General features: G+C 45.0%; 1 protein-coding gene, 4 long non-coding RNA genes and 1 pseudogene across 7 annotated transcripts, besides 34 other annotated features; 5 read left to right on the top strand and 1 right to left on the bottom strand.

The window, feature by feature from the left end:
- Nucleotides 50,382-51,581: an enhancer, noted in NCBI's record as "BRD4-independent group 4 enhancer chr16:17700860-17702059 (GRCh37/hg19 assembly coordinates)". NCBI's record gives its function as "activates an origin of replication core promoter dependent on BRD2, P300/CBP, MED14 and CDK7 cofactors, and independent of BRD4, by STARR-seq in HCT116 cells {active_cell/tissue: HCT116}" and the evidence as "EXISTENCE:reporter gene assay evidence [ECO:0000049][PMID:35650434]".
- Nucleotides 79,222-79,723: an enhancer, noted in NCBI's record as "NANOG hESC enhancer chr16:17672718-17673219 (GRCh37/hg19 assembly coordinates)". NCBI's record gives its function as "activates a minimal SCP1, AML or CMV promoter by ChIP-STARR-seq in naive H9 embryonic stem cells {active_cell/tissue: H9 hESC(naive)}" and the evidence as "EXISTENCE:reporter gene assay evidence [ECO:0000049][PMID:30033119]".
- Nucleotides 86,100-87,299: an enhancer, noted in NCBI's record as "P300/CBP strongly-dependent group 1 enhancer chr16:17665142-17666341 (GRCh37/hg19 assembly coordinates)". NCBI's record gives its function as "activates an origin of replication core promoter dependent on BRD2, BRD4, P300/CBP, MED14 and CDK7 cofactors, with strong dependence on P300/CBP, by STARR-seq in HCT116 cells {active_cell/tissue: HCT116}" and the evidence as "EXISTENCE:reporter gene assay evidence [ECO:0000049][PMID:35650434]".
- Nucleotides 128,158-128,277: an enhancer, noted in NCBI's record as "active region_10513". NCBI's record gives its function as "activates an Ori minimal core promoter by ATAC-STARR-seq in GM12878 lymphoblastoid cells {active_cell/tissue: GM12878}" and the evidence as "EXISTENCE:reporter gene assay evidence [ECO:0000049][PMID:35858748]".
- Nucleotides 160,787-161,386: an enhancer, noted in NCBI's record as "OCT4-NANOG hESC enhancer chr16:17591055-17591654 (GRCh37/hg19 assembly coordinates)". NCBI's record gives its function as "activates a minimal SCP1, AML or CMV promoter by ChIP-STARR-seq in naive and primed H9 embryonic stem cells {active_cell/tissue: H9 hESC(naive and primed)}" and the evidence as "EXISTENCE:reporter gene assay evidence [ECO:0000049][PMID:30033119]".
- On the top strand, nt 174,895-187,577 carry LOC105371106 (uncharacterized). Its single transcript, XR_933144.3, has 3 exons — nt 174,895-175,057; nt 177,966-178,072; nt 186,480-187,577. It is a non-coding gene; the product is annotated as an uncharacterized LOC105371106 (long non-coding RNA).
- Nucleotides 187,129-187,630: an enhancer, noted in NCBI's record as "H3K4me1 hESC enhancer chr16:17564811-17565312 (GRCh37/hg19 assembly coordinates)". NCBI's record gives its function as "activates a minimal SCP1, AML or CMV promoter by ChIP-STARR-seq in naive H9 embryonic stem cells {active_cell/tissue: H9 hESC(naive)}" and the evidence as "EXISTENCE:reporter gene assay evidence [ECO:0000049][PMID:30033119]".
- On the top strand, nt 187,624-556,815 carry XYLT1 (xylosyltransferase 1). Of its 3 annotated transcripts, none has more exons than NM_022166.4 (12): nt 187,624-188,150; nt 300,534-300,572; nt 399,086-399,596; nt 457,930-458,102; nt 460,170-460,372; nt 499,675-499,755; nt 517,215-517,431; nt 520,053-520,229; nt 523,849-524,111; nt 530,723-530,918; nt 540,605-540,938; nt 549,567-556,815. In NM_022166.4, the coding sequence occupies exons 1-12, from the start codon at nt 187,788-187,790 to the stop codon at nt 549,887-549,889; spliced, it is 2,880 nt and encodes a 959-aa protein (NP_071449.1). In that variant the 5' UTR covers nt 187,624-187,787; the 3' UTR covers nt 549,890-556,815. The 3 variants fall into 3 exon arrangements, with proteins under 3 accessions (NP_071449.1, XP_016879028.1, XP_047290414.1); XM_017023539.3 differs by lacking the exon at nt 549,567-556,815 and adding an exon at nt 541,096-541,472; XM_047434458.1 differs by lacking the exon at nt 300,534-300,572.
- On the top strand, nt 188,157-206,112 carry LOC107987234 (uncharacterized). Its single transcript, XR_001752091.2, has 2 exons — nt 188,157-191,369; nt 191,501-206,112. It is a non-coding gene; the product is annotated as an uncharacterized LOC107987234 (long non-coding RNA).
- Nucleotides 188,405-188,454: an enhancer, noted in NCBI's record as "active region_10512". NCBI's record gives its function as "activates an Ori minimal core promoter by ATAC-STARR-seq in GM12878 lymphoblastoid cells {active_cell/tissue: GM12878}" and the evidence as "EXISTENCE:reporter gene assay evidence [ECO:0000049][PMID:35858748]".
- Nucleotides 188,575-188,844: an enhancer, noted in NCBI's record as "active region_10511". NCBI's record gives its function as "activates an Ori minimal core promoter by ATAC-STARR-seq in GM12878 lymphoblastoid cells {active_cell/tissue: GM12878}" and the evidence as "EXISTENCE:reporter gene assay evidence [ECO:0000049][PMID:35858748]".
- Nucleotides 190,440-190,509: an enhancer, noted in NCBI's record as "active region_10510". NCBI's record gives its function as "activates an Ori minimal core promoter by ATAC-STARR-seq in GM12878 lymphoblastoid cells {active_cell/tissue: GM12878}" and the evidence as "EXISTENCE:reporter gene assay evidence [ECO:0000049][PMID:35858748]".
- Nucleotides 196,410-196,459: an enhancer, noted in NCBI's record as "active region_10509". NCBI's record gives its function as "activates an Ori minimal core promoter by ATAC-STARR-seq in GM12878 lymphoblastoid cells {active_cell/tissue: GM12878}" and the evidence as "EXISTENCE:reporter gene assay evidence [ECO:0000049][PMID:35858748]".
- Nucleotides 228,669-228,832: a silencer, noted in NCBI's record as "fragment chr16:17523609-17523772 (GRCh37/hg19 assembly coordinates)". NCBI's record gives its function as "represses an EF-1alpha promoter that drives an FKBP-Casp9 reporter gene in an ReSE screen in phorbol 12-myristate 13-acetate-treated (for megakaryocytic differentiation) K562 erythroleukemia cells {active_cell/tissue: K562(+PMA)}" and the evidence as "EXISTENCE:reporter gene assay evidence [ECO:0000049][PMID:32094911]".
- On the top strand, nt 233,922-239,603 carry LOC124903654 (uncharacterized). The gene is made up of 2 exons (XR_007065008.1): nt 233,922-238,809; nt 239,471-239,603. It is a non-coding gene; the product is annotated as an uncharacterized LOC124903654 (long non-coding RNA).
- Nucleotides 234,809-235,545: an enhancer, noted in NCBI's record as "OCT4-NANOG-H3K27ac-H3K4me1 hESC enhancer chr16:17516896-17517632 (GRCh37/hg19 assembly coordinates)". NCBI's record gives its function as "activates a minimal SCP1, AML or CMV promoter by ChIP-STARR-seq in naive and primed H9 embryonic stem cells {active_cell/tissue: H9 hESC(naive and primed)}" and the evidence as "EXISTENCE:reporter gene assay evidence [ECO:0000049][PMID:30033119]".
- Nucleotides 252,425-253,624: an enhancer, noted in NCBI's record as "CDK7 strongly-dependent group 2 enhancer chr16:17498817-17500016 (GRCh37/hg19 assembly coordinates)". NCBI's record gives its function as "activates an origin of replication core promoter dependent on BRD2, BRD4, P300/CBP, MED14 and CDK7 cofactors, with strong dependence on CDK7, by STARR-seq in HCT116 cells {active_cell/tissue: HCT116}" and the evidence as "EXISTENCE:reporter gene assay evidence [ECO:0000049][PMID:35650434]".
- Nucleotides 282,489-282,558: a silencer, noted in NCBI's record as "silent region_7236". NCBI's record gives its function as "represses an Ori minimal core promoter by ATAC-STARR-seq in GM12878 lymphoblastoid cells {active_cell/tissue: GM12878}" and the evidence as "EXISTENCE:reporter gene assay evidence [ECO:0000049][PMID:35858748]".
- Nucleotides 288,909-288,998: an enhancer, noted in NCBI's record as "active region_10508". NCBI's record gives its function as "activates an Ori minimal core promoter by ATAC-STARR-seq in GM12878 lymphoblastoid cells {active_cell/tissue: GM12878}" and the evidence as "EXISTENCE:reporter gene assay evidence [ECO:0000049][PMID:35858748]".
- Nucleotides 298,482-298,571: an enhancer, noted in NCBI's record as "active region_10507". NCBI's record gives its function as "activates an Ori minimal core promoter by ATAC-STARR-seq in GM12878 lymphoblastoid cells {active_cell/tissue: GM12878}" and the evidence as "EXISTENCE:reporter gene assay evidence [ECO:0000049][PMID:35858748]".
- Nucleotides 310,915-311,004: an enhancer, noted in NCBI's record as "active region_10506". NCBI's record gives its function as "activates an Ori minimal core promoter by ATAC-STARR-seq in GM12878 lymphoblastoid cells {active_cell/tissue: GM12878}" and the evidence as "EXISTENCE:reporter gene assay evidence [ECO:0000049][PMID:35858748]".
- Nucleotides 312,473-312,974: an enhancer, noted in NCBI's record as "H3K27ac hESC enhancer chr16:17439467-17439968 (GRCh37/hg19 assembly coordinates)". NCBI's record gives its function as "activates a minimal SCP1, AML or CMV promoter by ChIP-STARR-seq in naive H9 embryonic stem cells {active_cell/tissue: H9 hESC(naive)}" and the evidence as "EXISTENCE:reporter gene assay evidence [ECO:0000049][PMID:30033119]".
- Nucleotides 327,357-327,880: an enhancer, noted in NCBI's record as "H3K27ac-H3K4me1 hESC enhancer chr16:17424561-17425084 (GRCh37/hg19 assembly coordinates)". NCBI's record gives its function as "activates a minimal SCP1, AML or CMV promoter by ChIP-STARR-seq in naive H9 embryonic stem cells {active_cell/tissue: H9 hESC(naive)}" and the evidence as "EXISTENCE:reporter gene assay evidence [ECO:0000049][PMID:30033119]".
- Nucleotides 337,443-337,942: an enhancer, noted in NCBI's record as "H3K27ac hESC enhancer chr16:17414499-17414998 (GRCh37/hg19 assembly coordinates)". NCBI's record gives its function as "activates a minimal SCP1, AML or CMV promoter by ChIP-STARR-seq in primed H9 embryonic stem cells {active_cell/tissue: H9 hESC(primed)}" and the evidence as "EXISTENCE:reporter gene assay evidence [ECO:0000049][PMID:30033119]".
- Nucleotides 352,183-352,683: an enhancer, noted in NCBI's record as "H3K4me1 hESC enhancer chr16:17399758-17400258 (GRCh37/hg19 assembly coordinates)". NCBI's record gives its function as "activates a minimal SCP1, AML or CMV promoter by ChIP-STARR-seq in primed H9 embryonic stem cells {active_cell/tissue: H9 hESC(primed)}" and the evidence as "EXISTENCE:reporter gene assay evidence [ECO:0000049][PMID:30033119]".
- Nucleotides 355,101-355,170: a silencer, noted in NCBI's record as "silent region_7235". NCBI's record gives its function as "represses an Ori minimal core promoter by ATAC-STARR-seq in GM12878 lymphoblastoid cells {active_cell/tissue: GM12878}" and the evidence as "EXISTENCE:reporter gene assay evidence [ECO:0000049][PMID:35858748]".
- Nucleotides 361,691-361,965: a silencer, noted in NCBI's record as "fragment chr16:17390476-17390750 (GRCh37/hg19 assembly coordinates)". NCBI's record gives its function as "represses an EF-1alpha promoter that drives an FKBP-Casp9 reporter gene in an ReSE screen in K562 erythroleukemia cells {active_cell/tissue: K562}" and the evidence as "EXISTENCE:reporter gene assay evidence [ECO:0000049][PMID:32094911]".
- Nucleotides 391,395-392,266: an enhancer, noted in NCBI's record as "H3K4me1 hESC enhancer chr16:17360175-17361046 (GRCh37/hg19 assembly coordinates)". NCBI's record gives its function as "activates a minimal SCP1, AML or CMV promoter by ChIP-STARR-seq in naive and primed H9 embryonic stem cells {active_cell/tissue: H9 hESC(naive and primed)}" and the evidence as "EXISTENCE:reporter gene assay evidence [ECO:0000049][PMID:30033119]".
- Nucleotides 398,874-399,273: an enhancer, noted in NCBI's record as "active region_10505". NCBI's record gives its function as "activates an Ori minimal core promoter by ATAC-STARR-seq in GM12878 lymphoblastoid cells {active_cell/tissue: GM12878}" and the evidence as "EXISTENCE:reporter gene assay evidence [ECO:0000049][PMID:35858748]".
- Nucleotides 399,434-399,483: an enhancer, noted in NCBI's record as "active region_10504". NCBI's record gives its function as "activates an Ori minimal core promoter by ATAC-STARR-seq in GM12878 lymphoblastoid cells {active_cell/tissue: GM12878}" and the evidence as "EXISTENCE:reporter gene assay evidence [ECO:0000049][PMID:35858748]".
- Nucleotides 406,193-406,292: an enhancer, noted in NCBI's record as "active region_10503". NCBI's record gives its function as "activates an Ori minimal core promoter by ATAC-STARR-seq in GM12878 lymphoblastoid cells {active_cell/tissue: GM12878}" and the evidence as "EXISTENCE:reporter gene assay evidence [ECO:0000049][PMID:35858748]".
- Nucleotides 508,425-508,625: a silencer, noted in NCBI's record as "peak2513 fragment used in MPRA reporter construct". NCBI's record gives its function as "represses an SCP1 promoter by STARR-seq MPRAs in K562 erythroleukemia cells {active_cell/tissue: K562}" and the evidence as "EXISTENCE:reporter gene assay evidence [ECO:0000049][PMID:32103011]".
- Nucleotides 519,852-524,080, bottom strand: LOC102723692 (uncharacterized). The gene is made up of 3 exons (NR_135179.1): nt 524,034-524,080; nt 520,970-521,068; nt 519,852-520,342 (listed from the first exon to the last, which is right to left on the bottom strand). It is a non-coding gene; the product is annotated as an uncharacterized LOC102723692 (long non-coding RNA).
- Nucleotides 523,771-523,830: an enhancer, noted in NCBI's record as "active region_10502". NCBI's record gives its function as "activates an Ori minimal core promoter by ATAC-STARR-seq in GM12878 lymphoblastoid cells {active_cell/tissue: GM12878}" and the evidence as "EXISTENCE:reporter gene assay evidence [ECO:0000049][PMID:35858748]".
- Nucleotides 551,659-552,226: an enhancer, noted in NCBI's record as "H3K27ac-H3K4me1 hESC enhancer chr16:17200215-17200782 (GRCh37/hg19 assembly coordinates)". NCBI's record gives its function as "activates a minimal SCP1, AML or CMV promoter by ChIP-STARR-seq in naive H9 embryonic stem cells {active_cell/tissue: H9 hESC(naive)}" and the evidence as "EXISTENCE:reporter gene assay evidence [ECO:0000049][PMID:30033119]".
- Nucleotides 551,659-552,243: a biological region, named in NCBI's record as "H3K27ac-H3K4me1 hESC enhancer GRCh37_chr16:17200215-17200782".
- Nucleotides 552,174-552,243: a silencer, noted in NCBI's record as "silent region_7234". NCBI's record gives its function as "represses an Ori minimal core promoter by ATAC-STARR-seq in GM12878 lymphoblastoid cells {active_cell/tissue: GM12878}" and the evidence as "EXISTENCE:reporter gene assay evidence [ECO:0000049][PMID:35858748]".
- On the top strand, nt 563,657-564,231 carry TCERG1P2 (TCERG1 pseudogene 2; annotated as a pseudogene).
- Nucleotides 573,909-574,807: an enhancer, noted in NCBI's record as "OCT4-NANOG-H3K27ac-H3K4me1 hESC enhancer chr16:17177634-17178532 (GRCh37/hg19 assembly coordinates)". NCBI's record gives its function as "activates a minimal SCP1, AML or CMV promoter by ChIP-STARR-seq in primed H9 embryonic stem cells {active_cell/tissue: H9 hESC(primed)}" and the evidence as "EXISTENCE:reporter gene assay evidence [ECO:0000049][PMID:30033119]".
- Nucleotides 574,808-575,706: an enhancer, noted in NCBI's record as "OCT4-NANOG-H3K27ac hESC enhancer chr16:17176735-17177633 (GRCh37/hg19 assembly coordinates)". NCBI's record gives its function as "activates a minimal SCP1, AML or CMV promoter by ChIP-STARR-seq in primed H9 embryonic stem cells {active_cell/tissue: H9 hESC(primed)}" and the evidence as "EXISTENCE:reporter gene assay evidence [ECO:0000049][PMID:30033119]".

Raw genomic sequence — 576,716 nt, 5'->3', positions numbered from 1 at the left:
TTTGAATTAATGCTACATCGTGGACATGGCTGTTCATGGTGCAGTTTTTTGTAGCAGCAAATAGCTTAAGCTGGTGATTAATCTACATAGTTTAGATACCTTCATTCAAAGGGAGAACACCAGTCCTTATTCACTGCTGATATGGTTAGGCTTTGTGTCCTCACCCAAATCTCATCTTAAATTGTAATCCCCAGGTGTTTAGGGAAAGACTTGATGGAACGTGATTGGATCACAGGGGCAGTTTCCCCTATGCTATTCTCATGATAGTGGGTGAGTTCCCTTGAGATCTGATGGTTTTATAAGGCAGTTTTCCCTGCTCTTGCTCACACTCTCTCCTGCCTCCATGTGAAGAACGTCCTTGCTTCTCCATCACCTTCCACCATGATTGTAAGTTTCCTGTGGCCTCCCCAGCCATGTGGAACTATGAGTGAATTTAAACCTCTTTTCTTATAAATTTCCCAGCCTAGGGTATTTATAGCAGTGTGAAAACGGATGAATACAATGGCCAACCACTCTTCTAGGCACTGTCCAAGTATTGTTTGTTACTTGATTATCACAAACACATAGGGAGATAGTGGCATTGCCGTTTTGTAAAGGAGGAAACTGAGGCTCAGAGTTGTTAGGGAAATTATCTAGCTGGTCAGTGGTTGGGAAAGGATTGGAAGTCAGATTAGACTGGCTACACAGCCCGTATTCTTTTCTTGTTGAGTTTCTTCAGGGACACAGAGACCAACTAGGAGAATTTCTTGACTTCCTAGAGTTTAAAGGAGTCCTGATTGATTTACCCAGGTTCTCCTTACTGAAGCACAGGCACCTGCAGGCAGGCAGGGATCCATGCACAATATGCAGGGCCTGGAATGATGCACAGCTCTTTCCACTCTCTTCCCAACATGGGGACCTTGTGCCCAGAAAGTAAACGCTTTTGTAAAATGGGAGAAAATGTTCAAAGCCTTCTTGTCCCTAACTCTGGTCACTGGCTGCCTCTCTGCATTGCTGCTCATGTCACATTTCTCTTTCCAACTCAGGTGGCGTTAAAGCCTTGGAAACATTTTGCCAGCTTCTCTCTTCATCCACGTTTCTGTTTTATATTTCACAGCGAAAAGGAGATCTGAAAAAAATGCAAATCTGGATGATGCTTCTACTTTGCTTAAAACCCTTCTCTCTGTGGGTTATTTCGACTCTTAGCGGAAAGTCTAGAATCCTGAATAGGGCTTACGAGGCACTCCACCATCCTCCTGGGCTTCTCTTGCTCATCTGTCACTGTTTCACTTTGCTCTTGACCCTCCCCTATCCAGTTCTCTTTTCCTAGTTCCCGTACCTCCCTCCCTCACTCTTCCAGCCCACCCCCTCCCCGCTGGGAGGTATGCTAACTTATAGCTGCTTCCCTCTGAGAAGTGTTTTCTGAAGCCTGAGATCAGGGGAGGCACCTGCTCCAGCCCGTGGAACCTTCTGCTTCTTCCTTACTGATACGACATTAGTAACTGTTTTTCACTGTCTGCCTTAGTTACTAAACTAAGAATGACAGGGACAAGGCTGTGTCCCCAAAAGGCAGTCTCTGCACTTGTCAGGGAGTATAATCACCAGGTTATCTTGCTGTAGGGAATCTTTGGTGTTTGTTGTTTCACTTTTATTCTCACCACTCTCAATTATTTCATATAATGCAGTTTATTCCCGGGTCTTTCCACCCTGGTTTATTTTGTGCTGGGTGTAACACACTCGACTTCTTAAAACACTGCTTGGAACTTGAAGCATCCTTGCTCTGAAATTTTTGTTGGCTTTGCATTGCTTACCCCAGCTACAACAAAATGATATTCAAAGCTCTTCAAATGTGCTCGCAACTTAGGCCTCCAGCTTTCATAACCAGGTTCTTTTTGTGAGTCCTCGTCTAATGAGAAACATTGGTTTTCCCTTCTTTGGCTTCAATTCCTTTTCTTTCCTCCTTCTTTCTCTCCCTTCTTCCCCTTTTTGCCTTTCTTCCCTGCATCTCCTCCTTTCTCATCTCACCCCCTCACTCTCTCCATCCCTCCCTTATATTCATTCAACAAAGCTTCCAACCATGGATGCCTGCTTCTGAGATTACCAACCCTAGCTGCACAAGAGATGTACTTAGGAAGTTTTCTGCTTTGTTTGTTTTTCCTTTGGACGCCTGGGCTTCAATCTCCCCTCTCCATCTTTCTCAGAGATTCCTATTTATTTGATAGAGGGTCAGACCATGCAGCAGAATGTTTTTAAAGTTCTCTTGTGATTCTACAGTGCAGCTGGAGTTGAGAGCCTCAGGCCTACGTTTATCAGGCTTTGGACTGATTTCTTTCCTCATGGACTTTATAGTATACATTATACAGCAGTGGCCGGGTGCAGTGGCTCATACCCTGTAATCTCAGCACTTTGGGAGACCAAGGTGGATGGATCACATGAAGTGAGAGTTCAAGACCAGCCTGGCCAACATCGTGAAACCACTTCTCTGCTAAAAATACAAAAGATCAGCCTAGCATGGTGGTGGATGCCTGTAATCCCAGGAGGCTGAGGCAGGAGAATCACTTGAACCTGAGAGGCAGAGGTTACAGTGAGCTGAGATCTTGCCACTGCACTCCAGCCTGGGTGACAGAGCGAGACTCTGTCTCAAAGAAAGAAAAAAATTATACAGCAGTAGTTTTCAAGGTGGGAGAAGCAATGTTACTCACCTACCCAGGGAGATGTTTGGGAAACATCCAGAGGCATTTTTGCTTGTCACTGCTGGGGGAGGGTGTGCTACTAGCATCTAGGGGATAGAAGCGAGGGCTGATGCTACACATCCTACAATGTGCAGGAGAGTCCCCCCCGTGCACCCCACATTCCCCCCATACAAAACAAAAAAAAATGACGTGGTCCAAAATGTCAATAGAGTCAAGGTTAAGAAACATTGTTGTAGAGGAAAGCATCATAATGAAATAATCACACAAATATTTATTCACTGACTGAAATAAAAGCAATAAAGAAAAATACAGTGTGACAGTATGCGTGCTTCACAAGGAAATTTGAACTTCCCTAGGTGAAATCGCCTTCCCTATGGGGGTATCTGCAAGAAGGGCACCAACAAATCACACTGCAAAGGGACCAGGGATGGGAGGAGCATTTCTGGCAGTCTCCATGGTGAATCTGAAGCTTTGCAGAATTTGTAGAACTTAGAGAAGAGCAGATGGGCTGGCGTGACAAAGAAGGGAGGATGCTGGAAAATAATTTTAATCTTGATCATCAGAGCAATGGGAAACTCACTGAGAAGCAGGGGGGGCATAATTCTCACCAAATTTGCATTTGCCAAATATCCCTCTGGTTGACAAGTGGAAATTGGATTGGCATAGAGCAAGCGTGGATGTCCCAGAAGTTTGAGAGAGACATTAGACTGGGCTGGCAGTGAGAAAGCTGGGGAGAAATAGATGCAAGAGATATTTAGGGGTAAGTTTGATCATCTCTATGCATACCTCATACTTGTCAGCCTCTAAATGTTTGGTGACACCATTCTTTTTTTTTTTTTTTTTTTTTTTTTTGAGACAGATTCTCACTCATTCACCTAGGCTGGAGTACAGTGGTGTGATCTCAGCTCACTGCAACTTCCGCCTCCTGGGTTCAAGCAATTCTCCTGCCTCAGCCTTCTGAGTAGCTGGGATTACAGGCACGTGCCACCATGCCCGCCTCATTTTTCTATTTTTAGTAGAGACGGGGTTTCACCATGTTTGTCAGGCTGGGCTTGAACTCCTGACCTTGTGATCCACCCACCTCGGCTTCCCAGAGTGCTGGGATTACAGATGTGAGCCACTGCCCCTGGCCTGATGACACCATTCTGTGACTGGAACTATTCTCCCTATTTCAAACCCTCACCATTCTGTAATCACCACACAAAGTTAATACCACCAGAAACTTCCCTGGTGACCAGCCAGTATCACAGCCTTTGAAATCCTGGGGTTCTATATCCCCTTGAAACAAGCTCTTTCTTGTGATGTATAATTTACATATATTGGCTTTATCTTCCCTACAAAATGGTAAAGGGCTTGACCACTGAAATCTATCTTACTCATTTTTATTCCCCTCCCTCCCCCTCACATACACATAGCACTTTGGACACATTTTTCTAAATATTTAGTCTGTTTGGTGACAAAAACCAGAAACCTGCTCAGAGTAACTTAAAACACGGGTTTCTTTGAAGTGGGGCTGGGACATGGTAGATGTTCCTGCTCTTTGCCTGCCAGCATTCGTTCTCTGCTAACAGCATCCAGCTGTCCCCTTTGAACAGTGTTCCTTTGCTTTCTCTTAGTCTGCATGGCTGGGTGGGGCCTCACTCACTCCCCACTGAGTTCTAAGGGTGGATTGACCGGAGGACCATAGTGTCTTGGTTCATAGGTAGATAGATGATCCAAACCATCCAGTGAGCCTCAGCCTCCCAGTTTTTCTAAACCTGCTTGGAACGTGGGGTGTTTTCTCCATTGCTGTTACAAAGCCAGAACTTCTGGGAGTTTTGGTGAGCCCCCAACTTGGAGAATGAAGCCAATTCAGAGGAAAGCGGGCAGAAGAGATAGAGGAGAACCGTGAGGACATGGTCTGGGCACCTGCAGCCATTTGTGCCTGGTCTTTGCAGCTCTGTCAGCCATTCAACTCCCTTGGGACTTAACTAGTTTGAGTTATGTGGATTTTTCTGGCACTTGGAACCAGAAGCAACCCAACAAATACTGTAGGCAGCCTTCAGAATTCAGGGGCAGGAATTTCAGCCACATCTCCCAGGAGCCTGGAATTGGGAATTCAGAGGCCAGGAGCACATGGCCATCTTAGGGGTATGTCTCCTTCTGCCTTTCTGCATGCACGTCTGCTTCTTTCCTCTCTCTCTCTGCATATCGGCCATGTCCGGTTGAGCCGGGCAAGCCTCAGAATTGTCCGGTTTCTCAGTCAAGGGCCCAACAGCAACTGTGTGGAGCTCCTGGACCATATTCTGCATCCCCAAGTGATACCTTGGTTCTCCCAACTCAGATTTCAATTTTGTTTCTATCCTTGGCCCAACCTATGGGCAAGAAGTAGAACCAAAGTCTCATTATACACTCAGCAGGCTCTATGGAAGCCCTTTCAGAAATGGGTTGTGGGGCCCAGCATACGAAGTGATGAACATGCCAGTTACATAACTGACTCCTATTCACCATTAATAAGTACAGATGGAAATCATACGGAGTGGCATCCACTTCAGCTTCAGAGCTCCAGCCAAGCCCCTGGTGGGAAGAGAATATCAGGTAACCATTCCTGCAAAAGGGAGAGCTGTGTTCAGACGCTTTTTTTTTTTGGTGACGGAGTCTCACTCTGTCACCCAGGCTGGAGTGCAATGGCATGGTCTCGGCTCCCTGCAATCTCCACCTCCTGGGTTCAAGCAATTATCCCACCTCAGCTTCCCGAGTAGCTGGGACTACATGCGCATGCCACCACACCTGGCTAATTTTTGTATTTTTAGTAGAGACAGGGTTTCACTTTATTGGCCAGGCTGGTCTCTAACTCCTGACCTCGTGATCCACGTGCCTCGGCCTCCCAAAGTGCTGGGATTACAGGCATGAGCCACCGAACCCGGCCCTCTTGACACTTTTATTGTTTTCTGTGGGCTGAAATTATGACTCCATAGTAAAATCTAATTACATCTTCCCTTTGCCTTATCTGAGATACACAGCATAAAGTCTCTCCCCTATCGGTCTGTGGACATCAGCACCCCAAGCCAAGTAGGATTCCTCATCACGGTGCTCTGACCAGGGTCTATAATCCTGTCCACATCCTTCCTGTTGGAAATGCTGTTTCGCTTTGCTCTTGGCCATCACCACCATTCAGTCCTCCCCGCCATTCAGCCAGGGCGTTGCTCAGTATCATTATCTGAAAGGAAAGCTAATAATTATACCTACATTGCAATGGGCTTGATGTAAGTTTTAATTAGAAAGTTATTTGGAGCCCTGGGCATATAGTAGCCCCTCTGTAAATGTAAATACTCTAACCCTACATCCCTTTTCTTACTAATACTTCATGATTCTACCTTGATTTGACTGATCACTGGGAACATTATTGAGGTTTAGCAGGGATGAAATATGATGCCAGGATTTTATTCTCCTTTTGAATGGAGAATTTTGCTTGTCTTCTTTTTTCTTTATCCCTGGAAGCTCTCTGGGGGTCTAGCACATGAGGACCAAATTTTTCTTTCCAAGTCTGCTTCAAAGACTGCCGAAGAATCTCGATGGAGGGATAGAGGGCCCGGGATGAATTGCTAGTCTCTAAAGTCAATACCTGTTCAGAGGCTACCCTGAAAGTGAATGATTATTGGTGGGGATAGCTTGCCGAAATGGGCTGATGAATTGGGGCCCATACAGTCACAATAAAGATTGCAATGCTGTTAGGAGACCAGATTAGATTTTTCTGGACTGCAATAGGCTGCAATCGTCTTGTTATGTCACTTTGTTTATTGTTTTGGGGGCCCGACTTATTTTCTCGGTGCAGGTACATTCAAAATAACTGCTGTGACGATTCAAATCATTTGGGTAGAAGACATTTAATCCCACTGGTGTTCCCCCATTAATTAGCAGCTGCCCTAGGGGAATGGTTACCTAGTATTGTTCAGGAATGCTTTATCATGGCGGGAATTTCCTACCCAGTAAATTGCTAATGAAAATGTCATTTTCCTGCTGAGTTTACCTGACATACTATTTATCTTTCCACTGCCATTAGAGATAGAATTACTGTCAGATTTACTACAAAAAAAATGGAATTGATTTTTAATTAAGATTTCTAGAACTAAAGGTTAAAGATGGGTTAAAGAAATGGAGCTGTGGTTTTCTCTTAAGTATCCCCAAGATTGGTGGCCACTGCTTAGTATAGTTAGAAGCCAGAGCTGTCATTTGCAGTAAGCATGCCTCACAGTTAACCCTTCTTACTTTCGTTTGGAACAAGAATGTGGACAAATGCCTGCCCGTCCGTGCCTCCATCCCTTTTGCAAGCCAGGAGTGTCATAGTGTCAAAATAGAACAGATTGCTTTGGTTTGTGTAACAAGGGTCGCTAAAATTGCAGTCTTACCTTCGCAGGCGACTCAGGGAATACTCTGATAACCTCATGCAGGCATTTCATATACAGGCAATTATAGGGAGATAGATTAGGGTGTCCAGAAGAATCATAACTTCCCTTTGCCTGATTTATAAGCTTTATCCTTATTTTTTCATAGTACCATTTATAATATCAGCACCATCTAGACAGATGTCTACGGGAGTTGGTTTCTCCAAAGCATATGCTGGTGCCTGGCTGGCATGGGACACAGTTTATTGGAGGCAGACTCCTTGGAAGAACCCATCCAAGGAGAGGTTATGAGCTCAGGTTCTGGGGTCAGGCTTGGGTCTGAGTCCCAGCTCTACCACTCATGAGCTGTGTGATAGTGGGCAAGTGGCTCACCCTCTCTGAGCTCTAATTTCCTCTTCGTAAATACAGGGGAACAATGGTTCTTATGCTATAGGATCGTTGCCAGCAGCAAATGAACTGAATCTTGTAAACGGATTAAAACCGGACCTCATTTACTAAGTGACATATAGCACTCAGTAAATACTAATTATCGTTAGAAAGGCAGATTATGGGGGACTCTGCTCATGATTTATTCACCCAAATGTCTGTTAGTTTGTATGATATTGCTAGACACCCACCCCTAATGCTACCTTCAGCTATAGACTCAATGGTATTGGTCATGGTAGGGAAAGGTATTTTCACTGACTGTTCTTCTGTCTTGCTTTCTTGTCCACATGGCCAGTATCTGCCTTTCCTTTCTCATGCTGGTGTTCCATCTGCATGAAGCCTGGGCTCCCCATTATGCCTTCCCTTAGTCCCCAGCCTAGGACATTGAAGATGAGAGATGGAAGAAGACAAGGAAGATCCACCAGCCTCAGAATCATGAGTTGGAAAGTACTGACGTCCTGGCACAGCAGGAATACCAGAAAGGTCTCTGAGCAGCCGTTTAGCTTGCTTCCCATAGGCAGCCACCACGTGCCCCTCCTGGTAAGTTCTTTATACCTTAAAAGAGATTATTGAAAAGAAAGACATGAGTGTCTCAAAGTGGTATTTTGGTACTAAAGGATGTCTTAAAATAGCAGCCCTACGTTTTCCGCTGGGGCAGAAAGGAGAGAGAGAACATGAAGCCTGGAAAAACCAAAATGATCACAGAGCATTATCTTCCCTTGATGGGTAAGAAGGCTCTCTGCGAGAAGCAGCCGTGCACTTCGACTGATGGGCTCCTGCGGGAAGAAAGGAGCCTCCTGATTATGTGAAGGTGGGAAAAGCCCTCTCTAAGGATGGCAGCAGTGACACCCAGCTGGCTGGAGTCCATTTAGGCTGGAGGAAGAGGAGAAGGAGGATAGGTCCGTGTTGTTCCTTTGCAAACCTGACCTGAGACCCAGAAGACGATCAACTGACTGGCTGTAAGTGACCAGGTGACAGCTGCTTCCTTGTTCACGAGCCTCTTCTTCTACATGCTCTGTCTTTTCAGACACATATGCTGAGTTCCACCAAAGAATCGCTGACTCACAAGCCTTCAAGGCCAATGCACATAACACAGGTTCTCTGGGGGATGCTGAGGAGATGTGTTACAGGGTACACTCCATTGTAAGCAACTTAAAATCTATGCTAGGCGGGGCATGGCAGCTCACACCCATAATCTCAGTACTTTGGGAGGCTGAGGCAGGTGGATGACTTGAGCCCAGGGGTTCAAGACAAATGTGGGCAACAAAGTAAGACCCCGTCTCTACCAAAAAAAAAAAAAATAGGCCGGGCGTGGTGGCTCATGCCTGTAATCCCAGCACTTTGGGAGGCTGAGGCAGGCAGATCACCAGAGGTCAGGAGTTCAAGACCAGCCTGGCCAACATGGTGAAACCCTGTCTCTACAAAAATACAAAAATTAGCCAGGCATTGTGGTAGGTGCCTGTAATCCCAGCTACTCGGGAGGCTGAGGCAGGAGAATTGCTTAAACCCAGGAGGCAGAGGTTGCAGGAGCCGAGATTGTGCCACTGCACTCTAGCCTGGGTGACAGAGCAAGACTCCATCTCAAAAAAAAAAAAAAAAATAGCTGAGTGTGGCAGTGTATGCCTGTGGTCCTAGGTACATAGGAGGCTAAGGCGGGAGAATTGCTTGAGCCCAGGAGGTTGTGGCTGCAGTGAGCCAAGATCGCACCATTGCACTCCAGCGTGGGTGACTGTGCAAGACCCTATTTTAGAAAAAAAAAAAAAAATTCCATGTTAGTCATGTCTGTTCTCCAAATTCCAACTCTGAGGGCTTCTTTGTCTTTCCTTCTACATAAAGGATCAGCCAACTTTTCTTAAATGGCCATACATGATAAATACTTTAGCCTTTGCAAGCCAAGAGCCAAAATTTAAGAAATTAGATAGGTACCCAGGCCTGGCGCAGTGGCTCATGCCTGTAATCCCAGCACTTTGGGAGGCCAAGGCTGGTCGATCACCTGAGGTCAGGAGTTCAAGACAAGCCTGGCCAACATGGTGAAACCCTATCTCTACTAAAAATACAGAAAATTAGCCAGGCATGGTAGTGCATGCCTGTAGTCCCAGCTACTCGGGAGGCAGAGGCAGGGGAATCGCTTGAACCCGGGAGGTAGAGGTTGCAGTGAGCTGAGATCATGCCACTGCGCTCCAGCCCGGGTGACAGAGCACGACCTTATCTCAAAAAAAAAAAAAAAAAAAAGGAAATGATATATATACTCATATGACCATCTAAAATGTAATAATTTTTTTAAAATGCAAAAATTTTTCATAGTTCAGGGGTGTTACAAAAAGAGCTGGATTGAGCCAGTGGATATAGCTTGCCTACATCAGTCCTACATAATCCTCAAAGTTCTGACTCCCCATTTTGCCCTGATATATGCAAAGCACTCAGATCCTTCAGCTGCGCCTGTTAGTATCCTTGAGCCCAACCCAGTTCACAAAAACAGACAGATGCCACAACAAGCTCTTCAGGGGTTCTCAATGGTTAACAGAGGCAAACTTGCTTGAAAATGATCAGGGTTATGGATAGCTATTGTTTTTCCTGTCATATGAGGGAAGATTAGGGACACTGGTGGAAAGGGACCAGCAACTCAGGGTTTCTGCCCATGAGTCAGTGAAATGAGGTCATGTTTCAGAGTAACGGTAATGCCTCTTGGTCTGTTCTGAGGGGAACTGGTCCGGTGATTTGTGGAAGAGAATGAAACCCGTTACTGCTATATCCGTGTTTATGTCCAGCTGCACTACAAGGTATGTACCTACCTCAGGTAAGATAAGGCGTCTTAATGCTGGACTTATTTTTCTTCAGAAACCTTCCAAGACAAATCACCCAGCTACCAAACTACACAGAAGTCTGGATTTCTTTAGACACAGCTCTCAGCGGCAACTCAGTTATCATTTCTTTATTCTTTGTTCAACAAACGTTTATTAGACATTTACCATTTTCAGAGATAAAATATGCAGCTAATAAATGGAGCTCTCATCTAGATAGGGAGGAAAATTGCATAAATGGACAAATACAAAACAGTCTCATGAGTGTGGAGATAAACATCTACTCAGACTAAAATGGGAATGTATGGGAGCCATACCTCCCTAGACTGAGAAGGATAGGAAGATTTTTTTTTTTTTTTTTTGAGACAGATTCTCACTCTGTCACTCAGGCTGCAGTGCAGTGGCACAATCTCAGCTCACTGCAACTTCTGCCTCCCGGGTTCCAGCAATTCTCCTGCCTCAGCCTCCCAAGTTGCTGGGATTATGGGTGCATGCCACCACACCTAGCTGATTTTTGTATTTTAATACAGACAGGGTTTCACCATGTTTGCCAGGCTGGTCTCGAACTCTTGACCTCAGGTGATCTGCCCACCTCAGCATCCCAGAGTGCTGGAATTACAGGCGTGAGCCACCATGCCCAAGCAGGAAGACTTTCAAAAAAAGGGGCAATTAGTATAGGTAGCCCAAAAGGCAGGGATGGGGAGAGGTATTTGGGACAAAGACAAAGTCCCAGTAGAACCCAGTATGTAAGAGAACTAAAAATGTCTGGGATAGAAGGACTGTTCGGAGGGAATGCATCTACGTGTGTGAGTGTGTGTGTGTGTGTGTGTGTGTGTGTGTGTGTGTGTGTGTTGGGCACAATACTGGAGCAATGGCAGAAAATTAGGCTGACCAGCTAGGCAGCAGGAAGAAAATGAAAGGTCATCTCTCATTTTCTTAGTGTTCATTCTTTATGCTTAAAACAACGGGAAGCCATTGGGAAACAAACACAAGAATGATGTGCTCAGATTTGTGTTTTTAAGAAATGAAAAATGCACAAGTCCTGTTGCTCTTTTATGGCCCCAGGGGTCTCTAGAAAGAACTTCAGACTCCTGAGCCTGCATTCAAGTCCCTTTGCAAACTGGCCCTTCTTGGCCTTTCCTGTTTCCCTTGTTTTGGGGAAAATATATGGAAAATGTTTAAAAATGTAAAACCATTCATCACTCAAGGGTGTTACAAAAATAGCTGGATTGAGCCACTGGACTATAGCTTGCCAACTTCTGTGCTACATAATCCTCAAAGGGTTTTTTTTTTTTTTTTTTTTGAGACGGAGTCTCGCTCTGTCGCCCAGGCTAGAGTGTGGTGGTGCAATCTCGGCTTGCTGCAACCTACGCCTCCCAGGTTCAATCTATTCTCTGGCCTCAGCCTCCCAAGTAGCTTGGGATTACAGGTGCACACCACGACACCCAGCTAATTTTTGCATTTTTAGTAGATACGGGGGTTTTGCCATGTTGGCCATCCTGGTCTCGAACTCCTGACCTCAGGTGATCCGCCTGCCTCGGCCTCACAAAGTGCTGGGATTACAGGTGTGAGCCACCATGCCCAGCCTCAAAGTTCTGATTCCCCATTTTTCCCTGATATATACAAAGCACTCAGATCCTTCAGCTCTGCCTCTGTTTGTATCCTCGAGCCCATGCGCCCTCCTCTGCCATGCACCCCACACACCAGTCATTCTGGACCATTTACTTTTTCCCTCAATAGGTCATTCATTTTCGTCTTTGTGATCTATTGCTGCATTACACATGCCCCAAAGCTCAGCAGCTTAAAACACAAATATTTATTATCTCACTCAGTTTCCGAGCATCAGGAATCCAAGAGTGGTTTAGCTGGGTGGCTCTGGCTCTGGGTTTCACATGAGATTGCAGTTAAGACATCAGCCAGCTGGGGATGTCACTTATCTGAAGGTTCAACTGGGAACCAAGACTGGAGGCACTTCTCCCATGACAGTTTACTCCATAGCAACAGATTGTGTAGCTTGGCTCCTCACTGGCTGTAGGCAAGAGGCCTCAGTTCCTCACCATGTAGAGTTTTAGGTCTGTTTATATATTCTCATGATGTGGGAGTTAACTTCCCCTAGAACCAGCAATTCAAGAGAGAGGACAAAGAGAAGGCCAAAATGCCTTCTATGGCCTAATCGTGTGTGTACCTTTTGTGTCTGCCACATTCCATTAGTTAGAAGCAAGTCACTAAGTTCTCTCAATACTCAATAGGGTAGGAATTGGGCTCCAACTCTCTAAAAGGAGAGTATCAGAGATTTTGTGGAGGTTATTTTAAAAGCACACATACTTAGAATATTAATGCCCATTTGCTTAAGCCAGTGGTTTTCAACTGGGGGCAATTTTGCCCTTTTCCCCTCAGGGACATTCAGCAACATCTGAAGACATTTTTGACTGTTCCAAGTGGAGTAGAGTGTGTTACTGGCATCCGGTGACTAAAGGCCAGGGGATGCTGCCAAACATCCTACAATGCACAGGGTGGCCCCTTGCCCCCAGCAAAGAATGATCCAGCTCAAATATCAATGATGCCGATGCTGAGAAGCCCTGGTCTAAGCTGCTAGTAGCTGTGTGACTTTGGGGAAATGAATTACTCTTTCTAAACTTAGTTCCCTCAGTTGTAAAATGAAGACACCATATAATCCACCTGGTAGGAAATAAGATAAAGCATGTAAAGCACTTAGACAATCATTCAAAGGAATACCTACCCTGTGCTAGGCCATGTCTATGCTAGATACAGGGGACTTGGAAATGAACTAGGCAGGCACAGGCCCTGACCTCACAGCATTTTGCATTTGGAGAATTAATCATAGCATCAGTCTGAGTTTTTGTTTTAATTTATCATGTATAGGTCATTGTTCCATTTGCCTGTGAAAGTCACAAAAACAACAATGTCTGGCCTACCTCAGTGTTTAGCAGCGTGCTTGGTACTAACAAGATAATCAATGCTTGTTGAATTGAATTTCACCTGCTCACTCCTTAAGATGAACACTTTTTGTGTCATTTTGGGGTACTCAAGATTGTACAACGTACAGTCTATTTAGTGACAGCTTTCAATTTTGCTGAAAGGACTTGGGGAAGAGCACTCTATTCAATGTATTCTTCAATTGTGAGATAAATCCTAATGTGAGAAATGTATAATTTGAAAAACGAATATGCATAGTAAAATTGAAGAAATATAGTAACATCATTTGTTTGTATCTTAGTCTACTAATTTTGAGCAAAAGAAGGCAGTGTTCTAATTCCTCTGTTATTTTCCCACAGATATGGCTTTGGTATCAATGTATTAGTTTTCTATTGCTGCTGCAGCTAATTACCTCCACCTAAGTGGCTCAAGCAACACAAATGTATTAGCCTGACAGTCATGAAGCTTAGAAGTCCAGTAAAAATCTTACTAGGCTAAAGGCAAGGTGTTGACAGGGCTGCTGCACTTCTGGAGGCTCTAGGGAATAATGTTTCCTGGCCTTCTCCAGCTTCTAGAGGGCACCAGCATTCTTTGGCTTGTGGACCCATCCTCCTTCCAGCAATGGAAAGTCAGTGCTCCTTCCAGAAATGGAAAGTAAAGTTCTTTGCACATTGCATCACCCTGACCTGCCATAATCTCATCTCCATCTGACTTGCCTCTTCTGTCTCCTCCTTCTACTTTTAAGGATCCTTGTGATTACATCAGACCCATCTGAATAATCTCTGTTTTCAGGTCAGCCGATTAGCAATTTAATTTTATCTGCAACTTTAATTCCCCCTTTTCCAGGCCACCCAATGTATTTTCAGGTCCTAGGGATTCAAACATGGACATCTTTAAGATGGGATGGTGGGGAGGACATTGTTCTGCCTACCATGGCCTGTGATAGCAAAGGAACCACAATATCCCACTAGACTTGTAAGGTAATCCAAAATACATCTTGTAACATAGGGAAGGTTGAACATGAGTTACGTTATCTAGCTGGAAGGATGAATTCCAGCCACTGCTTTGAAATGGTAAGATCCAGAGACACTGTATTTCCATGCTTCCTGTCACTGGGTGAAGTGAGACTCAATCACTTTCTGCATAAGCAAATGGAACCTTTAAACCTCAATTTGGCTACTCCACCATTCCAACATAACATTGCTCAGTGCCGTGAAACATGACTCTTCAAAAATCTATTATGTGACAAGCTGGGTGGTTTATGACACAAATATTGTATTTTACACACTTCATTTGCAGTTAAATTATTGAACATCTGACAACACAGGCCATGTTCTGCTTCTTAGTGCAAATCCATTAGAGGGTGTTTTTTTTTTTTTTTTGGTTATTGCTGTTAAATTAGGGCTTTAACATTTCTAGATGTGAAGAGTGAATTTATTCCACAATGATTAAAAATCATTTTGTAATTAGATTTGAATGAATAGAGAGTTATTGGAAAAGCCAGGCCTAACATTCAGCTTCTGAAGGAACAACCCCAGTGCTCACATTTTGATGGTATTTTCTGTTGTGCCACTTGGCTGTTTCATAATAAATGAAATTAAAGGTCAAAGGGGGAAAAGACCAATGAGAATTGAGACCAGGAAGATAAATCTCCAGAAAGATTTTAATTTTCATTTTCATTCTGAGATAGATCAAGCTTTGGATTTTTAAAACCTTGGCTCGTCCCATCCTCTCGGTGATTAGACTATTTATTCCCTACAACAGAGGTCATAACATTGAATTCCATTAGGCCTAGGCAGTTAATGGGAATGAGAGAAATGAGCTTAGTGTATTAGGGAGGGGTGGGGACTGTGGAAAATTGGAGAGCATATGCCCTCTCTAAATGTGTAGCTGCTACTCAGCTCCAGTGGATTTTTCTGAAAGGGAATGGGAGCCCAGTCTTGGCAAATTTCCCAACTTTTCACCAGAAACCAAAATTTTGGATTTCTACGTAAAATCTTCAGATTTCAAAATATAGGCTATTATACAGAATTTAAAAAAGAAAATTACTTGGGTTAAAGAAAACACGTATACAGTCCCAAAGTAGCTCAGAGGCCATTCATTTGAGATTGATTTCTAGGCTCCAGTGTTGCCAAACACACTGTTTGCAGAAGGTCTTCCAATGCTACAAACTTTGAAGGAAGCACTACCATCTAAGGGTGGTACCATGAGGTGTGGTTCGCAGAATAGACTCTTAAACAGTCTGTAAACAGAAATGCGTGCTTCTGCATCTATTAATGGTTAATGACCTTAGGCAAATTACTTAACATCTCTGTCTCCATATTGGTTTCTTCTTCCTATAAAATGTGAATACTATCTATCTCATAAGGTTATTTTGAAGATGTAAAATCACTTTCTGTTTGATTCCAGTGGCTACTGGATATAGGAAATGCTTGTGGTCTTGTTACTGATAAAGAAATTAAGGCAACTCATATTTGGAGTTCAGATGACTTTGCCCAAGGTCAAATAGTAAATGTGGTTCTGTATGTTGCCTGGTTATTGGTGAAAGTGTCGATGACTATCTCATAATTGGTATAAAAGGGGGGAAAAATGAGGTTCATGAGTTGGGTGCTAAGATGCTCAAGGCTTATTTCATTAATACTTGATAAATATGCCACATGAATACTGAGAAATGTCATGCGCTTCTGACTCAGCGGAATGGCTTATTTTCTCATTGTTGGAGCTTGGAGCAAGATTAAAAACACAATCATGTCACTACAATGGCTCCCTACTGCCCTTGGGCTGAATCCTGATTATTTAGTATAGCTTTAGGGTTCTTCATGTCTGGTCTTTCCTTAACACTTCCTGCCTTATGTTATTTGTCCCAATTCTACTGATCTCTCTCCATTCCAGAATGTATCATGTCCTCCATTACTTCTGCAAATTGCACATTATTCCCTTTGCCTGAAACACTTCCATTTTAATTGATACTTTGTTTATTTATTGGATCTCAGAAGCATAAGTTGAGCTAGTCAAATTTCCTAGCCTATGGTGCATCATCATATATGGTCAATTATTGTCTTGTTTTACTATTCATTTATTTCTTCCTCTATATACCTAGTCCCCATTTCATTTCTCTTCCCCTAGGGGAACCCTTTCTCATGTGTTAGACATGTGTTTGTAAATATTATAAAATATGCAGAGTTACTTTGATGGTGAGTGTTTTTAATTAACATAAATAGCACTGTGTTGGAAACCCCATTCTGAGGCTTTCTTCATTCCGCATTGTTTGACGATCTATCCAAATTGCTTTCTGTATAATTTGCTTTCTATAAAATTGCTTGTGACTTCCTTGTGCTGTTTGATTTTCTATAATGTGCATCTGTCACACTTTACTCAGCCAATCCCCTAATGATGGACACCTGAGTTGCCTGCAACTTCTTGATGCTACAAAGAAAGTTGATGCCTTAAATTCATCCTTTTATGAGTATGTGAGCATTCCCCTAGGGTATATACCTAGGAGAGAGATTAATAGGCAGTAAGGCACACACATACTTATGTTGACCAAGACTCACCAGATAACTTTTCCAAATGGTGTTGCCAGTTTACATTCGCACCAGTAAGAAAGGAGAGCTTACAGCTTCATGCTTCTTGGCATTTGCCATCTTTCTACTGTTTTGTCATTCTGATGGGTAGGAAGTGGTGCCTTGTTATAATTTGCTTTTCTCTGGTTATTAAAGAGGTTGAGCATCTCCTCATAGGTCATAGAGCCATTTAGGTTTCTCCATATCTGAATCATCTGATGATGATTTTTTTTGTATCTTTCCATTGGGTTTACTCTGTTTTCTTCCTAATTTAGAGGAGTTCTTTGTATATTCTAGATAGCTATCCCTCGTTGCTTCTGGATGTTGTAGATGTCAAGTAGGGTCTGCCATGTGCAGACCTTCCTTTTCTTTGTCTGGCTAATTTCAACTCATTCTTTGGCATCAGCCTCGATATCCTTTCCTCTGTGAAGCATTGGACAGGCTCCCTGGATTCTGTTACCCATCTTTGGTACATTCTTACTGGCACCTGTACTTTGCCTGTTATTGTATCTATCATATCATCTATTTGAGTCCTAGTTTCCCCAGAGTGATTTTGGGCTCCCTGAGGCTGTCACATCTTGTTCAGTGTAACATCTCCAGCTCCTATTTCAGGGCTTAGAATAAATAATTGGAACAAATATTTCTTGAAACAATGAGAAGTAAACTCATTTGTTAATACTTCTTATGCACTGGACCTGACATATGTGCATTATAGGGAACAATCTATTCAACCAGCCCAAGGACTGCGCAAGAGAGGACTTGTTATCCCCATTTTACAGATGAGAAAACAGAGATGAAGCGTGGAATGTGCAGAAGGAGGGATAGGCGACCACAAACAAAAGCTGGTTCCCTCAGTCATTCTACATATAAACCCCATAGCCCAAGCTACCAAATTAGAGTTTTAAAAGTTCTTGCTGAAAGACATGGAATCAACCAAAATGCCCATCAGTGATAGACTGGATAAAGAAAATGTGGTACATATACACCATGGAATACTATGATGCAACCATAAAAAGGAATGATATCATGTCCCTTGCAGGAACATGGATGAAGCTGGAAGCCATTATCCTCAGCAAACTAATGGAGGAACAGAAAACCAAACACTGCATGTTCTCACTTATAAGTAGGAGCTGAACAATGAGAACACATGGACACAGGGAGAGGAGCAACGTACACTGGGGCCTGTTGGGGGAGGGTGGAGGTGGGAAAGGGAGAGCTTTAGGAAAAAGAGCTAATGCATGCTGGGCCTAATACCTAGCTGATGGGTTGATAGGTGCAACAAACCACCATGGCACATGTTTACCTAGGTAACAAACCTGCACATCCTGTATATGCATGCACCCTGGAACTTAAAAAATTTAATTTAATTTAAAAAAAGTTCTTGCCAAAAGCATAATCATTCACTTGCCCTCAAATATTTCTTTTATTCTTAACATGGCTACAAGAATCTGATGTCTCTGCTCTTGCCTCTCCAGCCTCATCTCCCCCACCTCCTCCTCTTTCTGAGTTTCAGGAGTACCAGTTTTCCTACAGTTCCTCAAATACTCCTGCCTCTCTTCAGAGGAACAATTCTCAGCCCCCAGTGCAAATATCAATCACCTAGGGATCTTGTTAAAAATTAGGACTTTTCATTAGGAAAAGGCAAATCAAAACCACAATGAGATGCCATCTCACACTAGTCAGAAAGGCTATTATTAAAAAGTGAAAAAACTGCAAATGGTGGCGAGGCTGCAGAGAAAAGGGAAAGCTTGTACACTGTTGGTGGGAACGTAAATCAATTCAGCCACCATGGAAAGCAGTTTGAAGATTGCTCAAAGAACTTAAAATAGAACTACCATTTGACCCAGCAATCCCACTACTAGTTATATACTCAAAGGAATATAAATCGTTCTGCAGAAAAGACACATGCATTTCCATGTTCATAGCAGCACTATACATAATAGCAAAGATGTAGAATCTATGTAGGTGCCCTTCAACAGGGGACTGGATAAAGAAAATATGGTACATATACACCATGGAATACTACATAGTATATAGTATATATACACCATGCATATGGTACATATACACCATATATGTACATATACACCATATATGTACATATACACCATATATGTACATATACACCATATATGTACATATACACCATGGAATACTACATAGTCATAAAGAAGAATGAAATATCTTTTGTAGCAACATGGATATAGCTGGAGGCCATTATCCTAAGCCAATTAATGCAGGGACAGAAAACCAAACACTACATGTTCTCACTTATAAGTGGGAGCTAAAAATTGGGTACACATGGACATAAAGATGGCAACAGTAGACACTGGGAGCTACTAGAGAGGGGAGAGAAGGAGGGCAAGGGTTGAAAAACTAACCATTGGGTACTATGGTCACTACCTAGGTGATGAAATAATTTATACCAGAAATCTCAGTATCATCCAATATATTCCTATGTAACAAACCTGCACATGTTCTCCCTGAATCTAAAATAAAAGTCGAAAGTATTTTTTAAAATTTTTAAGATTTTAGGCCAGGTGTGGTGGCTCACGCCTGTAATCCTAGCACTTTGGGAGGCTGAGGTGGGCGGATCACCTGAGGTTAGGAGTTTGAGACCAGTCTGGCCAACATGGTGAAACCCCGTCTCTACTAAAAATACAAAAATTAGCTGGGCGTGGTGGCACACATCTGTCACCCCAGCTACTCGGGAGTCTGAGGCAGGAGAATTGCTTGAACCCAGGAGGCGGAGGCTGCAGTGAGCCGGGATTGCACCACTGCACTACAGCCTGGGTGACACAGCAGTGAGACTCCACCTAAAAAAAAAAAAATACATATTACATCTGAGGCAGGGCTTGAGCATCTGCACGTCTAATGAGTTCCCAGACATTGCTGATGCTGCTGGTCTGCAGATCCCCCTGGGCACCCAGGGTTTAGAACACTCCTCCGGCAACCCTCCCCTCCCCACTAACTGCTCATGCTTCTGAGCTCAGCTTAAATATCACTATATCAAGGAAGTCTTCCCTAACCCAGAGTGTACTAGGAAATAGGTCCTCATTTCACTTCCTCCTTGCTTTTTGAAGCTCCTAACACCATCATATCCATGAGTCACCGGATGAATTCTTTAATGTCTGTGTCCCCAACTAAAATATAAGGTCCATGAAGGAAGGATTCACCAGTGTAATCCCTGTACCTGACCCTGATGTGCACATAGTAGGAGCTCATTATGTGTTGAATGAAAGAAGGACTGAATGGGGATGACTATCCGGACATATTTGATTTACAGACCCTATGTGATGTGGTTTGGCTCTGTGTCCCCACCCAAACCTCATCTTGAATTTAGCTCCCATAATTCCCACGTGTTGTGGAAGGGACCCAGGGGGAGATGATTGAATCATGGGGGTAGTTTCCCCCATACTGTTCTCGTGGTAGTGAGTAAGTCTCAGGAGATGTGATGGTTTTATAAGGGGTTTCCCCTTTTGCTTGGCTCTCATTGTTCTCTCTTGCTGCTGCCATGTAAAACGTGCCTTTCGCCTTCCACTGTGATTGTGAGACCTCCCCAGCCACGTGGAACTGTGAGTCCATTAAACCTCTTTTTCTTTATAAATTACCCAGCATGTTTTTATCAGCAGCGTGAAAACAGACTAATACACCCATGACAATCGACTTTTAACCTCTTTGGTGCCACAGATCCCTTTGAGAATTTGAGGGAGGCTCTCCCCAGAAAATCCTCCCCCAGAACATAGGAGCATATAAACAAAACATTGCCTAACGATTTCAGGAGGTGAAGTATCGCTGCCTTGTATAAATATAATTATAATGCATCTCCTCCTTCCACAAGCACCAGGAACTCATGAGGTCTTCCCTTCCTCCCTTTCATTTCAGTGTCATCTGTTGTCAGTTGCAAGGGGGCAGGGACTCTTAGTAGTTAGCAGCAATTTCACCTCTAACTCACTCGCTGCATAGGCAGCATCAAAGAGCAGGTAAAGGTGGCCTGAACAAGGCAGGAGTACGTGTGTATGTTGATGGGAAGGGACTCAGCCCTGCAAAATCAACAAACCAACCAGCCAGCCCTAAATGAATCCAGACCTGACATGAGCTAGCCATGAAACTGGTCTAATCTTTAATTCAGAGGCTCTGGCAAATGAATCCGATCACAAAACATGTCATAAACCTGTCTCTCTCACCATCTTTCTGTGTCCCTATGTCTCGAGACAGATATGTCTCATTTTACAGACTTCTGTGAACTGTAGTGACAGAGGCACCTGCTTTCACACCCTGCTCAACAAATGTTATTGCTTTTCAGACCTGTGGGCAAGAGAGTTAACTGTCCTGCACCTCAGCTTCCTCACCTGTGAAATGGGCCCTGGGAGAGTATCCTCTGTAGCCTGAGCACATATTTTCAGTCTTGAAATAGCAACTTTCATTTTCATTGTTCTTGCTTTTGAAGCAGAAGTTTCTCCACCCCTATTTTACAAGCCCACCTATAAAAAAAGCCAGCTTAGAGGGGCTTGATTTGCCCTTTTAGACCGATTATCTCATCGTCCTGCTCATTTCTCTCCTCTCAGGCTTCTGGGGATATAGTACATTAAAGTCTGTTATTGGCACAGCTATTTATTTGTAACCAGGGACATTTTATTCTTTTCCAACTTGTACAAACCTGGACTTGGCTTCCATCACAGCCAGACCTAGAAATTATAATGCATTACCAGGTGGGTATTCATTTCCTGGTATTATTCTAAAAGACTTCTGGGGCTCAAGAGATTTTGAGCAGTGAATTTGAGGAAGACACCCTGTAGGTTGCAGTAAAACCTGTGTAGGTAATATTTAAGAGTTTTTTTTTTTAAGCCTTTATATTCTTTTAGAGGTTCAATTATTTACCATGCTAGCTTCAGGTAGAGAGTAATTTGAATTACTTCCCTCTGTGAGGGAAGGGTGGAGGAGGAGAAGGCAGCCATTTGCAAATCACAGAAGCCAGGCTTGGCTTTGGTGAATGCCACCAAGATGCAGAAATGTAGGCTTGCATTATATTCCCTGTTATAGTTTATTGATTGTTTTCAAAAATGTACACAGGTAATACATCCCTGTTGTTAGAGGTGATATGCAGAATTCAAAGCCAGATTGGCAGGGGGTCTAAGCCTTAGGCTGGAGTTGGAATCTGGAGACCACTGGGAAGCCAAGGTATTAAACCTTTATTTGCTAGACCATGGGGATGCCTGGAGTAAGGGGTTGAACCTAGGGAAGGGCCTAGAATAATCAGAATAGTGGGGGACAGTCTTTACCAGCTGGTGTGAAAATACTTCAGTGTTCTGGCAATGACTAGAGCCCCAAGGTTGCCTAACTGCAGGCTATCAGCTGTATTAGCACCCTTTCAATAGTAAGAGTATGATGATGAAGCTTACCAGGCACAGCTCTAAGTACTTTACATGATGAACTCATCTAATTGCCCCAGTAATTTTCTCAGTTGACAGATGAGGAGACCGAGACACAGAGAGGTTAATTAGCTTGCAGAGCTAACAACCGAAGGAGAGAATTGAATCCAAGTAGGCTGGCCTTAGAAACTTCATTCTCAGTACCATGAACTAACCTAAGCTAAGTCTGTTACCCTGTACTTTTTGTTATTGCTTTGCGATTGTGGGTTATTTTTTGCATTTTACTTACTATCAAATCATTGCTGTTCTTCCATGACAGTACACATAGATCTGACTTATTCCTCTAAATGACCACATCAGTTATCTCAAATATTTATCCTATTTTATTAATGCTTATTGCTTTTAATTTATTCTAAATATTTGTTGAGAATGTCTCCAGTTTTCTTCTCTGTCTCTGTCTCCGTCTCTCTCTGTCCCCGTCTCTCTCTCTCTCTCTCTCTCTCTCTCTCTCTCTCTGAGTCTGCCTCCGCTCCGTCTTGCTTTTCCTTTCCTTTTCTCTCCTTGGAAGGGGACACCATAAACAATGCTACAATATGCATACATGTCCTTGTACAAATAAACCTCTGTATAGCTTTTATTTCTCCTGTACCTGCTTCAAAAAAGGGAATTGCTGGCTTAATGATAAGAATCTTTTGAATTTTAATACATATTGCATTAATTATGTTGCAAAATAAATTTGCAGTTTCAGCCATTTGTTGCTGTCATGGCCATTTCTCCACATCTGTCAGGTTCCAACCCAAGCTGAGATCAAGGGGAGTTGGTGGACAGGTGGTGGGTAGTTGAAAGACCACTTGAGTTGGAGGGAGCTTTAGGCAGGTGACAGATGGCTTTATTATGCGACCCCCCTCTCACAGTGTTAGTGATGTATTTATGCACCTCACGAACAAAAGTGGCTCAGAGACAGGTGATGAGCCCTCCCATAACATGGCTCCATAACTGTGATTATGTAATGCACGGGATTGTGAGCCTGCACTCCAATTCCACTGCGTCATGCTGTGCCGCATGTTTACCTCAGCCTACTCTTGACTGCACCACGGCCATTTCCCTTGCAACATCCTCACCAGCACAGGAGATTATTAATTTTTTAAACATTTTACCACACTAATGGGAGAAAAATGGTGCCATATAGGTGCCTTAGTTTCCATTTTTCCACTCATCAGTGGATTGGGGTAAGTGTTTTCATGGCTTCCCGTTAATGTATTACCGGGTCATATATTTTCTCCAATTTTAAGCTGGGTTATCTTCTTCCTTCAGTTTTTAGGAACCCTTTAGTTATTAGGAATATTAACAGTTTGAGCACCATATGTACTGCAGATGTTCCATCCCAGTCTGTCATTGTCTTTTGTTTTTATTTGGTCTTTGGTCGAACAGATCTCTTTTATTTATTTATTTATTTTTGAGACCTAGTTTCTCTCTTGTTGCAGAGGCTGGAGTGCAATGGTGTGATCTTGGCTCACCACAACCTCTGCCTCCCTGGTTCAAGCGATTTTCCTGCCTTAGCCTCCCGAGTAGCTGGGATTACAGGCACCCGCCACCACACACAGTTAATTTTGTATTTTTAATGGAGACAGGGTTTCTGCATGTGGGTCAGGCTGGTCTCGAACTCCTGACCTCAGGTTGTCCACCCGTCTCAGCCTCCCAAAGTGCTGGGATTACAGGTGTGAGCCACCATGCCCAGCCAGTCTAACAGATCTTAAAATACATTGTTTGTAATCAGTTTTCTTTTTCTTTTCTCTTTTCTTTTCTTCCTTTCTTTCTTTCTTTCTTTCTTTCTTTCCTTCTTTCTTTCTTTCCTTCCTTCCTTCTTTCCTTCTTTCTTTTTCTTCCTTCCTTCTTTCCTTCCTCTTTTCTTTCTTTCCTTTTCTTTCTTTTCTTTCTCTTTCTTCCTAACTTCCTTCCTAACTTCTTTTTTCTTTTTTTTTTTTTTTGAGACAGGGTGTCACTCTATCAGCCAGGCTGGAGTGTAGTGGCACGATCTTGGCTCACTGCAGCCTTGACCTCCCAGGCTCAGGTGATCCTCTCACCTCAGCCTCCCAAGTAGCTGGGACTATAGGTGTGCACCACCACACCTGGCTAATTTTTGTATTTTTAGTAGAGAAGGGGTTTCACCATTTTGGCCAGGCTGATCTCAAACTCCTGGACTCAAGTTATCGGCCTGTCTTAGCCTCCCAAAATTACAGGTGTTAGCCACCACACCCAACCTGTTTGTAATCAGTTTGTGAACCATTTATTTCATAGCTTCTGGACTTTCTGTCTAGATTAGGAAGGTCTTCCCCCATCCTGGTCCTTTAAGATCTGTTCAACCAAAGACCATATAAAAACAACTCTTTATATATAGAGCCTCTTACTTTCTTTCCTATTTCTTGTATACATTTACATATTTAATCTATTCAGAATTGATTTTTGTATCTGATTGATGTACAGATCCATGTTTTCTGTACATCAGAATGGACCAATGGAGAGCCAAATGGACCAGTTCTGTTGATTAAATAAACCATAGCCTTCCCCATGGGTGGAGATGCTACAGTTGGCTCTGGGTAGAGAATAATAGGACTGAGTTCATTCTAAGAAAGTCAGAGTCAAACCATGACAAAGGCCTCCTGACTCACTCCTCATTCCGCTCCTTGACCACATGGGTCTCTTGGAGAAACACTTTTTACAGCCACCTCCTCCTCTTAAAAAAAAAAAAAAGAAATAGCAGGCAGTGTCCAAACTGAGAACTAAAGAAAAGGAGGCAGTGCCAGCTCAACAAAAGGATGCGCTACTCCACCCCCCGAAATACACACAATTTGGTCCAGATCATGAAGGCTGGGCCGTTGAGCTGGCCTCTGCTAAGGAGAAAGCCCAAAAATCAAATCACATCCTGGATCACACACCAGCCTGGTGAAGGGCAGCAGATCCCCGCAGAGCTTGATTTATGCAGTCAGTTCCTGCCTGCTGTTTGAAATATGCATTGACAGCTAAAAACTCATGCACAAATAAGCTGGCAGCGTCTTCTGCTTTACTTGGGAACTAATATAAGCAAAAACTTTGGTGACTTACTTCTAGACACGTCTCAGCATGCAGATATGTGTATAAAAGTTGAGCCGAAGGCTAAAAGTGCTTGGTATTTGCCAACTGAGCTGGAAAGCTGGAAAACTAGTCTAGCCACTTCTTTTCTTTTCCTTTTTTTTTTCTTGCCTTCTCTTTTCTCCTTCCTTTCTTCCTCCCTCCATCCTTTCCTTCTTTTCTTCCTCCCTCCCTTTTTCCGTCCTCTGTCTGCTTCCTTTTCTCCTTCTCCATTTCTCTCCATTTGTGAGATGATACCAAGATGATCCCACAGAGGGACTCATCTCCAAGGCAGAACATCCACATCCTGGCCTGTGTTTGATCAACGCTTGAAGTGGCTGTAAATACTCTTGCTTCTCATTTAAATTTGTATCGATCTCCCAAACGGGAAACGGGCAACCAAAATAAATTATATAAATAGAGTTAATCAGGATGGAGCCTGTGCACAAGAGGAATCTGGTGCTGGCACGACAGATTTTGCTGATGTGGAAAAGCTGCCAGATGAAATATGTATGCTTGGGAGGAAGGAAAATAAACAAAAGCCGGTCCCTGAGAAGTCAGAATTACCGAGAAGTGAACCAGGGTCTCCTTGAGCAGAATTGCTCTATGGCTGGCAAGACCCAGAGGTGGGAACACACGGTTCATTAATGGCTGCCTCCTTCTTGGAAATAGGCTACAGAAATCTTATATGGGTAAGGGAAGATCTGCTTATAATAGGTATAGGGGCTCTTTTTCAAATCAACCAATTTCAAGCTAAATAATGCATGACTCAAGGAAAAAAAAAACAGTAGGAAGCTCAAGTGGTATTAGTCTTTTTGATTTGTGCCTTGTAGCAGACACCTGAAGTTTTTCTTTGTTTTGTTTTTGTGGTTTTTTTTCTTTTTTCTGAGACGGAATCTTGCTCTTGTTGCCCAGGTGGGAGTGCAATGGCGCGACCTCGGCTCACTGCAACTGCCTCCTGGTTCAAGCCTCCCGGTTCTCCTCCCCCAGCCTCCCAAGTAGCTGGGATTACAGGCACCTGCCATGATGCCCGACTAATTTTTTGTATTTTTAGTAGAGGGAGGTTTCACCATGTTGGCCAGGCTAGTCTCGAAGTCCTGATCTCAGATGATCCACCCACCTTGGCCTCCCAAAGTGCTGGGATTACAGGTGTGAGCCACTGCACCCCGCCCACCTGTAGCTTTTGTCTGCTTTCTTTCGATTGTGACTTAAGGAACCATGAGAAGGGAGGTGGACATGTGATACAGGTTGAGCCCACTTCCATTCCCCACCTCCCAGAAATTGGTTCATGGGTAGATTAAATCTAGTCCATGTAGATGTTTTGTTTTGGCAACACTGTTTTTGTTTGTTTGCTCAGGTGATTTAGTAAGCAATTGGGATATTTTACATAAAATCATGGATTTCTGGCTTCTGTTTAAAAATCAGATGATCAGGTAGCTCTGAGCTGACCCTCCCTTGTGGCAACAGTGAGCTGGAATTGAACAGCGGCTCTTCCCTCCAGAAGGATGTGAGCTTTCCAGTTTGCCAAATTCCCCTCCCAGCTCTTATTGTTCTCTTTCTTCATTCCTACATATATTTGAGTTTCTAACCTGGTCTAAGATAGCAGTTTTCTAATTTCATTGCACACCATATAATAATAATGATGAAGACCCCAGACACTGGCCCAGAAAAAAAAAAAAAAAAATATATATATATATATATATAGAGAGAGAGAGAGAGAGAAAGAGTCTCCAAAAAATTATATATATATATATATATATATATATATATATGGAGAGAGAGAGAGAGAATCTCAAAAAAATTATACATACATACATATATATATATAGTTTTTTGGTTTTTTTTTTGATACGGAGTTGCTCTGTCACCCAGGCTGGAGTGCAATGGCGCGATCTCGGCTTACAACCTCTGCCTCCCAGGTTCAAGTGATTCTCCTCCCTCAGCCTCCTCAGGTAGCTGAGACTACAGGCGTGTACCACCACACCCGGCTAATTTTTGTGTTTTTTAGTAGAGGCGGGGTTTTGCCATGTTGGCCAGGCTGGTCTCAAACTCCTGACCTCAGGTGATCCGCCTGCCTTGGCCTGCCAAAGTGCTGGGATCACAGGCATGAGCTACCTCCCCTGGCCCAGAATAGTTCTTTATAAATGGGGAAAGTAGGGTTCTGATAAAGGAAGTTGCCTAAAGTCATACAGCAATTTTGTAGAATATATTGGAAAAGAACCCGGTATATATTTATATTAACTTTTAGGAGCTGACAACACTTCTTCCATTTCCTGCCAGGGAAGGGCTAGTTCCCAACGATGCCTGCAAAGGTAATATTCTACAATGTAACCCATTAAAGGTGATAACGTTGGGGATTGCAGGTGTTATAGGTGATAGATATTTTTAGACAGCAGGACTGAGTGTTCTCTCTCAAATTGCTTTTCACAAGTGGATGCCAACTTCTCTTATGACCGGGGTTGAAGGCTGGCTATAAAAAACCATTTTTTGCCTGATTATTAAAAAGGATACACCAACATCCCCCAGCCTTTTTGAAGTGTATGTGATTTATAAGCTTCCAATTGGGGGAAGAAACTGACTTTATTTATTCATTGGCTTACCTATCCTACATTTTCTGAACATTCACTGTGTGCCATGTACTATGCCAACTTTCAGAGACACAAAGATTGGTCGCTGAAGCTCTTCCTTGAGCCACAAGTTATAATGTTGACACAAAGGAGAGATGACTTCACCAAGGAGGTGTCCCCTGTTGGGTAGAGGTCAAGAGTCAGCAGCTAGCACCTAAGAGCTCAGGCCCACTTTGGAAGGCCTTTAACATTTTAAAAGTTACGATGGAGTATACCATATTTAAAAAATATTTCAGATAAAATTTCAGATTTTCAGCTTCTCCTGGAAAGTAGTGGATATGAAAACACTGAACCCACATCCTTTCATGGCAACAATTAGATATTGCTGGGTGGTATAGCTGCCCCTCACAGAGAGGGCGTGTGCTCACCAGTTTGTCCCATTCCTCACCACTCCCTATCACTTTACTCATGGCTCTGATCGTAAAGTGATGCAACCTGCCTCTCTCTTCTAGGGCTCTGAATCTGATCTAGCGTTTCAAATAATACAAGATGGTCATAGGGAGGAGGTGGAGGAAAATGTGTGGGCAGAGGCATCGAGGTGGGAACTGTGGAATATATTCAGAGAACTGCAAGTAGCTTCATACGGCAGGCAGATGCTTACAAAGTGGGACAGAAGGTAGGTGGATACAAAACTGGCCAGATTGCACAAAGAAGGTCCTGTGAATCAGGAAGAGGACTTTGTCCTGAATCCTGGGGGCAAGGGGAAGCCTTGGGATTCTTAGCAGGGGACTGTTGTGATGGCATTTGTGTTTCTTTTCTCTTTTTTTTGAGACGGAGTCTCACTCTGTTGCCCAGGCTGGAGTGCAGCCACGCAATCTCTGCTGACTGCAACCTCTACCTCCCTGGTTCAAGTGATTCTCCTGCCTCAACCTCCCGAGTAGCTGGGACTACAGGCACATGCCATCATGCCTGGCTGATTTTTATATTTTTAGTAGAGACAAGATTTCACCATGTTGGCTAGGCTGGTCTCAAACTCCTGGCCTCAAATGATCCACCTGGCTCAGCCTCCCAACGTGCTTGGATTACAGGCGTGAGCCACTGACATTTATGTTTTGGAAAGACCACTGTGCAATCATGGAGAAAATAAAACTGGCGGAGGCAGTGAAGGAGGCTGGGAGACCACTAGAACAGCTGTGTTGTACAGGTCCAGGATACAGATGAGGGACCCAGTAATCTTTAATTTATACTCAGTGTAGGCACTTGGCAAATGTTTGTTAATGATTTGGGGATGAGGGATAAAGTCTCAAGGGTCCCTTAAACCTTGAGTCAACCAAGAGTCACCCAAATGGCCCCCTAGATTTCCTGTGGCCAAAGTTAAGCACATGATCATAGGGAGGGCCAAACTGAGTACTTTCTGTAAAATGCTTTTTGACAAAGTACATTGGAATTTAGTCTTTCTTAGTAGTAATTACATTATAATGCCCCAGGTGCCCCCAGGGTGTACTCAGAGAATTAATGGGCCTCCCAGTCTCATTTACTTCTTAGGGTCCCAGGGTCTCCTGCCATAAATGAGCATTCCTAGTGCACTGAATGAGGCCCTGGAGGACTAGAAGAGTGATTACTTCTCTCAAAGGTGAGCTGGAGGTGAATATCTGCCCCTGGAGGGTGTCTTTGGCCCATTGATTGGGAATTACTGTGGTGACTGAGGCAGAAGACACTTCAAATGCAAAGAACATTGTTCCAAGCAAACGAGGGAACCCAGCAATTACTTCCACTCAAAAGTTGGTAATGAATAGGCACGTTATGTATTCATTCATTAAAGGTAGGCAAACAAGCAACCAAAGAGGAAGCTGTCTGGCCATACTTTTAATGAATCTGTCCCATTTCCGAGTGAAATGTGGGCTGTGCAGATGAAATGCTGAACTTGGGAGATATATTACCCATTCAGGAAGCCATCCTTCCTGCCTTAATTAAAGAAAATCAACTGCTCTCGCTTGCAGTGGATGATGATGGAAATCAAACTGGGGGACTTAAATACAGACTTCCCAGGAAGGCTGGGCTGGGCTGGGCTGGATTTGATTCGCAGAAGCCTGGAAACCTCATGAGTCTATCTGAAATATTATTCCTTGGGTGTCCAGAAAGTCTATGGCACCAGCAGCAACCAAGACATTTCAGGGAATCGAAGTCATTACAGGACATCAAATTCTTTTTGATGAAACTTTGGTGATTCATTCATTCAGATTTTTTAATTTTTTCATATGCTTACTCATTCATCTACTCTGTAAGCATGTATTGAGTGCCTACTATGTGCAAGTACTATGCCATGGATATTAAATGCTAAGTAAAAATAAAGATTGTCTCAGTTCTATTACTCTTAAATTATAATAGAAGAGATGTTTATTAAGTAGATAATCACACACACATATTTATATATAATTATAAATTGTGATAAGAACTCAGGGAAAAATAAAAGATGCTATGCAAACATGTAACAGGGAGCTCTGAACTAGCCTTAGAAGATTAAGGTAGATATACCTGGGGCATTGACTCTTTGGCTGGAGTTCTAAGGAAGTGAGGCATTAACTGGGTGAGGAAAAGGAGGAAGGGAAGAAGGTAGCACAAGGCAGAGAGGGGAATCAGCAAGTGCCAATATCCAAAAATGGAAGCCGAAGAAAATGCCCCTTGGATAGGTTTTTATCTCACTTTCATATACCAAGTAATGGGACTCTCTTGATAATTAAATCAGGAGACACCTGTGGGCTGAAAACTGTCATGATGACATTAGCCTTGGTGCGAGTGTGTTGGTTTAGATGCTGAGTAGACTGATGAACCCTCTAACTTCATCCTATTAACTTTTTAGAAGAAGAATTGAGCTTTCCACTTGAAACCCTTTCATGCTGAAGGAGCATGATCTTTTTATCTACTGTCATTTCAGCACCTACTGCCAGGTAGGCTGCCTCTACCTTGACTGTATCCACAAGGAAACTGAGGCACAGTGAGTTAAGTGACCCACCCAAGTCACACAGCTTACAAGCAGCAGGGCCAGGTTTTATTCACATAATCAGTCTCCAGAGTCCATACCCTCCTTGTTGCCACACTCATGGAGGGAGTAGGCACGCGAGTGCGCTCGTCTCTGCGAACTGAGCTGTGTGACCTGGGGTGAGTCACTTAGCCTCATTGTGACTCAGTTTCCTTATCTAGAAATTGGGTGTGATAATAGGCCTACTTAGATCAGAGGACTATAATAAGGAACAGACATATGGAAGGCTCTTGGAACATTGTCTTAGAGGAGGGGTAACATATGTGCTTACTATTGTGAGTACTTAAGGAATGCCTCTCATTCCCATTTCAGGGGAAGGGGCAAGAAAGAAAGTTTGCGTGTTTGACACCAAGGTAGGTGGATGGATGGGTGTGTGTGTATGTGTGTGTGTGTGTGCTCTGTGTTAGGCACAACTGACAGATAAACACTCATGAGACAGAAATGTAAAAGCCGTGTAACTCAAGTCACTGTCTTTGGTCGTGTCTAATGCAGGGGTCTGTGAGAAACAGTTTTGTAAACTGTTTTGTAAACAGTGTGGCTGGAGCCCAGAAGACTCATATTACTGTCACAGGACTGACAGGTGTATAAGCCTTCTGTGCAGTAACAGACTAAAAATCTGAGACAGCAGGGTTTGCAGCAGAGAAAGTGTTTAATGTTCACAGGGCAACCAGGCAAGGAGACAGGGACCCTCCAATTCACTTCCCTGAGGAGTTCTGGGCTGGGGCTTTTAAGGAGACCATCAGGCAAGGGGCTGGAAAATTGGAGTTGTTGATTAGTGGGGGTAAAAGGGATGAAACCATCAAGATATGGAAACTGCATTCTTTGGTGAGTTAGCTTCTTGTGAAGTCCTTCAGAGCAGCTGATGTCAGTAGTTTCACTGGTGTGTAGGACCTGAAAGAATATCTCAAATGAAAAACATAACATTTCACAATGAATGATTTGTTATTTGTAGAGCAGTTAAGGGGAGCTATTAGGTTGGTGCAAAAGTAATCACGGTTTTTGCCATTACTTTTTTTTTTTTTTTTAGACGGAGTCTTTGTTGCCCAGGCTGGAGTGCAGTGGCACAATCTTAGCTCACTGCAACCTCCACCTCCCGGGCTCAGGTGATTCTCTTGCCTCAGCCTCCCGAGTAACTGGGACTACAGGTGCATGCCACAATGCCTGGCTAATTTTTGTATTTTTAGTAGAGGCGGGGCTTTGCTATACTGGCCAGGCTGGTCTTGAACTCCTGACCTCAAGTGATCCACCTGCCTCAGCCTCCCAAGGTGCTGGGATTACAGGCATGAGCCACTGCACCTGGCCTCACCATTACTTATAATGGCAAAACTGAGATTACTTTTGCACCAACCAAATATAACCTTGTCACAGGGTCTATGTGATTCTGAGGCAATAGGCGCCAAACAGCTGTGAGGAAGCAGATCAGAGAGCAAGCTCCCTAATGATTAATGCTGAATGTGCTGTAAGCTCCCTCCTTTCTTCCCTAATTAATTGTATAAACTTTAGAAGGGCAGTTTCAATGTTTCAGTAGGATTCTGCTGGTGGCATCTGGGCAGCAGCTTGGGACTGTGTCTTCAGTAAGAATGAGTGTTCCTGAAAGATGGTGATCCTTAACTCTTCATCTCTTCAGCAGCCCCACTCACTTTTCAGGCTTAGTGAATCCTGGTGTGCTGAGTTCCAAATTGAGTATCGACTTCTTCCCGCCTCCATGCTTATGCCTAAGCTGTTCTTTATGCTCAGAAACGCCCCTTTTTCTCTTGCCTCCTCTCTCATCCACAGACATCAGGCAACCTATTCAACTTCCAAGACTTGGTTTATGCATCATGCCCTTAAAAAGTATCTCCTGGACTCGTCTTCCACCCTATCCTCATAAAGTCAGCCATTTCCTTCTTTATTCCTGACTGAAATGTATGCACAGCTCTGTGTTGCCACCTGTAATGCTGTATTGTCTTATTAAATGTATAAGTCTGTCTCCCCAATTTATTTATTTATTTTGTCTTTTGAGACGGAGTTTTGCTCTCGTCACCCAGGCTGGAGTGCAGTGGTGTGATCTCGGCTCACTGCAACCTCTGCCCCCCAGGTTCAAGTGATTCTTCTGCCTCAGCCTCCCAAATAGCTGGGATTACAGGTGCCCATCACCAGGCCCAGCTAATTTTTCGGAAAACCCTACGTAGCAGAGCCCTGTGTGTCTCTTGGGTGCTCACCATCTAGCACAGTGCTCAACATGCAGTTGGTACTTTATAAATGTTCATTAAACTAATGAACAAATGAAAAAAATGTGCAAGTCTGTTTTGCCATCCCTTGAATAGAAAACAAATAAACTACTAAAAATAACTGTTTGGAAATGAGATGCGTAGTTTCTTCAAAAGTTTGTTCATGGAATGCAATTCTGATACAGGCAACCAACCTATTGGATGGATCTTGACAGAATTACGCTGAGTGGAAAAAGCCAATCTCAAAAGGTCACATACTATGCAATTCCATTCATAGAACATTACTGAAATGGCAACATTATGGATATGGGGAATAGTTTAGTGGTTACCAGGGGTTAGGGAGCAGCATGGAGATAGCAGTGGATATAAAAGTAGCAGGAAAGATCCTTGCAGTGACACTGTTCCATACCTTGACTGTGATGATCAGTGACTCTATACATGGCAAAACTGGTGAGATCTGACTGAGGTTAGATTCTATCAACATCAATTTCCACATTGCGATATTGTACCGTAGGTATGCAAGATGTTACCATTGTGAGAAAGTGAGTGAAGGGCATATGACATATCTCTGTATTATTTTTTACAACTGCATGTGAATCTACAATTATCTCAAAATAAAGAGAAATTGCACACATACACACACACACACACACACATACACAATGAGATCCTACTACACACCCACCCGAATGCTAAAATTAAAAAGACTGACAACATCAAGTGCTGGCAAGGATATGGAGCAAGTAGGATGTTTATGTACTGTTACTGGGAATATACATTGGTATAAACCCTTTGGGAAAATGTTGGGCAGCTTCCACCAAGGCTAAAACTGTACACATCTTATGATCCATTTCCATTCCCAGGGACACAACCCAACAGAAAAACATGTGATTACCAAAAGACACGTATTAGATTTTCTATGGCAATGCATTTCATGATAGCTCCAAACTTAAAGGTGCCAAATGCCCATCAGCTGTGGAATGGATAAATTAGTTGTGGCATATTTCCATTGTCTTGGTCAGTTTTGCATGCCATACCAAAATATCATAGGCTGGATGATCTATCTTTTCTTTTCTTTCTCTTTTTTTTTTTTTTCGTTTCAAGGTCTCTCTCTGTTGCCTGGGCTAGAATGCAGTGGTGCAGTCTCAGCTCACTGCAGCTTCAACCTCCCAGGTGCAAGAGATTCTCTTGCCTCAGCCCCCGGAATAGCTGGGATTACAGGCACATGCCACCATGCCTGGCTAATTTTTGTATCTTTAGCAAAGACAGGTTTTCACCATGTTTGCCAGGCTGGTCTTGATCTCCTGACCTCAAGCTATACTCCTGCCTCAGCCTCCCAAAGTGGTGGGATTACAGGCGTGAACCTCTGCACCCAGTCTGGGTGGTTTCAATAACAAATATTTATTTCTCACAGTTCTGAAGGCTGGAAAGTCCAAGATCAAGGTGCCAGCTAATTTGTTGCCTGGTGAGGGCCCTCTTCCTGGTTTGCAGACAGCTGTCTTCTCATATGTCCACATGGCCTTTATTTGGTGCATATACAAGCGGAGAGAGAGAAAAAGAGATTGATCTCATGTCATTTCCTCATTTCATAAGGGCATTAGTCCCATCATAAGAGCCTCACTCTTATGGCTTCTTCAAATCCAAATTGCCTCTCAAAGGCACCATTTCCAAATACCATCACATTGCTAATTAGGGATTCAATCAATGAGTTTTGGGGGAAAACAAACATTCAGTCCATGGCACCCATGATGGAACACCCTATAGCAATGAGAATGAACAAGCTGAAAGTATATGCATCAGTACAGATGGAGTTCAGAATTCTAATGTTGAATGGAAGAATATGGTCACAAAAGAAGACACCCTGTATAATCCCAAAAGCAAAACTAGAATGTGCTGTTAGAAGTCAGGACAGTGGTTATATTTGGAGGATAATGATTGGAAAGTGGCGGGTACAGGATTTCTGGGGTTATGTTATTGTGTTTCTTGATTGAGGTTTTGGTTTTGCAGGTGATTGCAAATTTGTAAAAATGTATCTAACTGTTTAATTAGGATTTCTGCACTTTTGAGCATATAGATTATTATATTTCAATTAAAAAATTAAAAGGAAAACAAGTCCATTCATTTTGCTCTTTAGTCAGCATTTATTAGGTGCCTTCGCAGTTCTAGACACTAACCTAGGCTCTGGGGAGACCCATAAAGATAAAGCAGACCTGTCCTGGGAGACCCACAGTCTATGGGGAAATCACTTATTTTATTTTTCTTTCTCCTTCTCTTGTAAAGAGTTCTAAGTAGCAGTAGATAAGATCAGGAGAAACTTTTCTCTTAGTGGTGGTTGTGATTTTAATTAGTTATCGAACTAAAAGAACTTGCATAAGAGGTACTTTTCCTTGTCTTTACAGCAGAGCAGCAGAGATTTCTTTTTCATAAAATACTTATTGAACTCCAAACCTTGAGCCACAGCATTCCTCAGATGAATCCTTTTAAGACCTCCTCAAACTAATGTTCAATGAAGAGAAGAAAAAATAGTCAAATGTAATTGCTGTAAAAGAAGAAAAGAAACCTTATTAGGAAACCTATCACTGCCATCAGTAATTCAAAAACGAAAATGTTCAAGTGAGAAAAATATTTGCATTGCTTCACACAGAAATAGCTGAGAGAAAATTCTCCCTCTGTGTTTGCGGACCTTGGACCTGAGTGAATGGACCCCCCAGGACAGATTACCCCCATCTATTTAAATGAAGGACAGTTCATGGCTTTTGCCACAATTCTGTGAAAACAGTGTTTTTTTATTTTTATTTTTTTGGTCATTCCATCTATAGTAATCCTGTAATTTGCAAAACACAGAAGGCATTAAAGCGTGGATAATATCACCTTCCCATGCCAAAAATGGAAAAGAGAATTAATGAGATCAATAAAGCTACTCTCACAGGAAAAATAGAAACACAGATGGGAAATGGTAGCTGAGTTGGCAAGCCTTCGAGCTTGGGGAACTATTTGCAGCCATGTCTTAAAGCCAGGTCTGCTCCATGGAAGCTGTTAGCCGACCTCACCTCCACACCTCCAGCAGAGCCCCACATTGACTGTGCTCAGAGTTCTGGCCAGAATGGGAAATCAATCAGTGGGTCAGCAGGTATTGATGGAGCACCTCCATATGCTTGGCACCAGGTGAGCATCAAGGTGATGCAAAGAATTGTGAAATATTGCCTATTTATCAAAGAGCTTATGGTCTACTTTGAAAGAAGTTCAGACGCCCTCGCCGTTCTCATACCACCACTTAAGCAAACATGAGGTATGGGGCTAGACATCTGACCAGTACTTAAAAGTGGTATTAAAGTTGTCCCAGCCTCCTAGTGAATTGAACACACAGGATAGGGAGATAGGAGTTATAGTCATGGAGAAAGGAAATACATGTATCCTACTACATGCATTAAGTCCCTAAACAACCGTTAGAAAGACAAACATAATTATACCCAGTGTTCAGATGGAAACACTGAGGATCCAAGGGTAATACCCAGTTTTCCCAACATCCTACAGCAGGTGGTGAAACCAAATTGGATTGTACTTAATTCGTATCCTGTACTTTCTCACCCCAGCAGTGTTTCTTGTACAAGAAGTGTTGCCGCTCACAAGAGGCAAACCCATGAAGGAAACTGATTGGACATTTTACGTTGTGTAGACATGTGTTTATGTTAATATTCACAAGAAAAAGATCCATAACTTGTGTAGAAAAGCCTTGGTTTCACAGATGTTATTGCTTTCAGGTGAGGCTAAAGTATTTGAATTTAAAATAATGGACTTTTTGGCTGGGCGCAGTGGCTCACACCTGTAATCCCAGCACTTTGGGAGGCCAAGGCGGGTGGATCACCTGAGGTCGGGAGTTCGAGACCAGCCTGGCCAACATGGCGAAGCTTCATCTCTACTAAAAATATAAAAATCAGCTGGGTGTGGTGGTGGGCACCTGTAATCCTAGCTACTTGGGAGGCTGAGGCAGGAGAATCGCTTGAACCCGGGAGGCGGAGGTTGCAGTGAGCTGAGATCGCACCATTGCTCTCCAGCCTGGGTGACAAGAGTGAAACTCCATCTCGATAAATAAATAAAATGGAATTTTTAATTGCAAAGATATGGAACCAACCTAAGTGCCCATCAGCCAACAAGTGGATAAAGAAAATATGGTATATACACAGCAGAGAATACTACTGAGCCATAAAAAAGAATGAAATAATATCATTTGCAGCAACTAGGATGGAGCTGGAGGACATTATTCTAAGTGAAGTAACTCAGGAATGGAAAACTAAATATAGTACGTTCTCACTTATAAGTGGGAACTAAGCTGTGTGGACTCAAAGGCACAAGAATAATATAGTGGACTTTGGGGACTCAAGGGGGGAAGGTAAGTTGGGGGAGTGAGGGATAAAAGACCACATATTGGGTACAGGGTACCCTGCTCTGGTGACAGGTGCACTAAAATCTCAGAAATCACCACTAAAGAACTTATCAATGGAACCAAAAACCATCTGTCCCCCCAAAACTATTGAAATTTAAAATAATTTTTAATGCGGTTTTTTAAAGAGTACTATTAAGTGAATCATTATGCAGGTAAAAAGTGTTTACAGGAAAAAAAAAAAAAAACCACTGAAGTTGGGACAGTTTTGCACCATAGAAAGCAACTCTTCCTATCATAGAGATACTTGAGAATGTCATGTGGAAGCCTAGACAGGTGAGGAAATTGGAGGATTGGTCATTCCTGCCTGTGGCAGAGAGGGATGCTGGATTGCGGCAAGGTAGGGTTAGAGGATGTCCATGGTGTAGAGTTGGAAGAACACCAGAAGAGAGGAGGTGCCACATCCAGAGGGTCTGGTTAGTACCTATATCAAAAAACAAAAGCTGGCCAGGCGTGGTTGATCATGCCTGTAATCCCAGCAATTTGGGAGGCTGAGGCAGGTGGATCACCTGAGGTCAGGAGTTTGAGACCAGCCTGACCAACATGGTGAAACCCTGTGTCTACTAAAAATACAAAATTAGCCGGGCCTGGTGGCACATGACTGTAGTCCCAGCTACTCGGGAGCCTGAGGCATAAGAATCACTGGAACCTGGGAGCAGAGGTTGCTTTGAGACCAAGATGTGCCACCGCACTCCAGCCTGGGTAACAAAGACTCCATGTCAAAACAAAACACACACACACATACACACCACACACACACACACACACACACGCTCAAGATTTTCCCTGCCAAGTTGAGGAGACAAATAAATACACATGATTTTTGAGAACTTAAAGCCAAGGAACATTAGAGTGTCACTGGACCAGGAGTGAGCAGGGACACCTGGGCCATTCACTGGGGACAGTCTAGTGGCTGCTCCCCTTGAGGAGCCTGGCAGCTGATTTAAAGGGCAAGGGCAGGGGAGATGCAGCCAGGCAGCAGCAGATGCGTGTGGGCTTCCCAAGGCAGATTCTAATTTCTCCCTGGGCAGAGCGATGGCTCCTGGTGTGTCTCTGCCTCTTAGGATTTGGTACTTTGAAGTCACAGGGAAAGGAGGGGACAGGAAAAGTGAAAGGAGAGAGCAGGGAAGGTCAGAAGAAGAAAAGAATGGTGGGAAGGAAGGAAAAAGGGGGAGTAGAGAAGGAAGGAAAGGGGGAAGTATGGAGGGGTAAGAGAAGGAAGGAGAAAGGAAGAAAAGTAAGGAAAGAATAGAGATGGGAGGTGAGAAAGGAGAGAGGAAAGAAGAAAAGGAGAGAAAAAGGAAGGAGGGAAGGAAGGAGACAGAGGAGGAGAAAAGAAGGGAGGGCAGGAGGATTTAGCCTGGGCAGGTCTGCCTCACCTCTTCAATATTCGCTTTCAATATGCCTTCTCCCTTCTCTTCCCCATCACCACCTCTGAGATTAGCTTCTCATTGGCACTTCCATGTTTCCTTCCCACTAATTTTCTTTTTGATATTTTAATTTATTGCATTTTCACTGGGACCTCTTTCCCTTTAAGGCATTGTAATTAATGGCCCAGTCTAATTTCCTCTGAGACAACATTCTTAATTGCCGTAATTCTCACTTATGTCTTTTAGACATCCCTGTTGGTGTTGATTCATTTGCATTTGCGTTCTCAAACTCTTCAATTATAAATACGCCGTCAACACAGGGCGACGGTTTTCCTTCCATCCGCCACAATGGTGCGTGGTATGTGGAAGCTTCAGGGGTTCTGTCTACCTTTTAAAGTCTCATTTATAATTGAAAAGCCTCTCAGTCTTGATGCGTACAGGGATTTTTATGAACTTCTGCAAAGAGGTTGGGTTGCTTTTTTTTTTTTTTTTGTAAAGTAAATACTGTCTTTTAATAACCTTTTTCAGGGGTGAGTTTAAAGTCACTTTTGTTTTCCTTTAAAAAAATTTTTTTAAGCCGTGTTAACAGAATATGACCTGGGCAGTCAACACAGAGGTGCCCAGGATGACCCAGAGGTAATGGTGAAGCTCCCTTCTTTACCCAAGAAACTAACACTGGTGCAATGCTATTGACGAGCACAGCCTTCCCCGAACCCTAACCCTGGAAACCATTGATTTGTATAATTTTTGGCATGTCGCTGTAACTTTGACGTTTTGAGAATGTTATATAAAGAGTGCCCTTGTACTTTTGATTGTAGTTTTTGGATGTGCCCGTTTTCCCTGTTATGACTACTTATTTTCAAGTATCTTTAAGCCTACTTTTACATTATATATCATATCATTATATTTCACTTTTTTCACAAACCATGTTACTCTCCTTCCTTTAAAGGAATCTACAAAATAGTTGGGGGAAGCGAGACCAAGAAAAACTAAAAAGCAAGAAGGCAATCCTTGAAATCTCTAAAAAGGGTTTCCAATCCTTGCAGCCTTTGCTGTTCAGTATTTCAAAGACACAGGAAAGAGGTTTGATCATAGCAGGAGTAAACTCAGCAGTTTCAACCATAAACTGTGTGGCCACAGGTGATTTATTTCACCTCTCTTAGCCTCGCCTTATTTATAAAATGGGGATGATAATAGTGACTTCATAGGGTTGATTAAGAGGATTAAGTCAGTAAGAATAGGTAACAGGGCCTGGCACACATGCACCATCTATGTATTTGCTGCTGTTACAGTCCTCCTCCTCATAATCCTCCTCCTCATCCTCACTGTCCTCCTCCCCATCCTCACTGTCCTCCTCCCCATCTTTCTCATTCTCATCGTTCTTCTGCTCTTCCTCCTTCCCTTCCTCCTCATCATCTTCATCCTCTTCCTCAACTCCTTTTCTTCCTCTCTCTTCTCCCCCCTTTTCTCCTCCTTTCCTGTATGATTGGAGGCTGGGGCAGCTATGTTTTTCACTTCCTGTTGGTTAAATTCCCAAGTTGTCAATATTAGTTTGATAAGGTTCAGCTGCAAATAACCGAAAACGCTCAATGGCCGTGGCTCGGACTCTCAAAGGCTTACTGTCCCATGAAAAGCAGTGCAGAGGTACGTTGCCCAAAGCAGATATTGTAGTTTCTACCCCTCTTGTTGTCTCCTCTGGCATAACTGAGCCCACAGCAACTCCATCTTCAAGATAGCTTCATGGTCAAACACAGTTGTTAAAGTTCTGGTCATCACGGTTACTTTATTGACAGCAGGAAGGAAGGAAAAAGAGGGAAAATCCCCGAAAACATAGTTCTCACCCCAATCAGCTTCCTTTAAGAATATTCCTTGAAAAGCCACACAACACTTCTATAAAGGTCAGAATTTAGTCAACACTGTCCTACCTTACTACAGTGAAGGCTGGGGATATAGACCTTTAGTTAGATGTATTGCTTCTCTGAATAAAATCAGGGCTCTGTTACCAAGAAAAAAGGGGAGAATGGAGATTGGACAGGCAATTTACATACCTATCAAGATCTCAGGAGTCTGAATGTTGGAGTGAAACACATTCTCCAAAACACTGGTTGTAGTCGGGACTCATGGGAAGAGGCCATGCTTTATACATATAAGATATGTTATTAATCCCATGAGAATATTTGGAATGATTAGATTCATTAGATTTTGAAGTTGAAATGGCCCAAAGCACAATGTTTCCCCACAAGCATTGGTTGAAAATATGTACACATTTGCATCGCAGATTTCTTGCAAACTGTACTTACATGAATGAGATGGGAATGTGTTTATGTGTAAACATTGTTCAGTCTGTGATTGGGGTGGGACCCTTCCTGGAGGAACGGCAGACATTTCATTATTCCTAGAGTATTTGTCTAAGCTGAGATCTAATGGTTTTGCAACAGGAGGGAAGGAAATTTTCCGGAATGAATGGCAAATGCAAAGGCCAATGGACTAGAGATGGAATGAGCAAAACATTCAGTAAATCTGAAAAATGTGGATGGGAAGGTATGCAGAGTCTACATCGTGCAGAGTCTTGTTCTACCACTAAGAAAGTGACTTTTTGGAGTGATTCATACAGTGGTTACAGGTGCTTTAATAGGCCATAGGTGGGGAGACATCTTTAGTAAAATGACATTTAATTCATCTCACATTACCACAATAAAATAATATTAAATTTTCAGTTGGATAACTTTAAAGCTGGAGAAGAAGCAATGTGTGTGTGCACGTGTGTGTATGTGTGTGTGTGTGTGTGTGTGTGTGTGTTGGAGTTGGGTGAAGAATGAATGAAAAATGAAACATCCTACCACGTGTTTTGAGTCACTCAATCTATGATCATGGTATATAGCTCTCCATTTATTTAATGTCCTTTAATTTCAGGAATGTTTTATATTAATAGGTCAATTTAAAACTTTCATGTATGTTTTGTTAAATTTATTTCTAAGTATTATATGTTTTTTGAGGCTAAGTGAAAATTTTAACTTCATTTTCCAGTTGTTTACTGCTAGTATATAAAATCATAACTGATTTTTGTGATATTAATTGTGTATCTTGGGACCTTGCTAAAATGCTTTATTATTTGCAGTAGTTGCTTTCTAGAATCCTTAATATTTTCTACATAAACACTCATGACATCTGCAAATAGAAGCAGTTTTATGTCTAGCATTCAACTTTATGTCTTTTATGTCCCTTCCTTGACTTATTGAAATGACTATAACCTCTAGTACAATGTCACATAAAAGTGGTAAAATGGCCTTGCCTTTTTCCTGATCTTTATTGGAAAAGTGTTCAGTCTTTCAGCATTAAGTGTGATGTTTAGCCATAGGTTTCCCACAGATATCTTTTACCAACTTGATTAAGTTCTGTTATATTCCTAATTTGTGGAGAGTTTTTATTCATGAATGTGTGTTGAATTTTGATAAATGCTTTCTGAATCTATTAAAATGATTATATGATTTTTATCCTCCTTCTGTTAATATGGTGAATTACCAACCTTACATTCCTGGGATAAGCTCTACTTGTTCATGACATATTATTATTTTTTATATATTATTGGATTTAGTTTGTGAACAATTTGTTAAGCATTTTTTTATTTTGAGAAGTATTCATAAATTATATTGATCTGTAATTATGATTTTTTTGTGATACCTTTGGCAAGTGTTGGTATAAGGGTTTTGCTGTCTTCATAAAACTAGTTAGAAAGTGTTCTATCCTTAATTTTCATATAAAGTTCATATAAGATTGTTATTATTCTTTCCTTAAATGCGTAATAGAAGTCACTAGTGAAATATCTGGGCCTCGAGTTTTCTTTGTGAGGATGTTTTTGAAAACCAACTCAATCTCTTTATTAGATTTAGGATCATTCAGATCTTCTGTTTCATCTTGTGTCAATTTTGGTGAGTTTTATTTTTCAAAGAATGTCACCATTTCATATAGATTATTGAATATGTTGTCAATTATTCCTAATGTTTTCTTCTTAAACTTTTAATGTCTGTAGGATCTGTAGTTACAATGTCTCCTTCACTCCTGATATTGGTATTTTGTGTTTTCTCTTTTTTGTTTCAGCAATCTGACAGTTAATCAATTTTGTGGGTCATTTCAAAGAACCAACTTTTGCTTTTATCTGTTTGCTTTTTTATTTCTTTATATCAGCTCTTATTTTTTGTATCAATTTCTTCTATTTATTTTTGCTTTAATTTACTTATCACTTTCTAGACTCTTAAAGTTAACCTTATGTTTGGAAAGTCTAAATCCATCCTACACATTTTTATCTGGACTGAAGTGTTCTTGGAAGCTACCATCACACTGTCTGCTTTATCTTCCTTCTGCTCCTCATTCATTTCCTCATTCACCCTTTAATTCATTGCATTATTCAGACCTCTGTTCTACCTAAAAGCATCTCCTGTCACTTTCTATACCTTCTACCCTCCTTTATTTGTTCTTCATAACAGTATTACTACTTAGCATCATATTGCATGTTTGTTTGTTATTCATTGTTTTTCTTTGACACTACAATTAAATTTCAATTTGAGTAGGAAGCTTGCTCTTTTTCAACACTGTGTCTCCAAAATTAGGCACATATTATATACACAATATATGTTGAATATATTTGAAAATATTTGTCAAATCATTAAATCAATCCTTTCAACCCATATTTATTACCATTGATATGGCTAAAGAACATACGCAGCTGAATCAAATGTCTTGTCTGTGGGAAAGTAGCCATTCTCTCACCATAAAGATTACACTTAATTTGTTCCTACAGTCTTCCAAGAACTGAATGCATATTATCTCATTACATCTCATAACAACTTTGCAGGACTAGAGCTATTGCTACCTTCATTTGTAGCTGAGAAAACTGAACTCCCGTGGAGTCAAATGATTATCAGAGGTCACACAACCAGTAAGTTAGGAAAGCAGGATCTAACCTCTAATGCCATAGCGTGAGTGCTAAACCACTAGTTTAGCACCAATACTAGTTTATGTTACCATTTTCCCCATTTTATGGGATATTTTACACAGTACTGCTTTGGAAGACCAGTGACACTTGTCGCTATAGGGAGGGAAAGTATTGCCCCAGCCACAGCACTTCCTTCCCATCTAGCACCCCCTCCCCAACTTTATCAATGTAAAGCACACCTCCAGAAAATTTTATGTATCTCTGAATTTCTGTTCAGAAAATGGGGCTGTCTATAAATTTCTGGCCATAAAATGAACAATGATTAGGCAGATAAATTTGAATTCCCAGATAAATTCTAGATAAATTTATCTACATTTTAGAATTTCAGTAATAATTTTTGCCCTGCCAGATCCTTGGGTCGAGATTGGAATATATCCAATATCCCTAATAAATGGCACCAAGTCTAATCCCCCAGAGCCAAATGGATCTGGTCACAACTTGGACTAAGCATTCAGGTGGAGAAGGTTAGCTAGGGTACTCAGAATGAGAAGACAAGGGAAGGGAGTTCACAGAAAGGACAAAGAGGCTGATTGACATCCAATAAGCCACCTAGCCCTGCCATTTTTACCTTCTAAGTATTTCTCAAGTCTATTATCTCCTCTTCATCTCTGTGTGTAATGATAGCCCCTTACAATTTCTACACCAAGCCCAATGTCATCCTTCTAAAATGCGAAGCTGACCACACTACCGTTTTGATCAGAAAGCTTCAGTGGCTTCCAACTGCCCTTAGGACGGGTTGCAAACTCCTTGGCATTGTTACAGGAAAGGGGCGCTGATCCAGACCCCAAGAGAAGGTTCTTAGATCTTGTAAAAGAAATAATTCAGGGAGAGTCCATAGAGCAAAGCAAAAGCAAGTTTATTAGGAAAATAAAGGAATAAGAGAATGGCTACTCCATAGAGCAGCCCTCGAGGGCTGCTGGTTGCCCATTTTTATGGTTATTTCTTGATGATATGCTAACCAAGGGGTGAATTATCCATGTCTCCCCTTTTAGACCAATAGGGTGACTTCCTGACCTTGAGATGGCATTTGTAAACTGTCATGGAGCTGGTGGGAGTGTAGCAGTGAGGATGACCAGAGGTCTCATCACCATCTTGGTTGATGGTCTCATCACCATCTTGGTTTTGGTAGGTTTTGGCTGGCTGCTTTACTGAGACCTGTTTTATCAACAAGGTCTTTATGACCTGTTTTTTTTTTTTTTTTTTTTTTTTTTTTTTTTTGAGATGGAGTCTCACTCTGTCACCCAGGCTGGAGTGCAGTGGCACGATCTTGGCTCACTGCAACCTCCGCCTCCCAGGTTCAAGCAATTCTCATGTCTCAGTCTCCCAGAGTAGCTGGGATTACAGGCATGAGCCACGAGGCCCAGCTAATTTTTGTATTTTTAGTAGAATTAGGGTTTTGCCATGTTGACCAGACTGGTCTCAAACTTCTGACCTCAGGTGATCTACCCACCTTGGCCTCCCAGAGAGCTGGGATTACAGGCGTGAGCCACCACGCCCGGCCATGACCTGTATCTTGTGCTGACCTCCTCCCTCATTCTGTGACTTAGAATGCCTAACCATCTGGGAAAGCAGCCCAGTAGGTCTCAGCCTCATTTTACCTAGCCCCTATTCAAGATAGAGTTGCTCTGGTTCAAAAACCTCTAACACACTCAGCCACCTAGCCCCTCCATTTTTACCTTCTAATATTTCTCAAATCTATCCTCTCCATCTCTGTGTATGATAGCCCCCCACAATTTCCACACCTAGCCCAAAGGCATTGTTCTAAAATGCAAAGCTGACCACCCTACCCTTTTAATCAAAAAGCTTCAGTGGCTTCCAGTTGCCCTTAGGACAAGGTATAAACTCCTTGGCATAGTGTAAAATCCCTTCTGTGACTTAACTTCTGCCTCACTTTACAGCCTTATCTTACTGTGCATGTGATTTTTCACCATTTATGAACCCCAGGCTATCTTTATTCACACTAACCCTTCTGATTGCAATGTTCTTTACTCCTTATCATTGGGGATATCTCCTATTCATCTTAAAGATTGTTTGGGACCACTTTTCCAGCTACATATAAAAAACAGTGAAGTTTTTGTCAGAGGCATTCGAACCAGAACGACTCCATCTTGAGTGAGGGCTAGGAAAATAAGGCTGGGAATTGCCAGGCTGCATTCCCAGGAAGTTAGGAATTCCTAGTCTCTGGATGTTTACAGTTAAGGGAGCAGATTGAGAACCTTTACTAAACAGACCCAGAGTCAGGAATGCCGTGATATCCTGATATCTTGAAAACAGAAGTGTTACCAGAAAGGGGTCCCCAATTCAGACCCCAAGAGAGGGTTTTTGGATCTGGCCCAAGAGGGAATTCAGGGCAAGTCCCTAGAGCAAATTTGAAAGCAAGTTTATTAAGAAAGTAAAGGAATAAGAGAATGGCTACTCCATAGAGCAGCCCCCCGAAGGCTGCTGGTTGCCCATTTTTATGGTTATTTCTTAATGATATGCTAAACAAGGGGTGGATTATTCATGCCTCCCCTTTCTAGACCATATGGGATAACTTCCTGATGTTGCCATGGCATTTGTAAACTGTCATGGCGCTGGTGGAGTGCAGCAGTGAGGATGCGCAGAGGTCACTCTCGTTGCTATCTTAGTTTTGGTGGGTTTTGGCTGGCTTCTTTACTGCAATCTGTTTTGTCAGCAAGGTGTTTATGACCTGTATCTTGTGCCAACCTCCTATCTCATTCTGTGACTTAGAATGCCTTAACCATCTGGGAATGCAGCCCAATAGGTCTCCGCCTTATTTTATGCAGCCTCTATTCAAGATAGAGTTGCTCCGGTTCAAACGCCTCTGACAGAAGCCTTCCTAATTTTGCTTTAGAGATAATAATATTGATTCTTGCAATATATAGTAATTAGGAAAATTAACCCTTTATCACAAACCCTTGTAATAGAGCACATCTCCCTGTGGTTTTGTTGTTGTTATCCTATATATAAGCAAGCGTTGTACCCAGGGTGGCCACGTCTCTCCTTTTACTTTCAGGAACGCCCTCCTGTGTTGATGGAGTAGCTATTCTTTCACTCTTTTACTTTCTTAATAAACTTACTTTCACTTTGTACTGTGGACTTGCCCCAAATTCTTTCTTGCCCGAGATTCAAGAACCCTCTCTTGGGGTCTGGATTAGGACCGCTTTCCAGTAACGTTTTTACCAAATCTATATCCTTTCCTCCTGAGCACTTAATCTGACTGTATTTTCCGGCCTTATACTTAGATATGGCCATGTAAGACTTCCGGTCAGTGGAATGCAAGAGGAAGCATTGAGTGCCACTTCTAATCCTAGCCCTTTAAACTTCCCAGTGGCTCTCTTTTCTCTTTTCCTTTTGTTGACGAAGAGTCAAACTGTAAAATATTTGAAAGGATTTATTCTGAGTCACATATGAGAGACCAATGGCCCAGGCACAGCCCTCAGGTGATCCCAAGAACATCTGCCCAAGGTGGTCAGGCCACATCTTGGTTTTGTACCTTTTAGGGATACATAAGGAGTTAATCAATACATGTGAGATATACATTGGTACAGTCCAGAAAGGGGGGACAACTGGAAATGCTGGGGGTAATAAGGTAGGAATTGGTGCTCCCAAGTGATAGGTAGATTAAAAGATTTGCTGATTGGCAATTCGTTGAAAATGTTATTATCAATAGACAGGAATGTGTGAGCTGGGCACCGTGACTCAAGCCTGTAATCCCAGCGCTTTGGGACACCAAGGTGGGCAGGTCACTTGAGGTCAGGAGTCTGAAAGCAGCCTGGCCAACATGGTGAAACCCTGTCTCTACTACAAATACAAAACTTAGCTTGGTGTGGTGGCACATGCCTGCAGTCCCAGCTACTCAGGAGCCTGAGGTGGGAGAATCCCTTGAACCCAGGAGGCAGAGGTTGCAGTGAGCTGAGATTGCGCCAGTGCTGTCCAGCCCCGATGACAGAGTGAGACTCTGTCTCAAAGTAAGAAGGAAAGAAGAAAGGGAAGGAGGGAGGGAGGGAGGAAGAAGGAAAGGAAGGAAGGAAGGAAGGAAGCAAGCAAGCAAGCAAGCAAGCTAGCTAGGTAGCTAGCTGGCTGTGGATTATCATAAGGGATTGTGGAGACCAACATTATATCAGACAGATGAAGCCACTGGGTATAAGGCTTCAGAAAGAATAGATTGTAAATGTTTCTTACCAGACTTAAAGAGTCTGTTCCATCAGTAATTGCAAAAGGGAGGAAGCTGTAATGAGGCATGTCCCAATCCCACTTCTCATTGTGGCCTGAACTTGATTTTCAGGTTAACTTGACCCTTGGCCTAAAGGAGGGGTCTCTTCAGGTGGTTGGGGGGCCTTAGAATTTTAATTTTGTTTTGTACTCTATTCATTAAGTGGGGGTGAGGACTCAGAAGATGATAAGAGACCCAGGATGGGAGAAGCTTCAGTTCTCAAATAGCAGCTTGGGACAGACACCCTCTATCATCTCAGATCTGATGTGATCTTTGTGAAGAAAAAGCAAATACACACACACACACACACCCCACACACACACATATGCATTTTTCTACTGTGTTACAGCCATTGAGATTTGGAGATTTATTTGTTATAGCAGCTAACCACACCTAAATAATACATGCCACCAGGCTGGATTGATTTTAATTCAATTCAATTCAGCAACTAATTATTAAATATCTGAATGCCAGGCATGGGGCTAGGCAGCAAAGTTACAGCACAGCATAGCATAAATACACTTCCCATCCTCATAGAGCTTTCAGGCTAGGGGCGTGTTGTACTGCTTCTGGAATCTCACAGCATTCTGTGCTTTTTCTACCTTATGATAGACACACTTTATCATCACTGTGCCTTTATTTGCCTGTCTACTGCTATGAAAATTCAAGCTGCTTGAGAGTAGGTAATATGTCTTAATTGCGTTTTTAGCTCCATCGTGCCTGAGACACAGTGAATGTCTAATGAATAAATACACTGCCTGCTGTTCTCACGTTGAGCCGCTTTAGCCCTGGTCAGTTGGGAAGGTCCCTGCTCTGTGTCCTTTTGGTACCCTGTGGCTTTGCTGATGCCTTCCAGTAACACGTAGTGTTCTCTTCACCAGCAAGATGGATTCATGGAATCCTAAGGGAAATTTTATGCCTCACTCAATGACTCCCCTCTCCAATGAGAAAATAAAATATTTGGCAATTTTCTCCATTGTCCTCCTACTTTCCTCCGAATTGGGCTGCAGTTTGCAGTGTTTCTCCTGCTCAGAAATGATGAATGCCCTTTAAACCAACACAGTGTTATTTGCAAATGAACTTAAAGGGGAACAAAATTGCACGGGGCCGAAGCGGGCCCCATCAACAGCTTGGAAAAACACATTCTTCAAGGTATCAGGCAAAAGGAATTTATCCAATTTAATTTTCAGGTAGGTCTATAAAATTAATAAGTATTCTGACTGAAAAGCATAATTAAACCAACAGTGAATGTAAATGAGGAAGGGAAGTATCGTGCTATGACTGCAATATTGTTTTGCAACCGAATGGCCCATACCAAGAAAACAAATTATTAATGTAGCCTTATTTCTTGAGAATATTCTGAGAAACAGGGAAGCTCTTGCCGCTCTGCACAGTCATCTTCTTGGGAATGTATGAGCCAAGAGAAGCAGGCTCAGCTGGAACAAGTGGCAGTTTTCACAGTACTGAAGTCAAGAGGTAGCTGCCATTTTTCACACTCAGAAGGTGGTTGTTTGAATAAAACCCAATCCCACCTTCCACCCTCTGTCAGACACTGTTGGTTGTCTACTAAATAGTCAGCCCTCCTGCCTGACAGAATCTCAATCTCATTTGGGGCAGGGCGGGGAAAGGGTACAATACGCAAGCCCTAGAATGAGAATCATGATCGATCTGAGCCATTCATAGCACTCCTGTTTCCCCTTGCTTGATCCCTAATTTTCCAACTCCCCCTGTGGTTAGGGATGGCCACATAGGACTATTTAACCAGTGAAACAGCAGCAGCTATCTGCTGGAGAACTTTGGGAAATATTTCCTTCCTGATATAAGGAGAAAGAAATGATATAATCCTTTCTTAATGTCCTGAATTTCCCTCCTTACCTTCTCCTTCTTGTCTTTGAATATAGTCATGATGCCTGGAGCAACAGCAGCCACCGTGTAACTATGGGACAAGAAGCATGAGTATAAAAAGCCCATATGCTAAAAATGGAAGTCCATATTGGAATGGAACTTGGTCTTTAGGGACAAGATCAAGTTGCTGAACGAACCTTGGGGTGTCTGCCTCCAGTCTTCTTGTTAGTAAGATAAGAGATTGTTTAGACTACCATTGATCGCAATTCTATAACTTACAGCCACGCATAATCCTAACTAAATAGCATCCCCAAATTCAGTGTGTCTACAGTATCTCTGGCCGCCATCCCCCCTCAAGCATAGTCTTGCTGTATTGCCCAGACTGGACTTCAACTCTTAAGCTCAAGCAATCCTCCCACTTTCGCTGGGACAACGGGCACATACTGCTGTGCCCAACTTTGGAAAAAGATTTTTTATGTTTATCCCAAGTGCAATGAGAAGCAGCTGAAGGGTTTTGAGAAGATGGAGGTGACAGTGATGTATGTCTTTATGTATTAAGAAGGTCACTTTTGGCTCAGATGAGAAGATATTATAAGGAAACAAGAATGGAGTGTGAGGGATGAGTTAAGTGTCTGTTTCAAGAAATGATGGCATCTTGCGTTGGGGTGCTGTCAATGGGGCTGAGAGGAATGGGAAGATTGGGGGGAGTTTTAGGAGTTAAATTTGCACAATTGGGTGATGAGCTGGATGTGGCGGAGCAGACAAGTCAGAGTTGCAGGCGCACAGAGCTGTCTCCACCTTCCTGCTCCTGTCTCGCTGCCTCTTGACGTCCCTTGGGGCTTCAGGCCAGGAGCATCTGCCTTTGAACAGCTGCCAGACTTCTCATCCCAAGCCAAACCTGCTTGTGGGAACAAGGTCAAATAAGGGTTTTCCTTCTAGGAAAATCAATGAAACTCATAAACCAGAAGAAAAAATATTAACCCTGCCTACCTTTCTTCGCACACACCTGTCCCTGCAAAAAAAGCTGCATGTGACATTTCCCAATAATTACATCATATGATTGAGAGGAGATGCAAGAGATCATTTAATTCTCCGAAGCCTGTTTCCCCTGGAAGGTGCGCCTCAGCTTCTTCTCAGGCCCCCCACCGGAGTGAGGTTTGTGCAAATTACCATAACCTCCTGCTGGAAGGCGTGCATCTTTGTTTTTGTGGTTTCTTTCCTCTGACCCAGGCTCAGGCAGGACTTCCTGCCATGAACTCTCAGAGCCCCTGCACCTTACAGCACTTATCAGTCAGCAGTTAAATAATTCATTATGTAAGTAGCTGTTTAATGTCCCATTAGGATGAGGGAAAATGCGTGGTTTTATTCAGTATGCTTTCAAATTTCAGATTCATTTAACAGCACGAAATTAACTCACCCTCAGGGGATGATCCAGACATCTGACCATCTCCTCCATCTCTGTTTGTGCTTATGAAGTGCATTCCAGACCCCAGACAGTACCTCTGGCCCACTGGCTCAGAGGAAATTCTTCTATCACAAATCTCAGCTCTAATGCTTGTAAGCTCTGTGACTTTGATCCAGTTAACTGCCCTCTTCATGTCTCTGTTTCTTCTTTTTTAGAATTAAGGCAATGCCACCCACCATAAGATAGTAGTTAGGACCCTGGAGTCAGAGCGGCTCAGGTTCAAATCCCACCTCTGCCACTTCTTTGCTATGTGACTTCGAGAAGGCGACTTAACCTTTCTGAATCTGTGCCTCCTTCTCTAAATTGAGAATTGTATGTATCTTATATGGCTGCTGTGAAAATTGGATGATGCATTTTTAAAGTAGCCTCAAACTTGGCATTTATTAGCTGCTCAATAACTGTTCAGTGTTATCATGATTATGGCTGGTTTATCATCACACATAATTGTTTTAAGGAAAGCACTTGAGTACATTAAATAGATGTTCAAATGACAACATCATCAACAGGAGGGACAGTGACTAATACTGAATGCTTACTCTGTGCCAGACACGTTCCCAGTGGTTTACTTAGGTTAACTCTTTCCACTCTCACAGCAGTCTTGAAAGGGGCTGTTAATAGTATCCCCATTTTAATATAAGGACACTGAAATAACTCAGTAAATATTAGATAATAATACTATCAACAAATATTGGATCAGCATTTGCTATCTGCCAGATACTATGCTCAGCCTTGAGAATACAAACATTCTTTCCTTCTAGAAATTCATAGACCAACAGAAGAGGTAGATAAACATGTAACTAACTTAACATGCTATGCTCACAGTATGAATAAAATCTTACGCAAATATTGAGTGAATAAGCAACTTTTTCTGAGGCACTAGAGAGGATTAAATCTAATGTATAGAAAAAAACCTGCAAACTTGAAAGCACACCAAAATGGAAAATATTTTCACTAGCAATTAAACATAGTGCCTCATCTATCTACCCAGCTGAGAAACAGCATGCCTCAGGTGTGAGGGGAAGAGGGCCAGCCTAGGTCCATGCTATTACCATTGTCACTGCCTTGGTTGGTTCAGTAAAAAGGCATGAGATGGCCCATATTAGTTCATGCATGAATGTGGGATGATCTAACTAATTATGTGCTCATTATGAAGTGGCGGCTTCATGTGCTAACAGTGGATCCTGTGGTGTTTTTAAAGTAAAGAAGCAGTTTTATGAGAAGCCAACCACTTCATTCATTCATTCATTCATTCACTCAACAAATTTTTTTTTTCTTTTTTCTTTTTTTTTTTTTTTTTGAGGTGGAGTCTCACTCTGTCGCCCAGACTGGAGTGCAGTGGCACGATCTCAGCTCACTGCAACCTCAGCCTCCCGGGCTCAAGTGATTCTCCTGCCTCAGCCTCCTGAGTAGGTGGGATTACAGGCATCCACAACCACGCCTGGCTAATTTTTGAATTTTTAGTAGAGACGGAGTTTTGCCGTGGTCTCGAACTCTTGACCTCAAGTGATCCACCTGCCTCAGCCTCCCAAAGTGTTGGGATTACAGGCGTCAGCCACTGCACCCGGCCCCTCAACAGATATTTGCTGAGTGCCCAGCTCTAGGTCCTAGTGCTACATCAGTCTACAATCTAGGCAAAGTCTGTGCCATCATAACACTTATATTCCAACACAAGGGGAAGGACCATAAATGAATAAAACAAGTACATGTTTGGTGTATCTAATGGTGATGAGTGCTTTCAAGAAAAATGAAGCAGGATAACTGGGAAAGATGAGTGCCGGGATGGAGAGTAGAATTATTTTACATAGGGTGGTTAAGGGAAGCTTCACTCATAGGATTTTATTTGACCAAAAACTGGAAGAGGCCAGGGCCAGTGGCTCACGCCTGTAATCCCAGCACTTTGGGAGGCTGAGGCACGTGGATCCCTTGAGGTCAGGAGTTCGAGACCAGCCTGGCCAACATGGTGAAACCTCACCTCTACTAAAAAAAATACAAAAATTAGCTGGGCATGGTGCATGCCTATAATTCCAGCTACTCAGGAGGCTAAGGCAGGAGAATCGCTTGGAGCTGGGAGGCGGAGATTGCAGTGAGCCAAGATTGTGCCACTGCACTCCAGCCTGGGCGACAGAGGGACACTGTCTCAAAAAAAAAAAAAAAAAAAAAAAAAAAAACTGGAAGGGTATGAAGGGCATGCGGGAAGAGTGTTCCCACAGAGGAGCAGCATGGGCAAAGGCCCTGGAGTCGGAACTGGCTTGGTGAATTTGAAGAATTACTGGAGGCAAAGTAGCTGGAGCTAGTTGAGTAACGTCAGAGAGGTAATAGGGTTATATGATTCTCACAGTCCGTGGTCAGAAGACTGAATTTTACTCTTGGTGAAAAGAAAAGGTTTTTGGAGAGTTTGGAACAGAGGACCTCACAGATTGTATCACTTATTTATTTATTTATTTATTTACTTATTTATTTAAAGATGGGGTCTTGCTCTGTTGTCCAGGCTGGAGTGCAATGGTATAATCACAGCTCACTGTAGCCTTGGATTCCTGGGCTCAGGTGATCCTTTTCCTCAGTCTCCCTGGTAGCTGGGACTACAGACTTGTGCCACTATGCCTGGCTAATTTTTTGTATTTTTTAAAAATAGAGATAGGGTCTTACTATGTTGCCTGTGTTGGTCTTGAACTCCTAGACTCAAGCAATCCTCCTGCCTCAGCCTCCCTGGTAGCCAGGACTATAGGCATGCGCTACCATGCCTGGCTTATTTTTTATATTTTTTAAAAATAGAGATGGAGTCTTGCCATGTTGCCCTGGCAGGTCTTGAACTTCTGGGCTCAAGTGATCATCCTACCTTGGCCTCCCAAAACGCTGAGATAACCACTGTGAGCCACCATTCCTTGCCTTTTGTTTTTGAAAGATTACTCTGGCTGCTACGCTGAGAGTAGACTTTAGGGAGGTGTAAGAGGAGGAGGGGTATAATTAAGAAGCTACTGCAATCATTTAGGTGAGGGGTGAGCGGGGCCTCCCCCGAGGTGGTAGCCCTGAGGTGGCAAGAAGCAGAGGTGGGGCGTGGATCGGTTTGAAAGCAGAGCTGACAAGACTTGCTGATAGTTTGGATGTAGGTGAGACAGAGAAAGGAAAGAGTCAGACTCCAAGTTCTTTGGCCTGCCCACCCCCAGGAGGATGGAGCCCCATTTACTGAAATGGGTGAGACTGCAGTTGGACAAGTGTGATGCAGGGGGGGGGACTGAGACCCATTTGGACACATTTAGGATGAGATAACTGCTTTGATCTGAATGTTTGGGTTTCCCCAGAATTAAGATGTTGAAATCTTCATCTCTATGGTTTTAGGAGGTGGAGCCTTTGGAGGTGGTAGTAACAGTGGCTTTTGGTGAATAGAATGACTGTCTTTATAAAAGAGACCCCAGAGAGATCTCTTGTCCCTTCTACCATGTGAGGGCACAGCAAGAAGCCACGATTGGTAAACCAGGAAGTGAACCCTCTCCAGACACCAGACACCTGGATCTTGGACCTCACAACCTCCAGAATTGTGAGCAATAAATTTCTGTTGTTCATAAGTAACCCAGTTAATGATATTTTGCGGTAGCAGCTCTAATGGATTAAGAGAGCTGCCTGCAAGACTCTCAGGCCAGGCACGGTGGCTCATGCCTGTAATCTCAGCACTTTGGGAGGCTGAGGAGGGCAGATCTCCTGAGGCCAGGAGCTCAAGACCAGCCTGGCCAACATGGCGAAACCCCCGTCTGTACTAAAAATGCAAAAAAAAAAAAAAAAAAAAAAAAAAAAAATTAGCCGGGTGTGGTGGCGGGCACCTGTAATCCCAGCTACTTGGGAGGCTGAGGCAGGAGAATCTCTTGAACCCAGGAGGCAGAGGCTTCAGTGAGTCAAGATTGCACCACTGCACTCCAGCCTGGGCAACAAGAACAAAACTATGTCTCAAAAAAAGTAACAAAAAAAAAAAACAAACAAAAAAAAGACTTTCATGCTGAGCTGCTCTTCAATGGGAATGTCTGGAGAGAGTTCCAGAAAGTTGGGACTCATTAGCATATAAGCAAATACATTTGAACCCAGGAGACTAGAAGCTAGAGTGGAAGGAAGGAATGCAGACATTGAAGAGAAGGGGCCTGAGGAATTGGTCCTTGTGTCACTCCAATATTGACCATAGAGGTTTCTACCCTGATCTGCCAATAGAAGTCAGGAAGGTCATAAACTCAGAGAGAAAAAATAAAATGTGTCTTCATTCTCACGAACATCTAACTGAAATTTGGCATGCCCCTCAATTAGGAGTGACGGAATAAACCACAGCAGTGGTGATGTCGCTGGTACTGTGTCCCCAGTAGAAACCACAAGTAATTATCACATTACAAGTGCTGCAGGTATTTCAAAATATCATTTACCCTTATTGCTGTTTCATAATTATGAAGTCTTTACACATGCCATTGGATCTTTTTATTTAATGTGTTAATAAAAAAGCTCATTCATTACCATTTCACACGTTTGTTTTATTAAATATTTTGATAACTATTTTTCAATGTAATTAGTTTCTTTGAAATGCAACGTATTTCATGTATTTTTGAAAATACGTTATTCTGAGAAGGTATCCACGAGCTCCATCTGACTGCCAAAGGGGTCCAAGCCACAACAGAAGGTTAGGACCCCTAGTTTAAAGGTTGAAGTAGCAATGAAGCGGGTGGTGATGCGGCTGTCTTCTATACTGATTCCACAAACCTGGCGTCTCTCCCTGCCTTCACCCTTTCTCCCTTTTAAGCACGTCGTATTTGCCCGATCTTGTGCTCAGTGTAACTTGGATTCTAAAATGAGCAAGCCAGAGCCTCTCCCTCCAATGACCCTGTTGTCCAAAAGGGGCGCCAGTATCCAAACAGGTATCAAACATATCACAGATTCTTGCAACCTATAAAAAGTACTCAGCCACACTGCACAAGTTCCGAAAACTATCCTTGGGTCGCATTCAAGTGCAAGTTTTTGCAGCTGGAGAGCAGAAAATTGACACTGCCTTTGTATTCTTTTACGGTTTTCTTTCTTTGAGAAGTATTGGACTCAGAGAGAAGATCTCTTTAGAGAGCATGTTCTGCCTGCGTTGATTCCATCACAAGAGAAACACGTCCCTCAAAGAACATATTACGCCTCGAAAGGCCGCTCTCAGACAACAAGTTCCTTTCTTCTGGTGACACCATCTGTTTTCTTGTGGCCCACTCAAATCCTCCCAGTTCCAGGCTAGGGTTTGGGGGGAGGGGGAGGGGACCGACAGCAGGAGCTATTATATTTTGATTTGTTTTTTCAGGGTTTCCATCAAAAACCTCATAGGGGCCATCTATTCCACTGCTCTTCTTAGAATAGAATATTCAGATCTGCATCTGGGGCCCCATCACCTGGGGCCTTCTATCTCACTGGTACCATTTTGGGATGTAACAAATGGTTGGATAGATTTGTTTGGCTCACACCCACTGTCTTGAAGCAACAGTCAGGCAGGTAGAGAATTTCAGAGCATCAGACATGACCCAAAAGGAAACAAAAAGAGTCGGAAGGCATCATCCTGCCTGAATTGCTAGGGAAAGACTTCATATCTCATTTTCATAGTCTCCATTAGAAATACAGAAAAGGATTTACTGAAAAAAAATATGCATCTATTAATGGGCTTTAGGAAACATTCTGGACCATCCCTTTACTAATAAGTGCAGCTCCATTTTTTCCCCATTGGTAAAATAGGGAAAATATTCCCTACCTAATTAAAGAATGTATATATATGAGGTGGGAATTTTACTATGAATTTGCCTTCGTAGGGAGGGGACTATCTTTTTTTTAGGAGAAATATTTTAACAAGTGGTTTTGGGTTAAAGGGCAAGTGTGGAAGGCATGAGTCTACAGAAGCTCTAGTGACTGAAGACTTGGTGAAACTTCTTTGTTTAGATGTGGACAAGAATTAGATAAGAAATAGACATATCCTTTCATAAATAATGGGAACTTAATTTTAATAAACTTGGAGTGGGAAAGACCTTTCTAATCATTCAGTTATTCAGCACATATCTGCAAGTGTCAGGTCCTGGGACACCTGGAGGCACCCCTATTTGTCTTCCAGATGGCTTCTCATAAATATAGATGGGGGTTTAGAGCATATACAGAAATGTTTGCAAAAACAAGACTTTAAGATCACTAAGGGACTCTTAGCGTGGTGGCTGACAGCAAAGGCTTTGCCATCCGCTAGACCCACCTAGGTTCCAATCTCAGTTCTCCTATTTACCATTCATGGAATACTGGTCAAGTTACTAAGTTCTCTGGGCCTCTGTGACCCACCAAGTTGTTATAAGAACTAAATGATAATGATATAGAACACTTAGCATAACACAGGCTTATAATATGTACTTCACAATGATAGCTGTCATTATTAAATAAGACATCTACGTTCTTAAATAAAACCTTCCTTCCTATATTTGTTCCCAAAGAACGTGATTTGCAAAAGTACATTTTTATAATAAGCTGGTCTTATTAGTAAAATTCAGCCTTCAAAAATGCTGTATTCTCTGTTTCCCTAGAATAAGAGATATCATTGTGTTCATCTGTCACCCTCTCATTCAATCAGAAAGTCATGCATGTTGGGGACAGTTTGGGTTGTGACAACTGGGGTTGTGGGTAGAGGCTGGGACACTGCTAAACATTCTACAGTGTACACAACAGCTCTCACAACAAAAAATTCTCTGGCCTGAAATGTCAATAGCGTCCAGGTTGAGAAACCCTGGTCTGGAAGGAGTTAGCATTACTCTGATCTATGCATACTCTCATTCATTCATGTTTGCATCCATTCATTCATTCAAATAGTTGTTGAGGCCAAACCATGTGTCAAACACTCTTGTAGGTATTGGAGATAGGGTGGCTAACAAGAGGGACATGATCCCTGTTCTCATGGAGATTGCATTTTAGCTGAGGAGACAGAGATGAAGTAATTACACAAATAATTACTTATTGATTACAGTACAGGTCACCAAGGAGCATGTGATGAAGTGAGAATGTGTGATAACAGGAATGATCCAAGCATGAGAGCTGGACAAGACTGCTCTCTGAAAGTGGTGTTCAGGCTGACACTTGAAGGATTTTGCAAGATTTTTTTTAAATTTTTTTATTATACTTTAAGTTCTGGGATACATGTGCAGAACGTGCAGGTTTGTTACGTAGGTATACACATGCCATGGTGGTTTGCTGCACCCATCAACCCGTCACCTACATTAGGTATTTTTCCTAATGCTATCCCTCCCCTAGCCCCCCACCCCTTGACAGGCCCCTGTATGCGATGTTCCCCTCGCTGTGTCCATGTGTTCTCATTGTTCAACTCCCACTTATGAGTGAGAACATGCGGTGTTTGGTTTTCTGTTCTTATGTTAGTTTGCTGAGAATGATGGTTTCCAGGCTCATCCATGTCCTTGCAAAGGACATGAACTCATCCTTTTTTATGGCTGCATAGTATTCCAAGGTGTATATGTGCCACATTTTCTTTATCCAGCCTATCATTGATGGGCATTTGTGTTGGTTCCAAGTCTTTGCTTTTGTGAACAGGATTTTGCAAGATTTTAACCCATGACGTTGGTGCTCTGATAATTCTGTGTTGGATCACTGAACGCAGCAGTCACCTGGCATTGCTATTTGTGAAAATCATAGAGAGGCTGAATAGCATGGCAGTTAAGGACATAAATTCTGGAGCCAAATTGTCTTGGTTTGTAACTATCTTGGGTGACTTCTCTGCCTCAGTTTTCTCATCCATAAAATGGGGTAAAAATAATGCCTGCCTCTTTGGCTTGTGGTGAAGACTAAGTGAGTTAAATAATGCAGTGAAATAATGTAAAACACTCATAAAGCAAACACTACATAAGTATTAGTAATTATTAGAGTTAATATTTCTATTCGGAATGAAGGGGAATGTTTTCTCAACTAGAATCTGTTCCATGTGCCCAGGAAATGGTGAGAACTCACACAGCAAAAATGGGCTGGTTAATGCACACCATCACATTTTCTGTTGATTTTGGCCATCTTTGTTTGAAAGTGACAGCATTTGAGACTAGAAATTGAGTGAGTTACATTCTCCTTACAAAAGTAAACAGCCAGTGAGAAAGTGTCCCTCTTGTTTGCTACTCTATTTCCAACACCTAAAAGAGTGTTTGACAACAGTTTGACCTCAACAACTATTTGCTTAAAGCATGCATGAATGAATGAGAGTGTGCATAGATCAGAGTAATGCTAACTCTTTCTAGACTGAGGTTTCTCAAGGTTTCTTTGGCATCTTGTCAAATAAAGACAAAGATGCAAAGTACAATTGCTATTCATATGCTGGTATTTTTGGCCTCACCTCCGTAGTCTTGATTCTTTAAATCCCTGGTAAACTCATTCGAATCCTCTCTTCTAAGGAGCTTCCACTCCGTAGAAAAGAGGTGAAAATGTTATTTTTATAGCTAGGATAAAAATACTTCTTAGGTGATTCTGGTTTTTCTTTTTTTAAGAAAAATACCTTAATAATAAGCTTCCAAAATGTAAGGAAAATAATACAAAGAATTAGTGACCAGGGATGTACCCCAGAAAATTTGGCTTGGGAGAAATAGGGAGAGGAATAGGGAAAAGTCATAGGAAAGCATCCTGCAAAAGGGGCAGGAATGGTCAATTAAAAAAAAATCATAAATAGAAATAGCTGAAGGATTTTTAAGATCACGTGTGCCTAAAAATCAATTTTCAAGTTGTGGGCTGGGTAGAAGTCGTTCATCACCTCAAATCTTCCTTTAAGACTGTTTCATACCTAAGTAAATGCCTTTTGTAAATTCTGGACTCAGAAAATTGAAAAAAAGTTTCTGACATCCATATCTCTGTTGGCATCCCCAGAGTGAAGTTTTGGCGAAATTAACAATAAATTAGAATTAGAGGTAATTGTAAGAATATAAGATGCTGAAATCAGCAGAAATGTTGGAGCAGAGATTAAATTTTCCAGCTGAGTATGAAACTGGGGGCTTGAGTCGATTTTAAGAGAACAGAAGAGTGTTCACAGCTGACTTGTGGATCACATGACCTGATCTTTATAATGTTTCCTGTGGCAGTGCACAGATCCAGCATCTTTAGATGGAGCTTCTTCTCACTGGAGGATCTAGGCTTATAGACCATTTTTATGATCCGAACAGATGAAGATAAAAAAGACAGTGTAAGAAGTCATTCAGTTCTCAAAACAAAGCAAACAAAAACATTAAAATCACAAACTAAAAGATTATAAAAGAGTCTAGCTAACCTAAAAAATAAGAAAAAAACTGTCTTACAGACTAAAACAAAGAAATCAATAAAAAGGTTAAAATGTGGATATTGTAGTGATTTAAGATTCACTGTCTTTTAGGTTAGAAAGGTGTATTTAAACTTATACTTGCTTCCCCAAAGTCGCTAGCATGAGATTTGTCCTGTTTTGGGATGTAGTAAAGTGGGTTTTAGAAACAGTCCTTGGAAGTGTCTTTTGCTTGTGCTGATCCACCCTGGACTCTACCTCTTCCTGAGTTGGGAAGAGAAGGAAACAAGAAAAAAAAAACTAATTAAAAATGCAAGTACTTTTGCATGTTTAACATGACTTGATTCAATCATCAAATATTGAAATTCTGGGCTGGGCATGGTGGCTCACACCTGTAATGCCAGCACTTTGGGAGGCCGAGGTGGGTGAAATGCTTGAACCCAGGAGGTTGAGACCAACCTGGGCAACATAGTGAGAACCCATCTGTAAAAAAAAAAAAAAAAAAAAAAAAAATTAAAAAATTAGCCTAGTATCGTGGCACATGGCTGTGGTCCCAGCTACTTGGGAGGCTGAGGCAGGAGGATCACCTGAGCCTTGGGAAGTTGAGGCTGCAGTGAGCCATGATCCTGCCACTGCATTCCAGCCTTGGGGACAGAGTGAGACCCTGTCTCAAAAAAAAAAAAAAAAAAAAGAAAAGAAAAGAAAAAAAGTTGACATTCTCTAGAAAGAGCATGGAAGATTAATTCTGGCTAAACTGGGTTTGGTTTCTGGGTCTTTGTGATCATTGGCAAACTGCCTGGCTTCCCAGACCCTCAGTGTCCTCATCTGTCAAGTGGCCATAATAGTACCTACCTTACAGGTGGCTGGAAATACAAAATGAGATCAAAAAAGTGTGTGTGTGTGTGTGTGTGTGTGTGTGTGTGTGTGTGTGTGGTGTGTGTTTCTGTGTGTATATTCTTATTATTTGCTATGATTAGGTTCAATAATGTCTCCACAACCACTAAGTTATTAAATACTGAACCATTACTCCTGGGGGGAAATATAGGTTTGGTTCTTTTGAGCCTCCAGTCATGACATTTCCATCAACTGATCAATACATAACTTTGTTTTATATATTTCTGTGTAAAGACACCTTATTTAATATATATTGATTCATTAACATTGAATGCACAACCAACAGCACTATACCTCATGCCTGAACGAAGCTTATCTAACAAATATATATTTTTCTCCATAAACCACATCACAAAGTGCAACACTTTGCATCTTTGTTTGACATGGTACCAAACAAAGAAACCTTGAGAAACCTTGGTCTTGAAGGAGTTAACATTACTGTTATCTATGCAAACTCTCATTCATTCAGAATTTTTGAGCTTAGGAACTCTAGATAGCCCTTTAACACTAGGCTTGGGGACCATTTTAAACAGCAAAAACCACCAGCAAAAGGCACAAAAGTATGAAAAGCATAGCGCTAAGTAAACTTCAAGATGCATACTCATTTATAGTATGAGAGTAGAACCGAGAAAGCAGATTCTGGCCTTGTTGGGTCTCAGGTGGGATAAACACAATGGGTAACTCAACTTTTTTGCAACTCTGCACATGCCTGGGAATGACTGCAAAAGCACAGCAGGTACTGATTTTGGGATTATGAATAAATTTTTGTGAATAGGCAAAATCACCAATACAGTATCTGCAAATAATGAGAATCAACTGGAAACAAATATATGTATATACACAAATATGTGCTTGGAACCAAATAAATGTTTAGTTTCTCTCCTTTTCTATTTTCCAGTTATGTGCTAGACATTCTAGAGAAACTAAAGAAGTTTAAGACAGGCAATCTAGAATCTCAGTTTGTCAACAACAAGAAATTCTGTCAAGTTGCAAGATATGAAATCAACATACAAAAATCAGTTGCATTTCTAGAGACTAACAGTGAACTCCCTGAAAAAGAAATAAAACAATCCTATTTACAATAGCATCAAAAACAATACAATACTTAGGGATAAATTTAACCAAGAAGGTAAAACATCTGTATGCTGAAAACTATAAGACATAGATGAAAGAAATTGAAGAAGACACAAATAAATGGAATGATATCTTGTGTTCACGGAACAGAAGAATTAATATTATTAAAATGTTCATATTACCCAAAGTAATTTATAGAGTCAATGAAATCCTAGCAATATTCCAATAGCATCTTTTCATGTAATTTTTAAAAAAAAATCTTAAAATTTGTTTGGAGCCACAGACAACTCTGAATAGCCAAAGAAATCTTGAGAAAGAAGAACAAAGTTGGAAGCATCCACTTCCTGATTTCAACATATATTACCTAACTACAGTAAGCAAAACAGTATGGTGCTGGCATAAAAACAGACCTAGAGACCAATGGAATGGAAACAAGAGCCCAGGACCGGGCGCAGTGGCTCACTCCTGTAATCCCAGCACTTTGGAAGGCTGAGGTGGGCGGATCACGAGATCGGGAGATTGAGACCACCCTGGCCAACATGGTGAAATGCTGTCTCTACTAAAAATACAAAAATTAGCTGGGTATGGTGGCGCATGCCTGTAATCCCAGCTACTCAGGAGGCTGAGGGACAAGAATCGCTTGAACCCAGGAGGCAGAGTTTGCAGTAAGCCGAGATCATGCCACTGCACTCCAGCCTGGTCACAGAGCAAGACTCTGTCTCAAAAAAAAAACAAAAGAAAAGAAAAACAAGAGTCCAGTAATAAACCTATGCATAAATAGTCGATTAATATTGGACGAATCTGCCAAAAATACACAACTAGGAAAGATAGTTTTCTTCAATAAATGGTGTTGCAAAAACAGAAGATCCCTATGAAAAAAAGAACAAAACTAAGTACCCTATCTTCCATCACTCACAAAAATTAACTCTAAATGGATTAAATACTTAAAACCATAAGCTGTAAAACTTCTGAAAGAAAACATAGGGGAAAGCCTTCTTGACACTGATCTTGGCAATGATGTTTTGGATGTAACGCTAAAAGCACAAGCAACAAAAACAAAAACAAGTAGGGCTACATCAAACTAAAAATCTTCTGCACAGCGGAAGAAACAATCAATAAAATTAAAAGATAATTTATGGAATGGGAGAAAATATTTGCAAACCATATATCTGGTAAGGGGTAAATTTCTGAAATATATAAGGAATTCATACAACTGAATGGTGAAAACCAAAACCGGACAAACACAAATCCAATTAAAAAATGAGTCAAGGGTTTTTAGAGACTTTTTCCAAAGAAAACATACAACTGGTCAACAGATACATGGAAAAGGTGCCCAACATCTCTAATCACCAAGGAACTACAAATCAATACGGCAATGAGATGTCATCTTACACCTGTTAGAATAGCTATTATCAAAAAAAAAAAAAAAAAAATAGCAAGAGTTGGTGAGGATGTGGAGAAAAGGGAACCCTTGGGTACTGTTGGTGGGAATGTAAATTGGTAGAGTCATTATGGAAAATGGAGGTTTCTCAAAAATTAAAAATAACCATATGATCCAGAAATCCAACTACTGGGAATTTACTCAAAGGAAACAAAATCCATCGCTGATGGAGCTATCTGTACTCCCATGTTCTCTGCAGCATTATCCACAATAGTCAAGACATACAAACAGCCTCAGTGCCCGTCAGTGGGTGTTACTCAGCCATAAAAAAAAGAAGGAAATTCTGCCATTTGCAACAACATGGATGAAACTTGAGGGCATTATGCTAAGTGAAATAAGTCAGAGAAAGATAAATACTGTATGATCTCAGTTACATGTGGGATCAAAAATAGCCAAACTCAGAAACCGAGAGTAGAAGAGTGGTTGGCAGGAATCGGGGGAGAAGAAAACAGGGAGATGTTGGTCAAAGGGTACAAAGTTTTAGTGGAAAGATGAATAAGTTCTGGGGATTTCATGTACAGCATGGTGACTATAGTTAACAACACCGTATCGTATGCTTGAAATTTGCTTAAGGGGTAGATCTTAAATGTTCTTGCCAAAGAAAAAAATGTAAGTGAGGTGACAGCTGTGTTAACTATCTTAATTGTGATAATCATTTCACAATGTATATCAAATCATTGTACCAAACACCTAAACTTATACAATTGTATTTGTCAACTATACTCACTAATGGAAAATTAATTAATTGATTGATTACAAATAAAAGACCCTGTGAAAATGGTTGACATACGAGTGTACTGCCTGTGGTCAGCTCCTCTTATATAGGCACTCAACTACCTTCTATGCAAAATAAAGGTAATAATAAGAACTACCTCATATACCTCACAGAGTTGTGAATCACAACATGAAAAGCACAGAGAACAGGACCTCACTAAGCAAGGTCTCAGTAAATACCAGCCATTAGTAATAATCACAACAAGGACAATGGTGATGATATCTGTAGCAATTAATGCAATCAATGGTGACGGTGTTCCCTTACTTCCAGGTCTGAAAATAGCAACACCCGTGGATGCTTAGACTCCAGCAGGGCAGTCATATTTCCTGAGCCCCCATAAGGAGCCAGGAGTCATGCCAGCTCTTTTTAAGCATCATTTCATGACCTTTGTTCTTTCCTCCAGGCTTTCTCAATGTCAGCCCTCCTGACATTTGGGAAACAAAGAATTCTTTATTGTGGGTCTGTCCTGTGCATTGTAGGGTGTTCAGCGACATCCCTGGCCTCTCCTCTCCAGATGTCAGTAGCAACCCCTCCACCCCCATCTCCGCAGTAATCAACAATATCTCCAGACATGACAGAATGTCCTTGGGAAAGTCTCCTCCAGTCAAGAGTCTCCGGTCTTGACAAAGTTGATGTTCTTTTGCCTCTTCTGCAGATGAAGCAAATGAGGATTAGTGAACCTCGCAACCTGCCCCCTTACTAGGAAGTGAATTTATAACTACAACTTCTTTTGCATCCCAGGGTTGGGTTATCATGAATTACTGATTTCTGTGCCTTTCCCCTGAGCTTTTGAAATTCTCTGTTGGATGACTACAGGGCTGCCAAGAAGTTTCTATGAGAGAGCTCCCTGCCTCTCCAACTCTTCCAGCACGCTGACAGCCCCATGGAGGGTCACTAAGCTCTGTGGTTACCAAGTCTACCTGCCTCTCTCTGTTCCCAGCTTGCTGACCGTGACTTTTTGACTTCATTCAACAGTGGCTGTGTTCATTTCCCAGACTGTGGAACCTCTACCCTGCAGAGGCCACCAGTGATCAGGGGTTGATTTATTCACAGGTGACATTTTTCTTCTCTTGCATCCAGAGGACTCAGACAGACAATAGACAGACAGCCTCCTTGCAGTTCCCCCAGGCTGGCTGGCAGAATCTTTCCCTTTCCTCTGCAATGGATGGGACAGCTCTTGGAGATGCCAGGCCAATGACTTTCAATCTGACCTGATCCAATGGCTGTTTTTCTAGTAAACAATTTGTAATATCTTCCTTACTGTTTTGAAATGAAAATCACAGCTAATAGAACCTACTCGTAACTATTTAAAAATGCCATGTTATATTAAAAATTGAAAACTAATTTATTATCATATGTATTTTTCATCCACCAGAGACCCATGGTTCCTAACTCACATACGCGGTATCAGGGCATCAGGGCGAGTAACTGCTGAGGCACAATGAGACTTAATGGAATAATAAAATGCATGAACCTGAGTGTAGAATCACCACAGCTGTGACAACTACGAACACAGGCGGAAATGGGGGCAGATAGGGTGATGCAAACACCAGGACCGGTGTTGCCATGGGTAACGTGATTTTCCAAGATAGTGAACCACTCTTCCTGTGGTCCCAAACATATAAAGTACCAGCTTGCCTTGATTTTCATCGTATTGAAATTTCTGAAAATTTTAGTGTGTATTAAAAGTGAAAAAAAAAAAGTCTTACGTTTATGTGTAGAAGAGTTCACCTAGATAGCAATAGGCTTAGAGTAATGAATGGATTTTTTTGCCTATGCAAATTCTCAGCGGGCATTTGAACTCTGCACAGGCTGGCAGGAGTTTTTTGTTTGAGTCAGACTGCCCTGGGCATTACCAGATGTCTGGTATCCTGGCTCCTACCAACTAAATGCTACTGGTGCCTCCTGCCATCATAACAGAAACATAAAAAACACGCCCACCCCCACCTCCCCAAATGTCCCCCTAGGAGGCAGTACTGTTAATGGAAAGGGCTCCCAGTCAAGACCCCAAGAGAGAGTTCTTGGATCTCACGCAAGAAAGAATTCAGTGGGAGTCCACAGAGTAAAGTGAAAGCAAGTTTATTAGAAAAGTAAAGAAACAAAAGAATGGCTACTTCATAGGCAGAGCAGTGGTATGGGCTGCGTGACTGAGTATACTGACAGTTCTCTCTTGATTATGTGCTAAACAAGGAGTAGATTATTCATGTGTCTTCTGGGAAAGGGGTGCGGAGTTCCCAGAACTGAGGGTTCCTCCCTTTTTTAGACCACATAGGGTAACTTCTGGACATTGCCATGACGTCTGTAAGCTGTCGTGGCACTGGTGGGAGTGTCTCTTAGCATGCTAATGCATTCGAATTAGCATATAATGAGCAGGGAGGATGCCCAAATGTCACTTTCATCACCACCTTGGTTTTGGTGGCTTTAGGCTGGCTTCTTTACTGCATCTTGTTTTGTCAACGGGGCTTTTGTGACCTGTATCTTGCGCAGATCTTCCATCTCACCCTGTGACTAAGAATGCCTAACTTCCTGGTCATGCAACCCAGTAAGTCTCAGTCTTATTTTACCCAGCCCTTATTCAAGATGGGGTCACTCTGGTTCAAATGCCTCTGACAGTACTAACCTAAGGAGAGCCACTGCTCTAGATTTTAGGGAGAGTTGCCCCAGTTCTCTGCCTTTTGCGAGCCTGAATTCACTTCCCATTTCTGTGTTTGAACCCCATACTGCAGTCTCCTGGCCCATAATCAGATCTCTGAAACTTACATACCACCACTACAGCCTGGCTGTCATCTCTGGCCCCTGAGGAGTTCCTTCACTGACTTTCAGGCTTTTCTGGTTTTTTTTGTTTTGTTTTTTGAGACAGAGTTTTGCTCTTGTTGCCCAGGCTGGAGTGCCATGGCACGAGTTTGGCTCACTGCAACCTCTGCTTCCTGAGTTCAAGCCATTCTCCTGCCTCAGTCTCCCAAGTAGCTGGGATTACAGGCATGTACCACCACCCCTGGCTAATTTTTTATATTTAGTAGAGGCAGGGTTTCACCAGGTTGGTCAGGCTGGTCTCAAACTCCTGACCTTAGGTGATCCACCCATCTCAGCCTCCCAAAATGCTGGGATTACAGATGTGAGCCACCACATCCAGCCCTTGCTGGGTATTTTGATGGGTTTACAATGTCATGTCCATCTATGGTTGTAGCAGGAGGGGGTGCTGTTTTCCTCAGTTTAGCCTGATAACTTGCTAAAATCCTTGGTGCTTCTGTTTTCTCTCCCTCTCACTATAACGCTGCCCCCAGGATGCTGCGGTTCAAATCTGTCCATCACAACAGCACCCTGTACTTCCACTGTGCATTGACCCAAAACTGATGCTGTGGTTTCTCAGGTCTGTCACTTATGGTCATCTCTCCCCATCTTAAGACAATGTCTGTTCCAGATTTTTCATCATAACAGGCCATGGTTCCTAACTTGCATCTGGAGTCATGTTTCTAGAAAGGTCTCAACCATGGCCTCACACTCTCCAGGACCAGCCTCCCTCCCAGGACAACCTAAGCCTTAGTCTCCTCTTGTGTCCCAAGTCCAGCTGTCTCTTCCACTGCGGTGAGTCCCCCTCTTTTGTCCCTCATGGTTTGTGCTGCCGGCTGACCTCAGTCACAGCCACATGAGTCAGCAGAGATATCGGATAACCTTGAACCTCAACAATGAATGGGGTCAGCATCTCAATTCCTTTCTCCCCAGAAAGGGACTCAGCCCCCTGTGTAAATGTGCCCTCCATTCCCCGCAATGAATAACCCTCTGTAATAGTTACCTATTGCTGCTGTTAACAAATTAAAAACTTACTGCAAATGTGGTGGCTTCAAGCAAACCTCTTCTCTTACTGTTCTGAAGGTCAGAAGTCCCAAATGAATCTAAAGTCAAGGTATTGGTAGGTCTGGCTCCTTCTGGAAGCTCTAGGGGAAGATCTGCCTCCCTGCCCTCTCCAGCTGCTAGAAGCTATCCTCAATCCTTGGCTCATGGCTACACATCACATCACCATTCCCCCCCCTGCTTCCATGGTCACTTCACCTTGTTCCTCCTCTGACCATCTTGGCTTCCTCTTACAAGGATCCTTGTGATAACGTTTAGAGCCAACCCAGATAATTCAAGATAATCTCTCTCTCTCTCTCTCTCTCTCTCTCTCTCTGGATCCTTAACTTAATCACAGCTTCAAAGTCCCCTTTTCCATATAAGAGAACAGTCACTGGATCTACGGATTAGAACTTGGATATCTTTGGGGATGAGATCAAAGAAGGGTCATTAATCAGCGTACTACACCCTCTATCACTTTATAATAGTGCATAGCAGTGTTGAGCTTATCAAACTAAAGGAGAAAAATGTTTGTGTTCTGCTGCATGCACCCTTTCTTCATACCTAGTGGCGCCTCCTTGGATTACATTCATGAGACTAAAGAGATCATTGAATTGGTCTTTAGTGATTCAGAGATTTCTCCTCTAACAGGACATAGAAAAAGCTGACAATGTTTAATTAGAAATTTCTTTTCCTATATTAGTGAAATTAAAATTAATTTCTTACCTGAATCCTGCTAAGAAAGTACAGAATTCTAATGATAAATGGAAAACATACTGTACATACACTCTATGCCAAGTCCTTTATGTGCTTTATCTCATTGGATCCTCTTCAAAGACCTTGTGATGGGTGCCATTATTCTCCCTATTTTCTGGATGAGCTACCTGAGGCTCAGACAGCCTAAGTGACTTGCTCAAGGTTCCTCAGTTAGTAAGAATCAAACCCAAGATTTGGAGCCAAACATTCATATTCCAAAGCCAAACATTCAGATTCCAGAGCCGAACATTCAGATTCCAGAGCCTGTGCTTCTAACAATTGCAGATTATTCTGCTGCCCAGATCTTGCACTAACTTGCTGTGTGATATTGAGTAAGCCACTTTTTGCCTCTGGATGTTGGTCAAAGCAGGAGCATTGAGGTAGTCTGGATTTCTCAACCTCAGCACTACCGACATTTTGGAGCAGACAATTTTCTGTCGAGGAGGGCTGTCCTGTCCATTGTAGGGTGTTCAGCGGCATCCCTGGCCTCTACCCACTAGCTGCCAGTAGTGACTTTCCCCGCTCCACCCAGTTGTAATAAACATAAATGTCTCCAGACATTGCCTTGTGGGTGCAAAATTCCCCCTTGTTGAGAACCACAGAACTAAGTAATCCATCAGCACTTGCCAAACCTAGACTATTCTGGGATTTCTTTCACTCTTACTTTGGCTTCAAGTTAGGTGATTGCTTTATATTCAAGAAACTCTCTAGACAGGCAAGAGTTCAAATGCAATGTGTGAGCTAACCAGTCTTATAAATTATCACAAATGTATGTCAGTGGTAAGTACCTCCATTGCATCACTAATAACATGGGCTGAGGACAATATTACCACTCAAAGTGCACCGTCATGCATTTCTCAGTTTCTCCTTGCATGAGGTAAGAGAATAAACAGTTTGTTTAGGGGTTTAAACAAAAGCTGTTGCTTTTTTACTTTGAGCGAAAGGAGAAATCTCCTAAAATAGAAATAGAGTCTTCTCACCCTCCATTGCTACCACATTCTGCAAGATCTTCCAGGGAGCCTATTTAGGCACAGTGGACAAAAGGGCTGGTCCTCAGTGTTGGTTTTTCTTGTTCTTTCTCTCTGTGATCTCAAGACTGTGAGTTTGCCTCTTAGCTTCCATTTTTCTATCACATTATTATACAGGAACTCCTCAGCCCAAATACTTCTAAATGGTATATAGATGTTGTTTTCATCTTATTTGACATTATCTACCATTTAAATTAAGTTTTTTTGTATTGACTAAAGTCAGGAAAAACATAGACAAATACCTTATGCTCTATTCCAACTCTACCTGCAAGTTATATGATTCTGGGCAAGAGGCTTAATATCTCTGAGCCTCAGTTTCATCATCTGTAAAATGGGAACAATGATACTTATGAATTGCCATAAAAATTACATTCAATCATGTATGTTCAGCACCTAGACAGTGCTTGGCATGTAATTGTTGTTCCCTTCTGACAGTGACTAGTCAATAGGCAAGTGAGTGACTTTGGGCTTTGCCTTTAGTTTCTTGCAGTCACTATTGTCTTCAGCTGTGATGTACATGAGATGATTCAAATCCATACTGAGAAAGAAAGAGGTGGAATAATCAGCCCCTGAATGATGAACATCTGACTACGTATAATTACTTTGGGAAGCACAACTCTTAAAGATGGAGTCATCCAAGCTTTAAGCAGGAACATGTGTCCTTCTGACTTGGGCACAACGTGAGAAGCTTCACACATGCACACACAACAGACACACACACACACTCTTCACATGCACTTAGACTGCAAAGATCAGATCCATTGAGCCGTCAAACTCTTGAATCAGCGGAAAGAGCAGGGCTAATATATCACGGGATTAAGTTGGAAGAGTTAGCATTCAAAAAAATCTCTGGCTGCTGTTATAATGTTTAATGACCAGCTTTTGAGTTAGTGGCTGCTCTCACTTCCTATGTCAGTTAGTTTTTGCTAGATGACACTGTGTAACAAGCATCCCCAAAATTTCAGCAGCTTACAACAACTTAGGTTTTTTTCTCTCTTTATCCTATGCTGGTAGTCACAGCTCAGCTGCAGTTCTGCTCCATACATCTTCTGATTCCAGGATCCAGATTGAAGCAACTTCCTCTATCAAAGACATGGCATTCATGGGTCAGAGGGAAAGAGAAAGAGGGCTGATAAAAACATACAATTATAAAACTTCTGCTTGAACTTGGTTTGCAGTACATTGACTCATATGCCATTGGCTAAAACAAGTCACAGGGACAAACCTGACATCAGTGGGTCAAAAAGTCTACTCCCCCCTCAGAAAGCAGCCCAAGCCCCATTACAATAGTGGAGAGTTGTATGATTCTCTTACAGAAAGAACTGGTGAATACTTGGGAGCATACCTCCAATGGTGGGCAAGTTATACTTTAAGCATTCCCAGGCCTCCTATGATTTCAAACTCATTTTCAATCTTTAGAAGACAGGCCAAGTTAAAGGCTTCTCATACACACTTTGGGGGTGCCAAAGTTCAAAGTTCCTCTTGGAGGTTCTTAGGGTCCATGGGCTCCAACTAAGCCTTGTCTAATGGATTTCCAACAGATACTCCCCTAAATGCATTTAGTTAGACCAGGAATCTATTTATGAGAACAGTAATCCATGGTAATTCATCCCTTTCAGGCATCTTTGTGGCTTTTAGGTATTTTCAGCTGAGAAAATCACAATTTCTGTCCAGAATTGCTATAGCTGTGATAGAGCTCCCATAAATAAAAGCTGAAAGGATACAGAAAATGAGATACGTATGCACCTTTGAGGGGTGGGCCCTTAGGGAATACAGAAATGCTATTACCAGATGATGAAAAGGATAGTGAACAGCCAAAAGTACAAGAGTTTAAAGAAAATCAGTTCTTCCATTTGGTGTCTGAGGTCTCCTCCACACCTGACATATTGCAGGTCTAAGTTCAGAAGTCACCTTCTCCATCCAGACTTCAAACCAATTGCAGCATCATTTTCTAAGTATTATTCTGTTCTTCACATGACTCATCCTCTCCGCTGCTGCTTGGAAGTAAGTTCCCAAGCTGTCCTCCTTTAATTCTTCTATTTAAGCCTAGGGCCCTTTTATTCCTATTCACCAGCACCCCCCAAATCCTATCACTCATATTCTTAGTCTTCTGATTTCCCATTTTTTCTCAGACTCTGCCTTGGAAAAAAAGTGCTGTCTTGGATGTCTCCTCTCTTTGCATGTCTAGGCAAGTATTCTATAACATTCTTGCAGCATCAGTATGAATACAGACAATGCCTTGTTGTAGGCTCACATTGATGTATGTACATTGATATGGTTTGGCTTTGTGTCCCCACCCAAATCTCATGTTGAATTGTGATTCACAGTGTTGGAGGTGGGGCCTGGTGGGAGGTGATTGTATCATGGGGGTGGTTTCTAATGGCTTAGCATCATCCCTCTAGTGCTGTCTCATGACGGAGTTCTCACGAGATCTGTTGTTTGAAAGTGTGTAGCACTTCCCCTTTCTCTCTCTCTCTTCTGCCGGCCATGTGAATATGTGCCTACTTCCCTTTACTGTCTGCCATGATTATAAGTTTCCTGAGGCCTCCTTAGAACCAGAAGCCTGTACACCTTGCAGAATCATGAGCTAATTAAATATCTTTTCTTTGTAAATTACCCAGTCTCAGGTATGTCTTTATAGCACTGTGAGAATGAACTAATATACACACCAAAGGAAAAAAAGCTCACCCATCTTCTTTGTTATCACAAATAACAATAACGTTAGCTATTCATTGAGTATCCTATAATGTTCTAGGCACTGTACTTCATCATATTCATTTATTATATGCAGACATGAGTACAGGAGAAAATATATTATTACCCCAGTTGAAGAGATGAACCAGTGGAGGCTCAGAAAGGTGGAGTGACTTTCCCAAGGTCACAGAAGCTAATAACTGGCAGAGGAGGAAGTCAAACTCAGTTTTACCCAACCTCAGTGTCCAGGTCTTCCTGCTACATTATACTTCCTTCCCCCAAATACTTTATGAAGCAAGCAGTGTGACATGAATGCCACATTGGGCCTGAACAATGCCCATTAAGTAGAACTCACACCTACCTTGTTCTTACTGCACACTTCGATCCACTCAACAGACTGAAGAATGGAAAGGAAGACACTTATTCCTCTCCAGACAATAAATCATTGGCTTTCTATCTGTCACCAGCTTGGTTTTCCAAAGATTTGTTTTTGTCAGTTTAATGAATTATTGGATCACCTGGAAATTGCTCAGAATTAACGTGTGGCTGACGTTAATGGATCTGCAACACAAGTGTCGAGATCTCTCTAACCAGTCCAATCCATCCTTTTATGAGGAGGCCAGCTACCTGGCACAAGGAGATTCATTTATTTTGAGGCTGCATCTGCCCGTTTCTGCAGCGGTGGTGCACAGGCCCCAGGACAAGTCTGTCCAGAGCAAAAATGGCTGCCTCTACACCAGAGGACCTGGGTGGGCACTGCAAGCTGCCTCAGCCCTGCCTGTGTGGGCAGGTGAGAATCATAATAAATCTTACAATTTGCGACGTTCTCCTTGGTTCTTTTGGAAGCAAGCTTTGAGCTTCTTTTTTAAGATGCATCCTCATGATCCATGAGTCCTCTTAGCTCTAACCCTAAACATATTCTAAATCTAAACAGTTCTCTCTGTCTCTGCTGTTATCAGGCTAGTCAAGCTACTTCCACGTCTTGCCTAAATAACTGCAGTAACCTCCTCCTTATTCTCCATGCTCCCATCCTCACCTTCCAATTATTCAATCTTCATAGAGCAGTTAGAGTGATCATATTAAATATGATAATGACAACCTCCACTTTGCCTAGAATTTCTCAGTGGCTTACCGTTTTACCTGGAATAAAATCCCACAGTCTTCCACATCCTGGCCCCTGCCTCCCTCCCTCGCAGTCTCATCTGGTATTGAGCTCCAGGCTCTCAGTAACATCAATTAAGCAATTAATAGCCTTCTTTCTGTTCCTCCTATATTCCACACTCATTTTTTATTTTGTTTTGCTCATAGCTCTATCCACAGCACATATGACAGAGCATGGCATACAGCAAGTAATTAATATATAGTGATTTATTAATTGGTTATTTTCAAGGTCCTAATAACAATATGGAGAATTGGGAGATGGAAGGATGCTGATTACTGTGAGTGGTTTTTAAACAAAGTCTACCTGTTGGCAATTACATGGTTCCTGTGCTCCCCTACCACCTACTTAAGCTCTGATTTTCAATTTCCAACTTATCTGTCAGTTGACTCTCTAGACCAAGGATTGGCATCCTTCTTTCACTAAGGTCTAGATAGTAAAACACTGTAGGCTTTGAGGCCATTGGATCACTGTTGCAGCTACTCAACACTGCCCTTATAGTGCAAGAGCAGCCAGAGACACTATCTAAAGTTATGGGCCTAATGTGAGCCAGTGAAACTTTATTTACCTGTGGCATGCTGGGTCTGGCACACTAGTTGTAGTTTGCTAAGTCCTGCTTTAGACTATACATTTCTTGAATACCCTAATACATAGTTGGCCACCACTTACTCAGGGCCCGTTGAAGAAGGTCCATTGTGGTAGAAAGAAGAATTTACCCACTGCTATGAAAATCGAGAAAGCCACAGCCTTTCATTTCTGGGACCAGTTTCTGGCATCATGAATACTAGAATCAGGTCTGTATGGCACTGTGGCTTCCCCTACTGACAAACTGTGCAACCTTAGACGTGGTACCAAATCATTCTGTGCAGCAATCTTTTCTTCTACAAAATGGGACTAAATGATCTCTTGGGGTTGTTTTAAAGAGCAAAGAAGGTAACAAAAGTGAACCCAGATGAAATGAGAACCACCCAGCACACACATACAGGCACATGCACATGCATACACACCCTACAAAAACAATTTTGATCATCTGTTTAATTAACAACCGGACTTTTTCCTCTCCTGAGGGTTGTTTACAATCTAGGGGCACCACCATTGAATTGCTCAGGCCAATAGGAAACATTTCTTTGTGATGCTCTTTTGGGTAAGAGGAGAGTGAATAATGAAGCCACTGGCAAAAAGAAAAGATTTGAGGATTAAAAACAAGAAGTTTTAAAGGAGATGTTTATGTTGCGTGGTGTGTGATGTAAAACCTCCCTTCAGTACCATAAGATTGCAGTACAATATCCATTTCTTATTATTACATTGGGGAATTTGTGTGTCTTCAGTGGAGGGTAATCTTCTGAAGAGGTGAATCCTCCTTTATGTTAGGTATGAGCTGAGAACAAAGGCTTCTTTGCCTGGTACAAAGGCTTCTTTTCCTGGAGCTTAGAGGACTCAAGGATGGTAAGGATGCATCCTAACACCTACTAGGTGTTCAGTAAATGATAGTTCCATCCTCATTCTACTTTAATAATTTCATCTTTACAAAAAAAATAAATCTCAGCAATTCAGACTCAGTGCCAAAAATCAGTAAATCCCAGGTACTGGATGTTTACTAAAGGAAGAGAATAATTCAAATGAGGCTTGTCCTGTAGAGATCCCTCAAGGATACACAAAAATGGCTCACAGTTAGCATATTCATTCTTATTATATAAATGGATTCTACTAAAGTGCTGCTTAAAAGCAATTTGGTTATAAGCAGTTTAAGCATTCTCTTTGCAACCTTTTCCCCACTGTGTTCACAGCATCTTTGAGAAAATTTTCCCAAGAGCAGGGGAAACTAGAGATCAGCCCTTGCCTGAATTGTCACAAATTACAAATGAGTAATTGTCCTAGCACTCCTTGGGAGAGAGAAATGAACTTTGAGTTTAAAAACCTGATTTCCAATTGTCATTTTTCCATTTGTTAGCTGTATGATCACGAATAGCTCTGTTCTTCTTTCCTGTTTCAGTATCCTAAATAAATGGAAAAACATCCTGTATTCATGGGCTGGAAGACTTAATAATATTAAGATGTCAATATACCAAAAGAAATGTATAGCTCTTCCTGGCATTGTCTGATAACTGAACTGTGATTCAACTCCTGAATGAAGGTGCTCTAAGAAGTTATTGTCCTCATTGTTACTACTACCCTAATTCTGGACTAAGCAAACACACCCACAAACACATGCATGCACACATATACACATTTATCTTTATTTTTCCTTTTTTTTTGCTAGTGCTTTTGGTATCATGTCTAAGAATCCATTGCCAAATCCAAAATCATAAAGATTTACCTCTGTTTTCTTCCAAGAGTTTTATGATTTTAGCTTTTGAATCTAGGTCACTGATCTATTTTGAGTTCATTCTTCATATGGTGTGAGGTAGGGATCCAAATTCATTTTTGTGCATGTGGAAATTCAGTTGTTCCCTCACCAACTGAGACTATTTTTTCCTCCACTGAATGACTGAACAAACTTAGCACACTTGCCAAAAATCAATTGGAGATATATATATATATATATATAGGAGACATATATATAGGAGATATACATATAGGAGATATATATATAGGAGATATATATATAGGAGATATATATAGGAGATATATATATAGGAGATATATATAGGAGATATATATATAGGAGATATATATATAGGAGATATATATAGGAGAGATATATATATAGGAGATATATATAGGAGAGATATATAGGAGATATATATATAGGAGATATATATAGGAGATATATATATAGGAGATATATATATAGGAGATACATATATATGAGATATATATAAATAATAGAAATATATGTATATATCTGGACTCTCATTTTTATTCCACTTTTCTATATGTTTATCCTTATGTCAGTATCATGCTGTTTTGATTACTACAGATTTGTAGTAAGTTTTGAAACAGGAAAGTGTGAGTTCTTCAACTTTTTTCGTCTTTTTTTAAGATTGTTTTAGTTACTCAGGGTCTCTTGTAATCCCATGTGGATTTGAGGACTAGCTTTTCCATTTCCACAGAAAAAAAGAGGCCATTGCAATTTTAATAGGCATTGCATTCAATCTGTAGATTACTTTCAGTGTATTGACAGTTTAACAATATTGCATCTTCCAATCCATGAACACTGGATGTTCTTCCATTTATTTAAGTCTTCTTTAATTTATTTCTGCAATGTTTTGAGTTTTCAGTGTACAAGTCCTTTACTTCCTTGGATAAATTTGTTGCCAGGCATTTTATTCTTTTAGATGCTGTTGTAAATGAGATTGCTCCCTTAATTTCCTTTTTGGATTGTTCATTACAGGTGTGTAGAAACATAACTGGGTTTTGTATGTTTATCTTGTAACTTGCAACTTTGCTGAATTGTTCATTAGCTCTAATGGCTTTTTTATAGATTCTTTGGGATTTTCTATATATAGGATCATGCCGTCTGTGAACAGAGATAGTTCTACTTCTTACTTTCCAATTTAGATGCCTTTTATTTCTTTTTCTTGTTTAATTACGCTGGATAGAATTTCCAGTGCAGTGTTGAATACCATTGGTGAAAGGAGGCATTCTTGTCTTGTTCCTGATCTTAGGGGGAAAGCTTTTAGTCTTTCACCTTTAGGTGCAATGTCAGCTGTGGGTTTTTTAAAATAAATGTCCTTTATCATGTTGAGGAAGTTCCCTTCTATTCTATCTTTTCTGAGTATTTTTATCCTGAAAGGGTGTTGTATTTCTTCAAATGCCCTTTTTTATATCAATTGAGATGATTATATATTTTTTGTTTATTTTATTAATGTGACATATTAGATTGATTGATTTTCTTATGTTGAACCACCCTTGCATTCCTAGAATAAATCCCACTTGGTTATGACATATCATCCTTTTAATATGCTGTTGGATTCAATTTCCTGGTATTTGTTGATTTAAAACAATATTTTTGATAAAAGTCAAATCCTCCAAAAATCCACTGTAACGATAATAATGGATATTAGCCTTCTCTTTCCTGCCTACATATAATTTGTCTTTATAGTACTATCACTAGACTTTCACTGTGATGATATATTTGCTGCACGGAGGGTAGCTTAGCTAAATAATGAGATTCTGCATCTTTAAATGTGTGTGTGTGTGTGTGTGTGTGTGTGTGGTGCGTGCGCTTTGGAGTCAGAGCTTTGGAGTCTGAGCTTTGGAGTCAGCAAGATCTGCATTCAGCTCCCAGCTCTGTCACACACCATCTGTGGGAACCTGGACAATGTCTTAGCTTTCCTGAGCTCCAGTTTGATCACAGGAATAATTTAATCTCTAGCTCTCAGAGCTGTTAAGAAAAAAAGAGCAGACGAGACACTGTATGTAAAACACTTAGCACACTTCCTAGCATAAAACAGTCTTGATCAAAAGAGCAAATCGCTGAGCTATTGGTATTATTTAGATTTGACAAATTACAAATATGTTTTGTTCATGCGTTTTTTTTCCAGGCAGTTAGTTTTGCTGGGAAGAAACTGCTCAGTTAATACGAGCCTGTGGTGGTGGCTGTGTGGTTGTATCTATCCAGCCAGATGTACTGTGAAAACAGTTTCATCAACTAACCAGATGTGTTCACAGTGAAGACTGAAGGGTTTTTATCCAGATGCTGGTGCAGTTCCTCGGGGCTCAGTGATTTCCTTGCTTTCAACTTTACCAGCCCAGAGAGGGTTTCCTCTTCCTGACCCAGCCTGGCTCCCCCTCCATGGTCTCCCTTCCTGGCTGAAAGGAGTATGCGATTCTGCATTCAGTCACTAGATGGCGTTTGACTGTTTCCAAGAAGGGAGCTTGACTGAGTGGGTGCCCTCAATCAGAGGCTGCTGGAATTTAAGGTCAGGAATTTCAGCCACAGCCTAAAGTCGTGGCCAGATTACAGACCAGTAGGAAGAGAAACTGCTCGTGCTGCTGCTTCGTTTATTTCTCTTCTTTTTCTCAAGAAATGATGCTATGGTGAGGGTAGAGTCACCAAAATTTTTCAAAATACTGATATAGAGTGATTTCAGTATCCATCTATGCGAAAGAAAAAGCTATCTCCTATTCCAGGAATGATGTGGCAACCTTACAAACTAAAGCATGCTCAAACAATCACCATGACAAAAGTTCATCATAGAGGGTGGGACTGCCTGCTGGTTAACAACACCTCTCTGCAGTCAGACTGTCTCCACTGATATCCAGAGGTTTCTACTGGTGACCTACCAGCTGTGTGATCTTGGGCAAGGTGCTTAATCTCTCTGTGCCTCAGTTCCCTTATCTATAAAATGTAAAAATAATAAAACCTAGCTGTGGGCTTTGGGGAAGAATAGATGAGACCATGTACAGAACTCTGAGAATAGCTCCTGGCACATGGTAAGTCTTCAATAAGAGACAGCTATTATTCATTTAGCCAACATTTATGAGAGGTCAGAAGAGTACCCCCTGCCAAGAGTGGTTGTGAGAAGGAAATGAGATAACACAGGCCAAGCGCTTAGAATGTTGCTTGGGACACAGAAAGAGCTCCATCAAGGTGTGCTATCAAAATATTAAGAAGAAAAAGATTACAGGCTGGGCACAGTGGCTCACACCTATAATCCCAACACTTTGGGAGGCTGAGGTGGGCAGATCACTTGAAGTCAGGAGTTTGAGACCATCCTGGCCAACATGGTGAAACCCTGTCTCTAGTAAAAATATAAAAATTAGCCAGGCATAGTGGTGCGTAACTGTAATCCCAGCTATTCGGGAGGCTGAGGCAGGAGAATGGCTTGAACCCAGGAGGTGGAGGTTGCAGTGAGTCAAGATCACACCACTGCACTCCAGCCTGGGCAACAGAGGGAGACTCTGTCTCAAAAAATTAAAAAATTAGGAAGAAAAAGATTTCAGGCTGGGCGTGGTGGCTCACTCCTCTAATCCCAACACTTTGGGAGGCCTAGGTGGGAGGATCACTTGAGCCCAGGAGTTTGAGACCAGCCTGATGAGTCCCCATCTCTATAAAGAAATCATAATCATAATCATACAAATATTAGCTGGATGTGATGGCACACGTCTGTTGTCCCAGCTACTTGGGAGGCTGAGGTAAGAGGACCCCTTGAACCTGGGAGAGAGAGGTTGCTGTGAGCTATGATTGCACCACTGCACTCCAGCTTGGGCAACAGAGCAAGACCCTGTTTCAAAAACAGAAAAGAAAAGTTTACAAAATACTGACATAGAGTATGATTCCATATTTAAATTAAAATATGTGAAGAGATGGAGGAGTGGTATGTGATCTCTTTTTCCTCTTTCTCCTTCACCTCTGCCGCTAATCTGAAGAAGCTTAAATACATACAGTAATGACAGATTCCACCCTGGGGCATTAGAGTGAGCATTTTGCTGGATGAGTGAGAAGGTTCAAGGCCCCCGACAAAAAAAGAGTTTCCTGGTGATGGGATGCCATGCACCTTCACAGCCTGTGCTGGATCATGACCTTTACTAATGACCCAGGTCTCCTGGAGAAGGGGTCTTAACACTTACAGGGTCATGGTGACTTTTGCAGTCTGAGGAAGCCCAAGGACCCCCTTCTTAAAATGATGTTTCTAAATGCATGTGAAATAGACTATATCCGATTTTACAAAAGAAGTCTGTAATCTAACATAAACTATCTGTGGTTACCATAGGTGCAAAGTCATTAATATTGCTGTCAATTTTGCTTATATTCATAATTAACTGAAACGCTGCATTTGAGGTGGAAATTAGTTAAAACTGATATGCACATTTTCCCCATCCAAGTCACACAGCCCTGAATTTTATGCACAGGTCTTCTGGGTCAGGGAGCCCCGGGTAAAGAACCTTGGTAGGACAAAAACATAGTATTCCTACCACCTTAGGCAAGCTGTCTGAGTACTCGAGATTGTGCTGTTTATTTCAGGAACAACAGACGTTCCATTATGCTCCTTAAAATCTAAGTGAATTGATTCAGAACAAATAGCTTATCACCTTTTTTTAATTATGAGATTGAGGAAAACTACAACTGCACCTTATGTTGAGGGAAAAAAATCCATCTAGCTGACATTGGAGGGTATCAACAGCTGACTTTTTTTTCCTAATACAGCTATTCAATATAAAGCAAATTGGTTTAGATGATCAATGGGAAAGAATACTGTTTTAGGGCTTAACGGGAACAATTTCTCCTTCCCTTAAAAAGTTCTCAGTTCACAACTGGATTGATGTGCCTCTTATAAACCAGTTTGAAAGTAGTGTCACATTGCTTTTCATTTAAAAAATAAAATAAAAACCTTTCCTGAAACTTTAGGTCCCATGTGTGTATGTGCGTATGTGTGTGTGTACACATGTATGCATATATGCACATTTTATCCCAGAATTCCAAGACTAAGATAAATCATTCCATACTGGATAGAGAAAGCCTTTTTGAGATTGTTTCCAGCAAGAAACAGCTAGAACAGGGGGAGAATACAACAGGCTAGAGAGAGAAAGAAGGTAAAAAGATACCTTCTCCCTGGCTCCCTTGAAACAAATGTGTTTTCTTATTTATCTTCCTTTGTGAGATCAGTTATGGTAATTTTGTACTATCAGGGGAACTGCCCTTAGAACATTTATCCCAGTTTCAAGGAGTTCAAGGATCAAAAAAATAAAAAGGATTATAGAATGTTCCTCCTTTGATTTTTCCCCACCTATGATCACCTTTTGCTTCTCAAAGCAGAGCCCAGAATATACTTATTTCCCAGCATACCCGCAGCACATGCCCAATGCAAACACTTCTCCTTAAAAGAATCTCTATAATAATCCTTAGCTAACAATTTGATAAAGTAAGGGCATATCAGAACAGCCTGGTCTAAGGTTGAGCTATGATCATTTCAACACAAAACCAAGCCAAGAGTTTGATTGGTCAAAACAGCCAATTCTAAGGAAAGAAAAAGGAAAAGAACTACCTATTAGGGTAAAGAATCCACATCTCATCCCTTAAGCAGAAGCTGTTGGTGCCTTTCAGTGTTATCTTCCAGGACAGTCTAAACAACATGGAAAGCTTCACTGAATTTAGATCAAGAAATTTTGTTTACAGGTGTTTGACTCATATGTGTCTACAGTTGTGTGTGTGTTTACATGTTTATTTCTTACATTGTATGTGTTTGCTTTTGCATATCTGTGTGTTATATTTGGGTATGTGTTAATGTGTTTATATGGTGGATATACCAATTATGCATTGTGGGTTAAATGACAGGCTAGATACTACTTCTTCTACTGGACTCCAGGATTATGCTTTGCGTGATGTTGAACAAATGCCATCAAAGAAAACTCAGTCATTCTTAGTTGACTCAAGGGCCCTTGATGTAGAGAAAGCCCTGGAGAGGGAAAGCTGAACCCGTGAATCTGTGGAACTTCCTGACCACAAAGTTGAGCTAAAAGAGTTGCAAAAACAAAAATGTTCTTTTACTATTCTCCCAAGCAAGACTATCTAATGGGGTTGAATGCAAATTGGAATGATTTAAGATAAAACTGGACACATGTTGTTGGGTGAATGAATACAAAATGGAAGACTATTGGAAACATAGCTATAAAGGCTGATCCATGTCAGGCTGGGCAGGGCCTTGAATGCCAGGTTGATGCAAATGGCCCTGGGGCACCATCTGTGGCTTTGGTCAAGCTGCCACCTAACAGGAGACAGGCATCCCATCCCCAGGGAGCTCCTGGCACCGGCTTCCTTGTAAACGAGTGTGGGCCTATTATAACAGGTACAGGGTGGGGTAGGGGGTCCTTATGGAAATGAAACCGAGTTAACTTTAGCCCCAATTCTCCATAGATTGCCCAACTTAGACTATGCCACACTTTCAGCTTTTCAAATTGCCAAATGCACATTTCTGTTTATTACTTTATCAGTTCATTTAACACATGTTTGTGATGGGCCTGCCATATCCCAGGCTCTGTCCTAGGCACTGGGGATTGAGTACAGAATGGAATAGACCAAAGCTCTGCCTTCATGGAGCATTCATTGTAATTAGAGACAGACAGATAAGGCACAAGATAAACCAGTAACTTATATACTGCATTCAGTAGGAATAAATGCTTAGGCGGGAAGAAAGTAAAGTAGACCAGGGAGCTAGGAAGCCATGGGCAGTTTAAAAATGTAGGGCTGCCAGGGAAGGTAATTTTCGAGGTGAGATCTGAGGATGTGCATGTATCTGCAGGAGGAGAATTTCAAGCAGAGGAAACAGTAAGTTCAGAGACCCTGAGGTGGGAGACTGTCTGCTATGTTCAAGGGATTATGAGGAGGCCAGAGGGGTTGGAATGGAGGGAACGTTGGGGAGGTGAGGTCAGAAAGGTGATGAAGGGGTTGGGTCATGCAGGGTCATGGAGATCACACCCAAGGCATTGGTTCTCTTTCTGAATGCTGTGAAGAGTGCGCTATAGGGGCTCAGAAACAAAGCTTACCTCCTTCAAACCAGCATCTGGACTTGCATCAACAAAATAAAGACACAGTTGCTGGCATGTTTTAGAAGAGATGCTCAGAGCCAATCGTGGGTGGCAATCACACTGACAAGCTGTAGCAGTGAGCTGGGCTCCCTATTTAATTTCCAGACGGCCTGGATTCAGGGCCTCTTAAAAGGCAGAAGCCAGTTGGTTGCAATCTCTCATCACATTAGAGACTCTGAGGTCCACGTTCAATATCTGCAAGCACTTCCTTTCCCCAGAGGATGGATTTAACATCCATTGTCGATGGAATCCACCAGGCACTGAGAACCCAGAGGGAATGACCAAAAACATCCAAAACTTTGTTTTGAGGGAAGCAGTGAGATGCAGGCTCCCCTTCATCCTACCCTGGTCTGGCTTCATTTCAAATACATATGGATTTAAAAGGAAATTGAAACCACATGCAACAGATGAGTAACTGACATTGAACACCTAGAATGGATTTTGCACAATTCGTTGATATATTTCAGTCCCTTAGATCCAATAACTCTTCTTCCTTCCATCCCTTTCCTTTTAATTCTCCTTCTCCTCTCTCTTCTAAGTATTCATTCTATAGGCAAAGAGAGAGAGCATTTTTTGCTTTGTAGCTTTGTTTTGGTTTGGTTTGGTTTTTGAGTTTTTGGCTCACCTGGCAGTTGACCTGCAACAAGGCTGGAGCCTCCCTCTTCTCACTGACACTGCTTGGATTATCCTCCAAATTCATCCCACTGTGGCTTCTCATTCCGGCCATCCTCTCCCTTGCCAGGATGCAGAAATTTCTTGCCATCTTTCACAATTACAGGCTCACGTCTGCTGGAGTCCCTACAAAAGAAAGAATAAGTGGGACCACTGTGTCTCCCTCCAGGAGGAGTTATAATTTGGCACAGAGAATTTTTATCTTTATTCTGCAAATTGCCTTGAAAGAAATGTCAATTAAAGAAAGGCTGTTTGTTAATAAAGCCCCACAGTATGGAGCAGGCTGATTCCAGCCACAACTTGCTTGCCATGCTCAACTGCTATTTGAAGAAAAATACTTCTTGCATCGGAAGTGGGTTTTGTCATGGTGTATAACAAACATCTAGAAACCCAGAATTAATTCAGTTTGGCATTACTTGAAAGAAATCTGGTTTGAGATGATCCAAGAGCAGTTATGGGTTTGGACTAACCAAACCTGGAGGGTTAGATTTGAGGGGAAAGTAAGGTTGTCCTCGCCAATAATATCTTCTTTATCACCCTAATACCATGATAATTTTCTTTGCTCCTTGATCTCAGAGTGCAAATATATTTATATCTTAGTTTTCTTTTCTTTTCTTTTCTTTTTTTTTTTGATACAGTCTTGCTCTGTCACCCAGGCTGGAGTGCAGTGGCATGATCTCAGCCCACTGCAACCTCCACCTTCCAGGTTCAAGCAATTCTCCTGCCGCAGCCTCCCATGTAGCTAGGATTATTGGTATGCCAATAGGCCAGGCTAATTTTTTTGTATTTTTAGTAGAGACAGTTTCACCATGTTGGCCATGCTGGTCTCGAACTCCTGACCTCATGATCTGCCCGCTTCTGCCTCCCAAAGTGCTGGGATTACAGGCATGAGCCACAGCGCCTGGCCTCATGTTTGTTTTCAATTAAACATTTGAACATTCTTACCAGCGAGATGTTGATACACCATTTAGGACCATCCTCAGTGGTCCTCACACTTAAAGGGCTTATGTAGTCTAAAGGGAACCAGGTGTCTTCAACAATGAGCAGAGAGTACTAGAGTTTGATTGCGCTGTCATTGCTATTGCTTCTTGCAGCCACATGACATCGCTGTTGAAGACTGGTTCTGTGCAGTTCCACCACACTCCCCTTTGTAACCTAAATCCCAACAGAAGTTGCACTTCCTTGGGGTCCAGCATACCCAACAGTGTTTTGTCCTTGACCTTGCAAGATTTTAACTCTAGTACTCCTGCAATCAGTCATTGCTCTCTGGAACACGAGTATGGTATTAGGGTATCTGTGCCTGCTAGAGCTTTCTACATCAGCCAAAATATACCCAAAATATCTCTTCTCTGTGAAAGCATAGAATCTATTGTTGAGCTGAGTACTATAATTATCCTAGGTCTAGAACACGGCTAGGACTCCCTTGTTCTTTCTTCTTATTTCAGGCATCTTGTTGCCCTTCCCTGCCTCTTTGGTTTGGTCAGACCCCCTGGTCAAACTGAACACAACTTGTTAACTTTACCAAGTTCTTCTCAGGGAGAAGAAATGGCAGAGATTTGCTTCCTGTTGAATATCAATCCCACAGACTTACACTTAAGTCACAGAAGCATCCTGGGTCCAACGGAAAAACTACATCTCCCAGCTCCCCTTGCAATAGGAACAGCTAATGAGATGGGAGTGGAGGCCATTCTATGGGGTTTGGGAAATGTCTGTTGGCATCTTCTTTTTGCTTCTATCTGGAGGCCAGACTTAGGCTGGCAACCTTTACCAGGAAGTGACCTTAAGGGTAGAAAGCATGAGGTAAGTATATTGGAATGGAAAGATAAGAAGGGTTTGGGTCCCTGGTGGACAAGGAGCTACTGTATTGTCTCTGGACTGCCTTTAATTCATCTTTTAGCCAGACTTCTCAAACTTTCTTGTGCACATGAGTCACCCAAGGATCTTGTTAAAAATGCAGATTCTGTTTTATTAGGTCTGGGGTGGAGCCTGGGTGTCTGCATTTCTCATAGAATTCCAGGTAAGGGTTACCAGATAAAATACAGACCAGCCAGTTAAATTTGAATTTCAAATAAACAGCAAATAATTTTTTAGTATAAATATGTTCTAAGTATTGCACGAGGCACACTTCTGCTTAAAAATGTCGGCGTAAGTAGGACCCAGTTATTGCTCGGTGAGTCAGCAGGTGAGCTTCCTTTTAGGTGTGGCAAAAATGCATAGCAGCAGGGCCTTAGAGTACATCGGAGCTGGTGAATTTCCAGTGGTTGGAGTTTTTTAGTATAGGTGATAAGGAAAGAAAAAATGTCACTCAGTCTGAGTCAGGTTTTAAAAAAACGAGTCAATGGAAAAGAAAGGAAAAGTTGCATGAGAGACTTGGGCTCCAAATAAGATGCACAGCAGGTGGCTGAGCAGTGGCTGGGGCATTGGTCCAACTAGGACAGAGACTCTCTCTGCATCTTGGGGTTGGTTTTTATCCTGTCTTTGCTTCTGTCTGCCTATATGGCCTGTTCTACTCACTGTGAACCAGCTTCTCCTTTTCCCACTCCTCAGTTTCTGATCTTGTATATTTCCAGATTGCCTGTGGTTTTGCCATTACACCAGCCCCAGTCCCAGTTCTCCTGCAATCACTGGAGCAATAAGGTGTCATAACTGAAGGCATGGACTCTGGATTCACATGCAGGTGCTCCACTGTTGGCACAACCATGGAGAATGCATCCTCCTTTCTGTGCGTCAGCTTTCTTGCCTGTAAAATGGGGAGACGATATCCTGCGTAGGAGTGCTGTGAGCTTGAAATAAGGTGATATATGCAACGGTCTCAGAACAGGGCCGGCACAATGTCAGCACTAAATAAGTGCTAGCTGTTATCACAGCATAGCTTCTGACTTCAAGTTCCCGCAGTCTCTGAGAGTCTTAATTTAAAACCTCGAGAGGAGAAGGATCTGGTTGGTTCAGCTCTGTAAGGCTGCCAGGGCACAGGCTGTGAGGAGGATAATGATGTCTTTGAGAAGAGAAGGGAGACTTCGGTGTGGTGGGATCCCAAAGAACTTACAGCTGACCTTTAAACAATGCAGAGATTAGGGATGCAAACCCCATACACAGTTGAAATTTGACATGTAACTTTTTGACTCCTCAGAGTCTTAACTATTAATAGCCTACTGTTGACTAGAAGCCTTACCAATAACATAAATAGTCAATTAATACATACTTTATATGTTACATGTATTATATACTGTATGCTTATAATAAAGTAAGCTAGAAAAAAGAATTTATTAAGAAACTCATAAGTAAAATATATTTACTACTCATTAAATGGAAGTGGATCATCATAAAGGTTTTCAGCCTTGTCATCTTCACGTTAAATCAAAGAGCAGGAAGAAGAAGAGGAGTTGGTCCTGCTGTCTTGGGTGGCAGAAGTGGAAGAGGTGGAGGAGATGGAAGGGAAGGCAGAAGAGGCAGGCACACTTGGTGTAAATTTTATTGAAAAAATTCAAGTATAAATGGACATGAACTTCAAGCACACACTCCAAGCCTGTGTTGTTCCAGAGTCAACTGTATTTGGGAACAGCACCCTAGAGAGATGCCACTGAGCATTTTGAAGAACACATAGTCCATTTCCAGGTAAGAAGGGGTAAGATCATTCCAGGCAGAGGGAAGACTTCCAAGCGAAGGTAATGAAAAGTGTCAAAGAGCTTGCTGTCCTCTTGGAGTTTCAAGATAGCCCAGAAGTATAGAGGTGCAACGAGAAGAGGATCAGAATGAGAAAAGGGTGAGAAGTCAATAGGCAAGATGAAGAAAGCCTTCTATTGCCAAACTCGGGAGCTTTAACTTCAATCTGTGAGCTAGTGATCCCAGGCTGGAGCCCAGGAACCTCACAAGATCCCTGATTCTTGATCAGAGGTCTGTGAGTTCATATTGAGGACTTTTCTTAGAAAACTTCTGCACACATGGTGAGTGACTTAGGACAAGTCAACATAACCTCTCTCAGCCTCAGTTTTCTCATCTGTCGTATGGCATTAATACTAGTGCTGGCCTTACAGAGTTGTGAGGATGGAATAAGTTATCACAAGCCAAGTTCTTAGAACAGTGCCTGTCACATAGTAGTTGCTCAACAAATGCTAATTATTGTTGTATTCTTTTTATTTCATTGATAGTTTTTAAATTAATGTAGGCATTTTTAGTTTATCTAGGTGGCCTATTTATAACCTGACACTGCAATGCGATTTCAATGCCCATGCTTGCATGTTTATTTATGATACCATTGGTGCCAATTAGTATGTCTTTCAGCATCATGGGTTAATGGGAAAAGATCGGAGGTGGATTTGATCTACAGAGGGTGATTTTGTACCAAGTAAGGTTCAAAGAGTGTCAGGTCATGGTGTTCAAACAAACATATCCCAGCTGGGTCCCGAGTAAGGATCTAAGCCATGTGGGGACCAGAGCATGAAGAAGCACCTCCATGAGAAATAACCCACTTTGCTGCAGCCAACCCAAGGCCATAATCACTCTGCGAGCGGCATTTTAGTTTTGGCAAAACGAACTCATCTGTCCCATTAAATGAATGTTGTTCCTTTGAATTTTATTGGTTCTATAGTCTTATCGTTTTAATTTATAAGTGTGGTTTTACCATTGTATAAGAGCTATTAGCACACAAAGTTTACGCCGAGTTTTATGTTGGCACATACTTAAGCAACAGTATAGTAAAAATAACTGAAGTCAATACCAGGAGTCTGCAATTTGTATTACTATTATTAGTCACATTTGAGAATATGATGGCGGGAGGGTTTAAGTTGGGGCGTGGCATGATTTCGTATTTCAGAAAGCTCTGGCATAGGTGTGGGGAGGATAGAAAGATGGGAGCAAGAGCTGTTGTCTCAGCACATGTTTCTGTAAGAAACCAACAACCTCGTGGAATTAACAATACATTATTTTTTCTGAATCTCTGTATAGGGAGTAGAGTTAGCAACTGTCATGGGTTGCCTGGGACCAGGGATGGCTTCATGAGTGTGTAACTTGTGCAGACACATAGGTCCATAGGTCCCCATGGTCAAAAGGGCACCTTATTTGGTTTAACACCCTGTTGTCACAATCTTGAAAATCTTCATCATTTTTGAAGAAGGTCCCTGCATTTTAATTTTGCACTGGACCCTGCAAATTATGTAGTCAGTCCTTCCTGGACTGAGGAATATCCCAAGACATGGGACATTCAGTGCTAAACTGAGACAGTCTCAGGCAAACTGGGATGATTGGTCACCCTAACTGCCATGCAGGGCCCAGGGCATGAAAAGAACTGGTTATCTTAATAGGATATCTGGCGGTTTTACTCCCAAGTTCCTGGCCACTCCCAGAGGGGGCACCTGGCAAAGAGTTTGTGCTGAAGCCCTAGGCCTAAACAATGTGCCCAGGCCAGGCTCAGGGTGCTGGCCTTGACAGGGTGTCAGAGATGAAGGCTAGGCAGTTTCTAAGGGGGCTGCTTCCTGCAGAGGTGGGGCTAGAGACACCTGGGGAAGCAGCCGAAACTCATTTTGCCTTGAGAAGGAGCCAGCAGGATTAGGGTGGCGATGGCGTGGCTCTTCATAAATTGTTGTGATGCACGGAAGAAAACAGTATTGGGACACGTCCCCTGGCAGGTTTGCTTTCTCCAAGCATGAGACATTCACAGAAATTCCCCGCCTACCTTGAGAAGTCAAAGTTGCTGCTTCATCTGCAGGAAAACCCCAAGCAAGAGAAGGGCCTGGTACCTTCCTAGCCAGCTCTCAAGTTCAACCCGGATTTACAGCCTGCTGCTTATTATTTCAATGAAATTATAGTGGAAATAATTCAATTTCAATTATTTCAATGATAGGCAGGTCAATTCCAGGTCATGGATGAGGTCAGTTCCAGGTCATGGATGAGGCAAGGAAGAGGAGGAAAAAAGTAGCTGATCTGTTAGTTTCAAGGGGCAAGATCCAAGGAAGCTCCAATGAACAGAGATGCCAGGGTCATGGGAAGCAACAGACGTAGAAGCCCCAGGCCAACTACTTCTCTGTCATTGCAACGAAAATGCGTTGCCTTTCCCGAAAGATCCTCTTAGCCCCGCCATGTGAGCCAGAGTCAGTTATCTTCTGAGGTTAGACCAGTCTCTAAAATGGGGATGGGTAACTTGATCCAAGAAATGCTGGATGAAAACTGTGAGAATTTCTACTGAATTTTACTTTCTTTAATCTCATGCTTTCAGTCTCTTTCTTTGGCTTGTGCATTATCATATGAAGAGTATATAATTCAATGTTTAAATATAAAATCAATCTAATACTGGGGTGCCCATTCACTTTTTTGGAGGGAGGTGTTCATGATCGAAAATATTTGGAGACCCTTGGCTCAGAGGCTTTAAGCCTTGAAAGCGAAAGGGGCTTCTCAAGCTGTTTTTTCCTCCCCACAATTCAGCAGACCATGTGCACTGACTATGCGTCAGACATTGCGTAAGAACAGTGAAGAGCCACACGCGTGACCTGCATCCCTCCCATCCCCCCCATCCCCCCAGGGAATCTCCAATTGCAAAAATATTTATTAAGCACTTTGTATGCACTTCCTGGTCTCTTGCATGTCCAATCCGATGTATGAGACCAGGACATGCATAAAAGGTGCTTAATAAATATTTTTGCATAAAATAATGAGGGTGGAGTTTGAAAGATAGGTGAGGAGTTATTGGAAATATACAGAGTGAGAAAGGCATTTTAGGCAAAAGAAAGAATTTGAGTGAAAAATATGGAAAAAATAGTATTTACTATGTGGTTTAGAGAAAAACTTGAGTAATGTGAATGAAGTTGAGGTGGTTTGAATGGCAGATGACTTAGTGAGGAGTGGAGGGAAGATAAAGGAGGAAAGGTATGTTATTGCCTAGAACAGTGCCTGGAGCATGTTGGTGTTTAATAAATATTTGCTGAATGAATGAAGAAGGAGATGAATTAAATGTGACCGTAAATGCCAGGCTAAGGAATTTAAATTTAACTCTAGAAAATGAATAGACATAATAGTAATACTAGCTAGCATTTCTTTCTTTTTTCTTTTTTTTTTTGAGACAGTGTCTCACTTTGTCACCCAGGCTGGAGTGCAGTGGTGTGATCATAGTTCACTGCAGCCTCGAACTCCTGGGTTCAAGCAATCCTCCTGCCTCAGCCTCTTAAGTAGCTGGGACTACAGGCACATAACACCGCATCCAGCTAATTTTTTAAAAATGTTTTTGTAGGGACGGAGTGTCACTATGTTGCTCAAGCTGGTCTCAAATTCCTGGCCTCAGGCAATCCCTCTACCTTGGCCTCCCAAAGTGCTGAGATTACAGGCATGAGCCACTGCGCCCAGCCACATTTATTATCTTAACTAGTCTTGAAAATGGAGGTGATCTGCCCAGACCTTCACTTTGAGAAAGTAGGGCGATGGTGCATATTTTGGGTTAGAGTGGAGGGACACTGAAGTCCAACACAGTCTCTGCTCCAGTGGAATTAAATTCCATTGTTGGAGACGGTCAAAGAAACATAAATGCACAGAAAAAGAAGAAAATATAATAGACGATCAGGGCTATGAAGGAGAAAACATCGTCCTATGAGATATATAAATATTAGGAATCTATCAAGAATGGGAAGGTTTCCCTGAAGAAATCATTGTTAGGGCAAGAATGGAAGATTTAGAATAAGTTTTCCAGGCAAAGAGTGAGGGAAGGCACTTTTGAGGCAGAGGGACAAGCTGATGCAGATGCCCTGAATTGACAAGGTTTTGGCAAACTGGAGAAACCAAACCAAAATAAAACAACAACAAGACTTATGTGTGGGAACCTTGTGAGTCATATGGGGAGAGTGGCCCAGGTTGAGGCAGGAAGCAGGCAGGGACCAGTTGGGCCAGGCCTGGAAGGTCTTGCCGAAGATTTTGACTCTTATCCAAAGAACAGGTAGAAGTTATGGCAAGGGCTAATCAAGGGATTGGCAAACTTCTATTTATCCTAGATCCCATCTAAGCACATGTGTGCAGATGGCATGTAAGTGCCTGTGTCTAGATGGTTTGTACCTGGACCACAGGCCTGCTTATCTTTCTTTCCTTAGGAGAGTCAGATGATGTGATTTTGTTTGCCAGGAAGAAAACACTAGAGTAAAAGTGGATACACAATATTGATTCATTTTTATTCTCACTTAAGAAGCAATTGAGAGATAGGTGGCTTGAGATTATTCAACAGGTCAGCAATAGCTTCTTAATTATTCTCTTGGTCCTTTCCTCATGGTTACAAGGTGGCTGCCACAGCTCCAAACATCACATTCTTGCATGACAACATACAAAGCAGAAAGAGAGATGGCATCTTTCTTGCATCTCTCCTTTTTTACCAACAGGGGGTGTATTTCCCAGAAACCCCTCAGCAGATTTTCCCTTTATGGAGATGAGGTTACCGGCCATGCCATGGGGAGGCTGGGAAAATGAGTAGCCCCCTTTTCGGACTTCTATTATAGGAGACGGTCCCTGCTAACATAGAATCATTAAGCAGGCAGACAAGAGTGCCTGCCATGCCAGCTTCCTTTTTTTTTTTTTTTTTTTTTTTGCCCAGGCTGGAGTACAGTAGCATGATCTCAGCTCACTGCAACCTCCGCCTCCCAGGTTCAAGCGATTCTCCTGCCTCAGCCTACCGAGTACCTGGGACTACAGGCGCCTGCCACCACGCCTGGCTAATTTTTGTATTTTTAGTAGTGACAGGGTTTCACCATGTTGACCAGGCTGGTCTCGAACTCCTGACCTCAGGTGACTGGCCCGCCTCGGCCTCCCAAAGTGTTGGGATTACAGGCATGAGCCACCGCGCCCGGCCCCACGCCAGCTTCTTGATGGGATGGTTACTTTCTCTGATCTTTCTGAGACTTTCTGATTGAGTCAATGAAAGGAAGTTTCTCTTTTTTGCACTGAAGCCGTGCAGAAACCAAACTATACTCTGAGAGGCAGGCAACATGAACAACTTGAAAGAAGGTATCCGGGGTGTTGGTAAGGCTGTAATCAGGGAAGGAAGGAAGCAAGGAAGGGTTACTCAACATTGCGTTTCACCTCTTCCCAAGTTGCACAAGGGAGATAATTACCCCGTTTTTGGACAGCTCACCGCAGGGGAAAGAGCACTGAGCCAGGAGTCGCAAGGCTTATGTACATGTCCAGCTCCATCCTTAACCAGCTGGGTGTCCTTAGGCAAGGTACCACTTTTTTATAAATGAGACATTTCTGTTAAGAAGAAAAAAGTATAAAATAATATAGCAAACCCCCTCCCCTCTTAAGAAAAGCATCACAGGAACCATGGAGACCCCTAAGTCACTCCCCTAAAGTATCATCCAATCCCTTCTACCACAATTTTGAATTTGGTATGTGTGATTTCTTGAATGTGAGCACTTTGTAATGACATAGTTGTATCCTTAAATAAAGCACAGTAGTGCTTTGTGTTTGTTTTTGCTTTTGTTTTGAGATGGGGGCTCCGTCTGTTGCCCGGGCTGGAGTACAGTGGTGTCATCTCAGCTCACTGCAGTCTTGATCTCCTGGGCTCAATCGATCCTCCCACTTCAGCCTTCTGAGCAGTTGGGACCACAGGCATGCACCACCATGCCCGGCTAATTTTTTTTGTATTTTTTGTAGAGACAGGGTTTCACCGTGTAGCCCAGGCTGGTCTCAAACCCCTGGGTTCAAACGATTTGCCTGCGTCAGCCTCCCAAAGTGTGGGAATTACAGGCATGAGCCACCACTCCCAACCATAGCAGTGTTTTGTATATTTGTAAACCTTGATATAAAATGGTATTACACTAAGGAATTTTCTGGCAATTTGTTTTTTCCTTCACACTTATTGCAGGTGATATGTGCACCTCTAGTTCATTCACATTTATGGCCACACTATTTCAGTGTTTAAATGTTTCAATTTATTTACCCTTTCTCCCCCAATAGACACGTGGGGTTGCTGCCATTTGTTTTGCTATTACAAACAGATACTTGTTTATACCTTTCCCTGCATGCATTATAAGAGACTCTCTGGGGTCTCTCAGTGGGATAACTGCTGTGTGGGAAAAGCATGACATTTTGAGTGAAACACATGAGGTCTGGAGTCCAGTTCTATGACCCTCCAGCTTGGTGACTCTGATGGTTAATATTGTCAACTTGATTGGATTGAAGGATGCAAAGTATTGTTCCTGGGTGTGCCTGTGAGGGTGCTGCCAAAGGAGATGTGAGTCACTGGACTGGGAAAGGCAGACCCACCCTCAATCTGGGAGGGCACCATCTAATCAGCTGCCAACGCGGCCAGAATAAAAGCAGGTTGAAGAACATGGAGAGAATAGACTGGCTGAGTCTCCCAGCCTCCATCTTTCTCCCTTTCTGGATGCTTCCTGCCCTGGAACATCGGATTCCAGGTTCTTCAGCTGTGGGACTCTTGGACCTTTGACCACTGACTGAAGGCTGCACTGTGGGCTTCCCTCCTTTTGTTGTTTTGGAGCTTGGACTGGCTTCCTTGCTCCTCAGCTTGCAGATGGCCTATTGTGAGAGCGCACCTGGTGATTGTGTGAGTCAATACTCCTTAATCGACTCCCCTTTATATATACATCTATCCTGTTAGTTCGGTCCCATTAGAGAACCCTGACTAATACAGTAACTACGGGTGAGTCTTCCAACTGTTCTCTGTCCTGTGTTCTGCATATGTAAACTAGGGAATAATGATGCTTCTGTCGTTATGATAATAACCATTGTGAAAATCAAAATAAATCATGTCCATCAAATGCTAATGGAAAATCTGAGCACATAATAGGTTCTCAGGCAGCATTTCCCCCTTCTACTTTTCCCTCCATTCTTCTCAGTCTAATTATTTATTAAATTGTGACTATTCTTCATGGATCAAAGAGGATAATGTAATAGGTAAAGGCTTGTGAAATTACTGTGTTTATCAAACAAAACCAATCGAATATGCATGCTACCACACAATTCAACATGATATATAAAAGTGCTTTGGAAAGTGAAAACCAACCCTCATTCTTTCATTCATTCATTTATTCACTCATCAGATATTTTCTGAGGACCTATTTTGCATCTAACACTGGACCATCACGAGATTGAATGAACAGGCACAGACAGAGACTCCCTCTTCATGCAAATTGTCAATTAACCAGAGGGAAAAGTAGTGAGCAATTAGCATTGCAACTAAGTGCAAAGTGTGATAAGTGAGAGGAAGGAGAATAATAGCAAATAATAATCTTAGCACTGTGTATCCTGCACTGAAATCATTTTAATCCTCACAACATATGAGATAGGGACTATTATTATGTGGATCAGAGTCCTGGTAGGTAGCAGATGACACTGTCTGAGCCATTACTGAGGCTAGTGCAGCGAAGGGACAATTTACAAAGGTGTGGGCAGGACCCAAGGAAACCAACAAGGGACAGTGAAGCACCGAGGCGCTGGCCACATCAGGGAGCTGTTACCACCCTTGGTGCTGAAGGAACACCGGAGGGACGCTTTCATTAAAAGTAATGGCCAAAGGCCAGGCACGGTGGCTCACGCCTGTAATCCCAGCACTTTGGGAGGCCGAGGCGGGTGGATCATCTGAGGTCAGGAGTTCCAGACCAGGCTGGCCAACATGCGAAACCCCATCTCTACTAAAAATACAAAAATTAGCCGAGTGCATCCTGGGTGCCTGTAGTCCCAGCTACTCTAGAGGGAGGAGAATCACTTGAACCCAGGAGGCAGAGGTTGCAGTGAGCTGAGATCACACCACTGCACTCCAGCCTGGGCGACAGAGTGAAACTCTTTCTCAAAAAAAATAAAGTAATGGCAAAGACCACAATTACCTTTGCACCAACCTAATAGAGCCAAGAACACAGCTGTCCATCAGAAAGCTTGAAAAGAGGAACTCAGCGCCACCCAACAGGTAAGCATGTAAGCCCAGGGGATCAATCAATAGTCCCATCTCCTCTCTGCCTGCCTCTCATTGACTGAATCCAGACAGAGGACATGAGAACCAACTGATCAGCCAAAGGAATGTAGAACATGGTAGAAAAGTTGACCAAATAGAGCACATTCCGCACAATTGTTACCCCACTTACAAAGGAGGAAGCTGAGGCACAGAGGAAAAGAAAGAAAGTATCAAGATAAAAGACCAGGTGCAGTGGCTCACGCCTGTAATCCCAGCGCTTTGGGAGGCCCAGGCAGGCAGATCACTTGAGGCCAGGAGTTTAAGACCAGCCTGGCCAACATGGTGAAAACCTATCTCTACTAAAACTACAAAAAGTAGCTGGGCACGGTGCTACTCGTGAGGCTGAGGCACGAGAATCGCTTGAACCTGGGAGGCGGAGGTTGCAGTAAGCCAAGATTGCACCACTGCACTCCAGCCTGGGCAGCAGGGCAAGACTCTGTCTCTAAATAAATAAGTAAATAAAAGGTAAAAGACAATGAGGCAGGGACAACCTCTTGATATTATGATATTATGAGATCTAGGAGGGCTTCCTGGGGAGGTGAGTTGGACAGCAAGAAGGGAACCAGCAGAAGGAAGAATGTTCTGGAGAGAAGGATTTGCCTGTGTCAAGGTCCCATGTAAAGAAAGTTCCAGGTGTGTTGGAGAAAGGAAAATAAGGTTAGAGTGGCTGCAGTGCTAGAGCAAGTTGGAGAGAGGCGCGTGAAAAAGAAAGCACTTATTATTCCAATGGGTAGAATCTGTGCCCCCAGGAGAGTGGCTGGGATGCTCCTCAGGGCTTGGCCCCCTAATCCTTGTTCCCATTCCCAGGAGGCAGACTCCAGGCTGCTTTCTGCTCATCAGGTCTCCCCACCTGTGCCTAGAGTGGCCGCTTCACAGCTGAAGGGTCTTGGCAGGATGCCCCGACCGGATGAACCGGCTGGACTTGCTGCTGGGCCTGGAGGCCCCCGCAACTCTGCCGTCAGTCCTGTGAATGATGAGGATGGCCTAATGGTGCGGAATGTGTTTAAAATGCAATCCAGGTGCCAGTCCTATTCTGCATGCATTACCATTAGGGAGACTCCATCCTCGGCCGAACAGGACTCCCGTATCCACAAGGGCACCACTGACAGTGAGATGGCACTGAAATTGACTTTGGAGGGCAGGTGAGAAGGAGCAGACGGAAGGGAAGCAAGGGCACCTCTACTCTGGGTGCCAGGGGATCACTCCAGGTCTCAAAAACTCTGCTGTTCCAAGCTCCTGCCCATGCCCGCAAGGAGTGATGAACACCTGTGTGGAAAGAACAACGTCTTCTAGCTGGGTTTGCAGGCTGGAACCTGGGTAGGGGCATTATATAATTTACATATATGTTTGTAATAACGTTTACCTCATTGATAATGTTTACCTCATTTATGCCAAGTGCAGAAACTTGAAGTTTACTGAAAACTACAAATAAAACATTACTCACTATGAGTGATGAGATATTCCAGCTGTCTCTCCTTTCCTTCCTTCCTTCCTCCCTCCTTTCCTTCCTTCCTCCCTCCCTCCTTACTTCCTTCCTTCATTCCTTCCTTCCTTCCTCCCTCCTTTCCTTCCACTTTTTTCTCCCTCCTTCCTCTCCCCATCTTATTATCCACCTCTATCAACCCATCTATTTATACATGTATCTAATCACAAACAGCTAATTATGGAGTTAGCACACATTGAGCACCTAATTCAATAAATGATTCTAAGTACATTAACTCATTTCGTCCTCACAAAAGCCCTTTGAGTTAGGCATTTTAATGATTCTCATCTTAAGATGGTGAAACTGAGGCACTGAGTGTTTCTTTAATTTGCCAGAAGTTATCATATAGCTAGTAAGTGAGAGAGTGAAGATTTGAACGTAGGAAGCCTGGCTCCAGACAAAGGCTGAAAGAATAGTATAGTATAATGACCATCTGCGTATCTTTTGCCTTAGATTCAAAATTGTTGACACAGCAATTTCTGCTCTCTCAGGAGCTCTCTCTCTCTCTCTCTCTACACACACACACACACACACACACACACACACACACACACACACACAATGTTCTTCTGAACCATTTGAAAGTAAATTTCATATATCATGATGCTTCACCCCTGATAACTCAGCATGCATCTCCTAAGAATAATACATTCTCCTAAAATTCTGTAGTCTGCTGTTCCTCCATTCTTAACAATAATTTACCCTGCCATTTGACACACCCATCCTGGATCAATTTTTGGAGGGATGTAGTGGTAGTAGCAGTAATAAATGATAATAATACTATCAATAAGAACTATTGGTTGAAAGTCTACTGTGTGCCGGGTACACTGCTGGACACTTAGTCAACAATGTCTTTGATTCATGGCAATTCCAAGAGGTAAGTGTAATCTTCCCAATGTTCCACATGGGGAAACTGAGTCAGAGCCATTCAGAACAAGTTCAAGATCATGCAGCTAAAAGTAGCAGAGCTGGCATTCAGACTTCAGGCTGAATGGATTTCTTGAAACACCCAGGGATCACTGTTGGGCTGGGGAGTCTTTGCTTGTGAAAGGACTTTGTCACAGGGAGGATGTCCCAGCGTTCCCCGACTCATCGCCTGTCCAAACCAGCTTCGTCTAATTCACATTTGAATAAATCCCCATCAGCAGCACTTACAGCAGCATGGTGCTGCTGCTTCAGCTGCCAGATCATGAAAAGCCACTATTTTCCAGGAAGTGGGAACAAGTACGATCAAATCCGTCCCTTTTGAGGCCACAGCAACTGGAATCTAGTCCTATGCTGCCATTCTTATTGTTATTACACAGTTAAGTCACACAGGCAATAAGTGTGTTATGTATTAATACCATATTTCATTAGTTTTATCAATGTAATTGGCTTTAATTTTGCGTTTCAATGTAAATGCTTTTAATTGAGGCATGCATTCCTTAGTCCTCAGTGTCCGTTGTTTGCTGTTGCTCATATGTTTCAGATAAATTCTTCCCTCTCATGGCATTTGCATTCTCAACCCTTAATAACTGCAGAGAGCCCCACCTTCATTCAACTTCTTTTTAGCTAATGACCAGTTAAGCCCTCAGGGAATGGTGGGTCATAGATGCTGGGGCCACTGGGGGAGACTCAGGAGACTGAGCAGGAAAATAATCCCTTACAAGAAAAGAGAAAGAAAGGAAAGCCCACTTTTGCAGAAAGTAACTATCTTCAGCTGAGGATTCTCTACTTCTCACCCTGATTACTGAAACCTGCATGAAGGTAAATTTCAATCCCACCTTCCACTTATCTCTCTTCCACCTTGAAAATCCAGCTCTTTCTGACAGCTGGCAGATGCAAATATCAGACACCCCTCTGCCTCCATGGATTCGTCTGGAAAGTTCTCTGTCACTGCCGCAAGGCCACTCAGAGCTGACTCAGTTTCCCTCCTGCAGTATCTTTTTCATTTTCTCTGACCATGAGTGTAATATTTTTCAGGTCCTATTTGCTGTTTGTTTGTTGTTCTTTTCCTTGCCCCAAGCCCATTCGCTTGTTCCTGGTTGGTGGAGGGAAAGCCAGTCTTTCTGACAGCGGGGTAGAACTAAATAGATCACAATCCATAATGCGACCCTACAGTAAATAGTTGTATTGCTCCGAGCGATGGTGATATGGTTTGGCTCTGTCCCCACCCAAATCTCATTTCAACTTGTAACCCCCACGAGTCAAGAGGGGGACTGGTAATCCCCACATGTCAAGAGAAGGAGGTGACTGGATCACGGGGGCAATCTCCCACATGCCGTTCTCATAATAGTGAGTGAGGTCTCATGAGATCTGATGGTTTTATAAGAGTTTGGAAGTTAGTCCTTTGTGCTTCTTCCTCTCTCTCCAGCCGCCTTGTGAAGAAAGTGCCTGCTTCCTCTTCTGCCATGATTGTAAGTTTCCTGAGGCCTCCGAACCATGCAGAACTGAGTCAGTTAAACCTCTTTCCTTTATAAATGACCCAGTCTCAGAGAAGTTCTTTATAGCAGTGTGAAAACGGACTAACACAGATGGCATCTCTCAGAATGAGTTATAATGTTGGCTGAGGTATTCACAGGGCATATTGGTGTACTGAGCTCCTGCTCTGCAAGTTGTAGTCCACAGGGAGCATTCAGAGCCAAAATACGGTATTTTGCAAAGTTCAATAAGAGATACTTGTGCAGAGTTCTGACGAAAGATTCTTTCTAAGGCTTGCATGGGGCAGGGAGCTTTGAAGATGATAATAATTGCAATAACAGTGAAAGCTACCATTTACTGAGCTCTTGCTGTATGCCAGCACTGTGCTAAGAAGTTGATGTACATAGCTCATTTAACCCTTACAGTGGGTCTCTGAGATGCAGGTACTGTTATTCTGGTTTCAAAAATGAGAAAATTGAGACTCAGAGAGGCTAAGTTATTCCACCCCCAAAGTTTCCAATTCAGTATTTTTCTTGCGGCGGGGGTAGGGCAGGAGACATCTGAAAATGTGCAGTTCTAGCAAGCTTCCTGACGAAGCTGCTGGTGTCGGGGTGCTTTTGAGAACCGCATCTCAGGGTGCTTTTGAGAACCACATCCCAGGGTGCTTTTGAGAACCACAGAGTTACTAAGCGACTGTTTGAGGCTGGTGTTTCACCTGTTCACCTATGTTGAACCTCATCGCAGCCTAGCCAGCTAAGCTTCATTACCCTCATTTAAAATCTGAGGTCCAGGCTGGGCGCGGTGGTTCACGCCTGTAATCCCAGCACTTTGGGAGGCCGAGGTGGGTGGATCAACTAAGGTCAGGAGTTTGAGACCAGTCTGGCCAACATGGTGAAACCCCATCTCTACTAAAAATACAAAAATTAGCCAAGTGTAGTGTCAGGCACATGTAATCTCAGCTACTCCGGGAGGCTGAGGCACGAGAATCACTTGAACCCGGAGGTGGAGGTTGCAGTGAGCCGAGATCATGCCATTGCACTCCAACCTGGGCAACAGAGTGAGACTCTGTCTCAAAAAACTAAAATAATAAAATCTGAGATCCAGAGGAGGGAAACAGGTTCTCAGAAACACAGGTATGTCTGGCTTCGCATCTACTCTGTATAATAAACTGCAGCCACCTTCTGAACAAAAAAGCTTTCATGAACCCAGGGACACGGAGGGCTTCAAAAATGAATTTATAGAGAGGATTCTTGGACATGGCTTTTAAAACTAGTGGGTTAAATAGAGAATCCTGGTTGAGGTTGGCCTGTTCCTCTTGGCTGTCCCAGGGTTATTGCAAGAGCATGAGTCAAGCCTTAGAGTCATTTCTGATGCTTCACATTCCGGTCTGGTATTTTTCCAGGTACAGCTAGAGAGGAAGGTCTTGGACACTTACTTCTACCTGTGTACTTATGGTCTATGGCTCCATGTGCCCCAGGACATGAAATGATAACCCTGTCCCTTTCCTAGCACTGTAAATGGCCCTCTGGTGGACTGAAAGAGTTAATGCAGTTCCCAAAAGCTTTAACGTGGGAAGCACAGAGATTTAGAACAGCCTCTGCGCGTCGAGAACATCTCAGTCCTGGCTGTGTGTGCATTGGAATCACCTGAAGCAGGTGAAAAACACCGATGGCCAGCCTGAATGCCAGAGCTTCTTATGCACTTGGACCGGGAAAATCTAGCCTCCTAAGCATCCTTTATTAAAAAGCATTCCAGGTGAATTCTAAGATTGGCCAGGGGTGATCTGAGAACTGAGGAAGGATGAATCAGAAACTCCTAGAGAGCTTGTGAAAACACAAATTTCAGAGCTCCTCCCTGCAATTCTGATTCACTGGTCTGGGGGATCCAGAGAATGAGCATTTCTAGCAAATTCCCAGGTGATGCTGATGCTGCTGTCTGTGACCACACAAGGATGCTCATTCAAGTCACTTCAAAGAACCAAACTTGGGCCTCTCCAAGTCATGCAGCCAGGGACTGGCACATCCAGGAGGGGAACTCAGGTCTTTTCACTTTGACCTGATTTGCTTTGCTGCTCAGTGTAGAATCTCCTTTTTTTTTTTTTTTTTTTTTTTTTTTTTTTTTTGAGATGGAGTTTCGCTCTTCATTGTCCAGGCTGGAGTGCTATTGCACTATCTATCTCAGCTCACCGCAACCTCCGCCTCCCGGGTTCAAGCGATTCTCCTGCCTCAGCCTCCCAAGTAACTGGGATTACAGGCATGTGCCACCATGCCTGGCTAATTTTTTGTATTTTTTTTTAGCAGAGACGGGGTTTCACCATGTTGGCTGGACTGGTCTCGAACTCCTGACCTTCGGTGATCCTTCCACCTCAGCCTCCCAAAGTGCAGGATTACAGGCATCAGCCACCGCTCCTGGCCCCAGAATCCACATTCTTCTGTTCCGCAGACATTAATTAAAGACCAAATAATCACTTGGGGCTATTCTAGGTGCTTAGAGAATTGGGATGAGAAAGACAGACACATTTCCTGTCCCCTCAGCTTATGGTTTAGTGTAGTGGTCTCAACCAGGAGCAATTTCATATCTGCCCATACCCAGGGACACTAGGCCATGTCTGGAGACATTTTTGATAGTCACAACTAGGGGTTGAGGAGGGCTGCTGCCATCATCTAGTGCGTAGAGGCCAGGGGTGGTGCTGAACATCACAGAGTGCACAGGATGGCCCCCCACAACCAAGAATAATCTGGCCCCAAATGTCGATAGATCAGTAGTGCTGAGGCTGAGAAACCCTGGTGGTGGCGATAAGACACACACAAATATGTAATTACAATCCACAGGGGGAGATGTCTATGATGGAGGAAGTTGAGGATGCTCTTGGCTCCAGAGGAAGGCTATGGCATCTGGAAGGATTCCAGGCAGAGGTCACGTCTAAGCTAAATACCAAAAGATGAGTCAAATAAGAAAGCAAAGAATTAGAGACAGAAAGAGTAATCCTGACAACGGAAACCACATATGCAAAGAGGAAAAAAAAAAGCACCTTTGAAGAGTAGTGCTGGCTGGGGGCAGTGGCTCAGGCCTGTAATCCCAGCATTTTGGGAGGCTGGGGCGGACAGATCACCTGAGGTCAGGAGTTCGAGACCAGCCTGGCCAACATGGCAAAACCCTGTCTCTACTAAAAAACAAAAATTAGCCAACCATGGTGGTGGGTGCCTGTAATCCCAGCTACTTGGGAGGCTGAGGCAGGAGAATCACTTGAACTCAGGAGGTGGAGGTTGCAGTGAGCCGAGATCATACCATTGCACTCCATCCTGGGTGACAAGAGTGAAACTCCGTCTCCAAAAAACAAAACAAACAAACAAAAAGTAGTACAAACGACCAATCTCTGCCAGGCACACGGGCTTGCACCAACCACCATCTCAGCACCATGCAGTCATTAATGCATCTATGGTCACAGCTACATTACAGGGCAAGTACTTCTATGATTCCCATGTTATCGATGTGGCCACTGAGGCCCAAAGAGGTCACATGACTTGCCCCAGGTCACACAGCTGATGAATGGTGGAGCTAGAGTTAGAAGCAGGCACCCTGGCTGCTAGAGTCCATAGCCTCTATCATGCTGCTCCATGCAGATCATAATTCAGTGTAGTGGGAACATGAAGGAAAGGGAGTTGCGGGTGGATGGAGGAATTTGGGGCCAGAGAAGTAGGTGAGGGACCGGCAGACAGGGCCATGCCAGCCACCTAAGTGGCTTAGGCATATCTTAATGGCAGTGGGAAGTCATTGAAGGACTTAGCTGAGAAAGGGACGGAATTTAGATATTTGGAAAATAGCAGAGGTCAAGGAAGAGCTCAGATTATGAGTGAATCCAGGTCGAGAAGCCTTTAAAATTCATTATCCTCAAGGAAACATGGGTTGGTTCCCTTTGTATTCCAGGGAAAGGTGTGAGATTCTAGGTTTCTTAAAAAATCTCCCTGGACATCCCTCCAGCCTCTCTCCCAGCAAGAGTCAGCAGGTCACCCATCAGCTGGGGACAAAATTAGAACAAAGTAGGAAAAAGTGGGCATCATCGCTGCATTTCAGAGGGAGTCTTCTCTGTGGCCAGCCCCTGAGTATTATTTAGCCAGCTCGGTATAGTTAGCTTTAAAATAACAGAATTGTTTAGTAGCAGAAAAATACAGTTATTAGCTCTGATTATAGGGGAATCCGATTGAGCCACGAATGTGATCTGCCTGTTTTATTCCTAACTGGTAATTTCAAACGGCCTCCTTTCCTCAAATTTTAGGAAAGGAGGAACCCAAACCTTGCGAGCTGCTCCGCATTGTTTATCTGTTATTTTTAAACAAATCAAACGGAAATTGATCTGCCTTGTTGGGAACGCAGTTGCTGCCAAATGGCCTGGCTCTCCTACAGGTTTTTGTGGGAACACCATCAGTTAGCCGTGATCGCTTCAATTGTGAATAATCAGGGAACTAATTACGGGCCTCCTGGAGTTGTCCTCACCAGCAGGTAACATAATTCACTGCTAAGTGGGGTGAAAATGAGCCTTCCATGCTTTGGAGCAGGAAGTCATTTACCTTGCTGGACATTTTGACACTTCTCTGTTTCATGCATCCCAGAAGGAAGGAAGCTGGGGTCTGGTGAGCTTCAACTTTGCAGACAGCCCAGCCCATCTACCCATCCCTTCTCCTTCTTGGCAAATACTTATCAAGGACCTAAGTTGTCACACACTTCCAGACGGAGCCTACAGCCTAGCAGGTATCCTAGATAGTAAGTAACTTTAAAAGATCATTTTTGTTGTTTTGTTCTGTTTTTGACAGAGTCTACGTCTGTCACCCAGACTGGAGTGCAGTGGGGCCATCTGGCTCACTGCAACCTCCGCCTCCCAGGTTCGAGTGATTCTCCTGCTTCAGTAGCTCCTGAGTAGCTAGGACTGCAGGCGTGTGCCACCACGCCTGGGTAATTTTTTGTATTTTTAGTGGAGACAGGGTTTCGCTTTGTTAGCCAGGATGGTCTCAATCTCCTGACCTCAAGTGATCCGCCCGCCTTGGCCTCCCAAAGTGCTGGGATTACAGGTGTGAGCCAGTGTACCCAGCCAGCATCCATTCCTTTTTTTTTTTGAGAAGGAGTTTTGTTCTGTCAACCAGGCTGGAGTGTACCGGCATGATCTTGGCTCACTGCAACCTCCTCCCACTGAGTTCAAGCTATTCTCCTGCCTCAGCCTCCCGAGTAGCTGGGATTACAGGTGCCCGCCACCACGCCCATCTAATTCTTGTATTTTTAGTGGAGACGGGGTTTCCCCATGTTGGTCAGGCTGGTCTCAAACCCCTAACCTCAGGTGACCCACCTTCCTCAGCCTCCCAAAGTGCTGGGATTACAGACGTGAGCCACCATGCCCGTCCCAACATCTGCTTTTAAATAGAGATAAATTGCCATTGTTGAACCAAACCAGGTCATGCGGCAAAAAGAGTCAAGATTCAAGGAGTTAAAAGTCTGTCTTAGCCCAGCACAAGTTAGCTTTGTGGTTACAAACATGGCCTGGGGAGGGAGGCAGTGTGGGTTCAAGACCCAGTTCCAGTACTGTCTAACTGTCTGAGCATGGGTCAGGTAGCGTGTTTCCTAAGGGTTAGTTTATTTTTCTCTAGAAGGGAAAAGAACACAGCACTTTCTTATGTTTTGGGGAAGATTGAATAAGACTGTCTATCCACACATGGCTGAATTCCTGATTTGTGGTGGTGGCGGTTATAAGCTGAGCAGGTTTGGGCAAGTCAGGATGTTCCAAAGCCTCAGGTATGAATGGTCCTGACCTTCCAGCTGGACTGCTTAGATAATCAAATGGGCCAGTGTGCATGAAAACCTCTTTACAGCCGCAACAGGCAACACAAAGTACTGTTGCTCCATGTGTGTGTGAAGACGTGGTGCGGAAGGTCTCCTGCTCACAAAGGGGAGGTTTTATGGTTTAAAACAGACTTGCTTTCTAGGCTGCTGCCACATCTTTTGGGATAATGAGTGATATCCTGGGAAACTGGAGTTGGATGCTTTTTGCCTACATTCATAAGGCAGGTTGAATAAAATAATTGTTATGGCCGGGTGTGGTGGCTCATGCCTATAATCCCAGCGCTTTGGGAGGCCAAGGCGGGCAGATTACAAGGCCAGGAGATCAAGACCATCCTGGCCAACATAGTGAAACCCCGTCTCTACTAAACATACAAAAATTAGCTGGGCCTAATGACGTGTGCCTATAATCCCAGCTGCTCGGGAGGCTGAGGCAGGAGAATCGCTTGAACCCAGGAGGTGAAGTTGCAGTGAGCTGAGATTGTGCCACTGCACTCCAGCCTGGTGACAGAGCGAGACTCTGTCTCAAAAAATAATAATAGTAATTGTTGCATTCAGGTGAGCAACTGATGAGTAGACCACTTAGAACTGGTTTTGTTCCAAAATGTGGTCAAATCTGCATGAACCAGAATGCCTGGGGGAAATTCTGATCCATTGACTCTTCTGGTTATGTGAAGTTTTCCTTTTTGCTCTTGCCCTTGTGTTTGAAAGGATTTTCAGAGAACTTGAGTCCACCGTCTTTTTCTGTCAGTAGCAACTAGCAGGGAGCGGAAGATTGGGTGAGTTTGGAAGGTACCCAGCATCACAGTGCTCAGGCTGATGGCTGCTGTCACCACACACGGCAGGACAAGGACACGCAGCAGATTGCTTGTTCAGTGTGACAAAGATGGACCCAGGGACATTTGTACATTTACAAAATGTAATAGTGTGTAGCCAGTAAAAATAGTGTTAGATGGCAAGTGAGGCTGTTATGAGTTACACCGAGTCTCCCCCATCAAAAAAAAAAGATATGTCCTCTGGGTGTGGTGCCTCACACCTGTAATCCCAGCACTTTGAGAGGCTGAGGTGGGCGGATCACAAAGTCAGCAGTTCAAGACCAGCCTGACCAACATGGTGAAATCCCTTCTCTACTAAAAAAAAAAAAAAAAAAAAAAAAAATTTGCCAGGCCTTGTGGTGTGTGTCTGTAGCCCCAGCTACTCAGGGGGCTGAGGCAGAATTGCCTGAACCCAGCAGGTGGAGGTTGCAGTGAGCTGAGATCGTGCCACTGCACTCCAGCCTGGATGACAAGGCGAGACTCCATCTCAAAAAAAAAAAAAGTCGAAGTTGTGAACCCCAAAAATTTGAGACAGGCCTCAGTTAATTTTGAAAGTGTATTTTACCAAGGTTGAGGACGTGCCCGTGACACAGCCTCAGGCAGTCCTGACGACATGTGCCCAGGCTGGTCGGGGCACAGCTTGGTTTTATACATTTTAGGGAGACGTGAGACATCAGTCAATATATGTAAGAAGTACGTTGGTTCTGTCCAGAAAGGCGGGGACAAAGGGACAACTCAAATCAGGGAGGGGGCTTCCAGGTCACAGGTAGGTGAGAGACAAATGGTTGCATCCTTTCGAGTTTCTGATAAGCCTTTCCAAAGGAGGCAATCAGAATATGTATCTATCTCAGTGAGCACAGAGATGACTTTGAATAAAATGGGAGGCAGGTTTGCCCTCAGCAGTTTCCAGCTTGAATTTTCCTTTTAGCTTAGCGATTTTGGGGGCCCAAGGTACTTTCCTTTCACAAAGTCCTAACCCCTAGTACTTCAAAATGTGACCTTCCTTGGAAATAGGGTGGCTGCAGATGTTTAGTGAAGACGAGATATTTCTGGAGTAAGGTGGGCCCCTAGTCCAATATGAAAGGTGTATTAGGGTTCTCTTAGAGGGACAGAACTAATAGGATATGTGTGTGTATATATATATATATATATAATTGATGGACGTTTGGGTTGTTTCCACCTTTTGGCCTTTATAACTAGTGCTGTCATGAACATTTTTGTAAGAGTATTCGTTTGAACACTTGTTTTCAATTCCTTTGGGCATCTACTTGGGAGCAGAATTGCTAGGCTCTGTGATCATTCTTTAACTTTTTGAGATATATATATACATACACACACACATATATACACACACATATATATACACATATAAATATATATAAAGGGGAGTTTATTAAATATTAACTTGCACAATCACAAGGTCCCACAATAGGCTGCCTGCAGGCTGAGGAGCAAGGAGAGCTAGTTTGAGTCCCAAAACGGAAGAACTTGGAGTCTGATGCTCGATGGCAGGAAGCATCCAGCACGGGAGAAAGATGTAGGCTGGGAGGCTGGACCAGTCTCTCCTTTTCAAGTTTTTCTGCCTACTTTGTATTCCCTGGAAGCTGATAGATGGTGCCCACCAGATTAAGGGTGGGTCTGCCTTCCCCAGCCCCTTGACTCAAATGTTAATCTTTTTTGGCAGCACCCACACAGACACACCCAGGGTTAATACTTTGTATCCCTCAATCTAATCAAGTTGATATGCAGCATGAACCATCACAAAAGGTGTCCCATGGGAAGACAACCATGTGAGGACAGAGAGCCACAGGGAGAATGTCAAGTGACAAAGGCTGAAACTGGGGTTATGCAACTGTAAGCCAAGGGGCGCCAAAGATTACCAGTGACCACCATAAGCCAGAAAGAGGCCAGGAAGGATTCTCCTATGGGATTTAGAAGGAAGGTGGCCCTGCAAGCACCTTGATTTTGGACTTCTAGCCTCTAAACCTATAATACATGTCTATTGTTTTAAGCCATTCACTTTGTTTTGGCAGCCCTTGGAAGAAAACACAGAGGCTGTTGATGCTGTATTTCCAACTAAAAAAGCAACTAATAAAGCAGTGTGCAGGCTATGATCCCATTTATAGAAAAGTCGTGATTATGTAATTTTAAATGACAGATCATACAATAAAATAGTAACAGTTATCACTAGATGAAAAAATTGCAGGTTTAAATTTTTGTTCATTTTTAAAGTCTGTTTTCTCACTCTTCAAAATAAATAGATGATAAGTATAATAGGAGAAACAGGTCATGTTTTTGCAAGAGAAATAATTGCACCTGAAAATATGTTCCCCACATAAACATCTTATACCAACAAATGGCATATGGAATTTGCTTCCTAAGGGCTCAGCCTTCAAACGTTCTTTCTCATCCAGATGTGCTCAGACCATGGCTCTGTACTCAGAAAGAAGCAAAGGAAGGGGGATTTATACCCTCTCCTTTTTATAATCAGTACCTCCCCAGTACCATCAGGATGTAATCTACATATGATCTGTCATGACTTAGCCTCCACTGGTATCTCGAGTCTCATTTTCTACTCATAGTGACCCCAGTTGTCAGCTGTCACCACGCCTGCCCACAACCCCTCCACGCACATACCCATGTAGTATTCTGCCTCATTCCTGAAGGGCTCTTGTGGCTTCCCACGTGAAACTCTGCAGTGTCATGCTTTGTGCCTTCACTCACCCTGTTTTCTTTGCTAAGAGTACACTTCCCAGCCAAGTCCCAGGCATCCTTATATCCTCAGCTTAAATACCAATTCCTCCAAGAAGCCCCCCTTGGAGGGCTTACCTCTGCCTTTATTAGACTTTGTCAAGGCCTCCACCCTTACTGTCTTGGCATCTGTGTATCTGCTGTCCCATCCTGGTCACAATTGTCAGCTTTCTTCTCTCCATCCACCACTGTAGTATCAGCTCCAATGAGGGAAGGAAACATTCAGTGGTCATCCCTGCACCCAGATTGACTGGGCCTGGTATTCAGTAGCAGCTCAATAAGTGTCTGTTTCAATTCGCCATTGCAAAAATATGGAACCAGTCCAAATGCCCATCAATCAACAAGTGGATAAATAAATTGTGATATAGAAAGAAATTGTGATATATATACAAGCCATGGAATACTACTCAGCAGTAAAAATGAATGAAATGATGGTATTCACAGCAACCTGGATGGGATTGGAGACCATTATTCTAAGTGAAGTAACTCAGGAATGGAAAACCAAACATTGTATGTTCTCACTCATAAGTGGGAGCTAAGCTATGAGGATGCAAAGGCATAATAATGATACAATGAATTTTGGGGACTCAGGGAAAGGGTGTTGGGGGTGACGGATAAAAGGCTACACATTGGGTACAGTGCACACTGCTTGGGTAATGGGTATACCAAAATCTCAGAAATCACCACTAAAGTATTTATTCGTGTAACCAAACGCTACCTGTTCGCCAAAAATCTATTGAAAAAATTGTAAAAGGTGCCTGTTGAATTGCACAGAAGCCCATGTGATTGAAGGCAATAGGATTGTTGGACTGTGTTATTTAGATGATACATCTTTCAATTTCTGCTTTTGCTCCCTCCAGTCCATCTTCCATATTCCAAAGTAATCATTATAACTTAAATAAGATGAAGCTAGCCCCAGGTTAAAACCCTTACATAAAACCTCATTACTGTTAGAATAAAATTCAAATGTTTGGTCATGGCCTATAGGCCTGCAATGAAAATCCCTGACTTCAGCTCATTAAGTGCTAAAATATTTGTTAATTGATGAAATGGATGGATGGTTGGATGGATGGACAGATGGATGGATGGATGGATGGATGGATGGACGGACGGACGGACGGACGGTCGGACGGACGGACGGATGGATGGATGGATAGAAGGAAAGATGGATAGGAAGATGAATGGATGGACAGACAAACTGATATATCAATGGATTGATGGGTGGATGGGTGGATAGATGGATGAATGAAGGGATGACTTCTTCCTTTCATGTAAGTGTAAATTTATAGAGAGTATAGCTTGGGCATTCATTTGTCTCTCCTTAGAGAAGTGCTTCAGAAACATTCTATAGCAGGAGAAAAGTAGAAAGCACATTTGATTTTTGTTTTTGCCATTACCTCTTTTTTTTTTTTTTTTGAGACAGTCTCACTTTGTCGTCAGGCTAGGGTGCAGTGGCACGATTTCGGCTCACTGCAACCTCTGCCTCCTGGGTTCAAGCGATTCTCCTGCCCCAGTTTCCTGAGTAGCTGGGACTACAGGCACGTGCCACCACATCCAGCTAATTTTTGTATTTTTAGTAGAGATGGGGTTTCACCATGTTGGCCAGGATGGTCTCTATCTCTTGACCTCATGATCCGCCTGCCACGGCCTCCCAAAGTGCTGGGATTACAGGCGTGAGCCACTGCACCCTGCTTGCCATTATCCTCTTTTTGCAAGCATTTTGCTGCTCTGGGACTGAGTTTCCCCACCTTCTCACAGGGAAAGGATTGAAGCCAGAGGATTCAACAAAGTTCACCAGAAATTCTTCACTAGCTAATGACCCTCAGGCAGCCACATTTTGTCACTGGATGCCTCTCTCACCTCCTGTCTCTTTCTTTCCTCCATACTACGGGAAATTCTGGAATACCTTTAAAACTTGATTTTCCTGGACTTTGGTTTTAATTGACAGATGACTTCAGGGTTTCATTTTCCTCCCAGATACTCATCAAAGTGTCTTCCTAAACAAGGCCAATTTGGGCCCCAAGAGAGATTTTCAAGCTAGCTGGCAAGGAAATTTTCTTTTTTATTCTTTCTTTTTTTTTTTTTGAGATGGAGTGGTCTGCCTGGCCTGGATGTTTTATATAAATGGCATCATACCATATATGACTTTGTGTCTGAGATCTTTCCATTAGCAGACTGTTGTCAAGGTTCACCCACATTGAAGCATGTATCAGTTTATTGTTCCTTTTTATGGTGGAATAATATTCCATTGTATCGATATACCATATTTTCTTTATCCATTCGTCTGTTGATGGACATTTGGGTTGTTTCCACCTTTTGGCCTTTATAACTAGTGCTGTCGTGAACATTTTTGTAAGAGTATTTGTTTGAACACTTGTTTTCAATTCCTTTGGGCATCTACTTGGGAGCAGAATTGCTAGGCTCTGTGATCATTCTTTAACTTTTTGGGAAACCGCTGAACTATTTTCCACACTGGCTGCTCCGTTTTACATTCCTACATACTGCCATTGCCTGGGGAGGAGGTGACAATGGTTGAGACTTCATCTGCAGAAGTAGACGGGGGAATGTCAATGCAAGCAGATAGATGCACGATTGTTTAAAGAATCACCTGACCTGAGAACTTCTAGATGTGGTAAAATTCTAAATGTTGGAAAAAAATTGTACAAAGACAGCTGTGGTCTGATTTTGAAGTGAAAGATAGTGGGGAGATTTGAGTCCTGGGGATGGGAACAATTTTTTGGACAGTCTTTGCTCAATTGTTGGTATGTTTTATAGAGTAATAAAATTTCCATTATCATACAAAATTAGCTGGGCCTGGTGGTGCACGCCTGTAATCCCAGCACTTTGGGAGGTCGAGGTGGGTGGGTCACTTGAGCTCAGGAGTTCAAGACTAGCCTGGGCAACATGGCAAAACCCATCTCTACAAAAAAATTAACCAGACATGGTGGTGCATGCTGGGAGGCAGAGGTTGCAGTAAGCCAACATCATGCCACTGCACTCCAGCCTGGGCAACGGAATGAGACCCTGTCTCAAAAATAAATAATTAACTTTAAAAGCACCCCAAATATGGAAATCCATAGAGAAGGAAAGCAGATTAGTTGTCGGTTGGGGCACAGGGAATGGGAGGTGACTGACTATGAATACAGTGTCTCCTTTTGGGCTGATGAAAATATCCTGGAACAAGAGAGGGGGTAGCTGCACAACACTGGGAATGAGCTAAAGCCCACTGAATTGTCTACTTCAGCACGGTTAATTTTATGTTATGTGAATTTTACATCAATTTGTTTTTGTTGGGTTTTTTTGTTTTTTGTTTTTTTTAGATAGAGTCTCACTCTGTTGCCCAGGCTGGAGTGCAATGGCACAATTTCAGCTCATTGCAACTTCCACCTCCCAGATTCAAGTGATTATCCTGCATCAGCCTCCTGAGTAGCTGGAATTACAGGCGCCCACAACCATGCTCAGCTAATTTTTTTGTATTTTTAGTAGAGATGGGGTTTTGCCGTATTGGCCAGGCTGGTCTAGAACTTCTGACCGCAAGTGATTCCCCTGCCTCAGCCTCCAAAAGTGCTGGTATTATAGGCGTGAGCCACCATACCCAGCCCTACATCGATTTTTAAAAATGCAAATCAGTATATGTTCCCTGGTTGTAACTCTCCAGTGGCTTCCCCTGATATCTGAGTTCAAATATTTGTACGAGTTTCTGACCTGTCAGGGAAGTTTCCAGGATCCAGCTCCTGTCTACCTCACATTATGGGCTCTTGTCGCATCCACCTTTAATCACCATGCTGGCATCCAACTGGCCCACCACATGCCTGCCTCCCAACCTTTGTTCTTGTTCTTCCTCCTGCCCGCAAAGCTCTGCCCCAGTCCTTGCAAGGTTTTCTCTCATGGGTCATCAATATCTCCTCAGTGTCGCCCCCTGGTGGAGTTCCTCTTTGACCATTTCACCAACAATGCCTGTTGACCCTTCACCTCATTACTCTTTATAATTTTCCTATTAACTCTTATTATCAGAAATAATCTTATTAATCTCCATTTTTGTAAATTGAAGTGATATTCATATTACCAAAAATAACTATTTTCAGTGTACAATTCAGTGGCATTGAGTCCATTCACAATTTTGCACACGCACCACTGCTATCTAGTTACAAGACACTTTCATCATTACAGAAGAAAACCCCATACCCATGACACGGTCTCTCCTCATCCCCCCTCCATCAGCTCCCAGCAACCACCAATCTGCTTTCTGACTCTACGGATTTACCTATTCTGAATATTTTCATACAAATGGAATTATATAGTACATGACCTTTTACATCCAACTTCTTTCACTTAGCATGATGTTTTCAAGGTTCATGCATCTTGTAGCATGTGTCAGAATGCCGTTCCTGTTCATGGCCAAATAATATTCCATTGTAGGGATATACAGCATTTTGCTCATCTGTTCATCTACTGATGGACATTTGAATTCTTTCCACCTTGTGGGCTATTGTGAATAATGCCACTGTGAACATGTGTATACCATTTGTTTGAGTATCTGTTTTCAGTACTTTGAAGAATGGAGTTGCTGGGTCATATAGTAATTTGGTTTAACTTTTTAAGAAACCACAGATATGTTTTCCACAGAGGCTGAACCATTTTACATTTTGGCTGTATTTTTAATATATTCCCCTCTAGCATCCAAATTTTGTTTACTGCTCTAGTCTCAGCATCCAGAAGACTAGCCAGCACCCATTTGGTCCTCAGTAAATACTTCTAAAACAAAAATAGTAGTAGACATAGGGCCAGGCGCAGTGGCTCATGCCTGTAATCCCAGCACTTCAGGAGGCCGAGGCAGGCGGATCACCTGAGTTCGAGAGTTCGAAACCAGCCTGACCAACATGAAGAAACCCAGTCTTTACTAAAAAAATACAAAATTAGCCGGGCGTGGTGGCGCATGCCTGTAATCCCAGCTACTAGGGAGGCTGAGGCAGGAGAATCGCTTGAACCTGGGAGGTGGAGGTTGTGGTGAGCCGATATCACGCCACTGCACTCCAGCCTGGGCACCAAGAGCGAAACTCCGTCTCAACAACAACAACCAAAGTAGACATAACTCTCCGGCTTATATAACTAAACGAGAATAGCAGTCTGCAGTTCAAAGCAACAGCCCTTTAGCAAGCAGCCTTTACCTGCAACAATATCCTCCCAGTGTAACTTAGGTTAGGCAAAGTTCACTCCCAAGACTCTTTCAAAATATCTCACTTCCTGGAAGGAAATCAGATTTATAGGGAGATGTTTTGGCCAAACTGCAAGTCTGGGGACTCAAGAGAGAAGCTTGGCGGGGGTGTGGACATATCCCATGAACGCATGGCCATGATGACCCGTGCCTAGCTCCACGGAGTCCCCGCCCCACTTTGCCTTCTTTTGTCCACCTATTCCAGGAAAAGACGACCGTACCCATTTTAGGGTTAAAGTCATGGCAATCTGAAATGTCTCCAAGGTGATATTCACCCTCAGGAACCTAATCTCCTGGTGGATGAGAACAGACTTAATAACTCCAGGACCAGAAGCCTGAGCTAATAAGTGCTTTGTGAATCTGGCGAGGGAACAGATCACTTAGTCCAATTATGTTCAAATATGTAGTAAGTTATATCAGTGGTAATGGGTTCAGTATGACAACTTGAGCAGAAACAAAGAGATAGACATTTTATGATTAGATGTTTACTCTGTCTCCATTTCTCTTGGCAGCACCACTCTTCTGCCTGCACACATGTGCATATGCATTCACTCCTTAAATGGAACCATGTGATGGTTTATTCTTCAGAGAGGCCATGAAAAGAATATGGATGCTTTGAAATCAAACGGAACTGCGTTAGGATCCCAGCTCTCTTCCACTAATTAGCTATGTGACCTCAAGCAGCTTACTGTACCTCTAGGAACCTCAGTTTCTTTACTTATAAAATGGGAACCTCAGGCCAGGCATGGTGGCTCATACCTGTAATCTCAGCACTTTGGGAGGCTGAGGTGGGAGGATCATTTAAGGTCAGGAGTTTGAGACCAGCCTGGCCAACATGGTGAAATTCCCGTGTCTACTGAAAATACAAAAATTAGCCGGGCATGGTGGACACACATGTAATCCCAGCTACTCGGGAGGCTGAGGTAGGAGAATCGCTTAAACCCGAGAAGTTACAGTAAGCTGAGATCACACCACTGCACTCCAGCCTGGGCGACAGAGCGAAAATCCATCTCGAATAATAATAATAATAATACATTAAAAATGGGAACCTCAATAATATTTGTGCCACTCACCATGACTGGCATGACACATGTAAGGTGCATGCCTACCATCTGGAGAGTAACTAAGCCTCTTTTCTTTCCCCAAAGAAGCCTACTTGGCAGTCAGAGGAGAGGGCCCAAGGTTGAGCATGATTTTACATTTTTGGAGTGTCATGGTAGCCATGTCCTGGGAGAGCCATCTCCTTGGAAATCGGGTCAATTGCATGTGTTTGGTGATAATCAAAAATCACAAAGAACAACGTGTAACCCAGTAGTCTTTGAAATACCCATTAGCACAAACCGTTAAGGAAAAAGCAAAGATAGCTGTGGCATAATTCACCACTGGATTTCAGGCTGACATGCTTTAATCTAGCTTTTAAATTTTTAATTATGTTAATCTAATTTTAGACATTAATGAGATTGTGGTACACAGTATTTATTTCCATTTCAGGCTGTTTTCTTTCCTCTTCAGTTACCCACTCTTTCAAATAGTTCAGGTCACTGGAGCCAGCCAGCTTTCTCGGCACGATGGGAGTTGCTTTTCAGTGTACATCTGCCTGGTTACTCAAAGTGTGGTCCATGGACCAGCACAGGCATCTCCTGGGGACCCGTTAGCAATGCAAAATATTAGCCCCACTCTAGATCTATAATTTGCACTTTTAAAAGATCCTCCAGTGACTGTTTTTGAGCACAAAAAGTTGTGACAAGTGTGCCATTCAAGGACCCTCTAGATACCATGTGATGTTTCAGTGAACATAGCTGGTCCAGGGGTTCTTGGGCTGTGATGGGCTCCAAACCTAGACAAAACCACCCAGCATCCCTCCAGAGTTTTGGCAGTTGTTTTGTTCCCCCCACCCCACATTTCAATACCTGGCTTGGGGACAAGAGACAACACACCATCCTGACAAATCTAAAGCCCAGAGTAAAACATCAGTCGTTGGTTGGATCTTTCACTGTCAACAGTAGCAGCCACAGCTAAAGGGGCCCTTATAAGAAGCACAGCTCACTGTTGCTCCATGTTGACTTTATGCTGTGTCTCATTCTCAGTACTTTACACATAGCAGCTCATTCAATCCTTACAGCATCCCTGGGATGTACCATTATTAGTCCCATTTCACAGATGAGGAAACTGAGGCTCACAAGTGTGGGTGACTTTCCCAAGATCTCAGCTAGTCAGTCTTAGAAACCAGGAGTCTGAGTTAGAGTCTGAGCTTTGATCAGTTGACCTCAACCAAAATGAGACCCTGATTCCTTTATTTGCAAATATTTACCTACAAAATGCCAGGCCTTTGAGAGGCACTGGGGAGAGAATGATGAACAGAGACAGAGACTTTACCCTTGGGGAGCTTATAGTCTAGTAGGGAAGAAGGACATTAACCAGACCATCACATACACACATACAAGTGTCCTTACAAATGGGGACAATGCTATAGGAAAGGGATACAGAGAGTGCTAAGAATGGCCAGCAGGCAGGAGGATCTGCCTGGGATGGTGTTGGGAAGGCCTCCCTAGATCTTCGAGCTCAGGACTTTGAGCTCAGGGCTCATGGCATTATTAGCTAACAGTGGAGCATGTTAGCTAGTATTGCTGGAACATTCCAGAAATGAAGGAAAACATTTGAAAATACCCTAAGGGAGGGGGTCAATAGGATGTTTGGGGCATCTGAAAGGAGGGGTCCAGGGTGTGAGGGGCTGGATTCAGGTGATCCACAGGGGCCTTGAGAATTCCCTCTCTCCGTCTTCGGACTCTACCTTCCCAGGTTGGCTCATCTCCAGTGACTTCTGTTCTTTTTTTTTTGTTTTAAGGCAGGGTCTTTCGCTGTGTTGCCAGGGCTAGAATACAGTGGCACAATCATAGCTCACTGCAGCCTCAACCTCCTGGGCTCAAGCAATCCTCCTGTCTCAGCCTTCAGAGTAGCCAGGACTACAGAAATGTGTCCTATGAACAGCTGATTTTTTAAATTTTTGTAGAGATGGGAGTCTTGCTATGTTTTCTAGGCTGGTGTCAAACTCCTGGGCTCAAGTTGTCCTCCAGCCTCAGCCTCCCATAGTGCTGGGATTACAGGCACGATGAGGTCTTTTCATATGAAGGCAAAGATGACCCCCACCGTCTCTGATCTTTTATTGGCTTATTACCAACTAAAGGGAGGAGGGTCTTTTCTAATTGTTCTAAGGTCTTTCTAAGAAGGATTCCCACTGGCTGTGCCTATCCCTGGATCAATCATTCCAGCCAGCAGGAGCTAATGCTAAGTTTCACCAGACCAGGGGACCACCTCTGGAGCCCAAGGCATCTTAGGCTCCTCAGAAAGAGTCTGAATGGTGGACTTTTCAGACATCATGGGCATGAGGGAATTGGAGAGAGGGGAGCCCTACAGCTGGCTTCTTGGTACCCTTCAACATTTCCTTTGTAGCCATTCTTTACTCCGTTCCTATGGTCAGGGTCTACTGAGTCATTCTTAGAGGAATTTAAGAGGCATTATAAAGAAGCACTATAAAATGCCCTTGGTTATTTAAAAAATATTGTATTAAATGTAAACTTTTATCATAGAACCCACGCTGGTTTTAGAAATGTCCCATGATAAGGGCAGCATCTTAGAATCAATAAGATGGTACTGAGTGCTCTCTCGGGCATGAGGTCTTGGATGAGGCACCTGGGAAATGTTGAGTAATGAATTCTCATCTGATTTTCCCAGAGTTGCTATCTACCACTTCCTCAGTCCCAGCATTGTTTCTAATAATCATTAATAAGGATATATTGATTGCCTACAGAGGATGGGATTCTGTATCTTGCGGTGGAGGAGAGAAAAGGGAAACAGACAGATAGAAACAGGGATTGACAGAGACATGTAACTAGAGAGGGCAGGAAACCACAAATTCATACAGAGTAGGCTTACAAAATAGTTAAGGGAAATACTCAAACACAAGTGCAAATTATTATTATTATTTTTTTTTTGAGACGGGGTCTCGCTCTGTCGCCCAGGCTGGAGTGCATTGGCAGGATCTCCGCTCACTGCAAGCTCCGCCACCCGGGTTCACGCCATTCTCCTGCCTCAGCCTCCCGAGTAGCTGGGACTACAGGCGCCCGCCACCACGCCTGGCTAACTTTTTTTTGTATTTTTAGTAGAGACGGGGTTTCACCGTGCTAGCCAGAATGGTGTCGACCTCCTGACTTTGTGATCCGCCCACCTCGGCCTCCCAAAGTGCTGGGATTACAGGCGTGAGCCACCGTACCCGGCCCACAAGTGTAAAATTAATTGAGATTCCATTTGTAATGGGATAGGGTTCTTGGGTCAAAAGGCAAGATGCACTTTGACCTGGAATCCTAGGAACTGTGCTGGCCTCCTTACTATGCCTGAGAAGGAGAGGAATGGCCGGGGAACGGGGGGAGTTTGAGATGGAGAAGGGGCCCTCTTCTGGGAGCTTTCTCTTCCCCACTGAAACACTGCAGACAAACTGCAGCCAGCATCCGCCTCCAGAAGGAACGGCCGTGGCCCACACACGTGGCATCTGCAACCAACTCACACGTCTACCCCCGTGCTGTTGTTGATAAGACGTTTACAAATTCAGTGAGAGAAAAATGTGGTCATTTATACCGCAGCGTTGTAAAGCTTGACATTAGTGGAGCTATTGGAGCCTATGAATCACAGAAGGAGGTAAAAATTCAAATGGATATAAATGTCCATTAATAGTGGAAAAGTTAAATAAATTACACTTCATCCACATCGTGGAATAATGGGAAGCTATTATAAAAATGAGATAGACCTCTATGGAGTGCCACAGAAATCTCCCAGAAATGCTCAAGTTAAAATAAAAAAAGCAAATTGCAGAACAATGCATAGAGTCTGATTCCATTTATTTATGGTAGAAAAAATACCTGTGCCTGCAAATGCGCTGATAAAGGATCTATGCCAAGCAAGACCAGTGATTACCTCCTGGGAGGAACTAGTGTGAATGGGATCAAGATTCCCACATTTTCTTTATGTATTTATATTCTTTATATATTTCCTGTTAGAGCCTTTTTCCATGAAAATAAAAATATATATAAATTGCATCACTAACAATGAAAGTTAGTGATTTGGGGCCAGGCACAGCGGTTCTGTCTTTAATCCCAGCACTTTGGGAGGCCGAGGTGGGCAGATCACTTGAAGTCAGGAGTTCGAGACCAGCCTGGCCAACATGGTGAAACCCCGTCTCTACTAAAAATACAACAATTAGCCAGGTCTGGTGGTGTGTGCCTGTAGTCTCAGCTACTAGGGAGGCTGAGGCAAGAGAATCGCCTGAAGCCGGGAGGTGGAGGTTGCAGTGAGCCAAGATAGTGCCACTGCACTCCAGCCTGGGTGACAGAGGGAGACTCTATCTCAAAGAAAAAGAAAAAGTTAGTGATTCTTGGAAAATGGGGAAAAAAAAGTCACTTAATTTCCCTTTGACCTCATTACTCATGTTCTCACCCCAGCAGCGGCAGGGGTCCTCTGGCTCTGACCACAGTGGTATAGAGTGGCTTTTCTGCCACCCTGCCTTTGCCCAGCTAGAATACGCTCATCTCCATCACTCTCCATGCATAAGGTTGTTTTCATGCAGGTGCAAGCAGTGACAGTAAGTCCCGTTCATGGGACGATTAGGCTTCATTCAGAACAAAGGCTTGAAGAAGGTGAGGAATTTGGAGAAGCAGCTTTCTGGAGAAGAGTATTGCATGGAGAGGGAATAGCTGGAGTGAGGGCCTGGTGGTAGGGCCATGACTGGTGCATTTAGTGAACATTCAAGGAACATCAAGGCAGGTGGGAGGTGAGAGCTGGGTAAGGGAGAGAATGAGGTGGGAGGAGGGGTGGGAACCAGATCACCTAGGATCATGTAGGGACTTTGCTCCATTGCAGGGACTTTGGCTTTTCTTTCTTTCTTTTTTTTTTTTTTAGATGGAGTCTCGCTCTATCGCCAGGCTGGAGTGCGGTGGTGCGATCTTGGCTCATGGCAACCTCTGCCTCCTGGGTTCAAGCGATTCTCCTGCCTCAGCCTCCTGAGTAGCTGTGACTACAGGTGCGCCACCATGCCCAGATAATTTTTGTATTTTTAGTAGAGACGGGGTTTCACCATGTTGGCCAGGATGGTCTCAATCTCCTGACCTTGTGATCCGCCCACCTCAGCCTCCTAAAGTGCTGGGATTACAGGCGTGAGCCACTGCATCCAGCCAGGACTTTGGCTTTTGCCTTGAATTCCGTGGTGCCCTGGAGGGCTCTGAGCAGAGAAGCAACATGAACTGGGGGTCTCTGGGTTCTAACAGGGTGGCTCTGGTGGCTGAGTTGAGAAGATAGCAGAGTGGTGGGGGGGTGCTTGAAACCTGGGGGAGCAGTTAGGAGGCCGTTGTAGTCCCACATGGCTGGGGCCCAGGTGATAGAGGTGGAGAAAATGAGAAAGAATAGGATTCTGGATACATTTGGAGGTGGAACCCCCTCCCGAGACCCCTCCACATTTCCTCCACCCCCAACCTCTTTGTTCTTCCTGCCACAAACAATCCAGGTCAAGAGGGAGCCACCATCAGTGTCTCATGCCTAAGCTCAGGACATCTCAGGAGCCTCTACTCAGTTGTTTCTTGAAGTGCTCTCCATTTATTAATGCCAGCTGCTCCCACCTCTCAGGGCATGAAAGCAGGTCCATTAAGCTCAGATTGGCAACCTGAGACTGGGTGGAAGGGGACCACAGGACAGAAATGACAGCAGCAGCAGCAACAGCAGAAAGCAAGCTATTCCATGAGAAGGATCTCTTCTCCCAGTCCTCTCCTGCTGCTATTTTTGGAAAAGCTTCCTCTCTTGAATCCCACATACACCCCCTTAAAGTCCTGGGAGACTTACCTGGCTCCCTCTTCTCATTCAGGCAGGAATCTGGGTTGTTCTTTTTTAAGCCAGTTAATATATTCTTATTTTCATGTGTTCATTCATCTGGCAAATATTTTCTAAGGGCCAGGTATTCCGATAAGCAATGAAGATACACAGTGGGCCTGATCAGTGCAGTCCCTGACTACACAGAGCCTAAACTCCAGTAGAAGAGGCAGACATAAAATAACTAATCAATCCCATAAGCTGTAGAATGTTGTTGGGGTCAAGAGGCAGCAGAGGCTTACAGTGCAGACTACGGAACTAGACCCTTTGCAGAGTGATCTTGGGCAAGTTAGCTAGCCTCTCTGTGCCCCAGTTTTCTCATTTGTGGAACAAGAGAGACTAAGAATGCCTATTCCATAGCTTTGTTTTGTTTTGTTTTTTTGAGACAGGGTCTCACTCTGTCACCCAGGCTGGAAGGCAGTGGCACGATCTCAGCTCACTGCCATCTCCACCTCCGGGTTCAAGTGATTCTTCCACCTCAGCCTCCCCAGTAGCTGGGACCATAGGCATGCACCATTACACCCAGCTAATTTTTCGTATTTTTTGGTAGAGAAGGGGTTTCACTATGTTGGCCAGGCTGGTCTCGATCTCCTGAGCTCAAGTGATCCTCTTGATCACTTAAGTGCTGGGATTACAGGTGTGAGTCACTATGCCTGCCCCATTTGTTGATGGATTAAAAAAATTCACATGTACAAAGCTCTTATGAAAATATCCAGCACGTAGGAAATATCATGTGGGTGTTAGCTACTATTATAAGCATTTAATTCAGACTGTGTTAGTTCCATAAAGGGAACATATAGGGGATGTAGAGCGCCAGAGAAAGTTACAAATGTAGGGCGTGGAGAGCAGTCTCTCCATGGAGGTGAAATTAACATGAGACCTGAGGGAGGAGGAGGAGCTAGGTATGCAAAAGTGTAGGACGAGAGGGTGCAGGGAAAAGTGTTCAAAGTAGAGGGAAGGGTATGAGCAGAGCCTCTGGTGCAGCAAAAAAGGCTGGCCCTTTGGAGAAGTGCAGAAGGGTACATGGAGCCCCATGAGCCAGCAGGCCACGTGGTCCTTCCCCGAGACCTAGACATCAAGAAGCAGAAGACAGTGTACCGACCTGAAATAGCCAATGGCCAGCTGAATGCCCCAGAGGATTCTGACTTGGATCTTTGTCAAGTGGTCCTTCCATAGATTGAGTCTTCGTGAGTCACCACATGTTTTTGGCCTCTTTTCCTGGCCAATCATTTCCCCTGGGAATTTGGAGTTGGACTTGGTTGTTCTTGCCAGTTTTTTGGGGGCACTAGTACTGAGAGGACATAAAAATGGGGTGGCCACCTTTGGGTCTTTGGGTTGTGGGCAAGAGAGGCAGAAAAGGTCACTCTGCAAAGGAAGAAACGAAGCGAACTAGCTGAAAGCACCAGAGCAGAGAGAGGGAAGAGTTGCCTTGGACCCTAATAGGTCCAGTTTCTGATTCTAGACCCTGTGAGCCCAACTATACTATCTGTCTGTGTGCTCCAGGAAGTACGCTTGAATACTTCCAATAAAGCTTGGACTGATTTGAGTCAGTTTCTTGGGCTTACAACCAAACACCCCTGAGAAACCCGTTCATTTCCTTGACCATTCCATGACATGTCAAGACAGGAGCCATTACATTGTTGAACTTCCCAGGTCTGGGTGGTGGACACAAAATTTCACAAATGGTCTGTACAATCTTCCACTTTCATGAACCCTTTCAGGTAGAAAATTCTCATCAGCAAACATGGGTGCATTCCAATAAAGAAGAAAGCCCAGCTCAATATGTTAGCCCTTTGTACACAGGTCTGTACACATAGCAGTAGTTTAGGTGGTTTATCCTTAGAATTTCTGCATATCTGAGCATCTAGGTGAAATGTGACTCGAACATTTGAAGGCACATAGATCCCTTGGACACGGTAAGGGCAGATCTATCCACAAAGTGGCACTTAAGGATTTTTTTAAAAACGTACGTTCTTGATTGATTCACTGGGAAACTAATAATAGTCAATATTTATTGATTAATTATTACATGTTAGAAGTCATGTTGAGTGCTTGACATGAATGAACTTATTCAATTATCCTTACAGTCCTGTGAAATAGGTATTATTATCCCTATTTGCAGATTTAAAAACTGAGACATTGCAAGATTAAAGAACTTACCCAAGGGCATTTGCTAGCAAATGACAGCACTGGAGTTAAAACTTCACAATCCAGGCTGTGCGTGGTGGCTCATGCCTGTAATCCCAGCACTTTGGGAGGCCGAGGCGGGCGGATCACGAAGTCAGGGGATCGAGACCATCCTGGCTAACATGGTGAAACCCCACCTCTACTAAAAACACAAAAAATTAGCCTGGTGTGGTGGCAGGTGCCTGTAGTCCCAGCTACTCGGGAGGCTGAGGCAGGAGAATGGCGTGAACCCAGGAGGTGGAGCTTGCAGTGAGCCGAGATTGCCCCACTGCACTTCAGCCTGCGAGACAGAGCGAGATTCTGTCTCAAAAAAAAAAAAAAAAAAAATTCACAATCCATATAGCTGGTTCTGTAGCTGATTTCTATAGCATCACGTTTCTGACAGTTACTATTTTATTCCTCCGAGATGCCATAATAGAAAGTCTCTGTCCCCACCTTCTCTGCCACCAGCTCACTCTCCCACCACCCCCAAATATCTGACTAGATATGGCATATCTACCAAAAGTCATTATTGGCATGTGGGGTGGTATAGCCACTAGGAAAATAATTCATCAAGGAGATAAAAATGATAGTTGGCATTTATTTAGTACCTAATGCATACCAGGCTATTCCTTTTGTGTTCATTATTTCATTTAATCATCATCCCTATGAGGAAGATAGATCTCCCCCATTTTGCAGATGATAAAACTCAGACTTAAAAAGATTGTGTGATGGCTGGGCATGGTGGCTCATGCCTGTAATCTCAGCAGTTTGGGAGGCCAAGGGCAGCAGCTCACGAGGTCAGAAGTTTGAGACCAGCCTGACCAACATGGTGAAACCCCATCTCTACTAAAAATATAAAAATTAGCCAGGCGTGGTGGCACGCACCTGTAATCCCAGCTACTCAGGAGGCTGAGGCAGAAGAACCACTTGAACCCCAGAGGCGGAGGTTGCAGTGAGCCGAGATTGCACCACTGCACTCCAGCCTGGGCAATGGAGTGAGACTCCATCACACACACACAAAAAGTAAAAAAAGATTCTGTGACTTAGCCAGCCAGGGTCGCAGAGCTCAGTGATATTTGATTCAACTGGAAATTTTTGGAATATCACAGTCATTCAACCTCATCTCATAACCCTTCACCTATGGTATCCTCATCCATAGTGGGCAGTGCAGAGCAGAAAGAGAATGGCAGGTGTCACTGATGCCCAAACAAACCAGAAATGCAAGAACAGGTGAGACATTGTCCTAGGGACTCCCAGACATGGTGGGGGAGTGATAGTGATGAGCTTTATTTAGGTGGAGATTGAAATTACTGGCATTATAGTTAGAATGGAGCCAGAGAAATATGGCACCATGTCTAGGAGGATCAGTTGAATTTTGTCACCTTCTGGTCCGTTAAACTCTGATTACACACCCATCAAAACAATACAGCTTTATAAACCAAAAATTCATGTAGCACCTATCACGTGCCAGACACTGTGGAGTACAGCACATGCACTAAGAGACAATACGTCCACAGATTTAACTGAATTCAAGATGATGCTATTTAGATAAGAGGGATGACAATAGTGGCAAAGGAATATAAGATGTCTTCACATATTCACATACACCAATACTAAGCTAAGAGCTTTACTGAATCTATTTAATCCTCACAAAACAGACAAAAAAACAAGGCAGGCATTAATACCCTTCAAAGATGAGGAAACTGAGGCTCAGGTTTTTAAAAAATCCTCAAAATCACACAGATGGTAAGCAGTGGTATCAGTTTTCAGGCTTCTACCCATATCTCTCTGGCTCTGAAGCACATGGGTGTAACCACCGTGAGATATTGCTTCTTGTGTTTGTCATATTGTCGTTTTCTTGCTCATAATAGGCTCCAAGTATTCATGGAAAGTTTCCCGTGAGATTTCCTTTCTCACCCCCACGCACCGACACCACTGGTGCAAGACAGCTTAGGAGACAACACTGTCCCTCCTGAAGTCTCCTAAAGGCTCATGCATGTTCTGTAGGTTTCTATGGGTGAGTTTGCTCTGGTTTTTATTTTTTAACAAAGCCATAAATAGTTGATGTGGTGAGGCTGACCACCCAGCCAGCTTCCCTCCACTCTTTGTGGTGGGTTTCACATCCCAATCTCTTAGGGCCAGAAGACATGTTTTAACCTGAAAGAAAATGTCTCAACCACAGAGCTTCTGACATGGGAGGTCCGTTCCTTTACTACGAGGCAGGAGTCAAAGTGAGCAGACGGGAAGGCAGAGAGTTGTGCATATCAGCTGGAACCAAAGTCTCACACTTATGCCCCCAAGCAGGGCTGCATTCCAGACATCTTGTCCTCTTTGGTGGCCAGGAATAGAGAGATAGGGTGGGGTCCATGTCAAGCTTCTGTTTGACAAAAAACAAACCAATTCAGGCTGGTATCAACGAAAAGGAAAAAAAAAGTATTAGAAGTTATTAGTGGCCAGGAGCGGTGGCTTATGCCTATAATCCCAGCACTTTGGGAGGCCGAGACGGGTGGATCATGAAGTCAGGAGATCAAGACCATCCTGGCTAACACAGTGAAACCCCATCTCTACTAAAAATACAAAAACTTAGCCGGGCATGGTGGCAGGTGCCTGTAGTCCTAGATACTTGGGAGGCAGAGGCAGGAGAATCACTTGAACCTGGGAGGCCGAGGTTGCAGTGAGCCAAGATCACACCACTGCACTCCAGCCTGGGTGACAGAGCAAGACTCCAGCTCAAAAAAAAAAAAAAAGGTATTAGTTAGTTCATAAGATCTCTAGGAGGTGGCATAGGGGATGGGACGGTGGCCTCCAAAAAGATATGACCATGTCCTAATCCCTGAAATCTGTAAATGTGGCTTTATTTGGCAAATGGGGTCTTTACAGATGGAAATAATTTAAAGGCCCTGAGATGAGGAAATCATTCTGGATTATCCACGTGAACCCTGAATCCAATGACAAGTGTCCTAAGAGCGAAGCAGAAGTCATTATATGAAATAGACACTTGCACATGCATGTTTATAGCAGCACAGTTCACAATTGCAAAAATATAAAACCAGCCTAAATGCCCATCAACCAACAAGTGGATAAAGAAAATGTGGTATATATAGATACTGTGGAATACTACTCAGCCATAAAGAGGGACAAAATAATGGCACTCACGACAATCTGGATGGAGTTAGAGACCATTATTTTAAATGAAGTAACTCGCGAATGGAAAACCAAATATTGTATGTTCTTACTCATAAGTGGGAGCTAAGCTATGAGGATGCAAAAGCATAGAAATGATACAGTAGACTTTGGGGACTTGGGGGTACATGGGGAGGGGGGTGAGGGATAAAAGACTACACACTGGTTACAGTTACACTACTCAGGTGCACAAAAATCTCAGAAATCACTACTTAAGAACTTTTCTTTCTCTTTCTCTCTCTCTTTTTTTTTTTTTTGGAGACAGAGTCTTGCTCTGTCACCCAGGCTAGGGTGCACTGGCCCAATTTCAGCTTACTGCAACCTCTGCCTCCTGGGTTTCAAGTGATTCTAGTGCCTCAGCCTCCTGAGTAGCTGCGATTACAGGTGCATGCAACCACGCCTGGATATTTTTTTTTTTTTTTTGTATTTTTAGTAGAGATAGGGTTTCACCATGTTGGCCAGGCTGGTCTTGAACTCTTCCCCTCAAGTGATCTGCCCACCTCAGCCTCCCGAAGTGCTGAGATTACAGGCGTGAGCCACCACACCCAGCCCACCACTAAAGAACTTTTCCATGCAACCAAACACTACACGTTTCCCCAAAACTATTGAAATAAAAGTAAATATTTTAAAAAATAAATAAAAATGAGATTTTTTAAAAAGTGAAACAGAAAGAGTCTTAATACCATCAGAAGAGAAGACATAGAGAAGAGAAGGAAGCCTGACCATGCAGGTAGCAATGAGAGTGATGCAGCCAGAATTCAAGGAATGCCAGCAGCCACCAGCAGATGAAGAAGCAAAGAAGGAATTCTCCCCTAGAGCCTCCAGAGGGAAAGCCACCATTGAGGGAAATGCCAGCTTCCATGGTGAAGGCTGGAGCAAGCAAGCTGATTGGTGGAAATGAGGTCACGTGCTTTTACCCTAGCTGCAAGGGAAGCTGGGAAAACTGGTATCAGCTTCTGCAGAGAAAGGTGGGAACAGAGACCAGGAGGATTCCCTCAGCATAGGTAGGTTCTGGGCAGTCAAAAATGAGGAGAGATGTTCTCTAGAGGTGGCTAGCAGAGCACATCTTCATTCTGCACTCTGACTCCTCCTATTAGTTGGAAATAACAGGGAATCCCCTGCTTCTCCAAGTCTAAGCAGCTCTGCAGCCACCTTGCTGGGTGAGCCAGGTCTCAGGTGTCTTGCTCCTGTGTTTCATGAACTATCGGTTTTGCTTGCCCAATTCCATTACCGTAGCAGCTGGGTTTTAGTTTTGGTTTTGTTTTTTTCTGAGTTAACTATTCTTTCGTTGTCAGGGCTTGCATCCTGTTGAAGGCTGCTCAGCAACGCAGGCTGTGTTACATGATGTGGCCTCACCACTCTCCCCAGTATCTCTCCACTGCTCCCTGGGCTTCAGCCGCACTCATTTCTCCCACTGCTTCTGGAATATTCCAGGTACCCTGCTCATCAGGGCTGTCGCTCACTTGCTCCCTTCTGCCTGGAATACACCTCCCTTCCACCTGCTATGACTTACTGCCTCATTTGATTCAGCTCTTTGCCCAAATGTCACCTCTTCCAAATGACTTTTCCCAGCTGCTTGATCTAAAACAGTAGCCCCTTCTCATCACTCTTCATCTTTTACCTGCTTTACTATAAAAGCATTTATCACTAGCTAGTATGAATTATGCATTTATTCGCTTATTTTTTTATTGGGCACTTTCCCCCCGCTAGAACACAAGTTCCATGAAAAGAGAAATCTTTATATTTTGCTTGCTACTGTATCCCTCGTGTCTAGAATAATTCTTGAAATGCAGGAGTTGTTCCGCATGTACTAGCGGAATGCATAAATTATATTGTCACTAATAGTTTAAATATTTCCCCTTTTTAACTAGGATTTAGTCATTTCTAGAAAATGATTCTTTCCATCATTCTGCCTGTCTTCCAGAGCCTAGCAGAGTGTCAAACTCATAATGGGCCACAGGGAATATTTATGGGAGGGATGAGTGAATGGGTGAGCACATTTAGACTCTCGTTAAAACCAAACACTTGGCAATAAAATGCAAGATTCTCAAGTTGCGATTTCTTCTAATGGTATTTCCCAACTTTAAGCTGGCATCCAATACAATCATTTCTGTCTTTCTAGAGCTGTACTCACACATATAGACAGCTTATATGGTTTTGTACGCATGGAATCTTATGCTAGTAAGGAGTGATAAACATTTGTCTACTTTGTATGTTTATTCATTAGCACAATCTCTTCCCCCTCCACCAGACAAGAACTGATGTTGAACACCATTCTGTGGAACAGATAAACAGGGATGGTTTTGGCTGGGGGCCCCGGTCATTGTCCACATCACCTACCCTTGTGTCATCACAACTCTAAGCTCTGGGTCTCTCTGGCAGCTTTGGAAACACCTGTATTGAGAAGAACAAGGAGTGTGTTTGTCTCTTTCAGATTCCACACAAATACCCCTTATTCCCTTTCTCTTCTTTTGTTGGCAATGAAGATTCTAGGGGTGTGTCCAGGCTCAGACAGCCTCACGGGAGGTTGCAAGCCTGGGTAGGGGAATGTGAGCAGAACAACCAAGACAGCCTAGATGGAGATTTCTGTCCTCATGGTTTAATTCCCTGTATTTCCTTTTGGCTCAATCTTGGGCCATTAAAGGAAGAGGCTTCATTATATATATGTGCGTGTGTGTGTCTGTGTGTGTGTATGTTTATTTTTATATGTATATATATAATTTATATATATAATCTGCTATGTACTATGTACTATATTACACATTGTATATACTGTGCCGTGTACTATTAGGTTGGCACAAAAGTAATTGCAGTTTTGCCACTTTTATGAGAAAAAAATGCAATTACTTTCACACCAACCTAGTATATTAGAGCATTATGTGGATCTCCACACATTGGATGGTAGGGATGAGTATCATACCTATTTTACAGATGGAGGAATGAAAGTTTCGAGAGATGATCGTATTTACCTAGGACCGCAAAGAGACAGAGACCTTGAAACTAGATTTGACTGTCAACCTCTACCTACAGAGGAAAGGAGGAGTGATCACTTCTTTCACAATCCATTGGTGTTTTTCACCAATTGCTTTTGAGAGTTCAAGATCCACGACCGGCAGCAGAACTCTCAGCCTCATTGGGCGCCCAGGGGCACTCTGGCAGGTCCCTGGGAAATGGTGCCCCAGCCTCTTGATTTATTGAGATTGCAGCTTGGCTGATGGCTGGCCAGCATGAAGTGCGTGCTGATGAGGAGGTGCCGTGGGCCATGTGGGCCTTGGAGGCTGCTCTGCCTGGGAAGCGGATTTTTTTTTTTCTGTCTCATGATGGATGGTGCTGGGACCTAGCCAGACAGTGTCAATCAATCCACAATTCCTGGGGACCTGCTCTGAGTCAGGCACTGTGCTAGGTGCTGGGGATACCCCAGGTTGTATGACAGCCAAGCCTTGCCAGGTCAGCAAATCGAAGGCTAGTTTTAAGCCCCAACTGCCCCTTTGCTAGATCCCTTCACACAGTGCATATAAGGGCAGCCTTGGTCCCTATTCTCATGGAGCTCCATCAAAAGGTGGAAAAATACACAAGCCTACTGAATATGTCATTTTATAAGTATGATAAGGAGGGCATGGGACTGTATAGATAAAGGAAACTGAGCCAGGTTGGGCAGCATCAGGAAAATCTCTCTAGAAATAATGTTTGCGCAACAATCAGAAAGATGAACAGGAGTAAATAATGTGGGTTGTGTGGATGTAGAAGGGGAGACACATGGGCAGAGGCTGGAATCCAAGCTGTGGGAAGAACTTGTGGGAAGCTGCAGTGTGATACTGAAGGTCCTGAGAGAAGTCTAGTGCAGTGGGGGCCCAGTGAGCAGAGTGGAGCGGTGTGTAACCCGAATAAGACCAGGCCACCTATAGTCCAGTCTTCATAGGACATTGTGCCAGAGAGAAACAAAACCCAGAGCAGAGCTAGGAGGGGTGACATGTGTCTTTCCTGGATGACTCTTAACAATACCAGACTAGGGACTCAGCAGTCAAATCTCCAAAATTTCTTCATCAGCCATTTCTTTCCCAGAGTCCTAAGAGCTGCTGTGGAGGAAACAAGGCTTTGACTGTAAATGGAGGATGGAGGAGGAAGGATGTCTGCATGATTCTCCTCTTTTTTGTTTTCATTATAGCTGAGTATTTTACCAACAAATCAGACCTTTCTTGCTCTTTCAGGATCAATCTGCTAATAACCCTCATGGAGTCTGCATGACAGATTCATTTCTCACCACTTCCTCTTTTCCCCATTGTTTGCAACTATAGCAGTGACAGATTATTTTTAAGTGTTCTTTTCTAACCTTTCTCATTAACTTGACATTGAAGGCAGGGTGCTCAGACCAATGTCCCTTCCCTAAGTTCTGGTTTTCCTCTCCTTCCTGCAGAAGATGAGGGAACTATATACACAGGGCCTTGGCGACTGTGTTATACAGATTGGACTTTTTCTTAAAAACAATAGAAAACCAATACAGGTTTGTATTTTTATTTTATTTTATTTCGAGAAGAAGTTTCGCTCTTGTTGCCCTGGCTGGAGTGCAGGGGCGTGATCTCGGCTCACTGCAACCTCCGCCTCCTGGGTTCAAGCAATTCTCCTGCCTCAGCCTCCCAAGTAGCAGGGATCACAGGCACACACCACCATGCCCGGCCAATTTTTGTATTTTTAGTAGAGACAGGGTTTCGCCATGTTGGCCAGACTGGTCTCAAACTCCTGATCTCAAGTGGTCCCCCCGCCTCGGCCTCCCCAAGTGCTGGGATTACAGGTGTGAGCCACTGCGCCTGACCCAGGGTTTTTAAATGTTAAATAAAAACATGTTTCTTTTTTTATACATTTTTATTATATATTGAGAAATTATAGGTGCATATATTTATAGGGTACAAGGTGGTGTTGTGGGTTTTTATGGTTTTTTTTTTGTTTTGTTTTGTTTAGAGACAGTGTCTCGGTCTGCCCCCAAGGCTGGAGTGCAGTGGCACATTCATAGCTCACTGCAGCCTCAAACTCCTGCGCTCAACCCATCCTTCTGCCTCAGCCTCCCAAGGAGCTGGCACTACAGGCATGCAACACCATGCCTGGCTAATTTTTTTTTTTTTTTTTTTTTTTTGTAGAGATAGGGTCTCACTGTGTTGCCCAGGCTGACCTTGAACTCCTGGCCTCAAGCAATCCTCCCATCTCGGCCTCCAAAATTGCTGGGATCACAGATGTGAGCCACTGTGCTTGGCCTGATTTTTTCATACAGTGTGGAATTATTTTAAACAGAGAAGAAATGTGATCACATTTGTGATTCTAAATGAGAATATTTCACCTTTCTCAACTCAGCATGAACTTTCCCCCAAGTCCAGCGGAAACTGTCTTTCCTAACACAGCCGACATCACTTCTCCTAAGTGGACACTGTCACGTGCTTGGCCCCTTGCTCTCTACCAGGTTTTTCAAGCTCAGCACTATTGACAGTCTGGACCTGTTCATTCCATCATGTGGCAAGCCATCCTGTGCGCTGCAGGAGGCTTAGCGGCGTCCCTGGCCTGCGCGCATTAAATGCCAGTAGTATCCCTCTCACTGTGACAACCAAAAATGTTGTTGTTTTTTTCTTTGTGAGGCAAAGTCTCACTCTGTCTCCAGGGTGGAGTGCAGTGGCACGATCTCAGCTCACTGCAACCTCCACCTCCCGGGTTCAAGCAATTCTCCTGCGTCAGCCTCCCAAGTAACTGAGACTACAGGCGCACGCCACCACGCCCACCTAATTTTTTTGGTATTTTTAGTAGAGACGGGGTTTCACCATGTTGGCCAGGATGGTCTCAATCTCTTGACCTTGTGATCCGCCTGCCTCGGCCTCCCAAATTGCTGGGATTATAGGCGTGAGCCACTGCTCCCAGCCTCAGAAATGTCTTTGTATTGCCAAATTGCCCCTGTTGAGAAGCACTGCTGCATGGTTTAATATTCATATTGTTTCTTACCATATCACTTACAATACCATATTCTTCTTACCATGATCATGTAAATGACATCTGTCCAGTATACACAGAAGGCTTGGTGTCTGTGGATATTGACATCTGGGCCCTCTATTTATGCCCTTGAGAATTTGTGTCTTTAATCAATAAAATTCAAGGTTCTTGCTCACCCTTCAATCACATTCTGAGCATCCTGTCGAGCCCTGTCCTGTCTGCCTGGCTGGCCTCCCCTTTGTTTGAAGGGACTGCCTTTTCCCATAGCCTTGTGGGCACCATTCAGAATGCTGTGGTTATATAAAGGCTTGGCCAAAGAGGGCACTGGGTAGCCACGACAAAACAAACACCTATTCCTGTGCTTGGAACGGGTGAGGTCTTTTATGACTTGCTGGAGATGTCTCCTAAATTGTTTGAAATCTTTTTTCAAAACGGACTCCTATATTGTTTGATTTTTTTTTGCAAAATTGACCTTGAACAGAAATAAACTTTGGATGACAAGCGAGAAAATTCATGTTTCTAAAGCAGAAAGTCATCCTGAGAGCTTTCTGAAAGGACGTCTATTGTGTTCACCAGGGGAAAAGGAAGTTCAGGCGTACCCCTGTCTGACTATGTGATTCATCTCACAACCGTAACAACAACAAAAAAAGGCACCAGGCTCGGGATGCTGTATTTCCAAGCTCCCTGTGCTCGCTAATTTCTCTTCAGAAGAAGAGCAGGTGGCCTGGCTGCCACAAAGTACCTAGGAGGGAACTTGTTGGAGTTCAGTTCATTGGAACAGAAATGACAGAATGTCAATTTACCTCCTAACTGCATGTCATCGTCAGGAATCAAATAAGCAATTACATGAAGCTAAATTGAATTCATTTCAGATTCAGATGGACAGCCTGCCCCTAGGTTGCTCCACTGGGGGGAAACAGCCTTTCTAACTGCATATATAACAGCAACCCGTGGGTGGTGGGTTTCTGAGCTATGCAACCTCCATCCTCCTTAGGGCCAGCCTGGCTGAAATTGTCACTGACAGCTTCCCACCTGGAATTTCCATGTCCACCCTCCACATCCCTTGCCTACCCCAAGCCTAGAGACGTGAAACGTGGCAGGAAGGTGCCTCTAATGGTGGAATTTTAGGCATCAGTGTGTGGGGATATGTCCATATAAGATCAATCCCTTTCATCAGTGACTTCTCCTAGGGGCTCCATAGAGCATCTTTTCAATGGGTCCAGCCAGATAATATGGTGATCTTTGAAGTCAAATAAAAGAGGAAGAGGATGAAAGAAAGGCTCGTTTAAAAAAAAGAAAAGTTACTAGATGACACAATGGATTAGCTTATTTAATTCTAAAAGTAACTCTCTGAAATAGGTGTTATTATGTCTCTCCATATTTTCAAAATCTTAGAGATGGTGCTTACCTTATATTCATGTTCTCACTTATGTTTCCTGGCCTTCCTGGATATTAGTCTGGGGCCATGAGACTCATTCTGGTGAATGGACTGTAAGCAGAAATGATAGGTGTCACTTTCTGGCCAAGGTAGTTAAGAGGTCTCCCCCTTCTTTCTCTTATCCTATTGCCACAAACATGCAGGCCACAAGGTCGTCATGGTGCAGTACTGAGATGGAAGATAGTAATGTTAATTGCACTCATATGTTAAAGAGTTTTTAGAAGGCTGATACTTGCATCTTCTCCAATATCCTGCCAAGTTCTCTTCCAGCCTCTTCTTGCACACTCTTAGTGATAAGAAACTTGCCACCTCCTCAGCGTCTTATTTTTAAATTTTTAATTTTTATTTATTTATTTTTGTTTAAATTTATTTTTTTGAGACAGGGTCTCGCTTTGTTTCCCTGGCTGGAGTGCAGTGGCACGATCTCGGCTCACTGCAACGTCCGCCTCCCGGGTTCAAGCAATTCTCATGCCTCAGCCTCCCCAGTAGCTAGGATTACAGGTGTGTGCCACCAAACCTGGCTAATTTTTGTATTTTTTAGGAGAGACGGGGGTTCACCATGTTGGCCAGGCTGGTTTCAAACTCCTGACCTCAAGTGATCCGCCTGCCTCTGCCTCGCAAAGTGCTGGGATTACAGGCGTGAGCCACCGTGCCCGGCCCTCCTCAGCATCTTATACATGGTTGATCTCAGTGTCTAGCAGTCCTCATCCTGTCTTTGGGAGCCACACAGATCAACTAGTGTCAAGTAGTATCCTTGCTCTTAAACCAAACACCTTTCTCAGTGTTTGCACATAGGTTACCTGTCCTGTGTAACTTTTCCTTTTGCCAAGCTTAGTTTTTTAAGTTGTTCCTTTCGTTTGGTTGGTGTTGAGTCCCCTTGCCTCTTATATTACAAACAGGAAAACAGATGCCCACAGAAGGCAAATGGCATGCAAAGCACTAACCGTTCCTTCATGGCAGAACCTGGCACTGCACTGTCTAAGCTTCATAAGGGAGAAGATTGGTATCTGGTTTGCTCACTGTTGTATCTCAGAGCAGTGCCTGGCACATAGTATATGCTTAATTAATATTTGTTGAGCAAATGAATGAACCCAAGAGTCCCAACTCCCATTATTTTACAATGTAAGGAAATAGTCAATCAGAAATTTTAGGCTGAACCTACATCTTAGAACTGGTGGGCACAAAACACTACAATAACACAGCTATAATTCAAATAAGGCATTTATCATATAGTCTTGGGCTTATAAGACATCTAAACTTGGCGCCTATAGTCTCAGCTAATCGGGAGGCTGAGGCAGGAGAATGGCGTGAACCCGGGAGGCAGAGCTTTCAGTGAGCTGAGATTGCGCCACTGCACTCCAGCCTGGGCAACAGAGCGAGACTCCCTCTCAAAAACAAAAACAAAAACAAAACAAAAAACAAACAAAACAAAAAACAAACAAAAAACAGCTATACGTGACCCAAAAAAATCACATATATGTAGAAATTACTAAAGATGGAGGTGAAGACACGTTTGACCACTCCCCCGCCCATTCCCACACCTTCAAACTTTGTTGACCTCTACTTAAGCATTTTTCATGGCAACTGTTTCAGACGCCCTGCATCCCCATTCTCTCCACAAATATTGTGGTAATTTCTAAAGCCTTATTAAGACGCCGATCCTTGGGGCATATTTCAATAGTTTGGGTAATAACTTTATGGATTAGGGCACAGAGCCATAAAAAATGGACCTGGCTTTGACATTAAAATTGTTATTTGCATTCATTTCTGAGATGTAGCTTTATAGTGAAAGTAAACTTATTTCCTGAAAAGATAGATATGATACTGAGATGAAAATGAATACTGGTTAATGAAACCACAGATAAGTATACCCTTGCATAAAATGCCATTGCATTTAGGCAATAATTCACATACATCTGCCTTGCCAGCAATCTCCTATTCCCCACCTGTTGAAGCAACATCTTCCTGAGAAACCTTTAGTTGTGGGGACTGGGTGCAGAGTCCAGCTCTGGCATTAGCTGTTGTGATTCACCTTTTCACAATGTGTATAAATTGAGAATAAGGCTAAATTCATTTATTCATTTACTTTTAACAAAGGAGTTTTAGAACTCCTAAGATATGCCATGCTCTGAACATATAATTGCTTTCTACAACAAAGGGGCAGTCACTAGCTAGCTAGTTATCTGAGTGGCTAGGTGGTTGGGTGGATGGATAGATATCTAGATAGGTGAATGTATGGATGGATGATTGGATGAATGGATAGATAGGTAGATAGGTCAGGGGATGGATGGATGGACAAACACACAGATGGATGGACGAACACACAGATGGATGAATGGCCAGATAGAAAAGATGATGAAGAGTCTTTGCATTTTCAGGATCACCTGGCTTCATTCAGTAAGCCTCACTCTCTATCCATATGTCTTACATTAGTCTGGCCCTATCCTTGACCAGTGGACCCATCGTGGCCAATCAGACCATTGAGATGGATTCATGGTTAGGCAGAGCCCATCAGCTCTAATTCCAAATCTGGAGCAAGCATGGCCTAGAGGGAAGCAACTCTTTCCTACTGGACTTAAATTTGGGAGGGTGTAAGCCTGGCTCTGCTGGCTGGGTGGTGGATGCACACACACAGAGCACACCTGGCTTGGGAGTGAAGCCACCAGAGAGGAAAGCAGAATGGAGTAAATGGAAAAGTAGGGTACCAATGACATGGCTTAAACATCTGAATTCTGCCATGCCTAATGCTAACACCTCAGCTTTTGAATTCTTGTGAGACTTTGTACCTTCAATTTTATTTTTCTTTCAGAGTTTGCAACCACAAGGGCTCTAAATAAAACAGATACCTAAGCCAGAAAAGGATTATTTTGTACTGTGCTGTAGAGGATCTAGAATGAAACCAAGCACAGCTTCCCACTCACTACCTCCACCATGAACACCAGCAGCCTGGGAGCCACGTGTGTTCTGCCTAAACTTTGGGACACAGACCACCACCTAATTTTAGATTGAACAATCTGAAAACTACCTCCATGGAACTACTTCCCAAAGATACCCCAATATTTGCATTTTAGTGGCCCACAAGCAATGCTAAGTTTTTAATCAATGGCCTTCTATTCCATCAAATAGGGGAGCTGGGTTTTGAGAATGTCCTCCCTCCCAGCCAAGGAACTCAATAAAACTGTTTTCACTATGAATGAGCCAAAAGAATGTGGCGAGTAAAACATGTTTATTTTCCCCAAAGCAGTGCTTGCATATAAAAGGTTGCTCAACATTGTTCTTGATAAATGATATCCTCTGAGGGTTCTTCCAGCTTTAAACTTTGTGATTGCATGCAAAGATCAGTGAGAAACTTCTCTTTGAAGCACCATGTAATCTCGCCCTAGCTCAGCACTATGCCTGGCACAAAGGAGGTTCTCCGTGTGTATCTGGTGAATAATGAATGAATAAATTTAGACCTAACCATAACCTTCATCCCCTAACTGCTCAGAAGGGACCCCAGTAGAGAGTAACTTTAAGAGGCAATTAGATTCTAGAGGTATCACATAAAGAAACAATCGCATAGTCAGAATTTTCCTTAAAAGTCCTCTTAAGTCACCCATGCTTTGAAGAAGCAGATAGTCTCTCAATGTGTCCAACACAGTCCATTTTCCGTCTATCTTGAACAAACCACTGTGTTTTGGGAAGAGCATCTGATGAAGAGGTTGATTTGTGTTTAAGGGATCATACTGAATAAAAACAGCTGTCTGGCACCTAGCAAGAGTAGATGCTCATAGTATGAGGGACAAAAGAGCAAAGGAAGGGATCTCTAGAATCAGATTTTCTCAGGCTATGAGTGGGAGGGTGGATGAAATAAACTATATGATTGGAAACTTTCGTCCTCACCTTCCCCTGCCTCCTTCTCCATCTTCATCCCCTCCCTCTCTCCCCACTCTCTCTTTCTCTTGTTCTTGCATCTGCTCACCTCATATTGTATAATTTAAATCACTAACACATGCTTCTGATGTCACTATATTGTATCCCTAAACCTTCACAGGCCAATGAACGTCCCAGGTAAAAGTCACAAAAAAAGAGATCTCTCTCCATCCTCTGATACCCATCCCAGCACAGAACCTTCTATGGCTGATAGAATTCTTTGCACTCATTCTCTCTCCATATTCAGATGATCTTGAGGAAGCAGAAAGATCAGAGGAAAATGCTTCCAGCAAACTTCGCATTAGATTCTAAAACCCTATGATTCATTCCTTTTCCATCCAAATAAAATCCCTGTCTTTACAGTAAAGGTGATGAATGGAAACGGCATCCTCAGAGGTTTATATACGTCTTGCGGACTTTTTCATTTCCTCCTTTCTCTTCTTTCCGTCTTCTTTTCATTTTTGCAGTGCAACAAACTTTCACAATGAAGGATTTTATAGAAAATCCATGTCTGGGGATTTATTTGAGCCTTTGTCATAAATTATGGCAACATAGAACCTGGCTGTTGCTATACAATTCCACATATTTCAACAAGGTGATTACGATAAAGTCCACGACTCCCTTCAGCTGGAGTAGGACTTTTGAGTGTGCAGCTGCTGTCCCAGATATGAGGGACACAAATGTGGATACAAAGGCTTCCTTTGATGAGTTGGCAAAGCTGAGTTTTGGAAAGGAAGGCAGTCTTTTTCCCCCCAAAGAATACTATGTTGAAATAGAATTGTCTTTTTAAAGCCCAGATCAGCATCTATGGAGCATGAAGATGACAGCATCCAAGACTAAAGCGTTTCCCTGGATGAGAAATGACCTCATCCCTTGATTCATCTTTGCAGTTAATATAATGACCTTTAAAATCGAGTTGCTGAGAATTGAACAAAGTTAAAAAAAAAAAAATCAAACAAGAAAGCCCAGAAGATGATAAGGGATTGTTTAAATCCCTGCTAAGCAGGCACTGTGCCACCTATGACCTACCACATAAACCAGAGGAGTAGGCCAGCCACTTTGCTCACCACGTCTGGATAAAAATCTAATGCGAGAATTAAGGATCACTTTGATGATCAGTTTCCATTCTGAGCCCAATCTCTGTGGCCCATCCAACCTTAGAATCAGTCTCTGCCAAAGTCACTGGGGATGCTCAGTGGTCCAGCTGACCATCTCAGGAAGGCTGGGGTCGGTGGTGGAGGGGTGTCCAAAAGTCTCACATTCATCTTTAAATCTGCCCCAGAGCTGGTGGCTCTGACTTTGGGCAGGGTAACTTAATGTCTCCTTTCTTTTAGTATAAAAACCCCAACATTTTTCTCCAAGAAAATGCCCATTCTTCATTGCACATGGTCTTAATGAGAATGTCAATCAAAACATTCTGCCCTTCCTTTGCCTTGGATGGTAAGTGATTCATACTGAGTCAATTAGATACCATCGCACAGAAATGTAAACTTTGGATGGAGTGATTTAAGGGCAGTACATAGTTGGAGCTGATTTCTCCTGACAGTGGGATTCGCAGCAAGGGACCCCCTCCTCCCTGTTTGGGTTCAAAGTGCTTTAATTCCTTACTGCTCAGCCGTAAAAATAAATGAATTAATGGCATTTGCAGCAACCTAGATGAGATTGGAGACTATTATTCTAAGTGAAGTAACTCAGGAATGGAAAACCAAACATCGTATGTTCTCCCTCATAAGTAGGAGCTAAGCTATGAGGATGCAACGGTATAAGAATGACACAGTGGACTTCGGGGACTTGGGGAAAGGGTGGGAAGAGGGTGAGGGATAAAAGACTACAAATTGGGTGCAGTGTATACTGCTTGGGTGATGGGTGCACAAAAATCTCACAAACCACCACTAAACTTACTCATGTAACCAAATACCACCTGTTCCCCAATAACCTATGTAAATAAAAAATAATTATAATAAATGTTCATAAAGTCAAAAAAAAAAAAAAAAACCCAAAACCCAAAGTGCTTTAGTTCCTGTCCTTGCTGGGGCTGGGTTCTGTACTTCTCCTTGGATTCTGGGTGCTTCCCCATGCATACCCTAGTAAGTTCAATTTTTTTTTTTTACTTAAGTGAGCCTGAGTTGGCCTCTGATGTTGGCAAGCATAGAACCAACTGACACAAGTAGCTTAGTGCTTTGCTACTCAAGGTGTGATCACAGACTAATTGTGTCACATGAGAGATTATGACAAATGCAGTATCTTGGGTTTCACCCTAGATCTACTAGATCAGAATCTGCTTTTTTTTTTTTTTTTTTTTTTTTGGAGGCAGAGTCTTACTCTGTCACTCAGGCTGGAGTCCATCTCAGCTCACTGCAACTTCCGGCTCCTGGGTTCAAGCAATTCTCATGCCTCAGCCTCCCAAGTAGCTGGGACTATCGGCATGCACCACCATGCCCAGCTACTTTTTGTATTTTTAGTAGAGACGAGGTTTCACCATGTTGGCCAGGCTGGTCTCAACCTCGTGACCTCAAGTGATCTGCCCATCTCAGCCTCCCACAGTGCTGGGACTATAGGCATGAGCCACCGTGCCTGGCTCAGAATCAGCATTTTCACATGGTTCCCAGGTGATTCCTATGCATGTCCAGGTATGGGAAGCCCTGGTTTAATAGAGAACCATGTGGACTCTGGATTGGAAAAAGCTGCACCTTTATCCTCAGTCTATTTCTTCCCTGGGTCGTCCTCATTTCTTCACCTCCTAAACAATGATACTTTCTCTGCTTCATTACTTTATTTATTCCTTCACTCACTTACCAAATATTTATTGACCCAAAAACGCTATGCTAACAACTGGAGGTAGAGAGTTAAATGAATTGTGAGTTTTTCCCTCGAAACGGTGACAGCCTAACAGAGAAGAAAAAGATGGAAACATCTGTAAACACTGCATACTGCAGTTTTCTCAATTTTTTTTTTTTTTTTTTTTTTTTTTTTTGAGACGGAGTCTTGCTGTGTCGCGCAGACAGGAGAGCAATGGTGCGATCTCGGCTCACTGCAACCTCTGCCTCCCAGGTTCAAGTGATTCTCCTGCCTCAGCCTCCCGAGTAGCTGGGATTACAGGCGCCCACCACCATGCCTGGCTAATTTTCATATTTTTAGTAGAGACGGGGTTTTGCCATGTTGGCGAGGCTTGTCTCAAACTCTTGGCCTCAAGCAAACCACCTGCCTCAGCCTTCCGAAGTGCTGGGATTACGGATGTGAGCCACTGCACCTGGCTTCTCAATTTTAATATAGTGATAGTAATAGTACCTACTTCATCAGGTTTGCTAAGGGTTGCCTTTTTACAAATCCATGTTAAAATGAAGCACAGTGGCTACACATAATAACTGATCAGTAAGTGTTAGATATTATTAGTAAGTATTTCAAGCACCAAGACTGAGAGATGTAATTCTATTGGCATACATTTCTTAAGTGCTTACAGTTGACCAGGTGTGGGTCCAAAATCTTGATATATATCATTTAACTCTTAGATCAACCATAGGAGGTAAGTATTATCAATATCTCCATTTGAGAGAAAAGGAGGCGCATGAGGTACCATCTGTAGCACAGGTTAGAGGTGAGAGTGATCAATGCTCTTTGTGTTTTGGGGGTGGGGGCATATACAGAAGAAGGGGCACTTAATCCAGATTATGAATGATGAAGAGTACATCAGGTAAACAGAGGCACCACAGAGAGGGAACAGCAGGTGCAAAGGATGAAGGTATGAGGAGTGAATAAATAGGATGAGATATGTGGCTGGATAGGAAATGTCACACCAGCTGGGTGCAGTGGCTCACACCTTAATCCCAGCACTTTGGAAGGCCAAAATGAGAGGATAATTTGAGCCCAGGAATTTGAGACCAGCCTGTGCAACATAGCAAGACCCTGTCTGTAAAAAAAAAAATTTTTTTAAATTAGCCAAGCATGGTGGTTGTGTGCCTGTAGTCCCAGCTACTCGGGAGTCTGGCATTCTAGGCTGCAGTGAGCTATGATTGAGTCACTGTGCTCCAGCCTGGGCAACTGAACAAGACCCTGTCTCAAAAAAAAAAAAAAAAAAAAAAAGCTATCCAGATGCATTGTATCTTGACTCGGAAATACCAGCTCATGGGGCGTAATGAGCATTCCTTGCACACATACATAGTCTGAGAATTTGAGCTGGGCCTTCAGCAACACCACTCATTTCCAACGGGCAAGTCATTTAAGAGGTTGTTGCCTCCTACCTGGAAAAAGACAGGAAGTCTGGGAAAATAGAGACAATAACTAATGCTTTTGCCTCTCCCCTCTAGGGGTACACAGACATAAATGGTCTCATCTGGACAGAGAACTCTGAACATTTTTTGATCGACAGCTCTGAACAGATGCATGAACCACACGGTTTAAGTCAAGGTGCCGGGGTGAGGTGCTCCACTCTGCTCTGTCTTTAGCCTGTGAATGGCTCAGACTCTTGGATGTTCCTGGCTTAGCTAGGTTTCCATGGCCCTGCACAGAGCTTGGCGTGACAGCAGGTACTCCAAACATGCCTGAACAAGTTGTTATCTCCATCCATTAGATGATGCCATTGGTTCAATTCAACTTTGACTAGAACTTGCGGGTCTTTTCGATTCCAACAGGTAACATTGTATCTGCAGAAGGCTGGATCTTCTTTGTCAGGTTTCAACACTACTGTCACCTTCTCCAAACGTCTCTCCTAACCATTTGATCAAACGAATCTTCGCATACCCCAGTCAACAGCTACTATCCTCTCTACTTTATTTTCTTCACGGGTTTTAGTATCTGAAACTGTCCCCCCAGGGTTGACAAGCATTGCATGCCAGGTTCTGTACATAAATGTAGCTATAATTAAGCATTAATCAGGCTGGACTTTGACTCAATTTGTTTTTGTTAAAAGTCATGTAGCACTGGATACTAACCATTTGCATTCCCATTGTTCCTACAGAGGGATTTCTGACATTAGCGTCATGAGATTGTTTAAGAATAGATTTGCGGCCGGGCGCGGTGGCTCACGCCTGTAATCCCAGCACTTTGGGAGGCCGAGGCGGGCGGATCACGAGGTCAGGAGATCGAGACCATCCTGGCTAAAACGGTGAAACCCCGTCTCTACTAAAAATACAAAAAATTAGCCGGGCGTAGTGGCGGGCGCCTGTAGTCCCAGCTACTTGGGAGGCTGAGGCAGGAGAATGGCGTGAACCCGGGAGGCGGAGCTTGCAGTGAGCCAAGATCCCGCCACTGCACTCCAGCCTGGGCGACAGAGCGAGACTCCGTCTCAAAAAAAAAAAAAAAAAAAAAAAAAAAAAGAATAGATTTGCATCCCCTTCATTCATATAGATAAGATCTCTGACATTAGAATCATAAGGCTTTGGTTAAAGATGTTTTTCAGACCCTGAATTCCAGCAACTTGTTAGAAGACCCCCCACAGAGGAAAGGGATCAGCAAGGGAATATGGCTCCTTTTCTGTTTTGCTTTTTTGAAACAGGGTCTCCCTCTGTTGCCCAGGCTGGGGTGCAGTGGTGCCATCACAGCTCACTGCAGCCTGGACCTCCTGGGCTCAAAGGATCCACCTGCCTCCACCCCTCACAGTGCTGGGATTACAGCCATGAGCCACCATGCTCGGCCAGAATACAGCTTCTTCATCTCCTTGTACCATGACTTCATCCTGCACTTTTCCACTAATCAGTGATCTCCACACATCAGCCCACTCCAAAACCCTTAAAAACCCTAAGCCCAAACTTCTCAGGGAAATGGATTTAAGGTTTCCTCCCATCTCCTCATTCAGTGACCCTATGATTAAACCTCTTTCTCTGCGGCAACCCAGTGTCTCAGCATATTGACTTGTTGCATGCATCAGCCAATGAACCTACTACAGTTACATCTGTACTTCCTCACCAATGTATTTATTTACTTGTGTATTGTCAGTCTGCTCCCATAAAATGTAAGCTCTGAGAATCTTTGTCTCCTTCATCATAATATTCACAATACCTTGAACAGTGTCTGGGACACTGCAATTGGGCAAAAAAAAAGTGAATAAAGAAATGGCTGAGGCCAGGCGTGGTAGCTCACACCCGTAATCCTAGCACTTTGGGAGGCCGAGGAGGTGGATCACGAGGTCAAGAGATTGAGACCATCCTGGCCAACATGGTGAAACCCCATCTCTACTAAAAATACAAAAATTAGCCGGGTGTGGTGGCAGGTGCCTGTAGTCCCAGCTACTTGGGAGGCTGAGGCAGGAGAATCACTTGAACCCAGGAGGCAGAGGTTGCAGTGAGCCAAGATCGCACCACTGCACTGCAGCCTGGCAACAGAGCGAGACTCCATCTCAAATAAATAAATAAATAAATAAATAAATAAAATAAATAAATAAATAAATAAAAGAGCTGTTCTTTCTAACCATAATTTTTACACATGTACCTCATTTCATGAAGGTGAAATAAATGAAAATCTGGTATTATATTCTTAAATAATGTAAAATATTCTTCCACTTGAAATTCCACAAAAGAATTCTACAGCCAGCTCAATGAGGGCATGAAGAGACAATGTCACCCCCTGTCTTTCAGGAGCATGACAGGTAGAAAGGAAGTGTGCAGTGACTTTGTAAACTACCTAGACATCTGTCCCAGATTGGGTCCTCTGGAAGACATTGAATTAGAATCTGGGTACAAGTGTTTATTTGGGAATAATACCTAGGAAAAAAGGATAAAGCAGTTTGGGAATAAGTAAGTCATGTAAGGTGTTGTTGCCTCCTTTCTAGAAAAAGACAGAAAATCTGGGGAAAGAGAGACTGTAACTGTATTTTATAACAGGAAAAACCTCGTGAAACCTGGCAGGGAGCTCTGGAGCAAGTACTGGATTATATCAGAATGACCCAAGTGGGGCCAAAGTACCCAGGCCTTAGTTTATACCCCTGTTTCACTAAGTCACAGGCTGAGGTTGCCCCAAGAAAGGCGTGACCTGGGGCAGCAAATCTTTGCAGCTGAGAAAGACCATGAAGGAACTGACAGCCGACAGCCACCTGCAAACCACATTTTCTAGAGCTGGGCAGCAAGTCTTTTCCTTGAAGGGTCATCAAGACAGGGCACTCCTGGGCACTTCAACGTTGTGAATTTCAAGCTCAAACCAAGGCTCTCAGAAGGCTGGCTACCGGGTGTCCACTGAGTTCCTGCTGTCTTCTAAGATGTGCCACAAATAGTCCAATTCCTAAATTAGAAGTCACGTCCTGTAAGTGCTTGCTGACTTGGCAGTAGCAACACTGACATAATTTCACAAATAATGATGTTATCCGAGGCAAAAGTTGCATTAGATCAATTACCACTCTATTTCAGTGCCATCTGAGTAGCTCTGTGTTTATTTCAGTTCACCTATTTTTAAACCAAAGCTCTCAGGCTTCTGAACCACAACCATGAGCATACCTTCCTTTTCCAGTCCTTGACAGCAACTGGCTCTCATTCTGAACTAAAAAGAATGATGTGGATATCCTCCCCTCCCCATTTATCTTCTCAATTTCCTTACTTTGTATACTTTAATTGGAGGAGGAGGAGTGGTTGTTCTGCTATGAGGAGAGTCAAAAACTTAAGGTTCAAAATAAATAAATAAAGGCAGGGGATATTATTATTTCAGGAGAATGGAAGATTAGCTTAAACTGTAACAGGAGAAGGGTTGTGTTTGATTGAGGAATATTTTCCTGTTGGAGAAAGATGTCAGATGCAGGTGGAGCTGGACTATTAGGAAAAATCATTAAACTTGAGATGCATGCCCATGTGACTGGTGTTACAGGTTGAACTGTGTTCAAATTTATATAAAGTTCTAACCCCTGGCACCTCAGAATGTGTCCTTATTTGCAGACAGGTCTTTAAAGAGGTAATCAAGTTAAAGCAAGGTCATCAGGGTGGAACCTAAACCAATAAGACTGGTGTCCTTATAAAAAGGGGAAATCTGAACAGAAACAGACTTGCAGAGAGGGAAGACAGTGTGAAGAGACAAGGAGAATATGGCCATTGTTATGAGCTGAATGTTTGTGCCTCCTCCCACAAATTCAGATGTGGACACAGTTGGATGCCTGCATCCCCAGTTTGATGGTATTAGAAGGTGAGGTCTTTGAGATAATTAGGTTTAGATGAGGTCATGAAAGTGAATCCCTCATGATGGGATTCGTGCCGTTATACGAAGAGGACAAGGGAGAGAGGTATTTCTTTCCCTCCACAAGCACCCATGAAGGAAAGGCCATGTCCAAAGACACAGCAAGAAGGTGGCTGTCTTCAAGCCAGGAAGCAAGCCCTCATTAGACAATGAATCTGCCCATGGCTCAATCTTGGACTTCTCCGCCTCCAGAACCACAAGAAATAATTGCTTTGTTTATAAGCTATCCAGGCTACAGTATTTGGTTATAGCAGCCCAAACAGACTAAAACAGCAATCTACATGATGAGGAGAGAAGCCTGGAAATAGATTCTTCCCTTATAGCCCTCAGAGGAGACCAATCCTGCTGATGCCTTGATTTGGACATCTGGTCTCCAGAACTGTGAGATAATGAATTTCTGTTGCATAAGCCACCCAGCTTGTGGGACTTTGTTACAGCAGTTGTAGCAAACTAACCCAGCTGGATTAGATCAGGAGAAGACTAAGTGATCCTTATGAACTGTCCTCCCTCCAGGGTGGAGGATTAGCTGACTCTCCTAAAGCAGAGAAATCTGGAGGCCATAGCCCTGCTGAGGAGACTCAAGAGGAGGTGAGGAAAACATTCCCTCTCCTGCCTTCTTTCTTGTTTTGTTTTCTTTTTTTTTGTTTGTTTTCTTTTTTTTTGAGACAGAGTCTCGCTCTGTTGCCCAGGCTGGAGTGCAGTGGTACAATCTCAGTTCACTGCAACATCTACCTCCCAAGTTCAAGTATTCTCCTGCCTCAGTCTCCCTGGTAGCTGGGACTACAGGTACACGCCACCACACCCACCTAATTTTTGTGTTTTTAGTAGAGACAACCAGGGTTTCACCATATTGGCCAGGCTGGTCTCAAACTCCTGGGCTCAAGTGATCTGCCTGCCTCGGCCTCCCAAAGTGCTGGAATTCTAGGCATGAGCCACCGTGTCTGGTCCCCTGCTGCCTTCTAACATCATCTTCATCTTTTCCCTGTCTACCCTCTGATCTCTCCCAGAGTCTCTTAAGCAGTGGATGTGCTGGTGGTGACATGGGGCTCCCTACATTTCAGTGTCCTTGTGTATCAAATGGGAGTTATAAAATAATTTCTGTAAAGAAGTGGTGAGAGGAATCCATGGGATGACACATGGGAACGGCAGGCGCAGAGCAAGTGTTCCACTAACTGAAGCCATAACCACCCTTAGTGTGGAAGGCAAGAACTTCACATTATACTTAATCATTATATGAATCACTATAATTAATGATTATAAATTATATGTAATGGGTGACTAATTATTATTATTGGCAAATGAAAGCTCTCTGCATCTCTCTGTCACTTGTGGGATGTGTGATGAATCACAGAAGCCTGGGTTCAAAGCCTGGCTTTGCGGATTTACAGGCAGTGAGACCTGGGTAAGATGCTTTAGGAGTCTGAGAGGTAGAGGTGTTAAACGGAGGGTCAAAAAGTTGCTGAAAAGCTTTCCAAGGGGACAGTGAAACAGGCCAGTCCTGATGAGAGAGGAATAAATGGGGAAAGAGTACAGGAGACACAAGCTGGGTGGTTTTAAAATATCTGGGTTACTTTGGTGAAGAAGCTAGAGCTTTGATTATTTTGTTTGCTATGTGCCTCCATAGTTGGTTAGTGTTGAAGATGGAGCCCTTAGTCCCTAGTACCAAGTACAGCATCCAAGATACTGTACCAAGATCCTTACCTCTTACCTTGTTGGAGATAAAACCATCTTCAAACCTACAGGGGCCAGGAAGTATGCCAACATTTGTTATCATAGTAGTTTGTTGTTGTTGTTTGTTGTTTGTTTTTGAGACAGGGTCTCGCTCTGTCACTCAGGCTGGAGTGCAGTACTGCAATCTCTGCTCACTCATCCTCCACCTCCTGGGTTCAAGCAGTTCTCCTGCCTCAGCCTTCCAAGTAACTGGGATTACAGGCGCCCACCACCACAGCCCACTAATTTTTGTACTTTTAGTAGAGACGGGGTTTTGCTATGTTGGCCAGGCTGGTCTCGAGTGATCCACCCACCTTGGCCTCCCAAAGTGCTAGGATTACAGGTGTGAGCCACCATGCCCGGTCTTGTTGTTGTTTTGAGCCCTACTCTGTGCCAGAAACTTTGTTAACCACCTTGGATATGTTGTGTATATTGTTAACAATTTCATATGTGGAAGTCAAATATTAGATGAATCTCTAAAATTAAAATGTTTTATTTGGGAGGAAAGGATTGCAATTCAGAGCATATATGCAGACCAGGTGGTCTTTAGTACATCCAAAGAACAAAGAGAAGTTTAGAGGCATTTTAGAAAAGGAGAAATGTTACATATTGTTTTTTGAGAAAGTTCATCGGCAAGGGTAAGGCTGTGGGAGCTGGCAAACTCTGTTTGGTGAGTGATGGCAGTGGGCAAAACTTGTCTTAAGGTCACAGCAGGTTTTTCCAGTAGCTGTTAGATAAAACTGGCTTCAGGTTCCAGCAGGCAGTTCCAGCAGCCAGGCTTTCCAAGAATTACTTTCTGGAAGCCATGTAATGTGGTCTGACTGCTTTTTCCTCCTCCTGGCCTCTTGACTCTGTTTTAGTTGGCTGTAACAAGAACGACCCAATTCTAAGACCAACTTTCACACAGAATGCAGACTGGAATGTTAACTTAGAGATAAGGAAACCTAGGCTTAGACAGGTAGAGTAACTTGCTCAGCGTCTCACAACTCGGAAGTAGCAGAGGCAGGACTCAAATCCAGATGGTTGTGTTACCAGTGGAGAGTGTCCAGGTTCTTGGTGTCTTGATCAAATAATTGGATGAAATGCACAAACAAAGCAAGGAAAGAATGAAGCAACAAAAGCAGAATTTATCGAAGACTAAAGTACACTCCACAGAGTGGGGGTGGGCCAGAGCACAGGAACTCAAGAGCCCCATTACAGAATTTTTGGAGGCTTAAATACCCCCCAAAATTTCCATTGGTTACTTGGTGTATGCCTTATGTAAATGAAGAGGATGGAGGAAACTTACAAAGTCATTTATTTGGCTTACGCCCTGTGTAAATGGAGAAGATATTTCCCATCACAGCTGAAGTGTTTCCATTTGATTTAGTTCTAGGAAGTCCTTATGTTCCTGGTCTCCAAACCCTATTCTCCTGCCTCTGTTGGAATGCATGTGGGGGCTCAGGGAACCCCTGTATTAGTTGACTAGGGCTTCCATAACTTCCACAGACTTAAACAATGGAAATTGACTTTCTCACAGTTTTGGAGGCTAAAAGTCCAAGATGGTGGTGAGAGCAGGGTTGGTTTCACCCGAGGCCTCTCTTCCTAGCTTGCAGTTGGCCCCCTTCTCACCATGTTCTCACATGCTTTTCCTCTGTGTGTGTCCCTGCTGGCGCATGTCCACATTTCTGCTTAGAAGGACACCAGTTGGACTGAATGAAGACTGAAGACCCACCCTAATGGCCGCATTTTAACCTAATTACCTCTTTGAACGTCATCTCTCCAAATACAGTCATGATCTGAGATACTGAGAACCCTCAATTAGGCAAGGACTTGAAGGTATGACTTTCTGGGAAACACAATTCAACCCATAACGAGCCCCATACCGGTATTTCCTCAGGTATGAGACACATACCATCGTTGAAGCATGATGGCGCCAGGTATAACCTGACACTAACAGCGATGACTTATATCCAGATAAAGTGATTCCCTTTTCAAACCTCTTTCAGTTACTCTGACTGCACCAAGAACATCTTGGCTCGGTGCTAAGGACTTTTAACACTTCTCCAAAGCTAACAAGTCTCCCCTTTGAACAAAGACAGCTGTCTAGCTAACTAACTAAATTTAATAGCCTTGGTTGTTTGTTTTTGTTGTTGTTGTTTTAGCCTTGTTTATTTTTATTGCATTTTTTTCTTTCTTTCTTTCTTTTTTTTTTTTTTTTTTTTTTTTTGGAGATAGAGTCTGCCTTTGTTGCCCAGGCTGGAGTGCAATGGCACGATCTCTGCTCACTGCAGCCTTGGGCTCCCGGGTTCTAGTGATTCTCCTGCCTCAGCCTCCTGAGTAGCTGACTACAGGTGCCCACCACCATGCCCAGCTAATTTTCGTGTTTTTAGTAGAGACAGAGTTTTGCCATGTTGTCAGGCTGCTCTCGAACTCCTGACCTCAAGTGATCCACCCGCCTCGGCCTTCCAAAGTGCTGGGATTGCAGGTGTGAGTCACTGTGCCCAGCTGCATTTATTTTTCTAGTGATCTAGTCAGGGTATGGAAAAGCAGACTTTTCATTTCAGATACTGATATAAAGTTTCCCTTTTATTTATTTATTGAGACGGAGTCTCCTCTCTTGCTAGGCTGGAGTGAAGTGACATGATGTCAGCTCACTGCAACCTCTGCTTCCAGGGTTCAAGCGACTCTCTTGCCTTAGCCTCCCAAGTAGCTGGGATTACAGGCATGCGCCACCATGCCCGGGTAATTTTTGTATTTTTAGTAGAGATGGGGTTTCACCATGTTGGCCAGTCTGGTCTTGAATTTCTGACCTCAAATGATCCACCCCCCCTCGGCCTCCCAAAGTGCTGGGATTACAGGCGTGAGCCACTGTGCATGGCTGCATTTATTTTTCTAGTGATCTGGTCAGGGTAAGGAAAAGCAACCTTTTCGTTTAAATAAATATGTTTTGTAAAAGACTGAGTTCATTAAAGCAGCAAAAGTAGTGAGCAAATCAGAGAGAGCAGTCCATGGATGTGACAGCCTGGGTCGATGGTCCTACGATGATGGGAGGTGGGGAGATACTGCAGCCATAGGCACTGCTGAAACGAGGAATCCATAGGTCAGAGGCTGAAGAGAAAATTCCTTGCAAGGACAAAAAACCAAACACCGCATGTTCTCACTCATAGGTGGGAACTAAACAATGAGAACACTTGGACACAGGAAAGGGGACATCACACACCGGGGCCTGTTGTGGGGTGGGGGGAGGGGGGAGGGATAGCATTAGGAGATATACCTAAAGTAAATGACGAGTTAATGGGTACAGCACACCAACATGGCACATGTATACATATGTAACAAACCTGCACATTGTGCACATGTACCGTAAAACTTAAAGTATAATAAAAAATATAGCTCTCCCTCTACCTCTCCCTCTCCCTCTCCCCCTCCCTCCTCTCCCTCTCCCCACGGTCTCCCTCTCCCTCTCTTTCCACGGTCTCCCTCTGATGCCGAGCCAAAGCTGGACTGTACTGCTGCCATCTCGGCTCACTGCAACCTCCCTGCCTGATTCTCCTGCCTCAGCCTGCCGAGTGCCTGCGATTGCAGGCGCGCGCCGCCACGCCTGACTGGTTTTCGTATTTTTTTGGTGGAGACGGGGCTTCGCTGTGTTGGCTGGGCTGGTCTCCAGCTCCTAACCGCGAGTGATCCGCCAGCCTCGGCCTCCCGAGGTGCCGGGATTGCAGACGGAGTCTGGTTCACTCAGTGCTCAATGGTGCCCAGGCTGGAGTGCAGTGGCGTGATCTCGGCTTGCTACAACCTCCACCTCCCAGCCACCTGCCTTGGCCTCCCAAAGTGCCGAGAGTGCAGCCTCTGCCCGGCCGCCACCCCGTCTGGGAAGTGAGGAGCGTCTCTGCCTGGCCACCCATCGTCTGGGACGTGAGGAGCCCCTCTGCCTGGCTGCCCAGTCTGGAAAGTGAGGAGCGTCTCTGCCCAGCCGCCATCCCATCTAGGAAGTGAGGAGCGTCTCTGCCCGGCCGCCATCCCATCTAGGAAGTGAGGAGCGTCTCTGCCCAGCCGCCATCCCATCTAGGAAGTGAGGAGCGTCTCTGCCTGGCCGCCCATCGTCTGAGATGTGGGGAGCGCCTCTGCCCCGCCGCCCCGTCTGGGATGTGAGGAGTGCCTCTGCCCAGCCAAGACCCCGTCTGGGAGGTGAGGAGACCCTCCGCCTGGCAACCGCCCCATCTGAGAAGTGAGGAGCCCCTCCGCCTGGCAGCCGCCCCGTCTGGGAAGTGAGGAGCGTCTCCGCCCGGAAGCCACCCCGTCTGGGAGGGAGGTGGGGGTCAGTCCCCTGCCCGGCCAGCCGCCCCGTCCGGGAGGTGAGGGGCGCCTCTGCCCAGCCGCCCCTACTGGGAAGTGAGGAGCCCCTCTGCCCGGCCAGCCACCCCGTCAGGGAAGGAGGTGGGGGGGGTCAACCCCCCGCCCGGCCAGCCGCCCAGTCCGGGAGGGAGGTGGGGGGGTCAGCCCCCCGCCCGGCCAGCCGCCCCGTCCGGGAGGTGAGGGGCGCCTCTGCCCAGCCGCCCCTACTGGGAAGTGAGGAGCCCCCCCACCCGGCCAGCCGCCCCGACCGGGAGGCAGGTGGGGGGGTCAGCCCCCCACCCGGCCAGCCGCCCCATCCGGGAGGTGAGGGGCGCCTCTGCCCGGCCGCCCCTACTGGGAAGTGAGGAGCCCCTCTGCCCAGCCGCCACCCCGTCTGGGAGGTGTACCCAACAGCTCATTGAGAACGGGCCACGATGACAATGGCGGTTTTGTGGAATAGAAAGGGGGGAAAGGTGAGGAAAAGATTGAGAAATCGGATGGTTGCCGTGTCTGTGTAGAAAGAAGTAGACATGGGAAACTTTACATTTTGTTCTGTACTAAGAAAAATTCTTCGGCCTTGGGATCCTGTTGATCTGTGACCTTACCCCCAACCCTGTGCTCTCTGAATCATGTGCTGTGTCCACTCAGGGTTAAATGGATTAAGGGCGGTGCAAGATGTGCTTTGTTAAACAGATGCTTGAAGGCAGCATGCTCCTTAAGAGTCATCACCACTCCCTAATCTCAAGTACCCAGGGACACAAACACTGCGGAAGGCCGTAGGTTCCTCTGCCTAGGAAAACCAGAGACCTTTGTTCACTTGTTTATCTGCTGACCTTCCCTCCACTATTGTCCTATGACCCTGCCAAATCCCCCTCTGTGAGAAACACCCAAGAATGATCAATAAAAAAAATAAAATAAAATAAAATAAATAAATAAATAAATAAAAAATATAAATAAAATAAAATAAGAAAAGAAACTTCCTGAGGGATGTCCCAGCTGGGGATTGCATGAGGGATCTCAGGCTAAGATTTAGGTGTTTTGTTTTGTTTTGTTTTCTTTGTTTGTTTGTTTTTTGAGACATGGTCTTGCTCTGCTGCTCAGGCTGGAGAGCAGTGGTCCAACCATAGCTCACTGTATCCGCGAACTCCTGGCCACAAGTGATCTTCCTGCGTTAGCTCCCCAAGTAGCTGGGACTACAGGTGGGAGCCACCACACCCGGCTAATTTTTTAACTTTTTGTCGAGGCAGGGTCTTACTTTGTGTCAAGGCTGGTCTCAAACTCCTGGCCTCAAGCGATCCTCCCACCTATGCCTCCCAAAAAGTTGGGATTAGAGGTTATGAGCCAGCATGCCCAGCCTGGAGTTTCAAGTTGATGCTGTCAAGTTGATTAACTATTTCCTACTTGAGGGGTGGTGCCTACCTCGGGAATCCCTTCATTTTCAACCCCTATCCCCTTTTCTCCCTCTCCACCCAAGACAAGTTAAGAGTTTGCCAGTTTCAACAGAGCCTTTCTTTTTCTTAAGCCATCCTGTTGATTAGCACTAGGATATTGACTTTGGTGGTTTATCACTGTTCACCTTTTCCTTCCCATAAGCTTTTTGGCAGATACTTAGTGAGACAGACTTTGTTTGATTCCAATGCGAGCTCCATCATTTAGTCACTGTCAGTACTTGAATGGGGTTTCACGACCTCCCTGGGCCTCAGTCTCCTCATCTGTAAAATGGGATTAATAATAAACACCCAGTGAGGATCAAATGGGAAATAATTTCTAAAGCTCCTGGCCCCTGTAAGCACTCAATAAATGGTAGCTATTATTAGCTTCCTCCAAGGCAGAGAAATGTAAATGTGTACCTGCCAAGGATTCTGGGAGTATAGCCAAAATCACCCCACCTCAGACATAAAATTTCTTCCAAGCCTTAAATTTGAGATTCTACTCTGTAATATACCCACATTTGTTTTCATGTAAAAATAATGCTTTAAAATACCATCAAGGACAATTAGTGCTCCAGGAAAATGGGCTTTAAGTATTCTCTGTCTGCCATGGGCCCATCATTCCCTTGGTTATATATAATTTAAGCTCTGAAAAGCATGAAAAATTGCATCCCTTTAACTCAGTGGCTCTCAACAAAGGGTGATTTTGCCACAGGGGACATTTACAAAATATCTGAAGACATTTTTGGTTGTCACAACTGTGGGAGGTGGTGCTACAGGCATCTAGTGGGTAGAGGCCAGAGATGTTGCTAAACACCCTTCAAGACATTGGACAGTCCCCAGCGCAAAAAAAGTATCCAGGCTGGGCGCAGTGGCTCATGATCCTAATCTTAGCACTTTGGGAGGTCAAGACGGGCAGATCACTTGAGGTGAGGATTTGGAGACCAGCCTGACCAACATGGCAAAACCTTGTCTCTACTAAAAACACAAAAATTAGCCGAGTGTGATGGTATGCACCTGTAATCCCAGCTACCCAGGAAGCTGAGGCATGAGAATTGCTTGAATCCAGGAGGCAGCAGAGGTTGCAGTGAGCTGAGATCGCACCACTGCACTCCAGCCTGAGCAACAGGGCAAAATTCTGTCTAAAAAAAAAAACAACAAAAGTATCCAGCTCTAAATATCAATAGGCTGAAGTTGAGAAATCCTAGAGGTACTCAAAAGCCTTTGTTGTTTGAGTAGGTTGTTCATTCTCTCATCTTTGTCTCTATCCTCTGATTCTTCTTTCTTTTCTTTTCTTTTTTTTGTGATTCTCTGCAGGCTTCTCTCCCTACCTTTCATGTCCTCTCTGTGTCTCTTGTTCCCTTGCCTCCTTTCCTCTCCCTTTCTCTCTCTGTCTCTCTTTATGAATCTCTCTGGTGTTCCTGCTTTCTGTTTTTTATTCCCTTTCTCCTTTCCTTAGCTCTGGTTCTCTTCCCTTTTCTTTTCTTTTTTTTTTTTTTATCTCCCCATCTCAGGTCTGTCTTCAACTTTCCCCTGGTCTCTCTCTTTCTTATCTCTCTCCCTGGCATCTTTCTTCTTTCTCTATTTTTGTTTTTTGTTTGTTTGCTTGTTTTTGAGACGGAGTTCCACTCTGTCGCCCAGGCTGGAGTGCAATGGCATGATCTCAGGTCACTGAAACCTCCACCTCCCGTGTTCAAGCGATTCTCCTGCCTCAGCCTCCCAAGTAGCTGGGATTACAGGCATGTGCCACCATATCCCGCTAATTTTTGTATGTTTGGTAGAGACAGGGTTTAACCATGTTGGCCAGGCTGGTCTCCAACTCCTGACCTCAAGTGATCCGCCTGCCTCAGCCTCCCAAACTGTTGGGATTACAGGCCATTTTGGGGTATTTTGCCTGTAAGTGTGGAGTAATGGAATGCAGCAACTACAGACAAGCTGGCTTTAGAAATACTACTTTAAAAGGTGTGTGGAGGGGCCGGGCACGGTGGCTCATGCCTGTAATCTCAGCACTTGGGGAGGCTGAGATGGGTGGATCACTTGAGCATAGGAAATTGAGACCAGCCTGGGCCACATAGGAAAACCCTGTCTCTAAAAAAAATTAGCTGGACGTGGTGGTACACACACCTATGGTCCCAGCTACTCGGGAGGTGGAGACAGGAGTATTGCTTAAGCCCGAGGTGGACGTTGCAGTGAGCCAAGATCATGCCACTGCACTCCAGCCTGCGTAATAGAGTGAGGTTTTGTCTCAAAAAGAAAAAGAAAAAGAAAAAAAAAAAACTCCAGCCTGCATAATAGAGTGAGACACTGTCTCAAAAAGAAAAAAAAAAGGAAAAAAAAAGGTAAAACTGAAAAAGGCCAGGGAGTGGATTCTCTTTACTTTTCTTTTTCTTTTTTAAATAGTTTTTAAAAATGCGTATGAAGGAAGAGATTATGGCAACAGGAGGCATTTATACTACCCTATCATCCATACCCCTTTGGATGGAACAAACCAGGGACCCAGGGCCAGTCAGACAGCAAATGCTGTCCTGGGCTTGCTTCAGCCCAGCAGTGGTCTGGGGTGATAGACTGCTCCATGGAGAGATGACTGCAGTGACCTGAGCCAAACCTTAGGGAAACCAGGGAGAGGACATCTGGAGTCATCCAACTTCTTTGCTGGTGCTCAGCTATGTGTTTCTAGCACTTGTCACCCTTTTCCCCACTCCCAAGCAGTTTTGTATCCTCAACCATCTAGCTACGACCTTACCTGCTGTATTAGGGCTCTCCAGAGAACCAGACCAATAGGATACGCATACATACGGAAGGAAATTTATGATGAGCCATTGACTCGCATGATGATGGAGGCGGCTGAGTCCAAATCTGTGGGCTGGCAGGTGGGGGATTCAGGAGAGGATGGTACAGGTGAAGTTGCAGGCGGCCTGCTGGAGAATTCTTTCTTGCTTGTAGAGGCCCAGACTTTTGCTCTATTCAGGCCTTCAACTGATTAGATGAGGCCCAGCCACAATATGACGAACAATCCTCTTTCCTCAATGTAAACGTTCATCTCATCCAGAAGCGTTCTTCCAGTTGATGCCTGAAATTAACCATCATACCTGCTAATGGGTGGTGAGATAAATCATGGTCCCTTAATCCTACCCTGACATATGATTATCATGTATGACCATCTCAAGCCGGCATTCTACAAATGCTGTGGCTGTTGCTATTACTATTGGTGGTAGAGGAAGGTGAGTGGTAGAAGGAAGAATAGGGGGTCAGGGCCCAGCCAGTCTGAGGTTTGTCCCCCTGTACAGCATGCTGTCTCAAGAACAGGGATTGGCTGCCTATGTTTGTGAATACGTTTCACTGAAACACGGCTTTTCACTTACATATTGTCTATGGCTGCTTTTATTCCACAACAGCAGAGATGAGTAGTTGCAGCAGAGATGGTATGGCCTACACATATTTACTATGGGGGCCTTTACAGAACACATTTGCCAACCTTGTCTCAAGAGCACAGACTCTGGAGTAAGACTGCCTGACTTCCAATCCCCATTTCTCTGTTTCCTGGCTGTGATCTGAACAAGGTACTTAACTTCTCCGTGCCTTCATTTTCTCATCTGTATATTGGAAATAATAATTATACATACATATATAGGTAGGTACCTGAGAAGTGCTACTAACAGTGCCCGTCTCATTAAGTGCTCCATAGATATTGGCTGTCAGTATGAAATTAGCAGATGTTTGCTTTCCTGAAGGTATATGAAGGTTGACGGGACCAATTTGGCTGGAGAAGCCACTGGCTGGGGGGATTTTACTTGTGTTTTTATTTCTTGGAAGGTATTGGTCAGAGGGAGCATTTTCCCTAAGAAGGAAAAAGAAGGGAGACTTTTTTTTAAATCCTGCATGTGGCATTCTAAATGGGGAATATTCAGAGGGGATTAGGAGGAAGTTTTATGTCCACAGGACCCTGTCAGCCTCTGCTCCATCTCTCAAGAAAACTGTACTAAAATCTGCCATTTATCAATGCTTTTAAGGGTGAGTCTGAGTGTTGAGGGTAGGGGGATGCTGTTACAGTCTCCAAGGTGGGCACGGGATGACCACAAGAACAGCCCCCAGAAGCTGATGTCACAGTTTTATGTGTGCAGTCCTCTGGAAGTGGACTGGACCTCTGGGCTCAAGGGATTCACCTGCCTCTGCCTCCCAAAGTGTGGGACATGACTCAGGGACACTTGCAGTCCTCTGGGGACTTTGGACATAGATAATCCCTGAGGATTCGAGGGAATAAACTTTTTTTTTTGGGGGGGCAGTCTCGCTCTGTTGCCCAGGCTAGAGTGCAATGGCACAATCTCAGCTCACTGTAACTTCCATCTCCTGGGTTCAAGCTATTCCTCTGCCTCAGTCTCCCAAGTAGCTGGGACTGCAGGTGCCCGCCACCATGCCTGGCTAATTTTTTGTATTTTTTAGGAGAGACAGGGTTTCGCCATGTTGGCCAGGCTGGTCTCAAACTCCTGACCTCAGGTGATCCGCCTGCCTCAGCCTCCCAAGGTGCTGGGTATTACAGGCAGGAGCCATTGAGCCCGGCCTTGAGGGAATACACTTCTAATGGTGGAGTTTGAGACACTACCACAGGCAATAGTGAGCATCCCTGGGGACTACTAATCCTAACCAATGCCCTCACAGCAAATTTCTACTTTTCCTTCCATGGCTGGCCCAGGATGTCAGAAGGATGGATGTCATTGCCCATGTGGCCATTCTACACCAGAATCACAAGCAGCTGACCATGGGTTAAATGGAGTTGGCAGATGCATTTCATTTGGCCCAAACAAGCAATGTTTTTAAAAACAGAGCCAGCTGTTAAACAGCTAAGGATTTTGCACACAAAAATAAATGCTAATGGCTTCCTTCTCTTGAGACTCAGAGAGATTGGGCAACAGTGAGCCTGCATTCCCGCAGGACAGTAATAAGCTGGAGTGGGGCAGCCTGTGCTCTCCAGGTCACCAAAGTCCCCAGTGCTGCCTTTTCTCCTATAGCTGGCCCCTTCCATTAGCTTTGGTTACCTGCTGGAACCCTGGAGGCTTGAGTGGGCAAGTCCTGGCTACACATTTACTGGAAGCACCAGCAGAGATAGACAGGGCATCTACAAACAGCATACTCTGCAGCTGGTAGATTCTAAGATAAGGCTCTTATAGATTCTGAAATCATGGGAAAGTAGGGCTGAAAGAATACTTTGCAGGGCAAGAATCCAAGTTCTTCAACTCCTCGTGTGTGTGTTTGTGCATATGTGCATGCATGTGCACATGTGTGTATCGGCAGGGAGACAGAGATAAGAGAGAAAGTTATTTTTTCTCTTACAGGCAAATTTTTCTTTTTTTTCTTTCTTTTCTTTTTTTTGGAGGCAGGGTCTTGGTCTGTCCCCTAGGCTGGAGTGCAGTGACACAATCAAGGTTCACTGCAGCCTCAACATCCTGGGGTCAAGCCATCCTCCTACCTCAGGCTCCTGAGTAGTTGGGATTATAGGCACATGCCATCCCACCCAGCTAATTTTTGTATTTTGTGTAGAGATAGGGTTTTACCATGTTGCCCCGGCTGGTCTCGAACTACTGAGCTCAAGTGCTCTGCCCACCTCAGCCTATTTTTTTCTTTTTTTGAGACAGAGTCTTGTTCTGTCACCCAGGCTGGAGTGCAGTGGTGTGATCATGGCCTTGACTGCCCAGGCTCAATCAGTTCTCCTGCCTCAGCCTGCTGAGCAGCTGGGACCACAGGTGCATGCCACCACACCTGGCTAATTTTTTTATTTTTTATAGAGATGGGGGTCACGCCATATTGCCCAGGCTGGTCTTGGACTCCTGGGCTCAAGGGATCTACCCGCCTCTGCCTCCCAAAGTGCTGGGATTACAGTCATGAGCCACTACTCCTGGCCCTTGTTTTCTAATCTAATATTTTTATTAGTCCAAAGAATATAAATTTTTCATCACCACACCCTCTACCTCCTGGAATTATTCAAAAGGAAGCTTCTATCCTTCCCTTCACCTTGTCCCTGTCTTTTCTACAAGAGTGGAGAAATCACGTATCTGATAAGAAAAGATTGGAAAGATGAAATCTCAGGGTGGAGGGCATCAGTCCCTTGGACTTTCTTTTGGAGCTCTGGGCTTGTCCCTGGATGAGGGTGTCATACGTGGCATCAGCATGCCTGGGTCAGGGCTTGGTGCTGGCCTTGTAGAGAGAGGAGCAGACGTGCACTTCTTTCTGTCTCTACTCCTGGGGCCCAGACTAGCTCCTTTGCAGCTGCTCTTCTGCTGTTTCCCTTTAACGGATTTGAGGATCCAGGCTCAGGGGTATGTATCAGGGAAACACACTGTGGTTGTGGGTATAAGCCTTACCTTCTGGCCTGGCATTACCAACAATAAAGCTGGTATTTTGGCCAGTCATTTGTTGTTATGCTTATTCCTCGATTTGTTCACAATGCAAAAGAAAAAAAAAATGGGTGCTCCTGAGTAGCACGTGACAGGGATCCCCAGAGGGACAATAGTCAAAATTCTACTCTATGGGTTGGTCCAGAATCAAGGAGCAGAAACAGCTTGGAGAAATTGACCTTCAGCAGGAGGCTGAAGTCTGTTTTGTGTGAGATGATGTGGACCACATCCCACATCCCACATCTTATTTGCATTTATCAGTGGTTGTTTCTGCAGACGGTTAGTCATGAGCCAATTATGCCTTGTGCATGGGGAATTTTAACCACTTTATCCAACAGACACAAAGTCTGTGTGACAGGAGGCTTCAGTTTCCTGGAAGATGGCTGTCCTGGAGACACAAGGTGGTTGACCGTTGACCAGCTCTTCTGCTCTAGTTGCCTTCCATTAATGTTGTGTCAATTTCATTAACATGTACAAGGTTTGGGGAAAGTATAAAGGGATTGGCAAGCCTGAGAAGAAACCGAGATCCCTTTGTACATCAGTCACTCCCAAAGACTGACCCTTTTCAGCTCCTGAAACCATCAGAAACTATTTGATCCCATTCATTTCCATGTTGAGGTTGATGGTTTAATGGGCTTCAAAGCCTCTTAACCCACAGCTTGCTGCCTGCTAGTCCTTTGTATGCAAAAGATTCCTTCAAAATACATTCACTCAAAAGCTTGTATATGCAAATGCATCCTGGGGAAGATGAGATTCCACAGTGATCAGGGGGTGTCTCTTCATTGCCAGTTGCGTTATAGTCATTGTTTGTTTCATCTAGAACATTCCCACCTCCCATATGGAGAAGTCTCTTGCTAGAAGTTACTTGCCTATCCCCCTCCTTTTTTTTTTTTTTTCATTTCTACAGTGTTATCCATTTGGAGAGGGACTTTCTTATTTACACAGAAGACCACATATTGTATGATTCCATTTATATAAAATGTCCAGAAAAGGCAAAACCATAGAGACAAAGTAGATTAGTGGTTTCCTGGGGCTGGGAGTGAAAATGTGAAGTAACTGTAAATGGGTATGTGGGATCCTACTGGGTGATGAAAATGTCCTAAAAATAGATGATGTTGGATGGTTACACAACTCTGTAAATTTGCCAAGAGTTGTTAAATTATACACTTAAAATTGGTAAATGTTATGATCTATAATTTGCACCTCAGTCAAGTTGTTTTTTTTTTTGACACATTTATTGAGATATAATTCACATTCCATACCATTCACCAATTTAAAGTAAGTAATTCAATTTTTTTAATTATACTTTAAGTTCTAGGATACATGTACACAACATGCAGTTTTGATACATAGGTATACATGTGCCATGTTGGTTTGCTGCACCCATCAACTCATCAAGTTGTTTATTTAAAAGAGAGAAGCGCCAGGTGTGGTGGCTCATGCCTGTAATCCCAGCACTTTGGGAGGCTGAGTGGGAAGATCACTTGAACCCAGGAGGTGATACCCGGCTGGGCAACATAGTGCGATCCCATCTCTATAAAAAAAATTTTAAAAATTAGCTGGGCTTGGCAGCATGCACCTGCAGTCCCAGCTTCTTGGGAGGCTGAGCTGGGAGGATCGCTTGATCCCAAGAGGTCGAGGTTACTGTGAGCTGAGATTGCACTACCACACCTCTGCCTGGGCAACTGAGCAAGATCCTGTTTACAAAAAATAAACAAAAATTGAAAATTGAAATTAAAAAGAAAGTGAAGGTAGACTTTGGCAGTTGTTGCTGCCCACATTTCCTAGGCCCTCATGTTTCTACATAGGCTCACTGGCTTTGGCCTCCAGTCCTAGGGTTCTTTGCCTAAGGGTACTTTCTGGCCACCAGCATCCACTCTCTCCACATGTGTGGCGGACTTGAAGTGCCAAGGAATTCATGTTCTGTGAGAGCAGATCTCAACCAATAACTACTAAGAAAGGGTGTATAAATACTTCAGCTCCCTTGTTTTGGGGTTACATTTAGTACATTGTTACCCAGAGTTCTCCAAGAAATATTGGACTCCAGTTTCCCATAGAGTAAGTTGCTTGATGAGATAAATTCCCTTCTCTTCCCTGTCTCACTCTCCAGTCCTCTTCTGGTGCTTCCTGAGATCTCTACTCAAATATATAACTTCCACTGAAATTATTGTCCTGAAATATGTGTCCTTTCCTCTAGGGAAGACCTACTGGAAACTAGCCAGAACTGGAAGTTGATTAAACAGTTTAAATTGAAGTTAAGCCATAGACTTTGAGGTCTGATGGCCTGGGCTGAAGTTTCAGCCCTACCTTACTAGCTCTGTGACTTTGACTAAGTTTCTTGGCTGTAAAGTTTCATATTTTTCATGTGTCTAATCAGGATAATGATGTTACCTCTGTCACAGAGATAGTGTGAGGATGCAACACCATAGTGCAGCTGGAGCCCTTAGCAGAGGAATTGGCACTTAGTAAATTTGTAATTATATGTAATTTTATGAGATCATGACTGCTCCACCAAATAATCACAGACATTTGAACCACACTGAAAAACAGGGTCAGTTGAATTTGCTGGAGCTCATCCATAGAGTGTGCAGTTGTATCCAGGATCAAAATGCTCTGATGTTGCTGCTTGGATGATATGAGTACCACCCTCTTTGAAGGACACTAGTGCTTGCCTGTATGGGAGTGGGCAGAAAGTGAAAATGGGTTGGGCGCAGTGGCTCACGCCTGTAATCCCAGCACTTTGGGAAGCTGAGGCGGGCAGATCACGAGGTCAGGAGTTCGAGACCAACCTGGCCAACATGGTGAGATCCCGTCTCTACTAAAAATAAAAAATAAAAAAGTAGCCAGGCATGGTGGCACACACCTGTAATCCCAGCTACTCCAGAGGCTGAGGCAGGAGAATTGCTTAAACCCGGGAGGCGGAGGTTGCAGTGAGCCGAGATCATGCCACTGCACTCCAGCCTGGGCGACAGAGCAAGACTCTGTCTCAGAAAAAAAGAAAAAATAAGAGAAAGTGGAAATGACTGTGCCTCCTTTTGTCTTGATGAACAAACTGGATTGAATACTTCTCCAAAGGGACCTATTTAACTCAGGTAATTATCAAAAATTTGTAGAATTAATTTTATAACCTTCTGAAAAGAAGGGGACACTGTCTTATCTTACTTGGTTCCATATCAAGCCTGGGTTTCTCATTGGATGGAAGAGTGATTCTGCTGTGTCTGATTGTGAGACTTCAAAAAGTTATTTTGCTTCTCTTCGCCTAGGTCCTTATCTGTAAAAAGGAGATAAGGATGCTTACCTTGAAGGGATATCCTAAAAATGACATGACTCAGTATATGTAAAGAGAACTCTGCAAGGTCTAGAATGTAGTAGATTGCTAACAAACATGTCTCTATTTCCCCCTCTGTTAGTGCTTCTCCAGTGATGTTAACTTGGATAGAAGTTTGGTTCCTTTAACTTGTAAGGAAAGAGAGTGTGTGTCAAGGCTTAAGTGACAGTCATTAACCTGGCAGAAAAATATCCGGCCAGCATAGCATATATACCACCATTTCCCTTTCTGCAAGAATGGGAGACATTACTAATCGATCATTGCTCTTTTCACTTGAGTTTGGACCCTGTCCCAGAATCTTTTCCAGGAGAGCATTTGAGAGCACCACTATCAACCCATCAAATTAGGCATACAGGATGAAAGTTATTTGCCAACCCCTAGTGTAAGCTTAAAAATAATGGAGTTTAGTGCAAGCTCTGCTTCTCAATAAATATTTAATAAATGGCTGACTAAAGGATAAATGCAGTGAGGATATTTAATGCTGCTATCATCTGTGTCTTCATCAGACAATCTTGTTCAAAGATCAAGCCCAAATTCCTCCAAGTTCCTCCTCCCAAAAATGTGTATCTTCCTTTAGTAGTAGAAGGCTTTGGAGGATACTTGGAATGCTCCAAATTTAGGTACAAAGGAGCCTTCTCTAGAACTATCCTTGGGTTCTACATCCGTAGATTCAACCAACCACAAATCAAAAATATTCAGGAAAAATATATAACAATATAACAAAAAATAATGCAAGTGAAAAAATACAGTATAACAACTATTTACATAGCATTAATATTGTATTAAGTATCATAAGTAATCTAGAGATGATTTAAAGTATACTGGCAGATGTACCTAAGTTACATGCAGATACTATGGCATTTTATATAAGGGGTGTGAGCACCTGTAGATTTTAGTATTGGAGGGAGGGGGCTGGAACCAATCCCCCACAGACACCGAGGATGACTATATATGGATATATTGTCATCTTGGGAGATTCAAACTCCATTGGTGATAGCATTTTTATCCAGTGCTGGCTGCACAGAAACTGCTTGGAAGTATAAGTTATCCGAAGAGCTTATTCTGGTGATGAAGGAGAAATCCTTAATTGGTAGGACATAGCCGACTATTTTCTGACCAGGAGGCGCATCTCAAAACTGTATGTCAGGAGGCTTCAACAGAGCTGTAATGCCAAGCCTGATGGTGATCTCCTTACGAAATTGGTTTTAGCCATAGTAATGACTGCCCTTTTAAAGCAAAAAGACCAGCATCTGACACCAAGTCTGCAGCTGCAAGCATCCCATGCTGTTAATCACTGCAAGATTGATTCCTGGTCCAATGTTTGCTTTTTGCTATTGTAAACTTAAAAGTATTAGTTATGTTTATGCAATTATGAAAACCAAATTTATTTATTATAAGTGCAGAAAATTTGAAAGAAGAAAGGAAAATCCTCCATAGTTTCACCACTGAAAAATGGTCAGTATTAAAGCCTGGGGCATTTCTGTCATCATTTTTATGCATATTTTAATATAATTATGTTTACATATCACATATAAGGAGTTTAGCTCCTGATTTTTTTTGTTTAACTTGATGACATGGCATTTCTCCATGTTTTTGCAAACTCTTCATGAACATTTTAGTTATATAAATATTCTAATTAGTGGATATGCCATAATTTACTTAACCATTAGACAATATTGTTGAAAGTTAGATTGTTTCAGATGTTTTGCTATTGCAAAGATGCTATGATGACTATCTTTGCATATAAGATATGATGACTATTTTTGTGTGTACAGGAATGTTTCCTTGAATTAGATTCTGATCTTTCTCTGTTTCTGAAATATAAAATATATAAAGTATATGCAACTTAAGTATAGAGCTCAGCTGATTTTTACACATGTATACACCAGTGTACCACCACCCAAACCAAGGTTATATATCATTTCCAGTACCCCCAAACAGTTCTTTCTATGTTTTATTGATTGATTGATTGAGACAGGGTTTCTTTCTGTTGCCCAGGCTGGAGTACAGTGGTGCAATCATGGCTCACTACAGCCTCAACCTCCTAGGCTCTAGCAATCCTCCTGCCTCAGCCTCCTGAACAGATGGGGCAACAGATGTACTTGTTAGCTCAGCTATTTTTTTTTTTTTTTTTGGAGAGACTGGGTCTTGTTAGGTTGCCCAGGCTGGAATGACATGATTTTTAAACAAACACATAACAGCCTACAGAAAAATACATCTCTTTCTTTGGCCTAAAAAATTAGCAGTGTCTTATCTGACCCAGAACCCCATCACTGTGTTAGATTATAGCAGTATGAATGATAGCTTCCTTGAGCACCACTGTGACATCTCAGCATGCTGGGTGTCCCTCCCAAAGCAAGCTTTTCAGAGCTGTTTCCACTGCCTGTAAAAGGAACCGTTGTGGGTGGGGGGCGGTGCGATTCCAACACCACAAATGGAATGGAGTCCTCTTCCCCCGCCGCATCCTAGGTATACTGATGAGAAAGTTTAAAGATAGCACCTATTTTCCTCCCAGTATATAAATGACTTTGGCAATAGCCAGCAATTTTCTGTCTCTCTAACAATTTTGGAACTTTTACATGACAACTTACCATGGATAATACTGTGAATTTTAAAGTAAAATGTCCATATATGCAAATATATCCATATAAATAAAAGGTAATAATGAATACAAATAAATACATCTCATAAGACTCCTCTGATCCTTTCTCTACTCTAATCCTAATCACTACCACCACCACTACCACCATCAGTTTTGTTGAGGTCCTACTCTGTTCTAAGGATTATCTGTTATTGACACACATCACTTCACTTCATTCTCACAACAACCCTCTCTCCATTTTACAGATAGGGAAACTGAGGCCATGTGCCACACAAGGAGTAAGTTTTGGAACTGAGATTTGAACCCAGCGTGGTCTGCCCCCAGAGCTGGCATGTTTCATCGCCATGTGTACCTTTGCTAAGCTAGTCACATGCCCCTTTGAAGTTTTAGGTGATGGCAGTTTACTGATCTCGCATTTCAATTTTTGACAATTGACCTATTTGAAATGGTATGTACCCATTCACACACAAACACACAAAATCTGTACTTGATACTCTTGGTGGAATAGGACATCCTATGCTTTGCATAGTTAATAAATGTAACTGTAGTGGCATTAATATTTTCATGGCTTTATTGAGATATAATTTACATACCATAAAACTCACCTGCTTTAGTGTATTTATAGAGTTATGCAACCATTACCACAACCTAATTTTATTTAGGTCATTTCCATCACCCCCAAAACAAACAACGTACCCATGGCAACCATTAATCTACTTTCTGCCTCAATAGGTTTGCCTTTTCCGGACATTTCATATAAATAAAATCATACAGCATGTGGTCCTTTTGTGTCTGGCTTCTCTCCTGAGCATAATGATGTTTTAAAGACTTGCCACATAGTGGTGTGAATCAGTACTTCATTCCTTTACTTTGCTGAATGGTAGTCCAGTCTCCACTGTGCTACACTACACTATGCTATACATCTTAGCACAGGTCCACTATGCTACACATCTTTCTCATGCTTCCTCAGTTGATAGGGCTCACGTTGTTCAAAATTGTCTTCTTTCTGACGCCTCTCATAACCTCCACTACCTCCTTTCATAGTATATTCCAAAAGTGCTGCTTTTTGTTTTCTATCACCTCTGAATTCTTCATTGTTTTTTTTCAATTACATGAATAAGTTCTCTAGTGGTGATTTCTGAGATTTTGTTGCACCCATCACCTGAGCAGAGTACCCTGTACCCAATGTGTAGTCTTTTTCTTTTTCTTTTTTTTTTTTTTTTTTTTTTTTTGAGACAAAGTCTCGCTCTTGTCATGCAGGCTGGAGTGCAATGGTGTGATCTCAGCTCACTGCAACCTCTGCCTTCTGGGTTCAAGAAATTGTCCTGCCTCAGCCTCCCGAGTAGCTGGGATTACAAGCACATGCCACCATGCCCAGCTAATTTTTGTATTTTTAGTAGAGACAGGGTTTCACCATGTTGGCCAGGCTTGTCTTGAACTCCTGACCTCAGGTGATCCGCCCGTGTCAGCCTTCCAAAGTGCTGGGATTACAGGCATGAGCCAATGTGCCTGGCCCCAAAGTGTAGTCTTTTATCCCTCACTCTGCCCCCACCATTTCCCTGGAGTCCCCAAAATCCAATGTATCATTCTTATGCCTTTGCGTCCTCAGAGCTTAGCTCCCACTTAAGAGTGAGAGCATATAACGTTCGGTTTTCTATTCTTGAGTTACTTCACTTAGAATAATGGTCTCCAATTCCATCCAGATTGCTGCAAATGCCTTTATTTTGTTCCTTTTTATCACAGAGTAGTATTCCCTGGGGAGTGTGTGTGTGTGTGTGTGTGTGTGTGTGTGTGTGTGTGTGTGTGTCTATGTCTATGCCACATTTTCTTTATTCATTTGTTGATTAAACCAAATATTTTTATTTTTTAAAATAAAAAACCCCATTGTTGTTTTATTTACATTAAGATTTTACTCCATCTAGATTAACACAAATTTTTTTTAATGTTTTTAAATTTTTTTTTTTTTTTGAGACCGAGTCTCACTCTATTGCCCATGCTGGAGTGCAGTGGTGCAATCTCAGCTCACCGCAACCTCCACCTCCTGGGTTCAAGCAATTCTCTTGCCTCAGCTTCCCAAGTAGCTGGGATTACAGGCATGTACCACCATGCCCAGCTAATTTTGTCGTGTTTTTAGTAGAGACGGGGTTTCATCATGGTGTCCAGGATGGTCTGGAACTCCTGACCTCAGGCGATCCACCCACCTCAGCCTCCCAAAGTGCTGGGATTACAGACGTGAGCCACCATGCCCAGCCTGGATTTGTTTTTTTAATATATGGTATATTATAGGAGTCCGACATTATTTTCTTCCAGTGGAAAATCAGTTGGGCTAGCAACATACTTCAAATAAACCATATTTCCCTACCAGATTCAAATATTGTCTTTGAGTTCTGTTATATTGATCTATTTATTTCTAAACTAGCAGCATATTTATTTGTTTATAGTTGACTTTATGGTATATTCTGATATATGTTAAGGCAAGTATATGTCTGCCTTGTATACATATATGAGTGTATGTTTGTATTTATTTCCATTTGGTCATTCAAGTGTATTCCTTCCTCCATTCGTTTAATCCAATCTCCCTTTTCCCCTCCACCCACCATTAAAAGCAAGCTGTTGATATTTTATTGATATTGGAACTTGAAGTTAATTTTATTGATTTTTGTAAGATTTATATTTTATATCAACTTGCCCATGCAAGACTTAGCATTTATTTTCGTTTGTGTGGATCGTGTTTTATGAAATTCAATGAGATTTTTGGGCATTACTTTACAAATAGTTTTCCTATAATTCCCAAGTCTTTTTTCTTAAGTGGTCCCAAGTTATTTTATAGTTCATGCTATTGTAACTAGAATATTTTTCCATCTAATTTCCTGCCATATCTATTTCAAGGTTCTTACTGCTGGTATAGAGAAAGGTTATTAATATTTGTATAATTCTACTGTTTCCAGTTCCTTTACAAATTCTTATTGATTGTAGTAGGGTTTTTGTTTGTTCGTTTGTTTTTTACTAGAGTCTATTAGGTTTCTTTAGTATATGTCATGATAAATTTTAGGTTACCCTTGAATGGATTAAGGAAGGCCTAGAGAACTGATAAAGCATTGCTTTTGGAATGTCTATGAAGGTGCTTCCAGAGGAGGCTGGCATGTGAGTCAGTAGATTCATTGGGGAGGATCTACCCTCCAAGTGTGCAGGCACCATCCAATCAGTGGGGAGCACAGGTGGAACAAAATATGAGAAAGGAAAGAATTTCCTCTCCTTTTATTGGAGAAACGGACAGTCTCTCCTGGAGAAGGTAACACTCTCCTCCTCTCCTTCTGATATGGTTTGGCTGTGTCCCCAACCAAATCTCACCTAGAATTGTAATAATCCAGATGTGTCAAGGGTGGGGCCAGGTGGAGATAATTGAATCATGGGGGTGGTGTCCCCCATACTGTTCTCATGGTAGTGAATAAGTCCATGAAATATGATGCTTTTATAAATTGGAGTTCCCCTGCACAAGCTCTTTCTTGCCTGCTGCTGTGTAAGACGTGATTTGCCCTTCCTTGCCTTCACCATGATAGTGAGGCCTCCCCGGCCATGTGGAACTGTGAATCCATTAAACCCCTTTCCTTTCTTTCCTTTATAAATTACTCAGTCTCAGGTATGTCATTATTAGCAGCATGAGAACAGACTAATATACCTCCTCTCCTCTCTCTCTCTCATGGAGGTGGGCCACTTTCCTCCTGCCCTTCAACATCAGAACTCCAGGGTGTCTGGCCTTGGGACTTCATGACTTACTCAATGCCCCTTTCATTTCAGGCCTTTGACCTTGGACTGAGTTACACCACTGGCTTTTCTGACACTGAGGCTTTGGACTTGAATGGAGCCAGGCTACTGGCATCCTAGGCTTTCCGGCCTACAGACAGCCTGTCCTGAGACTTAGCCTCCATTATCATCGGAGCTAATGCCGCTAATAAAGCCCCATCTCATATATCTGTATCCATATCTATCTATATTTATATCCTATTGGTTTGGTATCTATGTAGAACTCTAATATAGTATACAAGCAAACCAACAGCAAAAAGAGAGTTTTAGTTTTTCTTTTGCAATACTTACAGATTATTTTGTTTTCTTATCTTAATGCATTTACAAGAACTTTTAAATGCATTAAGATTTAATTTTTGCCATTTTGAGTAATTTTTTGTTCGTTAGCCTGCATTATACTTAATTTCCTTCTATTAATGGTTTACTTGGTGATTTCTTAAGAATGACTCCCAAGTGTAATCAAATGGTTTCTCAGCTTCATCTTTAACAGAGTAATGGAACTGGTGGATTATGTTGATACCTTACCTGATTCAACCCAGACTTAAATTCCTGGAATAAACTGCTTGGTCATAACACATTATTCCTTTGATGCTGGTAGTTTATTCAAAAGATTCATTTTTTTTCATAAGTAAAGTTAACTTATAGTTTTCTTTCCTGGTGCTATCTTTACCAGAACTGAGGGGTTTTTTTGTTTTGTTTTTTGTTTTTGTTTTTTAATTGAAAAGCTCTGCATTCCTTTCTATGGCAGGGGCTAGCAACCTTGTGATAAAGGAAAAACTTCAGGCAAATTAAATTTAAAGGAGTTTAATTGATCCATGAACGACTGGTGAATTGGGCAGCCTTCCCAGCCAGGGTAGGCTCAGAGACTCCAGCACAGCCAGGGGATGGAAGAAGGTTTGTGGACAGAAAAAGACAAGTGATGTACAGAAGATGGAAGTGAGGTACAGAAACAGCTGGATTGGTTACAGCTCGTGTTTGCCTTATTTGAACATGGTTCAAACAGTTGGCTACATTTGATTGGCCAAAACTCAGTGATTGTCACAAGCGGAGGCTATGGTCTGTTTACACCTCCACTTGCTATAGTTCAGCAGATACAGAAAAACCTTTAGGCCAAACTTGAATACATAAGAAGACAGCTTTAGGCTACACTTGATTTAACATTTGGCTTGCACATTTGTATCACCTGGAGAACTGTTTCAAGATGCTGATAGCTGGCACAGCCCACACCAGTTGAATAGATATTTCTTGGGGTGGGATTTGGACATCATTAGTTTTAAAAATCTCACTGGGTGACTCCACCATGCAGTCAAGTCTGAGAACAACTGTGTACAACTTGGAATAAGTAACATTGGAGCAATCCTTTTTATTACACATAAGGTTATATACAACTCAGCTTTGAACCTCTCTGATCTGGTAAATTTTCCATCTCTTTCTGGTCATCGGTTTCTCCAAGTTTTCTGCCTTGTCTTGGGCCATTTTTAATGTTTATTTTTTTCCCAAGAAATTAGCCACTTAATCCAGGTTATCAAATGTATTGGCATAGAATTGCACGTGATATTCTCTTCAATTTTCCTTTACTTCTGTGATTTTGGCTAAGTTTTCTTTTTTACATAGCTATACTTTTATTTTTATTTATTTATTTTTTTTCTAAATCAGACTTGCCAGGGGTTTAATCTGGTGTTTCAAAAAATGAGTTTTTGAGTTGATTTTTTACTTTCTGCTGTTGTTTGTGCTTTCCATTTCATTACATTCAGTTTCTGTCATTATTATTTTTTATGGAGAATTTCTTTTATTTTCTTATTGTAACCTCTGGGCTCATACATTTCTTCATTGTCTTATTAGTCATTCTTTATAATGAAGGTTTTGCAGTCTATTAATTTTCCTCTGACTATAGCTTTTGTTGTATTCTGTTGATTTTGTGATATTCTCTTATTTATTGCTCTTCTAAAAAAGATTAAATTCCATTATCTAGGGTGGTGTTTCTCACTTTTTAAGTTATTAAAACAAATAAAATAAAATATTTATAATATTGGATTATGATTAGGGAGAATCTGGCTTGAGAAAAATCTTTTTTATTTTATTTGTTGAGGTTTACTTTATGTTTAGGTATATGACAGATTCCGTGGATATTAGAAGATAATATTTACTTTCTGTTAAGGTAAGTGTTTCTCTATGTATCTATTAAATTGAGTTTGTAGGTTGCAGTGTGCAATTTCTCTATGTCCTTACTGATTTTTCTTTCTATTTATCTACCTGCTATGGAAAAGAAGCATATTGATTTCTTCAAATATATATGTATTTCTTTTATCAAGTTCTCATTGTTTTTCTAACAGTTTTCAGATCTTGTATTTGATGTTACTATGTGCTGAGTGCTACTTCGAGTGCTTTTTAACATTAATTCATATATTTAAGCCCCCTGACAATCGCAGGAGGAGAGTACCGTGTTCCCCCAGTTTTGCAGATGAAAAAGAAAGGAGAAAATGAAACAATCTCTCCAACACACCAGAGTTAGTAAGAAGTACATGGGAGATTCAAACCCAAGTGGTTTGGGTCCAGGGTCTTGTTCCCCCACTGTTGCCCTGCCTCCGACATCAACAGCACAGTTGGTGTCTCCCCTTCTTGCCAGTGGCTTTTTCATTACATGGTTAACATAGGTTCTCATTTCTTCTTCTTCCTCTTTTTTGCTTTTTTTGTTTTGTTTTGTTTTTTGTTTTTTGTTTTAGAGACCCTCTGTTGCCCAGGCTGGAGTTCAGTGGCATGATCATGTCTCACTGCAGCCTCGACCTCCCAGGCTCAAGCAGTCCTCCCACTTTAGCCTCCTGGAGTAGCAGGATTGCAGGTGCACAGCCACCACACCCAGCTAGAATGAGTTCACGTTCTTTGCAGGGACATGAATGAAGTTGGAAACCATCATCCTCAGCAAACTAATGTAGGAACAGAAAACCAAGCACCACATGTTATCACTCATAAGTGGGAGTTGAACAACGAGAACACATGGACACAGGGAGGGGAACATCACACACCCGGGCTTATCGGGGGGTGGAGGGAAAGGGGAGGCAGAGCATTAGGACAAATACATAATGCATGCGGGGCTTGAAACCTAGATGCTGCGTTGATAGGTACATCAAACCACCATGGCACATGTATACCTATGTAACAAACCTGCATGTTCAGCACATGTATCCCAGGACTTAAAGTTTTTAAAAAAATAAAAAAATAAAAATTTTTTGTAGAGACAGGGTCTTTCTATGTTGCCCAGGCTGGTCTTGAACCCCTGGGCTCAAGCCATACTTCCACCTCAGCCTCCTGTTGTGCTGGGATTACAGGCGTGAGCCACCACACCGGATCCTTCTCTGTCTTCTTATGTGACCCCTTTCCTGTAACTCCAGTCATTGCGCCCCAGGTGAGGCAGGATAATCAATGCTGTTTTCTGCAATGTCTTTGGACTCTGACTTCAACTTCAATTCATCAACAAACATTAATCAAGCTCTTACCATGTGCCAAGCACTAAGCAGTAAGCAAAGCAGACAAAACCTTGCCCTCATGGGCTTTATAATCTAATGGGGTCAGACAGACAGACAACAATAAATAGAATAAGTGAACAAGGTGGTCAGTGCTCGGAGACCAATAAAACAAAGTCAAGGCAATTGGGGGTGCTGGCTGAGGCACTGTGATTCCACTGCGATAGTTGGGAAAGGCTTAAATGAGAATGTTACTGGCGATGAATTCATACGGGTCTGCAGCAACCTCAATTCTTGCCTCCACGGAAGAAAGGATTCAACTGAGGGGCATAAGGCAGAAGGAGAGACTGAGGCAAGTTTCAGAGCAGCAGTGAAAGTTTATTAAAAAGTGTTAGAGGCCGGGTACGGTGGCTCATGCCTGTAATCATAGCACTTTGGGAGGCTGAGGCGGGCAAATCATGAGGTCAGGAGTTTGAGACCAGCCTGGCCAACATGGTGAAACGCCATCTCTACTAAAAATACAAAATATTAGCTGGGCGTAGTGGCGGGTGCCTGTAATTTTAGCTACTCGGGAGGCTGAGACAGGAGAATCGCTTGAACCTGGGAGGCAGAGGTTGCAGTGAGCTGAGATCATGCCACTGCACTCCAACCTGGTGACAGAGAGACTCAGTCTCCAAAAAAAAAAAAAAAAAAAAGGTGTTAGAGCAGGAATGGCTGGGCGTGGTGTCTCACGCCTGTAATCCCCGCACTTTGGGAGGCCAAAGCAGGTGGATCACCTGAGGTCAGGAGTTTGAGACCAGCCTGGCCAACATGGTGAAACCCCGTCTCTACTAAAAATACAAAATTAGCTGAGTGTGGTGGTGCATGCCTGTAATTCTAGCTACTTGGGAGGCTGAAGCAGGAGAATCACTTAGAACCCAGGAAGGGAAGGTTGCAGTGAGCCAAGATCAAGCCACTGCACTCCAGCCTGGGCGACAACAGAGCGAGACTCCAACTCAAAAAAAAAAAAAAAAAAGCGTTAGAGCAGGAATGAAACAAAAAATGGTATACTTGGAAGAGGACCAAGCAGGCGACTTGAGAGATAAAGTGCGCTGTTTGACCTTTGACTTGGGGTCATACACTGGCATGCTTCTGGGGTCTTGCGTCCCTTCTCCCCTGATTCTTCCCTTGGGGCAGGATGTTACCTGGAGCAGTGGCCTGGAGAGAAGCATGCTGAGTGTGCTTCCTGGAGTTGTACGCATGCTCAGTTAAAGCGTTCTTCCCTTACCAGTCAGATGTCCCCAGGAGGTCATATACCAGTTAAACTCTGCCATTTTGCCTCTTAGTGTGCATGCTTGAACCTACTTGCCCAACTCTTGAGATCTTATCGGGAAGCTGCTGATCACCAGTTTCAGGTATTTCTGTTCATTGGGAAACTGCCTTTCCCTGGTGCTGACTGCAACCAATTATTATTTTAGAGAGACAGTTAACAGCTGCCTGACCATGGTTGCCTGACATTCCTAGTGGTGGGGGAGGAGCCCTCTCCTGCCCTGTTCATGTCTGACTAGCTAACTACTGTAACTAGAAGATGACACCTTCTTCAGAAGCTTGAAAAAGGCAGGGAGACAAGGTAAGGGAGGGAGACAGGCAGATATCTGGGTGCACAGCATTCCAGACATAATGAAAAACCAGGGCAATGCCGCCAGGTGAGCACCTGCCTGGCGTATTTAAGAAACTGAAAGGAAACCAGGGTGATGGAAGGGTGTGAGGAAAGGGCAGGAAAATAGCTTGTGCAGGTGAGAGAGATGCTGGGGGCTGGATGGTGGGGGCCATGCAGGCTCTTATAGGAACACTGGCTTTATTTCTAAGAGAAATGAGGATCCCCTTGATGTTGCTGTTAACTAATGAATGACAACACTGCAGCTAAGTTTAATCAGGTTTTCTCTGGCTGCTGTGGAGAGAACAGAGCAAGGTTGGAGGCAGGGCTGTGAATTAGGAGGTGACTGCGGAATCAAGGGAGAGACAATGTGGCTTGGACCTAAGTGATGGCCATGGGGACAGTGAGATGTAATCTGATTTGGGAAATATTTTGAACATGAAGCCAACAGGATTTGCTGATGAATTGGGTGCGTATTACGAGCAAAAGACAGGAGCTGTGATGACTGAAAGCTCTTGATATGGAAAAGCTTTTGGTGGCATGAGCTGGGAAGGAAGTTCAAGAATTCCATTTTGGATATGATAAGTTTAATACTGTTAGGAAATAATTCTCCATGGGCTGTTTATATTTCTGCACATTGTGGCTTTCTATTCTGGATGACTTTTTTTTTTTTTTTTTTTTTTGGAGACAGGGTCTGACTCTGTCACCTTGGCTGGAATGCAGTGGTGCAATCTTGGCTCACTGTAACCTCCGCCTTCCGGGCTCAAGCCATCCTCTCACCTCAGCCTCCTGAGTATTTAGGACTACGGGCACAGCCACCACTTCCAGTTAATTTTTTTTTTTTTTTTTTTTTGAGATGGAGTCTCTCTCTGTTGCCCAGGCTGGAGTGCAGTGGGGCAATCTCGGCTCACTACAACCTCCAACTCCTGGGTTCAGGTGATTCTCCTGCCTCAGCTTCCCAGGTAGCTGGGATTACAGGCATCCGCCACCAAGCCTGACTACTTTTTTTGTATTTTTTTCTAGAGACGGGGTTTTGCCATGTTGACCAGGCTGGTCTTGAACTCTTGGCCTCAGGTGATCCATCCACCTCGGCCTCCCAAAGTGCTGGGATTACAGGTGTGAGCCACCATGTCTGGCCACAGCTAATTTTTGTATTTATTGTAGAGATGGGGTTTCTCCATGTTGCTTAGGCTGATGTTGAACTCCTGGGCTCAAGTGATCGGCCTGCCTTGGCCTCCTAAAGTGCTGGCATTACAGGCATGAGCCACCATGCCTGGCCTCCGGATGACCTTTTCAAGACATCAAAAGGCATATAAACTTCATATTTGTATTGTGAACAGCCTTAGTAGGCAGAGATAGTGTCTCCCTTCTGGGCAGAGGGCAGATTTGTTTGCTATTCAGGCTAATAAAGATAATGTCTCCCTCTGGGGCAAAGGTTGAGCAGATTTGCTTGCAGCTCATTATAAAATACAGAGTTTTTCAAAACTCCAGGTTTCTCAGTCATGTGTAGAGCATCTGCCTTGACCCCCTCTGTACCACCCCAGAGACTTGGTGGGGGATGCAGGGAGGGAACTGATGCAAACATGAAGCTCATGCTGCCTGCTATGAGGTGGGTAATAGGATCTTTTGTCTCTGATCCAGGAGTCTCATGTCTTCTGCTGGAATTCATGAAGCTATGGCAGAATACCTTGTTAGTTTGCAAGTAGGGTCAAATCCCCAGCCCCTTTTTCAGTTCTTGACAGAGATGTCTATTAGACATCCAAGTGGCGATGCTGGGTGAGCAACTGAGTGCATGAACTTGGAGTTTGGGGAGGAGTACAGGCTGGAAATATAAACATGTGAATTAGAGGATTTCTTTATAGCCATGCATCTGGATGGTGGAGAAGAAAAGCTATGGAATTAAAGCCTGGGAAAAGCCAGCACAGAAAATTGGGGTAAGGAAGGGGAGAGGACAGCTGGAAGAGAAGGGATTAACCAAAGAGGCTGAGAAGGAACAGCTGTGAGATAGGAGCGAACCCAGAGAGCAGCATCCTGGAAGCCAAAGAAATAAATAAGGAGGAAGGAAGGGACAACTGTGACCTTTGTTGCATTAGGCTAAGTAACTATTGAATCTGGTAATGAGGTCACTGATGAGCTTAAGAGTAGCGTGTGTGTGTGTGTGTGTGTGTGTGTGTGTGTGTGTGTGTGTGTTAGAAGGGCTTAGGAGAAGATGGAAAGGGAAGAATTGGAGATACGGTGAGCTAGACAATGCTTTTGAGGAGTTTTCCTGCAAAAGAAAGAGAAACACGAGATCGAAGCTATAGAGGGCTGTGGGGCCAGGAGAGAACATTTTTTATTTTATGGTTTTTGAGATGGAGTTTCGCTTTTGTTGCCCAGGCTGGAGTGCAATGGTGCAATCTCAGCTCAGCCGAATCTCAGCTCACCGCAACCTCCGCCTCCTAGGTTCAAGCAGTTCTCCTGCCTCAGCCTCCCAAGTAGCTGGGATTACAGGCATGTGCCACCATGCCCAGCTAATTTTGTATTTTTAGTAGAGACAGGGTTTCACCACGTTGATCAGGCTGGTGTCAAATTCCTGACCTCAGGTGATCCGCCCGCCTCAGCCTCCCAAAGTGCGTGATTACAGGCATGAGCCACCACGCCTGGTCAGAACTTTTGTTTTTAACCAGAGAAATACCAGGGAATTCAAATGCTAGAGGAAATGCTGCTCTCGGGAGGAAGAACTGATGATAAAGGAAGGAGAAAATGGAAGTGTTGGAGTGATGTCCGCAGATAGGTAAGACAAGGTGGGGTCTCTTTGGCAGATGGAGGAGTGGGTCTCGACCTGGAGCCTAGAAAGTTCATTCACAAAAACAGTCCGCGACACCGATGTAGAAAAGTGGGGAAATTAAATGGCAGGAGCTTGGTGGGAAGCTTCCTTCCCCCTCCCTTGTCAACCTGGGAAGCAAGGTCCTCAGGCAAGTGGGGAAGGAGGAAAGTCAGAGGCAGGAGGGGAGAGAGAGCTGGTGGCTTCATGCCTGGGAGAGTGACAAGACCAGCAAAATGCAGCGAATGAGACAGCATTGAGGACCCGCTTGCGGCTCATGGCCTTAGAGGGAGAACCTGTCCCTTTATGGAGGCTGTACAGTGTGGCACTCAGGAGCTGTGGCAGTTATGCTTCTTACCATGTGGACAGCATTGTTCTGCCAGGAGGGAGAATTAATCAAGCAGGCAGAAGGAAGCAGAGCAAGAGATAAAGCGGGTGACTTCTGTGTTTGGGTCCCTGGTTCCAGCTCTTCCCAAATCCCACCTCTATCCCTGAGCTTCTTTCAGTTAGACTGTTTCATTCTATCAGACACGTCATCGTACCAGCTATAGAGACAGAAACCCAGCCTGAGTGGCTCCAACTAATATGGGGCTCATTCTTGGGTGTGAAGAAAAGTCTAAGGATGGGCCGGAGACAGCAGAGCACCAGGAACCCAAGCTGTTTCTTTCTTTCTGGCTCACCACCTGTAGTACTGGCCTCTGTCCTCATGGTCACAAGATGGCTGCTGGAGCTCCAGCTATCCTTTCTACATTCCAGTCCAAAAGAATGGGAATGATGGCTGGGCACCATGGTTCATGCCTGTAATCCTAACAGTTTGGGAAGTTGAGGTGGGCAGATTGCTTGAGCTCAGAAGTTAGAGATCAGACTGAGCAACAGGGCGAGACCCCCATCTCTACTAAAAATACAAAAACTAGATGTGGTATCAGGTGCCTGTGTCCCAGCTACTTGGGGGGCTGAGGCAGGAGAATTGCTTGGGCTTGGGAGGTCGAGGCTGCAGTGAGCCGAGATTGCACCACTGCACTCCAGCTGGGGTGACAGAGTGAGACCCTGTCTGAAGTTAAGAATAGAAAAAAAACAATGGGAATGGCAAGGCACAAAGGGAACTCAATCCCAACTTATTTAGGATCTTCCCTCCCACCCCAAAGGATTTCTTGGGAGCTCTACCAATTGTATCTGCTGTCTTCTTTCCGATCACTCCTAACTTACAGGAAGGCTAAGAACCGTTGCTTTTGGTTTGGGCTCATTGTCACCCCAACTAAAATCAGAATTCTTGACCAAACAGGAAAGGAAGAATGGGTATTTGAGAAGCAGCTAACAGACTCTGGCATATCAAACAGGCTTCCAGTGAACTTCTGTTTTCCTTGTGGAATAGAGTTCTTAGAGGGCAGGTGCAAGGAGAGCCTTGTAAGGGAAGCACAGAGGCTGTGAGTCCTCAGAAGGTCAAAGTGCTGGGACAAAACAAAGTCAGATCATCTCTTAAGCAATGTGGTGCTTTCTGATTTTCTTCCCTCCTCCCCATCTCCCACTCCCGCCCCCAACACCGTACACTTAGCCCTTGTGGAATAGAATTCTTAGGGGTTCAGGTAAAAGAGATTTGAGAGACACAGAGAGAAATAGCAATAGGTGCAGGATGGGTTGACATTGGGGTGCAGAGAAGAAGCTACAAACAAGATGGGAGAGGTGATTTGGGGACTACGGGGCTCAGCCTGCCGACTTAAAGATACAGGGGCTAAATAGAAACATCTGTGGCATACAGAACCTTTGAGAGGGGTGAGGAGGGTAAAGTTAAGAAATTAAAAAAGTATTTGGACCAAAAATATTTGAGATCTAATACATTAGTTGCTCTCAATTCTTCTTTGGTGAGATGGATATTTTTAACTCTTTTCTTTTTTGGTGAACTTTTTCCTAACCCATTCCATAGCTCCCATCATGACCATGCAAATAGTTATTACTAATCACTTTAAGAAAATCCAAAATGCCCAAAGAATGACAATGAATTTAGCATCATTTATATATCACACATTTGAAAAATGGATCTACAGTTATTTGTTCAGTCAGTAGATGATGCTTGATGCATAAATGGAGTAAGAGTTGTTAAACAGTCACATTTCTTGAGAAGGTTATCAACACTCCAGTGTCATTGTCTGGGTAAGGTCTGCCCTGACCAGCCTGTTTCCCCTTGTCCTATTTTAGTCACTCTAGCAAGTCAGCTTCCTTTTCTTTTTCTTTCTTTCTTTTTTTTTTTTTTTTTTTTTTTTTGAGACAGGGTCTTTATCTGACACCCAGGCTGGAGTGCAGTGGTGCAATCTAGCTCACTGTAGTCTTGAACTTCTGGGCACAAAGAATCAAGTAGCTAGGACTACAGGTGAGCACTACCAACCCTAATTTTTAAATTATTTTTCTTTGTAGAAAAGAGGTCTGGCTATGTTGCCCAAGCTGGTCTCAAAGTCCTGGACTCAAGCAATCCTCCCGCCTCGCCTCAGCCTCCCAAAGTGCTGGGATTATAGGCGTGAGCCACCATGCTCAGCCTCTTTTTATTTTTTTCATAGCACTTATCACTCTCTGATATTACTTGTTTATATATTTGTTTGTCTTGACCTGTCTGCCTCCTTAGAATGCAAGCTTGATGACAGGAGGGACTTTCTGTGTCTTATCCGTGGATGAATTCCCATGAATCCCTGGCATGAACACTGTCCTAAGTATTGAATCAATTCTCAACAAATATTTGGTGAATATGATTTGTTGAAGTCCTCAATATACGGCTTGGCACCTAGTAAGTGCTCAATAAATGTTCGCTCTTATTGCCGTCATCGTCATCATTGTCATCCTTGTCATTGCCACAGTCATAAATAAGCCTATGGCCCCAGGGGTTAGATTAGGCACCCATAACACATATAATCAACTTTTTTTTTTTTTTTTTTTTTAAGATGGAGTCTTGCTTTGTCGCCCAGGCTGGAGTGCAGTGGCACAATCTTGGCTCATTGTGACCACCACCTTCCAAGTATCTGGGACTACAGGCATGCACCATCATCCCCGGCTAATTTTTGTCATTTTAGTAGAGATGGGGTTTCGTCATGTTGGCCAGGCTGGTCTCAAACTCCTGGCCTCAAGCGATCCACCTGCCTCGGCCTCCCAAACTGCTGAAATTACAAGGCATGAGCCACCACGCCCAGCCCACAATCAACATTTAAAGAAAAAAAATGTCTGCCAGTGTAGTCTGAGACTTGGACTGCGTCCCCTTTTCAAACATCAGAGCCTTGCAAGGGTAGCATAGAGGCTGTGAGTCCTTAGAAGGTCAAAGTGCTGAGACAAAACAAATTCAGATCATCTCTTAAGCAATGTGGTGCTTTCTGATTTTCTTCTCTCTTTCCCATCTCCCACTCCTGCCCCAACACCCTACTCTTGCAAATTGGTGTGATTTTCTTCTGCACACATGGTAGGTGCCCTCTCCACATAGGACCTCGCTTTCCTTTGCTGTCTCCAGATTTTTTTTACAGGAAACTCTGCAGTCAGAGGAATGTTATTTACTACCTAGAGCTCCCTCTGCTGATGCATTGGGTAGATGATTAGCCTGGAAGCCTGCGGATTTCAGCAGAAGCACAGCTGGGCTCCTGGCGGGGTTTGTCACCTGCCTATGCCTGTGGTCTGATCAGAGGCTGTTTCTTTCTCTTGCACTGGGGAAAGAGGTACAGGTGATGCCTGTCTGTCTGTGACCTCGCATGCTGTGGGTGGGGCTCCAGGGACGTTCAAGGTCCTGGCTCCTCTGACCTCCACGTGGAATCCTTGCACTTGCAAATGCTTATTGGAGAGACTCTGGGATTCCTAGTGGGCTGGGAGGGTGTTCAGCGTACCACTCACTGACACTCAGAAACAGGTGACCCACCTGTTCATGATTTCTGTCTCAACGCAGAAGTGAAACGTAGGGGGAATTTTTTAATTTTTCAAGAGCAAAATTTGTAGAGTCTGGGTGAAAACAGGCTCTAATAAACCAAAAAGAAATAAATGCATGATCGAAATTTTAAAAAAGAATGTATTTGGCTAAATTTAACTCTTAGGCTGAAGTTTATTTAAATGCAGAAGGCATATCCAGCCCTAGCTCTCTGGCACCTGGGGCAGGAGCATTGAGGCAAGGGGAGAACATTGCTTTACAGACCACCCTGCCAATGCAACCAGGCTAATATTCCTTCAACACTGCTATTGGCCGGTGCTATCATTTTGTATAAACTGTATGACACTCTGCTATATACACTGCCCCATTTCCCTGCCTCCAACCCCCCAGCCTTAAAACATACGTATTATTTTTCTTCACTACTTACAGTTGAGAGTATCGAGGTTTGGTGACATTAACTAACCTGCTTAACATCACACAACTAACAAGTTGCCGAGATGGTGTTTGAACTTGGGTTCCTTGAACTTCTAAGCATGGGGTTCCAACCTGCCAGCATCCCAGGCTCATTCCTACCTGCCCCATAGATCAGTGTTCATTCCACCCCCAAAATGTATTCAGTGCCCTGCACTGTGCAAAGCACCAGAAAAAGTAGAGATGAATGAGACTTGGTCCTAACCCTTGGGGGTATGTGCAATCTTCTATCAAAGTCGAGGATGAGGTTTTAGTGCTACTTTCTCCAGGCAGCCCTGGATACCTTTGGACACTCATAATTGGCAGTGCCCTACTGTTACTAATAAAAACTAATAACAAAATAAATAAAAATTAATAAATAAAATAAAAATTAATAATAAAAAATTAGTGGGTGTGGTGACGTGCACCTGTAGTCCCAGCTACTTGAGAGGCTGAGGCCAAACAATTGCTTGAGCCTGGGAGTTTGAGGCTGCAGTGAGCCATGATTGTGCCCCTGCACTCCAGTCTGATCAACAGAGTGAGAACCTGTCTCAAATAAATGAAGAAAAATAAATAAGACACATATCATCTAACATTTACGGAGCACTTACTATGTGTCAGTCACTATAGGAAAAAGCCTTTCTTATGGATTATCTCATTGAATCCTTATAAGAAACTTATGAGAATGGCCCTTTTATCAGCCTCATTTTACAGATGAGAAAACTGAGGCCTCGAGGTAAACAACTGATACTTAGAAATCCGAGTCAAAAAGTAGCAGAGCTGAGTAAACCTGGGAAATCTGACTCTTAACCATTTTGCACACTGACTCCGCTGTGGCTGCCCCCTCCTCTGACCCCATCCCGCGCCTGTCTTGTCCCATGACCTCTTCTGACAGCTCCTTGAGAGAGAAGAACCCTTTCCCCCTGGCCTTCCACTTTCTCTCACAGCCCCGAGCTCAGTGCTGGGCACACCTAGGAGCTGAAAACTACTGATTAACTGATTTACTCCCCCCTTCACTGGAAAATGGCGATGAAACAAGATTTGGGGTGGAGGTGGGGAGGGAATCCCACAGATCAGTCTGGGGCTTCTTCAGAGCTCTGGCTCTTGGTCAAGTGAGATTAGGAACGATATTTTAAGAGCAGAGTTCCTTAGGAAATCTTCTACACGCCTATAGTTTGCTTTCCCAGCATGACGTCCGGCACATAATAGGGTCCAATACATCTTTGTTGAATGACTGAATGAGCTTTAAAAATTCTAAGGACTCTCACTGCTGTTGCTAGGGCTGCCGCTGGAGTCTCAGGCGGTGCTTTCGGCTCTGTCTTATACATCAAGCTCTGCCTGTCTCGCTTTTACACCACAGTGGAAGCCAAAGCCGGGGCCCCTTCGAATGCAAAGTGGCTGCTTTTGCTTGGTTTGGCTTAGAAGACATGATGCCCGGCCCCTGCTCCCAGGGGTTCTGGCACTGCCCAAACCAACTGCGCCCCCTGGTACTGAGATACATGTGCACTGCAGATTCGTCAAAATTCACGCCCTTCTCCCACTCCAAGCCACCCGCTGTTCTGATCTCATCTTTGTCTCACCTCCTTACCCAAAGATTCTTGAGGTGCAGGAAGACAGCTCCAGTGACCCCAGAAGCTTGCCTTCCTATTCTTCGATCTCGGGTGATTTTTCATCCTAAAACCATCACATAAGCTGTTTATGGCGTCCATAACCCGCCTGGAGCCTTTAAACCTCTTTCTTGCATGGCTTTTTATAAGTCTGAGATAAACAAACAACTCTCTCTCCAGGGACTTGGAGCCCAGATCCTTAACCTCACTCCTTAAGCCCCTGGCCCCTGAGGGAGTGGAGCCAGAGGGTGGGCCCCAAAGGACTGTGGTTAAATGTGAGATGTGGAGGAAGCAGATAACATCATTGCTGCTAACGGGAAAAATGCGGCCAGAGACCTTGAAGCAAAGATGAGCCAGAGGGCAGGGTTGCCAAGAGGCTCCAGAGCAGCCTCTGCTGGGTTGAGAAGCTCTGCTGAGACACTAAGAGAGCGTTCTGGCAACATGTGAAATCTTGGGGGCTGTCTCCTCCAACCCCTCATTTGGCACTAAAGAAATCTAAGTCCTGGGAGGGGAGGTGGCTTGGCCAAGGTCATATAACCTCGGGAGGCTGCGTGGAATAAATGATGGAATCTGTTCCCTGCACCTACTTCTTTCCCATCAGACCCTGATCTCTATAGGGCATCCAAGTTGTTACAGGGAGGCTGGCTTCACCCCAATGGCGGAGGTGAAATATGGGATCTTGGCCAAGTTGATCGGCATTTTCTAACTTCCTGGCCACACTGATTGGTCTCGGAGTGACCCAGAACTTAAGACTGGTCTAATCAGAAAAAAAATCTCCGAACCTTTGAGGAAAATCCTGGGAAATACTGACCCTCCTTTCCCTGGGCTAGAAATGAACACAGGATACAAAGTAGTCGCAGCAGCTGAGGCCAGGCATCGTGTGACATCAAGAGGGAATAAGGTAGACTCCATGGAAAGCAGAGAGGAGAGATGGAAAGAAAAGGAATCCCAGGTGATAATTGTGAGTTGCTAGATCAAACCTCACCTGAAGCCTTTCCTCTGCAATGTTCAGCTACATGATCCAGTAAAGTATATTTTTAAGACAGACCGGGCTGGGCACAGTGGCTGATGCCTGTAATCCCAGCACTTTGGGAGGCTGAGGCAGGCAGATCACCTGAGGTCAGGAGTTTGAGATCAGCCTGGCCAACATGGTGAAACCTCGTCTGTACTAAAAAAAAAATTAGCTGGGCGTGGTGGCACATGCCTGTAATCCCAGCTACTCGGGAGGCTGAGGCATGAGAATTACTTGAACCCAAGAGGCAGAGGTTGGAGTGAGCTGAGATCACACCACTGCACTCCAGGCTGGGTGATGGAGTGAGACTGTGTCAAAAAAAAAAAAAAAAAAAAGACTTAAAAGATAGACTTAAGTCTTATTACTGTTAGTAATAGATGTTATTGCTTGTAAACAAAATATCCCCAACTGATAAACAGATGACTGGTGGCCCTAGAAACTTGCCTCTGGTCTTTTACTCCTGGTTAGGGGTGCTGGGCCCAAAGGGAAGGCCTCTATGCCAGGCTACATGCCTGGCTAAGCTTTAGATACAACTAAGGTTGATTGGTTTGGAGTTTACAACCCCCACTAGCATACATTTTATACTTTTCTTGTTCAGGCAAGTGGACTGGCTAATTACATGGGTTCAGAAAGCATTTTTTCTTGGCGCTTACTCCCGTCCTGCCCTCATGAACCCTTAGCATTTTTGCACATCTCTACAGCAATGCTTATCTCACCATATATATATATATAATATTATATATATTTACATATAAATATATATATTATATATATGTTATATATTATATATTATATATATTATATGTACATATATATAAATATATTATATATAATATATTTATTATATACATTATATATAATATATATATATACAATATATATATATTTATATATACGTTTTTTAGATGGAGTCTTGCTCTGTAACCCAGGCTGGAGTGCAGTGGTGTGATCTCGGCTCACTGCAGCCTCTGCCTCCTGGGTTCAAGAGATTCTCCTGCCTCAGCCTCCTGAGTAGCTGGGATCAGGGGTGTGTGCCACCATGCCCGGCTAATTTTTGTATTTTTAGTAGAGACGGGGTTTCACCATGTTGGCAAGGCTGATCTCGAACTTCTGACCTCAGGTGATCCTCCTGTCTTGGCCTCCCAAAGTGCTGCGATTACAGGCATGAGCCACCGCGCCCAGGCCTATCTCACTATATTTTAATGATTAACATCCACATCAGGCTTCTCTAGACCTCAGGCTTGCTGAAGATGAGATTAAACCTCATTCACCTTTGGATGCGTGCACCTGGCCCAGTGTCTGACACAAGCTTTGTATTCACGGATGCTTGTGGAGTGGATGAAACAATCTCTTCCCACTCCCTGCCTCATTGTCTGATGAGCCTTCATTACACTCCACTTTCTTCTCTTTGTAAATTAGGATGAGGTGAAAAAGCACAGCAGACAAGATGCGAAGCATTCACGCCAAGTCCTCAATTCACAAACTGATTTGATCTGCTGTTGTATTCCCAGAGTGCTAGGTCCCGTATGGGACACCAACGCCATCCCATATGCTCACTGTTCTGCGCTGCTGTGTATAAAGCCCTGGGCAAGAGGACAAGGGAGGGAAAAACCAGAAAGACTGAGTCAGAGAAGGCTCGGGATGAAATTTGAGTCCATTGGGATCATTCTGCCTAAACGACAGAGGAGAAAGCTTGGGCTCAGGGAGGAGTCCTCCTCCTCCTGGCTCAAGGTCACCGGGACAGACCAGTCAGGATGGGAAAGAACTCCACTTTCAAGAGCAAGACCTGTTTCCCCAGGACCTGGGCCCTGTGCAGACAGGAAGGGGGACTTCAGGATGGATGGGGAAAAGGACACGCTGGGAGGCTGCGGGGCCAGCCTTTGGGGCTTGCATCCTGCGAAGGTTGAGTAACTCCACGGGTCTCCCTTTTGCCGCTATACCACTTGCCAACTGGGTTTGGAGTCTCTTGGCTTGTGAGTCCTCAGGGACCAGAGAAGTGACTCAGTGAACACTTAGTACATCGTTGGCACCGGGGATTGTGTGTGATTCAGGAGTCACTCACAGAGCTTGTGCTGATTAACTCCAGAAACTCACCCAAAGCCTCCTCCCCACCCCTTCAAGCCCAGGATGAAGGGATCAGACTGTGGCTCTGACACTCCTGAAATGTTTCTCACGTGTCCACCTGCCAACCGGTCTGGTACCGACAGAAGATCCCTGGACCGCGAACTCCGGGGCTAGGAGCTTCCTCCACGCACTGCCTCCTTCCAGCGGCCCACAGGGAAAACAGGACCTCGGGACCCCCTCTCTTCCTGACCTCCCCTGGATTCTGAGCGGGCCCACCCTCAACCAAAGGTCCCCTGTTTCGCGGCCCCTGCCTCTCTTTTTCCGCCTTGGGAATTGTCCCCCTCGCCCCCCATCCTACTCCCACTACGTCCTGAGGGGTGTCTGTCTTCTCTGATCGCCCCCACCCCCTTCCTTTCCCTCCTCCTTTTCCTCCCTCGGCTCCTCCCCCAGGCCCCGCCCTCTCCGCCTCGGCCCGCGTCCCCCCGGCGCCTTCCCCATCACCCTCCCCTCCAGCGGGGACAGGGGTGTGGGGAGGGGGGCGGCGGCGGCGGCCCGAGCGGGAGCCCGAGCGGCAGCCGGCGGCCGCGGGAGCTGCGGGGAGCGCGGGGGCGGCCCGGAGCGTGCCGGGGTCCCCGCGCCTCGCTCGCCGGCCGCGCTCCGAAGATGGTGGCGGCGCCGTGCGCCCGGAGGCTGGCCCGGCGCTCGCACTCGGCGCTGCTCGCGGCGCTCACGGTGCTGCTGCTGCAGACGCTGGTCGTGTGGAATTTCAGCAGCCTCGACTCCGGGGCCGGGGAGCGCCGCGGGGGCGCAGCGGTCGGCGGCGGGGAGCAGCCGCCCCCGGCCCCGGCCCCGCGCCGGGAGCGCCGGGACCTGCCCGCCGAGCCGGCTGCAGCCCGAGGAGGAGGAGGAGGCGGCGGCGGAGGAGGAGGAGGACGGGGGCCCCAGGCGCGGGCGCGGGGAGGCGGCCCCGGAGAACCGCGGGGACAGCAGCCGGCCAGCCGGGGGGCACTGCCCGCCCGGGCTCTGGTAAGATGCCCTTTCGGCTCGCGCCCCGCGGCGAGGGAGGGAGGAAGGCAGCCCGACCCCACGCCCCCCTAGCCCTTGAACTCGGTCATCAGACTGGGACTCTGCAAGCCTACCGACTCCACATCGCCTCTTGCCCCGGGAAGCCGGGTGGGGTCCCTGCCAAGGCTCAGGGGTCGTGGGCTGCCCCTTTCAGAGTCTGAGCACGGACCCCTTGGGGTCTGGGGGAAGTTTTCTCCAGCGGGGGCGCTTTGGGGGTTACCGGAGCCTGGCTGGGTTCCTGTTCCCCATCACTCTTGCTGGGGACCCCAGGTGACTTGCTCCGTGCGTGTAGGTCTTGGTGACTCGCTCCCTGCCTGAGTGAGTGGATCTCCCCGGATCCTCAGCCGCTGTTCCTGGGCGGTTGTCGCAGCAGCATCTCTCTGGTTTTTGCCGAGCTGGGTGCAGACAGTTGAGCCCTCTGTTCGTCCTGGCCTGCGATGAGGGCTGAGCTGGGCGTCCCAAGTCCCCGACCATGCCCCTGAATCAATACTCAGTCCGGGGTGTCTGGTCTTACTTTGGGTCTTCTGTTTCTCTTCTCTGGATGTTTGAGCCTTCCGTCTTCACCTTCTCTGTCTCTAACCTTGCCGTCTCCCATGCCCTCTGTGACTTTATCTCCTCCCCATCTCCAGTTTCAGGGCATGGCTCCTTCTCCTAGCTGGTTGTCTCTGTCTTTCTGTCTTGTTGCGGCCGGTTCAGGTCACCAGCTGTGTGTCCGACCACACCGTCAGGGCTTCCACTCCTATGGGATTACTTTGCCCTTCGTGGGTGTGAACAGTCAGGGCTCTGAAACTGTTTTTTCCGCAGATCTGGGGCCATCTGGGTGGCTGGGTGGGGAACTGACTTGTCTTCCTACCCTGTCCCTAACTTCTCCAGGGATACCTTTCCCACCTTCTCTGGGCTGCCTTGCCCAGCCTACTGAGCTAGGAGCAGGAGCACATGGGGCAGGAGGCCGGAGTCCCCATTTCAGAGCCAAGGTCTCAGTTCTCCAGGGGCGTGAGTTCTGCCTTAGGGCATAGCCAATGTGTTGTGTGTCTGTCTGTTTCTTCATCACACTACTTGTCTGCAAGGATTTGCCTAGCCGTTAAAGGATATTAGACACCAGGGGGATGGTTTCAGGATCCTGAAGACTGAATGCATATTTCTATCATTTGTCACTTTGGAAGTCCTCACTGAAGACTGCCTTAGTACACAGCGTGATGCTTTCTGAGCTGCTAAACTTCTTCGGAGTCTGTGCGACCCTTTCTGCCGGAGTGCAGCTCTTCATGCCTGAGAACTGAGCCAGTCCCAAGACGTGATGTGATGGCATTTCACGTTGCTGTGTGGGTAGCAGGGAGAAGTCTTTCCCTCATTTGCGGGGAGAATAGTGGCGTGAGCTGCCTGACGGAGAACCAGAACATTCCTAGTGTCCTGCGATCTCTTCTTTACAGAGAGGGGTACTCTGAAACGCTGCCTTTGAACTCTTGGAGTTGATAGTGATGGGTTCCCGCAGAAATGCAATTAGAAGTTCTTTGTGCATCCAGAGCCCAGGAGGTGGGGTGGGAGGGTTGTGGGTCGTGTCCTGCTGGTCCAGTGTAAGAACGTGTAGGGGAGACATGGTGGGGGAAGCCTGGGGCTTACTGTATCATTTGCATCTGGGGGTCAGAGTGGGTTCAGGAGGTACCTTTAGGATGCATGTAGCACCTGTTGAAACAAATGAAGAGAAGGAAGGAGGCAGGGCTAGCTGATTTCTTCATAGGTCCCCGGCATTGTGAGCATCCACCCCCAGCCCCTCTCTGTGTGCTCGGCTCAGTGTTTTACTCTCTCACACCCAGCTCAGCCTCTGAGAGATCTGCGGTTGGGGAGGTAGGTGGGAACACACTATTTTCCTTTTTACTTCCTTTTGGAATTGCAGTTCCAGCAGCGGAGGTGCTTTGCTTTTCTGAAACTCTGCTTCCAACTGCAAGTTCAGTTACTCTCCCCAAATCTGCATGTCCTAATGTCTCAATTTCTTTACCTTCCAAGATGGACATTTATGTATTTTTTTTTTCTTTTGGTTCTCTTCTCTTCTTGGTGGCTGTCTACCATGCTGTTGACTGTTGTCTCTTGGGGCTTTGTATTTTATTTCATTTGCTTGTCTCCTTTCTTTCCTCTCCCCCCACACCTACTCCATGACCTGCTAAATCCTGAAATCACAGTACAGACAGGCTGGCTGGAGCCCGGGGTCTGTCCTACTCTGACTGTGCCCACCCAGTTCCTGCCCTTCCATGGAGCTCCAGGAGACCAGAAGGGGGCAGGCTGTTCCCAAAGTCTGGTATAGCTGGAGCTTGGGTTGCAGGCAAGGAGAGGACCAGACCTTTTCGCAAGCAATAGAGGCCGTTGAAATGTGCAGTTTGTTTCCAGACCCTGCGGAGGCTGCCAGGATGATGCTTTGGAGGGAGATTCAGGAGTGGGACATTTAAAGAAACAAATCCCCGTGATTTTCCAGATGGCTCTTGTAGAGAGGTGGTTAGACACATGCTTAGAAGAAGATGCTTTAGCTCAGTGCTCTGTTGCAGGTGGGGATGGGGTGGGTGGACAGCCTTGGCTCTTGCATGTAGAGGGAACCTGTGTCCTGGGTTGCTGGTGGGTGTGTTGCAGAGAGTGTCAGGCAGGCATTGTGTATAGGGCATTTCCTAAGCCAGATCTTCCTCCTTCCTGATGCCCACAGCCTCAGAGCATTTGTCCTTTTTATGTTTGGGGAGCTGCGCTTCGGTGGAAGGCCCTGATTGTATTTTTGGTGCACTTAAGAAGCCAAGAGGAAACACCCCGTTTCTCAAGTAGACAGAGTCAGAGGGCATGTCCATAAAAGATTTGCAAGCTCTCCTTTTCCTCTCAGCCTCTTTTAAAGCTCTTAAATATTAGAATTATTGGGTGGATTGCAGCTGTTTTGTGGCTGACACTGATTCCTTCACTGGGTCTCCAGTAAGCTGTGGATTTTACTGTCATCTCAGAATTTAAGAAACAGATGGACTCCCTTATAAAGGGAGGAAAAATATTGGGAGAACTGTCACAAGGATCAGCCTACAGGTTCTGAATAGATTTTGGAGAAAATGAAAGAGAGCTGCGTGTGTTAATGTAATGAATGTTTATTTTCTTTCCCTTAGTGACTCTTCTTGAAGTCCCCACATTTATTGCTCGTGTTCTTAGATAAACTGTTACTCAGTAAGTTTCATTTAAGAAATCTAATTTTTTATTACCCTTCCCACCCCCCGCCTGCCGCCCTACATAAGCACACAAAGTAGAATGGGGTTTCTGTATTATCCGACGCCTTTGAAATGTTGATTTTTCGGCAGAAATTCCTCATGCTTCACATTACTCAGATAACTCAGGACTCTTTTAGACATCAGCAGTGACTTTGAAAGATCGGTTCACTGGCTTTAGATCACCTCTGCTTCTAACAGCCTTGGAGGTATAGCTTTTCTTCCTATCCAGATGTTCTGAGACCACAGAAAACAGGGTATGTTATTGATGGTTCGTTTTTTTTTTCACACTTTCAATGGAGTTTTGTTTTGTTTGAGCGACGCATTACACTTTGTATACAGAAATATGCATCATTGAATAATATTTATCTTACTGCAAATGTTGCCATCTGTTTATCATGGAAAGTGTTAAAATAGATAAATAAAAGTAGAAATAATATACGTAGGTATAGATATGTTTGTAATATGAATTCTAATATATCTATGTATTCACTTTCCTTCCGGTCTTTTCATACTTTAGACGTTCTCTTCAGTTTATCAATTCATTTTTTAAAAATCTTCCAGAAGGGTGGGTGGTCAAAGGCTTGCTATTTTTCACCTAGGAAGCCAGCCATGGCGTAAGTTCTTATTTACTGGTGACTGTTCAAGTTTGATTCATGGTTTTAATAGAAGAGGAAATTTGGTGGCTTGAGTTAAAGCAGAGATTTGACATCATCGCGTCATTGTGTATGTGTGTGTGTATCCTCAGAAAGCAAAGATATCCTTAGGCATATCTCTGACATAAGAGTCTGCCCCCCACACCCCGCTCCAGAGCTGTTTATGATCCATAAGGTCATAAATCCATCTATATGAGTGTTTCAGTGCAGAAGAACTTAACACACACACCTGTTGGACTGCACAGGTGAGGTTGAGAGTCTCTATCTTTTGACCAGTGCTACCTTAAGAGCTGCCACTTATGATCTCTCTCTTTCCTTTTCCTTTGCATTTCCCCATTTCTGCGGACCCAGATCCCCATCTACCAGAAACAAAGAGAAAATGCCTTGGGGAAAATAAAAAATAACTAAAAAACAAACTCGATCTTAACAAAACCTGCATTCTAAGGAAGGGGTGTGGGAACAGGAGAAAACGTCCCAACAAGTATGTGCGAGGCCCCGGCACCAATGAAAGAGGCCTCTGTTGAGTACCCTCAGGCCTGACATACCTGGGTTCACCTCCTGGCTCGGCCCTTTCTCATGCCCCTAATCTTGGGCAAGTCACTGTAATTTCGGTCCTCTGTGAATCTGAGCTACCTCATAGGGCTGTATGAGGATGAAATGTAGCAATATATGTGAACTCATGTGGGCCTGTTCCTTAATCAGTGTTCAAAAATGAGCTGTTCTTAAAAGGAAATTCTTGGTATGTTTGAAAATAAGGAATTTCTTGCAGTTATTCATTTTCCCGTACAGTGTAGGGTGCGAGTAAATCCAAGGCAGTAGAATGAATATAGCTGTTTCTGTGTGAGCAGGACGGAATGTGGTAGAGGAAGGAGTACTGACATTTATTGAGTGCCTGCTGTATGTCAGGTGTCATTTAGGTATTTTGCATACGTTAGGTTATTAAATGCTCACCCCCCCCCCCCCCAAAAAAAAACACAAAAAATTTCCAGGAAGGAAGACGGTATTACACAACTGATAAAAAGTTAAAACTAAGGACACCCAACTAGAAATCGCTGGTCTTATGATGGCTTGTTATGTGGCAGGAATAATGGAGGGATTTGTAAATGTTACCTTACTGTCTTACTGATTTCTCCCAACTTTGTGGGATAAGACTTTTGCTGTCCCCAGGAGGAAACTGAAGCTCAAAGAAGTGAAGCTGCTTGCTCATGAAGTTCACAGAGCTGGGGAGTAGCAGAACTGAGATCCAAACCCAGGCCTGCCCCTTTCCAAAGATGCCACCTTTCCGAGTTGCGTTCCTTTTGCATGGTTTGTTGAAAAACCCTAAATGCAACCATGCATTCCCAAAAATCTTTTTTTTTTTTTTTTTTTTTTTTTTTTGAGACAGCATCTTGCTCTGTCACCCAGGCTGGAGGGCAGTGGCGTGATCTCGGCTCACTGCAACCTCCGCCTCCTAGGTTCAAGCAATTCTTGTGCCTCAGCCTCCTGAGTAGCTGGGATTACAGGCGTGCACCACCACGCCTGGCTAATTTTTGTATTTTAGTAGAGACAGGGTTTCACCATGTTGGCCAGGCTGCTCTCGAACTCCTGGCCTCGTGATCCGCCCGCCTCGGCCTCCCAAAATGCTGGGACTACAGGCCTGAGCCACTTTGCCCAGCCCCAAAAATCTTTATTCTACTTTTCTCACTTCTTGTTGCAGATTCCTAAAAAGTTACCAACCCTAGAAAAGAAGCAGACATGCAATTTATATTGAATCAGACCCCTAACTCATGATGCAAATACAAGGGTAGTAATAATGATAATAATAATAATAATGACTGCATGGCAGTTATGATGTGTTAGGTGGTTTTAAAAATGGATATATAATAGTTTGACATATTTTGGGGTACATGTGATATTTTGATAGGTTCATATAATGTGTAATGATTAACTTAAAGTAATTGGGATATTCATTACCGCCAACATTTATCTTTACTTTTTTGTCAGAGACACTGAAATTCTTCTCTTCTAGCTCCTTTTTTTTTTTTTTTTTTTGAGACAGTTTTGCTCTGTTGCCCGGCCTGGAGTGCAGTGGCACAATCTTGACTCACTGCTACCTCCGCCTCTCAGGTTCAAGCAATTCTCCTGCCTCAGCCTCCTGATTAGCTGGGATTACAGGCACCCGCCACCACACCTGGCTAATTCTGTTTGTATTTTTAGTAGAGATGAGGTTTTGCCGTGTTGGCCAGGCTGGTCTTAAACTCCTGGCCTCAGGTGATCTGCCTGCCTTGGCCTCCCAAAGTGCTGGGATTATAGATGTGAGCCACTGTGCCCGGGTCTTCTAGCTATTTTGAAATATACAATAGATTATTGTTAATGATAATCACCCTACTGGACTACCAAACACTAGAGCTTATTCCTTCTATCTAACTGGATTTTTATCCTTCCAATCAACATCTTCCTCCCTACTCCCCTAATCACCTATCTACTCTCTATCTTCTTGTCATCTACTTTTTTTAGCTCCTACATAGGAGTGAGAACATGTGATATTTGTCTCTAAGTGCCTGGCTTATTTCAGTTAGTATGATGGCCTCCGGTTTATTCATGTTGCTGCAAATGACAGGATTTCACTTTTTAACAGCTGGCTAATATTCCACTGTGTGTGTTTACCACATTTTCTTTATCCATTCATCCACCGATGGGCACTTAACTTGATTTCATATCTTGGCTATTGTGAAGAATGTTGCAGTAAGCATGGGAGTGCAGATAGCTCTTGGATTTATTGATTTCCTTTCCTTTGGATAATTAATCCTTTCCTGTGTAGACACAGTAGTGGGATTGCCAGATCATATGGTAGTTCTGTTTTTAGCTTGTGAAGAACCTTCATACTCTTCTCCATAGTGGCTGTACTAATTTACATTCCCACCAACAGTGTATGAGTGTTCCATTTTCTCACATCCTCACCAGCGTCTGTTATTTTTTGTCTTCTTGATAAAAGCCCTTTCAGGTGGGGTGAGATGATATCTCACTGTGCTTTTGACTCACAGTTCCCTGGTGATTAGTGATGCTGTGCATTTTTTTATATATCCATTGGCCATTCGTATGTCTTCTTTTGAGAAATATCTGTTCAGCTCTTTTGCCTGTTTAAAAAATTGGACTACTTGTTTTTTTGCTGTTGAGTTGTTTGAGTTCTTTATATATTTTGGTTATTAATCCCTTGTCAGATGGGTAGTTTGCAAATATTTTCTTCCATTTTGTAGATTATTTAATTTGTTGATTGTTTGCCGTGCAGAAGCTTTGTAGCTTGATGTGATCCCGTTTGTCTATTTTTGCTTTTGTTGCCTGTGCTTTTGTGGTCTTACCCAAAAAAAATTCTTGCTCAGCGTCCTGAAGTGTCTCCCCAATGTTTTTTTCTCTAGTCGTCTCATAGTCTCGGGTCTTAGATTTAAGTCTTTAATCTATTTTGATTTGGTTTTTGTGTATGGTGAGTGATGGGGCCTAGTTTCATTCTTAAGTTTATCCATAGGTAATGGCTATCCCGTTTTTCCAGCACTACTTATCGAAGACTTTCCTTTCCCCAGCCTTTGTCAAAAATGAGTTGATATTAAAGTGTGGGTTTATTTCTGCGTTCTCTATTCTGTTTGCCAGGCACTGTTCTAAACCCTCTTTGTGCATGAACTCATTTAATCCTTCAAGCTGTGTACTATTATATTTTCAACAGTCAAGAATGGAAGTTGAAATTGGCTAGAGAGAGGAGTCTTGAATTCAGCTCTCTCTAACCAAGGGAGAAGCGGAGGAGGGGGCAAGAGGATATTGTTCAGGGTTCTTTGGCCGGGGACAATGGCCTTTCTTTCAACCACAACAGACTTCCTGCTGCTCCATTCCTTCAGACCGCTCTGTGGTTGGCCCACTGAGGAGCCCGCCACTTGTACCTGAGAGCCTGGGTCTGCAGCACACTGGAGAGTTACCTCAATAAACATGCAGTGCGGATCATCTTGCGGACACTTCCTTCCGCCTGCAACAGAAACTACCCGTTTGCCCGCAGATGCTCATCAGATGGTGCCCATGTGCTCTCTGGGTTCGGTTGCCCCCTTCCCGATTGGAAGCCAGAGGCATCACAAAGAAGATGGGTGTGGGGTGGGGTGTCACCTTAGCCCTGAACCTGGACACTGGCATTATTAGTGTCAGGAACTGCAAACCCAGACACCCTGCCAGATGAGGAAGGGGTGGGACCCATTCTCAAGCTTTGTGTGTGTGGACGAGGGTGTCTCATCTTTCAGGGCCACCTAGGGGCAATGAATGGATTTGTCCTGTCCCAGGCCTAGTTTGTCCCAGCCAGGTGACTACTGCTTATCTGGACATCTAATCCAGGCTAATGTGTCAGTGGATGCTAATGAGGTAATGTGGTAAGAGGCATTTGTTTCTCCTCCCAGGGCACGCTTTGCCATAATTTTTGGCCACAAGATGTGTGGTTTCAGTTTAAGATGAGTTTGTGGGGCAGAGAGGTTGATGCAAATGTTCCCTACCCAGGAGGCACAAACATTGCAACTATGGTGATGATGAGGTGCATTTATCGAATGCACCAAACACTGTGGAAGGACTAAAAAGACATGCTTTTATTGAATTCTTATAACATCTGGCAAGTTAAGAGCTATTATTTTCATTTCTGTTTTACTGATTGAAATAATGAAAACTAAGGCAATAAGTTGGATGAAAATTAAGCAGATGTGAAGTGTCCAAACTAGAAATTGAAGTTGGGTGGTGTCTCCAAAGGCTGTGTTCTCAGTCTACCCAGTTCAGAGTCAGTAAGTCCGTTGACTCTAGCCCCTCATTCTCCCCCTGCCTCCATCTATTTATGCATGCATTTGTCCACCCATCCATCCATCCATCCATCCATCAGTCCATTCATCTATTTGTCTAAGCATCCATCCATCCATCTATCCGTCCATTCATCCATCCTCTGTCCATTCATCCATCCATCTGTCCATCCATTTACCCATCGATCCATTCATCCACCTATCTACCCATCCTCCACTCCTGCAGTTAGAAGGTACCAGTCCCTGTGTCCAGCACTGGAACCACCTTGGTGAACAGGACCAATGTGCCTCCTGCCCTCCAGGAGGACCAGTCTAGCAGGCAAGAGTTAGAGCCCGTGCTGATAAGTGGCCGATCTCTAGGGAGATCACTCTCACATCCTAGCCTGGTTCATTGCCTATACCCTTTCCCATGGTGACCTCTTGAACACACAAGGGAGGTGTCCTCTGGGAAGGTCAGGGCAAGGAGTAAGTAGTATGATTCAGAGCCCTGGGAGCCCTGAGGTCTCTGCCATCCCAGAACTGTCCATGAGGCCTGGGCTGCTCTGCTCATGGGGCCCAAGCTCTTCTTCTTGTAGCTCATGAAACAACCCTGGAAATGATCCAGGGGAGCAGATGGGCAGATGCTGTGGGGCCTGGGAGGCAGGTCGTGTGATGTTGAGGAAGAAGACAGTGGTCTGACATCATCGGTGGTATGGCACTTTGCCTCTCTGGAGCTCAGTCTCCTTGTCTGAAGCACAGGGGCCATGATGGCACCTACCTGGCAGGGCTTGATGGTGAGGCACAGCTCTGGGTCATGGTCAGTGCTCTGCTCTGCCACCTGATGCAGCCACATCGTAGGAGATGTTTGCTAGAGCCAGGAGGACTTTCAAATCCATGGCCCGTGGGTGGGTTTGATTTTGTCCACACGGTGTGTTAGAATAAATAGGCCCTGGAATTTAAAGATTAGGATATGCCGTGAGACAGCGTAGATTTTTGGAATTCTTTTAAAAGTCATAAGATCCGGCAATACAGGGTCCACGGTGCTTGCTTGGTGTTAAACAGCCAAGCTGAGGAATGGTGATACTGCAGACCCACTGGGTCCCTAAGAGTCCCCCTAAGATCTCTCCTGTCACCTGTGGCACCTGGCTGGCCCCTCTTGGCTGTTGAGTTTGCAGCCCATTTGGAAGACCTCCGTGTTCACTATGAAGACATAAAAATGAGCATCTGTGGTTACCCTATTCCCATGTGGCTTATTCACTGCACTTATTTGCCTCTCACTGCCTGTGCCTTGCCCTGGCATGATGGAGTCTCCCTCCCCGCCTAGCTGGTGGTGGAGACCCAGAATATGCAAATTCTTATAAGCATGAGGCCATCCTGAAGGCAAATGTCCCCGACAGAAATAGAATCATGCATTCCGCAATTTGATAAACCTGTTTCCCCTCTGCAGGGAGTGTGAGTGACAGCCTCCTTTGAGTCATCTGCCCCTCACTCTGTGTTTCCCGTGACCTTGTCCCCCAATAACACGCATTGGGAAGTTGGGAGTCTTTAGAGACAAGGGGGAGGTGGAAAAGTAGAACATTCCTGAGCACCTTGGCTTGGTCCCAGCGCTGTCAGGGACGGACCGTGACTTTCATCTCTGTGTCTTTTTGGCACTTCATCAGATGATGCTAATAAGCCTGCCTCCCTCCCTGGGTTGTGAGGATTAAATTTGATAAACAGATGAGAAAGTGCTTTGAAGCTCAGAAAGCCCCATGTGAATGGAAGACGGGGCTCATGTCTTCAAGCAGCACAATGTGGGAGTGTTCAGACGGGGTTGTCTGCGTTCCTTCCTCACAGCGTCTTGTAACCCGTGGGGGACAGGGAGAGAATGAATGAGTGAAATCCACTGGAAATTTCCCACCTACTCATCCATTCATTCATCAGATACTGGTTGGGGTCTGCTGTGTGCCAGGCCTTATGCACAGCAGGGGGAAAGACAGATGTGACCCTGCCCTCATGCTCTTTATGGTTTGGGGGCAGGATGACCTCCCAATAAAAACAAACAAGAACATTGCAAAAAATCAGATTGTTACAAATGCAGCGAAGGAAACCATTAGGGAGCTGAACGAAAAGAAAGAGCTGTGGATAAGCATTTGTTTTGGATGGGTGGATTTATTTTACTTATTCAGGGGTAAGGATTTATTTTGGATCATGCCTTTTGCCATAGTAGTCCTAAACGAGCCCCAGGAATCCAAAATATGGTATAGACACCAATCGTGATGCACCAGTGGTTGGAGGTGCTACAAGGGCAGATATTCTGTAAAAACTCTTTATAAAAAGTTACTATTCGTATCTGTACAACATTTATTCACTTCTTAAATTTATTTGTTAATTTATTGAGACAGGGACTCCTTACGTCACCCCGGCTAGAATGCAGTGGTTTGATCTCAGCTCACTGCAACCTTGACCTCGCAGGCTCAAGCAGTCCTCCCACCTCAGCCCCCTGAGTAGGTGGGACTACAGGTGCGTGCCACCATGCCCGGCTAATTTTTGTATTTTTTGAAGAGGTGGGGTTTTGCTATGTTGCCCAGGCTGGTCTGGAACTCCTGGGATCAAGTGATCCTCCCACCTCAGCCTCCCAAACTGCTGGGATTACAGGCGTGAGCCACCACGTCTGGCTCACTTCTTAAATATTGCCTGCGTTCTTTTAGTTGCTTTTTTCCCAACAAAACCATATGATACAAACATTACTCTAAATATACAACTTGATGAATTCTCACAAACTGAACACATCCGAGTATCCTAGACCAGGAATCATAGCACTGACAACATCCCAGATGCACTCTCTTCTTCTTGGGTGAATATTTAAAGAAATTATTAATCGCTGTATATTTCTTTAAATGTATATTATGGAAAATACAGAAATATAACCAGCCAATCAAAACGGCAGCTTCAACACTCTTCTCGTTTAACATGCAGGTAAAGTGGCATTTAAGTAAGAAGAAGTGGGTTAACAAAATGAAAACACATAAGCAAACTCTAACTGGATTTCAAATCCTGATTGCAGCTTGGTTGGTTAATGACGATCAAGGAAGTGCTGAGATGGCCAAGGTTTGGTCAATGTCAACTTAACCAGTTTGAAGAGTCTTTGCTCCTCTGGTAAACAGCTGTGCTGTTTTGTTCTGAAGTTCAAGTGGAAAGGATTAAAGTTAGATGTTAGGAGGAACTGTGCTCTGGGTCCCTTGGAAAGGAATTCCCCATTGGAGGCCCTCTCTGATGTCTGCATTGCTCCCACAGTTATGGAAAGTAATGGCCCCAGAGCTCCCCATGCCTGTCTTCTGTGACTGAGTTCTGGACATTTCATGTGCGTCTTTTGGATTCACTGTGCATTTGCTTCACGTTGAGTATTTGTACTCTATTCCCCCAAGTGTTGGACATGAAATTAGCATGATGAATGGGTCCCCAAATGGGCCAGTAATGACTACATTAACTTAACCCTGAACCAAGACTCTCCTATTCAGAACCAGGGTAACAGAACCGCAGTACAACGTTAGCAGCAATTCAAAAGGGCATCGGAGACAACTAATCATTTCATAATGAGCGAGGGGAGAAGCAATAAAAGCCGGGAGCCCAAGGACGGCATGATAATTTTGCAGAGTCTCAGCTCTCAACCAGACTCACGTTCATAAAATAAACAAATGTTTTTGGTAATGGAAAGCTAATGTATACATTATTTAAGGATAGTATTAAAACCAGACTAGATGGATCAAGTAATACAACAGTTACCTCATTAAGCATCCTTTCTTTGGGGATGTGAAAAAGTTATTCTTTTTTTTCTTCTTCTTTTTTCCTTTTGAAATGGGGCTTTATTAATTAGAGATGTAATGGGAAATCTTATTTTTTTCCCCAGACTAGTGGCTGTTTTCTGTTTATTTTTTAATGGAGGACTATGCTTTGCAGATGTTCTCTTTGAAATAAAAGCCTATTCATTGTCTCTCTTTTGCACTTTCTTTTATCCTAGCTCAAAAGGGGCAGCTGTTATGAAAGACACTGAGAACCCCGTTTGCTTGTCATCAAGTATTGCAGATGATTCTGTTGTGGATGTAAAATGCTCTTATTGCCTGCTTTTTCTTGTAACCCTATTGAGGGATAGTTTTCAAATTGTGACGTCTGATTTTCTCTTGTTTAGAAGGTGAGTTAAAGACAGAAAGCAGGGAGAGATGTTAAGCTAAACGTCTCCTAAGGAAGGATGTTCAGTGAAAGACTGGGTGGTTTAGAAATGGGTAGAAGTTAGGTTATTCATTCTTCTTTGGCCTGGAGGCTGACTGCTGTTTGGCTTTCTTTTAGAATTAAAGCAAACAAAAAACGCACAACAGCAACATTTGGAGGAAACTGACTGTTTATTGGAGTGAGCAGGCAGATACAGCCCTCCAATGAAGGTGGGTGCTAGAAAGCAGCGATGGGAAATACGTAAGCCAGAAGGAAACCTAGAGCTTTGTGAGTCAGGTGTGGGCTCCAGATGGAATAATGACAGCATAGGGTCCTCTTCCTCCTTTCTTAAAGAAAAGGTAAATTTTAAAAATCAAAACTTGAATTAGTAGCCAAAATCAATGATTTCCAATCCAAATCAAATTTAGAGTGCCTATTAAGAAATTCGAAATTCTGGTCTTCATTCCCAGAGGTAACCATTTGAGTGAGGGGGGATGTGGCTGCCTCGTGTACACGGGCCCACCAGGTCACTTTACTTGTCTGTGTTACCCACAAGATGGCTGTTGGGGTTTGAGTTTGCAACTTTCAGAATGATAATAATAATAATTGCTATTATCTATTAGATGTCACTACGTGGCAGGCACTGTGCTGTACTGAGCAGCGTCTCCTAGATTATCATTTTAATCATTATATCAGCCTTATGATGTGGCTGCTGATAGTATTCCCATCTACAGATGAGGAAATTGAGGCATAGAGAGGGTAAGAAATCACCTGCAGTCACAGAGAAGACTTGGAATTTCAACTCAGCCAGCGTGACTCAGGAGCCTGTGTGTCAAATGCCATGCATGTGCCGCACAGAAAGATGTAACAACTCCCATTAGGTTTTCTTCAGAAGGACACTGCCAGAAAGTTGGTACTGTTGCCGGGCGTGGTGGCACATGCCTGTAATCCCAGCGCTTTGGGAGGCCTAGGTGGGAAGATCGCTGGAGCCCAGGAGTTCAAGACCAGCCTGGGCAACATAGTGGGACCTCGTCTTTACAAAAACATAAAACAATCAATCAGCTGGGCATGGTAGCATGCCTGTAGTTCCAGCTACTTGGGAGGCTGAGGTGGGAGGATCACTTGACCCTGGGAGGTTGAGGCTGCTGTGAGCCGTGATCGCACCACTGCACTCCAGCCTGGGTGACCGAGCAAGATCCTGTCTCCAAAAAAAAAAAAAAAAAAAAAAGGTTTGTACTGTTTGCCTGCTGCAAAGATGGTACCACTGAGACCTAGCAGTGAGTGAACTGAATTGCCCAAGATCAAACCACCACATAGAATGTACAGAGTGACTTATTGCCTGTAAAAAAAAGGTCGAGTGTGAAACTGACTGTGGACGTGGACATCTAGGAAGCTGAAAGTCTGGCTCTGGTAGAAGTACCCTCACCCTGATTCCCATCCTCTGTGTGCACAGAGTGAAGCTGGGGTGACGGCCTCCACCTTCCATCCATAGTCTTGCAGCAGAGAGGTAGCACCTGACACGTAATATTTTGATAAGTTGCTGATTTGTATTAAAATAATAATTACAGCGATAATTACAAGCACGGATTTCACTGAGACTCAGCTGCTGACGGTGAGAAAAAATAATTAATTGCGTATTCTCTGGAAATCAAATGGAAGCCAGACCTGGCCTTTTTCCTTTGTGAGAGTCCAGCGCAGGTTTTGCTGTAGGTTGAAGGCCATGTATTTTGCCAGATGCTGTTTATGTTAATAGTATTGATGGTAGATTTCCATGCGAGGAGTCGCTGGTAATTGGGTGAACATCATCTTTATGCGCAGACGCCGCAGAAAATAGCCTGGCCGGATTCTGATGGTAGCACCATCCCTTAAACCATGAAACAAACTCCACCCTGGAAGTAAACACAATAATAGAGGAAAACAATTTAAATCTACCTTTTATTTATTTATTTATTTATTTATTTATTTATTTATTTATTTAGAGATGGAGTCTCACTGTTGCCTAGGCTGGTCTCGGACTTCTGACCTCAAGTGATTCGCCCACCTAGGCCTCCCAGAGTGCTGGGATTACAGGTGTGAGCTGCTGTGCCCAGCCATTATTATTAAATATTCTTAAGTACTCTAGCATTGGCAGGTACCTGGCCATCATGAAGAAGTCATAACTAATTTAATTTGATTGCTCTCGTTCTCTTTATACTTCTGTTTTTGAAGCTGATTGAATTGTAAGCTACTTTATTATAAAAACTTGCTAAACTTCTCTTGAAGTAGAACATGCATGAGAAAGAATGCAGAAATCATGAATAAACAGCTCCAGAAAGGGATCACGCCCAACTAACCAGCACCCGAATTCAGAGCCCACCAGCCCCCGGGATCCCGGCCACGTCCACTCTGACCCCATGCCTGCAAGGATAGGGTCTCTATCGTGACTTCTAACCCCACCAGGTACTTTTGCCTCTTTTTAGAAATGGAATCATACAGTCTGTACTCTTTTGTGCCTGGTTTGTTTTGGTTAACATTGCGTCTGGGAGTTTTATCTCTGTCCAGGGTTGGCGAACCCCAGCTTACAAGCCAAATCTGGTCCTTTGCCTGTTTTCATATGGCCTGTGAGCTAAGGATGGATTTTATGTTTTTAAATAGTTGCGGGGGGGGGCGGGGGGGGGAGGAAAGAATGATATTTTGTGACGCGTGAAAATTATATGAAATTCAAATTTGTGTCCACAAATTGACTGGGCATGGTGGCTCATGCCTGTAATCCCAGCACTTTGTGGGGCCGAGGTGGGTGGGTCACTTGGGGCCAGAAGTTTGCTACCAGCCTGACCAACATGGTTGAAACCCCATCTCTACTAAAAGGTACAAAAAAATAGCTGGGTGTGGTGGTTGATGCCTGTAATCCCAGCTACTCAGGTGGCTGAGGCAGGAGAATCACTTGAACCCGGGAGGCAGAGATTGCACTGAGCCAAGATTGTGCCACTGTACTTCAGCCTGGATGACAGAGTAACACTGTATCTCAAAAAAAAAAAAAAAATTGCGATCATAAATAAAGCTTTATTGGAACACAGCCATGTCCATTTCATTTATATATCAGCTATGGCCGCTTTTGTGCTATGACAGCACAATTGAGTAGTTGCAACAAAGACTGTATGGGCCCTAAGCCTAAAACATTTACTATCTGGCCTGTTACCAAAAAGTTTGCTAACCCTATGTCTATATTGGTTCACAGAGTTGTAATTGTTCATTTGCATTATTTCATTGTGGAATATACCACAATTTACATATCCATTCTGTTTATGGGCATTTGGGAAGTTCCCAGTTTGGGGCCATTATAAATAGTGCTGCTGTGAACATTCTTGGACATCTCTTTCGGCAAACATATGCAAACATTTCTGTTGAGTATATACCTAGGAGCGGAATTAATTTAACTACTTTTTTTTTACCAATTGATTTGACAATTATATTTTAATTTGGAAGTCTTACCTTTCAGAGTAGGAAGTAAAGCACAGTAATACTTTCAAATGCTGAAACTCTGTAACAAGGCTTATTTTCATAATTAGTCTTGCAAAATTCAGAGTCCGTAGAAACAGTTTCTTAATTGTCCATTGTTCTTCCATTCTTAGTCCCTTCTAGGCTGTTGGGAACAAGCCCGATGTCAACTGCTTTAGTTGCTTTTGGGAATGGTGCCATCATTTAATTTCTTATACCAAAGCCATATTGTCCACAGCGCTCTTATCTTTATTCAGCAAAACAGGTTTGGCAGAATTAGGTGTTTTTTTTCTAGATGTCACTTTCTGCTTTGATTGACTTCTGTTTATCTCTGGCTTTCTGGTTTTCTTGCTGGGAAGCAGATGAATATAGCCCTGTGTCCCCAATAAGATCTCTAGCCTGCAGTAGCGTGTGTCATTTTACATTGAAACTCTGTGCTGAAATATCCCTTTGGGGACTGCATATGCTGTACATGGCCACAGCATCGGAGCACGGAGACTTCCCCGGAGGTGCTGCCTCAGTGTGCGTTGTCAGCATTGTTTAGAAATGCAGGATCCTGTGTCAGTTTCTGAATGCCAGTCACTTCCCATTTGCTGCTCCACTTTTTGGACACTAGCACTGACAGGGTTGGAAGAGTAAAATTAGGATACCCTAGGATCCACCCATCTTTCAGGTTTGCTTGGTGCTGGCTGAAAAATGACTTAATATTCTTTCTGGGGCTTGTCAAAGAGTCCTGTCCGTTCTTCTCCTAAGCCAACCCACTTTACCAGGAGTAAAGCCCTAGCTGTTGTAGGAGCCTGTCTTCTGATTCTGCCTGGTGCGATGAACAAACTTAAGGAATGGCACAAGAGAAGAAGGTCAGCTGCTGTTTTAGTATTACTTTTGGAATGAAATTTGAATTTAGTGCAGAAAGGATTTGTGGACTTGAAACCCTTGGGCTCAGCTAAAATCCTTTCTATGTGACTCAGGATCTGGAAGCCTCAGTTTTCGTCTTTAAAATAGGGCTGCAAAGCTGCAATGCTATTGTGGTTATGATTCCAGAGTGGAATTCCCAGATGTGAGAAACTTAACCCTTAAATTCTGGTAGTTTGCCTCCTTTCCCTTTAGCTTAATAGGTTGTCTTTTTCTGTTGGAATATTTACTTTTGTTAAGGTAAGACTAGAATTGTAAGTATTCATTGAAACTCTTTACAAAGGTGTGTGTGTGTATGTGTGTGTGTGTGTATTCTAGGGGAAGAACTTCTCTTTTTAAAGACTACTTTCTAGATGTTCTAACGTGCTAATTACAACTGATAATTAACTTGGTCTAAAAAGAATCTTAATAGATTTCAAAAGTAGAAAACTTCCAGGCTTCCTTCATAAAACAATAAGATATATTGAAAATTAGCCTCTAAAAGACAATCGCATAGAAATTTAAACAATCGAAACTCTTCTAAGTAATTCTTAGATCAATGAATAGATTAAATTTGACATTTCAGATTATATATTGATTAGCGAAAATGAAAATACTTCATATCAAAACTTGAGATAAGGTTAAAACTGTGCCCAGAGGAAAACTGGTAGTCTATTTTAAAAGCACTTTAGGTTTTGACATTAAATATGAAAGAGTAAAATAATTAAAATAAAAGTCCATTAAAAAAATAATTGAGGCTGGGATGGTCTCGAACTCCTTGGTCTGAAGCCACCCTCCTGCCTTGGCCTCTCAAAGTTTTGGGATTATAGGTGTGAGCCATGGTGCCAGGCCTGAGACCCTGTTACTAACAAAAAAAAAAAAAAAAAGAAAAAAACTGAGAATCAAACAAAAGAAAGTAGGAAAGGGACATTAAGAAAAATAAAGGCAGAAATTCACAAAACAGAATGCAAACACGATAGTATTAATTCATGAGATCCTTTAATGACCCAACCATACAAAGTGCTAATTTCGTTCCTCTTAGGGTTAGAATCTATGAATAGGCTGTAGGTTCCTTAATTCTCAATGCTTGCTCAATGCTTCTCTTATAGCAATTGAGTAAGGGAACCTGTCAGTAGCAGGAGGCACCACTGGTTTCATGTTATTAGGATGGGCGGGTTAGGGGAAGTTATCACTTAGCCTGCCCACATCAAAACACAGCACACTTCATGTACCTTTTTTCTGCTGATCAATTTCCTCTCATTTTTAAGAATAGTTAAGAATGGCAGAGTAGCTTATCATTTTGTAGAATACCTGTAGTGTCCTGCAGGTTCCCAGTGAACTTTCTCCCCAGTTTTCATGCCTTACTGTGTCTTGTAAAGCCAGGGTTTTCCTCATTACTGAGTGCCTTGAGCTCTGGGGAGCAGGTCCCTGGGGTGATGGGCAAGAGTCTTCTATCTCACTAAGCTCAAGGCTACTCCACAGCGGAAATGGGAAGCCGACCTTGTTGGTTTGGAATTGACTTTGATGTCCTCTCAGCAACAGCCATTGATAATCTACTGTGTGTCACATAGTAGAAGTTTTCTATGAGTGCATGCTTTACAGATGTACCCAGGATGTTTGCAGACACTTATTCATTCACTCAACAGATTTTACCAAGAGCCTACTAGGTGCCAGTCACTGCACGGGAGCTGGGGTTGGAGCAGTGGACAGAACGCGTTCCCTGACTTCCTGCAGCTCAGGTTCCGATGGAGGGGACAGTGAGTCAGGGAGAAGGGGAGGGTCATCTGGGAAGGCTTTTCCAACAAGGTGACATTTAAGATGAAACAAAGAGAAGATAGTCCGGCATGGATTGCGGGGAGAGGAGGTAAACAATGTGGTCATTATGACAAGGACATGAAAGTCATTTGGGAAGAAGGACAGGAACAAGAGCCTGCAGGGGCTTCCAGGCCACCATCAACTGTTTTCTGGGGTGAGGTTCCCAACAGCCCTGCTAATGGGTTCATCATCTCTGTTTTATTAAAAACCTAGAAAAGTTGACTGGTTTAGAAATTGCAAGATTTGGAGGTGGAACTTGAACACTTGCAAAAAGTTGATCACGTTCTTTGAAGACAAAAATCACTCTGTCCAACAACCTTCCCAGAGTCCCTCTGCAGTTATTATCACTCCACCTCCAATGAAAGAACATTTGTCCTTTGCATGCAACGGCTTTTTCGATTCCCCACCTGCCCCTGCAGAATGATGATGTCCCCAACTCGGAACTTCTCTCCCTCATCTCCATGTCAAAACTTACCTGTCTTTGGTCCTGTCCTAAGGTGTTTGATTTTGAGGGTGGTGGTGTCTTACACTCCCCTCAGCTTGGTAACACTGATCTAGAGAGATGGCAGATGGGGGCTGCCTGACCTGGCAGCAGTGTCTGTCTGTGATGGCGGGCTGTGCTGTGCTGGAATGTCTTAGTCTGTTTACGACGCAAGACAAAGTGATCTCGACTTTCAGGAGTCAGGATACCTGGATTCCAGAACCTGTTCTGTGTCTTGCTTGGTGTGGCTTTGGGCTGCCTGCCTTTCAGGTTCTCTGTTTCCCCGTCTTTAAAATGGTCTGAGGGATTCTGGGTCCCTTGTGCTCTGAACTTTTAGGTCTCTTGTGGTTACCTGTGCCCTGATTGCACATGTCTCTTCTTCCAGCCGTGTGTGTGACCCACGTGTCCTTTCCCACTTCCATGTGTACGTGGCTGTTTTGGTGTGATTGTCTGCAGAAAAGAGTCCTTTCCTCCCAGTACCTCCCACTTCTACCTAACAATAAACTCTAGAATCCTTCTCACCTTTTTTTTTTTGTTTGTTTGTTTGTTTGTTTGTTTTGAGACGGAGTCTCGCTCTGTTGCCCAGATTGGAGTGCAGTGGCGCAATCTCAGCTCACTGCAACCTCTGCCTCCTGGGTTCAAGCGATTCTCCTGCCTCAGCCTCCTGAGTAGCTGGGATTACAGGCGCCTGCCACCATGCCTGGCTAATTTTTGTATTTTTAGTAGAGGTGGGGTTTCACCATGTTGGCCAGGCTGGTCTTGAACTCCTGACCTCAAGTGATCTGCCTGCCTCCACCTCCCAAAGTGCTGGATTACAGGTGTGAGCCACCACTCCCGGTCCTTCTCACCTTTTATTAGTAACTGCCATCACCATCATAGCTGGTCTTGGATTCATTAACTCCATCAGGTTATTCCCAGTGGTGGAAACAGTGAATGGCACACAATAGGTGCTCAGTAAATATTTTTGTTTCCTTCAGAAATTGCCTGAAAGATCAGATGAGATGTCTTAAAAGTGAGAGCTATGGAACCCCACTTTAAGATGACATTTTAAGATCCAAAGGCCAAAGATATTCTAGAACAAGGAATCATGCCTTGTTCCATGGGTTCTTGTCAGCTCCTCACCCATACTGATGGCACCTTAAGGTCCACCTGTGTTCTTAGTAGTTGATGCATAGTCCTGTTGATGATGATAAATAATAGTAATTAGCAGCTACCATTTATTAAGCACATACTACATGTTAGGCGTTTTATATTTAATGCTTCCAACACCTAGTGTTGTCAGCATTGTCAGAGTCACTGTTTTATGGACAGAGGAAGTGAGGCACAGAGAGGGGAAGTAACTCTCGCAAGGTTGCACAGCTCCCCACAAGCCCGTGTGCATAACCACCACGTCACTTGATGCTAAGTCCCGTTGATGGGACTGAAGACCAGCCAGACAGGGGAGGCGCCCTCTTCCAGGTGCTGGGCCTGCCCCGTCCCCGCAGCCCATAGGGGAAGTGTCCACAGCTGCAGGCCTGGCAGACACCCAATCTTCTCCTACCCTCTCCAGGGGCTGCTGTTCTCCATGCCCGTGGAATTGCTGAGATCCTGCAGACAGCAGTGAGAAGCTGGCTACTGTCGTCAGAGCCTTTCCCCAGGATGGGGCTGCAGATTTGGCCCCAGCCCTCCTTTGGCCTGCTCAGCTGGCCTGGGGCAGCAGGAGAGAGTGGAAGAGAGGCATGAACTTGCTTTCATCAGAGGGAGCCCAGGGCATGCTCTGTGGGTTCAGAGGAACTTCCTTGGGCGTGTGGGTGAGACCAGGCATGGCATGACACTTATATGCCACTTCCTTCTCCACCAAAACGTCCCTCTTTGTCTCAGTTGGTGGAATGAAGTGCAATGCAGTAGAGAAGCACGGGGACTTGGCGCCAAGGTGCCGGAGTTCGCAGCCTGGCTCTGCCACCCAGCAGCTGTGTGACTGAAGTCTTTGTGCCTCAGCTCCTTCATCTGTAAAATGGGGATGATGATGAACCCACTTCAAAGGGTTGTCAGGAGAAATAAATGAGTTAATACATGCACCTCATTTAGCACAGTGTCTGGGCCTGTATTAAGCACCATAACATGCTGCTGCTGCTGCTTCCTCCTCCTCTTCCTCTTCCTCTGCCCTCCTCCTCCTCCACCCTCCTCCCCTTCCCCCTCTTCCTCCTCCCCCCTCTTCCTCCTCCCCCCTCCACCTCCCCTCACCCTCATCTTCCATTATTATTATTACTGTTGATTCTTGTAGGAGGAGGAGGAATTGGATGAGGGAGATTTGCCTGGTCAACTCTGCCTCTTCCTCTCCCTCCTTCCTCTGGAGCTGTGTGGGGACTAGATTGTGTTGCTGGCTGTGTGGCCTGCGGTCAGTCACATAGCTTCTCTGTATGCATTTTCCCACCTAAAATGAATACAGCAATTGTAATAATGATAATAATGATAATATGCTTCATTTTAAGATGCACATTTTTTACTGTGTCGCCCAGGCTCACAGCCATTTTATTTTATTTTATTTTTGAGACAGAGTCTTGCTCTGTCTGCGCCCAGGCTGGAGTGCAGTGGCGCAATCTCGGCTCACTGCAACCTCCGCCTCCCGGGTTCAAGCAATTCTGCCTCAGCCTCCCAAGTAGCTGGGATTTTAGGCATGTGCCATCACGCCTGGCTAATTTTTGTATTTTTAGTAGAGATGGGGTTTCACTATGTTGGCCAGGCTGGTCTTGAACTCCTGACCTCAAGTGATCCACCCGCCTTGGCCTCCCAGAGTGGTGGGATTACAGGTGTGAGCCACCACATCTGGCCAAAGATACACATTTTTAATATTTAGTAAATAGCCTTTCTGAAATCTGGGATGAATTTTACAATTGATGTGTATGTTTCCTTAATGTTTCAGCACACACCCTTTTGCCCCAAATTGTTATTCAATCAATGATGCATGTCACAAGCGACAGGGTCTTACAATGAAGCACAGAGGCCACAATGTCCACAATGTGCCAAGCAAGGTACTGGGTGTTTTTTAAATGCCTCATTTTTTAAAACTCTTACTGCAGCCCCAGAAGTAGTACTCATATTCTCCCATTTTACAAATGTGGACATTGAGGCTTAGAGGGTGAAAAGTGGCTTTCGTGGAAGGTCGCTTGTTCACACAGCAGAGCTGCTATCCAACCACCCTCCATGGGTCTTACGACATAGGCTGAAACTCTTTTTCCAAGAGCATCCCATAAGCACCTCTCTCCTTCTCCCTGGGATGTAGGAATATGTTCCTAAAGACAGCTTCAAGCTTCTAGGATGGAAATGCTAGTGGTAGTCTTAAAATATGAGCCCCTGCCAAGTTCCAAATGTCTTTGACCCATGAACTCAGCAGCAGGACGGCATGTCTGGGAGACCCTCCCAAGTCATGCTTTGTGCAGGACACAATGTTTTCGGAGCTTAAAGCGTTTTATAAAATAATGTGGGATTTGTCCCAGAGCCTGGCACAGGGTCTAGAATGCTTGAGTCCTGTTTTCCAGTTGGATTAAACTAAGGTCAGACATTCTGCCCCAAGCCTGAAATGTATCACGTGGGCTGGGAGCAGCCCCTGGCTGTCAGGTCCCTCCCAGGCTACAGGCACCCAGGGGACTTCCCATCTGTCTCTCTGTCCTGTGTTGAGAGTGATAGTGGTTGGTGGGCATTGGGAGGGTCTTAGGGAAGAGAGGAAATAAATAGCAGGCCGCTTGGTTTAGAGCAGGGCTGTTGGGCAGAGTCCAGAAATTATCTTGCTAACAGTGACAGTCTATGAGTTGGTGGGGAAGCGAGGTCGTGAATAATTGATTGCTGCTAACTGAGTTGTGAAAACCATTTTCGGAGATTCGAATGTGGAGGCTCTCCGAAGGAGGGAGGGATGGAGGGGAGGAGGGGGTGGGTGGGAGAGTAGACAGGGATGAGAGCGTCCTCTTCCCTTGAGTCCAGAGGTCCCTCTTGGGCTCCCCTGGGTCTGGTTCAGCGAGTTTGGCTGCAGTCCCCCGCACTTGAAAATGGCCTTGGCTGACCCTGGGCCCTGAGAAGGGAGCAGCGGGTGGCCTCAGCTCTGGTTGGGTTGGGCTGTTCCCCGCTGAGGGTTGGTTGAGTCTCCAGGCTGAGTGGGAGTCCCCAGACTTTCACCAGTTCAGAGCAAATCTTTTGAGTCTTTAGAAGGAGTTCCTTGTAATGCAGACGATGGGGTCTTCGCCTACCTCCTTCCAGCCTGATCACCTGCAGAATCGAGGGAAGACATGGGTGTTTCTGAAAGCAGGTCTCACTCCCAAGACTGGGAGGGGCACTGTGTTTTCTGAATATGACACTCTGGGGCTTGTTGAGCCATTTTTTTTTCCTAGAAGAGGCAGCATCACCTGTTGATGGAAACCAAGAGCCTGGGTTTGAATCCTGGATTCACTCCTTCCTAATTGGATGAGCTTGGAGCAGTCAGGTTCCCTCTCTCTGCCTCAGTGTGCCATCTGTAAAGTGAGGATGACAGTGGTCCCTAATCTGAAAGGTTATTGTGAAGAGTCAATAAGTGAGCATTTAAAGATGAAGTACATAAATACATCTATATATCTGTGAGACTGCTGTTGTCTCACTTAGTCATCTTTATTTATGTATGTATTTATTTTTGAAACTGTGGAGCATGGCTTGATGAGCAGCTCACAGAGGCTGGATTTCTCCCTCAGCTGGACACCTTTGTGCAGTGCCCAGCCTGCACAACTGGGCTTGGCAGCCCTTTATAGGATGTCACCTATATTAAATAGCAGGTGGTTGCTCTCCAAAGAAATCTTGCTCTCTCATTTTCAAGCCTGACGAGCTTTTCTAGATCTCTCATATCTATAGGTGCTCACCCAAGTCTACTGTTTGACCGACCACCGTGGCCCGAGCCTGAGTTTCCAGCTGGGAGTTGGAATAGACTCTTGAGCATCCCTCGAGAGGCAGGGTGCAACACATCACCACAAGGCCTGGTGCCTCCTGAAGAGCGGTCTCCCTGCTAGTGTCCAAACTTTGTAAGAGTTCCCCCTCTTTATCCCATTAAAAATAAACACCGTTTTCTTCACTCACTTCAGCTGCTGAATGGTGCCCCTGAGAACAAGCGCTTGTGTTTCCTCCCGTGGGCTCCAAAGGGAGAGGAATAAACAAACTATAAACAGCTGTTTCTCCGCTGGTGACGGGATTCAGACAATAGACCCTCCACGCGTGTTAATCAGCTGCCTTTTCTGAGGCGAGTTTGCATTGAGGCCACAGAGGAGCCTCCATGCTGGGGCGGCACTGGGTGGAACTTCCTGAGCCAGTAGTGAGAGTCGCTCAAAAGAGCCCAGCCCAGGCCTCCACGCAGCCCAGGTGAGCCCGGGGCCTCTCTAGACAGATGTTCTGGCAGCTGCCAGGAAGGGCTCCCAGCCTTCCTTTCTGGTGACTTCTTGAGAGAGGCCCTTGGGCAGAAGAGTGGCCTCCAGCCGACTCACTCTATGTGGTCACCTCTTTCTTTAACAATGGATGGTGCTCACTCAAATGCCATTCATCTGACAAATATTAATATTTATGGAGCAGCCTCTACGTGCCAGGCACTGGGCTAGGTTCTTGGGACGTATCAGTGAACAAGTGTGGCTGATGCCTGTAATCCCAGCACTTTGGGAGGCTGAGGCAGGAAGATCTCTTAAGCTCAGGCTCCTTGAGACCAGCCTGGGTAACATAGTGAAACCCTGTCTTTCCAAAAATCAAACAATTAGCCTGGCATGTTGGTGCCTGTGGTCCTAGCTACTTGGGAGGATGAGGTGAGAGGATTGTTTGAGCCCTGGAGGCAAAGGTTGTAGTGAGCTGAGATCGTGCTACTGCACTTCAGTCTGGGTGATAGAGTGAGACCCTGTCTAAAAAAACAAATGGTGTCCTCCCTTCATCCATTCACTCTTCTAACCCATTTTTATTTTACCAAATATTTAGTGAGCACCTACTATGCTCCAGGTGCCATAGCTAGGTTCTAGGGACACATCAATGAACATTTGAAAGTGCATGTCTGCCCTTTATCCATTCATTCCCTCAGTCTGTATTTTGACAAGTACTCATTGAGCACCTACTATGTGCCAGGCACTGCACTAGGTTCTTGCGACACATCTGTGAACATTTGAAAATATATGCCTGTCCTTCATCCATTCATTCCTTCCAATAGTATTTATTTTAACAAATATTTATTGAGCATCTACTATGTGCAGCATGCTCTCCTAGGCACCTACAATAAAATGGTGAGCTGGGCATGGTGTCTTGTGCCTGTAGTCCCAGCACTTTGGAGGCCAAGGCGGGAGGATCACTTGAGACCAGGAATTCCAGACCAGCCTGGGCAACATAGTGAGACTCTGTCTCTATTAAAAAAAAAAAAAAGAAGAAGAAGTTAGCTGGACATGGTGGCATGTGTCTGTAGTCCCAACTTCTTGGGAGGTTGAGGCAGGAAGATCACTGAAGCCCAGGAGTTTGAGGTTACAGTGAGCTGTGATCACCATTGCAACCTGGGTGACAGAGTGAGAACCTGTCTCAAAAAGACAAAAAAAGTAGTGAACAAGATAGAAAAGGTCCCTATACTCCAGTACTGAGGGTTAGACTGTAAATTATAAACATATAAATAGGATTAGTTTAGCAATTAGTGGTCTTCTAAAAACCACTGTGTATTAGACGGTGACTATGGTGGGCTGAGACTTGTTTGGCTGGGATGACCAGGGAAGGCCTCCTTGAGGAGGTGATATTCGCACTTACACCTAAACATGAAGAGGAAACATTATGAGGACCTCTGAGGAAACAGATTTCCAGCCAGGAGGCACAGAAAATGTGAAGGCTGGAGGAAGCTTGGGATTCAAAGAGTTGATGAACGGCCAGTGTGCCTGGTGGTCATTGAGTGAGGGGAGCCTGGTGGGGGAAAGGAAGAGGGGTCAGTGGGTGAAAATATGGGGAGCTTTGAGATTGAGACCAAAGCAAGGAGTTTGGATTTTATTGAGAGTGTCATGGAAAAGTATTGGGAGCTCAAAGCAGGAAAAGGATCAGCTTTGAGCTTTCAAAAAGAAAACCCTCTAGTCTAGATATGATGACAAAGTGCAAAGCAGTTTGGATTGGATCCTGGAACAGAAAGAGGTGTGTATTTATATAATGTCCCACTCCTGCTAGATAGGTTAAGACCCATGGGGTTAGGTGATTAGTTGTATCACTACGTTTCTAATGCCTGTCATGTAGCAGGAACTTAATATATGCTGTATTAGTCCATTCTCACACTTCTATAAAGGTACCACCTGAGGCTGGATAATTTATAAACAAAAGAGGTTTAATTGACTCACAGTTCCGCATAGCTGGAGAGGCCTCAGGAAACTTACAATCATGGTGGAAGGCAAAGAGGAAGGCAGGCACATCTTACATGGTGGCTGGAGAGAGAGACAATGCAGGGGAAACTGTCAGTTTTAAACCATCAGATCTCGTGAGAACTCGCTCACTATCATGAGAACAGCATGGGGGAAATCACTCCCATGATCCAATCACTTCCCACCAGGTCCCTCCCTCGACACGGGGATTACAGTTCGAGATGAGATTTGGGTGGGGACACAGAGCCAAACCATATCAGATACTATATCATGTATGTTTATATTTTATATCATACTATATATACATACTATAAAATGATGATAATATAGGTAGCAAGTACTTACTGAGCATTTACTATTTGTCAGGCACATGCCAATTCCTTTGCTTCAATTAACTTTTAATCTCTGCCACCCTGTGAGGTAACTACAATTTTCATACTTATTTTACAAAAGCATTTAAGACCCTTGCCTGAGGTCACAGAGTTGAGTCGAGATTTGCACCCAAGCGGTCTGCTCCAATGCGTCCAGTCCTCAAATGCTGAGCTAACTCTGCCTCTCATAGAGTGAATGCAGAATGAATCAATAATTTGTATCATCTTTGCTGATTAAAGTAACACACGTTCACCGAGAAACATTTAGGAGATGAATATGTGAAGAAGAAAATCCAAATCCCCTATATTGCCACTCTCAGTTTAGTTTTGGAGGAAGGTTAAGCCATGAAGTTGCTAATTTGAGTAGGAATAAGGCGATCTTGTTTTTGTCTTTCCTCCAAAAGAATGAGGATGCAGAAAGCTGGGCTCAGGAGATGGGGAAGAGGGAAGAGAGCTGCAAAGGCTTATTGGAGGATGCTCTGCAGTTCTTCCCAGCATCCCCTGGGGTGGTCCTTGCCCCCTCTCTCAAGGTGGGGGAATCCATGGGCTCATTGAGAATCCAGAGCTGTGGAACCTCCAGGGTCTAAAAATGCTCCAGGCAGCCTGTGGCAGTGATAAGTCTGCAGAGAGTTGAGGCTCCTCAACTTAAATATGTGGGGCAATATGTGGTGTTAATCTCATTCAGAACCGCCCTCACAGACACCCCAGAAGAATGACCAAATATCTGGGCACCCCATAACCCAGTCAAGTTGACACCTAAAATTAACCATCATGGAGGTGGGGGGTAGGTGGGCAAAAATCACTTTAACACTTTTGATTCTGATCTGCAATGAGTTGTAAGCTCTGCACTATCAATTTGATAACAGCTTTTTTAGTCAGGGTTCTCCAGAGAAACAACCAATGGGATGTATATGAGACACACGCATACAGTTTCATTATAAGGAATTGGCTCATACAAGTATGATGGCTGAGAAGTCCCAAGGCCTGCGGTGGCAAGCTGGGTCCCAGGAGGGCCAGAGTGTTGTTCCAGTCTGAAAACCAGCAGTCTCAAGATCTGGGAAGGGCCAATGTTTTCATCTGAACTCAAAGGCAGGAAAAGACAGGTTTCCCAGCTCAAGAAGCCAGGCAGAGGAGCTCACCATACATGGGGGTGGATCAGCCACCAGTGCAAATGTTAATCTCAACCAGAAATATCCTCAAAGACACCCCAGAAGAATGTCTGACTGACTATCTGGGTACTCTGTGGCCACATCAAGTTGATACATTAAATTAACCATCACAGAAGGGGATGGCAAAAATAACTTTAACGCTTTGACGTTTAAGCTCTGGAAGCTCATTTTTGGGTCACGTGTGGAGGGTTATTGTAGAGAGCTGGATCTTTATCCTCCTTTTGATAATGATCCTATCTTTATCCTCAGCCATTATCTGACACTTAGTGTTGCTGAGGATTTCCTGAGGGAGACTTAATCTTATTCAAGATCTGTTCTTGCGATTGCTACTTAGAGTACCTGCTATTTAAAAAAATCATCCAAGAATTTGAAATTTAAGGCAGGACTTTAAGGAATTAAAACAAGAGTCCAAAGTCCCAATTCCCTTGAGGCCAGGAGAAGTAAGTTGGTACTCTAGGACAGGTGCAGGGCGATAGGGAATGGTGAGGACTTTGGTGGACAGAAGAGCAGAGGCAGTGGACTGTTGCTTCTTGGCTCCACTGCCTGTGACTGTAAGAGAATCAGGCCCAGGGTTATCCATTCTTTCAGGTATTAAAAGCAACCGGAAATTTCCTTTTTTTTAGTGCAATATTTAATAAATATTAACAACTAATTCAGTTTTGTGTTTTTTTCAGTAACACCCTGTGTGGCCAAACAAAACATTTCAGTGAGCTGGATTTATCATAAAGGTCTCTATATAACCACTTATGAATTAAATTATGATAGTGATAATAACAATAAATGATAATTTTTCCTGTCGTCCCAGCTACTCGAGAGGCTGAGGCAGGAGAATCGCTTGAACCTGGGAGGCGTTCTGTCGCCCAGGCTGGAGTGCGGAGGCATGAGCTGAGGCACTCCAGCCTGGGTGACAAAGCAAGAATACATCTCAAAAAAATTAATGATAATTTTGACAAAATATGTAACATTTGTTTGTTTTATTGTGTGCCTGGCACTACTCTGAGTCCTTAACTATATTATCTCATTCAGCCATCAGAACATAGGTAGGCACTGGTTATGCCCGTTTTACAGATGAGGGTCGGTACCATGCTCACAGCCACGCCATTAGTAAGTGTTGGAACTTAGCTTTTCTCGTTCAGCCACCTTTGCTTTAGATTTCTATGCAGTGCTGACTCCCCTGACCCAAAGTGTGAAACTTACCCCTACTGGACTTCTCCAGCCTGGGTTATTATAGATCGTAGCAGAGAGCAGTAGTCCATGGAGAATATTACACTAGGAAGCTTATATTTTATTTAGGCAACCATAAACCATGCTAATCACATTCAAATACAAATGCATCTATTCCTTTCATTGACATGTGAAGTGGAACTTAGTATCCAGATTCTGCAGATGAACGGATAAGATTCCATTTCTATTTCAAGGCCACACAGTTCATTAGGGGCAGAGGGGGCACTGGAACTCAGGTCCACAGGCCTCTAAGGCTCATGGTCTGCTACTTGTTCATGTAATTAAGATCAAAGAACGAGAAAGAGCTGATAGAAATGGCTGACATTGAATGCAGTTGTGCTGACTGTAATTATGTGTGTATGTGTACATGAAAATTCTCATCCAGGAAGTCATTCTGATACTTACCACTTATTGTTTGCCTGTATGGGTGAGCAAGCAGCGTGCTCTGGTTCAGTGCATCTCTTGAATCTTTGCTTTCTCAATGAATATGTGTTAATTAGAAAATGTTATGAAGGTTATCAGTTCATTCTGCATTCATGTTGACGGCCAGATCTTTGGTCTCATCTGAAAGTTCTACTGGGGAGGATTTGCTTCCAAATTCACTTACGTAGTTGTTAGCTGGCCTCAGTTTTGCATGGGCTGTTGCACCAAGGGCCCCAGTTCCTTCCTTGCTGGCTGTTAGCTGGAAGCCTCTTACAGGTCCTAACCATAGGGAAGCTCACAACATGACAGTTGGATTCCCCAAAAGCCAAGGATCTAAGAGAGAATATGGGAGAGACAGCACCTAAGATGCACCTAATACGCTGCAGTCTTTTTAGAACCAAACCTTGAATGTGGAATACCATCACTTCTGTATTTTTTCTGTTTATTAGAAGTGAGTGACTAAATCTGGCTCACATTCCGGATGGATTTGGGTGGGAGTGGGGATACTGGAGTGGGTATCCTTGGGGCCATCTTAGGAGCTGCCTACTACAGGTACCTTGGCACAATTTAAATGACATTGAATCTTATAGGAAGTGGTTGAGTCAAAGAGGAAGTCTCGGTTTGTTGTTAGCACATCTTTATCACCTTTCTAAAACTTGTCAGTTTCCCTTTTTAACAATGGAAAGCAGACATTCAGAACCTACTACTACAGTGTTTTCTAGCCGGATTACAACAGTACCATTCCTCCTTTCTTTTCTTTCTTTTCACATTATCTTCTGTTTAGGGCTTGTGTCAACTCATTTTTCATTTGGGATGCAGGTATAAGTTTCTCTTTTAAATATATTCAAATAAACATTGCATAAATAATAGCACACAATACATGCAGATATGGCAAAATTATGTCGGTCTTTGGAAGGATGACTGTAATTTAGGGAGCCGCTCTTTTCCACTATCCAACAAGAAGTGACTGTTTCTCTGGGAGCGGCTGGTTTTATCTGGTTTCTGATGAGGTTCTAGAGGGTAGCAAAAAATCTTTCACCCATCTGTCCGTCAACTTTGTTTGGGGATAACTGGAACTCTGTGTGACCAATTCTGAGGCTGCATCTGAGTTTAAAGGCAAAGTTCTGCAATCAACTAGCCATGTCCACCATGGATGCAGGAGGAAGAAATTGTGCCACGTATGCCATGTGCCTGCCATACTTGATCTAAATCATTGCTTCACTAACTTTTAGCCACTATGATGATGACAATGATTTGATAACAGCTTAAATTTCTGTATTTACCAGAATTTACCAATATTTCTGTATTGCACTCATCCTTATGACAACTCTTTAATTTCAATGATCAGATCTAATTTATAAATGAGAAAACAGACATGGAGGTGTACTGACTCATACAAGATCACCTAGTAAGTGAGCTGTTGAGCTTGGATGCTGATATGGTTTGGCTCTGTGTCCCCACCCAAATCTCATGTTGAATTGTAATTCCCAGTGTTGAGGGAGGGGCCTGGTGGGAGGTGATTGGATCATGGGGGCGGACTTTCCCCTTACTGTTCTCGTGATAATGAGTGAGTTCTCATGAGATCTGATGGTTTCGAAGTGTGTAGCACCTCCCCCTTCACTCTCTCTCTCCTGCCACCATATGCTTGCTTCCCCTTCACCTTCTGCCATGATTGTAAGTCTTCTGAAGCCTCCTAGCCATGCGTCCTGTACAGCCTGTGGAACTGAGTCAATTAAATCTCTTTTCTTCATAAATTATCCAGTCTCAAGTTGTTCTTTCTAGGGATGCGGGAATGAACTGATACAGATGTGAACGCTGGTAGTCTGATTCAGGCACCCATGCTATCAGTGTCTACCTTACATATAGTCAAGTATCTGACAGTCCTCCACTCTTACGTAGCGTATGTTTAATCTGGCCTCCACTTAACATTTACCTTGGCCATAGTTGCCCCAATGAGGACATCAGTGTCCCATACAATAGGCTTTTTTGGTGAAGTACAAGAGTAGTGGTCATTCATGCTATCTCTTACCTTCACAATTACCATATTGAATGAAATAATGGCTATAAAAATGCTATGGGTTGGGTCAGCCACCAAACCAAAGTTAGGGGAGAGCGCTATTAACATCATCATCTTCTTCCTGTTTTCCTCTGCGATTAGGTTCGTCTCACAGATGCCTGATCTCATCTGTGGGGAAATTCTAGAATTGCAGACCTTTTTAAATATTCTCCCTCTCTGGCCATTAAGGGCCCCTTAGTGGTTTTGGAAACCAGTGCTCCTTCCTTCTACCCAGTGGGAAAGGTTTTCGTCTTTTCCATTTCTTTAATCCTTTCTCTCTTCCTGAATGTTCCATTCGCATTTGATGTGAGGGTTTTTCTTCTTCTGATAGTTTGTAATTTTGGTTCCTCTGCAAACCTCAAGAATTCTGTTGGTAAGTATGTATGATCCCGTCCAGAAAGGCTGACTGCACCGTGCGGCAACCAGTATTCAGCCTCTTTGCTGCAAATACTGCTCAGTATGATTTAGCTTTGAGGACATGATGCTGGAGTTCAGGAAAGTGAACTTCACTGTATTTTTTAAACTTGCCAGATTTGTGTTCCTAAACACTTTGGAGAGCTCCTCCTGCCTCCCAGAACAATTTTCTGTAATTGGTGCATGGGGAGAGGTATTTTGAAGGAGCGATCTGATTCCTCCTTCCCTCTCTTCTCTTTATCTAAACAACCGCTCCACGAACAGTAGGCTGTTATTCTTGTTGGACCAGGTGATAGCTGTGCAGGGTGGCGTTTCAAGAGACATGTAACTCTGAGCATTGCAATGTAGATACAAGTGCATTCCAAGCAGATGTGGGTGACATCGTGCACATTGGCTTCACGTGGGACCATTTCCTGGAGTGGCTCCAATAAACATTTGGTACAGATAAAGATTGCTTGTCCCCAAATGCCTTCTTGGCTTCTGTGGAGCCAAATACGATTGGAGGCGGAGGATGCCGGGTTTGAAAAGTGGGTTTCTGTGGCCACATGTGGGAGTTTAGCCCAAGGGAATGGTATTAAAGTGGGAAGCCGGCAGCTTGTACCCTACACGGGCCCAGATGGTTCCGGATCTCTTGCCTTCATGTCTGAGATGTCTGGATTTTGGCAAGCATCGTTTTTTTTCTTTTTTCCTTATCATAATTGGTGTTCTTTGAGTAAAGTGTTCCAAATGTAGTCTAAGGACTGAGAGCCTCAGACAGATGGCCTGAGTTTAGAGCTCGGCTTCACTCAGTTTTCGGATCTGTAAAATGGGACCCATACTGTTTACCTGCCACAGAAGGTTCTCATGAGGATTCAATGAGCTAATGCAGGTGGATCATTTCGCACAGGTCTGGCCCCCAGGAAGGACTCAAGAGGGTCAGCAATTACTATTGTTATCATCACCCATTTCACATGCATGGCTGTGTGGACTTTCTCTCTGGGAAACCCATATGTTACCCAGTGAATGGAATAAGTCTTCACTTCTCTCACGCCTGTGTAAGCCAAACAGTTCCAGAAGACCTTGCTCTTCTGTATTGTCAGCGTAACAGAAATGCTAGTTTAATAAAAAGGAAAGCACCAGTGGAGATGTAAATTGTGTTTCTGAACTGTTATGTAATTCTCCACTGCATCTCATTTAATCATATTGTATTGAGGTCATGTCTTAGCTCTCTGGTCATTTGAAGTAGATTCCCTTTTGGACTTCTATCCCTAACTCTAAAAAATTCCTCAGGGTAAATTTCTGCTTTCCATTTTTATAGAATGACCTCGTTCCCAACCCGTAGCTTAAAAGCTGAATGTGATTGCAGTAGCTTTAAATAAGATGATCAAATTCAGTTTCACCAATGCTGCCTGGGCCCATACTATGTGCCATCCACGCCCCTACTATGTGCCAGCCACGGTGGTAGTGCTGAGATCAGACCACAGCAAACTCCTGAAAGCAAGGCGATATCATGGCAATGAGTGGGGACTCTGGAGCCAGACAGCCTTGGTTCAAATCCCTTTACCCCTTCCTGTCTGTATGACCTTGGGCAAGTCACTTCATCTCTCTGGGCCTTGACATGCTCATCTCTTAGACCGTGTAATTGTCTTTTCTCACACTGCTAATAAAGACATACCCGAGACTGAGTAATTTATAAAGGAAAGAGATTTAATTGACTCGAAGTTCTAACATGGCTGGGGAGGCCGCACAATCATGGCAGAAGGCGAACGAGGAGCAAAGTCATGTCTTACTTGATGGCAGGTAAGAGAGCATGTGCAGGGGAACTCCCATTTATTAAACCATCAGATCTCATGAGACTTATTCCCTACCATGAGAACAGGATGGGGGAAACGGCCCCCATGATTCAGTTATCTCCACCTGGCCCCGCCCTTGGCATGTGGGGATTATTACAATTCAAGGTGAGATTTGGGTGGGGACACAGCCAAACCATATCAGTGGAGACATTACTACTACTTCCTGCCTTTAGTTGGAAGTAAATAAAGTCATGCATTCTTCATGCCTCCTATAGTACATACAAATTCTTCAGTAACTGCACAACATCTACCCCAGCTGCTCACGGGTGATGTAAGATGAAAATAAAGTCAATGAGAGAATCCTTGGAGGATTCAGCCCTGGAGAGAGGGCACCAGGTCTTTAGTATACCAGGTTCCCTTTGGCCACCTGCTGGAGCCTGGCACATAGTAGGAACTTTGTAGATGTCGGTTGAATCAATGAAGACTCCTTAGACTTTTTTTTTTCCTTCTCATCAGGAAGCATTTACCTTCACAAGCTCTGAGGCCCAACTTAGATGTAACCAAACCCACAGCCACCTTCAGGCAGGGACAGAGCCTGAAATAGCCCAAAGGGCCCTCATCACGTACACTTCTTCGTTTACTGCAGCTGCCGTTGCCTTTTTTAAAAACTTGCTTGTGTCGTAGAAGAAAGTGACCAGATAATGGATTGCTGGGTTCTTGTAGGGGGTGAGGGGACAGTGTGCCTTGGTAAAAGAAGGTTCCAGAAGGCCAAATGGCTTTCCTTTAGCTTTATGTGGGGCTCTGAGGCCCGCTGTCAGCCCCTTTCCATGCATTTCTGCTTTGGAGTCTATTTATGTGAAAAGTCAGTGAATGGAGAGTTCTGTGCGTGCTTCCAGGACAGATCCCAGGAGGAAGGAAATGGTTCTTAATGTACTGACACTTCAGCCTGGTGTAACCCCTGACTCTTGCATATGGTGCGTGCCACGCCGGACCTGAACCATGTACGCAGAAGGCATCTTACAGGCATCTCTGCCTTGTTGCCTGGGAAGTAAGTGGCCTGTCCAGCCCTGCCAAGAAAGAGCCAGCTAGGAAAGATGAACTAAGGTGTGTGCCATGAGTGCATGGGCCAAGCGTCACTGAGCACCTCCTGTGAGCTAAGCATGCTTTCTTCTTTCATCTGCATTAAAACTCCACACCTGTGTTGTTGGGATTGCTAATTCCATTCTTCTTCTTCTTCTTTTTTTTTTTTTCTTAGAGACAGGGTCTCGCTCTGTTGCCCAAGCTAGAGTGCAGTGGTGCAGTCATAGCTCACTATAGCCCTGAACTCCTGAACTGAAGAGACCCTCCCACATCAGCCTCCCAAGTAGCTGGGGCTACAGATGTGTGCTACCACACCTGGCTAATTTTGTAATTATCAGTATTATTTTTGTAGAAATGGGGTCTTGCTATGTTACCCAGGCTGGTCTCGAACTCCTGGCCTCAAGTGATCCTTCTGCCTTGGCCTCCCCAAGTTTTGGGATTACAGGCATGAGCCATTGTGCCTGGCCCCATTGTTTTTTTAAATGATTAACTTGAGGGTTACAGAGAACTGGCTTATTCAGGGTTGCTAAGCCTGATCTGTTTTGTTTATAGCTCACTTTTCTTAATAATTGTTTTGTTTTCAGAAATGACAAGTAATGCATCTTCATCATTGCATACTTACGAAAGACAGAAAGGCATTGTGTGGATAACAGACTTTCTCTGGCTGTTGCCAGAAGGAAGAGGGATGTGGAGCGAGGTGGTTCCTGGAAGGAAATCCTGTAATTTACTAGCAGGTGATGACACGCTTGTCACCACCTTCTTTGTGGATGGGACATGCTTCATTCTGACCCTTCCCAGAACTTTTCCCAAAACATCATTTGACATTGATGATGATGGAGGCAATCTGCAAAGGTTGGTTCCAGGGCAGAGGCGGGAGTTTCTGAGCCAGAGTGGGTCATTCCCATGCTGTCCACTTAGATAAAGCCCTGGCTTAGAAAACCCCAAACACACTGAAGTGGATACTGTAATGGGATTTATGCAATACTCTATTAAGGGCAAACCCAGTCCCATAAATACATGCCCGAAATTCAATCTGCCAAATGAAACGTTAAAGGCGCCAAATGGATTTCTCGAAAGGATCAGAGCTAAGATGTAGTTTGCCTGCTCTTGATAAGCTTATCCAGCCTTGCCGCTAGGAATGAAGGAAAAAAAAGCGGGGGTGGGGGAACAGAGTTAAGGATTTTACTGTATTCTCCAGTATCTTAGATATTTTCTTTTTCAATGAAAGGGGAGAAGGAGATTATCAGGCCTCTGGCTGTGAAGCTAGTGTTCCTGATTCAAATACCTTTGAGGCTATAGAGGAAATGCTGTTAAGTCCCTCGCTGGAGCCCAAATTCCATTCTTCAGACCCCAAAGCCTCCTCGGCGGGGTTCCTTCTGTACCTGGTAGGCTCAACTACCCAGCACCCAGATGACCAGGGTCATGGCTGGACCCACTTGTGGGCCATCCCAAGTCCTAGTTTCTAGCCCCAAGTTCTGTCTTTGACCCTGAGCTGGCTGCTACCATCATGCGTGTTTGTGGATTCTGAAGTGGGCTGGGGGAAGATGGCCACTGCAGACACTGTGGATCATTCTAGGCAACCCTTCCCGACCGTGCTTCCTTACTTTTTATGATTCTCCCATCTGCTGGAAATATTGTTTTTCCCAAAAAGGGGATGTTGCAATAGCTCAACATTTCTTAAGATTTTCTTTCTCCATCTGGAGGCAAGCCAAAGGTATATCACTAGAGTTTTCATTTCCTTCCAAGCACATGGGAGTTTTTTCTGCCATCAGAGTGTGACCTCAAAAGAGTCACTTTTCGGGGTGATAGCATGGTTCAAAAGACATGGCTTGTTGGGTGGGCATGGGAGTTTTGGGCGTGGCTGCATGTGGGGCGAGGTGAATTTGGCTCTCCACTTAGCAAGTTTTCTCTTCCTTTTTTTTTCTAACACAGCTGATGGGCTGAGCCTTTGTCATCATTACCGTCACTCCTGATTCCCATTCTCCTCAGGGCTTAGGTCTTTGGAAGCTCCTGGGCTGGGATTGGGTTGGGATTGGAGGCTGTGGGTTTGGAGGCATCTTCGAGGGCACTGCCCGTCTCTGCCCGAGTGATGCTCTGACCACAGATGAATTCATCGTTCACTGTAAAAATCAAATACGTGGCCCTTGCGTGTTTTTTTTTCCTCTTTTGACAAGACAATTGATGTGCCATCTCCAGCGTATCTGCTTGGGTCGGAAGACTTGCTTTAGCCTCCTCTAGAACAACCAGCGTGTCTTTGGGTTTATTGCAGTCTACAGGATCTCTATGTTATTTAAGGACTAGAGAGGTGAGCGATGAAAAAGGGAAAGATATAATGGGAACCATTTTTTTAAACAACTTTATTGAGATGTGATTTACATACTGTAAAATTTACACATTTCAAGGGTTCTATGCAATAATTTTTAGTAAACTTACTGAGCTGTGCAACCAACACCATAATCTAGTTTTAGGACATTTTCATAACCCTGATAAGACTCCTTATGCCAATCGGAGTCCATTTCCAGGCACCCGCTAATCTGCTGTCTCTATAGATCTGCCTATTCTGGATATTTTATATAAATGGAAGCATGCAGTATGTGGTTTTTGCACTGGCTATCACGTGATGTTTTTGAGGTCTATATGTGTAGTCGTATATTGCTGAATAGTATTCCACTGTAAGGATATACGGCATGTTATTTACTAATTCACTGGCTGATGGACACTGGGTTTTTTCTGCTTTTGGGGCTGTTGTGAATAACGCTGCTATGAGCATTTGCATAGAAGTCTGGGTGTGGACATATGTTTTCATTTCTCTTGGGTAGATTCCTGGGAGCAGGATTCCTGGGTCACATGGCAAATTTATATTTAACTTTTTAAGAAATCGTTGAAGTGTCTTCCAAAGTGGCTGTGCCATTCTGCATTCCTGCCAGCAGTGTTTGAGTGGAACCAGCCATTTTTTTTTTATCTTCTTATAAACTGGATGGTGAAGAGGTTTATTAAATACCGCTGTGTGTGAAATACAACCATTGGTATCTGCCTGTGGGCAACAGACCCTCACTGGGGCCTTGATAACACACAGGAAAAGCCTCCACACCGGTTTCACATTATATCCCCCAGCAAAATTCAGAGCTTCCAGACCCCAGAAGGATCCGCAGCCATGGCTGCTTCTCCCTTCCACCCTCCAGTCTTGCTAGCCACACACCCCTGCAGTCCATCTCCTTCCAAAAAGGATTCGCTTTTATAAAAAATGCTCTGTGTCACGCTGTTGCTAATTTAGCAACTTTATTGGACAACGTGATTTACCATCCATGGCCTGCCTTCGAATGGATTCGTTTACCTGCATTGATCGCTATATGTCCGTGTTAACTGCCACCAGAAAATGCACAGCGGTGGTTAAAAACGGTGTAGCATTTTGCTTTCTGATAATGATAGTTAACTCCATCCTTGATCACCAATGACATGGTATTCCCCTTCTGAAGATACACTTAAATTGCATAACTCTGTTCCTTGGTGATGAGAAAATAAATTACTTTTCTATACTGTGTTCTGCTAAGTGCTTCTTAAATTTGGGTTCTTTAGTAGGTTTTCCTTCTTTTCTTTTCTGGGGGTGCTCTTTTGCTTCTCAAAGTGGGGTCCTTGGACACGCAGCCTCAGCATCCCCTGGGGACTTGTTAGGAATGCAGAATCTCAAGCCCCACTCCCGACCTTCTGAGTCAGAATTTGCATTTTCACAAGATTCCCAGGCGATAGATGTGCACGTGAAGTTTGAGAAGCGCCGCTCTAAGCCATAGGTCAGCAAAATAAGGCCTTGAAGGACACATCCAGTCAGCTCAGTGTTTATATAAATAAAGCTTTATTGGAACACAGCCACGCCCACTCGTGTATGTGTTGTTTTTTGTGGCTACTCAGCATTCCACTGCAGAGCTGAGTAGCTGCCACAGAGACTTTATGGGCTGCAGAGCCAAAAATGTGTATTCCTGGATCTTTACAGAAAATGCTTGCCCACCTCTGCTCTGGAGATGGTTTTATTTTTATTTACTTATACATATTTTAAATTACTAGCTTTTTCATGTTTAGCTTTTCTCATTTTGCATTTATTATACATTTTGGGTCATTCTACATTTCTTTTTTCAGCTAAGTTATGAGTGCTGTTCAGCCCCAGTTTACTTTAGATACTATCTCTTAGAATGAGATAATGAAAATTAAAAGAAGCTCAGGCTTCAGGTTCTGGTCTACAAACTAAAAGGTTTTGAGGATCCCTGAGGTGGCTGGTTAGCTCTGTTTTTATGTCATTTTATTTTTTGCAAGCAAGGGGGTTCATGGATTGTGAATCTGGAAGACCATATGTAAACATTCACAAATTAGGGTGGGGAAAAAAAGAATTCCTTTGTCAGATCATAGGGTCTGGTTAGGTTGGGAAAATACAGGGAGAGGAGCCATGAGAGGCACCCTGGAAAGGGAAGCAGGCAAGACTGGGGGCCCCTCCAGGAATGGGCCTGCACTTGGTTTAATGTTCTGCTGCCGCCATCTTGAAATTTATAATTTTTGAACAAGGCACCTGTATTAGTTTGGTTCTCCAGGGAAACAGAACCATGTACAGGCTGAGTGTCTCTTAACCAAAGTGCTTGGGACCAGAATCTTTGTGCATTCTGGATCTTTTCAGATTTGGGATATTTTGTGTTATACTTACTGGTTGAGCACCCGTAATCTGAAATTCTGAAATCCAAAATGTTCCAGTGAGCGTTTCATTTGAGCATCATGGTGGTACTCAAAACGTTCTAGATTCTGGAGCATTTCAGATGATTGGGTTAGGGATGCTCAACCTGTGTATTATAATCCCAGCACTTTGGGAGGCTGAAGTGGGCAGATCACTTGAGGTCAGGAGTTCAAGACCAGCCTGGCCAACATGGTGAAACCCAGTCTCTACTAAAAATACAAAAATTAGCTGAGCGCGGTGGTGGGCACCTGTAATCCCAGCTACTTGGGGGGCTGAGGCAGGAGAATCACTTGAACCTGGGAGGCAGAGGTTGCAGTGAGCCAAGATCACACCACTGCACTCCAGCCTGGGCGACCGAGCAAGACTCTGTCTCAAAAAAAAAAAAAAAAAAAAAATTATTATGGGAATTGGCTCCCATGATTATGGAGTTTGGGAAGTCCCTGCAGCTACTCTCTGCAAGCTGGAGACCCAGGAAAGCTGGTCATGAAATCCAGTCCCAGGCCAAGGGTCTGAGAATCAAGGGAGCCAATAATGTAAATCCCGGTCTGAGCTGGAGAAGGTGAGATGGATGTCTCAGCTCACGCAGTAATGCAAGAAAAATAAATTTCTTTCTCTCCCTCTTTGTGGGCCCTCCATCTACTGGCTGATAACCACCCACATTGGAAAGGGCCATGTACTTTACTGAGTTCACCAGTTCAAATGTTAATCTCGTCCAGAAACACCTTCACAGATGCACCCAGAAGTCATGTTTAATTTGGGCACCCCGTGGCCCAATCAAGTTAACACACAGAAGTAACCATCCTCGCTGCCACTTTTGTTTGACATGAGGCCCTACAACTTAATGTAGCCATTTCTGGAAGATGGTGATTGGAACAAAAGAACTTAAGAATTCGCCATCCTTGGAGGTGAGAGCAACATACTTGCCGTTGAGTTAACCTGCGGCAGAATTATTTTGGGCCAGTGATTTTATTGCTGTCGCATTTCTCATCAGCAGTTCAACAGGTTTCTTGGCTGTCTTTCTCTTACCTTACTCTGTTTGTGGCAAGGAAAGAAAGACCATTTTTAATGATTTCTTGAATTAAGCAGTTAGAGACTTAAGCCTGCTTGGACAGAGGGGGTTTCAAAGTGAATTTCGGATTATCTCCAGTTAAGGATGGCGTTTGATCCTCACAACTTGAAGGTAATTACTTTCAGGGGATGTATGTTGCTCCTTTCCCCCTGCAGAGGTAGAGTGAGAAATGCTGCTTTTCAAAGACGGGTGCTTCTTAAAGAAATTGGGCTCCCATCCCCTTTAGGTTTGAGGTCCCTGAGTCTTTTGAGCAGTTGGGGTTTTTAGGCCACAGGTCCCTGTGGAAGCTTCCCAATGGCCCTGCATCCTCCTGATCCCTATGGGGAGGCATTTCATCCATTGACCCTGCAGGTAGCTGATTGAGTCTGAAATAGCAGCCTCCCAGCCCAGCAGGGACCAGAGTAAAGGAACATTTGCTGTAATTTCTTTCCTCCTCCCTCTCTGAAAGATTGTTAATCAGGAACCTTTTGGAAACAAAAAATAAAAGGAAAGCAAGAAAAAAGAGACCTAGTTTGGTGAACCCAGTGGAAAACTACCACACGGCCGAAAGCTTCCCGAAACCCCTGGCGGCAAGGGGATGTCAGTTGGTGAGTGGGCTGCGGCTACAGATGTCTCAAAAGCTCAGACACATTGATGACAAGAGATGCTTTTAGCACTTTTGGAGAGACCAAAGGACTTTTGATGATCATCATTATGACTGTAAATAATTATGCATTTGTAATCAGAGCTGTGACCATTTATTGAGCATCTAGCATGGGTCAGGTCCTGGGCCAAGTCAGGTGCATCTCTTAATTCTCTCAACAGCCCCTCAGCCTGGCTCATTTTATAGACAGGAGTCTGAGGCTCTCAGATTTAACATGGTCAAGAGCACACAGCTGGAAAGTGACAGGGTCAGGTGTAAGCTCTGCCGCCAGAGCTTGTGCTGCACCCTCAAGCTGTCCTCTGTCCTCACTGTCCTGGTCAAAAGCTACTCCAGTCCTGGTGCAGTGGCTCATGCCTTTAATCCCAGCACTTTGGGAGGCTGAGGCGGGCAGATCATCTGAGGCCAGGAGTTCAAGACCAGCCTGGCCAACATGGCGAACCTCTGGCTCTAGTAAAAATACAAAAACTAGCTGTGCGTGATGGTGTGTGCCTGTAATCCCAGCTACTCAGGAGGGTGAGAATCGCTTGAACCTGGGAGGCAGAGGTTGCAGTGAGCCGAAATCACACCACTGCACTTCAGCCTGGGCGACAGAGTGAGACGCTGTCTCAAAAAAATAAAAAATAAAAAGGTCCTCCAAACCCCCGCCTCTCCGGTAGTACTGTCAGAAGTTAGGTGTGGATTGAAATTAATGAGGTTCCTATAGGTTTGAACTCTAAACAATTGTTTCCCAGAGTGTGGCTGAGATGATTTGAGGTGGTAGACAGGTGAACGTTTTAAAAAAAAAAAAACCTTTTTGTATTTAAGTGAAATGTATGTAGCTGGCTTATTAAACCTGTGATTTTAAAGTGAACTAATGGTTCCTTTTAAAACACGAATGTAAGAGAAGAAACAGTGAGTCTTTTAAATACAAAAAAGAGTGTGGGTAGGATACATGTGGATGCTGATTCAGCTGTTGTAGAAGCATCTTCTGTGCACATTTGGGCAACCTTGTGTTGGGGATGTGGGGTGACGCATTTGAAAAGCAGAACTTGAAGCTGGGAGTGATGGTTCACGCCTGTAATCCCAGCGCTTTGGGAGGCCAAGATGGGAGGATCACTTGAGTTTGAGACCAGCAAGGAGAACACAGTGAGGGTCTGTCTCTACAAAAAATAAGAAATCAGCCAGGTGCGGCGGTGCACACTTGTAGTCCCAGCTACTCAGGAGGCTGAGGTGGGAAGATTGCTTAAGCCTGGGAGGCTGCCGTGAGGCGAGATCGCACCACTGCACACCAGCCTAGGTGGCAGAGCCAGACTCTGTCTCAGAAAAACCAAACAACAACAAAAGGCAGAGCTTGACTTGGAGATGTTGTTCGTGGTGGCAAAGAAGTCTTGAGCCAAGCGTCAACATTTTAGACTTCCTCATTCATGATGGTGGTGCTATCGTCCCTTCTCTTCCGTGGACACGATTTCACCACTTGCTGCCCAAATCCCAGATACCTTCGCTGCCTTTCAGAATTATTCATGAGTGTTAGCAGGAAGCCCTTTCCACAGCTTGTGAGATTCCCCATCACATGGGCTCTGCCTACCATGATGCCTGATTTTGTATCATTCACCACCTAATTACTCCCAAGCCACACTCTCCTTTCTCTGTCTCTATCCTGCCTCAGGGCCCTTGCACTTGTTCCTTCTTCTATCTGGGATGCTTTACCCTATATTTTTGCATGGCTGACACCTTCTTAGTATTCTGGTCTTCACTCAAATGTCATCTTTTTACAGTGGCCTTCCCTTTTCACCCTACTTAAAGTTTTTCCTCTCTCCTTAGTCATATGAGAGGTCTGTGAATGTTTTCTGTAAAGGGCCAGACAGGAAATATTGTAGGCTTATGGGCCATAGGGTCTCTGTTAAACCTACTCAGCTCTGCCATTGTTGGGCAAAAGCAGTCAGAGGCAATAACTTAGTGGGCGTGTCTATGTGTCAATAAAACTTTATTTACAGAAACAGGTGGTAGACTGGATCTGACTCACTGGTCAAAGTTTGCTAATCTCTGCTCTATGCTATTGCCTTGTTTTGTTTATTTATTTATTTTTTGAGATGGAGTCTCACTCACACTTTTTCCCAGGCTAGAGTGCAGTGGTGAGATCTCAGCTCACTGCAACCTCTGCCTCCCGGGTTCAAGCAGTTCTCATGCCTCAGCCTCCTGAGTAGCTGGACCACCACGCCTGGCTACTTTTTGTATTTTTAGTAGAGTCAGGGTGTCACCATGTTGGCCAGGCTGGTCTTGAACTCCTGACCTCAGGTGATCCATCTGCCTCGGCCTCCCAAAGTGGTGGGATTACAGGTATGAGCCACCGTGCCCGGCCGTAATGCTATTGCCTTGTTTTATTGTTGTCATAAATTTATCACTATCTAAAATAATCTTGTTTATTTGTATGTAACTTTTTCTCCCCGTATCTAGAACATAAACCCCATGAGGACAGGAATCTGTCCTTTCTTCTTCTTTAATGTGGTATCCTCAGTCCCTAGCACTTAGTATGTGCTCCATGAATATTTGTTAAACAGATAGATACTGTCATTAATGGGATTCCTGAATTTATTCATTCTCCAGACATGCATTGCTCACTTACTTTGTTCCTTACAAAACATTGGGAACAGATCTCGTGGCAAAATACACGTATAGACATGGAAGTGGTCATGGTACCACATGACGTGCTAAACGAGGTAGGAAGTGGCACAGGGTGGCGGGACATTAACTTTCTGGAAGTTACAGGTGGCTTCTTGGAGGGAGCGCCATCTGAGCTGAGTTTGAAGGATGTATTTAAGGTATTTGGTAGGCAGGAAGGAGCAGGAAGGGCATTCAGGACTCAGGGAACAGCCTGGGCAAGGCACGGAGGCAGGAACCAGCCTGGCTGTGTGCTGGGGGAAAGAAAACCATTCAGGGTGGAATAAATAAGCCCAGGTGTAGCAGCAGGTGGAATGAACAGCAGCAGGAAGTTGGAGACCCTATTGGATTACTTTCCTATGAACAATTAACAAAGGGCCTTTCCTGAAATATGGGCTTGGGTGCCATGTGTTTAAATGTGAGCTTTGGTTTCTGGGAAGCAAAATGTTACATTGCTACCTAGAAGTGTAAGAAGAATTATTTGTCCATGGGTCTGGTGAAAGCTAATACACCTTCTTGGTTGATTTAGCCTCAACTATCTAGAGTGGGTCGACATTTGGAAGGGAGCTGCATGGTGTCCTATATAATTGGTAGGTCCAAGAAAAATGGTTTCTTGGCTCTTAAAATATATAGACGATGTTAATGAGCAGCCTTCTGGGTCTCACCCTACAATGCATCTAAATGCCATCAGTTGTCAGTGGGGAGTTAAGCACACAGCAAAGGGCAGCATCTGGCTACGGAAGGAAGTTGGGGGAATTGCAAGCGCTGAGTAAAATTTTATTGAGGTGGGCCAGCCCTGCTGTTTACGAGGTGCTTCAAGGGAAATCATGACCTGCAAAGCTAAAGACCATTCCTCCTTACCACCCTGGTGTTGGGAACCGTCCCCAAGACTGCAGGGAGTCCACCTCCAACTTCTAAGGCTTGGCCAAACCCTAATGAGGCTGGAGCCAAGTTCAAGGGTGGAGGCTGATGCCACAGGAGGTTACAGGAGAGGGAAACAGATGCTGATTCAGCACCTAAAATGTGCCAGGTGGTGGTGATGTCTGTACCTACCATGTGGTACAGTGTCGGGGTGTGTGTCCACGTATCTTTTTTTTTTTTTTTTTTTTTTGAGATGGAGTCTTGCTCTGTCACCCAGGCTGGAGTGCCGTGGTGCAATCTCAGCTGACTGCAACCTCTGCCTCCCGGGTTCAAGCAATTCTCCTGCCTCAGCCTCCCGAGTAGCTGGGATTACAGGCACCTACCACTACAGCCAGCTACTTTTTGTATTTTTAGTAAAGACGGGGTTTCACCGTGTTGACCAGGATGGTCTGTAACTCCTGACCTCGTGATCCGCCTGCCTCGGCCTCCCAAAGTGCTGGGATCACGGCATGAGCCACCGCACCCGGCTGTGTCCACCTATCTTATTTTCTTGGTGTTTCTACAGCATCCACATAACACTCCCCGGTCATGGTTTATTTACTTCATATTTTTCTTTGCATCCACTCACTTTTTACTTAGCTCAACCTAAGCTATAATGTCCATAAAATCATGGTCTTCATGAAGCCTATCGTCTTCTCATACATCAGCATAAATACATAAGTATTGGAATTTGTAATGAAAGGTTTGTTCATGAACCGAATGGAATAACTTGTGGGTGCCATTTGTAGCCTACTTGGCCTTATCTTGTTCAGTTCTCTCAGGTTTGCTAGAAGGTGTCCTTGCTTTCATTTGACAGGTGAGGAAGTAGAGAAGTTTAGACAGTCACTTAACATCACACAGCTAAGAAGTGGCAGAGTCTGGATTGGGACACAGATCTTTTTGGGTTTTAAAGCCCAAGTTATTTGCATCAGCTTTTCAGAAGAAGTAAAGGGTGGATGATGACCGAGTGTCTCCTGGGTTGGATGGACAGATTGAGAGCTTGTAAGAACAGGCATAAATGGTTAGATGAGGCCAATAGGACTTCCTGCCCCTTCTTGGGAGGCAGAGATGACTTTGGCCACGGTCCTATAGGTTCCCATGGATTTTGCTATAGGACTTGCTTATACTATGAGAATTGCTCCTGGGTCACCACTGCTGTGGCATGATGAGCCTGTAGTCATCTCATGAAATAACAGTAATCCTTTGGGAGGCCGAGGCAGGGAGATCACCAGGTCAAGGGATCGAGACCATCCTGGCCAACATGGTAAAACCCCGTCTCTACTAAAAATACAAAAATTAGCTGGGCATGGTGGCATGCACCTGTAGTCCCAGCCACTCAGGAGACTGAAGCAGGAGAATCGCTTGAACCTGGGAGGCAGAGGTTGCAGTGAGCTAAGACTGAGATTGCACCAATGCACTCCAGCCTGGTGACAGAGTGAGACTCTGTCTCAAAAAAAAAAGAGAAAAAAGAAAGAAATAACAGTAATCAATATTGACTCCTGCACAAAAGCCCAGGGGAGTGAGGTTGTAGGGAGGACAGCACGTGGGATTGTCCCCACAGAGCCACTGCACAGTCCCAAGGATGACAGGGGGCCCCTCCTTTGTATCGCAGGCTGATTGGTATTCAGCCCTCAAGGAAGTGCCCTTGAGGAAAAAACAATCGCCTTAATGGGTTCTGAATGAGCCTTACTGCCAGCCATTGTTGGAAGGCCACAGGGAGGAGACTCAGCTGCCCCTGAGGAGTGGCAGTGATGGCCCAGTGCAGAGCTGATCCTGTGTTTTGGGGCAATTTCACATGAGATGAAACATCAGGCGCTGCTGGGGAGGCCTGCCGAGAAGGGCGGCCCCACTGGGCAGTGAAAGCACCTACTCCAGTTTAAGGGTGGAATCTTGGGGCAGAGGAAGAAGGGACCAGATAAAGTTGGCAAGCCCAGCGAGGTGTCCAGGATATTAGCAGGGAAGAAAAACCTCCTCTGGCAACGATAATCACATTGTTCCGTCAAATTCTTAAGTCATCGTTATTGAAGGTCCCACATTTGGATGACTGTGCTTCGACGTACTGCTAGTCTGTACGGGGACTTTGCAGGGCTAAAAAAGTCAGCCTCTTAGCAGAAGACCAGAGCTCACCGATGCAGGGCGTGGTGAGCAAAGCACTGGTTGGATTTCAGCCCCTATTTGCCACTTTGCGGTACACAAATCATACAACTATTTGCAGTGACCCCAAGGAAGATCTAACTTGTGTTTCAATAAAAAATATCTGTGAGGCCAGGCATGGTGACTCACACCTGTAATCCCAGTACTTTGGGAGGCTGAGGTGGGCGGATCACCTGAAGTCAGGAGGTCAGGAGTTCTAGACCAGCCTTGCCAACATGGTGAAACCCCGTCTCTACTAAAAATACAAAAATTAGTTAGGCGTGGTGTTGCATGCCTTTAATGCCAGCTACTTGGGAGGCTGACAGGAGAATCGCTTGAACCCAGGAGGCGGAGGCTGCAGTGAGCCAAGATCGCACTACTGCACTCCAGCCTGGGTGACAGAGTAAGACTCTGTCTCCAAAAAAAAATAATAAAGTAAAATTTGTGGGCCAGGCACAGTGGTGCATACCTGTAATCCTAGCACTTTGAGAGACCAAAGTGGGAGGATCACTTGAGTCCAGGGGTTTGAGACCAGCTTGGGCAACATAGTAAAACCTCATCTCTATGAAAAATTTTAAAAAATTAGCTGGGCATAGTGGCACACACCTGTAGTCGCAGCCACTCAGGAGGCTAAGGTGGGAGGATGACTTGATCCCAGGAGGTTGAGGCTGTAGTGATCTATGATCATGTTACTGCATTCCAGCCTGGGTGACAGAGCGAGACCCCACCTCTACAAAGATTAAAAAGTTAGCCAGACATCATGGTGAAACCCCGTCTCTACTAAAAATACAAAAAATTAGCCGGGTGTGGTGGTGGGCATCTGTAGTCCCAGCTACTCGGGAGGCTGAGGCAGGAGAATGGCGTGAACCCGGGAGGCAGAGCTTCCGGTGAGTGGAGATCATGCCATTGCACTCCAGCCTGGGTGACAAAGCAAGACTCCGTCTCAAAAAAAAAGCTAGCCAGACACGTAGACCTAACTACTTGGAAGGCTTAGGTGGGAACATTGCTTCAGCCCAGGAGTTCAAGGCTGCAGTGAGCCAAGATTGCACCACTGCATTCTGGCCTGGGTGATTGAGTGAGACTCGGTCTTGAAAAAAAAATGTTAACAGTTCTCTGGTATTCCATAATAAACTATCTGAAAACTGAGTGGCTTAAAACATTAATTTTGTTTTGTTCCTAATTTTGTGGATCAGGACCTTAGGAAGGGCTCTGCTGGGAGGTTTGTCTCGGCTCCATGTGTTGTCCACTGGGGCTGGAGGATCCACTTCTAAGACTTTATCGTCCGTCTGTCTGGTGCTTTGTTCCTCCTTGACCCCTCTGTCTGTTTCTCTCCAGGTAGCATCAAGCATCTTCCTGTGGCTTGATTGTCTCACAGCTGGATGGCCTCAGGGTAGTGTCACTTCTGATGTGGTGGCTGGCCTCCAGCAGGCAGGAAGGTGGAAGCTGCCATAAAGTTAAGGGCTACACTTAAAACTGGCACAGCATCACTCCTGCCATATTCTGTTGCTCAAAGCAGTCACAGGGCCTGTCCAGATTCTAAGGACGGGAAAAATAAGTCCCACCTCTTGAAGGGATGGGGGTGGCAAAGTCACCTTGCAGAAGAGCATATGGGATAGGAAATATAGCTGTGGTCATCTTTGGAAAATGCAGTCTGTCACTCCTTAATTGGCAGGGATTTTTCAGGAGCCTTGTAGTGATTCTCCTATCTTAGACTGCCTTAGAATCCCATAAAAAGAATAATGACAGACAAAGCACAGGCATGTTCTCCTAAGATCGAAATATATGTCTGAGTCTTGATTTTCCATGGCTTCTCCATGGAGTCCTAATGATTGAGCTGTAAGGTTACTCTAATAAGGTAAACAAGCTGGCGGAGTAGAAATAATCCCAACACAAGTCACAGCTGTGGCAGAAGGGAAGCCGATATTAATACATGCATACCTGTGGTGGTGCAAGAGTGGTTGACTCGTGTTTGGTGTTTGGTGTGGGCCCAAAGACAAGAGGATCTAGCTTGGACCAACTCATCTCCCATCCAAGCATTAGAAATCTGAAGTGTGTTTTATTGAGTCCAGCAACAAAGATTCAGTTGCTGAAATGGAGACAGATTCAGACAGTAAGGTGATGTTTTTGGTTGGAATTTTCTTCAAAGCTAAGCCCTGGGGTCATTATTGGGCATTAGTCTCCCTTTAAAAATATGGTGTAATAAATGACATGCACACACATTCAATAGAAAGAACATTTGCACCCTTCGCAAAAAAAAATCTGAATAATTAGCCTAGTACATTTTTTTGGATAGTGCTAAACTTCACAAAGAATAATAGGAAGAGAGGTTGCATATTAATTATATTTGGAGAGGAGTTGCCTTGTTCTCTTGAAGTGTTCCAGATAGAAGAAGCCTTGGATAGCAACCGAGTCCTGGCTACTTAGCTATGACTATGAGCAGGTACCTACCCTGCGTCTCCCTTTATTCACCTATAAAATGAAAAAAATTACCTAACCCTGGGACTCTTTTAGGTATGAAACAATGCAATACAGTTTTTAAAAATTGCTTTGTGAGTTCAGAAGTTCTTTACCCATTGAGCCATTATTGCTAATAATAATTAGCGTAGCACGTTTCTGTTGCCTAAGAATTAACATTAGCCATTACTTCCTGGCTCATTTAAAAATATAATTTATAGGGTCTATCATTTCTTGAAAATACGAAATTAAAAAATTATGTGTATAACTCTAGCATTACCTAGGGTTTGGGCACAAGCTATAATTTGGGCACTTGTGGCTTATATACACATTAATTAAATTATTTTTGCTAGTTTTGGATAACGTGGGTAGCACTTTCTAAGATGAAAGGCTTGATCCTACAAAGACAAAAGAGCAAGCCATTAGATGATATTTTGCTGCTTTGAATAAACTTCACCCAGTCATTGAGCCCTATTGAATGGACTAACAGTAATGAGTGGATTACTCTCCTTCCAATAGATTTTGGATTCATTATTTATCAACAAATAGTTCTTTGAGGGCCAGTGAGGGGAAATTATCCTTGCTATGAGTGACCCAGTGGTTTCCTAACTCCTGTCTCATGGAATGTTCCTGCCTTCATGAACTAGCCAAGGTCATTCCATACTCAAATCAAAGGAAGCAGGCTCCCTCTCTTTCAATTTACAGAAGGAAAAAGAGGTCCATGGATTAGCTTTTCCCTATATTAAGTGTTTTTTGTTTTGTTTTGTTTTACTGTAACTTTTTCTTATATTTTAGAAATCTGAACCCATTTCAGCATGTGAAAATGCAGTGAAAGATGTTGTCTAAAATGCAAAATTAAAGTACCAAGAGTCATTTCAGTCAAAGGCATTGCCTGTTTCATTGAGTTTACAAACTGCGTGGCTACTGCTAAATTGAAAGGCCACTGTATTATGCTGTGTACCAGGGATGGGCGAATCTGGCCCACTGCCTGTTTTTGTAAATAAAGCTTTATTGGAACACAGCTATGCCCATTCATTTACCTATTGTCTATAGCTCATGCTATAACTGCATAGAGGGCATAGAGACCCCTGAGCTATGTCAATGAGTGTAATGACATAAGAGCAGTCTATCTTTTTTTGTTTTTGTTTTTGAGACAGGATCTTGCTCTGTCGCCCAGGCTGGAGCGCAGTGGTACCATCCTGGCTCTCTGCAGCCTCAACCTCCAGGTCTCAAGCGAGCCTTCCACCTCAGACTCCCGACTAGCTGGGACTACAGGCATTCACCACCATGGATGGCTTCACGAACTAGCCAAGGTCATTCCATACTCAAATCAAAGGAAGCAGGCTCCCTCTCTTTCAATTTACAGAAGGAAAAAGAGGTCCGTGGATTAACTTTTCCCTATACTGCGTGCTTACTGCTAAATTGAAAGACCACTGTATTATGCTGTGTACTAGGGTTGGGCGAATCTGGCCCACTGCCTGTTTTTGTAAATAAAGCTTTATTGGAACACAGCTATACCCATTCATTTAGATATCGCCTACAGCAGCGCTCATGCTATAACTGCAGAGAGGGCATAGAGACCCCTGTGCTGTCAATGAGTGTAATGACATAAGAACAGCCTTTTTATTTATTTATTTATTTTTTGAGACAGGATCTTGCTCTGTCACCCAGGCTGGAGTGCAGTGGTACCATCATGGCTCTCTGCAGCCTCAATGTCCAGGTCTCAAGCGAGCCTCCCACCTCAGACTCCCAACTAGCTGGGACTACAGGCATTCACCACCATGGATGGCTTATTTTTGTATTTTTTGTAGAGACAGGGTTTTGCCATATTGCCCAGGCTGGTCTCAAACTCCTAGGCTCAAGCAGTCTACCCACCTTAGCCTCCAAAAGTGCTAGGATTATAGGTGTAAGCTACCACACCCAGCCTCAAGCTACTTTTTTTTTTAACTCTGAACTTTTTTCCAGGCATGACAAGCAACCAAAGCTGCCATTTTGTTGTGACATGGCTCTGTCTGAATATTGTATTCTTCCTCCCAAACCTGCATCAAATATGATAGGCTGGAAATAAAATGGTTTTATTGTTTTTAAGGGAGCATTAGGCTATGGTTAAAAAGAAAAGAGAGGAGGAACTTGGAGTTATATAAACGGGTATAAATCCAGCCTCCACCTTAATCTTTTCACACACTACATTCTTTGTCTAATCCATAAATAATATATTTATTAAGCATCTAGTCCTAGCTGCTGCCTAAGGTGTGTACAAGCTGAACAACTGTTCATTATGCTGGATCTTACAGGGTTCTGATCATCTACTGCTGTGTAACAAATAGTTCTCTAACGTAATGACTAAAACAGTGCTTTAGTATCATCTCTCAAGGTTTTGTGGGCTGACTAGACGTGGCTGGATGGTTCTTTCTTGGATTTCTGCATATGTTACTGACACATATGGAGTGGGCTGTGATCATCTGAAGGTTTGGCTGTGGTGGTTGCTCAAGGTGTCTCATGCACGTGCCTGGCAGTTGGTGAGGGTTGTTGGGGGGAGCTCAGCTGGAGCTGTTGGCTGCATCAGACATGGTCTATCCTGTGTGTCTTGGGCTTCTTGCCACATGGTGGCTGGGTTCCAAGAGGGAGTTTCCCCAGAGTAAATATTCTAAGAGGTCCAGCAGGAGCTGCAAAGGTATGTATGTTATCATTGAGGCTTAGAATTCCCAGAACATCACTTTCACTGCATTCAATTGGTCAGCTGAGTCAGTAAGGCCATCTTGGCTTCAAGAGGAGGGGAATAAGACACTACCTTTCGATAAAGGCATGTCAAAGAATTTGAAGCCATCTTGAATCTGACGCATATGCCTACGGTGGTGAACTAGCACACGCCGGCTTCTTTGTTAAATTGTAACTTTGAAGAGTCCTGATGCAGAAGCAGCAGTCTTGATGCTAAGAGAGCTTTTGTTAGAGTAGTTTGGCCTGGAAAAAGCCCAGAGGAGGCTCTGGGAGATGAGCAAGCAGGAATGGGAAGGTTAAGTCGCGTTAACCAGGTGAAGAAGGGAGGTCAGAGTAATCCAGGCACAGGAAACAACCTGTGCCAAGGTCCTGGGGCAGGACTGCAAAAGGATCCAGACTAGACTAGAGCTGAGAGAATGAGGGAATTGTGATGGAAACTAAGGGTTAGTAGCCAAATAATGAAGACCAGATTTCCCAAGCTTCTAAACTTCATTTTTCTCCCATGTAAAATAGGATAATATTTACTATACGAGGCTGTTGTGAGGATAAATTAAGAGAGTCAGTAGAGCCTTGCACAGTGATGTTTTCTTTTCTCCTGGAAATGACTGTGAGTCAATGGAAAAAGCATACCACCTGACTTCTTTTTGGTGTCCCTATCTTACTCATGACCTCCTTCCTCCAGGGTCAAAACTGAGCTTACAAAGTTACGCCTTCAAACTTGCAAGCTATCCATAAAGTCTTACCAAACTGTTAAGTGTAGTCCTGGGAATTGTGAAGGGTCCAAAATGGATCTAAACCATTGCCTGGTTATTATTTGATTATTAAAGCAACACCAGCCACCTCGTTAGCACTTGTGGGTACTCTAGCAGCACCAAGGTTAAACGTCTCTGCTGGCTGTCCGTGCTCATTTGCATGGCTTCCTCCTCTCCCCCACATCTCCGATAGTTAATGCACATGCTCACTCTCACTTCCTTGTTCAAAGAGATGTTTCACCACGGTGCAGATGCTTGCCCCTGGCAACCCCTGGTGGAGGCAGCCGCTGAGAATTCCGTAAATCTGTCCTGCTCTCCCGCAGAACTGAGAATCTAAATTCTAGCATTCCAGGAGCTGGGGAGGGTAAAGGCTGTTGACATTGACATGCCAGCAGGAGCCGCAGCTCCTCCAGGGTCATTTTGAAAGCCAGAGTCTGCCGATGTGCGTGGCAGCCTCCTAGCTGCACAGGCTGATTGTGATAGGGATGTGCCCACTGGACCCCACAGTCCCCTCCTTTCTCAGTCCCTCCCAGGTACCCTCTGTGCTTTCGCATCTCAGGCCCCGTGTGAGGAACCAGGACACATGGCCTTTCATGGGGAGCTCGCAGTCTGCTGAGCTAGGGAGTTTATACTTTTCCCCAAATAATTCCCCCAAATGAGTGGGGCCCATCCTCTCCACTAATGAGGTCGTGGCAAGGCCAGTTTCTGTTCCATAAGCACAGGCTTCTTTTTGTCCCTGAAATAGCATCGCCGTGGAGTCTCACAGTTTATCCCGGAAGGGATGTGGGGTGCATTATCTGGCAATGTCTGGAGACATTTTTGGTTGGCAGGACAGGGCGGGAGCTGTATAGGCATTTAGTGGGTACAGACCAGGGGTGCCACTAAACATCTTATTCTACAGAGTGCAGGACAGCGCCACAGCAAACAGTGATCCAACCCAAATTGTCGGGAGGGCCGAGCTTGGTAGGACCTCTGCTCTCCTCTCATTGCCTGCTTTTCTCTTGTCACTGTGTCACTGCCATACTGACTTTCTGGTAGTTCCTCAAACATATCCAGTCCTGTCCCATTTGGGGACCTTCATGCTTGCTGTTCCTTCCAGAATGTTCTTCCCCATAGAAGCTGTCTGTGATTCTTGATCCATGATCAGGGATCCATTTGATTCCATGATTACACCCTTTATTCAACACTTCCCGTGTGTCTGACACACTGCATGCACAGCAAATGGAATCTCGTATTCCTGCTCACCACAGCAGCTTCTCCTTTTCCTCCATAGCTCTCATCCCCATCTGAACTCTCCATTTATTTCTGTGGGTTTTTTTTTCCTTTTTTTGAGACAGAGTCTCACTCTGTAGCCCAAGCTGGAGTGCAATGGTGCTATCTCAGCTCACTGCAACCTCTGCCTCCCGGACTCAAGCGGTTCTCCTGCCACAGCCTCCTGAGTAGCTGGGACTACAGTCACGTGCCACCACACCCAGCTAATTTTTTGTATTTTTTAGTGGAGATGGGGTTTCACCATGTTGCCCAGGGTGGTCTTGAACTCCTGAGCTTAGGCAATCCGCCCGCCTCGGCCTCCCAAAGTGGTGGGATTACAGGCGTGAGCCACCGCGCCCGGCCTCCATTTATTTCTGAGATTACCCCTCAATGACCTCTTTCCTGCTGCCTGTAGGATTCATAAAGACTCGGATTCCAGCAGTGTTGCTCACTGCTGTGTTCTCAACTCCTGCACCAGCTCTTCGCATACAGTAGGCACTCAATATATATGTGTTGCAGTGGAGGGGAGGGGATCAGAAATGGGGGAGATTGAAAGTAGGGAGAGGAGAGGAGAGTTTTTGGAGTCAGAAATCCTGGCTGCACGCACCAATTCCAGCTTTGTGTTTTGGGGGAAACCTGCTTAACCTCTCTGAACCTCAGTTTTCCCTTCTGCAAAATGGGAATGAACATCATTCCGCCCCTGTGAGGGTGGTTTTTGGTGTTTATACCCCAGGCTGTGGGTGCTGTGTGTCAGACACGCGGGAAGTGCTGAATAAAGGGTGTGATCGTTTTTCTCTGCGGGGGGTCTGCAGTTCTGATTCCCTTGGAGAAGGCAGAGTGAGGAATCATCGCAGTTACCGTCCACACAGTGCTCACCACATGCCGGCCCCGTTGGGTATTCATGCGCTTTAATCTCACAGCATCTTGTGTTGTCCTGGTCCCCGTTCCATAACTGAGCAAACGGCAGTTGAGGGTGGTGAGGGGCTGCGCTGGTACACACAGTGAGGAGGTGGTGGCAGGGGTGACCTTCAAGCAAACCCAGGCTGCCTGGCTCCATAGCCTTAACCAGGACACTCGCCACTCCTCTAAGATTTGTTTTTCATCTCCCTTTGCAGAAATGCCCTTTTGCTCATTTCTCATTATGTGTGTCAGGGCTTCCTGTGGGTGCCCAGTGGAGTGTGGGAGGAAGCGGAGAAAGCAAGGCGCTTACAAGGAGACTCATCCACGGGTCCGTCTCGTTTTGTGCCTGGGTCTTAATTTATAAAGATGTCTGATAGCCAGGCATAGTGGTGTGCACCTGTGGTCCCAGCCACTCCAGAGGCTAAAGCTGGAGGATTGCTTGAGCCCAGGAGGTCGAGACTGTAGTGAGCTATGATTGTGCCACTGTACTCTGGCCTGGGTGATAGAGCAAGACCCTGTCTCTAAAAAATAAATACAAATAAATGAAGCCCACCAAATAAATGAATAAGTAAATAAAGGTGTCTGGGTGACAACACAGCGAGGTCAAATAAATAGAAATAAAGCCCACCAAATAAATAAATAGAGATGTCTGGGTGACATCACAGTGAGGTCAATGCCCTTGAAAGTTTAGTGTGACTCAGTTTCCCTAGAAAGAAGAGGCACAGCATGCTTGCAGGGCCACAGCAGGAGGCCCTGGTTTTTTGGTTTGGAGGCAGAAGACAGGAGTAAGGAGAAAATCTAGGCCAGAACCTTTACTGGGGTTCCCACAGGAAAGGTGAGGCAAGGCAGGGCAAACAGTTTGGGATTGACCGGCTTGAATAATTTCAGGAGGGCTTTGGGCTCTAGAGGGGTCTCTAGCTGCCTGCTACCTGGCCCCAGGTTGGTTTAGGGCGGGGGAAAATTGGCTTGGTGTGTGAGAGTTAGATATGGTGATGGCTGAGGGGGTATAGACTCTGGGTTTGTTGGTTTGCATGTGAGAGGCTTGCTCCTGGTTGAGCCCTTTGCTATCTCTAAGAACGGGCTAGAACTGGGAGGGGATGTCTTTACCCAGGTCTATAAAACCCCTAATGCTAGAGCATCTACAATACAGAAAATCTGTCATCTCAGCACTTTGGGAGGCTAAGGCAGGTGGATGGCTTAAGCCCAGGAGTTCAAGACCGGCCTGAGCAACATGGCGAAACCCCATCTCTACAAAAAATACAAAAATTAGCCAGGCATGGTGGTGAGCACCTGTAGTCCCAGGTACTCCGAACACTGAGGTTGATTGAACCCAAGAGGTTGAGGCTGCAGTGAGCTGAGATTGCACCACGCACCACTGCATTCTAGCCTGGGTGACAGAGTGAGACCCTGTCTCAAAAAAAAAAAAAAATGATGACAAAAAATAAGAAAGTGTAGTTGAACTAATTAGCCATGTGATGAATGGATGGCAAATAGACAAATGCATTATCTATGAAAACACACAGAACACCCCCTTCCTTGCTCATGTGTGGGTACCCAGCATGACTGCTTAGAGTCCTTGAAGGGTGTGAAGCCAGCCCAGTGTCCCCTCAGTGCACAGTGTGTGGCATTGATGCATGCCTGTATACCATCATCAGATATGTTACTTCTTTTTTGAGTACCAGGTCCCGGGGGCACAAATAGGATGACTGTGGCCATACCTCTCTTTGGGCTGTATTCACTGACTGCCTACTGCGTGTCAGGCACCAGCCTGGGCACTGAGCATACAATGGTGAGAAATTAGACATAGTTTTTGACCTCATCCAGCTTGTGGTCTGGACTAGTCTTGAGGAAAAGGTGGGGAGTGTGGCTATATGTATTATCTCTCCAGACACACTTGGCCTATATTGGTCGCAGAAGTCAGAGGCTCAGCAGATACGAGCATTGTGAACATGGGCTGGACTGCAAATCAGGTTCAGGATTTGACCAGTTACACATTCTTCTGACTCTCCCCAGGAGTGCTGCCATTAGGAAAACATCTCGGAAAGGAATTAAGCACTCTAACTGTAGATACACCCTTATTGAAGTATTCCTTGTTTGGGAAAGTAAATCTCTGTTAGGTCTCCTTGGGACTCAGTCAGTTGGGCTGCCTTCCAAGATGGTGGATGGTGATCCACTGGGAGACCTAGTATAAGAAACTGTCCTGTTTCCACTGGGAAATCAGGAAAAGAACTTTGATGTCTTAGAATCTTTAGAGCCTCTTTACCTCTTTTCTTCCCCACCCCCACACCCCCAAATGCTTCAAAGTAAGACTATTTCCCCTCCCCCCACCCAATCCTTGGTGTTTGGTTTGAATTTGGTTACCACGGTATTTAATCTGTTTACACGAGTTTTATTTTGGCCTCTAACTACAGAATGAAGAATGTGGTAGAGTCTAGGCTGAGTTAAGCCCAGAATTCTGGAATCCTTGGTATGTGTGTGGGGTTTGTGTGTGTTTGTGTACGTGTGTGTGCGCCAGGACCCCCTCACGTGGACCTGGTGCTGTGTGCCAGGTTCTGCCCTGTATACCTCTGCACCCCCAGGAGTGCTATTCACCTAGTTTCTCGTGTGAATCATGCACATGGACCTGGGCTGCACGGTGGCTGTGAGAACAAACTGCACCTCACCAGGATCTTCAACCCCAGGAGCTGTGCGGAGCGTTTTTGGGGGCCATTTTGGGGCTCAGAGAAGGAGTTGTAGGTATACTTCTTACACATGCCCTTCAAATCAAGTTGATATGAGGTTCTGGACACTCGCTAATTAAAACATGAATATTGCAATGTGGAAGATCTTGTTCCCCCTTTTATGCCCCCTCTTGCCCCACCAAGAAGTTTAAATGGGCTTTCTGAAAATGTGCCCAGAGAAAGACAACATCCTTTTCACCTTAGGCCTCCGGGCCACCTAGTGATGGGCAGCCGGATTGTGAGTCAGCAGTAGAATTTGAGAGTTAGCAGCTGAATTAACTGTGTCCATCAGTCAGTAAGGTAACTCTGTTGCTCATCAGAGGCCTTCAGGGCACCGGAGTTTCTTCTTGGACAGTTTCCGGAGCCCCTGACTGTGGTTTAAAACCAGGTAGGCATCTGGTCATTCTCCCACGATGAAGGTGAAGCCGAATGTACCACAACTGCTCTTGTTGAACTACAACTATTAAGAGATCAGAGGTCCCAGAAAAGTCACCCTCTTGATCAGTGACCCCCAAACTCAGAGGCAACCAAGGGGTGTTTTCAGCTGCTGTTTGGAAGTGATTGTTCTCAATTCATTGTTATGAGGCCCCATTGTCACAGCCAAAAGACTTCTTCAAAAAATAATAAACTGCCTATTCGTTGGGAGAAATGACAGAGAATACCGTCTAAGCAATTTTTTTTAGTGACTGGGCATTTTTTTAGCAGCCCAAGGTGATAGTAGCAGCATTCCTTGTAGAATGACACAATACAATGAAATTTAGATATAATTAATTAATTAGGGAGCAAATTGTATTAAGTAGGTAGCTCTTTGCTTTAATGGCAGCTTATGAAGAAACTACCACCATGAAGGGGGTTATAATGTTATTTTAGCTTTTATTATCAACATCAACAATAGCAACTGATACTTTTGTACAAACTCATATTACAAGTACTATGTTCAGTCCTTGGTTTAAATTGACTTCTGTAAGTTTCACAACTGGCCCATGAGGTGGGTGCTGTTATGAATAATATTCTCAGATGGGAGTTGAATAATTTGCCCAAGGTCTTCCAGCAAGTAAGGGCTGGGGAGCAGGGTTCAGACCCAGGCAGGCAGGTTCGAGGGCCCCGGTTCTTTACTGCTGGATGTGTTAACACACCTGTTTATTAGACCATTGACAGCAATCTGTAAAATATGCAAGAAGCCTGGTGCTAATGAAAGTAATGGCAGGCTGCTGGGCATGGTGGCTCACGCCTGTAATCCCAGCACTTTGGGAGGCTGAGGTGGACAGATGGCTTGAGGTCAAGAGTTTGAGACCAGCCTGGCCAACGTGGTGAAACCCTGTCTCTACTAAAAATACAAAATTAGCCGGGCATGCTGATATACGCCTGCCATCCAAACTATTCAGGAGGCTGAGGCAGGATAATCGCTTGAACCTAGGAGGCAGAGGTTGCAGTGAGCCAAGATCACACCACTCCAGCTTGGGCCGCAGAGTGAGATTCCATCTCAAAAAAAAAAAAAAAAAAAAGTAATGACAGGTGATATGGTTTGGCTGTGTCCCCACCCAGATCTCATCTTGAATTGTAACTCCCACAATTCCCATATGTCGTGGGAGGAACCCAGTGGGAGGTGATTTAATCATGGGGGTGAGTCTTTCCTGCGCTGTTCTCGTGATAGTGAATGAGTCTCATGAGATCTGATGGTTTTGAAAAGGGAAATTTCCCGCACAAGCTCTCTCTTCCCTTGTCTGCTGCCATGTGAGATGTGCTTTTCATCTTCTGCCATGGTTGTGAGGCCTCTCCAGCCACATGGAACTGTGAGACCAATAAACCTCTTTTTGTAAATTGCCCAGTCTCGGATGTGTCTTTATCAGCAACGTGAAAACAAACTATTACAACAGGCAGTGGAGAATCAAAGCTTAATGTACCCGCTTTTCTCTCTATGCACTTATGGCTCTAATACACCTTTTGTATCAATACTTTTGGATTTCCTGAAAGAGCAAGTTATGTGGGGAAACTAGCCTGGTACAGAATCCATTCTGGCAAAAGGGGCAGCCAGCAGCGGTCAAGGATTTGGGTCTGTGCCTGGTGGTGGCAGTGTGAACTCATTAGCAGCAGGGACAGGGTCTGTGCTGGTCAGTGTCCGTGTGGTTGGGACATGATCACCCACAGCAGAGCCTCCACATTTGGCTTTGGTTGTCCAAGCATCCTATACATCATCTTGCATTATTCAGGACATTCTTTTTATGCCTGAACTGGGCAGCATGGAGTCTTTTGTTTGCAACCATAAAACTCGGTCATACACACACCCTAAAAATGTGTCTCAGCTGGGTGTGGTGGCTGACACCTGTAATCCCAGCACTTTGGGAGGGCAAGGCAGGTGGATCACTTGAGGTCAGGAGTTCGAGACCAGCATGGCCAACATGGTGAAACCCCATCTCTACTAAACATACAAAAATTAGTCGGACGTGGTGGCGGGCACCTGTACTCCCAGCTACTCGGGAGGTTGAAGCAGGAGAACCACATGAACCCGATAGGCAGAGGTTGCAGTGAGCCGAGATCACGTCACTGCACTCCAGCCTTGGCAACAGAGTGAGACTCCATCTAAAAAAAAAAAAAAAAAAAAAAGTGTCTCAATACTTCAAAACCAACTTGGGTAATGTTAATGGACTTTCTTTCTCAAATGTGTGGCCACCCCCATCTTTTCTCCTGGCAAAAGGAACTAGGAAGATCGCTGTGGTTCAAGATCAATATTATGCACATCATTGCTGAAATATGCACATCATTGCTGATTGGCTTATGCATGAGGAGCCTGGAGGAACTGTCGAGAAATAGCAGGTCCAAGCTGCTAGGACTTTTGTGTTCTTGGGTCTAATGTGTTTATTTCAGTTCCTCCTTGCCTTCAAACTGCCGGCCTCTCTCAAATCCCTTCTTATTTTCTGCTTTCCAGTAAACTTCAAAATAGAACTGAATTGCAAGTTGGAGCTTGACCTGTTACTCTTTCTAGCGTCGAAGGAGGAGGTTCTGGTACACTTTGGCAGCTTCCTGCTCCTTCTGTTCACTTTTAGAAGGTGGTGGCTCTGAAAAAGGTCTTTGTAATTTGCATCTTTTTTCCCCTGACTAAGGCCTTCTTCGGTTTTGACACGTGTCATTATGGGCACATTGTTTGGACCAGTTTCTAGAGCCTCATTTGGGTTCTCAACGCTGTCTAAATCTGGCCTTTGCGCTCAGAACAGACCTGGGAATGTCACACAAAGTCCTTCTGATGCCACCCCCACCAATATCTAACACTCGTTACTCTTTTTTTTTGTTTTGTTTTGTTTTTTGAGATGGAGTTTCACTCTTGTTGCCCGGGCTGGAGTGTAATGGTGCGATCTCTTGGGTCACCGCAACCTCAGCCTTCTGGGTTCAAGCGATTCTCCTGCCTCAGCCTCCTGAGTAGTTGGGATTATAGGCCTGTGCCAGCACGCCCAGCTAATTTTTGTATTTTTATTACAGATGGGGTTTCTCCATGTTGGTCAGGCTGGTCTCAAACTCCTGACTTCAGGTGATCCGCCGGCCCTGGCCTCCAAAAGTGCTGGGATTATCGGCCTAAGCCACCATCCCCGGCCTATTCTTTTAGCACCTAGAAGCACATCAACCAAGGATATTGTGGTGCTAGGCAACGAGGCTTGAATACACTGGAGGAATTTTTCCAGTTTGAAGCTGGAACTAGTTAGGAAATTTAGGAGTGAGCAATTGTTAAGTATCCAAGCACAAAACTCAGGAGTGAGTCTGAGCCATGAGAAAGCTGATACTGACTTTAGAAGATCAATATTGTGATATTCCCAGGGCTTTGCCTCTTAGATTTCATGAGAATTTATAATATGTTCACACTCAATGATTGCTTACCAAGCGTATGTCACTGCACTTACTTAGCATGCACTTTGAAAAGCAAAACATCATTTATTCCTTAAAAAGAACTCGGTGTTGTACCCATTTTCCAGGGCAGGTGATTGAGGCTCTGAGAGGCTATCATCGTATATTTTGTATTACTATAAAGGAATATCTGATGCTGGGTAGTTTATAAAGAAAGAAAGTTTATTTGGTTTGTGATTCTGATGGCTGGTAAGTTCAAGATTAGGCATCTGCATCTGGCGAGGGCCTCCGACAGCTTCACTCACAGTGGAAGGTGAAGGGGAGTTGGCATGTGCAGATATTACAGGTAAGCAAGAAAGCAAGAGAGAGGGAGGGGAAGGCCAGACTGTTTGTAAACATCCAGCTCTTGCAGAACTAATAGAAGGAGGGTATTGATCTATTCATGAGGGATCCACCCTCAAAACCCAAACACCTCCCATTAGACCCCACCTCCAACACTGGGGATCAAATTTCAACATGCGGTTTGGAGGGGACACACATCTAAGCCATAGCAGAGGCCAAGTTACTTGCTCAGGGGCACATAGCCAGAAGGTAGAAGGCCCTGGGTTAGAATGCAGACCTGCCTGAATCCCAAGGCCATACTCTTCCTTGAACACCATGCAGTGGTTATTTTAGTAGGGGTCACACAGATGGGTGGGGAGCAGGCAGAGAAATAAACAAAGAGACTGAGTGCTGCTGTCTCATGCCTATAATCCCAGCACATGGGAGGCTGAGCAGGAGGATCAGTTGAGCCCAGGAACGCATGTCCATACTGGGCAACATAGCAAGACCCCATCTCTATAAAATATATAGAGGATTTATAATGTGTCCACATTTAGTGATTGCTAACCAAGCGTATGTCACTGGGCTTAGCAGGCACTTTGAAAAGCAAAATATCTCTTATTCCTTAAAAATAACGCTGTGTTATACCCCTTATATATATACACATATATATAAATTTTTAAAATAAGAATAAATAGGCTGGACGCAGTGGCTCCTGCCTGTAATCCTAGCACTTTGGGAGGCCGAGGCAGGCAGATCACCTGAGGCCAGGAGTTCAAGACTGCTGGCCAACATGGCGAAACCCCATCTCTCCTAAAAATATAAAAACTAGCTGGGGTGGTGGCAGGGGTCTATAATCCCAGCTACTTGGGAGGCTGAGGCAGGAGAATCGCTTGAACTCCGGAGGCAGAGGTTGCAGTGAGCCGAGATTGCGTCACTGCATTCCAGCCTGGGTGACAGAGCAAGACTCTGTCTCAAAAAAATTAAATTAAAAAATAAAAATAAAGAAGCAGCAAAAGGTTTCAAATTAAAAGGGTGACTTTCGAAAGACCATATGACCCTGTGGGAAGAGACATACTATGTTCTTATGTTTTATTTTTCTGTTGCATACCACACCCAACCCAGGGCCTCATATATTCCAAGCACATAGAATAATTTGTTGAAGGAACATTGAGTGAACAAGGAAAAGAAATGGCCATTTCTTCTTTTGTTTTTTCTTTTGAATTAACCCTTTAGCTGTTCAGCATCTTCCTCCTTGTTTAAATGGGCGTTGTGGTCCCTTTTGACCCCCAGCTTCTGAGGCCTGCTGGGGAAGGTTGGCGTGAACACAGCTTCTCTTCCCCAGGGCCTCCTGGTCTCCACTTGTCTTCCCATCTGCTTTCCAGATGATCAAATGACTCATCAGCTCCCTGCAGCCTTCCCAAACCTGCTTTTTGTCTTCTCCGCTCTCTTTCCCAATTTCTTAGGCAGGACTCCTCTGGCTGTGAGTGACGGAAACCAACTTAGTCTAGTTTAGGCCCCATGGGGGAGCTTACTGGATCCCAGATGGTGATTCACAGGAACCCTGGGAGAGACCTCACTGGAGCACAGAGAGGGGAAGCAGTGTGCTCTAAGTCACACAGCTGTTCATTATGGGGAGGGTTGGGAGAGCTTGAGAATTTTGAGAACAAGCTACATGCAGGTGGTGACTATTTATTTGACTAATGTACTCCCAGTGCCTAAAACAATAACACTCATCATATAGTAGGTGCTCAGTAATATTTGTTGAATGAGCATGTGAATGCATGAATAGTGGAGTCTCTTATTTTTATAAAATAGAGTCTCACTCTGTTGCCCAGGCTAGGCTGCAGTGGTGCAATCTCAGCCCATTGCAGCCTCCACCTCCCAGGTTCAAGCGATTCTCCTGCCTCAGCCTTCCAAATAGCTGGGATTACAGGCATGCACCACCACGCCTGGCTAATTTTTGTATTTTTAGTAGAAGTGGGGTTTCTCCATGTTGGCCAGGCTGGTCTCAAACTCCCGACCTCAAGTGATCCACCCACCTCAGCCTCCCAAAGTGCTGGGATTTCAGGCGTGAGTCACCAGTCTCAGCTGAATAGTGAAATCTTAAAGTTTTCATCCCCCCTCTGTATGGATAGGAAGTAACTGAGGGCAGGGAGGGGAAATGGAGGAATTCTTTACATCACTGTGCCCTTCTTTTCACTCTCATCATGCATCAGGGGCCCCAGGGCCTGGCTTCTGCTAGCTTCAACCCTGGGTTCTCGTCCTACCTTGAGGTTGTCTCAGCCTCTGCAGGTGACAGAGAGCCTGCCTGCCCCAGCCTCAGCCTGGACATCTCCCAGCTCACGAGGGCACCACAGTGAATGGGCGTCATTCAGTTCTTGCATCAGACTGGCTCGGCTGACCACAGCAAGCTACGGCCCCCGAGGAAGATGCCAGGAGCTGGGTTTGCTGCCAAGGGCTCCCTGCTGCTGTCCCTGTGATTTCAACTCCCCAGGGCTCCCAGTGGGTGAGAACAAGGGCTGGCTGTGGCAGAGTTCTCGTCTTTGGGTGGGGTGTGTGGCGAATGGAAAGTCAGCCGCTCCGGCCTCGTGGCTTGGCTGCTGCGAGCACGGATGCTTTATAAAGTGACTTTTCAAGGCCTTCTCCCTCCACTGGGCCTTGGCAGCCACGCTGTTTCTCCAGAACTGAGCCGGCCTTGTGTCTGTTGGGAAGAAAGACATGAAAATGAGGGCTGGAGCGGACGCAGGGCCCCGATTCCAGGAGAAACAGGGCATCATGTTGTGCTGCTGCCTGGGGCAGAGCTGACAAGCGCCACATTCATTCCTCAGCAGGAGTTGGCTCCCTTTGTGGTATCAAATGCCCCCTCTGCACAGCCGCGACATTGATCAGCAACATCAGCTGTGTAGAGAGGTGGCGCGGGGTGGCGAGGCCGTTTGATTAACCAGGGGCCCTCTAAATGCTGTTTTTCTAATCTGAGTCATCCCTCCAGAAAGTTATGTGCTTGTGTGTGGCAATATTACAAGTGTATGTTGTATTCTGTGTGGAGGGCACCTCTCAGAGGTGTGCAAAGAGGCAGCCCTTATTTGGAGAAGAGGGGCAGATGCGCGTGGTTGCAGCTCTCTGCACACGTTTATGCCTGTATTTCTATCCCTATGCTATGTTTGCATGCCTTTTGTGAATGTACACAACTCTGAATGTTTTTCTTTTTAAATTTTTATTTTTTAGAGACAGGGTCTCAATATATGCCCAAACTGGTCTTGAACTGCTGACCTCAAGTCGTCCTCCCGCCTCAGCCTCCCGAGTTGTTGGAATTACAGGCAACTGCCCCTGTGCCTGGCCAACTCTGACTGTTACTTGTGCATCTGTTGTTGCATGCATGAGTGGGTGCGTGTCTTCCTAAGACAGAGAGGCTTCCTGGATTCGAAACATGGCTTTGCTTCCTATGCACCATGTGATGAATTCCCATCAGCCTTGGTTTTCTCACCTGTATAATGGGGATGATCATGGTTCTCACCTCACAGGAGAGTCTTGGAGGTTAAATGGGGCAACATCTGGCTCCAGGTCAGTTGTTGACGTGTGTCAGTTACTGTGGCTGTTACGGTTTTGACTTTGCAGGCTTGCTAGTATGTCTGTGTGACCTGCTCCACGCCCTCATCCTCAGCTGTAGCAGGAATTGTGTTGGTGTTTTCTCTTGCTTTCTGAACAAAGGATCCAGTGCTCTGAGTTCTGAGGAGGAAAAGGGACAGGATCTGAGACTCTTTTGGTTTCATCAGGGGCTGCTCAGCTCGCTGTGTCCCACCTGGATGGGGGAGGAGTATCCGACCCTTCCTGGGCCCTGAGTCCCTCCTGGGTCACTCAGGCTTGTCACACCTCCTCCCTGAGCCCCCCCCCCAACCACACATAGACACACACACATACAGTTATGCACATTGAATCTGTCTGACGTTGCTGCGGTTTCCCAGGAGGGGTTTAAATAATTCTCTGTGGCTGTGGTCTGAACTGCACAGAGAGAATCTCGTTGTCTCTAACCTGCTAGTGGATGGCTCCCACCTGGCCTGACCTCTGGCTCCAAAGGGCAAGTCCAGCGTTTCAAGCTGCTCTTCTAGCCCTTATGAACCTGAGGTCTTGGAGGACGGCTCTCAATGGAGAATTGTGTCTGGAGAAGAGACAAGGGTGAGGTATTCCCAGATGGGCTTTGAGGAAAGGGCCTTTTGCCTCTCCTGCTGTGAACAGCTTTCATGGCTCTTCTTCTGCAGTAGAGTAGTGATACAGTTTGGCTATGTTCACACCCAAGTCTCTTCTTGAATTGTAGCTGCCATGATTCCCCCACGTGTTGTGGGAGGGACCCGGTGGGAGGTTATTGAATCATGGGGGCAGGTCTTTCTGGTGCTGTTTTTGTGATAGTGAGTGACTCTCATGAGATCTGATAGTTTTATAAAGGGGAGTTTCCCTACACAAGCTCTCTCATTCTCTCTTGTTTGTTGCCATGTAAGACGTGACTTTCACCTTCTGCCGTGATTGTGAGGCCTCGCCAGCCACCTGGAACTGTGAGTCCATTAAACCTTTTTTTCTTGATAAATTACCCAGTCTCTGGTATGTCTTTATCAGCAGCGTGAAAACAGACTAATCCAGGTGTTAAAATCGCCGGCCCTGGCAGAAGATTTGTAGGTTCAAAGCCAGGTTTTGCCGCTTACTGGTTGTATGACTTGGGCAAGACGCCTGCCCTTTGTGAGTGTGTCTCCTCATCTGTCAAATGGCTATAGCTGCATCCAAGGCTGGATATGAGGATTAAAGGGAGGTATTCCCATAAAATCCATAGAGTGATCCCTGGCCTGCAGGAAGCATTGGTAAGTGTTAGCTGTGGCTGGCTTATTACCATCAGTTACTTGTTTGTCTCTGTGTATCGTCTTCATATTTGAGGTCCTCACTCTGGAAGCTGGGATGATGGTCATTCCGCACAGGCCTTTGATGTCATAAGCACCTGGTGAATATTTTGTGATTCATTTATCTATTAATTCATCAGAAAATAGGGTATATCCATCCTGGGCAACAGAGTGAGACCCTGTCTCTACAAAAAATTTTTAAAATAGCCAAGTGTGGTGGAAGTTGCCTGTAGTTCCAGCTTTCCAGGAAGCTGAAGCAGGATTGCTTGAGCCCAGGAGGTTGAGGTTTCAGTGAGCTGTGATCATGCCACTGCACTCCAGCCTGGGTGATAGAGTAAGACCCTATCTCTTAAAAAAAAAAAAAAAGAAAAGAAAAAAAAGGATATAGTAAAACAAACACCCATGTATGTAGAATAAGACAAGCTCAATATCAAGAGAGCTTAATGATGGGCATTTTCACCTTCCATTTAGGTGTTTGCCATGGAGACAAGAGAGAGAGCTTCTTTTTGTCCATGTCTTAAAGGAGGAACTGTATGCTCCAACAGCCCCCAAATAAACCCCTCATAGGTTTGAATCCTATTTTTTCCACAAGCAGTTTATTTTGTATTTTCTCATGTTGTAAACTATCTTTTAAAAAACATTATCCATAACCCACCATTCCAACCCAACTGCAATTTTCACATCTTCAGTTTCTTTCTGTATTTATACCCATTGTTTTAAACTGTGTACACTTCGTCTTTTTCATATTCACTTAATAGTGCTTTGTAAACCCTTTTTTTTTTGTTTTTGTTTTTGAGACAAGGTCTCCGTTGCCCAGGCTGGAGTACAGTGGGGCAATGACGGCTCACTGCAGCCTTGACCTCACCGGCTCAAGGGACCCTTGTGCCTCAGTCTCCTGGTTGGCTGGGACTACAGGTGTGCACCACCATGCCTGGCTAACTTTTTGTGTGTGTGTGTGTGTGTTTTTTTTTTTTGTAGAAACAGGGCTTTGCTATGTTGTCCAGGCTGGTCTCCAACTCCTGGGCTCAAGCTATTCACCTGCCTCAGCCTCCCGAAGTGTTGGGATTACAGGCGTGAGCCACCACGCTCAGCCTAGAAACACTTTTAAAGCTTTTCTGTCATCTCTCTGCTGATCCTGCTAATTAGCGCATAATTCACCACTGCGTTGATGCACCTTATTTAATGTCACCATTGCTCAATTGTTGAACATTTAGATTTTTGTTGATATTCTAAATAAATAATGTTGTAAATATCTTTGGGCCTATGGCTTTTATTTTATTTTCTAATTATTTCTGTAATAATTTTTTAAGCAGGAGCTGACTGGCCAAGAAACATTCCATAAATGTTTAGTGCTCCTAAATGTTGTGGAAGTTGATATAATAATAATAATAATAATAATAATAACCATAGCCACTAACCCTTCATTGAACAACTAGGCCAGGCATTATCTGAGTGCTTAGCATACATTTTAAAATTTACCCCTCCCAGCTCCTTGAGGTGGGGATGATGTTATTCCCATTTTACAGATATAGGAACAGAGACAAAGAGAGGTTAAATTACCTGCCCGGGAACATAGAAAAGGATGTTGAAGAAGCCATCCCTTTCCTCAAAAAACTCAGTTGCAGAACACTACACATAGTTACATCGGTAAGCTCAAAGTTGCCCTGGCCAGTTCTTGTGCCATTTCCACAACTTCAGCTTGCAAATGCTAAATATGTGCCCATAAGTATATCTCTCTGTATAAATTTAGGCAGAGATTGAACTTGCAGGAAGTCCGTCTGGCTTTTCTGGAAGACTCTCCCACCCCGGGTGGCTCCATTCCCAGCAACCTCAAGGCAGAATGGTGGAAGTTTTGGAAATTGATCTGAAGTCCGTTTCCCTTGCTTCCTCGTCCCTTTTCCTTTGTAACATCCTCCAGCCCAAGGGCCCAGTGTCCCTATGTGCTATCATCTCCCTTGCAAGCTTTCCAGCCATGATCTCTGAAAAAACTCATCCACACTGAGCTGGGGCTGATTGGAATTCATTCCAGGGAGAGTTGCATTTTGTCAAACACTAATGTTAAAGAATTGACTCTGAAGAATAGATTGTAGACAGGTGTGTGTGTGTGTGTGTGTGTGTGTGTGTATGAAAGAGAGAGTGAGACAGAGAGACAGAGGAGAGAGAGCTGGATTATGTCATCCCCCTGGCTGTTACTTCTGTTTTTCTTCCCCTTTTTTCCTCTTCCCAGTATAGGGTTACTACTTTCCCAATATAGGGTTGATTCCCGTTTGTCCTTCAAACTTCAGATCAGGTGTCCCCTCCTCCGGCTGGCCTTCCTCGCTCTAACTCCACACCTTGTTTCTTTCACTCGTGGCTTTCATTACAAGCTGACTTTGAAGGTTGATGGGTTGATTCATTGCCTGTGTCTCCTCCTAAACTGCAAGTTAGTTAGTTCCTTCCTTCCTTCCTTCCTTCCTTCCTTCCTTCCTTCCTTCCTTCCTCCCTTCCTCCCTCCCTCCCTCCCTCTCTTTCTTTTTTTTTGAGATGGAGTCTCTTTCTGTCACCCAGGCTGGAGTGTGATGGCATGATCTCAGCTCACTGTAACCTCCGCCTCCCAGGTTCAAGTGATTCTCATGCCTCAGCCTCCTAAGTAGCTGGGATTACAGGCGCGTGCCACCACTCCCAGCTAATTTTTGTATTTTTAGTAGAGACAGGGTTTTACCATGTTGGCTAGCTGGTCTCAAACTCCTGACCTCAAATAATCTGCCCACCTTGGCCTCCCAAAGTGCTGGGATTACAGGTGTGAGCCATGGCGCCCAGCCCCTAAACTGCAAGTTCTTTGGGGACAGTAGGTACTATAATTTGTGTTAGTCACTGAGGTACCTAGAATCTAGCATAGTGCCAGGCACAGGGTCAGCTGCACCCACTGTTTGTTGATTGAATGCTTGATGTGTCTCCCAGCATTCCTTTCACTGTCAGCCCCTGTCCTTCCTGTCTACCTGGCCGAAGACTGAGAAAGCTGCTGTTGCCAGGAGAGAGTTTGAAGCTGTGATTTCCTTGTTGCCAAATAAATGAGAAGCCTGGTGAGGGCCAGTTAGCCTGATGGCTGCTGTTGGAGAAGAAGTCCGCTGGCTGGATCCTTAGCGATTGTGTTGAAAACACAGCCACTCTATTTTGTTTTCCTTTCCCAAAGAAATATTTGCTTTATCTCTGGCAGTGTGTACTTTATTATAACAGAGCTGGAGGATGTTGACCTGAGAAGTAAAAAAACATGGTTTCCAAAGAGACTCTGTCAATGGCTTAAAATTAATAAACGTGCAGCTGTGGGTGGTGGTGGGGGCTGGAGTTGGGGGCGAGGGCCGGAGGACAGGGGTGCAGAAGTGATTAAACTGCTCCTGTTTTGCCATGGGGATGACACCGCTTTTCTTTTAGTGGCAGGTTAAGGGGATGAAAATCTGAATTGGCGTATCTTTAAACAAGTTATTACTTCAGCTGTGAGATAATTTGTTGAGAAAATGCCATTATTTTTCCAATATAGGTCCTTCGGACTGTGCAACCGGGGCATGATGCTGGCAGCTGCGGTTGCATGTAGATGCTAAAGCATCATGGAGCGGGAGAATGAACTTCAGGTTAAAGCCTGTTTATTCTTAAATAAATTGAGTTTTCTGTTTTCCACAGTGTAATGAGGAGGGAGCAGGGCTTCCCTCCTGCTCTCAGTGCTGGAGGCCTGGAGTTGTCCACACCCCTTCCCTTGATGCTTAGGATCCTTCCAACAGCACCAGAACCTCTGGGGACTCTCATTCTGCCCAGAAAGGCCAGGGAGAACCCAGGTCTTTACCCTTTGTGGGGAGGAGCCTCGAGGATGGCCTTGAGCATCTCAGCCTCCGTTGCCATGCTTCCCAGTGACTTTGAGGATGTCATCTGTTATGGGTTGAATTATGTCCCCTCTCCTGCCCCCAGATTCATATGTTGAAGTCCCGATTTCCAGTACATTGGAAGTTGACCTTGTTTGGAAAGACGGTCATTGCAGATGTAATTTGCAAAGATGCAGTCATACTAGAAGCGGGGGGGTCCCTAAGCTAATATGACTGGTGTCCTTATAAAAAGGGGGCATTTTAATTAGCCAGGTGTGGCGGCATGCACCTGTAATCCCAGCTACTCAGGAGGCTGAGGCAGGAGAATCACCTGAACCTGGGAGGTAGAGGTTGCAATGAGCCGAGATCGAGCCACTGCACTCCAGCCTGGGTGACAGAGCAAGACTCTGCCAAAAACAAAACAAAACAAAACAAAACAAAAAAACAGTGGGGGGGGGCGGGGACATTTGGACATAGCCATGCACACAGGGAGGACACTTTGTGAAGGCGAAGGCAGAGAGGGGCATGATGTATCTACAAGCGAAGGAACATTCAAGATTCCCAGCAGACCACCAGAAGCCAGGAGAGGGGCATGGAACATTCTTTCTCACAGGCTTCAAAAGGAACCAACCCTACCAACACCTTGATCTTAGATTTCTAGGCTCCAGAAATGGGAGGCAATACATTTTGATTGTTTAAGCCATTTAGTGGTGCTTTGTTATGGCAGCTGGCAAGAAACGAATACATCATCCAAGGGCCATGGTTCACCCATCATCTACTCCCCGAAAAAAATCACTCATACTCACTTAAATCCACGTCTCCACCTGTGCCCTGAGTAAGTCCTTAAATCTGCCATGTAGGCCACCGAAGTTTCAGCTGTCTCTGCCCTTTAGTCTTGCAGAAACACAGTCGGTCTTACGTTGTTACTTTACAGGTAACACCCTCCCTGTGACATTCTAAGCCCCAGATGGGGAGCTGGGCCTCTTTCTTTGTCTTGATTCCAGCAGGCACTTAAGCAGTGCTTGTTGGATTCAGTAGATTTGCCCACTCTGACTCCTGAGATAGACTAGATGCACTTCTAGTCCTTATCTTTCTGGAGTTTTAGCCTCTTGCCTTGTCAGTCCTTTGGTGACCATATGCCACTCAATATTTACGTGGCCTCCGTGGATCCAAGGTCTGCATTTTCCAATCTGGACTCGTATATGTGAAAGAGCTGTTCACGAGATCAGCAGTTTGAGCCAGCCTGACCAACACGGTGAAACCCCGTCTCTACTAATAATACAAAAATTAGCCGGGAATGGTGGTGCATGCCTGTAATCCCAGCTACTCAGGAGGCTGAGGCAGGAGAATCGCTTGAACCCGGGAGGCAGAGGTTGCAGTGAGCCGAGATCGCACCACTGCACTCCAGCCTGGGCAATACACTGTCTCAAAAAAAAAAAAAAAAAAAAAGAGCTATTCAAACTATGGAGTGCCCTAGTAAAATCGTAGCAATGACTCATTCCGCTGTTTGTATGTCTGAAGAGGGACAGTGAGCTAGACTCAAAGGCTCAGGTTCCGGTCCAGCTTTATCATTCACCAGATGGCTATCCCTAGGAAAGTCACTTGACCTCTCTGAACTTTAGTTTTCTCAGCTTGCCTTGTCTGCCTGGGTTGGCAGGGAACCAAGAATATGTGTGAGAGGCCTTTGATAGCATCAGAGCAGAGGCTGTAGACATAGAGTAAAGGGGGGAATGAAAAGGTTCTCATGGTGATCTGGAGAACAGGTACCCCAGCAAAAGGGGTCTCCATGGGAAGGGTGGGCCCAGGGTTGCCAGATCGTCAGAGTTTTTAATAGAAGCCGGAAAGGCGGTTTATTATGATGTATCCCAGCCATCCAATGTTGTCTCGGGTGTTTTTTAAGCACCACAGGTTCATATCAAATTAGATTGCAGACTGTTTCTGGGCCCATGAGCCACCGTTCTGTGATGCCTGCTGTAGGATTTGATTCAGATAGAGGTCGATGGCAATGCTTATTTCCTTTCTGTTACCCGAACCTGCCGATCCAAGCATCCTCCTCAATAACTCTGAAATGCAAGAGTCAATATTAACCAAGGAAAATTTACGTTGTCACCCTCCAGGAAGCCTTCCCTGATCACATCCCTCCTGAATTGAATTGGATCAGAGGTTGGCCAGCCTTTTCTTAAAGGAGCAGATAAGAGGTATTTTAGATGTTGAGGGCCCTTCAGTCTCCTTGGCAACTACTGAACTGTGCCTCTGCAGCCGGAAAGCAGCCAGAGATAACATGTAAACAAATGAACGTGGCTGTGTGCCAATAAAATTTTATTTGCGAAAATAGGCCACGAGCTGAATCTGGCTATGGTATGGGATGGTAATCATTTCCTGATACTCTAGTTAGATACTTTTTTTTCTGAGGTGGAGTCCCACTCTGCCCAGGCCAGAGTACAGTGGCCTGATCTTGGCTCACTGCAACCTGCACCTCCTGGGTTCAAGCCATTCTCCTGCCTCAGATTCCCGAGTAGCTGGGATTACAGGTACCTGCCACCACGCCCGGCTAATTTTTTGTATTTGTAGTAGAGATAGGGTTTCACTGTTTGGCCAGGCTGGTCTCAAACTCCTGACCTCAAGTGATCTGCCTGCCTCGGCCTCCCAAAGTGTTGGGATTATAGGCGTGAGCCACCGCGCCCAGCCTAGATAGCTTTTTTATGTACTACCCTAACACCCTGAATTTAGCCCCTTATCAGCAGTCTACTACCACAACTAAGAATAAACACATTTATTGAGCACTTACTGTGTGCCAGGAGCTGTTCCAACCCCTTCATTTATCTTTACTCATTTCTCACAGTGAGTTTGTGTGGAAGGTCCTGCTGCTATCCCCATTTCACAGATGAGAAGACTGAATCACAGAAAGGTTAAGCAACATGCCCAAGGTCACCCAGCTGAGCTTTCAGACTCAGAAGCAAATAACGCTTTGCTTCTATGGCTCACCCAGCAGGTATTTCACGTCATCTCTGTATTTCCTTGATGCCCAGCACAGGGACTGGCTGTAAGGTTGTGCCCAGGAGTCACTGCATGAGTGACAGGCATTATTTCCGGTTTTGCAAACCTGTACAGGAGGGGTGTAGATACAAACGTTGCATTGTAACCCTTTCTAAATAGACTCAGAGAGTCTGCCTGGGACAAACTTTCCCAAGCCAGACGCCTTTGTTTTTCATGCGTCGAGAATTTGGCAGCTCTGGCTTGGACTTGCACAGGGCTACTTTTAAACATCTGGTTCTCTTAGCAGCCCTAAAATCCAACAGCACCCATAACAACTTTCATCTCTCTGCCGTGGCGCCTTGTGAAACATCACAGCCCCCCTTGGCTGATTGTAGGAATGGTGAACAGAGTCTGCTGTTCACCAACCAACAGATGAGAGTGACAGAGAGGACACTACATCTGAGTCCTTCCCCGAAGGGTCCCTGAAGAATTCCATGTCAATATGGTAAATTGATTCCGATTTGAAAAGCCCTTCACAGATTTCACTGTATTTAAAGGAGTCCCCGATGAGAATCCTTTATATTGTGAATGATCTCCTGGTAATTGATCTGCTTTAGAAGTTTGGCTTCAGTTTAACAGGGGCACCTGTGTTGTTCTGTACTTCTGTGAGCAGAGCTCAAAGTATTATAATGAGCAAGAATAATTATTATGATTATTTATAGGGAGTCATTGTGATGTGCCAGGCACTTGTGACATATGCTTTGTTTTATGTGATTATTTTTATTTTTTTAGAGATAAGGTTTCGCTGTGCTGCCCAGGCTGGAGTGCAGTGGTGCGATCATGGCTCACTGCAGCCTTGAATTCTTAGGCTCAAGTAATCTTTCTGCCTCAGCCTCCCAAGTAGCTGGGACTACAGGAATGCACCACCCTTCCATTTTTTAATATTTAAGAGATTGGTGTGGGTGGGGGTTGATATGATTTGGCTCTGTGTCCCCATCCAGCTCTCATCTCGAATTGTAATCTCCATGTGCCAAAGGAGGGACTTGGTGGGAGGTGATTGGATGAGGGGGGAGGTTTTCCCCATGCTGTTCTCATGATAGTGAGTGAGTTCTCATGAGATCTGATGCTTTAAAAGTGTTTGGCAGTTCCCCCTTCACTCTCATTCTCTCCTGCTGCCGTATAAGATGTGCCTTGCCCCTCTTCCTCTTCTGCCACGATTGTAAGTTTCCTGAGGCCTCCCCAGCCCATGTGGAACTGTGAGTGAGTTAAACCTCTTTTCTTTATAAATTACCCAGCCTCAGGTAGTTCTTGATAGCAGTGTGAAAATGGACTAATACAGGGGGGATGGGCAGGGATCTCACTCTCTTGCTCAGGCTGGTGTTGAACTCCTGTCCTCAAGCGATCTTCCTGCCTTGGCCTCCCAAAGTGTTGAGATTACAGGCATGAGCTACCATGCCCAGCCCAACAAATGCTTTATATACTCTGTTTCATTTGTCCTTTTCAACTCCTCTAAGGGGTAGGTGCTGACCTTTTGCCTATAGGTAAACTGAGTCATAGAGAAGTTAAATTGTGTGCCCAAGGTCACATAGCTGGTCAGTAGCACTGCTGGGATTCAAACCCAGGCGGTCTAGCTCCAGGGCCAGAGCTCTTCCCACCCTCCTCTGTTGTTTTCTCTAAGCGTGGTGGCTTTATTTATCTCCAGAAATGCTGTCCTCCTCCATGGTCTGACATGGAAGCTCAGGTGCTTCTTGCACAGTGGGTAAAGTTGTGCTGTATGTCAGTGAGGATGGACTGCTGCCTCCAGGGCACTCTGCCCAGATGCTCCCTATTGGAATCACTGGGCCATATCAGCTTCTCTGAGAGAGCAGAATGAAAAAGCTGGCAGGGTTGGACTTGGTGGATCGTGTGGAGACCACCGCTGCCTCCCATGGAGAAGATACCTCCATGAAGGCAGAGTAGAAATCTGTTCTCCGTGAACTGCAACGGTGATCGCTGCTGTGGTGGGTGACATGAGCCACCCCTGTACCGTCCAGTGAGGTGGCCAGCAGCCACATGGGGCTATATCAGGAGCCCTGGAAATGTGGCTAGAGCAGTGAGAAATTGAAGTTTTACTTTTATTTCATTTTCATTAATTTAAAACCTGATACCTGATTCAGTTATTAAATATATTTGGAACTACTTGGGTCTGAGAATTTACTTCATTTGACATTTAAAAAAAAATCAATTGGCCGGGCGTGGTGGCTCATGCCTGTAATGCCAGCACTTTGGGAGGCCGAGGTGGGTGGATCATGAGGTCAGGAGATCGAGACCATCCTGGCTAACACGGTGAAACTCCGTCTCTACTAAAAATAGAAAAAATTAGCCAGGTGCGGTGGCGGGCGCCTGTAGTCCGAGCTACTCGGGAGGCTGAGGCAGGAGAATGGTGTGAACCCAGGAGGCGGAGCTTGCAGTGAGCCAAGATGGCGCCACTGCACTCTAGCCTGGGCGACAGAGCAAGGCTCCATCTCAAAAAATAATAATAATAATAATAATAATTAATTAATTAATTCTTTTGAGATGGGGTCTCCCTATGTTTCCCAGGCTGGTCTTGAACTCCTGGGCTTAAACAGTCCTCCCACCTTAGCCTCCAAAAGCACTAGGGTTACAGATGTGAGCCACCACACCCAGACTCATATGACATTTTTCCGAACTCTAAAGATGTAGCATGTATTGCTGGTGAACATTTAGCATCTACATTGAGATATGACAGCATGATCTCATCAGTGGGAGTGGGAGCTAAATATGTGTACACACAGGCATTGAGTGTGGAATGAGATAGATACTAGAGACTGTGAAGAGTGGGAGGGTGGTTGGGGGGGATGATGAGAATTACTTCATGGGTATAATGTACACCGTTTGGATGATGGTATACACTAAAAGCCCACACTTCACCACTCCACAGTTTATCCATGTAACAGAATTGCTCCTGCACCCCTTACATTTATAGAAATAAAAAATAAACACATTGAGGTATGCCGTCATGTAAAATACACACCATCACCTTCAGATCCACCTGCTCACATCATGTGCTACAGTTGTGGTTTCTTCTGCAAACCAAAGTGTCTGCCACAGGCCTCAATCAGTTTAGAGGTTTCTTTTGCCAAGGTTGAGGACATCCCCAGGAAAAAGGGATGAAAGTCGCTGGAGGATCTGGCCTGTGCTTTTTCCAAAGAGGGCTTTGAGGACTCTGTATTTAAAGGGGAAAAAGTGGGCAGGAGGGGAAGGAGGAAGGAAAGAAAAGAGGGAAGGTAGGGAGTGAGGTGAGAGGTCACATTCTTATGAGGCTTTAATTAACTCTTACCGAACCCACATCTTGCATTTGAAAGGAGGGGGTAGGGGAACAGTCACTTATATATTTGTCTCAAGCTCAGTAAATCTGTATTTTACATGGGATAAAGTAAACATAAAGTGGAGGGAAACGTCAAATATACATTTGTCTTAGGGTGGGCAGTGGGGGATGATTTCTAGTCTTGTCTTTGTCCCATACCTCTGAAGATAAGCTGTTAATTTACATTGTCAAGGCGAGGGAGGCCACCTGGAGAGATATGTGGCCTTCTGTCTTGCAGCTGTCTGTTTAGGAACAAAGGGAAAGGCAGTGTTTTGCATGACTCAGTTTCCAAGCATAACTCTCCCATTTGGCATAGTGAATTTGGGGTCCTGAGAGAGAAGGGGTTTCCTTTCTCCTTCCGATGGTCGTTTATTCATTCAATAAATATTTTTTAGGAGTATCAGCTAGTGTGCACGATGAGGATGCAGCAGTGAATAACACACAGAGATCAAACAGACCAAAAAAAGTAGAACCTGTTAACATGGCAAATATTATACATGGGATTAAAATAGGAGGATGTGTTGAAGAGGGTGGTCCCAAGAGAGCCCTGAGGGAGGTGACATTTGGCCCTAGACCTCAACGACCAGGAAGCCATGTGAAAACTTGGATGAAAAACCTCCCAGGCAGAGGGAAATGGCCTTGAGGCGGCAGAGAGAATGGAATGTTCTAGAAACCTTTGGCCATCGGTGCTGGAGCACAGAGGAAGAAGGAAGCATGGTGTCAGATGAGCTTGAGGAACAGGCAGGGGTAAGATCCTATAGGGCTTTATGATCAAGGAGAGAAGTTTAGATTTTATTTCCAGGGAGATGGGGAAGTCATGTAGGATTTACAAATTGCTATGTTGTATGTTCTTTGGTTTATGATTTTATAAGGGTGCCTGTATTAGTCATTTCTCATGCTGCGAAATAAAGACATTGAGACTGGGTAATTTATAAATGAAAGAGGTTTAACTGACTCAACGTTCCACATGGCTGTGGAGGCCTTGCAGTCATGACGGAAGGCAAATGAGGAGCAAAGGCCCATCTTACGTAGAGGCAGGCAACAGAGAATAAGAGCCAAGTGAAAGGGGGAACCACCCCTTATAAAACCATCAGATCTCGTGAGACTTACTACCATGAGAACAGTATGGGGGGAAACTACCCCCATGACTCAGTTATTTCTCACTGGGTCCCTCCCACCACATGTGGGAATTATGGGAGCTACAATTCAAGATGAGTTTTGGGTGGGGACACAGCCAAGCCCTATCAATGCCTCTGATGGCTGCTGGAAGAAGAAAGGACCCTGGGAGTAAAGGGATGTTGGGATCCAAGATGACTGGGACTTGGGTTAGCATAGTGGTGGTCAAGGTCAGAAGTGGACAGTTTGTAATTGCCCAGTGGGTTTATTTTGCTCACTGTCCAGATAGGGCTGATTTTATCAAAACAGGGGAATTGCAATAGAGAGAGTTTAATTCATGCAGAACTGGCTGAATGGGAGACTGGAGTTTTATGATTCAAATCAGTCTCTCTGGAAATTTTGAGGCTAGTGTTTTTCAAGGATAGTTTGGCGGACAAAGTTATGGGTGCTGCTGGTTGGTTGGGGATGCAATCACAGGGGTGGGTGGAAAATGGTCCTCTTCTGGTGAGGACACAGTACTGGTTGGTGGGTCTGGGTCAAGCCATCATAGTCAGAAATGTAAAAATCTTCCCCTAGTTCATATCAAGTGTTAAATAAAAGAAATGCAAAAACCTGAAAAGACATCTCAAAAGGCCAATCTTAGGTTCTACAGGAGTGATGTTATCTGCAGGAGGAATCAGGGAAGTTGCAAATCTTGTGACCTCAGGAATAATGGCTGGGAATCCTTTACACTAGCAGAATTCAGGTTTTTTGTTTGTTTGTTTTTGTTTTTTTTCTTTTGAGAAGGAGTCTCGCTCTGTCGCCCATGCTGGAGTGCAATGGGGTGATCTTGTCTCACTGCAACCTCTATCTCCCAGGTTCAAGCGATTCTCCTGCCTCAGCCTCTGGAGTAGCTGGGATTACAGTCACGCACCACCATGCCTAGCTAATTTTTTGTATTTTTAGTAGAGACGGGAGTTTCGTCATGTTGCCCAGGCTGGTTTTGAACTCTTGAGCTCAGGCAATCCACCAATCTCAGGCTCCCAAAGTGTTGGGATTACAGGCGTGAGCCACTGCCCCTGGCCAAGGCTCCTTTTAATCCTTGTAACCTAATGGACCTACATTAGCTTTACAAAGGTGGTTTAGTTTTGGGGAAGGACTGTTATCTTTTAAAGTATAAACTAAATGTCTCTGAAAGTTAGCTTGACCCAAGCCCAGGAATGATCATGAGCGGTTTGGAGGTAAAGGCAAGATGGGGGTTGGTTAGATCAGACCTCTTTCACTGTCATAATTTTCTCACTGTTACCGTTTTTGCAAAGGCAGTTTCAAGTTCTGGACAGACTCTGTTGACTTACCAGTGAATTGGAGATGTGTTGGCCACAGGGGCCTGAAGGATAAAGAGGCATTGAAGGTGCCTCCTCCATGCTTGGCTTGTACACTAGGGTGGGTGGTTTTGCTTTCGACTTAGGCACCTTCTTACCACTCCCCACCCCGAAGTATTAATTTCATTCCTCCTGTGTCTGCCTCGTTCTTGCTGGCAGCTTATTCACGTACATACAGCCGCAACTTTATTGGATAGGCCTGTTTTGAGTGGGGAAAGAGGAATTTGTTCTCTTTTGGTTCGGCTCAGGGCCCTATATTCCTTGTACTCGCCTCCCCCTGTTGAGTTTGTTTCTGCTAATGGAAATGATGTTCGGATTAAGAACAGATCTCTTAAACCTAGAGTTGACTTCCCTGACGTTTTATTCCCCTCTCCTGCTGCTTTGTGAGGAGATGCTGAAGATGCTGAAGAGATGGGCAGGGGGTGAAGTGATTATTTAATTGTGTGCAAATGAGGAGTGGTAACTAAAGCAGGTACAGGGCACGACCTGAATCCTGCAGGAGCCACACCTGACACGATTCCCTTCCCTGACTTCAGGCTCTAAATGAATTTCTAGTTGACTAAAAATACCTCAAGACCTGGGTGGCAGCTTAAGCTGTCGGTAAATTTAAAACAGGTTTGCATGCCACTGATTATAGCAGAGGATAAAAAGTTAGTGGAGAATTTTGTTTAACTCCTGGTTCTCCATCCTGTCTTGAAGCCTACACCCTTTGATTCTTGGATGGATTGCAGTGGTGGGCTGTATATTTCACTTTATTTTTCTTTGAACTTCTCAATCGCCAGGGACTATGTTGGATGTGTTTTAGGCTGAAGACCTGTCTTGCTTAAGAGAAGATGATGTAAAAATGGCCTGGGGCTGATCAGACAGAAAGTCCAGTGTGAGTCAGAAGTGTTCTATGCCTGGCTGGCTAAACAGATCCACTCCGGGGCTGCATATTTATTTGCAAGACACCTCCAGAATGTCTGTACTCCTTTCTCAACCTTCTGCCTCTTACAATGATTGTTCTATACTATCCTGCAGATAAACCATAATTAAACAAAAATAGTAGCGAGGTGTGGTGGCGTGTACCTGTAGTCCTCGCTACTCAGGAGGCTGAGGTGGGAGGATCACTTGAGCCCGGGAGGTTGAGGCTGAAGTGAGCCAGGATCGTGCCGCTGCACTCCAGCCTGAGTGGCAGGGTGAAACCCTATCTCTAAGAAAAATAAAAATGATAAAAACTCAATTTGTTAAAGGCTTTCTATGCATTGGCACATTGAATCTACACAGCCACTTTCTTGGGGATCAACAATGCTGAATTTTACTTGAGCCCTGTGCTCCTGCAAAAGAACAAAGGTTAAAGGAATCCACTCACCTGTTTGTGTTGCAGAAAATGCCTCGCTGCAAAGAACCAGTGTTGCCCACGTGACTTAGCTACAACTCGTGGATACCCTTTTGTTTCCCCAGGACAGGGCTAGACCCAGACCCTGCATATTCCCATTTGTTACCTTATAAAGGATGAGCTGGCTGCTCATTCCCACTGATCAATCAGAACAACATGCTTGATCACCAGACTTTGGATCAGACTCTCTTCTTCCTCCAGGTGCTTTTGCCTTGACCCACACTGAGCGTGAGCCAGCACACAGCCCCTCCTGAGAAAAGGCTGGCATCAGGGTAAAACATTCTCTGATCTACTCTCTGATCATACCATCCTTTCTTCCCCAAACCTGCTTTTGTTTCTCCTTTTTGTTAAAAGAAAACTCCTTTTTGCCTAGCCTTTGAGATGCTTCAGGATCCTTAAGATCTTATGGTAAAGCACCCTCCGTAGTGTGATTTTTCCTTTCTGCCCTTCGCAATAATCCTTTCCAATGATGTTTCTCCTTACTTAATCCGGATTAGTTTTTTCTTTAACTGTTCATATTAAGTATGCTGGTCTCCATTTTGCAGAGGAAGAAGTTGGGGCTCAGGGAGGTGGTGACAGGCAGAATGGGGAGCTCTGGTCTGTCTGAACCCAGAGACCGTGCTTGTTCCCTTAACTAGTTCCTGAGGCCCTGTTCATGAATTGTAGACTTTATCTGAACTCTCTCTGGTCCTCTACATGCTTATCATCTAATCAGAGACACAGACAGTCACTCACAGTGGGTTTGACTTACAACTTTACGTTGGTGCAAAGCGATGTATCTTCAGCAGAAGCCTTACTTCGAATTTTGAGTTTTGATCTTTTCTCAGGCTAGCGATGTATTTGGATAGTGTGTTTTGTGTTTTAGCATCCTGTCATGTCTGCAAAATGTCCATGTACAGTATTCAACACTTCATTATAAACTAGGCTTCGTATTAGATGATTTTGCCTAATTGTAGGCTAATGTCAGTGTTCTGAGCATGTTTAAGGCAGGGTTGGCTAAGCTGTGATATTCGGTAGGTTAGGTGCGTTAAATGCATTTTCAACTTAGGCTATTTTCAGCTTACGGTGGGTTTATTGGATCTAACCCATTATAAGTCACGAGCATCAGTCTAAGATACTGAGTCATGGTTTGTGTAGCATCTTTGTTTTATAGCTCTGGGAAAAGAGAAACTCATGCAATATCACTGTTTTTTATGCACTTGTGTATTCCTCTGAATAGAATCTTCACGAGGAGAAAAATCTTGGTGTCTACAGCAGAAATAGGCATGCCAATGTTGAGCTTCCAGCCTACGTGGTTAGGAAAGGTTCTTGGACCGGGCAAGACTGGAGCTGCTCTGAGGAGAAGGGGTTCCATGTGGAAGTTGCAGGACTCACATATAGGGTATTATTGGTTAGAGATGCATGGGGGTGGGAGAGTCCAGGGAGGGGGTAGCAGCGGTTCCCTTGCCTGCCAGGCAGCCAATGGCACCTTCTTCTCTGGGCAGTGGTGAGCCACTGCAGGTCTTTGGGCAGGAGAATGTCATAATGACAATGATGATAATAATGATCACGCTGATAATAGCCTGTGCCTCAGGTTTTTATAGCTCCTCTCCCAAGGTGCCCTTCTCCGGAAAGCTGGGAGTGCTTCACAGATGTTACCTAATTAATCACTAGTGCTTCCCTGCTGAGGGAGGTGGGGGGTGGCGAATATCCCCATTTTTCAAAGGAGGAAAACCAGGCAATGGGAAGCTCTCAGGTAGTCTAGTGAAGCAGTGTGGGTGCTGGCAGAGACCCTGCAACAGTTGTTCTTTCTCTCTTTGCCTCCAGTCCCACAGCCCACCTTTCGGGAATAGAGTGGCCTAGGACACATTGGTTTGTGCATAGGGAGGTACAGATAAGAGGGTCTATGCATGAAGGATGGAGGAGAGGAATCCATACACTGAGTGTTTAGAGATGCTCGAATATGGACACCTGGGGGTCAGATGAGGTCACTCCTGGCTTTGGGCACACCCTAGACCTTGATATCCTCTTCTTCTGCTCCCTCAAAGGTGTCTCTTGGGGCATTTATCATCCTCCTCTGAGTCTGTTGACCTCCGTGGCTGTTCTGTGCCCTCTTTGAGACAAGGATCTTACCTTTTATAATCTAACCTCAGAGCCAGGTTCATGCGCTTTGGCTTGACTATTAAATTTGCCATCTTTTGACATGGGTGAGTCACTTCCCCTCTCTTAGCCTCAGTTTCTTCATCTGTAAAAGGATGATGACAACTACACCTGCCTTATTGGGTTACTGTGAAGATTAGATGAGGTAATGCATGTCATATGCTCAACAGTGCCTGGGACATTTAATAAATTATCAGTGCTCTTATAATAGGGGCTTAAAAATATGAACACTGGATTACTGCTCTAAACTGGCTCGTGGATACAGGCATATCTTCTTGGATGCAATTGACATGCAACGGAAATACTGAGTAGGAATCAGCTTCCTTGAAATGGAATCATTTCTCCTGTTGATGTGTATTGTAATTTTAAAGAAAACATATGCGCTTTTTCATTTCTGCCTGGGTGTAGTAAAGCTTTTGTTCCAAGTTCCTGAGCCCCTCCACCTCTCCATCAAGTATCTAGTAATCCATAAACAAGGCTTAAGCTGCTATTTAAAGCAACTCTGCTGTTAATCCCTTTGTAAAAGCAAATCCTTTGGGAATGTGAATAACCTCCCCGCCTCCAGCTCTTTCCTTTTGAGCTTATTGTGTAAATTCAGGTTTTTCCTATTTTATTTCTTTTAAGGTAGTGTTATCCATGACTGAGAGTCAGAGATTCAGAACTGGAAGATGGATGGAATCTTAGAGTGCCCGGCCCAACATCTTCATTTAAAAGATGGGAGATGAGGACCTGGCGAAGGGGGTGCTTTTCACATTTGGGTAGCAGTAAAACTCAGGCTTAGCCCATGTCTCCAAAAGTGTTTCTCAGCTGTTACATAAGTGATTTTTTTAATTGTCATGTATTTATTTAAAGCGATACCGGTTTTCCCCCCTAAATAATACCAATACAAGCAGTATTCATATCGTGTTGGCTCTGTGGCAGGCACTATTGGAAGCACTTGCCGTAAATTAACTTTACATGTTTTAAGTCATTTACCCTTGAACCACCTCTGTATTCAGTAGGTGCTATTGTTAGTGCTGTTTTGCAGATGAAGTGCAGTTAGCCCACATCTATTGCCACTGTTAGTTGAGTAAATAAATTCATTCCTAGAAATCTTAATTTCTCCTTCTGTAGTGTTTCCTTGGATTTAGAATCAATTTCATAGACTGTTGTTAACTCACTTGTCCAGGGTCACACTGCTCATAGGTGACTGTCAACTCCAGAGCTCATCAATTACAGGTGTCTCTCTATTGACCAAATGCATGGCCGTAAAGCTTTATTTTAAAAAGAGATCTATTTCACTACAAGATGAGAGTTGGTTGAAGAAAATACTGAGTTACTGGACTGGGTGGTACAGAAATATGGCAAAAACCGTGAAACTAGTGCATGGGCATTGGAAGTTTGGAAACGTTACAGAATACCGTGTATTGTGTCAAAAATGCATTTGCAAATTTTCAGGAAGGGCTCGTTGGGTGCCAAGGGCTATGTGAGGTGCCAGAAACAGACAAGTAGCTGGAAACAGATCAAATCAGACAAGGCTACTTTCTTCGTACAGCATATAATATAGCTGAAAAGAGCACACAAGAGAACAAATAAGATATTACAGCCTCTGGCAGATGTTCCAGGGAGGCCAACAGTGGAGTACATAGGTGTGTGTGTGTGTGTGTGTGTGTGTGTGTGTGTGTGTGTGTATGTGTGTTTATGTGTGTTATGGGGATGGGGCAGGCAGCGGGGGCCTCTATTTACTAGGTTCAGTTGTCACATCTACGAAGAGGTGACACTTCCAATAAGACATAAAGGTGAGTGACATGGACAGGTTTGTCTCTTCATCGGATCATGTCTCTCTGCTCCGTCATCTCCTCTTTGGGAGTAAATGCAGAGAACTGTCAGGCTGTGAGCAGCTTTTACCTCCTTCAAGGACTCTGCAGTCACCTAAAATCAGGAATTCCTCCAGGCCCGATGCTGGGAATAGGACAGCACTAACTGTCGCCCCTCTGTCAGGTGTAGATTGAGAAGTGCTTCCACCAGCGATTGATTTTTTGCTTTCTCCATGACAGAGGCAGCAACAACAGGGTTAGTTTATTACTAAACGGAATGATTAATTCATCTGTATCTTTACATACCGGTGCTGTCAAAGAGAAGTCAGATGAGTTTGGAATGCGGATTTTTACTCACCCTCGGAGCTGCTCCCTGCTTTTAGCTAATAGCTTTGCTAAATAAAACAGCCTATTTCTGGCCAACTTCCTTCCCTAGGGCAGGAGTTGCAAAGTTAGATGTTTTCTGGGCAGGGTTGGTAGTGAGAACAAGTGTCCTGGCCACATGGGGACTGGGCACTCCCACACCACATCTGAAGTAGACAGTGCCTCTCAGATTCAGTCAATTCAAAGTATGAACCCAGTGAGGCCAAATCTAATTTTTCAAAGAAGGTTAGACATCCAGAATTTGAATGCACAGTCTTCCTGAGCTTTGAACATTGGCGGCTAATTGAAAAATTTAAAAACACTTTGCAGTTCAAAACAAAATATATAAGAGTCAGATTCAGCTAGGGAGGTGATCAGTGGGTGACCTCTTTTCTGAGGGCCCCTGAAAACCGGGTCTGGCCAGCCGAGAGACAGAATGGGCCCAGGGTCTCTCAGAACTTGGTGGGACTAAAGGAGAAGAAATTGGCAAAACCACCTACTTACCTGGGATTGGTTGTACAGCATCAACTCCTACCTGCTCATTTGCTTTCATTCTGATCCTTTGGGCCCAGGGCTGGAACTGCTTTATAGAAGCCCAGGTTCTATGCCAAGTGTTTTACATACATTATTAGCCCAGGTGATCCTCCCAGCAACCCCCAGAGGCCGATCCTAATGTTATCCTCATCTTATGGAGGGAAACCGGAAAGCTTTAAGAGGTTAAAACTTCACTTAGGGGCCGGCGCGGTGGCTCATGCCTATAATCCCAGCACTTTGGGAGGTGGAGGCAGGCAGATCACCTGAGGTCAGGAGGGCGAGACCAGCCTGGCCCACATGGCGAAACCCTGTCTCTACTAAAAATACAAAAATTAGCCAGGCGTGGTGGCGGGCACCTATAATCCCAGCTACTCGAGAGGCTGAGACAGGAGAATCACTTGAACTTGGGAGGCAGAGGTTACAGTGAGTCGAGATCTTGCCATTGCACTCTGGCCTGGGCAACAAGAGTGAAACTCCGTCTCAAAAAAAAAAAAGAAAATTCCACTTTGGGTCACACAGCTATTATAGAAAGTAGCTGAGTTGGAAAACACACCCTGGCCTGTTTCCAGTGCCCAAGACATTGAGGGATACTCACTAGTCTCTTTCTTTGACATAAGCGAGTTCTTGATTCAGCTCTTAAAATGTAAATGTTCCTTTTGTTGAAATCATTCATCTTATCATTGCCATTGCAAGTCAACAGTTGCCGAGCCAGGACCGTATGTCAGACACCCTGTTTGGCTCTGGGAAAACAAGTGGATAAGACCCAGCCCCTGCCACAAGGAATCTTGAATGTTACAGTGGAGTGAGGAAGATGGGTGCTTAGAGAGAAGTAATTACAGGATAGAGTCGTGGTGGCAGTGACCGCAACCAGCTAGCTGAGGAGGGAGTGGTCTACTTATCTTCGGAGGTCAGGAAAGGTTTCCAATAAAACGTCTTGAATTGGGAAGGATAAATATGAATCCTCCAGGTGGGCAAGAGAAGAAGGGATTCCTGGCAGAGAGAATGGGCCGTGCAAAATGAGGAGGAAGATGTGAAGCTGCTGTGCATTTCCTGTGTTTGTGGCTAGTGACGGTGGTTTAGAAGGAACGGTCTGTCCCTGTGCTTGGGATTGTGACTGTGTCTTTCTCACTCTCTCCATGGGAAGCCTGGCTTTTCTCCTCCCACCAAAAGGAAAGCCTCTGCCTGCAGCTTGTTGGAAGTGAGTACGTGGGTCTCAGGACAGGCGGCATGGTGTGACTCTGTCTTGGGAGATGGGACTGGGTAGTTGTTTGAAATTTGTCCTCTGCAGTCAAACCTCCTGGGTTCAAATCCCAGCTTTGCCAGTGACTGTGACCTTGAGTATGTTGCTTCATTTCTCTGTACCTCAGTTTCCTCACCTGGGTAATGGGGATGGGAGTTACTCCTTCTTGCGGTCTCTAGGAAGTAATGCACTAAAGTGTCTTGCACGAGACGTCTGGGATAGTGAGTGCCAGTATGGGGACCGTTATCTGGAGTATGGGGACTGTTATCTGGAGCATGTGTGTTGTGGTCCACATGGCCCTCAGTATCCTGGTTGACTCAAACGTAGATAAGGGGGCATTCAGAGGCAGTTACACTGGCTCCTCTGTAGGGCCAAGTTCATCTCCCATGTGCTGTGCTGGTTGCACTCTTGGCTGGCCTGCCCCGAGTCCTGAGATGCCAACCTTTGTGCTGTGCTTTGATCTCCAGGCTGTGCTCTGCTGACACAGTGACACTGTGCAATCCACTCTGTGTGGGGTCCCATTAACACTGAAATTCAGTAATCTTAAATAGAATTAGAAATGCAATTCCACATTTGTAACAGCCACATTTCAAGTGGTGGGCAGCCACGTGTGGCTAGTGAGTTCCACTGGGGTCAGTACAGAGACTGTTTCTATCATCACAGAAAGTTTTATGGGGCAGCAGTGCCTTGGACAATTCCTGGGACCTTAAAATGCCTCTTGCTGAAATGGGCCCACCGTGGAGCTCTCCGTGTACCTGTGATGATGTGCAGTGATACTTTCCACCCCAGAAAGATGGAGAGGCCCAAATACCGGCATCTCCATTTGCCCCTTCTTGCAGCCTTTTGGCCCAAAGTGGCTTCTCTCACTGTGAATCTAGCCAAGAGAGTGCCCAGCACATAGTGGGTGTCCAATGACAATTGAGGGAGGGGGCACGGCACAGTGGGTAAGAGCATGGACTCTGGAATCATCCCTGCCCTCATCCCAATTCTGGAAGGTGGCCTCTCTGTGCCTCAGTATTGTCATCTGTTCAATGGGGAAAATACCAACAGATGCTTCATGGGCTTGCAGTGAGGATTAACTGAGATAAAGTTGAAGTGCACTGTTAGCCCACATCCATTGCCACTGTTAGTTGAGTAAATAAATTCATTCCTAGAAATCTTAATTTCTCCTTCTGTAATGTTTCCTTGGATTTAGAATCAATTTCATAGACTGTCAGAACTAAAATGTTAGACATTTTCTATTAATAATTCAATCTCCATTTATTTTATTAAGATATTGCGACCAGGCACAGTGGCTCACACCTGTATTCCCAGCACTTTGGGAGGCTGAGGTGGGTGGATCATTTGAGGTCAGGAGTTCAAGACCAGCCTGGCCAACATAGTGAAACCCCGTCTCTATTAAAAATACAAAAATTAGCCAGGCATGGTGGTGCATGCCTGTAATCCCAGCTCAGGAGGCTGAGGCAGGAGAATTGCTTGAAACTGGGAGGCAGAGGTTGCAGTGAGCCGAGATCATGCCACTGCGCTCCAATCCAGCTTGGGTGACAGAGTGAGACTCCATTTCAAAAAAAAAAAAAAAAAAAAAGGTGTTGCCTTTTATTTGTTCTTTTTTTTCTTTTTTGTTTGAATAGCATGAAATAAATAAAATTGTCCAGCTTTATTGAAATGTAATTAGCTTGTGATAAATTATGCATATTCAAAGTGTAAAATTTGATGAGTTTTGATATCTGTATCCACCTGTGACATCATCACCCCAAATTATTGGATATAATGAACATCACCCCCAGGATTTTCTTATTTCTCTTTACAATAACTACCTCCCTCTTCCCCAAACCCCATCCACAGGCAAACAACTGATGAGCTTTCTCTCACTCTAGATTTGTTTACATTTTCTGAGTTTCAAACATTAGCGATTAATTGAAAAGTTCTAAAACGCTTTGCAGGCCAAAACAAACAAAAAAAGAAACAACGACAACAAAGTATAGCCCCTCATTGTCCACTCTCACCCCCAGCCCCTGGAAACTGCCATTCTTCTTTCTGTGTCTATGATTTTGACTACGCTAAGTACCTCCTATAAGTGGAATCACACAGTATTTGTCCTTTTGTAACTGGCTGGTTTCTCTTAGCATAAATAATGTCTTTGAGGTTTGTCCCTGTCACGGAATGTGTCAGAATTTCCTTCCTTTTTAAGGCTGACTAGTCCATGGTATGTGTGTATTGCATTTGGTTTATCCACGCAGATCTTCCAGGAGGGACACTAGGCTAGCTTTCCCCTTTTAGCTACTGTGAGTAATGCTGCTTTGAACACAGATATGCCAATAGCTGTTCAAGCCCCTTCTTTTCACTAGGTTGTGAACCCAGAGGAGGAATTGCTGATTATATAGCATTTGACATCTAGTTTTTCTATATTTAATTTTTTGAGAAGCCACCTTATTATCCCTCCATCTGTGAATGACACTTGCTTTTTAAATATAAGGAGTATAAGCATGTGATAACAAAATTCCCCCATGAGAAAAGGATATAAAATAGGAGACTTCTCCTTCTTTTCCAGTCTCTGTCTTTAAAGGAATCATTGCTAACAATTTCTTGTATATCCTTCCATGGGATATACAACCACTTTGCAGAGTTACTGAGAGTCAACTGCTTCGTCTGCTAAATGGGCACATCTCGCTCCAACCACCTCTTTTTATTTTTATTTATTTGTTTATTTATTTATTTAGAGACAGATTCTGGGTCTGTCGCCCAGGCTGGAGTTCAGTGGCATGATCTCAGCTCACTGCAACCTCCGCCTCCTGGGTTCAGGTGATTCTTCTGCCTCAGCCTCCCGAATAGCTGGGATTACAGGTGTGCACCACCATGCCTAGCTAATTTTTGTGTTTTTAGTAGAGATGGGGTTTCACCATGTTGGCCAGGCTGGTCTCGAACTCCCGACCTCAAGTGATCCGCCTGCCTTGGCCTCCCAAAATGCTGGGATTACAGGTGTGAGGCACTGCTCCCAGCCCTCCAACCACCTCTTAGCATTGTTGCCAGACACAAAGGAAAATGGAGACAAAAGTGCATATTTCTTCCAGAACTATCAGAGGCCAGCAGGTCTTCCTACAGAATTCAGCCTAAGCAATCTTTCAAATACAAATACAAATGATGGTCTTTGGAAAGACCAGTATTTTCAAAAGTGTCTTGAGAGTGAATGTCTGGCTCTCTGGAGGTAAGGGGTGTGTGTGTGTGTGTGTGTGTGTGTGTGTGAGAGAGAGAGAGAGAGAGAGAGAGAGAGAGAGAGATATCCTTCATTTCATAGATGTGGAGACTCAAAGCTTTCCCTGGCTTTCTGTTATTCTCTAGGATAACATGAGGCCCAGAAGACACCAAGATTCAGAATTCACAGCAGTGCCTCTGTACAGATCACTGTCCTCTACCCCCAGCTACCCCCACAACATGCCCAGTGGCCTGGCTGGGCTGGATCCTGCTCCCACCCACCACACCTTGTCTAATTTCTCTCCCGCATCCTCCGGGGGCCAGGTTCCCATTTTCATGCCATTCCAGTTTGCTGAAAAGCCCTGGGGTGTCTCTGCCCCCAGGCAGGCTGGGCTGGCCTCACAGAGGTTTTCCATCTCTTAGTCGGCCTCCCTGATTTAAAGCCGCCTGTCAGATGTTGGAGATTAAGTTAGAAATCAGCCATTTGCGCTGAGTTTTGGAGAAGCTGCTGCCAAATGGGAACTCCTGAGTCTTTTCTTCTATATATAGTCTTTAGGGTGAGCTAACTGAAGTTAGCAGGGTTTATTTTAGGAGGTGTCTCCTTGGAGCGGAGTGTGGTGGGTTGGGCTGCCTGCCCGGGGAGCATTTGAAAGATTGCTTAGGCTGACATCCTGCAGGAAGATCTGCTGGCCTCTGACAATTCTGGAAGAAATATGCACTTTTTTCCTGCCTTTTCCTTTGTTTCTGGCAGCAAAGCAAAGGAGTGGTTGAAGGGCTATGTGCCCATTTAGCAGACAAAGCTGTTGAATCTCAGTAACTTTGCAAAGTGGTTGTGATAAAGCGGAGGTAAGACAGGTCCTCTCATTCCTTGTTTTGTATCCCTTGTGGTAAAAGTTAAATTCCTTGAAATATTCTGTCTATGAAGAAATACTAAGAAAGTAGGGGATGGAGTGGGTTTTAATCTGAGCTTAGGAGAATACAGTATAAAGAGCTTGGACTTGAGAGTCATTCCTAGGTTCTAACCCCAGCTCAGCCTCTTACTGGTTCTGCAGCACTGGGCCAGTTACTTTTCTGCCTCAGTCTCAGTTTTCCTGGCTGTGAACTGGTCGTAATTTGCCTTACAGTGTTGTCGTGACGGTGAAAACATGAGTTACAAAGAGTTAAGGCCAGTGAAGTACCTGGCACCTAATACGTGCTTCATAAATGGCAGTTATTGCTTTATTTGAAGAAAAGGAAACTTTTAGCAACATATTCCTAGAAATTACCTCAATTAGAAGGAGACATCTTGCTAGAATACTAACTAGGATTTTAGGTTAAATTATGCAGTCATATATTAAAAGATCCACCTTTTGGGAAATATCCATTGACTGGTGACCTGGCAGAAGGAAACCTCAGGCTCATTTCTCTGCAAGGTCCTGGCCTCTTTGAGTAAGCCCAATAGACATAATCAAGATGACAGTGTATATTATTTAAAAGGTGATTATATTAAAGCATTTTTTGGTGAAAAAAAAAAGTCTTGGAACAAATAAATACCTATTTGGTATGGGAACTGCAGTCTCTTCCTCTTTCTCACACACACCCATGCATATTGTCCCTTCAACATTCGTGCCATTTGTTGTGTTTAATTATAGGGGAAGTGAAATCCTCTCCAAAGTTGCCTGCTAGTTAATTGCTGACGTTTCATTCTCGAACATTTATTGAGAATAAGCTCTGCCCCATGCCTAGTGGAGGAAACCCCCGTGACATTTGAGTACTGTAGACAGGTTTGACCTATTCCAATTCAACAAGAGAGAAAGAAGCAAGGGAGAAAAAGAGCAATGCAGATCATCTGGGTATCTTCTTTGTCCTCCAAAGCCTCAGTTCTTCCCTTTGTACAATGAGCACAGCTGGATTTAATGGGCTCCAGGTTCTTTGCTGCTCTTTGAGGCTGAAACTCAGGGGAGGTAAAGAAATTCTTTTGCTTGTTCTGAACCCCAGTGGGCTGATCCAGAGCTGCTTGTACACCCTCCCCTTTCTAGATGAGATGGTTCCAGCGTGAATGGGGATGCTCCAGTGCTTGAAACTCACAGGCATCACGTGGTTAAGCTAGAAATAGAAAATAAGTCATGTCTGGGTTTCGAGGACTCCCTGACTATTCTGGTTATGTTTGGAACAGAGCGTTTATGAGAGGCTGAACTGAATGGATGGGATCATAGCTTCCATTCCATGGAAGGCAGGGTCGTCCAGCTTTCCTGATGGGAATGTGTTTGTTGGGCAGGGGTGGGGTTGGGGTGATAAGCTTCTTGGGGAGTGAGCTAAATAAGCCATTCTCAAAGCCCTTCCCCTGAGAATAGAGCAGGCTGGCTGTCCCGCCAAACAAAGAGCCTGGATGTCTTGAACCACTGCAGTGATGGGAAGATTCTGCCATCCAGACAATGGGAACTCTATCGCCATGTCTAGCTGAGGACAGGGGGTTAGTGTCTGGCCTCATGAGGTCCCAACAGGTCTGTTTGATGGGCAGGTTAACAACATAGGCACTAGAACCAGGTCCTTCTTCCTGGCTGGGGGATCTTGGGTGAGTTATTAGTTAATCTGAGCCTTGACTATTCCATCTATAAAAACAAGACCCAGAATAGTACCTAATTTTGTGTGTGTGTGTGAGGCAGAGTCTCACTCTGTCACCTAGGCTGGAGTGCAGTGGTGCGATCTTGGCTCACTGCACCCTCCACCTTCCGGGTTCAAGCAATTCTCCTGCCTCAGCCTCCTGAGGAGCTGAGATTACAGGCATGTGCCACCATGCCCGGCTAATTTTTGTATTTTTAGAAGAAATGGTGTTTCACCATATTGGCCAGGCTGGTCTCGAACTTCTGACCTAAAGTGAGCTGCCTGCTTTGGCCTCCCACAGTGCTGGGATTACAGGTGTGAGCCACCACACCTGGCCTGGTTGGGTGCATTTCTTGTTCATTCGTCATTTGGTCCCTATTTTTTTTTTTTTTTTTTTTTTTTTTGAGACAGAGTTTTGCTCTTGTTGCTCAGGCTGGAATGCAATGGCACAATCTCGGCTCACTGCAACCTCCGCCTCCCGGATTCAAGCGATTCTCCTGCCTCAGCTTTCTAAGTAGCTGGGATTACAGGTGCAAGCCATGATGCCCAGCTAATATTTGTGTTTTTAGTGGAGACGGGGTTTCACCATCTTGGTCAGGCCGGTCTTGAACTCCTGACCTCAAGTGATCCTCCTGCCTTGGCCTCTCAAAGTGTTGGGATTATAGGCGTGAGCCACTGTGCCCAGCCAGGTCCCTGTTCTTTAACAGAAAAGACAAGTCACCAAATCTGTTTTAGGCCCTTCAGATGCAGCTGTGAGCAAAAGAGACATCACCCATCCTCTTGAGCACTGGCTTCTAGTTTGAGTGGCTGGTACCCTGAGGAAGGGTCTGGAAGGACACAACCTGCAAGCTTGGCTGGCTGTGGTTGGCCTACCTCTGTCCTCTTAGGTTGGGGTTTCTCAGCCCCATACTATAGATGTTTGGGGCTGGATAAAGGATCAGCTGACCTGTGCATTGTAGGATATGGAGCGCCATCCCTGTCTCTACCCTCTAGGTGCCAGTACACGCTCCCTTTCAAGTTATGACAAATAAGCGTGTCTCTAGACAGTGTCAAATGTTCCCTGGGGGACAAAACCACCCCCCTGGTTGAGAACCACTGCCACCAGGTCGTGAAAGCACAGTGGGATGGGCCCCTCTAAGCCCTAGGGCAACGCTGGCTGTGATCCACAGTCCCACTTCCTTCTCTGTAAAGTGGTTGGATACACAGGTCAGGGTTTATTAACAGTACAGGCTCTGACGCAAGCAAACACACTCAGTGATTAATGCTAATGGTAATGGTGGTGCAGTGATGACCGTCCCTTTTCAACACTGCCACCTCCCCCTGCACATACATCGTAGGGACACCAGTGGCTCCAGCCGTTCAAGTCTGGGTCTTTGCCTGTGGTGCCCCCAGGGCATGGTAGTGAAAGGCCGGGCTCCGGAAGCCACCTTTATCTGAAGCGTGGAAATGTGGTTCCAGGCTGCCTGTCCCAACAGCAGACCCATCCACCTGGCCGGTGGGGATTGATCTGATGGGCACGAGGGCCCAGGAGCATGTTCCCGGCCTCTCTGGATCATGGACTGCTCTTGAGCACCGAACTTGACCAGCCTTATCAAATCTGACTGTATTTCCCTTTCTGTAATTCACCAGAGAGCCTTGTAAATCAGCAGCCACTAGCAATTCCTGCTTTGTGGTGGCTGTAAGACTCAGAGCAACTTGTTTTTCCAGACCTCTCGTCTAATCTTTTCTGTGTGTGTGTGTGTGTGTGTGTTTTAAATGTTATCTTGAACAAGAAACAGCTAAAATTTTATTTTTTTTTTTGCATTGCGACAGGGTTTTTGCCCAGGGGTCTGTTGGATGGGCCGGTTAACAATATAGGCACTAAAGCCAGGTCCCTCTTGGCTGGGGGATTTTGGGTGAGTTATTAGCTAATCTTAGCTTTGAATTTTCCATCTATAAAACAAGACCCAGAATAGTATGTACTTCATAGAGATGTTGCGAGGATTAATTAATGCTTATAATGCTTCTAAATGGGCTTAAAGCACTACCTAGTCCATAATAAGTGCCTAAGAAATGTTATTATAGGATTTGAAGTTGCACGGACTGGAACTTGAATCTTGGTCTCTGCCCCTTACCTGCTGTGTGACATTAACAAGTGTCTCCACCTCTCTGAGCCTGTGTCTGCCTTATATTAATAGCTGTGGTTGTTGCAGGTTGAGCCACCAGTGTGTCCTAGTTGGTCTGGGATATGCCTGATTTTTAGTGCTGAACGTCCCATATCCTCAGTCCCAGGCAAGCTGGGATGCTTGGTCACACTGGTTATGGGGTTGAAATAAACCATAGCACCTAGCACATTGTAGGTGTGAGTAAATGGAAACATGCCAGAAGTAGTCTGTCCCATTTGGTTATGTGTGGGAGGTGGTGGGGGGATGTTTTAGCTGCTCATTTGTTTCAGCCTACAAATACTCATGCCATTTTCCTCAGCCATAGAACTCTTGCAAATTGATGTTTTCTAACCTAGATTGATTTTTTTTGTCCTTCTATTTTAGACAGAAAAAAGATTTTTTTTGACTTTCATGTTACAAGATATCACCTCTTGTTTTTTTTTTTCTGTCTGTAATAACAATACTGAGGGTTGAATAATTAGTACGGCATGGTAGTAGCAACATAATGTCTTAGACCGTGTGGGTTATATCATGATCCCTAAAAATGGGGAATAGGAATTATTTGAGACTTATTTTGAAAATCTTCAGTGTGCTGATTCACTGAGTTGGTTTTCAGAAGTACCTTTGGATCTGATTATGTAAAAGCCAAATATTATAATCTAGGGAGTAGGAGTGAAGGCTGATCCTGATGAAGATTCCAATCAATCTACACAGGAACTTTGGCAGTGACTCCCTGTTGCTCTTTGGATAAGACTCAAGCTCCTTCCTAGCACCCAAAGGGACTCCCTGACCTGGTGGCCCCTACACCAAATCCTACCACTTTATCATATGCTACTCACCTTCTCAATGTTGATTCTAGATTCAGACTTCCTTTCTTTGTGTCCTCAAAATTATGAGTGCCTTCCCACCACAGAGCCTTTATTCATGCTTCTCCTTCTGCCTAAAATGCTTGTCCTCTCCTCTACCTTGGACAAGTTGATTCTCACTCATTCTTTGGCAGCCAGTTTAATTCTCCCTTTCTGAAAGAACCTTTCTGATCTTCTCTCCTGGATGAAGTTCCTGTGTTTTCTGTCCCTACCTTCTCCCCTTTGGCAGCATTTATCACAAATCTAACTAAATCACCAATTTTGCAATCAGTTGTTTGATATAAGATGATGGAATCAATACTCCCTGTAGCTATCTTGTTAAAGATACCTTATGTGTCCATTGAAAAGGAGACAGTTGTTGAATTTTATAGGTATTACGAGAGGCTGGAGAATAGTGTTCACGAGCAGTGTTCTCAAGCTGGATCTCCTGAATTTGATCAAATTCTAGCTCCAACACTGTGCAGCTGTGTGACTTTGGGCACATGGCATAACCTCTCTGAGCCCAGGTCCCTCATCTGTAAATAGAGGCTAATAGGAGTCCATTCCTTAAGGGCAGTTGTCAGAATTAAGTGAGTAAAATATGTCAGTGCCTGGCACATGCTGTATGTTGGTGTTGATGGTAACAACCATTATTATGAGTTCTACAGCTAGTAAAAATAATAGTATTCATCATCTTGAGAAATTCCGCCAGCTGGCTTAAAAGTGTGTGGCTGGAGAGAATGAAACACGTGTACTACACGGTAACTTTGTTTTATTCACAAGTTTTGTGGCTGTAGAATTGTCTGAAGCCTCAGTTTCCTCATCTATAAAATGGGGCCAGCATTATCTTCCCCACAGAGTTGGTGTGAGCATTCAAAAAGCAGCCTCTCAAGCCTAGGTTGAGGCACATAGTAGGTGCCTGATGAACGTCAGTGGCCCGAGCACTGTAGACGCTGATTACTGGTTTCTCAGACGCCACAACTTGGGATGCCAGAGCTTTTGCTTGGGATCTGAGAAGCTGGACTGTGAATATGGATTCCAACAACAGCCCTTCAGAGAGCATTCTGCTTCTCTGTGATTTAAAACGAAACAAAACAAAAAATAATATTGGATGATCCAAGGTGCTGGTTTTATATGGCAGCTAATGAGATAGCAGGGCAAGTAACTGGAGAATGTATTGCTAACAGGCACAATAAATATAGCTATGATTATATATTAGCAGCCCTCAAATGGCCCATAATGCAGTGAGTACATGTGAGGTCAAGAACGTGTTAGAAAACAGATGTTTGTTGTTAGTCCTTATAGACCACACTTTTTAAAAGAAATACGTATTTGATGATTTATTATGATCAGACATTGTTGTAAGTGCTTTACAGATATTCGGTGAATCCTAATAACAGGCCTGGGAAGTAGGTATATGTCATTATTATTATTCCTACTTCGCATATGAGGAAACTGAGGCACCAAGATCTCAAGTAATTTGCTCAAGTTCAAACGGAAAATAATTGAGCCGGCATTTGTACACAGAGACTCTGATACAAGTTTCCATGTTCTTAGCCACTATTCTATGCTGAAGTCACACGGAAGAAGATAATGAATGGAAACGGATAATTGAATGCAAAATACCCACTTTCTCTTAAAAATGGGCCAGACCAGCTGTCCTTGGTCCTGAATTCGACAGGCCTTACCATTAATGGAACTTGTTCTTGAACATTAGCATTGGGAGAGTTGTAGTCCTCACACTGATGGAAGCTATCTAATGTATTCTGTCTGCCATTGACACTGTGCCCCTCTAACACCCTTTCCCCTAAACTGATTTTCTTTTACCATGTTGGAATGTGAGTAGTTTACTGTACCTGCTGAAAGCAAGGTCTTAATTAGCCTTAATTTTTGAAGTCTGCAGCTGTAAAATGTGTTGAAAAGATTGAAAAGATTAGTGCACTAGTAATAAGATAATTGTCCCTGAGAAATGCTGTTAGCATGTAAACACAGTTAGCATGTGAAATCAGAACAACTGTAATATTTCCCTCGTTTGGTGTTTAAAGATGCTCCTGCGTGAATAATTATAACTAAATGCAAAGTGCAGAGATGGGATGCTGCATGTTTTTCCTGTTATTCTTTCCTGCTTCTATCCCAGCTCAGAAGTAAAACTCTTAGTGGAATCTTGTCTGAAGCTAGCCTCCCCTCCCCCACAGCCATTTGAAATTAGTACCAAGAATGGGGCAACTTAGAACAGAGGGAATTCCAAAATTAGGGATACTCAGCAAACAAAATCTACAGATCCCATAGCAACTTTTTTTGGGGGGGTGTTGAATGAAAGAGACCACACATGCATACCTGTATGTGCATGTGGATGCTCACATATGTGTGTGTACACACATGCATATTCACACACATACACTCTCTCTTTCTTTCTCTCTGTCTCTTAATAAACAGAGCTGGAGAAAACTAGCCATGGCTATACACAGCAGAAGCAGATGTGATAAACCTCATTTTACCTTTTTAGACCTAGAAAGGTTGCAGTAAAATATGCTGCACCTGCCACCACATGAGGTCCTTCCTTCCTTCTGTGGAGTTTTTGCATCCTTTGATAAGTTGGAACATACTTCAATTTTATGAAATTAGTACGTATAGTACCTTCCTAACAGACCATAGCTCATCAGATATGCTACATATCCTATAAAGACTAACCTTTCTGCTTCCTCATCTCAGACATTAGCCAATCAGTAGGTTGAGCTTGTCTCCTTCTGCTGTGTCATTTATACCCCAAACTCTTCTTTATAGGGAGGACTTGCCTTGACTTACAGTCAGGAAAACATCCTACAGCTCAGAAGTTGGCTGAGTTCTCAGCATACATCTCTCAGATTCCACCTATAACATGAATTGGGTTTCCGTTGATTTTGGTTCAGCAAGAATTTACCAAGTGCTTTCTATGTGGCAGTCTTAGGACTTCATTAAGCATAAAAACAAAGAAGATAGTCCCTGGTCCTGGGGAAGTGGGACAAGTTGTCAAAAGTATGTAGCAGGGGCTGATGAGAAGACAGGACTCTCACCCCTATCCATGGGAGTCAACTTTGCTCTCTGCCTTGTATTCCTGGGTGTGCATTCATAGGTGCTTCTTGAGTTAAATTATTCTTGGACTTTGCAGCCACGTTACTTTACAACCTGTCTATGGTTCATATCCCGTCCTTCTCTCTAACCTCAGGTCCTCCAGCTGAAAGTGCTGGGCTTAGCTTAGGATCCACTAAACCAGAGATTACAAACACCAATGCCCACAGCAGCCACACTGGCAGCCGTAAGTGAAGGACATGTGTCTGGGGCGGGGACTGTGGCAAGCAGGAGGGCCTGTGACCCTTCTAAGGGAGATAGCTGCTTTCCAGTGCCAGAAAGGCAGTGCCTTAGGAAAATGCTGGATTTGTGTAGCTAGGTCTTCTGATTTTTCCAAAAAATGCCAGAACTTTGCAGTTTTATGGGAAACCTCCTGAATGTGAAGTATTGGCATCCTATGTAGGTTTTTGTTGTTCTTTTTAAAACATTGTGCAGGCTGAACAAACTATGCCTGAGCTGAATACTGCTTGTAGATTCCAGTTTCTGTTGGCCACCTCTGCAGTCAGCCCATGAAGATCGTGTTCTCAAAGTGCTGGCTAAACAGAGGCCACTGCTGAGTCACTAGGGTTGCTTCCCACCACTTCATGAACGTGTTCAGTGTGAGACCACACACTTTACCTTGCATCTTGTTTCTCCAGCTCTTTCTCATCCTGCCCTCCCCGCAGATGTCTCAATGAAGTCCCTGGGAAAGTAACACTTACTCTCCTGAATACAGCCTACAGTTCCACCAAGCGTGGCATGCATGTGAGCGAGGGTCCCCCAACCCCGCCCCACTGCAGAAGGCGTAGAAATGAAAGCGGATCGTTGTAAGCTTTGGATCCGCCAAATGGGACTTAGCACAGCGTCGTCTCCTGCGTGTTGATTATCAACTTGCTTGGGGGATCTCAGGCTCTTGCCTGACCTTGGCATGAGGTCTGGCAAATTTGGCTTTCTGGGTGTAGAATTGATCGTTTCAGAAACAAAGCCATTGAGACAGAGTTAAGGAGAGTCCTCTATTCACGGATGAAAGGAGCTCATTGTATAAAATTGGTGTGACCTGGACCCCCTTCCTCTGGCCCCCTCCTGTTGTTCCCTTCCCCCACAGCTGGGGCTTTGTAAGGGTCTCGCAGGATGTTCTATCCCAGGCCATACTTTCTTCCCATCTTCCTGTCTCTGAGGCTGCCCCGAACAGAAGGAGAGCTGGGCTTGGAGCCCCTTTGCACGTTTTTGGCTCCTCGGGCCAACTCTGTTGTCGTGGGTGATGAGAGCACTTCCTTCCGAGAGAGCTAGGAGAAAAACAGCCAGGCTGTTCACAGGCAGCTGCCCAAGGCGGCTGTGCAGGAAGAGAAAACAGTGGGTGCTAAGAACCTCTTCCTGTTCTGCCTTCTGCACGGGCACCTCCCTTCTGGGTCACGGCCCTGAAAAGTCAAGACTGTTGAGCTAGAGGAAGATGGTCCTGTGTGTATTAACCTCAGTGCTCAACTTCCTGATGGATTATTTGAGTTTTTCTGTTTCTGCTGTGAAGTCACGGGATCCCGAATTTTTCTTCTTGAGGTTGGCGGGTGAGGGTTGGAGTCATGTTCATGGGGTAACATGGTACCTTCCTTTGTGGGGGAGGGGTAAGGTATGGTGGTGAACAGATAGGAAGGTCATAAACTTAGATGCTTTCAGGGCTCAGCCCAGGTGGGCAGGGTGGGGTTGTGGCAAACAGAAGGGGATGTGCCTGCCTTAAGTGGACCTGCCTACCCAGTGGGTCAGATCTTTCCACATTTCACGAAAAGCCACAAATCAGAATATCATGATTTCACCCTAAATTTTAAATGCTGGCACCTAATTTTAAAAAAAGTATTGTTCAAAAATTAGCCAGGCTTAGTAGCATGTGCCTGTAATCCCAGCTCCTCAGGAGTCTGAGGCAGGAGAATCGCTTGAACCCGGGAGGTGGAGGTTGCAGTGAGCCGAGATCACGCCACTGCACTCTAGCTTGCGTGACAAGCAAAACTCCATCTAAAAAAAAAAAAAAAAAAAGAAGTATTTTTGTGCACCATGCAGATCACACCATACCACATCCAAGCATTTTGGTTACCTTTTTTTCTTTTTTTTTTTAAACCTCTCTGAAGATATTAAGGTTAAATGGGCCTGGCTCTGTGGCTTTCAACCAAGTCTTTGAAACTCTCTGAGCCTCAGTTTCCTCCTATATAAATTAGGAACAGTACTACAGGGTATTCATAATCCAGGAACAAGGAAATACTTAATGTCATCAAGAGAAAAAGCAAACTGGGCACACTGACTCTTGCCTGCAATTCCAGCAATTCGGGAGGCCAAGGCAGTAGGATCACTTGAGACCAGGAGTTCAAGACCAGCCTGGGCAACATAGGAAGACCCCATCTCTACAAAAAATGAAATATTAGCCAGGCGTGGTGGCACAGGCCTGTAGTCCCAGCTACTTGGGAGGGTGAGGTGGAAGGATTGCTTGAGCCCAGAAGTTCAAGGCTGTGGTGAGCCATGATTACATCACTGCACTCCAATCTGGGCAGCAGAGCAAGACCCTGTCGTTTTTTTTTTTTAAAGTAAAAACCAAAAAAAAAAAAAAAATCTATCTATCCAGTCTTTATGGCCTTCTGGGAACAGCCACTTCATGAGGATAGAATGTGGGTTTATTGAAGTAATGCTCATAAATGGTGAATTATGGTATCTCATAAGGACTTAACCAATGATAGCGGTCTACTGGGCGCTGTCATCAAGGCTGTCATCTTCATTGTCACTATCGTTTCATTAAGAAATATTAGAGGAGGTTGAGGGGACAGGCTGCAGGCAGAGTCCCTCCCCTGCTGAAGCTTTCTGACTCCATCCTGACTCTAAATGTAGAAGGCCCATCCGTCCCCTGCAGGGCCACCTTCCAGCCAGGTGTTCTCATCGTCTCTCTTCTGTCCTAGGAAGGCAGCTCTACATCCCGAGCTGTAGCCTGGGACTGCAAAGCTCTCCACTCCCCACCTCCTGGGATCGTTTTTTCCGCCCCCCGTGGTTTGTGTCGGCAGTTCTGTGTGTGGCCTCTTGGAGTCATTCCAGACGCGAAGCACTGCTGAATCACAGTTTTCCTGTATCTTCGACAATAGATGTCCTGGTCAGAGGCTCTTGTGAAGGAGCAAAAGAGGAGGAAGTGAAGAAAAGCAGGGAGGGATGTGCATAGAAATTTATTTTGGCAAAATGGGATGAACTCCAGATTTGGTATCAAAAAACTGACATTCTACACTGAATTTTAATCCAAACTGTGTGTGGCCCTTAGGAAATAGGCCTTTCCTCCTGGATCTCCCATGCCTCACCAAACAGTGATGGGTTTGATTCAGGTCAGGGACGGACATCTAGGGAAACTGGAATCTATTAATAATATCTGCTCCTCGGGCCGTATTGAGAATTTGAGGCCAGGTGGACTGCTTAGTAACAGCTGCCTCGGGCAACTTATTGTGAATTCGCTGCATAACTGGTCTGCACCTCTAAGTGCTTTTCTTGAACTCACGATTTTGGATTCTGGAGCTCAAATATGAACTATTTTCCTGTGGAACAGAGATCTCACCCAGCAGTCCCAGAAGTCACATAGTATCATTGGAACTCCAGACAATGTCTGTGGGACACTTGGCAGTATTGGTTCCAGTTGGGCCACCTGCCATCTTGGTGACCACAGCAAGTGGGTGCAAAATTGATAGGTGCTGCGGCCTGTGCCTGGGAAAAGCTAATTATCGGGATGAATTATAGATGTGGCGTGTGTTCCCAGCTCCAGGAGGATGTGTGTTCAAACACAGCCTGGGTGGCCACCTTTAGAAAGATTTGCGGCATGGTGGGATTTAGCCAGCACTTCCTGTCTGGGCCATGTCGGGTAACGGCTGCCTTCTTGGCACGTGGCAGGTCTTGTTTATGGTCTGAGATGCCTCTGAGCTGTGAAAAGCAAAACACTGTAAAGTGTCGCCAATTGTCTTCTAAGAGGAACTAACATTGGTGGCCCACCCACTCTGTCAGGACTGAGCCGGGCTCTGGTAGAACATCTCAGTCAGTGCTCCACAATGAGTGTGAGAGGATCATGGTGATGATTATTACCATTAACCACTGGAAAAAGCAAAGTAGTCGACCTGAAGACTCGCAGCAAGGAAATGAGAACATCTAGTATGAGGAGCATCTGATCCAATTCAGTGCTCCTTATGGCTTCTTAGTGCCAGATGCTGATAGAACCAGGAACTGTGGTTTAATGATTCCAGTTCAAGATGTGGTTGTACCACTGGGAAGCAGGGTAGCTTAGTGGTCCAAAAGGATGCCCTGTTTCAAATCCTGGCTTCACCACCCACTAATGAATGAGTTTGAAAAAATTACTTCTCCTTTGAGCCTCAATTACACCATCTGTAAAATGGGGCTTTTGGTGCCTGCCTCCTGGAGTTCTTGTAAGGTTGGTTTGTTTGTTTGTTTGTTTGTTTTAAGACACGGTCCCAGTCTGTCACCCAGGCTGGAGTGCAGTGGCACTATCTTGGCTCACTGCAGCCTCTGCCGCCAGGGTTCAAGCTGTTCTCGTGCCTCAGCCTCCTGGGTAGCTGGGACTACAGGTATGCACCAACACGCCCAGCTAAGTTTTATATTTTTAGTAGAGATGGGGTTTCACCATATTGGTCAGGCCAGTCTCGACCTCCTGACCGCAAGTGATCCGTCAGCCTTGGCCTCCACGGATTACAGGCTTGAGCCACAACACCCAGACAGTTGTAAGAATTAAATAAGATAATATTTACAAACCCCTTACAGTAATACCTGGCATTCAGTGTGAGAACAATGTTAGCTGGTATTTTGATTATTGTCAATATTGACTAGCTATGTGACCTTAGGCAATTTGCATTAATATGGGGGTGATAAATTCTGTTGCTTGCAGTAGCCAGGCCAGCTACTCAGTCTGGAGCTGTTTTCTTGCAAGAATACACATCCAGTGTTGCTAAATCTTCTGTTCTTAAAGGAGACGTGAGAAATCTAGATTTGCATGTGAAGTATCCTGGTTTTAAAACATTGGCAATGAATGATTTCAAGTATTTCATCAAGGCTGCAGGCCAAAAAAAAAAAAAAAAAGCAAACCAGCTTGAAGCATCCACAGGCCACCAGTTGGGCATTCTTGTCTTAACACTCTGTAGCTCAAGCCTCTAATCTTTTCAGGTAGGTTTCTTCAAAACCTTGTAATTCTAAGATGGTAATTCTGTGTACTTTTTAAAGAATTACAAAACCTCTTGAGGCACACACAGAACAAAGTATTAAATACAGGAGTTTAGATTTTTGATAACCATTTGTGCTCAAGGATACACATACCAAGCTGGAGAAGCATTAAGATAATTCCCAAGTTTCCATGAGTCTGTGGTTTCTCTATCTTCCAAGGCTGTGGGTGATGAATTGCCATCTCCAAGGGCCTAAGCTTCATTTTAAGGTTCTACTGCTCATTTCTGGGTCCTGGGCTAAAAAAATGTAGAATGAAAGTAGGATAGCAGAAAGACCAGCTTTTTAAGCTTTTAATACAAAAGAGAGAAAGAGAGCGCGCAATACACCCAGTTTTAACTGCCAACGTTTCTGTAAAACATTGAGAATCCCCTTGTTCTCTCTGTGGGGTTTCTGTTTTCTCCCCTGAGCCCTATTTGAAGGTGAGTTCACATTTTCCAACAAGGTGAGGGCTGTGTGATTCTGGCCTGCATTCACATTCCAAATGCAGTCTTTTTTAGAGAACAAGGACACCTCTGTATCACTGGCATCCCTCCCTCATCACCCCATGCCGCCTGCCCTGCACGTGCCCAGCCTTCGTCTTAGGAGCCAGTGTGAAATCCCATGGGGACATCTGAAGAGAAAGCCCCGTTATGCAACACCTTGGTTGCTGCAATGAGACCCTAAGAAGGAGGAGTTGAAAAAGAGTCCCACTTCCCTGAGGAGGAAATGCTGGAAAGTGGAGGGTGGTAGCCAGGTTTTTTAGGGCAAGGCAAATCTCTTCACCAAAGTGGGGAGAAGGGAACACTTTGCACCCGTCCTGGAAATTTCTTGGGGGTGCAGAGCGTGAACACCAACGCTCTTAAGAGTTTCACGCATGCATCCGACACTTGATGGCTGGCTGGGGATCAGAGGCAGGAATCGTATTCTTTGTCAGTTTGGAAGCTTTTTCAGTCTTGCATTACACATGGTAGAGTTTAGGTATCATGTAAAGTCTCTCCGGTTCAGCGTACGTAAGAATCCCCCAAGGGTGTTTCATAACAATGTAGATTCCTTGGACCCTTGCCCAGAGATTCTGATTCAGTAAGTTCATACTTTTGATTAACACCAGGATATCGGTTAAAGGACTAGTTTCTGGCAACTTACAAACTTGCTTACTGCTCCTGGCTCCATTCCTGATTAGCCCTGTGTTTTTGAGCAAATTATTCTCTGAGAGTATCAGTTATCTGATCTATAAAATGGGGATCATGATACCTCCCTTGGCAGCGTTGCAGGAATTTCGTATGCTTGGCATAAAGTAAGCATTCAAAACGAATTAGCTAAATTTGCTCAGTTCACTGCCGTCACGTGACATAGGTTGCACTCGTATCTACGGTAACTTGCAGTTCAGAAGACTTGTGGTTTAGTAGGGTTGAGTATAGAGGGATATGTCTCAGCCTTTGTAAGCCTGGAGGAAGAAATCAAAGAGAAGATCATTTCTGAGGTTGTAACTATGTACAGTATTTATTTTTATTTAATGTTCACGACAACTCATGATGTCAGTGGTATGCTGTGTTCAAGACAAAGAGGAGCCTATCTTAGGGTTTCCTGGGACAGTCTGGGTTTATACCTGTTAAGCTTGTATAATTATTAATAGTGTCCCTTACAAAAAGGTCCCAGAAAATCTGTTTTCCACTTTGTTACAGTAGCTCTGTTGGCAAGTATAATCCTACCTGTTTACGTGGGGGTCAGTGAGAAAAATAAAGCTCACAGAAGCTAAGGACTTTGCCCAAGGTCGCAAGTGGTGCTAGGTGGTTGTTATGGACTGAATTGTACCCCCACCCTAATTTCATATGTTGAAACCCTTCCTCCCCCAATACCTCAAAATGTGACTATTTGGAGATAAGGCCTTTACTGAGGTGATTGCATTAAATTAATGGGGCCCTCATCCAATCTGACTGGTTTGTTTATAAGAAAAGGAAATTTGAGCCAGGCCTGGTGGCTCATGCCTTTAATCCCAGCACTTTGGGAGGGTGAGGCAGGCAGATCACCTGAGGTCAGGAGTTCGAGACCAGCCTGGCCAACACGGCAAAAGCCCATCTCTACTAAAAATACAAAAATTAGCCTGGCATGATGGTGCACAGCTGTAATCCCGGCACTTTGGGAGGCTGAAGCAGGTGGATCACTTGAGGTCAGGAGTTCAAGACCAGCCTGGCTAACATGGTGAAACCCCATCTCTACTAAAAATATTCTAAAAAATTAGCTGGGCGTGGTGGCAACCACTTGTAATCCCAGCTACTCGGGAGGCTGAGGCAGGGGAATCGCTTGAACCCAGGAGGCGGAGGTTGCAGTGAGCTTGGATTGTGCCACTGCACTGCAGTCTGGGCCACAGAATGAGACTCCATTTCTGGCACCCCAAAAAGAAGAGGAAATTTTGACACATAGATACCCGGGATGCATAGAGAAAAGGCTGTGTGAGGAAACAGTGAGAAGGCCACCATCTCTACAGGCTAGGAGGAGAATCAGACCTCAGAAGCCAGACCTGCAGACACCTTGACCTTGGACTTTCAACCTCCAGAACTGTGAAAGGATAAATCTCTGTTGTTTAAGCCACCTCACCTGTGTATTATTATAGCAGCCCTAGCAAATGAATACAGTGGTTATGTATGGTTTGAACTCTGGGGCGACCCCTAAACCTGCCCTCTTTTCCCACTGAATAATTCATCTTTGTCCTGCACTACTAGGCCTGCAGCTAAGTGACAGTGTCCCTTTAGGTTTCTGGCTGGTCATTCAGACTTGGCTAGAGCTGGACATTCTCCAGCAGGCTCGAGTCATGAGTGAGTTTTCATTCGCTGTGATCTGCAATCCCAAGAAGAGTTTCTTAGATTTTCCAAGTTATCTGGTGGTTGGATGATGAGTGACAGTGAGACACCATCTTTTGATGGTGGAAGATTCCCAGTTCTGGCCTTAATTAGAGGGCTCTTGGCGGAGAGAAGGCACCAAGCCAGCCTTCTGAAGTGTTCCCTGGGAGCGTCTGTGGAAGAAGGTAGCATGTAAATGTCCATTGTCTATGTTGTTGATTTGGTGGGCTTCACGGAGATACCTGGCTCTGAAGGCGTGAGTTCCAGTGTCATTATCTCTACACCAATGTCATTGCCTAACACCAAAGAACAAGCACTGTCTTCTGAATGTCCTCAAAGCAAAGGAAGAGAACATGCTTTCCAATGGCTGAGGCTTAGCTCAGGGCTCAGAATCCGCCAGGAGAGCCAGATAGGTTTGATGTATGTGTGGAATGATAACGAACAAAGTCCTCCTCCTCTCTCTACTTTCTTTGTTGGGGCTTAATTGCTTGTTAAAATTAAGCCTTTGGCCTTGAGCCTGGCTTCTTGGTCTTACAAGCAAGACTTTTGAGGTGTAGACAAGTTTCATTGCTCTAAGACCTGTAATCAGGCTCCTGCCTCTTATTTAAACAGTTACCTTTGGGAATAGCAGTGTACACAGAGTCACTTTAAACTCATTTCTGTCTCCCTCATGGTGCCTGCCACGCATAGAGCTAGCTACTGAATCGGAACTTAGTAAACACGTGTGGATTGATTTAGCTAACTTTACATGGTTCCTTGCTGTGGCAAAGTGACTGTTTTGTTTCTAGTCATGATATGTGTGCTAATTTCTATCAACCATGTCCGCTACCTTTTTAAAAAAGACAGATGGTAAAAAAAAAAAGATTACGGTATTTGTTAAGGTGGTACTGCTTATTTGCTGTAAGTATTCTTGATTTTGATAGACATTATCCAAAAATTGTAGGATTATTTTGTCTAAAGTAATAATATATTTTCCAGCAGAGCTCTTGTGAAAGAGTGGAACCCAGTGTTCTCCAGTGTAAGATGCTGGGATCAGATCCAGGCTTTCAACAGCATCTGTGTGACTCGGACAGGTTACCAGTCTCTCTGGTCATCAGTTTCTCCATCTCTATACTAATGATAGTGATAATGATAGTATCTACCTCTTAGGGTTATTACAGGGGTAAACGAAATGATACACGCATAGAAGTTAAGCCCAGTGCCTGGAACATAGTGAGAACTTAACAAATGTCATTTATTGCTAGTATTCAACTGTTCAGAACCTCAGTCAAGTAATATGCCCATAGGACAAAGTTAAGAATAAACCAAAGGAATGAAAACTGTATGTATTTTCAGGCAAAAGGATTCTGAGTAATCATTTCCTGTCATGTTGTGTTGGTATCTAAATAATAAATTCAGAAGGACTGGTATATTGGGCACACAGGATTGAAGGCTAATTCAGAGGCATGCAAGATCCTGATGGTCACTTATTTCCTTGCTTGATGTAATAATAGAGCTAGCACACAGGGCCTGGCACCTAGGAGGCCCTCTATAAATGATCGCTGTTAGCTGTAGTAATTTCAGGTTCCTGGGATGCATTTGCAGACTTAGAGAAAGAGCATGTATTATTTAGGTTCTGAGTCTGTGAGTGTTTGTGACAACACTTTTTGATCTATCGAGGTCAGTGTTTAGAAAGTATATCAGTTACTGCCACAATAATGCTGTATAACAAATGACTTCAAAACTCAGTGGCTTGAAACAACAAGCATATATTTTCTCTGTGTTGGCAGGGGGTCGGCTGATCTAGGCGGGGCGTGGCTGCACGCTGTAGATTGTGTACAGGTTTGTTTCACGTGTCTGGCATCCTCCTTGGACCAGCAAGGTACTGGGGACATGATCTCTTGTGGCAATGGCAAAAACACAGTAGGCCACACTTGATCACCTAAGCATATTTCAAGCTTCTGCTTATGCCACATCTACTAACCTCCCATTGGGCAAAGCAGTCAAATGGGCAAACCCAAGCTTAAGGGCTGCAGAAGCACACAGTAAAGAACTGTCGAGTCACATGACCAGAGGGCATGGATCTAGGAGCTGTGACGAATGAGGGCCACCAATTCAGTGCACCTGGTTCCCCATTTGACTTCCCCAACTGAGCCATTGCAATAGATGATAGGAAAGGGCTTTCCTTGTTGTAGGCGGTTCCATGGTTACTGGTACCGGCATTAAGATTCTAAAAGCACTCCACTGTAGCGTGCACGCACATTGCAAATTCCCCTTTGGTCTCCAGGAGGCTTTCCTCTGATGGACAGGAATTTACTCTACTGTAAACCAAAGAGTCCCAATTTAGACAGATAGGATGGATTAGGCAGACAGCATCATTGACCTGGTTCCACTTCGTTAGCCTTTCCAATTAAGGAGGATGTTGCTGAAAGCGAGACCTCACAGATATATAGTCATACCTTGAATCCTCTGGACTGAGGCTCTTTAGGGAGAGTCTTCCATTTCCAGTGTGTGCAGAGGGAGGAGAGCATAATGATGCTGGCAAGTGAAACCCAAGTATTAATGATGTGGCCCCTTGTGAGGACTTTATCTTCTTCCCAGTTAGTTAATGAAGATGCTAAATAGATAGCATTTGTGCTTTTGCTTTCCAGAATCTTCTTAATCTTGGATCCCTGACCATGCACTGATAAGGTCTCTGATTTTGGAACATCAAATAGAGAGCTGATGCTTCACTGTGTCTAGAGATCAGGCTTTTGATTTTGTCAACACAGTTGACAGAGATTTCCTGTGACTTCCCAAGGAAAGTCTTGTCCATTGGAGCTGCTTTTAGGGGTCAGGATGGCATTCTCCCCTCTTCAACCTCTTGGAGATTCTAAGCAATGAAGCATTAAGTCTCAGACAATAGCCAAATGGTCTGTGAAGTACAGCTTAATTAATCTGGGCATGCACCCAACACCCCAGTCTGGTGCTTTGCTAGCACTTGGCTTGGAGATTGAGGCTAATTTTGAGGCTGAGATGCAGCTTCTTATCTTATAATCAAAATCGAGGTGGTAAGATCTGAATGGACAGACAGACAGACACAGACTACTCTGACCTGAACAGCAGATGTTGCATGCTCTCGCCCACTAAGCTCGTACCAGGTCTGACTCATGCTGCCACCCACAGACCAGGAGGATGGTCTTGCTTCCCAAAGACAAAAATGGGTCCTGCCCCAACACAGGGAAACAGGAAGTACAGAGTAGACTCTTTCTGCATGCGAGTGATACAAAACCTGCCTGATCAAAAGAAAGTTGCTCTATGAATGTCGGGTTTTACCAATCCTAGCTGCCACTTCTTCACCCCTGGGAAGGAATCAGTAAGGATTTGAAGAGACAGGCCCAAAACAGCTCCTTCATGACTTCCCCAGATTCCTTTATAGGTCAAGGCTGCAATGTGGGGAGACGGGGAGAACATATTCCCCTCCATGTTTTCTTGGGTATGAGGAAGACTCAATGCCTGGGGGAATGTGAGAATTAGAGTGGGATGTTCTCTTGGCAGTTTCCTTTCAGTTACACCAATGGAGAATTACTGGGAGTTGGACTCAGAATTGGAGTTGGGGGACGACGAATTCCTCTTCCTAAAGGACAGAGCTGAGCAGAGCTCACCGTATTTCTGAGATCGTGCCTCTTACACTCCTCAGAATTGGGCATCATTACAAAGATACCGTAGAACAGTCATCAAGACAGTGAATGGCAGCTCACCTAGAGAAGGGGTTTAGAAAGTTCCAATTTCCCTGCATTTCCTTCTTGCTCACAGTATGGGACAATGGGCTGGTGCTAATTTGCATGGCTTCCTAAAACCCCGTGGTGGAAAATCTGCTAAGACAAAGCAAAGCTTCAAACTGGATGTGTACTTCAGGGCCCTAAAATCATGCCCATTCTCTATCAGAGGAAGCTTGAGGTTGTTTTTCCCAGAATTATAAATCCAAGATGATTAAGTTCAGAGCAGACGTGGTATAGACAGAAATAGCCTTCATGTGCTGGGTTTCCTGTTTTCTTTGGAAACCACTCACTGGACACCACCAACTCCTCCCATCAGTCTTTTCCTCCTCCTGTACCCTCCCTGTCTCTCCTCCAACCCAAAGGGTTCATGCTTAATGACCCGAGACAGTACCACCAAGCATTCCCAGTCAATCGGCTTTTGTACAGAGTGAATGAATAGGACATTTCTCTGGCCTTCTCTATCCTAAAAAAAGACCTTCCCCAGACCATGGAATGTGCTCCTCAAACCAGAAATTAAGCTGCTCGCTCTCATTCCTTCCCTTGTTCTTTCCAAGATCAGACACAAATTGATGATGGCCTTGTTCCTAGTCAGGACTTTATATTCTTTCTGGTTTATTCCTAATCCTCTTACGGAGCCAAACTCTCCTTATAGAGGGTTTGGATACACGTTGAGCTCTTTGGCAAGGGTGCCTTGTTTCTTTTTTCTTTACATTTTGTTGTTTTGTGTGATCTCCATGTGGGCATTTCCTTCATAAAAACTTGAGCCTCTTTCATCACTTGTGCGTGAGAGGAAGTGTTGGGGCGGCCTGCAGACTGGGCCAAGCTGTCCTGATGTCTCTGTAGAATGGAGGACACAGGTTGGGCTGCCCTCCCCGTGGGGTGGCTTGACCACTGGGGAAATCAAGCTTTGTTTGAAAATGATGCTGGGAGCTTGGCGTGGTGGCTCATGCTTATAATCCCAGCACGTTGGGTGGCCGAAGTGGGAGGATCATTGAGGCCAAAGTGTTGGAGAACAGCCTGGGAAACATAGCGAGACCCCATCTCTACAAAAATAATTTTTTAAAAAAGCCTGGCATGATAGTGCATGCCTGTAGTCATAGCTACTTGGGAGGCTGAGGTGGGAGGATCACTTGAGCCCTGGAGGTCGAGGCTGCAGTGAGTGAGCTATGATCATGCCACTGCTCTCCAGCCTGGGCAACAAAGCGAGACCCTGTCTCTTAAAAAAAAAAAAAAAGGAAAGAAAGAAAAAGATGCTGGGGTAGTAAGTTAACTTTTTTTCACTCCTCACGTGCATTTTCTCCTTTCATCCTACAGGATCCACACCCAAGTCCGCTCATCACCCTGGAGACTCAGGTAAGTATCTTTCCTGTCTTGGCCACTTATCTCAGCCTTAGTATTCCAGCTCTCAAGGGGACTTGTCCCGTGGCTCTGAAAGGCTGGACAGGCCCATGGCTGCCCCTGGTCCCATTTGGATGTGTGTGTGCCTGCACATGTATGTATACACACTGGCATATAGTGTACACGTGTGTGCAATGGTGTGGGTGTGCATGGGTGCACATTCGCACCCAGGTGTCTGGTGCCCCTCCCACCTGTGGCGAGAACCATAATCATTTCTTTTGAGTTTTCGTCTGTCCTTCGCTCCTGCCCAACCATCATGCGGAGGTTCATGCAAAGGAGAGAGGAGACAGAGGAGAGCCATGAAGTGGGAAGATGCTACTCTTTGATGCCTGAACTTGGAGGACTTTTATTCCTTGGCAGTGAGGGCAGCATATGGAAGGAAGTTGCACCCTTTCATCTGCTTGCGTGTTAGGCCATTCTGAGGAATTGTGATTGCAGTGGCATTTCCGTGTGGGGAGGAGGATGACCAGCGGGTCTTGTAAGGGAGGGCACGGCCCTGACTGTCTGCTTTCTGCCTTCCTGGGAGCTAGGACAGTGCAGCAGCTATGAGTATAGGCCTTGGAGTTCAACAGAGCCAGGTGGAATTCCACCTCTGTGTCTTCTAGCCCTGCAGTGTTCATGGGGCCACATAATGTCTAAGCCAGTGTCTTCGCATCTGAAACGTCATCCCAGTGATAGTGCCCACCTTGCAGAGTTGTGGTTGAGGGTCACAGGAAATGATGTTTATAAAGTCCGGGGTACGTGCTAAGTGCTTGTGAGTGGTAGCGTTTTTTTTTTTTTTTTTTTTTTTTTTTGAGACCGAGTCTCTGTTGCCCAGGCTGGAGTGCAGTGGCATGATCTCGGCTTACTGCAAGCTCTGCCTCCCGGGTTCACGCCATTCTTCTGTCTCAGCCTCCCCAGCAGCTGGGACTACAGGCGCACGCTGCCACGCCCGGCTAATTTTTTAATATTTTTTCTAGAGACGAGGTTTCACCGTGTTAGCCAGGATGGTCTTGATCTCCTGACCTTGTGATCCGCTCACCTTGGCCTCCCAAAGTGCTGGGATTACAGGCATGAGCCACTGCGTCCGGCAAGTGGCAGCTTTTTAAACCAATAGAACTGTTACTTTTCCTGCTGGATCTGAAGGGGACGTTTCTTATCTTTGGATTAATCATTTCCTTAGCTCTTTGGGTTTGGCTGACAGTAAAGAGAGTAGGCAGACAGGACAGGCCTCGTTCAGAGCCCCACAGTGAATAGCTTGCAAGTGTCAGACACAGTCAAACCTGTTCGAACGTTTCAAGGCTGAATGACAGCTCAGCGATTTCAAGGGTTTCTGGGGTGGACTGGAAAAGACCACCTGCTCCCCTGGCCTTTGCCTCCTCCACCTTGGGTCCTTGCCCTCTCCTTGGCATCTCTGCTTGGGTTCTCCTAAGAGGAATGAGGAGACCTTCCTTGCTTCCTCCCTGATGGGGAAGGCCAGCAGATCTTCACAGTTTCCTTGTGCTTTTCTGTCCTTGCATTCTCTGGCACACAGGTATAGCCACGGGGGCCCCAGGGCTGACCAGGCGCCAGGGCCGGCAGGGAAGTATAGAAGGTGCAGCTCTGAGGAGGAAAAGGATTCGGTTTCCTCTGCCTGTTTGGCTGTCCTCTGGCTTGGTTTTGTCTGTCCTTATCACCTTGACCACCTTTGCCTTATGTAAATTTCATCTATTCTATAAAGTCACCTAAAAATACATTTTTCCTTAACATAACTCACTTTGCTTTCAGAAATAGACTTACCTTAATCTAATGGTTCTAAACCGGGGGGTGGTTTTGATTCCCAGTGGTTATTTGGCAACGTCTGAAGACATTTGGTGGTGGTCTCATCTGGTTGGGGGGTTTACAACTGGCATCTAGTAGGTGGAGACCCAGGTTGCTGTTAAATATCCTACAACACACAGGCCAGCTCCCCACTGGAAAGAATTATCTGGTCCTGGGCCTGGCACGGTGGCTAACGCCTGTATCCCAGCACTTTGGGGGGCTGAGGTAGGCAGATCACTTGAGGCTAGGAGTTCGAGACCAGCCTGGCCAACATGGTGAAACCCCATCTCTACTGAAAAAAAATACAAAACATAGCCAGGCATGGTAGTATGTGCCTGTAATCCCAGCTACTTGGGAGGCTGAGGCAGGAGAATCACATGGACCCAGGAGGTAGAGGCTGCAGTGAGCCAAGATTGAGCCACTGCACTCCAGCCTGGGTGACAGAGTGAGACTCGGTCTCAAAAAAGAATGATCCAGCCCTAAATACTAATGGTGTTGAGATTGAGAAACACTGTCTCAAGCAATAATATTCATGGAACCACAAGTTTGAAGGGCTAGTTATATATTTTTTTGCACAACATTAAAATAGATATTAAACTGTGAAAATATTGTTCCTGTACGCACCCTCTGATGTCACCTAAACTTCCTATCAGAGATGTGTGTGCTACCCTTTGGGAAACGTGTCTCTACCCAGTCTACCCCAGGGACTATGAGAGAACTTCCACGGTGTGTTTTTAAAATGATGGTCCTTCTTTTCCTTATCCTTCCCCAGAAGGATACCCTATTAAACTTATGAAAACCCATGGGCGAACATCTGTGTCCGGAACTCTGGAAGTCAAATCTTATCTCCTGGGAGTGGAACAGCAGAATCCCTGGATGGTTCTGTCTTTGACCTTCCTGTATCCTTCACTCTGGACACCACCCCATCAGCCCTTCAAAACCCTCATGGGAAAGAGGAGTTGCAGACCAGTGGCTTTGGCCAGCACCTGAGGCTTCCAGCAGCAGCTCCTTACACAGTGGCGACTCTTAAAGTCCAATCTGTTAGCCCAAGGGACCTGAACCTCCATCTGCAACCAGCAATGGCACAAGGTAGACTCTCAGCATTTGTGCTATGCCATTGGGGAAGAGCTTCAATTTGTCTGCAAACGATGCTCCATCAGTCTCATTTGGTTCCCTGTCTTTGGGGAGCCTGGGAATATTGTTCTCGCTCCCCGAGTTCTGATTTCCCATGTTAAAGAGATGTTGGAACCCAACCAAAGTGCAAATGTTTCTTTGTGACTGTTGGCACAAGCCCGTGGCCAGATCTGACTTTGTGCTGGCCTCAGCCCATTGTGAGGTGAATGATGGGATCCTGTTCAGCTGCCTGCAGGCAGGTCAGACAAGGGGGTCAGGTCCCTTTCTGGCAGGAAGTAGTGCCTCAAATGTTACCCATATGCCATGAACAAGATGGCAGATGTGGCCAAGCTTGGAAGAATTAACTCTGCAGAGGTTAGGTGACAGATGTACCCTGAGCCCTGGGTCAGTTCCCGCTTTTCTCCCAGTGCACTTGGCTTCTAAGGACAGCATCGCCTGCTCCATCTTGAGCCCAGCTGTCACAGGTTAGCCTGCCTGTTAGATTTCACTGAGAGCTGTGTCCTTGCACAATGCATCAGCCGCTTTGCTTGTCCAAGACCTGGCCTGCATTAGAACACGGCTGTGCAGGGGCCCTTTCCTTCACGCATCCCTCTCTCCCTCGTGTGAATTGCAACGGTCCTCAGCCATCGCTTGGTTAATCTGTCCCTGTGCAGCTGTTCTGAGTTGGGGGAGATGGATTGATTGGCTGCTGAGGACTCCTCTAATGCTCTTTACCATTAGCACAGCAGAGCTTTGCATCTGTTGGCATCAGCAGGACTCTCTGCTTAACGGCCAGATTAATAGAATGAGGAAGCCGAGGAAGGTTTAAATCCCTGGTGTCAGCTTCCCGGCTCGGCAGGCTGCCCCTGGGGAGGCACCAAGGAAGCCCTGACTTGCAGTGATGAATGCTCCTCTGGTCTCCAGATGGTGACTGCCAGCGAATCAGGTGACCTAGAAATGAAAAAAAAATAAAAAAGGAGTTCAGTGAGTGGCTAGGTGGCATTATTCTTATCCTCATTCTTACTAACATTTACCATTTGCCAAGAACTGACTTCTCTCATTTTATCCTCAAATGCCATGGTTACACAGGTGTTTGTGTGATACCCGATTTCCACATGAGGTACCTAAGGGTCAGAGAGGCTAAGTAACTTGCCCAGGGTCACACAGGAAGCAGATAGTGTTGATGCACATTAGACTCAGGGTTGCATGACATCAGAATCTTATCTTCTCAACTGCTTTCCTATTTTGCAAGAAAATAAAGTTGCCTTGACTAGTAGAAAGATTTGCTAACATTCAGGCAAAGCTGGAGAAATGGGCTTGGTATATGCAATCCAACGTCCATAGATAGACAGACGGACAGATAGACAGTGCCTAGCACAACTATCCACAGATGTACTTAGATATATGGGTAGAGAGATGCATGATGGGTAGATGGATAGAAAGATTCAATGCTTTGCGCAGTGAGTTATCTTTGACAGTTTGTCAGAGGGCTTGGGGGTAAAATGGTTTAAGCAATGGACCCGAATGAAAATTTATTTTAAAAGAACAAAAGCAAAACATGTCCCTGCGCATCAGTAGTGTTTTGATACATTGGAATCCTTATTACTTTATTCTTTCTTTCTCATCGATCCCCAAGACAGTTGATCATTTCTGAATCCACTCCAACTGGCAAGGTCTCTTGCCATTTAATTCTAGTGTCTCTGCCTCCTCCTGCCCTCACTTCCCCCACCCTCAACAGGCTCTCTGTCAATTAGCTAATGGCCTCCACTCAAACACTGAGATACGTTGGGAGATATAATAAAGGAGCTCTTTTGCCGAGTCAAGATTTGTCAATCTGGGTATTTGTGAACTCAGCTAGAGTTAGAGGGAAGCAGGTCTTCGTTTATGCTGAGATCCCCCTCAGGACCTGGAGATCAAAGGCATCAGGAGGAAAACTCCCAACTTCTGGGTTTTCAAAACCAACCAGATACTTGAATTTCTTTGATCAGCTAACTTGGGTTAGAGGGAAGGGAATGACATTCACATGATTTAAAGATGATGCTGGGGCCATGATGATTGTGAACAGGGCTCCTGTAGCAAATGAGTAGTGATATGAATGGAAGTTAATACTTGAGAAATTGTATCTATGTAAAGGGATTCATCTATTTCCTTATTCCGTAAATCACTATTGGGCCATGTGGAGACAAGGCCTTGTGCTAACTGTGAAAGATACAGCAGAGAAAAACAGAAGTTTCCTTGCCTAGAAAGCATCCATTCTAGGAGAGTCAGATGAAAAAGGTACAAATAGATATTAATAAATGCATCCGTAACTTCAGATAGTAATAAGTGGATGGAAATAAGACAAACATGTTTGTAAGAGAGTGACTGGGTAGAGTGGAGGTGGTTGTAAAATCTCCCAGGTAGTGGGGGAATCTGAGCTGGAGAGATGAGGTTTGAGCTTCTGAGCCCAGGAGGTGAGATGTGCTGAGGAGCTTACAGTTAAAAGTTAACCTTGCAAAAAGACCCAATGACAGAGTTCTGAATTTTTTGCGTAGTATGTCTGGGTTCCTATAAAAATAATGCCAGTTATTCTTAGATTCAATTAAGGCATTTGCTCCTTCAGTGCTTTTGTGTCATTATAATGTCAAGATGAATAAAGAATTACTTTATCAGGCAGGGGAGAAAGAAAAGGACTAAGGAGGTAGGAGAGAAGGAGAGAGGCTTAAATTCAGGGCCATCCAGTGAAACTAATGTCTGATGTGAGCATTTGGAAGGCTGGAGGAACTTTAGATCTTAGCAATGTTATGCTGAGCTGGGGGCTGATGTCTGAAATTTGGCTAATAGCTAATTAGCTGACTGATGTTCAGCTGAACTTAAACTTAAGTATAAACCAGTAGTTCTCAACTAGGTCAATTTTGACCGCCAAGGAGACATCTGACAATCACCTGAGACTTTTTCCTTTTCTTTTTGAGAGAGTCTTGCTCTGTCACTCTGTCAACCAGGCTGGAAGTGCAGTGACTCCATCTCGGTTCACTGCAGCTTCAACCTCCTGGGCTCCCACCTCAGCCTCCCAAGTAGTTGGGACTACAGGTGTATGCTAATTTTTGTAATTTTTGTAGAGGTGGGATTTTGCTATGTTGCCCCGACTGGTCTTGAACTTCTGGGCTCAAGCAGTCCGCCCGCCTCAGCCTCGCAAAGTGCTGGAATTGCAGGCATGAGCCACTGTACCTGGCCCAACATTTGTGATTATTATAACTTCGGGGTGAAGGATGCTACTGGCATCTAGTGGGTAGAGATCAGGGATGCTACTAAACATCCCATAATGCACAGGAAAGCACCCCCCCCCAAAAAAAAAGCCTCAAATGTCAGTAGTGGCAAGGTTAGGAAACCCTGGAGTAACTTCGTTTGTTCTGAGGACAGTTTATTTTACAAAGACACTTCCAGCCATACAATTGCAACTTCCTTGTTTGTTCTCTTGTTTATGTTCAAACATCACCCTTTCTGGTTTAAGTTCAGACTTTAACCAGCTGTAGGCTGTGGTTGTGACACATTCATCTTATTTATTTACTTATTTATTTTTTTTGAGACAGAGTCTTGCTCTGTCACCCAGGCTGGAATGCAATGGTGTGATCTTGGCTCACTGCAACCTCTGCCTCCCAGGTTAAAGCAATTCTCCTGCCTCAGTCTCCTGAGTAGCTGGGATTACAGGCATGTGACACCACACCTGGCTAATTTTTGTATTTTTAGTAGAAATGGAGTTTCACCATGTCGGCCAGGCTGTTCTCGAACTCATGACCTCGTGATCCATCCATCTTGGCCTCCAAAAGTGCTGGGATTACAGGCATGAGCCACATGCCTGGCCGACACATTTATCTTCTAATGTGTCCAGACCTGCATTGACATGACTGACTCTGGGTACACAATGACCCATGATACACAGGAACATGTACATCATGTGTTTAAAAACTGAGTTCTGTTGGATCATTATGGGAGAAGAAACCTCATCAGGAGATGGTTTCCTAAGAGATTTATGGCTTACTAGTGCAAAGAATGTGCAGAGTTAAAAAAAAAATTTTTTTTTCTTAATCCAGCTACTTGGCTGGGGTTTGGAGAGGGGTTTGCCAAGGTCTCTGGACTGATGGAGAAGATCTTTCAAATATCTTGATATTTAGGCCTGGTTCTTCTTTCAGGGATAGACCACAGGCTTGTTTGTGCAAACTTCTTTCTTGTGAAGCTCTTCCCCTCTCCTGGGATTAACACAATTGCTGTCTCCTCTCCGTTCTTCCGGCTCTGGGCTTCGATTAACCTTTTCCTCCACAGAGAGCAGTTTTTGGAGTAATCGGGAAGCTTCTGAATGGCTCTTACCTGAGTCTCCAGCCCATTAATTCTTATGGTGCCCAGCATCTGTTGAGAGGATGGTGAGACTAAATTGCTTCTCAGCCCATATGTTTTTTTCCCCCGTCAGCCTCCTTATGGGAGAAGAACCTCTCTGGGGCAGAGAAGGCTAGTTTGGGGAGGGACCAGATTGCTTTACTATAATCTTTTCCTCTGGCTGTGATTTGCTGCCTCTCTAGTTAGCCCTGGTGGGGCAGGGAGGTGACCAGCCAGACCACTGCCTGGGCAGAGACTTGGCTCAATGGACAGGGAGTCTGGACTTGGAGCATGGAGTCATTCTCAGAGAGGATCTGCGATCTCCTGGCCATGGGATCTTCTCTAGTCTGTATGACTCAGGGTGAATGATGTGATACAACATTCCGCAAATAGCCAGCAAGTTCCCCAAAGTGCAGCCACATGCACCATTTCAAAAAATAGATCGTGTTGAGATCACCATTCCCCCCTTCTTGTTGGGAGTGGACTTCACCGAAGACATTGAAAGTTTGAATTTAAGCCCTTAACTCAGAACACTTAAAATGATCACTCTTGGCTGGGCACGGTGGCTCACGCCTGTAATCCCACCACTTTGGGAGGCCGAGGCAGGCGGATCACGAGGTCAGGAGATTGAGACCATTTTGGCTAACACAGTGAAACCCCGTCTCTACTAAAAATACAAAAAAATTAGCCGGGTGTGGTGGTGGGCGCCTGTAGTCCCAGCTATTTGGGAGGCTGAGGTAGGAGAATGACGTGAACCCGGGAGGCGGAGCTTGCAGTGAGCTGAGATTGCACCACTGCACTCCAGCCTGGGCAACAGAGCGAGACTCCGTCTAAAAAAAAAAGATCACTCTTGTCAATAATGATTACATACACTGAATAGATGTTTCATTGAGATGGGAACTGTACATTGGACATGCATTCATAAATTTAGCACTTTTATGTAACATGAATTAAGCATTTATACTGCATGCGAGTCCCTCTTCTAAATTAAGTTCTTTACATGGATTTGCTCATTTGCATTTCACAACTATCTCTTATGGGAAGTATTACTGTCATCCCCGTTTTACAGATGAGAAACTGAGGCGCAAAGAGGTTAAGTTACTTGCCCAACAGGTAGCAAAGGCAGCAAGATTTGAACCTAGCAGTTTAGCTTTCATATATTGGGAAATAACCCTGGGAGTTACTAACCTTAACCCCATTTTACAGAGGAGCCTGCTAAAGCCAGAGAGACCAAGTTTCCTTTTAAAAGTTGTACGGTCAGTAGGTGATAGAATCTAAACTAGAGCCAGGTGACAAATGAAATCTGTCTCCTTCCCTGCTATGTTACAAGATAGGTAGAGATATCAATAAGATATAGAAGGAGATTAGAGATTAGATCTAGACAGATTTGACACAAAGAATTGACATAGAGATTTGATATCTATTTATTGATACAGAGATTTGATATGTATTAGATGTGGATATAGATTAGATCTTGCTTGCTATAGATCACTCACTTGGCAATCCAGAGCACATGGGCTTGGAAACATCTGTCCATACAGAGTGGATTCTAGGATGAGTAGCTGAAGCCCCAGGCTGTGGCACGGTTTGCCCTGCAGACGGTGAGCACAGCAGTGGCACCTTGAGGAGGCCATACTCACATTTCCCTTCCAGCACACGCATCTTCTCTCAGGGCACCCCCACCGCCATTGACTTCAAGCACTGAGGCAGAAGCCCGTGGTGCTGCCACTGAGCAACAAGGCAGTGTGGCTGGTTTTGCATTGACTTACGAGCCGGAGGCTCAGCGAGGAGGCATCACTAACATTTGGCATAAATAGCACACGCACCAAGATCTTTGAAGCTGAAGCGATCTTCTCCATGGGGTTTTGGGGCAGGGCTGTGCATACTGCGGAGCTTAAAAGAGAAGGTTTCGATGCTAGAATGTTCAGGCTGGGTTTGCAGGTTCTAGTTAATGGAATCATTCAATGAAGAAAATTGCTTTCACAAAAGATAGCAGCACGAGGGAGGTCCAGGTGTATGAGGGATGTAAAAATCCGTAGACAAGGCCCAAACTTGGGGAACGTGAGAGCTGGAGGGGTGATTGCATGTTTTCTATGTGCCTGGGATGTTGCTCAACACTTTATATGCGTGACCTCGTTTCCTCATAACAACATCCCTTGGCGAAGGTGCTCTCACACCCTTCCTTTGCAAGTGAAGACACTGAGGCATGGAGAGGCTCAGTCCCTGGTCCAAGACCACAGAGTTTGGGAGTGGCATTGAGAGGGCCCACACTTAGGCCTCCCTCTTCTGCAGTGCTGGCTGTGACTCCCATACCTTAGGGCCTGTTGGGTTCCATCTTTATACTTGACATGGAAGGAAACCAGGACCCAGAGCTGCTGAACAATTTGCCCAGTCGTTCAGCAGCTCAGTAGCAAACCAGGATTCCTCTGCTGCTCAGGGATAGTGGGAGGTGGAGGCTCAGCGTGGAAGATCCACAGCCCCGCACGCCCTCTTTGTGCCTCCTCCTGCTGTCTCCATGTTGGGTGTTAGCAAGATGAAACATGTTGGGTGTCTTCTTCCCCCGCAAGCCCCAGCCCCAGATCCACTCTCCACCCCTCTCCTTTCTTCTCTGGGCCTCCAGAGGCTAACCTTGATGGGTTTCATCAGCAAGGACTTTTCTTTGCTTTGGCCAAGTAGAGGAACTGGTAGGAGATAGGAAGGTGGGAAGAGATGAGATGAGGGTTTCCATGGGTTGGCTGTGTCTGTACCCCTAGCAAGGCCACAGCTGCTGTGGGGCTGCCCTCTCCCGTGGCTGCAGCTACTGTCTCCGTGGTCCAGGAACACCACTCCCTCCCCTTCAGGCCCCAGGGTGGTGACAGCTCCTGGCTGTGGCCAGCCCTGGTGCATAGCACCTCCCTTGTTAGTTTTCCTTATAAAGAATCTCTTTGTACAGTCTCTTCAGTTTGGAGAGTAACATCTCTTTCCTTCAGGGACCCTGACCGGGCCCCCGCCTCGCTGGCTCAGCACTGCCAATGGGACTTGCCATGGGGAGTCACTGTCATCTTGTGTCATGTTTTGATTAAAGGAGAGGGTCTTCCAGTGGAGGAGAGGTCCCAGAATGGAGACCATGGGACAGTGAAGCTCTTGAAACTGAATGCCCAACGGTGGATTGTACGAGCTCTTTTTTTAGAGAGAAGATCATAGCTGTCATTCTATTTGTGAAAACTGTCCCCCAAAACTGAGCCAAAAATAAACATTCTAAACAGTCTCATGCTAAATAAAGCACCAGAGAAGCCACATGTGTGAGAAGAGATGCCCCAGGCAGGGTCAGCTTGGAGTATTCTCATTCATTCATACTCCTCTGTCTGTCCCAAGTTGGTAAAGGCATTCTTCAGTGGGGAGGGACTAAGGCCTAGGGCATGGTGGGGTGGGGAGAGGCGGGGGACAGGCCTTCAGCTCCTTCCGGTAGCCCCCAGAGCAGACAGACAGACAGAGAAGACAGGTTATTTCTGCCTGCAAGCAAGGCCTTCACAAAATCACTTTTTCTTGGTTCTCGGTCACACCTCCAGGAAATGTTAACTGTCCTAGTATTTGAATCTAATTTCTTAGAAATGCCGCCACCTCTGGTTTGTACCTCTGAGAGCCAACAGGGAGGGCCAGCGCGTAGCTGCTTCTCCAGACCAGGTGGTCCTGCAGGAGGGAGTAGCAGTGGGGCTACCCCGGCTCCCCCCTCAATGTGATCTTCCCCGCTGCCTTCAACTGCCTTTCTGAAAAAGAGTATCTTATTAATAATAACCCCGTTCTCATTTTCTTCTGGGAACTGTAGCTCATTTTTTCCACTGAACAAAAGAGAACTGGGTGGAAAGCTGAAGTTAGCTGTGGTGCAGGTGCCAGATGGGTGGGGTCGAGGACAGAAATGCAGTTTTATTGTCCTGAGAAGGAAAAACCCAGCCAGCTCAATGCTAGAAGAAGGAACTTCCAGCTATAAAACGGGCTCAAAGAGAGTTCTTGGTCAGATGACCAGTCTCCACGTTCACTGGCCCAGTTAGAATCAGGCACCAGTTATGGGAGCAGGAGGTGACTTTCTCATTTCATGGCCCTGGACTCAAAGTTGTGCCATGGGCCTCCTCGTGGCCATCTCTGACCTGCACATGGGTTGCCTTTGGCCTCAGGAAGATTTTTAAATTTTTTAAATTTTTAGAGAGGGGAAGAGTGGGGTTGGAAGATTTTTGAAAAACTGATAGGTAAAACCACTCTGAGCTGCTGGATGTCCATGACTGGTGACCACCAGCTGCCCCTTTGCATGGGGCCTCGGGATGGGGTCACTGGTTCATAGAAGTCCCCACCTGGCCTGCTGCGTTCATTCACCTCAGTGACAGTCCCCTGGGTATTGTTTGTCCTGTCCCCTGCACACTCAGGACTCTGGATCCTCCTAGGGTCTCACCTGCAAAGTGGACAAGGGCAGTCTGGACCTGGTAACCCCAAGCAGCCCCTTGGGGAGGTGAGAACGGGCCTCGTGGGGGCAGGTCATGGTCTATGCAGCAGACCCCCTGGCTCACCACTTAGCTGCTGTGAGACCTTCCACACGCCAGCGATCCCTTTGTGCCTCAGTTTCTTTAAAAAATGGTCAGAGTAGGCCGGGCTCGGTGGCTCACGCCTGTAATCCCAGCACTTTGGGAGGCCAAGGCAGGTGGATCACCTGGGGTCAGGTGTTCAAGACCAGCCTGACCAACATGGCGAGACCCCGTCTTTACTAAAAATACAAAAATTAGCCACGTGTGGTGGCACACGCCTATAATCCCAGCTACTCGGGAGGCTGAGGCAGGAGAATCACTTGAACCCAGGAAATGGAGGTTGCAGTGAGCCGAGATCAAGCCACTGTACTCCACCATGGGTGACAGAGCGAGACTCTCTCTCAAAAATAATAATAATAAATAAAAACGGTTGAAGTAACAGCAGTAGCCACCTCCTAGACTTGTTGGGATGATCAGATGGGTTAACGTGCATTAAGCAACAGAACAGTGCCTGGCACCTAAGCACTTAGTATTACTTTCATAGTCCTACGTTTGAATCCCAACTCTTTCACTTGCTCAGTGCATCACCTTTGAGAAAGGCTTTTAGCTTCTGAGCTTCAGCTTCCCAACTAGTTAAAGCAGCCATGAGGACTGCTAAGAGGATAAGCTGGAGACACCCTCTTGTCACTTGTGAATGCAAGCTGCGTCACCCCCTGCCTTTTCTCTCTTGTGGAAGTAGCAGGCTTGGGGAGCAGAGGCTCTCCAGCCTCCGTGCCTCCATGCACTGCCTCCTGCATCCCTGTGCCACAGAGAGGGCAAAGACTTTGGCATTCTCTGCAGGGATTTGCTTTGTGCCTTCTCTGGAATGTTCCTCCTCCTCTGTTTAGGTAGCTGGTTTCCTCTTTACAGAGAGGGAAGCAGCACGAGTTGAAATACCAGGATGTTTTTGGCAGCCAAACTAGGTGCTTGTCTCAAGAGCAAGCTGGGACATTTTTTGCCTGCGTGCAGTTCAGAGATGAACTGTGTCGTCACCACATGAGTGAAGCCCAGAACTGCCTGGATGACGAGTGGTCAGAGTAGCAGAGGCTGAGACATCTTCTAAGGAAATAAAAACGGGCCAACAGCTGGCCCCTTGGGTCTCACCTCTGCCACCCACAGGCTGAGGAAGCTCCTTTTCTGGCCTGGGGTATGTTCAGACATGGCCAGGTAGTGGACTTGCCTGTGTTAGGCCGGGCGCAGTGGCTCACGCCTATGTATAATCCTAGAACTTTGGGAGGCTGAGGCAGGCAGATCACTTGAGGCCAGGAGTTTGAGACCAGCCTGGCCAACATGGTGAAACACCGTCTCTACTAAAAATATAAAAATTAGCCAAGCGTGGTGGCGCATGCTTGTAGTCCCAGCTACTCGGGAGGCTGAGGCAGGAGAATCACTTGAATCCGGAAGGCAGAGGTTGCAGTGAGCCAAGATCACCACACTGCACTCCAGCTTGGGTGACAGAGACCTGTCTCAAAAAAAAAAAAAGAATCCTTAGACAGTTGGCTGCGAAGACACATCTCAAAAGCCCCAAGGTGTACCAGATCTTATCAACCCCATTCTTTTGCCTCCAGCCTCACTACAGTGCTTAAGGGACTCCCTTCCCCAGGGCAACCTTGTTTACCCTGTGGACTGACTAACCTGGGGTCACTTGATCTGGGCACTACTGACATTTGGGACAGGATTATTCTTTTTTTTTTTTTTTTGAGATGGAGTCTCCTTCTGTCACCCAGGATGGAGTGCAATGGCGTGATCTCGGCTCACTGCAAGCTCCACCTCCCGGGTTCGTGCCATTCTCCTGCCTCAGCCTCCTGAGTAGCTGGGACTACAGGCGCCCGCCACCACGCCCGGCTAATTTTTTTTTTTTTTTTGTATTTTTTAGTAGAGACGGGGTTTCACCGTGTTAGCCAGGATGGTCTCAATCTCCTGACCTCGTGATCCGCCCGCCTTGGCCTCCCAAAGTGCTGGGATTACAGGCACCCGGCCTGGGACAGGATTATTCTTTGTTGTGAGGCTGTTCTCTGCATTGTAGAATGTTTAGCAGCATCTCTGGCATGTACACACTAGATTTTAATGACACTCCCTCCTCCAGTTGTCTCACAAATGTCTCTGGACATTGCCGAATATCTCTGGGGAGCAAAAGCACCCCTGAGCTGAAAACCACGGTCCTAACCAAGTATGGGTAGCAGAGAATGTGTAAAAATCAACACCCGTTGACTGTAATGAGACGGAGCTGGTGACGTTTAGGTGAAGTCTGCTGGTTGAACGCCTCCCTGTAAATGTCATTGGGCTTTAATTTTTTGCTTCCAAGTGACCTCATGTGACCTGGAGTTACAAACAAGATAGCATGTGCCAAGTGTTTCACTGTGGGTGTGATGAGGTACGGAAGAACGCTCTCTTGATTCCTCTTCTCATTTAAAAAGCCAAGCACACTGGGTATGGTGGCTCATGCCTGTAATGCCAACACTTTGGGAAGCCAAGGTGGAAGGATTGCCTGAGGCCAGGAGTTTGAGACTAGCCCGAACAATATAACAAGACCATCTCTACAAAAAAATAAAACATAATCTGCGTGTAGTGGCCCGTGCTTTTAGTCCCAGCTACTCGGGAGGCTGAGGTGGGAGGATCACTTGAGGCCAGGAGATGGAGGTTGCAGTGAGCTGTGATTGCGCTACTGCACTCCAGCCTGGGTGATAGAGCGAGATCCTGTCTCAAATTATTCTTTTTTTTCATTTTAAAACTAAAACGCCAGCACAACCTTGAGGCACAAAAGGATGTAGGGCCTCCAGCTCACATCTGGGGGATGGAGACCCCAAGCCCACCTATGCCTGAGTCGCTGTTGATGCAGCAGGCACTGGGTGCCGTGAAGCAAGAGGAGTTCGTGGCACAATCCCGGAGGCCTGTCCCCTGAAAGACCGCAGGGAGACGGTTTTCAGATCTGCAGTAGTTTGGCTGTCACAGGAGATTGTGGGTTTGCCTGACACCCGAAAATAGTCTGTGGCTTCAGGGGCTGACGTTGTAACATGTTCAACCCTTGCTGGCATTTACTCCCTGGACTCTGTGAAAGGGTCCTGTGTGCAGAGCAGCTGCCTGAGACAACCAGGCTGCTGTGTGCCATGTTGGCCGTGAGGTGTTTACGTGTTACTTTCTTGTTGGGTGTTCCACCCTGTTCTCTGCGGGCAGCTGTGACTGGAAACATGTTTTTTCAAAATTTATGTTTTGTTTTTATAAACATTTTTCTTTAGGGACTCGAAGTTTTTTTCTGGATTTGCTTTTCATCATCGCAATTATCAATAGCATATCATATTATCATGTGATAATATTGATCAGTGTATTCAATAAATATGTGTTGAGTGCCTACTACGTTCTGGATACTGTTTTAGGAGCTGGAGATACAACAGCCAACATGACAGAAATTCTTACTCTTCTGAGCACACATTCTATACAGGTAGTAAATGAGAAACGCATGTGTTTTTTTTTGAGACAGGGTCTCTCTCTGTTGCCCAGGCTGGAGTGCAATGGTGCGATCTCGGCTCACTGCAACCTCCGTCTCCCGGGTTCCAGCGATTCTCCTGCCTCAGCCTCCTGGGTAGCTGGGATTACAGGCACGCGCCACCTCGCCCAACTAATTTTTGTACTTTTAGTAGAGATGGGGTTTCACCATGTTGGCCCGGCTGGTCTCGAACTCCCAACCTCATGGGATCTGCCTGTCTCGGCCTCCCAAAGTGCTGGGATTACAGGCATGAGCCGCCACGCCCAACCGAGAAATGCATGTTGATATGTCATGTCAGATGGCGATGAGAGCATGGGAGAGCAAAGCAGGGGAGGACTGTGGGCTAGGTAAGGCCAGTTGGAGATAGGTTGCCCTTTTCCTTTGGTGGAGACAATTCCATGCAGCAGTGTTTGAGCAAAGATCTCAAAAGCATGAGTGGTGGAGCTCTGCAGAAAGAGGAAGGAACAGGAGCAGCCAGGGCAAAGGCCCTGAGATAGAATGTGGTTGGTGTGTTGGTTGCCAGCAGAGCCTGGTGTGGCTAGAACAGCATGAGTAAGGGAGAGAGGGGCGGTGGAGGTGAAGCTAGATCATTAGAACCTTGGGAAACTTAGAAGGGTCCTTGCTTCACTCCACACTGGGAAGTCTTCAGAGGATTTTAAACAGAGGAATGACATGGCCTTGCCTTGGAAAATGGGATTGGTGGCTGCCCTGCTGAAAATGTACTGTAATGGGTCAAGGGCAAGAACAGGGAGATGGGTGAGGGGGAAGGATGTTGTAATCTGTTAGGGGACATGCAGGGGTGGTTTGGACCAGAGTGTTAATAGTGAAAGCCAAAAGAAGTAGTTTATACCTACTCCGTGTACACAAAAATTAAAAATGAAATAGTTTGATGCTGGATGTGTTCTGAAAGGAGATAGAGCATACGGGACCTACAGAGGATTAATGCAATACAAGCACATGATGAAAACAATTAAATGATTCAAAAGCACATCACTTCCTATACCTATTCTTCAGAGATAACTGCTGTTAATTTTTTTTTTGCTACTACTTCCAGATTTTTCCTTTGCATTTTAACTTGTATTATGTCGGTGCACAAGTTATTGAAGTTTTTGCCATTTAAAAGTAATGGCAAGAACTGCAATTACTTTGTGCACCAATTTAATATGTGTACATGAGTGTATTCATGTGCATATTGGCAGGAACCTGTTTCCTTGAAATGGAACATCATATTTTATGACATGTATTTTCTGAAACATATTTTATGGTAACTTGCTTTTCCTCTCTATCTTATCACTCATCTCCTGTCAGCACATATCATTCTTCGTCGTTATTTTTAACTTTTCTATTTTGTCCAGTTCTGTTTTCAGCACCTGTCACAGTCTCTGGGATGTAGTAGCTGTTCAATAAAGATTAATTAAATGCACTAAATATTTCATCATCTATTTCACTGATTTCCTGTTGGTAGACATTTAGATTGGTTTTTTTCCCCCTATTTTAAACTATGCTGCCTTTAGCCATTCTTGTAAATACACCTTTGCTCGATTGGGTATGTACCTCTGTAGGGTAAGTGACTAGATTTAACATCACTGGCTCAAAGGGTGTGTGCATTTTAAATTTTATATTGTCCTATGAGGAGGTTTCTTCACATCTCCGGTCAAAGCCTTACGTGGTTTCCTGTTTCCTCTTTCAAAGGCACTGGTGATTGTCCATCTTTATAATCTTCGACAAACCAATGAGTAAAAACAGTATCTTGCTGCCTTGATTTGAATTTTAGATATGAGTGGATCTAAGCATTTTTTTACATGGGGTATTTGTGAATTCCATAGCTCCATTTTTCAGGATTCTGGGTCCTAATGTTCTGATTGTCTGCCTCCTTGGAGGAAATGATGGATAATGATGGCTAAAAATTGTTGAGCATTTACTATGTGCCAGCCCCTGTGCTAAGTGCAGTGCATGGATTAACTCAGTCTTCCCATAAGGAAGATTCTCTTTAATCTCCCCATAAACCTGTGTAAGTGAGGTATGGTTGTTATGCCCTCTTTCAAATAGCAAAACTGAGGCACAGAGAGGAAAGGGTTAACTGAGTCACCCAAGGTCATATAGAGAGTGAGTGGGGAGCTGGTCTTTGGACCTACGCAGAACTCTTAACTACCATTCTGTGCAGTTTGTGTAATTGGTAATGGTGGCGATTGTTCTTTAAGATTTAACCATTCTGTGATACCTCGAAAGCAGAAAACCAAAATGTTCCTGGGTAAGGAAATGATCTGAACACAGGCATGGCGCTCTGCCTGAGCTTGGGGCCCCAGCCCATGTGGTGGCAGCTGGAGACAGAGCTCTGTGTTCAGCCTGTGAAAGACAGCTGAGCTGCAGGCACATTCTGTGACATGCCCACGGCCATACAAGGAAATAGTATCACCTCTTTCCACAGTGAGTCACTTTTCCTTCTTAGGGAGTCTCCAGTTGAGCTGCAGAACTGGATCTGGGAAACCAACTGCAGAGGTGTCAACTGTTAGAACTGTAGATTGAATCAGATGGATGGATATATGTTGGATGGAGGGATGGGCGGATGGATAGAGGGATGAGTGGATACAGGATGGGTGGGTGGATGGGTGGGCAGATGGATAGAGAGGTGAGTGGGTAGATAAATGAGTGGATAATAGATGGGTGGACGAATGGGTGGATGGATAGAGGGATGGGTGGATGGATAGAGGGATGGGTGGACAAGGGGTGATGGATGCATCATGGATGGATGTATGATGGAGGGATAGATGATGGATGGAGGATGGATGAATGGATGGATGGATAGGTGATGGATGGATGATGATGGATACACAGATGGAAGGGAGAAAAGACGGAAGGAGGGAAGGAAGGAAGAAGGAAGGAGGGAAAAAAGGATAGATAGATAAAATATCTCAGTTCATTTTTTAAAAATTCCTATTGTATACTAACCACTGCTTTAGGTGCTGGGGATTGGAAGATGAAGGACCTGGTGCCCTGCCACCAGTGAGCTCACTGTCTACAGCAGGATAGTGTCACCTTCTCTGTGTTGTAAATCCCTTCGGAATCTGGTCAAAATTATGCTCCCCTTCTCTGAATATTTTCAAATGCAAAAAAATGCAGAGGATTAAAAAGGAAAGTGGTTATATTGAAGTACAGCCGTCAAAGTATATATAAAAATCAGAAAACTGTGGAGTAATAATACATTTGCTTCTTTATTAACACATTAAAGTAGATTTGGCATCAGGTCTAATAACTACCCTAATTTTGAAGTAATGACAAGTATAAACAATATTTGGAGACATCTGCCACCAAAGCAATGTGACATGAAAATATCTGCAATTTCTGTTGGTGTCAAAGTCTCGGGTGTTGCTAATACTACTGCAGTCTGTTGCCTATATTCATAATTGAAGGTCATGCTAAATTTCAGTTAGAGTTAGTGAAAATAATTATGAATATGTACAAGTTCATCAGCGGGTATGTACAAGTTCGAAGACCCCCAGAATTCTCTCTCCATAGATCCCCAAACTCACAGATTCCAGAAAAATGACTCTGGGCTAGATGGAGAGAGAAATCATAGCAAGATGTTCATCACAGGGTATATACTCACAGAGTCAAGTGGTGCACAGGATTCCACATTATTTAAATGATTTGTGTCACCATCTATCTCTCTCTTTTTTCCCTCCTGACTGTTTATAGTTGAATTTTTGTAAGATAGATTTCTGATGTTTCTCCCTTGCGGAGTGTTATCAGTTCTGTGATCATGTAGGAGTGGGCAGTATAACCTAGAACACTCCTGGAAGGCTTCCTGGAGGAGCTGTTGCCCACAGCATGACCTTAACGGGTGAATGATAATCCCAGCACTTTGGGAGGCCGAAGTGGGTGGATCACCTGAAGTCAGGAGTTTAAGACCAGCCTGACCAATATGGTGAAAGCCCGTCTCTACTAAAAATGCAAAAATTAGTTAGTTGTGGTGGTGGGCACCTGTAGTCCCAGCTACTTTGGAAGCTGAGACGGGAGCATTGCTTGAACTAACTGCACTCCAGCCTGGGCAACAGAGCGAGACTCCGTCCCAAAAAAAAGGGTGAATGTGAGCAGGCCACGAATGACCAGGATAAGGGGACACGAAAGACCATTCCCGACAGAGAACAGAGATGAAAATATTGAGCCTTGTCAGAAAATCACAAGAAATACAATATTCATGGAGCACAAGGCTCCTCTTCCTTTATAAAGTCTTTCCAGCCAGCCCGGCAAAGCGTAGGTTTCAACTTCTCCTTTGTTGCAGCCTTTTCCAAAGTGTCAGATGTAAAAGAGAGGAGCAGGCCTTGGCAGGGGATGGGACTGATAAGGCAGGCACAGGCCCAGGTACTGTAGACCACATCAGGGAGCTTCAGATGTATCGTGTAGGTAATGGGGAGCCACTGAAGATGTTTGAGGAGCAGAAGAGCATGGTCCAAGATCAGTTTGAGATGATCACTCTGGCTGCTTCGTGGGGAATGGATTGCAGAAGTGAGCCTAGAGGCAAGGAATCAGAAAAGGGGACATTCAGTTCAGGGGAGTTATGATAAAGGCCTGAACTGGGACAGGGAAAGTGGGAAAGGAAAGGAGGGGACAGATTTGAGGGCCATTAAAATGTAGAACGGGGGCCGGGTGCGGTGGCTCACGCCTATAATCCCAGCACTTTGGGAGGCCGAGGTGGGTGAGGTCAGGAGTTCAAGACCAGCCTGGCCAACATGGCGAAACCCCGTTTCTACTAAAAATACAAAAATTAGCCGGACGTGGTGGCGCATGCCTGTAATCACAGCTACTCGGGAGGCTGAGAAGAATCACTTGAACCCTGGAGACAGAAGCTGGAGTGAGCCGAGATGGCGTCACTGCGCTCCAGCCTGGGTGACAGAGCAAGACTCTGTCTCACAAAAAAAAAAAAAAAGAAAAAGAAAAAATGTGGAACAGACAAAGTAGGACTCAGGAAAAAATAAGATCGGGAATGTGTGAATAGGGCAAGTTTGGAGAGAAGAAGGAATTCTCGGAGACAAGGGTTTGTGGTCCCACAACCTCTTGTGATGTTTTTAAGGAGCAGGTGGCTAGGGAGAGATCTAAGGAACCTCCCACACCATTTTCCCAGGTAACCAAGGTAGGCTTCCCTGGATTTAGCAACGTGAAGTCCTGCACCCAAGGAGCTTGGGCTGAATTGCAATGCTGCAAGTTCAATTAAAGGTTCTCAGGAGGCCGGGCATGGTGGCTCACGCCTGTAATCCTAGCACTTTGGGAGGCTGAGGCTGGCCAATCGCTTGAGCCCTAGAGTTTGAGACCAGCCTGGGCAATGCAGTGAGACCCCCTCTCATCTCTATAAAAAATTAGCTGGGTGTGGTGGCATGTGCTTATAGTTCCAGCTACCTGGGAGGCTGAAGTGGGAGGCTGGCTTGAACCCAGGAGGTGGAGGCTACAATGAGCCATGACTGCACCACTGCACTTTAGCCTGGGTGACAGAGTAAGACCCTGTCTCAAAGAAAAAAGATTCTCAGGAAGTCAGTGTTACCACCTTTGCAGACCACTGTCTCCCTGCACTGAACAAAGGCAAAAAATTGTGAGAATTTAACCACTTAAAAAAACCCAAAAAACCCACCCTGTACTTTGTAGGGATTTATATGCCTTTCTGGGGCTGAATAATATTTTTTTGTTCAGAGCCACAGTTGGGGTTACATACGATCTTACAAAATGCTATGATAGTGTCCACCAAATATTGTGTTGCAGAATATATGCCTTTCTTTTCCAAGGGCTTTTAAAAAAATGGTCACTGGCTTGTGCAGGCCAGGGAGCCCTACTGCACTTCATCTGAGAAAGCGGGTGAGCATTTTTTCTAGGACTGCTTGACACGATCAGGGTTTCTGGCCCCTGAAGAGGCAGCCACTGGCAGGGAGCAAGGCCAGTCGGACACACATACGAAAGTCCCTGTGTTTGGGGATGTCAGCTCGGCTGGGGTAGAAGCCATGGTGGCCCTTCCCTGTGGGATTCGGACGGGCTGGACTTGCCCCAACCAGTGTAGAAGTTGACTTTCTGCAAGGTATGTGTGTCTCTTTGATGGCCTGGGGTGAGCCTAGGAGGAGGAGGTTTTCTCTCTCACACACATGCATGCACACCCACACCTGCATCTGTACACGCATCCATATCCACATCCATACCCACACCCGCAACCACACAGTAGTGAAGGACGGGGCCCCAGAGTCAACATCTTCTCACTGGCCTTTGCCTGCCTGCTGCTTTTTGGCTTCTTTCCTCTCCATCTCCCCTGACCGTGGACAGCTGCATTCAGAACTCACCATCATGGAGGAAATGGGATATTTTATTTCCCTGACAGAAAACAGAATCAGATGACAGTATTGGGAAACACTGGGGAACCGCCGTGGGGGCTTGGATCTGTTGTTTTTCTTGTTAACTAGGAGTTACAAAAACACTATTGTTGCAGACCTTGCTTTGAAAGTATTTCCAAAGTGTGTTAGTCCATGTTAAATCCATGGCACGGAACTGAATGTGCTTCGGTGATTTAATCAGGTAGGTATCAGTTTCCTCTCTGCCTTCCACGCTCTGCCCTCCATCCACCTCCGCACGTTTCTCCATGCTGTGCACACACCTGGGACACCTTTCCTCTTCTTCCTTTACAAAGTCTTGCCAGCCAGCCAGGCAAAGCGTAGGTCTCAACTTCTCTGTTGCAGCCTTTTCCAAAGTGTCACATGCAAACTGGTGACTCACAAGATGATTTTAAGCTATAACTCCACAGACTTTATAGAAATTAATAGCTCTCTGTTTATTTTTCTAGTTACCTTCCATTTATAGCAAATTATACTAGTTTTTCCACTAATTTAGGAGTAATGTTTCCCTTTTAAATTAAGCCATTGAAGTAAAAATATAGATGAGCTGATTTAAAGAGCCCTGAAAAATAAATAAAACAACAGACATTACATGGATAGGGCAAAAAATGGAAAAGTTACTCAATGAATGATTTTTTTTTTTTTTTTTGAGATGGAGTTTTGCTCTCGTTGCCCAGGCTAGAGTGCAATGACGCTATCTCGGCTCACTGCAACTTCTGCCTTCCGGGTTAAAGCGATTCTCCTGCCTCACCCTCCTGAGTAGCTGTGATTGATTACAGGCGCCCGCCACCATGCCCCGCTAATTTTGTATTTTTAGTAGAGATATGGTTTCTCCATGTTGGTCAGGGTGGTCCTGAACTCCTGACCTCAGGTGATCTGCCTGCCTTGGCCTCCCGAAGTGCTGGGATTACACTCGATGAATGATTTTAAAATGGGAAGGCTTCCTGTGTTCTGGGCTGCGCTCTTCTGCAGTTCCTGTGGGAGCATGTGGATAGTAATTCATTCATTTTTCTGATCTCGGTTTTCTCACCAATAAAAGGGGCTGCCTCATATGTTGGTTAACCCTTGTTCCAGGTGGCCAGTAGGTAGTTTTTTTTTTGTTTGTTATTGTTTTTTTGTTTTTTTGAGACAGAGTCTCACTCTGTCGCCCAGGCTGGGTGCAGTGGCGCAATCTCAGCTCACTGCAACGTCCCCGCGTTCAGTTGAGTCTTGTGCCTCAGCCTCCTGAGTAGCTGGGATTAGAGGCACCCGCCACCATGCCCGGCTGATTTTTGTATTTTTGAGTAGACATGGGGTTATGCCATGTTGGCCAGGCTCATTTCGAACTCCTGGCTTCAAGCAATCCACCCACCTCAGCCTCCTAGAGTGCTGGGATTATAGGTGTGAACCACCACGCCTGGCCCAGTAGCTAGTTTTTATTGGACCCATAAATAGTTGATCTTTTTTTTGTTTTTGTTTTTTGAGATGGAGTCTCGCTCTGTCGCCCAGGCTGGAATGCAGTGGTGCGATCTCAGCTCACTGCAAGCTCCGCCTCCTAGGTTCACGCCATTCTCCTGCCTCAGCCTCCCGAGTAGCTGGGACTACAGGCACCTGCCACCACGCCTGGCTAATTTTTTGTATTTTTAGTAGAGACGGGATTTCACCATGTTAGCCAGGATAATAGTAGATCTTTTTTTAAATGTGTACTTCTCACTGTCCTTGCTAGACTGCAAGGTCCCCTCGGGGAGGGACTTTGTAGGCACTATTAAATGCTACACCTACACATTCCTGGGTGGTTAGTAGAAAAATGGCCTTTTCAAATAATTTCCTTTTTTTTTTTGGTCTGAAGTGTGAATTCATCATTTAGGTGGAAGGTATGGAGAAGGCTTGCATATTGCAAATCAGACAAAGAGGTAATTAATGGGGTGGAGGTCATGGCAGGTGGCTCTTACTGCAGTCACTTTCCTGTGAAGAAAGGCCCTGGCTGTAGAGAAGGGACTTGGCAGTCTGTACTCCAGGACGTCATAGACCCGTGTAAGCCCAAGACCAGTTTGTCAATCATGAGGCACTGTTGGGAGGAAACACTTAGCACGCAGTTACTCACTAGTGACCAATTTGTTTTAAAGCCCCGGCCTAAGTTGTTTATGCTGCTGAGTAAGTTACAGGCAACAGAAATGTATTGCTCACAGTTCTGAAAGCTGGGAAGTCCAAGATCAAGGTGCCAGCAGGTTTGGGGTCTGGTGAGGGTTGCTCTCTGCTTCCGAGATGGTGCCTTGTCACTGTATTATTTGTAGGGGATGAACTCTGTGACCTCACATGGTGAAAGGGATGGAAGGGCAAAAGGGGTTTACTTAGTTCTCTCCATACCTTTTGTAAGGGACTAACCCCATGCATGATAGCGGAACTCTTCTGGCCTGATCACCTCCTAAAGGACCCACCACTTAATACTCTTCCCTTGGGGATTAAATTTCAACATGAGGCCGGGCGTGTGGCTCACAGTTTTAATCCCAGCACTTTGGGAGGCCGAGGTGGGCAGATCACTTGAAGTCAGGAGTTCGAGACCAGTCTGGCCAACATGGTGAAACCCCATCTCTACTAAAAATACAAAAATGGGCCAGGCATGGTGGTACATGCCTGTAATCCCAGTTACTTGGGAGGCCGGGGCAGGAGAATTGCTTGAACTCGGGAGGCAGAGGTTGCAGTGAGCCCAGATGGCTCCACTGCACTCCAGCCTGGGCGGCAGAGTGAGACTTCATCTCAAAAAAAAAAAAAATAAATTAAATTAATTAATTAATTAATTTCAACATGAATTTTGGAGGTGACATGGACGTTGAAACCCTAGCAACCCTCCAGAATCATCATTCTAAACAATCACTTCACACTTTAGCTCCAGATCTGTGCTGTCCCATATGGTAGCCACCAGCCACACAGGGTTACTGAGCACTTGAAATGCAGCCAGTTCCAACTGAGCTGTGCTCTAGGAAAAACTTAGCTCAAACAAAAGAATATAAAACATCTCCTTAATGCTTTTTCATATTTGTTTAGATTTGATACTTTTTCCATATGGATCACATGATGAAATGACAATATTTAGGATGTATTTGGTTAAATCAAATAGATTAATCAATTTCTTTTTACTTTTTTAAAAAACACAGCTACTAGAAAATTTGAAGTTGTACATGTGTCTTGAATGAGGATGAAGGAAATGGACCTGGGTCAGAGTTGAGCCAGAGAAAAGCCCGGAACACAGTTTTTTTTCCATTTTAAATTGTGATTTTCTCAATTCCTGGCCTCAGTCTCCTGAGAGGGAAGAAAAAAAAAAGATTTGAGTTAATTGATGGTTCTGGTTAGTTGGGCTCAGTTAATCAGGGTTCTGCCTCTAATTGCCTGTGCCGTCACCTCTTCCTGGGTTTGCAAACACTCTGCCCTTGTTACCCACTGCTCATGCCCTCTCTGGATTCTGCTTGAGCTACACACGGAAAGGCGGAGGTTGCAGAATTCGGAGCTCCTGCGGACAGACAGGTGGAAGAGTGACAATGGAATGATGGAGTATCTACTGGATGACTATAAATGGCCAGTCTAGGAATGAACTTGAGGTTTAGTTATCTGAAGGCCAGAGTCCTTGGCTCCTGTCTCTTCCAAAACTGACCAGTGTCCACCTGTGGGGAGGTGTGTTGCAAGCTGACCTCTAGAGAGGGACTTTGGAATATCATTCTGTGGAAATTGTAATAGTCCCACTTTGCTCAGGAAGCCGTGTGTGTGTGTGTGTGTGTGTGTGTGTGTGTGTGTGTGTGTGTATGTGTGTGATGGACTCTGGCTCTGTCACCCAGGCTGGAGCGCAGTGGCACGATCTTGGCTCACTGCAACCTCCGCTTCCCGGGTCCAAGTGATTCTTCTGCCTCAGCCTCCCGAGTAGCTGGGATTACAGGAGCACACCACCACGCCCGGCTAATTTTTGTATTTTTAGTAGAGTCAGGGTTTCCCCATGCTGGCCAGGCTGGTCTCAAACTCCTGACCTCAAGTGATCTGCCCGCTTCAGCCTTCCAAAGTGCTGGGATTATAGGCATGAGCCACTACACCCAGCCTGGTGTGTGTTTTGATCGCCTCCACTTCACCCCATGGTTGAAGTAGATTCCCACCCTATGGGGATAACACCCAAAGCTGGACAGACCAGATGGACAGCAGTTTATGTGTCACGTACAGTCAGCCCCAGGGAAGCAGGTGCTGTGCACCATGCAGGGCCACACGGTTGTATCTGGGGACAGGGTGAACATCCAGGGGCCATGGGAGGCAGGCTATGCAGAAGCAAGAAGATGCAATAATCCCTGTGTCCCACAAGGGGATATGATTGTCTTGTTTAAATAATCCCAGAGGCTGGCAGGGAACAGAAACCCACTCTCCAGGGATAGGCAGGCACTGTACCTGGTCTTGCTGAGACAAAGGAGGCTGTCTGGCTAGAGGACCTTATTTGAGGAAGCAAAGTAGTTAGGGAAACTTACATTCAAGCCATATGAGATGCTCTTGGCTTTCCCCAGGTGTCAAGGCAGCACATAATATTAATTTTAGGCCTTATACCACAGTGTGGTGGGGAAAAGTGGACAGTGGAATTATATCTTGGTTTGAGTCCTGGCTGTGGACTCAATCTGAGATAAGTCATTCACCTGGTCAATCCTCAGTGTGCCCATCAATAAAATGGGCTCGTTAACATCTACCATATGTGTGTGTGTATCTGTCTGTCATCAACATATACAGACCCACCACACATTTATCCTCTCAAAAAGGGTGGTTTAATCCCTCCCTCCTTTAAACAACAGCAGTACAACCGCAACCAAATCAGAAAGAGTGTTGAATGGAAAACGTGTGTCTGTTGAGCAAACTCAGTTCTTCAAGCCAAAGGCTACATCTGGCCTTCCATGTACTGTTTCCACAGACTAAATGAGGATTGGTTTTGCATGGCCAGAGGCAGACATTGGCTCATTCTCTTTCAGGGCCAAGGAGCCAGGCTGTTAGTTGATGTCATGCCGAGAGGACATGGCCTCCACCCTTGTTCTGACGCCACTGTCCAAGTGCCGAGTACTCTACCTTGGTGTGGTGAAGGCAACTGCCTGGGATTGAGGCCGGCATGGTCAAGGCGGCCCTGAGAAGGCCTTGTGTGCTGTAGCTTGAGTCATCTCCCCCTCCTCCAGAGTTGGGTCATTGCCTTCTTGGCTTTAGAGGCGGCCTCGCCTGTGCACAGAGCCAAGGGGCTGTGGGGACTCGGAGGAGATATTGGGAAAAGCTGGCAGTGCCCAGTGGCTGCCTGCTCTGCCCATGGGAATGGCCAGGACCTGGTTGAGCATAAGCCCTCCCTTTGTGCAGGGCGGTGGAACATCTGTCAGCTCTTTCCTTCCAAATGCACGGACCATCTTTGTTCAAAGGTAGAACCTCATCTCAGCAATTCAAGGGCAGCAGTCCCTGAAACTCCTCAGGTGCTCAAACGCCACCTGATATGCGCATTGAGGATATCACTGCCCCTTGCTCCTCTACATCTTAAGTAGGGACATTTTCTTTTCTTTTCTTTTTTTTTTTTCCGAGAGGGAGTCTTGCTTTGTCCCCCATGCTGGAGTGCAATGGCGCGATCTTGGCTCATTACTACCTCCGCCTCCCGGGTTCAAGCGATTCTCCTGCCTCAGCCTCCCGAGTAGCTGGAATTACAGGCATGTATCACCATATCCAGCTAATTTTTTTTTTTTTTATTTTTAGTAGAGACGGGGTTTTGCCCTGTTGGCCAGGCTGGTCTCGAACTCCTGACCTTAGGAGATCTGCCTGCCTCGGCCTCCCAAAGTGCTAGGATTACAGGTGTGAGCCACCATGCCTGGCCCAGCAGGGACATTTTCTATGGCACCTCTAGCCTGGGTCACCTTATGGGACCCTGGAGTCACAGCCCAGGGAGTGAAACGATGCGGGTCTTTGATATGTATGGGTGGTGGTGGTCTGGAATCCAGTAAACAGCCAGCAGAATTTCATCATCTGAGGTCTGGATCAACCTGTTCTGCTCCTTCTGGGGGTTGAGTGGATGTAGAGAGAGAATTGCAAGGACCTTGGGGAGCCCAACCCAGTTTATCAGCTGTTTGCACTTATTTGTTTATACGCACGAGTGTGTTGTATATTCATAAATGAACACACAGTTTTGTAATGAGCAAGTGCTTTGTGTCAGATATGGCTCCTGCCCATGTGGAGCTGACAGCTGTGTGTGTGTGTGTGTGTGTGTGTGTGTGTGTATCTACCTCCATATGTGGTGCATATAGATTTGTCACTAAGCAGAGCTGTGACCATTTATTGAGCATCCTGGGGCTATGAATACTGTTCTCATTTAACCCTCACCATCACATTGGTTCATTCAACAGCTATTGATGGAACATGTACTATGGGCTAGGTGTTAGACGCTCAACATTTTGAGGTAGAAACTTCTGGAACCTATGCTATTTTTAGCCTCATTTCATAAATGAGGAAACCCAGACTGTGTGGTCAGGTACCTTGCCTGGGGATACACAATCTGTATGTCACCAAGGTGGGATCCAAGCCTGGTGCCCCTCCCTGTGATGGTTAACTGCCTCTTCTGTGTCCATGTGTAGATTTCCAAGTGGGCATGTCTACAAACTCACGGGTGTCCATGTTTGTGCAAGTAACAGACCCGGAGGCACAGGTTGCTGGTTTGGAGCACGTAATTCCCTACCCTGGCTGGAGTACTACTTCCATGAGTGTTTATTTCCTTATCAGTAGAGCAGTTAGTGATGTCTGTCTACCAGCCTTGTGGAATATGAGAGGGGAAAAGGGTGGGGCAATGAGATAATGTTGGAGAAAGGCCATTTTTGACTGAAAAGAACCATGTGGATGAAGACCCGTATAGATAAAGAACTAAGAAAACCAGCAAGATGAAAAGATTTACTATTGGCATAAGGACGTTAACATGTATCAAATATCTACTATGTTTTCCAATTGATGTTTACAGTTACGCAGCAATGTATTATATCCCCCCATGGTAAAAGAGGGAAACTGAGTCTCACGGTTACAGAGTGGTGGATTGAAATAATTTGAATCCAGATCCTGCCCTGTCCAGAGCCCATGTTCCTTGTGGCAGAGCAGGGCTTGATAAACTACGGCTCATGGGCTAAATGCTGCCAGCCATCTGTTTTTGTAAGTGGAGTTTTATTGGAACACAGCCTCGCCCATTTGTTACGTACTCGTCTATGTCTGTTTTGAGCTACAGCGGCAGAGCTGAGCCGTTGTGAGAGAGATCACGTGGCCTGCTAAACTGAAAATCTTAACTGTCTGACCCTTTACTGAAAAAGTTTGCAAACCACTGTTCTAAGAAGGCCTGTGATAAGGATGGATTTTTAAAAGCAGTACATAGAAATGCTACAAAATGTGAACATGCACACACGCATACCTCCAGCAAAACTTCAGCCATCTGGAGCGTTTTGGAGGCTTTGGGAGCCTCATTTCTGGAGAGTTAAGCTTTACTTTTAAGGAATTTTTCTAAACTCTATCACCCATTTATTTTCCTGCCTTCTCAAATAGAGTACGCTGAATGTGTGTGAAGCCTTCCTTGAAGAATCCAGCCATCATTTCAAGCACTAGGTTTTAGATTCTGCTAAAAGCACTGATGGTTGCGCACGGGCATCAAAAATGCTGTAGCTCTTCACTCAGTGACCCTGGAGTCCCTTTAAAAAATAAAAATCTGCCTCTTTTTTGATAATTTTTTTTCTGCTCTTGCATTTCTTGCCTAGTGTTATTTATCACACCTTCTTTTTTTTTTTTTTTTTTTTTTTTTTTTGAGAAGGAGTCTTGCTCAGTCACCCAAGCTGGAGTGCAGTGGCACAATCTCAGCTCACTGCAACCTCCACCTCCTGGGCTCAAGCGATTCTTCTGCCTCAGCCTCCCGAGTATCTGGGATTGCAGATGTGCGCCACCATGCCTGGCTAATTTTTTTGTATTTTTAGTAGAGACGGGGTTTTGCCATGTTGCTTAGGCTGGTCTCAAACTGCTGACCTCAGGTGATCTGCCCACATCAGCCTCCCAAAGTGCTGGCATTACAGGTTTGAGCCACTGCACCCGGCCTATCATGGCTTTTAATATGCCTGATTGTGACAATCAGCTGGCCCTGCTTCTCAACCCTAGAAATAATCTCATTCATTAGAAATGAATACAGAGAAAAATAGGCTCTGGTGGTAAACCCGGGGCACCTGTCTCTCCCTACTATTCTAGGCTGTTCTGTACAGCCGAGCTCTGTGAAAGGGAGGTTACGTGGTCTGTGGTTGTTTACTCCTGCAATTAATTCAAAGGAGGGAGGTGGACTCAATTTCTCCCTCCATGATGGTCCTCTCCTCCCAGTGTTCAGAGTAACGATAGTCAAGGCAACATCAAGTCCTTGAAGCAGAGGAGTGTGGCTGGAGCCTCACACTTTGCAAATACCTGATCTTATCCTCCAGTTATGCTTCAAGAGCCAGAGCTGGCTGTTAGTTACTTTAATCTTGATCACAGATGTTAGCACAGAAAAGGTTGACTGAGTTTGGCTCACCGCGATGGAATTTAAGACGAGGAAAATGCAGACTTGCCTGTGAAATCCAAGCATAATGGCCTATTCCAAGACGTAGTTATAAAATAGAAGCTGATTGTGATCAATTATGAAAAGGCAGTTGTTGGCCAGGCGTGGTGGCTCACACCTGTAATCCCAGCACTTTGGGAGGCCGAGGCGGGGGGGGGGGGGGGGGGGGGGCGGGATCACGAGGTCAGGAGATTGAGACCATCCTGGCTAACACGGTGAAACTCCGTCTCTACTAAAAATACAAAAAATTAGCCGGGCATGGTGGTGGGTGCCTGTAGTCCCAGCTACTCCAGAGGCTGAGGCAAGAGAATGGCGTGAACCCGGGGGGCGGAGCTTGCAGTGAGCCAAGATGGCGCCACTGCACTCCAGCCTGGGAAACAGAGCGAGACTCTATCTCAAAAAAAAAAAAAAAAAAAGAAAAAAGAAAAGAAAAGGAAGTTGTTGCTCGTTTTTAATCATTCAACCCGAGTATGGCTGTTTTTGTTGACAGGTGTTTTATCTACTTTGTGAATAATTCTTAAATATACATGCTTGGCCTCTCAAACACTTTTTAAAAAATAATTTAAAACGTTTAGTTGGAATATAAAGGTTGAATGTATTCAATGTGTTCAAGGTGTGATGATTTGATATACACATACATTGTGTGATGATGACATTACACAAATGAATGAACACATCATTCCCCACCCGTGCTGTCCATTAGCTCCTCAGAACTTGTCTATTGTATAACTGAGAATTTTTTATTTTGGTTGGTGGTGTTTGTCCTTGGCCTTCTGCCATCAGCAGGGTCGGCTTCATGGACATGCGGCCTGTGCAGTCACACACAGCTCCATGGCTCTGCACTTGTTTGAATTTCTGTTGTCAGCATCCTAAGATTCTTAATTAATTTTGCATAAGAGGTCCTGTGTGTTTTTTTTGTTGTGTTTTTGTTTTTTTTGTTTTTTTTTGTTTTTGAGATGGAGTCTCACTCTGTCACCCAGGCTGGAGTGCAGTGGCGCGATCTCGGCTCACTGCAAGCTCCGCCTCCCCGGTTCACGCCATTCTCCTGCCTCAGTCTCCCAAGTAGCTGGGACTACAGGTGCCTGCCACCACGCCCGGCTAATTTTTTTGTATTTTTTAATAGATAAGGGGTTTCACCGTTTCAGCCAGGATGGTCTCGATCTCCTGACCTTGTGATCCGCCCGCCTCGGCCTCCGAAAGTGCTGGGATTACAGGCGTGAGCCACCGTGCCAGGCCGAGGTCCTGTGTTTTTATTTTGCCTTGGGTCTCATGACTTAGGGGGTCTATTCCAGCCATCATGGACTAAGAGCATGGAATACCAAAGGCAAAAGGAGCTTAGAGGTCAACCTTTCAAAATTCTTTATTTTAAAGGTAGGAGAACTGAAGCCAAAAAGAGGGAGTTACTTGCCCAAGATCACAGGAGGATGGATAAAAGAATGGTTACCACGGGATGGGGGAGAGGAAAATGGGGAGGCATTTTCCAATTGGTATAAAGTTTCAGTTCTGCAAGACGAGTAAGTTGTGGAGATCTGCTGGACAGCATAGCACCTGTAGTTAACAATACTGCATTGTATACTTAAAAATGTATTGAGAGTAGATCTCATGTTAATGTTCTTGCCACCAAAAAAGGGGGACACGAGACTTTTAGAGGTGACGGATATGTCTGTTACCTTGATTGTGGTGATGGTGTCACGAGTCTGTGCATGTATCCAGACTCTTCAAAATGCATACATTAAGTACATGCACTTTTTTTTGTATGTCAGTTATACCTCAGTAAAGCTGTTTGAAAACAATCAGGATAATGGATGGCAGATTCAGACAAGCGGAACACGGATCTCAGGTCCCTCCTGAACATAGGGGCTTTCCCCTGCATAGACATGATGCTTCCTGCCCAGTTCATGCTTAGAAATGATGAGCTAATTTAATAATCATCTAACAGTTAATACTTATGAATTTAAATTTCTCATTATCCTCTTTCTCCCAGTACACATAGACACAGAGTAAGTAGCCAGATTAGGGTAAGACTCTCAAAAATGCTAGCAATTTCTCTGAATTAAATGTTTGAATGGAATTTTTTCCCCCACTCATAAGGCAATATATTCCCACGGTTGGAAATTTGGAAAATGACCAAGAAGGAAAAAATAAAATCGCCATGCCAGCTTTTTGTATGTTTTTTTCCAGTCTTCTTTTCCGTGTATGTGTATTTTCTACATAATTGATTTCAACCTCTATTTATGGGAACCTTTTAGATCCCATTTAATATTAGATTAAATTATATGAAATTGCTGTTTTCATTGGTCAGAAAAGGGTCAATATTGGCAATTTGATGATCAAATTGCAAAAGCATCTTCTAAAATCAGAGTATTCTTTTTGTTTTGAGACAGAGTCTCGCTCTGTCGCCCAGGCTAGAGTGCAGTGGCACCATCTTGGCTCACTGCAACCTCCACCACCCTGGTTCAAGCAATTCCCCTGTCTTAGCCTCCCAAGTAGCTGGGATTACAGGCGCACGCCACCTATGCCCAGCTAATTTTTTTGTATTTTTAGTAGAGACAGGGTTTCACCATGTTGGCCAGACTGGTCTCGAACTCCTGACCTCAGGCAATCTGCCCACCTCAGCCTCCCAAAGTGCTGGGATTACAGGCATGAGCCACCGTGCCCGGCACCCCCGCCCAGAGTATTCTTTTCAAACATCATATATATTGGCTGCATATTTTTTTTTCCATGAGGCTACATGCAGTTACATAGCGTTTTTTGAACCACATAATAGATACTTATAAATAAATAACATCCATAATTATATATAAATAGCTATAACTCGTGTTATGATAAAGCATCGTCTTTCTTTGCCTTCATAAATGGAATATTCATTTAAAAATAACTTTCATGAGTATTTTATAACAAAGCTTGAAAAAAAGAGAAGAAAGATCGGTGAAATCATTATTCCGAAATAAAATCTTTGATGCATGTCTTTCCGGTCTTTGTTTTCTACATTTATGTGTGTCTGAAAGCCTGCATTTGTTCACTAAAAACATGTGGTGCACATTAAATAGAATCCTATGAATCTGATTATGTTTATTCCCAATGACCGTGGGGGATCTTTTCAAAAAGGACTACTCAGAGCGTTGTCGGTCCATGGACCAGTGCCATCCCCAGGGTTTCTCACTGTGTGCACGAAGACGCGCTCAGAAACGAAGGACAAGCTTTCAGCAGCTTTTATAGTAACCGGACATGGCATGGCACCTAAGCAAGTCAATCTTTTATTTTTAATGCTTCTTTTTTTGTTTTATTTTACAAAATTAGCACCCTGCAGTAGACTGGGCATACAAAGGCCTTTCTCCACAGCTGGTTTGAGAAGCACTGCTGTGGAACGTGACCATCATACCTGGCCACTGCAAAGGGACAGGCGCTGGCTCCTAGGTCCTCACCGCATGTGTCATGCTGGGCTCTGAAAATCCCTGTGTCTGCTTTCTTGTGGTATTTTTTTCTTTTTCTGTCCCTTCTTGCTGCTCCCAGTGAGCCTGTCTCTAGCGTTACCATTTTCTCCCTTTTCTCTTCTGTCCTTTTCTTTTTCCCTTGACCTTTTTCTTTTTATTTCTCACTTTTTTCCCTTGTTGTCTCTGGATTGGCAAGGTGGAGAGAGAATTAGCAATCCCCATGACCATGCTTGTTAAGATGAGTTGGGAAGCATGTGTGCATGGGACCTGAGCTGGGGTCTCAGAGTGTGCCTGTCTAAAACAAATGAGCTTTCTACCCAGCTGTTGTGACATGTCTTCCCATAGCTTGAGAACAAGTCTGTTTCATACTTTAGTAGATACGGGTTGCATTTTAGATCTGAAGTTGGCCAGCTCTGAATAAGTTAAATGTTTTAAAGCTACATATGATGCTTTTAGTATTATCTGCGCTTCGGAACTTTCTGTGTCTCTGCCATCTGCTCTTGACCTAGAATCGAGAGCAGAGTCTGATCAGACCTGGGCATATTCATCTGGGGACTTGGGCACTACCTGATCTTTTTTTTTCAAAAGGAGAAAAAACCCAGAGAAAGCAGCTACACACTGGTGATGTCCTGTTGCCAGTGAACAGGAGCAAGTGGCAGTAAGCTCTGGAGTGATTCCTCAGGCCCCATCAACCTAATGTCCCCTGGGCTACATGTACAAGTCCGGAGCTGGGAATAAAGTGAACCGTGATGACGAAATAACTGGCTTTAGTTAAATAATTTGCTGTTTACCGCTTCTCTGTTTATGAATCAGTTAAAAGCCCTTTTAAGTGAAATTGGATAGACTACAAAGTGTTGGTTTCATGTGTTTTATTTGCAGTTTAATCAGCGTGATCCAGCTGCTGGAGTGGGGAGAGTGGAGCCGGGGTTTTAATTATCCCTGCTTTGCCCGAGTTAGGAATTCCCAATGGTGCCGTCTGCGCGAAGATGCCAAAAACCGCATTGTTCTTTAATTAGCTGTTGTAATTGTTTTAGTCTAATCTCCGTGATTAGCAGCAGCATTAAATACAGCAGGAAGAATAGGCCTGTCCTCTACGTACTGCCCCAGTAAACAGAGCCTTTCTCCCTTCTGGAGAGGGATATCATAGAAAATCAATTAGAACTCAACCAGTGTTGATTGGAAAATGATAAAGACCAGCCACCATGAAGCAGAGATGGCTTTGAGGAGTTGGTTTATGGCCTCCATGGCCAGCTTGCCTGGAGAGCTCTGCAGCCCTGACCTGCCATGGAGGTATTTGGCTAGGACCTGCCAGATGGCCCTGTCCCTCTCTGGGGATGAGGAAATGGACCGGATTGGCACCAGCTGCTGTTTTGCCTTTAGGTTCTCTGTTTCATGCATTCAGCCACAAGCTTTCATCAAGCACCCCCTTTGTGCCAAACATCATGCCAGGGGCCTGGAGATACAGCACTGCACAAGGCAGAGACAGTTCCTGTCTGCATGGAGTCTATAGTCTATAGGAGGAGACTGATGGTCACCAAACACTTGCACAAGTGTTGGGTTCTTTTAAAGTGTGAAATGCTATGAAGGGGAGCTAGGAGAGAGTTTAACGGAGATAACTCATCTGGTCAGTGAGTTGGCAGGGCTAGGAGGGTGTCCTAGACAATGGAAGTATAAACTGAGATCCAATGAGTAAAAAAGAGTTAGCAGGGCAAAGAGGCCAGAGTGAAGACATATACATCATCAGGAGCAGCATGTGCAGAGGTCCTGAGGCAGGCTGGAATTCGATCCTTTCTGCTCATTGCTCTATTAGAGGCAGGAGAGTATGGTGGGAGTGAGCCAGATTCTGGATCTAAACCCCTTGTTAAAACCCTATCTCAGCTGCATGAAATTCTTCAAAGGACACTGCAGCACTCTGTCTCAGCGTCCCAGGATGTAAAATGGAGATGATGATGATGACGATGATGATTATATTATCTAGTTCATGGGAATGAATTAAGTTTCTACTTGTCGGGTCTTCAGAGCACTGCCTGGTAGGTACTGTGAGGCTTAGGAGGTGTGAGCTGGCATCATTAATCTGTTGGGGTAGCCTTCTCTTTGAAGTTTAACAGAATAGGCTAAAATCTAAATCTGTCATGTACAAGTCTTGTGACTTTGGCCTAGTTACCTAACCTTGCTGTCCCCGCTGTCTTATGCATGAAGCGAAAACACAGTCAAAGAACTCAGAGTTGCCATGTGAGTTAAGTAAGATAACTCAGGGGTTCCGTTCTGTTGTAAGCCATTGTTTGGTGCTCAGAAAGTAGTGGCTATTGTCATTATTCGTGAAACATCTGCTTGGTATGTGTTTGGTGTTGAAACTCAGTGATGATAAGTTCCCTTCACTACTTCTTCTTTCCTTCCCATTGTTAGCAAGGCTGCGCTGTCCTCCCCAAGTTCACAGAAAAGATAGCTCCGCAGCAGGGTTTGCCAACCTTGCCACCATACCATTTGGGGCTGGATAAGTCATTTTTTGTGTGCAGGGGTTCCCAGGTACTGTAGGATGTTTAGAAGCATCTCTGGTCTCTACCGAGTAGATTCCAATAGCACCCCATCCCTGGAACCACAATGTCTATGGACATTGCCATATGTCCCCTACAGGGCAAAATTGCCCCCGATTGAGAACCACTGCTCTAAGGAGAACAGAACAGATAGCTGGGTGTGGTGGCTCATGCCTGTAATCCCAGCACTTCGGGAGTCTGACACGGGGAGATCACTTGAGGTCAGGAGTTCGAGACCAGCCTGCCCAACATGGTGAAACCCCATCTCTACTAAAAATACAAAAAGTAGCAGAGCGTGGTGGTGCATTCCTGTAATCCCAGCTACTTGAGAGGCTGAGGCAGGAGAATTGCTTGAACCAAAGAAGTCAAGGCTGCAGTGAACTGAGGTCATGCCACTGCACTCCAGCCTGGATGACAAAGTGAGACTGCCTCAAAAAAAAAAAAAAAAAAAAAAAAAAAAAAAAAAAGGCTAGTTAGTACTTTGGGAACTGTCCAATGTGGGCTATTACAGTAAAAATAGTAAAGTTTGTTGGGGAGGGCAGTGTGCAGTGGGCAGTTGTGAGATCCTTTGAGCATGAGGCGTTTATAGTGGTTTTCAATTTCAGATTCATGTTGGAATCACCCGGGGAGAGTAAAAAGCAGATGTACAGCCTGCCCCACTGGAGTCTGATGTTGTGGGTATGGATACAACTCCAGGGTAATTCGTAGCTCTCTAGGTGATTCCAATGGGCCTCAGAGTTGAGGAGCACTTTGTAGATGAGGAGCTAACCTACCTGTGTGAAAAAAAGGTACTCAGGGAAACCTGCATGGAATGGTAGGGACAGGGCTCCACCTACCCTAGATGACATTTATTCACATACAAGGCATAAAAAGTGCTAAGTGCCTTACGTATATTTTACCGAAGTCCTTTATGTATGTTAACTCATGCAGTGCCAAAAACAATTCTATGAGTCAGGAACTATTATCATTAACCTCATTTCCGTGGTAAGAAAACCTAGGCACAGAGTGGTTAAGAAACTTTTCCAAGGTCGGCCAGATGCGGTGGCTCATACCTGTAATCCCAGCACTTTGGGAGGGCAAGGTGGGCAGATCACGAGGTCAGGAGTTCAAGACCATCCTGGCCAACATGGTGAAACCGCGTCTATACTAAAAATACAAAAAAATTAGCTGGGTGTGGTGGTGGGGGCCTGTAGTCCTAGCTACTTGGGAGGCTGAGGCAGGAGAATCGCTTGAACCCAGGAGGCGGAGGTTGCAGTGAGCCGATATCGCACCACTGCACTGCAGCCTGGTGACAGAGCAAGACTCAGTCTCAAAAAAAAAAAAAAAAGAAACTTTTCCAAGGTCACACAGCTAAGGAAACTCACAACTCATGCCCCATTTCCTCAGGAGGTGGGGCAGAAAGAGGTTTTGGATGTAAGCATTGGGAATGGTGTGTTTGAGGGTCTTCATAGTGGGTTAGATGAAGGCCTTGATGCGATAGATTGGAGGGAATGCCAAACTTTCACCCATCCCCTCATCAAGCCTTTATTGAGCACCTGCTGTGCTTCAGGCACTGTGCTAGGTTTTTGGAAATACACTGCTAATCAAAACAGGCACGGTTCCTTTTTCTGAATGTTTACAACCTCCGTAGTCTGGGGAAGAAAGAGACAGGAAACAAACAATACATATATCACTACAAATGTTGATTAGTGGTAATAAAGAAGTGAAGAAGGAGCTGCTGTCAGATCAAATGGAGTGGGCTATGTTATGTAGGATGGCCAGGGAAGACTGAGGGTTGAATGAGGAGCTAGTCCCAGAAGAGCCAGAAGAAAGGCTGTTCTGGGCAGAAAGAAAAGAGCATGCGAACTGCCTGGCGCTTAGCATGGTTGAAGACTCCAGGAATTCCAGTGGGGAGGGGAGCTGAGAAAAGGGGATGGGAGAAGGTGGAGAGGTACGAAGGGGCCAGATGACATAGGCCATTATTTCCATTCAGTGGGGAAACTAAGGCCCAGAAATGGGGTGAGGGGTGCCTCAAATGTCAGAGCTGGAATTCAAATTCAGGCTTGGTATCTTGATATGAGATGTTCCTGGGCGGGGTGTGGGGGCTCACGCCTGTAATCCCAGCACTTTGGGAGGCCGACATGGGAGGATCACTTGAGGCCAGGAGTTCAAGACCAGCCTGGCCAATATGGTGAAACTGACTGTACTAAAAATACAAAAACTAGCTGGGCGTGGTGGTGCTTGCCTGTAATCCTACCTATTTGGGAGGCTGAGTCATGAGAATCGCTTGAATCCGGGAGGCAGAGGTTGCAGTGAGCCACGATTGCGCCACTGCACTCCAGCCTGGGTGACACAGATTTAGTTTCCAAAAAAAAAAAAAATTCCTGAATGGTCTCTGTTTCACACTCTCTGACCCATTCTTTGATCAGCCTATGTGTTCTGATGCGGAATTTGGGAAATAGAATAAAGACAGGACCCTTCCTGTCATGCTCTTAGAATCTCTCAGGCAAGGTACTGTGCTGCACCTTGAACATGGTAGGCATTGAACAAATGTTTCAAGATCATTTATTATAAGTTCCAGGCATTCTGATAGATTTTTTTTCATGTATTTCTTTCTGTGGCCTTGAAAGTAAGCCCTTCCCAATAAATGCACAGTCATTGCCTCCATTTTACGTACTTGAAAACTGAGGCTTAAAAAGTGGAGGTAGCTCATTCAAGTTCACCCAGCAAGAGAATAAGGAGAGGCCAGGCATGGTGGCTCATGCTTGTAATCCCAGCACTTTGGAAGGCGTAGGCGGGCAGATCACCTGAGGTTAGGAGTTTGAGACCAGCCAGGCCAACATGGTGAAACCCTGTCTCTACTAAAAATACAAAAATTACCCCGGCATGGTGGCACATGCCTGTAATCCCAGCTACTCGAGAGGATGAGGCAGGAGAATCGCTTGAACCCAGGAAGCAGAGGTTGCAGGGAGCTGAGATCGTGCCACTGCCCTTCAGCCTGGGCGAGAGTTAGACTCATCTGAAGAAAAAAAAAAAAAAAGAGTAAGCAGATCCCAGGATGGAACCACATGGAGTTCTTGTCATCATAATCCTTGCTTTTCCCACTATAGTTTTCTGGTTTTTCTCTGCATCGTCTTGAGTGTCTGGAAGTTCATTATATACATCTGTAGACTCAGTTAACAAATTCATGGAACCAGGTTCTGAATTCCAGTAGTGCTTCGGATCTGCATAACTGACCCCAGGATTGCATGACGTTGCATTTTGCTAAAGCACAAACATCATCTTTGCATGCGGGAAACAGGCCTTTAGCTGGTTGGAGAACCAAGCCAGGACCTTCTACCCTGCAGGAGGAAAGGAGGAAGGATTCATTGGTGTGGGAGCCTTGGTAATACTTAGGAAGTGATTTACAAAACAAAACACAATCTTGGCCTTGTGATGAAATGTACTCCTCCCCCGAAAAGCCATGTGCTGGTGTTGACTTTGGAAGTCTAGCTGTTTGAACAGGAGCTGCTGATTCAGCAGAGTGTCCTGTGATGAGGCTGTGTAGCTCAGTGGTTAAGAGCCCCGGCTTTGGAGTGAGATCAAGTAAACCCAGGGTCCAGTTCCCATTCTCTCTTTCATTTCTTCCTTGAGTATTTATTCAGCATCCGCTATGTGTTGGTATCACGTCAGGCATTAGATATACTGGGAATCTGGAAATCTGAAAATCCAAGGTCTCAGCTTCACCGACCTTAGCAAGAAGACACAGATGATAAACACATAAGGAAATACATAAGAACGCTTCAAACAAGTGAAAAGGTGCTGTGATAATGGTTAAACAGGGTGACAAGACGGGTAATGACTGGTGTGGGGTAGGTAATTAACTGATCCCAGCATTGAGCAATGGGAATAAACTAGACAGATATTCAAGGATGCAGGGAAAAGCATTCCAGGCAGAGGAATAGTGTGTGCAAATGCCCTGAGGCAGGAATGAGCTCGCCGTGGTGGCTGAAACATATTGATGAGTGAGAGGAAGAGAGGGGACATTACAGAGGTGGGCAGTAGCTAGATCCTGTAGGACATCATAGGCTATGATAAGGAGCTTGGATTTTATTCTGATTACAAAAGGAAACATGATTTAACATGTGAGGGTAAAGAGATACTGCATACCATAAATACTAGCTCCTGATGCCTTTTTTTTTTTTTTTTTTTTTTTTTTTTTGAGACAGCGTCTCCCACCGTGGCCCAGGCTGGAGTGCAGTGGTGCAATTATGGCTCACCGCAAACTCGATCTCCTGGGCTCAAGCCATCCTCCCACCTCAGCCTCCCAGGTACCTGGGACAGACACATGCTACCATACCCAGCTAAGTTTTGTATTTTGTGTAGTGATGAGTTACTACTCTGTTACCCAGGCTGGTCTTGAACTCCTGGGCTCAAACCACCCTCCCGCCTAGGCCTCCCAAAGTGCTGAGATGACAGGCATGAGCCACTGTGCCTCATCTGATGCCATTATTTATTGTGGTTAATTTTAATTTGGGCATTCATTTACCAGTCTTCCAGGGCATCCGTCAAGAATGTCAAAGGTTGCCTCACCTCTCTAATTGTAAATGACCCAAAGAGAAGTTACAGTCAAGGAACCATGAAGAAATGGCAGGAGGCAAACACCTAGATGGGGAAACAGATCACAGTTTATTGCTGCAACATTGAGAGCTCCATAAAATCTGCCTGGGGGCCGGGCACGGTGGCTCACGCCTGTAATCCCAGCACTTTGGGAGGCCGAGGCGGGCGGATCACGAGGTCAGGAGATCGAGACCATCCTGGCTAACACGGTGAAACTCCGTCTCTACTAAAAATACAAAAAATTAGCCGGGCGAGGTGGCGGGCGCCTGTAGTCCCAGCTACTCGGGAGGCTGAGGCAGGATAATGGCGTGAACCCCAGGTGACGGAGCCTGCAGTGAGCCGAGATTGCGCCACTGCACTCCAGCCTGGGCGACAGAGCGAGACTCCGTCTCAAAAAAAAAAAAAAAATCTGCCTGTGGTTTCAAAGTGAGCTCTTTCAGGTAACAGGGTCTGTGTAAAATTAGCTTTACCACCAAATCCTGCTGTCTGAGCCAGCCAAGCAGAAGTAAAACAGAGCCTCAAGAGCAGGGATCCTGGCTGGGTGCTGTGGCTCACGCCTGTAATCCCAGCACTTTGGGAGGCTGAGGCAGGAGGATCACTTGAGGCCAGGAGTTCAAGACCAACCTGGACAACATAGTGAAACCTTGTCTCTACAAAAGTTAACAAAATCATCCAGGCATGGTGGCACGTGCCTGTAGTCCCAACTACTTGGGAGGCTGAGGTGGGAGAATCACTTGAGCCCAGGAGGTAGAGGCTGCAGTGAGCAGAGATCACACCACAGCACTCCAGCCGGGGCGACAGAGAGAGACTGTCTCAAAAATAAATAAATAAATAAATAAAAAGCAGGGGGTCCTAACTCTTGTTTCATCTCTCTGAATTCCCCAAATCTGCATGGAGGGGGAGGCATGGTGGTTTTTCTCCCCATCTCCACTGTTGGGCGAAACTCTGTAAATACATGCTGCCAATAACCTACAGTCCCCAGGGCTCCGATGACATGTGTAAATATCTCTTCTCCATGTGGTGTTCAAAGACTGAGTCAATAAGCTTAATTTCCTGTGGATTCCACTGTTTGGTTCCACAGCCTAGAAAATTGATCAGATAAAAGCTGTGCGCTTCGGGGAGAATAGTTTGTGTTGTGAGTGGTGAAAGGTGGAGGCAGTGTGGCCAACCAGGTGGGGGCTATTTCCTAGTGCCCCTTTGCTGTTGTACTCTGTTGGGATCTGACCCAGGTGCGGCTGCAATTTCCTAAGCTTCTCCTGGCGTCTTCTAGGGACTTTACAGATCATCTTCATGTTCTCGTTGGCCCTTTGTCAAAGCGCTAAGATCTTGGTTTAATGCAGTGGTAAGGACCTCCTACCAGGGACTTGCCGAGGCATGATCAGGGCAAGGTCATCTAATTTGAGTTCAGAGAAACTGGGTATAGGGTCAAAGGGCCTAGCCTTGGAGTCAGACTTGAGATCTACCACCAGGTGACCTTGGGCAAGTTGCCTGAGCCTCTCTGAGCTTCCGTTTTCTAACCTGAAGCTAATTCTGTGTCTGCCTCATGGGGTCCATTTGTTCGCCATAATTTATTAAGCACCTACTTTGTGCCAAGTCTTATGCTATGGGGCTGGAGGAAATGCAATGGGAATAGACTTATCTTTGACTTCCTAGAATAATAGACATCCTGGTAGAGAGACGGGACAAAACCAACAACCAACACATAGGTACAGTGTTACAATAACGATCTGCTGTGACTAGTGCTGAGATAGAAGCAGAAGATTCTAGAATTGAGAGTTAGGGGAGCGAGAATTCTCTACTTGTGATAGGGGTTTGGGAAATGGCTCTCCAGGAAACTGACATTTCAGCTGAGATGCAAAGGATGAGGCTGGGGAGAAGAACATGCCAGTAGGGGGAAGAACATGTGCAAATGCACAAGGTGACAAAGAGCATCCACAAGGCAGGAGATAGATGGAGACCAGGGTAGCTGGAGGGAGGGAAAGAGAAATGAGTTTGGGTTGAATGGAGAGGCAGGTTCAGGACATGCTGAGCTTTGTAAGTCAGTCCTAGGAAGGAGAATGGATTTTCTCCTAAGGACTTGCCTGGCTTTTTTCTGTAGTCTCTAAATCTTCCTCCCTCCTTCTGCCTTTTCCCCAGGTGGGCCATCCCCAGCATAGCTCCCAGAGCTGCTCTTTTAAATCATGAGTCAGATGAAGTCTTGACTCTGCGAATAACCCGCCACGTGGCTCCTCATGCCTCTTTCAGTATAAGCCAAGGCCTGACCTTGGCCCACCAGGCTGCATTTGACCTGGGTACCTCTCACCTCTCTACTTTATCACCTCCGCCACCTACACACCTGCCTGACAAACTCGTACCAGGACTGAACTTTTCTCTTTTTCTTTGGCTAAGCTTCTAGCTGTCAAGTTGTATATGAGTTATATAATACAAAGCATCCCTTTTTGCTTTGGCCACCAGGGAGCTCAGAGCCTCATCTAATGTTAATCATAATTATTCTGTTAGCTTTGGTTTGTCAAGTTTCTCCTCTATCACTTTGATTATTGATTTTTCTCTCACTAGTGTAGTGGTTTTCTTGTTTCTGTGTCTTTCATCACAGGCCTTTCTTTCCTGGAATGGGAGGGGATAGATAATAATTTGGTTTCGCATGTTGCTCTCAGCTGATTGTGCATACATTTTCACCCAGTATGCGTTCTCTTGGATAGCAGATGGATGGATGGCTGCCATTCATGGAGGAGCAATTGGTGGGAGTCAGAGAGGTACTTCTCATGCTCCAAGGGAAGCCTGTAGTGCATATTCTAGGACCTGGAATCTAGTGGTTTCTAGAGGGCTCTAAAAAAATGACTGACTCGGCAACGTGCAGCGGGGTGGGCTGACTAAGCACTTTTCCTCCCTCTCTGCAGCACCCCAAGGGTGCTGTTTTGTGGGTGATGAGTGGGCCTGGGGAGGCTCCTGAAGTCAGGGCCCACCAGGTTCCCTGCTGGGGAGCCAGTGACGTGTTAACTTAAGGGCCACACACAAGGGGCCTGTTGCTTCTAATCTTTCTCTAGGATCTCCTGATCTTGAGATTTTGGAGCTCCTGAAATGATTTCTGGACAAGAGTCGACTTTAGAATTCAAAGCTAGTAACTAGTGAGTCGACAAGTTTGGTTTGGCCTGCAGAGTGTCTTAAAACAATTGAGTTCTAATGTTCTTTTGGCTGGACAGACCCTCTCCAGTGTCCTGACCCTCCCAGGGTGGATTGATTTATCACTGATGACCTTGACACATGGCTGAGGCCTGGCCTGTCTGAGGCAACTGCATTTTGAATCTCTGGACAGAATAGAAATAAAAGCCCCTTAATTATATCCCCTTATTCCCATTCTCCCTGTAGGTTCATAGTTTGGGCTGGATCCTTCCAGCCTAATCCACACTTTTCAGCTGAGGATACTGAGTCTTGGAGAGGTTAACAGATGAGGCTGTTTCTTGGGTCCTAACCACAGTCGCTCCATGTCTGGGCAGAACCACTCCCAATGCTATCATGGATTCCTATGAACTTTTTTTTTTTTTTAATGGTTTGGATGTTTTCCCCTCTAATGAAAGGAAACCTTTTCTTGCCTAAGTTACACAGACAGCATTATAGCAGCATCAATGCTGTTGAAGGAAAGAATTCACCCACAGTCCCACGGATCTGGCTAGAAACCAAGCTGTGTGCATGGGTCTAAGCAGTCCCTGTCCACATGCATAGATCATCTCCACATATTTCTAAGCACAGGGAACATTCCCTTCCAAGGAGCCCAACACTCCATAAAAGTCAGCAGGAAAGGGGGGCCTTGTCTGGTAGGTCGCTGGCTGCCAAGGCTGGCTTGTGTGGGAGGCCTTTTTTGGTGGTGTTACAGCTTTACTGGATGTCCTGTCTGTCCCCTTCTCTCTCCCTCCTCCAGCCCCAGCAGCCAGGGGCCTGGAGGTTGGCGGAGGGCTGAGCAGCCCAGCTTCCTGCTTCCTGGCCTCACAAGCAGGCCTCTGTGAAGTTGCCAGGGCTCCAGGGGCAGGGGCTGAGGCTCAGAACTGCAGATTTTTGTCTAGTTCTGGTGTTGGCAGGCAGCCCAGGCCAGTCCCGAGAACATCACCAGACCAGAAACCTGAGAGCAGATGAGGCAGACAGGCACACCTTTGAGCTGGGATAGAGACTATCCAGGAGCCAACAAGGCTGGGGATCTGTGGCCATGGCCCTGGGCGGACATGCCCTCTCTCCCAGCTTCCCTGCTCAGCCCCGGCCAGGGGGAGCTTTTCCAAGAGGATCCGGTTCTTTGGGATGGGTCTGGAACCTACATTTGACACCTAGAAGTCCTTTTCAAATATGAGTACCCTCAGAAACATCTCTGATCCATGAGCGAGTTTGCACTAGTTACCAGAACTTGCCGGAGAAGTAACACTGCATAGTAGCTTAGAGCTAGATTCCCTGAATTCGAGCTCCTTGGACAAGTCACTTTATTCTGTCTTTATTCTGTCTGTGCTTCAGTTTTCCCATCTGCAAAATGGGATAATAGGATTGCTGTGAAGATTAAACAGTAAATAGAATCACGGATACACACATGAGTATGTTGAAAATGGGTGAAAACAAAAACAAAATCTGCAGTCCCGTTAACAGTATTGTACTGATGTGAATTGCCTGGTTTTAATATTGCACTGCAGTTACATAAGATGTCACCATTGGGGGAAGCTGGGTGAGGGAGTGCAGAACTCTGCTATCTTGGCAACCTCCTGTGAGTCTATAATTATTATTTTTTTAAGTTAGAAAGAAAAACATGTTAATGCGGGTAAGGCCCTGAGACAAGACCCCATACATGGTAAGCGCTACAGGAATGCCAGCCCTGATGATCATGAGGATTTCAGGGATGTTTCATTGAGTCCTTCACAGTACTATGCCAGCAGGGATCTTACAGGTAACAGGAGGCAGAACTTCTGTGATCTCCAGGCCCTACCCTTCCCCTGGATCTCCCTCCTACCTGGCCTGAGCTCTGGGCACAGCAGATGAGTCACCCCCTGGGCGTGCCTGGCTTCACGCCTGCTTCATTTGGCTTGGGCAGTGCTGTGTGTCTAGAACGCCCCTCTTCCTCTTGTCTGTCGGCAAGCTCTTTTTCATCCTCCAGCTCACACCTTGACTCTTCTAGAAGGCCTTTCTGGGCCTCAGACCTCTGCTTAAACCCCCATTGATATGGTTTGGTTGTGTCCCCACCCAAATCTCATCTTGAATTGTAGCTCCTATAATTCCCTCCCTCCATGGAGGGACCCAGTGGGAGATAACTGAATCATCGGGGCAGTTTCCCCTATATTGTTCTCATTGTAGTGAATAAGTCTCATGAGATCTGATGGTTTTATAAGGGGAAACCCCTTTTGCTTGGCTCTCATTTTCCTTTTGCCTGCTGCCATGTAAGACGTGCCTTTTGCCTTCCACCATGATTGTGCGGCCTCCCCAGCCACTTGGAACTGTGAGTTCATTAAACTTATTTTTCTTAATAAATTACCCAGTCTCGGGCATGCCTTTATCAGCAGTGTGAAAACAGACTAATACACACAAGGGGGAAAGGAAACTTTTTACTGCCTAAGTTGCACAAACAGCATGAAATCAGCATCAACGTTGTTGAAGAAGGAAGGAATTCACCCACAGTCCCATGGATCTGGCTGGAAACTAAGCTGTGTGCCTGGGTCTGAGCAGTAGGGCAGCTGTTCTCGAAGCGTGGTCCTGAACCAACAGCAGCTGCATCACATGGGAAATGGAAAGAAACGCACCTTCACCTGCCACCCCCAGACTCTTGGAATCACATACTGGGGGTGAAGGCAGGGCTCTAGCAATCTGTAGTTTAACAAATCTTCCAGATGATTCTGATGAGCAGGCTACTGAAGCCCATGAGCAGCCCACGAGGCTGCTCACATGAACCAGAGGACCTAGTTAAGATGCAGGTTCTAATTCAGCCCATCTGAGGTGGGGCCTGGGAGTCTGCATTTCTAACCAGCTCCTGAGTGCTGATACTGCTGGGCTCCTTGAGGCCAAGGTCCACATCTTCTACTCTGATGTAACCCCTTCTGCTACTGTGACAATAAGAGCTTGGTGACTTGCTGTTACAATTTAAACACCGGGTAAATTTGCAGCAGGTGATTATCCTGGGCTGAAGGCAAGGAAGGGAGCCCCATCTTCATCAAGTTTGGGGCTGGAAACAAGATGCGTGTGAGCTGGAAAGGAGGCAGAAGGAAGTTCACCTTTTTCTCCGTGCTCTGACACCATGCTGTGTTTTATTCTAATGGTGTCTGGGAATGGAGCTGTGGGACATGACCCCTGAAAGAAACCCTCTTTGTCTACACTCGGAACAAAGCTCTCTCTTCCTTCTCTCCTTTATTATTATTATTTTTGAGATGGAGTCTTGCTCTGTCATCCAGGCTAGAGTGCAGTGGCACGATCTCGGCTCACTGCAACCTCTGCCTCCTAGGTTCAAGTGATTCTCCTGCCTCAGCCTCCCTAGTAGCTAGGATTTCAGGTGTGTGCCACCACGCCTGGCTAATTTTTGTATTTTTAGTAGAGATGGGGTTTCGCCATGTTAGCCAGGCTGGTCTTGAACTCATGACCTCATGATCCACCTGCCCTGGCCTCCCAAAGTGCTGAGATTACAGGCATGAGCCACTGCGCCGGGCCTGCCTTTTCCCCATTTATGCACTTACTTATTCCACAGATGTTTACTGACCCTGAGTAGGAGGAGGGCACATTATTGAGCAGAAGATGCAATTCCTGCTCTCAGGCCACATCACTATCTGGTGGGGACAGATGCCAGTCACTGAGTGGGACTGTGATAAGTGAAATGGGATTAAATTCCCAGTGTACGGAGACTGTATGACTGTGAGTCTTGACCCAAAGGGAACAGGAGCCTTTCCCCGGGGAAGTGACATTTAAGCTGAAAGGAAGAAGTGTAAATGGAATGAAGATTAATTTAGCAAGAGGAAGTGGCATGTGCAAAGGTCCTGGTGTGAGTGAAAACCTGGTAATGGCTAAAGATACTGCCCAGAAGCAAGAGGGGAAAAGTAGGGCTGGAGGGAAGTGAATGAACCCAAGGGAGACTGAGGAATCAGGAAAGGATTTTAGCTGGGGAGGAAAAGGAAGGTGTTCAAGAAGTGTGCGGGCATTTTGTTGCAGCTCATTCCTGAAATCAGGTCCCAGAAGTTTCAATCTGATCCCATCTTTACAGGGATGATGTGTTCCCACTCCCAGCCTCCAAATTGAGCTGCCTTTGAGCACACACGGCATCTCTTCCCTGCCACCCCTGGCCCCTGGGGCCCCTACCCCCGTGACCTATGCATTTTATTTCACTCCCCACATAGCCTTTCTCACCATCCACCAAAAGGTTAAGTTCACAAGCAAGAAGCATGATTTTTCCACCACTAAGCCCAGAACCACAAGCACACATCTTAACCCTGTTAATCTTCTTGACTGCAATGGCTCATTCGCAAAATAAAGGCATTAAACCATTTGGGACAAGAAGTGCTTCCAAAGAATCCCTTTGAAGGCAGAGGAATGAGATGCAGGTTCAGGGTTGTGGATGTTTAAGGCCATATCCACGTGAAATCTGCAGCGCTGGAAAAATAGGTTCTTGGAAAATTTCCCCTCTTAACAAGGCACAGCACAGACAGTACACTCTAGGAACACCCTCCTGTTTCAGAGAAACCAAGCTGATGCATGTCCATGAAGAGCCTCCCTCCCACCCGTTCATTATGGCTGAAGCAGCCCAGGCAAGCCAGAGGGCTTGCCCTACCCAGGTATGGGGTGGTCAGCGTTGATCCCTCTCCCCTCCATCCCTGCCTTCTTTCAACAAGTATTTGCTGAGTGAGGACCCACGGTGTGTCAGACACTATTTTAGACTAGCAACTCTCAACTGGGGGTAATTAGGCCTCCCCAAGGGACATTTGGCAATGTCCAGAGACATTTTTTTAGTTGTTACAACTACGGGGGACGGATGCTACTGGCATCTAGTGGGTAGAGCCAAGGATGCTGCTCAACATCCTACACTGCATAGGACAGCACTCACCCAAGACGGAATGATCCAGCCCAAAATGTCAGCAGTGTCAAGGTTGAGAAACTGTGTTGTAGACCCTTGCGTGTCTCTGAGCCGCCTTTCCACCTCTCCTACTTTGCATTAGGCGCATATCTTTCTAGCTCTCTCTGATTGCTAGGCTCTGGGCTAGACGTTTGTTTTTCCTTGAACCTTTTTTTTTTATTTTTATTTTTTGCTTTTGCTCACGTTTACGTTCCTCTTTTGATCTTTTGTCTCCATCAACCAAGATGTATACAGTATCCGCTATTTTGCGCCAGACACTGCGCTAAATGCTCTTTGTATTTTACTTCTAATCCTCATGACAATTAGAGGAGATAGATGTTATTTTCCTTGCAGAAAATAATAAATTTCATTTATTGGGCATCTACCATGTGTCAGGTACTGGGAAACCTATTGATTTCTAATCTTCATAGCAACTCTGACTAAATTAGGTTTTCTAATCCCATTTACCCTGAAACTGGGTCTTGGAGAAGAGTAGGGTATTGTTCAAGTTCACATGCCAAGGAAGTTCTAAAGAAGCTAGGGATTGTGGTGGTCTTTGGGTAGGAAAGCAAGTGTGGACCGAACCAGCTTGCAAGGGTGCAAATACAGTTTCCGTCTTTGAACCCAAACCACCCTAGAGAAAGGAAGAGAGAAGTGACCGTTCTTTGTAGATAGAGCTGTATCTTCACCTTACAGGGAGCTGGGTGAGGAGAGGAAAGGTTCTAAGGAGAAGGGAAGTAATCTCTTCATTCAGGGCCTGTCCTGTGCCTGGTGTTGGACTCTGTCCTTATTTAATCATCTCAGCACTTCTCCAAGTAACTTTTAAAGCAGGCTTAGTCAACTTGGACATGCTTTTGAGGCCCAAAGGGAGAAATCAGTTCCCTAAGAGCTGCTAACTTAAGTGGCAGGGTCCAGGGTGGAGCTCAGGTCTCCTGGTCTCTCACCCAACAGAAAGCTTACTGGCACCATCTTGGGAGGTTGGGGTTGTGGGATGTGTCTACAGGAACTGGACATACTTTTCAATTCTCCGTGCCCCTTTGCCATGTTACGAAGCCTTCAAGCTCTCTCACTCTGCTTTGGTTCATTGTAGATCTTGAGAAATGCCAACTGACTGACTGATGGACACACTGAGGGTATATCCCACCACCAGCATACACTGCAGATCATGGAGAGTGGGGAATGGATCTGCAGTCCATAGAATACCCAATAGCAAGTCTCTCTGACTATTTTTGAGACTCTTTATTTTAGAGACTTCCAGGCATCAGTCCCTCTGCAGACCCCAGCAGAGGAAGGTGGTGCACCTTTAACCCTTCACTGCCCTCTCCTTAGAGGCTGTGCTTACCCCTGCTGGGTTTTCTCTCCATGAGCAATTGCCCAGTTGAATTCCATTTATAGACTCTGCCTCCTGGGGTGCAGGAAGGCCCTGGGTATGGAAGCATTCCAAGCCCCGATCAATCCCTTCTTTTATTCAGGGGCAAAGTTACAAATGGGCCAGAGTCATTGGAAAGATTTTCCAGCTCACTGTGCAGAGAAGCCCTCTTATGAAAGATGTATTGATGAATCCCCTTGTACCAGGATGTTACTGGCCTCTTCAAGGCAGGAAATAAGTATCTGCTGGCTCTCTCTCTGCCATAAAAACTCTCTTTCAGATCAGATTTCCTCTGCACCCAAGCACATTTGATTTAAATCATTTCACTGCAAAATATAAATAAAATAGAGATGACTCCTGTAATGAAAAAGAGAAACACCTCAGTAATACAGTTTTGACTTCCAGAAAATAAGGCATTAAAACTGCAGACTCGGCCAGGCATGGTGGCTCATGCCTATAATCCCAACATTTTGGGAGGCCGAAGCGGGCCGATCACGAGGTCAGGAGTTCGAGACCAGCCTGACCAGCATGGTGAAACCTCATCTCTACTAAAATGTAAAAATTACTGGGCGTGGTGGTCTACACCTATAATCCCAGCTACTCAGGAGGCTGAGGCAGGAGAATTGCTTGAACCCGGGAGGCGGAGGTTACAGTGACCTGAGATAATGTCATTGCACTCTAGCCTGGGCAGTAGAGTGAGACTCCGTCTCAACAACAACAACAACAACAACAAAAACCCCACAAAACTGCAGGCTCATATAACTACCAGATTCTCAGGTCCATTTATTTCAGGTAGCACAAGTGAGTAACCGCCAGTACGTGCACCTCTACAGAGACTACACTCCCAAGTTCAGGCTTCAGCTCTGACTCACTCTAGCTGTGTGACCTTGGGCAAGTCACCCTGCCTCTCTGGGCCTCAGATTCTTCCTCTGCATAGTGAAGGGGCTGGAAGAGATGCCTCTAATACCCTTTTGACTTCATGAATGTAAGGACATTCAAGACTAGGAAACTCAAAATTCCCAAGGGGATATATTTCTAGGAATTTGGATGTTTAATCTTACCAAAGGATTCATGTCCTCATGAATGGGGTACCTTAAAGTTGTGACTTTTCATGTATATAAAAAGATTTTAAGAAATTTATTCATATCCAGTTTTTTGGAAGTCTGTCTGCTGCATAAAGTGAAACACACACGTATAGAGGAATTGTATCTTACTTAGACTTAGAGGGAATATATATATATATATATATCTTTTGTGACAGTCTCACTCTGTCACCCAGGCTGGAGTGCAGTGGTGTGATCTCAGCTCACTGCAGCCCCTGCCTCCTGGGTTCAAGCCATTCTCCTGCCTCAGCCTCCAGAGTAGCTTGGAGTATACACATGCGCGCCGCCTGCCTCGGCCTCCCAGAGCGCTGGGATTACAGGCGTGAGCCACTGTGCCTGGCTGACCTTAAGGCTTCAAAGTCAGTATATAGGGTGAAAATGGTGTGTAGCTCGAATTTTTCTCCTCTCATTTATTATCTGTCTCTTGTTCTCTCTCTCCCAATGTTCTCGCTCCTATTCTCTTGTTCTTTTTCCCTCTCCCAACCGCTTATATTTGCATTCTCCCAATCTGAGTACACACAGACTGTGGCTCCTAAGAGAAGAAAGCACTTGGTAAGTTACCCTGAAATTTCCACATACAGAGGGAGGGTAAAGAGCTTCGGCAGTCCTTTGGCACCCAGAGGCTCTCTGGGTTGGCTTTTTAATCCTGTCTCCTTTTCAGGGGTACCTCCTTCTGTTTGGGTCAGGGAAGGGACATCACAGCAGTTCTCAGCAGGTTCTCAGAGGGTACTGTCCCTTCCTGTCCTTAGCCAGAGGAGTGAGAGGATGAGTCAGACTCAGGTTAGAAGAAAGAAGTGACTGCCCCCACAGGGACTCCCCACCACGGCGGTGTCAGGGGAAGGGGAATCTGAACACAGGACTGACTGTTTCTAACATGTGTGGGCTCTTTTCATGTGGAAATAAAGTTCTCCGGAAGTCAGAGTCTGGGGTTTGCCGGGTCCTTATAGTTACAAATGCTTAGTCGAGCAATACTTCGTCTGTTTAATGCTGTTAAGAAAGAAGGTATTCACGTCTATAATCCCAGCACTTTGGGAGGCGGTGGTGGAGGGATCATGAGGTCAGGAGATCGAGACCACCCTGGCCAACATGGTGAAACCCTGTCTCTACTAAAAATACAAAAGTTAGCTGGGCGTGGTGGTGCATGCCTGTAATCCTAGCTACTCGGGAGGCTGAGGCAGAAGAATCGCTTGAACCCAGGAGGCGGAGGTTTCAGTGAGCCGAGATCGCACCACTGCACTCCAGCCTGGGTGACAGAGTGAGACTCCATCTCAAAAAAAAAAAAAAAAGAAGAAGAAGAAGGTATTCTGTATTATATGTAAATATTAAGAAAACTAAAGCTGCACACACATACACACAAACTCCATTCTGCTGTTCGCTCTTATCCAGAGGACATTTTGTTTTGGAAACTAGATAGGGAAAGTAGTGAGATTAGTTACTGTAGTCTTAGGCTCACATTGGACACATGAACTGGAATCTAAGTTGGAGAATGACTCCCATCCTGTCCTGGGTGGTCAAGACAAGGGGGCATCCTGATTTGGGGAACTGGGATGGCTTTGCAGTCAGCACTTTGCTGAACCTCTGTCGCCTCCTTTGTACAATAGGGAGATGATGCAGGCTCATCATCAGGAGTTAGTGAAATTAAACATGACCCCCGGCCCACAGTGGGCACCCTGCGGCACTGAGTGGTGCTATAAACATGCAAGGACTTCCAGATCATTCCTGTGCCATCTGGAAGCTGTCACCCTTTCTTTCTGGGCCTACAGCTGCAATCTTGGTGAGTTTGCCAAGAAACTTAGCATTGAAATGTCATAGGGTAGTGTTAAATTTTACTATCCAAACCCAAGGCCTCATCTGTGCCAAGTTGGGGGATATACAAATGAATAGATATATTTATCTTGAATGCTTTGAGAGTATTCAGAGAAAATAGGTTACCTTCCCAAGCAGCCTTACTCACCGTGGGCAAAGAAGTAACTGGTAGTGGTTTAACTGGTCCAGCAACTTTGGTCAGAGCCTGTTTGGTTCCCATGACTTTTTGTGGGAAAAAAAAAATCTTAACTGTGGATTTACCAGGTTGTTGACATATGACGCTTTTGGACGTAGGCTTACAGCAGGTTGAGGGCCAAGAAAACATGTCAGCTATTTCAAAGGAGCTGAGCTTGAAGAACTAGCTGAAATAAAACATGTTACAATCACTTTAACACCCTCCCCTGCGCGGTCCAAATGGTCCAAATCCCTGCAGCATTTTTTCGCAGCATGCTTATACCATCCACATACAGCATTTCTGTGACTGGAGGACAGTATTGTGTTGGCAACAGCTTTGGGGAGGAAGGAGGGGGAAAAAAAGACACACTGACAGAGATAGTCATCTTTGCACCTGCCCTTACCTGTGCCTGAAGCCAGAATTCCAGCACATCTGCTCCTCACCTGCCTCTGGTCTTTGATCAAAGGTCATTTTGGGAGGAATGCTATCCCAGCCATTGCTCTGAAAATTGCAAACTGCTGCTCTCCTCTGTTCCTCTGATCTACTTTTTTTTCCCTTCACCACGATGGTTATTACCAACTGACAGACTTTAAGGTGTTACTGCCTTCTTACCTTCCAACATAAGCATAAATTATGCCTTCTTACCTTCCAACGTTAGCATAAATTGATGTCTTATGAACTATCATATATATCTGCATGCACCTGTACACACACACACACACACGCACATGTATATACACACATGCATTGCTCACATATGTATTTTGTTCCTGTATCTTGTGTGTCTGCCACATCATTTGCTCTTAACAAATACAAATTAATAAATCATATGTACACAGTGTTTATAAGATAAGCCTCAGTTCCAGAAATGTCAAAATGATGGGAAAAAAAATCTTCATCTGAAAAATCAGGAGAATGTGGTCAAATGCCTGGATTGTCTAGATTGAGGTCCCATTGATCAACTAATCATACCTGTTTCTAGAATCAGAGTGAAAAGGCTGAATGTGTTTTAAAGACAGACATGTGGCGTGAAATGATTCCTCCTCTTACTCCCAGCCATTGTAATATCATTAGTAATGAAAATGTAAAAGGATTGTAGGTGTCTGTGTTCTGGGCTTATTTCTTAGAGCTTTTCCTAGAACCCTCACAATGGCCCTCTTATGCCAGTTTTATGGCAGAGAAAACTGGGGACTCACGGGGGCATCAACATGTCTCTTTGTTTATTGGAAACATTTTTATATGCTCACAAATAATATGCAACAGCAACAGTAATAGCAGCTAAAGCAGAAGTGTGCAAACTGTCTGTAGAGGACCAGATAGATTAGTAAATATCTGAGCCTTTGCTGGCCACATGGGCTCTGTCACCGCTAAGCAGTTCTGCCAGCGTGGCTGTACAGTAGCTGTAGATAATATGCAAATGAACGGGAGTGGTTGTGTACCAATAAAACTTTGGTTCGCAAAAGAGGATTGCAGGCCAGATTTGGTCTTAAAGCTGTAGTTTGCCAACCCCTGAACTAAATATGATTTCCATGAGGGCAGGAACCACGTCATTATTTTTTACATCATTGTATCTCATGCAGGGAGCCCAATTCTTTGCACATGGTAGTTCTTGAATGAATGAATGAGTAAACCAAGGAATCAGTGAGTGGTCTGTCTTTCAAGATCCATCACGACTGAAGCTCCAGTCCTCCCCTTTCCTTTCCCATGTACTCCCCTTCCCTACCCATACTGCCAACCCTACCCCAGCTTATCCCCTTGCATTAAGCTCACGGTCACATGTGTGCTCACTTGCTAGCTCTCTCTCGCTTTCTCTTTTCTCTCCCCCTCACCCATTCTAGACCCAAGGTCAACCCCTTCCTTCCCTAGTCTTCCTCAAAAGCCTTGGGGGATTGAGTAACCCGTTATTGTGCCAGTGGTGGCTTTTTTCTGGAACCTTTTGAAGTTCTGTGGTTTGTTGATTCATCTCTTTACACCCATCCCTCTTTCAGGAAGGGTTTATGGCAGTCTGCATGGGTGTACTAAACAAAATAAGACTGCAAAAATTAAAACTGAGACAAAGAAAGGAAACACAACCATAGGACCATCATACCTTGGAGCTGGAATAGGTATTAACACCTACACCATGGTGGGGAACTGGAGATTTGACAAAGAGCTTTCTGGCTGCCATCAAGGAAAACAAATCTGTCCCTTCCACTGCCCTGTATCCAAATAATTGACACAGGCCATTGCTCATGGCAGGTGGATCTGTTCTCAGTGCTCAGTTCAGATGGAAATTTCTCCAGAGGGCCTCACAAGAGGAGGAAGAGGAAGGACCAGCAGGCTTTGCAGCTTGCTAACAGCAGACAGGATGAGGTATTCATGGCTGTCTGCTACGACGGTGTCCCCTGGTCTAGACTCGACATCTTATGCTGATACTCAGCAGAGTAAGGACACATCCTGGTACCTGGGCCTGGGTTGACCTCGACATGTATTTTTTTATTATTATTATTATTAGTAGTAGTAGTAGTAGTAGTATTTTGAGATCGAGTCTTGCTCTGTCACCCAGGCTGGAGTGCAGTGGCACAATCTTGGCTCACTGCAACATCCACCTGGTGGGTTCAAGCAATTCTCCCATCTTAGCCTCCTGAGTAGCTAGGGTGTATGCCACCACGCCTGGCTAATTTTTGCATTTTTAGTAGAGATGGGGTTTCACCATGTTGGCCAGATTGGTCTTGAACTTCTGACCTCAAATGATCCGCCCACCTTGGCCTCCCAAAGTGCTGAGATTACAGGCATGAGCCACTGTGCCGAGCCCTGACATGTATTTTAGGGAAGCTACCAGAACAAACAGACCATGTGGTCTCCAAGCACCACTGGAGCATAAAGAGGAAGCTCTTAGTCTGAGAGAGAGACCAGGTGAAAATTCCAGCTCAGATGCTGACCTCTGGCCTAGTCTTTCCACTTTTGTAAACCTCCGAGTCTTCATCTAAGAAGTGAGAGTTGATATTAGCATTCGCCACCTGTTGTTGCGGTGGAGTCTGATGAAACGCCTTCGCACTGTGGCCTTTGCATCTATTATTGTATTTAAACTTGGCAGCGACATTGCAAGGTAAATGTCACCCCATCTGCTTCACGCTGTTCTGAGTACTTTAGCTCAGTATTACTCAAGCATTACTTTCTTTCATTATCACCCTCCCAAGAAGAAAAATTTAATTTAATATAAATTCTCCCTTGTGAGAGAAATTAAATACTGTGGGAAAAGATTTTATCAGATAGGGTTGAGCTTTGGGGGACGGCTGACCATTGCAATATCTAAGACTATTATTATTATTTTGAGACAGAGTTGTGTTGTGTTGCCCAGGCTGGAGTACAGTGGTGCAATCTTGGCTCAGTGCAACCACTGCCTCCTGAGTTCAAGGGATTTTCGTGCCTCAGCTTCCTGAGTAGCTGGGATTATAGGCGCCCGCCACCATGCCTGGCTAATTTTATATTTGTAGTAGAGACAGAGTTTCACCATGTTGGCCAGGCTGGTCTCAAACTCCCAACCTCAACTAATCCACCCGCCTCAGCCTCCCGAAGTGCTGGGATTATAAGTATGAGCCACTGTGCCCAGCCTAAGATTTTTTTTTTCTCACACACATATACTCCCCCAAATTTTGCTTGCTTGGTGGGGGTGACAGTCATCCCTATTGAGAATATGTGCTTTAGATATACAAACTAACTCCTATTAAAGCTCTAGTTGAGAGAGAAAGGAACGGAGGCCCAGAGAGGTAAAGTAACATACCCAGAGTTGCACAGCTAATGAGAAAGGATCTGAATTGTCTTATGGATTGCTCTAGACGGTGCTTAAAGCACAGTCTAACTTATAGCAGCAAACTGTACGTGTTATTTTGTGTCTTGCTTTTGTCGCTTACCTATCTAGCTCATCGATTGTTCTGGTTCAGTATATATATCATGGCCCCCATTCTTTTTAATAGCTGCATTAGGCTGGGCGCGGTGGTTCACATCTGTAACTCCAGCACTTTGGGAGGCTAAGGTGGGCAGTCATCTGAGCCCAGGAGTTCCAGACCAGCGTGGCCAAGGTGGTGATGAAACCCCGTCACTACTAAAAACATGAAAATTAGCCAGGTATGGTGGCAGGTGCCTGTAACCCCAGCCACTCGGGAGGCTAAGGCAGGAGAATCACTTGAACCCAGGAGGCAGCAGTTTCAGTGAGCCGAGATCGTGCCGCTGCACTCCAGACTGGGTAACAGAACAAGACTCCATCTCAAAAAAAAAAAAAAAAAAAAAAGAAAGAATGAAAGAAAGAAATAGCTGCATTATTTTGCATTTGCATTCACATAGCATGGTTTATTTAACCATACCACAACTGCTGAGGCTGAAGTGGTTTCTAGTCTTTGGCAATTAAAAACTCGCCATAGCAATCCTCCCTACACGCATATCATTTTGCTTAAATGCAAGTTAAATGTGAAGGTTACATGCCTAGAAATGAAGTCTGTGCACACTTCTTAAAAGATAGCATTTTGTCAGAGGCACAAAAATATCTCCACAAAGCTAAGATTCTTACGGAGCCATCCAAGGTCAGTTTTCACCATGTTCTTAACAGCTAAGCCACTCTTTTGACCCCCAAATTCCTCCCGACCTGGTTATTGATTTAGCTGTGGGCTCCCCACCCCCGCCACCTTTTATGCCTTTGGTCACCAGATTATCCTCTTGTCATCTGGTATTTCCCTACCAGGCTTCCCACAGTTTATTTTTGAACTTCAGTTCTCATCTCATTAACAGAAAGCCTAGGCGGCCAGATTCCATTCCTGCTGCCGGGGTCAGTGCTTTGAAAAAGGGTCGTTAATAAAGCAGCATCATAGCTTATCCTGGGTCCTTCATGTCCACCAGGATGGGGGAAAAGCAGAATCCTTCCTGTGTCCCTCGTCTTTCTGAAACTTTTCTCTAAGAACTCGAACCAGTCTCATTCTGCAGACCTTCCTGGGCCTTCATTATATAAGAGCTATGTTCTGGCAGTTAGGGAAATCTAGCATGAGTGGCCCCCATTCAATTCTGCAGGGGACAAAAAGCCTCTCTTCTCCTAAAGCTTGCTGGTAAGTCTCTATGGCAGAGTCAAGGCTAAATCAACTCCCACATATGGCGACCTCAGCTAGAGAAGCGAGGTGGAAGGGACGCTAGCAATTCAGAGGGTGTCTTTAGCCCCTGTGCAGCAGCGTCGTCTGTAATTAAAGCTGGCTGCACTATTAATATCATCTGAGTAATTAAACTCAATGGTGTTTGGCAATAGTTTGTTCTGGAAGTTCCTTGAGGAAGAGCGGGTTAACGGGATGGAGAGGGCTGCATGGTATTTTGTGCAAATGGAATCTTTTGGCCTCCTTTATCTGGTCCTGAAGCCTGCTGGGGCTTACTGCCACCCCCTCTTCATTCTGTTATTTCCCCCAATTCACATTTGCTGATGAAACATGGTGGCCAGGTTGATAAAGGCATGGAGCTGGATGCTCTGGTGGTGGTGGGTTAACCACGTGCATTTCCCGTCTGCCTTAAGTGCAGTAGGTGCCCAGAAATGGATTTAATGCATCCAGGCATTCATTCCACAAATATTTACCCAATGCCTGTCATGTGCCAGGGTTTGTGCATACTGAAGGGACATAAAAAAGTAGCTTGCGTTCTAGTTGGAAGATTTAGACAATAGGCAAATACATAATATTATATATAAATAGAATATATTCAGACAATAAGCAAATATATATTATACATATTAATAATAGACATTGTAGATTATAATTATAATCTTTAATAGCCCAGAGAGTGATACGTGGCCTGAGGAGCAACATAATTAGAGGAATGGGGAATGCCTATGGGGCAGGGGGTGGTGGCTCTCATAGGGCGTGTCCTCTGACAAGTTGCTTGAGGAGTGAACCATGAGGATATCCAGACGGATATTTTTCCTGGCCTGGAGAACAGCAAGTGCAAAGGCCCTGAGGCAAGTGACAGCATTTGCATTAGGAAGCAGCAGCTGACGGTCTATGAAGAGCAGCACAGGAGGTCAGAGCTGAAGGACCTTCAGTGGAGCCCCTTCCCTGCCGGGTGAAGACTGAGGCCAGAGAGGGGAGAGCTGACTGTCCCAACTCAATCTCGCACAGCAGCAGGTAGACCAGTTTTTCAGGACTCCCACCTCCCATCCTTACGCTTCACAGAGACTTTAAGGGACCTCAGAGCAGCAGGAAAGGTGCTAAGCAACCCGGTTCAACTCTGCAGTCCTCCACTCAATAGCAGTGTGGTATAAATGACGTCAGCTCCTTGAGCCTCATCTTCCTCATCTGTAAAATGGGAACAGTGAGGGCACTCGCCACCAGGCGTGCTGTGAAGATGAGATGAGATCTCCTGGGCTCTGCGTGTGGCATGGGGTGGCTGTGCAGGGAACGTTAGTTATGGGCCAAGGTTTTTTGGTCCTGCAACTGGACACACTATACCTCCAGCCCATTCCCTCGCCCCCACTAGATGTGACACCATCCGTCTCCTCATGGCTGTCACCTGACGGAACCGATTTTACACTCATTTTGACTTGTTTTGTAAGGGAGGGTCTGGTTTTCTCTTGGAGACAAAAATTTTGGCAAGTGAGACCTTACAGGATGTGCTCCAGTTTCCTCATCTGTAGAATGGAGCCGTGATAGCTCTTAACACTGGCTCCCTCGGCAGGAATAATTTTTTTTTTTTTTTTGAGACGGAGTCTCGCTCGTCGCCCAGGCTGGAGTGCAGTGGCGCGATCTCGGCTCACTGCAAGCTCCACCTCCCGGGTTCACGCCATTCTCCTGCCTCAGCCTCCCGAGTAGCTGGGACTACAGGCACACACCACCACGCCCGGCTAATGTTTTGTATTTTTAGTAGAGGCGGGGTTTCACCGTGTTAGCCAGGATGGTCTCGATCTCCTGACCTCATGATCTGCCCGCCTCGACCTCCCAAAGTGGTGGGATTACAGGCGTGAGCCACCGCGCCCGGCCTTTTGTTTTGTTTTATAGAGACAAGGTCTCACTCTGTGGCCTAGGTTGGAGCACAGTGGCATGATCATGGCTCACTGCAGCCTCGACCTCCTAGGCTCAAGTGATCCTCCCACCTCAGCCTCCTGAGTAGTGAGGACTATAGGCATGGGCCCCCATACCAAGCTAAGTTTTTTTTTTTTTTTCATTTTCTTTAGAGATGGGGTCCTCACTTGTTCTCCAGGCTGGTCTTGAACCGCTGGCCTCAAGTGATCTTGCCTTGGCTTCCTAGAGTGCTGGGATTACAGGCGTTCTCCATGATACCCAGCTAAGTTTTTTACTTTTCCTAGAGACACCGTCGGTGGGGGCGGGTCTCACTTTGTTGCCCAGGCTGTTCTCGAACTCCTGGCCTCAAGTGATCCTCCTGCCTTGGCTTCCTGGAGTGCTGGGATTATAGGCGTGAGCCACTGCACCCGTGCTGATATATATTATAAGGACCCAGCATGGCAGTACACATGAGAAGTTCAAAGTGCTCTGTGTTGGGTGGTGTTACTAATAAAACATGGATTTGGAGGCAGATGGAAAGGGGATTCATTTCCCTGACTCAAGCAAGTGCTTTATCCTTTGAGACCTCAGCATTTTCATATGAAAATGGAATATCCAATACTGCATTGAGTTGTTAGGAGAATTCGATAAACATAAATCTAAAGCATTGAGCACAATGTCTAGCTCACAAGAGTCACTAAATAGTACTTCTGCTTCCTCCTCTCCATTCATTTCCACTCTTCTACCAAAAGAAACTCGGAAAGTCATTCCTGATTATTTGTATTTGATTCCATTTTACAGATAAGGAAATTGAGACTCAAAGACCTTAGACTGTAACACAGCCAGGAAGTGGAGGAGCGGGGATTTGAACCCCGGTGGTTTGTGTCAGTCTGGAGAACATCCCCTTTGCCCTCGCTAATATCAGAGTTCACCCTGGATTCTTAATGCTTTGATTTGACTGATCCCTGAGCTGATGGAGAAAAGCCAGATTCTTGCAGCCTGTCCTTCTCTGTCTTTGGTGTAAGCCAGAGGTCAGCTGAGCCCTGGAGAAATCGGATTTGTCCCCAGTTGGCCCCGGGCTCTGCGCTCCTGCCCATCAGAGCCCAGACACCCCTGCTGGCATTGATGTCAGATTCACCTCGCAGTTTTATTCTCAGAGCCTCTCTGGTATCTTGCACGTCTAATTTCCTGTCCCCTGGGGCCTTGGCTGATTAGCCTTTGATTATTCACAAACAGAGAGGCAGGAACAGGGAATCGGGTCCTCTGCTTTAATCACCCACACAAAATTTAGGCAAGGCTGTAGGTTTCTGGAAGGAGCAGGGCTAGGATTTGGAGATTAGAGGTGAAAGCACTAAAAAAATCACCCGCGAAGCCCCAGCCCCATCTCTGCAATCTTTACATGGGGATAAACGCGCTGAGCCTGCCTCCTGTGGTACCCCAACACCCCCCAGGCCTTGCTAAACATGGTTTGGTTTAGGTTTGTTTTGTTTTGTTTTGTTTTGTTCCCTTGGACTGCTCCCTAGCCACCTCCATGTTACCGCAGCTTTCCAAGAAGTCACTTTTGTTGTCACTAGGCCAGAAGACAGTTGGCATCCTTTTAGGTCCCACATAAAATAGGACATTTCAAAACCAGGAGTTCCACTGTGTGCTTTTGGCGCAGGGAGAAAAAAAAAAAAAAGGTGTCTTTTCTTTCTTCCTTACTCTATGAATGCGAGAAATGGTTTGGAGGAAGATGAAACACCTCCAGATTTACAGTCTGTGTTATCATCAGTGCAAGCACAGAGGGGGTTCATTCATTCACCAAATAATCCCAGCTCATTCAGAGCAAAAGCCAGAGGCCTTACAGTGGTCTAGATTTGAACTTGTTGACATGTGGGGCCAGATCATTCTTAGTTGTGGAGGGTCGTCCTGTGCATTACAGGATATTAAGCAGCATCTCTGGACTCTACCCACTAGTTGCTGGTAGCATTCCCCTTCCCCAAGTGTGACAACAAAAATGTCTCCAGACATGGCAAGATGTCCCCTGTGGGTCAAGTTGACCCAGTTAAGAACTATAGCTCTTGGGTCGGGTGTGGTGGCTCACGCCTATAATCCCAGGACTTTGGGAGGTCAAAGTGGTCAGATCACCTGAGGTCAGGAGTTCGAGACCAGCCCGGCCAACCTGGTGAAACCCCATCTCTACTAAAAATACAAAAATTGTCTGGGCATGGCAGCACACACCTGTAATCCCGGCTACTCTGGAAGCTGAGGTGGGAGAATTGCTTGAACCTGGGAGATGGAGGTTGCAGTGAGCCGAGATCGTACCACTGCACTCCAGCCTGTGTGACAGGGCAAGAATCTGTCTCCAAAAACAAAACAAAACAAAACAAAACAAAACAAAACAAAAACCTGGCTCTATAATGCTTTATTGATCTATCCCCCATTTCTTCCTGACCTAAGCTTCTGTTTTTCATCTTTTACTTCCTCCACCCTGGCTTCTTTGCTGGTCTCCACCAGCAACGTGAGGCTTGCTGTCACCTCAGGGCCTTTGCACAGCAGTTTCCCTGTCCCCGAAATGCTTTTTCCCAGTTAGCCAAGCAGCATGCTCACTTACCCACTGGGAGTCTTTGCTTATACCTCACCTTTTCAGTCTAAAGCCTGCCTTGACCACCTTATTAAGAAATGCACCCATTGCATCATCCTAACCACTGACTTCTCTCTTCTACCCTATTCTGTGCACTATTTGTTATATCTGTCATCTTTCTGTGTCCCTGTGCTAGAATAAAGTTCTGTGAAGGCAAGGGTTTTGTTGCCATTCTTCGTAGATGCCTCCCAAGCCCTTGGATGTTACTTCTTTTATGGAATTGTCATCTAGTACCTGCTGTATACCTACACCATGCACTGTCTGGACACCAGGAATAAGGGTGCTTGTACCTGCCCCAAACGACCCTAGAACTGTCATTTTCAGATCCTTCTTGCCCAGAGCTGGAGGGTAAGTTTTGTTCCTGATGCTAAGGGAAAGATACCCTTGCAGATTCCTAGGTGGGGGAAAGATAAGGTCCTCACCCAGGGCAGCAGGGTGCAGGGCTGAGTTTGGGGAGGAAGGCAATTTTGTCTCCTAGGTCAGCCTTGAGGGTGGCTGCGATTCTCCTGGGTGCTGTCCCCTAAAAGCCCTTACAACACAGCCTCTCAACTGGCCCCATTGGTATTCAGGCCACCCCATGCTCTGAATAAACATCTCCCTGCCACCCTCCCTTACACAGCAGCTCTTGCTTGTGGCATGAGAGTGGCGGAAAGACGATAAAAATAGTGTTTAGTTATGCGCACTCTGCTTATTTTGTACTTTCGAGCAGTAACATGCCCTCTGACGGTGTTGGGCTGGCCAGCAAAGCCCATCATTTCTCCCTCATGTGGAGCAGCCTAGAAACAGCCTGAGAGATGCCTGGTCCTTGGACAGGTGTTGCCACCTGTCCGCGGTACCCAGAAGTTGGCCACTGGCTTTTCCAGAAACCTCCCTTTCCCTTCCCCACTCTGCTTTGTCAGAAAGCCCTAAGCAGAGACAGGACCAAATTTTGAGGCTCTGCTGAGCAGGGGACCCCTTCAGAGGAACAGTTGCTTAGCCTTGTAACTGCTCCTGCATTCTCAGCACAGTCGCCCAGGGCATTCCTAATGCCTCAGGAACACCTTATTTTACAGGTGAGGACAGTGAGGCCCAGAGTGGTTAAGCAACTTGTTCAAGATTGCACAGCCATGGAGCTGGGATCTGGACCCATTCTTCTCTGACCCCAGAGCCTGTACTCAGAGCATGAACCCCTCCTGTCTTCTGCTCTGCATTGTTTAGATGCATTTCCCCAAGATGCGTCCAGGGTTTCTTGCCTGCAACTGCTGGGCAATGACCTTTCTGAACAGTAAACATTGGGCACTAGTGGTGACTCTTAAGAGAGAGATTCTGGCCGGGCGTGGTGGCTCACGCCTGTAACCCCAGCACTTTGGGCATCCGAGGAGGGAGGATCACTTGAGCTCAGGAGTTCAAGACCAGCTTGGGCAACGTGGTAAGACCTTGTCGCTACCAAAATTACAAACAATTAGCTGGGTGTGGTGATGGGTGCCTATAATCCCAGCTACTCAGGAGGCTGAGACAGGAGAATCACTTGAAGCCAAGAGGCAGAGGTTACAGTGAGCCAGGATTGTGCCGCTGCACTACAGAAGGAGACTCAGTCTCAAAAAAAAAAAAAAAAAAAAAAAAAAGGAGGGAGAAAATCTTTATGTTAAAAACTACCCAAGCCTCTGGTTTGGGAGTAAATACATAGCTTTACACCTCCAAAGTGTCACGTTATTTAATTGGTACCACTGTCCCTGGGGAACTTCAGTGGCTATGCTAAGTGGAAGTTCCATTAGAGAGATGCTCCCAGGTCAGCGGAATGAAAATTAAATACTAGTTGTTGGGTGTTAAACAGAGGTTTTGGGTGTGTTTGGTGGAGGTAAACTCGGGGATGCCATGATACCCTGTCCTGCAGTCACCTCTCCTCCCCTCCCAACCTTCCAGGACCCCTAGGCAGCAGTGGGGGTAGCCGACAGAGAATCAACTTCCCAATCTTCTAGCACAGAGTTCCAGTAAAAGTCTTCTTGGAAGTGCCCGCTTTACGGGTTAGCTAAAGTAGGACCTCCACTCTCTTTGCTTGTAGCTGCAGGTGGGAATTTTGGCTCTGAAATGCTCCCATGCCTGCAGGGAGCCCAACTCAGCTTACAATTCCATTGCATGGAGCTGCCCAGCATGTGCCAGAGTCCTGGTTCCTGAGGCTCCCACACAGTGACCCTGCCCACTGTGGCCCCCTTAGTGCTCAGGGCTGAGATGAAGTGGATGAACGTCTCATCCCTGACCGTGGGACTGGGCAAAGTGTGGAGAGATGTGAGGAAGTGGCCTCTGTATTCCCATGTGCCCCACTTTGTGCAGGAAAGTGTTTCTGAAAGACCATGTGTGGGCCAACAGGGATGATGTCAACACAAATGTGCTTTTCTCATTCACTTCAACTTTAATGCCAGGGATTTCTCTGCTTCATTTCCCATTGCTATTCTGGTGGCATCGTCTCCTACCAAAGTGGTTTTAAACTTCTCCTTCATCGCCAGTCTGTTCAGGTGACGCTCAGTAAATAAACACTTGACTATACCAGAGCTGTACAGGGATCCACATCAGCCAGCCTCTCTGAATTTCAGGGGCTATTGTGAAGAGCCCTGCACAGCAGGTCATTTTGGATACACAGATCAGCTCAGCAAATACAGAGATGGAACTGATATGTGAGAAACAGAACACAATCAAGAGATAATAACACGAAAAAAATAGAGATGGGAGAGTTTTTTTTGTGAAGTGAGGAATCTCGTCTGTGACACAGATTCAAATAACTAATTGTGTTTCCCTCTTTGCATTGCCTGCTAGGAAGCTCAAAGACAATTCATATCTCTCACATGTCTCATAAGCTCAGAGACAGAGGTCATATCTCTCATAAAACCTATGGTATTATTTTAAATGCTTCTGGTGGCAAATTGAATTTCCCATCATGTATATATAATATATATAATATTTAGAACCTTTCAAAAAACATATATATAGACACACACAGATATATATGTGTATATGTGTGTGTGTGTGTGTGTGTGTGTATGGTTTAGTGGGCACCACCATGCCCGGCTAGCTGGCTAATTATTTATGGGTTTTTTTGTAGAGACGATGTTTTGCCATGTTGCCCAGGCTGGTCTTGAACTCCTGGGGTCAAGAGATCCACAGGTCTCGGCCTCCCTAAGTGCTAGGATTACAGGTGTCAGCTACCGTGCCTGGCCATCCTATCATATTCTTTTCTCTTCATTCCTTTCCTTACCACACCTCGTCCCCACACTGTGTTTTATCTGTTTAATTTTTGGTCAGTGGAACAGTGTCTTTTGTTTAAGCCTTTTTGGAACATGGCATTTTTGTAACACCGAACAGCAGGAATAAATAGCTATTGCGATAAAATACAATTTCCAGGTCTTTTTGTATATGTCTTTCACTTAAGCCAGCAGCTTTCATTCCTGTACCCCTTCTCAGCACATTCTAAGTGTGAGGTCCTCAGCACCGTATTTGACCTTCAGAGCTTTAGGAAAACACAGCTCAGGGGCCTCAGAGGATTTCTGGCCTTAGAACAGACAGAGGCTGGGAAAATTGAGGTGGGTGTGTTCCACCCCACCCAAATCCAAACCCCTCTATTGGTTCTGGGCTGGACACACAGGATCTGTTGTTCATACTTGACTGTGCCACTACCAGGTGGGTAACAGTGGGCAGGACCCCTGGGCCTCAGTTTCGACATCTGTGTAATGGGAAATAACCTCAGCCTGCCAACCTCACAGGTCCCACATCTTACATATGCTGCTCATTGAATGAAAGTTCTTTTAAAATGAGACAATTAGGCCAGGCACAATGGCTCACACCCACACCCAGCAGTTTGAGAGGCCAAAGCAGGAAGATCGCTTGGGTCCAGGAGTTCAAGACCAGCCCTGTGGCAACATGGCAAAACCTCTTCTCTACAAAAAAGTCATAAATAGCCAGTTAGCTGGGTGTGGTGGTGCCCACTAAATCATATATTAACCCAGTCGCTGCCAAAAAAAAGTTAACCAGGTGTGGTGGTGTGCACCTGCAGTCCTTGCTACTCAGAAGGCTGAAGTGGGAGGATCCCTTGAGCCTGGGAGGCTGAGGATGCAGTGAGATATGATTGCGCCATTGCACTCCAGCCTGGGTGACAGAGACCGTGTCTCAAAAATAAATAAATGAATAAAATAAGACAATTGTCAGGTGGCCTGAGGAGGATCAGGATTTGGTGGCAGAGCCAGGGTGTTGATCCACCCCAGGACATTGTAACCACCTCTATCTGATCACCCAAATTAATAGGATCATTTACCAAGTCAGTTATTTTGTCATGTTTCAGATAGGCCCTGAAGTCAGATGAGCTGGCTGTGAATCTCAGCTCTGCCCTTCACTAGCTGTGGGCCTTGGACTTTGGCCTCAGTCTCTTCATCTTTATAATGGAGATAATTATGTTAGTAGTGATTATTCCACATCTAACACAGAGAAAGCCCATGTCATTTGCAGACATTTACAAGTGCATGCTCCATGGTAGGCTTTGACACCTCCTTGGGTCGATTCAACAGTTTGGGGAGCTAAGAGTACAGTAGGGGATTCTGAACACAGGATCTGCTGGTACTTCCATGCGGTTGAAGGCCCCTGCCTGTAAGGCGTCTCCTTCCACTTTGTTCTTGGCTCCAAGAGTCATGGCAGCCTCCAGAAATAGCTTCATCCATGCCAGGTCCCGGGACTGAGGTTGGTGGTTCTTGGAAATAGAATTTAACCGTAATGAAACATGAGATGGACCTTCCGCTGCCTTTGGTGCTTTAGACTTTTAAAATTAAAGTCAGTCCAGATAGACATCTCTAGTTTTACTTAGAAAGTTGTTAAAAATTATGGAAAGTTTGACACTAACCCTAACTTTCCTTGGTTGAAATTTTGAAGATGTGGCTTTCAGCCTCTAAACTGGATGAGCTGCTTTGCTAAACACTCAAGTCTACCTCTTTTTCTTTTTCTTTTAACTGAGGAGAAAGTAGCCAAGTTCAGAGTCTACTTTGATTGCCAACACGGTTCGATATTCTAAGTAGGACAGCTAAGAGGCAAAAAGAACAAGAAAGAGATGGAAAAAATGAAATCTATTATAACATTTTATTTTTTGGATGAGATAGATATCCTTAAAATGGAAAATCACTGGGATTTCATTTGCTTCAAGCCAAATTTTTGTTCTCTGCAGAAAGTCATCGTCATCTTCCTTTCTTGCTTCTTACAGAGAGGTTGCCCCAGAGACGGGGTGTGTGGGATCATGAAACAGCTCTTAGACTTTCCTCTGCATCACTCTGGGTTTGGGGTTTTGTTTTGTTTGCATGTTTGCGTTTGTTTTGTTTTCATTTTGGTTTTTTGCAAACTTTTTTTTGGAGCCAGTCAAATTTTCCTAGGTACAGAACTGAAGCTTTTGTTTTTAATATTCTGAATAGGAGTCATTTGCATTCTCAACTGTCACCCTGATGATGTTGGGTCTTGGATTTGGAATGCAATCAGAACTTTTTAAATTCCCATACCTAGGGAATCCAGAAAGATATCATCCTAACATTGGGAAAACACATCAGTCAAACTGATTTCTGGAAATGACATAGATTTATGAAATCAGGGAGTTGAGACACACTTACGCTGGGGAAACAAAGCCCCTTGAGTTGAGAGGTACTTGTCACATGTCTCAGGGTAGAACATAAACATGGCAGAAGACAATTGCGGGATTTTATGTGGAAATTCTAGAGGAGGGAAAGAGGGAGGCGACAGACAGAGAAAGGGGAAAAAAGCTGGCACAAATGGTGATGATACAGAGAAGCAACCTAGAGCAGGAGGTAGCAAACTGCCATTCACAGGCCAAATCTGGCCCTCCACCTGTTTTTAGAAATAAAGTTTTATTGGAACACAGCACACCATTCATTTACATACGCCCTATGACTGGTTTCACTCTACAATGGCAGGGTTGAGAGGTTGAGGCAGAGACTGTATGGCTTACAAGGCCTAAAATATTTATTAGCCAGTCCTTTACAGAAAATGATTTCTTGACCCTAGGTATAGATCATCGTGGATGAAAACTTACAATGGTGTAGAATCCCAGCTCCATCTCTTATCAGCTGGGTTGCCTTAGACAAGTGACTTTATGTCTCTGAGGCTCAGGTTTTTTAAAAAAATCTATTTATTGTATTCTTGGGATGTTTTAACAAATCACCTCAACACTCAGTGGGGTAAAACGGTAAGAAATTTTTATTTGTTACTGTTCAAGAGTCTTTGGGTGAGCTAGATGGTTCTTCTGGTCTCAGTGGTGGTTCTCCTGATCTCAGTTGGGCTGTCATGTCTGGAGATTGGCTGCCTCTAAGCTGGTCTAGGATTATCTCAACTGAGAGGAAAGTCATTTGGACTCGCCTCCACGTGGTCTCTCATCCTCCAGTAGAGAGCAAATGGCAGTGACAGGGTTCCAAGACAGAGAAGCCAAACTTAGGGTCACCTCTGCTACCTTCTTTTGGCCAAAGCAGGTCGCATGACCTGCCCATATTCAAGGTATGGACAAGTCATCTCAACCTCTTGGGAGAAGCAGCAGGGCACATTGCCAAGGGCAAGCATACAGCAGGCCATTGCTTGGGACCATCAGTACAGTCGGTCTACAATAAGCATAATAAGACAAGCCCCAAGAAGAACAAAAGAATCACACACAATCCCTGACAGGTAGGAGGTAAGTAAGAAATCCCAGCTGCCGTTACTCTTGCCATGAGTGAAACTGTATAGCTAAGTTATACACCAAGGGTTTTGCTGGCAATTGATTTATCTTGTAGCCTCTCTGCTTGGACACTGCACTATTTTTATATTGGAGAAGGGAGGAGTAACTGTTACCGGCCCCCACCTGAAGAATTATGTCTAGGTGGGGCCCAGTGGCTCACACCTGTAATCCCAGCAGTTTAGGAGGCCGAAGCGGGAGGATGGCTTGAGCTCAGGAGTTTGAGACCAGCCTGGGCAACATAGTAGGACCTCATCTTCTACTACAAATAAATAAATAAATTAGCTGGTGGTGTATGCCTGTAGTCTCATTTACTCGGGAGGCTGAGGTGGGAGATCACTTGAGCCTCACTTGAGGTGGCAGTGAGCTACGATTATGCTGCTGCACTCCAGCTGGCCAACAGAGCCAGACCCTGTCTCAAAAAAAAAAAAAGAAAAATTATGCCTAATAGAGTTCCTGGCACATCTTAAACTCTCACTTAGTATTAATCTTTTTTCCTAAGTGATTGGTAAATGTTAAGCTCCTGGTATTATTATTTCTGCTGCCAGTTGGAACTACCAGTCCTCCACCCCTTCTTTAGATGCCCAGCGTCTGTCTGTCTGTCTTTCTTTTGCCTCCCCTGCTCCTCACTTGACTTCTGTCTTAGGGACATTCAGCAGAGATTTGCTTTCTTCCTCTCCAGGAGCCCCACACAGTGGGCCCTTAATGCAAAGTGACATCTGAACGGAGTCCAGGGCCCTGGGAGGGCTCCCCAGAGGCAAGCTTTTGGCTGAAGCAGCCTCCAACAGAGTCCTCAGAATGGCTAAATTGCAGCCTGACAGTGCAGATCAGGAAAGGTCACTGTGTGAAGTGGCTGCCTGATTGGGGTGGGGAGATTTGGCCACATGCGGTACCGGCTGCAAGGATTCGACAAATTGTCTCATGGTGCAGAGTTACCTTCTGTGAGCCCAGAGTTTTTTCTGAGACTGTGATGAAGTGGCCACAGCCCCAGGAGGTGGGAGGAGTATGATCTAGAGGGATCCGTCTACGTTCTGAGCGTTTGCCTGCTTGAGGATACTGCACTGAGCGTTAATTGAGCAGCCTTGGATTGGGTTGATTCTTGAACTGGATTAAAAAAAAAGAGGGGGAGTGGTGTCTGAGTGGGTGATGGAGCATCTACATGATGAAAAACTAGATCCACGCCAGGCCTGGGTTTGAATCTCAGTTCTGCCTATTTTTAGCTGGCTGCAGTGTTTCTGCGTATGCTTGTTCAGGATATAACTACAGGAGGGAGTTAAGTAGGAGCCAAAATTCACCTACACTCTGGTCATCAAGGCATACTGTAGACTCAGGGCTGCAATTGCCCAGAGTAAGGGGAATCTTTTTTATTATTCTCATAAAGCTGCAGGATCAGTGAATGATCGTGGCCTTGGCTGGGTGGTGTTTGGTGGGTTTGACCTCCCCAAACACCTGAACAGAATTCAGGGTTTGAACTCTGAACGTAAGTTTCCTCATCTGTAAAATTGGAATGAAAACACTCCCCATCTCATAAGTTTGCTTAAAGCAGAAGACATGGGGAGATGCTTAGAGCAGTGTAAGGACACAATCAACGATGGCTATACTTTGTGGTGAAGGTGGCAGATTACCTGGGTTCAAGTCCCCGTCTTCCATTGCTTGCTGGAAAACCTTACAACAAGGATGGGGATGATGATGAGGATGATGATGATGAGGATGATGATGATACCTATCCATGGGGATTGTTGTGAGGATTCAAGAAGCTAATATACGTAATGTGCCTAAGTGTGGCTAGCTAATGAGTATTAGCTAAGCCAGTTTTACATACAATTTTAGTGCTGTGTTGATCAAGGATCCACATGGGTGACAGGTTGACCTGGGCTAAGAAAGTGACAGTGCAGATCCGTGGATACTTGAAGGTGAATGGTTTGGGATGACAAGGAGAGTGGTCTTTATATTGGTGAGTCAGTCCATGGTTTGACCAAAACCCTGAGAACATTCTTGGATGTATTAATTTCTCTAATTTCCATCTGCCATCCCCTTCCATGATTATTTATTCCATACCTCCCTCCCCAGCCTCCCACCCACTCCTCCCACATATTGCTCAGTCTCTGTTTACCCCTTCAAGTAAGTGTGGTGGAGAAGGGTCTTGATTTATGAGCTTACATGAGCCTGGTTCAAATTCCAGTCCTACCAATTACTAGTGCCGGGACCTTGAGCAAATGTCCTAGCCTTTTTGAGTCTAAGTATGTTTGGAGTAATAATAGATCCTCTATGACAGGTTTATTGTGAGGGTCAGAGAAGATCATGAAAGTTAGTGATTAGCAGAGAGGCACGTGGGCCCAGACCCCCATTGTGTTAGCTGCTGTTTATGTTGATATTGGCATAACACAGTCTCTCTCTGTCTCTCTGTCTCTCTCTCTTTCTCTCTCTCTCTCACTCACTCACACACACATGGACACACACACACACACACACACACACACACACACACACACACACAGAGATACACCAGGTTTGGGGCTAGACCCTTGGGGGTTATAAACTTGAATAAGTTCTGCTCCTCAGAAGGACACATTTTTAGGGGGCTATACCATGTTAACAAGCAATTCAGGTGGAAAGTTCTGTAGTGGAGTTGGTAAAAGTGTTCTGTAGGCATAGAGGAGGAGGAGAAAGTCTGGTGAAGGAGACAGAGGCAGGGGTCATTTGAATGCAAGCCAGGGTGAGGGGTGAAGGGCCTGGCATTCCTGGCTGAAACATCAGCAGAAAGCAGGGCCCCCGGGCATGATGGTGAAATTTGCAGCCAGGCCTAAATGCTGATTCTTGGTCTGGGCACATGCACAGTGCCCATTGTCCCACAACCTTTGGTTCTGAGACAGTCATGGGGCAGGAAGGATCAAAGCCCTAGATCAGGTGGGAAATGCCAGAGTCATTAATTCTGCTACCAGATCTCTCCAGAATAATGCTGGAGATCCCCTGAGAGCAGATCGAGAAGCATCTAGCGCAAGTTCCCAGGGCTTCCGGGATGCTTTAAATTACACACTTTATCCTGGTTTACCAGACTCATTTGAATTCTGATTTAAAGCCATTTGCTGGTGTGAGATCATCACTACCATGGGGTCCTGGGTGATTCTAGTCACCCAAGCTTGCAGCCAGAAACTTCTAAGTAAATTCCCATCACTTGTGCATTTTCCCTCATCCCTCCCCAGCAACACCCCGGAGAGAAGAGGCTGGAGCAGCACCCAGGCAATGCATTCTGATCTCAGTCTGGACTTGGCCAGGGCTGCATCCACCTTTGTTTCTGCCCCTGCTTCCTCTCTCTGCATCTGTGAGCAGTGGGTGAGTGGGCTCTTCCAGGATCCATCAGTCAGATCTGGCATGCTCTCCTGCTTAAGCCCCCAGTGGCTCCCCAGTGCACTTAGAATGAGATACGGACTTCTCTCCTCTCTGTGTACCCAGGTTCAGCCCCATCTTGCTTTCCTGTGCTGTATGAGTCTATTCTCCATATCACAGCCCCATCTTCCTCTTCCTGCTGCTAGACTGGTCCTAGACCATTTCTGCCTTGAGAGCTTTGCTTTTTAAATTTTTAATTTTTAGAGACAGAGTCTCACTCCGTCACTCAGGCTGTAGTGTAGTGGTGTAGTCGTAGCTCACTGCAGCCTCGAACTCCTGGGCTCAAGTGATCCCCCTGCCTCAGCCTCTCAAGTAGCTGGGACTACAGGTGCACAGCACCATCCCCAGCTGTGAGAGTTTTGCTTTTACCATTCCTGCTGCCTGGTACCTTTTGCCCGGTATGTGTTTGGAGAAGCTCCATCTTACCATTGGGCCACCCAAATGCTACCTCCTCAGAGAGTTCCTACCTGACCCCATCTGAAATGCCATCCGCTGCCTCTCTCCTGTCTTATCTTTCTTTAAAGTACTCATCCCCAGGTCATATCATATTGGACAACTATTATTTCTCTATTATCTCTCCCCCTGTAGAATGTAAGTTCCATTAGGGCAGGAGCTGAATCTGTTTTGTTCACTACTGAGCACCTAGCACAATGTATGTTGCCTAGAAGGTGCTCCAGTGTTAGTGGGATGAATGAATGAATGAGAAATAGAAGTAATAATAAAAAAATAGTAGCTGCTCCTCAGTAAGTGTTTGCTAAGTACCGGTTGCTGTGCTGAACACTTAACCTGCATTTCTTAACATTTGATCTTCGCAACAGGACTGTTGAGGGAGGAAGGTGCTATTTCTTTCCATTTAATAGATGAAGAAACTGAGGCTTAGAAATGTCAGAAGTAACTTGCCCAAGGTCACGTGGATTTTAAGGGATAATGCTGAGGTTTAGCTCAGAACTCAACCTCTGCTCTATGTTGAGCTGGAACTGTGAGGACCAGGGGACCTTCCCTCTGTGTTTATTCTCTGACTGGGCGGGTGTATAGTGGTAGTGCGGATAACAGTATCACAGCTGGATACTTAGAAAGAAGATGAAGTTGGTGAGACTATATGAGAGTCCTAATTCATGGTTGTCAAATGGAAATATCGTTGAAGAAATACTGTTCACAGACGTCACCATCACACCCCGCCCCTATGTGATAATAGTGATGGGGCTGGATGTCCCAAGACACGTGAAGTATCCTAAGACAGAAGACAGGGTTCTGCAGTGGCCCTGCTGCCCTTGATTAAGGAAATGAGTTGTGGTTGCGTTGGAAGTCCCAAGGAGCAAAGCCGTTGGAGCCCTTTATACATTTCAAATTGGGTCTTTCATTGTTGTCATTTCAAAGGCAAAATCTGAAAATTCTACTTAGTTGTTATTACTGAGTGGGAAGGACGCTGAGGCAGGATTTCAAAGACTCTAGAATGTCAAGTGAGAATCTCACTGTCATGGCAGGCGAGGAGTGTGTGCGTGTGTGCCTATGTGTGCACATGCGTGTGTGTGTACACAAAGACCTGGACTTTGCTGTGTTTGGCATCTTTCTTCACATTCTGCACCCTTCCTCTGGGATGTGAAGAGACGGCTGGCCAGCTTCCCTTTGTGTCTTTTTGAGTGACTGTGACTGCCCCCGGCCTTCAGAGTTTGAGCTCCTGACAGATATTAAAGAACAATTCACTTATTACAGCTAAACAGAAGAGCATATGGAAAAAGCAAACTGTATTAACATCTGCTGCCTGGGCTCCATCTGCTCCCGTTGGCTTGGCTTTGCCTCCAGACGTGCCAGTCTGTCAGTTTTCCAGGGCTAGCTCCTTCTTCCTTCCAAGCGAGGACGGGATGTGCCCCTTCATTTCCATCCACTCGTGCTGGATGACTGGGAATTTCTTAGGCGTTCTGGAAATGTGGGTCTATGCATGCAATATGTGAAGTTTGGAGGTGATGAGCCCTGGATTTTATGCTCTGAACGAGCTGCTTACTAGCTGTGTGACTTGGGGGGGGTGACTTATTGCTGTGTGTCAGTTTCATTGTCTGTGAAATGGGGTTAGCAATAGTAGCTATATCTAAGGATCCTTGCAAGGATGAAATAGTGTAATGCAGGTTAATCCCTTACAACAGTGGCATATAGTAAGTATGCAGTAAATATTCTTGCTTTCAATAAAAATATTCATACACACACCCCATCCTGTGTTACAACTGTTTTCCACAATTTTACACTTCGTCCCTAAAATAGCTCACTGGACTCCATATACAACCAGGTCTTGCAGCCCCTGGGAGGTTCTCATTTTCACAGTTACACCATGAAAGACCCAGCTCCTTCTCTCCTTAAAGAAAACCAAGCTGGGGGTTCCCAGTGCATCAATTAATGGCAGAAATGCCGGTGCCCTTCCTAGAACTGGGCCAACTCAGGGCAAGCCAGCCTTGTCTGCATTTAGCCTGCAGCCTCACCCTCCCACCTGAGCCGATTTTTGCCTCCAGCTAGCAAGGCAAACCAAATGTTGTTATTTTAGTATGTGGTCACCTGTCGGAAATAATTTCTAAAAATGCTTTTCCTCTTTCTCCCCCTGCTCACTTGCTCCCTGAAGCAGCCACATCTTTAGAGCAAATAGACAGCTGTCAGCACCCCCGCCATTCAAAAGGGCATTGTAGTACAGTTGTTCGTGGCTACTTACTGGCCAGGGGGTAGGGAAGTCGGGGGCTGGGGTGAGGGTCTTCAGTAAGGTATTTTATTCCCTGTGCCTCAGTTTCTCCATTTTAGAAATAGGAGTGCTGACTGTGTTTGCCCCCTAGGGCTGCCATGAAGTTTAAAAGGACTAGACCATGCAGGGTGCTTAGAACAGTTCCTAGCATACAGTCAGTGCTGCACTTAGTACTACCATCATTATTTGGAGGTAGAAAGTGGAGTTGCCTGGAGAGCTCTGGCCGGGAAGACAGCCAGATTAAGGCTGGGTGAGGGGAATTATAGCTCACCCTGGATCTCTTCATCCATCCCCATTCTGGGAGACTGAGAGAGAAGGGAGGGGAGTGACATTCCCCTGTAATGGAATCTCAGGTATGGCCCATAGAACCATAGAACCCTACAGCATCCATGTGATAAGGGACCAGAGGGACTGACCCAGGTCCATGTGTTTCCAAGAAGTGTTTGTGGCCCACGGTGGCACCCAAGATGATTTGCGGGGATTCTGTGGATATTAAATAACTTTGAATCATCCAGGGAGGAAATGATTGCCTTTCCAGTGCTCCTGCAATCTCTTGGATTAAACCAATGAGAAAGTCTCAGCACGGTGCTGATGTCCTTAACACCTTGCCAACACTTACACATTTCCCTGTGCAACAGACAAAGGACTCTCTGGGTTCAGAGCCTTAGCCAGGCAACTTGGTCTAGCCAGGGTTCCATAGCATTGTTCCTTTTTCCTTTTGTTTGAATTTTAGGAATCATGACCATCATTTTTTTTAACAACATAAATGTTTATGTTTAAATGTGAGCCAAGTAAAATTATCCAGTGAAGGGAGGAAGTGTTAGGAAGTACTGCCCTCACCCAGCACACTCAGTTTACAGATGGTGGGAGCAGGGTCCACAGAGTACCATGGAGCCAAGCAGTGTCACAACCCCGGGTGTGGCCAGGCAACGGAGCTCTGATGCCTGCCTCCAGCTCTGGTACCTGTCCTTCCACCACTCCCCTGGATGCTGCATGGAGCCAAGCAGAGTCACAACCCCGGGCGTGACCGGGCACTGGGGCTCTGATGCCTGCCTCCAGCTCTAGTACCTGTCCTTCAGCCGCTCCCCTGGATGCTGCAGGCCAGCCTATCAGATGCTTCCTTCACCTGGCCTCTGAGCAGGAGTGACCTTGATTCACAGCAGGTACCCAAAGCTGAAAGAGGGGCCAAATCCAGTTGCTTACCCCTCGCTGTCTGGGGGCTTTTAGAAATCGTGATTCCCAGGCCCAGCCCCAACCCACTAAACCAGTATCTCCCGTGTGGGCACCTGGGCATCTGCATTTTGTGAAGGCTCCCAGATTAGTCCAATGGGAAGGCAAGGCTGAGAATTGGTGAACTAAATGCTGTCATTCCTTCTGCATCATGTTACCTGAGGGAAGAAGAATTGAGAAGAGAGAAAATAAAAGGAGAGAGGAGATGGGGGTAGAAATGCTAATATTGAATGACACAAGCAAACGCAAAGGAGATATTTACAGCACGGTGCCCTTTTGTCAAACTTACAGATACACAAAATAACACTATACATTGTATGTGAACACATACGTATTAACTAAAAATATAAATACATGAATGTGAAGGATAGAAGTGTCCTCTGGGTTGGGAGATGGTGGTTGAAAGCTGGGAGGAACTTCCCAGTTGTCTCTGCAAAGTCTAATTTCTTTAAATAATTGAATAAAACATAACAAAATTGGTACATGGAAGGGCACTGTATTATTTTTCTGTACATTTTAATACATTTTGAATTATTTCATAAATCTAGATTGTATTGGAATTTTTTATATCTGACACATATTTGTATTAGGAAAATATTGAAGTATGTTTCAGAAAATAAGACAAAATCTGACCACCTCCATTCTTCAGAAGATGAATAGCTTTTTATTTATTTATTTATTTTGACACAGAGTGTTGCTCTGTCACCCAGGCTGGAGTGCAGTGGCACGATCTTGGCTCACTGCAACCTCTTCCTCCTGGGTTCAAGCGATTCACCCACCTCAGCCTCCCGAGTATCTGGGATTACAGGTGCTGCCGCCATGCCTGGATAATTTTTGTAGCTTTATTAGAGACGAGGTTTCGCCATGTTGTCCAGGCTGGTCTCAAACTCCTGACCTCAAGTCATCTGCCTGCCTTGGCCTCCCAAAATGCTGGGATTATAGGCATGAGCCACCACGCCCAGCCTGGATAGCTTTTTAGATATCCCTGACCATGGGCAGGATGTTGATTGCAGAATGATGGAGAGGTGGTTGAGAGAGGGGAGAGGGACAAACAGAGGGACAGAAAGAGGACAGACCTAGAGGAGGAGACAGGCTGACATCCCTGGAGGTCTGCATCTTGCTGAGGTCCTCGGCAGTGCCACGGAAGATTGTGCTGGGCAGAGGGCGGGGTGCCCAAGGTGTCCTCTGCCTGACTGCTTGAGGACTTGCAGGGTCCTGTTGTCCCCTAACTGCTGCTGTGGCCACATTTTGCCTTGGCTGTAATTAATATGCAGAGGAGGAGGCCTAGCCTGACTCTCGTGGTCTTCTTTGGCCATCTTGACAGAAGCCATCAATGACCCAGAGATGGATGAAGCCAGATGCTGAAGAAGCTGACCCCTCAGCCCACTCTCTGCACCAATAGTTAGCCCACAGTGTATCCAAAATGACACACTTGTTGAAGACGCCCTCGATAAATTGTCAGCCAATTTTCTAGGTGTTTCACTGCTAAGAAGGGCAGCTCACTTCCAGCCTGGGACTTGAAGGGGCTGTGTTGGAGAGGGAATATTAGCTTGGCTCCCAGGTCTGGTGCTATGGCTTAAATCCCTGATCTGTGTGGCCTTAAGGAAGTGTCTTCACCTCTCTGAGCCTCTGTTTACTCAAATGTTGAAAAAGGACATACTACTATTAATGATCATACTAGTAACAGCTACAATTTGTGTTCCAGGCCTTGTCCTAAGTGTTTTCCCAACATTGACTTAATTCTCATTTCAACTCCATGAGCTGGCTACAGCTGGGAAACCTGCCCAAGGTCACACAGCTTCAAAACGGCACGGCTAAGTTGAGAACCCAGGTAGTCTGGCTTTAGCATTCATGCTCCTGATCACAGAGCCGCGCTGCCTCTTGAGAGGGCTGTGAAGAGGATTAAATTTAAAAAGGCACAGGAAATGCTGTCCCAGTAGCAACGCTGAAAGGTGCATTAGGGAGGGAGAGACTGTATCATGAAATCCTTGAATGCCTGGTGTCACCCAGGATTCTCCTGGTCTCAGGAGGTGTGTAGAGGTAATAGGCAAATTTCGCTTCTCTTCCTAAAGCCCAACCAGGAAGGAAATGTTCACAGTCAGCCTTGGTTGCCCATTCTAAGTTTGGACACTTGCAGAGCTCAGGAGGATCTTCCCTGTGCATAGATGAGGCTGTAAAGTGAAGAGTACAAGCTTCAGAATCAGACCTAGGATGGATCCCAGCCTTGCCCCTTGCTTCCTGGGCGACTTTGCCTGAGTCATGTAACCCCCTTTCTGTGCCACAGTTTACTTTTCTATCTCATCGGATAATATCTCCACCAAAGATAAATGGGAGGATGAAACAAGAGAATCGTGCAAAATCTTGGGTAAACAGTAGATGCTGTTATATGGAGCTTGTCTCTGATGGGATGATGTGAAGCCAACAGATGATGAAGTGGAGCTCCATGAAGCTCCACTTTTCCCTTGAAGCTGGGAAAGTTAGCAGAAAGTTGCATGATGGCAATGACTTTGATTTAGTAGACAGTGTGGAAATCCCAGTCTCGCCTTGTCAAACTCCTCTGAAGTGAAAAGCCTTAATGGGAATACCCCTTAAAGGAAGAGGTAGTGACCCACCCACCTGCGGCAATGAAGAAGAACTTCTCGGAGATGCGTCCTGACTGTCCAAAGGGAAGCAGCCCGGCTTCAGTATCAAGGTGCAGCTGCCGGCTTGCTCTCTGCAAATTTCACAGAAAGAGCCATCTAGTGGCCTGAACAACTGCGGTCCACCGGGTCTCTTGGAACCACCTTGTGTTGGGTGTTTCATGGGTCCTTTGAGGACTAAAGGGAGTTCGGTGTCTGAATCCAGCCAGACTTCAGAAGTCTGGGCACGGCTGGCTGGTCATACACGAAAAGGTGCCACTACTGCTCAGCCCCTTGAATAAGGAACTTCTCCAGTAGCAAACTGTCTACCCGAACTAGATGCCTCATGTTCGCAGGGAGGCGTCTCACTCTGTCAATCATGGCAGGAGGGGCAGGAGGAGGAGGAAACAAAGCTTTTACCTGTCAGCCAGGCAGCCGGCCTCTCTTGCTGGTTGCTCCTCTCACTTCCAAAACTCTCCTGGGTGGGACAACTCTGGCTCATAAACCTGCTGAGATAACCGCTGTGAGCCTCAGTTCCCACATCTGGGAACAGTGGGTAATACAAAAGAACAAAATCAGGTCCTTTGCAGCAACATGGATGCAGCTGGAGGCCATTATCCTAAGCAAATTAATGACGCAGGAACAGAAGACTACATACCACATGTTCTCACTTGGAATTAGGATCTAAACATTGAGTACACGTGAACATAAAGATGAAAACAGTAGGTTGAACCCGGGGGCTCACCCCTGTAATCCCAGCACTTTGGGAGGCCGAGGCAGGTGGATCACAGGAGGTCAGGAGTTCGAGAACAGCCTGGCCTACATGGTGAAACCCCGTCTCTACTAAATATACAAAAATTAGCTGGGTGTGGTGGTGCATCCCTGTAATCCCACCTACTCAGGAGGCTGAGGCAGGAGAATCTCTTGAACCCCGGAGGCAGAGGTTGCAGTGATTGGAGATCGCGCCACTGCACTCCAGCCTGGATGACAGAGACTTTGTCTGGAAAAACAAAAAGCAAAAAGGTGGTGACAGTAGACACCGAGAACTTCTAGAGGGGGACAAGGGTTAGAAAACTAACCATTGGGTACTACGCTCACTACCTGGGTGAAGTGGTCAATCATACTCCATACTTCAGCATCACACAATACACACATGCAACTAACCTGCACAGGGATCCCCAGAATCTAAAATAAAAGTTGAAATTATAAAAATAAAATAGATAAAAATAGATAACAGATGCCCAACATTGTGATAGAATCTGTTTATTGAGTTGTTGGTAGGATGGTTGTCTGTCTCATGCTATTAAAATATAAGCTCGATAGGAGCAGGCATCTGTCTGTCTTATTCACAGACATGTCCCCAGCACCTAAGATGTACTTGGCACTCAGTAAATATCTGTGAATGAATGTATGAAAAGTCGTTGTAGGAGTTCGCATGAAATGATGTGGGTAACCGCTACCTTTTATTAACTGCTAACTATTCTGAACTGTGTCTTTGCACTGGTTAAGTCAGCGTATCTTTTTAGCCCTGCGAGGTTTTGATATTATAGATAGTTTACGTAGGAGGAAAGCAAGGCTCAGAGAGGGTAAACGACTTTCCCTAGGTCACACAGCTGGGAAGTGGTAGAGCTGGATTTCAGATCCTCAAGAGTGACTCCAGGGCATACATTTATAACAACTTCATCGGACGGTGCCCATCGTGTCCTGGTAGCATATCATGATCACCATGATTTCCATGGCCTACTTCTTGCTCTGAACAGTTGGAGAACTGGACATTGGATACACTGCCTCCAAAGGGAGTGACCAGAGTTTCCTTCTGGATGATGACAGTGCACGCGAAAGTTGGTAGTGATGAGGTTTTTGCATATCCACCCTGAAACTTGGTAGAAAATGTCAGGGCCTATTGAAGTATATGGCCAAGAGGGGTACATTCCATCTTGTGAACAGCAGCTCTCAGTCCAGGCTGCAGAAATCATTTTCCAAAAGCTTGAGTGTAGGCACTGCTGTCACTTTGATTCCTGTGGCCTTCCAATCGACATTGGATGTCCTGCAGGCCATGCCAACCTCAGGCATAAACAGGAAGTGCCAGTGGGGCACCCGCAGCTTACAGAGAGCAGACCTTCAAGATGGCAGCCTCCTTCAGGAACTTGGCCAATGAAAACTTGCTCGGAAGCCCCTGTCCCCAGTAGGTTGGGCCAAGGCAAACACATGCTCATAAAGGAGATTTAGGGGGTGACAGCAGCATATTCATTTGTACCTCTGCATAGTAAAAATAATTTATTAGCAGCTTCTGGGGAAGCTCAGTTCTGAAATCACATGGATGGCAATATTAGGAGCCTATTTCTTTCTCTCTCTCCCCACCCCAAATGGTTCCGGCTTTCAGATGATAGAAATTAACTGGGTTTGTGTGTGTGTATGTGCATCTATATTTATTTATTTACAGGCGCCTCTCCTTATTTATGTCTCTGGCTCCGTGAGCATTTCCATTTCTTTAGAGGCCCTGCGGTAATGAGCTTACAAGTGAACCATTCATTACCCACTGTGGCAGGGTGTGTGTGGGGGATAGGGCCCACACAGGCAAAGGATGAGTTTGAAAACTGGGTGTTTTTCAACAGCAGGAGACCCATTTGTCTCCTTAAGTGCCCCGTCCCAGAGGACCTGGATCGGAGAATGTTGGGGAGGAAGGATGATGGTTAGGACAAGAGGGCTTCCTGGGAGTTGAATCAAGAGAGACAGAGAAGGTGTATAGGGAAATAAAACCAGGGGACAAATAGAATATTGTGGTTTGTGGCTTTCAGGAGTCAGGGGCGTGGCACCAACCTAGAAATGAATCTCAAATAACAGAGGTAGAGAATGAATCACAGGCAGCCAGGCAAGAGGACTTTACACCAGGAACCCAGGCTTTTCAGATAACTCTCTTACTTCTGGACTCCTCCCTTCCCCACCCCAGGCCAAAGATCAGCTCACTTAGTGATTGCTTTCTTCCAGGGCCTTTGGTGGAAGTGGTGTTTCCTCCTGGGGGGGACTTTAGAAACCTGTGGGGCACTGAGCCAAGCGTAGTTGTTAACAGCCCACAGGAGTAACAATGTAAGTTTATAACCATGCTGTGTGATTTGAGGCAAGTTACTTAACCTCTCTATGCCTCCATACTTTCACCTGTGAAATGTGGATACTAATTGCACCTACCCAATAGAGTTGTTCTGGGGTTTTTTGTTTGTTGATGTGTTTGTTTATTTTTGAGATGGAGTCTCCCTCTGTTGCTCAGGCTGGAGTGCAGTGGCGCAATATTGGCTCACTACAACCCCCACCTCCCAGGTCCAAGCGTTTTTCCTCCCTCAGCCTCCCGAGTAGCTGGTATTACAGGCGCACACCACCACGCCCAGCTAATTTTTGTATTTTCAGTAGAGACAGGGTTTCACCATGTTGGCCAGGCTACTCTTGAACTCTTGGGCTTAAGTAATTCCCACGCCTCAGCCTCCCAAAGTGCTGGGATTTCAGATGTGAGCCACCGTGCCCGGCCCTGCTCTGAGAGTTTTAAAGATAATCTATATAAAGTGTGTAGCTCAGTCATTAGAGTAAATGTTCACTAAGTGTTAGCTGGGATCGTTGTTATTATAAAAGGAGTTGGGCTGGTCCTCTCACCACACCTTTGCACATGCTTTGCCCTTGCCTGGAAAGCCCTTTTTTCCTTTGTCTGTCTTGCTCCTTTCTTCTCAAGATGAGGCTGGAAAACTGCTTTCTCTGTGAAGTCTCCTCCATTCTCCTTGGACCCCAGACCATGTGAGGCTCCACACCCTTGATGAAATTCAAATCCTGAGCACACCCATCCCTACACTCCCTTTTGGTCCTATATTAAAATAACTTATATTCATACTTACTTTCCTCTCTTTTCTCAGAATTCCACCAACAGCAGGAAGCATACTTTAGTTCCCCTTCCTATATCCTTTTCCCCTGCCCCATCTGTCAGGGAGTGGACACCCAAATAACATATGTGGAATGAATAAACCTGTGATTTTAACCCCAGCAGACCCAGCCCTGCTCAATGTCACAAATCTTTTAAAACATTCCTTTCACCCAACCAGAAATGAAATCCAGCCTTATTCTATCCTACTTAAACACCCACAACTCTAAAAAAGATCAATAGACTGCTAAAATAGTATGAAGAAGAAATATATGACAGCAATTTATAAACAGATAATATGTTTTATTATTTAAATGATGATGCCTGTAATCCCAGCACTTTGGGAGGCTGAGGCAGGTGGATCACTTGAGGTCAGGAGTTCCAGACCAGCCTGGCCAACATGGTGAAACGCTGTCTCTACTAAAAATACAAAAATTAGCCAGGCATGGTGACGTGCACCTGTAATTCCAGCTACTTGGGAGGCTGAGGCAGGAGAATCACTTGAACCCGGGAGGCAGAGGTTGCAGTGAGCCGAGATCATGCTACTGCGCTCCAGCCTGGACGACAGATCGAGACCCTGTCTCCAAAATAAACGAATGACTGACTGACTGACCGAATGAATGATGGGTGCAACAACATTAGCACTTCTCAATTTTTTTTTTTTTTTTTTGAGACAGATTCTCACTGTGACGCCTAGGCTGGAGTGCAGTGGCATGATCTTGGCTCACTGCAACCTCTGCCTCCCGGGTTCAAGCGATCCTTCTGCCTCAGCCTCCCGAGTAGGTGGGATTACAGGCACCCACCACTACAACTGGCTAATTTTGATATTTTCAGTAGAGACAGGGTTTCATCATGTTAGCCAGGCTGGCCTCGAACTCCTGAACTCCAGTGATCTGCCCACCTCGGACTTCCAAAGTGCTGGGATTACAGGCATGAGCCACCATGCCTGGCGTACTTCTCAATTTTTGATGTGCAGACGAATTGCTTGGGGATGCTGTTAATGTGCAGACCCTGATTCCTGTGGTCCAGGCTGGGGCCTGAGATTCTGCACATCTAACACGTTCCCAGGTGATGCAGATGTTGCTGGCCAGTGGTCCACACTTGGTTGCAAGGGGCTGGAGGATACATGAAGAGGTCAGCTACTGCGTATTGAGTCAGTGAGAATTCAGTAGTTACAAATGCAGGCGGGGAATGGATGTGTGTGTTGGTGACTCACAGCCACAGCTTGTGTGGCCTTTGATGATGTAATTTTCTGAAACTGTGGTCAAACTAAGTGATATAAAATCTCTTCTTGAGTGAAACAGTAGTTACTTTCCTAGAAAATTCAGCTATGTTAAAACCATTCATAATAATGTTGTATCATATGTAAATCTAAGTTAGGCTCCTGGCCTGGATAATTATAAATGAGTTGTTTACGCACAGGACATCTGGGGACGTTCAGAAGATGTGCAGGATGCAGGACAGCTCTTCATTGTCCAGCCACGAGTGTTCCCCTGTCCTGCTGGGTTTCTGATGTTCTCCCACCCACTCATTGCCAACAGCATCCCCCAATCATTGTGATAACTGGAAATGCCACCACACGCTTCCAGAACACCTCATTAGGGACAATGCCACCTCCATCAAACACTCTGGAATACAAGGATCTTTTGGGGTTCTGAGATCTCCGAGGCAAAGCTCAGGAGGTAGAAGGCCTCCCGGAAGAGCCTGTGTCATTGGTGGGAAGCAGTGTCACCGCGTGCAGACATGCCAGAGGGCTAAGGGGACACTGGCCGGGCCGGACAGAGCAGATGCCCCTTCTGGAGACCATGGGACCGCTACTTAGCCTCAAGACAACTGTCATGCGTAGAAATCTAAGCTCAGTGTTGTCAGGTCCCTGATGTTTCCAGAAGGGGCAGAAATCCAAAGTTTTAGATGAAATCTCTAGATTTTGAAATGTGGGCCGAGATTAAGTTAAACAAATGAAAACAGTCTACAGAGTGAACCAGACACCTGTGTGCCTGAAGGAGCCATTGGTCCCGGTTGTGGCTTCTGGCTTAAATTAAGAGACATGGCCGGGCGCAGTGGCTCAAAGCCTGTAATCTTAGCACTTTGGGAGGCCAAGGGAGGCAGATCACTTGAGGTCAGGAGTTCGAGACCAGCCTGGCCAACATGGTGAAACCGCGTCTCTACTAAAAGTACAAAAAATTAGCCGGGCATGGTGATGCGCATCTGTAATCCCAGCTACTTGGGAGGCTGAGGTGGGAGGATTTTGTTGAACCTTGGAGGCCGAGGTTGCAGTGAGCCAAGATCGTGCCACTGCACTCCAGCCTGGGTGACAAAGCGAGACTCTGTCTCAAAAAAAAAAAAAAAAAAAAAAAAAACCAACAACAAAAAATAAATTAAAAGACATGCCATCAACTCAAAGACTATCCACTGCCCAAATGAATGTGTCCCTCCTCTTCTGTGTCATCCTTCCCTAGCGGGAACCCTAACTTCTCCCGCTTTCCTCATGCAGCTGCCATTTCTCCCTGGTCACCCCAGCCAGCCTCCTCCCTCTGTCCCCTCTGGAATACCCTTCCTTGGTTAACTCTGGCCCTTTCTCCAGCCAGCTCTCTTCATACCAGCCTCTCTCCTATTCTGACTGCTCTGGCTGGATGCCAGGGTCTGTTTCTGTTGGAAAATGAGGGAAAGAAAGGCTGTTTCTGAATGGGAACAGGATTTGAGCAGCTGAGATCGGCCAGTATGGGCCCTTGAGCCCTGGTTCCCAGCAGGGGTCGGGGGTGGGAAGGTGATTTTGCCCCACTCCTACTCCAGGAGACATTTGACAATGGTCTGGAGACATTTTTGGTTGTAACAAGGGCACATGACTGGGGTCTAGTGGGTAAAGCTCACAGATGCTGCTAGATACCCTGCAATGTACAAGATAGCCCCTAAAACAAAGAGTTATCCAGCCCCAAATGTCAACAGCGCTGTCCTTGAGAAACCCTGCCTGAGAGGTACGCAGAAGGCTTTATTATTAAAGCAAGACTGGGTTGTTCACATTCTCTCTGTGCCTATCTGTGTGTGTGTCTCCCTCTCTGTCTCTCTCTCTGTGTCTCTTGCTCTGTGTCTCTCTCTGTATCTTTCTCTCTGTATCTTTCTCTCTGTGTCTCTCTCTTTGTCTCTCTGTGTCTCTCTCTCTCTGTGTCTTTCTCTGTGTGTCTCTCTCTCTGTGTCTCTACCACACCCCCTTTCTCTCTGGATCTTTGGGTATTGTGGCCATAACTGTGGAATAACGCAATGGAATGCTGCAATTAATTAGAGGCAAACTGTGTTCAAATAGTAACGAAGAAGAGGCCAGCCTTCGGGACACTTAAAAACAAACAAACAAACAAACAAACAAAAAACAGTTAGGAGGCCTCTCTCCATAGAAAAGCTCTTCTGTGTGTGAGGCATTTTGTTCCAAAACAGACATGGTTGTTGTCATTTCTGGAAGGCTCTGCTCTCTCTCCCTCTGTCCTTGGGTCTGACTTTGCAACCTCATGTTGTCTCTGGAGTCTGACTCCTGTGCGTCACTTCTGACCCTGCCTCTTACCCACCGAGTGACCTTGGGCAAGCCTGGCTCAGCCTCACTGGCCCCATTTGAAGGGGCATTCATTTTTTCTGCGGAGAGCCAGATGTTGGCTTTTCTGGGCATGTAGTCTCTGTCATAGCTACACAACTCTGCCGTCCTAGCACAAAAGCACCACCTTCAGTGTGTGCACGAATGGGCATGGCTGTGTCCTGGAAGAACTTTATTGACAAAAGCAGGTGGTAGGGTGTTTTGCTGACCCCTGACCTACTTTTTGAGATAATTTTGAGGAATGAATAGCGATGCCAAGCCACGGGCTTAGCTCCGTGCCTGGTAGGTAATCAGCACATAGTAAACAATAGCTGATGTTTGTTTCTTCTTCTCGTTCCATTTTCTCTTGCATTTCCTTCCTTTTCGTCTTTTTCTCCTCTGCCATTATTTCGCCCTCTGCTGTGTATCTCTGTACCACACAGCTGTCTCTTATGCTGATAGGGAAAGAGCCAGGAGATGCCAGTTCAGATCTTTCCCTGCCACCTGCCTGCAGTCCCTTGGGTGCTCTGAGCGCTGTGACTGTCACTGTCATGTCCCCCTGGTGGGGTTGGGAAGAGGGGAGTGGGTTAAGTCAGGGGCTGGGCTCTGAGCACGCTTTGCTGGGCTCTTTGGTTTTTACCCCAAGGACTTAGCCTTGTAGGCTTGAGGTCCAGGCTAGGTGGCCTTGGGCTGCGTCAAACATAAACAAAGCCAGACCCTATGAAAGGGGTAAGGGCACATTTAATCAGTAATGCCTGTTGCAATAGGAAAAGCATCCAGCATGGAACTGAACTCAACTTGGATTTGTTCAGAGGTGACTGGGTGTTTTAAAGAGAGAAGGAAGCAGAGTGCGGTGGCCCACGCCTGTAATCCCAGCACTTTGGGAGGCCAAGGCAGGTGGATCACGAGGTCAGGAGTTCGAGACCAGCCTGACCAACATGGTGAAATCCCATCTCTACTAAAAATACAAAAAAAATTAGCTGGGCATTGTGGCACACGCCTGTAATTCCAGCTACTCAGGAGGCTGAGGCAGGAGAATTGCTTGAACCCGGGAGGCGGAGGTTGCACTGAGCAGAGATCATGCCATTGCACTCCAGCCTAGGCAACAGAGGGAGACTCCATCTCAAAATAATGATAATAATAATAATAATAATAATAATAAAGGGAGAAGGAGAGAGGTGGGAGGGAGGGAAGGGAGATGAGCTCAGTGGACTCAGGGAAGTGAAGAATTACCAAAAGCAGGAAGGGAGGGTTGGTCTATGTGTGACTCAAATGGGTTTGCTAACTGCTGTTTATGAAGTGTGGCTCCTGCTCTCTTACAGAGGCTGGGAGATGATGCCCTGTCTAGAGGTGTTAGCTGGAACAAACAGTAAATTATTTTGGCAGCCTTGAGTTTTCTAAAGCAGTCACTTTAAGCAGGAGCTGGGGTCATCCCAGGGATGTTGCCTTGAGCTGTGAGAAACTATGTTAGTGTTTCAGGCCAGGCGTGGTAGCTCACGCTTGTAATCTCAGCACTTTAGGAAGCCAAGGATTGCCTGAGCCTAGGAGTTTGAGACCAGCCTAGGCAACATAGCAAGGTCCTGTCTCTACAAAAAATTTAAAAAGCTGGGTATAGTGGTGAAAGCCTGTGTAGTCCCAGCTACTCAGGAGGCTGAGGCAGGAGGATCGCTTGAGGTCAGGAGGTTGAGGCTGCAGTGAGTCGTGATCATACCACTGTACTCCAGCCTGGGGAACAAAATGAGACCCTGTCTCAAAAAATAAATAAATAAAAAAGAAAGAAAGAAAGAAAAAGAAAAACAACGTTAGCATTTCATTCAAGTCTTTATAGGTAAAGCTGAGAGGCCCAGTAGAAAAAGGGGGCAGAGGAGGCTGACTAGAGTTTGATCAAGGACTAACTCTTGACAGCAGGTCATTCTTCCTCCCTGAGGATGATTCAGGACTTGAGGGGCCTGGGTTCCTCTCTCTATAGGAAAGTATTTATCGGCTGGGCGCAGTGGCTCACGCCTGTAATTCCAGCACTTTGGGAGGCCAAGGCAGGCAGATCACCTGAAGTCAGGAGTTTGAGACCAGCCTGGCCAACATGGTGAAACCCTGTCTATACTAAAAATACAAAAATTAGTCGGGCATGGTGGCGGGCACCTGTAATCCGTGCTACTTGGGAAGCTGAGACAAGAGAATCGCTTGAACCCGGGAAGCGGAGGTTGCGGTGAGCCGAGATTGCACCACTGTACTCCAGCCTGGGCAACAAAGAGCGAAACTCCGTCTCAGAAAAAAAAAAAAAAAAAAAGTATTTATCACTCAACTTCGATTTCTATCTGTTCTGTGTGTGTGTATTGTGTATGGAAGTAAAATACAAATCAAAAGGCTTGGCATGTAGCAAAACAGCCTACATAAAAGAATCCTAAACTTTTAATTTTAATAATCAGTAAATATTTCTGATTGTACTTATGTATTATGTCAGTAGTTCTCAAACTTGGTCTCAGGATTGCTGTATAGTCTCAAACATTATTGAGGAACACCAAAGAGCTTTGGCTTAGGTAGGTGCTATCAATTACTTCCTATATAGTAATATTTAAACTAAGGCATTCTTAAAATGTTTATTAATTCACTTAAAAACAGTCATAATAACCTATTACTTGTGTATATAAAATATATTTATGAAAAGTATGCATATTTTTCCCCAACGAAAACAAATTTAGGAAGAAGGGAGGCACTGTTTTACATTTTTTGCAAATCTCTGTAACACCTGGCTTAATAGAAGATAGCTAGATTCTCACATTTGCTTCTGATTTCTGATGCAGTATGACGTGCAGTGGAGTTTCTGGAAAACTCCACTGTACACTCATGAGAGAGTAAGCGAGAAAGGAAAATAATGTCTTTATATTATCGTGAAAATAGTTTGTCATTAAAGATCCCCTGAGAAGGCCTCAGGGACCCCCAACAGTTCCCAGACCACACTTTAAGAACCACTTTAAGTCACCATTGCAATCATTAATTCTATTTTAATAAATTATACCTAATATTTATTAAGTTCTAGGTATTAAGTGTTTTAAATTCATTGACTCTTAATTCTCATAACAGCCTCATTAGATTGGGTACTCATTATTGTCCCCATTTTACAGAGAAGGAAACTGAGGCAGACAAAGTTAGGCACTGTGCCCTGGGCCACACAGTGAGCAAAGGCCAGGGTCCAGATTTCAACCCACTGTGCCTCAACACTCTGCCTTTCCAAAAAGTCTCAGTCTTGGCCGGGCGTGGTGGCTCACGCCTGTAATCCCAGCACTTTGGGAGGCTGAGGCGGGCGGATCATGAGGTCAGGAGATTGAGACCATCCTGGCTAACATGGTGAAACCCCGTCTCTACTAAAAAATACAAAAAATATTAGCCGGGCTTGGTGGCGGGCGCCTGTAGTCCCAGCTACTCGGGAGGCTGAGGCAGGAGAATGGCGTGAACCCGGGAGGCGGAGCTTGCGATGAGCGTGATCGCACCACTGCACTCCAGCCTGGGCGACAGAGCGAGACTCCGTCTCAAACAAACAAACAAAAGACTCAGACTTGCTCATCAAGTGACAAGGCGCTAGCTTAAAATATCATCCTGCTGCCACTTGAGTGCTTAACATGTATCAAGCCTCTCACCCAATGTTGTTTTGTTAAATAGAATTATATGTGCATGACATATTAGTTAATCCCCACCTTACATTTGCAAAGTAGGTCTTCTTACCCCCTTCTTTTGTAGATGAGAAAAATGAGGCTCTGAGAGGTTAAACCTCTTGCCCTCCGTCTCAGAGTTAAGGAGCAGAGACTGGATTCCAACCCAGCCCTATCAGTCTCACTCCTTCCTGCCTCACCCTGTGCTGTTTTGCATCCCATTAACATGATGCTACATTGCAAAGGGCTTTTTACTTAGGGTTCTGTTAAAGCAGGGCCTGCCTGCGTCCAGCGTGGTCCACGGGTTTCTAAGTGCTGGCCAGCCACCTTTTGTGCATGCAGATGAGCTGGACGAGGGGCCTCTGTTAGGTCTATTTGCATTGGCAGCCTGGGTAATTGCATGTTCTAATTGGTACAGCCACACACACTGTGCTTCCACCGTTCGCCTACCCTGGCACGGAGGTCCTTTTGGAAGCAGGTGCAGGCCTCTCCCTGTTTGTCCCTCCCAGTGGCCTTGGTAGCCTTGGTGATTGGAACGAAGCCTCGGACACTGAGTTCAACACCAAATAACTACCCAGCCGGCTGTGCGTGCACATGGCACAAAAGGAAGCCGTAAACTGATCACGATGAGCGGGTGGGCCAGGCGCCCTCATGTGTGAGCAGTGCACCTGGCTGGGGTTTCCCTTTGGCCCTGTCCCTATTCCTAATAGCTGCGGAGAGGCAGTGGGGTATTGAAAGGCATGACCTCCAGACCTAGACAGCCTGGGTTCAAATCCTGGCTCCTCTGTTTCCTAGGTGTGTGGACTTAGTCATTTAACCTCCCTGAACCTTAATGTTCCAATCTGAAAAATGGGTAGAAAATATAGCGTCTTCTTTATCAGCTCATCATGGAGATTAAATGAGTTAGTACATGCAACAGGCTTGGAACGGAACCTAAGACATACGTGTTTCTTAAGCACTTTGGACGTGTCAGGCACTATCTTCTATGCTTGATCGATTCAGTCCCTGGGAAGTAGGTGCCATCTTCGGCTCTCTGGGATGGATGAGGAAACTGAGGCAAAGAGAGGCGAAATGTTCTGTCCCAGCTTGAAGAACCCCAGCAAATGGAGAAGGGAGGAATCAAACTCACTTCTTCCTGAGTCCAGACCTCTGAATCTCAGTGTGCTGCTATAGACGATAATAGAGGGATAGGGCTGCAGACGGGATGCGCTTTGAAGCTTCCATTTTGTCCTCAGTTCCTGGTCTCTTAAGGTCCATCGAATTGTTTTAATGAGCTGAAGTGGCAGAATTTTGTTCATTGAATATATTGATTAATAACTAACTCAGAATGGTTAGTAACACACATTCGGGACACATCATTTTACAGATAAGAAAATTGGACATCAGCTAATGCAATACTAGTACCCAGGTCTTCTCCTACATAAACAATAAGAGCAAAGGTGGATAGTTTAAAAATCACGGCAACCCACCCCCACCCCTCAGAAATGGGAGCAAGGGGCCAGGATTCAGTAGACTAAGTATTGATTCATCCTGAACCAAGAGAACCTGGGAAAAATGGAAACAGACCCACGTGTCTTTGCAGCAGCAGCGTGGGTCAGGTAACCTGCTTCTCGGAGCCATATTATGTTTAGCATATTTCTACCTGATTGAAATTGACTCTAAACATGCCCAAGGTTGAATGGGAATGGAGGACATTATTGCATTTAATTATTTCTCCAGAATAAAAATGGATTCTAGCAGCAGCTTAGAGGTAAGGCAACAGCAGAGCAATTAGAGTTTTGGAGCTTGCACACAAACATTTGAATGTGCAATCATTGTAATAAGTACATTAAAATAAAGTAAGTCAAAGGGTTGCATTAGCATAAATAACTCAAGGTGAGAGAGTTGGATTGATGAAGAGTAGAGAAGATGATGCCAGTTGATCACAATTGCGAAATAATAACCCATCTGTCCTCTAGGCAGAGACTGTCAGGGGAGAGAGAGTGTTAATTGGTAGAGTTCCCCAGTCTGGTTTACTGCTCATTCTTCTTCCAGCTTTGTGTGGTGGGCATATTCTAGTAGTTTTACATACACTCTTCCTCACTGAATTACCCAAGAGGTGAGGTGTTGTTTGTTTGTTTTGAGACAGAGTCTCACTCTGTCACCCAGGCTGCAGTGCAGGGCACGATCTTGGCTCACTGCAACCTCCATCTCCTGGGTTCAAGCGATTCTCCTGCCTCAGCCTCCTGAGTAGCTGGGACTACAGGTGCGTGCCACCACGCCCAGCTAATTTTTTGTATTTTTAGTAGAGACGGGGTTTCACAGTGTTAGCCAGGATGGTCTCGATCTCCGGACTTCATGATCCGACCGCCTCAGCCTCCCAAAGTGCTGGGATTACAGGTGTGAGCCACTGTGCCCGGCCTGAGATGGATATTATTATCATCCCCATGGATACCAAGGTGTTATCATCCCAATGTTTTAAATGAGGAAACTGAGACACAGAGAGTTTGAATCACTTCATTACTAGCAGTGTAGCCTCGGTCAAGTTATTTAACCTCTCTCTATGTTAGTTTCCTCCTCTTAAGGAGTACTAATACTGTCTGTTTTGGTGAGTTTTCAAGAAGATTCAAAGGACACAGAGCATGGGCCACTTGGGTGCTGGGCATATGATGGTTATTTTTTATGGGTCTGCCTGGAGACCTCCCAAGATTGGTTTTGTGAAGGGAAGGGATCCTGGGTTTGGCTTTCTGGATCTTGAGTCTCCACAGAAAGGACAGAAAAGCCAAAATCTGTTTGCCCCTTGGCAGTCAGATGAAGAGTTAGGGGGAACATGAAGTGATATGTCATGTCCATCCTTGGATGGCTGGATAAAGAAAATGTGGCATATACACACAATGGATGTTAGCTTCAAAAAGAAGAAAATCCTGCAACATACAGCAACATGGATGAACTCTGAGGACATTATGCTAACTGAAAGAAACCAGTCACAGAAGGACAGATAGTACACGTGTTTATTCTGCTTCTATCAGCTATCGAAAATAGTCCGAATCCTAGAACCAGAGAGTGAAGTAGTAGTTGCCAGGAGTTGGGGGATTGGGGAGGAGCATGGGGAGTTGCTGATGGACAGGCATAACATCTCAATCATGCATGCACAATGAAGAAGCCATAGAGACCTGCTGTGCAGTACTATAGCCAACAATATAGTAGTACATGCAACAATATACAACAATTTGCTGTATGTTGCATATAGTACTATAGTGTTGACTATAGCTGCATAGTCAACAATAATACACACTTAAAAATTGGTTCAGAGGGTAGATCTCATGTTAAGTGTTATTATCATAGTAGTCCCAGCACTTTTGGAGGTTGATGTGGGTGGATCACCTGAGGTCAGGAGTTCGAGACCAGCCTGGCCAACATGGTGAAAACCCGTCTCTACTAAAAATACAAAAATTAGCCGGGCGTGGTAGCACACACCTGTAATCCCAGCTACTCAGGAGGCTGAGGCAGGAGAATCACTTGAACCTGGGAGGCGGAGGTTACAGTGAGCCAAGATGGCGCCGTTGCACTCCAGCCTAGGTGACAAGAGTGAAACTCCATCTCAAAAAAGAAAAGAAAAGAAAAAAATGAATTGAAGGGGGGAAGCCAGAGAGAACGCCGCAGTCACTATAGAAAATGACAGTGACTCTGAGGGACAGAAATTCTCAGGCCTCCAATTCTCGCTGACTGCGCCTCTCTCTGACTTTTCTGGAAGCGATCTAGTATCTGTGAGCCCTTTTGTTCCAGAAGACAAAATATTTTCCTTCCCTCTTATACTCAAATCTTTTGGGTTCCCATGGCAGCTGAGTAGCATCTGGGGCCAGGCAGAAGTTCACAGGGCCACCACAAGCTAATCATCGCCATTGTGGTGGCCTGTCTTGAGTAGAGAGCGGGTATTAATCATGAGTCCCATCAGAATCAATGGTGGTGCCTCTTCCTGATATTACACATTAGCCAGAGGAATTGGCCATTCTCTGATTGTCAGATTAGCTTCATTGGCCGTGGGGGGTGGAGGGAGATGATCGCAGTGTTTTCTGTCTGGTTTTGCTTGGCAAAGTTCAGCCAGAAAGTGATGGAGAACAGGAGCTTTTGAAATGGGGGTTTGTGGAGGTTTTCTGTTGTGTGGCGGGGAAACTTGCTGATAACAAGGAAAGAGAAGGGCCCCAGAATGACACTTAGGATATGTCTGAAGAGAGAAAACGAAGATGTCCATCAGGGCAGTAGCTCTTCTGGCTTACTCCCTGCCCTTTAGACATTTCTAGAAACTTCTAGAAAATGGGCTTAGGGACAGAATTTAAATTTATGTTCTTGGAGCATGGGAGTCGTCAATAGATGTTTCTGTCTGTTGGAGGGAGAAAAAAATTGGCTCCTGTACCTGACTCAGCTCAAAGGAAGAAAGGAGATCAGGTTAGCTCCTGGATTAATCGGGATGAGTTAGACCATGCTACAGTAACACAGATCCCCCAAATCTCAGTGACTCAAAGCAGCAGGGGTCAATTTCTGCACACTGAGGGTTGGTAGAGTCTCTACTCCACATGGGCCTCACTCAGGGATGCATGACCTCCACCAGCAGGAGTGTGGCTGGATATTGTGGTATCCAGGGAATGACACCTTATGGGTTCCAGTCACTGCTCTTGGCCATAGCATGTTTCCTGTCTGTGCCTAATATACAAGGGATAGGGACATACAATCCTAACACATCCCTAGAAGGAATGGAACAGAAATGATTTTTCATAGCTTTATTGAATGCCACCCCTGCCCCATCAGCTCCATCCCGACAGACGCTAATATGAGCAAAGATGGTGATACCCATTATTCCACTGCAGGGGAACTGAATGCTTCTTGATTTACTTCTCAGCAAAACACAAGAGGCGTGATACAATAGCAGATTTTAGAATCAGGCAGATGCAAGTTCGCTGCCTCCCCAACATGAATTTGTGCAAATTACTCGACATCCCCAACCTTATTTTCCACCCTTTTCTGTAAGGTGGGCGAACAGTAGTGCCTACGTTGGAAATTATTTCCAGGAGTTAAGTGAGGTACTGCATCCAAGGGCTTAGCATGGCACCTAGCACGTGATCCATAGTGAAGAATGTATCACAACAAGCGTTGGCTCCTCGTTCTATAAAATGGCAAGATAAATACATCCAATTGTCAGTACCCTATAAGTAATACCTGTGAATAACTTACTGTGGTGCCTGGCTCATGGTAAGAGCTCAGAAAATGCGCCTGAGAGGCTGCTTGGGACTCTTCAAGGGCCTCTGGATAGAAAAAAAGGGAAAAGAGGAACATCAGCAGGTTTTGTTTAGGTTACAAGAATAAAGATGTACTCTAGGTACCAACTGAAGGGGATTTTTTTTGTAGGTATCTGTGGAGAATAAGAAAGACCAGAAGCAGAAGGCCCTCATTTATAGGTCAGGATATAAAAGCAGTTCCTGTGTACAACCAGTAGCCGCCCTGTGACCCAATATGGACTGGTCAGCTGTTTTTTTCTTGGTTCTTTTTCCTTCTTCCTACCTTGTTACCTCCCAGCTCCTGCAGCCTCAGACTCCACGTGCTTCGTGGCTGCTGCTTACTGTCTCTATATGACTTCCTGCAACACAATAGGCCACTAGCCAGCCTGAAGATTGCAATTTGGAGGTCACACACCTCTAGCAGATTCATTTAGCTGGGTGGGAGGGGCCAGATCTTGTGGTTCAGTGTCAGCTTGCAGTACTTAAGGGTTTTGGGTGATGGGTGTAATAAGGATCATACAATTTCTTGGAAGTGGATCATGTCCCTGGTAGCCCAGAGTGTGGGGTCTGTGATCTGCCTGGTTTGAATTCCAGCTTCACCGCCAACTAGCTGGGTGACCCTGGGCAAGTCACTTGTTCATGGGTGCTTAGTTTCCCATCTGCAAAATGAAAGTCATAGCAGTACTCAGCTTACAGAATGGCCACAAGGTGTCTTAGTGTCAGAGCCTCCAACAAATAGGAGAAATTCGTGCTTACTGCTAGGAGCAATGGAGCAGAGGCTAGAGGAGCATCTTTTTTTTTTTTTTTTTTTTTTGAGAGCCAGTTTCACTCTCCCCCCAGGCTGGAATACATTGGTGCAATCTCAGCTCACTGCAACCTCCGCCTCCCAGGTTCAAGCAATTCTCCTGCCTCAGATTTCTGAGTTAGCTGAGACTACAGGTGTGCACCACCACCCCTAGCTATTTTTTGTGTGTGTGTGTTATTGGTAGAGATGGGGTTTTGCCATGTTGACCAGGCTGGTCTCAAACTCCTCACCTCAAGTGATTCACCTGCCTCGGCCTCCCAAAGTACTGGGATTACAGGTGTGAGCCACCACGCCCAGTCCTAGGGGCACCTTCTTCTCCAGGCCATCACTAAGTCGTATATGGATGGTGAGGACAGAAGCAACTAACCCAGTCCCAGAGGAGGAGGCCTTTTAACTCACACTCCAGCAGAGCAGGGGTCTGCATACATTTTCTTAAAGGGCTGGATAGAAATATTTTAAGCTTTTCAGACCAGAAAGTTTCTATTGCAACTATTCACTCTGCTATTGTATCAGGAAAGCAGCCATGGACAATACACAAATGGACAGGTATGGCTGTGTTTCAATAAAACTTTATTTATAAAAAACACAGGCAGTTGTTTGCTGACCTGCTGGGGTGGGAGCCTTGCTGAGGGTCAGCTGCTCTTGGGTACCCCTGCAGATCCGCTGTTCAGGCCCCGACACCTTTTTCCTTGGGAACTGGTAAGAGGCATATTTCAGCCCTCCTTAAAAGGAGGACTAGCAGGGATGCCGCCCATTGCCCCTGTGTTTCCATAGCAACAAGGGCAGCTATATGGAGCCATTACTCTTCTCTGTGGCTTCAGAGGTCAGGGGCCGTGTTGTAGGACATTGGATATGCTTTCAGATTAAGGCCTTGGGAATGAGCTTTAAGCAGAAGCAACATGTTGCAGAAACAATTTGGGGCATTGGTTGAATGATGCATTTGATCATTCGACTGATCAAAGTAACCAGGACCCATTTACCCATGGAGGAGCTGAGTTTGGGGTCCAGCCCTTCTGGAAACATCCATGCCATGCGTGGTCTCCAGAATGACTCCTGATCTTTGTCTTGACCCCAAATGACTTCATCACTTCTGTTCCATGTACACACATGAAGAGCCAAACTCAAGCACAAGAGTGTCGCAAGTTTGCTTTGCTCCAGGACTTAGTGTAAAGTTTATTCTACAAGGGCTGCATTCCTCTTAAAAAAAAAAAAAAAAAATTGCGGCTGGTTTCTTTCCCACAGAATTTACAACGGCTCAGTCTGATTTCTCTTATGGGCATAGATATATGAGCATGTCCTAAAGGCAATGGAATGTATGTAATATCCTACCAATATTTTTCCCTTTATAACTTTATTATATCATTTCCAGCCCTTAAGTAAACCATCACAGCACTTTCAGCTGGAATTTAAACGGGACGCTGGAACAAAATGTTTGTTACCCAGTGGCAAAGACAGTCAAGGAAAGAAACTGACTTGAAAAGGTGTGGTTAATAAGAAGCATTGAGAATCGTAGTCATGGCACTTTAGAGCTTGAAAAAGCCTTGGTTTCTGGTTGGAACATCTCCTATTTCCAGATGGGGAAACTGAGGTCCAGAGAGAGCCATCTTACCAGAGGTTAAACCAGTAGCAAAAGTAGGATGTGAAACTATGGCCCCGGCTTCCAAGTCCGTATGACTCACTCTTCAAAGGCCAGTCTGCTTAGCATGATCTCTCAGTCAAGTTTCTCTTCTGTTTCTCTCCCCTCTTCTCCAGGATGGCTACTTTTCTCATCGGCCGAAAGAGAAAGTGCGAACAGACAGCAACAACGAGAACTCTGTCCCCAAAGACTTTGAGAATGTCGACAACAGCAACTTCGCACCCAGGACTCAAAAGCAGAAGCACCAGCCTGAGTTGGCGAAGAAGCCACCGAGTAGACAGAAGGAGCTTTTGAAAAGGAAGCTGGAACAGCAGGAGAAAGGAAAAGGACATACATTCCCTGGGAAAGGCCCCGGTGAGGTGCTGCCTCCCGGGGACAGAGCCGCAGCCAACAGCAGCCACGGGAAGGATGTGTCCAGACCGCCTCATGCCAGGAAAACTGGGGGCAGCTCCCCCGAGACCAAGTATGACCAGCCCCCTAAGTGTGACATCTCAGGCAAGGAGGCCATCTCTGCCCTGTCCCGTGCTAAGTCCAAGCACTGCCGCCAGGAGATTGGGGAGACTTACTGCCGCCACAAGTTAGGGCTGCTGATGCCTGAGAAGGTGACTCGGTTCTGCCCCCTCGAGGGTAAGTTCCAACCCCGCTGGCTCAGAGAGGGATCTCCTGGCCACTTCCTCCTCCTGCCCAGCCCCATTCTGCTCACCTTCTCAGACCTTCTGAGAAAGGCCACCCTGTTTTCCAAACCCCAGATGAGCACACGAGATCTGATGTGTTCTAGTACTCCCTGAGTGTTGAAGTCTTGTATCAGAAAAATTTTGCAAAATCAGATTACCTTTTGTAGGTGCTTTAACCCATTGCCTTTATGGCAAAGGATGAAATTATAGTGAAATCGGGAGCTGATGTGATGCTGGCAGGAGCCAAGGGAGCTGTATTGATATGGTTTCGTTTCTCTTTCAGTAGAATATTGGGATTAGAATTGATATGAATATTATTGTAATTGATTATGATTTGAGAGGTTTCTAATTGGTTGCATTAACTTCAGAGGCTCTGTAACTTTCCGTTTTCCTTCATCAAAAGTTTCTTTCCCTCTTCTCTTCTCTTTCTTCCTCATATGTTTCCTGTTTCCCTCCTTCTTTCCTTCTCATTCCTTTATTTTCTTTCTCCCTTTTTCCTCCCTTCCTTCCTCATTTTCTTCCTGGTTTGTTTCTCCCTTTCCTTTTCTTCCCTCTTCTCATTCCCTTCCTTATTTTCCTCTCTTCCCCCTTCCTTCTTTCCTATTTCCTTTCTTCCTTATTTTAATTTTCTTTCTCTCTCCTTTCCTCTTTTCTTCCTATTTTCTTTCTTCCCTTCTACATTCCTTCCTGCTTTCTGTCCTCTTCTTTCCTAATTTTTCTCTCCTCCCTCCCTCCTTTCTTCTTTTCCTTCCTTCATTCTTTACTTCCTTCCTTCCTTCCTTCTTTCCACCTTTCCTTGCTCTTTGCTTTTCCCCTCCCTCTTTCCCTTCACTGGCACTCTTTTATGTGCGGATGACCTGATGATAAACCAGCTCTCTTGCTGAGACACGGAGGGATCCAAGCTCTGATCCAGAAATTCACAGGCAGAGTGGAGGGGCCATCTGAAGATGGGGAGTCCAGTTTCACTAGCGCATGTGCAATCGTGCCATTGATGTGTATTTCTTGGTAGTGATTTTCACCTTCTCTAGTGCCCTTGGAAGGGGAATGACAGCAGCCACAGGGGGCTGCTGAGGCTTCGCTGTGTGCTAGACACCGCACCAGGCTCTGTGCAGTCAATTTGTTTATCACATCCAACACTCTCTGAGGCTGATGCTGATGTCATGAGCCCAATTTTTTTCAGATGAGAGATGTAAAATCCCTCTCCCAAGGTCACATGGCCTTTAAGTGATCTTACAAGCTTACTGTTATGGCAGGAAATTTCGGACCCACTCAGAGTAGAGAGAACCCCAATGTACCATCACCCAGCCACGTGGTCGCTGTTTATTGACTCGTGGTCACTGTTGTTTAGGGCACGCCCCCTTCCCTCCCGCTAGCCCCTGCCACCATAGCTTACGATAATCCAGCCTCTGGGAGCACTCTTAAATTTTACTTTTTTCCTTGGAGAAGATATTCTCAAAATGTTTGTGAATTCGTTTGCTCAGTGGTTTTCTCTGTGGAGAGGGCGGATAGCATCCAAAAGGCACCTTCCCACGAAGAGTTGGTGCCACTAGCAACAAACAGAGAGGAATGCATTTGAAATAAACGGGTGTGGATTTCATTCAAGCTCAGCTACCAGCTAACAGGGAGAGTCCTTTCTGCTCTCAGGGCCTAGATTTCTTATCTGTCCAGGGAGCAGCTTGCATTCTAGGGGTCTTTTTGCTCCACCTTCCCTGGGAGCCTACTTCACTCTTTACTCCTGGCCATCCCTCCTTCTCATTGGGCCACACTGCAAGGCCAGCCCAGCTGTCCCTCACAAAGTGGCCAAAGGTTCACAGTACCCCCTTGTCGCTTCTAAATCCAAATACCAACCCCTGCTTTTGTTATCTCCGAAGGGAAAAGACCCTTAAATGAGCACGGAGGCCAGCAAGGAGGCAACAGAGAGCTCTGGGGGCTCCGATGGGGTTGGGGGCATGTCAGAGTCGAGCTAGATGGAGATTGGGGAGGTGTCAGGGTCAACAGATGCAGCTGGAAGGGATCCACTGAGGTGCTGCTCAATGTCAAGGCATAAAGTCAGAGAATCAAGCCAGCTGCAGAATTGGGGAGGAAGGGCTTTCCGTTCCACCGGCATCGGTGCATCCGGGAGCCATGCAAGGCTTTGCCTGGTGTCCTCCTGAGAAGGCAAATGGTCAATTCACCCAACTCTCTTGATGAAGAAAGGAAGTGCAGCAAGAGAATGGCTCCCCAGAAAAGTAGACTAAAAAGACCTCTTAAGAGAACTCTTCATTCGCTACTCTTTTTTTTGTTTTTTTTTTCGAGACGGAGTCTCACTCTGTCATCATGCTGGAGTGCAGTGGCATGATCTCGGCTCACTGCAACCTCCACCTCCCAGGTTCAAGCAGTTCCCTGCCTCAGCCTCCCGAGTAACTGGGATTACAGGCGCCCGCCATCACACCCAGCTAATTTTTGTATTTTTAGTAGAGACAGGGTTTCACCATCTTGGCCAGGCTGGTCTTGAACTCCTGACCTAGTGATCCACCCGCCTCGGCCCCCCAAAGTGCTGGGATTACAGGGGTGAGCCACCGCGCCTGGTGAGAACTCTTCATTCGATTCCCTGGACAGATAAGAACATGAGGCTCATAGAGGGGAGGAGACTTATGCCAGGTCCCCCAGTTAATTAGAGGTGTTTTTCATTTTAAATATGTGCCTCTGTGTTTACCACTGGTCACAGAATAGAGGATTTAGATCAAATAGGAGGTGGCCACCTACACTCATTGCACAGAAAGAGGGCTGGATGGATAGACAGCAAACCTTCCTTATGGCCCCCCCATCTGCAGGGACAGGGTGGCAGCAGGGACAACTTTAACAAGTGCATCTATATTATTTTAGTTTCTAGTAGCAAGCATGTGTCTGTGCAATACTTTTGTTTTCTATCTGTTTTGTTTTGTTTTGTTTTTTTGAGACAGTCTCGCTCTGTCGCCCAGGCTGGAGTGCAGTGGTGCCATCTTAGATCACTGCAACCTTCAACTCTTAGGTTCAAGTGATTCTCCTGCCTTAGCCTCCCGAGTAGCTGAGATTACAGGTGCCTGCCACCTCTCCTGGATAATTTTTGTATTTTTAGTAGAGGTGGGGTTTCACCATGTTGGCCCCGTTGGTCTCAAACTCCTGACCTCAAATGATCCACACACCTCGGCCTCCCAAAGTGCTGGGATTACAGGCATGAGCCACAGTGCCTGGCCTACACGATACTTTTAAATAGAAAGATTTAGAAAGAAAAGCTTCCTTTCTGCCTTGCTGTTTCACCCTTGTCTAAGTGGTCGAGGTGGTTCCTGTCTATATTCTTGATTAGATTTGGCACACAGAGTGTAGCAATAATTAAGTGGAGTGCAACGTTTCCAGCATCTTTTGTTAACCTGTGCCTGGTGGAGAAGTTTTGGAGGCCTGAGTTGAATGCCATTCCATGAACGAAATATTGAGCTCCTTCTGTATATCAGAGACAGCACATTTGTTCTGTGAAGGGCCAGATCTTAGGCATTTGAGGATTTGGGGGCCAGTCTTTGTCACAGCTATTCAAGTCTGCCATCCGTCATAGGGCAGAAGCAGCCAGAGACCACACATACACAAATGCGCTATGTTCCCATTAAACCTAACTTATAAAAATAGGCTGGCTGGGTGTGGTGGTTCATGCCTGTAATCCCAGCACTTTGGGAGACTGAGGTAGGCAGATCATTTGAGATCAGGAGTTCGAGACCAGCCTGGCCAACATGGCGAAACCTCATCTCTACTAAAAATACAAAAAAATTAGCTGGGCATGGTGGTGTGCACCTGTAATCCCAGCTACTCTAGAGGCTGAGGCAGGAGAATTGCTTGAACCCAAGGGGCAGAGGTTGCAGTGAGCTGAGATCATGCCACTGCCCTCCAGCCTGGGCAACAGAGCAAGACTCCATCTCAAAAAAAAAAAAAAAAAAGAAAAAGAAAAAAAGGAAAAAGAAAGAATAGGCCATGGGCCGGATTTGGCCCTTGGGCTTTTAGTTTTCTTAACCCTGCAAAATGCTATCACTGTCTATAGTTGACCCTTGAAGAATTCTGGGGTTAGGGGTGCCAACCTCCTTGCAGTCAAAAAATAGAGCACAACTTTTGACTCCCTGAAAACCTTAACTGATAATAGCCTGTGTTGACTGAAAGCTTACTGGTAACATAAACAGTTGATAAACACATATTTTATATGTTACTTCCATTATTTACTGTATTCTTATAATAAAGTAAGCTAGGCCAGGCACGGTGGCTCATGCCTGTAATCCCAGCACTTTGGGAGGCCGAGGCAGGTGGATCACCCGAGGTCATCAGTTCAAGACCAGCCTGGGCCACATGGTAAAACCCTGTCTCTACTGAAAATACAAAACTTAGCTGGGTGTGGTGGCGCATGCCTGTAATCCCAGCTACTCGGGAGGCTGAGGCAGGAGAATCGCTTAAGCTTGGGAGGTGGAGGCTGCAGTGAGCTGAGATTGTGCCATTGCACTCCAGCCTAGGCAACAGGGCGGGACTCTGTCAACAAAAAATTGTAAATAAATAAATAAATGTAAGTAAGCTAGAGAAAAGAAGTTAAGAAAATCATAAGGAGGAGAAAGTATATTTACTGTTCATTAAGTGGAAGTGGATCATCATAAAGGCCTTCATCCTTGTCTTTATGTTGAGTTGAGGAAAAGGAGGAGAAGAAGGAGGAGAGGTTGGTATTACTGCTGTCTCAGGGATGGCAGGAGGGAAGAAAATCTGTTTATAAATGGACCCGTGTGGTTCAAACCTGTGCTGTTCAAGGGTCACCTGTGCTAATATGTGCAACACTGCCTTGTCACACTGTGTCCCCACACCAGCCCTACAGGCTGAGTCTATTGTGAACCCTTTTTGTCAGTGAGGAAATCGAGGCTCAAGGAAGGGGAGTCCTTGGCCAGAAACACATGGCCAGCAGATGACAGAGCTGGTACTGGAACTCATGTTACAGAGCCTGTATCCCTTTCCATAAGCCTGTCCCTCTTGGGGAGGCAGAAGGGTCACTTTATCTCACATTGTCAAGCCCCAGAGGTGTTCTTCCACCTGCAGGCTCGCTCTCTCTCTCTCTCTCTCTCTCTCTCTCTCTCTCTCTCAAGTTGCAAGGGAGAAGAAGGCAGGGCATTATTGGGAAGCCAGGGGTGCTGATGCTGTCAGTGCTTAAGAGCCTGGGGTGGTGGAGGCAGACCACGTGGATCTGAATCCCAGGTGTCCCGTGCACAAGCTGTAGGACTTTGGGCAAGTTGCTTGACCTCTCTGTGCCTCAGTTTCTCCATCTGTAAAGGGGAGATGAGCATCATCACACTTAGCTTAGAGGGTTTCCAAGGGCCTAGTACACAGCTAAGAACTGTACCTGGTAGTGCTAATGTACATTGCATCCCTATTTGCTTTATGACTGCTCCACAGTTGTTCAAAAAAATCAGAACCTCAGCATCTTAGGCCAGGGGTTCCTGCACTTCTCCTGGTCATGCTGAGGTTATCTCCGGATGGCTTTGCAGTGTGAGTTTGCCGGAGTTTGTCCTGAGGCCTTTAGTGCACTGGCCAGGATAGCGCACCCTCCCAGGACCTGTGAGCTGGTTAATAAGATTGGCATTTAAAAGCCATTGCACACCCAGCCTCAGCGACGCTTTAATTTGCTACACCACAGACTCCCCCATTTGCAATAAATTTACTGTGAATAGACTAATTGCAAAATAACCCTAATTGGGTAGTTATCAATGAACAACTTCCCATGGAACAAAACGGCTTACAATTAATAGCATTTAAGCCATAAACTATTCTTCTGCAGAAAGCTAAGATGTAATTACACCCCATACGGGGATTGTGTTCCCTTTCTGGAAACCATGACACCCAGATTTCCCTCTGCTTAGGAGGGATTTGAGCTTCAGCCCAGTGGTCCTTTTATTTCTTTGCTAAATGAGGAGATGGAGACAGGGGTGGAGGGAAATTTAATATATGAGTAAATATTCATATACATATAAGCATACACACAGATGGATGCCCTGTGTTTCTCATTTTGCTTTACGCAACATCACCTAAACTTCAGCCAAGAGTGTGCTGGAAGTTGAATATAATTAAGGAAACAATTCCTCATGGCTGCAAGTCTGAAAAATTCAGGGGAAGAGAAATAGATTTTAAATGTTGACTTTGGTACAGCGCCCCCACTCCTCCTGTCCCTCACGCTCTCTGTCCCCTCACCCCACCACCACTCAGGGAAAATGTCGAGTCCAGAAGCCCAGGAGATGGTTTGCTTTCTGTGAGACATTCCTTGCTCTCGGGACTTTTCTCCTTTACTTTCCAGAGAAAAGGGATTTAGAAGGAAGCCCCAGCTCCATCCCTTTTCGGTGACAGCTGTTTTCACGAGGGGAAGAGGGATTCCTCTGGCTGTCCACTGGCAACCGTGCAGAGGGAGATGCAGTGAGGTGTGGGGAAGGGACTCTGCTGCATCACCCCCAGTGATGGCCTCCGAGAAATTTGTTTTGAGCCACACACCCTAGGGTCTCTGGTCATTCAACTGGAACCCCTAGTGTTTCAGGGCAATGAACCAGGTCAGATTGAAAGTCAAGGACAGCTTGGGCAATGGGGTTTAATTCCTGGCTCTGCCGTTACTCATGACATAACCCTAACCGCTCAGTGACTCAGTCTGCACAGTAAAATGGACACAAAAACTCATCTTCTGTCTTTATAGCGTGGTTGGCTGAAATGAGACAATGCATATAAAATGCTGAGTGCACTGGGGAAGTTAAGTGGATGTGCTTGGCTTGTTAGTATTACCACAATGACTTTTTTTTTTCTGCAATTACTTTTGCACCAACCTAATCGTCGCAATGGAGGAGTTGTCTAAATGAAGGGGCGACAAGAAGAGGAAAGGAGAGGAGAGGAAAAGGGTTTCTTTGATGGTGTCAGCCATTGTGCAGCCACGTCTTGCTGGGTCTGCTCTTCAGACACAGCCCCAGTAGCTTCCAGTCCTCCCCAGCCCCCTCCCTGTCCCCACAACTCCCACTCACCCCACTTTGGCTGTTACCTCTTGCCTCTGGAGATCCCACCCTGAATGCGCTTCCTCTGGGAAGCCTTCCAGGACCACCTCTTCCCCAGAAGCCCTGGTTGCAGGGAACACATGGATCCTGGGTGAAGGGTGCATCTCTGCCCCTTTCATTGTCAAAGCATCTTTTCCAATAAAGGCTGTTTCACCTGCGACCCATAGGAGGCAATCTGTGCCAGCTGCCAGGTGACACAGCTTTTTCTGCCTCATTACATTTTGAACACCTGCATGTCAGGAAGCGCCCTCCGTGCAGTGGCCCTCACGGCCACCAGCCTCTCTGTGTCTTGAGTTAAAATGTCCCAAGAAAGGCCCTGCTGGCTCCTTGCGTTGCTCCTGCATTTCTTCCCCTTTGCTGGGTCTGGTTAAGCCACCACATAGATGCTGTAAGTGACCTGTGGGTCTGCAGTCTAGACATCCAGGTGAAGAATTAGAAATGAAAAATGTGAGAAGTTCCAGGGAAGATGATTGGCTGGGAGCTGGGTGGGTTGGACTTGAGTGGGGAACCCCGGTCTGGGCATCTGAGTGAAGTCGGCAGTTCTCCAATGGGTGATGGGCAAAGGAAATTGCGCATGACTGGGGAAGCTGGCACAGGTGTTAGGGGTGAGGATGAACAGAAGGGGGTTCTTTGTGGCAGCAACAAACCGTCTTTACCCATCAGCCTTTGCAGGAATGGATTTTTGGATATGGGGATTCTGGGGGGAAGGCTGGCCGCTCGCTGCAGAGAGAGACTGGCAGATGATACTGCCAGCTGCTTAAGGGCAGTCTCTTCTACATCCCTCCTGCCCTGGGGGCAGTGGGGTAACTACACAGCGTGAGTAGCCGGCTTCTAGAAAGCGTAGCTGACAGCCGCAGTGGAGGGAAAATAGAACTGGGGATGTCACAAGTGGTCCCAGGTAAATACCTCAGTTTCCCCATTTGTCAGCCAGAGATACTACTTTCTCCCAGATCCTTTGCTGTATCACCAATGATGAGAAAATGAGGGAATAGCTGTGAAAAGTTAAAAGGTACCACGCTAATGAGGGTGATGTGATGAAGCCACATTGACCAGGAACAGCTTGGCTAAGTGGGTGGGGTTGACGGGCTTTCCCAAGGCGGCCCTTGCAGTTCCAACTGGGCCCTTTGGCATCTCCTTCTGAGGAGCCCAGGAAGGAAGAGGTATCCAGTAACAGTTCATTGGAGTTGGACAAAACTAGTCCCAAAGGTCTTCCTTGGGCTTGCTGGGGAAAGGCAAGAGACTGGCAAATCCAGAGAACATCAGAAGACCCATTCATTGGTCAGCCACCACATTCAAGGCTGTGCTCCAGGACAGGGCCTCACACACACAGTTTCTATAAAGGGCCAGATCATAAATATTTGGGACTTTGTAAAATGCATGGTCTCTGTCTCAGCTATTCAACTTTACCATTGTAGCGTGAAAGCTGCCATAAACAACACATCAACAAATGACCATTGTGGGCATGCTTCAGTTCAAGTCATTTATGGTCACCGAAATGTGAGTTTCACATAATTTTCACTTGTTGTGAAATGCTGTTCTACTTCTGATTTGTTTTCTACCCACTTAAGATGTCAACCCATTCTTAGCTCAAGGGCCATGCCAAAATAGATAGTTACAGGCTGTGGTTTGCCAATCCTTGTTCTAGGACCTGGAGTTAGAGCTGTGAACAAGAGCAGAGAACACCTTGTGCCACTTGAGTACCATGTCCATTGGTTCTGGAAATCAATTGGGCGTCTAGATGGCTGTACCCTCATGGAGCTTCTACCTGAATAGGAGAGACCAGAGGTGACAAGTGAATAGCCACATCTGCAATCTAATGTCTGGATATGACTCTATGATTTATTTGAAGACGTTGAGCAGGATGAGAGGACAGGTGAGGTGGGGAACCATTTAGATAGGTGCCTACAGGCTGTGTGTGGTGGCTCACGCCTGTGATCTCAGCACTTTGGGAGGCCAAGGTGGGTGCATTGCTTGATGCCAGGAGTTTGAGACCAGCCTGGCCACCATGGAGAAACACCATCTCTACTAAAACAAAACAAAACAAAAGTTAGCCAGGTGTGGTGGCACATGTCTGTAATCCCGGCTACTCAAGAGGCTGAGGCATGAGAATTGCTTCAACCCGGGAGGTCAAGGTTGCAGTGAGCTGAGATCACACCACTGCACTCCAACCTGGGTGGCACAGCAAGACTTTATCTCAAAACAAACAAACAAACAAACAAACAAACAAACAAAAAAACTACATAGGTGCCTAGAGAAGGAACAGAAATAGATTTGGTCTCATTGTGGAAGAACTTGCTAAGAATTAAGCTGCTTGCAAATGGAACAGTTCCTAGTCTTTGGATATGCTGAATTCCTTTATTCATTTAATATTTATTGAGAGGCTGCTTTGTGCCTGACATTGGTTTAGATGGTGGGGAAAGACTTGCCAGGGGCCTGATCGTACTCATCTTTGAATATCTCGTGCTTGGCACATCATAATCCTCAGTCTTGCCCTCACTGGGAAAGAAGATAACGTGGTTGCTTTTAGCCTCAGTGGCTCAACCTCCCTTCACACTGGGGTCTCTACAGAGGCCTGTGTGCACCAAGCAAAGCAATGGAAATGGGCATCTAGAATCTCTGTGGAGGTGGTATTCTGAGCATGGCATCCACCACCTGGGACCTGAAACTGTTTGTCACCAGCTCCCTTCAATATACCCTCATTCAACAATTAGTCATCGAGCATCCCCTGTCTATGCCAGGAACTAGTTTGGATGGATTCATTTGGGAGGAAAGCAGATAGAATCCCCGTCCTCAGGGAGCTTGTGGCCTGTTAAAGTTGGGTAGGGAAACACAGGGGTAAACGATCATTAAAATGTGCACGTAGGCCAGGTGCGGTGGCTCATGCCTGTAATAACAGCACTTTGGGAGGCAGGTGGATCGCTTGAGGTCAGGAGTTTGATACCAGCCTAGCCAACATAGTGAAACCCCATCTCTCCTAAAAATACAAAAATTACCTGGGTGCCAGCTACTCAGGAGGCTAAGGCATGAGAATTGCTTTAGCCCGGGAGGAGGAGGTTGCAGTGAGCTGAGATTGCACCATTGCACTCCAGCCTGGATGACAGAGCGAGACTCCATCTCAAAAAAAAAAAAAAAAAAAATTCACATGTAAAATTGCAACAGCAATTCTGGGGAGTTGCATAGTTGTGTTTTATAGTTGAGCTAAGAGATGAAGGGTGGTGAAAGTTAACTAGAGGAAAAGCTGGAGGGGGACATTCCAGGTCAAGGGAGTATCGTGTGCAAAGGCCCTCGGGTAGGCAGAGGTGTTGATAGTTTAAAACACTCACAAGACCAACAGGGGAGCTCTTCCTATAAGCAAAAAGGTTAATCTGCTCGTAGGCCAAGTTGTAATTCCTAAAAGTGCTAGGTTTAGAGGATCTGTGTCTTTGCTTTGAGCAAGGAGAATGGAGGTAGAGGCATCTCTCAGTACTGAACTGAAATTGCCAGAGACCTGAGGGGAAGGTAGGCCCCCCTGTATTAGTCTGTTCTCATGCTGCTGATAAAGACTTACTTGAGACTGGGTAATTTATAAAGAAAAATAGGTTTAATGGACTCACAGTTCCATGTGGCCGAGGAGGCCTCAAAATCATGGCGGAAGGCAAAAGACATCTTATAGTGTGGCAGGCAAGAGAAAGAGCTTGTGCAGGGAGATTCCTCTTTATAAAACCATCTGATCTCATGAGACTTATTCACTATCACGAGAACAGCAAGGGAAAAACTCACCCCCATGATTCAGTTACCTCCCACCAGGTTCCTCCCATGACACATGGGAATTATGGGAGCTACAATTTAAGATTTGGGTGGGGACACAGCCAAACTATATCAGCCCCAAAGGTAAGGGTCTGGCAGGCTGGGACTGGGGGGCAGGTCTCACATCCTCTCTCTACAGAATCATGCTTCTTCCACTTTTGAGCCCTGAACAAGAGGTCATCTTGGATCAGGAAAGCAACCCCTGCCCCCAAGTTCTTAGCCCTGGATTTAGGGTACACATCTTTGGGAGGTCTTTCCTCCTCTTACAGTGCTGTTTCTCATGACATCCAAGCCATGGAAGGAAATCCTCAGTGCCTCCAGCAATGTCATAGACTCAGTGTCCTGGGCTGTTTCACTATCATTGACCTGACCCTGGATTAGGAGAAGCCTTTGAACCAAACTCAAAAGACTTGCGGCCCCTCTGCCACTTTATCGGCTGCGAAAGCCTTGAACAAGGCACTTGTGTTCTCTGAGCCTCACGTCTTTCCTATAAAACAGATTGCACAAGGGCCTCCCCTGCCTCCTCAGGTTGCTGAATAAAATACCGTATTTGAGTGTACTTTCATTAATCCATCGGTCTAGCCAGCAAATATTTACCAAGCACCTGTTACAAGTCAGCCATAGGCCACCTCTCGATTGGCAGCTCTTGTGGTTCTGGAAGCCTGCAGGTGGGCATGGGAGACTCGCTTCCATGGCAGGGTGGTTTGTGATGATTTTCTTGGCGTTCCATGAGTTCTTGCCCAGTAGCTGCCCCAGAACAAGGCAGAGAATGGAGATTCGAAGAGCACATAGAATTCTTGCTCCATGAGAGGCTTGCTCCCTTGGGCACAACTGATTGTGTGTCTGCCACCCAGGGTCCCCAAGACAGAGACTTAGTGCAAGAAGGAAGGAGCCCAGACATGGCCCTTGAATGAATGAATGAGTGAATGAGTGAATGAATAAATGAATGAATGAATGAAATAAGCCCTAGAGTGAAAAGACTAGCTATCTCTCCTTTCTGCATAAGTCAACAAAACTAGCTGGCCTTTTCTCCTCTCTCAAATTACTTGGCAGTCCAGGGCTAGGAATTCATATCAATGCCACTTCCTCCTGGAAGCCTTCTGTGATGCTGTCTCCCCACACTGCACCTCTCCAAGTCTGTGTGAGGTGCTCAAGCTGTGTGCCCCCAAACCACCTTGCCTGTTCCCTGCTGGGGTACATGTCACAGGATAGCGTGGTTGCTGGAGTGCTCTGTAGCCCACACTGAGCCACAAGGGCTGAGTACCCTTAATTCTGTTGGGGACCCTTAGGTGAGACTGGCTGCTATAGCATATCCTGAGTCTCCACCACTGGATCTCCAGCCCCTGCCTGCACGGGGCTAGGACACGAGAACCCACATTTCTTAGGCACTTCCTGAATGCCAGGTGTGGAGGCGAGCACTTTGCATGTGTGATCTCATCGCGACTCCTGCACAGCCCTGGAGAAGGGATGTTCTCTAGTTCCATTGAACAGACGAAGAAACTGATCCTCAGAGAGGTTAAGTAGCTTGCCCAGGGTCACATTTGCAAGTGACAGACCTTAGACTCAAACCCACTTCTGCCTAACTTCAAAACCCACACCTTAACTTGTCTGCTCTGTGGTACCCTTAGTAAATGTGGAACCAGATGTGTTAAATGACTGATCTAGCTTCTCCAGAGATAAAGGAAAATGCACTGCATGTTAATCAACACCTTTCTCTAGCTATTGATACTTGTTACTCTCCATCTCTGCAGCCAGAAAGAACAGGGAGCTAAGGTCTCTATACAAGAAACTGCTCTTAAATAATAACACTTAACCTCTACGTAGGGATTGTTAAATGCCAAGGGCTATCCTAAGAAGGTTTAGCCACATTAACTCATTTATTCCTCATAACAACTTTGTATTCAAAGAAGTTGAGACACAGAAAACTTACCCAGAATTACACATTTCACCAGTAGCAGAGCCAGGCTCTGAGCTCAGAGACTTTGGTTCCAGTGGCGTGGCAAGGGGCTTAACCACTGCACTTTGGTGTCTATAGGAGCAGCTGCATTCAGGCTGAAGCAAGCCCTTTGCAGCTTACATTTGCTCCTTGTGCTCAATCTGTCTGTTGCAATGAGACCCACCCACACAGTCAGATAATTCACCTGCTTTTGGAGGCGGGGGCGCCAATCCCATCCAAGACGCTAAGGACTTGTGTTTGAAGTCAGTTCATTGCCTGGGGTGAGAAATAGCCAGCCGCGGTTACCTCCCATTTCTCTGCCAGTTTCTAGTTGCTGTGGTATATTTGTGTTAGTGTAAAAATGACAAAGCAATAATTTTTCATTGTATCCTTCAGTCACCCATGAGAGATTGGATTTAGGTCACAATTTATTACCCCGTGGAATTGAATTCAATTTTTAACACCATGTCAGTCATTCTGGTGTTAGAGCCTTTTAATGGCTGTGAAATTTATACAATGATAAAGTAATTTAAAACATATGTAGGAAGAACATCAGACAAATTGATGTGTATAGAACCCTCTGGTAAAAATTGAACAGGAGATAAACACGGAAAATGGTGATTGATTAAGAGACGATTGAAATAGTGCTTGCTTTGATAAACTCTTAATGGCGAAATTAGTAAACTAATTTATTCTTCGCAATTTTGAGGAGGGTTTATGTTGCCCTAAATCAGAATCGAGCTGAGCCACAAAGCGCAAATTAATAGCTCACCTCCAAGTGTGGCATGGATAGAGTGAGAAACCTTTCAGAGGAACTGGGAGGCTGCCAAGAGCCAGTCCCCGGTGATATTTGCAGCGACCAAAGTGAAAAGATGGTGAGAAGGCAGGGAAAGGAGAATTCTCCTCACGATTTTTAAGAACTTGCCCAAATAATGCAGAAAGGATGCTTGTTAAAATCTAATTCCTCAAGTCAAGGCTGTATACATTCTCATTATTTTAAAATACTGAAACATTGCAGATAAGGGGAAAATCCACCCTGATCCGTCAGTCCCATCTGAGCAGTGGCACTTGTGTGTACATTTTTGTTTTTCTTTAGATATCTAAACTCAACACATGTCAAAAAAAAGAGTGTGGTTTTGTGACAAGAGATTCATAAATCATATGAAACTGATGTATAAATCTGAAACTTGTAAAAAATATATTAATAGTATCTGGCTGTGGGATGAAAGAATTCACAAGTTAGATGATTTTTTTGTTGTTGTTGCACATGTCCAGGTCTGAGGTCTGTTTCCTTGCCTGGAGCTAGAGACCTAAGTTATTTCTTTATAGTAGCTGACCATATAACTCTGGGTATGGATACACCACAGTGTAATTGGTCATTCCCCTATTGAGGGACATTTAGGTTGTTGCCAGTTTTTTACTATACTAAGTGACTGTTTTCTCAGATCTCTCAAAGATGTACATAACTAGTACCATTCTGGATACATCAGAGAAAAGCTAATTTGCTACCTACAACGGATGCCCCAGGACATTCGAGCTTAATTCTCTTGGGGATCCTGAGTTGAGACTGGCTGCTACAGAGCATCTGAAGAATAGAATTGGCAGGTCAAACAGCTTGCCCATTTTAAATTGTGATAGACAGCATCAAACTGCCCTGTGAAAAGCCTGTATTGGTTATAACAGTATATCCTGTATTGGTCACCAACAGGACCTTGACAGCCTCTAAAACATCCTCATCTTCCATCCTGCATTCTGCCTGGGATCCCTCTTCAGGTTTCACGTTAGTAACATCTCTCGTGCCTAGTCCTCCGAGATCCCAGCAATTTTCTTGCGTGGTCAAGGACAGTGCTTGCCGGCCACACTTGGGCTTGTGTTGGCAACAGACCCCCCAAGGCCCCACCCCCAGGGATTCTGACCCAGGTCGAGGACAGAACCTGAGAAATCACACTTCTGCCAGAGGCTGCTGCCCTCCAGAACTACACTTTGAGAAGCCCGGACCTGGGAGAACATCCTGTTCCCCCTAGTTCTGCCCTTTCCCTGATTCAGTGGTTTGCAACCAATGCTACTGAGCCCCTCGGGACGTCTGGACATGCCTAGAGACATTTGGTTGTCTCGACTGGGAAAGGGGGTACTACTGGCATCTAAAGCGTAGACACGAAGGATACTGCTCAGCATCCTGCAATGCACAGGACATCCCCACAATGATTTTCCAGTCCAAAATGTCCATGGTGCCGTGGCCAAGCATGGTGGGAGACCTGGGCATCTGCTTCTCTCCATGGGGCAAGTTCACATTTGGTATGGACACATTGGCATCCACAGTCTCACTCCTGGGTGTGAAAAGCCTCCCCCTCACCCCTCTGACTTTCTCAGCCCTTGATGACCCTTTGCGTCCTGAAGACCCCTCTCCCCAGCCTGAAGAGTCCATAATGAGACACCTCACATTGATTGCTGACCGTTGCCGCTCCTTGTGCTAAGCACATAGAACTGTGCTTAGCAGTGAAAGCTTGAGTCGGTCGGCTTGGGTTTGAATTTTAGCTGTGCCCCTCCCTCACTCGGGACCTTGTGCAAGGGACTTCACTGCTCTGTTGCTTGATCTTTAATCTATAGAATGGGGATGATGATTGGTATCTGGTTTGCCCAGGACAATCCCGATCTGTGCCTGTCATCCTGGTATAGTTAGTAATGGAGCCCCTTTTTCCTCTCAAGAGTTCTCCAGTCTCACTCTAACCTGATGAGGATTCTCCTATAGAGTGAGACTGGATGATTTGTTTCAGATAATTCGTTTGACCTTTAGGGAGCCATGCATGGGTTTTGAGCAAGACAGTGCTGTGATCTCATTTAGACTTTAACAAAGGGATTGGCAGGCTTTTCATAAACTGACCATAATAAGTTATCTGGTCACCCTAATGATGATAGTCTTAATAGTTCTCACCTTGTAGGGCTGTTGTGAGGATAGAATGAGAGGATCTGTGTGAATTATTAAAGCAGAGGCTGTCTCTAGAAAGTGCTCAATAAAAGTTAGCTCTTCTGGGTGTGTACCTAGAAGAATTGAAGGCAGAGTCTTAAAGAGACATTTGTACACCTTTGTTTATAGGAGCATTATTCAGAGTAGTCAAAAGGTGGAGGCAACACAGGTGTCCATGAACAGATGAAAGGATAAACAAAATGTGGTCTACACATACAGTGGAATACTAGCCAGCCTTAAAAAGGGAGAAGACCCTATCGCATGCTGCAACATGGATGCACCTGGGGGACTTCACGCTAAGTGAAATAAGCCAGTCACCATAGATCAGATACTGTGTGATTCCCCCTTACACAAGGTATCTAGAGTAATTAAATTCCTAGAGACAGGAGTAGGATGGTGAGACCTAGGGGCTTGAGGGAGAGAGAAACAGGGATTTGTTTTTTAATGGCCGTAGAATTTCAATTCTGCAAAATGAAAAAGTTGTGGAGATTGGTTGCACAACAATATGAATATACTTAACACTATTGTGCACTTAAAATGATTAAGACGGTAAATTTTATGTTGTGTGTTTTACCATTTTTTAAAAATAGCTCTTCTGAAACATGCATTGCCTCATTTAAATCTTGCTCTAAATTGGTGAAGTAGGCTTCTTCATTCTCCCATTTCACAGATGACAATTCTCCTGCAGAGTGAGGCTAGATGATTTGTTCCAGATAAGTCATTTGACCTTTACTCTAGGGTCGTAGGGAGCCCTGGATGGGTCTTGAGCAAGACGGTAGCACAATCTGATTTACACTTTAACATAGGGATTGACAAACTTTCTGTAAAAGGCTAGATAATAAATAGTTCAGGTTTTGCAGAGTAGAAGGTCTCTGTCCTAACTACTCAACTCAATGTGTAGATAGTGCATAAATGAATAGGCATGTCTGTGCTCTGATAAAATGTTGTTTACAAAATGGATGGCTGGGTTTGGCCCAAGACCATAATTCGCCAACCCCTGCTCATATGGTTTGGCTGTGTCCCCACCCAAATCTCATCTTGAATTGTACTCCCACAATTCCCATGTGTCATGGGAGGGACCTAGTGGGAGGTAATTGAATCACGGGGGTGGGTCTTTCTTTTGCTGTTCTTATGATGGTGAATAAGTCCCAGGAGATCTGATGGTTTTATAAAGAGGAGTTCCCCAGCTGAAGTTATCTCTTGCCTGCGGCCATGTAGGACGTGCCTTTCACCTTCTACCATACTTGTGAGGTCTTCCCCGCCACATGGAACTGTGAGTCCATTAAACCTCTTTTTCTTTGTAAATTACCCAGTCTCGGGTATGACTCTATCAACAGTGTGAAAGACTAATACTCCTGCTTTGGAGAGCTCCCTGGCTGCTATCACCTTCCAACTCCAGCATGTGGAGAAGACAGTTCCAGAAGATAGGCTAGTTAACTGCCTCTTCCCCACACTGTATCCCCTAAAAGTCAACCGTTTCATAACCTGGGAGTAAGAGACTCGTAAGGAAGCAGCAAGTTCCCAGGGGTGCCCCATCAGTTCCAACGTCAATGCTGCCTCTTGTCCTCCCTCTCCTCATTGTTGCATTGATTGTGCAACCCATCTCCAGAACTTTTTCGTTTTGCAAAACTGAAATTTTATGGCCATTAAAAACCAAATCTCCATGCACTCACGCACTCACACTGAAAGCTCCCAAGAAGGAGGGCCCTGGCAAGGTGACCTGGAGGCCCAGCGAAGCCACGGCAGTGGGCCAGGCATGAAGAAACTGTAGTCTCTACTCCTGATGCTGGCTTGACAGCGCTGTTTGTTTCAAGACTTTATTAGCATTGCAGTGAGGGACCTGGAGAATTTAGAGGTGCTGTTGCCATTGCTTTCTCAGCCTAAACCTCAAAGAGCAATTAACCTGGTTATCCAGGCCTCCCTCTCTCCCCTTGTTTATTGCCGTGAACACAGGAACTGCACCATTAGGTGCATGAAACGCTATCAAGGAATTTAACTGTAATTTAAAAGGCTCTATGGGGAGGACCCCAGTGGCTGATTAATAATGCATTTGTAGAGCAATAAAGACTGCAGCAGATCAGCGGAGCTCAGCCTCCAGACTTTACTTATGCGTCTGGAATCCTATGAGGTTTCTCTCCGGGGTGGCAGAGGGGTGTCTACGCCGGAGTTCTCTGGCTCCAAAAACATGGAATAGGATCCTGTGAAATGTGGAATACTGGAAATGGTCCTGTCCAGATGGTCAAGGACATGGGCTTCTAATCATTGGGGTTCTAGAGTTGAATCCTGGGTCTACCAACAGCTATGGAACATTGAGCACATCACCTAAACCTCTGTGTGCCTCATTTTTCCCCGTCTCTAAAATGGGGCTAATGATAGTATCTATCCAACAGGTTCTCCTAAATGGAATGATGTGTAATACATAATAAAGTACCTGGTGCTTGTAGAGTAGGTGCTTGTTCAGTGCTAATTATCTTATTACTATCCTCATCATTAAAGAAAGCATTATTTCCTTCTGGAAAGCTCAGGCCACTGAGGCTGGTTCAGGCTTGGTCCCGAAGAGCTTGAAAAAGGTTAGTTCTCATTCTCACATTTCAACCAGCAGCAAGACCTTCCAATTCTACATCCTGAATATCACTGCTGGGTCCATTTCTCTCTCTGTCTCTTCTGCAACATCCCTGTCATGTAGATTGTGGCAATACATTCCTAACTTACCTGCTCACATCTGCGTCTCATACCCGCTCCCTGCCTCTCCCAAGTGAATCTTCATTCTGCATCTAGAGTGTGCTTCTTAAGATGTACTTGGAACTGTGTGGCTCGTCTGCTGAAGACTTGCCAAGGACTTTCCCCATTGCAAGTCAGTGAGACCTTCAGGACTCACTGCAGTCTGGCCTACCTCCTTCTTCAACCTTATCTCCCTTTATTCTCACCCATTCTCCCTGTTCCTGCATCCCCTAGAGAAAGCAGACTGTAGCTGAAGGCTTCCCCACATGCTAGTCTTCCTGTCCATACCCCTGTTCTCATGCCTCTCCCAGCAATTCATGCAGTTCCTTGGATCTGAGTTTAAACCCAGTTATGCTTTCTCAGGCAAAACTTTTCTTTTATAGCATTTATTCCAGTTTATTAATATGCATGTATTTGTGTAGTTTGTTTAGCATCCCTTTTCCAAATTAAACTAAAAGATCCAGGAGGGCAGGTTCTAAATATTTTTTTTCACTACTTACACCACCTGGTACTAAGTAGATACACTGGATGGATAAATGGAGGGATGAATGAGAAGATGGGTGGATATATGGAAAGATGGGTTGAGTGGATGAAAACATGGATGGGATGAGTCAATTAATGGATGGATAAAAAGATAAGTGAATTGGACAGACAGATGAAAGGATGGATGAATGGACTGGCTGAGCGAGTGGGTGGTTGGTGGATGGATGGATGGACAGGCTGGGTGGGTGGATGGATGGAAGGACAGACAGACTCGGTGGGTGGATGGATGGATGGGTGGATGGATGAATGGATGAATGGACTAGGAACATGGATGGATGGGCTGGGCGGATGAGTGGATGGATGAATGGGATGCATGGATGGATGGATGGATGGATGGACGGACTAGGTGAGTGGATGGATGGATGGACTGGGTGGATGAGTGGATGGATGAATGGGATGGATGGATGGATGGATGGATGGATGGATGAATAGATGGACTGGGTGGGTGGATGGATGGATGATGGATGGATGGATGGATGAATGGACTGGATGAGTAGATGGATGGATGGATCATGGATGGATGGACTGGGTGGGTGAGTGGATGGATGAATGGGATGAATGGATGGATAGATGGACTGGGTGAGTGGATGGATGGATGATGGATGGATGGATGGATGAATGGACTGGATGAGTGGATGGATGGATGGATCATGGATGGATGGACTGGGTGGGTGAGTGGATGGATGAATGAGATGAATGGATGGATGGATGAATGGATGGATGGATGGATGAATTACAGGGGTCCAAGTCTGCAAGTGAAGAGTCCAGTAAGCATGCCTTTGGGGTAGTCTAGGCAAGAAATGACAATAGGTTCAATTAAGAAAGAGGAAAAGTTGGATTTGAAAACAATTCAGGAGGCAAATTTGGCAGAATTTGGCAGTCTGTTGGCTGTAGAGATGAGGCTGGGGAGGAATCGAAGAAGACACCTGGATTGTTCATTAGAGGACCTGATTGGTGTTGCTATCACTGACTGAAATGGAGAAATTACTGCATCTAGAAAATGAGCAGATGACTGCCCTACCTCATATCATGAGATATCTCACCCCATTGTGAGATCACGTAAACTCCTCGACTTATTTGGAAAAGTTGATAGAAGTGGGAGAAACTGAAAAGGATGGAGTCCAGCTCCACTGGTGCCGTTGAAACTGAAAGAACAGCTTTGCAAAAGTCCTAAAGTTGCCACACACTTGGCATGACTAAGAGCCAGAAGGCGGAAGGGATAGCTGAAGTTTAATTAGCAATAAGAAGCATAGATGCTGAAGACAAAGAGGAGGGCAGGGATCTGGTCATGCAGGACCTTGTAGGCCATGAAAGGGAATTTAGAGTTTTCCCTTATTGGGGTCCGACAGCATCACAAAACCTGATTTCTCTAAGACAGGGGTCCTGGGTCCAAAGACAGCTGCCAGTCTGCTTTTGTAAAAACACTACCACGCCCATTCATTTATGCATCATCTGTGGCTACTTTCCAACCTCAAGGGCAGAGCTGAGTGGTTGCAACAGAAACTGTGCAGCTCCAAAAGCCTAAACTATTAGGTTGGTGCAAAAGTAGTTGCACTTTTGGCCATCACTTTCAATAGCAAAAACCGTAATTACTTTTGCACCAACCTAATATTTACAGTCTAACTCTTTACAGAAGAAGTCTGCTGACTCCTGTTCTAAGACAAAAGCTGAAAATTCCGGCCTGCTATTTCCTGTGTGTATTTGAACATTTTACAGATTTGCCATTGTCTTCAAAAAGGATTAATGGGAATAAATTACAGATTTAACAAGGAATAACTGCAACTTGTTTCTCCAGGGTTTCAGTTGACTTTTAGGGATGGGGTGGATGAATGGAAAGGCCAGGGGAAAAAGTGCTCTGACTTCAGCTCATGATAAAAATCCCCCAGCCTGTGTGCCAGGTACCACTGCCCTCACCGAAAGGATGCTAAGTGAAGGTGGAATGGCCTGACATGTACCAGATGCTCTACAAATGTTTGCTGAACTGCTAATGCATGAACAATGACCTTCAGAGGGATTTGGAGCCAGCCTTACGCCTGGACCATTTTAATACTGACTTGGAAATAAGGACAGACACTTACCAGCCTGCTACTGACTTTTACCTGGGCTCTCAGCTAACTTGCTTGGAATGGACTGAACCCCCAGTGTCACCCAAGTGACCCGAGAGGAACCCCTGCATTTTGCCAGCAGATGGCATCCAGCAACAACATCCCATGGTCTCCCAGGAAGCAGAACTAGGCCCAGATGAATATTGGAGCATCCTGTAGAAACGCTGGTAAGAAATGCTGATGAATCCGTCTCCGGATTCTAATTACACCGCTGCGTCTCTCAGGAAGGAAGAGACCTTTTGCCACAGGCACACTTCACTAATCTGAAACCCAACACAGACTCAGTTTAATTACATGTGCACTTCCTGGAGTCATGAGAAAGGTTCTGAAAAACCAGTTCACTGCCTGTCAGGACGAAGGGCATTGATCTTAAACCTCCAACCAGTATCTTCAACCAAGACACATTGCTGAGTGTGGGAAGGCAGAGGAGAGGGCAGGAGTCACCCCAAGGGAGGCCAACTTGTGGGGTGAGAAAAGTCCATTTGGAAAAAAAAATTAATAGTTTCTCTAATGTATTTTGGAACTTCTTCCTGGAATGAGAATGGGGAAAAAATACTGAAAAACACAGATCTCCTTCTGGAGCCCTTCAAATAATAATAATGTAATAATTGGGATTGTAAGTTGAATACCAGTATTTCTACTTTATGGACATTAAAGTTTGAGAAGCACCAAACTTCGTATATTACACATCCTTAGAATCTTTCATCTTTTAAATCCCCAAACAAGACTCACCTGAACATTGTTCTTTACGTTACTTTCTGCGTTGAACAGCCACCTAAATGCCAATTATACCTAAATCAAGCCTCTCTTCAGAATTTCAGAATCCTATACTCAATTGCTAAGTAGATATTATGGATTACATTGTATCCCCCAAAATAGGTTGAATTCCTAAGCCCCAGGACTTGTGAATGTGGCCTTATTTGGAAATAGGGTCTTTGCAAATTATCAAGTTAAAGTGAGGTCATTAGAGCGTGCCCTAATCCAACATGACTGTGTCCGTATAAAAAGAGGACGTTCAGACCCACAGATAGACATGCACACTAGAAGAATGCCAAGGGAACATGGACGTAAAGACAGGTGATGCATCTCAAGGCCAAGGAACATGAATTACCGGCAATTCCCTAGGAGCCAGAAGAAAGGCATGGAATAGATTCTTCCTTCTCAGCCCTCAGAAGAAACGAACCCTGCCAACGCCTGGATCTTGGACCTCCAGCCTCCGGCACTATGAGACAGTAAGTTTCTGCTGTTTAAGCCCCCCAGCTGTGTGACTTTGTTAGGGCAGCCCCGGGAAACTACAATGGGCATCACCAGTCCGATGTCCCACTGAGGTCACAGTCCCACATCAGTTTTTCCACACTGTCCCCTCAACCAAGTCCAGCCTTTTTTTTTTTTTTGTACTCTCCATTTCAGTTGTGATACTGACACTCCTTAGTCCCTCTAACAAAAAGTCCATGTGTCTTTGATTCCTGATAGCCATTTAGACTCGTAAAGGAAGAAGAGGTGGTAAGACCCTACACATGCTCACTTTCACTCTTAGCATGGAGACTAAAGCCAGCAAGATGCCAGGCCCAGGCTAGATGCTTGAATTTTCTGAATTAGTTGCTAATAATTAAAAATCAGATGCTTGTATTTAAATTTCAAGATCTCCAGCTTCCCTCAAGATAAATGGAAAGATCTAGCAACCTTAAGCCTTCAGGGCCACACATGGCCATGCTGATCTGTTGATGAAAAAGGCATCTCCAGACCAGCCTGACCAATATGGTGAAACCCCGTCTCTACTAAAAATACAAAAATTAGCTGGGTGTGGTGGCGCACTCCTGTAGTCCCAGCTACTCGGGAGGCTGAGGCAGGAGAATTGCTTGAACCCGGGAGATAGAAGTTGCAATGAGCAGCAGTTGGGCCACTGCACCCCAGCCTGAGCTACAGAGCAAGACTCTGTCTCAATAATAATAATAATAACAATGATTAAGTAATAGAGAGTGATGTATGTGATTAAAAGGCTAGGGATGGTTGCCCTTAGAACCTGGGTTTGGACTAAAGCTGTTACTTGGAGGACACTCAAGGTGCAAATTTACCAACACGTCAGATTTTCTGTAAACAGATGCAGGCACTAGGCAAACGTTTTTTAAGCCAGAAAGCTATATCAAGAGAGACACAGTCCTTAAAGGAACTGCAAAGAAAGCATTTGTCATAATTCCCCACTCAGTATCCTGAATGCATAATTTCTACCGTGACTCAGCGCGTCTTTGGGGACTGAGAAACAAACAGTCCCTTTCGTGCATACAAGAAATACTGAGAGGCATTGAGACGGGGCCCTTCGAGTTTGGAGTCTGCCACTGCCTCTTTCCAGCTGTGTGACCTTTGGCCAGGTTAGCTGACCTCTCTGAACCCCATTTGTAAATGGGGATACTGGTACGTCCTTTTGCAGGATGGGTGGGAGGACTGGAGAGAAGAGCTCACCCAGCACCATGCTCAGCACATTCAGCACATAGTAGGTCTCCAAAAAAAAAAAAAAAAGATGATAATGATGATGATTTGGCTGTTAGTGGTTCCAGGCCACTTTCAACACGTCTCAACTTGTGTATGACTTGAACAGCTTTGTCTGACTTGTGTGAGATAAGGGAGCTTTTCCCTCTGAAATCTAGAACTACATTTAATCAGGCATCAGTAACCTCCATTCCCAAACTGAACTGGAACAAGCTACTTTTCACACTAAAACAAAGCGAGGAATAAAATAGAGCAAGATGACTCTACTTTTTTTTTTTTCAGGAAGTTTTCCCATTTTCTCATAATGAGAGATGATTAAAATAACCAGGAGACAGATGACACCAAATTAATAAAAATGTAGATCAAATGATCCTCCATTACCTATTTTGCTCAGTTGCAGTTGAAGAATGCATTGATTAAACTGCCGCAGACCATTATGGTCGTATTCATTACTATAGCATAATCTGTTTTATTATGATAGGATAATAACTAACACAGTCTTGCAGACAGACATTTCTCTGTGGGCTAAGTAATCATTTACTGTGGATGTGCACCAAGGAATGCTGGGTTCACTTTGCTCAGGGTAGACTTGAACCTTAGGGTTGCAGAGAAGATGGTTTATTTATTTATTTATTTATTTATTTTATCACATGGCTCAGTTTGCTGGATTCCCACATGGGGAGGGTTCTTCGAGTGCTGCTGTGAAATGTATAATGATCCCAGAGAGATTTTAGAAATGCCAAAAAAAAAAAAAGAGTAGTCAATGAGCTGTTAGTTTTTTGTTGTTGTTTTTATCTACTCTCTACCCACTAGCTGATTTGATTGATTTCTTATGTGCTTATTTACCCATTATTTATTTATTAGGTATTTATTCATTATTCATTAGGCAAACGGGTGATAGCTGTGCAGAACTTAGTATCTCAAGACTTAGCGTTGATCAGAGCCTCATCGGAAAGGCAAAGATGTAACTGAACAGTTAAGCGGGGATAAAGGTAGGCCCAGAGATTTGCAAGAGCTGAAATGGAGGGATGATTTTGCCACTTGGGAGTGAAACATCTAGAGTTGGAAGTGGTGATGACTTGGGTGCAGAAGGCAGGCTTTCTGCAATTGAATCCAGGCTCTGTCACTCACAAGCTAGGCATTCTTGGGCAAATCACTTCATCCCTCCAGTCTAAGGTTTTTCCTCTGCAAAATGGGCGTGGCAGCAGTACCCGCCTCACTGTTGACACAGGTACCAGTTATGAGAATCACTCCATAAGTGTGTCTTAGGTCCGGTCTTCTTGAATCCTTCAGTATGGAGGAGCCATGTCATTAGCATCCTTTGCTTGGCCCATGAGGAAACTAGGACTTAGGGAGAGCAAGTAACCTTGCCTGAAATCACCCAGCTACGCAAAATCAGAGCCAAGATGTGAAGCCAAGTCTGCCGCACCCCCAAGCACGTGCGCTTAACCAGGATGAAGTTGGCATTTCATACACTGGTGGTATTTATAGCAAGCGTCACAAAATACCCCAAGGGGCCAGGCAGGATGTCAATGCCTGGAGTAGGCAGGTAGAAGCTGCCACTCACTTAGCTCCACGATAGTGTAAAGCCCCAGGCTCCCTTGCCTTGAGAACTGCAGGCCCAGGCTTGCTTGCTCACTCTTCCAATTATTATTCTTTTTGTAAGAAATCTGAGTTTTAATCTGAAATCTCTTGATTTAACTGACAACTATTTTAATTTAAAACAAAGCAGCACAACAGAGTGTGAGCCCAAGAAAAGCTGTCTGCAGGCTGGGCAGGCCCAGGAGCTGGCAGCCTGCAATCTCTGCTTTGAAGCAGGGCGCGTCTGCAGGCCGCTTAGTATGCGCAGAGCCCTGCACCACACCTTCCTACTTAAATTTCTGCTCTGAGGACTCTTGCTCGCTTCCGCAGTCAGAAGTCTCCATCACTAGCTTGCAGCGGGAAACCAGGCTGCTTCCTTTCCAGGCCCTCCTTTTGCTTTGCTCAGCACTGGCATCCATCACTCACTGTTTTCAAGCAGGATGGGCAGTGCCTGGCCTGCAATGAAACTTGTCTTCTGGTGCCACCTCCCATTTTCTGAGTGTTTTGAGGCTGGGCATGAGTTTGCCTTGAGGTCTCCTTGAAGCCGGCAGGGGATGCAAAATTCTCATCGAGTTGCTTTCTGTTGTCATTTTTCCTGTGGAGTTGGGGAGAGGCTTGTTGGAAGGTTCTGGTGCCCCATAATCCACCCTATTTGATGTCAACATGCATTTATTAAACGGCCCCTCTTTGTATGTGGCAGGTGAAGGGAAGGTGCCCCCTGAAGAGCAGAGGAGACAAGTCCTGATAGTGTATGTCAGAGAGTGATATGGTGGAGGCATTAAAAAAATATGACACAAAAGAGGAAGAATTATGCCCAAAGGGGGCAATCAGTGAAAACGTCGTAGTCTTTGAGATAAATAAGTAGGCGAGTATATAATTTCACCAGGTCAAGAAGGACAGTCCAAATAGAGAGTACAATACCACCATCACCACCGCTGCCAACATTATCACCAACACCATGACGAAGGCCGCCACCTCATATCATCACCATCTTCATCACTACCACCATTGCCAACACCACTATCACCTCTACCACTGCCGCCCCCATCAGAATCACCATCACCACCACCTTATTATCTCTTTCACCACCATCCTGTTATCCCCATCACCACCACTGTCATCGCCTTCACAGTCATCACAGCTATCACCATCACCTCCACCACCATCACTGCCAACACCACCGCCATCTTCATCATCATCAATCAATCAATAATCAACATTACTGAGAACATACCATAAAGCCCTTTGCAAGTTTTATCTAATTTGAGATTCAGAACTTTTTGACATGGGCAATATATATATATATATGTATATATATATATATATATACACACACACACACACACACACACAGACACAGACACACAGACACAGTCATGCACTGTATGTTTCAGTGTTTCAGTCAACGGTGGACTGCATATACAATGGTGGTCCCATAAGAGTATAATATCTATTATAGATATAGATATTATAATCTTATTATAATAGATTATAATAATAATTATATATAATATATTACATATAATCAAATATGAAGGTGTATATATAATATATATTATATATTTTATATATAGTATATATTGTATAATATATTATATATAATCGATTATAATCTATTATCTATTATATATTATAATATATATAATTATCGATTATATATAATAATAGATTATTATAATAAGATTATAATATCTTACGGGACCACCATTGTATGTGCAGTCCATCGTTGACTATTCAGCCCTATTATAGGGGCTGAAAAATTCCTATGGACTAGTTACATTGTAGTCATAACATCATAGTTTATTTTTTTATAAATTGAGTGTGGCCTAAGTGTACAGTGTTTATAAAGTCTACAGTAATGTACAGTAATGTCCTACACCTTCATATTCACCCACGACTTACTGACTCACCCAGAGCAACTACCAGTTCTGCAAGCTCCATTCATGATAAGTATCTTATATAGGTGTACCATTTTTATCTTTTATACCATATTGTTACTGTACCTTTTCTATGTTTAGATATGCTTAGATGCACAAATACTTAAAATTGTGTTAAAGTTGCCTACAGTATTGAGTACAGTATGATGCTGTCCAGGTTTGTAGCCTAGGAGCATATAACCTAGGTATGTGCTAAGCCACCCCATGTAGGTTTGTGTAACTGCGCTCTGTGATAGTCTCACAGCAACAAAATCTCATAACAATCCACTCCTCGGAATGTATCCCATCGTTGTGATGCATGGCTGTACCCTCACTTAAAGGTAAGGAAATTGAGGCTTAGAGAAATGAAGGCATTTATGAAGGTCACACAGCTCAACTGATGTGGCTGCAAATTCCAAGCCAGCTACCTGACTCCAGAGCCAACACTGTTATCCACTGCACCCCACTGCCCCCCACTGCCTGTGGGGAGAAAGGCCCTGTAGGATGTGTGAAGTGCTTAGGACACTCTAGAACATGGTAAATGCTCAATAAATTGTTAGATACTGCAGCTTACTTCAGAAGAATGATAGTGATTATTGCCTAAACAAAGGATTTCTGTATTCAAATACATTAGGAAATGGTGGATTAAACAAATGCAAAGCAAGTTTTTATTTGGCTGCAGACCTTGTCAGAGCCTTTCAAGGGCAAATGCACATTGGAAATCTCCAAGAAGCAATGCGTGAACTGTTTCCTTCTGAACACATTCAAGACTAGAGTTCCTTGAGAGGCACAAGTCATGAGATAAATGATCAAGAGCATCAAAGTGGGATTCTGTTAGCTCAGGGTTTTTCAACTGTGGTCCTGTTGACACTTTGGGCTGGATCATTCTTTATTGTCAGGTGCTATCCTGTGCCCCTTGGATGCCTTTGGCCTCGACTTACTAGGTGCCGGTAGTACAGGGTCACCCAGTTGTGGCAATGAAAAATGTCTCCAGATATTGATAGATGTATCTAGGGGGCTATATCACTTCCAGTTGAGGGCCACTGAGTTAGCTTATTTAAAGCATAGAGAAGAGAATAGGCCTGAAATGCCTACATTGAAGGGACCGGAGGATGAAAGAAAAGGCTATCACGGAGCCAAGGGAAGTGATGAAAGGTGCTCAGATGACCTTGGAAGGGCAGGACCAGGGCTGCCAAAAGAGCAGGGTATTCCAAAAAGAGGAGGCGGCCTCCAGCTGTTGGAAGCTCTGGAAGAAAAACGGAGAATGGATGAAGACAAGCCTTTGGATTTTCTCATCAGCTTCCTTTGGAAAACAACTCCAGTTGACTGACAGACAGCAGGCAGATTTCAGGGTGCAGAGCAGGACCATCTACTGCTCACGGAAGGCTTAGAGTGGCCAATATCAGGAAATGCTGTTAAAATGGGGACATCGGAACTAGCCCAGGAAGGATGGAGGCCAGCATAGTGGACAGGCAGCAATGCAAGGGAGAAAGTGAATCAGTCAAGCTTCAGACGAGGAGGTGGACAGGGACAGGATCAAGAGCATGATCCTGTGATCATGGGAAGGACAGTTGGGCACATTCCTCTCGCAGCCCTGGTGGGTTTGGCTCTTTGTTTTAGTTCCCTACGGCCACCATAACAAATCGCTTCAACCAGCGTGGCTTAAAACAACATGAATTTATTCTCTCGTCCTGGAGAATGAGAGTTCTGGAGGTCAGAAGTCCACACTCAAGGCATGAGCAGGGTTGGTTGGTTCTAGAGGATCTGGAGAAGCATCCATGGCTCTCTCCTAGGTTCCAGTTGCTGCTGGCGTTCCTTGGTGTTTCTTGGCTTGTAGATGCACCAGTGCAGTCCCTGCCTCTATCAGCACGTGACCTTCCTGCATGTCTTCACATGGCCTTAGGAGAAGATGAGTCATTGGATTTCTAGCCCATTCTAACCCAGTATGAACTCATCTTAATTTAACTAATTATATCTGCAGAGACTGTATTTCTAAATAAGATCACATTCTGAGATTCTGAGTGGACATGATTTTGGAGGGATGCCGTTTAACCCAGTACACTCACATACAGCTTATTTTTTTACAAATGTGAATTTGTAACCATTTTAAAATTGGGATAATGCCCATAAGAATAAGTATTTCTGGAGTCTTCTGGAAAACCAGAAGACTGAGCAACTTGGAATGCATTCCCCATGGTAAAATGATTGGCGCTGAGAATGGATCACCTCTGTTAGGGTGAATGGGCTTGTTCTAATTTGCCTCTGCCCCCACCTGGCCTACTTCTCTCATTGACCTTACATGGGTAGCCCAGTGTGGCCTGGAATTTGAGATCCCAGCATAAGCCATAAGGCTGGGGCCTAGCCCAGCACTTGGAGTAGACTCCATACTCTCTAGTTTCCTCGTGGTCTGATAGAGATCAGAGGCATCACCTCCTCTCAGATGTTGTTTGTGATCTAGGTGTAACTACAGTCACATTCATCCGGTCCACATAAGCCCACAGCTGGGGTCACATGCACAAGGAGGATGGAGGCAAACCAGCCCTCACATGGACATGCGGGCCAGGACTGGCCCGGGCTACAGTTCAGGAGGCCTTTTGCACATTTTTTGCACGTCAGTTCTGGAATCTCACCTCAGAAGGGCATGGTGCCAGAGGCGAATGACACTAACTTGAGAAACCAAACAGATCTGTACAAAAAATACAAAAATTAGCCGGGCTTGGTGGCACTCATTGGTAATCCCAGCTACTTGGGAGGCTGAGGCAGGAGAATTGCTTGAGCCTGGGAGGTGGAGGCTGCAGTGAGCCGAGATTGTGCCACTGCACTCCAGCCTGGGCAAAAGAGTGAGACTGTGTCTCAAAAAATAAAAATAAAAGGAAATCAAACAGATCTGGATTTGAATCCCAGCTGTAACTCTAGCTGTGTGGCCTGAGACAAATGCCTTAATCTCTCTGAGTCACAGTTTTCTCATCCTTAGAATGAGGATACAATCTACTCTGCCCAAGGGTGTTTTGGGCCAGGTGTGTAAAATGCCAGGTATGAAGTGGGCCCTCAGTAAGTAGCAATCATGTAAAAATGATTGTTGTTCCTATTGTCAGATGAGTTCCAGCCACCAGACAGACAGTTGTCACACACAGGTCCGGAGGAGCAAAATGGATGGAGAGAAGGGGAGATGAAGCTGCCTCCAATCAGAAGCCTTCTCCAATCACAAGCCTCCACCGATCAGAAGCCTCCTCCAATCACAAGCCTCCTCCAATCACAAGCCTCGCTGATGAGGACATGGAGCTTCTAAGTCCCCTATTGGCTGCTTGAGACAGGACATATTCTCAACAGCAGTCACCTCCTCCCCTCAGCCCCCAACCCCATCACCGTTCTGTGCCCATTTTGTATGCACCACTCAGTGTTTAGGTGACACCTTATTAAACAAGGTTTGCCTGTGACCAGGCAAGTCACAATGAAGTCAGGAATTAAGATATAGCTTCCTGCATCACCTAATTGGATTACAAGGATCATATGAATGCTGTGTTGACTATGAAATGTGCAGGGGATTATTCAGTAATGACTTTCTTCTGTCGTCCTTCACTAATCCTGTCAATCGGGAATGCCTTTAGATTAGGAAAGAATCCCACTGGAAGGAGCTGTCTTTCTCATTTACAGTTGGGCTTCCCCAGGGGCTGGAGAAGCAGGGTCACTGTAGCTCACTTATTGGCCAGTGAAGACAGCCGCCATATCTAAGCAATGACTCTATTCCTCATCACTGGTCTGGGTTCCTGATCCAAACCTACAACAGTCAATGGACATTTCTACCTTGGGGTTCCACGAGCTAAGGGTCTGAAAAATAACCTACCATCCTTCTGCCTCCAAAATCTCCTGAACTTTTTTCCTAGGTGAATAACCCTGTTATTCCCCAAGTTGCCCAAACCAAAAATCCAAGAGTCTCTGTTATTTCTACTCCCTTAAATCCACAAAGTCGCTATCATTTCTAGGTCCTAAATACCTTGTATCTGTCTCCTCCTCCCCAGCCTCCTGCTCTGCCCTTTAGGCATGTATTGTCTCTGTCTGGTAGTATTACAGTCACTTCCCAACTCTTTCTCCTGCTCCATTTCTGCCTCTGTCTTCTCTTCAAAAACAAAAACAAAAAAACATGGCTTCCAGAGTGAGCTTTAAAAAATGTGCTTCTCCTCACATCACTCCCCTGATGAAAACCCTCATCAAACAAGGAAATACATTGCAGCTTGAGCCTCTTCTACCTTCCTGGGCCAAAGCAGACATTGCTAATCAATCACTGCATTGCGTCCTGCAAGGCAGGATTTGGACTCAGCTTTGCTATGAGTTCATTGGGTTGACAAGAGAGATGAGAACTATTTGACATCTCAGGATCCTTCCTCATCTGCCCTCTGCCTGCCAGCCTTGTTCCTGCTGCTCCTCCTCCCTTACCTGCATTGTAGAATTCACCTCCCAGCCGTCCTGAGCTCAGGGGAGTTCTGAGTGACTCATACCACCATACCTTTGCACATGCAGTTGCCTCTGTGTGGAATGCCCTTCCCCAAGTGTGTCTGCCTGGAAAACTTTTACTTTACTCAGGTGCCATCCTGTCCATGAAGTCTCGAGATTTAGGTATTTTTCTCCAAGCCCCCATTGCCCCATGACCAGGTGTTCATTTTAGGGAGCACCCCCTTGCACTGACGTTGTTGGTTAGCATGTCTGAGACAGAGATAAGGCTTATGCGTCTTCACACCCCTGGTACCTGCCATGGCTCCACTGTGCTCAGGAGCTGTTTGTAAACAATCAAATGGGTGATGGAATAAATAGCATCTGTCTTACTGAATGCTTGCTTTATGCCAGACACCAGGCTAAGCGCTCTATCTGCATCATTGTATCCCAGCCTCACAATCTCTCTGTAAGGTAGGCATGGGAGTTTTTTTGCACATGTGGAAACTGAGGCTCAAAGCAATGAAGTCATTTGCTCAAGGCCACACAGTGATGGACCCAGGTCTATCTAAAGTAGTATTTTTTTTTCCAGGGACATTTGGCAATATCTGGAAACTTCGTTTTTATTTTTTGAGACAGGGTTTCACTCTGTCATCCAGGCTGGAGTACAGTGGTGTGATCTCGGCTCACTGCAATCTCTGCCTCCTGGGCTCAAGCCATCCTCCCACCTCAGCCTCCTGAGTAGCTGGCACTACCACCACCACCACACCTGGCTAATTTTTGTATTTTAGTAGAGACAGGGTTTCGCCACGTTGGCCAGGCTTGTCTCAAACACCTGACCTCAGGTGATCTGCCCGCCTCAGCCTCCCAAAGTGCTGGGATTACAGGTGTGAGCCACTGTGCCTGCTGGAAACATTTTTAATGGTCACAACTAAAGAAAGGATGCTCCTGGCATTTAGTGGATCGAGTCCAGAGATGCTCCTGGGCACTGCACAATGCACAGGACAGCTTGCTGTCACCTCCAATAGAGAGTTATCCAGCCCATAGTGCTAGTAGTGCTATAGTACAAGGGTACTACGGCCCTGAGGCTTTGAATGTAACGGTGGCCTTGAATGTCCCTACGGTATGTGGCTCTGTAACTGCTGCTGGTGTTTCATTGGTTTCAGTTGCTCAGAGTCACAAGCTGCACAAATACATTCAGAAGGTGCTGCCTTCCCTTTGGTTGTGTCAAGAATGGCAGAGAGAATAGGGACATAGGTCCAGATATGCCTTCTACTAAATCTTGGGACTTCATCATTTAACCATAACAGCCTCCAAGGATAATAGTTCTCAGTGTAAGCCGTCTCCCCCATTCTGTCCATCCTGGAGGGGTCCCCTTCAAACCCACTACCTCATGCAAATTTCCAGCAGCTGAAATGAATACATGCAGATTTTTTTTTATAATTTTTTGCAGATGTTCTTAGGGGTAAGGTAAATATGTAATTTACAAAAATCCAAAGAACTTATGATCCGAATCTGCTTAAGCCACATGAAGTCAACAGAGGGTTAAAAGCACCCAATTTATTTTCATCAAGAAATTTGAACTTTGGTCGTAGAATGCAACTTAGCTGCGATTCTACATTATTTATGATTCATGGGGCATTGTAACTTACCACAGTCTCTGAGTAATCTTTTTAAGCCTGCCAAAAGAACCGGTGTTAATTGCTTACACTGGAACATATTTGCTGTTGGAAATGTCACACCATAATTATATTCCATTTCGCTGTCTAACAAGTAATATACTAAAAGAAAATTGGGTTTTTTTTTTTTCCTCCTTCTTCTTGTGATGTGCAAAACCATTCCTGAAACGCTTCAAGCAGCTCGCAGGTGGCAAGTTTCTGGACTTGTCAAGAAATTAGGCAGAAAACTTTCTGGGTTTGCTGATGGTAATACAAGCCAGACCAGCAGGGTCTGCTTGGTGGACTTTGTAACCTGAGCTCATGCTCAGAAAGCCCCATGTTAGATTTTATGCTTTGCTTTCACCGTCTTGACACTCTTAATATTTTTTGAACAAGGGGCCTTGCATTTTCATCTGTAGTGAGCCCTGCAAATTATGGAGTTGGTCCTAAAAAGGAGGAGGAAAGGGAGAGGGACATGGCCCATGGAGACTGGGATTAAAGATCAGGAAACAGTTGACGTTTCAGAACATGATGAGAATTTCAGAGACACAGACCAATTATAAATAGAGAGAGAGAGAGTGTGTGTGTGTGTGTGTGTGTGTGTAAAATAAGAATTGGTGGCTTACGAGGTCACACAGGACAAAATGTCTAATCAGATGACTCTTCCTGGAAGACTAATACTATATTTGGTAGGCTGAGCATCTGTTAAACCAGGGACTGGCAAATGATAGCCCACAAGCCAAATCCGGCCCACCACCTGTTGCGTAAGTTAAGTTTTATTGGAACACAGCCACACTCATTTGTTTTGGTCTTGTCTGTGGCTGCCTTCTCTCTACAGTGGCAGAGTTGAGAAGTTGCAACAGAGAACCATATGGCCCACAAAGCCCAAAGTGTTTACTGTCTGTCCTCTTATAGAAAATAAAATATTTAAGATTCCTGTCTTAAAATCTAGGGAGAGCCTCATGCACCTCGCTACAAGAGAGGCTGAGAAGTGTTGAAGAAATGTTGATAAGTGTCACATTCTCATTTGTAATTGTGTATAACAGAGGGGAAAATGGATGTTGATGGATGGTTAGCTGTCTCTGGCATACCCCTTTTGCAGATTTGGAAGCTGAGGAGGCTTCAAGAGTTCATGAAGCCATTTGCCCAAGACCACAGATCAAATAAGTGACAGAGCCAGGACGCAGAGGGAAGCCTGACTTGAAAGTATAAAGCACGTGCTTTCTAAATTGTGATAGCTTCCCTGCATCTGCTAACAAGTGCACGTACACTGAGTAATCTTTTGCACAGATACACTGATAAGACTGCGAAATAAGACTGTGAAAGAAAACAAGCCAAATCACAGATGGCTCTTGCCCCCAAAGGGTGATTAGGCATGCACGTGCCTGGTCTTCATAGAAGGCAGATGCTGCTAAAAGTGTTCGTTGGGTCATTCATTTGTTCATGTAAGAAATGTATGGAAAGTTTAGGCTTTGTAAATGGTTCACCTTCACCCATCTCAATGCCTTGCTTTTCCTCCTGTCCGTCTTGTCGCTGATAGAATGTGGTCAACAATCAGAACATCTGTACAACAGCTCCTAGATGACCAATATACCACAGCCTTCAATTAAAATATGTCAGGTTACCTTCTTCAGTATTTCCTTTCCATTTTCCACTTTGGGAAATTGAAGCTCAAAGGTTCTGGTAGCTTCTCTAGATAACAGAGCTAGCGAGGTCTGGTCCTAGAATTTGAACCCAAGCCTTTCTGCCTTCAGTAACCAGGTATAGAATCACTATATTAGTTAGGGAACATCAGCTGCTATAACAATCAAACGTAGCAATGTTTGTTTGCGTTGAGGTCACACAGGGCAAACTGTCTAATCAGATAACTCTTTCTGGAAGACTAGTACTTTATTTGGTAGATAGAGCTTCTCTTCAACCAGAGATGGGTAAACTGTAGCCAGTGGGCTGAATCCAGCCCACCACCTGTTTTGTAAGTCAAATTTTATTGGAACACAGCCACCAGTGTATAATGTCTCTAACATGAAGATGGTTGATGTCTTCATCCTCTGCCATCCAAAATAGATGTTCCTGATTGACTCCCCTCCATGTTGTAATTCAGGGATCCAGGCCCTTTCCATCTGACTCCACTATCTCCACTATCTTCAACACACAGCATCCAAGGTCACCGTGCTCTTCTGCACCCAGACAGTGAAGAGGGAAATAGCACAGAGAAGCATGCACAGGTGTCCATGGGTAAGCCTAGAAGTTGTGTGCATCACATTTCTATTTTATTGGCTAAAGCACAGCCTCTTGGCAAGACCTGACTGCAAACGATGTGAAGTAGGTTGTAGTGAGTGCCATGAATAAAGCAGACGTGGTTTTGACCAAGAGCCTCAACCACTCTGATTGCCCTACTGCTCTGCCCAGAGTTGCTTCCCTTTCCTTTGGGTTATTTCCAGCCCCCTGGCCCCTGTGAAATACATGTGACCACGTGGCTCTGTTCCTGCAAAAGGGTCAGCTTCCCCAATGCTGGGAACACATCTCCAGGAAGCATTCCTCTGTGAGTGCGACTGTGCATCTGACAGGGATACGGGGCACAGCGGGAGGCAAGGTTAGTAATTTAGTTGTTACTGGCTGACAGGTTAGTCTTAGAATATGTTCCCTGCAATTCAAGGCTTGCACGAAAGAGACAGAGAGAGGCACTTAACAAATGTCAGCCTTTCTTTTTTTTTTTTTTTTCCTGGCGCAGTTGCCTCACACTGACCCTGAAGCATTTGAGGGGTGTCTCTGTGTGAGTTCATCAGCGCCTAGTCCCAGCCCCCGCTTGGTGTTCTTGATTCCTCTTTCCTGTGAGGTTTCCCTGAGTGTGGTTCACGAAGAGCGGCCGTCACAGTTGCCAGAGGGCCCCTGAAAATACTGAAATACTGCCAGGGTGGTGATCTGGAGGGAGGAATGCAGGATTCTTTTTTTTTTTTTTTTTTTTTTGAGACAGAGTTTTGCTCTGTCACCCAGGCTGGAGTGCTGTGGCACGATCCCGGCTCGCTGCAATCTCTGCCTCCCGGGTTCAATTGATTCTCATGCCTCAGCCTCCCAAGTAGCTGGGATTATGGGTGTACACCACTGTGCCCATCTAATTTTTATATTTTTAGTAGAGATGGGGTTTCGTCATTTTGGCCAGGCTGATCTTGAACTCGTGACGTCAAGTGATCCACCCGCCTCCACCTCCCAAAGTGCTGGGATTACAGGCGTAAGCCACTGCGCCCGGTCTAGATTCTGCATTTTAATAAGCTCCTCAGACAATCTTTTTCAGGATCACGGGTTTCAAGCAGTTTCTCAACCTTGGCATTTGACATTTTGAACCAGATAATCCCTTCTGTGGGGGCCGTCCCGTACATGGTGGGACGTTTAGCGGTATCCCTGGCTTCTACCTCCTAGGTGCCAGTAGCATTCTTTCTTCCAGTTGTGACAAATAAAAATGTCTCCAGACATTGCTAGATGTCCTCAGGGAGACAAAATTGTCCCTGGTCAAGAAGTGCTGGCTTAGGGCATAACTTAGTATGTTTCTGTGACATAAAATATAAATGTTCCTCTAGGACCCATGTTCTTCTCTCCATTACTAACTCCCAGGTATCTGGGTCGGGTCCTAGGATTCAGTCTCCCTCAGAGGAACGTGAGTGGAAATGATGGTTACTTCTTGGCCAAGCCAGTTGACGGGCTGTGAATTTGTCATGCCAATCGCTGTCCTCTCTGTGCACTGCAAGAGAAGGGTGCTAAGGAGTGGGATTGTGTAGTTGAAGCAATTTGGATCCTCAAGTCACCTCTTGGAGGACGGCCCTGTAGGAGAGCTGCTCAAGCTGCATAGGAGCAGGAAATAAGCCTTTGTTGGGTTCAAGCCACTGCGATTTTGGGATCCATGTGTTGAGCCCAGCATTGCCCTGGCTCATACTGGATTTTAGTGCTCTATGTAAAGCACAAAGGAACTGTCAACTTCCTCTCTTATAAGTCATCTGAAACCTGTTCTTTTTATTTTTTCTTGGAGACAAGGTCTCACTCTGTTGCCCAGGTTAGAGTACAGTGGCGTGATCATAGCTCACTGCAGCCTTAACCTCCCAGGCTCAAGCGATCCTCCTGCCTCAGCCTCCCGAAGAGCTGGGACTACAGGTGCACCCCACCACACTCTGCTTAAAACATATTCTTAATACATTTAAGGCAGGTTGGAGTAATGGCTTTGGAAGCAGGTTAGTCTGGGTTCAGATCCCAGCTTGGCCACTAGCTGTGTGATCTTGGTTATGCTATATAACCTCTTGAGTCTCAACCTGTTCTTCCTTGGCAAAAGTGGGATAATGATGGCATCTGTCTCAGTGTTTTGAGACGATGAACTGGAAAAATTGCCACCAACCAACCAACCAACCGAAAACACTCTTGATACCATGCCCGGCATATAGTAAGTGCTTAAAAAAATGCTGGCTTTTGTCAATATATTTCTGGCAGGGTCAGTGTGTATGCATTGTTTCTGGGGTTAGCATTTTTAGTAGAGACCTGTTTTTTGCCAATCAGTCAGCTTCCCGTAGCTTTATTGACTATAGGACATGGTTCTGTGAATATTGAAAAGGAGTGATGGCTGCCGGAGAGGGACGAGGACCCCAAACAATATGTTAGGAGGTGATGATTATTAACAAGAGGCAAGGAAATGTTGTTGCCACCATGAAGCCGTAAGGGTGGAAAACATGGCCAAGGAGTGTCTGGATCACTCACTCATTCTGCATTTATTGCCCTAGTGCCTATTTTGTGCCAAGGGACAGAGATAAAACAGAAAGCCAATCTTTCCACATTTTCATGTACCTCCAATACTACACAATCTGTTGCTTTTAAGAAAAGGACATAAACAAGCAAAGGCGCACTTTCTGCCCAGGGTGAGATCTCAGTCATAGTTGGAGAGACAAGCAAATGATTTTATCTGCCCAGGCAAACAAGCCCAGGAAGAGCATCAGAAGTTAACACAGGCCGAACGTGGTGGCTCACACCTGTTATCCCAACACTTTGAGAGGCCGAGGCGGGTGACTCACCTGAGATCAGGAGTTTGAGACCAGCCTGGCCAACATGGTGAAATCCCATCTCTACTAAAGATATAAAAAGTAGCCGAGTGTGGTGGCACACACCTGTAATCCCAGCTACTCGGGAGGCTGAGGCAGGAGAATCGCTTGAACCCAGGAGGCAGGGGTTGCAGTGAGCCGAGATTGCGGCATTGCACTCCAGCCTGGGGGACAGAGTGGGACTACGTCTCAAAAACAAAAACAAAAAGTTAACACAGACATTGACCTGAGTTCCCCAAATTTATCCAGACTGCCTCCAATCCCGGCTACCCACTGCTTCTCTCAAGTGTGTTATATGAGAACGCCTAGGTGGCCTGGCCTGGGTGACAGCTTGCTCAGATTTCAATTGTGCTCATATTTTTTTTTTAAATGGCAGTTTCAACAAATCCTACCCACTGATGCATTGTTTAACCAAATGTCATTTCTCTGCCTTTCTCATTTAAGTATCATCTGTTAGGTTTACACATTGGTACACCCATGAAATTAACATTACATGTGTTTCCTTTTGGAGCTGACTAAATTTAATTTAATTTAAATTGTTTTCACTGTCAGTGGCCTTCCCAAGCTGTGGTAGCACACGTTCTGTCTCCTTAAAGGCTTATCTTAACTGCATCCTGTCAAAAAATCCTAGGACCCACCCACTTTCCCCTGCAGTTCTCTGGTCTAGGGGCCAGCTCATGTTTAAAATGAGCTTCCTCTGTCAGTTCATTCAGAGAGGTTCTTATTTAGAAAAGTTTATTCTCCTGCCTCAGCCTCCCAAGTAGCTGGGACTACAGGCATGCACCACCACGCCCTGCTAATTTTTTTGTATTTCTAGTAGAGACGGAGTTTCACCATGTTGATCAGGCTGGTCTCGAACTCCTGACCTCAAATGATCCACCCGCCTCGGCCTCCCAAAATGCTGGAATTACAGGCGTGAGCCACTGCACAGGAGAATCACTTGAACCCAGAGGCAGAGGTTGCAGTGAGCCAAGATCGCACCACTGCACTCCAGCCTGGGTGACAGAGTGAGACTCCATCTCAAAAAGAGAAAGAAAGAAAAGAAAAGTATTCTCAGGAGCCCCCTGGCTTAAATGAAGTTTCCAAGCCATCGTTGAGAAATCAGGGTCTCTCTGGTCTTCCAGGTAGGTCGAAGAGTGACCTGCCTGGAGCTCTCAAACCAATGTTAGGGAACTTGACTCGATTAATACAAGCACCAAGACAGCATAATGGTTATCCCCTCAATGATGCTGTAATGGTAAAAGACAAGATGTAGCGTTCATTCATTTCACATTTATTTAGAGATTCGCCTATCATGTCCATCTGGTCCAGTGTGCAGCCCTGCAGTGTGTCACCCAGTAGCAGGCATTTGATAATTATTTCTCTTTTTTTTTCTTTTTCTTTTTTTTTTTTTTTTTTTTTGAGACAAAGTCTTGCTTAGTCGCCCAGGCTGGAGCACAGTGGCACGACCTCAGCACACTGCAGCCTCCACCTCCTGGTTCAAGCAATTCTTGTGCCTCAGCCTCCTCAGTAGCTGGGATTATAGGCATGTGCCACCACGCCCAGCTAATTTTTGTATTTTTAGTAGATACAGGGTTTTACCATGTTGGCCAGGATGGTCTTGAACTCTTGACCTCAGGTGATCCACCCACCTTGGCCTCCAAAAGTGCTGGGATTACAGGCATGAGCCACCATGCCCTGCCGATAATTATTTCTCAAATAAGTGATAAGTCCATCCTGTCCACTGCTGTCTTCCCCCTCCACCTCACACCCTGCCCCCTGCCACTGCCCCAGGGTATAGCACACTCACAGGCATTTATAATTATTCATCAAATGAACAAATGACTTTGTGCTGGCACATGCTTGGGAGGTATTTCAAAGTTTTTACAGTGATCTCAGGCTGTGCCCGTGGAGGATCTTCTAGTCACTCCCAGGAAGAAACATGACAAAGAGACCTTACATGTTGTAGGAGAGAAATTGAATGAGCTTGGAATATGCAGGTGGCTTAGATTTGGAGGGAGATGGGGGCCGGAGTAATAGCAAAATAACAATTTCCACATATTTGAGAGGTTGGTTTGCCAGAGAAGCAGCAGCACTATCTTTGAAGACCAAATTAGGACCTATGGATGAAAGCTTCGAGCAGGCACATTTTGGAAGCGATAGCTCACAATCACTGCTGAGCACAAGCCCTGCTATGTAAGGCACTGAGCCTTCCATCTTTGGAGGCATCTAAGAAAAAATACCCAGTGGCCCTGAATTACTTACTCAGTAAGTTCTTGTCATTACCCTACAGAAGTCTTAAAAATACAGAAAAGCACCAAAGGAAAGTAAAAAAAAAAACAAAAGTCCGCACTACTCCCCTCTCCCCACCCCTGAGTTTGCTTTTTCGCTTTGTTTTGTTGTTCTTGTTGTTGTTGTTTGTTTTTTTGGTGTTTTGCCTTTTCTTGAGAGGAAGCCTCACTCTGTCACTAGGCTGGAGCGCAGTGGTGTGATTTTGGCTCACTGCAACCTCCACCCCCTGGGTTCAAGCAGTTCTCCTGCCTCAGCCTCCCGAGTAGCTGAAACTACAGGCGCGCACCACCATGCCTGGCTAATTTTTGTATTTTTAGTAGAGATGAGGTTTCACCATGTTGGCCAGGCTGGTCTCGAACACCTGACCTTGTGATCCACCTCTCAAAGTGCTGGGATTACAGGCGTGAACCGCTGCGCCTGGACCCCCAACGTTTTTTGTCTTTTTTTTTTTTTATTATTATTATTATTCAAAATAAGACCCTCCCTGCCTTGAGACCTTGACACATGGTCTTCCTTCCTTCCAAAGTGACATCCTTTCACCTGGCTCACTCTTTATGTTTCACAGCTCAGCTTCACCGTGGCTTCTTTGGAAAGGTCTATAGACCTGGTTTGCATCAGATCACCTGGCCCCATCTCTCTCCTCCCCTGGCCGCCCGTACTTTTCATTCATTGCATCCAACACCTTTTGTAAAATACGTTGATCTGTTTTCTCCATCCAACATCCACTGGACTGTCAGCTCCTTGAATACAGATTCAACACTGGTTTTGTTCATTTGGGCATTCTCAGTGCCTGGCAGCGTAGCTGCTCTGTGAACATTTGAGAAGGGAAGGAGGAGGGTGGGAGGAAGGAAAGAGAGAATGCCTGTATTCACTGACAGTGAAAAGATGTCAGGAGTACATTACTGAAAACAGAATGCATATGACAAAGCAGAACATACATGATTATATATAACGTGAGTGCATAAAACTATTTGCAAAATGTTCACTGAACGTTTGTTAACAATGGTGATATTTTGGCACTAATATCTGGGTTTTTTTTTACTTCATATTGTTCTGTATGCTTGAATTTTCTACAGTAAGTATTATCTTTGTAGACAGAGAAATCCAAGAAACAATCAGAAGCACCTAAGAAGTGAAGCTAGAACAGAGTTCGAAACGAGGTCCTCCTTGGTTTTCTCCCAGGAACTGCAGCTCCCCAAGTGGTGTGGTCTCCTTGTCTGTGTATCAGAGCCCCGGCCTGAGGCTGAGCCCAGCTCACATCATTGCAGGGAGAGGGATCTATTGAGATCCCAGTGCATTTGAGGTGCTCGTTGTTACCCACTGTTGTGAACCCTGTTGCATGTGTGTTTCTATGTCCATTTATTCAACAGGAATTTACTGTATGTTCCAAGTGCTCCTGGCATTGTCACCAGACACTCTCCTAGGCCAAGTAAATGAAACACCATCCCTGCCCTCTAGGAGCAAAACCAAATGTTGTGTTGACTATTGCTGCTCGTTGCTGTTGTGATCAACCGGAGATTTCATTAGCAGTAGGCTTGACGAAGAGGACCACTGTGCTTAGAGATGTAGTCCTTATATTTCAAGAGGCAGGATGACAGAGTATCCTGGAATCAGTTTGCTTGGACTCACATCCTAGCTCCATTACTTGCTAGCATTTGATCATGGGCAGATTACACTCTTTCTGTCTGCCTCAGTTTCCCCATGTGTAAAATGAGAATGATAGCAGGACCTCATAGGTTTGCTGCAAGAACTCAATGAGATGATATGTGTACAGGGCTTGGCCGAGTGACCAGCGCAAAGTAAATCCTACCCACATGAGCTTTTATAATTATTCCTGTCTGCATTATGTGACGTGACAGCATTAATGTGACAAATGGGAAACGATTTGGAGAAATGTCCCTTTTTTAAAAGAAGGCACCTGCAGAACATATTTATGGTTTATGATCAGGAGGCAGCGTTAATGGCCCATAATGTGATTACTATGAGGATTTTTATTAGGAAAATTCCAACCAATTTGGCATTAATTAATGTACTGTTAACTTTAGAGTGTTACTCACTTAATCCTTGGAGAGTTGGAGAAAATAAACCTGTTGTCAAAACCCTCCCTCTGAGAAGTAAATAAGAGTTGTTCCCTCCTCGAGAGGCTCCATTTGTAATAAAAATAGATGAGTCGCTGCGTTTTTCCATGGCAGTATTTATTGAGCCTGCGAGTCCCTTCAAGAGAGGAGAAACGAGGGCAGAGATGAAAATGTCAAGCGACAGGAAGGCTCGTAGGAGAACTTGCACACAGCAGCCTCTGGGTCAAGAGGGCAGGGAGTACAGATAGAGCAGGCTTTCTGGACACACGAAGCACAGAGTGCAGGATATGGGGGCCCCTGCCTGTCTTTCCACCCCATGAAGCAAGGCATCCCACACCACCCCATCTGGGAATTTCAAAATGTGTCCTGCCTGCCACCCACTCCTCAACCATGGATAACAAGCCTGATGAAAGGGCTTGTTACTCTCTTCAATTGCAGTCCTTAAGGTGGTACCCAAGACCCTGTGTGATGCCTCTGCTGTCGGCCCATCCTCATCTTCTGCACTTCCTCTTGGCCTCAGTTCCAGCCACACTGGCCTTCCTGTATGTCTTCTCCTTACCATACTATCATTCGTGACAGGCCCTTTGCATATGCTGTTCCCTCCACTTAGGGACACTTTTCCCTCTTCTCTTACCTAGTTAACTCCTCACTCAACCTGTCAATTGTAGTCTAAGGGGCACATCCCTGGCCTCCTTGAGTTGTATATTAGTCTGCCTGGGCTATCATTTAAAAAAAATTACCATAGACCAGGTGGCTTAAAAAACAAATATTTGTCTCCATTTTGGAAGCTATGAATCTGAGATCAGGGTGCCAGCATGGTTGGGTTCTAGTGAGGGCCCTCTTCCTGGCTTGCAGATGGCCGACTTCTCACTGTGACCTCATGTGGCAGAGAAATAGCAAGCTCTCCAGTGTCTCTTCTAAGAGCAAAAATCCCCTAAATTCAAGGCTCCACCCTTAGGACTTCATTTAACCTTTTTGTTTGTTTGTTTATTTCAGAGGCAGTCTTGTTTTGCCACCCGTGCTGGAGTGCAGTGGTGCAACGTCTGCCTCCTGGGTTCAAGTGATTCTCCTGCCTCAGCCTCCTGAGTAGCTGGGATTACAGGTGCCTACCACCATGCCTGGCTAATTTTTGTATTTTTAATAGAGACAAGTTTTTACCATATTGGCCAGGCTGGTCTTCAACTCCTGACTTCAAGTGACCCACCCACTTCGGCCTCCCAAAGTGCTGGGATTACAGGCATGAGCCGCCACACTCGGCCCAACTTCATTTAACTTTAATCACCTCCTTAAAGGCCACATCTCCAATACGGTCACAGGAGAGGCTAGGCCTTCAACATATTAATTTTCGGGGGACACGATTCAGTCCTAGCAAATCCTGTCTTTGGAAAAGGAAAGGATACCTCAGCATCGAGAAACAGAAGCAGAGGTTTCGTGAGATTAAACAACATTTTGGCTTCACAGAAAGGGTGATTGGAGGAGCATAGAGGGAAATGAGGTTGGAAAGAGGAGAAGAGAAAATGTAGTCATTTGCAAATCATTATTTAAGGCAACAATAATGATGGCCACCATTTCATTTTCTGCATACCACATACTGGTCCTGGAGATATTTATGTGTTTATTATCTGTCTTCTTTCTCAGGAGAGGCTGCTTCTCATAAGCAAAAGCTCTTGTGGCGTGTGCATGAGTCTATTTTTCACTCCCAGAATGGTGCCTGCCTGGCATATCATAGACATTCGTTCCAGTTACTTCTGCTGGGTAGCAAACCCCCCCAAACTTAGTGGCGTAAAACACCATCACTTGTTATGCTCTTGGATTCTATGGATCAGGAGTTTGGAAAGAGCACATAGGAGACAGGGGAAAGACATAATGCCCCAGGTTCAGAGCTACTGCTCTGTACTAGGCACTTCTCTGAGCATAATTCCATCCATCAGTTCCTCCCTATGAAGGAGGGTCAATATGTATCCCTATTTTACTGATGATGAGCTAGAATCTTTGAGAGGTTATATAGCTTGCCCGACCTCCCAGAGTTAATGGGGGAAGAGCCATGGTTTGAATGCAGATCTGTCCGATTTCAAAACGAAACTTCTTTCCACTCTGCTATGTAGCCTTTCCAGAGTGGCTACCTGTGTTTGCCAAAAAGTGGGAGGCCATCTTGGCAGGAAGCCTTCTGCCTCCCAGGGAGATGAGTGGTTCTCAAACCATGCTGGTCCCCTAGGGGGCACTGGGAAATGCAAGTGAGGAGAGGCTGTTATGGGGACTAGGGATTTCAAATGCCCTGTAATCATGGGATAATACCACTCAAAGAATTGTCTCTTCCCAAGTGACAGTAGTCCCTGTTGAGAAATACTGCTTGAGAAGGGAGGAGGATCTGTGAAATATTGATCTGTGCTGAAACCCTCTGAAAGGTTGCTCAAATGGCTAGGTGCGGCAGATCATGCCTGTAATCCCAGCACTTTGGGAGGCTGAGGCGGGCGAATCACAAGGTCAGGGGTTCAAGACCAGCCTGGCCAACATAGTGAAAACTGTCTCTACTAAAAATACAAAAAATTAGCCGGGCATGGGGGTGGGCACCTGTAATCCCAGGTACTCGGGAGGCTGAGACAGGAGAATCGCTTGAACCCAGGAGGCGGAGGTTGCAGTGAGCAGAGACCTCACTACTGCACTCCAGCCTGGGCGACAGTGCGAGACTCAGTCTCAAAAAAAAAAGAAAAGAAAAGAAAGGTTGTTCCAATACAATAGAAGCTCAGGGGTTAAAAGTCCCCATTTTAGTGTCTGACAGATGGAGGGTTGAATCCCAGTTCTGCAGCATATTAGCTGACCAGGTCAGGTAACTACTCAGAGTCTTTATTTCCTTATCTGTAAAATGGGAATAGTCAGAATGCCTCCCTCAAAGGTCTGCTGTGAGGAGTAAATGAGGTAAGGTCTTGTATTGGTTCATTCTCCCATTGCTATAAAGAAATACCTGAGTGGATAATTTATAAAGAAAGGAGTTTTAATTGGCTCTCAGTTCTGTGAGCTGTACAGGAAACATCAAGGCTTCTGCTTCTGAGGAGGCCCCAGGAAACTTACAATTGTGGTGGAAGGTAAAGGGGGATGTAGGTATGTCTTACAGGGCCGGAACAAGAGCAAGACAGGGGAGGTGCCACACACTTTTAAACACGCAGATCTCTAGAGAACAGCATCAAAGGAATGGTGCTAAACCATTCATGAAGGATCCACCCCCATGATCCAGTCACCTCCCACCAGGTCCCACCTCCAACACTGTGGGTTACCATTCAACATGAGATTTGGTTGGGGACACAGATCCAAACCATATCAAGTCTGTTAGAAAATGCTCAGCCCAGGACCTGGCACACAGTGGCCACATTGCTATTATCATAATAGCTCTTTCATCCTTGATGCACAGAAAAGGTAACATCAGCAGGATGGATAAGAGCTTGCAGGCCACAGCGCAGCGTTTTCACAGATGATATGTTACAGGCCAAGTGACTGGGACCCAGTGAATTGCAGTGAAATGTACCATACACCGTCAATATCTATCCCACCAGTTTCCATTTATTGAGCAGTATATCATTAGAATATCCCAGGGCTCTGAACAATAAAATCAATAAGACGGTTCAGTCATGGGCTGTTCTTTAATAACTCCAGACTTGAATGGGGTCGGGGGAAGTCAGTGAGCAGGAAAATGTCCTGAGTGCTTGGTCGGGGGTGGAGGGAGACATTTTCTCAGAGTGGGAGAAAAATAATGAATGAGGTAGCCTTCAGTCTCTGGTGGAGTGAGTGGCCATGAGCATTTGAGGCAACAGCCAAAGATATGTTTGGGTAAAATTCTTTCCACCTCGAGAGATGCGTTTTTTAAAAGATGGTTGAAAAGAAAAGAAAAGGTGTCCAAAATGTGGTTCTCAACCCTGACTGCATGTCAGAATCACAGGGGGAGTTTCAAAAGAGTCCCAATACTTGCGCCCACCAAACTAATTAAGTTAGAATTTATTGGGGTGGGGCCGAGGCATGAAGATGTTTTTCTAAAAAAAAGATGTTCAGATGATTTTAAATGTGCAGCCAGGGTTAAGAACCACTGGCCTAGGCAAACATGAGCCTGTATCACAATCACCTGGAGAGCTTCTTACAACACAGAGTCCTTGTCTCCCACACCCAGAGTTTCTGATTCAGAAGGTTTGGGGTTGGGGCTGAAACTTACATTGCTAACAAATTCCCAGGTGTTGCTGATGCTGCTCATCAGAGACCACATCTAGAGAGCTTGTCCTAGAACAGTGGTTCTCAACTGGGAGCAAATTTTGCCTCTCCACGCCCTATCCCCCACCAGGGGGACACACATCAATGAATGGAGACATTTTAGGTTTTGTCACAACTAGGTGAGTGCTACTGGCACCTAGTGGGTAGATCCAGCGATGCTGCTAAACATCCTACAGTGCGCAGGACAGTCCCCTCCACAACAAGGAATTATCTGGCCTCAAATATCAATAGTGCCAAGGTTGAGAAATCTTGCTCTAGGGGAGACGATAGTTTTGAAGCCATTCTGAGAACATGAGGCTTTGGTTCCCATCAAGCTTAGCATGGGAGCCTGAGTGAAGATGAGGATGCCAGATTCTTGCTAGCCAAAGCCTGGTCATAGAGCATGGTATTTGACGTCAGAACAGTGCGTATCCTAATTTCTTCTCCACCTCTTGGCTCTGTGACCTTGGGCAAGTTCCTCACCCTCTCTGAGCCTGGGATGATTATCTATAAATGGGGATAATTTTCATTTGCAGCATTGTTACAAGAGGTAAAAGCCTCATGAGTGAAAGAACCACATGAATGTTAAGTACTCAACAAATTAGAGTAAGAATCAAAAGGACAGTGTTTCTCCACAGACTTCTGTCTCTCTAGCAGGGAGGTGCTGTCCCAAAAGCCCACCCCAGGAGACTCCTGACAAACCCTCCTGGGCCCCTAAAGCAAGTGGGAGCCCTCATCCAGAAAGATCAAAACATTGTCTGGACCTTTGGGTCCTTGCAGGATGGATGGGGCTGCTTGAGTATCCCCCTGCCCTTTGCCTTTACCTCCTCTCATTTGTTTAACAAACTCAGCACATCCTAGTTTGGAAGCAAAGCTCATGGAGCCTAATTAACATTCCCCAAGCTTCCTTCGCATCCCTCCAGCCTTCACAATTCTGCCATATCCACATTCCACCTGCCATATTATTCTTGTAGTATTTTTACTGCAATAGACTCGCCTTTATTTTTATGTAAGCACATTTTATTTTAAAAGTAATTTTGCATCATGGCCATAAGTGGAAATCTTGCTGTCACTTGCCATGAGGAGACAGCAACAATGCGAAGAAATCAGTGAAACAAAAACAATGGCATTCAGTGCTAGCCGGGCACTCCTGTTACCTGCTGGAGATGCCAGTTCTGGGGGCAGGATTCTGCTTTTTGGAAAAGGAAGTTCAGTAGGGGAGTGCTGCTGAAGATTTGTTTGCATTGACCTGAGAGTTTGCTGGTAGGGTATTCAGGAGAGGTGGGTAAGAATTGAAAAAAGATTCACAGTCCCCCCTGACTCAATGCCATTCGATGTGAGCAGCATGTGAATCCTCTCTTGGGTAACTCTGACATCGCATTTAAGAACACACTGGGCAAGGTGGCTCACACCTGTAATCCCAGCACTGGGAGGCTGAAGGGGGAAGATCACTTGAGCCCAGGAGTTCAAGACCAACCTGGGCAACATAGGGAGACCTTATCTCTACAAATAATTTTTTTTTTAAGATGGAGTCTCATTTTGTCACCCAGGCTGGAGTGCAATGGTGTGATCTTGGCTCACTGCAACCTCCGCCTCCTGGGTTCAAGCAATTCTCCTGCCTCAGCCTCCTGAGTAGCTGGGATTATAGGCGTGCACCACCATGCCCAGCTCATTTTTGCATTTTTAGTAGAGACAGGGTTTCACCATATTGGTCAGGCTGGTCTCAAACTCTTGACCTTGTTATCCACCTGCTTTTGCATTTTTAGTAGAAACGGGGTTTCACCATGTTGGTCAGGCTGGTCTCAAACTCTTGACCTTGTGATCCACCCACCTCAGCCTCCCAAAGTGCTGGGATTACAGGCGTGAGCCACCACAGCCAGCCTACAGATAATTTTTCTAAAAAAATTAGATGGACATGGGATGCATGCCTCTGGTCCCAGCTACTCTGGAGGCTGAAGAGGGAGGATCATTTGAGCTCATGAGTTTGAGACCAGCCTGAGCAGCATAGGGAGACCTGGTCTCTACAAATATATATTTAATTAGCCAGGTGTGGTGTTCATGCCTCTAGTCCCAGCTACTCAGCAGGCTAAGGTAGGAGGATCTCTTGAGCCTGGAGTTTGAGACTGCAGTGAGCCATGATCACACCACTGCACTCCAGCCTGGGCAACAGAGCGAGATCCCGTCTTACGAATTTAAAAAAGACAAAAACAAAACCACAATCGCTATAGTCCTCAGGATCAGGTCCCTGTTAAACACTCTCCAGCCATGTGATTAGTTACAAGTTCAAGTGTGATGGGCGAGGTCCGCGGAGTCACACCACATGAACTCCTCCACAATCAGGCTGTATGGCTTTATTTTGCCTCATTTATAGCTGTGCTTACAGCATCACTTAGAGGTGAGTTCTCTTTGACAGATGAGGAAACTGAGGCATGAGAGGCAAAGTGACCTCCTAATAAATGGTAGGGCTGGGATGCAGACCCAGGCTAACCCCTTCTGTGGAATAGCTGAGTTAGGAAGTGCAGGATGGGCTCCTAAAAATAAAACATTACAAATAGTGACTTTATGATCCACCAATTCCATTTCTGGGAATATACTCCAAAGAATTGAAACAGTGACTCAAACAGGTACTTGTACACCCATGTTCAGAGCAACATTATTCATAACAGCCAAAAGGTGAAAGCCATTCAAGGGTCCATTGACAGATGAGTGGATCAATTGTGCTATATGCATACAGTGGAGTATTACTTGCCCTGAAAAAGGAATGAAATTCTGACATAGGCTACGACGTGGACAAACCAGGAGGGCACTGCGCCAAGTGAAAGGATCCAGACACAAAAGGAAGAATAATGTCTGATGTCACTTACATGAGGTTCCTTATCAAATTCATAGAGGCAGAAAGTAGAATGAAGCTTTCCAGGAGCTGAAGGAGGGGAGAGTGGGAAGTTATTGTTCAATGGATAGAAAGTTTCAGTTTTGCAAGATGAAAAGAGTTCTGGAGATGGATGGTGATAATAGTTGCACAACAGTGTAAGTATATTTATTATACTAAACTGTAAACTTAAAAATGCTTAAAATAGGCCAGATGTGTCTCATGCCTGTAATCCCAGCACTTTGGGAGGCCAAGGTGGGCTGATCACCTGCAGTCAAGAGTTTGAGACCAGCCTGGCCGACATGGCAAAACCCCATCTCTACTAAAAATACAAAAAAATTAGCCGGGCGTGGTGGTGGGCACCTGTAGTCTCAGCTCCTCAGGAGGCTGAGGCAGGAGAATCGCTTGAACCCGGGAGGTGGAGGTTGCAGTGAGCCGAGATTGTGCCACAGCACTCCAGCCTGGGTGACAGTGAGATTCCATCTCGAACCAAAAAAGGCTAAAATAGTAAATTATATGTTATCCATGTAGAGCATCCTTAATTCAAAAATCCAAAATCTGAAGTACTCCGAAATCCAGAACATTTTGGGCACATAATGCTACAAGCGGAAAATTCTATACATAAATGCTTAATGCAACTTTGATTAATGCACACAATTATTTAAAATATTGTATAAAATTACTTTCAGGCTATGTGTATAAAGTGTATATGAAACAGAAATGGATTTTGTGTTTAGGCTTGGGTCCCTTCCCCAAAATATCTCATTACATATACACAGATACTTCAAAATCTGAAAAAATTCAAAATTGGAAACACTTCTGGTTCCAGGCATTTCACATAAGGGATACTCAGCATGTATTATCTTGGACTACAACTTTTTTTTTTTTTTAAAGAGAAGTGCAGGATGTTCAGAGGGGCTGTGACAGGGAACTCAAAGAAGGGATGGGGGCCAGGCACAGTAGCTCACACCTATAACACCAGCACTTTGGGAGGCTAAGGGAGGATTGCTTGAGCCCAGGAGTTTGAGACCAGCCTGGACAGCATAGCAAGGCACTGTCTCTACCAAACATTTCAAAATTAGCCCACATGGTGGTGGTCACCTATAGTCCCAGCTACTTGGGAGGCTGAGGTGTGAGGATCCCTTGAGCCCAGAAATTTGAGGTGGCAGTGACCTATGATCATGCCACTGCACTCCAGCCTGGGTTACAAAGCAAGACTCAATCTCTGAAAAAGAAAAAGAAAAAAAAGTCATTAAAAATATTTTTTAAATGAAGGGATGGGGAAGAGAGTCAGGGAGGGCTTCCCAAGGAAGGGTCATTTCTCCTGAGACCTGACAGGTGCTGGCTTGGCCACCTTCATCCTTGGACCTATGTTCTTTCAGCTCCCCTCTGTGGACCCCATGACCCCCAGTTCACATCCCCTCCACCCCTCTCTTCTCATTAAGCTGGGTGGGAGGGGACCTGGTGGCCCCGCATGAGCAGCAGCTGCGGTGCAGAGCAGTCTGGGCCGTTGACTGATTCCTCCCAGCAGGGCTTGGTGCTGCTGAGCAAGGGTCCACAGACCACCCAAAAGCCTCAAGGAAAAGTGGGGGTGCCTAGCCTCCATCCAGTTTGCTGGATGAGAGGAGACAGCCATGGGCAACCTCTCAGGCCTGAGTCTTCAACTTTGCCCCCTCATCCCCACCACCGGGACCCTGTATGTGGATGAAGCTGTCTGGCTAAATCTGTCAGTCAGAAATCATTCATTGAGGCCTCTCCCCCAAACTTAGCTCTGTACCAGGTCCAGGGGCAAGGCTGGCATCCTACAAGAGATAAGAGCATGACCTTGGCTCATAGGGAACGAACTGACAGGTATCAAGAGAACCAACCTGGGCTAGGCGCTGTGGCTCACGCCTGTAATCCCAGCACTATGGGAGGCTGAGACAGTTAGATCACCTAAGGTCAGGAGTTCGAGACCAACCCAGCCAACACGGTGAAACCCTGTCTCTATCAAAAATACAAAAAATTTAGCCAGGCGTGGTGGCAGGTGCCTATAATCCCAGCTACTCAGGAGGCTGAGGCAGAAGAATTGCTTGAACCTGGGAGGCAGATGTTGCAGTGAGCCAAGATTGCACCATTGCACTCCAGCCTAGGTGACAAGAGTGAAACTCTGTCTCAAAAAAAAAAAAAAAAAAAAAAGAAAGAAAAGAAAACCAACCTGACTCTCAAGGGAGTACAGTTCTCTATGTGGCAATGCTAACTCCTGGATCGGGTTAGAATTCCAGATGATTCAGAAATTTCCAGAAATATCCAGAAATTTCATCTCCCTCATTTGGGTTTTTCCAAAATAGGGGTTTTGGAGTCTGGCACACCCAAGTGGTGGTTTCCATTCTCGCACCAACTGCTAACATGGCACCTGCCTCCTGAGACCTTGGGACAATTAAATAATGAGATCACATTTGACTGGTGCTTAGGCCATAATGAGTGTTTGTTTATTTCTGATTTATTTATTTTTAGAGACAGGGTCTCACTCTGTCACCCAGGCCAGAGTGCAGTGACACCATCGTAGCTCACTGCAGCCTCGAACTCCTGGACTCAAGCAGTCCTTCTGCCTCAGCCTCCAGGGTAGCTGGAATTACAGACGCAAGCCACCATGAGAAGTATTTGACGCAAGCATGATAAGTATTTGACATGCATCTGATAGCGTTACTAGTCTTTGAGATTCTACAGGACCAAGGAAAGAAATTGACTTGCCCAGGCCCCCGTGGCTGGTTCACAGCAGAAGCAGGAATTTGAATCCACCTCGTTGCTCTTTATCCAGTATGCTTGTCGCCACACAGCACCGCCTTTTCTAAACCCATCGAGAGCAGGGGATTCTTTCTGGGCACCAGACAGCTCCCAAGTTTAATCACCAGAAAACCTCTTTTAAAATTTCCCACTAGGATAAAGGCATCTCCCACCCAGATCTAACAAAGAACCTTGAGCGTGCAGGTTTTCTCCCCCAGTAAGACGAATCCCGCTCCTCTGCAACGCGCCTGCTGCCGCTGTGAAACTTTTCCTCATCTGTGATCATGAATCACCCTGGAACCCAGCGGGGTCAGAGATGGACCTCTCTTCCCACTTTGTAAATGAAGAACTGACAATCAGAGAGGGGCGGTGTCTTTCCTAAATCCACACAGTGCAAGGTTGCATTCTACACCCCAGCTCTGAATCCCAGTCACACCTTCCCAGGCAGCATAGAAGCTGGGCTCCAGCTGGGAGCTTCCTAACCCAAGCCTCATTTGCATACAACCTTGTTTCCATGTCTCTGTGTTCCCAAGACCCAACTAACCCTCTTAGTTGGAAGTAAGTCAGAAAGTGCCCCTTGCAGCAGCCGGAAGCAGCCCTTTCAGAGTATAAATAGAATCGAGGGCTTTGTTGGTAGAGTAACTATTCCAGTCAAGCAGCTCCTTCACATTTGTTATTAATTGTGGTCTGGGCATACGCTGCAGAGGGAAATTCCGGTTGTAGATGTTTATTTACAAGCAGCAGGCTCTAGAGTACACACAGCCCTGGGAGTCAGTGCAGCTTTGAGGTAGAACTCTGGAGCTGGGCCTGTTGGTTAAATCCTGATCATCGTGGATGAGCAGCCACATAGAAATGATGGCTATGACAGTATAATTTATTGAGGATTTGCTAGATGCCAGGCACTGTGCTCTCTCTTCTGGATGTGAATGTCCATGTGGGGTGGATTCTGTGATTATACATACCCATTTTACAGATCAGAATACTAAGGCTTGGAGAGATTGCATAAAAGGTCCAAGGTCATTCACATCTGCCTGACCACAGGTCATGTTCTAAACCCCTGCACCTTGCTTTCTCCTCCCAAATCATTATTGCAGGACACTGCTAACATGATCTTTGCCAGCACCACAACAGTGGAACAGCATGTTGACCCTTGCAAAGCACCTTCATCTCTGCTATGTCTTTGGAGCCCAAGGATTACATAGTCCTCGTTTGACCCACAATGCTGCTAAGAAATAGGGAATTTGAGTAACAGAACTAACACAGCACAGCTATCTACTGGGGGAGCTCTCCGGGACCCCCCATCATCCTCAGCCTTCACACCTGCACTGCAAAAATATACTTGATATTCTCTCTCGATAAACCTGGCTTGTTAACATTCATCTGAAGTCAGCTTCTCCTGCTGCCTCTAATCACTCTGATTTTTCCACTTATTTTCTGTTTTGTGCCATGGGAATCTGATTACATTGTTAAATTCTTTTTTTTTTTTTTTTTTTTTTTTGGAGCTGGGCACTGTTTGGGTTTTGGTCTTTCAAAGAGTTCCGTGTTCATAAAGACCCACATAGCTCTGACCACATGTCATTGTTATATCTGTCCTGCAGCTGAAAGCTGACACATTTCCTCTAGGGACGGATTTTCCTCTTTTTGAAATGAGGACAGTTTGATTGAGCATGGTGACCATGACAGGGCTCTGGGATCACAGACTCACTCCATTCTCAGCTCAGCTACTTTATAACTGGGACCTCTCCAAGCCTCAGCTTCCTTGTGCCTACAATAGAAAGATAATAGCTCTGTTTTCATAGCAGTTTTGATAGAAATGAATAAAATCATGCACAGAAATTGCTTAACACATAGTAGGCACTCAGTAAATGGTTGATCTTTCTCCTGACTCGCTGTCTTCCCCCTCTGCCCCCCATCCCCATCCGCATCTCTATTTCTCCTTCTCTGCATGTCTCCTTTCTTTAGATATTTTTGTTCCTTCCCACCCACCCCTTCCCCAGAATAGCTGTACTCAGAAGAGCTCTGGGTTTTTTGTTCCCCATTCTCTTTGCAGCTCCCCAGACTAACTGTCTGACCCAAAGATGACTTTATATTTAAGCCAAGGGAGCTCTCTTGCTGGAGTGATTTGTCTTTGATTTCACAGGACTCTGCCCTTTCTCCAAAAGAAAAGCATCCATGTCTGTGTCTGTCTGTAAATCTGTTCTGCCTTTTAAAACTCTAAAGAGAAGTTGTAAAAGACCTCAGCATCAACATCCAAGCCCTTTTTAAAGACCAGCATAGAGTCCTTACACCTATCCTCTATATCGCAAATCTCCACTTCTGCAGAGAGCAAGTGGAAATATCAGGGCTGGCTTTGGACTCGGCAACACTCAGCTTCCCCTCCCACCTCTGTCCTCACTCACTGTGTGACCTGGGAAATGTGCTGACCTCTCTGAGCCTCAGAGGATGATAACGCATTCTTCCCAGGGTCAAATAACAATGGATGCATAGGAGGCACTTAAGAAACACCAGCTCCTCTGGATCAGAGCAGCCACTCTTCTTCAGAACACATTCATTAATTTGCTCATTCAAAAACTATGGCAAAAGATGTTCATGGCTACAGGGAAAAGCAAGGGTTAATCTCAAAGGCCCCATACACCTTAAGTGGATGGATGGTGTTTGGGATGATAAGCTCTTGGAGGCTTTGCTGGATGCATAGTTGGAGGGTTTGCTGTATGCTTGGATGGATGAATGGTTAGATATGGATGAGTGGACAGATGAGTAGTTAGATTTGGATGGATGAATAAATGGATGTATGGATGAATGGGTGGAGCAATGGATGAATGGTTGGACTTGGATGGATGAATAAATGCATGAACGAATGGGTGGATGGGTGGAGGGATGGATGAGTGGGTGGATGGATGGACAGATAAGTGGTTGGATTTAGATGGATGAATAAATGGATGAATGGGTGGATGGGTGGAGGGATGGATGAATGGGTGGGTAGATGGATGGACAGATTAGTGGTTGGATTTGGATGGACAAATAAATGGATAAATGGGTGGAATGGTGGATGGATGAATGGATGAGTGGTTGGATTTCGATCGATGAATAAATTAATGGGTGGATGGGTGGAGGAATAGATGGATGGATGAAAAGATACAGCCTTATTAATCACCTAGAATCAGCATCTCATCTAATACAGAAATACTGGAATACCTATGTTAGTCCTTAAATGCATGCCTACCTGCCTGCAATAACTAACTTACAAAGTATTTGGTTAGCAACAAGCAACTAAAAGCAATTGTTATAAACTTTTCCTTCCAAACTCTAGGTATGATCATATGGTGTGTATTAGTGGTTCAGGGCATGATCTTTGGAATCAGACCTGTGTTTGAATCTCAGCTTAACTAATTAAAGCAGTGTGACCTTGAGCCAATCCCTTGGCCTCTTCTAAGCTGTGGTTTCCTCATTTGGAAAGCGGGGATAATAGCATTACTTTGTAGGATCATTACGAGGATTAAATTATCTAATGAACGTCAAGGGCTGGTCAATGCTCAATAAAAGGTATTGTTATTTTACTGATCCCAAATGTGCCTTCCTGTAACTTTTGTTTCACCGAGAACCAGATGTGTGTCAGATACTGTTCAAGTGTTGCAGATTCTGTGGTAAACAAGGCCAAAATAGCCCCTCATCTCTTGGAGCTAATGTTCTAGTGGTGTGTTCAGATAATAAGCAAGTAAACAGATAAACAATTGCAGACAGTGTTACATGCTATGAAGAAAGTTGAAATCCGGTGAGGTGAAAGAGAGTAAAAGAGGTGCGGGTGAGGTGAAAGAGAGTAAAAGAGGTGGTGGTGAGTCCCCTTTTTGGACTGTGAACTAATGACAAGAAGATGCAGCCACGCAGAGATCTGGGGAGAGGGCGTTCCAGATCACAAGAAGCCAGGGAGAAGGTCCTAAGGCAGAAATGAGCTTGTTTGAGGAAGAGAAAGAAGGCCAGAGGACAAGATGGAATGTGAGACCCACCAATCGAGGGCAGAGAGATCTGAGTAGTTAGATCACACCAGCCATAGAGGCTGTGTAGTGTGATTTGGATATTATCTACGTCAATCTTGTCTTGTCTCCTGGAACTACGTAGAAAGAGCCTCGTTCATTCAGCAACCATTCAGCCTTCTGATGACAGCTTAGACTCCCGATGTCCTAATCCCCCAGCCCCACAGTCTCCATCTCAGTTCTCCCGGTTTAGATGCTGGGACACTTGCAGCTACTACCCTGACAATGTCCTGGGTCCCATAAACCCAGAACTCTTAAGAAATTGGGTTGGACCCAAGTGAAATCAGGCTGAGGAAAGCTAGGAGATTTCTAGTTGGGATTGTAATAAACTAAACTAGGAAGCTGTGTTTTTATCTGAAGCAAGAGAAAGAAAGAGAGGAGTCTTTGAGGCTGATTTTCGGAATAAAATATGTCTGGGACTATTTATCCAAGTGGATGTGGTATAGGATTTGGATTTAAAAGAACATGATAGATGACAGTGGGTGATCTGTAGCCTTACTGATGCAGGAGCTCAAGGCAGGCCACAAGCACCTGGACCCTCATCCCCCCTTGGCAATGTACTCCACATTAGTTTTCTTCTCAGGCAACCTCTCTCCGTGTGGGAACAGAAAGGCTCATAGAATCTTCTAGTCTCCTGTGTAACAGAAAAAGAACCTCTCACCGGGCACAGTGGCTCACGTCTGTAATCCCAGCACTTTGGGAGGCCAAGGTAGGCAGATCACCTGAGGTCAGGAGTTCCGAGACCAGCCTGGCCAACATGATGAAACCCCATCTCTACTAAAAACACAAAAATTAGCTAGGCATGGTGTTGCGTGCCTGTAATCTCAGCTACTCAGGAGGCTCAGGCAGGAAAATCACTTGAACCTGAGAGGTGGAGGTTGCAATGAGCCAAGATCGCACCACTGCACTGCAGCCTGGGCAACAGAGTAAGACTCCGTCTCAAAAAAAAAAAAAAAAAGATAACCTCTCTTATGTAGTAGTTCTAACAAAAGTCTAGCATTCTGTCTTATTGGTTAATTAACTTGGTTGAGTCATATGTTCATCTCTAAACAATACTGTGGCTATGGAGAATCAGCATTCCCATTGGCCAGGCCTAAGCTGTAGGTCCACCCCTGAAATTGATGATGAAGTTAGGTCTTCCCCACCCATATGGACTAAGAATAGAGGAGAGGAGGATGATGCCACAAAAGGTATTGGATGATGAAGTTTCAGTCATGCAGGACAAGTAAATTTAAAGATCCTGCTGTACAACATTGTATTAATAGGCAGCAGTACTGTAGTGTACACTTAAACATTTATTAAGAGGGGAGATTTCATGCTATCTGTTCTTACCACCGTTAAAACAAACAATATATTGGATGCTATTAGAAGAAGGGAGAATGAATTCTGGACAGGCAAAAACAACACATGTATCTTACGTTCACTAACTCGAAATTAACTGCTTCTTCCTCTGTCATTCAGAGATACATCTCTTATAGCTCTCACCTCCTCCTGCCTTGTTCAGTAGCTTAATATGTGTCCATGTGTCTCTTCCAGCATTTTTAAGCTCCTCAGAATGGAAACTATGTCGTAACAACCCCAGGGTCCCCTAACCCCTTTTGTGCCTGACAGTGTGAGAATCTAAGATGTGCTTTGTGGCATTGAATTATGTTTTAAGGCCCAATTTGATGACTGTGCCCCTAAAATAGTCCCCAAAAGAAGCACCAGAGAAACTTCCCACCCCTGCAAAGGATGGCAGAGCCTCACTTTCTCCTCTCTGTTCTCTTGGATTTTCCCCAGGTAAAGCCAACAAGAACGTGCAGTGGGACGAGGACTCCGTGGAGTACATGCCAGCCAACCCGGTCAGAATCGCCTTTGTCCTGGTGGTCCACGGCCGTGCCTCTCGGCAGTTGCAGCGCATGTTCAAGGCCATCTACCACAAAGACCACTTCTACTACATCCACGTGGACAAGGTGAGAGGCCTCTGTGATCACCCCTTGCTGGGCTTTCTTCGGGGTCTGTCCGTCCCTCCCTGATACCCTCCTTCTGCATTGCTAGTCCAGACTGCCTGCTTTCAGAAAAGGCTTGGAAGCTGACCAGCTGCCTCTCCACAGAGCGTGTGGCCCTAGAGTGCTGTCTCTATGTGTGTGTTGGTTTCAAAGTTTCCAGCTGCGACTTACAATTTTGTCCATAAATGATAAATGCTGTTTTTGGGGGGTTTTTTTTCTTTTTTTTTTGATGGAATGTCGCTCAGTCACCAGGCTGGAGTGCCGTGGCATGATCTCCGCTCACTGCAACCTCTGCCTCCTGGGTTCAAGCAATTTTCCTGCCTCAGCCTCCCAAGTAGCTGGGACTACAGGTGCATGCCACCACACCCGGCTAATTTTTGTATTTTTAGTAGAGACAAGGTTTCACCATGTTGGCCAGGATGGTCTCGATCTCTTGACCTCGTGATCTGCCCGCCTCAGCCTCCCAAAGTGCTGGGATTACAGGTGTGAGCCACCGTGCCCGGCCCCTAAATGCTGTTTCTTACCTCTCCCCTCTACCCAATGCCCTCTGCCTGCCTCTCACATACTTTGTGGGAATAGCTTACCTTTATTAGTCCATTTTCATGCTGCTAATAAAGACATACCTGAGACTGAGTAATTTATAAAGAAAGATGTTTAATGGACTCACAGTTCTAAGCAGCTGGGGAAGCCTCACAATCCTGGTGGAAGGCAAAAAGCAAGTCTTACATGGCGGCAGCAAGAGAGAAAAATGAGAGCCAAGCAAAAGAAGTTTCCCGGTGTAAAACCATCAGATCTCATGAGACTTATTCACTACCACGAGAACAGTATGGGAGAAACCACCCCTGTGATTCAGTTATCTCCCACTGGATCCCTCCCATAACACGTGGGAATTATGGGAGCTACAATTCAAGATTAGATTTGGGTGGGGACACAACCAAACCATATCACTATCCCAGGAGTGCGTACACTTTTTCTATGGAAGGCAAGATAGTACATATTTTAGGTGTTGCAGGGCACATAGTCTCTGTCACAGCTACTCAGCACTGCCCTTGTGCTAAAGCAGCCAAGGAGAACATGTCAACAAATGAGCATGGCTGTGTACCAATAAAACTTTATTAACAAAAACCTGCATCAGCCCTGCTGACTCCCGAGCTACCTTGTCCCTGAGGTTTCTATTGGTGAAACAATTATGCCTTTAGTCAAGAAGGCAAAGGGGGAAGTCTTGTCCAAAAGGTCGGCTTCTAGCAGACCTGTGAGAGGATAATGGAGGAGCAATCAGTAGGAGTGGGGACAGAAAACAAAAATTCTGCCTCCGAAATATACATGGGTTTAGATGGAGCCATATTTCCCAGCTTGTCTTCCTCAGACCCCATGCAGCTGTCATGTATATGAATGCAAAGTTGGCCAGGTGCAGTGGCTCATGCCTGTAATCCCAGCACTTTGGGAGACCAAGGTGGGCGGATCACCTGAGGTCAGGAGTTCCAGACCAGCCTGTCCAACATGGTGAAGCCCCATCTCTACTAAAATACAAGACTTAGCTGGGCGTGGTGGCGCATACTTGTAATCCCAGCTACTTGGGAAGCTGAGGCAGGAGAATTGCTTGAACTTGGGTGGTGGAGGTTGCAGTGAGCTGAGATGGCACCACTTTGTTCCAGCCCGGGTGACGGAGCGAGACTCTGTCTAAGTAAATAAATAAAGCAAGACTCCATCTCAAAATAAAATAAAATAAGATAAAATTTTAAAAATGTGAAGTCCCAGGCACCACCAGCCCAAGCCTAGTGAACCATTAGCTCAGAAGTGCGGCCAGTGAATCTGCATTTCAAATAGCTAATTTGAAATGTAAAAAATAATCCAAGTTTGAATTGCAGTACAGAAAGACACTCCAGTCCAGGATCATTTACTTGGCAAAGGCCACTGTGCTCAGAAGTGCCCAACCAGGAGGGAAGACACAGAGAGGGGACAGGGGTGAGGGGCATGCCTGGGTATTTTCTAGGCCACTGACTGTCATCACCCTTTCTCTCCTGGGAAAAGCGCTCTAATTACCTGCATCGGCAAGTGCTCCAGGTCTCCAGGCAGTACAGCAATGTCCGCGTCACCCCCTGGAGAATGGCCACCATCTGGGGAGGAGCCAGCCTCCTGTCCACCTACCTGCAGAGCATGCGGGACCTCCTGGAGATGACCGACTGGCCCTGGGACTTCTTCATCAACCTGAGTGCGGCCGACTACCCCATCAGGTAAGGCAGCCAAGGGCCCCAAGCCAGTCTTGTCTGACGTCCTGCTCTGGCTGGTCATGGCTGGGAACTCACGAGGCAGAAGGAGACTGATGCATAGTCTCCACAGGATCGCTCAGGATAGGATTCTGATTGGACCTGAGAATCATTGATTCATTCACTCATTCATTCATGCATTCAACAGATAGAGACTGAGCACGTGGTTTTCCCAGCTCTATTAGCTGATATGCCAGTGCACTAAACAGACGGAAACTCCAACCCGCGTGGAGCTTTATATTAGGGTTCTCTAGAGGGACAGAACTAACAGGATAGGTGTATATATAAAGAGGAGTTTATTAAGGAGTATTGACTCACACAATCACAAGGCGAGGTCTCACGATAGGCCGTCTGCAAGCTGAGGAGCAAGGAAGCCAGTCTGATTCTCAAAACCTCAAAAGTAGGGAAGCCCACAGTGCAGTCTTCAGTCTGTGGTCGAAGGCCCAAAGATCCCAAAGCTGAAGAACTTGGAGTCTGATGTTCAAAGGCAGGAAGCATCCAGCATGGGAGACTCAGCCAGCTTATTCCTTCCACGTTCTGCCTGCTTTTATTCTGGCCACGCTGGCAGCTGATTAGATTATGCCCACCCAGACTGAGAGTGGGTCTGCCTTTCCCAGTCCACTGACTCAAATGTTAATCTCCTTTGGCAACACCCTCACAGACATGGCCAGAAACAGTACTTTGCATCCTTCAGTCCAATCAAGTTGACACTCAATAGTAACCATCACAAGCTTCCATTCAAGTAGGGAGACAAACAACAAAATAAGTTAAATGATATCTTAGAAAAATAAAGTAAGGGGCAAAAGTAGGGGACAGTTGTAATTTTACCAACGGTGGCCTGGAAGGTTTTCACGGATAAGAACAGAAGAAGATGAAAAAGAGAGTCACGCCTACAGAGAAAGTGGTCCAGGCAGGGGCAAAGGCAGGGGCTGAGCCCAGAGGTGGGTCCATGCCTGGCCTGTGCGAGGAACAGCAGGGTTCAGTGGAGCTGTAACAGAGTAAGTGAGGGGTAGCATAACAAGAGAGATAAAGTCAGAGAGTAATTTGAGGCCAGATCGTGGTGATCCTAGAATTTGGCTGTTAGTCCAAGCAAGAGGGAAGCCACTGGCATGATACTTTGAATGATATTCTGAACGGTATATATATCTATATATATATATATATTTTGGAGACAGAGTCTCGCTCTGTCACCCAGGCTGGAGTGCAGTGGTGTGATCTTAGCTCGCTGCAGCCTCCACCCACCAGGTTCAAGTGATTCTCCTACCTCAACCTCTGAAGTAGCATAGAGATGGTGTTTCACCATGTTGGTCTCAAACTCCTGGCCCCAGGTGATCCGCCTGCCTTGGCCTCCCAAAGTGCTGGGATTATAGGTGTGAGCCATCGTGCCAGGCTGTTATTTTCTCTTGAGAGGGCAGCTTTTTCCTTTGACTGTGTTTTCCATCTGGATTTGCTGACAAGGGTGAAAAGGAAAGTGGATGGGGGTGAAGAGGGGGATCTTCCTCCCTCTGATGGCATGAGGCCATAGGGTTCAGCATTCCCAGGAGACCTAGATGAAGGGGTCCTAAAAAAATAAAACTTTTATTAAGGCAACTTTCAAACATGCACAAGAGTACCAAGAGAATAGTGTAATGAACTCCCACGTGGATGTCACCCAGGTTAATTCATGGCCATTGTTCTTGTATCTGGACTTTCATCCTCTTCCCCCAACAGTGGGTTATTTTGAAAGAAATATAAGATATCACAGAATTGTATCTATAAATATTTCAGTATATATCTAGAAAAGATAAGATCTCTTTTTTAAGACAGCATCACAATGATGCTTATACCTAAAATATTAGCAGGCATGTTTTAATGGCATCAAATATCTAGGTCACATATTCCCAAGAGTTTGAGTTTTGAATCAGAACCCAAACAAGGTACAAGCATGGAAGGAAGACCTACCTCTCTTTAAAGCTAGAAGTGGCTGCTTTCTTCTTCACAGCTTGGTCACTGGGGGTCTTCTTCATTCCTAGGCTTGGGGGCATCCCACCATCTGCTGGGAGACCCTAGACTGCAGAAGGTACTGGGGAGGCACAATCTCTGGTCAGTTTGAATGGGGTACACCTGACATCCTTGAACCTGAGAAAAATGACAGGCACTAGAAAGACAACTGTTTTCTTTTGTCCATAAGACAGAGGGATAAACGGGAATGGTTATAGAACATTGCTGGTAGAATTTTACTTACCACAATTTTGTTCATTTGTTCAACAAACATTTACTGAGCAACTACCGTGCTACATTCGAAGTAGTGCATTTTGTGAACAAAAGTGATGCAGCTTCCTGTACTTCTCCTCTGCTCATGGAATGTGTATCCTAGCTGAGAAGATGGAGTTAGATGATCATGCCAAAGATACATCATGCAAGGTGTGAACAAGCCATAAAGCAAGGAAGATGTGGGCCGGGTGCAGTGGCTCACACCTGTAATCCCAGCACTTTGAGAGGCCAAGGCAGGTGGATCACAAGGTCAGGAGTTCAAGACCAGCCTGGCCAAGATGGTGAAACCCCATCTCTACTAAAAATACAAAAATGAGCCGGGCATGGTGGTGCGTGCCTGTAATCCCCCCTACTTGGGAGGCTGAGGCAGGAGAATCGCTTGAACCCAGGAGGTGGAGGTTGTAGTGAGCCGATATCGCGCCACTGTACTCCAGCCTGGCGACACAGCAAGACTCTATCTCAAAAAAACAAACAAACAAACAAAAAACAACAAAAAAAAAGGAAGATGTGGGTGTGGAGAAAAACTCGAGGGCCATAAGCAGGAGGTCAGAAAGGCCTCTGAATATTCAGCTTTGAACCGAGACCTAGAAGACAAGAAGGGATCCATTGGGAGGGAAATAAGAAAGAGATCCTTCTATACTGGGATTCCTAGCAGTGGCACTGCTGATGTTTGGGGATGGATAATTCTTTACTGTGGGTGCCATCCTGTGCATTGCAGGATGCGTAGCATCATCTCTGGCCTCTACCCACTAGATGCCAGGAACACACCCTGCCCACTTTTGCCAACCACAGATGTCTCCAGACATTGACTCGTGACCTCTGGGAGCTAAAATTGTCTCCACTTGAGAATCACCGTTTCTTATAGAGGGAACAGCCTGGGCACAATGTAGCACAGAAACAAACTTGTTGCGTTTGAGAAATTTAAACAATGGATAGAGTATAATAAAAGAATGAGGAGAAGTGAGTTTAGACAAGTACATGGCAAGGAGGGGTTAGAACATTCCCTCTCCATCTTCCATGAAGGGACCGAGTTTGGAAATGTCCCAAAATGCTGAGCATAGCAGCTAGTGTGGCAGACACTTGTTTCAACCCTTACAACAAACCTGTTTTACAGAGGGGCAAACTGAGGCCCAATGTCATGTGATGAATGCATGGCAGAGTGGGGATTAGAACCAGTTTCGTCTGGTTGCAAAGTTGGTATTCCTTCTGGCTTTTAGTCGGCCTCTTAGGGAAATCAGCAGAACTGGACTGGCAGGATGGCCCCAGGCCACCTTGAAAGCACAGAAGGAAACAGTCCCACCCCATGAGCTTGTGGCGGGGTGGAGTAGTGGCTGGACTGCCTGCAGCAGGGATGTCCAGGATGGTCCTGGGAGGACCCCCATTGTCTGTTCCTCAGTCTTAGGGGCTGTGCTCAAAGTTCCCACATTCTTCCTTCTCTGGATTCCCAGTGGAGGCCTCAGAGGTCATGCCAGCCTAGGTTGGGGGCCCGCATTAAGCCCAAGACCACTTGAGGCCAGGTAGGCATGCGCATTGCTGCCCCCTAGAGGCCATTGTTGGCTTGCTTTGCGTGGCCACCTCCCCTAAAGAGTCCAGCTCGGCTCAGCACCCGGGAGGGTGAGTGCCTGCACTCTCGTCAAACTGCTTACGGCTCGAATCTGAGTTCTGCCACTTAGCTAGCAGCGTGACCGCGGGCAAGTAAATCCAATTTCTGTGAAATCAGGATACAATAATAGAACCTAGCAGCCTGCCGGACACTTGGAAGGTGCTCCATGAATGTCAGCCATTTATACGTAAGGTACATCCAAGGTCTCATCTTGTATCTCTGAGAGGCCCAGAAATCCTTTCTCAGGCCATGCGTGCAACCTATTTTGGGGTTCAGAAAAGAGAGTTGTCTTATTTGTGGCTTTTTTGCTTTAGTGCCCCAGGTCACTCTGTGTCTCTTGGCCTTTCTCATCATCTTCCTCTACTTCACTGATCTCATTTCCATGGTGCCTCCCACGAATTCCTTTGCCCACTCTTCTTTGCCAGCCTCATAGCCAGAGGCACTTTATGCATCAAGCACTGCTGGTTCCTCTTGCTGTTGTTTTCATGAAGTTGCCCTACACAAAAACATATGAATTTTGCAGATGAATGGTTTCATCCTGGGCAATGCTGATAGGTTTTCAGTTTCCATCTGCCGCCCCATCTGTAGCTTCCAAAACCACTACTTCTCCCATCCCAGAAAGAATGAGCAAACTTAGGAGTCTTCTCAAAGGGGCGGTAGTGCCCAAGTCAGGCACTTCTAAGAGGCACTGAAAACTTGGGGGATACTTAAGGGTCCAGCCAGCCCGACGTAGCCACTGTGAGCTGCTCTGTGATTTGACGTCACCTCCCTGTGTCCCCTGCACAACCCTCACTGTGGGGGGTGGGGGGGTGTGGGCAGATTCTTCCTCTCTTAGATATTAAAGATGCACTGGTGTTTACTGGTCACTAGCCTTGTTTAGGCCCTGGACGCAGACATCCTGGTTTCAGATTCTGCCCCACCACCAACTGGGCAAGTTGCTTCAACTTTCTGCATCTCAAATTCTCTACCTTAAAATAAACACAATATTAGTGCCTATTTCGGAGGGTTCTTAGGAAGTTTCAATGAAATCTTGCATGATAAGGACCTACCACAGCGTCTAATGACAGAAAGTGGTTGATAAATGCCCAAATTACTCCATGGCTATAAGTAACTGTGGGACTTGAGTTACTTTCCCTTTTCTCTTTGATAGAGTTAAAAGAGTAGCAAAGTATTTCTTGAACTCACATCTCTGTCAAAAGAGGGAAAAGTGGGCCAAGCACGGTGGCACACAACTGTAATCCCAGGACTTTGGGAGGCCAAGGCAGGTGGATCACTTGAGGTTAGGGGTTCGAGACCAGCCTGGCCAACATGATGAAACCCCGACTCAACTAAAAATACAAAAATTAGCCAGGCATGGTTGTGCATACCTGTAACCCCAGCTACTCATGAGGCTGAGGCATGAGACTCACTTGAACTCGGGAGGCAGAGGCTGCAATGAGCCGAGATCGTACCACCGCGCTCCAGCCTGGGTGACAGACTGAGACGCTGTCTAAAAAAAAAAAAAAAAAAAAAAAGGGTGGGAAAAGCAAAGATAGACGTGAGACTGTTTCAAGAAAAACAGAATAGATCCAATTCACTTGTGGACATGAAGAATATTCCTGAACTTGGCATACGCAAGCTGAGAGTGTTTAGAGACTCTAGGTGCTCCTGCTCTGCTGTTGACATGACATCCTGGTCCACGTAGGCTCCAGCTGGAGCTGGTTGTGTACCCAGCACGTGGATGAAAGTGGAAAATGGATACTTTCAAACTCTGAGGCCCTGCTAGATCTTGAATCCTCGAAAGGTATGATGGTTTTATTCGTATGTTCTATTTACCGAGGCAAGGAATTATACCTGGCCTACTTTAGATTGGCTGCAGGAAGAGATGAAGCCAATAGCACTTTGCCCTGTTTCTTGGCTTGGACTTGTAGTAAGAGACCTCGGCTGGGTGTGGTGGCTCATGCCTGTAATGCCACCAGCACTTTGGGAGGCCAAGATGGGTGGATCACCTGAGGTCAGGAGTCTGAGACCAGCCTGGCCGATATGGTAAAACCCCATCTCTACTAAAAATACAAAAAGTAGCTGGGTGTGGTGGCGGGCGCCTGTAATCCCAGCTACTTGGGAGGCTGAGACAGGAGAATCACTTGAACCCAGGAGGCAGAGGTGGTAGAGAGCTGAGATCATGACATTGCACTCCAGCCCGGGCAGCAGGAGTGAAACTCCATCTAAAAAAAAAAAAAAAAAAAAAAAAGAGAGAGAGAGAGACCTCACGCCTCACACTGTGTCTTTTCCTAAGTCCGGTGTCTTGGGGCAAATCAGATGTAAAGAGAGGAGGGTTGAGTGTGTCCTTGGCCCCTCCCGGGGTTCACATTCAGTCTGTGGTGTGTACACACGTTTGCACATGTGGGGCAGTGTATGTATACAGAAACCAGGCAGGGGAAACCATGTTGACATTTTCCTGCTACTTCTGCCTCTTGGGTATCCACATCAACAAAGTCCAAACTATCAGGGCCCACCACATGGACATGTAAGTTACATTAACTGCAGATCCAAATGTCTGTCTTGAGATACTACCAGAGCCGCAGGCTGAGAACATGAGAGAGCTGCTCCATGGCGCCTCAGTAGGAAACACCAGCTGGTAAAGACAGGAACAGGTGGCCAGGGCTTCTCTACAGTCTCCCGAAGACCAGAGTTTATATGGGACCAATTGAGCAAGACTAACCCCCAGACTAACAGAGCAGACACTTACTGCACACCTACTGTGTGCTGGGCCCTCTTCAGGGCCCTTTACCACATATTTCTTCTTAATCCCATCCCCCAAAACACAACTGCTACTTGGTAAGTAAGTTTAGAGAAATTAGTATTAACACAGAGCAGAGGAAGCTTTGCAGGGAAGTCAAGCCCTTGATAATGTTCAGCACAGATCCCAGTCACTCTGGGATTTGAAATGAAGATGAGCAGTATGGAAGTCCAAGCATCCATGTACAGTCACTGCATCTGCGTACAGATCACATCCCTTTAGTCTGCTAAAGTGGAACCCGAATAGGTCAAAGAATTCCTGTAGTTAAGACCGCACAGCAACCACAGCAAATGTATATGTAGCACTTCGTACATTCCTAGCATTATTCTAAGTGCTTTACAATTCAGGGATGTCTGAGGGAGAGAATACAGTTATGGCTCCTCAGTTTCTTTTCTTGGTTGGGCCAGTAAAGCCCCTTCCTCATCCCTCTTTTCTGCTTATCACTAGAGACAGAAACTAAAAACCATGGCTTCAGGCTGCTAAAAGCCTAAAACAAAAAAACAAAACAGAACAACCAAATAAGGCAGGGTTGGACAAGCTTGTTTACATCGTTTTGACAACAACTCTGAAGTATGCACTCTTGATATCCCCATTTTTCAGATGAATAAACTGAGGCACAGAGATGTTAAGAAACTTGACCCCAAGGCTACAGCCAGTAAACTGTAGAATCATGATCCTTTTTTTTTGAAACTGAGGTGAAATTTATATAACATAAAATTAACCATCCCATTACTGGGTGTATACCTAAAGGATTATAAATCATGCTGCTTTAAAGACACATGCACATGTATATTTATTGTGGCACTGTTCACAAGAGCAAAGACTTGGAACCAATCCAAATGTCCATCAATGATAGACTGGATTAAGAAAATGTGGCACATATACACCATGGAATACTATGCAGCCATAAAAAAGGATGAGTTCATGTCCTTTGTAGGGACATGGATGAAGGTGGAAACCATCATCCTTGGCAAACTATCGCAAGGACAAAAAACCGAACACCACATGTTCTCACTCATAGGTGGGAACTGAACAATGAGAACACTTGGACACAGGGTGGGGAACATCACACACCGGGGACTGTTGTGGGGTGGGGGGAGGGGGGAGGGATAGCATTAGGAGATATACCTAATGTAATTGACAAGTTAATGGATGCAGCACACCAACATGGCACATGTATACATATGTAACAAACCTGCATGTTGTGCACATGTACCTGAAAACTTAAAGTATAATAATAAAAAGAAACTGAGGTGAAATTTATATAACATAAAATTAACCACTTTGAATTGTTGAATGGCATTCAGTACATTCACAGTGTCAGGCAACCGTACGCTCTCTAATCCTAAACATTTTCATCATCCCAAAAGAAAACCCTGTACCCATTAAGCAGTCACTTCCCAGAAACCTCTCCTCAGTCTCTGGCAACCACTAATCTCCTTTCTGTATCTATGGACTTGATTTGCCTATTCTTGACATTTTTATTTATTTATTTTGAGATGGAGCCTCCCCTCTTGTTGCCCAGGCTGGAGTGCAATGGCACGATCTTGGCTCACTGCAACCTCTGCCTCCCAAGTTCAAGAGATTCTCCTGGCTCTGCCTCCCAGGTAGCTGTAATTACAGGCATGCACCACCACACCTGGCTAATTTTGTATTTTTAGTAGAGATGGGGTTTCACCATGTTGGTCAGTCTGGTCTCGAACTCCTGACCTCATGTGATCTACCCACCTCAGCCTCCCAAAGTGCTGAGATTACAGGTGTAAGCCACTATGCCCAGCCTATTCTGGACATTTTATATGAATGCAGTTACATAGTATATGACATTTGGTGACCTGCTTATTTCACTTAGCTTAATATCGTTGAGGTTCATCTGCATCGTAGCATGTGGCAGCACTTCATTCCTTTTTATGGCTGATATTCTATCATGTTGATATACTTGTACCACAATCTGTTTATCCAATTATCAGTCAATATACTCAGCATTCTGAAGCTTCCCAAAGCCCCTGTCTCCTGGCCATGTTGTATCTGCACTGTATGCCCTGAATTGAGGACCTCATCTGGTTTAAGAAGATGCAGCTCCATCATATGGGACTCTGCCCAGCAGTGGTGCTGGAGGACTCTTGTTAAGCAAGCCCTGGTGACTGTTTGGCCATGGGGGGTTGTAGATCTGAGCATATTGGCCTGATGGCCTTTCCCATTCACACCGGATCTTCTCTACCCATGCTAGCCCCTGGACCTCAGCTGAACGGGAAAGAAACTTCAGTGATTCTCATTGTCCGGGGAAGATTCAGGTTGAAGATGGAAATGTGGAGGAGTAGAGTGTGAGGTCCAAGCTTCCCTTTTTCCCTTCTTCCTTCTCTCAACACCAAGCCCCTTCTGATGACAATCTTGGGGTGCTTTGAGGAGGAAAGTGCTTAGGTCAGCCCAGTGAAGATACTTCTCTACTCCCACAGATGAGTTCAGGAGACAGGGCTCCTTCTGACTTTACCCATTCACCCAAAAAAATATTTATTGAGCACCTACTATGTGTTGGACACTGTGCTAAGCAGCAACTCAAAGGTGAGGAAAAACATATCCAGCCCTGCCCTCATCGTAGTGGTCAAGGGTACAGGCTGGAGCCAGTCCACCTGGGTCCAAATCGCAGCTTCTTTATTTACTAGCTGTGTGAAGTTGCACACAGCAGTCCCTGTGCTTCAGTTACTTCATCTGTAAAATGGGCATAATAATGGCACCACCCCATAGGGTTGCTTTGAGGGCTAAGTGAGTCCATATATGTGAAGTGCTTAGCACACAGTGAGGGTTATCCATGTGATAGCCATGGTTATTAATAGAGGAAGGAGACAGACATTAATCACAGAGATCACAGGAGTGCACATATGACAAAGTCAGGCAAGCATTGTGAAAAAAAGGAATGAAGGATCTATGAGCACTTTGCAAAGGAATCTCACATGGACTGAGGGCCCGGATGGCTTCCCTGAGGAGGCAGCCTGTGAACTGAGATGTAGATGCTGGGTAGGAGTTTAGGAGAAGTGTGAGGAGGTTCCAAGCAGGCATCCCAGGAAGAGGGGGTAGCTTGGGACCCTGGCATATCTGAGGATCTGAAAGAAGGCAACTATGGGTGAAACATAAGAGGCGAGGGTTTGCCTTCTTACAAATGAGGTAGGTCGAGGCAAGCCCATGTGGGCACTTGAGATGTCCTGTTGGGTCACTAAAGCCTCAGTCTGTGAGCGGTGAGGTTTTAGGGGAGAGTGACAATATTTGCCACATTGAGAGATCGTACTGGCTGCCGTGGGAGAATAGTTGGGAGTGGGGCCCAAATGGGAGTGGGGAGGCCAGATCACAAGCAGTTGCTTCTACTGACCCCAGAGCCACATCCACAGAGCCCCCTATTCTCCAAACCTCCAGGCAGAAGCAGGTGTCCTAGAAGGAAGCCATAAGGAGCTTCCTGAACCCAAGCAGCCATGAAGTCTTTTAGTCACTCAGAGCCAGGCAGCCACCTTCTGTTTGGGGACCAGGACCCCACACCTGTGCAAAACAGCCTCGTTCAGGAGACTCAGAGGATTTCAACAGGAGCTGGAGCAGAGAACAGAGAAGCAAGCGTGAGATGCAAGGATCTTAGGAGAGCGGGTCAGAAAAAAGCCAATCATAAGCCAACAGGGGCGCAGCCAGAGGATTAGAGGAAGAATGTGGGTTGAGTGAATGTGAGAAAGAATATGGTGGAGACCCCTCTTTGTCTTTTGTTCTTTTTTTTTAAAGTGATAAAATATGGTGAGAATGATAAAATAAGTGAGAATTGCTTGAACCTGGGAGGCGGAGGTTGCAGTGGACTGAGATCACGCCATTGTACTCCAGCCTGGGCAACAAGACCAAAACTCCATCCCAAAAAGAAAATAAGAAGAAAGAAAAGAAAAGTGATAAAATACACTTAAAATAAAATTGACCTTTTTAATCTTTCTTTTTTTTTTTTTTTTTTTTTTGAGACAGCGTTTGGCTCTGTCACCCAGGCTAGAGTACAGTGGTGCGATCTTGGCTCACTCTAACCTTTGCCTCCCAGGTTCAAGTGATTCTCATCCCTCAGCCTCCCAAGTAGCTAGGATTACAGTTATGCACCACCACATCTGGCTAATTTTTTTTTTTTTTTTTTTTTTTTGAAACTGAGTCTTGCTCTGTCACCCAGGCTGGAGTGCAATGGCGTGATCTCGGCTCATTGCAAGCTCCGCCTCCCTGGTTCAAGGGAATCTCCTGCTTCAGCCTCCCGAGTAGCTGGGATTACAGGCACGTGCCACCATGCCTGGCTAATTTTTTTGTCTTTTTAGTAGAGACAGGGTTTTGCCTTGTTGGCCAGGCTGGTCTCGAACTCCTGGCCTCAAGTGATCTGCCCACCTCGGCCTCCCAAAGTCCTGGGATTACAGGCATGAGCCACCACACCTGGACTGATTCTTCTACATTTTAGAAGAATCCAAAATGTCTTCCTATCCTATATCAGTCACCCTTCTGGTTCCCCCATTTCTCTGAATAGGACCACCCTCCTCCTGAGCACCTGCAGCTGGAAGCCTGTGTGCCCCCTTCCTTGCTGCTCCATCTGCACCTTGCGTATTCTCGTTCTAACCCTGACATCTCTCCGTGTTCATCCCCATCTGTGATGCCCTTCATCCCCACCCAGGTCAGACCCTCTTCACCTTACACCTGCAATATTAGCACAGGTGTGCTCTGACGGGGACTCCAAGGTCTCCCAGGAGAAGACAGGCTGAGCCAGACTCTTAAAACAGGATAGAGCTGCTTCTCAAGGCCATTTCCTGAGCACCCGTCATGCGTCAGGCTATGGGTGTTCCGCAGGGAGCAGGACAGACACCATCCCTGCCACAAGGAGCTTGACATCTCACTATGTGCTTCTCAGCCGGGTCAAATCAAGGTTCTATGTGATTCTCAGAAATTCAGAGTTCAGCAGGCGCAGTGGCTCATGCCTATCCCAGCACTTTGAGAGGCCGAGGTGGGAGGATCACTTGATCCCAGGAGTTCAAGACCAGCTTGGGCAACAAAGCAAGACCCCCATTTCTAAAAAAAAAAAAAAAAAAATTAACCAGGTGTGGTGGTGCACCCCTGTAACGCCAGATACTTGGGAGGCTCAAAATAAAGAAATCGGCTGGGCATGGTGGCTCACGTCTGTAATCCCAGCCCTTTGGGAGGCCAAGGCAGGCAGATCACCTGAGGTGAGGAGTTTGAGACCAGCCTGACCAACATGGTGAAACCCCGTCTTTACTAAAAATACAAAATTAGCTGGGTATGGTGGCACATGCCTGTAATCCCAGATACTCGGGAGGCTGAGGCAGGAGAATCGCTTGAACCCAGGAGGTGGAGGTTGCAGTGAGCCGAGATCGCGCCACTGCACTCCAGCCTGGGCAGCAAGAGTGAAATTCCGTCTTAAAAAATAAAAATAAAAAAGAAATCTAGAGTTCCGTTCCAGATCAACTGAATGTAAATTCCTTGTGGATGCCAAGAATCAATTTCTCTCTCTCTCTCTGTGTATATATATATTTGAGATATTTGAGATAGAGTCTTCACTCTGTCACCCAGGCTGGAGTGTGGTACAATCTCAGCTCATTACAACTTCCACCTCCCAGTTCAAGTGATTCTCCTGCTTCAGCCTCCCAAGTACCTGGGATTACAGGCACTCTCCACCACATCTGGCTGATTTTTGTATTTTTAGTAGAGACAAGGTTTCACCTTGTTGTCTAAGCTGACCTCAAACTCATGACCTCAAGTGATCTGCGCACCTCAGCCTCCCAAAGTGCTAGGATTACAGGTGTGAGCCACTGCACCCAGCCAAGAATCTATATATTTTTAAAGTGTCCAGCACCCTGCAGGTGATTGTACTAGTGAGAATTGAAATCCACTGGTCCAGGGAGAGAGAGAGACATCTTTCACATAGTTAGAAAAATAAATAGAAGCTACATGCTGTGTTGGAAAATGTTAGCCTCAGTACTTCGTGGGAAAGCATACTTGGTGGCCCAACACTCAGATATTTGGGTGTGACCATCTCCCCTGCATTCTGCTTTCTCAGCATCCAAACCACTTTTGTTCTTTGGGACGTTCAGAGACACACACTCTGCTTCCTGAGACCCCAAAGTTCCTGGGTTCGAAACCATCCAATAAAACCTCCACCCAGATAATGTGTGAGTTTGAAAGGGTGTATCTGCTCGGACTGTTGTTCACAAGGAGACTGGAAAAACATGCCAGTAATTATGCCGTTAACAGTTTTGTTTGCCTCTAGTCACAAAATAAACATATCCTCAGCCCTGTTATTTTTCAGGCTGATGGAGCACACACTCCTGCTTTTGCAGAAATGCAGTTTGCTTCCCTCTTGCCAGTTGTCCTGGGTCTCCTGAGCTGTATTTTAGGCTGGTCAGCTCTTTAAGCCTTCTTAAGGCCAGAAGTGACCTAGACCATCGGCTGGACAAACAGAGTGAGCCTAGAGTTCTCGGAGATCTCATGAAAACCAAGGTTCTGCAGAAAGCCAAGAGTGGTCTATGGGCTTAGGACCTTCTGGGAAGGATGTGGTGGAAGACAAGAATTGAAGTGACTGCTTCACCCAAGGGATGCCATCATCTGGCTTAAATAACTTTTAGTTGTATTGTTTGTTTGCTTGCTATTTTGTTTGCTTTCTCTTTCTTTCACAACGGAAAACAAAAAAAATTCAGAGTCCTGGGGAAAAATGTGATAGTTCTCTCTTGAGTTGTGTATCCCTTCTTTGGCTAGCAGAGAATAGAGCACTTGGCCATTCATCCATTCATTAAATAGATGCTCATTGAGATTCTGCTAGATATTAGGCAATGCTCTAGACCAGCACTGTCCAGTGGAACTTTCGGGGGTGATGGAAATGTTCTATAAGCACCATCCTGTATGGTAGCCGTTAGCCACAGGTGGCCATTGAGAGCTTGAAACGTGCCTTGTGGGACTGAGGAACTAAATTTTCAATTTGATATGATTTTAATTTAAAGTTAAATTAAAACTGTGCGCTCATGAACCTTACATCGATGCCATGGGGTACAAACACTTCCACTAGAGAGAATTATACTACTGTTACCAGAAGAAAAGAGAGTCCAGGCTAAATAGTACAGAAATAAATGTGGTCTCTGTCCTCTGCCAATTTGATATTCTCACCAGATCCCAGCTTGACCACACAATGAATTTTGCAATGTATTTTCTTCCGAATCCCTCCCTCTCCAGATCTCACAATTCTCCTTCCTCTTGGCAGCGGCTCTCTATGTGTCTGTGGATGGGACGTTTCCAACCCTGGCATCTTCCTGCCCAGTGCATTGAGCATTTTTGCTTATTGGCAAAAAAAAAAAAAAAAAAAAGCCGTCTTTTATGTGACTTTTTCTCCGGTGGCCAAGAGTATGGACGGTATCCATGCTGGGATGCTCCAAGTGCATCCTGGGAATTTGGATGTGAGCCCGGGGTGGTCTACAATGTGGGTGGTCTTTATTGTAGAGTCTATTATTCTTCCCTTGCCTGTTCCTTACATCTAACTGCAGGTGAAGATTCTTTTCAAGGGCAATCTGGAGGAACCGCATGTATTAAAAGTGGGATAAGGGAGGAGCGTTTCTACCCTTTTAAAAATTGATGAGGGCAAAGATTTGACTGAGTATAGGATCCAAGCGACAGGGTTAAGGTCTGATCATTAGGCACACAGACGGACTCTGTGGATTATTCTTATTATCATTCAAGTATTTTCTCTCCCTTGCTCCCACCCTGAGTCATTGTCCAGCATGGTCAATAGTAGCCACTCAAAGTAGATGCCTGGGAAAGCCTTTTAAGACCTGCCATACTCCAGTAGCTAATCATATTTGCTGACATTTCTTGACTACTTACTGTGCATAGGATTCTAGGCCAAGTGATTTCCATGCATTATCTCATGTAATTCTCACAACAATCCCAGAAGGTAGATAGTGTTACTGCATCGCAGTATGAAGAAACCAAGGCTGTGAGAAGTAAAGGGATTTTCTCAGTGTCTCACAACTGGTGGGGGTTGGAGCCAGGATTTAAATGCATGCTTCTTTCATCACGGGGAGTAGGGGCAGAGAGGAAAGGACCTGAGTTTTTTGCCAACGGGTCATAATTTCACCTGCTGGATAGTTCTGGGGTAAAGCTCTCTCACTCATTTCTTCCCCATCTAAATCCTTGGTTTCTGTATCTGGATGAGAATCCAGGAGGCAGAGTTGTCCACGTATCAAGAGATGAGCAGGGTACATCAGAACCTGAGATCCAGAGTGACCTAATGTTTAGCCAACTGCCAAGTTGCCCCCACTTTCTGCTTTAGTCCCCATGGCATCCCAGTAAGATGACATATAGAACAGCACCAGGACTCAGAGTGTTCAAGTGACTTGCCCAACGTCACATGACTTGATCGTGGCCAAGCTGGGATTTGAATGCAGGCTTAGCTGACCCTGAAGTTCACCATGCTTTATGCAGTGTGTTGTGTAAGTGGTTGACCCCAGGGAGGGAAAGCCGATCACCCAAGGATGCCAACACTACGATGTGGCTGCCAAAGCCAAAAGCCAGTGTAGACCCATCTCCAGATGGTCTCTTTCTTTCTCTAATGGAATATCCAAGCTTTACTGACTGTGTGCTCTAAGCATAGACCTAGGAACCATCTGTCCTGCGTTAGCAAGAACAACCCCAACCTTCAAATTCCTTTGTAATCCTGTTCCCATTGGACCTCAGACTCTCCATATCTCTACCCTAACTGGCTATCTGGTGGTGCCCAGTGGAATTCTCATTCATTTAAATATTAGCCTAATGCAAGCATAATTAGAAAGGAATGGCTTCTGTCCCTCCCCCCACCCCACCCCCCACATATGCCTAATTGTTTCAAAGCAAAATCAAAGCAAACTCAAAGCAATGCTGGCATATTCTACACCATCAAGTCATTCCACTACGATGTAGAAGAGGCCATGCAATATCAGCCTGACCTGGATTTGAATCCTGTTGCTATAGATTGAACCGTGCCCCACTAAAATTTATATGTCGAAGCTCTAACCCTTGTACTTGGAGATAGGGCCTATAAGGAGGTACTTAAGGTAAAATGAGATCATAAGCATGGAGCCCTGATCCTATAGAAGGAGTGTCCTTCTTTATAAGAGACACCAGAGAGCTCGCTCTCTCTTTCTCTGCCATGTAAGGACAGAGCAAGAAGGTGGCCTTCTGCAAGCCAGGAAGAGAGGCCTCACCAGCATCTAATTGACAGGCACTTTGGACTTTCCAGTCTCCAGAACTGTGAGTAAATAAATCTCCATTGTTTAACCCACCCAGTTATGGTGTCTTGTTATAGCAGCCTGTACAGACCAAGGTACCTGTCCTCATCCCCTGTATGAGAGCTATATGCTCTCAAGCAACAAATCCAACCTTTGTGAGTCTCCTTTTTCTCACCTGTGAGAGGGCATGACCATGCTACCCATCAGGGAGCGGTAAAAGGAAGAATAGCCAGGTGGGACTCCAGGTACTGCTTTATTTCAAGCTGTTTGATGACAGCTAGGTCAGAGCATGGTGGCTCAGGTCTGGCAGCTCCATGTGACCTCCTCTCCACCTTCTCACCATCAAAACATTGGGACCAGGATGCTTGGTCATACTGATGGATACAAAGCAAGGAGAGATGGTTGAATCCACCAGGGAGACCTTAGCTTACTGTACCCACCCCGTTGCATCAAGCGGTTGGGGTAACTCATCGTGGCCCCAAGAGGCTTAAGTACCACCCAGGCCTGAGGCAAGAAACATTAAAAAAAAAAGAAGTGCAATTCATTTGGGAGGAGGAAGGGTTCACAGAACAGATATCTAGCCCACTAATAACCATGTCTCAAGCAATCTCTCCAGCACTAAGTAATCCTACCCTCAGTTCCTCCCTTTGGGTAAATGTAGGAGAGAGATGGGCAGAGGAGAACCTGCTATGGGCAGCAGGCTAGAGTGCCCTCCCCAGGGTACTTTCCTCATAGGATTGTTAGAAACATGAAAGATAGTGGAACACAGGACCTAATCCGGAATTGGGCATTTTTTAACAAGGAAATTTTTTGATGATAATGGTAGTGATGACAATGATAATTAATAATCCTGTATAGTTATTAATTCTGGACAAAAACATGGTCTGGCCTTGTGTGGTCACTTTCCTTATTCTCTCCTTCTTTCTTCCTCTTATATTTTATGTCTCTATTCCTTGTACTAATACAGAAATGCAGATTGGGCAGGGGGCACCTGCCTTTGAGGAAGTCTGATCGTGATGAGAGTGAGGAAGGTAGTTGCCTTGAGCTGAGCCTTCTTTGCCTGTAGTTGGGCCCCCATATTCCCTCCCTGCTGCAAGGCTGTTTGAAGACAGCCCTAGTGTTTACTGGCCTTCTCTACCCCAATGAGGTGAAACAACATATTCCATTTCTCAAGTCCATTTCTCCACTTACTTTGAAAAATCAAGTGCATTTCTCCAGTTACTTTTTGAATGCAACTGCAATCTACCTGAAATTTCAAGTGGGAAACTTCCTTCCAATTCCCAGCCTCACCAACCCTCACCCCATCCCCATGCTCAAGTGGCCTGCCTCTGACCCTCCCCTGGTGGCCCCAGGCAATATCAGAAAGTGATTTGGACATCTGGGCAGGTCAGCTTCCTAGGAAATCATCATGGAACAGAAGCCAACGCAGAGAGCAAAGTCTTCATGGTTCATGAGACTCCCCTGCTGCCTCCTCCCACTCCCACTCAGCTTAGGTGAAGCAGGCCCATGAAGGTCAGATGGAGTGTCTCTAGAACCTGGAATCTAGTCTTGGCCCACTGCCTATAAGACCAGTTAATCCAAAAGTGGAGAATGGGAAGGGGAAGGCCATTTGGTAGTACTGGCCAGTTTTCCCATGGTAGGGGGTGAAGGGGAATCCCACAATGGTGGTTGTTCCCTTATGGAGAAGGAATGAAAAACTGTGCCCCTAAAAGCCATCACCCGTCTCCTATGTCCTTTCTCCTCCAGGGAGGGATTCTCCTCAGTGCAATTTAATTGTATTCATCAGTCAACATTACTTGGCAAACCGAGCCAGGGGCACAAACATTGCCACCCTTTCTCAGTCTAATCATGCTCTTCAGGATGCCGGAATCTGGTTTAAGGCCAAGCAGAAGCAATTTTTGATTACAGAGTCAATCTTTGTTTAAAATTTGCCACCCTGGGGAAGTTTCCAACAAGTTACTTTAAACAATGCATTCTCTGGACACCTACAGCTAAATAGTCCCATTAATCCAAATTGCTTTGCTGGGTTGTGGTGCAACCATTCAGGAATTGGGGCAGTGTCTCAGACAGGCTTCATGACAGTGATGGCTGCAGTACCAAGGGGGCACTGCTTTGTCATGAACTGAGCGACCGGGAGATGGCCCCACCCCTGAGAGTTCCCTGCCACTGAGTTTCTGCAGGTGCTAAGTGCTTCTTCTATGTTCTCCTTTAATCTCTCAGCCATCTGGTGAGATGGGACCTTCATTGTCCCCATTTGCAAGAGAAGGGACTTGAGCAGATGCTCAGCTACCCAGAAGTGGAGCTCAGTGGAGCTTAAACCCACCCATGTCCTTAACAATGAGTCAGGACTTCCCAAGTATGGCCTGTGGGCCGCTTGCAGTATGTAAGATGATTTAAAGAGAAATGCAGGCGAGTCTTTGAAAATGTCCATGTTTATCTATATTAACACATAGAAGGGAATAGGAACATGTTCAGCCCAGATTTTGGAAGCTGAAGTTTCCTTAAAAATAAAAAGTAAATAAATAAATAAAATGAAAGTTGATTTAAATGAGAAAATATTAACAAGGCAACAATACAAGGGGTAAGTGGCTCTTCAGTCATTTGGCAAGTACTTATTGAGTGCCTGGTATACTCCAGCCATTTTGCTGGGGGTTGGGAATATGGCAGTAAAGAAAGCAAGCACTGTTGTGCATCCTCCATGCTCATTAGAGAAAGAGACAGTAGATAAGTGAGCGGGTCATATATCAGGTAGAAATGAGTACCAGGAAAACTATTGCATGGAAAGAGGATAGGGTGGGTCAGGAAGACACTTCGATTAGACGGATATGCCAGAAAGTTATGAGGAAGATTGTGAATGACCCAAAAAAGAGAGTTATCAGGCGAGGGATCAACAAACTTCTTTTCTAGCTTTTATTTGAGGTTCAGGGGTACATGTGCAGGTGTGTTACATAGGTAAATTGTGTGTCCTGGGGGTTTGGTGTACAAATTACTGCATCATTCAGGTGATAAATGGAGTACCTGATAGTTTTTCGATCCTCACCCTCCCTGCCTCCTCAAGGAGACCCTGGTGTCTACCCTTCCCTTCTTTGTTTCCGTGTGTACTCAATGTTTAGCTCCCCCTTACAAGCGAGAATATGTATTTGGTTTTCTCTTCCTTTGTTAGTTCACTTAGGATAAAAGCCTCCAGCTCCGTTCATTCAACAAACTTTTTTTTTTTTTTTGAGACAGGGTCTCATTCTGTCACCCTGGCTGGAGTGCAGTGGCACAGTCACAGCTCACTGAAGCCCTGACCTCCCAGGCTCAAGTGGTCCTCCCATCTCAGCCTCCTGAGTAGCTGGGATTACAGGCTCATGTCACCACACTTGGATAATTTTTGTATTTTTGTAGAGACAGGGTTTTGCCATGTTGCCCAGGCTAGTCTCAAACTCCTGGGCTCAAGCCATCTGCCTGCCTCGAGCTCACAAAGTTCTGGGATTACAGGCATGAGCCACCACGCCCAGCCTCAAAAGTTTTTATTAAAAGGCCAGATAGTAAATATTTTAGGTTTTGTGGTACATATATGTCTCTCAGGATGACGAAACTCTGCTGTTGTAATACTAAGGCGGCCATAGACAGTATGTAAATGAATGGGTATGACTGTGTTCCAGTAAAATTTTCTTTCTAAAAACAGGTGGCAGGCAATAGTTTGCACTTGATCATTCTGCCAGATCTCCCATGTTTCAGATCGTGGCCTTGCCCAGAACACGTACATCTCAGCCCTTTCAAATTTAGTGCCAACCCACTCACCCATCTTCCTAGGCATGGCCTTTGCTTCACTATCTTAGATGATTCTGTCAACCCAGGTGGGGTTGAATCTGAATCACCTCAAGTGCTTCAGACTTCAGGACCCTGGATAGAGAATGAGTGATGGAGATCCCCAAGGCCTTCTGCTCTACCTCCCCTAGGCCTTGACCTGGATTTCTACCCAGTCCTGGGTAGCTGAACCCCTTATTAAACAGCAGGCTCCCTTTATTTTATGTTCCCCTAACCTACTTCGTGTGCCATTTCTGACCTTGAGCTGGTAAGGAGCACATGAAACACAGCTCACCCATCAGTGTTGCCTGACCAGGGGCGGCCGAGAGGAGACAGGCAGTTTGCACACAGACAGTCCTCCATGGCTATCCAGCCCCGCAGAGTTCCTGCCAGCCAGAGCATACCGGTTTTCTTACCACCCAGCCTTCTCTGCCTAAACGCAGGATAAATACCTGGTCCTCATTAGCACCGTAATTCACCCTGCACCACCTTCCTCAATCTGAATCAAAAAGGTTAATGTCATTGAATCCTGAGACTCGTTGATTTCAGCACTTACCCCAAGTTTCTGCTCCCCCGCTAAAAGCACAGAGCTCGTTTATCTTTCCTTGGTTGACCAGGCAAGTTGCTGACTAATGCCTTAATGCCAGCTAATTCTCAAAGATTTCCCAGAGTGACTGGACATGTGTTCCTCTAGTACTTTCTATAAATCCAGTTGATCTTGTGTGTCTGGTTTTCTACTGACTCACTGCCTGGATGTGTCTGGGCTCCCCTCCTGTAATTTATCTTGGAAGTCTGTCTCAGGTTGCAATGTTAATTCAGGAAGAGAGAGATTTTTAACCAAGGTGGTGTCCGCAAAATACATTTTAATGAACTATCAGCTGTAGGGCGTCACTGTGAATTTGTTCATTCATTCATACATTCTAGTCAGTCAACAGATGCTTGTTGGAAACCTACTGTGTGCCAGACATTTGCCAGGACCTGGGGTTACAGACACCAATAGAACCATTAACATCGCTGCCTTTGAGGAATATACAGATTAAGCCATCAAATAATGACATCTTCATGACATTGTCAGGAAAGAAATTTGCATGCATATAATGCAGGAAACAGACATGCATATCACCCCTTCTCTTCTAAAGGACCAGGGAAAGCTTCCCTGGAGAAGTACCCATCCCATAACCACGTCTCAAGCAATCTCACTGGCACTAAGTAATCCTACCATCAGTTCCCCCTCCTTTTATGTAAAACTAAGAAGGAGATGGGCAGCAGGCTGGAGTGCCCTCTGCCCAGTGGTTTCCTGAGAGTTGAAAGAAGAGGAGGAATTAACTGGGTGAAAAAAAGGGGGCGGTGAACATTGCAAGCAGCAGGGGCTGCATGCACAAAGGCACTGAGGCAGGAGAAAACATGGCTTCTGTGGTAAATGAAAAGAGGCTTATGTGGACAGAGTGTGGCAAGGGGATAAGCCAATAGAATGAGGCCAGAGAGGCAGGTGGGGGCCAGACCGTGTGGGACCTTTAGAGCCAGGTTAAGGAGTCCAAGCTTATCCTATAAGCAATGGGAAGCCTTTGAAAAGTTTTCTATTAGAAAATGCCATGATGAGATTGGTTCAGTTTATAATCAGTTGCTTGGCAGTGGGAAAAAGAAAGTTAAAAAAAAAAAAAAAGTAGAGGACTGTACCAGCCTGCTGGAGGAGGGGAAACATGATAGCTAGTATTTTTTGCTAGTAGATATGTACATTATAGCTCAGGTAATTACTTTCCACCAGGCTAAATGCCTCCTGTTGCTTTGTTGCTATTATTTTCTCTTGGTGTTGAGCTTTTCTGCAGCATACCTTATTCTTAGGCTTCGTGGCCCTGGGTTTCCTGGAGAGACCCTGTAAGCTGGATCTGGAACTGGACCTACAAACCTCCTTCTGCTAGTCGGCAGGAATTTTCCAGGGCTCAGGCCCTCAGGCCAGTGCAGCAAAGCGGTTGAAAGTGTGCACTTGAGGAGGCAGCAGAGCCTGAGTTCAATTTCCAGCTGTTCTGTTTACTGGCCACGTGCCCTTGGGCATGTTGCTCAACCTGTCTCTGCCTCAGTTTTCTCATCTGTAAAATGGGAACCATCAGTTACCTGCCTCAGCCTTTACTGTAAGGATGAAGCTGTGAAATGTGTAGCACCTTGCCTGACCCAGAGAAAGGGCTCGAGAAACGATGATAGTGATGGTGACCCAAGCTGCCCGGGTGACAGTTCCACAAGTGGAGAGATGACATCTGTTTTGCTCACCACTGTGTCTTATTCCTGGTACAGTGCCTGGCACATAGTGAGAGCTCAGTAAGTACTTACTGAAGTAAGGCATGAAGGAGCAAATGAGTGCTCAGTGTTTGTCCCATATAACACCACTGTGGCTGCAGTGGCTGTGGTCCTTTATTTCTAAGTGCCAGGAGAGTCACTGATATTTTACCGCATTTTTTTTTTGCATTCCCCATTTATTAAAAACATCTCTGGGCTTATTCCTAGATTGAGGACCAGTGGAGGGGTTTTGTCTTTACTTAATGTCTTTTCACCTAGAGACGTTTTCAGATTTCACCACCATGAAAACAGAAAACATTCCAAAGAGCTGGAGAGTTTATTTCAAAAGGACAGTGAGCTGTGGTAGGTACTCATGAATCCTAAGGTTGGCTCAGCTGCTTCTCCACATAAAGTGGAGGTGCCTGCACAGATATCAAGGATCTGTGTCTGGGAGCCTGGCAGGCCAGAGGGACATTCACATATCACACCTGTCTGGCTATATGCTGGCTTCCATGCAGCCTGGGGGAAGGTCTGGATCCCATGAAGTCACTTGATGTCATGGAGCAGATACCTAGTCTGTTCCCATTTTCCATGAGAGAGGACAGGGAGGTAAGTTCTGCAGGTGTCCACATTCCTTCCCGGCTCCATGACCACGCCTGCGGGCTCCAGTGGTGATGCATATGGACTCTGAGGTCAAATGACCTGGGTGCAAATCCCTGTTTCTGTTACCTGTGGGCTGTCTAACCTAGGCCAAGTCACTTAACCTCTCTGTTCATCTTCCTCTGTAAAATGGGTGATAATGATAATATGTACATCATGATGATGTTGGGAAGGCAAACTGAGCCGATATGTAACAAGTGCCTCAGCAAGCAACTCTTATATTCTATACTTATTATTGTTATGATCATCATGATTATTAGACACGTTGCCCAAGTTTTGAGAAGTTTGCTCCATTGTAAAATGGAGCTACTGCTGCCTATTTTAGGGGGGTTGTGAGGATTAGGTGGATAGCGTATATAAAATAGGTAGGATACACCAAACATGGTTATTATTGTAGCTGTTGTTTTATTTCTCAGTTTGAAATTTTGGGGTTCAACTGTCATATTTTTATTGTGGCATAAAAATAAAAACATAAATAATAACATTAAAATATGTTGGCTGGATGTGGTGGCACACACCTGTAATCCCAGCAATTTGGGAGGCCAAAGAGGGCGGTAACTTGAGGTCAGGAATTCGAGACCAGCCTGGCCAACATGATGAAAGCCTGTCTCTACTAAAAATACAAAAAATTAGCCAGATGTGGTGGTGCATGTCTGTAATCCCAGCTACTTGAGAGGCTGAGGCAAGAGAATCGCTTCAACCCAGGAGGTGGAGGTTGCAGTGAGCGGAGATCGCACCAGTGCACTCTACCCTGGGCAACAGAGTGAGGCTTCATCTCAAAAAACAAGTTATATTTAATATGCCAAAAATAATATACAACTGAAATTAGTGGCGCTTAATACATTCACAATGGTATATGAGCATAATCACTATCTAGTTACAAGCATTTTAGTTACCCCAGAAGGAAAACCTGTACCCATTAAGCAGTCACTCCTCATTCCCCTCTGACCCCCAACCCCTGGCAACCCCCGGTCTGCTTTCTGTTTCTGTGGATTTGCCAACTCTGAATATTTCATATAAATGGAATCATACATCATGTGGGTATTTCACGTCTGGCTTCTTTCACTTAGCATTATGTTTTCAAGGTTCATCTGCATTGTAGCTTGTATCAGTACTTCATCTCTTTCTATGGCTGACTAATATCCCATTGTCTGGATAGACCTCATTTGGCTTTATCCATTCAGCAGGTGATGGACATTTGGGCTGTTACTACTTTGGGCTATTGTGAGTAGTGCTGCCATGAATAGCATGGCCAAGTTTTGTTCGAACACCTGTTTTCCATTCTTTTCAGTATTACAATGACTCTTAACATATGTGGTTCAGCTACTTTAGAGAAAAAGGGAAGAAGTAATAAGATAAAGTAGAAAAACAGAGGAATTTCAGCTTCTGTAGATGTATATCTTTCTTTTGTGTTTTATTTATTTATTTTTTTGGCCACCCTCTGGAGGGCCAGCCAGGGAACAACCACAGAGAGGTTGGTCTTGGTTTGGTCTCTAACTCTTGGGTTCGTCAACATCCCAAGGACCACAGCTTCCCTGAGAAAACCTTTGATGACTGCACATTGCAGCCTGGGGAAGCCTGCCACCCTTCTCCCTCACTCAGAGCCAAATAAAAAACAAGGGCTACCAGATAATCAAGCGATTACTATGTGGCAGGCACTGGATTGAGTCTTCCACACCCATGATCTCATCAAATCTTTGCTCAACTTAGACAAGGAAATTGAGGCTCAGAAGGATAAAGAAACCTGCAAGGTGGTACCGCAAGGATTAAGGAGTAGAGATGATCTTTAAACCTATTTCACCTTTTGCCGAATGATGATTCTGCAGAACAGCAGCACGTCAAGCTGTCACTCAGTTAGGCTCGTCTCAGCTGGACCTGCTGATGTATCTGCCTTAGCATGAAAGGAATTCTGTCCGAGTTTGTGAATTCCATTCCAGGAACCTGGCACAGACTCGGAGATTGCATTCAACCTTTGTCCCTGTGTGCATTGAGCAACTATAATATGCCAGACATGGCGCTAGCCAAGCCTTGCTCAACTGAGGTTCCTCATTTGAGCCACAAAACACAGGAAGTGGGCAGAGTGCCTGTGTTCTTGATTCTAGCAAGGATGGTATGTGACTAGTATGCTCTTAATGCATAGAGGGAAGCTAATCCAGGATGTACGTGGATGCCTCGGAACACCAAAGCTCCATTCTCAGAGGGATTTTGTCTTCATCTTCACTGTTTCTCCAGCATCTGAAACAGCACGTGACTCATAGTAGCTGTAACATAAATGTTTGCTGAATGAGTACGTGGAGGTAGTGTGGCGTGCACAAATCTGCCTTCATCTACTACACGTCCTGTTTGACAATTTATAATACGATCCTGTTTTTACAATGCAGCCATTTAAATACTCAGAGACCTGGCACTGAAAATAATTCATCAGCGAGCAATGAACTTGTGTCAGCATCTTCCCGGCAGAGTTTATGTGATCAGATCCCAGATGACATTTGTTACTAATTTGGTTTTTTTTGTTTGTTTGTTTGTTTGTTAGTAAAGCACTGTATCAGTCACCATAGGAGCGCAGAAGGAGCAGGACTAAGGTATTGCCCCTGAGTAAATACCTCTCTGGGAAAAGAAAGAAATATCTGTAAATGAACAGCTTTTACCCAAGAAGCAGGAGGTATGAGCTCATGTAGAGTCAAATAAAACCCGGGCTTAAATGTCCTCAATGAAATGGGCCCATACAACTCAAAGTGATACCCAGCTGTTGAAAAAGCAGAATTCATGTCTCAAGTCAGAAATGAACACAGTCGGCCAGGTGCGGTGGCTCACGCCTGTTATCCCAGCACTTTGGGAGGCTGAGGCAGGCGGATCACCTGAGGTCAGGAGTTTGAGACCAGCCTGGCCAACATGGCAAAACCCCATCTCTATTAAAAAGTACAAAAATTAGCCAGATGTGGTGGTGGATGCTTGTAATCCCAGCTACTCAGGAGGCTGAGGCAGGATAATCGCTTGAACCTGGGAAGCAGAGGTTGCAGTGAGCCGAGATCACGCCACTGCACTCCAGCCTGGGCAACAAGAGCGAGACTCCGTCTCAAAAAAAAAAAAAAAAAAAAAAGAAATGAACGCAGTCTTTGGCACATAGGAAGATGCTCAGCAAATGCTTATGGCAGGGCCTGAATTGCTGAAGAACTGGGAAATTGTATTTACCAGGAAAGCTAATAGAGCTTGCAGGATCTTAGAGTTATGAAAGAGCACAAAACATTCAGAAAACTTCAAGTAATTCCAAAGATTGAGTAGGCAGGATGCAGGAAGAGAAAGGAAAGAAAAGGACAAAGGAAAAGGAAAGAGAAATGGAAGAGGGAGAGAAAAAAAAGGGAGAGAGGAGGGAAGGAAGGAGGGAATAAAAAGAAATTTAATTCACAGCTGCAAGAGTAACATAGTTAATACTTACTAAGTATTTACTGTACACCGAGTACCCATGCTAACAGGTTAACCTGATATCATTCCTTCTAACCCCAAAACAACTCCACAAGGCATGTCATATTGCGATTCCTGTTATTATAAAGGCAACAGTGCTGTTCAGAAAAATTGTCATCTGCCCAAGATTGGGCAGTTAGTGAGGGCAGAGCTCAGCCAGTTCTGCTATTGAGTAAGATGCCAGCCTCCTTCCTCTCCTAAAGGAGAACTGGAAGTTAAATTGGCCGTTTTTTAAATGATTTTTGAACACTTGTTTTTAGGCTACTAAACCATTTTTGCACAATTGAAATTTTACCCAATATAGGGGTGGAAGTGAGTCCTCAGTAAGGAAACCTCTACTGAGGTGTCTTGAGGCCCCAGCTGCCCAGCCCCAACCTGGGGTTCCCCCAGATGCAGCTTAAAAACCGATGATCTATGTGATAACGTCTCATTTAAATCATTTCTGAAGTTTTCTTTGCCTAGGAACTGTCAAGTTACTTCAAGGCCTGTGTCCTCTGTTTAAAAAGAAAAAATCCGTTTAAAAATCCTTTTGAAATTTCTCATCAGCCCTCTGAGATAAACAAGTAACCTTGGAAATCTGTGGGTAAAGAGTCTACTGGACGCAGCATGTCCTGATCCTCCAGAATCGATCTCTGTGTTGCAGAAACCACAGTGTTTGTTTTTCCATGGTGTGTATGACTTCTTGCCTGTGTTGCAGTGCATTTTGACCTTGTTCCAATACAGACAGGCAGGTGAATGTGGCAAGCTGCCCAAGGAGAATGAGATGCTTGGTGACACTATCAACTGTCCTTCAAGCTCAATCTCACCTTGGGGCTGAAATCCAAACTGACCCAGTCCCAAAGTTCTGGGAGTTAGAGATCCTTGCTGTATCCTACTCCTGGCACAGTGCAGACTCTAGTCCTGGAGAATTCATGATAATAAAAATAATAACAATAATAAGATCTGACATTCTAGCATTCTGTGGGCTAGGTTACCTAAGCTGTACTAGATCTCTCTTGTTTTCACTGGCTCAACACTCATTACCCGACTTCTGATACCAGTTTCTGTATCAGCTAGAATTTTGTAGTTGCAAGCAACAGATTATTCCCTCTTATTTCATTACATCTTCAACTCTATAAGGTAAATAGTGTTATTATCCTCAATTTTAAAAATGACAAAATTGAGCATCGACTAGCTAAAAATGACCTGCCCAAGGCCACACAGCCAATAAGTAGTAGAACTAGGACTCAAACCTACATTTCTCTGATGTCAGATCTGCATTATTTTAACCACTGCAAATTCTGATACATTAGTGTAGGTGCGTTAGGAAGACCTATGTGGTGAAATGGAAATGGACAAATTAGTATTATAGGTCATGGTGATTATTTGAATAAACCCAGGGCAGGATGAATGGTGAAAAAGGCATCTGTTCTCAGCCATAAGCACAAAGAGAAAGGTCAGCGTGTCAGTACAGTTCAGTGCCATTCAATGGTTATTTATACTCCAGCCTTTCCCAGTGGAACTGACATTGAGCCAGCTTTTGCAAAGGCAAGCAGGAGTTCTCTAGGCAAAGGTGTAGGAAGGATGTTTCTGGCATTAGGGATGGTATGGACAAAAGCCCTCATTCTGTCCTGCAACACAGTTGTGCTGAGCAGTTTCCGTGGGCTACAGTGAAATGGGCCTGGGGACCCAAAGAGAAATAGGCATAAGGCTGATGGAACCTGTCATGTTCCTGGCCTCTGTGCTGGACAGTTGGGGAACATAGATGACCCAGATAAAGTTCTTGTCCTCAGGTAGCTTACAGTCAAGCAACTTGAACATACATAACTTAAATTTTTGCTAGGAACCACAAGTGTGTAAGAATTGAAATGTCACAGCTTGGTAGGAAACTAGCAAGGGGTGGACATGCCTTTCTCTCTGCATTTCTAGCGAAGAATATAGAAACTTCTTTCCAAGGAACTCCAGTTACTGCGCACCTGCTATGCACCAGGCACTGCATGTACCATACCCACAACACACAAGTAACTCATAGACCATTGTTAAATGCTCCCATTTGGCAGATTAGAAAACCAAGGCTCAGTGAGCCTGAGGAACTTGCTAAAAATCAAACGGCAAGAAAGTGGCAAGGAGCAGAGAGAAACTACTGTAAACACCTCTCTGAAAACAGCTTTCCTTGTAGCCGTGTCTTGGCTTTCCTACTTAAATTGCATTTACTTTTAAGATTCAATCTTTCGATGCCCTCTGAAGTGGACCTCCCCTGGTTCCCTGAAGACCAAATCAAATAACTGGCTGTAATCAATCATTGTATGGGAATGCAGAATTTGGTTAACTAAATGTTGTGCACATTTGAGATGCCTCATGGCATGTGAGGACAAGCAGACTTAAGAGAATCAAAATACAGTTAAATAGACTTCATATACATATGTGCACACACACGATCCCCACCCTCCCCGCCCGCCCCCCAACCCACCAAGCAGAATGTCAGTTTAGTTCATTCATGATTCCGGTGGCGTCCTGGGTTCCTGCGTGGCCCCTGGGTGCTGATTGTTGTCAGTTACCTTTCCATTACAGCCGTCTGAAGGAAGGGCTGGTGTGTTAAGAGTTCTCATTGATAGAACATCAGATAAACTGCCTCTTAGAAAGGCATATGTATGTTTAAAATGAAAAATGTGTTTCTTACAAATGTCCTGTGAAAGCACTGAGGCTTTGTGAAATGGTTTGCCGGTCCATTCAAATACAATGAGTGTGTTTTAATGCCACATCATTTTTGTCAGTACAAAAAGGTAAATCCAATTAAAACTGATTGGGTTGTAACAACCAGGTAGTTCTCCAGTTTACTGCCTGCCTTTGTAGAAGGAGGTACTGTCCCCCTGGTGTCCCCAGCATACTTTTTGTAGCCTCCCCTGAATGCTCGTGCTTCAATTCATCTGCTGTCTCACTTCATATCACAGGGACCTACCTATATGTCTGCATCCCCCAGTGTTCTGTGCGTTCCTTGAGGACAGGTGCCACAACCATCTTACCCACTCCTGTCCCAGGCGTTTGTCACAGGGCCTGACCTATTGAAGAAGTGGAAGTCATATTTTTCCCAGGAGACCAAACAGTGCTTGCACAGTCTTAGAGTTATGAAAGAACACAGAACATTTAGAAAACTTCAAGTAATTCCAAAGATTGAGTAGGCAGTGCCGGGTCACAAACAACCTTGCATGCCTTGCCAAGGGGTAAGGACATTGTCCTTCAGATGATGGAGAGCCGCTGAAGGTACTGAGTCAAAGGGTGACATGGTCAGACTCATGTTTTAGGAAGATCCTGCAGCTGCTTCCTGGAGGACGAGGTAAAGAGGAGCCTGGAGGCCGGGCCAGCATTTTATCCAGTTCACTTTTCCTCAGTTGCTCATGGTGGCTGGAATTATGCCTGTGGAGTCCAGGAAAACATACTCTTTAGCATTTTTCATACCTTTTCCTCCGTATCTTAGCAAAATAAGTCTCTGTAAATTTGGACTACTTTTTAAACTTTAAAAAAAAAAGTCACCTTTTATTTTAGATTCAGTGGGTACGTGTGCAGGTTTGCTCCAGGGGTATATTGTGTGATGCTGAGGTTTTGGGTATGAAGGCCCCCATTACCTAGGTAAGTGAGCATTGTACCCACTAGGTTATTTTTCAGCCTTTGCCCTCCTCCTCTTCCCTCTCTAGTAGTCCCCAGTGTTTGTTCCCATTTTCATGTCCGTGAGAACCCAATTTTTAGCTCCCACTTATAAGTGAGAACATGTGGTATTTAGCTTTCTGTTCCTCTGTTAATTCACTTAGGACAGTGGCCTCCATCTGCATCCATATTGCAGCAAAGGACATGATTTTGTTCTTTTGATGGCTGCACAGTGTTCCATGGTGTGTATGTACCGCATCTTCCTTATCCAGTTCACCATTAACGGGCACCTATATCGATCCCATGTCTTTACTATTGTTAATAGTGCTTCAGTGAACATACAAGTGCATGTGCTTTGACTGCATTTGAATCAGGGATTTGCCTTTTTTCCAGTTCTTTTGCTCTTGTCTCTTCTTCAGCAAGTCCCGAACTTGGCCTTTATTCACTGTTGGTCTGCAACCCTGGACTTCCCTGATTTTTCCAGTGGGTGAGAAGATGTCAGTAAGGTCCTTGCATAAACCGTCTGGAGTGTGGAGGAGAGAGCACTGGCAGTGTCTCCTCCTCCCCCAGATAAGCCGTGGGGAAAGATGGTTTAGAATCCATTCACGAGATGGAAGGATGGGTTAGAATCCATGCACGAGATGGAAGGATGAGTTAGAATCCATGCATGAGATGGAAGGATGAATTAGAATCCATTCACGAGATGGAAGGATGAGTTAGAATCCATGCATGAGATGGAAGGATGGGTTAGAATCCATTCACGAGATGGAAAGATGGGTTAGAATCCGTTCACGAGATGGAAGGATGGGTTAGAATCCATTCACGAGATGGAAGGATGGGTTAGAATCCATTCACGAGATGGAAGGATGGGTTAGAATCCGTTCACGAGATGGAAGGATGGGTTAGAATCCCTTCACGAGATGGAAGGATGGGTTAGAATCCGTTCACGAGATGGAAGGATGGGTTAGAACCCATTCACGAGATGGAAGGATGGGTTAGAACCCATTCACGAGATGGAAGGATGGGTTAGAATCCATTCACGAGATGGAAGGATGGGTTAGAATCCATTCATGAGGCAGGGGGAGGAGGAAACTTACTGGACTTCAGATTTTACAGGAGCACAGGAAAAAGACATACACCCTGAACAGAGGTTCTACCTGTATCAATTCCTGTTGTGCGACTCGCACTCAACAACAGTCCCCTTGAAGGGAAGTAGTAGGCTTCAGAAGGCAGCTGCAGTTTCCTGTTTATTTCCTGCCTCTGTCTACAGAAATGGATCACATTCCTGAAGCTTATTCACCACGGGGAAAGCGGGATTGAAAACAGCTCAGGCTCTGGCCCTGGGGCACTGAGGTCTGCATCTCCCCTCCACCACTCATAAGACCTGGCACAAGCTGTGAAGGCTCTTCCAGTCCTAGTTTATTCATCCGCAAATGAGTACCTCCTGGATGTGTATTGTAAAATTAAGGAGGACGAGCACTTAACACTTGGTGAGCAACAAAGGGAAATCTTTCTGCAATTGTTATTATGAAGCATTTTCTCATGAGTACCCTGACTCTGGGATTCCTTCCCCCAAATCACCCCCCAGTTCATTGGGCAAAGACGTAGGGAGGAGCATTCCTGGCAGAGGGTATGGAATGGGCAGAGATGTGGATACAGAAGTGGATGATGGGCCAGGCACAGGGCCTCATGTCTGTGGTCCCAGCACTTTGGAGGCTGAGGCAGGCAGATCACCTGAGGTCAGGACCAGCCTGGCCAACATGACGAAACCCCATCTCTACTAAAAATACCAAAAAAAAAAAAAAATAGCTGGACATTGTGGTGCACGCCTATAATTCCAGCTACTCAAGAGGCTGAAGCAGGAGAATCTCTCGAACCCAGGAGGTGGAGGTTACTGTAAGCGGAGATCGTGCCACTGCACTCCAGCATGGGTGACAGAGCGAGACTCTACCTCAAAAAAAAAAAAAAGTGAATGATGGACTGAGCCCTTCCCATGGGGCAGGTACTGTCTGTGCTGAGCATAGAAGCCACAGAGATGAACCCTGCATACCGGGCCTCTACTTGGGCTTGCATTAAGCAGTGAATACTTACTTAGCACCTTCTATGTGTCAGGTCCTGGAGGAACAGATGGGAATTGGACTCAATGCCTGCTCATCCCAGGACTACAGCCATGGTCCTGAAAAGCACTGTCCGAGGTGCTGCCCCATAGTCCAGATGCTGGTTCTGTTGGCAGACAGATGATCACCAGCTGCAGCAGCTGCTCCAGGCATGGGAGAGGATGGTTCTGCCCTGACCCCGTTGCTTGACAGAAGGTCCTTTCCATCTCCATGTGAGCCTCCTTTGTTTTCCAGGGTCCGCTGGTGGTTGGTCCTTTGGGGAACCCAGAAGGCCCCTGCTTAACCCCACCAGCCTGCTGGAGGAGCCAAGAGCCTGCCAGCTCTGCAAGACATCCCAACTCCATCACCTTTGCAATTTCCTTCTTCCTCCCCATGCTCCTGGCAGCCACAGGCTTGGTTTCTGTGCAATGATGTGAGTCTTGGGCAATTCTTAGAGAAGTCTCATTCCGTGTAGTTTGCTTTCTGAAATTAAAGACTGAAAAATAATCCTAGAGTGAACAATTCCATATCTGCAAATTTGATCCTACAGAAACCTATCATGCCCACATGTGAAAAGATAGTTATTCAAGGGTGTTCAATGGAGCAGTAGTTGTAAGGGGGAGAAAATGGAAATGACCTAAGTGTCCATCACTAGGGCATTGGCTATGCCCATTCTTTTTGTTTGTTTGTTTTTTGAGGCAGAGTTTCACTCTTGTCACCCAGGCTGGAGTGCAATGGCACAGTCTCGGCTCACTTCAACCTCCGCCTCCCAGGTTCAAGCAATTCTCATGCCTCAGCCTCCGAGTAGCTGGGATTACAGGCGCCCACTACCATGCCTGGCTAATTTTTTTTTTTTTGTATTTTTAGTAGAGACCAGGTTTCACCATGTTGGCCAGGATGGTCTCAATCTCTTGACCTCATGATCCGCCTGCCTTGGCCTCCCAAAGTGCTGAGATTACAGGCATGAGCCACCATGCCCAGCTGGCTACGCCCATTCTATAGGATCCTGTGCAACCGTTAAAAGGATGAAGTCTGCCTGTACGTGCTGATGAGTGAGAGAAGCAGCATAGGTCATTACACAAAAATCCATGTATATACATGTTCCCGTTTATATAATAACAAATGGATATAAATATAATAGCATCTACCTCTTAGGGTTGTCATGAGGATTAAGTGGGTTAATAGATGCAAATACCACATAGGAGGCATTCAAGTGTTAGATGATGATGATGTTGCTATTGCTGGTATTTCAGTCTTTATCTTGCTGTGATCTAAGCTTTCATAATGATTTTAAAGGCATAGGAAAAGGTTACAATAGGCCCTGCCATTATCTTGTTTTCTATACATTGGGTTGATCACAGGAGGGTGAGATTTTTGCCTCTGTGGAGTGTGCACTTCTCCTGTGGTTACACAGCCCTCAATGGAGCCATGTGCCTGGGGTCACCAGCTCATCTTCATTTGCTCAGGACCATCCAGTTTTAAAACTAAAAGTCCTGTGTTGTGGGAACTCCCTCAGTCCTGGGCAAACCAGGACAGTTGACCTCTTCCATATGTGCCTCTGGTAGCCCAGTTGATTTAAGAAGTATACAGACACGTGGTCGTTAATGTTTTTAATGTGTAACAGGGAAAAAAATAACATACAGGTGGTACATGAGAGAGTATTATTCAGCCTTAAAAAGGAAAGAAATTCTAAGGTATGATACAATATGGATGAGCCTGGAGGACATGGTGCTAGTTAAATAAGTCAGCCAGCAAAACACAAATCCTGTACAATTCCACTTATGTCAGGTACCTAGAATAGTTAAAATAGCAGAGAGGAAGTAGAATGGGGGTTGCCAGGGGCTATAGAAGAGAGAAATAGAGAATTATTATTTAACAGGTAGAGAGTGTCAGTTTTGCAAGATGAAAAGAGTTCTGGAGATGGATATTGGTGATGGTTGCACAACAATGTGAATCCATCCAGTACCACTGAACTGTACACTGAAAAATGGTTAAGATGGTCTACAGACATATCACCCTGAACACACCCAACCTCGTCTGATCTCAGAAAAATGGTTAAGATGGCAAGACTCTGTCTCCAAAAAAAAAAAAAAATTTGTGACATCAAATATCACAAACATTGGTGCATAAGATAAAGCTAAAGTAGAATTTAAATTAAATAGACATATGAAATAACTTAAAGATTATGGGTACACTAGAAGCAGAAGTTGGGGAAACACTGTTGTAGTCTATTCTCAGCTTAGGTTGAAAGCACCTCAACCCTCAACTTCCTCAACTTGCCTGACTTCACAGTCCCTCATGCACCAGCATAGTCTTTCTTTTTTTTTTTTTTTTTTTTTTTTTTTTTTTGAGACAGAGTTTCGCTCTTGTTTTCCAGGTGGGAGTACAGTGGCGCGATCTCTCCTCACTGCAACCTCCACCTCCTGGGTTCAAGCGATTCTCCTGCCTCAGCCTGGGATCACAGGCGCATGCCACCACACCTGGCTAATTTTTGTATTTTTAGTAGAGACGGGGTTTCACCATGTTGGTCAGGCTGGTCTCTAACTCCTGACCTCAAATGATCCACCCGCCTTGGCCTCCCACAGTGCTGGGATTACAGGCATGCCTGGCCTCCCCATAGTCTTTCATGTGTGTTTCTGCCCCACAATGGGTCGTTCATTGCAGTCCAGGAGGACTTACTCCAGTGTCCCCTGGGCTCTGTGCACACCTGGCAGCATCAGAGGTTTGAAATCCTGAATCCTGACATTCACAAAATCCTGCGTATAACTTTGGCTTTAGTCCTGTCACCTCACCGTTGGGCTGTGAGCACCTCTGGCAGGGTCCTTGACAGTATCCTGCAGTCGGGAAGGGGTTCTGGGGCATGAGTGCCAGGTGGGCACCGGGAGCCCAGAGAGGTGCAGTTGGCTTTGTGTTGGGCTCCTTCCTAGTGGAAGCTGAGCAGGCTTCATCTCTTGTCACATGCCACCAGCAAACAGGCATTGTGTGCCTCTGTGTGCCCAGGGCACCTTTTCCATACAGCCTGGGCTCCTGGGTGCTATGGGAACCTGAGAACTCTGCCCTCTCTTCCTTCATATCTTCATGTCCAGAGCTGTTATATAGATAAGACACACACACAATGGTGCCATGGCCCTCTGGGAGCCAGTCCCTAAGTCTGACACCAGCTGGGAAGGGACCTTGGACAAATCCCCAGGAAGGGGCCTTGGACATCTCTTAAACTATGCTCTGCAGAACATTCCATGGGTCTTATGCACAGAAAGCCTTCCAAGTTCAAATCAGGTTGGGTCTTTACACTGTTTTCCACAGTTCAAGGTGTCTTAAGCTTCTGATGTTCAAGATGGTAATAATAATGCTATTATATAATAGCTGACATTTATCAGGGGATTACTATATGCCAAGTACTGTGGCACAGATATTAGGTGCATTGTTTTTATTTAATACTCTCAAGACCTAAGGCTTATTGAAATGAAAGTAATTCATTCATAGTCCGGGTTCTCCAGAAGAAACCATGAGGAGCAGATAAAGATGGAAAGCAGAGAATTAACTACTCATAGTCATACATGACTTACAGCAATGCTTCTGAAATTTTAAAGAGCACATGCATCATCTGGAATCTTGTTTGAAAACACATTTTTGCTCAATAGATATTGGGTGAGCTCTGTTGCTCAATAGGTATTGGGTGGGGCCTGAAGTATGGCATTTCTAATAGCAGTGGGCTGCAGACCAGGCTATGAAGAGGAAGACATTATTGCGCCTGTATTTTTTTTCTTCTGCACTTGAAATGGAATACATTCATTCATTCATTCACTCGTTCATTCACTATCATTTGTAGAGGCAGTCTCGTAGTAGAGAACACAAGCTGTGACATTTGTCCCCAGGTTCCAGTTCTGGTTCTGCACTTTACTAAATGGATGATTTATCTAAGTCTCGGTTGCCCGTCCGTAAAATGAGAGTGAAGTGAAATTCCTTTTTTTTTTTTTTGAGACAGAGTCTCACTCTTTCACCCAGGCTGGAGTGGAGTGGAGCGATCTGTGTTCACTGCAACCTCCACTTCCCAAGTTCAAGCAATTCTCCAGCCTCAGCCTCCTGAGTAGCTGGGACTACAGGTGTACATGCCCACACCTGGCTAATTTGTTTGTATTTTTAGTAGAGACAGGGTTTCATCATGTTGGCCGGGCTGGTCTCAAACTCCTGACCTCAAGTGACCCACCTGCCTCGGCCTCCCCAAGTGCTGGAATTACAGGCATGAGCTACCACACCCAGCCAAAATTTACATTTTTTAGCATCATTGTGACTATCAAATGCAATAAAATGTGGCAAAAGTCTTTCCCCATGGCCTAGGGCATGGTGCACATTTAGTAAATGGCTGGGACTTGGGAGATTATTGTATTACTCATTTTTTTATTCATTTCGAAAAAGATTCTCATATGGCTCCCAGTAAGTTTATTTTAACATTTATTTCTTACTTATTTCAGCAGAGACTTCCCAGTGACTCCCATGGTGGTAGCAACAGGCCCCAGTTATCCTCAGGAAGCAGAGGAACTGGCATAGACCAAGAGACATGATTTCTAATCATTTCAGCAAAAAGTAGGAGGAAATTGATGATGAGATAGATACAAGAGATGAACTATGGGAACCATTTGGCAAATGACTTCACCAGAAAAAGAGAGTGAGAAACGTGTGTGAGTGGAAGAGAGAGAGAGAGAGAGAGAGCGCGCGAGAAACTGGAACGGGGTAAAATGTCACCAGATCGCAAGCTGTTAATTATCTGGAGAGAACTAAATATTATGTAGGCAATTATCGACAGGCGTCTGAAAGCAACAATAGGAGAATTTGGTCCTCAGCCAAATTCCATCTCCCTTTGGAGAAGGACTGGGGGGATGGGCTTTAGCATTCAGAGCAAGCATTTCACACAGAGGGAGAGCGAGGGGCCCGAGACCCTAGCAAGGGGGGTAGGCAGGGGTCCCCCCGCCCCACCCTTCCAGACAATCCATCAGGATCCTTTGCCAAGCACACAGCGCTTGGCTTTGAAAGGCGGCTTTGCCCAAAAGCTCTGGGCCTGGAAACCTCAGCCCCCTCCTCATCCACCCTCCCTCCCCCAAGATGTCATCTTTTGAGACGATTTCATGTGGAAGCATCGCTAAGTAAATTCGCTAAATGCCTATTCATCCCCGTCAGATGGGGACTCGGTGAAGCGGTAAATGTGAAAATGGCCCCAGCTCACAGCCCTGAAAGGCGCTTTCTGGGATTGCCAAATGGAACTGCAGCCGCTGACCCTGGGAGACCTGAGGCTTCACGAGAAGGGGGCCCAGGAGCCCCGGCCCGGCCCCTTCAATCCTCCCACTAAGGGTGTCTGAGAGACCTTATTTATTATTCCAACTGCCGGGGACCCATTCAGAGGTTAACTTGTCTCGTATTCATCAGGACAACAATAATGAACTGTTGCGGAGAGTGGTGAGGGGGTTGGTAAATAAGAGCTGTTAAAACGCAGTTGGAATGGGCCTCTTTATGGTTTGGAGAGAAACATTGCTTAAATTTTTTTATAGGCCGATTTAGTTTCCACCTCTCCCAGCGACTTATTAAAGAGGCTCTGTCCCCACAAACTACAGGTAACAGTGTCGGAGGCACCAGTGGACTTTACCTTGGCATGCACGATGGGGTTTAACCACGCGGGAGATGCACCATTGTAGGGACACGTGGGGTTAGCCCTTTGCGAGCATCCCCTGGGTTCACCTCTGTGCCCATCAGCAAGGTTTAGCTTTCCGTGTGTGTGCTGTATTCAACTCCCTGCAGACACACGGGGTGTTTCTGGTGCCTGCCGCTGCTAGAATGGCTGGTTTTGAATTGGTGTTTATTTCAGTAATAGGATGGGACACGAGCAGCGCTCATTTTCACTGCTGCCTCTCTTAACTGCTTTGTGCCCCCTCCGCTGGAATTATGAGTTGGTCAACATGAGTCATCCAATGAGAGAACAGGGGCTTGGAGTGGCGAGACTGCAGAGGCGCAGGGAAATGAAGGAGGGGGTGAGCAGTAGGGGCAGCTCAGACCAAAGAGTTGGGAGGCAGAGCAGGACGACGTGCATTGATTGTGCCCCTACTGTGTGCCCTTTAAATCCACCCAGTTGTCCATTCAGTATATATGCATGATGGGCCTACTAGGTGCTGGGCATGTTTAATTTTCAACCTAGGCGCATTCAGAGAAAGCTGCCATTCAGTGAGGTTAAATGACATCCTTGGACACACAGCTGACTCAGTCATGGAGCTGGGATCTGTCCCCAGATCTTTCTGTTTCTGCCCAAGCATTGCTTTCTAAAGCACTGTCCTGCTTCTCGAAGGTCTAGCTTCTATTATAACCCCAGAGATGTTTTTTTATCTTTCTGCTCTCTTCTCTGTTCCTCCCATTTGAAACAATAGTTAACGCTTTCCTTTGAAGTAAAAATTCCGAAGCAGAGAAGGCTGGTGATAAAGGAGCTGTCACATCAGCACCATTTACCTGTTTGGGTTTATTCAGCAGAAGAGGCGACTGCGTTTCTGGCAGATGGAGACCCGTGTGACTGCCTTTTAAAATACTGTCACAGCTGTATGCGCAAGCGGATTAGCTGTGATTACACTGCTAGTGCTGAGATTGATGGGGATAAATTTGGGATAACAATGCTGGCAACGATGTCACTCGTTTGTATTGGACTTCATATTTTTTAAAGCTCTCTCAATCAGTAGCCCCGTGGTTATCGAGGACTTGGTATCCGTCCATTCATTGATGCATTCATTGCTCAAAGTGCATTTGAAGGAGTCAGTTTGAACACACATCACTTTGATTCATTTGTTTATTCAACAAATATTAATATAGCTCCTACTGTATGCCAGTGTTGAACAAATCCAGCTGGGCTCTGTCCTCGTGGAACTTACATTCTAATGTAAGCAAGGTCAGTGCTTTCAGCTGGTGATACAAGAGTGAAGTATTATAAACAGAGTGATGTAATAAAGGTGGGGAGAGAGCGGGAGGCAGGTACTACTTTAGGTTAAGTGGTCAGAAAAGGTCTCTCTAAAGAGGTGGTATTTGAAAGGACACCTGATGACAAAGCCAAGCCAGCAATACTGGGAGAAATTTCCCAGGCAAGCAAATGCAAAGGTCCTGAGGTTGCTGTGCATTTAGCTTTGGGCTGACTTGCTGTTTGCCAAGCCCAGTGCCAGGCACTGGAGATTCCCAAACATGTGGAGCACCACACTTGCCCTCACAGAGTCTCCAGTATATTGGAGTATAGAGGAGAGAAATGCACAAACAGCCCATTTTAACATAGTGTGATAGAGTCAGTGATGGTGACATAAAAATGGCGATATAAAGAGGATGCCTTATCAGCCTGTGTGCAAATGATCAGAGAAGGTGCTTCAAGCAGACTGACATAATTGGTGAAACTTGCTTTCTGTGACAAAGACAGTACCCACGGTGTCTGGCCTGACTCTCCCCTTGGTTTGTTTCCACAGGACAAATGACCAGTTGGTGGCGTTTCTCTCCCGATACCGAGATATGAATTTCTTGAAGTCACACGGCCGGGACAATGCAAGGTAGCACCTCAACCCCTACCCCTGTACAAAATGGAAATGAAAATCTGAGTGATCATTTGGGGAATTTTCTAGGCTGGTTTCATGCAGCCACAGAAAGGTTGAGGGTGGGAGAAAGGCTTGGCACCAGCTGTCCTTCGCTGTGTCTGCGTGGGATCTGAAGTAGTCCCTTCTGTCAGCCAAGGACAAGATAACCATAGATGTTTCTCATGGTGTGACAGCCCTTTTGATTACTTCCCCCAAGGACTTCCACAAGTCCAATATCTCATTGCAGCAACCCTTTCAGTAGGGCACCCACGGTTAATTCTCATTTTATTGATGGGAAGACTGAGGCCCATAATGTAAGCAACGTCCCCAGATCGTTCATTCAGTCAGCCACTCATTCAAATACTTAACAAGCATGGGCGTGTGCCAGTTGCTGTTCTAGCCGCAAACAAGACCAAGTCCTTCCTCTCAGGGAATTGACCTGTAGTGGAAAAGAGTGTCATACCAGCATGGACTTGAACCCAGGGGTCCTGATCCCAGCCCCATGTCCTCCTCACTCCCTCACTGGTGTCCAACACATCAGCAGGGGTGGGAGGCACCCAGAACCCCAACCCAGATCCCTCACACCTCTCTCGCTTAAAATGAACAATGTCAAAAAAATAGCATCTCTGCAGTTCAGCATTGAGCTGAGCCCAAGTCTCCATGATGGTCCATCAACTGGAAGGGATACAGTATTGAGCGCCCCCTGTAGGTGACATCACGTGATGGGATTCCTCATTCCAATAGAAAATACCATTAAAGGCCAGGCGCAGTGGCTCATGCCTGTAATCCCAGCACTTTGGGAGGCCGAGGCGGGCAGATCATGAGGTCAGGAGTTTGAGACCAGCCTGACCAACATGGTAAAACCCTGTCTCTACTAAAAATACAAAAATTAGCCAGGTGTGGTGGCACATGCCTGTAATTCCAGCTACTCAGGAGGCTGAGACAGGAGAATCACTTGAACCTGGGAGGCGGAGGTTGCAATGAACCAAGATTGCACCACTGCACTCCACCCTGGGCAAGAGAGTGAGACTCCATCTAAAAAAGAAAACAAAAAAAGAAAACACCATTAAACACCAGTCCAGGGTGGCTCTGACATCCCGGGGTCTTGTTCTAGCATTGAACCTGGCAGTGCTTGGGATCATTTCAGCTTGTTAACGTGCATGGTTTAGCTCTCAGAGTGTTTTGTTTTGTCTTGTTTTCATTCAGGTGCTTCATTTGAAAATTAATAGCCCCATTTAAAAACAGCAGTATTTCCTATGAAAATCCAGATTTCTAGCCAGTCTTAAAAAATCTGAAGGTCCATTAAGTCTGTGCCTGAATTTTCTCATGGCAGTTATTTCCTGGATCTTAGGTCGCTCGGTCCTTGCCTGTCCCCGTTCCCCAACCTGGCCCCCGACCACATCTCTGTTTGTAATCTCTGCTTTAAATCTTCACTGCTGTTGTTGGTGGGAGTGTCATTTTGGCTGGCTCTGTGACAGTTTACCCAGTTATCCACAGCATGGGAGGAACAAAAGCAAGCAGGTAGCTCCGTCTCCTGAGCTTTAAAGAAGTAATCTGGCCAGGTGCCGTGACTCAAGGCCTGTAATCCCAGAACTTTGGGAGGGTGAGGCAGGCGGATCACCTGAGGTCTGGAGTTCGAGGCCAGCCTGGCCAACATGGTAAAACCCCATTTCTACTAAAAATACAAAAATTAGCCGGGTGTGGTGGTGCACACCTATAATCCCAGCTACTTGGGAGGCTGAGGCAGGAGAATCGCTTGATCCTGGGAGTCGGAGGTTGCAGTGAGTGGAGATTGTACCACTGCACTCCAGCCTGGGTGACAGAGGGAGACTCCATCTCAAAATAGAAAAAAAAAAAAAAGTAACCCTAGAATCCTTGTGTTGTATCATTTTTCTAAATTGAAACTTTGATTTCATTCTGCTATTTATGGATTGTTCCTGCCCCTACTCACAGCCTACCTTCTTTACATTAAAAAGGAGGCCTCTTTCTGCAACACCCGAACTTGAAGATGCTCTGTAAATTAGCACAGATTAGTTTACTACGCTCAGGCCACTAAGAGTACAGAGGCCTGGCTGGATGAGTAAGAAGAATCATGGCCACTGTGTATTGTGTTCCTACTAAGTGGGCCCTTTTTGTATAGGATCCATATTTGTTTTCACAGCCACTCAATGCAGCTGTAAGAATTATTCTCCCCATTTGTCAAGCTTCTGGAGTTTACCTGATTTTTCTGAAGATCACACAGCTGGTTAAATGCTAGAATTTGAACCCAAGTTTTTCTGGCCCCATAGCTGCAGGAGCAAAGTGGGGCTGGGCAAGGATTCCATGGAGGTGGTTAATTGTCAGAAGTGGCTCAGACATTGGTATTCCTCGCCCTCAGGTAGAGAAGGAAAAACCCTTCTTCTTCTCCAGGTAGCAGCTAATAGGTGATTTGTGCAAAGTTGTGTCTCGAGAAAGGAGCCCATTGTAAATGTATCAACTTGTGTGTGAATTACATCCACCCTAGTATTAACTATTTCAGCCTAGTCAGGATTTATTCTCTGAGCACTATTTGTCAGGCACTGTGCTAGGAACTGAGTATAGCACAAGTTAAAAACAGGGACTGTGAGGTTACACCTTCTGGTTTGGAATTCTGATCTACTGTGTTCTAGCTGTGTTGCATTGGACGAGTGACTTAACCTCTCTGAACTGGTTTCATAATATTTGAAAATATTAATAGACCTATACTCATTTATTCATTGAGAAGATTAAATGAGATGCTGCATATACAGCATTTGGCATAGTAAATGTTTATGATGATGGTGATGGTGATGATTATGTCATTGTTATGATAAGCATAGAACTAAATTGTTGCTGGTAGGAGAAAGAAATAGATGGAGAATGGGCCTGAATTTTGCCTCTAGGTGCCTGAGTACATTTTGTATAATTGATGTGCATCCGTAATTGACAGGTGGTACCCAGATGTCTTGGGACAACATAAAGAAGTCTCAGGCTGAGGAAATGCTTCTTACACCTCCCTCCAAGACCCTAAAACCCAAAGGCCTCTTGACAGAATAGCTCACAACTTCCAACTCTTGCGTGTGAGTCCCCAGCTGGGATTTTCTCATTTACCGGAAGTTAGGGCAGTGATTCAGCATTAATTTAATAGTAAAACAAGCCAATGTCCCATTCACTGGCCACTTCCCTCTTTGTTAGCTGTGGCCTCACCTGCTGCACGAATAAGCCTACCTATAGCCCATCATCCATGGTCCCTCCCAAGTGACCAGAGCTGGGCGTGGCTTGCTCAAGTTCTTTCACTGGTGATGTGTTAGGGAGAACTCTTTTGGTGGGAAATGACAGAAACCCAGCTCAAACTAGCTTAAGGGTAAAGAACATTACCAGATCAGGTAACTAAAACATTAGGGCTGACTTCAGGTATGGCTAAATCAAGCTGTGCAAATTATATCATCAGGCCCAGACTCTCTATTAGTTCTGTTTTTCTGTGTGTATGTTTAATTTTCTGGCACTGGGTGGGGATTATTGGCAATATATTAGCCTCCTTTTATAGATAAGGGAACTGAGACTCAAAAAGATGAAGTTACTTGCTCAAACTCACAGCACTAGGGCAGCGGGGAGGACTCACACCCAAGTGAGTGTTCACAGAGTCCAAGCTCATAATTCTCACGTGATGAAGCCTCTCTGTGTTCTAGGCCTGCTTTCTTCCAATGCACTGGTGACTTTGAGGCAGCTACTCTGCTTCTCTTGACTTCATTTTCTCCCTTTGAAAAACAAGGGGGTTGCATGAGAAAGTCTCCAAATTCCCTTCCCATTCTGGTATTTCATGTGTCCAGACCAGCCCTGGTAAAAGAGGAGGTGACAGAGGCAGAGATCTTGAAAGACAGAGAGATGGGGATGAACAAAGGCAAGCAGTGAAATACAGAATAGGCCACGGGGTGCCTCGGTTTTTAATTCCACGTAGCTCCTAATAGCAATGTTGACCTTCTGTCTTCATCTCCAACCTTTAGCAGCCAATTTGGACTTCTGGCTCCCACTGTGAAGAGATGGCATAAAGGCAAACTAGTATTCTAATAGCTGCCAAATTGGTCCTGATTGTTTCTGTTATTAAATGAAGGGGAGGGTTGTGTTCACTGTTTCTCCTTGCTTTCCTCCAAAAGTAAAGTCACTAGATACATTGCAAGACAGGTAGCACAATTGTCATTTTCCCAGGCAGCCTCAGCAGGGCTTGCAGAAGCAGGTGGCCGCATGTTTACTCTCAGCCTGAATAATCAGGTATTTGGAAACATCCCTACAAGTCCCTGGCCTTGGCTCAGGGAGCATCAGAGAAGTTTTTCAAATCTCTGAAACCTGTTCAAGTCTCAGTGTGTGGGGACAGGCCTCTTCCAGGGAGCTGGAAAGTGAAAATCGGAGTTTTTCTGAGACTTTTCCTTCCCTGGTTGATCTAATTTCTCCACTTCATCCAGGGTCACCAGGGCCCCCATGTTAGCCCTGGGACACAGTGTGTGAAGTGCCAGAGCATAGATGCTGGAGTCCAGCCACCTGGGTCGAAATGCCAGCTCTTCTATACCACAGCCATGGGATGTCAGCAAATGGCTTCGACAGGCCATGCCTCTGTTTCTCCATCTTTATAAAATTCAAATAATGATCATGGTATTGGGGAGATGGAGCATCCTCACTGGCCACAGGAAGGCCCCACGCTGGGCGCATTCCAGGACATTTTCTCATTTCACCTTCATTTAGCAGGTGTTACCCCATTTCAGAAATGAATACAGCTGAGGTTTGAGAGTCGCTTTACCTTACTCAAGGCCCTACAGCTAGTGAACGACAGAGCTGAGATGGAACCTGGTTCCGTCTGACTTTAAGGCCTGTGTTCTTTTATTACTCCATAGTGACTGCATTTGAGAGGACCTGCAGGTTTACGCTCTCGAGGTGTGCAGATGAAAGAAAATCCTGCTGAATGTAAATAGAATTATCTTTTTGCATGGGTGAGGGTAGGTCCTTCCCCTACTTCCTAGGGTCAGCATTTTGCAAAGTGTGTTTATGTGCCACCAGGACATGGGGGATTCTTTTGGGTCCTTTATAAGTGGGCATGCTATGAAAGTTAGGTATTGATCTTATGTGTATCAACAAATTTATAAAATTAGCTGCTCCAACCATGACTTATGGATATTATGCTTCGAATAAGGCTACATTGAAAGAAAACAGTTGAAGCTATTTAAAGTTAGCTTAGAGGCCGGGCACAGTGGCTCACACCTGTAATCCCAGCATCCTGGGAGGCTGATGTAGGAGGATCGCTTAAGGCCAGGAGTTTGAGGCTTGCACCACTGCATTGCAGCCTGGGTGACAAAGCGAGATCATGTCTCTAAAAATAATAAAGTTGGCTTAGAGCAGAATATTAAGGGGCCTCTTGTATAGGATGCTACATAAAGCACATAGCATAGCAGTTAAGAATCCAGGCTCTGGAGCCAGACTGTCAAGATTCACGGGCCAACTCTAATACCCACTCACAGTGTGTGACCTTGGGTAAGTTACGTGAGTTACCTGTGTATCAGTTTTCTCATCTGTAAGATGGGAATGAGGATAATCATACCAATCCCATAGAGTTGTTGCAAGAATTAATATATGGAAAAGCCCTTGGGGACAGTTAGTTGCGCCTATTAAGTTGATGATGATCACAATGGTGGTGGTAGTAGTGGTGATAATGATGGTGTTGTTGATATGAGAAGAATCTTGATGATAATATACACATAATTAAGATGTTACAAAAATGTTCAATAACTCTTATGTTCAATAACTCTCATGTCCACTGGGGACATGGGAGATTCTTTTGGGCCCTTTATAAGTGGGCATGTGATGAAAGTTAGGTATTGACCTTATATGTATCGACAACAATTTATAAAATTAGCCACTCCAACCCATGATTTATGGGTATTATGCTTAAAGTAAGGCAAAGCATAGTAAGAGAAACAGCTATCATTTCAAATATAAGAAAGCCAGGCAGGTAGATTCCAGCCCCAGGTCAGAAGTGGTATAGAGAAGTTTCTCTCTCTTCTCTGGTCTGAACCCCATCTGCCAGAGGCAGCATTCTCCTATTGGAGGCCGGGATGGCATCTGAGCTGCCTCCCTAGCTCCCCTTTTCTGACATTGAACTAATCATCAGACCCAAACCTCCTTTGATGTATAAACAAGCAAATGTTTAAACAAAAGTTGGCAAATCAGTCGAGAGCCTGGCCAGGAACCTCCTCCAGGCAAATCCGCATTCGGGAAGGCCTTTGGTGCCAGCTTGCTTATTGAGAGAAGAGCTCTGTTTCTGGCTAACTTGTAGCTCCATGACTGATGCAAGGAGATCATTAATATCTCATCTCCAATAGGGAAAGCAGATTGCATTTCTCTTTTGCTTTCCTTAAACCCAACCGATGCGTTCATGACTGTTTGCATGTTCACTTTATTTAATCCAATTATAGCAGCCACGTCAAAATAAAGTCTGGCATTATGTAGGCACCCACACAAAACTGCACACACATACCTCCCTGGGCCTCAGCGTGTGTTTTTAGGTCATCTTTAGAACTTTTCTTCTTTCCAAACAATACACAAAGAAGTTAGACAAAAGACTAGAGGGGAAGTACATTCCCAGTGTCATCTCTGAAAGGTAGAGTATGATTTTTATTTTCTTCTTTGCATTTTTTTATGTTCCAAACCATCTATCAAGGCTATGCATTCCTTTTATAATCAGAAAAAAGGCAGTAAACAATGTTTTCAAAAATACATGAAATGTGGAAAACCAATTAGCCCTCAACAGACCTTTAGACGCTTGGCGATGCAAGCTGATTCAGTGACGTGAGCCCTGTGAAGAATGTGAGCCACCAAGCCCAGGTACTCCAGCCTCAGGATTCAGGCCACTGACTCTGCATTTCTACTTGAGCTTCTTTTTCTGCCCTCCTTGGGAAATATAAGAAAGCCAGGCAGGTAGATTCCAGCCCCAGGTCAGAAGTGGTATAGAGAAGTTTCTCTCTCTTCTCTGGCCTGAACCCCATCTGCCAGAGGCAGCATTCTCCTATTGGAGGCCGGGATGGCATCTGAGCTGCCTCCCTAGCTCCCCTTTTCTGACATTGAACTAATCATCATCCTTGAATGTCAAACCTAAGTCAGCTTTCTCCACACAGGGCAGCAATAATAACTGGTACATGTGCCACTGATTATCCTAAGCACCTTACAGATATTCACTCTTTCTACAACAACCCCATGACATAAATGCGATCATCATCGTGCCCATTTTCCAGATGGGGACACTGAGGCTAGAAAGATTAAATAACACACAGCTCATAGGTGGCGAGACAGACTTGAAGCCAAGCAGAGTGACTCCAAAGTTGGGGTTCTTTTTATTTTTCTTTTTGAGACAGAGTCTCGCTCCATCACCCAGGCTGGAGTGCAATCTCAGCTCACTCCAACCTCCACCTGCAAGGTACAAGCGATTCTCGTGTCTCAGTCTCCCAGGTAGCTGGGATTACAGGCATGTGCCACCATGCCTAGCTAATTTTTGTAGTTTCAGTAGAGATGGGGTTTCGCCATGTTGTCCAGGCTGGTCTCAAACTCTTGAGCTCAAGTGATCCGCCTGCCTCGGCCTCCCAAAGTGCTGGGATTACAGGCGTGAGCCACCACGCCCAGCCTGAAGTCAGGGTGCTTAACCACCATGCTGCACTGACTCCCTAAGGGTGCTGACTGCGGAGTTTCCCTCCATATCCAAGCCACGTGGACTTGTGGGTGGTATGTCCCTTCCACCAATCAGATCAAGTCGGCCCCTATGAAGTGAGGTTCTGAAGCTGAGGACTTCCCTGTAGCTTCCTTTGGCAGCCACAGGGCCCTTGCACTTTCAATTTTCTGTCACTCATAAAGGCCTTCCCCATAACTCCTTAGAGGACTGATTCCTTCTCTTTGAGCTTGCATGCCACCTGCTCCTCAGTGAAGCCTTCCCCAATGATCTCCACTAATTAAGTCCCTGTCTCTTTATTTTCTATCATTACCCCCATATTTGTTCCTATATAGCATGTAATTTTATATTTGTGTTTCATATTTCTCGATGTCTACTTACTTATTAGAACCTTGTGGCTAGAGTGTGGAATGCAGAGCCTGACACTAAGGCTTGATTCCCCTCATTGCCACTCACCAGCTGTGTGGGTCTTGGGAAATTTACTTAACCTTTCTGTGTCTCTGTTCCTTCATTTGTAAAATGAGCCCTCATGGGGTTGCAGTGAATTCTAAACAGAAGAATATATATTAAGTGCATAGAACAGAGCCTAGAATGTAGTATACGCTCAATAAATGGTAGCTGTTATTATTTACGCTTTTTGTCTTGCCTAGAAGAGAGAGAAGGGCGGGGTGATGTCCATTTTATTTAAAACCATTTTCTCAGTGCATAGAGCAGAGCCTGGAATATCGAAGGTGCTCTCTAGTGCTGCTAAAGGAATGAATTCCTCAAGCATTCTTGATCTTCCAGCTACTGTAGGATAGAGGAATAACAATTGACTCCAGCTCAGGCCCAGAAGGGGCACAGCCTACCGTGGGCCTGAGAGAAATGGCTAGCAGGGGCCCTGAGGAACTGCCAAACTTCAAAATCAGGGAGCTGAATCCTCGCGAGCTCATCCAGAGCTTGGACAGAATTAGAAGGATGGCCAGGACACTTGTCACCTTCATGCCACAATCATGGCTATTGCACAACTAAAACAAGGACTTCTGTCCTTGGTGCTGAAATATCATTGCTCTGCCAGACTAAAGGATTTCTTCTTAGCTGTGGAGGTGTCCTATGTACCTGTCTACCAAATCCCAGAAGAGAGAATAGGACAGATAGAAATTCACCCTGATAAAGGAAAAAAACATAAAGCATCGTAATGGACATTATGGAGCCCTTACTATGTGCTAAGCCCTCCCTGTATACAATCTCATTTGAATCATCACACCAGCTCTGTGAATTAGCTATTATGATCACCATTTCCCCTGTGAGAAACCAAAGTACCATATGATTAAAGTTGCCTAAGGTTAGTAGAAGACACAAGACTTGGGCCAAGTAATCTGATTCCAGGACTCAAAATCTTGCCACTGCATCCCAATAGAATAATATTTAGCTGTGACTTTGTGCCAGTAGAGAAAAATCTCAGGCAGCTAAACTGCCCTTTCCTGAGAGCCTAGGAAGAGATGTGTGAGCCTGTTCACATAGCTGACTGATTTCATGCATTGTGGGTCTATATGATTTATTCCATGACTTTATTTTTTAACTAAAATCCTTAGGTTGTACTTATGCTGAAGGAGTAATCTAGATTCAATGACAGATTACCAGACAGGAAAACAGAAAAGGGGGAGATTTTATTTTTTCTAGGCATTGTGACTTTGGATGTATCATTTGTACTTTCATTCTCAGGTTGTTTTTTTTTTAATTTGTAGCATTAGCTATATTAGCTGCTTGTGAAGATTCCTTCTTGCTCAGACATGCTGTAAACTTGAAGAGCAGAGTTATTCCTTCTAAAACTTACAGTGGGACAGCTTAATTCTGGAATAATTCCATACTTGATGAATATACCAAGATTGTAGCCAGTGAATTAACTGAATTGAGAAACTTCTTTGTTATCCACCTTTCTGACATTATTTCCAAAAGCCACAGATGTTTTTTTAACTGACTTCTTCTCCCATGGGGGAGAATCAGGACTTCTTCCCACCCTCTGTCTGATTTACTTTGATGCTCAGCTGAGTAGATTTGGTCCCTGGGATGTCCCAATAGGATCATATTTAGCTGTGACTTTTTCCTTAGTGTGCTAATAGGTAAAAATATCAGGAAGGTGAGCTGCCCCTTCCTCATAGCCTAGGAAGTAAAACTGAATGCAAATGATTTCATATTTGACCTCAGGTAGAAGACAGATATCTTCCAGAGGTCTGGCAGAAAGATTCTTCCAAAGCCAACAATAAGCCCTTCTCTTTTGATTCTCTCTCATTTCTGGGCATTGTCTTTTTCAAGCATTAGAAGATCACAGATCCGTTCTTTCTATCTTTTTGGTGGGACTATGGTGAATCAGGGCATCAAAGATGGCAGAGTAGTTAAGAGCTTGCATTGGATCCAGCTAGACCTGCATTTAAATTCAAGACTTCTGGCTGTGTGACCTTGGGAAAGTTACATAACTTTTCTGAGCTTCAATTTTCTTTTCTGTTAAATGTGTGTTAGAAGGATCCAATACCTAGTTAACGAAAGTCTGTGACTGCCTGATTGCCCAACAGGTGTGGCTGTTACCCTTCTTTTTATTCATTTTTTCAGTAAATATTTATTAAGCACCAGTTGTATGGTAGGCACTGATGTAAGCAGTAGGGATACAGCAGTGAACAAAAATAGGCAAAAATCTCTGCCATCTTGCAGCTTACATCTAGTGAGTGGAAATAGACAACAGACTAAATAAATATCTTGTATATTGTGTTAGAAAGTGAAAAGTCCTGTGGAGAAATACAAAGCATGAAAGGAGGATTGAGGATGCCAGGCATGGGGGAGGGATGTCATCCTTAGGTAAGAAGGGATTGATGGTTGAGTCGGTTCATTGCTTGGGTGAACAGCGCTTACTAAACACTTTGCAAGGCCCTGTGAGAAGCATCATCCATCACACTTTGCAGCTGATTCAGGAGGCTGTCAAGACACAGGTGTCATGGGGCTTATCTTACAGATGAGGAAACTGGCATTCAGAGAGGTTAAGCCAGCCCCACATCTCATAGCCTGTGAATGCAGAGGCAGGATTAGTACCTAGATCACCCAATGTCTGTTTGCTGTAGTGTCACCTGTTGCCCCAGTTGCCCCAGGTAACCTACTCAATGGGAAATGAAAAGGAAGAGCGTATCATTGGTCACCTTTTGTATATGGGGCTTATTGCTACAGATCTGTGCTTCACGCCTCAGGTGAGAGAGCCATGCGCCCCTTGTTGGTGAGCCATATTTTATAAAAAGTCACTCAGGTGTTCACTGACTTACCTTGCCTTCCAATTTTACCTTTTCAAGTTATGGTAAAGAAAGGGAAGAAAAAATGCAAATCCCTGCCCAAACAGCTGATGCCTCTCCCCTGGTAGATACCCTGTTGCTGGGCCTCTGCCACCATCTCCTAGTCCAAGACTTAAGTCCCCATTCACCCCTGTGACTCCAGAAACTTTTCTGAGACCTAGGGAATTGGTTGTCTCCATTTACTCTTAGTTAACCAAAGCATGCGTTTGCAGCATATCAGTTTTTGAATGTGATAAATACAGCAACCCATCTCCCAATCCCATGAATATTTCATTTTGGAGATGACTGCATAAATATTGTATTTGAATATTATGGTCCGGGACATCACATTAAAATTGCAAGACGATGCTATTATCCCATATAATGGAACATGAAATTAAAAACTGGAAAGAAAAATTTTGCTAGTCCTCTCACCTGTATTTCTTCTCTGTCTGTCTCTCATGGTTAGTCTGGTAACCATGTAAGTTTGAATACAAATTATCTAAAATTGAAAGTTTCAAGCATGGTTAAGTGCATCGACTGGACATTTTTGTATAATTAGCACTAGCCAGAGTCAAGGCAGGGTTTTATTTTCCTAAACTCAGGGGCTTCCTTTGATGACCCAGTTAGAGCTCAGTTACATTTCAGTGGGTTAATACTGTATTACAAAAAATCTTCGCTGAGTTCCTTCCCAGCAAGAACATGACTTTGCTAATGAGCTTGGATTATCTGTCTTCCATTGTCTGTCTGACCCCTATAGGGATTTAACTTCACAACCCAGACCTAGCCCAATTTTGTATTTTACCAAGGGGGAAACTGAGACACAGAGAGGACTGCTCTGTAGCAAGAACATGGCTTTGCTAATGAGCTCAGATTTTGCATGTGGAAAGATGTGTTAGAGAAAGAGCAAGACCCGTGACATAGGACAGCTGGGTCTTTTGATTGGTTCTACCCTTGTGTTGAGTCCTCTGTGTGTCCTTAGAAAAGTTGCCAGTCTTCTCTGGGCTCCCGTGTATCCATATGAGATGTATTGCTTGCCCCATGCCCTTTTCCTGAGTATAACAATGTGACTTATAGAATGTCAAAGCTGGAGAGTACCTTGGGAATTACCTAACCCAGGATTATTGTGACTGGACCGATGGCTTATGGGCTGGATTCATCCTAGAGAGATGTTTTATTCAACCAGAAATGCTTTTTTATTTTAAAGGAGTGGAAGTGCATTTCAGAATGTGTGTTCTTCACTTCTCTGCTAATTTCATCAGTCCTTGTTTTTTCGTATTCAGGCTGCTTCACACGCTTCCATTATCTGTCTGACCGCCCTGTAGGGATCTAACTTTACAACCCATATCTAGACCAACTTTGTATTTTACCAAGAAAGAAACTGAGACTCAGAGAGGACTCCTTAACATTTTGAAGTCACCCAGCTGGTGACAGGTAAAACCACACTGCCCCACAGATGAAAAGCACATTTCAGCCGAATTAAGTCTGTTCCCTGCCAGCGTTACCGTCATCGCCATTTCATTACACCATCATCCATTTTGTGATGACTTAGGTGTACTATGTCATTATCTTCCATAGTAGCCAATGTCTAGAGGTGGGTTTTCTGCTCATGCAGAAAAGAAATGCTAAGAATGTAGGTTTACTAATGAGGTTTCAAGTAATTCCCCTGAGTGAATGTCAGTGGATTTGTGGGAAGCCCGGTGAGAGGGAATTCTTTCTGGAATTCAGCGTGACTACCAGGGCAGGACCATCTTCAGCTTCCAAACCCTGAAGTCTCCTCATCACAGTAGACTTTTCTTGAGCAGCTGACCTGCACTGTCCTAGGACCTGGAAGGGAGGCACAAAGTCCAGAGCCAAAGTGTGTTGTAGTGAGAATAAAGGCTACCTGCGAGGAGACAGGTAACTCCAGTCTGAAGACAGAGTAACGAGGTCTGTTGCAGAAATGCAGACAGCTCTAGAACTCTGAGCAGACTGGCTCAGTGGAAGAGGAAGCATTTTTGTGCCACAGCCCTGGCTACCTGCCCTGTCTGGAGCCTAAGAACCTCCCCACACATCATGGTTGTGATTAAGTTGAAATCATTCAGGCATGTATTAGGACTTTTTCAAATGCAAGTGAGGAATCTCATCTCAAAAATGCCTTAAGCACATAACACACAAGTCTGGGAGAGGGTCAGGCACAGTGAGATCCAGAATCTCAAGTGAACCCATCAAGCGCTTGGCACTGTGTCTTTCTGTCTCCTATTTCCAGTTTGCTCCATTGTCAGACAACCTCTATATTCATGGTGATGAGATGGCTACCAGCAGCCCTAGGCTGACATCCTCCCTGCCAGAAATCTCATAGAAAAGCCCCTCCTTCTCACTAACTCCAGCAACAATCCAAGACCTAGTCTCAGACCCAGCTTGCATTGCTGGCCCATCCCTGAATTGATTATGGAGGCCAGACAGATGGGATGCTCTGATCCATCCTGGGTCATGTTCCCACCCCCTGGTGCTAGGGTGAGGATACAGACCCAAGTAAACTGAGATTTAAGGATGAGTCCAAAGTAAAGCAAAATGTGGTTCCCAGAAAAATCATAAATGGATGCTGAGCAGGCAAAAACAAGGCATGGAGCACCGATACCTGCTGCAGCATGGATGAACCTGGAAAACATTATGCGAAGCAAAAGATGCAGACACAAAAGGCCATATATTGTATGACTGCCTTTATATGAAATATCTAGAATTGGTAAATCCATAGAGGCAGAAGACAGACTGATGGTTATCAGGGGCTAGCATGAATGGGGAGTGGCTGTGTAATGTGTATGGGGTTTTCTTTTGGGGGCTGATGAAATGTTTTGAAGCCAGGCAGAGGTGACAGTTGGACAACATTGTTAATGAACTAATTCCACTAAACTGTACACCTTAAATGCTTAATTTTAAACCACTGCTGTTACAGCAGAGCCCCTGATCCCCCTCCAGTCTGCATGGAGCCTGCATGGAGTAGGCACTCGGTGCTGCCTGTAGCAATCCACACAGCGCCTTTGTGGAAAATAGAAAAGGCAGCTCTTCCTCGAGACACTTAGATCCCCTTCATCATAAAATCATTTCTTGGTCTCTTGTTATTTTACATTGTGTGGATGTTATCTTTATTAAAAATGTATGACCTTTTCAATCTGTGTCATCTGCCCAGAGCAATCTCCCAATTAAGCCAAACTGGTCTGCTCCCCAGATCTCTGATGAGTCTGTTTTCTGTCTAGAATGTCCATTTTTCTCTCCTCCCTGCACCCCTCCTAGTCTGACTCAAGCCCTGCCTCATCCATGACGCCATCCCTGACCACCAACCAAGTCCACAGCATGCTGGCTTTTCACCCTTGCCCTAGTCCCCATTTTTCCAGAAGTTCCTCGAAACTCATTTAACCTATGGTTATATGTGCCTGTATCATATTTGCCCAGTCAGACTATGAGTTCCTAGAAGATAAAGCCTGTCGTTTATAGTGTTTCCTGTCTTTCACTGTACCCACCACAAGGCTGGGGTTGTGGTAGGTGCTGGACATGTATTTGCCTATTGATGGATTCAGTATCTATCCATTCTGTGAATACTCGCTAAGCACTTACTGTGTGCCAGGCACAGAGTGATGAGCAAAAACAAGAACAACCCTAGCTCACATGAAGCTTGTAGTCTACTGGAAAGGGTAGACAGTAATCACAGAATCACAGAAATGTGCTATGGCAAGTTGCTGAGTTCATACACCTGTAAATATGGGTTAATAAAAGTACTGTCTCTGGGGTTTTCATGAGAATTAAAGTAGATAATCCATATAAAGCCCTTGTAATGATAATGCTCATATGTTTTCATTGCCATGGTGATGGTGGTAGTGATAATGGGGATGAAGATGGTGGTGATACTGAAATTGGTGACGATGATGGTGATGATGACGATGGTGGTGATGACAGTGGTGATAATGGAAATTGTGATGATGATGGTGATGATGACGATGGTGGTGATGACAGTGGTGATAATGGAAATTGTGATGATGATGGTGATGATGACGATGGTGGTGATGACAGTGGTGATAATGGAAATTGTGATGATGGTAATGGCAATGATGGTGGAAGAAATTACAGTGTTGTAAGACTGTAAGGACTGAGAGAGTAGCTTTTGGTCTGCAATCTGATCGATGAAGTGAAGTTCACTCAGGGAACACTGAAGGGGAGAGGAAGAAGACAATCATTCCCAGCACATACGGAGTCCATGACCAAAGGCACATGTGTAGGGAAACTGTGGTGGTGTGGAGAAGCATTCATACAATAGAGTTATTCATAAGGGCTTGAAAAATCCAGAGTCCTGGTCGTGTGTAAGGGCCAGCAGCCTGAAGGAGCAGAAAGGTCCCTGAGTTCAACTCTAGACTGTAAGCTCCCATCTAGATAACTAGCTCCTTAGGAGCAGAGCTCGTCCTTACTTCTCCTTGACCTGTACCATGGGCCAGCACAGTACCTGGCACGTAATACGTGAAAATGGTGATAGTGGTGCTGATAATGAAGATGGAGATGATGATGATGGTGGCAGTGACAGTGATGATAATGAAAATGGTGATGATGGTAATGGCAATGATGGTTATGTGTGCAATGAATGCTAATTGCTAATGGACTGAGCGTTTGGCCCAAAAGCCTTGGTTCTAGCTCTGTCCACCCTCCCAACATGCCCACGTCACCAGCTCTGGGACCTGAACAGCTTTGGTTTCTGCATCTACAAAATAGGAAATGCCAACTCTGCCCAGCCTGCCTTGCAAAATTCTAAACAAGATGATTATATGTATATAGTTACTACAGTAGGAGTTATTAATCTAGGGTTCATGGGAAAAATTCAGGGGAGGTTCGTGATTTTGGATGAGAAGAAAATGATATCTTTTTTAATGGAATTCTAACTGAAATCTAGCTAAAGGTAGGTAACAAATCACAGTAGTATTAGCAGTAACTAACTGACTCGGTCACCAGTAGGAATCATCTATTTTCCTGTCACATTATAGTTGGTGCAGATACCTCTAAATATCATTTATGCTCACCACTACTTCAAAATTTCAGGAGTTAGGCCAGGCGCAATGGCTTACACCTATAACCCCAGCACTCTGTGAGGCCAAGGTGGGTGGATCACCTGAGGTCAGGAGTTCAAGGCCAGCCTGGCCAACATGGTGAAACCCCATCTCTACTAAAAATACAAAAAAAAAAAAAATTAGCTGGGTGAGGTGGTGTGTGCCTGTAATCCCAGCTACTCAGGAGGCTGAGGCAGGAGAATCACTTGAACCCAGGAAGCGGAGGTTACTGTGAGCCAAGATCATGCCACTGCACTCCAGCCTGAGCTACCGAGTGAGACCCTGTCTCAAAAAAAAAAAAAAAAAAAATTACAGGATTTAATAGACCTGCCATGATATCTTGTTATTTAATGTATTAATAAAGAAACACACGTAGTACCATACATTCAGTGTTTTAAAATGTATTTTGTAATCCAGGCCCCATGCAGTAGCTCACACCTATAATCCCAGCACTTTGAGAGGCCAAGGTGGGAGGATTGCTTGAGGCCAGGAGTTTTACGCCAGCCTAAGCAACATCGTGAGACCCTGTCTCTACAAAAAAATTTAAGCAGCAGCCAGACATGGCGGTGCATGCCTGTAATCCCAGTGCTTTGGGAGCCTGAAGCCAGAAGTTCAAGACCAGTCTAGGCAACATAGTAAGATCCCATCTCTACAAAAATAATTTTAAAAATCAGCCAAACATGGTGATGCATGCCTGTAGTCCTAGCTACTCAGGAGCTGGAGGCAGGAGGGTCACAGGAGCCCAGGAGTTTGAGGCTGCGGGGAGCTAGGATCACACTAGTGCTCTCCAGCCTAGGCAACGGAACACGACCCTGTCTCAAAAAATAAAAATTTTAAAAATGTTGTAATCCTGTATATAATGTGTGAGTCAAGAAGCACAGGCATTACTTTATATCAGAACTTTGGTGGATTTTTATTTTTCGCTGTTTCATAACCCTGTATATTTTGTTGTATGCATTGAAGAGTACTATTCTGAGACAAGGGTCCATGGTCTGCATTCACTAAACTGCCAAGACCTCTATGGCATAAGGAGGTTGTTGCCAAAGTTCTCTAGAGAAGGAGTAGCTGTAGCAGATGATCACTGTCATCTGACTGTGCTGGGTAAGTCCCCTGGGCTCTCTAAGCCTCAGTGCCCTCATATGAAAGTTGGGGGTCAAATAGTACCTGCGTCATAGGGGTAAATACGGTGACATGCCTCACTTGTGGGGATCAAGTGATAAACTCCACGCAGAGCCCTGGAGCAGTACCTGGCACACAGCAGGCACTCAATAATTGCCATCATCGCTATGATTGTGTTGTTTTATTTGGACTCTGGCTGGAGTTCTGTCTTTCAGGACACCTCTGGGCTAAGGGCAGCTTTCTCCCTCCCAGGTTCATTCGGAAGCAGGGCCTGGATCGGCTCTTCCTGGAGTGCGACGCTCACATGTGGCGCCTGGGAGATCGGCGGATCCCAGAGGGCATTGCCGTGGATGGCGGTTCGGACTGGTTCCTGCTGAACCGGAGGTTTGTAGAATATGTGACCTTCTCCACAGACGATCTGGTGACCAAGATGAAACAGTTCTACTCCTACACCCTGCTTCCTGCTGAGGTGAGTATCTGGGAAAATTTTCCCAAGAAAGATAGGGGCTTGTTCTAGCCTTTGTGGCAAAGCAGATGCTGAATTTTTGGCAAAGAGATTCTGGGTCCACCTACATTGTCCTCTACACACCCAGACATCCTTGCTGTCTTAGCAGGATGCCTGGTCTCCCTCCAGTCTGCACAGAGGCTGCGTGGAGTAGACACACGGTGCTACCACCGGCAGTCCACACAGTGTCTTTGTGCAAAATAGAAAAGGCAGCTCTTCCTCAAGATACTTGGCTTTCATTGGTCATAAAAATCACATGATACACAGATTTTGTTAGAACAAGAACCTTATGGCTATTTTCCAGAAAACTGTTATTTAAAAAACCCTTCTGACATCCACAATGCTGATGGCACCCCTAAAAGGTATGTAGTGTGTAACCTGCACAACTGTATATGCTGACCCTTTCAGGACACACCCACATCAACTTTTTTTTTTTTTTTTTTTTTTTTTTTTTTTTTGAGACAGTCTTCCTCTGTCATCCAGGCTGGACTGCAGTGGCACAGTCTCTGCTCACTGCAACCTCTACCTCCAGAGTTCAAGCAATTCTGCTGCCTCAGCCTCCTGAGTAGCTGGGATTATAGGCGCCCACCACCACACCCAGCTAATTTTTGTATTTTTAGTAGAGATGGGGTTTTGCCATGTTGGCCAGGCTGGTCTTGAACTCCTGGCCTCAAGTGGTCCTCCTGCCTCAGCCTCTCAAAGTGCTGGGATTGCAGGCATGAGCCACCATGCCCGGCCGCCACATCAACTTTTGACGCATCCTTCACAATGACCAATCATGTAATGACCACCTTTTTACACCAAGCATGCCTTTTCTCATGTTGAACATTGCTCTATTATTCCCTGAAGAAAAGGGTGTTGGTTTCATAAGTCATACTCCATTAATCCAGAGTATTCTAAAACAGTCCTAGCCCCATCTAGAAGTGGGGAGGGGATCCAGTTCTGAAGGATTGTCACTGACATTCCCTTAGCTGCCTGCCGGTCAGAGCTGGGTTGAGGGATTCCAGATTCATCTTCCTGACCTCCAGGTTGATTGCACCCTCATTTCCAATCCAGCTTGAGAACAGTGCAGAGCTGGTTCCGTTTCTATTGAGTCTATGGCATTTCTCATGAACGGTCCCTTGTTCCTTCCCGGGACCACATAGGTTATGTGTGTTTCTGCAGGCCACACTCCCAGCACATCTCTCACCTGTGTCTGGGGCAGTGCCAAGCTCCGGGGAGGGCTGACTGCCCCCATCACCCAGAGGGATGATGAGCTTGTCATCACTGGGCCAGGTTTTACTATTCTGCACACATGTTAAGTAATCAGCTTTTAATCCTATTTCAGCAAAAATCAATCACCTCTTCTCTCAATTCTGATAACCTCCTCATCCATTATATTGCAGGGAATTTCTGTATCATTATGAAAGGACACAGGGCAATCAGTAATTGGGTACATCTTCCCACTGCTTGTTGGAGAATGTATGCCTCCCTGGGCTTGTAGGCAATTCAAGCTTAAAATCCAGGTTCATGGGCTTGTCATTTAGTGTCACAGGAAGGTCAGCAGGGGGTGGCGGCTGGAGCCTCATTTACCCACCCATCCATTTAGAAGAGATTGTTTGGGAGTTTGGCTATTTTTAATCAAGACGCCCACCACGATACTGGTGACCAAAGCTCCGTGTGTGTGCTTTCTCTGCCCCTCCCTGGCCCCAGCACACACAAGCACATATACTCCAGGGTCTCTGTTCAGTCCCACCTCCTGCATCTCTGCCTTCCCTCCCTTCTCCCAGACCACTTCAAGAGGACTGGTTTAGAAGAAATCAGAAGGCTGTGCCCATTAACTTGTAACGGGCAGACACAGATTCCCCAACAGCTTCCCTTAGGGAGAGAGAACAGGGAGGAAATATATTTGCCTGGGACTGTCTATTATAGAAATCTTTCTCTCACTCTCTGGCAGTCTCTCAAGTACTCCAGTGATTGATTGTTTCTCCTCTAGTTTTTCTTTTCAGATCCAACATGGCCTCTTTCTCAGATCCCTTAAAGCAGTTGGCCAAGAATCCTGGGATTAGGGAGAAAATATGGCACCTGGTTCAGTACCATGGACAGCAAGCAGCCCCACCCACTCCCTTCCCTATGTTGCCGTCTGGCGATGCAGGAAGCCCTGGGTCTAATGCAACCATCAATCTGGTCTCCCTACCCCAGGGGTGAAATTCCAGCACACCAGTCAGTCAGTCAGACTTGAATCCCTTTGATTTGTCTGTTGGACAGAGCATCCGCCTGCGCTCTGAGTTGGACCACATGGGCAGCTGACCTCAAATGCATGCAGAGAACATAAGAGTCCCTTGACAGTCAGGTAGTTGTGTTATACATTTTTGCATTGCTATGAAGGAAAATCTGAGGCTTGGTAATTTATAAAGAAAAGAGGTTTATTTGGCTTGCAGTTCTGCAAGCTGTACAGGAAGCCGCCCAGCTTCTGATGAGATGCCACATTCTTTTAAACAACCAGTTCTTACATGAACTCAGAGCAAGGGTTCACCATTTCCCACCCCAGTTCATCTGTGGGAGGCTGGGAGAGGTCTCAGGCTGGGTCCCTCTCTCCCCTGCAGTCCTTCTTCCATACGGTCCTGGAGAACAGCCCCCACTGCGACACCATGGTGGACAACAACCTGCGCATCACCAACTGGAATCGCAAGCTGGGCTGCAAGTGCCAGTACAAGCACATCGTGGACTGGTGCGGCTGCTCCCCCAATGACTTCAAGCCGCAGGACTTCCACCGCTTCCAGGTGAGACTTTCTCATGGTCTGCCAGCCTCCTAAGTGATGCCTTCCCAACAAACCTCTGCAGAAATCCAAGGCCAGACCTGCAGGTCATCTTATCACATGGTGCCCAAACCTGGCTGTTGATAATTAATAATAGTTAACAGTATCAACAATAGCCAGTGTTTATTGAGCACTTACTTCAGGGATGTTCTAACCACATTGACTCATTAACCCAAAAACAACAAATGACCTTTCATTATTATTCCATTTTAGGGATATGAAAACTGTGAGGCACAGAAAGGTTAAAAAAAACTTTCCAAAGGCCATACTCATATCATCTTCTCTTTATTCCCTTTTCATCAGAATCTCCCAAAATATTTGTTACATTTGTACCCAGGAATATGCTTTTAAGTATATATCTAGGGCTGAGCTTTTCAACCTCAGAACTCTTGCCATTGTGGCTGGATGATTCTCTGTTGGGACATGCTGTCCCATGCATGGGTAGGATGCTTAGCAGCACCTCTGGTTGAGAAACCCTCATCAGTGATATCGACGAATTTGTATTTTTAATGAATTGCACTTTTCTGAGGAGCAGCCAGGTTTGGAAACCACTGTGTTCTGTGGGAAAACACTGTGTTCTGTGTACTTGAAGGAGTAAGAAGAGGTAGAACATTATCCCCTTTACAGCTGTCTCTGGGCAGCCTAACAATTTACAGTTCTGGGGAAGGGCAGAGCAGGAGGGTGGGGAATGCTCATCCACTTACCATGAGCCCTGAGAGTGCTTGGCCCCAAGATGGGCACCCCTTCCTGCTCTGCTCCCTCCAAGCCAGCATGGTGGCTTCTTCCTCCAGCCCTCCCCACACCTAGCAGCAGAGAGCACAAATATGAGTGCCACTGAATGGTTAAGCGAATCACTCTGAGGTCACTAGAGCCACCGTGTAGAGACGGTATGCTACTTCCCAAACCACTAACACAGGAAGGCAGGGACACAATGCCAGGCTCATAACCCAGCCAAGGTGCCCTTGATGTGGAGCGGGATGCTGTTTGTTTGTGTTTGATCTCCTCTGTGCCGGGCTGTGTGGGCATTGGCTTTACTGGGGCAGACATCACTTTTATTGTTCAGGTAAGGAAACGAAGGCATGGAGGGGTGTTCCAAGTGGGGTTTTTTTCCAGCAGTCCCTGCTGCCTTCCTGGTTTTTGTGCCTGTATGAATGCAGAGTACACTGCAGGTTTTCTGTCGTTCGTATTCCCCTTAAGGTTCCCACACAGCAGCTCCAGCCACCTTAAGCTGGCAGACAGGGGGCTGCCTAAACTCACATCTTCCCTGCAGAAAGGATATGCTGAGCCGAAAGAGGGTTGCAGGGGAATGTTTGTTTGACCTATTCAATGAATTCCCATGTTTGGAGAGGACCCGTCCCTCACTGCCCTAATCGCAGAGAATCTTCATCACTTAGAGCACAAAACCTCCACGTGCTGATTCCCAGAGCCCTGCACTCCCCCAGGCACAAGCATTTGTATCCTAGCCCGGCATCCTGGGGACATTGTAGCCTCTGACAAGGAGTGCCTCATGTGTTCACAGCAAGCAGAGATTAAGAATATCCCCCAAGATCTAGAGTCAAGACACTGCTGCCTGTAAGGAACTCAGAGTTCTTGCGCGAAGAACTTGGAGAGAAAGAATAATATGGTAACGTGCCCTGTTTGTTAGAAGATCCAGCTATGGTCGGAATCGCAGGCAGAGAAAGGAGTTTGTTCTGCCCCTAGATGGGTTCCTGGTAACAAGGGGCTGGTGATAATAATCAAAGAGCAGCCTACACTATGTGCTAGACACTATGCTAGTAACCCATTTTAAGGATGCTGAGGCCCAGAGAGTTTGAGTAACTTGACCTGCACAGCTAGACGGTAGCCAAATGAGGATTTGAATTCAGGTGGTCTAACTCTCTACAGTGCTAAGCTGTGCTCCCCACCACAGAGAGGTTTCCTGAAGCAGACTGGCAATGAGATGTTTAGAATAACACCAAGGGTACTTACGATCAGGGGGCTTCCCAGTTTACTCAGTTGCCTCAGTCCTGGAGTGATACAGTAGAAAGGGCTTGGATTTTGGAGTCATGCATTTGGGCTTCAAATCTTACAATGGTGTGAGTCTGTACATATCGCTTTGCCTCTCTGAGCTCAGTTTTCTCATCTGTAAAATGGGAATCATAATACCTGCCTTGCCAAGTTACAGGGAAAATTAGAGGTAATGACATAAGTCCATTGCCCTGCGTATTGTGTGTGGTCAGTAGTTGTTGCTGCTATTAATCTACCACCATGAAAACAGTGCTGGACCCAACTTTAGGTCAATAATAACACTAGACAATAATAAGCTCCTCAAGGGAGAGACCTGTGTTTTATTTGTCTCCGCAGCCCTACACAAGGGGTCAGCAAACTCTAGCCCTGGGGGCCAAAGTCAGCCCACTGCCTGCTTCTATAAATGAAGTTTAGTTGGAACACAGCCATACCTATTTATTTAGTCTCTTGTCTGTCTGTGGCTGCTTTTATGCTATAAAAGCGAAGCTGAAGGTTTCAAAGCTATTTTAAATATTTACTGTCTGGCCTTTTACTGAATATAAAGTATAACACCTGGTAGCTTACAGGTGCTTAGTATTTCTTTAACCCTGGACCCTGACTCTTCGTCCCATCTCTGATAGTGACTTGCTGTGTGTTCTCAGCTAAGTCCCTTACCATCTCTGGGCCTGTTGCCTTGAGAGTTTGGTTGCTATCAGTGGTCCTGAAACACTGAATCATAATCACCTGGGAATTTTTTTTTTTTTTTTTTGAGCTACACTCCAGAGCTATTGACTCAGTAGGTCCTTTTTCTCTGAGACAGAGTCTTGTTCTGTCACCCAGGCTGGAGTGCAGCGGCAGTCTCGGCTCACTGCAACCTCCACCTCCTAGGTTCAAGTGATTCTCCTGTCTCAGCCTCCTGAGCAGCTGGGACTACAGGTGTGTGCCTGGCCTGGAATCTGAATTTTTCAAAGTCCCAGAGATTCCGATCCCTTGTGAGTCTGCAAGTTGGCTGAAATACCAAAGAGGCAATAGGGCATGGTGGAGACTGCAGTGAGCAGAAGAACCTAGGTGCTGTCTAAAGGAACAGCCACCACCCTTCAGCTTTAACCAGTTGTTACCATGTGGAGTGTGGGCCTGGGGTTGCCAGATCTATTGCTGTTTAAAGAGAAGCCAAAAGAATTTCCGTGAACTCTTTCATGTTTTAAATATGGCTAGCTAAAATACATCTGCAGGCTGTATTTATTTGCCCTAGATTACTAGCCTGTGACCTGTACCTAAATGATGTCTGAGATCCATCCCAGCTATTACCATCTAAAATTATTTAGTTTATTTAACAGACATCTAAATGATGCTTACTAAGAAATGATGCTTACTAAGTGCCTATCATTGCTTTAGATGTTCTGCACAGATTAACTCACACCCTTATTATAACCCATTTTACAGATGTTGAAACTGAGAACACAGAGGTGCAAAAAGTATCGGAGCTAATTCGGGTCCAGCAGAGCTTTGCTTCTAACCACAGGATATGCCCTTAGGTTCCCCCCAACCCCCAGCACTCGCTGATGTGGCTTTTCTATTTTTAATCCCATGAGTACAGCAGACAGCCCGGCCTACCTTCTTTGCCCGCAAGTTTGAAGCCGTGGTGAATCAGGAAATCATTGGGCAGCTGGACTATTACCTGTACGGGAACTACCCTGCAGGTACCCCGGGCCTGCGCTCCTACTGGGAGAATGTCTACGATGAGCCTGACGGCATCCACAGCCTGAGCGACGTGACACTCACCTTGTACCACTCCTTTGCCCGCCTGGGTCTTCGACGGGCCGAGACGTCCCTGCACACGGATGGGGAGAACAGCTGCCGGTGAGCCCTATATGGGATGCAGAGAGGAGAGCTGAGAAGCAGGAGGGGAGGCTCAGGGTACAGAGTGGGGGTCCTTCTTCCTCTTTAGGGATCTGCAATGCAATGCCACCCTATGCTTTCTCTCTTCCTTTGCCCAAAACTCATCTAACGCCACCCTCCTAGCGTGCGTGGCATTTCCAATCCAAGCTGTGCTTTACTTTCTCAGATACCAGATATCCTATGTACCCAATGATTTTACTCATTCTTCATGCTACATATATATACTTTAGAAGGAAGCTTTTTGTCACCATATCATATGTAGCATTTGTCTTAAGTGGAAGGTACAAAACTTTTTTTGATGGAAAATGTCAAAGATGTACAACATAGAACAGTGGAACCCCATGTTCCCGTCACCCAGCCCCGGCAGTTTCCAACTCGGGGCTGATCTTGTTTCATTTTCATCTTCACCCACCTTCCGCCTCCTCCCGGATCAGTTTGAAGTCAATCCCAGACATCCTATCATTTCAGCCATCAATATTTTAATAATGTATCTCTGAAAAATAACTCTTTTAAAAACATTCACCATAATGTCATCACACCTAAAAATATCACAAAGAAAATTAATAGGCAGAACTATTGTTGAAACTTCTCAACCACCCCTTACAATTGTCTCATCTACCACTAACTGCCAACACTTCAGGAAAGAGTGTTCTAGAAGATGAGGGGGAGGTAGGAAAATAATTCAACATAATCCCTTCTCCTCTCATCTCTTTCCCTAAGCCAGTCAAGACTTTCACGTTGTGTACCCTTTCTTTTGTTCTGAAGCAATATGCATTTTGGATATTTACATAATTGCAACAAGAATTGGGTATCCTGTTTTCTTCCCTTGGCATTATACTATTAGCCCCCATTTCTCCACGCTGCTCAGTAGCTTCCGCAATGATAATGATTCCTTTTAATGCCTCTAGTATTCCATTGAGCAGAAGTTCCAGAGTTTGCTTAATCTGGCCCTTCACTGTTGCCATTGTCAGTAATGTACCCTTGTAAATAATGTTCTGATGAATATCTTTTCTCAGAAAGCCCTTTTTTTCCATTCTCTCTTTTGATTATTTCCTTAGGATAGATTCCCAGAAGTGCCTCTAATCACTCTCCTTCTTTTTCTTGTTCATTTAACAACATAGCATCTTTTTTTTTTAGCGTCAGTCTCTGACGGGGCTGGGGGGAAGAAGATTGTTCACTAACTCTCTGAAAACACAGGCAGGTTTCCCACCTGGTGTCTCATCCCTGGCCAGCAAGGTTTCCGCAGGGCTGTGACACTGTCCCATCACCTCCTCACATCCCTCGGCTTCTCTCTCCGTAAAGTTTCTGATTTAGTTTAAAGGGAGACTAGTGTGGGTTAGGAACCCAGGACCTGCAGTTTAAACTCTGCTTACAAGCTATTGACCTTGGGCAAGTCATTCATCTCTCTGAGCTTCGGTTTCCTCATCTGTGAAATGAGAAGAGTAATACTCATCATTTTTGTATCATAAGGTGTTGTGAAGTGTAAAGGAGATAATCATCAAAAACTACCTGATGAGTTAGTTATACAGTGCTCTTTTGAGACAGAGTCTTACTCTGTTGCCCAAGCTGGAGTGCAGTGATGTGATCTCTGCAACCTCCACCTCCCAGGTTCAAGCGATTCTTCTGCCTCAGCCTCCTGAGTAGCTGAGACTATAGGCATGTACCAGCACACCCAGCTAATTTTTGTATTTTTAGTAGAGACAGGATTTCACCAGGTTGGCCAGGCTGGTCTCGAACTCCTGACCTCAGGCAATCCTCCCGCTTCAGCCTCCCTAAGTGCTGAGATTACAGGCATGAGCCATTGCGCCCAGCCTTGTTATTCCCATTTTAACAGCATTTTATGTACTAACTGCTCAGGGTTCAGGTCATTGCTGGTATCTTAGTTGCCAGTTGCCATGTACTAACTGCTCAGGGTTCAGGTCATTGCTGGTATCTTAGTTGCCAGTTGCCATTATGATGCAGCCAACAGTGAACCTGCTGTGTGTGATGGTAACAATTCCTTGTTCTCTCCCTGTATTTTCTTTGCTCACTGCCTCCCACTGCACAGCCACCCCTTCTCAAGTCAACAAAGCCATCCAAGGACCACCTCCTCTATGACACTTATTAAGATAGCTCACCCCACACCCACCGTCTCCCAAGCTGAAAGTAGTTCAGGGACTTCACCTTCAGTATGTGCGGTATCTTGGCTCAAGGTCACCAGGGAGTCTCTCTCCCCCCCACTGCTAGTCTGGAAGCAGAATCCCTGCATGTATCCCCAGTAGACAGTGCAGTGCCTGCCACTTGGAAGGCAAATGTCGTTCCATAATAATTACAGTTGCAGGCTTCCTAGAATGTATAAGGTAAATGATCTTACAGGAAATTCCAAAAGACACCCCCAATTTATCTAGGGTTGTTGAAGGTTGCTCCCTAGTATTCATTTTGGAATGAAGTGAGCCGTCACGTTGCCTCGAGCCAGGAATCCTCTGGTATCCACCTCGTTTTTTATTGTAATGGAACTGTGGTGCCTTGCTGTGGGCAAAGCCAATGTATTTATGAATAGGAGCCTGAAAATAAATCAGGACAAAAGACCCTTATCCCAAAAGGCAGAAGAGAATGGATTCCTAGCCCCGGGGCATGTGGGGAAACAGCAAGTGAAAACTTTAACAGTCTCATTTTATCTGGGTATTTTAGGCAAATTGTGCCTTTCCAGTCTATAATATAACCTTTCATTAAATAATGTTTATTGATTTTTTTTTCTCATTATAAACTAACACATATGCATTGCAGAAGTTTCTGAAATGGCAGGTTGAGAGAATCAGAGTAAAGTTTGCATATAATCTACCATCCAGAAATAAGGATGTCAGCATTTTATTGCAGGTCCCCAAATGCCCTCCGGGGCAGGCACGAAGCACTAGAATCACTCAGTGTGCCCCCTGCAGGGTGGGCTGACCATGGGAACCTGGAGGTCCATGGAGCTGAACCCCAGTACATTCCGTGGGAATGCAGATGGAGTTGCCAACCAAATCTCCTAATTTTTTTTAGTGCTCATCGTATTTAAATAAGAAAGAAAAACAGCTTTGGGCCAAACGAATACTTCGGTTGCATTCCTGTAGATGATGATTGGTTGTGCGGCATCTTGATTATTTTTCTGTTTTGAGACATTAACAGTTTTCATTACTTAGATACCAAATACAGTCAGGATGAGGCATCAGAGGGCTTTTGTGCTCACTCCTTGGTTACAGGGACTGTAGATGTAACTTGAGGTTCAAGAGAAAATCCTTCTAGAATTTTCACTCCTTCAATAAGTACTGATTGAGTAGCTATCGTGTGTCAGCCTGTGTGTTAGGCACGGAGAATTCAGCCTTGATCCAGGCGGACCAGGCCTGTGAACTCAAAGCCCTCCCATTCTAGTGTGCAGACAGACAGTACCTAAGCACAAGTAAACCAGAATATAAGATCAATAAGGGTAAATGCTGTGCAAAAAATGAAGATAAAGTCATGTGAGAGTGACAAGTCAGAGGCAGCAATGAGGAAGGAAGTGGTGGATTAGGGTAGCAGGAAACAAAAGGGGGCTAGAGAAAGCGGTAGGGCTTTGTGGACCAGGTAAGGAGTTTGGATTTTACTGAAAGCATGAAGCAAAGTGCTTGTGGCATTTAAGTGAGGGACGATGGACGTGGCTACTATGGGAACAGGTTATAGTGGGCAAAAGTAAGAGAGGGTGACAATTAAGGAAGCTCCTGCAGAGGCCCAGGTATAAAAGGATGGTGGCTTTGACCGGGATTCTGGCAGTGTGTAAGGAGAATAGAGGATGGAAGGGGCCAGGTGTGATGGCTGACACCTGTAATCCCAGCTACTCGGGAGGCTGAGTCAGGGAGAACTGCTTGAACCCGGGAGGCAGAGGTTGCAGTGAGCCAGTTTCACGACACTGCACTCTAGCCTGGGTGACAGAGACTCCATCTCAAAAAATATAAAGAAGGTGAAGGGAGGCAAGTAATCAAAGATTGACTTCTAAATTTTTTGGACTGCTGCTTTCTGGAAACACTCTCTTCCTTTGACTCCCGTAACAGCAAATTCTCCTGCTTTACCCACCTCACAGAACACACACTGGCAGTGCTTTGTCTATTGTCACGATAACACTGTGAAACAAACAACTCCCAAATCAGTGTTTTGAAACAATATGCATTCATGTAATGCTCAAGTTCGCAGATCAGCTGGACAGTTTTCCCAGTATGGGCAGGCCTTGCTCCCCTATCTGCAGCCAACTGCAAGTCGGGAGGTGGCTCTGTGGTCCTTGGCTGGGAATAGTTGCCTGAGCCTAGGATGGCTTCAGCTGGGACAACTGGCGTAGCTCTGCTGTTTCAAATGTCTCCTTCTCCAGCAAGCTAGCCCAGGCATGCTCTCATGGTGACCTCAAAAGAGCAAGAAAGCAAACAGAAATGTGCAAGGCATCTTGAGGCCCTGGCTCAGAACTGACGTGACAGCCCTTCTACCACTTTCTGTTGTCCAAAGAAGATTCCAGAGGTAGAAAAATAGGTTCTGCCTCCCGGGTACAAGGAAACTTGCAAAGTCACATGGAAGAAAGCATAAGATAAAGGAGATGGGAGATTTGGGACATTAATGCAGGTGACCACTGGCTCTTTCATGACTATCTTTGCTGTCCAATACGGTAGCCACAAGTGGCTACTTCAGTGTAAATTAACTAAAACTAAATACAATTTAAAATTCAGTTCCTCAGTCACATTGGCCATATTTCAAGGGCTGAACAGTCACACTTTGCTAGTGGGTTGGGAGACAGCTTTCCCAAAGTCTCACAAATCATCACTAAAGAACTTACTCATGCAACCAAACACCACCTGTTCCCCAAAATCCTATGGAAATAAAAAGCTTTTGGCCTGGCGCAGTGGCTGACACCTGTAATCCCAGCACTTTGGGAGGCCGAGGCGGGCGGATCACTTGAGGTCAGGAGTGAGTTTGAGACCAGCCTGGCCAACATGGTGAAACCCCGTCTCTACTAAAAATACAAAAATTAGCCGGGCATGGTGGCTGATGCCTGTAATCCCAGCTACTCAGGAGGCTGAGTCAGGAGAATCGCTTGAACCCAGGAGGCGGAGGTTGCAGTGAGCCAAGATCATGCCACTGCACTCCAGCCTGGGCAACAGAGTGAGACTCTGCCTCAAAAATAAATAAATAAAATATTTCTGTCATCGCAGGAGGTTTTATGTGATAGCCCTGCCTAGATGTTGCTGCAGTGGTAGAATGACAGCACAGTCGCTGGACTTTCCACTCCCAAAGTCCAGATTTAAAACAGGTTTGCATGAACGGTGAATGCCCAACAAACCATCTGAAGACTGTTCAAGTTTTTTTTTTTTTTTTTTTTTTTTTCTATGCTCCCTGGAAGGCATCCCAGTAACAAGGCAATGATTTCAGGAGATGTGTGAACACAGGAAGGCAGCTTCCCTAACTGTTATAATTGGACATAAAGACTTAAAACTCCAGATCAGGACCAGAGGGAAGGCTGCGTTTAGCTGAGCAGGGACAATGATTTGTGAAATGCTATTATGAAGGACCCACAAGCGCCTTATAAAGCTGTGCAATTTACACATTGCAGAAGCGGCAGCTATTTATCTGACAAGTAGGAAATATACCAAACTGGTCTCCTCCGAGGTACTCCTTTTTTGCCATCTGCTTCCCCCTTTTCTCCGGACATCTCTGCTTCACTTCCCTGCCCTTTTCAGCCAGCAAGTTTTTGTGGATCAAAGACGTGCATTTTAAAACAACAAACCACTTTTGCATGTATGTGCATGTGTGTTTATCTCAGATTGGCAATCATGGTTAAAGATGATAACCAGTGTAAGTGGTAAGGACTGTGAGAGAATAAATCAGTACTTCTGAAACAGTTAAGCTGCAGACACGAAGAGCCTCAGACATTTAAACAGAGAGAGAGACGAATGAAAGGTTTTGCTCAAAGATGTTGAATGCAGCATTGTTTAGAGAAGCAAAAAATTAGAGTTATCATCCAATGCTAGAGAACTTGCTCTATCAAATCTGGTATTAACTATGATGAAACACACCGAGCATCAACACATACAAAATCGTGTCTTCAGAGACTTTTCAAAGATGTGATAATCCTCAGGAAATACTATACAATGAAGACAGAATAATAGCTAGGATAGATAGATGCCAACTATGTAGTATTTATGCAAATAGTATTTATGCAAATAGATGCATAGGAAATAAGGCCGAAGGGAAATCCATCAATATGAGTGTTCACACACCATTTTCACTGCCCGGTACCAAGCACCAGAGGACTCAATATCTGTGAATGGACATTATGTATGGGAAGAGGCATGGAAAGTAGTCATTTCACTTTCTTTGTTGTACTTTCCTACAGTCAGCATGTTTTTCATTCATAATCAGCAGAAGAAAAAAGTATTCATAGTCATTGAGATCATAGATACAGAGGACGCAAGGAAAACAGTAGGCATTGTGCACAATGGGGACTGCTTTAGGAACAAAACTAGCTTGGTGGGTGGGGAGCCTCACTGTGATCCTACACACCTTGGGCCCTAATGCATGAGCGCCTGTGTTTTCAGATACTACCCAATGGGCCACCCAGCATCTGTGCACCTCTACTTCCTTGCTGACCGCTTCCAGGGCTTTCTGATCAAGCATCATGCTACCAATCTGGCTGTGAGCAAACTAGAGACTCTGGAGACCTGGGTGATGCCGAAAAAAGTCTTCAAGATCGCAAGCCCACCCAGTGACTTTGGGAGGCTTCAGTTTTCCGAGGTAAGAGGCCAGGTCTTGTCACATTTCATTGTATTTTGCATTTCCCTCGGCCAGATTCTACTCCACTATCTGACACTTCTAGTTGGAGATGGAGGAGAAGAGGACTTGGAGATCCCTAAAGATAAGCTAACCCTGTGCCCGAAGAAGGTTCTCCGGCCCCAGTCACTGGCACCAGCATCTTAAACAGGGGAGGATCAAACCAACTGGAACACAGTTGTATTTTTTAGGGTAGAATTTCTGCTCCTCTGAATTTTTCCAGTGATGACTCCTAAACCAATGTCAGTAATATTAGTCCCATTTTACCGAATGGAGAACTGAGGCTTATAGAGATCCAAAGATTTTCTGGATTGCTAGGAAGTGGGAGAGCTCAAAATTCAACCTAGGTCTCTTTGGCCACAAATCCTATGCTTAGTTGTGGTTTTGTCTCCACAGTTTTTAGCACACCTGGATTCGCTCAAGGGAAGTACCAGATCAATCACTGAATATATGATTAGATGAGTAGATGAATGATGGATTGAAGGAAGGATGGATGGACAGATGGGTCACATAGCTAGCTTTGTTTTTGATCATTCTGATCTAAATCCAAATGATACACCTTCAGAGAAACCTTCCCCGGCACCCACTTAAGCTGCTGCAATAGCTACATTCTCCATCCAACCCTTCCCTATTTTAATACTTTTTCTTAGCATTTACTATCTAAAATTATCTTGTTGCTTTATCTGGTCACTCATTGATTGTTCACAAGAGAGCTGGAACTGTGTCTCCCTCTTCACTGTGGTATCCCCAGCACACAGACAGTATGTAGTCTTTGTAGATGCTGAGTAAGACTTTTGAATGAATGAATGAGTGTACTTGGGTCGTGGTGCAGGAAGGAAGGGGAAGCATGATCAAGCCTGGTGCGTGTTATTCACACAAAACTGCAGCACCTGGTTTCTGCCTTCCTCACATCCCTAAGTGCTAAGGACGTGATTTGTCACAATGGTTCTGACTGCTGGATTAGGGACCAAGAGTCTGATTGTAGACTATGGTACATCTTGAGGGGCTAAGAGTATGTTGGGGAGAGGGGGAGTCCCACCCTCTTATATTTTCCTTGACAGTCCTTCTCTAGCTTCTGTGGCCCTGCCTAACGAATGTATGTATCCCCATGACAAACAGGCACCAGTGAGAGTTTCTTGTTAAGCCACTGTTTTCAATTAAGACTCCCAGTGGATTTGCTGGATGTGAGCAGCCAAGGGAGCCCATTCCATAAATTACTGGCATCAGGGGGCAATTAGATACTGCCCCAGTTCGATTCTGTGCTAGGGGCCTGAGCAGCCAATTGACAACATTAATGTCCCATTAAAGAGATGAATGCCTGGTGTCTGGGCTCTCCCTGTTTATCAGCCTGCTGTTGGGTGACTGGGTACTTCTGGCAGTGACAAATGATGTTGGCCGCTCCATGGCTAGTGCTTTTGGGGGATGGTCCTCACTACACAGGTCTGGTACCCTTGGAGTGAGAACCATCAAAATCACTGGCAAAAATAACAGCATGTGATGCAGAGAGCCCTAACTTGTATTTTGAATTTTTTCTAAACTCTTAATTTTAGTAGCAAATGAACAGAAAGGCAAGGAAGAACTACAGGACCACTCTGTGGGCTATTTAGGATCTCCTTGGTGTTAGCACTATCCCAGGGCCTTGTACAGTGCCTGGCTCACAGCAGGTGGCTGAACAGCTCAGATACATTTCTCCAATACATGGGAATCTCATGCTGTTGACTTGGAAATAAAAGATGCTCATTCTTTCTGCAGGTAGTCACCAAGTGCCTACAGTGTGCCAGGTTCAGGAGGGATTGTGGTGAACCAAACAAACCAGGCCCCTGTGGTCATGGAATTGCATTCCAATGAGACAGCCAGCCAGTGAGTGAGCAAATAGATAAACAAAAACAAACAGCTCAGCTAATGACAGGTATTCTAGAGAAAACTTCATTCATGTGATTGCTGGGGACTCAGGACATTGATGGGGACAACCTTCAATAGAATGATTGATTCATCTAGGAAGGCTTTTCTAAGGAGATCACTGCAAAGCTAAAGCCTGTAAAAGAGCCAGTCCTCGGGAGATCTGGAGCATTCCAAGCAGAGAGAAGAGCATATACAAAGGCCCTTAGGCACTGGGAATGAGCTAGGAGTACTCGAGTTGCAGGGAGACCAATGTACTGGGTGCAGCAAGTGAGAAGGAAACTGGTAGGAAAGAGGCCTCAGGGAGTAGTCTTGCAGGCCCGGGAAAGATGTTCAGGTTGCATTTTAAATGCAATGGAAAGATAGAGGGAAAATGGCGGATAGGAGGCAAGACAAACTTGCAGCTTCCACTCGGATGGACAGAGCAGTGTATGGAGCCCCACATCATGAACTTTTGCTCCAAGAACTACTGCAGAAACATGCCAGGAAAGCCAAGAGAATCCATAGAGCCTTTGAAGGAGGTGGATTGCCCCTGCAGGCACTGTGGGACAGCCAAGGAATTGTGAATTGGCTTGCTTTAACATCCCCAAAAGATCACACTAGCTCACCAGCAATGGATTCAAATCAAGAAGAAATCTCTGAATTACCAGAAAAACAATTAAGAAGTTCGACTATTAAGCCAATTAAGGAGGCACCAGAGAAAGGTGAAGTCCAACTTAAAAAAAAAGATATAGGATACGAATGGAAAAATCTCCAGTGAAATATAGCCTAAATAGAACACAATCACAACTTCTGAAAATGAAGGACACACTTACAAAATTGCAAAATGCACTGGAAAGTCTCAGCAATCGAATCAAACGAGTAAAAGAAAGAACTTCAGAACTTGAAGACAAGGCTTTCAAATTAACTCACTCCAACAAACACAAAAAAGAATTTTTAAAAAATGAACAAAGCCTTCACGAAGTTTGGGAGTATGTTAAACAACCAAACTTAAGAATAATTGGCGTTCCTGAGGAAGAAGAGAAATCTAAAAGTTTGAATAATGGAATAATTGAGGAAAACTTCCCCAGCCTTGCTAGAGATCTAGACATCTAAATACAAGAAGTTCAAAGAACACCTGGGAAATTCATTGCAAAAAGATCATGCCTAGGCACATAGTCATCAAGTTATCTAAAGTCAAGACAAAGGAAATAACCTTAAGAGGCAAAAGCATCAGGTAACCTATAAAGGAAAACCCATCAGATTAACAGCAGATTTCTCACAGCAGAAACACTACAAGCCAGAAGGGTCCTGTCTTTAGCCTCCTTAAACAAAACAGTTACCAGCCACGCATCGTGTATCCAGTGAAACTAAGCTTCATAAATGAAAGATACAGTTTTTTCAGAAAAATGCTAAGATAATTCACCACTACCAAGCCAGCACTACAAGAACTGCTAAAAGGAGCTGTAAATCTTGAAACAAATCCTCAAAATAAACCAAAATAGAATCTCTTTAAAGCATAAATCTCACAGGTCCTGCAAAACAACACAATGAAACAAACCAAGGTATTCAGGCAACAAATAGTATGATGAATAGAATAGTACCTCACATCTCAATACTAATGTTGAATGTAAATGGCCTAAAAGCTTCACTTAAAAGATACAGAACGGATAAGAATTCACCAACCAAGTGTCTGCTGTCTTCAAGAGACTTGCCTGGCACCTGAGGACTCACATGAACTTAAGGTAAAAAGGTGAAAAAAGATACTCCATGCAAATGGACACCAAAAGTGAGCAGGAGTAGCAATTCTTACCAGACAAAACAAAACTTTAAAGCAACAGCAATTAAAAAAGACAAAGAGGGACATTATATAATGATAAAAGGACTAGTCCAACAGGAAAACACCACAATCTAAATATACATGCACTAACACTGGGGCTCCCAAAACAATACTACTAGACCTAAGAAATGAGATGGACAGCAACACAGTAATATTGGCACAGTTCATCAAGACAGAAAGTCAATAAAGAAACAATGGACTTATGCTATACCCTACAACAAATGGACTTAACAGGTACTTACAGAACATTTTACCCAACGACTGCAGAATATACATGCTGTTCATCAGCACATGGAACATTCTCCAAGATAGACCATATGATAGGCCACAAAACAAGTCTCAACAATTTTAAGAAAATCAAAATTACAGCACATACTCTCTCAGACCACAGTGGAATAAAATTGGAAATTAACTCCAAAAGGAACCCCCAAATTCATGCAAATACATGGAAACTAAATAACTTGCTCCTGAATTCAACACTTCTGGGATACAGCAAAGCCAGTGCTAAGTGCAAAGTTCATAGCATTAAATGCCCACATCAAAAAGTCTGAAAGAGCCCAAATAGACAATCTAAGGTCACACCTTAATGAGCTAGAGAAACAAGAACAAACCCAAACCCACCAAGGAGAGGTGAAAGACCTCTACAAGGAAAACTGCAAAACACTGCTGCAAGAAGTCATAGATGACACAAGCAAATGTCATGCTCATGGATGGGTAGAATCAATATTGTGACCATGACCATACTGCCAAAAGCAATCTACAAATTCAATGCAATTCCCATCAGAATACCACCATCATTCTTCACAGAACTAGAAAAAGCAATCCTAAAATTCATATGGAACTAAAAAAGAGCCTGCATAGCCAAAACAAGACTAAGCAAAAAGAACAAATCTGGAGGCATTGCATTACCCAACCTTAAAGCATACTATAAGGCCATAGTCACCAGAACAGCATGGTACTGGTATAAAAAAAGGCATATAGAACAGTGGAACAGAATAGAGAACCCAGAAATAAAGCCAAATACTTACTGATCTTCAACACGGCACACAAAAACAAAGTGGGAAAAGAACACCCTATTCAACAAATGGTGCAGAAATAATTGGCAAGCCACGTGTAGAAGAATGGAACCGAATCCTCATCTCTCACCTTATACAATAATCAACTGAGGATGGATCAAAGACTTAAATCTAAGACATGAAACCATACAAATTCTAGAAGATAAAATTGGAAAAACCCTTCTAGACACTGGCTTAGGCAAAGACTTAATGACCAAGAACCCAAAAGCAAATGCAACAAAAACAAAGATAAGTAGATAGGACTTAATTTTAAAAGTTTCTGCAAGGCAAAAGAAATAATCAGCAGAGTAAACAGACAACCCAGAGAGTGGGAGAAAATCTTTGCAATCTGTAGATCCAACAAAGGACTAATATCTAGAATCTACAAGGAACTCAAATCAGCAAGAAAAAACAATCCCATCAAAAAGTGGGCTAAGGCCATGAATAGACCGTTCTCAAAAGAAGATATACAAATGGCCAACGAACATATGAAAAAATGCTCAACATCACTAACGATCAGGAAAATGCAAATCAAAACCACAATGCAATACCACCTTACTCCTGCAAGAATGGCCATAACCAAAAAATAACAGATGTTGGCATGGATGTGGTGAAAAGGGAACGCTTTTATGCTGTTGGTGGGACTGTAAACTAGGACAACCACTATGGAAAACAATGTGGAGATTCCTTAAAGAACTACAAGTAGTTCTACCATTTGATCCAGCAATTCCACTGTGGGCTATCTACCAGAGAAAAGTAAGTCATTATACAAAAAAGATTCTTGCACACGCATGTTTATAGCAGCACAATTCACAATTGCAAAAAAAATGGAAGCAGCCCATCAATCAGTGAATAAATTGTGTGTGTGTGTGTGTGCGCATATATATATATATACCCCATGGAATACTACTCAGCCATAAAAAGGAACGAAACAATGGTATTTGCAGCAACCTGGATGGAATTGGAGACCATTATTCTAAATGAAGTAATTCAGGAATGGAAAAGCAAACGTTGTATGTTCTCACTCATAAGAGGGAGCTAAGCTATGAGGAAATCAAGGCTTAAGAATGATACAGTGAGTTTGGGGACTCATGGGCAAGGGTTGGGGGATATAGGGGAGGGGATATAGGGGATAAAAGACTACACATGGGGTGCAGTGTATACTGTTCAAGTGATGGGTGCACCAAAATCTCAGAAGTCACCACTAAAGAACTTATTCATGTAAGCAAACACCACCTGTTCCCCAAAAACCTATTGAAATATATACATATACATACACATTATAAACTCAAAAAATAAATAAATAAACGCAATGGAAAGCCATTGGTTGGTTGGAAGCCAGGGAGCAGTATGTTAAGCTTGAATTTGAATATGTATTTGAATTTGGGTAATTGACCATTCTGCAGTGGATGGTGGTGGACTTCCACAATGAGGCCCCTTGAGAAGGTCTTGGAGGATGTGACAGCAGCAGGGCCCTAGCTCAGGCTGCCCCACACCTCACCCTTCACGCTCCTCGGTTGAAAAACAAGATCCAGGTTGTTTGTCAGCTGCTCCAGAACTCTCCTGCCCAGGTTATCTTGGTTTTAAAACTCGATTTCAGGGAAGTGTTTATCCTCATTTCTTTGGAGGATCCAAGGGCAGTGTTCTGGAGGGTTCCCATCTTCCCCTAACTGGTGAAAAATCACCTCCTTAAATATGACCCTAAAGTAGTTTTGTGGCCATTCATCTGTTTTGTTAGTATCTGTTGGAAACTAGTGCATGGAGGGAAGTCCATGTGTTCAGCCCCTACTCATTCAATATGTGTTCAAGATAGATTGATAGACAGGTGATACATAGATTGATTAACAGACAGACAGATGGGTGGATACGTTAATAGGCAAACAGATGGATAGATGATTAATGGTTACAATAGAGTTGACAGATTAATGTGACAGATTGGTAGAGATAGATGATAAACACACATAAGTAGATGATCAATCTGTATAGATCATTGATCGATCAATAGACAATAGGTGCTCAATATATCTTTATTTTTAGATCTCTATAGAGATATATTGAGCACCTACTCTATGTTCAGCACTGTTTCAGACACTAGAGACATATTGGTGAGCATGCCATATATAGTCCCTGCCCTCTTGGAGTTGACGGTCTAGATCTGGAGAGAGAGAGACCTGTAAATTAAAAGATGCAGTACTGTGGGGGTCAGGAGAAAAGCTATGATGATCAAATGCTTAGATATGTACCTCAGTGGTGCCTCTATCCAGGAAAGACTTATGAGTAGAGGTGATGCCTGAGCCAAAATCTAGATTACAAGTTTGAGGTGGCCTGGAGGATGCGGGGAAAGGTAGACCGGTCCAGAGAACAGGCGGATCATGGCCAGAAGATCAAGAGGAAACACAGAGCCCTTCCGGATGAGGTGCTGGGAATAACCCAGGGTGGCCTGGAGCAAGGAGCAAGTGGAAGGGAGGGAGAGGGATAGAGATGACAGAAGTGAAGCCGGAGCCAGACCAGAAAGGTCTCCAGGACAGGTAAAGCAACTGGACTTAGAAACCAAGAGTTGCTGAAAGGGGTTGTAAGCAGGAAAATAGAAATCGGGTTTCTTTAGAAAAACCTCTAAGACCTTGAAGCTTGAACTGAATCCTGTTGATCATTCATTTATTCCTTCAATAAATAGTATCCTTTTAATTCCTACTGTGTTCCGGGCACTATGCTAGGCACTGGAGGGTCCCAGAAGGTGCTGGTCCCTGCTGATCCACAGGGTAGTAGAAAAATACCAAGATTTCATAAGTCTGGGAGGGATGGCAGCCCCCACAGGAACATCAGAGCAGTAACTACCTCTGTTACTCTCAGGATGCTTTCTTAGTCCTAATCTTTAGTCTCTGGCCTGATGAAAACTGAAAGCAAGACACATGCCAGTGAGTGTACACAGATGGCAGCCACCCCTGGTAGGCAGTAGGGATTTGGTTTATGTGTGTTGGGTGAATGAATGACTGAGAGAGTGAATGAATTCATGAATGGAAGGCAATATGTAGCACAGTGGATGAGAATGCAGCCTCTGGGGCTGGACTTTATGGGTTCCCATGCTGGCTCTGCCCCCTCTGACCATAGCGAGTTATCTCACTTCTCTGAGACTCAGTTTCCACATCTGTAAAGTAAAGATAATGACAAGGGTCTCCCCTTTATGGATTTGGGAGTATCAACTGAATGGACACGTCTGCCTGGCACACTGTAATCCCTCAGCAAATATTAGCAGTGAAGCTCTGTAAGCTGGGTAAAGAATGGACTGACATAGTACCTCTTGCAAGAACAATGAGAAGCTAGATCAGCTCCTATTTCCCCTGCACATAGGAAATCTCAGAATGTGGGTATGTGTATCCACACCCGACCTTCGTGCACACACACATTAGAGATGCTAATTATGGGAAGACAGCAGAGGCAGTGCAAGCTTCATACTGTACCCGTTATTTGCCCCAACATGCCCACATGCTGTGTCCTCAAAACCACTAAGTTAATCCACCTGGGGGAGATCTTTTTTTCAAATTAGATGACCCCTAATTTAATTTGATTTGAAATAGCAACAAAGGTCCTTGTCAGGAATCTCCCTAGTTCATTCAGTTTTTGGTCAAGCCATTCACCCATTCATTCAACAAACATTACTCGAGCACCTGCTGTGTACTAAGCATGGTAGTAGGCACCAAGAAAGAGCAGGGAACCAGCCAGGTAAAACCCCTGTTCACACAGAGCTTATATTACAGCTGGAGGAGATAAAGAATAAATACATCAACAGACAACTCTGAGATAGTGCTTATCACCACTGATAGGAAGAAAATAAAGCAGTAGGGAATGACACAGATTGACTGAAGGTCCATTTGAAATTTGGGGTGGGGGGTGGTCAGATAAAGACTCTGTGAGGCAGCTTTAGACATAAGGGGCTGGCTGTGCAAGAAAGGAGTATTCCACACAGGGCAGATGGTGCAGGAAAGCTGAGCTGGGAATGAGCCTGCCTTGATTGAGGTGGCTAAAACAAGGCATCCTGGAGAAAGATGGGGAGGGGGTCATGGAGATGGAGGATGGGGTGAGCTCAGACTCTGAGTGCACTAAGAAGCCTGGGGGCAGCAGTAAGAGGACATTTTACAAGGCCTTTCTGACTACAGGATATAGAAGAAATTGCAGGTGGCACAAGTGGAAGGAGGGAAGCCCACCAGAGAGGATTGCTGTGGGTCACAGCTGCACACACCCCCAGCTGGCTGGCAGGAAGGAAGGATCGCAGGATGACTCTCATGCTTACAGTCCAGATCTAGGTGCCTTGGGAAAGCCAAAGCTGTCTCTTCCTAGGAAACCTATTTGAACCCCTGTAGATGACAGGCAATGCTGAGGGTCTCTAGCTTATGATAGAGCAGCTGTAAAAACATGATCTCTATTCTTGTTCAGAACCATTGCACCAAGTGGAGGTGTGTGATTTAGAAAACCAAGGATGGAATTGGAAACCCGCTGTACCTGTTGAGTGGCAGGGTGTATGTTTCTGTGGAATGGCCTGCAAGCAAGACATGCATTCATTCATTCATTCATTCGTTCATTCATTCACTCATTCAGCTCATGTGTGGTTTTCTTTTCAAAGCACATGCCATACACCAGGCACAGGAGGCCCGGTGGTTTAATAAAAGGACCACAGGCCTTTTGATCCTTCAGACTGAGTCCAGATGCCAGATCTTCTGCTTACAAGCTGTGCAACCTTGAGCAGGTGACTTAGTTGGAGCCTCAGTTTCTTCATCTGTAAAATGGGTATATGAAAGCTAACAAAGGGGATCCTAGACCTTTCTGAGACCTAGCCCCCTAGTTCAGGCCCAGTGACTTCAGAATTCACTCCCCTGTTTCAGGTCGGCACTGACTGGGATGCCAAGGAGAGGCTATTCCGCAACTTTGGGGGTCTTCTGGGGCCCATGGATGAGCCGGTGGGTATGCAGAAGTGGGGGAAGGGACCTAATGTGACCGTGACCGTCATTTGGGTGGATCCCGTCAATGTCATCGCAGCCACCTACGACATCCTCATTGAGTCCACTGCCGAATTCACACACTACAAGCCCCCTTTGAACTTGCCCCTGAGGCCTGGGGTCTGGACAGTGAAAATTCTCCACCACTGGGTGCCAGTTGCAGAGACCAAATTCCTCGTTGCGCCTCTGACCTTCTCGAACAGGCAGCCCATCAAACCTGGTAAGTACTCCCAGTGTCTATGTGGGAGAAATACTCCTTCCCTGGGGACCTTGAGGGTCTTTGGTGTTGGTAGGCAGCACTGCTCAGACATAGGGTAAGCAGCGGCCTCACAGAACAGCACTCCTTGCTCTCAATACTTTTCTCTGTGTTTCCCTAGAGAAACCATCTAATGTCCTACCTGCACACGGAGATGATGTCATCTGTCTAGGTATTAGGTAGCTATTTGTTAGACGCTCCCCCATTCAACTTCCAGAAAGCCTAGATCATATTGAAGACAAGATGGGAAATAAACCCAGGCAGGTATTAAGGATCAGCAAATCTTGTTTACTATTTTAAAAAAATCAAAACAGGAAATTCTGTTCATCAAAAATATGATACACTAGGTGGAAAAGATGAACCACATAATAGTAGAAGATATTTGCTACATTTTTTTAAAGTACTCATGTTCAGAATTTATAAAGAAATGCTATTCATCAGAAGTTGGCCAATCCAGCCCACTACCTGTTTTTGTAAATAAAGTTTTATTGGAACACAGTCACCATGCTCATTCATGTACATGTTGCCTGCTTCTGCTTTAGAGCTACAGTGGCAGAACTGAATAGTTGTGACAGAGACTGCATGGCCCACAAAGCCAAAGATACTATCTGGCTCTTTACAAAAAAAAAGACCACCAACCCTGCTATAAAAGAGAGGAAAAAAATGGAGGAGAGAACATGAATGGCCCCTCACACACGCAAAAACATGTTCAGCCTCATTAAAAATGGGAGAAATGAAAATTGAAAGCAAAGAGAGGTTCCACTTCACACCCATCATATTGGGAAATGCGTGACAGATAAGAACCTGTGTTACTAAGGCTGAGAGCAATAGGCATTCATGCAGTGCTAGTGGGAGGGTGAAGTGCTAAGACGAGTTTAGAAAATGTTTTAGTATCTCCTAGTAAAGCTGAACATACACACACCCTACCACAGACGTCTGACCCCAAGGTATAGGCCCTAGAGACATGTGCAGAAATGCTCACATGAGAATTATTCTTAATAGCACAAAACCAGAAACGGTCTGATTGCCTGACACTGGAAAGGAGAAACAATTGGCTGGCTGTTCATACAATGGAGTACTATGCAGCCGTGAATAGCAGTAAAGCATGGGCATGTGTTGGCTTGGATGAGTCCCTAAAACATAGTGTTGAGGGGGAAATATCACAGATAAATCATAATTATGATGTATTTATGTCAAGTTCAAAAACAGGCAAAGTCAACAATATCTTATTTCAGGAGTCGTATGTCAAAGGCAGCTGTTAGGAAATGAAACATGAAATTAACATGAAATTCAGGTCAGGGTTTCCATCCCCATGGAGAACAGGGACTGGGATGTCAGTTCCTATCCTGCCTGACTTTTTTCTTTGTCCATTGAAAGGGTTTACTTTTATACTTCTATTTCCCCCGCCCCTTTTCACCTCCTTTTATTAAGGGGAAAGTCTTTCTCCCTGCTCAAATCCTACCTCTAGAGAAACCACTGCCAACAGTCTGGTGTGAATCCTTTTAGAAGTTTTTCCATACTTGTAAAGCATAAACATAATACACACCATAAATCACAAAACCTTTGCTATTTTTTAAAAATGAAATAATACATTGTGTACTGTAAGATTGCTTTTTTTTTTTTTTTTTTACTTTCTAAGTCAGTATATATAAAGCTACCAGCTACATGATATTCCACTGGGTTAAGGAACCACAATCTATCTGTTCCCCTATTGGTGGACACATAAGTTTCTGTTGTTGCTGCTGATGATGATGATGTTACTGATAATAGTGCAAGGAAAAGTCTTTTTTTTTTTTTTTTTTTTTTTTTAATATAACAGAGGTTGGCTGGGTGCCATGGTTTACACGTGTAATCCCAGCACTTTGGGAGGCCAAGGCAGGCGGATCACTTGACACCAGGAGTTCGAGACCAGCCTGACCAGCCTGGCCAACATGGTGAAACCCCATCTACTAAAAATACAAAAATTAGCCGAGTGTGGTGGCCGGCGTCTATAGTCCCAGCTACTTGGGAGGCTGAGGCACGAGAATCGTTTGAACCTGTGAGGCGGAGGTTGCAGTGAACCGAAATCATGCCACTGCACTCCAGTTGGGTGACAGAGCGAGGTTCTGTCTCAAAAAAAAAAAAAAGAATTTAGGTCAGGCTCTTTTGCCTAGGCTGGAGTGCAGTCATGCAATCATAGCTCACTGCAGCCTCGAGCTCCTGGGCTCAAGTAATTCTCTCACCTCAGCCTCCTAAGTAGCTGAAACTACACGAGTGTGCCACCATGCCCGGCTTTTTTTTTTTTTTTTTTTTTTTTTAACTATTTTTGTGGTTGTGTGGTCTGTGTTGTCCTGGCTGGTCTCAAACTCCTGGATCTAAACCAACCCTCCCACCTTGGCCACCCAAAGAGCTGGGATTACAGGCGTGAGCCACCCACCACACCCAGCCCCAACAAGGAAGAGTCTTAAACATAAAATTGTATGTGCCCAGCCGGGTGCGGTGGTCACACCTGTAATCCCAGCACACTGGGAGGCCGAGGCGGGTGGATCACGATGTCAGGAGATCGAGACCATCCTGGCTAACACAGTGAAACCCTGTCTCTACTAAAAATACAAAAAATTAGCTGGGCATGGTGGTGGGTGCCTGTAGTCCCAGCTACTCGGGAGGCTGAGGCAGGAGAATGGCGTGAACCCGGGAAGCGGAGCTTGCAGTGAACTGAGATCACGCCACTGCACTCCAGCCTGGGTGACAAAGCGAGACTCTGTCTCAAAAAACAACAACAAAAACAAAAAAGAAAAAAAAATTGTATGTTCCCATGCAGTTACATCCATAACACAAACTCGTAGAAACAGGATTTCTGGGTCTCTCTATATTTGGAATTATTCATGTCCATCTCTAACAGATCACAAACTCAAAAGCCAGAAATGCATTACAGCCTCTTAGCTTTGAAGAGTTCTGGATTGGGTGCCTTTTAGCCAATGATGCAAGGGGATGGGGACACAGCATGGGGAGGAGGTGCCTTGAGTCCTAGCAAAGGGAGTTGTTTGGGAAAAACTCTCAAACCACTTTTCCTCTGCTCTCACACTGCCATGATCAACACAGAAGATTTCTGTGACAGCAAAATACATGGGGAAATTTTCCCCGTCAGCAAGCAAGCAATCAGTTCTGCAGCAGACACCAGCTGGGTGTCCCCCAATTCAGTTCCAACACTCTCCACCCCAGAGGTAGCATCAGACACCACAGAGTGAGGGCTCAGTGCCATAAGACCACCCCCTTCTGCCCGCTAATCACAAGTCTGGGCCTTTGGAACTTCTGACCAAATGGTTTCAAACTGGGGTTCCCACAACCCCCTCTTTGGGCTCAATTACTCTGCTAGAGCAGCTCACAGAACTCAGGGAAACACTTATGTCTATTGGTTTGTTATGAAAGATATTTTAAAGGATGCAGATAAACAGCCAAATGAAGCTATACAGAGGGCAAGGTCCAGAGGAGTCCTGAGTGCAGGAGCTTCTGTCCCCATGGCATTGGGGTGCCCACCCTCCCAACAGGTGGATGAATCTGTCCCCATGGCATTGGGGTGCACCACCCTCCCGGCAGGTGGATGAGTCTGTCCCCATGGCATAGGGATGCCCACCCTCCTAGCAGGTGGATGAATCTGTCCCCATGGCATTGGGGTGCACCACCCTCCTGGCAGGTGGATGAGTCTGTCCCCATGGCATTGGGGTGCCCACCGTCCCGGCAGGTGGATGAGTTCTTCCTCACCTTCCTGTGAAGATGCTACCATGTATTCAGCTCTCCAGAAGCTCCTTGAACCCTGTCCTTTGGGCCTTTTATGAAGACTTCATTGGTTACCCATGACTGAAGCATGACAACTGTGTCAAAATGTGATTGGACAAAAAGGGTCTGACCTAACTCAGCAAGCCCTGTCTGTTCAGATTCTCCTTGGCCTCTCTGTGCAGTAATTCCTTCCTCCAGGGAGTGTGTCAGGGCCCTCTCTGGAATGAGAGTCCTATCACCCACAATCTGATTAGACTCTGGCATTAGGCAGGAGAAGGGGGACAGGAGGAGGCCAGAGCGAGAGAGAGATTCTATTTGCTGAGTCCTAAAGTGCCCAACATTGTAAGAAAAGACTGTAAGAAGGGTTACAGGAGTTCTGAGCCAAGAACCGTGGACAAAAACCACTATCATGGCCTGGTGCAGTGGCTCACGCCTGAAATCCCAGCACTTTGGGAGGCTGAGGTGGACGGATTACTCAAGGTCAGGAGTTCAAGACCAGCCTGGCCAATGTGGTGAAACCCTGTCTCTCCTAAAAGTACAAAAAATTAGCCAGGCATGGTGACGGGTGCCTGAAATCCCAGCTACTCAGGAGGCTGAGGCATGAGAATCGCTTGAACCTGGGAGGTGGAGGTTGCAGTGAGCCAAGATCACACCACTGCACTCCAGCCTGGGTGACAGAGCGAGACTCTATCATCTCCAAAACAATAAATAAATAGGCCAGACACGGTGGCTCACGCCTGTAATCCCAGCACTTTGGGAGGCTGAGGTGGGCGGATCACCTGAGCTCGGGAGTTCAAGACCAGCCTGACCAACGTGGAGAAACCCCGTCTCTACTAAAAATACAAAATTAGCCGGGTGTGGTGACGTGTGCCTGTGATCCCAGCTACTCGGGAGGCTGAGGCAGGAGAATTGCTTGAACCCAGGAGGTGGAGGTTGCAGTGAGCTGAGATCATGCCATTGCACTCCAGCCTGGCAACAAGAGCGAGACTCCGTCTCAAAAAAAGAATCAATCAATCCTCTATCATAGGAGTCTCGAAGTAAACGCTCAGCTTCTGCTGTCTTTGTGCAGAGCAAGCAGAAAGACAGAGACCTCATGTTTTCTTGAGCTGGAAGCCTGCTCCTTCTTCCCCATGAACCAGGCAAAAGACAGCCCCTCCAGAGCTGACCAGGCCCAATCCCACCCCCTTAGAGGTCTTAGGTTCCTTCTTGATCTAGTTCACATCTTTACCATCTCTAACGATGTCTAATGCCAGACATGGAGGAGAGGGGAGTAAATGGCTGTGTCTTCGCTGCTTCAGGTACACCTGTTGGTCAGAATGAAGCAGTGCTCCTGAACACACCCCCACGCCAGTGGAGTAGCCTGGGGGCCATTCATGGGGTCCTGATTTTTCCAGTGTTTTCTTCTAGGGTTTCTAAGGAAGGCAGGGCTCTCCCTACACATGCCCAGGATGACCCAGGAGTCATTTTACCCCCACCGAGAGCAGCCCTCCTGTCCTTGGTAATTGTATTTGTTAGCGATGTTCCAATGAATGACAGTGAACACAAAGGTGGGAGCAATGCAATTTGTAAAATGATTCATCAAGAGTAATTTTCTATTGATGCGTCCCTGGTAATCGCAAGAAATCCGATGAGGTGGAATTGAGGAAAATTTAATTATAGAGACGAGCATCGCAAGCTAATATTGTAATAGCGTTTCCCACATTAACCTCATTTCTCATAAGGGTTTTTTTGCATCAACCACAATATTTGGCTCCCAGCGTTCGCAGGTTTGTTAGCTGCTCTTTTCCCTTTGAATGTCCTGCCTTTTGTCAGTTTCGGTATCTCCTCATTCTCCACTTTCTCACTCTGCAGAATAGAGGCACTAAGGGGCTCTGATAGAGAAATTAGGGCCCGCACCAAAGACAGCAGGCTCTGTTCTCCTGGCAGGTGGGGCTGAAGCTGCCCACCCTACCCTGTATTAGAGAAAGATGGGTTAGGACCAGACTTCCAAACACTGTGGCTCCTAACTACCGTGGGAGAAAGCAGCTTTGCTAAACCCCTTGCGAGACAGAGTATGTGCTCAATGACTGCTCACCTCCTTCCTCCCACTTGTGCCCATCCAAACCACAGAACCCAACCCTTTTGCTTCCTGGGGCATTGGGAATTGAAGGAGTGGCGATCTTGTCTGTGTTAGTCAAGGCAAATTTTGAATTCATCTACTATTCTCACTGCTTTTAGAAGGGTTAGCATATGGTCTTTCTTCCTTCTTCTTGCCTGCTCTGGACACTTGTTAATATCCAGGCTGTCCTGGGTGCCTTTGGTGGTGGCAGCTGCTGTCAGGCAAACAGGAAGCACTGTCTTCTGAACACTGCATTATCTTGGAAGGTTTCTTGTAATCCTAGCTATCTCAGCTCTCGCAAAGCCTGATTTGGTAAAGCGCAACTCACCAGACTCATTGGCCAGCCTTTTTAAAAATATATATGTGCTTCTACTGAGCAATAAAACAAGCAATGAATGTGAACGTCTTCAAAATATTAGAAATAGCATCTATTAGAAATAATAGAAGTGTTTAGCTTCTTTCCTTCACCCCAAATTGCTATACTTCCTGATTCCTCATCGTGCAGCCCTGGGAGGTAGTAGTAGTAGTCACTCTTACGTACATGTTACTGTTTAACCCATTTATGCCTGAGGTTGCAATTTTTAAAATTTTTTTTTGAGATGAAGTCTCACTCTATCGACCAGGCTGGAGTGCAATGGTGTGATCTCGGCTCAATGAAACCTCCGCCTCCCAGGTTCAAACGATTCTCCTGCCTCACCCTCCCGAGTACCTGGGATTACAGGCATCAGCCATCACGCCCGGCTTATTTTTGTATTTTTAGTAGAGACGGGGTTTCACCATGTTGGCCAGGCTGGTCTCGAACTCCTGACCTCAGGTGATCCACCTGCCTCAGCCTCACAAAGCGCTAGGATTACAGGTGTAAGCCATCGTGCCTGGCCCAATTGTTTGAATTTTTGCATGAGTGAAAAATCAGACCTTGGTGATGGCCTTGAGCAGTAGAGTATCAGGGTGAGTGATAAGCACTGCCTTTGGAGTCAGTCGGTCCTGGATTTAACCCCAGATCTGTCTCTAACTCCAGCTGCCTCTCTTTCCCCATCTGTAAAGTAGGAATGATAAAACCAGCCCCCTAGTTTTTTAGGTGTGTGAGGATTATGGACTAATACCAACAGTAATAATCCTAGCTGTATTTGTCTGTTCTCATGCTGCTAATAATGACCTGAGGCTGGGTAATTTATAAAAGTAAGAAGTTTAATGGACTCACAGTTTCAATGGTCAGGGAGGCCTCACCATCATGATGGAAGGCAAAGGAGAAGCAAAGGCACATCTTACACGGTGGCAGGCCAGAGCGCCTGTGCAAGGACACTCCCCTTTAAAAAACCATCAGATCTCATGAGACTTACTTATTCACTATCACAAGAACAACATGGCAAAAACTCATCATGATTCAATTACTTCCCACCAGGTCCCTCCCACAACACGTGGGGATTCTGGGAGCTACAATTCAAGGTGAGATTTGGGTGGGGACACGGCCAAACCATATCACTAGCTAAGCTTTTCCCAGCACTTAGTATATGCCAGGTGTCATTTGTAAATACTTTATATGAGTCAGCACACTTAAGCCTCACAAAGTGAGAAGGAAGGCATTAGTACTTTACCCATTTTATTGATGAAGAAACTGAGGTACAAGGCATGGAGGTCAGAAGTCACACACCTGGTATGTTGGACGTGGGGCTGCAAAACCAGACAGCATGACTGCAGTACCTGGGCTCTTGTATGAAGTGCTTCACAAAGTGACTGGCACATAGGAGGGGCCCAGCAAGGCAGCACTGTTATGAGAGCTAGTTTGACCTCCCACCCCACCTCACCCGGGTCCAAGCTTCATGCTTTCAGAGTGATTGTTCTGTGGTCAGTTCATGCACCCTTAGGCTTCTAGGAAGCAGAAATCCAACTTACGCAGAGTACAAGGTGGACGCTCGGCAGCTGAGATCTGGACTTCCCAAACAGACCTGGGTACAGGTCACTGTCACTCTCCAACCCAGGAGTCAGCAAAATTTTTCTGTAAAGGGCTAGATATATTTTCAGCTTGTTGGGTAAAATACAGTCTGTCTCAAATACTCAGCTCTGGTAGCACAAAAGCAGCCACAGACAATATGCAAATAAATGGGCACAGCCATGTTCCAATAAAACTTTATTTACAAACACAAGTGGTGGGCCACATTTGGCCCAAGGACTGCAGTTTGCCAACCCTCTTGTCTCAATACCCTGTTTTTTTGCCTTCATGACACTTATCACTGCCTGAAATAACCTTATTTATCTACTTATTTCTTTGTTGTTGTTCTCCCTCCACTGGATCTTAACCTTCCTATCTGGTTTGCTCCACCACCTAGAATAGATCCTGGTACCTAATAGGTACTTAATATGTCTTTATCAAATGAGACAGTGCCTTGCAGATCATGGGTGTTTAGTAAATATGTGTTGACTGAATGCCTGGCACAATGTAGGTGCTTAAAAATATATATTGGCTGAATCAGTGTCTGCACTATCAAAGATGCGCTATAAACATGTGTTGAATGAATAAAGGCATGCACCGTGCCCTGTACAAAGTGGGCTCTGTCCTTACGGGCTCAGTTTTCTCAGCTGTGAAATGGGACTGCTAAAAGAACTTCCTCATGAGATTGTCATGTGAATTAAATGAGGCGATGCATGGCACCCAGTGCAGCACCAGGCACAGGGTAAGTATGAATAGGCATCCTATTGGTGGCTCTTCTGATCCTGAAATTGTTCCCTTTGGCTTTCAGAGGAGGCACTGAAGCTGCACAATGGGCCCCTCCGCAATGCCTACATGGAGCAGAGCTTCCAGAGCCTAAACCCCGTCCTCAGCCTGCCCATCAACCCCGCCCAGGTGGAACAGGCACGGAGGAACGCAGCCTCCACGGGCACAGCGCTGGAGGGATGGCTGGACTCGTTGGTGGGCGGGATGTGGACTGCCATGGACATCTGTGCCACGGGCCCCACAGCCTGCCCGGTCATGCAGACCTGCAGCCAGACGGCCTGGAGCTCCTTCAGCCCTGACCCCAAGTCGGAGCTGGGGGCAGTCAAACCTGATGGCCGGCTCAGGTAGCACTGGGCACGAGGAGTGGGCCACAGCAGGATCTCAACGGGAAAGCAGCCAGAGGGGTTGTGGGGCCTGAACCCCGGCCTCCCACCCTGGGGGAGGCCCTCTGTGAATGGGTCTCTCCTGGCCATAGAATGATGGAAAGGGAAGGTCAGCAGGTCAAAGCAGGATCAGCCAACAACCTGCCTTTGGCAAGCTGCGGGTGGGATGGCTCAGTCCCTGCACTGTGACTGTCTCACCTCTTCTGGTTGATCCTCAAGTCCTACAGGTTCCTTGTCTTCCCCTTCCAGTGACCCACCCCTGACCCCAGACGTGTGATTTTCAGACTTTTCTTTCGAGCAGCAGAACTTCGTTTACGGAGCACAGTCATAAGTGGAGGTTCAGGGTGCTGACGAAATCCAAGCTGCTCTGGTTGAAGCTGACAAGTGCGAGGTTCCCTCCCAAAGCTCAGCCCTCTGGGCGGTCCCCTTGCCCAGGGTATCTCCTACGGTACCTCTTCAGAACCCAAGGGCTCTGCAAATGCCAGTTTGACAAGCACTGCCCAGACCAACCATGGGTTCAAACTCCAGCCCTGCCCTTTGGTTCATTTTTCTGCTTCTCTTGGCTGGGGGACTCTGGTGCCAGCCTTGAAAGTCATGGTCGTGGGCCCTTTCCCATGGAGGCTGCAGCCTTAGGAGAGCTCTGAGCCTCTCAGCAGCCCTCCTTGGGTTGAACTATTCTCCTTAGTAACTAGGTAAGTGGGAAAGCCTTTTGATGTGGCATGGCCAAGGTCCAGCCACAAGTGCAACTGCCACCTGTCCAGGGGTCTGGGCCTCCTTCCCTCAAGGCTGCCACACAAAGTAGCAGAAATAGGATGATGTTTGTGAGCACCAGACTCAAGACCATGACCTTCTTTGATCCTTGAAAATGGGAACTTTGACAGCCATGACCATGAAACTCACAAGGCAACGCGATGAAACTCACAAAGCAATGCTTGGAGCAAAACTCCTGAGCTAGACAGCACAGCAGCACCCATCCCCTGCCAGAGCCCTTCCGTTCTGAGGTCAGACACACAAAACCTTCGTCAATTGCACACCGGTGCTGTTGGGAGTGACCAAACCACATGAACCAGACTTTTCCCGTCCAGGAAATAGCATTTCAGATTTGGTTTTTAATTTCATGCCCTTCGGCCACAGGCTCAACGGGACATGCAACATAAAAATGGGAAGGTTATTTAAACAACAAAAAACAGTATGATTTAAGTGTTGAGTTACCAGAAACCCAAAAGGTTTCCTTGCCACGAGCCCCCTGGAGTGTCATCCCTGTTCACCAGGAGAGCTCTTCGCAGGAGGCCTCCCTTGCTCCTGTAATCCCACCTCCCCTGAATGATGGGATTCCCTTGGAAAAAGGTCTCACCCCTGGTAGCCATCTGCCCTTCCCATGGAGAGCCAGTCCTGACACTTCTCTCCAGCGTGGGTTTGAAGGGGCTGCCCTTCGCTTTGTGTGACTTGTCCTAATCCTAGCCAGATGTGTTGCCCCATCCCAAGCCTCGCAAGGCAGGGTGTCCTGTTGGCAATGGAGGACGTAGAGAAGGGACACTTTAGATATTTATTATTTACATGTTTTAGTCGATGACTAATTAGTAGGTGCTGTTTTTGCAGCTTGTCAATTATGTTACCTTACTAACTGAAGCTGCCTTTATTCACAAAAGGCCCCTTTTCCCATCTTTTCCCACCCCCTGGTGTCTCTCTCTCTCTCGGTTTCTCTTTCTCTGCGTCTACCCCCCATCCTCCTCATCCTCAGAGTAAAGCAGGGGCATCGAACACCACGCAAAGAAAGCTCCAACCCGCATCTTCCACTGGCTTTGAGTGGGGTGCCTTGGGGACCGTTGGAGCCTTGTTTTTTTCCTTATGCAGAGTGTCAGCCTCACTCTCCCTCGGATTCCAAGAGTATTGGAATTCCTGAGCCTCCCATCCTCCCCCTACTCACCCCCCGTCACAGGCACAAGGAGGTGACAGGCAGAAAACGTGGAGGGTGAGTGGGGAATGTGCTAGCTGCAGAGAGTTTGTGGGGAATGTGCTAGCTGCAGAGAGTTTGGGCCATTCCTGCTTGCTCCGTGGTTGCCTTCCCATGGCCCATCTAATTATGGGCATTCATGCGACCTTAACAGAGGGAAACAGGCTCCTTTGAGAGAGATCCATCTTAGGAGGAGGGTCGTCAGATCCAGGCAGCAGAGTCCGGGAGATAGCCATTCTCAACAGCGATTCCAGGGATCTCAGGGTACTTTTCTCAGAAAGCCCCTATGATCTCTTTTACAGACTCTATGGTGGCCACGCGCTGGGTGCCACATCCTCTTTCTGCCCCCGGCCTCTGCCTCTGGCCAGGGTTTCCCTGGGGCTGCCGAAGCCACTTTGGGAGCTTCCCTTTCACCCTCCTTGCTGGGCCACCAGTGCTTTGTGTTCGCAGCGTTATTTGCAGTGGCTTTGGGGACTCAGCAGTGGCAAGTCCCTGTGCATAATGTGAACCTGCAGACTTCAAGATGGGGCCCCTCCTGCACCCACTAACATGTCTGCCTTTTTTTGTTTTTATCCTGGAACAAGTGGAGAAATGGCAGAGCTGGCTGACTCTGGGGACCCTTCCCTTTTTCCCATGGCTTCATTTCTTCCTCACCACAACTAATTCGGGGAGCTGAGAAGTCACACAGGGTATTCCTCTCCCTTCTCTGATGTTATTAATTAATAGACCAGAGAATAAGGTTGCAGATATTACATTTGTTGTGTTTTTGTGTTTTGTTTTTTTTTTTAAGGAAAATCCCAAACAAAGCCCAGCATGATTTGAGAAAAGAGGATGTTTTCCCAGGGAAAATAATTTTTTTAACCTGCCTGAGAATGATTTATTTATTTGTTGGAGGCCATTGGTCAGACAGCCTGGAGCTTGGGCTGTGGAAGATTTCAAAAGCATAGGGCTGTGGTCTCTGGAAACCTATTACAGCCTGCAGCTGTGAGCTGAGCCAGTGACGAGGTCCCTGGAAACTCAGGAAGGCTGACAGGTGGGCCTTGGGGTATTGGTTTGTGGAGAAGGAAGCATTCTTTAGGCTGCGGCACTCCTTATAGTTTCCCACCCACCGAGTGACATTCAGGCAGAAATTGAGCTCAGGAGACAGCCAGCCTTCCCACATCCCACTTCACTTCCCGGTCCACACGTAAAGCAGTGTGTCTCCAAGGAGGCAGTGAGCAATTCCCAAGGTCCCCGTGTTGTGAGAAGCGCGCTGCTTTCTCCCTTTGCAGGGGAAAAAAAAGGCTTTCCTGGTGAGATCATGAGTCCTTCCGGCTTCATTTCTCATTGTGGGTTTAACTTCTAAAACGCAAATGGAGTTTAGAGAGGATGAGCAGAACCACAGGACCTGCCCCCATCTCTCACTCACTGCAATTGCTTCTACTCTGGGCACAAGTAGGGTGTCTGAAGACCATGTTTCCCTCTGGTTCTCTAGTTTGCAGATAACACAGAAGACACTGGCTAGAACCTTAAGCTTTCTGCCAAAAAGATGCAGAGAGCAGGGCAGTAGCTACTGGCAGTGGGGTGTGAATAAAGAGTCCTTTCACAACCAAGTTCACTGAGGATTTGGAGCACCAGCTTCCCAGCAGTATCGAGGGGTGGAGAGGTGTACATTCAGGTGGAGGGGTACATCTAGGGGTGGAGAGGTGTACATTCTAGAAACAGCTGTTAACACACTCCACTTTAAAGACAGCAAGCTAGACCTGCAGGATCAAAGCCACACACTGTGGTAGGGGTTACAAATGTTTATGGGGCCCAGAATACTAGCATAGATGCGTGAAATGGTTGGTGTGAGGCAAAAGGGCATGGTGGGGGCAAGGATGGGGACTGTGGTCTTACTGGCATGCACGTGACCTACCCAGAATGAGCAGCTGCTACTCAGCCCCAACCTGTCATTGTTTGTAAAAATGTAAGCACAGTGTAGTGGAATCTTCCAATTTGGAAGGGAAGCCGGAAATCCAGATTTAATGGAAAAAATCTGATTTTTCAACGTCGGGTTGTTTGTTTGTTTGTTTTTGTTTTTTTTAACAGATAGTGGGCAAAGAAAAATTCCACTGTTCCACGTGTACACTGCCAGCAACCTCTGCTCTCTGGAGAGGTGGTTTAAAGTGAGATTATGCATTGCCCTGGTAGAAGAGGAAAAAAGCCAGCATCAGGTCAGGGCAAAAATAACAGCCCATGTTGAACTCGGAATGGGGACCTCTTGCTAAGTCATTCCACTCCTCAAGAGACCATTCCACAGAGGGGGGATGGATCATTCAGCTCTCCTGGTCCCAAGATTGTGCTGAAGGGAAGAAGGAATAGAATCTGGAGATCTGGACTGCTGCCCCTTAGATATGCAGAGGTCCACATCTGCCTGGGGCTACAGCTTGTGGGACTCCATCAAACCAGGCCGAAATGGCAAAGACAGTCTAGGAGGAGGAGGAGGTAGGGTGTGAAACAGCCAGGCTCTCTCCAAATCCCAAGTGTTGACACAGCCATCTTGTCCCATCCCTGGAAGCCTCTTTGGAAACCACATAGAGCTGTGCTGGCTCACGGGATGTCCTGTTTGCTTCTGCCTCAGTTACCTTACTTTGCCCATGGGTCTACCACAGGCGCTACCTCATTGTGTCTGCTGAGAAGTTTACCTGGGAGGGGGGAACAAAGTTGTCCAAATCTGCTTGAGCTGAATGTATGATCTATGCAAATTCTCTCTCTCCTCTCTCTCTTCCTCTCTGGCTCTCTTAGAAGTTTTTTTGTTTTGTTTTGTTTTGTTTTGTGTTTACCTTGCAAACAAGATACTGTATAGGACCCTCTTAAGATGGAGGAGGGCTTTCTTGCGCCACCTGTGTCTACCCCTCACGTTGTCTTTGGCTCTGGTCTTACCAGGCGTATGCAGGGAGAAAGTGACCTCTCTTCCCTCTCCACTTGGCTGGGAATATTCCAACTGCCTCTGCCTACAGATACCACCAGAAAGCGGGTTCTGCACCTTGTCATCCCCCTCCCTAACGTCATCTACTCCATCCCTCATGTTCCTCCAACTTGCTTCTCCCATCCCTCCTTCAAAAACAAAACAAAACAAAACAAAAGCCTTAGGTTTCTCCTTTTTGAAATGTGGCCTTAACATTATTTTTGGGAAGCTGACCATCCATCCTTTCCCTCCCATCTCCACCAACATCAGAGAAGACAGCATCGTGAAGCTTCTGTGGCAGCCTCCTAAGGAAGGGGCTGCCAATCTGTAGTTGGCAGATGCTATAGGAATTGCTTACAAATGTCGTCTTTAAGAAAAATGTTCTTATATTTTTCCTATGGGCAAAATGAAGGCTTGGGTGCTCATCTAAAGCTCAGCCAACTCCTGAAGCACTCTCTCAGAGCATACTGCTGCTGTAATGGGCTGGCTTAATTATCGGCAGAGTGCTTGAAAAGGCTTTGCAGACCTCCCCTGCCCCCAAGACTGGGTGACTTTATATGTACTTCATTCAAGGGTAAATCAGGAGACGTTCTCCATTTATCTCTTCGTCCTTCCTGCCTGGAAAGTGATAGCACTAAATATTCCCAGCAGATGGGTAGTGTTCTCAAAGGAATCACCCTTTCCCTACCTTCAGACTCTATTCTTTACCCTTCCATTGCTCCAGTGCTGATGGAGGCCAAAGACAACCCCAGGGTTTTCATAGGAAATTCACTGGAATTGTGCGCAATTGTCTTTGTAGTCCTTTTGCCTTTTTTTTTTTTAAATATTATGTTGTCAATAGCATTTGTTTGGGTATTTGTTTTAGAGGCCTCACTCTAAGTTATTACCGTCCCCTTCATTGTTTTCAAAGACATGTGGTGATATAGTTTTTAAAAATAACTATTTTGTTATAGATCATAATATGCATAAAACTGTACAGAAATATTTTGTAATGTGTTGATTTTAAAAAAAATCTGTAAATAAAGTTTTAAAAAAAGAATTCAAATGGCACACGCTGAAATATGTAGATATTTTGCTATTTATTTAAAGGAGTATTTTAAGAGATATTGAACTATCTGAAATTGACCAGTAATCAAAGTTCCAATCATCTGAATGCTTTTCCTTGAGGTAGAATGTGAGTCTCAGAAATGACTGCATTACCTGCCCTTTTTTGCACCTTTTCTGTCTTTTTATTTTGCAGAACAACAACAACAACAAAATTGTGCCTTAGCTGTATTTTTTTGTCTAGGGGAGTTTGTTTCTGTCTGACAAAGCAACATTTTTTGCAGAAAACAGTGGATGTATTAAATACTGTATCATACCAAAAACACTGCAGGTGTATATAGATGCTTTCTGTCATACTGTGTTTTCAGATGCAGAATTTTAAAATTAAAAAAACACTGCCTTTATGGAACAGTGACTATATGTGGCTTCTTTTCAGCAACATTGTGCATCTTTACACAATCTCATATTCTCTTCTGTCATCTGCATGGTGAAGATAGGATGACTATATAATTTATCATCCAAACTGGGATACTTTTGAGAGTTAAAGGAAGCACCACGTGGATGGGATGCTGAGACTGCAGGCATAAATGGCCTATCCTGGGAAAACCTGGGTGTGTGGACACATTTCCCTCATAAAAACTGCTGTCATCTTCTAACTGGATTATAGCAACAACCTCCTATAAGTACCTCCTGGTTGAGGCAGAAGTATATGATTTTTAAACCCGTACTGAGTAGAGAATAACAAGAAGGGACTGCCATGGAAAGTTGCAGTTTCCTATACCCAACTGGTTGGTTGGTTGGCAAACGTGTTTTCCTTTCCTCTTTACCACAGAGACTACATTTCCCAGACTGCCTTGCTCTTAGCTGTGACCATGTGACCAGGCCAATGGAACAGCTAGACTGCATCTTCCAGACTGCCTTGCTCTTAGCCATGGCCATGTGACTGACTCAGGCCAATGGAATGTAGGTAGAATAGGTACATGGCACCTCTAGCCCTGGTCCCTAAAACCTCCCACTGGAGTCTCTCCTCTCTCAATCTTTCCCTATTTGCCAGCTCAGATGTTTTGAATCACCTTGATTTTGTACATTCATCCACTTGGCCTATTCAGGTGGTCTTTTTGGAAACTTTGCACAGCCTCTACCTTAAAGGAAGGCAGAGCCACAGTTTGGAAGGTAACTGAGCCCCTGCATAGCCACATAAAAGAATGCTTGACCAGAGTCACCCCTATTGACTATGACATGAAAAGAAATAAATATGTATTTTGTTATGCCCCTGAGACTTTCAATTACAGCAGGCTAGCCTTACCTTAATTAATCCAATCAGAAATGGAAATTCAAATGTTTCTTTGGGAAAATCCACATTTTGGTTCCTTCACTCAGTCGGTAAAGTAGAGAGCCAGACAGGTGAAGGGATTTGCCTGAAGCTACCCATGGTCATCAGGGTCAAGTCTAGAACCAAAGTTTCCCATCTTCCAATGAGACTTTCATAAGTCACTGGGAAGACCAGTTCCTCCACCCCTGAGGTTAGCTCACTATTATGTATATATGTGGTTTCTGAGGGCTATGCCCAGGGGTTGGGAGCCTAGATGCCTGGGTTGTAAAGATGCTTCTAATTCACCCTTCAAAATCCTTAAAGGAAGACAGGCACTGAGACACAGATAGGATTTTAGCAGCTAGAACAAAATAGGCTAGATATCTCCCCATTAGACACACAGAGGGGCAAATATATGGAGAGCTGTGTCAGCTTCAGCCTCCTTGAGCTTGGCTCAGGAGAGATGGTGACTGACTCCATATTTAGACAGATGGATGGACCCAAGATTCATTTGTCAAAACCTCTTTCCAGCCTGATCTTACAGCCAACTTCCCTTTCCTCTGCCCGGAGATAATTCCTCAAAAAATGAGTTCAGTTGCAAGGGAAGAATAAATTTCTAAAATCTGCGTAGGAGTAAGGATCACAGTTATCTTATTCACTGTGGTACCTCCAGTATTTAGCACAGTGAGTCCAGCGTATGGGCACTCAGTGAATATTCAGTGAACGGACAAGTGAATGAGACCATATATCTTAATTAATTAACAATATGGGCATGGGGCCATTTGTCCAAGATTCTGTCTTTAAAACCATCATTTGATGGATAGTATTTGTCAAAATATGGGTCATTGTAAAGTAAGCTGTGATTTTTTACCTTCAATAATGAGGTTTCTGGGCCTACTGAAGGGTCAGTTGGAATTTCTTTCCTGCTTATTTACTGGGTTTAAGTTCATTAAATTCGTGATTTTAAGAGTTTTTTTTTTCTTCTTTAAGGGGAATGCTTTTTCAAGCAGTGTACCTTAAACCTCCACATATATATATATTTAAAAAAAAAAAAAGACTTAAAAATGGGTGATTAGGAGGGGTGCCCTGGGTGAAGTGAGAGTAGAAAGCTTTGTCTCAGCAAGTGCACCCACCCCCACCAGCCCGCCTCTTTCATGGCTCCATGGGATACGTAGATGACCATGCTTTGAAGTCACACCACACCGATGTTGAAAACATCTAGGCTTTTTGTACGGTTGGCTTTGAGGCCTTGCTGCCAAGGTGCTGAAAGTTGAGTTCTAGGCTGGGTCTCTGAGCATGAGACCAAACCAAGAATAATTCAGTCCACCTGGTGTTGGCAAGTTGTAAGGGTGGAAACTTAGAGCTGGGGCAAAAAGGAGGTATGGCTGGCCTGACATGTTTTGGAGACTCTTGATCCTGTGCATTCATAGTTAGTTCATTTGTTCCACTGCTCTGCCTGGAAACATCATCAGCCCTAACCCTGACAGGGAGTACTGGCCTGAGAACCAAGAGGCCCAGGCCCTTCACAGCTTTGGTTGTGCCACTGATTTGCTGTGTGATCATGGCGAGTCTCTCTTCCATGATGAGTCTCAGCCCCCTCAACTGCCAAATAAATGGGAGAATGGGGCCTATTGATACCTGGGGTCCATTCAAGTTCAGACGTGTAAGTGTACAGTCCAATTGCCACCCAGCACCAAATACAGAACATGTTAAGGTGCCAGCTCCATGCAAGAAAATGTTCCCAAGATGTGATTGTTGATGTTCACATCTATGTTAGTCAAGGTTCTTTCACTTTCAAGTAACAGTAACCCAATTCACAGACGTGTAATCAGAAGGGGAATGTATTAAGTTATGAAACGTTAGAAGACAACAATTAAAACGCAAATTACAAGAACTAGGACAGCACTCAGGGGACTCAAGAACTGAAACTGGAGCCCCAATACTCACAGCCCTCTCTTCCTCCATTTTTGCTGGCCTTTGTTTGATATTATCTCCTACAGACAGCTAATTCCACATGGTAAATAAAGAAGGCCCCAGAAGTTCTTGCTGCTTGTCCTTTGAACTCCATAACACAAAAATATCAACGTCCTTTGTCCTCACTGCCAAAAGGGCTGGCTCTAACTCTGGACCTATCACTCAGATCAGGCAAACAAGGCACTACGATTGGCTGAACCTGGATGGTATGCTGACCCCTGCGACCAGGGCATTGGACGGTAAACTGTGATTGGCAGCCCCATCCCCATTACATGATAGGAGTAGAAGAGAAATGGATCCCCGGCGGGAGAGGATGGTGTCGAACAGACAAAAACAACAGATGTCCATTCACTGCCACAGCCAACTGCAGGCCCAGGTGGCTTCTCCGCTTGCCAGTCCAATTCGTTTCTGCTCCTCAAGTGCCCAAATTTTCTCCTCCCAGTTCCTCTATACCTCCCTAAGGAGAAGGACTCTGGGCCTATCTTAAGCAAATCATTTTAAATAAATATCACATGGATGGTGCAGATGATTTCACCCTCACTTAATTAGCTGTGGAGTGTTTATGCTTATGGAACATGATGGATTGCTCCTTGTAGCCTGGGCACAGGACACTTTAAAAAGGCCCTTGTAACAGCCCTTTGCTAATGATGGTGGATGATTTTAACTTGCTGCAGGAAGCAAGGCCTGCGTACCTGCCATGAAGAGCGGCATCTCTCTCCACGTTTCTGGAGCATCAGTATTCCAGGCTCCACACTGCGCTCTCCACTGCCCCGTCCCCTTAGCAGGCCCACAGAATGCTCGTGCTAGCCAGCGCATCCATGATACGGTGTTTGTGGCTTGCTGAGTCGATGCGTTAAGCTTCTAAACATAGAGCTGATGAGAATAGCAATGGCTAACCCTGTGTTAGAAAGCACTGGTAACGGACGGGCTATTAGGCATCAGAGCAGATTAGGTGAGACTCCAGAAAAACACCGGGAATATTTTCCAAATTACACATCCAGACTGATCCACCTACTGCCAATTTTCAATTGCCTCTGACCAAAATAAGAACCCCTCCCCCAACTTAAGGGTCAGATAATCCTGTGTCCAAACATTTGTTTTTTTATCATAGATTAGCTAAGTCAGATTTGAGACAAATTCCCTAATCTCTCTGGGCCTCAGATTCCATATATATATATATATATATATATATATATATATATATATACACACACACACACATATATATATACACACATATATATGTATATACATATATATACACACACATATATATGTATATACATATATACACATATATATGTATATACATATATATACACACATATATGTATATACACATATATATACACATATGTATATACACATATGTATACATATATATATACACATATATATACACATATATATATATACACACACACACACGTATAGGGGATAATAATTACCTATAAAGCTGCTGGGAGAATTTTAAAAAGACAAAGCCTGTGAAATAGATAGCCTAGTATCTGCATACAGAAAGAGCTCAGTAAATATCAGTTATTTTCGCCTTCTCACTCCAAAGGTGAAAGTTCCTTGAAGGCAAGGACAGTGTCTATATTCTCGGCACACATTACATGCCTTGACAATGTAAGATGTTGTGCCAGTGTTTGATGAATGAATGAATGAGCGTGTGAACTGGACTGCTGCTACATCCATAATTTCCTCAGGGGCGTTCCATTTAGTCTGGCCTCCACATTTGCTATTGCAGACTGGATATCTTCCTGAAGACTCCATTTGCGACAAAGTGGCATCACCTTGACTTCAGAGATTTAAATGAGATTTTTTCAAAACACCCCAAACTGTGGGAGACACAGTATTGCCCCCCAATCTCTTTGGAGGGTCTTGGGGAGTCAACTTCAGCTACAACCCTGGGTCTCATTTCCACTGAATTGGTTCATTTTACAGATCACCCCTTTATTCTGCAAGTTCTTTTTTTTTTTTCTCCTTTCTGCACTGTATGACCTCTCCCTAATAAGTACCCTGGTCCCTTTATTCCTCAAAATACAATTGTAGAGCTATGTAGAAAGCAGATTCCATCAAGGCATTCAGATAAAGGATTGCATAAGATTTCAAATGATTTAGAATATTACATACCCCCATTCTCAGAAGTTTTAGAAATCTCTCAATGGCCACCTGCCTGGGCAATTTCCAGCTTCCAGACACGTTTCCATCTCCCTCTCTTTATTCCCTGCCTGTTCTGTCTGCTCTCCTGCACCTCCCAAGACACTCTGTTATCTCTTTTCACCTTGCTGACTCTTCGCAGACCAGCCCCCCTCATGACTTCACATTCCACACCTAAAAAATACTGGAAAGCTAAGTTCTCTCGTAAGTTCCAAGCTTCTATGTTCTTACCTGAGAGGAGATCTGGTGCCAGCTATGATGACAATTACTACAAAACACTCTCCCTCTCCACTCCAATTACTCGGATTTAATACAATCCCTGGCTTCCATGCAGTGTCTGAGCATTTTGGCTCTATTCCCTAGGTGGTGCTTTTAAAAATTTTTTTGTAAAACCTCTGGGGCCTCCTTCACCAGCAAGAAATTATTTTAGCATCACTGGCCTCAGTCTCATTCTATCATCAGCATCTGCTAATTTAATCAAGAATGAGTTGTGAGCAGGGAGGTTGCAGGTATCCAAAGATGAAACTGGATGAATTCCAGGAGCAAGAATTTCTCAGAACTAAGAACATTGACATTGCAAGGTTGGGTCCAATAAAGTACACTTCTTCCTGCCAATTTCATTTTTCAACCTTGACTATTCATGGTTTGGATCAGCAGATAGTAATATCACCTTTGTCATCAAGGAGCCTAGGATTTATTAATCTAATATGGGTATCGGCCCAAACTTGGCTTCAAAGAAACAGGAGAAGAGCAAACAGGGACATTAGAAATATAGAGCCCTGGGTTTTGGTGCGGTCGCATGAGATGCATCAGGCGCTTGATGTCCCTGAGTCCCGGTGCCTCAGCTGCCCAGTGCCCACGTTCATAAGAAGGCAACAAATTCTTCTCCTCTACAGAAGGATTTTGCAAACAATTTGGCAAGTTCCAAATGATTCTGATTGCAAATACCTGAAGGACTGGGCAAGGGAAGAATTCAGAAGAAACAAAACTGCCACCGAAGAGGATACAATCCGGTTGATGATTACTCAAGGCAATATGCAGCTCAAGGAGTTAGAAAAAACACTTGCTTTAGCAAAATCTTAACTATAGCATTATTCTGACGGATTTTCAAAGTCTCCATGTATTTTGTTTCATTTAGGATTGACAGTGGACAACACAAAGCCCAGTCTTACTATTTGTATGTACAGTATTTGGTGATAGAGAGCAAAGGAAAACACATCAAAACAGTTGCCTTAACACTGAAAAACATACCCTGCATTTTGAAAATGTTTATGGATGTCTCAGCAGTTTTTTAAAGAAGAAAAAACCACTAACAAATGGCCAGTAGATGCTGGACACAATCATTAGGGAAGTGTAAATCAAAACTACTATGAGGCCGGGCACAGTGGCTCACGCTTGTGGTCTCAGTACTTTGGGAGGCCAAGGTAGGTGGATCACTTGAGGTCAGGAGTTCAAGACCAGCCTGGCCAACATGGTGAAACCTTATCTCTACTAAAAATACAAAAATTAGCCTGGTGTGGTGGTGCATGCCTGTGGTCCCGCCTACTTGGGAGGCTGAGGCAGGAGAGTCACTTGAGCCCAGGAGGTGGAGGTTGCAGTGAGCTGAGATCGTGCCACTGCACTTCAGCCTGGGTGACAGAGTGAGACTCTGTCTCAAAAAAAACAAAAACAAAAACAAAAAACAAAAAACAAAACAAACCCTGAGATTCACATTCATTAGAATGGCTGTAGTTAAAAAGAGAAATAATAGTAACTGTTGGTGAAGATGTACAGAAATTGCGGGTGGGAACGTAAAATGGTGTAGCAACTTCAGAAAACAGACTGTCAGTTCCTTGAAAGATGAAACAGCTGCTGTATGATTTAGCAATTCTACCCCATGCCCATAGCCATTATTTGGCACTAAAAAGAAACAAAGGATTGATATATGCTAAACGTGGATAAACCTTGAAAACATTAAGTGAAAAAAGCCAGTCACAAAATATCACATGATGATTCCATTCATATGAAATGTCCAGAATAAGCAGAAAGATTAGTGGTTGCCTAGGCTGGCTGTAGGTAGAATGGAGTAACTGCTAATGGGTGTAGGGTTCCTTTTCAGGGTGATGAAAATATCCTACAGTTAGCTTGTGGTGTAGGCTGCACAACTCTGAATATACTCAAATCCACTGAATCATACATTTTAAATGTAAGGTATGAATTGTATCTCAATAAAGCTGTTATTAAAAAGAAAAAACTCTGAGGTGTAGGACTGAAAGTACACTGACACCAGGAGATACCCTGGAACTTTCTCAAAAAATCCTGCATTATCCCTGAGGGTTGTTCAGGTATGTTCTTCACATGTGTCATAGTTTGATAGAGGACTCATCAAAAAGATCACTACTTGGAATCTAGATCTTTGTTGGAAAGGGAAGAGAAAGAGAAGCTTAATGAGCACATTGAAGTACTTAACAGAAAGAAGAGGGAAGACTTCTGGATGAAACCTCTGTGTGTACCTTAACATTCACGTGGAAGTAGTAAAAATAAGATTCTGGGTGCAGTTCTCCTCCAATGACAGGAAAAAAAACAAAGAGAATTTGAAGAATACGTTAGAGACAAATACATTACAACCAAAGTTGACTTCAGGGGACTTTTGAAGGAGATCAAATTTATAACAAATAATTTAGTGAAAAATGTGAAAGTGAAAGCTTGTGGAAGATGCTGGAACATCCATCCTGAAAATTGAAGTCTTCTGTTCGTCAACAGAACAGCTAAGAAGCTAATCTAAGAATGACCAGCACCTGAAAGATGTAGACAACATTTTGCAGAATGATAAATGGTATTCAGTACTGGACTGTGCCTGAGGAGAGGCTTCAACTGAATGTGGATGTTGATGACCTGGACTGTCAGGGTCCACCTCTACCTCCCAGAGCCTCAGAGCCCACAAGACAAAGTAAGTCTGAATACTGTTCCATGGGGGTAATCTACTAATTCAAAATGCTTGCCTGTGCCAATTTTCAGGTTTTTATGTAGATAAGTATTAGTTAACCTGTTGCAAAATGATCTGACAAATAGGAGAAGCATTTGTGACATTTATGAACAGAGAACACTTTGGAAATATTTTTTTGTGACATGATTGATATATACAAGCTATCTCTAGTAAATTTAACTTGAAACTCAAAATCATCCTTTTATGGGTATAGAAGGCAGTGATTTAATGATGCTCTTCCTAACAGTGGTGTGCATGGAAAGGTTTTCATTAAAGAGCATTATATGGTTTGCATTTGCAAGATGCAACTAGCACAGACTCCAAGAAAACCTAAGTGTTTTTTTTTTTGGGTTTTTTTTTTTGCTCGTTTGTTTGTGTTTTAAAGCAGGTAAGGCTGGGCACAGTGGCTTACACAAGTAATCCACATATTTCGGGAGGCTGAGGTGGGAGGATTGCTTGAGCCCAGGTGTTTGAGAACAGCCTGGGCAGCATAGTGGGACCATGCCTCTATAAAACATTAAAAAATTAGCTGGGCAAGGTAGTGTGTGCCTGTAATTCCAGCTACTCAGGAGGCGGAGGTAAGAGGATTGCATTTAACCCAGGAGGTTGAGGCTGCAGTGAGCCATGAACATGTCACTGCACTTCAGCCTGGGAACAGAGCAAGACCCTCCCTTCCCTCCCACATCACCCCCTGCCCACCCCCAGAAAAAAGTAAAACACTGAAAATTGAATAATCTGTCAGAGGCGAAAATTACTGTAATGGACATGCTTTTACATCATCTCTAAAGAACAATTTAATTTGTTCACTTACATGCTTTGCTTATACCCTCTGAATTATAGGCCAATCTCATTGGTTAACCTAAGGGATTTATTTAGCAGTTTCCTCTAAGGTACAGAGCCACAGTCATTAGGAAGTTGGTCTGAATCAAACTGCCAGTGATTTTTATGAAGGAATGAAAAAAAAAAGAAAAAAAATCTGCTGGTGAAACACACTTTATTTATCATGAAGAAATCTTTGTCAGTACTCTGGATTAGATAACAAATTATTTTCTGGATGTTTCCTGAAAACTGTACTTCTGTTTAAATGTTAAACTTTTGTTCCTAAAGTTTAAGATGTTTGAATGTCAGTTTATCTATTTGAACCACAATAAACTGATTTATAGTAAAAAAAACAAACAACAACAACAAAAAACAGAAAAACAAATATAGAGCCCTAACTACACCCTAACTCAAAGTCTGACCTTTAACCAGATATCTAAATTCAAGTTCTCTTCCTTTGTCATGTGCATAATACTAGCTACCTGGAGGCAACATTGGTAATGCAAATTGAACGAGCACTAACCAACTAACTTGAGTTTGAGTTCTGACCTTCCTACTTATTGGTTGTATGAATTTCAGGCAGTCACTCAACTTGCTGAAAAACAATTTTTTCATTTCTTTAAAAATAAAAAAAGACAGGTCATCTTATCTAGTTGTTGAGAACCACTAGTTTAATCTTACATGAACCCTTACCTTTATTAGTGAAGGGTTCATCTAAGATTAAACTAGTGGCTCTCAACCATGGCCACACAGTAGCATCACCTGGGAAGGTTTTAAACATTCTGATGCCCAACTTACACTCTAGACCCATTAAATCAGAATCTCTGGAGGTGGAACCCAGGCATCAGTAGGTGTTCTGTTGTTTGTTTTGAGACTGAGTCTTCCTCTGTTGTCCAGGCTGGAGCTCAATGGTGTGATCTTAGCTCACTGCCTCCTGGGTTTGAGCGATTCTTCCCACTCAGCCTCCTGAGTAGCCGGGATTACAGGCACCCACCATCATGCCCGGCTAATTTTTGTATTTTTGTAGAGACAGGGTTTCACCATGTTGGTCAGGCTGTTCTTTCAGGTGATCCTCCCGCCTCGGCATCCCAAAGTGCTGGGATTACAGGCGTGAGCCACTGCGCCCTGCTGGCATCAGTAATTTTTAAAGCTCACAGGGGTTTCCAATGTGCAGTTACAGCTGAGCACCACTAGACTAAATGGATGTGAAACCTTTCCCCAAACATTGGGGATTATTATTATTACCCTACGCTTACATTGGCCCTTCATGTGATAAGAAGACAATGCCCCACTTGAGATGACAGATTTCTCTCTCTCTCTCTCTCTCTCACACACACACACACACACACACACTCACACACACACGTGCCTCACCTTGGTAAAATCAGAACAGCAAGGATGAAGGTGAGATTCAGGGTATGAACAGAAAACATCTGGATTTGCTCAATTTTCTCTAAAATATGAGCCTTAGAATCACATATCTCAAGAACTGGCAGGAATAGTACAAATACGTTTCATAGTCTAACCCTTTTCCTCCAGCAAAAGTAGTGCTTCAACCACAGCAGACAGTCTGGGCTCATGAGTTCTCTGAGGTGTAGATGGGGACTCCATCACCTGCCACCACTCAACCCCAGCTTTCTTTCAGATCCCCCCCAAGGAGTTGACTCAGCCTCCCTCCACCCTTGCTCACGCTATGCAACCCCTTGGCATATACATGAGTGGCCCCCGCCCAGCTCTACCTTCCAGAGCCAAATGACAATATGCTGCCTACTTGGAAGGCTTCCTATATCACACAGACCCTTCCTTGACTGTCCTTCACTGACATCTCTTCAATCAATCAGGGCTGCTGGAGGGAAAGCGAGTCCAGTATACTGCAGGTTTGCCCATGACTAGGCTGACACTACTTCATGGCCAGCCTTGGGCTGCCCTACTGGGGGAAGTGTGTCTTCCCAGTTGGGTTATGAAGCTTATCTAGAAATGGGATCATATCTTCTAAACCCTAACCCACTCAAAGTGTGCTCCATGGAGCACAGCATCCCCTTGGAGCTTGTTAGGAAAACAGTCTCGGGCTGTACCCCAGACCTACTGAATCAAAATCCTCATTTTAGCAAGACACCTGGGTGATTTGCAGGGATGCCCATTAATGTTTGAGAAGCACTGATCTATACCTTTCAGGCATCTAGAACAGGTCATTGATTCACCAAATAAGTGGTTACTAAACAGTATTTAAGGAACTGTGACAGAATTTAGAAATATTCTAAATATTGTGAAAGGAAGTAAGTCTTCATCCTTGAAGAACTCATGGTCAAAGAGATAGACAATGACAACTCAGTGTGCTAACAGCTAATTTAGGGGTAAGTGCAGGAACTGTAAGGACAGGATACAAGGGTCACTAATGTTCACCAATTCTTTGAAACTCCTTCTTTCAATGGGTAGAGCATAGTTTTCTTCCCCCTTAAATGTGAGATGGATTGACTGGAATTGCTTCTAACAAATAGATTACGATAGAAGTGTGTGACTTCAGAGGCCAGGGCATACAAGGCATTGCAGCTTCCCCCAACTCTTTCTTGAATTGATCATTCTGGGGTGTATTAGTCTGCTCTCACACTGCTAATAAAGACATACCCAAAACTGGGTAATTTATAAAGGAAGGGGGTTTAATGGACTCACAGCTCCACACGGCTGGGGAGGCCTCACAATCATGGCAGAAGACAAAGGAAGAGCAAAGGGACACCTTACATGGCAGCAGGCAAGAGAAAGCTTGTGCAGGGGAACTCCCCTTTATAAAACCATCAGATTGGCGAGGCGCGGTGGCTCATATGTGTAATCCCAGCACTTTGGGAGGCTGAGGCGGGCTGATCACCTGAGGTCAGGAGTTTGAGACCAGCCTAGCCAACATGGCAAAACCCCGTCTCTACTAAAAATATAAAAATTAGCTGGGCGTGGTGGCACACACCTGTAATCCCAGCTACTTGGGAGACTGAGTCAGGAGAATCGTTTGAACCTAGGAGGCGGAAGTGGCAGTGAGCTGAGATCGTGCCACCGCACTATGGCCTGAGTGACAGAGTGAGACTTCATCTCAGGAAAAAAAAAAAAAAAAAAAAATCAGATCTCATGAGACTTATTCACTGCCACAAGAACAGTATGGGGGAAACTGTCCCCATGATTCAATTACCTCCCACTAGGTCCCTCCCATGACATGTGGCAATTATGGGAGCTACAATTGGAGATGAGATTTGGGTGGGGACACACAAACCTTATCACGGGAGAAGTCAACTGTCAGGTTGTAAGGGCATTAAATAGTCCTATGAAGAGGCCCACGAGATGAGGAACTGAGGCCCTCTGCCAACACCCATGGGAATGTACCATCTTCAAGGCAGACCCTCCAGCCCCAGTCAAGCTTTCAGATGACAGCAGCTCTGGCCAACACCATGACTACAACTCATGAGAGACCTTGATCCAGAAGCATACAACTAAACCACTCCTGAATTCCTGACCCACAGAAAATGTGAAATGTTTGTTGTTTTAAGGTGTTAAGTTTGGGGTGATTTGTTAAGCAGCAGTAGAAAGCTAATACAGGTACCTAACCACATCCTGAAGAAACAAGGAAGGCCTCCCACTAAAGGAAGTCATCTCTAATCTAGGACCTGAAGGGCATATGGAAGCTAGTCAGGCAATGCAGGTAGGAAAGAATGTTCCAGAGAGGGCAAAGGCCGGCTAGAGATTATGTGACACTTCGCAGGAATTAAAAGTGATTTAGACACTGGAGGAAGAATAGTGACAGATGATGCCGGAAAGGCTTCCAGGGATCAGGTTTTGCAGGCCCTCAGGGGCTATAAAGGAAAGCCTTGACTACCTTGAGGACTATGTGGGATTTTCATCAGCATGAGAGTGACATGGACAGATTCACACTTTGAAACATTTATTGTGGTATCTTGGGAAGAACAGGCTGAAAGAGAGGCAAGATGAAACATGGGGAGACCGGAGACCAGGCTACTAAAACAGTCCAGGTAAGAGATTACAGTAATTTGGACTACAGTGAGGCTTCTATAAACATGATGTGCTTATTTATTGCTTGGAGATGTGACTGCACAGCTGACTGGAGTGTCTTCTGTTTCCATATATGCATATTTACTCTCAGTTGCTGACTGGCTCTGCACCTGTTATCTCAAGTAGGACTTAGAGGTGAAAGGTAAAGTGGTAAAAAAGAGGATCTGTATCAGGACACTGGCCAGCACCCCTACTATCCCCCAGAAACTGAGCCTGTGAAGCGATTAAAAGTCTGGATCTTAGAGGGAGCTCCAAGGAAAACTAAATCCAAAATGCCTCATCTGGGAGGTGAGGACAGTAAAGTCTCCTCCCATGCCTCCTCACTCTCAAAAGATGATATTTTCTCTATCCAGAATAGACAAATCTATATATAAAGTAGATTTGTGGTTGTCTAGGACTGGAGGTAGGGTATGGGGTATAGGAGGGTGATAACTAAAGATTGCTGAGTTTCTTTTTGGAGTGATGAAAATGTTATAAAATTGACTGTGGTGATAATTACACAACTCAATATACCAAAACCCACTGATTTGTATATTTTCAATGGATGAATTCTATGGTATATGAATTATATCTCAACAAAGCATTTTTAAAATATGTGTTTATCTCATATTTAATCAATATACAAGTATCAGATGGAAATGCTGCTTGACATTATATATTTACTTCATTATTGTCTACCAACCTTAGGTAGAATGTATGCTTAATGTGGATGGAACTTTGCCTGTTTTATTCACCACTGGTACCCCTGAGTCCAAAACAGAGCCTGGCATCTAATAGGTGCTCAAAAAAGATTCCTCGAATGAATGAGCATTTTGACCAAATCATCTGAAGCAAATCCTCTTTGGAAAAAGCATCCTTCCTCCTTTCAAAGATCTGTGGGGGTGACACTGTGTTCCATAAAAGTAGCTTGGAGCAAGCTGCCACAAGTAACCTATGATATCGACATCCATGCAGAAACTTAATTCCCAGCAGCTTTGGGATCCAAACATCACACTGGTGGGCTCCTCTTCCATTTGACACCATCCATTTTAAGCTAGCGGAGTCAGCACCAATTAGTACTCGTTAATCTAATTTTCATGAAACTGGATAAGCAGACACAGAAGTTCACAGAGTAGAACAAATTGCTCAAAACCAGAGCGAAATACCTCTTCTATCTTCTTAGCCTCGTAAGGTATAAGGAGCTCTTCCAACAGCAATTGGAAAGCAGGTAGCAGTTCATGGTCACCTTGTATACAGACTTACTGTCTTATCAGAGGCTTAAGCAATGGGAGGTCACATAATAACAGGCCCTGTTAGGCTGGTGGGGAGCCAGAACACAATAAATGAATTATGGCACCCCTTCCAGTTATATGTATTCTGATGCCTGTTCACAAACACGCGTTCTTTCATTTAGCCTTGAGATGTGAGTAGGAATGGATTCATCTATCCAATGGGTGAGGGCATGAAGGCAAAAGGTGTTGGATGACTCATTTATGAACCCAGAGTTAGCGCAAGAGTCCTTGTAGCAAACTTGCTAAGCCCATGAATTTTAAAATCAGGCCCAAGTTTGAATGCTAATTTTGCCACTATTCTCTGGCCTTAGACTGATAAGTGAATGTCTCCAAGCCCCAGTTTCCTCATCTGCAAATTTAGCAGCATCTACAAATTAACTAGATAATGCATATAATGCGTTTATCACAGGGCTGGCAAAAAAAAAAATATGTTCTTGATAAATGTTAGCTTAAAAAGAAAAACTATCCAGGCTCTTTCTGTCGTATGTTTTGTGAAAAACTTCAATGTACCATGTTTTCCTAATAAATAACCATCTTGGCTGGGCACGGTGGCTCACACCTGTAATCCCAACACTTTGGGAGGCTAAGGCAGGAGGATCACTTGAGGTCAGGTCAGGAATTTGAGACCAGCCTGGGCAACATACTAAGACCCTGTCTCTACAAAAAAAAAAAAAAAAAAAAATTAAAAATTAGCCAGGCACGGTGGTGCACGCTTGTACTCCCAGCAACTCGGGAGGCTGAGGTGGGAGGATCATTTGAGACCGGGCGTTTGAAGGTACAGAGAGATATGAACACACCACTGCACTCCAGCCTGGGCAACAGAGCCAGACCCTGTCTCAAATAAATGAATAAATAAATAACGATCGGCCGCAGTGGCTCACGCCTGTAATCCCAGCACTTTGGGAGGCCAACGCAGGCTAATCACCTGAGGTCAGGAGTTCGAGACCAGCCTGGCCAACATGGTGAAACCCCATCTCTACTAAAAATACAAAAATTAGCCGGGCATGGTGGTACATGCCGATAATCCTAGCTACTCCGGAGGCTGAGGCAGGAGAATTGCTTGAATTCGGGAGGCAGAGGTTGCAGTGAGCCAAGATCGTGCCACTGCACTCCAGCCTGGGCAACAGAGTGAAACTCCATCTCATAAATAAATAAATAACAATCATGAGCCTTCACATTCCTTTCCCAGTCCCTCCTGAATGAACCTCAGCTTAGATGGTAAGGTCTGTATTAAATCTAGAATGCGTGGCATCTATTCATTCAGTGCAGCTTTGTTAAGCACCTACTATATGCCAGGTCGTGGGCTAGGTGCTCACTGTAGTTTTAGAAATAAAAGGCTCTATGCCTACATTCAAGGGGCTTGTAATATTGGATAATATAAGATGAAGGTACAGACACAAAAGGGAGTAAGAAAATGTCAAGTGATGTAATTTCCTGATGCTGACCTGCCCTCATACCTCCCCAGTTACAAATTCTCTAGTCTATTCCATCCTCAACCCTTCCCCCATGGCTCCAGAAAAGCTCACGTTAGCCTAATTTTGCAAACATAAGTCTTCGTAGTTGAGGAGTGCTGGGGTGTATTTATTCAATTTCCCAACTATATAATATTTACTCAGTGCCTACTATGTGTCAGGCACTTTATACTAAGTTCAAAATGGTAACATAACAAATATGGTCCCATTTCTTGAGGTGCTTAGAAACTGGATAGATGAGAGCTGATAATATAATAAGCTTGTAAATAAATATAAAATTGCAACTAGGAAGCAGTGAATGAGAGAATATAATGCTATAAGAATGTATAATCAGGGCACAGGAACTTGTCAGGGAGGTAAGAGAAGTCTTCATGAGAAATAGAGGCTGAATCTGAGCTTTGATACATGGTGAAGGCTTAAACAGCATGCAGGGAAGGGAAGAGCTTCTAGAGTGGAGATAGTCACATGAGCAAAGGCCCTAGTGTGGGAAGAGCCCTGTGCACATGAGGGGCAGAGGAGACACAGCAGCTGGACCACAGGGATGGGAGATAGTGGAAGATGGTGTTACAGTAGACAAGAACCAGACAGTGGTGGACTTGGAAGCCTTGTTAGGATTCTCAGCCACAAAACAATGGGCTACCAGCAAAGATTTGACTGGTGTTGGGGGGTGCTGGGAGGGGATAAGATAACCCTATTGGCGTCTTAAAGTGTAAATGAGCTAAGGAGGCTGGGGGGACAAAAGCAGATTGAGCACGAAGGGAGAGCGGTTGGTGTGGAAGTTGGAGAGAAGGGCAGATCATGCATTACCCTGCAGGCCAGGACTCGGAGCTGGCACTGAAGTCTGTGTTTAGTGAAAAGACTGAACTCTACTGTGCAGAGGACAGGTGGAAGTGAGCAACCCTCCATAGGAATGAGGTGAACAGTTATTCAGCTACCGTGATTGACCAAATGGGACTTGATTGACCAGGATGGGAGAGGAGGAAAGAAGAGATACAGTGGGAATGGGGGGAAATGGTAAAATTCAAGAGCTGCTTAAGACACTGCAGGATTTCCAGACAACTTGCTTGCACCATAGATGTCTCCAGGAATAGATATATGCAGGGCAGTGAGAAACCGGGCAAGTTAAGTTACCTTCCTAGTAGTCAGGAGCTGTCCTTGGAAGAGATTGACCTGGAAAGGTGCCCTTAGGCAGAGATGGCTGCTCTGGCCTCGACATGATACCCTGTAAGGCATGGTTCTTTTTCCAAGGAATCAAGTCACGTGGCTGCTCTCAACAGAATTCTTTAGAGAGAAAGTCTTGCTGTTTGTTATTCCATTGAGGAATCTTGGGCTGAGCTTTGTAGTTGTGGAGTCATCAATAAAATCAGGCAAGAATTCCAAAGGCACCAAGCATGAGCCTGCATTCCTTCAGGTTAGTGAAGATTTCCCTGTTGTAACCACTTCTTCGGTAAGCCTTGGAGATGTTTTTTGAATGAGCCACAATTCTCAAAGGCAATGCAAAGAGTTCCTGTGGGGTAAGATTCTGTTTTCAATTTCAAATAGTCCCCAAGTCCCTTCTGCTTTTCAGCACAAGAAAATATGCCTCTAAGAAACAAAATGTTGGAAAATGCTATTATTTCTACTGAAATTAAAGTCTTAGATTCATTTCCTTTCTAGAGAAATGCAGTAGATTAATTTTCCTTCCTGAGAAAGGTGTTCCTCTAAATGTGGGATTCTCAACTGAAGACAATTCCTCCCCCGCCGCCACCCCACTACCCATGGGACACTTGGCAATGTTTGGAGACATATTTGGTTGTCACGGCTTGGGAGTACTATGGGAATCTAGTGAACAGAAGCTAGGGATGCTGTCAACATCCTATAATTCACAGGACAACCCCTCCTACACACACAAAGAATCATATGACCAGGTATGATAGTAGTGCTGAAGCTAAGAAATTTTGCTCTAAACCTCATCTACATCTGCCTTTATTATGGCACTTGGTATGTTGAATATAGAAATAATATTATTCATATCCTTCAGGTAATGTCAGATGAAAGAATGAATGGGTGGATGGATGAATGGACAGGTGGATGAGTAAGTAATTCAGAATTAGCCAGATGAATAAATAAGTAGATGAATAACGACATTAATTAGTGAATAAATTAAATAAAAGCTAACATGTACTTAGCATTTACAACCTTTGTGCACCATGTTAAGGCCTTCACTTGGGATTGTGTTTCAAGTCTTGCTCAGTGGTCACATTTTCAGTGAGATCTTCCATGATGCTGTCATTAATACCATCAGCTTTTCTATCTCCCTCCATAGTGTTATCCTTGCATATATGAGCAGGGAATTTTTGCCTGTTACATTTACTTCAGTGCCTTCAGCACCAAGGACAGTACTGGACACATAGGGAACCCCAACCCTGAATATTTGTTTACATTAATAACGTGCCTTAATACTTTCAGTGAACCAATGAGAAGGGTACATTTTTTTGTTCGTGCATAACAAAATGAAGAAACTGAAGCCCAGAAATATAATGTAATTTGTCCAAGGACATGCAGCTGTTGAGTGGCAGAGCCAGGATTCCTTCTGACCCTAAAGAACACTCTTAACTGTCAAGTAACATTGCCTCTTTTAAGAATGAATGAGTGCAGGTCAGTTGCCTTAAAGACTTTACTTGACTAAGTTGAAGTTCTAAGCACAACACAACTAGTCCCTAGCCTATCTCCCCAACTCTCAACTCCTTTCCTTCCTAAGGTGAAGCAATGATTGAACAAGGATTGCTGAGCTTTGGCAAGGAAGAAAAGGTATGCCTCCACTAGGCTGGCTCTCTTAGAGGCAGGCCAGACTCAGAGGAATGTGCTAAAGGAGTGATGGACTCCAGTCTCTTTGTTTCAGCTTACAAACTTCAATTGGTTGCTAAGAGACTGTACAAAAGGAGGCCCATTAGAAGCCCTCAGAACCCACATGCAGTTACATAATACCAGGCCCTTTCTTTATACAAATGCAAATAGTGCAAGTGCAAGCCCTGCCTGCAATCTGTGCTGATGTGATAAGGTGATTTCTGTTCGGGTCCCAAGAAATCCTGTCTCATGGGGGATGGGCTGGAGGAACCAAACAGTATGGGAGGGTTCTTCCTTCAGTGCCATTTCCAAAGGACTTAAATATTAACATGCAATCCAATCCCCACTCCACAATAATCAGATTTTACACAATCAGGACCCACAATAATTAATTCAGTGATCCTGCGGTATTATTTTCAACATTGCATTTTTGGCATTTCCAGTCCATAAGCAGGGAGACCACTTATTTTATGGCCCTGACTGCTGGGAAACTATGACGTCTTCTATGCAGGCTGAGTAAGTGTCTCTTACTCCTGGAACTATTTCCTTCTTTGTGCTTATCAAACCTAATTCAAACAAGGGGGCCACTAAAGGGAAGTAAGAAACTTCAGAGAAGCCCTATTTGCTCCACAAGCTACCTTTGGTTGGAATCTCCTGGTCTGGAAAAGAACATGATTCCTGATCAGCACAGAAAGACAGGCTTTACGAGTCACCATTCAAAATGACAAAAGAGGTGTAGCAAGGAAAACTAATCCATAGCTACCTAACCTACAACAATCAAAGGACCTGACATTCAACATATTTTATTCCACAGATACTTATAGAATCTCTACCACCTGCTAAACATATTCAAGAAGATGAAGATTTAATGGTGAACCAGAGAGACAATATCCTCCTCCTCTTAAAGTTTACATTAAGCCAAGAGATAACAAGTATGTAAATGAGACAGGAGGTCAGTAGGACTGGTTTCACAAGATACAGGTCACAAGGACCCCGCGGATAAAACAGGATGCACCACAGAAGCTGGCCAAAACCCACCAATACCAAGATGGTGATGAAAGAAAGAAATGTGATGAAAGTGACCTCTGGTCATCCTCACTGCTCATTATACAGTAATTAAAATGCATTAGCATACCAAAGAAAACTCCCACCAGCGCCATGACAGTTTTCAAATGCCCCGGCAACATCTGGAAGTTACCCTATATGGTCTGAAAGGGGGAGGAACCCTCAATTCCAGCAATTTCCTGCTTTTTCAGAGGTGCTCTAACCAGAGTGACTCCATCTTGAATAGGGGCTAGGTAAAATGAGAATGAGACCTGCTGGGCTGCATTCCCAGGAGGTTAGGCATTCTTAGTCACAGGATGAGATAGGAGGTCAGCAGGACTGGTATCACAAGATACAGGTCATAAAGACCCTGCTGATAAAACAGCATACAGTAAAGAAGCCAGCCAACACTTGCCAAATCCAAGATGGAGACAAAAGTGACCTCTGGTCGTCCCCACTGCTTATACGTGAATTAGAATGCATTAGCATGCTAAAAGACACTCCCACCAGCACTACGACAGCTTACAAATGCCATGACGATGTCTAGAAGTTACCCTAAGTAGTCTGAAAAGGGGAGGAACCCTCAGTTCTAGGAATTCCCTAGTCCTTTCACAAAACTCATGAATAATCCACCCTTTGTTTAGCATATAATCAAGAAATAACCATAAGTATGCTCAGTTGAGCAGCCCATATCACTGCTCTGCCTGTGGAGTAGCCGTCCTTTTGTGCCTTTACTTTCTTAATAAACTTGCTTTCACTTAACTATCTACTGGCTCTTGAATTCCTTCCTGTGTGAAGCCAAGAGCCCATGTGGTCTTCTGGACTGAACCCCAATTTTGGGGTTTGACCTGTGACATAAATAAAAATATCAGCTAACGACAAGGGCTATGGAGATAATAAAGCATGGTGATATAGAGAAGGTGTGAATGATAAACAGGAAGGCTGACCACATCTCAATTCATCCAGGAC

Source organism: Homo sapiens, chromosome 16 (assembly GCF_000001405.40).
Source record: "Homo sapiens chromosome 16, GRCh38.p14 Primary Assembly".
Classification (NCBI taxonomy): Eukaryota; Metazoa; Chordata; class Mammalia; order Primates; family Hominidae; genus Homo; species Homo sapiens.
This window is presented reverse-complemented; position numbering and strand designations above follow the sequence as displayed.

What these genes read in the sequence shown, in the direction of transcription:
- XYLT1 (NM_022166.4), top strand. Translation starts at nt 187,788, where the DNA reads ATGGTGGCGGCGCCGTGCGCCCGGAGGCTGGCCCGGCGCTCGCACTCG. An exon ending in AGGACTTCCACCGCTTCCAG is followed by an intron (nt 520,230 to 523,848) that starts GTGAGACTTTCT and finishes CCATGAGTACAG; the next exon opens with CAGACAGCCCGGCCTACCTT. An exon ending in GATGGGGAGAACAGCTGCCG is followed by an intron (nt 524,112 to 530,722) that starts GTGAGCCCTATA and finishes CTGTGTTTTCAG; the next exon opens with ATACTACCCAATGGGCCACC.